The sequence below is a fragment of the Pseudorca crassidens genome, chromosome 2 (genome assembly GCF_039906515.1).
Source record: "Pseudorca crassidens isolate mPseCra1 chromosome 2, mPseCra1.hap1, whole genome shotgun sequence".
NCBI lineage: Eukaryota > Metazoa > Chordata > Mammalia > Artiodactyla > Delphinidae > Pseudorca > Pseudorca crassidens.
Window position 1 is genome coordinate 60782294 of NC_090297.1, and position 515242 is coordinate 61297535.

The 515242-nt window shown below is 37.4% G+C and overlaps 3 protein-coding genes, 1 long non-coding RNA gene and 1 pseudogene across 11 annotated transcripts; 1 reads left to right on the forward strand and 4 right to left on the reverse strand.

Moving 5' to 3' along the window:
• Window positions 1–117813: 117813 nt before the first annotated feature.
• Window positions 117814–119499, reverse strand: LOC137218866 (eIF5-mimic protein 2-like). 2 transcript variants are annotated; one of them, XM_067726565.1, is made up of 2 exons: window positions 119272–119499; window positions 117814–119182 (listed from the first exon to the last, which is right to left on the reverse strand). In XM_067726565.1, exons 1-2 carry the CDS (start codon window positions 119353–119355, stop codon window positions 118262–118264), a joined length of 1005 nt encoding a protein of 334 aa, XP_067582666.1. In that variant the 5' UTR covers window positions 119356–119499; the 3' UTR covers window positions 117814–118261. The 2 variants fall into 2 exon arrangements, with proteins under 2 accessions (XP_067582666.1, XP_067582665.1); XM_067726564.1 differs by having other exon boundaries at window positions 117820–119421.
• Window positions 119500–124317: 4818 nt separating this feature from the next.
• On the reverse strand, window positions 124318–208338 carry PTGER3 (prostaglandin E receptor 3). Of its 4 annotated transcripts, none has more exons than XM_067726568.1 (4): window positions 206967–208338; window positions 170594–170773; window positions 142091–142182; window positions 124318–125269 (listed from the first exon to the last, which is right to left on the reverse strand). In XM_067726568.1, exons 1-4 carry the CDS (start codon window positions 207858–207860, stop codon window positions 125266–125268), a joined length of 1170 nt encoding a protein of 389 aa, XP_067582669.1. In that variant the 5' UTR covers window positions 207861–208338; the 3' UTR covers window positions 124318–125265. The 4 variants fall into 4 exon arrangements, 3 of the variants coding, with proteins under 3 accessions (XP_067582669.1, XP_067582668.1, XP_067582667.1); XM_067726567.1 differs by lacking the exon at window positions 124318–125269 and adding an exon at window positions 139364–139585; XM_067726566.1 differs by lacking the exons at window positions 124318–125269; window positions 142091–142182 and adding an exon at window positions 163806–164599 and having other exon boundaries at window positions 206967–208153.
• LOC137218869 (protein-L-histidine N-pros-methyltransferase pseudogene) lies at window positions 132559–135030 on the reverse strand (annotated as a pseudogene).
• Window positions 208339–221542: 13204 nt separating the features above from the next.
• Window positions 221543–239832, reverse strand: ZRANB2 (zinc finger RANBP2-type containing 2). Of its 2 annotated transcripts, XM_067726570.1 has the most exons (11): window positions 239522–239830; window positions 237028–237080; window positions 236829–236937; window positions 235701–235783; window positions 230555–230631; window positions 230121–230255; window positions 228790–228959; window positions 227160–227246; window positions 225043–225201; window positions 223915–223988; window positions 221543–223395 (listed from the first exon to the last, which is right to left on the reverse strand). In XM_067726570.1, exons 1-10 carry the CDS (start codon window positions 239575–239577, stop codon window positions 223955–223957), a joined length of 963 nt encoding a protein of 320 aa, XP_067582671.1. In that variant the 5' UTR covers window positions 239578–239830; the 3' UTR covers window positions 221543–223395; window positions 223915–223954. The 2 variants fall into 2 exon arrangements, with proteins under 2 accessions (XP_067582671.1, XP_067582670.1); XM_067726569.1 differs by lacking the exon at window positions 223915–223988 and having other exon boundaries at window positions 239522–239832.
• Window positions 239833–239937: 105 nt separating this feature from the next.
• Window positions 239938–482344, forward strand: LOC137218870 (uncharacterized). 3 transcript variants are annotated; one of them, XR_010940901.1, is made up of 5 exons: window positions 239938–240118; window positions 241293–241390; window positions 297728–297807; window positions 298413–298534; window positions 481878–482344. It is a non-coding gene; the product is annotated as an uncharacterized lncRNA (long non-coding RNA). The 3 variants fall into 3 exon arrangements; XR_010940900.1 differs by lacking the exon at window positions 481878–482344 and adding an exon at window positions 359910–360049; XR_010940902.1 differs by lacking the exon at window positions 481878–482344 and adding an exon at window positions 359910–360049 and having other exon boundaries at window positions 297728–297781.
• Window positions 482345–515242: the final 32898 nt, after the last annotated feature.

Consider the following 515242-nt stretch of genomic DNA (forward strand, 5'->3'; position numbering starts at 1 on the left):
ACTACACCGTCCAACCTCACTGGTGCTTATGGCTTTGAGTTTCAGTTTCTAAACAAAGCAGCCAAAAATATCTAAGGGTTACTAAAACTCAGCCCCAGGGCTAGCACATAGTGTCATATTGGCTAATGGGGTCAGAAGTGACTGTGACTCCCACTTGTTTTCTCTCACTTGCTTATTTCCCAGAACTCCTTTCCTGGTTTACGGGAAGAGAAGTTGAAGGTGACCTACATATGGCTCATGGACATTAAGAGTTGCAGCCTCTATGAAAAACAACCTGCCAAAGAGAGCCATATGACCAGTCTCTATGTCCCACTTAAGGTCCCCTTTAGGTCACATTCCTGAGCAGTCATCTGATAACAGCTGCTTCCTCTTCCCAGCATGGAACTGCTGGAGTATTCTGGGAGCAGTCAGCTGGGCTAAAGTCGTCAAGGTCATTAACAACCCTGCCTCCAGGTAGAAGTATGAGTCATTCTGGGAGGAAAGCATACCCATTTTGGCATCTCAAGATGAGCACAGATCAAGTTCCCTTTTCAAACTCCTGAGCATCTGAAAAGCACTGTTTTCAGATCCAGCATCTTTTCTGACCACAACGCTATGAGATTAGAAATGAATTACAGGGAAAAAAATGAAAAGAAAAGACACATGGAGACTAAACAATATGGTACTAAATAATCAAGAGATCACTGAAGAAATCAAAGAGGAAATTAAAAAATACCTAGAGACAAATGGCAACGAAAACATGATGATCCAAAACCTATGGGTTGCAGCAAAAGCAGTTCTAAGAGGGAAGTTTATAGCTATACAAGCCTACCTCAAGAAACAAGAAAAATCTCAAATAAACAATCTAACCTTACACCTAAGGAACTAGAGAAAGAACAAACAAAACCCAAAGTTAGCAGAAGGAAAGAAATCATAAAGATCAGAGCATAAATAAATGAAATAGAAACAAAGAAAACAATAGCAAAGATCAATAAAACTAAAAGTTGGTTCTTTGAGAATATAACCCAAATTGATAAACCATTAGCAAGACTCATAAAAAATAAGAGGGAGAGGACTCCAATCACTAAAATTAGAAATGAAAAAGGAGAAGTTACAACAGACACTGCAGAAATACAAAGCATCCTAAGAGACTACTCCAAGCAACTCTATGCCTATAAAATGGACAACCTGGAAGAACTGGACACATTCGTAGAAAGGTATAACCTTCCAAGACTGAAGCAGGAAGAAATAGAAAATATGAACAGACCAATCACAAGTAATGAAATTGAAACTGTAATTAAAAATCTTCCAATAAACAAAAGTCCAGGACCAGATGGCTTCAAAGGTGAATTCTATCAAACATTTAGAGAAGAGCTAACACCCATCCTTCTCAAACTCTTACAAAAAATTGCAGAGGAAGGAACACTCCCAAACTTATTCTATGAGGCCACCATCACCCTGATACCAAAACCAGACAAAGATGTCACAAAAAATGAAAATTACAGGCCAATATCACTGATGAATATAGATGCAAAAATCCTCAACAAAATACTAGCAAACAGAATACAGCAACACATTAAAAGGATCAAGCACCATGATCAAGTGAGATTTATCCCAGGGATGCAAGGATTCTTCAATATACACAAATCAATTAATGTGATACACCATATTAACAAGTTGAAGAGTAAAAACCATGTGATCATCTCAAGAGATGCAGAAAAAGCTTTTGACAAAATTCAATACCCATTTATGATAAAAAAAAAAAAAAACTCTCCAGAAAGTGAGCATAGAGGGAACCTACCTCAACATAATAAAGGCCATATATGACAAACCCACAGCAAACATTATTCTCAATGGTGAAAAACTGAAAGCATTTCCTCTAAGATCAGGAACAAGACAAGGATGTCCACTCTTGCCACTATTATTCAACATAGTTTTGGAAGTCCTAGCCATGGCAATCAGAGAAAAAGAAGAAATAAAAAGGATACAAATTGAAAAAGAAGAAGTAAAACTGTCACTGTTTGCAAATGACATGATACTATACATACAGAAACCTAAAGATGCCACCAGAAAACTACTAGAGCTAATCAATGAATTTGGTAAAGTTGCAGGATACAAAATTAATGCACAGAAATCTCTTGCATTCCTATACACTAATGATGAAAAATCTAAAATAGAAATTAAGGAAACACTCCCATTTACCATTGCAACAAAAAGAATAAAATACCTAGGAATAAACCTACCTAAGGAGACAAAAGACTTGTATGCAGAAAATTATAAGACACTGATGAAAGAAATTAAAGGTGATACCAACAGATGGAGAGAGATACTATGTTCTTGGATTGGAAGAATCAATATTGTGAAAATGACCATACTACCCAAAGCAATATACAGGTTCAGTGCAATCCCTATCAAATTACCAATGGCATTTTTTTACAGAACTAGAACAAAAAATCTTAAAATTTGTATGGAGACACAAAAGACCCCAAGTAGCCAAAGCAGTCTTGAGGGAAAAAAACGGAGCTGGAGGAATGAGACTCCCTGACTTCAGACTATACTATAAAGCTACAGTAATCAAGACAGTATGCTACTGGCACAAAAACAGAATCATAGATCAATGCAGCAAGACAGAAAGCCCAGAGATAAACCCATGTAACTATGATCAACTAATCTATGACAAAGGAGACAAGGATATACAATGGAGAAAAGACAGTTTCTTCAATAAGTGGTGCTGGGAAAACTGGACAGCTACATGTAAAAGAATGAAATTAGAACACTCCCTAACACCAGACACAAAAATAAACTCAAAATGGATTCGAGACCTAAATGTAAAACTGGACACTATAAAACTCTTAGAGGAAACCATAGGAAGAACACTCTTTGACATAAATCACAGCAAGATCTTTTTTGATCCACCTCCTAGAGTAATGGAAATAAAAACAAAAATAAACAAATGTGACCTAATGAAACTTCAAAGCTTTTGCACAGCAAAGGAAACCATAAACAAGATGAAAAGACAACCCTCAGAATGGGAGAAAATATTTGCAAATGAATCAATCAGTCAATGGACAAAGGATTAATCTCCAGAATATATAAACAGCACATGCTGCTCAGTATTAAGAAAACAAACAACCCAATCCAAAAATGGGCAGAAGACCTAAATAGACATTTCTCCAAAGAAGACATACAGATGGCCAAGAAGCACATGAAAAGCTGCTCAACATCACTAACTATTAGAGAAATGCAAATCAAAACTACAGTGAGGGATCACCTCACACCAGTTAGAATGGGCATCATCAGAAAATTTGCAAACAACAAATGCTGAAGAGGGTGTGGAGAAAAGGGAACCCTCTTGCACTGTTGGTGGGAATTTAAATTGATACAGCCACTATGGAGAACAGTATGGAGGTTCCTTAAACAACTAAAAATAGGGGCTTCCCTGGTGGCACAGTGGTTGAGAGTCCGCCTGCCAATGCAGGGGACACGGGTTCGTGCCCCGGTCCGGGAAGATCTCACATGCCGCGGAGTGGCTGGGCCCGTGAGCCATGGCTGCTGAGCCTGCGCGTCCGGAGCCTGTGCTCCGCAACGGGAGAGGCCACAACAGTGAGAGGCCCACGTACTGCAAAAAAATAAAAAATAAAAAAAATAATGTAGATAAAATTTACTTGGAGATAAAAGCTTTTGGAAAAAGTTATGGAGCATGAAGCTTGCCAGCCCCTTCTTATATTGAACATTCATAAGAATGATTTCTATTATTTAGTAAGTCAGAGATTGAGAATTTGTAGTAAAAGGTACAACCTGAAGTTAGTATAAAAATTATATTTATTATTAAAATAAACAAAACTTTAGGACAGATGAAGCACAAAGCCACGAAGATAATTAATTGCTTTTGAGTGTGATATAGGCTGAACACAATGAAAGTAATAATAATTATTTTTTTCAAATAAAATTATTAGCCTTTTGCACTGTGCATTGAGAAAATCCCTAATCCAGGGGCACTCACTTTTTGAGCCAAATAAGAGTCTATCAATTTCCAAAGCAAATCCCCTCATGGTGCAAGTATGAACTAATGAACACTAGAGTTTATGAGCCTTCCTCCAAGATAATTCTATTAAAATAACTGGGAGGCCTGGAACTCTGAAGAATGTTGGTCGTTTTTCAAATAAAATCACTCACATTTTTGACAATCAAATATTACATGCTAATATTTTTTCTGTACAAATCTTATTATTCAGAATCTAAATATTGTTTTTAGATTATAATTCTGCTTTAAATTAAAAAATTATATTGGATACAAACTTGGACTGGATATGTTATACCAAGCTGGTTGTTTCTTCCACAATTATTATTGTAATTAAAGTTCCTTACTGTTCTTTGTCTAGTGCAATTTCCTGTGAAAAGAAAATTATTTTAGATTATGAAATACAGTTACCCTTGAATGTTATCATCTTCTTTGGTCCATTATTCTCAAATGTTAAAATATTACTTCTTTAAGAACTTCAGGGACTTCCCTGGTGGAGCAGTGCTTAAGAATCTGCCTGCTAATGTAGGGCACACAGGTTCAAGCCCTGGTCTAGCCTTGGATGGGGGAAGATCCCACATGCCGTGGAGCAACTAAGCCCGTGCACCACAACTACAGAGCCCACGTACCACAGCTACTGAAGCCCTCACTCCTAGAGCCCATGCTTTGCAACAAGAGAAGCCACCAGAGAAGCCACCGCAATGAGAACCCCGTGCACTGCAACGAAGAGCAGTCCCCGCTCGCCACAACTAGAGAAAGCCCGCCATACGCAGCAACAAAGATCCAACACAAACAAAAGTAAATAAATAAACTTATAAAAACAAAACAAAAATCTTCAGTAAGAAGAAAACAAAATTGGGAGCTTTATTCATGAAACCAAACAGATGCCTGTGTTTAAAAATAAAATGAAAAATATTGGAAAATTTAAATTGTAATCTAAATAATTAACTCTAAGCATTTACATGTGCCTTTATTTTTCTAGTCTATACTAAGAGAAGAGCCAAAGAGAAAGATAGAAAAGCAAAACAAAACAAAGAAAATCTCTGATCTATATATTTTAATTTAACTAGATGTTAATATTTAAAACAGCATAGCTTCAGACTCACAAACTTATAGAATCTTCCAGAGGCATTTATGCATTATCATCAATTTTGTATCTGGAGACAATGTGATAATATGATCTGGTATGTCCTAGAAACTTTTCTTTTTTTTCCAAATTCATTATGACATCTACCCATTTCAATAAATTGACACTATCATCTCAACTGGTTCAATTTGCAGTAACATCAAATTCTCATATCAATGCATGGTCTATGTTTATAAAATAATTATAATTTCTTTTTCTTTTTCCTATCATCCATATCAGAATTTATCACACACCTAACATTTTGTTTACTGCACTCACCAGACTTGCCAGATCCTGATAAAGATACGGAAAAGGAAAAGCATGCAGGAAAAAGAAAAAACACCACTTGACATTAATATACAGAATATGATCCTGACAATCAAGTTGTCATAAAGGCAAAGCACTTCTATTCTTAACATCTGTTTGCATGAGTGTCAATGCTTCAGAAAGACAGGATGTTCCATTAAGAACTTTGAGTGGTGATCATGGAGAGGGGTGGTTAGAGATGAAGATCTGGGAAAATGAAAAAGTTAGGATGCTCCCTGTTTCCAAAGATGTTTCCATGGACGAAGTCTGAGCTGCAGGGAGAGAAAGGGTTAATGAGATAAAGATAGAGGTAGAGGTAGTGGCAGAGGTAGAGATACAAAGAAAGAGAGAAGAGAAAGAGAGAGAGAGGATACACAGAAGACTATGATAATCCATTTTATTTAATAAATACCAAAAAAAGCATTATTGTCCAGAACTTATTTTAAAAACCCTCACAAACCATTAAGAAACTGACACATAACTCAGGAGAAATTGTCAATTTTATTTCCAGACACCATGGAAGGAAACCAGTATCAATAAGACTTGGAAAGATTCTCAACCTCACATTTCAATCAGGAAAATATAAAATAAATTAACAATGAGATACCATTTCATACCTACAAGGATGTGAACAGTTAAAACATCACAAACGTTGGTATGGTTACACAAGGGAAGTTCTCGTATGTGTGGGTATAGAAGATGCACATGCCCTTTGACCCAGCACTTCTACTCCTACATATTTATCTTATAGGAACTCATGCAGATGTACACAAGTAAACATGTATACAGATGATTTTTTTTTTACAGTGAAATGAAATAATTTTCTCTTGGCAGAGGACTGACAAATTATATTTTCTCCAAAGTATAGAATACTCCACAGCAGTTAAAATTAACAATTTAGAGCTTCATATTTCAAAATGGATAAATCTCAAGAAAATACAACTTTGAGTAAAGAAAACCAAGTAGCAAATCATAAATATAATATGAAAACATATATGTAGATATTGTAAACTCACAGAACAATAGTATACAAATTTAATGGATGCATATACATGTAGTAAAAGTACAAAAACATGCATGGAAACAGGACATACTAACTTCTGGTTAGGGGTTACCCTTGGAAAAGGTATAGGAGAGAAAGTGAATGGAATGGGTTGGGAGGTGAGGTGTTTTTGTAATATTTTCTTTCTTTAACAAAAAGAAAGTTGAAGAACTTCCAATGATGTGATCTTGACAGCAAGGTTGGTTTTTAATCTCCCAAAAACTCCTCCTGAAAAATAAATCAATTAGGATGGAAAATGAGAAACCCATTGAAGGCATCAAAATAAAACTAGAAGGCAAGACATTTCCATAAACTTCAGATTATGAATACAAATGATAAATCACCTACAGCCGTAGGACAAGAACATGAGCAAAGTTGGGTGACAGGAATAGTGAGAAATGAATGGGGACAACCTAGGTACCCCACAAACCCAGGGTTCAAAAAAATTGTCAATAAATATCCATTTCTGAGGAAAGAGAACATTGCCTATTCTGGGTAGAAACCTGGAAGCAGATGAGAATGACTAGTGAAATGGAAAAGCCCCAGGGTTTGCAATTTGCAAATGAATTTAAACAGTTGCATGGAAGCACAAAAAAATCAAAATTCTGAGCTAATTTCAATTTATAATTAAATGACCATAAAATTAAGTCACCAGTTAACTTCCATTTATAAGTTAAATGACAGAACAAGGAAGTAAACAGAGAAATCCAGAATGTGAGACATTCTATAAGACAACTAATCCAATTTCTACAAGTTAGCATCTGGAGGGAAAAGTGGGGAGGGGAGAAACTTCTCTGAATGAAAAGCAACTTAGAGACATAATCAAATTAAAGTGGGGACCTTGTTTAAATCTTGATTCAAACAAACCAATAAACACATTTTGGAGACAATTTGTACATTTGACTTTGGGCTAGGTATGAGATGATACCAAAGAAATATTGCCAATTTTATTATGAGTGAGAATAATATTCTGATTTTGTTAGAAAATGTCCATAAATTTTAAAGAACCATACTGAATCATGTAGGGATAAAATTTTGCTGTGTGATATTTGCTGTAAAATGCATCAAGAAGGAAAAATGAAAAGGAGTTTTAAAAAATAAGTCAGTTATACAAAGCCATGGTAATCAAAACAGTGTGGTACTGGCATAAAAACGGCTAATGGAATAGAATAGAGAACCCAGAAAGAAACCCTTGTGTATATGGTCAATGATCTTCAACAAAAGTGGCAAGACCACACAATGGGAGAAAGAACGGTTTTTTCAGCAAATGGTGTTGAGAAAACTGAATATCCACATGCAAAAGAATTAATTTGGACCCTTACTGTACATTATTTACCAAAAATTAACTCAAAATGGATTAAAGTCCTAAAAGTAAGACCTGAAACCGTAAAACTACTAGAAAAAAACATAGGGCAAAAGTTCCATGACACTGGATTTGGCAATGATTTCTTGGTATGACACCAAGAGCACAGGAGCAAAATTAGACAAATGAAACTATACCAAATTTAAAAACTTCTGTGCATGAAAGAAATGGCCAACAGAGTGAAAGGCAAACTTCAGATAGGAGAAAATATTTGCAAATCATATATCTGATAAGGAGTTATATCCAGAATGTATAAAGGACTCTAACAACTCAATGACAACAACAACAACAAAATTTTAAAATGGGCTAAAGACTTGAATGGACATTTCTCAAAAAAAAAAAAAGACATACATATGGCTCACAGGTACATGAAAAAATGCTTCAGCATAACTAATTATTAGAAAAATGGAAATCAAAACTTCAATAAAATATTACCTCACATCCATTAAGATGGCCACTATCACAAAAAATACAGAAAATAGCAAGAGTTGGTGAGAATGTGGAGATATTAGAAGCCTTGTACACTGTTAATGGGAGTGTAAAATGGTGCAGCCACTATGGAAAACAGTATAGAAGTTCCTCAAAAAAATAAAAATATAGTTACCATATGATCCAACAGTCCCACTTCTGCATATGTATTCAAAAGAATTGAAAACACAATTTCAAAGAGATATTTGCACACCCATGTTCATGGAGGCAGTACTCATAACATCTAAGAAATGGAAGTAACCCAGATGTCCATCAGCCAATGAATATATAAAGAAAATGTGGTAAATACATACATTGTACTGTTATTCAGGAAGGAAATCCTGTCACGTGCCAAAACATGGATGCAACTTCAGGACATTATGCTAAATGAAATAAGCCAGTCATAAAAAGACAAATACTGTATGGTTCCACCTACATATGGTATCTATAATAGACAAATTCATAGAAACAGAAAGTTGAATTGTGGTTTCCAGGGATTGGGGGAAGCAAGAAATGAGAAGTTGTTCAAAGAGCATAGAGTTTCAGTTTTGCAAGATGAAAAACTTCTAGAGATTTGTTGCATAACAGAATGAATATAGTTAACACTACTAAATTGTACACTCAAGAATGGTTAAGATGGAACTTCCCTGGTGGCACAGTGGTTAAGAATCCGCCTGCCAGTGCAGGGGACACAGGTTTAAGCCCTGGTCCGGAAAGATCCCACATGCTGTGGAGCAACTAAGCCCGTATGCCACAACTACTGAAGCCCACTCTCCACACCTACTGAAGCCTGCACGCCTAGGGCCCATGCTCTGCAACAAGAGAAGCCACCACAATGAGAAGCACGCGCCCCACAACGAAGAGCAGCCCCCACTCACCACAACTACAGAAAGCCCGTGTGCAGCAATGAAGACCCAATGCAGCCAAAAATAATAAATAGATTTATTTAAAAAAAAAGAATGGTTAAGATGGTAAATGTTATGTTGTGTGTTTTTGCCACAATTAAAAAAATAAATAAAAAACAGATTCAGTGAATGTGACAAAATTTTGGTAATTGTTTTATCTTATGATTGGTATTTCTTGTACTAGACTCTTTAATTTTGTATCTATATCAAATTTTAGTACTTTTTTTAGAAAAATATTGAAATAAATATAGCAAAGTATTAATACTTATTCATTCAGGGCAAGGAGTAATTGGGTGTTTTTGTATGTTTGGAATATTTCATAACTGGAAAAAAAGTAATAGATGTAGAAAATTGGCAATATTGGACCTTAAGTTTACCCAATTTGAGTCTATGGGTCCCAATTTCAAATTAGTATAAGAAAGAGACTCCTATACTAGATTAATCTATTGTAGAGAAGACCAGTAGAGAAGACCACATAGCTCAAACAGGGCTATGTGGGGAAGATGAGGTCAGATCCAAAGGAGTGATCTGTGCTTTGTAGAAACTCTGAAAATATATATTATAGGTCAGAAGTGCAGGATAGATTTTCACTGTAGATAAGAAAATGAGACACAGATGGGGAATAAGGCCTGGATATATTTGGCTGTCACAATTAGATGCCACTATCTAGTTGTGTCAGTAATAGATCCTGAGACTCCTAAGCTAGTTCTTTTTCACTTTGCTGAAAGAGAAAAAAGTGCTTGCAGAATCCCAAGGTATCTGCTGCTATGCCCTGATGGCTGAAGATAATGCATGATTTTTTCTTTAGGAAATGCTAAAAAGGTGTCAGTTATAGTCATGACCCAGCCAAGATGACTCATGAGCTTTTACACAGTTTTATTATTGAAGACATAAAAGAGCAGAAACTGATAATAACATTAACATCAAAACAGAACCGCATTCCCCAAATCAAACAGGTCATAAATAGCTATCAAAAAATAAAAAACAAAACAAAACAAAACCCTACCAGTTACTGAGGAAATCTGCTCTATATTTCACACCCACTCTATTGTGTGTTTTTTATGTTTTCTCACAGTTAGAAGTTTCTGAATATGGCCTATTAAAGACATGTTGAAGCTTATTACTTATTGTTTATTTTGAAATAATTAGAAATTTATAAAAGTTGCAATAATGGAAAATTCACTTCATCCGCTTTCTCCCAGCGCTTACATCTTTCATTAACTACAGTACATCAAAACCAGGAAATTTATATTAGTACAATGTTGTATAGAGTTCTATGTTAGTTTATTATATGTGTAGATTCCTATAACCACCACTGCAATCAAAATACAGAGTTCTTCCATCACCACAAAATTTACTGATATCGAAATCAAATATAGAAAACTTGCCTCCCTTTAAGTCTTTTAATTTTCTTTCTTAATTAGTTCCTCTACAAACAGCGAGATTCACATCAGAGAATATTGTACTTTTTGCTTCAACTGTTTAAACAAAAGTTAGAACATTTAAGAGAAGGAGACTCTTTTGTATTCACCCATAGTTGTTCTTTCTTCCTTCTTATGTTTTACAATTTCTTCTTTAATAATTTCCTTTTATAAAATTTGTATTTATTTATTTATTGGCTGTGCTGGGTCTTCATTGCTACGGGTGGGCTTTCTCTAGTTGCGGTGAGGAGGGGCTACTTTTTTTTTTTTTTTTTTTTGCGGTACACGGGCCTCTCACTGGTGTGGCCTCTCCCGTTGCAGAGCACAGGTTCAGGACGCGCAGGCTCAGCAGCCATGACTCACGGGCCCAGCCGCTCCGTGGCATGTGGGATCTTCCCGCACCGGGGCATGAACCCGTGTCCCCTGCATCGGCAGGTGGACTCGCAACCACTGCGCCACCGGGGAAGCCCAGGAGGGGCTACTCTTCATTGCAGTGCGCAGGCTTCTCACTGAGGTGGCTTCTCTTGTTGTGGATCATGGGCTCTAGGTGCATGGGCTTCAGTAGTTGTGGCACACGGGCTCTAGAGCTCAAGCTCAGTAGTTGTGGTGCACAGGCTTAGTTGCCCCACAGCATGTGGGATCTTCCCGGACCAGGGCTCGAACCCGTGTCCCCTGCATTGGCAGGCGGATTCTTAACCACTCTGCCACCAGGGAAGTCCCAATAACTTCCTTTCTTATTCAAAGACTTCCTTTAGCCATTATTTTTGTCTATATTCTGCTGTTGACAAATTCTGTCAGTTTTCATTCATCTGAAAATGTCATTTTCCTCGACATTCCTGAAGAATAAGATACAGAATTGACTTGTGGAGGCGAGATACAGGATTTGGGGTTGATGGTTCTTTTCTTTCAGTACTTGAAAAATGTGGCATTTCTTTCTGGCCTCCATGATGAGAAATCCATTATCATCCAAACTGGTCTTTCCCCTGATAGGTCGTGTCATTTCTCTCTTGTTGCTTTCAAATTGTTTTCTTTGTTTTTAGTTTTCTAAAGTTTTATTTTGATGTACATTGGCATGGATTTCTTTGGGTTTTTCTTGTTTGGTGTTTATTCAGTTTCTTGAATCTGTTGCTTTGTGTTTTTGTTTTTTTTTCCATGTTGGTTTTATACCAAATTTGAGACATTTCTTTGAGTACTTTTCAACCCCACTCTCTTTCTTCTCTTTTTGGGACTCCTATGACTCAAACGTTTTGCTACAGTACGTACTACAGATCCCTGAGATTCTATTCCTTTTTGTTTTTCAATCTATTTTGTCTCTGTTGTTCAGATTAGGTAATTTCTAATATTCTATCTTCAAGTTCACTGGGTTTTTCTCTGTCCTCTCCATTCTGCTTTTGAAACATCCACTGAGCTTTTTATTTTCAACTATTTTATTTTTCAGCTTTAAAATTTCAACCTGGCCTTTCTTTATATTTTCCATTTCTTAGCTGATATATTCCACTTTTTCATTTGTTTCAAGTGTATCTATAGTTGCTCATTGAGACATTTTTATAATTGCTCCTTTCAAATCCTTATCACATAATTTCACCATCTGGGTCATATTAGTGTTGACATTTGTTGAATGTCTTTTCTCATTCAAGTTGAGATTTTTCTGGTTCTTAGTATAATGTGTGATTTTTTAAATTCTATCCTGGACATTTTGGGTGTTATGTTGTGAGACTCTAGATCTTATCTAGATCTTCTGTTTTAGCTGCCCTCCATAACACTATGTCAGTGGGGGAGGCAGATACTGCCAGGTGGGGATAAAGATCCAGATTCCCCACTTAGTCTCTTTTGAGACCAAAGGCTACCTCATTACTGCTGAATGGAGGTAGGATTTCAGGATCCCCACTAGGCCTCCATGACATTTCCCTGGTTGGGCGTGGAAGGGGTGCCACTGCTTCCCACATGACCTTCACATAGCTTTGACCTCCACTGACACTGCAAGAGGGGAACTGTTTTAGTACTGGCTGGTAGTGAAAGTTCCCCAATCAACCTCCTATCATACCACCTCATTGCTGCCAGATGGGAATCCCTCAATGGCTTCCAGTGACACTGTGGGGAGAAGCTTGTTACTGCTGAGTGAGGATGAAAGTTCCATCTCCCCACTTGGCTTCTCGGACACCATACTGTGACTTATTACAGCCTGACAAGGGTAGAAGTCTAGGCTCCCAACTCAGCTTTTGCTGACAGTGATGGAGCTAGAGCTTCATTTTGTTCTATGATGTATTTCTGCAGTAGAGTAGTTATTGTCTAAAGTTTTTTTGTCTTGTCAAGCTGTCCCTTTCTTTGTTTTTTGCTAGAGAAAAAGGGCTTTTATGAGAGCTCTTTTTTTTTTTTTTTTGTCAATTCCTACTGGCTTTTTTAGGTTATAGATTCTAGCACTCAGTGAGGATATATGAAGTCAAAAAAAAAAAGTCAAGGAGTTTGCCACCATGGTCTTTCTCGGGTTCCAAGGTCTGTAGCTGGTCTTCCCTCTTCTCACTACCTTTCACAGTCTTCTTATGTTTGTTTTATATATAATGTCCAGGACTTTTACCTGTGCTTAGCAGAAGGAAATGCATCTACTTCATCATGGTCTATAACCAGACAACAAGATTTTAGAACTTTATAAAGTTTAACCTTGTTCAGACTTTTTTACTTAAGCATTAAGCAACTTCTATTAAACTTTTAAAACCATTTAATTACAGTAAATATATGTATGAGTTACAGTGGAAGAACCACCTCAGCCCAACTCTAACAGCTAACGTAATAAATTCAGCACATAGTGGCTAAGGTCAGCCATCTGGGAAGTCATCTTTCAAAGAACAGCATGATTTCCTTTGGAAACCAATAGCAATAAGGCTTAAATGTGGCTCAGGTATGTACTAACATAATTAAAGAAAGAAATATGTGAACTGATTATTAACGTGAAACCTGAAAAGGGGAAGTTCTCCAAAGCCAAGTGTAATACTTTTCATTTCAACACCACAAAGTAAGAAAATTCCCTGAGCAGGGAAGTGGATTTTCCAATCCTTTATCCTTAGACATTCCATCTTTAGGCAGAAAAATATAAGCAGTGGGCTACCATAATTTGACTAACTCCTTCGTTTTGTTCTGATTCCACAAAAACAGGTAACTGCACTTATCTGTTGGACTCCATATCAGCTCCTTATAGAGAGAGAATAGCTGAACAGAAGATTCAACTTTCTGATACCTGTGGCAACTCTTTCTCATTATAGTCCTTTAACCAGCCTTCTCACCAGTGTCTCATGAGTTTGATTGGTGTGTCAGTGCCTCATTTCCAGACCTTCAGAGCTGAGGAGCAGAGAATGGAAAGAGGGGCCATGAGCAACTTAGTGCCTTTTTCTGAGACCCAGCTGACCTCCTTAAGCAATATCTCTAAACTCCTCAAATTATTCCAGTTGTTACTTATATGCTTTAAAAAGAGGCACTCAGAAACGACGCTGCTTTAACATGACCATAAATATTAATACCTAATAGACATTTAACTACAGTGAGCTAAAAACCATAAAGAAAAAAATATTCTTAAAGGTTCATATCCAAAAGAGTAAATGTTTCCTGATGGTAATCTGACAGTCTAATAACAGTCATTCTTCCATTCAACAAATAGAGTGTCTTTGGTACTATCCCAGGTGCTTAAGATAGGTCAGGAAAGGCAGCAGACAAACTCATGTCCTGTGGAACTTACATTCTAGAGAGTGAAGGCAAGACAGAAAGAAGACATGTAAGTCATACAGATGTTAGAAAGTAACACATGCCACAGAAAAGAAAAAGTAAAGCAGAGTGAAGGGGATCAAGAGTGTGGGAGTGGAGGGGGAGGGTGTAATGGAAAACAGGATCGTACAACTGAGGAGGTGAGATCCTGCACAGATTCAAAGGAGACGAGGATTCTCTGCATGTAACAAGGACATCTGAGGACAAAGCATTGTAAAAGGGAGATATGGAGAAGATGCTATCAGAGAGGTAATGAGAGTACACATGATGATGTGGAGACTTTGTAAGAACGTTGGGTCTTATATTGACTGACACAAGAAGCCAATGAGGATATTCTTTTATGTAACCTTTTACTTTGATATAATTTCAAACTGACAGCAATGAGAAAAGTAAAAGGAATACCTCTACTCACATTAACCGGTTGTTTATATTTTCTTCCACTGACTTTTATCATTCTCTCTCTCTCTCTCTCTCATTACCCCCTCTCTCTTTCTTTTTGTTTCTCTCTGTCTTTCCCTTTAAATAGATAATATTTTTCTAAACTATTTGACAGTAAATTGGAGAGATTCATGACTGTTTACCACTAAATATTTCAGTGAATATTTTCTAAAAACAAGGGCTCTCTTATATAACCACAGTACAATTAATAAAATCAGGAAATTTGATATTGATAAGCACTGTTATCAACTCCACAGTCCATATTCAAATTTTGTCACTTTTCCCAATAATATCCTTTATAGTTATATTTTGCCCTCTGATACAGCCCTGGAACCATTTCTTCTTTAAGAAGTCTAAGTTCTTTTTAATGCAAAAAGCTAAATAGAAATCAAGCTCTGGGTACTAGGTGTGCTCATTGCTAATGCTATGTCATAACTTTTAGACAATCTCAGTGAACACATCTAGTATATGTACATATGTATGTGCACATATACACTATATGCCCATATAAATATAATCATTTCTATATTTAGCTAGATAGGTAGATATTAAAAAAATTATGAGTTTATGATAATACTTTCCTTTTCAATCCAATACTAATATTCCTTCTTTCCATATTTATAACTCCCCGTTAAGATGCTACTCCCATTACCTTCAGTATATTTACTCATTTGTGTAAGCAAGTTTTAAAATTGCTAACCCATACCATTTCAAAAAGCAAACCTATTTACTAGCGTTCAATATTTGTTTAAAGTTTTCTTAAAGGTAAATTACATGCAAAGAAATGCATAACTATTGTGTAAAGTTTGATGATTTTCTGACACATGCATACACTTATGTAACCTGCAACCCCTCCAGTTCCCTTAACCAGTCAGGCAAAAGAAGTCAAGGGTATATGCAAGGAGATGATTGTAAGGATTGACCAGAGAATTTTAGTGAGGCAAGGAGGGAAGTAAGGGCATCGGTGGTGGGGGAGGAAGGGGAGGGACAATAAAAAGGAGATAGAATCAGTAGATTTGAGATTCATGTGGGGCTGAAGTATAATATGGGACATTTTCTTATGAACTGTCATATCTCTGTGACAGCATACTTACTGACATGATAGATGTTTATTGTCAAAATATGAAAATATATTGAGAGTTTATTTGATTTGGAATAATCCTAAAGGTTTCTTTTCCTTGGGAAATGCTTTCTTTCTTGAGGCCACTTATAGATTGGTGTATGCATTTATAAATTTCTTCTCACATCTGGTAATCTAAATATAAGAGTGAAAAATAAAAGAGAACACAAAACTTGTTTTATAGTTATTATTTAGTTTAGATGGCAATTCAGCAACTCTTCTAGATAGATGCCTTTCAGCTTTACAATTTTAATGAAGAAATGCAATCACCTTCTAATGGGAGACTTTTGGGTCCTGAAACACAACTGAAACATTATAAGGTCCTTTTTAACCTTTGTATTCTGAAGCAGTTTTAGTAAGTTACAAAAATCCCTCCAAGAATGTAGTGTGAAATGTAACTATACTTTCTACTGCATTGCTAAAAGGTTAGCGGTGTTAGTTTTTCTATTTTCAAATTTAAAGAGAAAAAAAAGAGATAAGTCAAGATTTCTTTATAAAGCCAATAGATTCAATTCTAAAATTTCCACAAAGGTTATTTTCAGTCTTCAGCTAACAAGAAATGTTTGTTTTGCTGCAACTTTAATATAAGCTAAAATATGTACATATTCATAGTCTTTGTTTCATTTATGTAATTTATATCACCCATATGAAAAAGCCTTCACAAATAATCAATGACCAGAGCTGCTATAAGTAAAAGTAAATGGTCGCTCACAACACACAAATTCAATCCAGAGTTTATTGGTGATAATTTCAGCTGATGTATTGTCTTTATTGCCTTATTAAACAAAATTTTGTATTTTCACTACAATATGCTTGGATTGAAGATAGCTATCAAAACCCACAAGTGGGGCAAGAACTGTTGGTATGTTTTCCTAGCCGTCTTTCCACTCTATGACCCTAGAAAGTTCACTGAATCTCTTTATAGTTCACATTTCAATTGGTAAAATGGGGTGAGAGAGTTTAGGGATTTATATAAATTACAGAGTTTCTTTCTTTGCTTTTCTTTTTTCTATTTTGTTTTTGGTGCAACATGGTTTTTGCTCACTTCATTGCTCTTTAGTATTACCTCCAGAAAGTCTGTAGAAAAAGAGAACAACAGTGAAATAAATGCATCACTTTTAAACTTGACTTCTTAAATTTACCAGTAATTACAATTGAGATGTAAAATGAAAATGTTTAAAATAATCGCTTTTTCCTAAGAAAAACTTATACTCTAAAGTTTCTTCTCTGCAGGTGTAGTTCTTCTATTATTAGTAAATATGTTCAAATCTGAATTTTAGCAAAGAAAGGAGTTGGACATAGTGAAAGGGGCTTTGGAGTTAGGAAGACAATGTTTACTAGTGACTTTGGTGATAATTATTTAATCTCTTTGAACCTCAAATTTCTTAACTGTAAACTGGGGCAACAAAATCTATCCTGAAAAGATTTTAATGAGAATTAGAAATAACATGTAAAATATTTAATACTACTGGTGATAAAGAAGAGACATTAAACATCCTTATCACTATGTCTTAGACTCAGGGAGCCTGTGTCTGATCTCTGACTATCTGAGCAGACTTGACCAATTTTTGCTTTTTCAACAGTAAAAGAAAAATAATATCTGTTTCAGCTACTTTGTAGTAATAATAACACAAAAAGGTAATGAAATTACCTTTATTTATTACAAAATGCTATAGAAATAAATGAAATTAATGTTTACCAAAGTTCTATTGAAGTTTTGAAATTAGTTTATTTGTTTTTCATATTTGAATAGAGGTGCTTAGGTTGATACTTTAATAAATTACTAGGTGTCAAAAATACACAGACCATCAGTCTTTGTGTTTTTCTCCCTTGCTATCTCACGTTGCTGATAAGGGTAACCACCAGAGTTGGCCAGAGGCAGAGCTGAGAACTAGGTGAAGGTTGTCTTTGCTGCCTCCCACTGTCTCTGGCCTGCCCCAAGATGCCCACCGGGTGAGGTACTCCTGTTTTCATGCTGACTTTCATCCTCTTGCTCTTAGCTTCCTAAATACTTCTTAGTAAAAGCAAAGAAGTTAAATAATTAATTTTGAGCATTTAAAAGCTGTATCACAATACAAAATAACACCCTTTTAAAACTTTTTGCAGTATGATCATAAATATGGTTGCTTTTTGTGATAAATATTGCAGGGATTTATCTATTTATTCCCATATTCTATTCAGTATCTTTAAGGTACCTAGGCTGCTATATTTTTATTACGTTTTTCTTCTTCAGTTTATTTGTCCATGGCTTTACTTGGGTGTTTTAAAATTATTTGACTTTATTTTCAGCAATTTCATAAAGCTTTGCATCTGTTGTCAAATTTGCAGTTGTACTTGGCATTGTACTTACTTGGTACTATATTTGCACTATATTATCAGATGTTTACAATATCTGGCAATCAGCAAAAAATAGATAAAACACTTTACGTAATGGGAGAAAATAGACTAGTGATTAATTTATGAGTGAACGTGTTTCTGTTGTTAAGACTTTTGTATCCCTACACAGCCTGCAACTACAGGGAATCATAAGAAATATAGAAGATTACCCATAACCCTATGAAACCAGCACTATTACTATTATTCTCATTTCACACATGAGGAAACTGAGGCTTAACCATGCTGAAATTGCCAAGATTATCAAATTAGTTTTATAAGTGGCAGAGTCAGGGATTAAACCCTGGATCTGTGACTTTCAGAGCTCTAATGACATCATAGTAAACCATAAAGAACTTCAATTTGAATATGTGTTTTTAAGAAAAAGCAGAGGAACAGGAAACAAGTTAAGATTAAAAAACAAATCTAGATCATTAATTTTGCACGAATTCAGGAAAGGACATTGATTCATAGCCTAAGAGAAGATGGGGAATGTAGAGATTATTTAGTAATGTCCTCATTTTCTAGATGAGGAAACTGAAGCCGTGGCAGGTACATTGATTGCCCCAAACCACGTAATCTCTTAAAACTATAACCCCTTGCTTTTTCCAAGATAGATTTGTGACTAATTAAATATAATTTATATCTTAATTGTCAGATCAGAACTTTTTAATAATGTACATCATGAAGTTAGCTGAAACTGGAGAACATGAACTTGGCACTACTACAGTGACACAGAGAGGTGGAGAAAAGAATAGGATGATTCAAACATTAAACCTGTCTATATGGAGGCTTTAATGTGTATCAGGTACTGTTGGGTCCTGTGGGGAACAGAGATATATCAACCAATAAGGATAATGTAATGCAATAAGTGCAATTTGAAAGGCAAAACGCTGTGGGCACTCAGAGTGGGGAAGAATTAATTCAGCCTGAAAGATTTCTGTTGATCCTGTTGCGATGCTCCACAGAAGAGATTATATTTGAGTTTGACAGGCATCTGGGACTGGAGGCTAGTCCACTCAGAAAGAACAGCAAAGGTATCAGGTATCATACATAGAGCAAAGTGTGTTAAAGGAACAGCAAGGAATTCAACGAGGCTCTAAATATTTATGCAAGAGCCTCAGAGATGCATTTTGAAGAGTTTTTAGCTTATGAAAATTCCAAAATCATTCTGTTCAAAAAGGTCTTGCTCGTTTCAAATCTTGCTCGAATCAAAAATCCTTTAAAATACATTTCTACTCTGCTGGTATCAGCATTAGCAGCCTCACCAATGACATGCTCATTTGAAAAATTGTCACAAGCTGTATGTGTTGACTACCTGTGAAGAACCACAGACTTTCATAACTTTGGCTGTATTTTGCCTGTATGTCTTTGGAGAAATGTCTGGACTTTGCCAGACTATTTGCTTCTCAGTTATGAATAGAATTCAATAAAAAGGTAACTAATGCAAATAGCACTGACTAAATATGAACTAATGCAATGACAATCTTTAGAGTTCCATAAGCAAAAAATCTTCCTCTTATGGTATCTGCTGTTCGTTGCACATTCTTTCCTCAGACTATTTATCGCTCTTAAAGCTTATTTTGTTTTTTTATATATAAAGCAAAACTTTCTTGTTCCTTAACATTTTTTATACCCTCTTGGAATTCTTTGGTTAAGTTCAAGTTTGCATGAGTTTGGAGGGAATCTATATCATGAGTTTAAATGTTTGTTTTCTTCCTTCCTCCTAACCCTGAATAGATTGAGTGTTGAGGCTGTGGGTGGGGAATGACATCTTAGTCAGCTAGTATTCCTGGTATCTGGCACTTAGTAAGTGTTTAATCAATGAGAAATGGATGAATGAGAATAAGTGAATGGAACTGGTGAAAGCTGCACCCATCTGAGAGGATCTAGATATTGGCCAGGGTGAGTCTGGTAAGAAATAAAACTTAATTGTCTAAGAGAAGAGATTATCTGAAATATTGGGATTTTAAGGAGCCAAAAATACCCTTTGTACCTTTTCTTAAGTTCCCTAAATTGTGACACATAAAACAGTTGGAGATTTTTTTTAAAGTAAGTTGTATTACTGATAAGCTGTTTGGAGATCGTAACTTAAATCTACAGTCAAAATAGTTTTCTGATACTTCATCCCAGTTGTGGATAGACCTCTCTCCCAGGTCATCAGCATAGCTGGGAACTGAGGGCCCTTCCACAGGGGAGTCCCCTTACCATTTGGCAGAGAGCATATCAGATATTATTTGTTCATTCTAAAAATGTTAATCGTATATTATATGCTAGGTAGTATAGATACGATATTGAATAATTTCTGTGCTAACACTATTGAACTGAAGAGATGGTTTCAATACAGCATAATGGTGAGCTCCAAGGCACTAAAGAGGACAAGGGAGGAGCCCCAAGCCTGGACTTAGGAGGCTCCAGGAATGATTCCCATGAACTATCCAAGATGTGGCTTGAAGGAAAAGTGAAAGTTCTCCAGTAGAAAGGAGAGTGTTTTAGACAAGGAATGGAGTGTTTGAGGCATAAAGAACATATTTTAATGATTGGAAGGTAAGATATGAAGGAAAGGAGAGAATGAAAATGAGGCAGGAGAGTTTAGCAGAGGACAGATTAAGAAGGCCTTTGCAAGCAATTTTAGGTACTTTCTATTGGACTTTCTCTTAAAGGGAACAGTAGTTAACTGAATGGCTTCCAGCTAGAGAATAATATATGGTAGATTGGCCACTTTGTGAAATGCACTAAGAAAGATGGCAAGAGGACCATTTGGGAGACTTGAACATCAGTAGAGGCAGGGAGGTTGGAGAGAAGTAGACAGATTTGAGAAGCATATAGGATGTAACATCAAGAGGAATTAATGGCAAGTGAGTTGAAAAAATGGGAGTCAAGCCTGATGCTGGTGTTCTCTGGTTTAAGTGGAGAGATGGTGTGGCCATAGGAGATACAGAAAAATGAAATATAGGAATGTAATCTGGGCTGGAGATAAAGATTTGAAAAACATTAACAAGATGGTAAGTTGATCCATGTATTGACATTGCAAAATCTAAAATGGAAGAAATACTGAAACACTGAAGTATTCCACTGAAACTTAACCCAAGATGTAAAGATATTCTGAAAAACAGATCCTTTGTAGAGTGGTTATTACAAAAGATTCAAATATTCCCCTTGGGCAATTATAAAGCAAATCTATCTGCAAAGGTACACTTATTACCTAATATGAGTTACAGTTGAGTGCCATGGATTATTTGCTAGTGGAGGGGTATTTTCCCCTCAGTTATAGATAGAAGAAGTACTTTCCCATGTTCATCTTTGCCCAATATGTGATCTGGAATAGCTCAATACAATTAGCAGCTTCAGTTCAGAACATTGCCAGAACTGAAGCAGCAAAGTGTGACAACTCCTACAAATGCAAAAAGATGCATTGCTAAGTATCCTCAGGGTGACTTGACTCTGTATGAGTAGCTCCCCCACTGATCATGTGCTCAAGCAGAATTTTACCATTCTATCATCAGAGAATACAGATGCCCAATAATCAAGATGTAACTGAATTAGAGGATTCTACTACTTGAAGAAAACTTAGAATCCACCAAAGCCAAGAATGATATATCTTGGAAAAATCTTTAAGGTTATTTGGGGCAACATTTTCAATTATGAGTCAAGATCCATCAGTGGGTTGTGAAATCACTTTTGTAGGTTACAACTTGCTTGTTTTAAAAACTGAAATAGAGTAAAATAGACTAGAATAGAAAATATCAAAGCACATCGTGCATTGAACAAGTAAATATTGTTTTGCAGAACAGCAAACGTGGACAGAAATAAAGAAAAGCATTTTGGTGACAACAACAACCTGAATAAATGTGGAAAAGTAAAAAAAAAAAAATAAGGAATGTCTGGGGAATATCAAATGGTACAAGATGGTTGTTGTTGCGTATAGATGCAGATGATTTGTGGGAGATAAAACTGGACCATTACTGGAGCCTATGTTCACTGGATCATGAAAAACAACTAAGGAGTTAGTATGTCGTTCAGCAAGCAGTAGAGAACCACAGAAGGTTTCTGAACAGGAAATTAACATGATAGAAAATTTAATCTTAGAGCTGTGTGGAGGGTCATCTTGTAAAGAGATTGGGTAGCATTTGTAGCAATAATTCAGACACCGGGAACGCAAAATCTGCATGTGCTAAATTTCTTCCTGACTCTGGGCTTTGCACATGCTGTTCCCTCTGCCTGGATGCTCTCCACCACAGCTTGTACCACCTTATGCTAGTTATTTACTTCTAGTCGTTCACATATCAGTGAAATTTCTTCTCTAGGTGAAACTTCCTGACCTTTAAGACTAGGTTAAATTCCTCTGATTGTATATATCACATTTATGACCAGATAACTAATATGCTATTATTTAGTGTCTGTGTCATCTGTTAGAATGCAAGGTCCATAATGAAGGGAATTTGTCTTGATCAGAGCAGTATCCTCAGCAGTTAGAGTGGTGCCTTGTACACTGTTGACTATTAATAACTTTTTGTTGAATAAATGAAGGAGTAGTGACAGTTACTACAGAAAGAAAACTAAATGCAGGGGATATTGGAAAGGAAAACCCAGCAGGACTCCAGGATTTATGACATATTGGAGAAGAAACAGGGAAAAGCCAAAGATTGTCATTCCTCCTTTCAACAAATATTTGTTCCACATACAATACTTTCTGTGTCAGGTAGTACTCTGCTGGACCCTGGGAAAACGGAAGTGAATAAGACATAATTTCCTAACATCAAGACACTCACAGTTAAAAATCAAAGAAAATTTTTATGTAACACTGTTGAAAGCACTTGATATACATTAACCTGACAACAACTTTATAAGCCAGGTACTATTATCATCCCCATTTTTGTAGATGAGGAAACTAAGACAAAGAGAGATTTAAAAACTTGCCTGAGTTCACTCTGATAAGCGGCAGAGCTGGGACTGGGTTCCATTTTCTTAATTACTCTGCTATATTGCTGCTCCACCCTGGAGCAAGGGACACAGACAGGTACGCAGATCATCACAAAATGACGTAAGAATAGATATACATAAATAGTCCAGAAGTAGCTCAGAGAAGAAATTGATTATCTATCTGAAAGGGAGGGTCAATGAAGACTCACTGGGGAGAAGTGACATGAAACTGAGTTCTGAGGGATGAATTGGAGTTTGCCATGTGGGAAGAGTGCTGGGGAGAGCATTCTAGGTGACAGCAGTTTGAGGCAGGAAAGTATTAAACAATGTGATGTTTAGGGGATCTACATGAGTTTGGAATTTCTGGAGAATTCCTGGAAGAAGACAACAACACATGTGGCTAGAAGGGTTAGAAGGGGAGGTTTGTCTACCACCCTAATTTGCTGAGACCTGATTCTGCAGGTTATAGGGAGTATGGAAGCACTTAAGAAGGAAGGGTGCAGCGGCTTAGCACAGAAGGTCAGACTTGCTTATTAGAAACACCACCTTAGCAGACATGAAGCAGGATGGACTGAGGGGGTGAGCTAGAAGCAGAGAGACAGATTAGGAGGCCACTGTAATCAACCAGGCAAGACATTATGAGGGACCAATTTAAGGCAGTAATAGTGGACACAGAAAGAAAAGGATTTACAAATGCTGCAGAACTTGGAGAGGCACTGGATGTTGGGGAGAGAAAAGGAGAAGATAAGGGTCTTTTCAAGGTACTTGACTTATAAAATCAGGCTACTAAATGTTGGTGGGGACAACCAACCAAGGGAGGGGAGGATTTCAGAGGTTAAAGATGATGAGTTCTGTTTGGAGCAGGTTTCATTAGGGACAGGTTGACTTTCTGGGTGAAAAGTGATGTACTCGGTAATATGGTGTCTCTGCTAAGCAAAATGTTTGAGGTTTGCAAGTGGAGGCCATGGGTATGAATGAAGTCACTGAGAGGGAATAAAGCAAAGATCTGAGGGCTGAGCATAGAACCTTGGGGGACTGATCACAGCAGGAGTGGGAAGAAGAAAAGGAGCCAGAGGAAGAAAGTAAAATGTGACCAGAGAGGCAGGAAGACATTCAACCAGCTTTGCATCACAAATCATAGAAACAATGGATACACCCCCCTGCCCCGCACCACCCCCCCCCCCCCCCCCCCCCCCCGCTGACTGCAGTACGGCAAATTCCTACTCATTTGTTAGTCAATGTTCAAGCCTTTCCTACTTTGCAAAGGCTTCCCTGACTGCCCCTTTCAAAGTAAATGCATCTTTTCCTTTGCTGCCAAATGCTACTTGTGTATAACTTGCATTTTATAGAAAGTATTCCTTCACATCTCTGTCTGAACATGTCTTAACACTAAAGCATCTTGAGGGTAGAACATTATTTAATTCCATATCACATTGTCTACAGAAGATGGGCACAATAACTGTCGGTTGAATGGAACACTTTGGGAAACACTTGGTACCATTTAGACTGCCTCAGAAAGGGTCACTACAAAATCTACCTGATTCTGTTCCCACTTAATCCTTCTATAATAGGAAGTTACTTCCATTCTCCAAATTAACCCACGTTGATCTCTGTTCCTGGAAAGCTTCTCCTACTAATTGCCTTGTGAAGTCCTAATCTTCCTTCATAGCCCAGGCACATTTTCCAGAAGGCCTTTTTTACTGCCAGGCCAAACATCAAGCTACCATCAAAGTCCCCATACCCCAAAGTTAATTATCCCTCTTCTATACAAACTGTCTTAAGCATATTCCTGATTGCACACTTTTTTTGCACTGACCACACACTATTATTCGGATGTGTTCATCTCTGTGTCTCACATCCTAAACTGTGAGCCTGAGTGAAAAATCAATGTCTTAAGGATCTGTGGCTCCAGCAGCTATCACAGAAGCCAGTACATGGCAGGTACTTGGGTGAGGAATTGGATGGTTTTTGTCATCTGGCCATCAAGTGGGCCACCGCTAGAGGGCACTGGCAGCTCGATCTGACTGGAGGTGATGGAGGTGTTTCCACAGCCTGAAACAAAGGATCAGGGCTGTTTGTGAAGGCACCAGGACTCAAACCTGGACTTCTGTATTTCACCCAGGCAGAAGGACAGAGGGTCGATGCTCTTATTAGCCCTTATTTCTGCCTCGATTTCGTTGCGCTGAATGCCTCACTAGGTTTCTACCTAGTTTCTCTAACTTGCAATGTATTCTCCTTACCTCCTCAGGTGTGTCTAAGAAACAGCTCTATTCCAGTCAACTCTTCTTAGCACATTATAGAAGGCCCTGCACTATTGCCCAAACTGCCCTTGTTTTTGTATGTCTGCCACTGGCCGTGGTCCTCCACCACCCTGGCAGTACCAAACCGTTTTGCTGTTCACTGAATAGACTGTTGACTCACACATCACATGCTATTAGCTCAGGCTGTTTCTTCATCTGTAAATAGCCTTCCCCACCTCTCAGACTCCCACTTGTCAGGTAAGGATCTTTTATAATCTACTCGATGAAAAGTTTTCCTACCATCAGGTAGATTTTCCTGTTCTTTCTTCTCTATATTTGAAGACTGTAACTTTACTGGCATTTATTATACTATTCATATTTATTTGTTCTCTTTTTCCTCTCTTCCAGTTTATACTTTCTCCTCAAGGGCAGGTATCACAATTCAGAACCTACAGGCTGTTTACTTGTAATAAAAAATGGCTGGAAAGATAAAGGAACTTTCATGGTCACAAGATATGCTCATGAGGCCAGGCTAGGTCCTAAAGAAGGTTTCCCAACTGGGGTGGCAAGAAAGAAACTTTTTTTTATTTTTTAAATTTTATTTATATAGTTATTTATTTTTAGGCTGCATGTGGGATCTTAGTTCCCTGACCAGGGATCAAACCCATGACCCCTGCAGTGGAATCTCGGAGTCTTAACCACTGGACCACCAGGGAAGTCCCAGAAAGAAACTTTTAGACACATTATTCTCCAAATTAACAAAACTCTTCAGTGGCTCGTCTATGCTTATATTGAAAATAGGCAGCATTTGTGTCACAGTCCTCTCCTCCTTGTCTGTAATAGACTTTACTGAATACCATGACAGGCAAGAGCCAGCAAGCCCTCAAGATGAATTCCATTTGCCATTTGGGGCCTGTAAGAGAAAGGTCAAACTCCTACGCAAAACATATAAGGTTCTTGTACCGTGGATATACTAGGCCTTTGCATCTTTATAATTGTTTGCTTTCTCTTTGTTTTCCCTTTGAGACTATGTCCCCCCTGATAATAGGGTTTACTTCCTCCTATCTCCATAGCTCCAGCATCTGACATAGTGTCTGACCCAAATGTGCACTTATTAAATACTCAATGCATGAATGAATGAATGTTTTATTCCCTTACTCAATGGATACTAGCTGCCTAAGTATCTATCCTTGCGGTTTGGATGGCTTAACTTTTTGCAGCTCAGTTCCCTGGAGTTGGGCACAAGGTAATGGATAAGTGGACTTCAGAAATCCCAAAGGGTGTCCATAGGGAAGCCTGTCTGTAGGTCACAGAATCACAGCCCCCAAGGTTGTGTTCTGGATAATAATTTCCATCCCCAGGGAAACAGAACTGTCAGTTAGGCAGACTCCTCCTAAGAACAGTCTAGAGAAACATGAGGACTTCTAGAATAAGAACTGAAATGGGAGCTAAAGTGAAAGCCTTATTCTACAAAATAGAATCACTGGAGGAGACTCACGCTTGAGTTTCTCTTTTCTGGAGAAGGCTGATCCTCACGAGTGCAGAAACCTTGAGTCATAGCTGCCTTGTAGCCACACAGGAAGGCAAAAATACCAAGCCATACTTGGAGGTGGCTGGAGCCACAGGAAGTGGCTCAGGTGGTGGGCAGGACTAAGTGGCCTTGTTAGAAGCTGGCAAAGGCTGTGCCGTGGTTTTGAGATGGGGCTGCAGCAGGGACTCTGGTCCATCTCTGTGTCCTTGCTACCAGGTTTATAGCCAAGGCTCAAGAAATGTTTGCTGAATTGTTAAATCATGATTTTTTCCATCATCGGCCACTGAGCAACAGACCTGAGACCGGTGATTAATTCCAAATGATTTGGGCAAGATAGAGGAAAGCAAGAATGAAGAGACCCTAAAATCATGCTAAGATTTCTAATGAGAAATCTAATGTGAGGGGCTTCCCTGGTGGCGCAGTGGTTAACAATCTGCCTACCAATGCAAGGGACACAGGTTTGAGCCCTGGCCTGGGAAGATCCCACATGCCGCGGAGCAACAAAGCCCGTGCGTCACAACTACTGAGCCTGATCTCTAGAGCCCGCAAGCCACAACTACTGAGCCCACATGCCACAACCACTGAAGCCTGTGCACCTAGACCCCGTGCTCCGCAACAAGAGAAGCCACGACAATGAGAAGCCCGCACAATGCAACAAAGACCCAACACAGCCAAAAATAAATAAATTAATTAATTAATTAAAAAAAAATAGAAATCTAATGCGAATGCGAACCTGCTTACCTGATAGTCAGGTGGCTTACCTGACCTGAAATTAGCTCTACTGTTAAATGCCTGTGTGGAGTCATCCATTTTTAAGGTGCTATTTTAGCTTACCAAAAATTAAAGTATGCTCTCCCCTCCCACATTCCATTTGAGCAGTGTATCTGTCATATTAAGATACTTTTATCAAGTTTACCAGCCTGTTTGTTAAAGTTTTGTTACAGTTAGTCACCAGAAAATTATAAATATCTTTAGCGCAGATGCGGTTGTGTTGAAGGAAGGGAGGGGAAAAAGGAGGATAAGGGTGGCAGTTGACTTGTTAAAAGCCATCGCTGTATTAAGTACTTTGAATTGCTTCTCTATTGTTCTTCCCCATGGGTTTGAGGTTTATTAGACATGTTGATCTGAGTGGCCCCATGTTGTGGGAGATGGTTTGTGTTTTTCTTGGCCATATTCTCACATCCTTCCTGCAAGGGATAGTGGTATATCTCTTGAAGAACTATAAATAATTTATTTTTATCTGGCAAACAGTGTGCATAACTGGTGATGTTTCTCTCTTTGCAATGGTTGTGTTTGTGAATGGCTGAAAGCTTTGTGTCTCACTTCTCATAGATTCATTTTTCAAACTGAATATAAGTAACAACCATTATTGAACACTATGTTCCAGGCACTGAACTTTACATCTTCACTACTTATAGTACCTTATGAATTAAGTTCTACTTTTATCTCCTTTCTGCAGATGGCGAGAATAGAGACTTGGAGAAATTAAGTAAGGTGCCCAAGGATTGTTCAGTCCTAGTTCTAGGTGATGTCAAAGTTTGTGTGGCAGTTATGACATTCAGACCATGAACACAGGTACATATAAAGTATCTCATTTATTTATTTTTATAAAATCAACTAAAATTGTTCTCTAAGCCTATTTTATCAGGGTGGTAGAAAATTCAATTGCAGTCACTATTGGGACTCTTTGCACCATGGCATTGTGCTGAGGTCCTAGAGTTAGTGGTAGGTAGCATCACATCATGTGACAGGCAGTCATTGGCCGTTGGTCCACTAGGTACCATTGAGATTCCCATTGCTCCAGACTCTGTGATCTGATCCTTCTGACGAGGCCACTCTCATGCTCCATCTCACATTCAAGGCGCAGGATCTTTGGTAAAGTTTGGAACTCTGGTGCCCAGGGTGCCACTCTCCTGGCACATCAAGAGGACATTCCCACCATCATGTGCCACCTCCTTAGAATCCTACTTTTGCTATTGGAGCAACACATGGGTCCTGACTTTGACCCATTTTTTGGTCTGGGAGACATAGCTCCCTCTTCCTGAGTTCCTCAAAGTTACTCTCTCTACCCTTATCCTCCAGTAGCATAGTTTCTTCAACTTTAATACTTCTCACTTTTACATGACACAAAGAACTATTTATTTTAGGCATCTTCTGTTTTCCACTCTGCAACAATCACAGAGGTCTGGCTGTAAGGTAGGAAACTATAAGAAGAATAAAGGTAAGCTAGTATTCCCATAAATTATTTTGCCATGCATATTCTTTCTTTTGGATTTATCAGATGAGGTGGTTGAACGTGTGTGGATTCCCTGGTGAGGTATAATGAGTTTTGATGATTGCATCCTTCCCTTGCCAGTCTATTTTATAGATCCCCCTGCTAGGAATAGTTGTATTTCTTCTAAACCTCTGGTTTATTTTTGTCTTACGGACACCATGAGTCATATAACAAAATACATTTCCCTTTCTGCAGGTCTTTCAGAGACATTTTGATCAGATATGTGTCTGTGTACTCTGACATTCCTAAGAAATATTTCTTGGCTGAATTTTTTGAAATAAGGAGAGATTTGTTTTAAAAATACTGCACATTATATGTCAGAACATTTTGTGTGTTTGGAGGGGAGCCTAATGAAAGTGGTCTCTGATTCAGTCTTTTAAAAATTTTTAAAGATTTTTTTATTTTTAAATATCTAGATTGCAAATTTTTATGTTTGAGAAATATGGTGTCACTACTAAGTAACACTTGTTTTAGACCTGATATTACAAGAACAACAACAAAAAAAAAAGTATATAACGCTTTCATCTTTGTCTCTCTATAGATTTTTTTTGGGGGGGGGTTATTTATTTATTTATTTTTTAAACATCTTTATTGGAGTATAATTGCTTTACAGTGTTGTGTTCGTTTCTGCTGTATAACAAAGTGAATCAGCTATATGCATACGTATATCCCCATATCCCCTCCCTCTTGCGTCTCCCTCCCACCCTCCTTATCCCACCCCTCTAGGGGGACACAAAGCATATGGAGTTGACAGAAGAGCAGGTTGCAGGACTGCCCTGGAGGCAGAGAATTGCAGGCCAGCCAGCTGGAAGCAGAGCACAGTATGGATCTGCACGTACTCTCTCCTCAGCCCCAGGTGGCTCCGCAGACTTGAACTTGCCCACCCTCCAGAACAGGGGAGAATTAAATTCATTTCCACTTTAGTTCCAGGAGGTTGCCATGTTCCCCGTGGGCATACAATAAATATTGACCTAATTGAATGTTGCCCTGTGGTATCTTCCTCTCTCTTTTTTCTCCCCTGGTCCTCTGGCTGCTTCCTTGGATCCTTGAAAATTATATATTGATGAAATAAAAATTTGTATTCTAAGGCAAGTCAAAGAAAATTTGAACATAAAAAAATTTTCTCTGCCCTTTGGCCTCCTCTCTCCCCCCTACTGTGCATTGTGTATCTCCATCATGCATCGACCAAACCTCCCCATAGGCAGAAATACCTGCTCAACCATAAAGAGCAGTATTCTCCTAGCATCACAAGATAACTCCTGAGGAGATAACCTTCCTGCGTAATCTTGTAAGGGGCCACAAGGACCCATGACGCACTCACTACTCGTGTTGTACGTGAAGACCTGGATTGTGTCAACTGTCAATAATATGTCAATTAACGTATAGTCCTCTGTTTCAAAACATTGTATGACCCTGCTTTGACATCTAATGGGTGGAACAGTTCTCGGATTTTTCTGAGAGTCTGTTCCTGGGTTATAATCTTCAACTTGGCTTGAACAAAATTTTCCATTTTTTCGATCTACGACTGATTAATTTTTTGTTGACAAAATATCTTTTCTTCCGAGTCTTGCCTTATTGTCCCTTCAGTTTTCAGTGTTAGGCCTCTCTGTGTTTCAATATCATGTCTTCTTGTTTGTTTTCTCTGTGTCTGGGTCTTATCTCACAGCTTCTCTGGGAATCTGTCCCTCTGTTTTCTTTCTCTGAGACTCTCTATTTCTCCATTCCTCCTTTCCATCTCTGTCTCTGTCTCTCTCTGTCTTTCACACATACTTTTCTATATTTGAGTTTGCTCCCCTCCAGAATTACCATCAAACTTCATTGCAGTTTTTCAAAAAGTTAGACACATTTAAAGATTTGTATAAGTGCTCAGAATAATTCATTTTACACTTTTTTTCTTGGAAACCACATTTCCATTTTCCAAATATAAGCACTCCGGAAAAGTGGATTGATCTATATTAACCACAATACACCCTTAAGTCTTATGGAATGATTGGGTCTGCTTTCCGCTGGGTTTTCTGTGTGCACTCAGCCCAGACAGGAATGCATTCCTCTGCTCCTTCTGACACAAATACAGTGACATTTCACCAGGCGACTATTAGCCTAGAGGGAATACTAACTTCTCCCTTCCCCTAGTGTTTTAGATCCCATTCCAGTAATTTGGCCCCAGATATTGGCACAGAAACGCTGGCTGCATAAAGTCCTTGGAGCCTGATGCTTACCCTATGTCCTCTGTGCCTCGAGTGTTAAGGACTGAAATGGGACACTGGTTTGCTGCTGCTTTCCTGCAGCCGCTTTCTGGGGAGGATCTAATGGATGTGGTCAGCCTCCCCTGTGGTTTGACACAAGCAACTATACTGCCTCTGGCATTAAAATTAATCTTTTAAGCATCATTTGTGCCTGGAAACGAAACAAACTAATTGTTATCTAAGAGGGTTTTGGAGGATTGAACTTCAAAGTGAAGGTGGCCTGGATGGACGATAAACAAAGCCTCTGCCCTTATGTTTAGGAAAAGAACTGGATTTTTTTCTTCTTTTCTTTAAGTTCTCATTATTGAGATCCTAAATGTGTCAAGCACTTTGTGCAAAATATCTCTTTCACGTTTTAGGACCGCCCTGCAAGTTAATATTCTGACCCCATATTGCAAATGAGAAAGTGAAGCTAAGAGAAGTTAGGTGACTTGACAAAGGTCATACAAAATAGCAGGGTTGAAACTTGTTACACATGAGTATTTTTATGTTCTTGAGGGCAATTTTTATGCCTAGAAAAGAACTATTCAAGGTTATTTTGGTGCAAAATTAGTATTCAATACATTTGAAACCCTTGTCTTTCTTAAGCTTGTATGTTTATAAATTTTATGAATCCATTCATAAATCTAACAAATTTTATAATTATTTTGAAGGAAGATTTCACAACCTAATTAAATTTCTTGAATATTTAGCCACATTTATTAAGGTAATATATCTTTATTTCCTTTTTTTTTTAAGTACATTAATCACATGACTTAACAAACTTCCCAAGAACTTAAGTAATTCTTATAAATCTAATAAATTAAATTTATAGATCTGGTGAACTTTAAATTCTCTTAAATGTTCCAAGTAAGATTTCAACCTGAAATTTCAGGTCTAAAGCAATGACTCAATTACTCATTTTAATTTGAAATTGCAAGGTTGACTTGTTCCTCTAATAGGCCTAATTTTTGTAAATAGTATAAATAATTAAAATTCAAAATAAGCACAGATTCTTAAATTCAGATATTTTACCACTGATTTTTATATTTTGGGTTTTTTATACATAATACTAAATTATGCCATTATTAAAAAATAAGGACACAATTCTATCATCCCCAATAATTTTGATGTTACTTTCCTAAGTAATTCTTGGGGTTGCCTTCTAGTTTGCTGAGGTTTCTTAAAAAAACAGAATTACTAACTGGACATGACTGGACCCTTATCAGCAATGTCGTTGGGACACACTGAGTCCCATTTACCTCAGTCACTGTTCTCTGTGGTAGGTAGACAGCCTTCTGAGATGGGCTCCAAGATTTCAGCCCCCTGGTGTACACGACCTATATAATCCTCTCTCCTTGAGTATGGGTAGAACATGTGAATATGATGGGCAATCACTTCTGTGATTGTTATGTTATATGGCAAAAGGAATTTCCCAGATGTAATTAATTTCCAGATGTAATGAATTTGAGTTAATCAAATGGGAAAAAATTTCCTGAGTGGGCCTGACCTTTCCAGGTGAGCCTCGAAAGAGACAAGAAGCAGTGAGGGTACCCTCCTGCTGTCCTTGGAAGAGGCCAAGCCTCAGTGTGCTCAAGCCTCAGATGAGATCACAGCCCTGGATGATATCGTGATTTCAGTCTGAGGAGACCCTGAGCAGAGGATCCAGCTACCATACACAGATTCCCTGCCCAGGAACGGTGAGGTAATAAATTTGTGTTGTTTTAAGTTGTTAAGTTTGCAGTGATTAAAAAACTAGTACACCCTCCAACTGGGATGGTCTCACCACCTGTGTCCTTCAAGTTCAAGCTCTGCATACCTGATTCTTCTGTCCAGTCACAGAGGTTTGGCGCCCGACCCCCTCAAGCTGCTACATCCCTTGATAGAATTTTGCACAGAATTTGCCAGCTAAGGTACTTATATGTCTTACTACCTACAGAAACTCCATCAAGTTTCTAAGTTCCTGTAGATAGGAACTTGAGGAAGATCCCCTCTTATTTGTTGTATTCTTACTGTTCTTGTTATATTCTTATACAACTCTTCTAGATATTACAATGGCATTCCATTGAATTCTGTGTATCTTTCATTATTTTGTCTAACTGTTTCAACGTCATTTTCCTTCTGAAAACACCAGAGCCCAAGTCTATCTGATTCTAGAGTCAGACTCTTTCTATTGGTGCCTTTAACAACCAGGAAAAAGCTAAGCTTTTATGAAAAGTCTTGAGGCTGAAATGTCCCTCTATTTTCCCTGTGACTCTGAAAGCATTCTAAAATTTCTCTGGCTTGTGCTTCTGGGGTAAACTCTGGTTTCTCTGAACCAATAATTGTTATATTATAACAACATCACTCACTCAGTACATCAAAAATATGTAATACCCTTTCTGTCAAATCATTCTTAAGTCAATTCTGTGTCTTTACTTACTAAACTTTTCCTTTAACAATACAATAATAATTGATCCATGAATGTACATAGTACGCTGAGACATACAAAGAATAAAAGATACAATTCCTGTTCGATAAGACTTTATGATTTAGTTGGAATCAAGGTATAAATGCAAAATATTTAATAATTTTGTGTACAAAATAATATAGGTTAAGTGATACACGTTTAGTGATATGACTGGTCCAAATAATAAGTGGAGGTACAGGTGAGGGTAAGTTAAGAAAACTTCACAGAGCAGGTAGGATTTAAACTCACTCATTCAACAATCTTGTATTTAGAAACTTTGGTGTGTTAGACTCTGAGGGCCCAAGAATAAGGCATAGTCACCCTCTTCCTCAAGCTCACATTCTAGCTGAGAAAGCAAAAGCATAAATACAAGGGTACATGCTATGATAAATACTCTTGCAATGGTGTGTACAATATGCAGGGCAAACCAAGAGGATTGTACTGGCAATGAGGGTGGGTGGAAGTAAGTAGTGAGCGAGCCTTCAAAGAGGTGACATTTCTGCTGAGCCTGATAGTAAAGATAACACTGTCTTTTTGTTAACCATTTCCTGTGTGCCAAGAACTGCCCTAAGCACTTTACACTAATGAACCTCATATAATCGTCACAGCAACTTCATTTGATCGGGGATATGATGACAGTGACAAGTAATTCCCGAAGAGGATACTGGAGTCATCCTACCATAGAGCATCACCTCCTCCACCACTATTCCAATCAAAGCCCTTCTCATCTCTCTCTCTCAAACTCTTGCAGAAGTCTTTTAACTGGTCTGTCTGCTTCTGCCATTGCTTTATACCCAGTCATTTTGCGATCTTTTAAAAACACGAATCAGATAATGTCAGTGCTCTGAACAAACTTTCCAACAACTTCCCACCTCATATGCATTAAAACACAAGGTTCTTATCACGGCTTTCAAGATCCTACGTTATTTTGCCCTCACTCCTCTGTGACATCATTTCCTACCACTGTCTCCTGGATCCACCGCCCAACAGCCATCTTTCCCCGTCTTTGCTGCTCCTCAAATACAGTAGGAATGCACCTTGCTCATCCCTCTGCCTGAACACTGTCTTCCAGATATCCGCAAGTTCACTTCCTCCTTCATTCAGGTTTCTGTTCAAAGGTCATCTTATCAGAAAAGCCTTCCTTGACCAGCCTGTGGACAACACAAGCCTCTCTCTTCTCCACACCCATCCTGACCCAGCTTTGTTTTTCATCATGACATGTATCAGACATTTTCTGTCTCTCCCAACTAGAATAAAGACCTTGTGAGGACAGGGATTGTGCACTATTTTTTTACTCTATCCCCAGTGTGGAGCACAAAGCCTGGCACACACTAGAGGCTCAATAAATATTGCTGAATTTATGAATTCATTAATGACTGAAATGACTTCCACGGTCATACTCTGAGCATATGGCAGAGCTGACCCTTGGATCCTGGTTTGTCTAACCCCAGAATCCAATTTCTTAAATACTTCTTGCTACTGAAGTGGAAGAGGAAGAATACGTTAACAAGGGGGAAAGCTGGGACATAAGGGTGTGAGAACGAGGGTCCTAAAGATGAAACTAGGAAGATAGTTTGGGACAGATAATGAGGAATCTGAAAGTCTTGGAAAAGTAGCTTACTATTTTGCCTGTGGGCATGAAGAGAAGGCTTGCAACATGGTGTTAAGAGTCCCTCTAAAATGCTAATGGTGAGACCACCTGAAATGGGGAAAGGACATTTATATAAACTCTAATAACCTTTAGATCTTTCTTCATTTCCGTTAGAATTCTACAGAGCACTGCAATCTAAAAGTGGAGAATTTAGTAAATATATTCCTTCCTGGTTTGTCACACATGACTTGGTATAGATGTTTAATTGCTAAAGCTTGAGGTTGTGGTTGGCTTTGATCTCCAAGCCCTTTTGCTGATCATTCTGTGTGTAGTGTATCATAATTATTATAATTCTTTTAACCCAAATATATATTTTGTCATTGTTGAGCAGCATCCTTTTTCCCCCCCTTTGGTGGTGGGGTAGATGAGGGGGAAGGTGAGTCTTACATTTCTAAATCCATACCTCTTGATATTTCTTACGCTGTGGAAGCAACAAGTTGGCTTCCTTTCTGTTCAGTTCTAGATTCTCTATATGAGATTTTGTTTGTTGAAACTTGATACTTATTTTTCAATGAAGCCTCTAAATAATTTCTCTCTGTTTTAAAATTCCCAAATCCTTGGTATCTTCTCTATGGTGCATTAGAGAAAATAAAGCATATTTTAAAAATCTGCTTTACATATGAGCTGCCTGATTTACATCAGCTACTATTTCCTAGTTGGGTGGTTTCTTTGCTGGGTTTCATAATACGCCAAAACTCATATTCAAACACGAACTATAGACGATTATGTAAACAAGAGCAAAGAAATATTTTCTTTCTTCCATTATGTTTGGATATAAAATTCTATTTAGAACTCTCTGAGGAACTCAGAATAAGAGTGGGAACAGACAGTTTCATGGGATTTAATCCTGGTTGGAAAGCAATGAAGCAACAACACTGTCTCCGTCTCTCTTTCGTTCTGGTGGTAATCAAAGCATGCAAAGCTGTGGGTGTTGACGCTTTGAAAATCAGCAGAGCTGTACCATGTACGCTGGCAAGCAGTACCCTGGCCTTTCTCCAAGCTGAGTTTCTGGGAGACAGAGAACAGTCCCAACAAGCCCACCAACCGAGCAGAAAAAGCAGCAGGGATGGTCATATTGCAGGAGACATCTGACGGGCATGAAAGGCACCAAAGAGATAGACTTTTACAGTCTCAGGCAGATCTAAAGCCTCTGAAAATCCACGCTGTAAAGGATAAATAATATATGCTAGAGAGAACCACAGAGAGGGGCAGGGAGGCTCAGGAACACCAAATGTACCTACATCGATCCTCATTTTCCAGTCATCCGACCAGGTTTTTAAACTCATCTGAGAGGCTTTTAAATTCATCATAGAGTGTGCCATTCTATAGTGAGAAATGAGGCCTTGATTTGTGTATTTGGGGATTTTTTTTTTTTTTAATGGAAAGACAATGGGGAGCATGGGATCTAGCCAGGCTGTTATTTACCCATGCATTTGTGCAAAGGAGGAAAAGATCCTTCTTTCTTAGGGATCCCTTCCCTCTCTTCTGCCTGGCACCCTTGTGCTATGAACAGTGTGCATACAGTTTGCAGCTGCCCTGGGTTAGAGTGGGTGGTCATGCACTGCAAGAGTTTGGGGGGTTTGTTAGAAGATAAAGTGTTTGAAAGCTGCTGAATTCATCTGGTGTTAAAGAAGTTTTCCCCCTTTTTCAGGCCACCTTGTCTTAGATTTACATGCTGCTGACCTATTATAGCTAGATCTATGCTAAATCGCCCCTCTGCAACATGCACATTAACCCCCCAAATCTAAATCCAGTGCACCAAGAGAATTTCCACTTAAGGTTGTGCTCCACCTTGTTGGTTTATACTTTATTTATGTTCTGTTAATAATAAATATAATTATTTTATTTCTCTGCTGGACAAGTTTAGTTTGAAGATGCAAAAGCAATTATTTTAATTTTTTTATTTATATATAAAGTTTAAAATGGCTCACATTTAGAAAAGATTAAATTACTAAAAGAAAAATAAAACAAGAGTCATGATGCCAACTGAACAATATATCAGTGTTCAGAATAGGTTTCTATTCTAGGCTGGCATATGATTCTTTTTATAAGGTTTATGCCCTGTGGTTTTCTTCTAGAAGTAATATGTTAGATGACTTCTGATGTGATGTCTTGGTAGATCCTTGAGCTGAGAAAGAAAAACATCAAGTCACTAACTCCTCTTGAGTTAGTCTGGGAGGACTCCTTCTGAGGCCCCTTCCCTTGGGTCAGTTTGCTTTCTTTACTGTTAGGAGCCATCTTCCATTTCACTTCATTAATACCATTGTTCTTTTCCTGTCCTTCATCCCCAAATGTCACTCTTGACCTTTACTGTGTGACATTTACCTGAATTTGTTGTGCATTAAACATGCATGAATCCTTCTCCATCTCTTTCAGAAACTTCATTTGGTGCTTCCATGTTCCACCATTTCAATTCAGTTCAATTCAGCAATTATTTCCTGATGGACAATTACATACAGACCACTAGAGAAGACACTTGGGGGGCACAAAGTCAAAGGAAACAAATTTAGACCCTGCATTCAGTGAACATTCATGGACAATAAATAGCAAGAGTAGTAATAATAACTGGCATTATTATTCTTCAACACTCACTTGAAGGCACTCTGTGTGGATTTTCTCTTTTAACCGTTTCTTGTGACATCCCTGTGACATAAGTATTCTTATCATCATTTTACCAATGAGAACACTGACGCTTATAGAGTGTAAGTGGTCTTCTCAGGATCAGAAAGCCAGTAAGTGGTAGATTTGAGATCTGAAATGATCCCCCAAATCATGCTTCTAACCTCTACAATATACTTAAGGATGAAAGAAGTAGACATAACACTGTAACACAAATATTGGCCTATTAATTCATGCTACAATCCATCTTGAGTGCCATCCCTTGCAAACTCTCTCTTATACATGGTATCTTGGTAAATGGCACTATCATCTACTTAGCTGTCAGGTCCATCTAATCATTTCCCAGCCATTTATGCCATTTTACCAATTGCATCACTTAAATATCCATCCTCCCTGACAAATATTTTTTTCTTACTTTAACTGCCGGCTCTCCTTCTCACACATAGCCTTCCCTGACCTAATCTCCATGTTGCTACAAGAGAAAATGGTTTTATCATGTTCCGAGTAATAATCTTTCAATCATTCTTCTTAAGACAAAGTTCAAACTTAAAGCCCTCTTACTTTCTTCAAACACATCTGCAAGCTATTCTCTCTGGAACCTGCTTCTTTGCCACAGTGACTTCTCATCTTGCAAAATTCCCCTTTATCTTCTCTGGGAGGGGCTTCCCTGACACACTTCCTACCAGGTAGGATTAGGTGACACTCTAGAATTCACGTACAACAGGCAATGCCACTATCATATCCCACTTACCCCACTCCATCTTTGTCTACTTCTGACCCTAGACCATGAATTTCTAGCAGGCAGGGACTATCATTCATCACACAGGCACTCGATCAATGATTGCTTAATGAAAGAATAAAGGAACAATAATCCAAAATTATTTCTATTTGATTTTGGTATGCATTTCCTGTATTCCCATTTGATATAAACACACTCAGCCATGACTGGAGATGTCGGCCTCAGACTGACAGTTAAATATTGATAAAACAGCCAGAAATATTTCAATAAATTTTAAAGGCTTAACACTTCAAGCACTGCTCCCTCCCTCCCTCCTTGCTACCCTTTGTAGAGATTCTTTTTCCTCTCTCGCTTATTCTAACTGATAAAAGTGAATCTTCCCTGGAAGTCCAGTGGTTAGGACTCCATGCTTCCAGTGCAGGGGTCCCAGGTTCGATCCCTGGTCGGGGAACTAAGATACTGCATGCCAAGCAGTACAGCCATAAAATAAAATATAAAATAAAATACATTGGGAAAAAAAAGAAAGAAAAAAGCCCCTCCAGTTTTAAAATATGGTGACGTCGAATGATGTCTGCAACTGCTTGAGGAAAGCAAATCAGTGCCATGTTACATCCATTTGTGGTTTTAGATCAGATGCCCTTTAGGGCTGGAACTGTGATCTTGATCCATTTGGCTTGGTTTCTTTTTAAAAAAATAAATTTATTTACTTATTTATTTTTTGGCTGCGATGGGTCTTCGTTGCTGTGTGCAGGCTTTCTCTAGTTGTGGCAAGCGGTGGCTACTCTTCTTGTGGTGCGCGGGCTTCTCATTGCAGTGGCTTCTCTTGTTGCAGAACACGGGCTCTAGGTACACGGGTTTCAGTAGTTGTGACTCTCGTGGGCTCTAGAGAGCAGGCTCAGTAGTTGGGGTGCACGGGCTTAGTTGCTCCATGGCATGTAGGATCTTCCTGGACCAGGGCTCAAACCCGTGTCGCCTGCATTGGCAGGCGGACTCTTAACCACTGTGCCACCAGGGACATTTGGCTTTTAGAGCTTGCAGACTTGCATAACATTCTTTTCCTCTAACAACAAAAATCATAAAAATAGCGTGGTCTTTCTTGCAACCTACTCATAGCCTAAGGAAGGGAAGATTGCAAAATTATGCCAATGTCAGATCATTAAGGGAGATCCCAGAAGGTCCTAACAAGCTTAGCAAATGCTTTATATAGTATGGAGAATCGGGTAAAAGGGCCATGTTCTGTGAGTCTTAGACAAAGAAATTTGAAGCTGCGTTTAAAAGTGGGAATGCAGCAAATCAACAAAATTTTCGCTATGAAATCCCAGCTAACTGGGAAAAGGAAATCCAAAATAGGCCTGAGTCAATTTTGAAAGGGCTTCCTTTAGGCTAGCGACTTATTTCTTTATAATCAATCACGAATAAATATTTTGGAGCACTTACTCTATGGCCTCTAGTGTGAAGTACATAGAGGTGAGATAGTAGAACACGGAGTTTCAGGAGAAAAAAGACTGGAAGCAGACAGATCTGCATTTCAATCTCATTTCTGTCACTTATTAGCTGTAGTGTTGAGGCATATCAGTGAACTGCTCTAAGCCTGTGTTTCCTCATCTGTAAAATGCTGATAATAACCCTACCTCACAGGTTTGTTCTGAGGTTTAAACAAGATAGTGTATTCATAGTGCCTGGCACAGAGTGGGAGCTTAGCAAATGGTGGCTGTTATCTGCTGACATCTATTTAACGAGGCTGGCACCAAGTGCCATTCATCTCAAATGAGAAGTACACAGAGAAAAACTGCTACAAGAGAAAGTACGTCTATCATGTGCATGTACTCATAGAAATTACACCAGGCCCTCCAAGGATAAACGTAACCCTGCCTTCTGTCTTCCTCCACCACTAATTACAACCTGCATTGAAGCAAGAACATTCAGATAATACCATACCCACAGCAGATCTTAAAGTATATATTAAATAATATTTCATCTATGTGCTTTCTGTGGTTAGGAGATTGGCTCCTGGAAAGCACAAACAAGGTCCACTGTTTGTTTGTTTGTTTTTATGCTTGATGGCTACAACCTTGAATTAAACTAAAAACAAAACAGCTCTAATTGGATCTAGTTTATTAGCTCCAAATCCACAGCTTCTCGCATCATCGTCTTCTTCACGTAGTTTGAACGTAGGTACTCTTTTATGTGCCAGGCACCTTATACTTGTCACCAAACTTAATTTTAGAATAATCCTTGCGAGGTAGATACTGGTTTCCCCACAGTATAGAGGAGGCTGAGGCTCAGAGCAGTGCAGACCTTTCTAAAGTCATGCAGCTGAATAAGTGGCAGCGCTGTGGTTTAAATCTAGAACAGGCTGATGATGCGTTCTCCCTCAGCCACTGCCTCTTGTTTCAGCTGTGGGACGGTGGTGTGGAGAAAGATATCAGGACAGTAACATCTGGGAATTGTGGTGTAGGGTCTGGGAATGTGCTGGGAATCGTAGTGTAGTGTCTTGATTGCTCTGTTAAGTGTACATCTTTCCCTGTGATATCGTGATTTCCTGATGAGGTTACCTCACCAGGACTTTCGCCAACATCTGGCTTACCCAGTTAGGTGACAAGATCATAGAGAGAAACCATTATTTTAATTAGAACCCAGTTCTCTGAGCTCATATGTCAGTGTTCATGAAGGAACGTGAAATGCTTTTACATCACTAAGAACCCTTCCCTGAAGAGTCAGAACTTTTCTGTGAATGGATAAGATTTTATTATACAACTTTTTCAAATAAGTGAGGAAAAATTCCTTTGAAAACTGCTGCCAAGGTGAAATTCTCCAAATGTTCTAGTCAAAAGTGCATTTGGTGCTAGGAATAAAAGCAACAGAGAAAGTTCATTTGTTGGTACCTTCCCTGATATTTTAATTATATCTTCTACATTCTCCAAATCCTATTTAACAATTTCTTCAACCCAACAATTTTATTCTTCAAATAAAAAATTTTAATTCACTTGTAACAGTAAAACCAATGCACATCTTTTGCCCTATTCAAAAAGAAACTACAAATGCCAAGAAGCGCATTTTGCTTCTGGTTAGAATGGAAAGTAACATTTTGAAGGGCCTGATAAATTTTATTTCTTATGTAGTTTTGCGATAATCATCAGCTTAACTCTGTTAAATACCAAATGGCATTTTGATCCTGGAAGTCTGCCATAAAACTACTTTTAATTCCCAGTTTCTTATGTGACCTTGAATAGCTAGATGCATTACAGTATCCATCTGGTTGTTTGATATGAAGAATATTTGATTATTTTCTACTCTTGTTGAAGGCGAACTCATCATTTCTTTCAAAAGATATCTTCCATAATTGCTCGATTCATAAAAAAATATTAGATTTTTTTGGAGTGCTGTCATGAATCACAATTTCTGTGACATTTGGGTCAGTCAAGCCTCACCTTTAGGCAAAAGTACATTAAACTTACTCTTGGCTTCTTGAAAGCCCTCCCTGTATCCCAGTCCCCTCCCCAACAGAGATACATTAATCTTTACAACAGCCTTAAGAAGTAGATGTTATTAATTCCATTTTATAAATGATGAAACTGAGACTCAAGGAGAGTAAATATTGTGCCCTAGATTATGCAGCTATAAAGTGGCAGAGATAGGGGTCAAAACACCTAGTCCAGTCTTTTCACCTACAGCATGACTCTTAACATTTCCTTATTTTTCCTCTCTTTAAAGGTTTTCTCTTCACACTTCAAATTTGAGTATTTGTACAGCACTAAGAGTGAGGGGATAGAATCCTGAAAAAGAAATAACAAATAGGAGAAATGATCAAAAAATATAAGCCATGATCTTTACCCATCCTTTCCTTTTTTTGTGAAAACTACTTGAGAGTCCATAGTCTACCCTCTGTGTATGTATAGGGCTTTCTGAGCAGGTCAATTGCTGGTCATGAATAGCAGCTCTAACAATCCAAGGTTAATGTGGTTAGTATTCTGAAGGTTCAAGCAAGCTTGTCACTGCTCCCACATAAGAGAAGAGCGGTCCCAGAATTCAAGTGGTTGCTTTTGATCAATCATTGCCTTTGAATAAAGGTCACTGCTCCTCCTATAAAACTTCAAAATCATTCACCCAAAATCCAATGAAATGGCTGATTAAATCAACATCACTTTGTAAACCAGGCAGGGAGACTCAAAGCTGAAATTTGGATTCCAGATGCTACAGAGATGTTTTAGAATGCTCTGCAGGGGCAGTGAGATTTCACAAAGACAAATTTCTGTTTCAGAGAAACAGACCATAGCATACTTGTGGAAGAAAATACAGAGAACAGGAAAGGAACCAGGTCTCATGTAATCTCAGGTACAGAAGTGTGAGCAGTGTACATTTTGATAGTCTGTGTCATTTGCATGTGAGAACTACAGTTTCAAAACTCAGGCTAAGGTGGTTGCAGGGCAGTTTCACCAGTGGTCAAGCAGTTGTAATAGATCAAATACGCCAAAGAAATCCTTTCCACAGATCTCTGCTGACCTGTGTCGAAGTCTCCATTAACCCAGAGAACGATTAGGAAGTAGGAGCTACGCAGTCCATGCACTCTTGTTGGTTGATGTAAGGTTGCAGCTGCTCTTTCTGGGAAAGGCTGCCCTTTGCAGTGAGATGATAACATTCCTAAAATTTTTGGTGTTAAATTTTCTTCTTTTTGAAGTAATGAAGATAGTAGACTGCAGGGTTCTTTTCCGAATGTCCTTAGTTAACTAAATTATTAGTTGGCCATTGTTGTTGGTTGAATTTAGTCCCTGCAAAAGATGTTGAAGTACTAATCCCCAGAACCTGTGAATGGGATCTTATTTGGAAATAGAAGCTTTGCAGATGACTGAGTTAAATTGAAGGCATGGGGGGGGGTCATCCAAATGACTGTGTCCTTATAAAAGGGGGAAATTTGGACACAGGGACAGACGCATACAAAGTGAAGATGAGGTGAAGACACTAAGAGAATGTCACCTATAAGCCAATGAATGCCAAAGATTGCCATCAAACCACCAGAAGCTAAGAGAGAGACATGGAAGAGATTCTGTCTCACAGACCTCGTAAGGAACCAAATGTGCTGACATCTTGATCTCAGACTTTTAGCTTCCAGAACTCTGAGACAATAAATTTCTGTTGTTTAAACCTCCTAGTTTGTGGTAATTTGTTACAGTAGCCCTAGCAAATTAATACAGCCACCCTAGGTCAATTCCCTATTTTTGTTTCTATTTTGTTTTGCTTTATGAAATTTTGCTAGGTCTTAAAAGACCCAAGTCTTAGAACCCTTAAACTAGATGAAATTATGTCCTGTCCTACCCTGAGATTTTTATGATATCTTATACTGTGAAATCTCTTTTCCAAGTTTTCTGGTTAGTCATCAGGTTACCTAGGATTGGAGCCTTCCAGATAACGGAGCAATATTTAAGTGTTTCAGAGCTAAACCTGAGGAAATATCTCACTGCATGGCTTGAGATTCTACACATGGATTCTGGATTTCTTTCCCTGTAGCTGGAGTAGAAGTAAAACTCTAGGTGCTCCTGGTATAGAATATAAGGATCAAATGCTCTTCCATCCATGGATCTGGTGTTTCTCAGTAGGCTAAGGATTGGTGCCCAAAGTCTGTGGAACACTTCTTCCTTTCTCTGTTTGGTTCATCAGACAGTCCGCATCCGTCATGGGTCTTGGGAACTCTTTCTGTTTTCCTTTCTCCTCCTAGGCAAGGTACACAAGAGGAGATTAGGGACAGTGAGTTATCTTTTAGCAGACCATGCTTGAATCCACTGGTGAGCACTACATTTCCATGCCTTAGATGGACTTGAAACAAATCTCACCCACTCATTTATTCATTCATGAATTTATTCAATGAATAGTTAAAAAAAAAAAAAAAGAGGAGACCCAGGGACCCATTGTCACAAAATGACTCTATAAATTATAATAACTACTATGTGTCAAGAACTTCTACCCTCATTTTATAGATGAGAACACTTGGACTCAAATAATGGAACTTGTCCATGTTCCCATAGCTGATGAATCTACCTGCTTGACCTTCTGTATGACTCTCATGTCTCTGCTCTTTCCTCCATATTAAGCTGCCTGCCCATAAAACCCACCAAAAGGGTATATACACACCACAGTATGTAAGACATTCCTCCATTCAGAAACTCATTTCTCCCAGTTCCTCTTTGTCTCCAGCCAAAGTCCATCACCTCACCAAAACCTGCTTAAAAACTAACGTGATCCAGGAGATGTCCAGACTCCCTTGTTCTCATCTTTACTCAGTCAACCCTTCAACACTTAGATTTTAAGTTGTGTAACTTCTGTTCGTTTGTCTGTTTTTTGATATCAGTATGTTTCTGTACTTGATCTTTATCTCCCTGCAAGATCAGCAGCTCTTCAAATAAAGATACTGTATCTCTTAGCTTCTAGTCTTAACCCTGCTGCTAAGGAGCTGTACAACCTTGGTTATGTCATTTAATCTATTTGGACCCCCATTGTCCTCATTGATATAAAAAGGGCACAGTGGGAAAATGCTGTCTATGAACATTTCTTACCCTAATAGTTTATATTTAGTGTCTCCCAAGCATCCCAAGCTCTGGGAAGTGCCCAGATGAGGTTTGTGGTAAGGCTTACTCATGTGAAGGCTACTCTGGTCTTATCAAAGCAGACTCTCCCCATATTCCTGCTGGGCAAGCTAAGCCAACCCCACTGAGTGTAGACTCAGGCAGCCCACACTGCTGCCCAACTTGGTCTTCCTATTTCTCTCCTCTCCCTTTCACTTGATATATAGCCGTAAATATGGTTCCATACCAAGAGGGTAGAGTCTTCTTCACATCCTCCTCACTTTTACAGATGCCATTCTCTCTTTATAAAATACTTTTACACTTCCTGACCCCTTGGTCAATTCCTGCTCTTCTAAGACTTGGTCATTCCTCACCTCCTTGGTGAAGCCTTCCCTGACTACTAATCTGCCATCAGAGTCTGTGCAACTGCTATAGCTTGCTCCAATATTTGTCCTTCTACATATGAAATGCATCATGTAAAAAGAACATAGTATAGTGGTTATGAACATAGTGTCTTGGTTTCAGACTGCCTAGGTTTATAATGATCACTGTGCCATTTACTAGCTAGGTGCCTTAGACAAATTATTTCTCTGTGCCTCTGTTTCCTCATCTGTCAAATGAGGATAGTGATGGTAGTGATCTCCTTGAGAGTTTTTGAGGATGGAATGAGTTAATGCATGAAAACATGTAGAATAGTAAACATATTATAGGGTTAACACCATACAATAATACCATGTCATGTTTCTTTTTTTCCTCTAGGATGTCAAATAAGGAGAGAACTATGTCGTTATGACATCAGAGTAGCAAAGTCTTAAGATCTCCCTTTTTATCTGTCTCTTAACTATCTCCCACTTTCCATCTCAGCTTACTCTCTCTCCTTGAATTGTCTGATGTAATAATGTTCGCCTATACCTCATCCTTACCCTTGAAGAATGCTCCAAGAATTGGACAAATCCTGTGTAAAAGAACAGGGTTAAATTTGTTACTGGAAAAATTAAAAGACATGAAATATGTGAAAATTCCCAAGGAAGAATTTGGCCCAGTAAGAGCATGTGGAATCATTCAAGGAATATTTATTAAACACCTGCTCTATACCTAGCATGTGCTTCCAGATGCTGGGGATATAGTCCTTGCCTTCACGTTTACTGTTTAGTGGCGGATACAGACAATTATGTTTACAGTTGGGATGCAATGTGATTAGTTGTGATAAAGGGAGGGAACCAGATGCCATGGCAACACACGGTACATATTACTCCAAATGTAGGAGAAAGCTTCCTAAAGGAAATGGCACCCAGGCTGAGTCTCAGGAGAAGAGTGTCCCAGGCTAAAGAATAATCACATGGGAAAAGACACAGAGGCCTGGAGCAATTGTGCTTGGAGCAACTGCAAAATCTGAGAGGTTGAGGGGTGGGAAGAGATAAGCACAGGCCAGATTATGAAGGGTTTTTATGCTCCGGCCTGGATTTTATGCTGCAGGCAATGGGGAGCTCTTCAAGAACTTTAGTCAGGAAACTAGCAGGGTCAAATCTGGGTTTATACTAGTACTAGTGTGAAGGATAAGTTGGACTGCAGCAGAAACAGAAAGCATTTTACAGGGTTATTGCAATAACTGCTGTGAAAAAAATATGCTAAAAACTTGAACTAAGGGATGAAGATGAAAAGACTAGAAAAGAGAAGACAAGTTGAAAAAATAAGCTAGGAGAGGAAATACATAAAGTTCCCACCAGTTGTTTCAGGGGTATAATTGTCCTTCAGTGATTCGATACTAGACTCTGAGGAGAGAAGGGAGACTCACACAGTCTCTATATGCGCTTTCCCCTCCCTCGTGCAGTGTTTACTAAAGTAAAATGAAATAAGAAATATCAGCTATCACTAATAGTAAAGCTATAGACTTTCCATCAAATAAAAATACTTTCATAGAAGAAAACCCAGAATGGAAAGAAGTTAATTACCACAAAATAAACTACCAAGTGAGAAAAAGAAGTAAAGGGGCCCATAAGTCAACTTTTCTAAATAATAATAATAATTTTTAAATGTCCAAATAAAGAGAATAAGACAAATGTGTCAGTAGAATTTGCACCACTGAAAAGAGAATGAGACTCCAGTGTCCTTATTGCAGTTGCTCCACATGGAGTGGACTGGAGGAACCTGGGGGAAGTGCTGTCAATCATTCCCTGTGGTCACTGAGCTCTGTTGAGAACCTACCGGGTGCCTGGTTCTGGGCCTCATGCAGAGGGCAGTACAAAGATGAATGAGTCACCATCTGTATCCTGAGGACATAATAAAACCGAAGCTCAGTCTAGTGGGAAAGCCAGTAAGCGCTCAACTAAAACAGTAAAGGTCAGCCTGCAGTACGTGCTAGAACCAAACGTAGGAAGCCAAGCATCTAGAAGCTTTGGAAAGAGAAGAAGGAGCAGTCATCTTTGATGATCAGTAAAGACTTCACAAAAGAGGATGAAAAATAGTGATGAGGTCCAGAAAGAGAGGGAAGGTACACAACAGAAATGGCACACATAAAAGGCACAGGAGTAGCAAAGTGTGAGGATATTTGGGAAATGGCAGAAAGTTCTGTGTAGTTATTTGGGGAATGAAGCAGGGCTGACTTGTGAACCATAAAAAGAATTTGGAACTTATATTTATTGGTAAGAGGCAGCTAATGAGTCAGAGAGTGGAATATTGAGTTTAAAGAAAGAGAAGTACTTATAATATCTACAGTGGTTTGAAAGGTTCGCCCGCCCCCACCAAAAAAAGAGTCCATGGCATAACTCCTGAAACCTATGAATGTTACCTTATTTGGGAAAAGGTTATTTGCAGATGTCATTGTTAAGAATTTTGGGATGAAGCAATCATCCTGTATTATCAGTGTGGGTCCTAAATCCAATGACAAATATCTTTACAAGAGAAAGGGACAGATATATTTGAGAAAGACACAGAAGAGAAGGGGATGGAAAGACACAGGCAGAGACTGGAGTAATGTGGCTACAAGCTGGAGAACACCAAGCAACACCAACAGCCACTAGTAGCTGGAAGAGGATTCTTTCCTAGAGTTTTCAGAGGAGGGTTGGCCTTGCTGACACCTTAATTTCAGACTTCTTATCTCCAGAACTGAGAGTGAATAATTTTCTGTAGTTTTAAGTCACCAAGATTGTGATAATTTGTTATACTAGCCCTGGGACACTAATACAACACTTCAAAACTAATCATTACAAATGAAATAGTAATTACTAGAATAAGAATAATGCCTTTCAATTCACAAATCCCTATTATATACATTATCTATTCTTATTTTCATGATGAAACCGTGAGGTGGTACTATTATTTTCCCCATTTTACTGTTGAATGTGAGCTTCAAAGAAATAAAACCACTTTCTCAAGGTGTCAAACTTCTACCCCTAACTCTGTTTTCACTACTAACCTATGTTGCTTCAGTAATGAATCACCATCCTCACAGCCACCACTCCCTCCCATCCACACAGAGCTGAGAGCTTCCAGTGGCATCCAAGGAGCTCTTGCAATCCTGGGCTGGGGAGCAGACGATAGCAGGAGGGAAAAAAAAGAAGGGATCCAAAAGGGAGCAAGATTAGGAGATTCTAAAAAATAATAAAAACATTAGGGTGGTCCTCTTCAAATTTTATTGGATTTCAGCTACTGATAATAATATTGAGTAAGATTTAAAAATTTTTTTGCCTCTTTGCTTCCTATTCTATGAAATGGGCATGATAATCCCTAACTGGTTTGGTTTAATGATTAAATGAATTATGCATTTAAAAAAAACTTTGAAAACTGTAAGGACACTGCATGAATGTTAGATATAGTTATGAAAGTGAAAGCGGAATAGTGCTCTGGTTCAGACCAGATTGCACATTAGTATCTCCTGGGAAACTTTTAAGACTTGCTGATGTCTAGATTCTGCCACAGAATTATTAAATCAGAATCTCTTAGAGTAGGCCTCAAGCATCATTATATTTAAAAATCATCTTAAATTATTCTTATACATGCTGCCAGTTTTGAGAACTCCTGCTGGAGTGGGAAAAGGTGAGCTCTAGGGCCAGATTGTTCTGGGCTTAAATTTTATAGGATTACTTTATAAGTTGCTACTTTATAAATTGCGTGACCTTGAGCAAGTTACTTAACCTCTCTAAATCTCTGTTTCTTTAATTTTAAAATAGGTACAATAATACTTAGCTCTTAATGCTGTTGTAAGAATTGAATTAAGTGTATGTACAAATGCCTTTAATATGTACAGTCTGTTCAGCTTTGATTTCCCCCTTCCCTTTTACATCAATAAAGTCAATGGAAAACAAAGAAAGGACAGAAGGAGGGAGTTGCATTGAGCACATGACATGTATTTCCAAAAATTAGTGTTATGTTATGTTTGCAAATCAATAAATGCAAACAGCATACAGAATGGGTTTCTTATAAAACAGTTTCCCAGGGGTTATGATAGTTCACATTAATTGTGAAACCAAGTGTTTCCTCATTAATCAATGCCCTAGGAAAGTGCCAAGTGTTTCCTGTGCTTAGCAAATCAGATTAGATTAGAGTCACAAGACAGCACTTTTACTGTCAAGGACATTTATGGTCATTGAATGTTAGGTCACCTGTAATAACCAAACGTCACTCTGCTCACCAATAGTAGGATTGTTCAAAAATTGGTAACAAGATGGGGTGATAGTCACAGCTTTTGTTGTTATTTTAGTTATGGAAAAGCTTCTCCACACTGCAAGGCATTTCAGGGTCCATACTGACATTTTTATCCTTATTCTCTAGTCTGAAAGAACTAGAGCAGCTGAATCTCAGAAAGGTGCTTCTTTTCTCTTAGAAATGTACAGTCTGTTTCTGCACACACTTATAAAGTTCTACACCATGCACATAATTGGACATGCTGTAACAACCTTAGGAATATGCTTTAAATTTGTAATTGTAGCTAAAAGAGAATACTTGAATTTATGAAAAAATCATTCAAGAAATATTGATTGTCAGAGGTTATTTCTGTTGTTCTAAACTCATAATTCAAGCACAATCAATATATTGTGAATTACTTTAGGAACTTGTTTATTAAATAAACTATATTGTGTTGGTTTACCAAGTCGAAGCCCAGTAGTAACAGGTGTATTGGGAGCCCAGATCTTGGTTTCTAATACTGTTCTCCAATAAAGGGAAAAAGGCCTCCCCAGAGAAATAGCTAATTCTAGGACTAGGGCAGAAAATATACAAGATAAGCCTAGAAAATCTTGGAGTGTTAAAAAGTAAAGAAGTGTAAAAAACAAAACAAAACACACAATCATGGGGATAGGTCAAAGGAACACAGAAGCCAACTGAAAGAACTCCCACTGGCCAAGGAAGAAACATTTTGAGCAACAAAATAAAGTCATTTTAGATTATAATCCAAAGTATAAAATATATATCTGTGAGTCCATACTGATATAAATAAGTGATTGAATAAATAAATAAATGGGGAAGAACAGACAAATCTCTCAGCAGAAGAATTCCAAATAATTTATGTATTTCATACACATGTATATGGAGAGAGAAAGAGATTTATTATATGAATTGGCTTATATGGCTATGGAGGTTGGGAAGTCCCATGATCTGCCATCTGCAATGCAAGCTGGAGAACTAGGAAAGCCAGTGGAATAATCAATCCAAGGCTGGAGGCCTAAGAACCAGGAGAGCTAATGGTATAATTCCCAGTCTAAGGCCAGAAGCCTGAGAACCAAGGGGCTGCTGGTGTAAATCTTGAAGTCCAAAGGCTTGATAACCAGAAGGTGTGATACCCGAGGTAAAGAGGAGATGAATGTCCCAGCTCAAGAAGAGAGAGAGTAAATTCACACTTCCTCTGCCTTTTTGTTCTATTTGGTCTTTCAACAGATTGGATGCTATCCACCCACATTGGTGAGGGTGGATCTTTACTCATTCTACTGATTCAAATGATGATCTCTTACACAAACACCCACATAGACACACCACAAATAATGTTTACCAGCTATCTGAGCATCTCTTAGTCCAGTCAACTTGATACATATAATTAACCACCACAAAGAGTAACTTTACAGTGGAGAAGTTTGACAAATGCAAGCCAGCTGATCTAGGCCAACATCAACAGTGATAAATCATGTTGATAATATGTGCTGTTGATATGATGCAATGAAAATGGTATTTTACATCTATGATTCTTCTCCCAGAAACCCATAATCCCAGTCAAAGCATGAGAAAAATATCAGACAATCCCCAATACAGGGACATTCTACAAAATGCCTGACCAGGAACATCTGAGAAATTGTCACAGTCAAAAGGAGCTTAAAAGGATGCATGATAGCTAAATATAAAGTGGCATCCTGGATGGGACCCTAGAACAAAAAAAGGGCATTAGATTAAAAACTAAGGAAATCTGGGCTTCCCTGGTGGCGCAGTGGTTGGGAGTCCGCCTGCCGATGCAGGGGACACGGGTTCGTGCCCCGGTCCGGGAAGATCCCATATGCCATGGAGCGGCTGGGCCTGTGAGCCATGGCCGCTGAGCCTGCGTGTCCGGAGTCTGTGCTCCGCAATGGGAGAGGCCACACAGTGAGAGGCCCTCATACCGCAAAAAACAAAACAAAACAAAACAAAACTAAACTAAGGAAATCTGAATAAAGTATGAACTTCAATTAATATAATATATCGATATTTGTTCATTAATTGCAACAAATGAACCATACTGCAGTATTGTGATTTATAATATATATATATATATATATATATATATATATATATATATATATATATATATATATATATATATATATATATATATTGGTCATTCTGTTGACCAAAGTATATTTTTCATATATATTTGATCTTCATCCACATTTCTTGGCTCACAGCTCCCCAAACCCTTGGAACCTGCTGAGAGATAAGAGCAGTGGGAGCATCTTTTGTTATAATATTTGGTCTCTTATCCTCAGTTCCTGAAAATACTTCAGAATCAGAAAGCTGAAATGGGTATCTTGTTATTTATAACAAACCCCTTTCAACCACAGCTGGGTTGATGTTAATGAGGTGACTTTTGGAAAGTACCTAAGAGTGGGGGCTGTGTGCCAGGGAAACCAACCAGAATCGTGGAGTGGGGCTTTCAGTCACACTCCCTGACTTTTGAGGAGGGGGGTGGGTCTGGAGTCTGAATCAATCACCAATGGTCAATGATTTAATCAACCATGTCTATGTAATGATGCCTTCATAAAAACCCAAAAGGAGAGGGTTCAGAGAGCTTCCAAGCTGGGAAACCAGAATGCTTCCACATGCTGGGCCCCAATCTCCATGAAGACAGAAGCTCCTTTGTTGAGACCTCACCCTATGTATCTCTTCATCTGGCTGTTGATTCATACTCTTTAATATCCTTTGTAATAAACTGGTAATCTGGTGAGTAAATGGGTTTCCTGAGTTCTATAAGTCACTCTAGCAAATTAATCAAACCCAAAGATGGGGTCATAGGAACCTCTAATTCATAGCTGGTCGGTCAAAAGCACAGATAACAACCTGGGCTTGTAATGGGTGTCTGAAGTGGAGGGTGATCTTTTGGGAGTGAGTGTTTTACCTGTGGAATCAGATATTATCTCTGGGTAGGTAGTGTCAGAATTGAGTTAAATTGTAGGACAACTAAAAGGTTTTGGAGAATTCCTTGTTGGTATGGAACCCACCCCCCCAATCCCCACATTGTAATTGGGTGACCAGGGCCCAAGTACATACTAACTGAAGATATTAATAACAGGGGGAAATGAATATGAGGTCTACGGAAAGTGTACTCTCTTCACAATTTTTCGGTAAATCTAAAACTGTTCTAAAAAATAAAATATTTATTAAAATATAAAAATATTCTAAAAATATTCTAAATATAAATATAAAATATAAAAATATAAATATATTTTTTAAAAAATATAAAAATATTCTAAAAAATAAAATATTTATTAAAATATAAAAAAGTCTATGTCATTTTTTCATTCTTGGAGTAAGCAAGAATTGATTGACAACTCAATAAACCAAAAGAACAAATTGAAGAATAAAAATCATATGATCATCTCAATAGATGCAGAAAAAACTGACAAAATTCAACATCCATTTTTGATAAAAGAAAACTTCTCAACAAAGTGGGTATAGAGGAAACATACCTCAACATAGTAAAATACATTTATGACAAACTCACATTCAACACCACACTCAATGGTGAAAAGCTGCCAGAATTTCCTCTAGGATCAGGAACAAGACAAGGATGCCCACTCTTGCCAATTTTACTCAATATAGTATTGGAAGACCTAGCCACAACAATCAGAAAGGGAAAAGAAACAAAAGGAAGCCAAATTGGAAAGGAAGAAGTTAAACTGTCACCATTTACAGATGACATGATACTATATGTAGAAAATCCTAAATATGCCACCAAAAAACTATTAGAACTAATAAATGAATTCACTAAAGTTGCAGGATACCAAATTAATGCACAAAAATTTGTTGTACTTCTATACACTGATAATAAGCTATTAGAAAGAGAAATTAAGAAAACAATCCCATTTATAATCATATCAAAAAGAATAAAATACCTAGGAATAAATTTAACCAAGGAGGTAAAAGACTTGTACAGAAAACTATAAGACATTGATGAAAGAAATTGAAGATCAGATTGGTTCAAGATGACGGAGTAGAAGAATGTGTGCACTCACTCCCTCTTGTGAGAGCACCAGAATCATAACTAACTGCTGAACAATCATCAACAGGAAGACACTGGAACTCACCAAAAAAGATGCCCCACAGCCAGAGACAAAGGAGAAGCTGCAATGAGATGGTAAGAAGGGTGCAATCACAATAAAATCAAATCCCATAACCACTGGGTGGGTGACTCGCAAACTGGAGAACACTTCAACCACAGAAGTTCACTCACTGGCGTGAAGGTTCTGAGCCCCACGTCAGGCTTGCCAAGCTGGGGGTCCAGCAACATGAGGAGGAATTCCTAGAGAATCAGACTTTGAAGCCTAGTGAGATTTGATTGCAGGACTTCAACAGGACAGGGGGAAACAGAGACTCCACTCTTGGAGGGCACACACAAAGTAGTGTGTGCATTGGGACCCAGGAGAAGGAGCAGTGACCCCATAGGAGACTGAACCAGACCTACCTGCTACTGTTGGAGGGTCTCCTGCAGAGGCGGGGTGTGTCTGTGGCTCACCGCAGGGACAAGGACACTGACAGCAGAAGTTCTGGGAAGTACTACTTGGCATGAGCCCTCCAAGAGTCCACCAGTAGCCACACCACAGAGCTGGGTAGGCTCCAGTGCTGGGTCGTCTCAGGCCAAACAACCAACAGGGAGGGAACCAGCCCAATCCATCAGCAGACAAGCAGATTAAAGTTTTACTGAGTTATGCCTACCAGAGCAACACACTACATAATGATCAAGGGATTAATCCAAGAAGAAGATATAACAATTATAAATATATATGCACTCAACATAGGAGCACCTCAGTCCATAAGGCAAATGCTAAGAGCTATAAAAGAGGAAATCTACAGTAACACAATAATAGTGGGAGGCTTTAGCACCTCACTTACAGCAATGAACAGATCATCCAGACAGAAACTTAATAAGGAAACACAAGCTTTAAATGACACAATAGACCAGATAGATTTAATTGATATTTATAGGACGTTCCATCTGAAAACAGCAGATTACACTTTCTTCTCAAAGGCACACAGAACATTCTCCAGGATATATCACATCTTAGGTCACAAATCAAGCCTCTGGAATTTAAGAAAACTGAAATCATATCAAGTATCTTTTCCGACCACAGCACTATGAGATTAGAAATCAACTACAGCAAAAAAAACGCAAAAGACACAAACAAATGGGGGCTAAACAATACGTTACTAAATAACCAAGAGATCACTGAAGAAATCAAAGAGGAAATCAAAATATACCTAGAGACAAAATACAATGAAAACACGATGATTGAAAACCTATGGAATGCAGCAAAAGCAGTTCTAAGAAGGAAGTTTATAGCTATACAAGCCTGCCTCAACAAACAAGAAAAATCTCAACAGTCTAACCTTACACATAAAGCGTTTAGAGAAAGAGGAACAAAAAAAGCCCAAAGTTACCAGAAAGAAAGAATAATAAAGATCAGGTCAGAAATAAATGAAAAAGAAATGAGGAAACAATAGCAAAGATCAATAAAACTAAAAGCTGGTTCTTTGAGAAGATAAAAAAATTGAAAACCTACTAGCCAGACTCATCAGGAAAAAGAGGGAGAGGACTCAAATCAGTAAAATTAGAAATGGAAAAGGAGAAGTTACAACAGACACCACAGAAATACAAAGCATTGTAAGAGACTACAAGAAACTCTGCGCCAATAAAATGGACAACCTGGAAGAAATATATGAATTCTTAGAAAGGAATAACCTTCCAAGACTGAACCAGGAATAAGTAGAAAATGTTAACAGGGCTTCCCTGGTGGTGCAGTGGTTGAGAGTCCGCCTGCCGATGCAGGGGACATGGGTTCGTGCCCTGGTCTGGGAAGATCCCACATGCCGCGGAGGAGCTAGGCCCCTGAGCCATGTCCGCTGAGCCTGCGCGTCCAGAGCCTGTGCTCCGCAATGGGAGAGGCCACAGCAGTGAGAGGCCCGCGTACCGCAAAAAAAAAAAGTTAACAGACCAATTACAAGTAATGAAATTGAAACTGTGATTAAGGATCTTCCAACAAACAAAAGTCCAGGACCAGATGGCTTCACAGGCGAATTCTATCAAACATTTAGAGAAGAGGTAACACCCAAACTTCTGAAAATCTTCTAAAAAATTGCAGAGGAAGCAACACCCTCAAACTCATTTTACGAGACCACCATCACCCTGATACCAAAACCAGACAAAGATACTTAAAAAAAGAAAATTACAGACCAATATCACTGATATGCAAAAATCCTCAACAAAATACTAGCAAACAGAATCCAACAGCACATTAAAAGGATCATAACACCATGATCAAGTGGGATTTATCCCAAGGATGCAAGGATTCTTCAATATATGAAAATCAATCAGTGTGATACACCATATTAACAAACTGAAGAATAAAAACCATATGATCATCTCAATAGGTGCAGAAAAAGTTTTTGACAAACTTCAACACCCATTTATGATAAAAACTCTCCAAAAAGTGGACATAGAGTGAACCTACCTCACCATAATAAAGGGCATATACAACAAAACCACAGCAAACATAATTCTCATAGTGAAAAACTGAAAGCATTTCCTCTATGATCAGGAACAAGAAAAAGATGTCCACTCTCGCCATTATTATTCAACATAGTTTTGGAAGTCCTAGCCCCAGCAGAGAAGCAAAAGAATAAAAGGAATATAAATTGGAAAAGAAGAAGTAAAACTGTCACTGCTTGCAGATGACATAATACTATACGTAGAGAATCCTAAAGATGCCACCAGAAAACTACTAGAGAGAATCAATGAATTTGGTAAAGTTGCAGGATACAAAATTAATGCACAGAAATCTTATGCATTCCTAGACACTAACAATGAAAGATCAGAAAGAGAAATTAAGGAAACAATCCCATTCACCACTGCAACAAAAAGAATAAAGTACCTAGGAATAAACCTACCTAAGGAGGTAAAAGACCTGTACTCAGAAATCTATAAGACACTGACAAAAGAAATCAAAGATGACACAAACAGATGGAGAGATATACCATGTTCTTGGGTTGGAAGAATCAATATTGTGAAAATGACTATACTACCCAAAGCAACCTACAGATTCAATGCACTCCCTGTCAAATTACCAATGGCATTTTTCACAGACCTAGAACAAAAAAATCTTAAAATTTGTATGCAGACACAAAAGACACTGAATAGCTAAAGCAATCTGGAGGGAAAAAAAAACAGAGCTGGAGGAATCACACTCCCTGACTTGAGACTATACTACAAAACTACAGTAATCAAGACAATATGGTATTGGCACAAACACAGAAATATAGATCAATGGAACAGGATAGAAAGCCCAGAGATAAACCCACACACCTATGGTCAACTAATCTATGACAAAGGGGGCAAGGATATACAAGGGGAAAAGGCAGTCTCTTCAATAAGTGATGCTGGGAAAATGGGACAGCTACATGTAAAAGAATAAAATGAGAACACTCCCTAACACCATACACAAAAATAAACTCAAAATGGATTAAGGACCTAAATGTAAGACCGGACACTATAAAAATCTTAGAGGAAAACGTAGGAAGCACTCTCTTTGACATAAATCACAACAAGATCCTTTTAGTTCCACCTCCTAGAGAAATGGAAATAAAAACAAAAATAAATAAATGGGACCTAATGAAACATAAAAGCTTTTGCACAGCAAAGGAAACTATAAACAAAACAAAAAGACAACCCTCAGAATGGGAGAAAATATTTGCAAATGAATCAACGAACAAAAGATTAATCTCCAAAATATATAAACAGCTCATGCAGTCCAATATTAAAAAAAAAAACATACAATCCAATCAAAAAATGGGCAGAAGATCTAAATGGACATCTCTCCAAAGATGGCAAAGAATCACATGAAAAGCTGCTCAACATCACTAATCATTAGAGAAATGCTAATCAAACTACAAGGAGGTATCACCTCACACTTGTTAGAATGGGCATCATCAGAAAATCTACAAAGAACAAATGCTAGAGAGGGTGTGGAGGAAAGGGAACCCTCTTGCACTGTTTGTGGGAATGTAAATTGATACAGCCACTATGGAGAACAGTATGCAGGTTCCTTAAGAAATCAAAACTAGAACTACCATATGACCCAGCAATCCCACTACTGGATATATACCCTGAGAAAATCATATTTCAAAAAGAGTCAGGTACTGCAATGTTCATTGCAGCTGTATTTACAATAGCCAGGACATGGAAGCAACCTAAGTGTCTATCAACAGATGAATGCATAAAGAAGATGTGGCACATATATACAATGGAATATTACTCAGCCATAAAAGGAAACGAAATTGAGTTATTTGTAGTAAGGTGGATGGACCTCGAGTCTGTTATACAGAGTGAAGTAAGTCAGAAAGAGAAAAACAAATATGATATGCTAACACGTATATATGGAATCTAAAATAATAAAAGGTTCTTAAGGACCTAGGGGCAGGACAGGAATAAAGACACAGATGTCGAGAATGGACTTGAGGACACGGGGAGGGGGAAGGTAAGGTGGGGCGAAGTGAGAGAGTGAAATGGACATATATACACTACCAAATGTAAAATAGATAGCTAGCGGGAAGCAGCTGCATTGCACAGGGAGATCAGCTCGGTGCTTTGTGACCACCTAGAAGGGTGGGATAGGGCGGGTGAGACGGAGATGCAAGAGGGAGTAGATATGGGGATATATGTATATGTATAGTTGATTCCCTTTGTTATAAAGCAGAAACTAACACAGCATTGTGAAGCAATTATACTCCAATACAGATGTTAAAAACATGCACCCCAATGTTCATTGCAGCACTATTTACAATAGCCAGGTCATGGAAGTAACCTAAATGCCCATCGACAGATGAATGGATAAAGAGGATGTGGTACATATATGCAGTGGAATATTACTCAGCATATAAATAAAATTGGGTCATTTGTAGAGATGTAGATGGACCTAGAGACTGTCATACAGAGTGAAATAAGTCAGAAAGAGAAAAACAAATATCGTATATTAACGCATATATGCGGAATCTAGAAAAATGGTACAGATCAACTGGTTTGCAAGGCTGAAATAGAGACACAGATGTAGAGAACAAACATATGGACACCAAGGGGGGAAAGTGGTGAGGAGGGGGGTGGTGCTGGGATTATTTGGGAGATTAGGATTTACATATGTACACTAATATATATAAAATACATAACTAATAAGAACCTGCTGTATAAAAAATAAATAAAGCAAAATTCAGAAAAAAAAAGAGAAATTTAAGATGATACAAACAAATGGAAAGATATACCATGCTCATGGATTGGAAGAATTAATATTGTTAAAATGACCATACTCCCCAAGACAATCTACAGATTCAATGCAATCCCTATCAAAGTACTATGACGTCTTTCACAGAAGTAGAACAAATAATTCTAAAATTTGTGTGGAAGTACAAAAATCCTGAATAGCCCAAACAATCTTGAGAAAGTAAAATAAAACTGGAGGTATCATGCTCCCTGATTTCAAACCATACTACAAAGTATAGTAATCAAAACAGTATGGTACTGGCACAAAAACAGACACATGGATCTATGGAACAGAATAGAGAGCCCATAAATAAACCCACACCTTTATGGTTAATTAACCTATGACAAAGGAAGCAAGAATATACAATGAGGAAAAAAAAATTCTCTTCAATAAATGGTGTTGAAATACTGGACAACTACGTGCAAAAGAATCAAAATGGACTACTTTCTCATATGCACAAAAATAAACTCAAAATGGATTAAAGTCTTGAATGTAAGACCCGAAACCATTAAACTCCTAGAAGAAAACACAGACAGTGTGCTCTTTGACTTTGGTCTATCAATATTTTTTTTTGATCTGTCTCCTCAGGCAAGGAGAACAAAACAAAAATTAAAAAATGGGGCTATATAAAACTAAAAAGTATTTACATAGAGAAGGAAGCTATCAACAAAATAAAAGGCTTCCTAATGAATGGGAGAAGATATTTGCAAATGATATTGGGGTTAACATCCCAACTATACTAAAGAACTCATACAGATAGCTAGTGGGAAGCAGCTGCATGGCACAGGGATATCGGCTCGGTGCTTTGTGACTGCCTGGAGGGGTGGGATAGGGAGGGTGGGAGGAAGGGAGATGAAAGAGGGAAGAGATATGGGAACATATGTATATGTATAACTGATTCACTTTGTTATAAAGCAGAAACTAACACACCATTGTAAAGCAATTATACCCCAGTAAAGATGTTAAAAAAAAAAAAAAGAACTCATACAAATCAATATCAAAAAAAACAAACAACTTGATTTAAAAAATGTGCAGAGGACCATAATAAGACTTTTTCAAAGAAGGCATATAGACGGCCAACAGACACTTAAAAAAATGCTCAACATCACTAGTTATCAGGGAAATGCAAATCAAAACCACAACGAAATACCACCTCACACCTGTCAGAATGGCTATCATCAAAAAGATAGCAAATAACAAGTGATGGTGAGAAGGTGGAGAATAGAGAACTTTCAAACATTGTTGATGGCATTGTCAATTGGTGCAGTCACTATGGAAAACAGTGTGGAGGTTCCTCAAAAAATTAACAATAGAAGTACCATGTAACTTAGCAATTTCACTTCTATGTATTGTATTCACCTGAAAAAATCAAAAACATTAATTCGGAAAGATATATGCACTCAATGTTCATTGCAGCATTATTTACAATAGCAAAGGTATGGAAGCAACCCAAGCATTCAATGATAGATGAATGGATAAAGAAGATGTGGTGTATATGTATAATGAAATACTTTAGTCATAAAAAAAGTATCAAGAGGAGCTTCAAGATGGCAGACGAGTAAGATGAGGAGATCACCTTCCTCCCCACAAATACATCAGAAATACATCTACACGTGGAACAACTCCTACAGAACACATACTGAACGCTGACAGAAGACCTCAGAACTCCCAAAAGGCAAGAAACTCCCCATGTACCTGGGTAGGGCAAAAGAAAAAAGAAAAAACAGAGACAAAAGAATAGGGACGGGACCTGCACCAGTGGGAGGGAGCTGTGAAGGAGGAAAGGTTTCCACACTAGGAAGCCCCTTCACGGGCGGAGACTGCGGGTGGCGGAGGGGGGAAGCTTCGGACCCACGGAGCAGAGCACAGCACAGCAACCGGGATGTGGAGGGAAAAGCGGAGAGATTCCCGCACAGAGGATTGGTGCCGACCGGCACTCACCAGCCCTAGAGGCTTGTCTGCTCACCCGCTGGGGCGGGCAGGGGCCGGGAGCTGAGGCTGGGGCTTCAGAGGTCATATCCCAGGGAGAGGACTGGGGTTGGCTGCATGAACACAGCCTGAAGGGGGCTACTGCACAACGGCTAGCCGGGAGGGAGACCAGGACAAAGTCTGAAGCTGTGGAAGAGACAAGAGACTTTTTCCTACCTCTTTGTTTCCTGGTGCGCGAGGAGAGGGGATTAAGAGCGCTGCTTAAAGGAGCTCCAGAGATGGGCGCCAGCCACGGCTAAAAGCGCGGACCCCAGAGACGGACATGACACGCTAAGGCTGCTGCTACTGCAGCCACCAAGAAGCCTGTGTGCAAGCACAGGTCACTATCCACACCTCCCCTCCCGGGAATCTGTGCAGCCCACCACTGCCAAGGTCCTGTGATCCAGGGACAACTTCCCTGGGAGAACACACGGCATGCCTCAGGCTGGTGCAACTTCACGCTGGCCTCTGCAGCTGCAGGCTCGCCCCGCATTCCATACCCCTCCCTCCCCCCATCCTGAGGGAGCCAGAGCCCCCGAATCAGCTGCTTATTTAACTCCGTCCTGTCTGAGCGAAGAAAAGACGTCCTCAGGCGACCTACACACAGAGGCAGGGCCAAATCCAAAACTGAATCCAAGGAGCTGTGTGAATAAAGAAGAGAAAGGGAAATCTCTCCCAGCAGCCTCAGGAGCAGCGGATTAAATCTCCAGTCAACTTGATGTACCCTGCATCTGTGGGTACCTGGATAGACAACGAATCATCCCAAATTGAGGAGGTGGACTTCGGGAGAAACTATATATATATATATTTTTCCCCCCTTTTTCTCCTTTTGTGAGTGTGTATGAGTATGCTTCTGTGTGTGATTTTCTCTGTATAGCTTTGCTTTTACCATTTGTCCTAGGGTTCTGTCTATCTGTTTTTCCTCCCCTTTTTTTAAACTATAGTTTCCAGCACTTGTTATCATTGGTGGATATGTTTCTTGGTTTGGCTGTTCTCTTCTTTCCTTCTTTCTTTTTTTAAAACTACTTAAAAAAATATTTTTTAATAATTATTTTTTGTTTTTTATTTTAATAACTTATTTTATTTCATTTTATTTTATTTTATCTTTTTCTTTCGTTTTTTCTCCCTTTTATTCTGAGCCTTCTGGATGACAGGCCCTTGGTGCTCCAGCCAGGCATTGGGGCTGTGCTTCTGAATGGGAGACCCAAGTTCAGGACATTTGTCTACCAGAGACCTCCCAGCTCCACATAATATCAAATGGTGAAAATCTCCTAGAGATCTCCATCTCAAGGCCAAGACCCAGCTCCATTCAACAACTAGCAAGTTAGAGTGCTGGACACCCTCTGCCAAACAACTAGCAAGACAGGAATACAACCCCACCCATTAGAAGAGAGGCGGCCTAAAATCATAATAAGGTCTAGACACCCAAAAACACACAACCAGACGTGGACCTGCCCACCAGAAAGACAAGATCCATCCTCATCCACCAGAACACAGGCACTAGTCCCCTCCACAAGCCTACACAACCCACTGAAACAACCATAGCAACCGGGGGGTAGACACCAAACACATTGGAAAATATGAACCTGCAGCCTGCAAAAGGAGACCCAAAACACAGTAAGTTAAGCAAAATGAGAAGACAAAGAAACACACAGCAGATGAAGGAGCAAGGAAACAACCTACCAGACCTAACAAATAAAGAGGAAATAGGCAGTCTACCTGAAAAAGAATCCAGAATAATGATAGTAAAGATGATCCAAAATCTTGGAAATAGAATGGAGAAAATACAAGAAACGTTTAACAAGGAGATAGAAGAACTAAAGAGCAAACAAACAATCATGAAAAACACAATAAATGAAATTAAAAATTCTCTAGAAGGGATCAATAGCAGAATAACCTAGGCAGAAGAACAGATAAGTGACCTGGAAGATAAAATAGTGGAAATAACTACTGCAGAGCAGAATAAGGAAAAAAGAATGAAAAGAATTGAGGACAGTCTCAGATACTTTTGGGACAATAATAAATGCACCAATATTCGAATTATAGGGGTTCCAGAAGAAGACGAGAAAAAGAAAGGGACTGAGAAAATATTTGAAGAGATTATAGTTGAAAACTTCCCTAATATTGGAAAGGAAATAGTGAATCAAGTCCAGGAAGCACAGAGAGTCCCATACATGATAAAGCCAAGGAAAAACCTGCCAAGACACATATTAATCAAACTAACGAAAATTAAATACAAAGAAAAAATATTAAAAGCAGCAAGGGAAAAACAACAAATAACAGAGAAGGGAATCCCCATAAGGTTACCAGCTGATGTTTCAGCAGAAACTCTGCAAGCCAGAAGGGAGTGGCAGGACATATTTAAAGTGGTGAAAGGGAAAAACCTACAACCAAGAGTACTCTATCCAGCAAGGATCTCATTCAGATTTCACGGAGAAATTAAAACCTTTACAGACAAACAAAAGTTAAGAGAATTCAGCAAAACAAAATCACCTTTACAACAAATGCTAAAGGAACTTCTCTAGGCAGGAAACACAAGAGAAGGAAAAGACCTACAATTACAAACACAAAACAATTAAGAGAATGGTAATAAGCACATACATATTGATAACTACCTTAAATGTAAATGGAATAAATGCTCCAACCAAAATACATAGACTGGCTGAATGGATACAAAAACAAGACCCATATATATGTTGTCTACAAGAGACACACTTCAGACCTAGGGACACACTGAATGAAAGTGAGGGGATGGAAAAAGATATTCCATGCAAATGGAAATGAAAAGAAAGCTGGGGTAGCAATTCTCATATCAGACAAAATAGACTTTAAAATAAAGACTATTACAAGAGACAAAGAAGGACACTACATAATGATCAAGGGATCAATCCAAAAAGAAGATATTACAATTGTAAATATTTATGCACCCAACATAGGAGCACTGCAATACATAAGGCAAATGCTAACAGCCATAAAAGGGGAAATCGACAGTAACACAATCATAGTAGAGGACTTTAACACCCCACATGCACCAATGAACAGATCATCCAAAATGAAAATAAATACAGAAACACAAGCTTTAAATGATACATTAAGCAAGATGGACTTAATTGATATTTATAGGACATTCCATCTAAAAACAACAGAATACACTTTCTTCTCAAGTGTTCAGGGAACATTCTCCAGGATAGATCATATCTTGGGTCACAAATCAAGCCTTGGTAAATTTAAGAAAATTGAAAACGTATCAAGTATCTTATCCGACCACAACACTATGAGACTAGATGTCAACTACAGGAAAAAAATCTGTAAAAAATAAAAACGCATGGAGGCTGAACAATACACTACCTAATAACCAAGAGATCACTGAAGAAATCAAAAAATACCTAGAAACAAATGACAATGAAAACACGATGGCCCAAAACCTATGGGATGCAGCAAAAGCAGTTCTAAGAGGGAAGTTTATAGCAATACAATGCTACCTTAAGAAACACGAAACATCTCAAATAAACAACCTAACCCTACACCTAAAACAATTAGAGAAAGAAGAACAAAAAAAACCCCAAAGTTAGCAGAAGGAAAGAAATCATAAAGATCTGATCAGAAATTAATGAAAAAGAAATGAAGGCAACGATAGCAAAGATCAGTAAAACTAAAAGCTGGTTCTTTGATAAGATAAACAAAATTGATAAACCATTAGCCAGACTCATCAAGAAAAAAGGAAGAAAACTCAAATCAGTAGAATTAGATATGAAAAGGGGGAAGTAACAATTGACACTGCAGAAATACAAAGGATCATGAGAGATTACTACAAGCAAATATATGCCAATGAAATGGACAACCTGGAAGAAATGGACAAATTCTTAGAAAAGCACAACATTCTGAGACTGAAACAGGAAGAAATAGAAAATATGAACAGACCAATCAAAAGCACTGACATTGAGACTGTGATTAAAAATCTTCTAACAAACAAAAGTCCAGGACCAGATGACTTCACAGGCGAATTCTATCAAACCTTTAGAGAAGAGCTAACACCTATCCTTCTCAAACTCTTCCAAAATAGAGCAGAAGGAGGAACACTCCCAAACTCATTGTACTAGGCCACCATCACCCTGATACCAAAACCAGACAAAGATGTCAAAAAAAAAGAAAACTACAGAGCAATATCACTGATGAACAAAGATGCAAGAATCCTCAACAAAATACTAGCAAACAGAATCCAATGGCACATTAAAAGAATCATACACCATGATCAAGTGGGGTTTATCCCAGGAATGCAAGGATTCTTCAATATATGCAAATCAATCAATGTGATACACCATAATTAACAAATTGAAGGAGGAAAACAATATGGTCATCTCAATAGATGCAGAGAAAGCTTTTGACAAAATTCAACACCCATTTATGATAAAAACCCTCCAGAAAGTAGGCATAGAGGGAACTTACCTCAACATAATAAAGGCCATATATGACAAATGCACAGCCAACATCATCCCGATGGTGAAAAACTGAAAGCATTTCCACTAAGATCAGGAACAAGACAAGGTTGCCCACTCTCACCACTATTATTCAACATAGTTTTAGGAAGTTTTTGCCACAGCACTCAGAGAAGAAAAAGAAATAAAAGGAATCCAAATAGGAAAAGAAGAAGTAAAGCTGTCACTGTTTGCAGAAGACATGATACTATACATAGAGAATCCTAAAGATGCTACCACAAAACTACTACAGCTAATCAATGAATTTGGTAAAGTTGCAGGATATAAAATTAATGCACAGAAATCTCTTGCATTCCTAAACACTAATGAAGAAAAATCTGAAAATGAAGTTAAGAACACACTCACATTTTCCATTGCAACAAAAAGAATGTAATACCTAGGAATAAACCTACCTAAGGAGACAAAAGACCTGTATGCAGAAAATTATAAGACACTGATGAAAGAAATTAAAGATGATACAAATAGATGGAGATATATACCATGTTCTTGGATTGGAAGAATCAACATTGTGAAAATGACTCTACTACCCAAAGCAATCTACAGATTCAATGCAATTCCTATCAAAGTACCACTGGCATTTTTCACAGAAGTAGAACAAAAAATTTCACAATTTGTATGGAAACACAAAAGCCCTTGAATAGCCAAAGCAATCTTGAGAAAGAAAAACGGAGCTGGAGGAATGAGGCTCCCAGACTTCAGACTATACTCCAAAGCTACAGTAATCAAGACAGTATGGTACTGACACAAAATCAGAAATATAGATCAATGGAATAGGATAGAAATCCAGAGTTAAACCCATGCACATATGGTCACATTATCTTTGATAAAGGAGGCAAGAATATACAGTGGAGAAAAGACAACCTTTTCGATAAGTGGTGCTAGGAAAACTGGACAGCTACATGTAAAAGAATGAAATTAGAACACTCCGTAACACCATAGATAAAAATAAACTCAAAATGGATTAAAGACCTAAATGTAAGGCCAGACACTATAAAACTCTTAGAGGAAAACACAGGCAGAGCAGTCTATGACATAAATCACAACAAGATCCTTTTTGAACCACCTCCTAGAGAAATGGAAATAAAAACAAAAATAAACAAATGGGACCTAATGAAACTTAAAAGCCTTTGTACAGCAGAGGAAACCATAAACAAGACAAAAAGACAACCCTCAGAATAGGAGAAAATATTTGCAAATGAGGCAACTGACAAAGGATTAATCTCCAAAATTTATAAGCAGCTCATGCAGCTCAATATCAAATAAACAAACAACGCAATCCAAAAATGGGCAGAAGACCTAAATAGACATCTCTCCAAAGAAGATATACAGATTGCCAACAAAAACATGAAAGAATGCTCAACATCATTAATCATTAGAGAAATGCAACTCAAAACTACAATGCAGGGCTTCCCTGGTGGCACAGTAGTTAAGAACCTGCCTGCCAATGCAGGGGACACAGGTTCAAGTCCTGGTCTGGGAAGATCCCACATGTGCAGAGCAACTAAGCCCGTGCACCACAACTACTGAGCCTGTCCTCTAGAGCCCATGAGCCACAACTACTGAGCCCACATGCCACAACTACTGAAGCCTGCATGCCTAGAGCCCGTGCTCTGCAACAGGAGAGGCCACCACAATGAGAAGCCCACACACCACAACGAAGAGTAGCCCGTGCTCGCTGCAACTAGAGAAAGCCCGTGTGCAGCAAGGACCAAACACAGCCAATAAATAAATGAATAAATTTATTTAAAAAAAAAACTACAATGCGATATCATCTCACACCAGTCAGAATGGCCATCATCAAAAAATCTACAAACAATAAATGCTGGAGAAGTTGTGGAGAAAAGGCAACCCTCATACACTGTTGGTGGGAATGTAAATTGATACAGCCACTATGGAGAACAGTATGGAGGTTCCTCATAAAACTAAAAATAGAGCTACTATACAACCCAGCAATGCCAGTACTGGGCATATACCCTGAGAAAACCATAATTCAAAAAGAGTCATGTACCACAATGTTCATTGCAGCTCTTTTTACAATAGCCAGGACATGGAAGCAACCTAAATGTCCATCGACAGATGAATGGATAAAGAGGATGTGGCACGTATATATAATGGAATATTACTCAGCCATAAAAAGAAACTAAATAGAGTTATTTGTATTGAGGTGGATGGACCTAGAGTCTGTCATATAGAGTGAAGTAAGTGAGAAAGAGAAAAACAAATATCATATGCTAACACGTATATATGGAATCTTAAAAAAAAATAATAAGTTTCTAAAGAACCTAGGGGCAGGACAGGTATAAAAACGCAGATGTAGAGAATGGACTTGAGGACATGAGGAGGGGGGAACGTAAGCTGGGATGAAGTGAGAGAGTGGCATGGACATATATACACTACCAAATGTAAAATAGATAGCTAGTGGGAAGCAGCCACATAGCACAGGGAGATCAGCTCAGTGCTTTGTGTCCACCTAGAGGGGTGGGATAGGGAGGGTGGGAGGGAGACACAAGAGGGAGAGGATATTGGTATATATGTATGCATATAGCCGATTCACTTTCTTATAAAGCAGAAACTAACACACCATTGTAAAACAATTATACTCCAATAAAAATGTTTAAAAAATAGTATCAATAATTTTTCCATTTGCGACAATACAGATTGGCCTAGAGAGTGTTATGCTAAGTGAAAGAATTCAGATAGAGGAAGATAAGTACTATATGATCTCACTTATATATGGAATCTAGAAAACAAAACAAACAAAACAAAATGAAAACAGAGTAATAGATACAGAGAACAAAATGGTGGTTGCCAGAAGGGAAGGGATGGGGATGTGGGTGAAATAGTGAAGAGGATTAAGAGGTACAAGCCTCCAGTTCTATAAAAAATAAGTCATGGGGATGTAATACACAGCATAAGAAATGTGATTACTTATATTGTAATAACTTTGTATGGGGACAGATGGTTACTAGACTTATCATGGTGGTCATTTCGTAATATATGCAAATGTCAAATAATTACGTAGTACACCTGAAACTAACATAATGTATGTCAACTATATTTCAGTAAAAAAGAACTGATTGAGCACTTACTATATACCAGGTACCTTGATAGGTATTGAGGTTAGAAAAAATATATAAGATAGAAAGGAAGAAGAGGGGAAGGAAGAGAGGGAACCATCATTAATTTAATGTTTTCTATGTCCTGGAAATGTGTTTTTCAGGTTGTTAAAGACTAGCAAGAGAGATCAGAACATAAATATTTAAAATACAACAATTAAAATAAGTAGAGAAAACCAGGGGAGAGTTGTTTTTATAATTTTAGTAATAGGGATATCTTTATAAGCAAGAAGCATTAAAGAAAAGATTAAAGCACATAGCTATATAAAAAGATTTTCAGGAAAACAAGAAATATTATAAACAACAAAATAAGACAAATATAAAAGTGGGAAAGAATTTATTAGACATTTGACAAAAGACTAATTTCCTTAGTACAGAGAGAATTTTGACAAATCATTAGAAAAAAAGGCCAACAACCAGATAGACAAAATGGCAAAGCATGTAAAAAGGGATTGCCAGTGGAGTTTTTCATAGTGAAAGACATATCAGTGGTTTTCATATGTGTGAAAATAGATGTAACTTCATAATACAGAAATGCACATAAAAGAATGAAGTACTATTTTTAAAAGCTTATCAGATTAGGCTTTGATATTTGATAATATATTGAGATGATAAGGATGCATAAAAACAGCCATCTTGTATTTTGTTAGTGGAAATGTAAAATGAATACCTTCTCTGGAAGATAATTTAGTAATATCATAGCGGAAGCTGTTGGCTCCCTGCCTGTATCCCCATGCCCCTAAGTTTCAGCATTTGCAGGCCTGATTTCCAAATTCCATCATCACCTGCTGAAATAGGTTGGGATATGGGATGAAGGGTATACACCGGCTTGTGCAATATTTCTAGAGTATAAGAGATAAGGGGATAATGGGAATTGTAAGGACAGTGGAGTTGGCTGGCTGTTGTTAGTGTCATAGGTATGCTGAGGAAAAAAAGTGAGAGACTCATCTATCAATCAGGATACAATATGAAAGCCAGAAGTCTTCAAAAGAACTGTTTAACATTCAGAAAACAGCTCTTCGTTTGCTACTGGATCTAGTAGAAACTGGGCCTCATTATGGGATATCAAGCGATTGACTGGAGCCGGTTATTGTCAGACTCTCCAACTCATTAGGTTGGGCAGGCACAGCAGTAACCCATCATACAAGAGTACATTTACGATCAGATGTCAGCATGTCTGGCAGAAACAACTAAATCACATGAGCTGGCAGTCCAGCCCCCCATATTTCTTAACTTGTTAAATGAATTTCTCTCCCTCAGGTCACACCTATGACTTCACAGAGAGATCCTATAACCAGTTGTCAGAGGACAATAAAACCCAGGTCTGATTCATAGTGGCATTGGCTCAGTATATCATGTGAGCTGAAAATAGACTCTTATACAACACAGTTCTACTCAGGGGTGGTCATGAAAGACAGTAGTGAGGAAAAATTATCACTACTATGGGTAAAACTTCAAGCAGTACAGATGGTAATGAACTTGTGTAGATGGTCAGTGTGGGACAGGTTCACCTGTGGTGGATGTTATTGGTATTCTGACCTTATTGTCTATCCCTTCCCCTTCAGTTCATGCTGGTCAGGCTTCCAACTGCCAGCACATGAATTTCTTTCCTTCTCTTGCCAATAAAACCCACTTTACCTGCCTGTGAAATAGGCCAAAATTGTTGGGGAATTAATATCTTACAGGCAGTGGACTACAGGGAATCAAGGTGGGGAGTGCCCCTGAGGGGAGGAGTAAATTATAATTAAGGTTATAGAGCATTCCCAGCATAACATGATGATAAAAATCAGAATAATTTTTAGTCAATTTTGTTACTCTTTCAAAATTATCTCCAGGGCTTCCCTGGTGGCACAGTGGTTGAGAGTCCGCCTGCCGATGCAGGGGACACGGGTTTGTGCCCAGGTCCGGGAAGATCCCGCATGCCACGGAGCGGCTGGGCCATGAGCCATGGCCCCTGAGCCTGCGCGTCCAGAGCCTGTGCTCCGCAACGGGAGAGGCCACAGCAGTGAGAGGCCCGCGTACTGTAAAAAAAAAAAAATCTCTCCAGATGAACCCATTATTGCCAGAACCACGGCAGAGCTCTTCCATCACTCCGCTTTTGGAAGCCACTGCTCCATGGATCATGCAATGGCCTTCGGACAATGACTGACCTGACAGGACAAGATTTAGTGTGCCAAGAAGCCAGCTCCCTCAAGATAATTCTGAGGCTTGTGTCAATACTGGTTCTGAGTTTCCTCAGCAGGACTGAGCTCCAAGTACCCAAAGTGGTGATTGGCTTGATAGTACACCCTTTATTAGCTACATTTTCTTCCTGTCTCACTTCCCCACTCTTCTTAGATTTTCCTTCAGCATCAAAATAAACTATATTTGTATTTAGATCCTTTTCTTAGGGTCTGCTTCTAAAGGAACCCAATTAAGATGGGTAGCTATAAAAATTATAAATGTGTGTACCCAAGAATTCCACTCCCAGGAATTTATCCTAAAGACATACTCACACAAGTGCCCAAAGACGTATGACCTTTGTATTAATAGCAGTAAAGATCATCAAGTGCTTACTGTATATTGGACATTAAAGCTCTTTCCATGTAGTAACTCACTTAATCCTCAGAAAAATCCTATGAAATTACTATTAAATCCCTATTTACATAAGTGGAAATTGGAGCATACAGAGGTTAAATAACTTAATTAAAAGAGCTACTAGTACAGATCCAGGGTTCAAACCCTGGAAATCTGACTTCAAGTCCCATTCTTGTATACATTTGGTTTCTTTATAAACATACAAGCAAGGGTACTTATTGCAGCATTGTTTGTAAGAGCTAGAAACAGTACAAATGTCCATCATAAAAAGATGGGTAAGTAAAGTACAGTATGCCATATTAAAATATTTAGAGCTATTAAAAATAATAAAGCTTATATACTAATATAGAAAGAAGTCTAAGATATTGTCAAGAGAAGAAAGCAAGATTCAGAACACTGTGCTTCTTAGACAGGCTTCCAATCTTTTACAACCCAGAGCTATGTGTGCATATATGTTTCTGTGTGTAGCTATCATGGGAATAATTGCTGCCTTAAGAGAGGCCTGCCTGTATGTCAAGCATTAGAGGGAGACATACTTTACATTGTAAACCATTTTTTACTGTTTTAATTATTTAACATAAGTATATATTATTCTTTCAAAAAGCTATACTGAAAATATTGTATAATCAAGATTTATATGAATTGACTTGGGATCAGAGGAAGGAGCAAGTCATTCTGCCTGGAGGAGTCTCAGAAGGCCCCACGAAAGAGCCTCATGGATGGTTAAACGCAGAAGAAGGTCACTCGTGGCAGAAGCATACTTGAAGGTCCAGAAGTATGAGAGCTCACAGGATGTGGGCTAACTGCACACAGTTTGACGTGTGGAGATGGCAGGAAATGAAGCTAGGAAGAGGTTGAGATCAGATGATCTGTAGAAACACTAACCCACAAGTGAAGTAAAATATCCAGGCCTATCAAGAGCTACTTGACAAGGATGTTTTTACTGTAGGTTTTAAAAAATATCCTTGAATGTGTGTCATATAGGGTATTACAAGGAAGGAAAAGGAATATATCTCAAGTTAATGATGGGTGCCTATAAGGAGCATTAGTTTTCTTCATTCTCTCTTATTGCAGGGAGTTTGATGAGGAAATGTATCCATTAAGAATCAGAGGACTGAACTGCTGTGTGCACTTCACCACTTACCAACTGTGGCTCAATGTCCCCATCTGTAAACGCACATTACAGTAGTACAAGCTTCATAGAATTAATGTGAGGATCATTTGAGATATTTCATGCAAAGAAGTTAGTATATTGCCTGGCACTTTAGCAGGCACTCAATAATTGTTACCTATTATTGTTATCAATAAGCGTTAATAAATAACAATTTCAACATGATCACAACTTTATTGAAATTGCAAGGAACTGAAAACAGTGAAAGGAAAGCACTTCTCTAGAAAACTGCTGGTCTGCAGTTTTAGTCCAAAAGAATATCCCCATGCTCAAAATGAACTCATTTGCCTTTTCTGCTGCCAAACCCTAAATGACACTTGTGTTCTACATAAAGCCACATTGCTGGTTGACAGGGTCACAGCTGTGGGATCTGTCAGCTCATCCCCAATACATGTCCTCCTGTCTAACCAGTTATACCCAGGAGGCTGAATGACGGCAGGAAGTGTTTTACTGACTTTAAACAAATACCTTAAAAACTCAGAACGTTTGTTTTGTCCAGGGAAAAACAATGATCTAAAAACCAGGAGACCTAATTTTTTGTTTAAAAAAATACTTCAACCTTCCCTTCTGCTGAGAATGCCCACAAAGGGGTGACATTTACAAAATAGAAGAAACAAATCAAACAAGCACTGGTTTTAAAAAATGTCATGAACAGTGTACTGGCAGTAGGATCCTAATTCGCTATCACAAAAGCCATGAAAACAAGGATGTCAAAGGTGTAAAATTTATCATTCTAGATTGAAACTCAAATGTACTTAACCTGAACAAAATATCAGACTGGTAGAACTATAGAGAGACAATCAAACAAGCTAGATTAGAGACACTTGTATCTAACTTTTCCTAACTCACTATACTCCCTTTTTAACATCTGTTTTCTGGCATTTATGCTCAGTCATATTCATCTATAAATTTCCTTCCCCATAATTACAGTGATGATTCTTGTTTTCCAAACCAAAAATTAGGGCACATGTTTTGATAACATCAAATACTCTCACAGGACCAAGGGAGAGGGTTATCTTCAAAGAATGTTTTTTCCCTAAGTTCTGGAAATCTGGTAGTACCCATGTGACACTTATAGATACATCTTTCTTCTCTTCATTCTAATCTTCTTTCCCTTAAAATGGTTAGTATTAAGCTTTGAATTCAAAATACTTTGAAAGTGTGAGTTCTATGAAAGGAGAAGAAAAAATAAACTGGGGGAAGACAAAAAATGTAGAACGGCAAAAACAGACCACACTGTAAATAGGAGGGAAAAGAGGGAGATAGAATCCTGTATCATGGAGTTTTTAAGACCATTTTATCCAAAGTTTAAAATGAGGTTAGATTAAATAAAACTCTCTGAAATTCAGAGGGTAAATAGTATTATTACTTAAGTGGAAATAAAAATTTGTTTGTTTTTGATTCCACAATGAATAAAAGGGCCCCAGATGAATAATGTTTATAGTTATTATTACTCTCTTTCAGCATATCGCCTTCATCTTCTATTAATGAATCTTCAGGAAGAAAAAGAGACCCCCTGCTTTTTGTAGCAGAGCTATAACATTTCTTAGTACTTTCATAATCCTAAATATTCACAATCATGTTGGGAAAAAATCATTTCTCAGAAAATAGATGATAATAACATCAAACATTTCTCTAATGTTTCATTGAGATCTAAACACATTATGCAGACTCAAAGAAATATTGGTGGACCTGGCTGGCCATAGATCAAAGAATTCAAAGTTTTAATGACTTTGGGTGTTTTTGAGAAGATAACATAATTACAAGATGCTGCAAAATCATAGGCAATTGTCACATCTTCTCAACATCCAACACAGCTTTGAACTCTGATTATAGAATCCAGGAGACCATTCTTTTCTTCCTCAATGTAGTACCTAGCTCTTTCCACCTTAGAAAAAAGAAAAAGAGAATATTTCTGATCTGTGAACTTTAAAAACTGTAACATAATCAATAGCCTATTTATTGCTTTGGTTCAAGTGAAATTTCATATGTTTATATTTGCAGGGGTGGGTGGGTAGAGATTTCTAACTCTTACCTCTTAGTAATGGTAACTGAGTTTTAGCTAGGTACATGATAGCTCAGTTTAAAGACTAGATCTCCTGGCCTCCCTTGGTAAGTTGTGGTCATGTAGCACAGTTCAATGGGATGTTAGCATAAGTGATGTGTTCAAAGTCCAGTTTATGCCCTTAAAAGAAAGGATTTGTCTTCCACTACTTTCCACTCTTTTCCACTGGCTATCATATGAATATAATGGAATGAGCTGGAACAGCTTTTTTTTTTTTTTTTTTTTGCGGTACGTGGGCCTCTCACTGTTGTGGCCTCTTCCGTTTTGGAGCGCAGGCTCAGCGGCCATGGCTCACGGGCCTAGCCGCTCCGCGGCACGTGGGATCTTCCCAGACCGGTGTATGGACCTGTGTGCACTGCATTGGCAGGCAGACTCTCAACCACTGTGCCACCAGGGAAGCTCTGGAACAGCTATTTTAAACCACAAGATGAAAGTTGCATGTAGAAAATTTCAGAGCACAAAGACGGTAGGAGGCTGAGTACCAGATACCACAGAACTACCATATCAGCCGTGTCATAGTTACACTCACTCTGAAACATGAGAGAGAAGAAGCCTTCTATTTTATCTTCTTTTTATGTTTATAGTTACATTGAGGTATAATCAACATAAAACAAATTGCACATATTTGTGTATACAATTTGATAACTAGGGGCATATGTATACACACATGAAACCATACAATCAGGAAACAGAACACACACTTCCGTCACAAAAGTTTCTTTGTGCCCCTTTGTAACATATCCCTCCATGACTACCACCAACCCCAATCAACCAGCAATCTTCTTTTTGTCACTGTAGATTGTATTTTCTAGAATTTTGTACAAATATTATTATGAAGTATGCATTTTTTGCCTGGCTGTTTCATTTGTAATTATTTTGAGACTTATCCATGCTTTTCCATATATCAATAGTTTGTTTCTTTTTATTAGTAGTATTCTATTGTATGTATATGCCACAGTTTGCTTTGCTTATCCATTATGGACTTGTGAATTGTTTCCAGTTTAGCTTTGGGCTATTACAAACAAAGCTGCTATGAAGATTTGTGTACAAGTCTTGGGTCGAGACATGCTTTTATTTATCTTGGGTAAATAACTAGAAGTAGAATAGCTGGTCATATGGTGTGTGTTATGTTTAACATTTTAAGACACTGCCAAACTGTTTTCCAAAGTGGTTGTCCTAATTTCCTTTTCCATCAATAGTGAAAGAGAGAGTTCTAGTTGCTTCACATCCTCAGCAACATACAGTATGATCAGTCTTCATTTCAGCTGTTCTAGTGGGTGTGTAGTTAATTTTCATTTCCCTAATGACTAATAAGGTTGTACATCTTTTCAGGTGCTTATTTTCCATTCATAGAACTTCTTAGGTGAAGTTTTTTTTCAAAATTTTTGCCATTGTTTATTAGAATGTTAGTCTTCTTACTGAGTTGTAAGAGTTTTTTGTATATTATAGACCCAAACACTTTGTCAGTTATATGTTCACATATCTTTTCTCACATGCTGTGACTTACCTTTTTATTTATCAGAGTCTTTGGAAAAGTGAAAGATATTAATTTTGGTAAGGTGCAATTTTTAAAATTTAATAGCATGAACTTTTTGGGTGCTATTTTTAAAAAACCTTTGCCAAACCCAGAGTGACCAAGATGTTATGCTATGTTTTCTCCTAGAGTTTTATAGTTTTAACTCTTAAATACTTAAGTCTATGACCCATTTTGAGCTAATTTTTATAAATGGTATGAGGTAAGAGTGGAGAGTTTTCATTTATTTTTGTTTTATTTTGTTTTGCATATGGGTATTTAATTGTTCCAGCATCATTGTTGAAAAGATTATTTTCACCATTGAATTGCTTTGGCACCTTTGTAAAAATCAATCAACTGATTATATATGTGTAGGACCATTTCTGAATTCCTATTCTGTTCCATTGATCTATGTTTTTCCTTATGTCAATATCATACTCTGATTACTTTAGCTTTATAATAAGTTTTGAAATTAGGTAGTATAAATTCTCCAATTTTGCTTCTTTTTCAAAGTTTTTCTGGCTATTCTTGGCATTTTCTTACAAATTTTATGATCAGTTTAACATTTTATAGAAACTACCTGCTGAAATTTTGATTGGAATTGCCTTGAAAATATACGTAAATTTGGAAAGGATTGCCATCTTAACAATATTGAGTCTTCTGTTAACACAATATATCTCTCCATTTGTTTAGGTCTTTTAAAATTTCTCTCAACAATGTTTTAGAGTTTTCAGCGTACAAATTTGTGCATATTTTATCAACTTTATCCCTATTTCATATTTTTGGTGATATTGTAAGTTGTATTGTCTTTTAATTTCCTTTTTTTTTTTTTTTTTGCGGTACGCGGGACTCTCACTGTTGCGGCCTCTCCTGTTGCGGAGCACAGGCTCCGGACGCGCAGGCTCAGCGGCCATGGCTCACGGGCCTAGCCACTCCGCAGCATGTGGGATCCTCCCGGACCGAGGCACGAATCCGTGTCCCCTGCATCGGCAGGCGGACTCTCAACCACTGCGCTACCAGGGAAGCCCTAATTTCCATTTTTGATTGTTCATCGCTAGTGTACAGAAATGTTATTTATTTTCAAAATTTAACATTGTATCCCATAATCTTGCTAAACTCACTGGTTAGTTTCAATAGCTTATTAAAAATTCTTTAGGATTTTCTACATAGACAATGAAGTCATCTATGAATAAAGAAAGTTTTATTTCTTTTTTTTAATTTTTAAAAAAAATTAAAAAAAATTTTTTTTGGGGGGAAGAGAATTTGATTTATTCAACTCGAAAGTTTTATTTCTTTATTTCTGATCCATATTTCTTTTATTTCTTGTTCTTGCCTTATTTCCCTGGCTGGGTCTCCAGTACAATGTGAAATACAGAGCAGACGTCTTTGTCTCATTCTCTATCTTGGGAGGAAAGCGTTCAGTATTTAAATACTAAGTATGATATTAAGCTACAGAATTTCATTGATGCCATTTATCAGATTAAGGAAGTTACATTTAACCTCAGGTTTGCTGAGAGATTTAATCAGGATTGAATGTTAGATTTTTTTCAAATGCTTTTTCTGCATGAATTGAGATAATCATATGGTTATTCTTCTTTAGTCCTTTGATATGAACTATATTGATCTTTGAATGTTAAGCCACCTGTTTTTTCTAGGACAACTGTACTTAGTCATGATGTGTTATGATTTTTTATGTCATTGGATTTGATTGACTAACACTTGTAAAATAATTTTTGTGTCTGTGTTCCTTAGAACATTCTTGTAATGTCTTTTTCTGGTTTTGGTGTCAGAATAATGCCAGCTTCATAGAATGAATTGGGAAGTATTCCATGGTGTTCAATATTTTGTTTAAGCAGCTGCTGGTTTGCCCTTTGTTACAGGTGATACACTTGTACTTTATCTAATATTATGTGTGTGTGGAAAGAGAAATAGATGAATGTGGCTGTAAGTAAGAGAGAGAAAAACACAATCTTTTAAGAATAACTTGTACTTATTGAATATTTGGATTTAATTAAAGACAATGTACCTCCATTACCTGCAAACTGGAATTGATATTATCAATGTCATGGAATTGTTAGGATTTGTTTAAGATAACATGTACAAATCATTTGGCACATTGCTGGAACGTAGTTGGGTCTAAATAAGTGGTACCCATTTTTCTTTTTATTATTCACTTCATTATTGTTATAATTGACATCATCATAGCCCTAGTTTTATAATGTCCATCATTTAATGATGAAAAATATGGGCATTTCAGAAACAGATATAGTCATTTGTCATTAGAAAATGTCACATCTCTGGCTCTGCACTATTCTCATAAACTTGCCACAGAATTCCCAAGGCTGGCATTCTGCAAGGGAGCAGTTTGATCACCTCTCTGATGTGATCTGATGGACCCTCTGATAAAAATTAGCTACTCAACTGAGGTGCAATACCTAGAGAAACAGTCATCTTCTGCCTCATCTGATACCATTGTTAAGTTTGTTAATATATGGGCAGCAGCTTCAGAAGCATTAATTAATTGGAATGCTTTATCTCAAGTAGATGGGACTCAAGGTAGATGAGAACCATTGTTCTGAAGAGCAAAGAGAGGGAATGGTCACAGCTGACACTGAATATGGATCCAACAGAATAAATGCTGGTCTCAAGATTTGGACACTTGAGTTTAAAGCTCAGTTTCATATTAACTGGCTATGTTCAGTCTTTCAGTCAAAAAGTATTTATTGAGCTCCCTGTGTATGCCAGGAACTTGTGCACAAGTCACAGGGGGAACAGGACAGATATGGACTCAGATTTACTGATAACATTTTAACATCTTTGGGACCTCTGTTTATTCTGCCTACCTCACAAGCTTAGTGTAAGAAGCATTTACATAAAAGCACATTGTAATCTACCTTACTAGAGAAAATCACAGAACTGTGCAGGTGATTTTCATGTGTATATCAACTTCAATCTCAGATCTTTGAATAGTCATTTTCTGTTACAATCTATGTTCCCCTTCCCGGGCTACGAACTCTGAGAAGAGAAACTGTCTTATACATCTTTGTGTCCTGGCATGTGATAATGTCTATGTGCATGTTGAATAAATGATTTAATGAGCAAATGGATGAATGGAGAGTTTGGAAAGGAAGTATACTGGTTAAGAATTACAAAAACCTTAAAAGAGATGATTATTCCTATAAAATAACCAAGAAGGAAGTGATGAGGATACAAATCTAGTATACTGGTTAAAAACAGAGAATATGGGGTCAAATTGTATCCATTTAAATAGTTTGGAGAGCCTGATTATCTTCTGCCAACTTATTAACAATCTCTGAAAGTCAGAACAAACTTAACAGTTATTGAGTCCCCAAATGTGTTAGCAATTATTAAGAACCTCTAATATAATTGTTCATCTCACCAATTTCTGTCAGAATTCAAATTTGGAAGCTGTTCACTTTGTTCCCAAACAAAAATTTACCTTTTCTCTAGAGCATCTCGAGTACTTTGATTAAGCAATGATCACTCTGTATCTGAGCCATAGGAACTAGGCATCAGAAGTCTCAACCCCAGAGCTGGTCGTACTTAAAGTCTAGATATAGTTTTGGGCAAGTCCCTTCAAAACTCTGGGCCTCTCTCTTCTCATCAAGAACAGGAAACCATTAGAATAAACTATTCCATGGCTTCTGACAGCACTAGCATGCTGATTCTATGGTTGGGTTTTGAACATGAACAAATAGGCTTCCAATTTGTGTTATACTTCATATTGAAGTTCCCACAGCAAATGATGATAGCTAATATGTAGGTAGAACTCCCTACATACTACATGCATGGGATACAAATGCCCAAGCAAAATGAAGCAAAGAATTAAAACAATTTGCAATTACATTTAAGCCTAAAATATCCATATTGGTGAAATAGGCATAGTTTCTTAGACACTTATTCAGAGGTACAAACTGAAGCTCTGGTTTTCAGTAAGAAGTAGAATCACAAACAGCACAGAGCCAGGGACAGTGCCCTGAGCTCATTTGGAATGACACTGCATTCTGTTCAAGCAGGCCATCTGTAAAGCCTGGGTTCTACATCCTTCTTCCCGTTCCCGGACTCCTGCTAGAGCCATAGAAATTTATTTCTCTGATAGTCTGACCCAGAGATTCAACTCTGCCCTGCAATTTGTCTGCAGGGAACTAATCCAAACCAAAGAGGTCCTGAATTCTGAAATGGCGACAAAGAAGTAATTTTGCCAGATGATTCTTCCCTTTACTAAAAGGAAATTTTACTAGTCAGTACATTTAGGTGATGGTCTTTTGGCTCGTGTGATCAAGAGTCCATTCCTTGATTTTTTTTCTAATTCTCAGAACCCATCACGAAATATCTTCCACTTCCAGTAACCTGAGAGGAGCTGAGAAATCTGGGAACACAGCTGGTCAGTAAACAAAGAGAGTGGAAAACATATCTTCCAGAGCATATTTACCCAGGTAGAATGCATTTAGATTTCAAACACCTCTCTGGTATGTCTGATTGTACGTATTTAAATGGCTAGATATCATTTTAATTAAGGCAGCAAACCATTCGGCCAGCATATCATTCACGGGGACTAAAATTCAGGCTGTTAAATAGGCATTTTAAATTTTTGCTTCTATTGAAAAATGCCTTTATTTATTTATTTATTTTTCATTTCGAGTTTTACTATATCTGGGGTACAAAAGAAAATGAACATAGGCTATGGCTATTGCCTACTGAACCTGCGTTTATTGGAAATACTATTTTATACTCTGTACAGTAGAGAGGAAAATAATTAGAAGCCAGGGAAATTTCCATCTATAGTGTCCAAGAAAAAGAGTCATAGAGGATTAGGGTGAACTCCCATTGATCACAGGCACAGAGCCATCATTAAACATCTTACCAAGTTTTATGTCCCACCAGCCTAAGGTGATAAGTGTCTTCACAAAAGAGGAAGGAGCCATAGGTCTTACTGGGGCAGGGCTGGCTCACAGTGACTTCCTTGCCCTCTACAGAGGCTCTATCGATTGGGGCAAATTCTGGGGCTAAGAGTTGGGAGCCTGATTAATCTTGACAACTGTTTCGATTTCTCTATTGTCTGTAGAAACTACTGTGAGTTTTTCAAAAGAATATGAGTGACAATGCAAAGTGAATGTTCAGGAAACAGATTAAGAGTCTCTGGAGAAATTTTAGAGGTTGAGGATCCATTTTTCTACTCCACACCAAGCTCGTCATCCATGCCTTTCCAGCCTTTTGGTTAATTTCATGTTTTGAGTGACAGTCTTCTCAGTGGGCTTAAGAAAATGGGGGACTGGCAGATTCCTACCCTTTCTGTAATTTAGCTGCTCAGACTGCATTTCAAAGTCTCACTGTGACTGGGCATGGCTTCAAAATAATTTTGACCAGGCTTTCGCTTTCTTAGGGTCTACATGCTAAAAGAAATCTCATAGAAACAAAATTGAACCAAGGTGTTAATGATTAATTATGGTTTACTTTGTTTCTCCCCCAGATTATGTTTGCACATGGACATATAATAGCGATGTCCATAGCCCAAAATATAAGTAATATGGGAATTTTAGATATAGATACAAAGCCAAGGATTGTTCTTGGTTAAGAAAGCATTTTTCAACAACCCTAGTCAAGAGGGGAAGACACATATATGACAAAATAATTATATAGGAAAAGAAAAAAAATGCTGCTTCTGTGTCTAAATAGAAGCATGAATTTAGTTTCTTCATAGATATAAAATAGGGATAATAGCACCATTTCAGATAGTTATTTTAAGAATTAAATGAAATAGGGCTTCCCTGGTGGCGCAGTGGTTGAGAGTCTACCTGCCGTTGCAGGGGACACTGGTTCGTGCCCCGGTCTGAGAAGATCCCACATGCCGCGGAGAGGCTGGGCCCGTGAGCCATGGCCGCTGAGCCTGCGCGTCCAGAGCCTGTGCTCCGCAACGGGAGAGGCCACAACAGTGAGAGGCCCGCATACGGCAAAAAAAAAAAAAAAAAAAAAAAAAAAAATTAAATGAAATAACTTGTGAAAGAATGTAGCACATCCTAGTAACAAAGTAAATGTTAGCTTCTGTTCTCCCTTTTGAAGCAGGAATACTGACTTTGGCAGCTGTTGGTCGTATTTTATTACTGACCGTCAAATGGGCCAGATGTCGAAGGACAAGAGGCACTAAAGGAAAAATCAAGAATCCTGACAACTTGTGTATATTGTTGATGCTACACATATTCTGTATAAGCTGACTCTTATGAATAAACTGGCTATAGATAAGACTCTTCACGAACCTGGTAAAGTTTAGTTACATACATTGCTATGATTATTAAAGTCCTCCATTTATTTTTTTATTCATACACTCATTCACTTTTTCATTTAAATTGTAAATAAACATGATAAATGCTCAATATTTCTTTGAATAATGAGCAAAAGAGATTTACTAGGAACATATTATGTCCTAAGTACTATTCTAAGTACCAGCAATTAACAAAATAGAAAGTCTTTGCCCTCAGGGAGCTTACGGTCTTGTAGCAGATAGGAATATACCCAGAAAAACATGGAAGCATCTCCGAATGTACAAAGGAGGAGGTGTCATGAGTATGTGTCTACACAGGCACTCAGTGTGCTGCCCACCCACAGAGCATTATTTCCTTGCTAACAAATCTGGGTCATCATTTATTCCAACTAGTATCTTACTAACAACCAGTATCTGTGCAGACCAAGCAATAGAATCAGCCTAGTTTTTAAGTTCAAGTTATTGTCCAAATGTCTAGATTCTTCCCCAGCCAAGTAAATCTTTGGACATAGAAGGGTTTTCCTTGAGGTAGTTTCTGGGTCTCTGATGAACAACCCATGACTTTCAAAAAGCACATTCATTAACTAGAGGGCCCAGTACAGCTTGTACCCCAATGTGAAGAAAGAAGGGGGGCTGTAAAGCTAGAAATTCCAACGGAACAAACTCACACCCAGCATCCCTGTAGTGCATATGTAATGCATAGTTTCTCACTGGCAGAATATTTTTCTACCTAAAACAAGGGCTGATTTGCCCATAACGTGTAGTTTGCTTTGGCATAGCAGTAAAATGTCAGGAGTTAAAACTACCTGCTGATTCCTTGTGCATGTGAGAAAGGCATGACTAATTTCATCCTGTTTCTGTTCTCCTGCAAAGCTGTAGTCAGCAGTGATTTCACGACATGGGGGCACACATATAAATAAGCTTGTCCATGCTTGAAAGCTTGCTGTGTTAGGGCCAACCATGTTATTATTACTACTTCATTGCCTTTGGTGTCCTCCATCAGCTTTGTTGAGCTGCTGCAGGTACTAACAATTGGTAACGATGCCCTGTAAATCTACCCTCTTCTTCCAAATTGCTCTCCAGTGCTGACACCTTGAGAAAGCTTTGGAAAGGAAGGCTGTAACCTCCTTATCTCTACCAGAGTCCTCTCAAGCCATCCCAAATAAATTAAGAAGTAATAATGTGTTTGCTATGTAAATACAAATTCAGAAAACAAAACACAGCAAAAAAAAAAAAAAAAAAACCCAGCTGATCTCCTAGCCTCTCATCCCTATGGGTAGGATTGTCTCACCTCATTTCTTACTGTGCTGGCATTCTGGAGTAACCGCTATTGTGGCAGTATGGGAATGAGGCTAAGAGCATAGTGTATGGAGTGAAAAACAATGCCTATCTCATGGGATAACTGTGAAGATTAAGTTAATCAGCCATGCATTAATGTAGTTATTGGCACATATTAAGTGTTCAGTAAATATTATCTATTATTATTGTTATAAAAGTTATTATTGATATTCTTATTGTCAACATCATAGTACTTGCCTAGTTAAATGTTTCTGTGATACCCATTAGCTCAATACAATAAGTCAAATCCCAAGTCCTTTATATTCCGGCTCTAACTTACCCTTCTTTCTGGCTTTATCTCCTGCTACGTGCTGCCCCACATCCTGTATTTCTTCCACGATGACTAACTTATTATTTCCCAGATAGCCTGTGTTTTACCTCCTTTGTCTTTGGTCTTGCTCTTTCCTTCTTTGTATGTCCTTCAACACAGCATCTACCTAGAAATCTCAATCATCTTTTAACATATTAGACTTCAATGGTATCTCTTTTGTGAGGTTTTCTCTGATCTTCTTCCCAGGGAAAAAGTAGTCACTACTGTGTTACTGTCATTTATAGATTTTTGTATCTCCTGTACAAGATTTCAAGACCCTCCAACTGCTGACTATATAATTCATATTCTTTGTGTGTGTGTGTGTGTGTGTGTGTGTACAGAACAATGTATGTGCTAAGTAGTAAATAAATATATGTTGAATGGAAAAGTGTTAAAAACTATAAAATGTTCTCACATAGATTACCTCATTTGATTCTTTTAAAACCCTGGTAAAGAAACTAGATAAGTGACTTGTAACTTGTGTCTTAGGACCTGGAGGAAGTTGTATAATCTCTCTGATCCTCATTTACTCCTTCTGTAAAATGGGGTAATATTTATGCTTATTATTAAGTGAGATGATTCATGGAAAGTGCATATAACTCTGCCTGACACATGCTAATAAGCAATAGCTCTTTTAAATTATTATACGGATTGTCAAAGAAATTGAGCGATGTGTGTAAAATCACAAATAACAGAACCGAGACAAATATTGGTCTGTCTGATTCCTAGCCCAGTTATCTTTCTGTTCTAACATAACCTTCTTCTTCTAGGAATATTGATAAAGAGAACATAAGTTAGAGGCTGAAGAGAATTTTCCACTACTCTGCTACGGTGCTAGCACATCTAAGGTGAAGATAAAGAGCAAATAGAGTGTTGGCTTTCTTGATTAATTCTAAACTAAAACACACATTTTGATATTCAGGCTACAGAACACCATAGATCAAATTCTATCATAAAGCACTAGTGCTTAAATTTATATAATGCTTTTTTCCCAGAGTATACAGGATTTTCCTGTGATACTTCATTTCTCAGCTATATAAAATAGCATTCCTACCATTTACCTTAGTTCATTCATTCAATAAATATTTAAATTTGTGCTTACCATATGCTACCACTGCCAGGTACCAGAGATACAAAAATGAGTGAGACTAGAATTCTGACTAGAAGTCTGCCCTTGACCATTAAGTCTAGGTGAGGAGATGGACAAGAAATAAACAACAGCTACTCAACCTGATAAATACTATTATGGTGATACATGCAATGGAAGCTTGTAGCAGCAAGAGCCTAACAGACTTATTTTGGAAAAATGGAAATGAAAGAGGGAATTTGGAGCTAGGTGTGAGAGTTTTTATTCTATAAACCAGTGCATTTTTGATCACATACTCTTATTCAGAATAAAAAATGTTTTGGGCACTCACTCTTAATATATCTTTAATACATTTAAAAATAAAGTATATGCCTGTATAACTGCTAATATATTATGTTTTAGACATTTGCCTATTCTATAATACAACAATTCCACTGCCAAGTATATCCCTGAAAGTTTTACATGTGCACCCAGAGAATATACAATATTATGGACTTGTCCATATTAGCTAAACTTGGAAAGAATCCAAATATCCATCAATATATATATGAATAAATGAATATAAAGAGAAGTCCCAATATTTTCTTCCTGAACCTAACTGTACCCCCTGGGGTTACACAGAGACTACAAAATTAGGCAATGGAAGTCACTGATATTTTTCAAGTAGAGGAATTAAATGTTCATATTCCTGACTTTTTTTAAAGCTTTTTTTTTAATGGGTGGATTGTATTTATTTATTTATTTTTAATGTGTATTTATTTAATAATTTTTTGGCCATGCCATGCAGCATGTGGGATCTTCGTTCTCCCCACAGGGATCAAACCCTCACTCGCTGCATTGGAAGCACAGAGTCCCAACCACTGAACCTCCAGGGAAGTCCTCTGATTGTTTTAAAAAAGATATTTTATCAGCATTGCAGAGGATGGACAATTCATGTGAGAGATCTTGAGGTTCTGGCTCAACACAGTGGCTTTGGAAACAAATTTTATGAGGTTGGTTTGAGAGCTATTTAACAGGTAGAACTAACAAGAATTGGTGATACGTAAAGGATATGACAATCATTTAAAATGAGTCAGTTTCCTAGATTCAACAACCAATGTCATAAACAAAGATAGAGAAAAGAGAAAAAAAAAACCCACATAATTATGGAGAATTATGACAGAAAATATAGCATTATATACCTGAGAGTTTGAAACATCTAAATAACATAAAAATGGGGTTCTCTGGCAACAGTTAGAAATCCTTTCTGGAACTCAGGAGGATGGTGAGATTTGGAAATAAGGATCCAGAAGCTACCAACACACCAGTAACTAAGACCACAAAAGTAGGTAAGATCATGTAAAAAAAGAGCATGTCAAATAAAAAGGTGAAGAGAGCTATTCTGGATTCCTAGAGATCATCCCCCACAAAGGACACTGAGGAGAAATTTTCTGGGGTGTAGAGGAGAACCAGGAAAGAATGGGAAAGCCAAGTGGCCGATGATGTCAAGTGCCTCCAGATAAGTCAAGTGAAATAGAAATTGCTACTGAAACACAGAGAGGCTATGCAAAACTCAAACCTGTAAAGCAGATATCTTACTACTTTGTGGGAGCCCTATCCACTAAGCTAATGATTTTCAAATTGTGCACCAGAGAATGCTATAGCCACTTGAAATGTTTAGAGAAATATTATTCTTCATTCCACAAATACCGGGCAACTTTATATCTCCCAGGCACTATATAAGGTTCTGCTGTTACAGTGCTTAAGAATATTTTCTGTTGATAGTAAAGAAACTCATTCATCTATATCTGTACCTTTATCTGTATATATATTACATAATACGGACTACAAATAGTTCCTATTATGTCACAAGACTGATAATAATAGAATGATAGTTAACTCACTCTGCCTCAAGGAACCTACAGCATTAAACCCCCCAAAAAATCCCTCAAGAATTTGTTATGAATCTAGTTTATGGGATAAAAATGACTTCCCAGGGGAAGTGAGATTTAAGCTGAGATCAACCTTTAAGCATGCAAGTACCCTAATTTTCACGAAAGATTTAATTTGGAAAAAAAGAACTGTTTGCTGTAAAAATGATTGAAAACCACTGCATTATATAGAAATTCCAAGTTGTAGATCATGTTGGCCATGTTAAAAATATCTAACTTTGATTCCTAATGTATAAGATGTGTCTTAAAAGATATGGAGGAACATATACAAGACACTTGTGGTTTTAAGGAAGGAAGGAAGGGAAGCAGGAGAAACTATAATATTTATCCTCATATGCTTCTGTATTGCTTGGCTTGCTAATATTAGAATGAACTTGTATTAATTATCATGAAAAAACAGCTACTCAGTAGAAAAGTTTAGAAATTCATATTACTTCATTGGCCTGTTGTTTTATCTTAGGAATTTATAGATACTGTATTTTTTTTAACACACACAGTGACAACCTAGAAACTAGGGAGTTCAATTCTAAGATTTGATTTAAGCAAAATTCCTGCTAGTTGCTTTGAACTGAGAAAGTCCCCAGAACACAGATTTTTCAGAACTCCGTTCCTCAGTAAAGCCGCAGACTGGAGCTTTGTAAATTGGCCTTGTGTATAATGTTCTGTTCTGTTGTAGAAAACATATGACTCCTTTGACATTTTTAATGACTAACCCGAATTTATGAAATAAAGTGAAATAAAGTAGCAGTAAAGGCTAACAGACACAGTAGTGCTTTGATCCCATACTTTTCATGAAATCCACTCTCAGATGCATTTTTCCCATTTATCTCCAAACTGTAAAAGCTGTGTAGTTCTTGTCTATCATCCTGCTGTCACATCCTGATGTGGGTTTTTAAAAAAAGCATGATGCTTTTTCTGAAGATTTTCTTTCTTTCGGCAAACAACATGATTTTATAAAATGAGGTCAGCTGTAGGTTTCTGATAAAATATGATTTTATGTGTAGATATGTAGATGTTTTACATAACATCAGATGGAGAATAGCGGGAAAAGTAATTAAAAGTAAAGTGGGTAATAACTGAAAAACCTAGTAAAATATTGACCAAATAATTAACTTTGTCTTTGGCTACCCTAGTTAATCAAATACTTTGTGACACACATCACTCTGTACAAAATGACATTGCTTTCACCCTAAACCAAGTTTCTCTGAGTGGTGTTTATATCAGAGTGGTGAACTGGGAAATAGGTGGAAAGATAATCCTTTACTAAATTCCCAGAAGTTCACAAGGAAAGGCTCTTATCTCTGTTGCTCAAGTTACTGGTAACTCTATGGAGAAATAAATAATACTTTCAACTTGCAGTTGCCTCCAAGGCTTTATTTGATGTTCAAAAACTCCAGTAGAAAAAGAAGAATTAAAAGTGCTTGCAATAGGGCTTCCCTGGTGGCTCAGTGGTTGAGAGTCCGCCTGCCGATGCAGGGCACACGGGTTCGTGCCCCGGTCCGGGAAGATACCATATGCCGCGGAGCGGCTGGGCCCGTGAGCCATGGCCGCTGAGCCTGCGCGTCCGGAGCCTGTGCTCCGCAACGGGAGAGGCCACAACAGTGAGAGGCCCGCATACGGCAAAAAAAAAGGGCTTGCAATAATACTTCTACCAGTAGGGGAGATTAGTGAACTGAATGAATAAATGAAATATGGAGATGTTAATGTTCCAAGAACAAAGGAAGTAAAGATTCTAAGCGATTCAAGGTGGAAGAAACCACTCCTGAACTATTACTCGAAGAATAAAAAATCTCTTATCAGTTTAAAAAAATGTATGCACCTATACAAGACTGTTTTATGTCTCTTGATTTTCAGACCTAAATTACAACATCTGTATCCAAAGATGAAGCTAAGAATTCCAAACTAAGTAAAGTGTTATTTCATGTTCCCAAAGATTTTCAAATAATACTAATAGGTTCTGATTTCATGGCTCCTGAATTTGAGGGTATATATTTCAACGTAGCTGGCTGGGAGTGGGTGAGGGGTGGCAGAGGTGAACTAGATGCATCGGGTTGACCCAGACCCCTCCATGGCAGGCTCAGACTCCCAGCAGCCATCTCAGTGACTCCCTGTGCTTAGAACAAAGCTTTCTATGATCTGGCCCTTACCCGAGCTTTAGCTTCTTCTCCGTCATGTCTACATCATAATTCACACGCTCATTCCCACTCCCAGATCTCATTCCCCATCTCCTTACACTATACTCCTGACACTCCTTTTTTTGCAGTTTCCTAAGAATATTCAGTTTCCTTCCTTCTTCACTTGGAATGCTCCTGTGTCTCCAACCCACTGGGCAGCTTTCTGAAGTTCTCTTCTTCAAGACTTAGCTCAAATGTCTTCTCTAGGAAGATTTTCCTGATTTCCCTTCCATACACAAATACACACATACACACACACACAGACACACACAGACACATGATTGAAGACCCAAGATAGAATCAGGAATTCCTTCAGAAATTACATTACATTATGTTATATTATATTATATCAGTATGACATAATATATTAATTGTATTTTAATATTATAAATCTGTTATAGTCTAATCACGTTTTACATGTCTGTCTCTTCCATGACTAGACTGTTAGCTCCTGAAGGGCAAAGCTATAGCTTCTCTATATCTCAGATACTTGCCATAGTGTCTGATGCTTAGAAATGGTTTGATAAATAAACTGAATGGTTTGACAAATGCTTGATAGATGAGTGAATAAATTTATTCTCATCTTTCAAGACCCACATCAGTTTCAAAGGAACTGTGAAGCCTTGCAGATTCATCTAAGATAGGAATAAATTCTGTCTTCTCTGAGTTCACATCACACTTTATTAATTCTTTGCTTGTGGCTGTTATCACTAACTTTCCTGGATTTTAACTGCATCTACCCTGTCATCTAGCCTGTCAGAAAAAAATCATGCCTTCTTCAATTATCTTTTTCCCCACATAGTACTGTGTTTTGGAAAACAGTTTCTCCTTGATGTTTGCCAATATAAATTTACATATTTGCAGTTTTTCCCCAAATATACATTATCAAACAATGCAATATGTTTTGGGTTTTTTGCAGGGCAAAGATGATCTCAGACTCATTTTTATTTGCCAGGACCCAGCACATAGCAGGAGCCAAATAAACAGGTGCTGGGAACATGAAAGAAGAGAATGATAACTGGAGAAGCAAAGACCCTTTACTTGGTTCATCTGTGGGCAATGATCTGGTCCTTGAGCAAACAATGGGAGTGAAAACAGTTACAATCATACAGTTTTAATAACTAAATTCACTGTACTCTTTTACTTCCAGTGCTTAGGTATCGCTGGAAATAATGACTTTGGAAGGGGTAATGGTAGTTTTTTAACTCAGAAGTTAGGGAAGCATTAACTTTTTGATTTACTGCCATATCCCCACAGATGGTGACCACACTGCAAGCAGTCTTGAGATAGTCTCTTTCATGGTAGTTGACTGAGAAGTTAAAGGATGCTCTAAGCACTGAAATCAATAACCACATGGAAGAAGAGAATGGATCTAGTTACTGAGAATAAAATCTTCAAAGATCTCATCATTCTTACAATGATAATAATAGCTCAATTTATTGAAAACTTTGGCATGCCATCCTGGTGTTAATCTCTTCACCTATATTCTCATGTAATTTTCTTGACATCCTACAGACCAAGTAGCATTACCACCTTACTACCGAGGAGAAAACTGAGGCTCAGAAATATTTATAAATTTACTCAACATTATGTAGCTATACTACTTTATCACAGGATATAATTCACTTCAGACTGAAAATTAGGGTGGAAAAAAATCTTTATTGGCTCTCTTTCAGGGTCTTATTATGTTTAGTAAGTGCCCCATACTTGTCTCTGTGACTTAAGAACAGAATTTTATTACCCTAGTTCATCAGAAGGACAGATAAAAATTAGAAACTTTAATTCTTAATTATCTGGAAAGGGGGACACATTAAACCACACACAAACCTATCCACAAGACAAAATCATCTCAACCAACAACTTCAGCTGAGACTTTTACCGAAGTTAACCAATAAATTGACCTATTAAATTCTATTCCTTTTATTTCACAGTCGTGTGTCTCTGAGCATACACAAGAGTAATATACATCACTGTGAAGATGTTGTACCATAAATATAACACTTATCTCAAAGTGAATGGTTCCACTTCAGGAATTCAGCTACTTCTGCTGAGTAAATTTAGTTTGCCAAAGCTGAACTTCTTTTAACCTTCTACATCCTTTAACTCTGTAGCTTCACATTAACTGCATTTATGTTTGGGAAAGTCAGTCTCTCCCTGTTTGGTTTTCATATCAGCAAAAGTGGCCTGCCCACACAAGCATAGCTTTAGGAATACTGAACTTCAAAAAAGCTCATGAATCAATGGTAAGGAAAATTAGAGGTCTCCACTGATATGTTAGTAAAGGCAATATACGCAATATTACAAAGTCCAGAGAATTTGCCTACATCAATGTGAAGATATAAATGTCATAGTTATATAAGATACTTTATCATTTGAGTTATCACAAGCATGCTTTCTAAAACACTCTCCAGATCTCTTTTCGTGACAGAAGCAGCTATAACAGCAGAAACAAAACTTCCACAAGAAACAGTTGGTCAATTTTATTAGAAGCCGTAATGTCAGCTGTCAAAATGATTCCTTCCTCAAATGGACCTCCTCTAACCTAGCAGCTCTAAACTTTCTCTTCTTGACTCTTTAAGGTACATTTTGATCACCAGATCTAAACGTAACCATCCTGTACAAAATATCATTGAGGTTACAGGTGGTTTATATTTTAAACCAAAAATAAAGGGAGAAGTTCATGTCCAAAGTGAGCCCACCAAAATGGCTTGATCCTGAAGTCACGTGTAATAAAGCATCCAAGAGATTTGAGGAAAAGAATCAAATCTTTGGGAGGAAGCACATTAAAGGCGGAAATGGTTAATAAGAGGTCATGGGAACTAATTTCAGAAATTTCTCACTTTAGATGATGTTAGAGATGCTTTATTTTTTGGCACACAGTTATAATATACCAGCAAATCTAAATATTTCCTCACTTCCTCCTCTAATTTTCATCTAGGTAGTTTATTTTAGACTAAGTGGAGATATTTCTCATTTCTTCTTACCTAGTCTTTCTGCTCAGTACTTAGAAACAAAAATAAATATATCATTCTGTTATTTGGCATGCTTTTAGTCTAAATTGTTTTCTTTTTACTGATATATAGTTGATTTACAATATTGTGTTAGTTTCAGGTGTACAGCAAAGTGATCCAGTTTTATATATATATACATTTTTTTCAGATTATTTTCCATTATAGGCTATTACAAGATATTGAATATAGCTTCCTGTGTTATATAGTAAGTCCTTGTTGCTTTTCTATTTTATGTATAGTAGTTTGTATCTGTTAATCCCATGCTCCTAATTTATCCCTCTCTCCCTCCCTTTCTCCACTGGTAACCATAAGGTTGTGTTCTGTCTGTGAGTCTGTTTCTGTTTTGTATATAAATTCATTTGTTTTATTTTTTTAGATTCCACATACAAGTGATATCATATAACATTTGCTTTCTCTGACTTACTTCACTTAGTATGATAATCTCTATGTCCATCCATGTTGCTGCAAATGGCAATATTTCATTCATTTTTATGGCTGAGTAACATTCCATTATATATATATATATATATATATATATATATACACTACATCTTAAACCAATCATCTGTTGATGAGCACTCAGGATGTTCCCATGTCTTCAGCCTACATTATTAATAGAATCTGGAATTTTGCCTTAATAAGAGGGTCCACCTAGATTACTAACTGATTTTTCAATATTGAACATGGCAACTCAGTGGGGAAGTTATATCTATAGCACATTCCTTTTTGCTGTTGTTGTTTGGTTGTTATTTTATTGATTGCGTTTGCTTTTATATCACAATTATTTTACCAAAAATTGGTACTCTTTCAAAAAATGCCTTTAGTGAGGTATTGTGCTTGGTACTAGGGATTACACTATAAATATGATCTGCTTCCAGTCTCTTAGGAGTTCAGAATAAACATATACAGATACTTTCAATGGTATTGATTAAGTTCAGTGATCCATGAGAGCAAAGAATTGGGGTACAAGTGGTAATTACCAAGAAATTCAAAGAAGACTTTACAAAAGAGGAGACACTAGAACTAGGTCTCAGAGTTTACCAAGTTGAAAAGGATTAAAGGTAAGCTAGGGAAAGGAAATAACATGAAGTCACAATGATTCATGGTCTTTTCAAGGAGAAGTGAGAAGTTCAGCATGGTTGGGGTTAGGATGTGAAAGCATCAAGTTATTGGATAACAGACTCATGTGTGATAAGTTTCTAAAAGTATAAAAAACTGAAGAAAAGGACTTATAAGTGGTAGAGAACAATACAAATTCAAATCATAGGAGAGAACATCACCCCCGCCCCCCCCAAAAATGTGAGATACAAGGTATGTCTCAGAAGTTACCTGAGCTCTAGGTAAGTGTTCTCAAAGTGTGGTCCCCAGACCAGTGTCATTCATATCTCTGGAGAACTTGTTCGACATGCAGGTTCTTGGGTCCCACCTTGGAACTCTGGAGTGAAGACAAGAAATCTTTGTTTTGACAAGCTCTCAGGTGATTCTAGTGCACACAACAACCACTGATGTAGAAGAAGAAAGTGTGCATGCTAGGTGCAAGATTAGCACAGGCAAAGGTGTAGAGGTTGAAGTAAGAATAGTGGAATCTAGAGAACAGGCACAACAATGTTTCATTCAGTAATGGTTTCATTTATTGATTCATTATTTAATCAGAAAATTTAACAAATATAGCATACCAAAGCTAGATGGTACTCCTACACTAGGAATTTTATTTTGTAATATAATACCAGAATTCAAGACATCTAAAGTCTGGAAGAAAAATTGACTGCGAAGGTAAAATCAGATTGAGGATCTGACAGAGGGATATTTAATTTTAATAGCCTGCTAAATGGAAGAGCATTTGTAGGTTCTTTGGATGGCAGCATAAATAAACCAAGATTTAAGAAACTTGGAGCTCTTTTGTTGAAGTAACGAAAGAGAACAGAGGTTGTTTACATTCTTTTTAAGTGTTCTTTACTGGAAAGGCATGCTTGTTTGTGGCAAGACCTGCATTATTTAAAAGTGTCAGGAAAGACCCCACTTCCCAAGTATATCTACTTTATGCTTGGTTTTCTATCACCAATCCTCTGGGACAATAAATACTTTATCAATTAAAATCTAGGAAAAGAGGAAATGGACAGCTGGCTGAAAGGAATGTTACAGTCAGAGGGGAAGGAGCAGTAGCAACAAAAATACTCAAAAGGGGGAGGAGTTCCTGCCCAAGACACATTTTTCCCCATTTTACCCATTTAAGAGAGCTCCTTTGGCCCAAAACAAGATGGATGTTATTTAAAAACAAAAGAAAATTAGTATTAGAGACTGCAGCTGGTCTCAGAGTAAGATACGAATGTTATGAACATAAACATGGTGAGTTTGGGGTGAGGAAATACAGCAGATAAAAATCATTTGTGGCCATTGGAAATTCAGAACAGGACTTGATGTAAGCTGATGTAGTTTTTATTTAGTGCCACCAAACATGCCTATAACTCTGTGTTTTTGATCGACCATGTAACATTTCTCAATAAACTATTAAAAGAACATCACTTATTTGGTGTGAAGTATATTGTAAGGTACCTGACTCCAGTAACTTAAGTTAGTGCTTGTAGCGCAACATGTATCTTCTCTCAGCATAATAGATTTTTTAAGCAATAGAGCACAGCTAATAAATGTTCTGTGTGTAATGGCCATACCCTGATTCCTTTACTGCTCATGGGTTTAGGACAGTATGATTTGTGCCATTATATTTCAGACAAGCTCAGACTAGGTCATCAGAGTATAGAAAGCACAGGCCATGCTTTACTTCCAGACACTCCTAAATGCACATTGAAAACCCAAAGAAAAACCAACAACTCGTTCTGATGTGAGAGCTGGCTTCTACGCATCATTGCACATTTCTTCTACTCTGGGTACTCAGGAGAACACTGCTGTTGTTTTTCCAGACACTGGCACTGAAAAGAACCAGACGAAGCCTTTCCTTTTTTCCTCTATTTTCTCAAACTTCCTAGGTGTCAGATTCTCCAGTTGCTTCCTCCCTCCAGCAATTTTCTAATAGTCACACTATTTGCTACAATGTAAAAAACTAAATGTATTGATCCCTATCTTAGTTTGTCCCAGTTATTGTTTCTATTTAAAGTCCACTTATTCCTAATTTATTTAAAGGTGATAATTTGAATTGTAAGAAAGTAGGACTGGAAGAAGCTGAGTTTTTAAGGAATCCAGGTATTTATTCCTTCATATCAATCTTAAACAAAAGGTTTTAAGATTTAAACCAGTTTCCTCACCTCCTTCCAGAGGTATGTATTTCTGCACCTCCTACTAAAAGTGTATATATTTGTTTATTCATTTATCTATACATTTATTTATTTTTACCAAAATGAATGCTCCCCTTATGTCAAAAATTTAGGTACTAATTACAAACGATAAGAGAATCCTTTCTGAGATAAGATGATGTTTGCAGGTAATAATCAAGTGTAAACACCTGTCACATCTATGTAAGGAGGATCTAATAGGTATCCATTGATTTAATCAACCAATATTAACTGAGTGCCTACTTTATTTCAGGGTCTGTGCTAGACACTGAGGAGACATGGGTTTAAAAAAAAAGAATAGTCTCTGCCATCAAAGAGGACTTCAAGAAACTTGCAATCTATGAAGAAAGAGAGGAAATTTGATATGATGAGTGGAATGCTGGAGTAAGATCAGGGTGCTGAAGAAATACACAAGAAGAACATAAAATCCAACCTCGACTGGTCAGAAAAAAATTCACCAGGGAAGTAAAATCAAAGCTAAGTCTTGAAAAAGAGTATGAGATAAAGCAACCAGGTTGGGGGCGTTGAGAGGGGGAAGTTAGAATTTGAGGTGAGGAAAAACTTCTTCCAAGTCCAAGATGCTGTAGACGAGCCTGGTACATTTAAGGAACTAAACAAAGAATAGTAGTTTAAAGGGCCCCAATTATTAAGGAACATATATGTGGTGCTAAAAAGTTTGGAATTTATTCTGGGAGAAATGAGAAACTCTTAAAACTTCTGATCAACAAAGTGCCAAGGTTATATTTATGCTTTAGAAATATCTCTCTGGCTGCTGCACAGAGAATTGATGTGGAAGAGAGGTCCTTTGGCTACACAGTGAATAGATTTTGGTGAGGGAAACTGAGGATTGGGTGAGGGCAACAAGAAAGCATTTGTGTAAGCAGTAACACAGGCAACTTGAACTAATTTAGCTGCAGTGGGGAAAGAGACAAATGGACAGATTCAGGTATGAAAGAGACAGAATTGGCACATATATGGATATAACAACAGGAGGGAATAGAGGTCATTCAGGTTGATTCTAGGGATGGTGGCCAGGGCACGGGAGTCCTGGGGAAGGAGCAGGCTTTGGGAAGCAGGTTTTGAGTGGCGTTAAGTTGAATGTGATGTCCAGCCAGCCATTAGTTATACAGGTGGGAGATCCGAATAGGAGAGAGATGGGAGCCATTAGCATGTGGATGTGAATTTAAGCTACACAATCCACGAAGAGTATGCTATCCAAAGAGAATCAGTTAAATCTCTGGGGAGCAGATATTTAGAATATTTAGGTGAATTTAGGAATATTTAGGTGAAGAGCACCCTGCAAATGTAGATACACCTGAGACCGCTTTTTAGGTATCTTCAATCCAATTTGAAGTTGGTCTCTCCCCAAAAAACCTATTTAGATAGCCTCAGACTGTCTATGCCCATTAAAGAAATCCATGATACTTCTTTTATCATTTTACATGGTGAATTAAATATAAAACATGAAAATGAAGATTACTTTTAAGAACATAAAAATTAATCATATTTTATTATATTTACGCATCATTTAAATCAATTGGTTAGTTTTGCTTTCAAGTATATTTCACTTTTATATTATCCCAGAGAATAGGAAGTTTGTTCTATAATTTCATACTCATCAAATTGGGTAAGAGTTAACTCTTATTCAACCTTTAACTTTGAAATAAAAGATGGCACTTAGGAGGCAAACTCAAATCCTATAGCTAAACCACTGCAGTATGGATTACAGATATCTATTTAAAAATACTATTTATATCCTTTTTTTAAAAAAGAAGGTGAAGATCATACTGCATTTTAGCAGAAGACTTCTTTAAAATACTTTGTGACATAGAAATAAAAATAGAAATCGGAACTCAAAAGAGGATGAAAATCTAAGAAATCAAATATAAATCAGAGCCCAAACATCACACTTAGCCTGAGCACCACGTTAGACAGGCAAAAATCAGATCACTGTAGAGTTTTTCAGTGCAATTAACTCAAATATATTTTGTAAGTGACCTTATTAAAATTATAATGATGATTTATAAAATTTATCATAATTTCCTAATTGAAAGGAAATAGTATTTGGGGAAGTATTCCATGATGGTGTCATATTTCAAAAACATTTTACATTTTTATTTTCTGAATTTAGTAGCATCATCTGAAGAAATTTCAAGCATTTTTCTAACGTCTGGATATTATTTAGTTGTTTATTTGGCATTTTTTATCACCGAATAGGAACTTTCACTGGAGTCTTTGATTCATGTTTCTAATTCAGTGGTCACATGATCATCTTTAATCTAGTAGTAATTACACTGGGCCTATCCTTAAATGAACAGGTTAATGAAAATATAAATGTAAGTGACTCAGGGTTTCCATAAAGGGGCTGGTTATTTGCCAGGAAGATGGATGGAAAAATAAACTGGCCACCTCTTGCTTTATGAACATACTTGATGGATATTTGCAAGAGAATAGGGTTATGGATTAAATATATATAATGGCAATACTCAGGCGTAAAGACTTGTCAAGTTCAGAAAATCTCTCTTAATTGAAACAATTTTCTGTTTCATGATAATTATCTTCTTTAAGTATTTGAATCTCTGATATTTGGTGAGAATTTTTTGTTTTCGTTTTGCTGTTAAATACTTATGAAACAGCTAATCACTGCTTTCATAATCTGGCATTATTTAAACTTTCCCCTTTTACTTAAGTCTTTCTTGGGGGTTTAAAAAGGAAATTGGAAATCAACATTTTTCTGTCATTACATAAATCTATGATCACTGTGGATGACCTCATCCACATGTGATTTCAATTACCTCTTACCATTATTGTAATAATTATAAAATCAATTTTTAAGCTTCATCTTCTCTCTTGAAAATATAATTCACATATACAATAACCCATTGGATACTGCCATTTGGATAGCCCACAAAAGTCTCAAACTCAGTACATTTCAAAATGAGACTTTCTTTCAACCTGTTCCCCCTCATTTAATGTTACCAAAATCTCATCATTCACCCAAGCCAGAAATCACTACACATCTAGAATTCTCCTCTTCCTCTTTCTTCATACGAAATCAGTCAGGAGTCATGATGAGTATATTTCTGAAATATCACTGGAATCTGTTTCATCTTCTCCTCACCTACCAGCACTGCTTTAATTCAGAACCACCTGCCAGAATTTCCAAAACAACCTCAATGTTATATCTTTGCTTCTAGTATTGCCCCACAAATTCTTTCTTTTATTTTAAAATTAAAATTTAATCATGTCATTCTTGCTTTAAAATCCCCAGAGTTACGCTCTCTTTCTCAGTATAAAAGTCTAAATTCTTTTGTATGACTTACAAGACTGATGGAGACAGCTCCTATGTACAAAATGCTTTCCATAATAGAATTACATCCATGAAAGGTTTATTCAGCTAACCCCTCTTATGATATAACATCCATAACCAGGCAATCAGGGGATATCATATGACTAGTTCTCACCAAGGACACATAGCAGGAGTGAGGTGTGCCACTTGCTGGTTCAGACCTTAAAGAGAAAGTGCTGGACATAGCAACCCAAACTTGACCACAGAGATGAGAGCCTTAACATGAAGGAAATCTGGTCCCTGAATCACTGTGTGGAAGAGAGCTCCTGGTGAATCAGTAACACTCACCCTGGACTGTTATTTGAGGGAAGAAAAAAAACTGTTGTGTTTGATCTATTAAATTTTTTTTTTTTTTTTTTTTGCGGTACGCAGGCCTCTCACTGTTGTGCCCTCTCCCGTTGCGGAGCAACAGGCTCCGGATGCGCAGGCTCAGCGGCCAGGGCCCACGGGCCCAGCCTCTCCGCAGCATGTGGGATCCTCCTGGACCAGGGCACAAACCCGTGTCCCCCTGCATCGGCAGGCAGACTCTCAACCACTGCGCCACCAGGGAAGCCCTGATCTATTACATTTTGAAGCATATTTGTTACCATGGTTTAGCCCACCCCAATACCAAACCTTTTATAATTCAATCCCTAGTTACCTCTCCAATTCATCTTTTACCAAATTCCAACCTGTTATAATTCAATCCCTAATTACCTCTCTAACTTTATCTTTTACCAAATTCCAACCTCTCATATGTATCCTATGTTTCAGCCATACCAAACTACTTGAGATTCCATAGATAAGTCATGCTGCTCACTCTTGCTTTTACGTCTTTGTTCCTGCAAGGTTAGACCCTCTCCTGCCTTATCATGTAAGGCTGAGTCAGGTATCACCCTTCTGGAAAATTTCTCTTTCTCTTTGGTAAGGGCTGAACTGTATCCCCTCTCCCCCAAATTAACACATTGAAGCCCTACCCCCCAGTACCTTAGAATGTGACTGTATTTGGAGATACAGACTTTAAAGACGTGATTAAGGATAAATGAGGTCTTTAGGGTGGGCCTTAATCCAATCCAACTAGTGTCATTATAGGAAGAGGAAATTTGGGCACCTAGAGAGGCATCAGGGTTCCCCTCACACAGAGAAAAGACCATGTGAGGACCAAGCAAGAAGACAGCCATCTGCAAGCCAAGGAGAGAGGCCACAGAAGACACCAAACTTGCCAACACCTTGATCTTAGACTTCTGGCCTCAAAAACTGTGAAAAAATAAATTTCTGTTAAGTCACCCAGTCTGTGGTATTTTGTTATGGCAGACCTAGCAAACTGATACACTCCTTGAGACAGGATGTTTGCTCCTCTGAAATCCAGTAGCATTCTGAGCATGTGCTATTTTAGCACATATCATAGCTACTTTCCAATCATCAGTTTAGTTGTCTGTCTCCCTAACTAGTCCATAAACCTTTGAGGCAAATCATTCTGTCTTATTCATCTGTTTCATTAACCTCTGACAATTCGTTTGAAAATTTGTAAGAAATGAATAAATGTTCTTTAGAATGAATTAATTTCTTGTTCACAACTTGCCAATAGGTAAGTAAGCAAGTGGTGTGTTTTCCCTTGTTGTTTAGCCTCCTGACATATCTGACCAGGGTGCTAAACATGTAGTATTGATTTTGATATTGGATTTCATTGTTAAGAAGCTCTGCATTGAATTTTTTATATTGTTGTATGGGCATTACTTAAAAATGAAGTTTCTGTATCTTTGTGCATTTACTAAGGTCCAGAAGATGATGATGGGGTTTCATAGCAAGGACAAGGTCTTCTTTCACAGTTGGTGTGGTTGTCATAAGTGGACTATTTTTGGTATTTTATCCACATTATAATAGCCTCCTTTTTCCAAGAGCTACCCCCTTACGCAGGAGTGGGTTTAACATAGTCTGCATGCCACACTTGGTTGGAACAAAGTGGTCCCTAGATCCATGTTTGACTAATAAGATGCTATCTCCTAAATTTTGAATTGAGAGTGAGAGAAGGTAATCTTGGTCTCTTTCAAGTGGCTGAGATGGGGGAGGTATAAACTCCAGAATTGTGGGACAGTCTTGTGCCTTGAGAAACAGAGACAGGACATATCCAAAATACAGAAGATTTGCAAAGAAAAAGACTTCACATAGCTATAAAGATAAAGAGAGAGAGAGGCAGCGGTAATGCTAATAATTTTCATTTCCTCATTTCAGTTCCTTGTAAGGTCCTCTTGCACTTCCTGTTCTTGGATTCCATGAGATTCTGATAACAAATTCCATTTTGGTTTAAGCTAGTTTGAATTAATTTCTGCTATTTGTAGCAAAAAGTGTCCTTGCTTGAATCAATTTGATAGTATAGTTGACATCTGTAATTTTTGATCACTCAGTACATTCTCCCTTGGAGATCAGCTTGGGGTTTTGTGACCACCTAGAGGGGTGGGATAGGGAGGATGGGAGGGAGACGCAAGAGGGAGGAGATATGGGGATATATGTATATGTAAAGCTGATTCATTTTGTTATAAAGCAGAAACTAACACACCATTGTAAAGCAATTATACTCCAATAAAGATGTTTAAAAAAATACATTCTCCCTTGTTCTTGAAATAACACTTTGATCAACCTTTTTGGAGCCATTTTCCTTTATTCTAGTTCATGAGGTTCATTAGGGCCAACCCCAGGCCATAGTAACTAGTTCAAGAAGGGAAATATGATCCACATTAGGCTAATATCTCCATCAGCAATATTTGCTGGAACTATTAAGTTATGAGAAGTTGGAGCATTTTTTCCTACTGAGGTTGCTTAGCTAGTAGGATGACAGCCTGGAGCTGCTGCTGGTCATCTTGCCATCATGAAAATAGAACCTTTCTGAGAATGAAGCCAATGCAGAGTGATGCTGGACAAAAGACATAAAAATCCAGATTTTTCATACATCATTTGAGTACCAAGATTCATGTTTCTAAAGCCCTATACTCTTCAGTTATTTCATCAATAAAAGTCCTTTTTGAATGCCAATTTGGGGGTGGGTTTTTTGTTGTTATTGTTATTTACAACCAAAAAGCCGAGATAAGCACCAATATCATTTCTCTGTACACCTTTCAGTTGGTAAAGTTTTATTATGTATATCTACCTAATGCCTAGCATTGACTCTGAAATAGTAGATACTTGAGGAATATCTGCTAGTACTGAGTGAAGTCAAATGCTGCCTAGTATGTCATTTTGGGGTATGTCTTTTTACAGCCTTACCTCTTCATTAGAATATTCTGCCAAATCAGTGCTTTATCATGAGTGGTTTTTAGTCAGAGGGATTAGATGAAAAGAGTTATTATTTAAGTCCTTACTATTCCTCGCCACCATAGCCAATCAGTTACAACATCTGTCCTCCAAATGCCAAGTCCTAAGTAGTTTTTCCTTCTCGATCTCACTACTACCGTCTTAAAGAGAACTTCCCATCTGAACGTGTGATAGCCTCTTGATGGATTCCCGTGGCTCTAGACCTTTTCTTCTCCAACCAATTTAACACAATGTAATGAGAGACTTCTATCTAACCATGGTTTCTGGCTGTGGTTGTCATACAAATTACAGATGATGTATGTAAGGGAACTAACACTATGCACGGCATGTCAATTAATATTAAAATCTCCACAACTATGAAGATAGCACAGGAATGTTAATGGGGACTTTTTAATAAAGTACTGACTACATATTTGGTGCTTTACTCTAGCTAATTTACCTTTACATTAACTCTTTGAGGAACTATTACAGGTGAAGAACCCAAAGCTCCGAGAGTTTAAATAACTTGACTATAGTCATGTAATTAGCTATTTGCTGAGTTTATATTCAAACCCAGGGTTCCTGACTTCAAAATCTTTGCTTAATTTCCCTGCTATTATCTATTGCATTTGTCTATAATTCTTTTTTTAATTAAAAATACTTTATTGCTGAAAAATGCTAACCGTCATCTGAGGCTTCAGTGCATCATAGTAGTAACACTAAAGATTGCTGATCACAGATCACCATACAAATATAATAATGATGAAAATGTTTGAAATACTGTAAGAATTACCAAAAGATGACACAGAGAAAGGAAATGAGGAAATGCTGTTGGAAAAATAGTGCTGATAGACTTGCTAAAAACAGGGTTGCCACAAAATTTTTATTTGTAAAAAAATATAGTATCCGTGAAGCACAATAAAGCTAATAAGCACAATAAAACTAGAAATGCCTGTATTAAGTTACATGATTAAAAAAACTACTTTAGGGGCTTCCCTGGAGGCGCGGTGGTTGGGAGTCCCCCTGCCGATACAGGGGACGCGGGTTCGTGCCCCGGTCCGGGAGGATCCCACATGCCGCGGAGCAGCTGGGCCTGTGAGCCATGGCCGCTGAGCCTGCGCGTCTGGAGCCTGTGCTCCGCAGCGGAAGAGGCCACAACAGTGAGAGGCCCGCGTATAGAAAAAACAAACAAACAAACAAACAAAAAAAAAACTACTTTAATTTACTTATTAAATAAATCAAATGGAGATGAGCATTCTATTGCTTGACATTGAAAAATTATTAACTAATGGAAGAAGGCTATTATTTGTAATTCCTCACAGTCATTCTTCCAAACTATCCTTTCTGGTGATAGAATACCTCATTTCATTTTGGAAACTCTTCCTTCTCCCTGTGGTCTTGTGAATTTTGCGCCACCTCCTTCACAATCAGAGCACTTTTAGAAGTCCTAGATGAGGACTGAAGGTGAGAGGGTCATCCTGGAACTAACTAGCAGGGAAGACAATGGAAGACTGAAACTTCTCTATGGTCCTCTTCTCACTACAAAAAGAGAATCTAATAATCATTTAGTTGAAAAGATGAAAACAGCATCGAGTGTAGAAGAACAAAGTCTTGATGGCATTACTTAGAAAAAAATACCCAATTATTTCTGAAGCTGGATCCACTCCCTTGCAATTCCCAGCTATGAGAACCAATAAATTTCCTTTATTGGCTCAAACTGGCTTGAATTGGATTCCCAACATTTGTAACTTGAACGGTGCTAATGGGGACATTGAATCTCTCATAGACACTTGAAGCTCTCTTGATGATTCTTGCCTCAGTGCCCTTGCATATGTTATTTCTACCCTCTGGCAGGTGATGTTTTATTATTAAGTTTTTGCTACATAACAACCCCTTCCAAAATTTTTCAGCTTGAAACAGCACTCATTTATTTGCTTCATGATTCTATGTGGTAGAAATTTGGAACGAGCTAACTTGGATGGCTCTCTGGTCTCGGCTGGGATCATTGATGCAGTTCTGCAGCTAGGCTCTCTGCTTCTGGAGGTGGATGGCTATTATCTGGAGCGGTTGAGCTACATGTCTTTTATCATCCAGCAGACAAGCTTACACTTGTTTGTACAGTTGTCTCAGGATTCCAAAGAGAGAGTGGAAGCATGTAAGTCCTCTTGAGGTTGAAACTTAGAACTGATACAACATTACTTCTCCTGTAGTCGCTTGGCCAAAGCAAGATCAGGTGGCCATCCCAGATCCATGGAGGGAAGAACAAGGTAGGAAAAAATGTAGACTTTACTTCTTCATGAGAAGAGATACAGAATTCATTTCAAACAGTCTCAGATACAAAGAAAGGAACAACTGCAGACATCTTCACCAATTATCTACCACAGAGTCCAACTAGTAAAGTTCTCTTCACCCTTTAAAACACTGCTCACTTGCACTTCTGTCTTCAAAATCTTTCCTGATCCCACATCTGGGCAAAACATCATTTTGTTTGACACATAGTTAGCCCTCATGAAATATTAATGAATGAATAAATGAATGAATGAATGAATTTCTCCTCTGTGAATCCTTATTCATACTATTGTTGTACACGTTATCTTCGACTGCAGTCTTCCTTTTAGAATGGAGAGCTTTTTTTTTTCAAATTAATTAATTTATTTTTGGCTGCGTTGCATCTTCATTGATGCATGCGGGCTTTTTCTAGTTGCAGTGAGTGGGAGTTACTCTTCATTGCAGTGCACAGGCTTCTCATGTTGGTGCCTTCTCTTGTTGTGGAGCACAGGCTCTGGGCACGTGAGCTTCAGTAGTTGTGGTGCAGGGGCTCAGTAGTTGTAGCTCACAGGCTCTACAACACAGGCTCAGTAGTTATAGCACATGGGCTTAGTTGCTCCACAGCATGTGGGATCTTCCCGGACCAGGGATCAAACCCATGTCCCCTACACTGGCAGGCGGGTTCTTAACTACTGCACCACCAGGGAAGTCCATAGAATGGGGACCTTTTTAATGGAAAAGGCCATATCTTTCTCATATTTCTATCCCTGGTACTGCTGTGTGCAGAGTAGGCCTACAAGTGTGCCTGGAGCACCTTCCTTATCAAAAATGACCTGTTGGGGGCTTCCCTGGTGGCGCAGTGGTTGAGAGTCTGCCTGCCAATGCAGGGGACGTGGGTTTGTGCCCCGGTCTAGGAGGATCCCACATGCCGCGGAGCGGCTGGGCCCGTGGGCCATGGCCGCTGATCCTGTGTGTCCGGAGCCTGTGCTCTGTGATGGGAGAGGCCACAACAGTGAGAGGCCAGCGTACCACAAAAAAAAAAAAAAAAGACCTGTTGATGTGGCTAGAGACTCTGTTCACTGACAAACTGGATTATAGTGGTCCAGAACCACAAAAAGTACAAAACTCAGCTAACCATAAATAAATTAGTGCAGTGAGTCTCCATCTAAATCAAAACAAATATCCGTTTTGTAGGCTTATGAACAGACACAGTCATTCTTGCAACACAAAGAGAGCTAGGGAGAATGCAAGTGCCAGAGAGGATGTGAAAGGGCTGATGTATCACTTTTTTTTTTAACATCTTAATTGGAGTATAATTGCTTTACAATGGTGTGTTAGTTTCTGCTGTATAACAAAGTGAATCAGCTATACATATACATATATCTCCATATCTCCTCCATCTTGCATCTCCCTCCCATCCTCACTATCTCACCCCTGTAGGTGGTCACAAAGCACCGAACTGATCTCCCTGTGCTATTTGGCTGCCTCCCACTAGCTATTTTACATCTGGAAGTGTATATATGTCCATACCACTCTCTCACTTTGTCCCAGCTTACCCTTCCCCCCCCCCCGTGTCCTCAAGTCAATTCTCTATGTCTACATCTTTATTCCTTTCCTGACCCTAGGTTCTTCAGAACCATTTTTATTTTAGATTCCATATATATGTGTTAGCATACGGTATTTGTTTTTCTCTTTCTGACATAATTCACTCTGTATGACAGACTCTAGGCCCATCCACTTCACTACAAATAACTCAATTTCATTTCTTTTTAGGGCTCAGTAATATTTCATTGTATATATGTGCCACATCTTCTTTATCCATTCATCTGTTGATGGACAATTGGGTTGCTTCTATGTCCTGGCTATTGTAATTAGAGCTGCAATGAACATTGTGGTACATGACTCTTTTTGAATTATGGTTTTCTCAGGGTATATGCCCAGTAGTGGGATTGCTGGGTCGTATGGTAGTTCTAGTTTTGGTTTTTTAAGGAACCTCCATACTGTTCTCCACAGTGGCTGTATCAATTTACATTCACACCAACAGTGCAAGAGGGTTCCCTTTTCTCTACACCCTCTCCAGCATTTACTGTTTGTAGATTTTTTAATGATGGCCATTCTGACTGGTGTGAGGTGATAACTCATTGTAGATTTGATTTGCGTTTCTCTAATTATTAGTGATGTTGAGCATCCTTTCATGTGTTTGATGGCAATCTGTGCATCTTCTTTGGAGAAAAATCTATTTAGGTCTTCTGCCCATTTTTGAATTGGGTTGTTTGTTTTTCTGATATTGAGCTGCATGAGCTGCTTGTAAATTTTGGAGATTAATCCTTTGTCACTTGCTTCATTTGCAAATATTTTCTCCCATTCTGAGGGTTGTCTTTTCGTCTTGTTTATCGTTTCCTTGGCTGTGTAAAAACTTTTAAGTTTCATTAGGTCCCATTTGTTTATTTATGTTTTTATTTCCATTTATCTAGGAGGTGGGTCAAAAAGGATCTTGCTGTGATTTATGTCATAGAGTGTTATGCCTATGTTTTCCTCTAAGAGTTTGATAGTGTCTGGCCTTACATTTAGATCTTTAATCCATTTTGAGCTTATTTTTGTGTATGGTGTTAGGGAGTGTTCTAATTTCATTCTTTTACATGTAGCTGTCTAGTTTGCCCAGCACTACTTACTGAAGAGGCTGTCTTTTCTCCATTGTATATTCTTACGTCCTTTATCAAAGATAAGGTGACTATATTTGCGTGCGTTTATCTCTGGGCTTTCTATCCTGTTCCATTAATCTATATTTCTGTTTTTGTGCCAGTACCATACTGTCTTGATTACTGTAGCTTTGGAGTATAGTCTAAAGTCCAGGAGCCTGATTCCTCCAGCTCTGTTTTTCTTTCCCAAGATTGCTTTGGCTATTTGGGGTCTTTTGTGTTTCCATACAAAATGTGAATTTTCTTGTTCTAGTTCTGTGAAAAATGTCATTGGTAGTTTGATAGGTATTGCATTGAATCTGTAGATTGCTTTGGGTAGTATAGTCATTTTCACAATGTTGATTCTTCCAATCCAAGAACATGGTATATCTCTCCATCTGTTTGTACCATCTTTAATATCTTTCATCAGTGTCTTATAGTTTTCTGCATACAGGTCTTTTGTCTCCTTAGGTGGTTTATTCCTAGGTATTTTATTCTTTTTGTTGCAATGGTAAATGGGAGTGTTTCCTTAATTTCTCTTTCAGATTTTTCATCCTTAATGTGTAAGAATGCCAGAGATTTCTGTGGATTAATTTTGTATCCTGCTACTTTACCAAATTCACTGATTAGCCCTAGTAGTTTTCTGGTAGCATCTTTAGGATTCTCTATGTATAGTATCATGTCATCTGCAAACAGTGACAGCGTTACTTCTTTTCCGATTTGGATTCCTTTTATTTCTTTTTCTTCTCTGATGGCTGTGGCTTAAACTTCCAAAACTATATTGAATAATAGTGGTGAAAGTGGACAACCTTATCTTCTCATGATCTTAGAGGAAATGGTTTCAGTTTTTAAACATCGAGAACGATGTTGGCTGTGCATTTGTCATATATGGCCTTTATTATGTTGAGGAAAGTTACCTCTATGCCTACTTTCTGGAGGGTTTTTATCATAAATGGGTGTTGAAGTTTGTCAGAAGCTTTTTCTGCATCTATTGAGATGATCATATGGTTTTTCTCCTTCAGTTTGTTAGGATGGTGTATCACATTGATTGATTTGCATATATTGAAGAATCCTTGCATTCCTGAGATAAACCCCACTTGATCATGTTATAATGTCCTTTTAATCTGTTGTTGAATTCTGTTTGCTAGTATTTTGTTGAGGATTTTTGTATCTATGTTCATCAGTGATATTGGCCTGTGGTTTTCTTTCTTTGTGACATCCTTTTCTGGTTTTTGTATCAGGGTAATGGTGGTCTCGTAGAATGAGTTCGGGAGTATTCCTCCCTCTGCTCTATTTTGGAAGAGTTTGAGAAGGATAGATGTTAGGTCTTCTCTAAATGTTTGATAGAATTCGCCATCTGGTCCTGGGCTTTTTTTTCTTTTTGGAAGATTTTTAATCACAGTCTCAATGTCAGTGCTTGTGATTGGTCTGTTTATATTTTCTATTTCTTCCTGGCTCAGTCTCAGAAGGTTGTGCTTTTCTAAGAATTTGTCTATTTCTTGCAGGTTGTCCATTTTACTGGCATAGAGGTGCTTGTAGTAATCTCTCATGATCCTTTGTATTTCTGCAGTGTCAATTGTTACTTCTCCTGTTTCATTTCTAATTCTGTTGATCTGAGTCTTCTCTCTTTTTTTCTTGATGAGTCTGGCTAATGGTTTATCAATTTTGTTTATCTTCTCAAAGAAGCAGCTTTTAGTTTTATTGATCTTTGCTATTGTTTCCTTCATTTCTTTTTCATTTATTTCTGATCTGCTCTTTATGATTTCTTTCCTTCTGCTAACTTTAGTTTTTTTTTTCTGTTCTTCTTTCTCTAATTGCTTTAGGTGTAAAGTTAGGTTTTTTATTTGAGCTTTTTCTTATTTCTTGAGGTAGGATTGTATTGCTATAAACTTCCTTCTTAGAACTGCTTTTGCTGCATCCCATATGTTTTGAGTCATCGTGTTTTCATTGTCATTTGTTTCTAGGTATATTTTGATTTCCTCTTGATTTCTTCAGTGATCTCTTTGTTATTTAGTAACGTATTGTTTAGCCTCCATGTGTTTGTAGTTTTTACAGATTTTTTCCTGTAATTGATTTCTAGTCTCATAGTGTTGTGGGCAGAAAAGATAGTTGATATAATTTCAATTTTCTTATATTTACCAAGGCTTGGTTTGCGATCCAAGATATGATCTATCCTGGAAAATATTCCATGAACACTTGAGAAGAAAGTGTATTCTGTTATTTTTGGATGGAATGTCCTATATATATCAATTAAGTCCATCTTGTTTAATGTGTCATTTAAAGCTTGTGTTTCCTTATTTATTTTCATTTTCGATGATCTGTCCATTGGTGAAAGTGGGGTGTTAAAGTCCCCTACTATGATTGTGCTACTGTCTATTTCTCCTTTTATGGCTGTTAGCGTTTGCCTTATGTAAATGTACCTTATGAGGTGCTCCTATGTTGGGTGCATAAATATTTACAATTGTTATACCTTCTTCTTGGATTGATCCCTTGATCATTATGTAGTGTCCTTCTTTGTCTCTTATAATAGTCTTTATTTTAAAGTCTATTTTTTTTGATATGAGAACTGCTACTCTAGCTTTCTTTTCATTTCCATTTGCATGGAATATCTTTTTCCATTCCCTCACTCTCAGTCTGTATGTGTCCCTAGGTCTGAAGTGCGTCTCTTGTAGACAGCCTATATAGGGGTCTTGTTTTTGTATCCATTCAGCCAGTCTATGTATTTTGGTTGTAGCATTTAATCCATTTACATTTAAGGTACTTATCGATATGTATGTTCCTATTCCCATTTTCTTAATTGTTTTGGGTTTGTTATTGTAGGTCTTTTCCTTCTCTTGTGTTTCCTGCCTAGAGAATTTCCTTTAGCATTTGTTACAAAGCTGGTTTGGTGGTGCTGAATTCTCTTAGCTTTTGCTTGTCTGTAAAGGTTTTGATTTCTCCATCAAATCTGAATGAGATCCTTTCTTGCTAAAGTAATCTTGGCTGTACATTTTCCCCTTTCACCACTTTAATTATTTCCTGCCACTCCCTTCTGGATTGCAGAGTTTCTGCTGAAACATCAGCTGGTAACCTTATGGGGATTCCCTTGTGTGTTTATTTTTGTTTTTCCCTTGCTGCTTTTAATATTTTCCCTTTGTATTTAATTTTCTTTAGTTTCATTAATATGTGTCTTGGCGTGTTTCTCCTTGGATTTATCCTCTATGGGACTCTGCACTTCCTGGACTTGATTGACTATTCCCTTTCCCATATTAAAGACATTTTCAACTATAATCTCTTCAAATATTTTCTCAATCCCTTTCTTTTTCTCTTTTTCTTCTGGTACCCCTATAATTCGAATGTTAGTGCATTTAATGTTGTCCCAGATGTCTTTGAGATTATCCTCAATTTTTTTCTTTTTCTTTTTCTTTATTCTGCTCTGTGGTAGTTATTTCCACTATTTTATCTTCCAGGTCACTTATCCATTCTTTTGCCTCAGTTATTCTGCTATTGATTCCTTCTAGAGAATTTTTAATTTCAATTATTTTGTTGTTTATCATTGTTTGTTTGCTCTTTAGTTCTTCTAGGTCTTTGTTAAACATTTCTTGTGTTTTCTCCATTCTATTTCCCAGATTTTGGATCATATTCATCTTTACTATCATTACTCTGAATTCTTTTTCAGGTAGACTGCCTATTTCCTCTTCATTTGTTTGGTCTGGTGGGTTTTTACGTTGCTCCTTCATCTGCTGTGTGTTTCTCTGACTTCTCATTTTGCTTAACTTAGTGTGTTTGGGGTCTCCTTTTCACAGGCTGCAGGTTCGTAGCTCCTGTTGTTTTTATTGTCTGCCCCCAGTGGCTATGGTTGGTTCCGTGGGTTGGGTAGGCTTCCTGGTGGAGGGGACTGGTGCCTGTGTTTTGGTAGATGAGTCTGGAGCTTGTCTTTCTGGTGGGCAGGACCGTGTCCAGTGGTGTGCTGTGGGGTGTCTGTGACCTTATGATTTTAGGCAGCCTGTCTGCTAATGGGTGGGGTTGTGTTCCTGTCTTGCTAGTTGTTTGGCATAGGGTGTCCAGCACTGTAGCTTGCTCATCGTTGAGTGGAGCTGGGTCTAAGTGTTGAGATGAAGGTCTCTGTGAGAGCTTACACCATTGATATTACGTGGAGCTGGGAGGTGTCTTGTGGACTAATGTCCTGAACTTGGCTCTCCCACCTCAGAGGCACAGGCCTGGCACCTGGCTGGAGCACCAAGACCCTGTCAGTCACATGGCTCAGAAGGAAAGGGAGAAAAGAAGAAAAAAATAAAATAAAATAGTTATTAAAATAAAAAATTATAAAAAATTAAAAAGTAATTAAAAAAAACAGACAGACAGAACCCTAGGACAAACGGTAAAAGCAAAGCTATCAGACAAAATCACACAAAGAAGCATACACATACACACTCACAAAAAGAGAAAAAAAAAAAAATATATATATATATAAAAGGAAGAGAGCAACCAAATCAATAAATAAATCTACCAATGATAATAAACTCTAAATAGTAAACTAAGATAAACATAAAACCAGAAACAAGTTAGATGCAGAAAGCAAACCCCAAGTCTATATCTGGTCTCAAAGTCTACTGCCTCAATTTTGGGATGATTCGTTGTCTATTGAGGTATTCCACCTATGCAGGGTACATCAAGCTGATTGAGGAGATTTTATCCACTGCTCCTGAGGCTGCTGGGAGAAATTTCCCTTTCTCTTCTTTGTTCGCACAGATCCCGGGGTTCAGCTTTGGATTTTGGCCTCGCCTCTGCGTGTAGGTCGCCTGAGGGCGTCTGTTCTTCGCTCAGACAGGACAGGGTTAAAGGAGCAGCTGATTCGGGGGCTCTGGCTCCCTCAGGCCGGGGGGAGGGAGGGGCACGGAGTGCGGGGCGAGCCTGCGGCAGCAGAGCCAGCATGATGTTGCGCCAGCCTGAGGTGCGCCGTGTGTTCTCCCGGGGAAGCTGTCCCTGGATCACGGGACCCTGGGAGTGGCGGGCTGCACAGGCTCCCGGAAGGGGGGTGTGGATAGTGACCTGTGCTCGCACACAGGCTTCTTGGTGGTGGCAGCAGCAGCCTTCGCGTCCCATGCCCGTCTCTGGGGTCCGCACTGATAGTTGCGGCTCACGCCCGTCTCTAGAGCTCATTTAGGCGGTGCTCTGAATCCCCTCTCCTCGCGCACCACAAAACAATGGTCTCTTGCCTCTTCGGCAGCTCCAGACCTTTTCCCAGACCCCCTCCCGGCTAGCCGTGGTGCACTAACCCCTTCAGGCTGTGTTAATGCAGCCAACCCCAGTCCTCTCCCTGCTCTCTGACCGAAGCCCGAGTCTCAGCTCCCGGCTCCCGCCCCCGCGGCGGGTGAGCAGACAAACCTCTCGGGCTGGTGAGTGCTGGTAGGCATCGATCCTCTGTGCGGGAATCTCTCCGCTTTGCCCTCCGCACCCCTGTTGCTGTGCTCTCCTCCATGGCTCTGAAGCTTCCCTCTCGCCACCCCTCGTCTCCACCTGCGAAGGGGCTTCCTAATGTGTGGAAACTTTTCCTCCTTCACAGCTCCCTCCCACTGGTGCAGGTCCCGTCCCTATTCTTTTGTCCCTGTTTTTCCTTTTTTCTTTTTCCCTACCCAGGTACGTGGGGAGTTTCTTGCCTTTTGGGAGGTCTGAGGTCTTCTGCCAGCATTCAGTAGGTGTTCTGTAGGAGTTGTTCCACGTGTAGATGTATTTCTGGTGTATCTGTGGGGAGGAAGGTGATCTCCACGTTTTACTCCTCCGCCATCTTGAAGGTCCTCTCTGTAATTCTTATATTTTCTGAGCTGGTAAACAAACTAAACATGGCCCCTTCTAACTTAGAGAAACTGACAACAGGGAGACACAAAATCTGGTCCAAGAAAATGTACCCCAACACCCTACTGCAGACCCTTCACTTAATGTTGTCCTTATAGCTTTGCAGTTTTGTGAAAAGCGACACATGAGAGATTTTGCTATCACTTAGAGCTGTGGGACATGGTCTTTATTACAAAATGCTTGCTCTCAAATTCAGACTGTGTCTCTGCCTACCAGGTGTGTGTCTATGCATATGAAATCCAGAGAAAAGGACTCCAATAGAGTAAATTGGGATGTTGTCCAAGGACTTGGAGTCATAGGACAATAGATCTTATACAACCTAATCTGACTTGATTTGGCATAGGTGCGAATGTTTTTTTACCAAAAGTTTACATTCTCATGTAGTGCTGAGACTGTACAAATGTAGCTATGTATTGCTATTGTTTGCTTCATGTCAAATTAACAAGAAAATATTCACAAAACAACAATTCCTTCCTCACAGAAAAAGCTATATTTATCTTTAAAATACATGATTCATAGAAGTGCATGAAAAAAAACACCTAACGGCCCTTTGAAAATCTCATTGCATGATGTAAACGTCTGGCATGTTTCTTATCGTGGAGAAGGAATTATTGATGTACACAGACTCAGTAAGATTCTTTATATTTTGCCATGAAACCTCTCTCCAGAGTCCACCATTGTGGACTCAGAAGGTAGAGAGTACTAAATATTGTTGAATTTAGATGAGATGGATTCAGTAAGGCAAAGTTAAATACCTCAAGTGTACATTCAACACCAGAAAGCGTCTTAGGTAAAGGAGATTTTGAAATGACTTTCAGATATGTCATGATTTCCATAGAGATGGTAGCCAATATGGGATGAGAGAGAAATGAGAAGTAATCTTAGGATCGTGCTGGCATCTGCTTTCCCTAGACTCCTCACGGGTGAAGTTGCTGAGGTCCCACATTCGCATGAGCAGACACCGCTGTCTGAGTGTACCCATCAGAACCCATACTTTGATACCATGGACTATGACCTGGGCTCTGGGCTCATGCCATCTGGACTTGAGTCGCTGCTCCACCACAAATTACTTTTATGAATTTATGCAAGTTACTCAGTCCCCTCCTTTATTTACCAAACACTTGTCTAGCAATTACACTGAGCCCGGCACTATTTGAGGCTTTTTAGACTCTTAACCCAAAAAGGTGAGCACCGTTATCAGTCCTAGTTTACAAATGAAGAAACTAGGTAACAGAAAAAGTAAGTTTCCCCAGCTAGAGAGTACAGGCCAGTTAAGAGCCAGAAATCAGACCCAGGCAGTTTGGTTCCAGAGTCCATGCTCTTTACCTCTACTCAACTGGCCAGGGTAAACTGTGGCAAATAATTTTTCTTCTTCATGGTTGTGGTGAGGTTTAATTAAGATAATCCACACAAAACATCATACAATAGCAGGCATAGATCCACAGTCAGTCTGTGGGTTCTGAAACTAGCCTGTTGCTATAAAGCTGGTATGTCTGGAAGGCCCTGACTGTTCATGAGCTCTCCCCAACAGCCCACCCTGCTTGCACAGTCTGCATACCTGGACTTCTGCTGTAGTTTTCCTGTTTGACATTCCTGTTTGCAATGTGACTGTGGCCCAAATCTGACCCCCAGATCGTTTGGCTGGGGTCCTGACTAGTTTTGCTCCAGGAATCATGTGTGCCTGGTCACAGCTCTTATGTTTCACGTACTGCTACACTTTACTTTCCCTTGTTTATTTGGTCCTGTATGTCCTTGGGCAGGTTTATATCATTCCAGGTATAACTATGTAAGAAGGTTTTTGGTGACGTGAAGTAGCATGATAAATTAGAACAGGAATAAACTCGAGGGGCTCAGACCTGGGTTTAAATCTTAGCCTCAGTGGCATGTTCTTGAGAAGTCAGTTATCTGCTGAGTGACTTAGTTCTCACTGGTAAAATAGGGATACGAATTTGTACAGTTAGGGTGATTGTTAGAATTAAGCATGGTATCATATGTGAATATATCTAGCACCATGTTTAGGCTAAAGCAGGTGCTCAACAAACTTACTTTCTCTCAGCTTCCAAAAGTAAAGGGGAACTCCATATGTCTAGAAAATTAACACAAGTTAACTTTTGCATCAGACCACACACAAACTCAGGGTCTCACACTGCTGTAGACTGGGATTATCAAGCTTCAGTTTGCATTGCTGGGACTTACCAAAGCTGACGGGATCACACATGGCTTCATTAGTGTTGAGTACTTGCACCTCAAATTAGCAGCATAATATCATTTAGAAACAGTCACACTCCATACACTTTTGTTTAATTATCTGTGTATAAGGGTTCTAAAAATTTATACTTTTACATGCTGTGGTTTGTCTTGTTTTGATAGGATGCATGATTGTTTGTGCTTGGGAATCCTAAGAGAACCAAATTATATATTTTTTAATGTCCATAGTAATCAAAACATAATCTAAGTACCAGAGAACACAATCATGGGTTTCATTGGGACTAAAGATGTAGTGAGTGTAATGGAACAGTAGAGTTTTCCTGTAATGCCTGAGAAAGAGCCTGATGACCCCTCACTGCTGGGGGGAACAAGTAAATGCTATCATACAAAACCAACACTCCTTGCAAAACAGAACATGAACCTTTGAGCTTTACATGTTGCCATTAATCTGAAAATAGCTGCATACTAATTTACACTCGTTTTTGTAACATTTAAAGAAAGTGGAGGGACACGATCTAATCACAGAGACTGGAGACCGGCACAGTTCCACATGCAATTAGTTTAGCAAGTGTGTCTGATTATTCTTTTATATACTTTATTTCTTGAACAAGATATTTTTTAATTATATAGAAACAGATAAGCATGCTTTTCTGAAATGGGCCTTGCATGAACCGAGAAAAAAAAATGATCAGCTGCATTTAACTTGAATTGTAAAGAATTTCTCAAGTCGATCCACCTGCTTGGCTTAATCAAGATTATGAGTTCCTGGTCCAAGTGCCTGAAACTTGAGGTGAATATTCTGATCTTGGTCAAATTGGGATCCTTTGAATGGGATTTGTAAAATCTTTGTTATAGTCACTGCATTTTCAGGATGATATTGCAACTACAGATGTGTTATAAAATCTAAGTTTTCTCTCCATTTTCTTACCAACCTGAGACATGCACATCAGGTTCAGTTCTCAATTCTTGAGTAAAAATGTCTTGTATGTTTGTCACAAAGTAAACACATTTCCTGCAGAGACCTTTCCTGCAGAGACCTTTGTCCTCAGTCTCTGTACCTCAAAGATGGAGACAGGGTGACCAGGGAAAGCCAATGAAGAAGCAGTGTGGGTGAGGTGCCAGCTCATGTTTAATAGCCACACAAATATATTAGTACTAATCTATTTTATTATTTTTTTAAGTGTAAGGATGGACTTTATTTTTTTATAAAAGTATTTTAAGGACTACAAATTACAAAGTAAAAGCAGATCACTATGTAGAAACCTAGTGAATACATTTTGTCTGTGCATGAAAGTTTTATCAAAGTCATTCATTTAACAATTTCACCCCCTTCACAACGGTATCAGTTATAATGCTCTTCCTCATAAGGTTATTATACCTTTATTTCAAACTATATTACATGTTATTCCCTCAAGATAAACTTTTAAATGCCTAATTTTTAGCTCCTAAGAATGGCACCTCTGAAAGGGGCAATTCCCACTCGGTCTCTGGCAGCAGCATTATACCAAGCTCATTTCTTTCACCAATCAAAAAAGCTTTCAAAATGTTCACTTTTAACATGAAATCTTTCCACCAAAAAGTGTGGCCACATTTTGTTTTCTAATGACTACATATAAAGCTGGGTAGCAGCAAGAAAATTAAGATGGAAATTAAAAGGCAGCCATTAAAATAAATGGATCAACTGTACAGAAGAGAGATTTGGCTCATGGCAATTTAAAATATTGGCAACTGGGGTAAATTAACAGGCAGATGCTTGAGTCATGTATGAATCTGTGAAGAGGATGAAGCTGGCCCAGTATGACCAAGTAGGATAATCATTATCACTGCACTTCATTCTTTGCAACAAATACTCTAAGCCAACAGGAAATCTGAGTTATATTTAGAATCCCAATTAGAACATGCTAACCACTTTTCTTTCAACAATTTTCTGGGTTTAGTACAGTCATTTGCTTTACTTATACTGTTTTATGAGTCCTTTCTTACCAATCTAAGTGTATGACAACTGTAAAATACTTTAAATGACAAGGTTTTTCCAAGGTATGTTTGAAAATGGCGGTATGAAAAGAATATTCATTTGTTTTGTCTAGAAAGAAGCAAACTGAATGCAGAGGTTTCTCATTGGGTAAAAGCTCAACTTTTTTCTTCCCACCACCGCCACATACAATTTCCCAAACACCTCACTTTCAAGTTTGTTCTCCATGGCTTCATTTTAAGGAATGAAAATCAGAGAGCCAACAATTGAGCTCAAGTACATCTGAGGTTAAAAAGGCAAGAAAATATCAACATGCAAGCAGTGGTCCAAATACTCGAGATTCATGTTAATGAATCTAATTATTGTATATGAGATTTTCTTTGATGAGCAGGGCTTTGGGCATACCAAATCATCACACAAATCACTGCCTTCTGAGACTCTGGATACTTTTACAGTTTAATTTGCAAACAGAATTTTTATAACAAATTATTTTTAACCAAATCATATCTTGAAAACTCTTTACATAGAAAACCCAGGGAAAAAGTGAACTGTTCATTGTGGAAGGCCTTAAATTACATTATTACAGTAGAAAATACAGGAGGTAGAAGATAACTGAAAAGACTAATGCAACATTAGATTCAAATCTATAGCTCCTGTAGCTACTTAAAACATGGTTTTAGAAACTAAATCCAACATTTCCAGTAACCATAGAAACAGTTAAAATAAAATTTGCCATGAAAGCCCTTATATCATGCTTGATATAGGGAGGTAGGAAGATGTAAGATCCAGGACACATGAGACATGACATTTTATCTACAATTCCTGTTTGCTTTACTGAGGGTGAAGTTTCAAATTCAGTCACCTTCTTCAGCTTCAGACTCAGATTCTTCTTCAGCATTTTTGAGCCACTCTACAAAATTTTTCATTTGCTCAAGGAAGACACTTTTCCCCTTGGCAACATGTGTATCTTTATACCACTTCAGAATGGGTTCTTCACTCAGAACTTCAGCTTTATAAAAAAGCACCACTATTTTCTGGAAGGCTTTCATGAAATGAATGTTGTCATAGCAATACTCCTGAATCTTCAGTAACAGAGTCATCTCAGACTGACCTTGAGTTGTAAAGGCAGCAAGTAGAGGGCTGTATTGCTTCAAGTGCTCGATGGCTTGCTCTGCTACAAGCTCCTCTTTTTTGTTCCATTCCACAGTGCTCATTGCACTGGACCATACTATTCCGATGACAACTGGTTCTGGGATGTTTTTTTTTATCTCCTCCTTGACATACAAAATTATATCCTTAAATGGATCACCACGGGACATCTGTTCTTGAAGTTCTTTCTGGAGTTCCTTACGAGTTCCTATGGTTTGCTGATTCCGAACATACTGTGAAAACTCTTTCAAGCCTGCCTCAGTAAAATACTTTGTGAAGCGTTCAACACTTTGTTTATTGGCAGGAAACAGTTCCATCAGTCTGTTATCCATGCTCACTTTCCAAAGACTTGAAGCTACTGCATTGATATCTTTTTCTTTTACCCATGATTTAAAGAGCTTTACAGCAAAAGCTGCTGAAACCCCTTCTTTAACCAAATTCTCATTATAAAGGCTATTAAGAATGGATGCGTTAAGTGTTCCATTAGCCAGAAGAACACCAGTCAACATAGCCAGCTTGTTCCTCTCCGACTCTGAAAAACCCTTTAAGAACAGCAGCAGCTTTTTAACTTCATCTTCAAAACCCTTCTCCAGGTATTTGTAGTGCCTGATTAACTTGTTAAAAACCTGAGCAAATGATTGCATGGTCTCTAGGTCTTCTTGTGCTGCGAACACATAGACATCTGTACGCATCATGTCATCTGCCAGTGTACCACCTGGGGCCAGCATTCCACCGGCCACCAGAATGTCAAAGAGTGTTTCTGCATATCAGCGGTAATCAAGTTTTGCTCCAGAAGCATCAGGAAACTTTGCTACTGCTTCCAAATCAGTACCAGTTTCAGTTAAGCCTTGAATAATGCAGTCTTGAAACTGAGTAGGGTCAAACCTTTCTTTTTCATCTCTTTTTCTGGTTTTAAAATGCTGGCCTGATAGCGTTGGCCTTTGCTGCTTTTGATTATTCATAAAAGACACACGAATTTAAGGCGAAGAGAAAAGAGCCAGAAATCCCAGAGGTGGCGGCAACTGCAGCGGTGTCTCCTCTGCCAGTACTAATCTATTTAAGATTACTAATCAGAAAGTATCTTCGGTGGGGGTATTACAACTCTCTGCATCCTTTGCTACAATTTAACCTCATCTTTAAATGCTGCTAACTAGAAAGAGGTCAGGTGTGAATTAAAGGAAGAACCAGAGCCCAGATGGGAGCTGAGCTACTCCTGAGAATTCTGCTCTTGTTGTGGATGGTTCTCCTGCTGAAACGTTTTCTCTATCTGTAGCTATCGTAAAGAAAAAAAAAAAAAAGATGAATTACAGCGTGTTTCTCAAAGGCTCTGCCAGTATTAGAATACGCTCTTAGAGTTAAATAAATATTGGAATAGATTCAGACATAATTTATACCTTATCCATAGAACTCCACATGTCTCTTCATGTGTGGAGTAAAGGGTTTGAGAGAAAAGTTTTTAGTGATGGGGAGGGAGTCACACACACGCACACATACACATAAACACATGTACACGCATGGACATGCCTACAGGTATAAAGACACAAAATGTTTGTTTCTGTGCAAAACGCTTAGAACAGTTTAAGTCCCTAGAGTTAAGATATTTTCCCTTAAGAAGTTTAGTATTTCATCATTTTCTATGTGTGAAATAGTTCCATTTTCTCCCTAAGCCCTAAATCGCTTTCTGATGTTTAATGAAATGAATAGTCAAGTAACATCAAATTAACCCCACATCTCTAAACTGTCCAGAGAGATGGAGGACCTCCTCTTCAGGTGTCCCACAACACCAGAGTATACTTGAGATACTGAGTGGGAACGGAAGAACAGTCCGAACAAAGGGAATGACATGTTTAAAATTGGAGTCAAGGATTGCAAAGTAGTTCAGAAGAGTACACTTTAAGGGAAGGAGGGATGGTAAAGTTAGACAAATGGTAAAGGTCAGGATGGATTTTGTAAGCTTTGTGAAAGGGTTTGGAAAGCAGTGATATGCATCATTAACTGAAAAGAGAAAAATGTCAAGGACATTTGTACTGAGATTTAGCTTGCTAAGAGTTGTGTGGTCACTGATGCATTCCAGTCGGGGCTGCTCACATTTTGGTCAGGTTGTCATATGTTAAGAGACACACATGGCATAGATAAGTGAAGCTCTGTGTACTCCAGAGCAGCTCTGTTCAGTATAGATTTCTGTACCTTTTAGACACAATACCTGATAATAAATTCTAGCAGTTCACAAATCCATTGAGAACTTGAAATGAGGCTACTACAATGAGGATGGTAATTTCAGTGAAGGAAAAATGGGCTTTTTGGGGATCAAATGCTAGGAAATATGGGCATAATTCCAAAACCCATTCTGCATATCCAGAGTAATATTAAGAACATGGCCAATTTTGGTGACTGCAGGACAAGCCAAATCTAGAGAGTGAATGAATCACAGTCAAGAGGCAGATTCCCACAGAATCTGGCAAAAGTTAGGGAGCACAGCAGGTTTGTAAGAAAGTCACAAACATTCTTCTAGACCTGATTCATTGAAGAAGAATTGTTTTAGAAACACAAGGTGTGGTCCCCACAGGTTGACCTTCATCAATCTTAAAGGAGAACAGATGGAAGTAAACATCCTATTGCCTATGAAGCGATCAACCAAGAAGAAAACAAGTGAAGAAGATACCTTGAGGGTCTTTCGTTTTGTGCATCTAGAAGAGTTGGTTGTACACTGGTAAATATTTCCCACTCCAAAATGGGCACCATTTTTTTTTTACATCTTTATTGGAGTATAATTGCTTTACAATGGTGTGTTAGTTTCTGCTTTATAACAAAGTGAATCAGTTAAACATATACATATATTCCCATATCTCTTTCCTCTTGTGTCTCCCTCCCTCCCACCCTCCCTATCCCACCCCTCTAGGTGGTCACGAAGCACCGAGCTGATCTCCCTGTGCTATGCAGCTTCTTCCCACTAGCTAGCTATTTTACGTTTGGTAGTGTATACATGTCCATGCCACTCTCTCACTTTGTCCCCGATTACCCTTCCCCCTCCCCATATCTTCAAGTCCATTCTCTAGTAGATCTGTGTCTTTATTCCCATCTTACCCCTAGGTTCTTCATGACATTTTTGTTTTTTTCTCTTAGATTCCATATATATGTGTTAGCATATGGTATTTGTCTTTCTCTTTCTGACTTACTTCACTCTGTATGACAGACTCTAGGTCCAACCACCTCACTACAAATAACTCAATTTCGTTTATATTTATGGCTGAGTAATATTCCACTGTATATATGTGCCACATCTTCTTTATCCATTCATCCAATGATGGACATTTAGGTTGCTTCCATCTCCTGGCTATTGTAAATAGAGTTGCAATGAACATTTTGGTACATGACTCTTTTTGAATTATGGTTTTCTCAGGGTATATGCCCAGTAGTGTGATTGCTGGGTCATATGGTAGTTCTATTTATAGTTTTTAAGGAACCTCCATACTGTTCTCAATAGTGGCTGTACCAATTCACATTCCCACCAGCAGTGCAAGAGGGTTCCCTTTTCTCCACACCCTCTCCAACATTTATTGTTTCTAGATTTTTTGATGATGGCCATTCTGACTGGTGTGAGATGATATCTCATTGTAGTTTTGATTTGCATTTCTCTAATGATTAGTGATGTTGAGTATTCTTTCATGTGTTTGTTGGCCATCTGTATATCTTCTTTGGAGAAATGTCTATTTAGATCTTCTGCCCATTTTTGGATTGGGCTGTTTGTTTTTTTGTTATTGAGCTGCATGAGCTGCTTGTAAATTTTGGAGATTAATCTTTTGTCAGTTGCTTCATTTGCAAATATTTTCTCCCATTCTGAGGTTTGGTCTTGTTTATGGTTTCCTTTGCTGTGCATAGACACCATTTATAAATGAATATTAGTCCAGAACTATGAGGAGTTTCTTTTAAATAAATACTGGTCTCTCTACCTGCAGAACTCGACTCTAAAGTAATTCAGGCAACTGATCAAGAAGAATTAAGACAGGCCTGTAGGACTAATTCCTTCACCTTACTGAGTCATAAATTCCTCATAAGTAAACTGAGGGAGTGGGTTCGTCCATCTTTCAGGGAGAAAAAGGAGCACACTCCATTAGCAAACTACTACTTTCAGACAAAACCAGACTAAAAACATAAACTAAAGCCAAACAGGCAAGAAGTGTATTTTAGAGTGAGATTCTGTTCCACACAGAGCTAAACTGATGTAAATTTCATAATTATGCCTCACCTTTCAGACATAATATCTGAAAATAAATTCTAGCATTTCATGTTGTTCTTTAAATTTATTCTTTTCCTTTTAAAATGCAGTATTAATCATTTTAATTTCAATGTGTCCAATAAAATCTAAATGTTAACCATTATGTTTAATTATTTTCACCTTTGTCCTTTTTTCACCTTTGTCTTAATTGTATTCTTACCCTGACTTTTTAATCAGTAGTTTATGCATGTTTATATTTTCATTTCCACTTTTAAATAAGAGAAAATGGCAACAAAAGATTCAAATAATTTTGCCTTACCATTGATCAAGACAAATTTAGAGATACTGTAGCACCTATAGGAAGAGATAGTAAGAAATAAATGTTTGCTAGCTGATTACTAATCTCCAAATTTGGTATAGAAAAGGTCATGTAAGGATGTAAGTGCATAATTCACAAAAACACAGATGTATTTAAAGACAAATGTATCAAAGCCAAGAGTAACCTTTTCTGTTCTCTGTACTTCAGTATCATTTGCATTCAGTTAGAGTTCTAGGACATTCATAGGTGATGGGGAGACATGCTAGTGTAACTTCAGCAGGGAAATGTATAGGTTAGAAAAGGTGGAGATTGATCGGACAGCACTAGTAAAGAAAAGGGAGGGAATACCAATATTTACTGAGCGCCACCTAGGTACTTAATTATGCACTTAATTATCTCACTTACTCTTCACAACAGCCCCTTATATCATTGCACGTATATTTCTTGAACACCTGCAATGTGGCAGGCACTGTGCTTGGTAGAGACAAGGCTGAACAAGAATAAGCTAGTCTCTGCCCTTGTGAAACTCACATTCTAGTACAGAAAACAAGGAAGTAAACAGACAAACAAAAACAAATGACAAATTAGGATGGGCACACCATGAAGGAAGCAAATGAGCAGAAGTAACAAGTAATAAGAGGAAACAACAACAGATAGGAAAATCAAGAAAGACTGCTTTAAGAAAGGATTTAATTGTTAATCAAAGGAAGAAATAGAGCTGTCCAGATAGGAAATAGCAAAAAGAGTGGGGTAGCATGTGCAAAGGCCCTGGGATAAGAAAGATTCTTATGTCTACTGAGTTGGAGGCAAAAGCAGAAACGGAAAGATCATTAGGAGGCTATTGGTGGTGATTTAGCTGAGAGATGAGTTTCTCCTGAATTAGGAGTATTAAAGATGAAAAGAAGTGGACAGTATCAAGATGTATTTTGGAGGTAGAGATATATTTTGTGGTAGTACTTGCCACGTTTATTTATTAATATCCTCCACATAACAGATGATAAATAGCCTAAAAGAATAGGAGATTAACTAAACTCTTATAGTAACTTCAGGATGGGGTTATGAACCCTACTTTCTTTAAAGCCCTTTCCACTACATCACACTTCTTTGCTTTATTAATTCAAGGTCAATGTAGGTTTTATAGAGTCCTAAAAGTAGAAGCATTTGCCAGTCAAATGATTTTGAATTAGAATATTCTTTAATTACCTGGACAGTTTACAGATTTTCAGTTTGCAAATCCAAAACTTCATTTCATCTGAAAGGGGCACCACATTCTATGAGCACTCCAATATATATTTTCTGTACAAAATGTGAAAATACTCTTGCATTTCTTCCAAGGATGTGCTGAGTTATCCCCATACATGTGGAAAATTTTCTACTGACTAAAGCAGCAATCTGTAGCAATTCTGAACCATATGGTGTTCTTACCATAAGTCTTAATTGGGTAATTTGAGTGACCAAACTGTTTTTTCAGCTTTGCTAAAAATAGGCCTGTCTCTGCCCATATTTAAAATGACTGGTTGCTGATAATCTCTCACGTCGCCAAGTAAATCAACACGTGAATAAGGTTTGAAATAAGCAGGTTTGGTTTCAAAAGTTAAGCTGGAAAGGACCTTGCTCTCATAAGCTCAGTACTTCTGCAGTTTTGTTTTTTATTATTATTCTATCTTCACTGTTGAGATTCTGCTCACCAGTACTTCCATTTCTTCTTTTTCTCTGTGCATGATAGGCTTGTACTTCCTCATCCTCTTGGGTTGGCATGACGTAGTCCTTGCTCTGGAAGTAGTTAGGAGCTGCTATACAGTTCTCCCCTCCCTCACTGCAGGGTCTAGTGATGTTCAGAGCCTTTGTTAGCCCGAGTCCCTGATGAGGATGACCTGCAGAGAGTCTCCCCAACTAACCCTCAACAGACATATTGTATGAGGGCAAAAGAACTTTGCTGTTTTAAGACACTAAGATTTAGAGGTGTATTGTTGTTGTTGCTGCTGCTACATAATCTCATCTCTTTGACTGCTATAGGTTTCCTCACATTCTTGACATGAAGGAAAATACAAATTTCCAAATTAGAGAAGCATGACAGACAGTTCAGTTGGCAGAAAATGAGGAGGTTTGGATTGAAATGGACCTGGTTTTAATCCAGTTTCTGTACCTTACTTGCTCTTTGAGACTTCTTTTTCTCAGCTGTAAAAAAGAGATAATAGCATAGTTGTGCTATGACAACTTAGTATGTCAAGTGCCTAGCAGGTTGACAAACCATAGATGATGTTCAATGAAAATAGCTATTTTTGGGAGGAGTAATGGTAAATAGACTAACGGTCTAGAAGGATATATCCATGTAGGCAGGACTGAATCTGAAGAGACTGCAGAAATGGGGGGAAAATTGCCATTTATCCCCTCGCTTCCCCTTTCTTCTCCCCCTGCAAGTTTCTTCCTAGTCATGAGCATGCCTTTCTCTCCCTCTGTGTACCCTGATGCTTTCTTTGCCCTCTTCCAACTCTGCTGTTACACACTGCTCCCAGGAAGGCATGTATCACTCATTAAATCATTCATTAAAATAGCTGCATTTTAACAGGAAATAACTTGAGTTAATAAACTAAAGCTCCAACACGGTATTCTTCTCATGGTATTCAGGTGAAAAGCAGTGGAGTACTACCTTTCACCCAAACCCAGGATGGCAAAGAGGATTCCCCAAACTGTTAGATCCACTAAGCCAGGTAGGTCTCCTGGGTAGTCTTTAGAGAAGACTTTGATAAGGCTTCCATTTATAAGTCTGTCTAGAACCTGCTGGAAAAAGTACCATGATAGTTTGGCAGTGTCTTCCATGGTCTCAGGAGTGGGACTGGCAGGACTAGTACTGTGTATTTGCATGACTTGAAAATTCACAGTGACTTTACACACTATCTCCACATTAAGCCTCATTGCAGATGATAGAACTAAAGCTTAAAGCTTTTCAATCATTTACCAAATTCACATAGATGGGAAGCAGAGGAGTATATATCCAAAACCATTACCTCTGATTTCAATTCTAACACACTTTTCTCCTTTTTACTATCACAGTTTTTTTTTCTGTCCCTGGAGGAGCAAATTTGATAATGTCTCTTGACTTTAAGAGCACATGCTATTATAAAATGAAGATCTTTCTTTTTAGTCATATATTTGGGAATGTGAAATTATGCTTTCTACATTTAGAAAGTAACTGAAAGAAGATACATCAGGGTTAAAAAAAACTATAAACATGCTCTTGAAAATAAAATTAAAGTGAGGTATCCTGTATAGCAATTTGTTCTGGCTGAGAATAATACCCATAGTTTCAGAGAATTTTCATCTCTTCCTACATTAATGAAAAGAGAAGGAAATGAGGAAAGATGCAAAATTTTTAAGTCCTGTCATTTCTTTAAGAAACTATAGGGACTTCCCTGCTGGTGCAGGGGTTAAAAATCATCTGCCAATGCAAGGGATATGGGTTCAGCCCCTGGTCAGGGAAGATCCCACATGCAGTGGAGCAACTAAGCCTGTGTGCCACAACTACTGAGCCTGCACTCTAGAGCCCGTGCTCTGCAACAAGGAAGCCAATGCAGTGAGAAGCCCGCACACCACAATGAAGAGTAGCCCCCGCTCACCCCAACTAGAGAAAGCCTGTGTACGGCAACAAAGACCCAATGCAGCCAAAAATAAATAAATAAAATCAATAAATTTATATTAATAAAAGAAACTATAATTATTTTCTTGTGGCTAATATAATTTCTAATATTCTATCTCTTCCCAATCAATTTTAAACACTGGAAACATCTTGAAAGATACAATGAAAATACAAGATTTGTAGCCAGGCAAGCCTGGGTTTGAACACTGGTTTGATCATCTAATATGTTGGGAAAGCAAGGTAATTAAATCCTAATTTAGAGATGGGCCTCAAGTTTTTCATCTTTAAAATGGAAGTTTACATTAACATTCTCATAGGACGGTAGTGAATATTGTATGAAATAGTGAAGAGAAAGCATTTTGTATATTTTAGAAAATGTTACTTCTCTTTTCCCTTTGCATCATATAGATTCACATTGTTCTCTGATTCCTATTCCAAAGTAACACACAGTCAAGATTTTATTAACTTAATAAATATAGGAAGGAAAGAGGAAGGGAGGGAGAGAGGGAGGGAATGAAAGAAAAATCCCTATTAAGAAAAACAATTCAAAAATAGGGTAGAGATACTTTTCCTTCTCTGAATGACCTGATATTTTTCTATCAGCAGAGATTGGAAGACCCTGGAGTTATTCTGCCCTTGGCCTCTTTCCCCAGGAGAGACATAAGAGATATATAACCTCTTTATAACATTTCTGACAATATCACTAGAAACTGTTCATTTGTTCCAAAAGCAGAACCTCCTTCTTGAAAGACTTTTAGCCCTGTTTGATTTTGTCATTTATTAATGGATTAAATTTTCTCAGAAATATATTTTAGGGCTGCTAATCTCATCACTATACACAATTATACATTTGTCTTTCAGACAACTGACCAGATACCTAACGTAAACCTATGAGACAGAGGAATTTCCCAGTACCCAGTCTAGGACTGGTCTTAGCTGAAATTTTGCTGTTTATGCCACCTCAGGTAGCTATTTCCATCTTCACCTAATAGGAGAACTTCTATGGGTTTGGGCAGTTATTGCCACCATAAAGAAGGCTTAGTTTCTCATACAGTTTCAGAGTCTGAAATGTGAAATGTGAAATAGTTAAGTACGTGGTGAGTGTTGTCAAATGGATCATATCAATGTGTTCCCTCTATTTCCAACAATCATTGGTATATAGACAGATACCCTAGGTAATTACAGGCATTTACAATTAGGTTTTACTGGGGAACCATTTCAAGAAAATGATTTGTTCAGCTGTGTACTAGATTAGTAACACAGTTGGGTGTTGGCAGAATCTTCCACTGTGACTGTGAAAACACAGCAAGAAGTGTTGATACAAAAAAGAACTTTAGAAATATGCTGAAAGTTTCATTATTTTTCCAAAAACTATTGCATCACTTCCCAGAAACATAAGTCTACATCTTTTCAATCACTATTTTTCTTTTTTTAGACTATTTGGGGCGTACATAAATACAGCGATGAAATGAAAAAGTACAGCCAATGGAATTTTACTGGAACAACCTGTAAATCAGGATTAGATTAACACTGAACAATGTTCTGTGTGATCATGAATAGCTTTTAGACACCTCCAGAGCACCCACATGACCTGGTGTCAACAGTCAGACCTACACATCAAAGAGACTAGGACAGGCACTTGACCGTCTACCCAAGATGAGACTTCAATTAGCAGATAAAACAGAGGTACCACTGCTTGTGATGCTCTTTTGAAGGTTTATCTCTGCACAGGCATGAAATCATAAATAAAAATCTCCAATAAGCAAGCTGACTCAAGAAGGCAGTAGCTGGACCACCATTACCCTCTGGGCTCAGTAATAATATCATATACCTGTTTGAATGCCCACTTGTTCAAATGACTTTGTAAATCCATAATTATCCTCTTTTAAATGAGTAGCATTTGGTTTCCCTTCAAACTTCAACCTCTAGATAAGTATATTGCTCTGATTTGGAACTTACCAGAGTAAAAATGTGACTATTCTAAGCAGTGGAATCAATCTGAGTTGATAACATAAGTGCAGGAATTCTTACAAGCTCCCACTCTTCCCAAAATAAATAGAGCAATTTGACTTTCATCTAATTTGTTCATTTAAAACCTGGTACAAACACAAATATCTTTCCCACCACTTGTTTTATGAGCTTTTTACTGGTTTTTTAAATTTATATCTGGAAAAACTTCCAGATATTTCAGTGTCAGAAATATGATCACGTTTGAATTGTCTTTCCTAATTGGATCCAGGGCTGGCATGTGTCATTGAGATATTTATTCCTAACCCATTAAATCCCCAAAGCATCATGATTTAGGTCTTGTGATCTTGTAGTTTAGATTTGGCTTCCTCCCTGAATCAACCAACCATTCTGTTATGGTTGAATTGTTCCCCTGCCCCAATCAAATCCATATGTTGAAGTCCTAACCCCCAGCACCTCACAATGTGACCTTATTTGAAAATGGGGTCATTGCAGATGCAATTAGTTAAGATGAGGTCCTGCTAGAGTAGAACGGGCCCCTAATCCAATATGACTGGTGTTCTTATAAAAAAGGGAAATTTGGACATGAGACACACACACAAGGAGAATGCTATGTGGGGCGATATGTCTACAAGCCAAGAGATTCAAAGATTGCCAGCAAACCACCAGAAACTAGGAGAGTAACATGGAACAGAATCTCCCTCACAGTCCATGGAGGGAACCAACACTGCCAACTCCTTGATCTTGGGCTATGAGCCTCCAGAACTGTGAGAAATAAATCCTGTTGTTTAAGCCTTCCAGTCTGTGGTACTTTGTTATGGCAACCCTAGCAAACTAATACATATTTTTCACTACTGCGGCAGCAAATAGTCTCCTTGACTGATTAGTGATTCTCTTTTTATCTCTGTTCCTACACAGTAAATGAGAATATTTTGCACATTAGTGGTGTTCTCAGTTAGCCTTCAAAATGATGGACATGTTTGAAAAAAGGACATTGTCTTTCAGCATTGCCTTGGCCTTCCATAAGGTGAAAAAAGATGAGACTTAGAAGAGAGAAGGAGACAGTTTTTTATCTGCTTACACCCTCCTCCAAAAAAATATCGTAGCCCCTGGCTGGGTACATACTAACACTGAAAAGCATTTTGATAGAAGTGTGAGCCTCAGTCATAAATAGTTAGAGCCAACTGGGCATTCAGCCAGTGTCTTTAAGGGGGGAGCTAAGCAACAGGAGGATTTCAAGTAGGAAAATAAATAACAAAGTATATTTGTAATCAGGAAAGAGAGAGGAGCACTACCCTGATCATTTGGAAAACCAAGGAGTCCACAAAATCAAGCTACTCTTTAGAAAATAGAAAAGGAGGACTGATGTCAAGGGAAAAGCAGCAGTCAGCACCTGGATTGAAATCATAACTTTCCTAGTCCTAGGAGAATCTGGATCAAGTGAGTTTCCTAAACTGCAGCTACACTCCCAACTTCCAGCTCTCTGGACCACATTTGACATATGGAGTTCTCAAATTTTAGTGTGTGTGAGAATCACTCGGAGGGCTTCTAAAACACAGATTGCTGGGTTCCAGCCCTGGGGTTTCTGATTCAGTAGGTCAGATGCAGCCAAATAATTTGCATTTCTCATAAATTCCCAGGTGATGCTAATGCACTGGTCTAGCAATGTACTTTGAGAACCACTGGACTACATCAATGTTGTCGCATCTGCTTGTTGAGAAGAATCACCTAGGAGAAGCTTGTTTTAAAAATACAAAATCCTAGGTCCCATGCCAAACTTTCTGACTCATAACCTCCAGGGAAGGGACCAATATTTTCTATTTTAATAAACTTTGAGTGATTAGTATGATTAGGCAAGTTTGAGAAACACTGCACCAAGTCTTCATGAATTCCCTTTTCGCATCTGTCATTTTCCCACATGGTACCAACGGGTGGGTTTTGCAATATGGCAATAGTTGTACGAGAAGTTAAGAATAGCACAATCACTGAGTTCTGTTAAGCCTAATCTGTTGATACTGCCTATAGGCCAACCATAGAACTGCACTTCTCTTCACGGACAGATGCCCTGGGAGAAGTCTTTCTTAATACCAACTGGCCCTGGTACTGTGATGTAGTCCAGAGCCCACACTGAAATAGGCCCAGGTGATGTAGCTTTTGCTGGCGACTCTAATACTTCTCTTTTGCTCCTTATTATCCCATAACCATGCCTTGCTTCCAATATTAATGGGGTCTCTAGCCTCAGGTTGTTTCCTCTTTAACTTCACAAGTACTTAGTGTGAGTTATACTCTAGGAGTTTTATTTCAAAACCACTTTCTCTTTTTTTTGGCAGGAATATCCTTGCTGTCACCTGCAGAGGAAATCTCACTGGCTCGGCAGCTGGTTGATGGTAATTCAAGTTAACTGATTAAAGGGTGGTTGGGGATTTGCAAAGAGCTTGTAGTAAAATTGATTGGGGCCCAACTATGCCTATGTGCTGCTTTGGTACACATATAATTCCTCAAATCCAAATTGCAGCCACTTACTCAAAAGTGAGGCATCCTGTAAATGGCTTTCTTTGGACCATCTTTTACCTCTGGGGATTTAAAGTGATCTTAAGAATAGTGGCCTCAAACATATCATATCTAATCTTTTCAGCAACCCTAAAATGTGTTTGCTACTCTTTTACAAACAAAGAAACTGGGGCTAAATAAGATTAAATATAGAATCTTCAAGGTCACATGACTAGCTAGTGTCAGTCAGGATTCAAGGCCAACTATACAACTTCAAAGCCTGAGCTGTCTCTGCAAGACTACAGTATTCTGCCTTTGAAGAAATTCAGGATCAAGTTGGAGAGCAATATTTCAATTTGTTATTTTTTTCTTGAGTTTCTGAGATTGCATCTAAACTGCAGTCGAGTGAGATAAGGTTGTGGCACTCTCTCAGTTTTGTCAGTTACTTCCACAGAATCTCTGCCAACTTCAAGTGTAAATACAAACCTAGTTCTGTGACTGGAAAGTCAACAATTGGATGGTTATTCAGAAAGTGTGGCTAATTACCTGCTTTAAGTAACATAAAGACAGTTTGGACTTTGATTTATCTTGAACTTTTGCTTTTGCTCAAAGTCTCATTGCTGATTGTTTCACATCTTCTTTCTGTTCTTTTTTTTCACCAGCAAGGACTTATTGAATACCAGTTCTATGCCATACACCAGACTCAGGGATGAAAAACATATCCCTGCCTTGGCTAGCAGAGAAGATGGGCAAATACACCAACAAATTACAACACAGATGGATGTTTTATCAAGAAGAAGGTTTCCTGATAGAAGTGGTACTTGAGTTGAAACTCATGGAAGATGAGTTAGGATTAATCATGTACAGAAGAGGAGAAGGGAGTATCCAGCCGAGAAGGTACATTATGAGGAAAGTACAAAAGGGTTGGACAGCAGTTTGGCATTGCTGGAAAACAAGGTGGATGTGGAAGAGGAGACCAGAGGCTCAGCAGAGACTAGATTGTAGAAAGCCCCATAGACTAAGTTAGGTTGTTTTAACTTTATCCCTAAGGTTATAGGAAAAGATTAAAGATGTTGTGAAGGAAAATAGCATAAACAAATTTTCATTTTATTAACAAAATATTACTCTGACAGCAGATATGGAGGATGATTAAAGGGCCCAAGACCAGAATCAGGACACGGGTTACTGGGATAATTCAGATGGGAAATGATGGAGGCATAGATTTAAAACATGGCAGTGATAATGTAGAGAATTGAGAAATACTGGTAGGATTAATAGAACTAAAAGGAAGGTTAGATATATAGAAAGAAGATTAACTCAATCTTTAATTTTTTTCCAAAGTCATATTTAGAAATATTACTGTTTTCCCTATTCCCTCCAAATTCTCTTAGTATGACATTTACTTAATTTTGCTTGAACATCTATTTCTTTTTTTTATCTCCAAAAAAGTTTATTAGCATGATTAAAAACGTTTTCTTGAATAATGATAGAAATTCTAAACATGAAAGAGTATCGGTGGCTATATCCTATAACCAATATTTGCAACTGGATGGACAGCTTTATTGCCAGTCTTCATTTTATTAAAAACAATCCATATTTATTGGTTTCATGTGAAGTCATGACTATTGCTTTGCCTGGGAATGAGTCCCTACTGCAATTAAGTATAAAAAATATCTTCCATAATCGGAGTGTGACCTGCATTACTGAGTAAAGAGTTTATAAAAATCCTCAAAGAGTTGGGTTTTTGATTTTTAAAAACATTCCTTTTACACACTACAAAGAAATAATTAGTATTTTGGCTTTTAAAATTCCTACATGATATTTAGAATGGCAGTCCCCAAAGGTCCTCCCTTCACATAATTGAGAACACAGACCCTCTTCCGGAGCATACATTCTTGGGGTGGACTCTGAAGACTTCAACCTCCACATGTTTATACTGATTTGAGAACAAAGACAGCATCATCCAGAACGTAGTAGTCATTATACATGTCACCTTCACACAGGTATGGCAGTCTAGTGAAAGCTTTGATAACAAAACCAGCTTTTCTGAAAACTTCAGGCAGACTATTCACTTGTTCTTCCCAGTTCTGTCCCTTGATTTCCAAAATTTCTGATGGTTTATCTCACTTGCCACCGTTTTCCACATAGGGATGAAAAGGTAAGACCAGAGCAAGGATGACCCTGCCTCTAGTTGGCTCCAAGACACTTCTGATACCTTTTAGCAAAGTCAGGGGCTGATCACAGCGGTCCAGCAAATTCAAGCAGCTGATGACATTATACTGGAACCCTGTATTCTGCCATTCATTTATACCAAGTACTCTGTATTTCTTCTTCTGAAGCTGCCATATCATAGTTTCAGACAGCTCAGTGGCGTAAATTTCTTCAAAATGAGGGCTCATTATTTTTGTGACTTCTCCATCTCCAGCACCTCAATCAAGAAGTCTATGCGTTTTCCAGTCTGGATTAATTTTAAGCAGTCTCTGAAACTGATCTGGTGAAAAGACAAACATTGAGCCTCTTCCTAGCAACCCATTATGTTCTAGACATAAACAGGCTAAAAACAGATGACACAAAAGAGTGATATAATTGGATAAATGGCCAGCCCGGTTTCTCAGTGCTGTTGTTTAAGAAGATCTGTGTTGCTTGATCAAGGTAACTCTGAACAAAGACAACCTGGAGTGATTCACATAATTTCTCTCTGTTGCACGCATACTACTGGTGGTTCTCCTTCCTGCCGCTCGCGGCGGCCGCCGCCGGCCCGCCGGGGCCGCTCGTCATGTTCACGTACAGGGAGCGGGTGAGCGGGCTCCGCAGGGTCCACATCCTCTGCGCCAGCCACACGGACGCCAGGCTCAGACACAGCCAGCCCGCGAGCAGTCTCATCGGGGGCCGCGGCCACTCGCTCGGATCACCGCCGGCGCCGGGGCAAGGAGGAGGACGCGCCACCGCCTCCAGCCGCCGCCGCCGCCACCCAGGATAGAGTCATCGCGCCCAACTCGCCCATCCAGCCCCTTCAGGGACGAGGCCCGAACATCTATTTCTATTCTTTACCAGAAGAAGCAGGAGCCTCTCCCACCACCACCACAACAATCAGCAAGTAGTTATGGAGCACTTATTACTAAATCATACTTTGTCTAGTCTTATAACAAATTTACATCCCTTTGTTTTAATCCTGAATTTCTATTGGTAGTCTCTGTTTGGTTTAACCCTGTATTTTACATGGCATTGTGGTTTTTTAGTGTATAATCTCTTCTTCCCTTCCTGTGCCGTAGTATTTTAGTGCTTATTACTTAAGTTCTCATGTTTTCTATGTATACCTGCAATTTTATTCTTTATTATTTTCTCTAAGTAATTCTGAATAAGTACTTCTTGTCTATTTCCAAAGCATTTAAAAAGATTTAATATTTCAATTATAAGTTAAATACACTGATAAAAAAACATGATCAGCAACCACTAACTTTCTTTAAGAAATCAGCTAATGACTCTTATTCATTTACTATGGCTCTGGTATACTTATTTCGAAAAGGAAAACACTATACTTTGCTCAAAAAAGTAATAAAATGAAAATTTTCTACTGCCCTCATATGTGCAAATTATGTTCATTTTATTCCACAGCCTATATATCTTCAGCAATACCTTCATTTACTTCTAAGTGTAGTAAAATTCAGCTCATATACCAATGTAAGAAATAACTTAGCTAACCAAAAGACAAGTTAGTTTTATATGTAGTTTCTATCTCACTTATTTTTTTTTCTAACAGCAATCACCCCATATTCAACAAATATTTGCAGTTGTTTTCTTCAAGAAGTCTAAAGAAGACTCTCTGCACCATTCAGATTTAAAGACTGACCAAAACAGCACATCAAAGAGGAAAAGTAAATAAAGAATCAACTGTCAACTAAATGCTACCTTTCCCCATATTGTGCATACCTAGTGTCTTAGGTATCACTCATGTAGATTGCAGTCTGGCCACTTAGACTTGCCATCAAGTTTTTATTGAGCAATTTCTATGTGCTTACCACAGTGCTAGGCTCTGTAGGTACAAAAGCAGAGGTCCTGCTCACAAGGGGCTTACAATATGGTTGAGTATTAAAAAAAAAAAAAAAACTACAAAAGCTCTTAAAAATGCATATTGTACAAATTATGTTTATTTAAAAAAGCATTTCAGATAATGACAATAAAATAAAGTCTTAGAACATGAATAAAGAGAGAAACATTTTAATCCATGGGGTAAGCCTAGACATATTTTGAATTAAAATATTTAGTAAAAGCCTGGATTAATGAAACACATAAGTACAAATATTTTTTAAGACAGCTGTTAAACATTTAAGTATTCATAGTAATTAATTAAAAGCATATCAAGCAAGGTATATTTTATTCAGATCCTTAAGGTGTCTGAATAATTACAATTATCTTAACAATAGACTTCTTTTAAATGTGCTTCCAACTACTGAAGATGTTGAAAAAAAAATTTTGTTCTCTTAAGTAGCTTATATGGTTTCCTTATAACCTAGTTTTCATTATTTATTTAATTTTTAAAAGTCATTCTTGTAGACACTAAAAATGTAGACCAATTCAACACTGTCTGAATTTTCATATATTTCGTGGACCAAGGTCCCCTTATAAGATACATATACACATTTACATACAAAAGATAATGACTTTAACTCCTCCTTCCTTGGGAGAATTTGGATAAATATAACTTCTAATGGAAGCTCAGTCTTCTAACTCTAATATTCCCTGTTTCCTTTCCTTGCCCTGGCTCTGAGATCTCAGCATGGCTTGGCATTCCTCTTCACATTACCCTGTCCCAACCTCGTTTGGGAACAGCATAGCTGGATATTTTTTTGCTTTTGTTTATTTTGTTTCACACTGGGTTGCAGTGGTGCTGAATGAAATCACTGGCTCTGCAATAGAATGTTGGTAGAAGTAGGCAGGAGTTTATTTCTTCCAATGCAAAAGTCATAGGTCTATATGTAGTCAGGAACCAGGTCTATACAGCCCATTTTTTGTGGTGTCAAATACTGTTGTACTAGAGCTATGAGACCCATGAAGAAAATATAAGAAATGTGTCTGTCAACCATGAAATAGAATTTTGTCAAGGGAAAAAAGACAGGCATAATGAAAATATTTAAGGAATAATACAGTAATTATCGAAATGAGCACTATATAACTTCAGAGCTGGGGAGAGAAGTAAGCAGATAACAAAAACATAGTAGTCCTCCCTTATTTTCAGGGAATACATTCCAAGACCCTAGTGGATGACTGAAACCACAGATAGTACTGCATCCTATATATAGTATGTTTTTTCCTATACCTAAGTACCTCTTTTAAAGTTTAATTTATAAATTAGGTACAGTAAGAGATTAACGATAATAACCAATCGTTATTGTACTAGCTTTTTTTCCTTCTTCACAATTTCAAGAATAGAAGAGTTCTTCTTATGTAGATTTTAGCAACCTCAGCATATTTTTTTTTCTTTCCTTATTAAATTGAGAACTTTCACTTAAAGGAAACATCTTACACTTAAAGAAGCACTTTACAATTTCTCTTTGGCATATCCGAATGACTAAGCATCACTACTCTTGGGCTTTGGGGCTATTATTATTATTGTTATTATTATTTTTGGCCACACCTCACAGCTTGGGGGATCTTAGATACCTGACCAGGGATTGAACCCCAGGCTGGTGGCAGAAAGCGCGGAGTCCTAACCACTGGAGCACCAGGGAATTCCCTGGGGCCATTATTAAGTAAAAAGCATATTAAGTGCTTGAACCCAGGCACTGCAAAACCTCAACAGTGGATCTGATAACTGAGTGGGCTACCATGTGACTAATGAGTGGGATACAGGGGGCAAAGTAATGATTCACATCCCAGGTAAGACAGAGCAGAACCCTAGGAGATTTCATCACGCCTACTCAGAATGGCATGCAATTTAACACTTATGAATTGTTTTTTTCTGGAAATTTCCACTTAATATTTTCAGGTTGCGCTTGACCACTGGTAACTGAAATCACAGATAAGGAGGGGCTTCTGTACTTAAATTGTCCAAGGCCTAAGGACAAGGTGAGATTTGAACATATGGGAGATGAGTAGGTTTTGTGTGGGCAAAAGTAACCATGAGGTTTTAGAATCAAGAAGAATAGCATCCAGGGATCTGTTGTTACATAACGTTGATTCTGTCCATGACATTTCAACCTACAGTCAGGAAGCCAGTTTATAGTTGAAAGTGAGAACTCATATTATACAGTTGGAGGTAAGTCTAGATAAAGAATTAATCACAATTAATTACTGAGTTACTTATTGAGTACCTATTGTGTTACACTCACTTTACGTACCTTTTCACAATAACCCCACAGGTAAGTATTATTGTCTTTAGTTTACAGTTTAATTCATTGAGACTCAATGAAATTAATTAATTTTCTCAAGTTCACAGAGCTAATGAGTGGCACAGCCAGATTTAAATCCAAGTTTGATTCCAAAACCCTTGCTTTTATTACTAGATCACATTGTCTTATAAATGGAATATCATTGTAATAAGTCTCACATCCCACTGTGCTGTAGGGAGAACAGTAAACCTGGAATCAAAAAACTTAAACTTGGATCTGAATTTCTACTTATGTTAGCTAAGTGACATGGGGCAAGCCCTCTGTAAACCTTACCCTCTTTTGTAAAAATAAAATAGTAAATAGATGACAGCTAGACAACCACATAGCTAGATGATGGACAGATAGGTAACAGGAGTATGGGTATTCCTATTGATGGTCTGTAAATTCTACTTGCTCAATAAAATATGTTGAATTTAAACCTGAATAAAGGGATTGTGTACAGCATCAGTTTCGTGCCAGTTACATGGTGCTTGAATTTCAATGCATATTTAATGAAAATAATTGTAGTTTGAAGCTAACTCACACTGGTTCAACTAGCCAGAAGGAATGATTCAACTATTTTGGTTTCATCTCATTGACAGAAATGACAATAGAGTCACAGTATAGGCTCCTATTGCAAAACTACTGATACCATATTATCATCTCTTTCTAAGATATCCTCGTAGGTGACAGCATGACCCTTAAGTGCCTAAAGAAGGGACACTCAATAAATATGTGTTGAATTAAGTGAATGGGGTGAGGGAAAAGAAGGAGGAAAGGAGTGGGAAAGAAAGACAAGAGAAAGAAATGTTGGTTGAATTTATGAGCAGGTAAGTGTACATTAGCTGAGAGATAGTAGATGACTCAAAGTATTTTTTTAAAGTTCACAGAATTTCTTATTTCAGACAAACTAGACCCTTTTATTTCATAAAAAAGTAACACAACTTGGGCTTCCCTGGTGGCTCAGTGGTTGAGAGTCCGCCTGCCAATGTAGGGAACACGGGTTCGTGCCCTGCTCTGGGAAGATCCCACATGCCGCGGAGCGGCTGGGCCCGTGAGCCATGGCTGCTGAGCCTGCGCGTCCGGAGCCTGTGCTCCGCAGCGGGAGAGGCCTGCGTACCGAAAAAAAAAAAGTAACAAAACTTGATAGTTGATAACTATGTCATTTATTAATTTTGTCTTTTGTATGCCACCCAAGAAGAAATTGTAAGAAATGCTGAATTGATAGTGGTGGATCAGAGGCTGCACCTGGATTTTTTAATGCTCCAACTCAACAGTTCACCCCTTAGTTTCATTATTATTTTCTATGACATTTCAAGACAGCTCTTCATTGCATCACACCTTTCAGTCTTCAAAGACAGAGAAATAACAATTATGCTGATTCCTGAATTACTAAATGACATATAACCAGAATACAGACTTAAGGACTTTTAGTTCCCAGCTTAGCCCAGAAGAACACATCTCCAAAACATTAATCACACATTTTGCATAAATATCTTTGGTCATGGTACCCTCCTGCCTTCATTTGGCATCTTTTTCTATCTCGTGAAGTTTATGTCTTATTAATTGAATTCTTGCTCTCAGTAAGTTGACTTTTCACTGACAAAATCTTTTACTGATTTTACAAACTCATATTGTAAAATCAAAACTACCATAAAATGTAAAGATATCCACATCAGTTGAGATTCACATAAGGGTTTGAAGTTGGGGTAAAACTCATGAAGGATGGGGTTTTCTTTTTCTCATTTTTTCATCAGTCACCACCTGTGCAATTGTGCCCAGCTTCTTAAATATATACCCAAAATCCAGTCCCAGAAACCAATTTTTAATACTCAAAGACACATATTACAGTAATAAACTTGGTCTCAGTGGATATTACTGACAAGAAAAAACATTAAAATTTTTTAAAAGATGAAAAAGAAGAAAAAATCCAAATCAAAATATAAAATTCTCCTTCTCAAGTAGGAAGAAATACACAAACTCAGGGAAGCAGGAATTGCAATAAAAAGTCCAACTCCGTTCTTTCATTATCTGTTAGAATAAAGAGAAAAAGATATAGTAAGCATGGATAGGAATACTTTTGTTTTTGTATGGTGTGAGGACTAAGATGTAAGTGTGAAATATAATGTCCTAGACATCAAAACATTCTTGTTTGAAGTAATTACATCTGTGTTTTGTAAATAAAAGCAATTTAAATAATTCTGGATTTGGGATCATGTAAGCCTCCGGCTCATTTAATTACACTAAGTGTATGCTTTCATTCTGAGCAATTTTTCTGGTTTCCAAGATTGTAATCCAGAAGAATAATCAAATTATAAAACTATATCAATTGTATAAACATTGAATGGTCAAATAATCTTGCCTTAAAAACAAGCCCTAATCAGTATATAACCACACTCTAAAAACATCAAGAAGAGTACTGATTAAAAGAGCCATGAAATACAATTTTTCTCCTATCAAACCAACAAAGTATTGTTTGTGTGTTTTAAGATAACATACAGTGCTGGTTAGAATAAAAGCAAAGTAGAAACTCTCACACATTGCTGAAGAAATTTTAAATCTCTAGTAATTCTTTTTGAAAGCAGACAGACTATAGGCATCTTTCAAGAATATTAAATATTTATATATTATTTATTCCTTAAAGTATACTTTTGGTAAAAACAATCACAATTTTTTTTTTAATTCTGCATTTCATTCTTTGGGTAATAGATACAACTCTATTTGTCATGGTGCCAAATTTGAACATACATAATGATTAAGTAAACTATAGTATATTCTTTTAATAGGCTATTACATAAATATTAAAGTTAGTTTAAAAATAATTTGTAAATAATCTGAGGAATGCTTATTTTATGTTAAATGAAGTAAAAAAACAAGACACAATAATGAGTATATATTATCATAAGTATGTAAAACTAAATCAAGGAAAGTGTAGGGGAAAATGAAGAGAGAAATACACTAAAATGATGGTGGGTTTTTCTTGAGTAGTGGAAGTAAAGTTTAGTAAGTTGCCTTTCTTTCTAATTTTCTTTATTTTCCAAAGTTCTTATAGAGAGCCTGGCTTATTTATATAATGAGAGGAAGTACGATAAGATTTACTTTAAAAAATTAAAGGTGGAATTAGCATGAACCTACCAATAATGAGATGGGAGCTGGGTATCTCCCTTCTTTTCCCTTCTTTTGTTTTCCAAGGGATCTGTGTTCATAGCAAAACAGTGCCTGTAATATGTATATTACAGGCAGATATCCAGGGGAAGGATATAAGATCGTAAAAGTGAGTTGAGTAAAAACTTTATTGGCCTTGTGATTTTTGAGGTATGTTCCAGAAGCAACCAGCTTATTCTTATCCTTTGGGCATTGTTGCACAGTATTTATTGAAAAACACATTTAGATCTTGCCCTGAAGAACAGAAGTGATTATCTCTCAGTTACTGCCACTATGGGAGAACAAATGGTCAAAGAAATTGAGCTGCTTGAATGTCCACATCCGTTATAACAACTTATATTGAGTAGAGGAGCTATTGTACCCAGCTGCACCCAGGGAATGAAATAAAACGAACATGCTGACTTTCCATTAAAAATGAAGGGTTCAACTTATTTGAAAAGACATGTGCTATCTTTGAAAATAAATTAAAACTTTTTACATGCTCTCATTAAAACAAAAAAGATCACACAATGCAATGATACACAGAAGACTATTCATTCAGTTAACCCTACAGTCAGTAACAAGAATACTGAAAGGAAATGTTTGAGGGAGGAAATTAATGCTCGAAATTTAGTCTGACCAAACGTGCATCACATTTGGCATTATGTTCTGCTTTCTGCAATGTGCATTCATTGAAATATACGTTTTATACAAAACAGATATAATCTAAAGAGCAAGTAAGAGTGTGCTAAACACATGGTGAACATGCTGAGTTCTGGTGCCTAAGCAAAACAGGGGTCACTTAGCTTTAAAATACTCCTGGAAGGATGGGATTAACATGTACACAATACTACGTACAAAATAGGTAACCAATAAGGACCTACTGTATAGCACAGGGAACTATACTCAGTATTTTGTAATAACCTATAAGGGAAAAGAATTTGAAAAATAATATATATATATAATATATATATATTTTATATATATATATATTATATATGTATGTATAACTGAATTTCTGTGCTGTAGACCTGAAAATAACATGACATTGTAAATCACCTATACTTCAATTTTTAAAAAATTTAAGAAATACTCCTGGAGACTGTTCTTACTATGAAAAGTGATGTGCAGCCTCTTTCACTACATGAGAGTTGGTCAGTTCCAAGAGCAGCCTGGAGCCAGTCTCAGAAAGCTTAATTGGAGGAAATGTAAGTGAAGTTGTAAAAAACAACAGTAGCTCCTCTGGGGAATCTAGTCCTCCTTAATCAGATGTGTGTGCTTAGCTTGCATTTTAATTCTTAGAGGTATTCTGCCTTTGTAACGTGAACTCGGATCAGAACAGAGAGATGGGGGAGGGCTAAGCTGTAGATCCAGACCGCTTCTACATCTCACCTTTCCAAGTTGTCACTCCACATCAAGGTTGAGGAGCACTGGTGGGGTAAAGAGGTGGAGCTGGATGCATAGTTGTTTGTGTGGTGCCTGATCTGTGAACAGACAGAGGGTTTCAGTGGACGAATTATTGATTATGACTTCTTTCATCAGATGACATTATCTGCTTGATCCAGCCTCCGGCTGCAACTCCAGCTTTGTTTTGAACCTTTTGCTACTGTGTGCTCAGGCCACTCTAGCCGTCCAGGAACATCACAAACAGGGTCATCCTTCTGCCTACCTCAGGGCCTTTGCACTTGAAGCTTCCCCTATCCAGAGTGCTCTTCCATTCCCTCATCACCTGGCTGACTACTACTTGTCCTTCAGGTCTTAACTTGGAAAATCACTTCCTCAGAGAATACCCCGTTGACCAGGACTGGTCTCCCACTGTGTGACCCACTATTTTCTTTTCAAGAATTCATTGTAGTTTGTAACGACTAGTTACTTGTGTGATTATTTGTTTAACACGAGTTATTATCTCTAGGCTACAAGCTTCCTGAGAGCAGAAACCATGCCTGGTTTAGCTTATCACTGCATCTCCAACAGCTACCACAGTGCCTAGCACATAGGTGACGGTCTGTAAGTATTTGTGGTCTGAATGAACAATGCTGCATAATTTGTCCTGAGGCCCATCCCTCAACAGCATTCTACAAATAATCGCTTAAATTCATTCGATGCAATAAAATATTGAAATATACACATTTCGACAAAGTTGAAATACATAAAAAGAAAATATACCTGAAAAACGTTTCCTTTTTATACATTTCTTAGTAATTCTCTTACAACTAGCAAAATGAAATGAAATTCTTATAAGAAATTGTTACAAGAAAGAACAAAAAGAAATTGAATTCAATGTATCCTTAGTCAGTCTTTTTTATCAGATTGCTAGAGTCCTTTTGTTCTCAAGAGTATAGTTAAGATCATCTTAAATAGCATGTCCAACCCAAGTGGCGTGACATTATATAAAATGTCCAGACAGACATGTGGTTCTCCAGTTCTTGACTGTGTTAAACAAATAGACAGTTTTTTATTTTAGGAAGGCAGTGTTACTTGAAGGACAATAAAATGACATGTCTTCATTGCAACAAAAAAATATAATTTGGCCAACATCTATTTCAGAGCAAACACAAGATGTTCAGGGACACTTTTTATAGAAACATTGTGGGTCTGGAAGAATGGTCAGAGTCGAGGTCAAAATAGCAAAGAAAAACAAAACAGATTTTCCTCTTCGTTCTCTGAGATTTTCAGAATCGCCTGTGTGCCTATGTATGAGAAGACCCTTCATATGTTAAAGAGCAATCTGGTTAGGTTGGGTCCCTTCACTAGAGGACTGCTAAGTTTCTCTTCCTGCTGTCATGCTGCTTAGGTTCTCATTTAGAGGACTGCTTTAACTAAGTAAATACACTTGGGATTGCATTATTTGTTGGCCCAACTTTAAGAGCAAATATAACAGTAGGCATTTGGGTATCATATGCCTGTCCAATGTCAAGTAGCAGGAAAAGAAGGAACTAAAGAGAAATGAGGTGCTGCAAGGTAATAGGTGAAGAGCCGTGAGTTCTGAAGCATGGTATTGTGCCCTGTTCCACTCCCTAATCCACTCCCCTGGTGGAACCCATCTCCCTTATGGACATTCTCCGTGATTCACTCTGTCATTCACATTACAAAATTTTGCTTCACGGTCACAACTAATTCTGCAGCTTACTCTGCCCCTGCATTTCATGCCAATTTTCTCTCCTGTGTGTCTGTTTTATTTCACTCCTTCTCTCCAGTCTTCACGTCATTGTTCAGATTCTCACCCTCATTCTTCTTGTCCAGTGTATCAATCTGAACTATATGAAATTCACATTTTTGTTGGATCGAAAATGGTTATATATTGGAAATTATACCTGATTTTACCTAATAACAGCCTTCTAATTAACTAGTGTTTCTGACTGGAGTCTTTCTTTTCTCTAACACATCCTTGTATTGTATCCAAGGCAAACCTTGGCAAATCCTAAACATCTTTGAAGGTTCCCCACTGCTACAGGATAAAGTTCTGAAGTACCTAAGGTGTACCACTGAGTGGTTCCAACCTCCACTTCTGGGTTTATCTCCTGCTTCTCCTCTTCGTGTGACCCTTGATTCAATCCTGTAAACTACTCACACTTCCAGAAACCTGCCAATGCTCTTTTACACCTAATTACTCTGGAGTTTGCTATTCCCTTTCTAAAATGCCTCTCTCTACTTCTGTCCAGAATCAATTGTACTTTTCCTCCAAGATCCAGTCTTTTGTTTTCTCGGAAAAGTATCTTTCCTTCTATCATATTACCATGGCATTGTATACATTATTCAAGATGTAATTATCTCATTATATTGTACTGAATTGGCCAAAACGTTCGTTTGGGTTTTTCCTTAACATCTCACAGAAAAACCCGAACAAACTTTTTGGCAAACCCAATACTTATGAGTGTGTCGATTTCTCACTTTCTGATTCATAGCAGGAGCCCAATAAATGTTTGTGAGTAATACAGCATTCTAAGAAATGATTGGCTCTCCTCAGTGGTCAACATTATGAGGCCAAGGGCTAAGCAAATCTTTTGGCACACATAAGAACCTACTAGGTAGAAATCACCCTATCAGGCATGATGATATGTTCATATTTTAAGTTTCTTTTGACTCTAGAAATGTGTAGTCTCTGTATGTCCCATATAATACTTGAGAATATCCATGGTTACATTTCACCTAACTATATATCTCTCTAATTCACTGGACTGGGATGAAAGCACTTAGACACTCAGTGCACTTTTTTGAATAAATCAATGAATAATAAGTAAGGACTGTCTTGTGCTGAGCATTCCCAGAAGCAGAGCCTGAGCCAAGGGCTTGTAGGCAAGTGACTTATTAAGGATGTACTCCCAGGAGAAACAGTAAGGGAGTGGGAAAGTAGGACAGAGAAGGAGAAGAAGCCATGATGTGGTGAGATTTTAGGTAATTCCAGTCTCAGTCTGAAGCTTTGGGAAACTCTGGAGTGTAAACTACACTTCAGCGTTTATCCCATCTCTAGACAAAGGGTCTGGGCTTTCCTACTCCCATACCTATAAGTCATTGCTGCTTTGGGGAGGAGTAAAACTCATAGGTTATGCTGGTTCTGCCTGTGGGTGAGCCTCTGAAGGTACTGGTGTGAACAGTTAACAGCAAAACAAGCAGAAGCTGGGGTTGGGTATAGAACTGGTGTACGGGGTCCGACAGGTTCTGCGTAGGGATCCAGTCATGTGGGATACACTCCAAGCAAATATTTGGCAAGTTAAGTTTAGCTGGTAGTTGAGGAGACTGCCCATGTGTGTAGACTGGGGAGCTCTGTTCAGCGGGGTGTCCTGTTGAAAATAATTTTCTTCACTCCTGCTACTGATGCCTGGACTCCCTTTAGCTAGCGATAAAACTTCTTAATCTATATTGAGAAGCAATACTTAAAAGGGAATTACCTTGGGTGGAAGGAAGGGTAGAAATATTCATGTCAGGCAATGCCAAACTCTTTTACGTTTAATCCATTTAATGCTTTACCCTTTTAAGACACTGAATTTCATCCACATCAAAGTATGAGTCTTTCCTGAGAGTGTAGGATTTACAGGCGCTAATGGGCCTCTTTTAGACATCTTAGTTCTTACCACCATGAAGATACTGTCCAGCTCAAAATAAGTCCTCTTCCTCTTGTTTTAGCTAAGCTTATAGCTTTGTGTCTTCTTCCCAAATTACCAAATATGTATAACACCCAAGCTGCTAGCATAGCTGGTCCTCTCTCTGGATATGAGAACTCAAAAATTTTCAGTTAAAGCAGCTTTATTTACTCAGCCTTATTACAGGATATTTTTAAAGATTCCTGTTAAGATAGAAAAGACTATCTGTGTGTGTGTGTGTGTGTGTGTGTGTGTGTGCGATCTTCACTTTGAATTTGACTCTTGGACCAAATTATTTTCCCTTGGCAATTGCGATAAAAAGATTGATGTATGAGTGGCCACTCCAGTCACCTGAGCACAACCCAGTTGTTGGGTCTGCTGCCATGGCTTGTGGGTGGACCCTGGCTGTTAGTGGTTTGGCTGAGGGTGCCGTATGCCTGTGTTCCTGGAGCCACCCTGCCTCTGTCTAGTGAACCCTGCATTAGTCTGTCTGTGAGGTTCCTTTCAGAATGACCCAGCTGCACCACAGAGTTCAGACTACTCTTCAGCCTGTTGCTAAATTTCTCTCTGTTTACTTCGCATCATCTCACTAATTTCTCCCCATCCACTGTTTGACCCTGAACAGCTGAGGTGTATGGTCTGATCTATTGTCTTCAGAATTTCAATGCCAGATGTGTAATATATTATAAAGGCTAGCTGAATTCCTGAGGAACACAGAGAAACCTATTTGATGATTACTTACCTTCCATCATCTCTAACTACCTGTGTCCTTGTTATAGATCACCCTGCACCTATAGCTAACCCTCCCTCTTCCAACTTTCTGTTCACTGGCTCTATTCCACTGCCTTCAAAAGTCATAGGCTTCCCTTATCTTGGGAAATAAAATACATACAAACACCTGTTCTTGAATGCTTGTCCCTTCCCCTTTCTGTAAGTGTGGTCCAATCTCTCGCTCCCTTTACCACCAGCTTCTCTACATGATATATCCGCTACTCTTATTTCCTCTCCCTTCAACTCCCTCCTAAAAGACAGCCCCAAATTATAAAGTTCTTTCCCTTTGTCGGACACTGTTCTAAACATTTGACAAGTGTTTATTCTTTGAAGTTTGCACTACTATCTTCTCTCCACTTGACAGATGAGGAAACTGAGGAAAAGAAAGGTAAAATAACTTGTCTAGGGTCACCCATAGGTAAGTGGCAGAGCTTGGATTCAAATGCAGACAGTCTGGTTCCAGAATACATGCTAACTACATTCTACATGTCCTCTATAATTGGATTTCATCCCAGTGACAGTAAAACTAGTCTCTTGGAAACTTTGGAATTTACTATCATCTCTGGTATTGTAGTACTTGAGCTAGATACACCTATGCTGCATACTAAGATCTAATATTTACAAGATTGTCCTCTTTTTATACAAGTATAATGAAACTTCATTAATTTGGAATGAACAAATTGTTCTGATGAGGGCTGAACTAAATGTTGTATTTTCATGATGTATAAAAAGGGGTTAATTGGGGACTTTCCTGGTGGTGCAGTGGTTAAGAATCTGTCTGCCAATGCAGGGGACACGGGTTCGAGTCCTGGTCCGGGAAGATCTCACATGCTGCAGAGCAACTAAGCCCGTGAGCCGCAACTGCTGAGCCCATATGCCACAACTACCGAAGCCCGTGCGCCTAGAGACCGTGCTCCGCAACAAGAGAAGCCCACGCACTGCAACAAAGAGTAGCCCCCGCTCACCGCAACTAGAGAAAGCCTGCACTCAGCGATGAAGACCCAACGCAGCCAAAAATAAATAAATAAAATAAATAATTTTTTTTTAAAAGGGGTTAATCGATCAAAGAAATAAGTAAAGCATGTAAGTCAGTAGGGGCAGAATTTGACCTACTCCAGGAGAAAAAATATAGATAATTTTAGAATATTGAAGTGCAAATATGTGACAAAGTTATTTTTTATAACTAAAAAATAGAGCTAGCTAGCTTGCCGCAAAGTCTTGCCTGGAATTCAGTCTCCTTATTTCTGTTCCATCATAAGGCCCCATAATCAATCTATAGATTTGATTCACTTGTAAACACCCCCAGAGGATAACAGTTATTCAGCAAACACTTGTTTCATAAAAAAAGGAAGAGGTGGATAACTGAGCAGTGTGAAAAACTAAAATGTGACCTGGCCAATTATACTAGTCAGTGAACCCCACAAGGACAGAGATTTTTATCTGTTTTTGTTCACTGATGCACCCCCAGTGACTAGACCAGAGCCTGCCACAATGCAGCTTAATTACTGTTTAATGTTTAAATGGTTTCTATGTGTTTTTACATAGAGTGCCTGCAAGTGGGTGGATATTGTTTCCATTTTATAGATGAAAAAAAATAAATAAAAGCTCAACAAAGTTAAGTAACTTGCTCAAGTCTAGACCTAGATCCAGGACTAGAAACTAGGCCTTTTGCTCCTAGTTCATTACCTAACAGTAAAAATATTGCTTTCTGATTTTAAAAAAATCAGTTAATTATTCTGTATAAGGGATAAAGATAGATATGGAAGCTTCAGCAACATTCTAAGGAAATGCGTACCGCTTTATCTACCGTCATTATGCACTTGCTGGTCTCGGAGTGAGGCATCGCTTCTACTCTGGGTCCTCCTATTCCACACTAGCAAGAAGAAGAAACAGGGCTTCCCTGGTGGCGCAGTGGTTGAGGGTCCGCCTGCCGATGTAGGGGACATGGGTTCGTTCCCCGGACTGGGAAGATCCCACATGCCGCGGAGCGGCTGGGCCCGTGAGCCATGGCTGCTGAGCCTGCGCGTCCGGAGCCTGTGCTCCACAACGGGAGAGGCCACAACATGAGAGGCCCGCGTACCGCAAAAAAAAAAAAAAAAAAAAAAGAAACAGTTTTGCTTCTTACTCTTCAAAGCTTTCCTTCCCTTCATCTTTCTCTTCTCAGAGAGATGAAAGAGGTAGGTGCAGCGCCTTTTTTCTAACGATGGTCCTCATGCTCTCCCTGAGACTGAGCATACATCTGCACATACATAAAGGCTCTAATGTCTGACAATCTCCTCCTCAGTAGAACTTCATCTTCAGGTTTTTACAGCCTTACAGTCCAAAAATATTACACTGAAACTCGGCTATGTGACTTCCAATGCTTCTGTTTTAACCTAGTCTTTTAAAGACGTTCTGCCTTTTTCTCCTTCTAAAACATTAAAATGTGTTCTAAAGAGAATAGACCTTAAATGTAATTCACACTGCTATCCTCACAATAGTACAGATTGTAGAAACCCTAAGAATTCAGAGAAAGGGAAATAAAAGTGGCTTTTATTTTGGGGGTTGAGGTTTCATCAAGAGGTATAAGGTGTGAAAAGAATTGGTAGGGAGGAGGGGGAAAGCTTGAACAAAGACACATGCTTGAATGTACAAGAGTCAGAAAAGCACAAGTGGGCTTCCCTGGTGGCGCAGTGGTTAAGAATCGGCCTGCCAATGCTGGGGACACGGGCTCGAGCCCTGGTCAGGGAAGATCCCACATGCCGCGGAGCAACCAAGCCCGTGCGCCACAACTACTGCGCCTGCGCTCTAGAGCCCGCGTGCCACAACTACTGAGGCCCGCGCGCCTAGAGCCTGTGCTCCGCAACAAGAGAAGCCACCGCAGTGAGAAGCCTGCGCACCGCAACGAAGAGTAGTCCCCGCTCGCCGCAACTAGAGAAAGCCCGCGTGCAGCAACGAAGACCCAATACAGACAAAGTTAAATAAATAAGTAAATTTAAAAAAAAAGAAAAGAAAAGAAAGAAAGAAAAGCACAGGTGCAGCTGGCAGTAATGGGCACTTCACTTTGGGACTAAGACTGGGTGAAGCTGGGCAGAAGCTGAGGAGGCAGAACGGCTTCCCACCTCAGAGAAGTCTAAGACTTTGACACAATTTGAGGGATTACAGACTGATAACTGGTAGCCAGAAGCAGGAAGGAAGGCTAAATGTTAAAAATCCCATTCTGTATTACTCAGCCATAAAAAGGAACGAAATTGGCTCATTTGTAGAGACGTGAGTGGATCTAGAGACTGTCATACAGAGTGAAGTAAGTCAAAAAGAGAAAAACAAATATCGTATATTAACGCATATATGTGGAACCTAGAAAAATGGTACAGATGAACTGGTTTACAGGGCAGAAATTGAGACACAGATGTAGAGAACAAACATATGGACTCCAAGGAGGGAAAGTGGCCGGGGGGAAAGTGGCCAAGGGGGATGGTAGTGGTGTGATGAACTGGGAGATTAGGATTGACATGTATACACTAATATGTATGAAATGGATAACTAATAAGAACCTGCTGTATAAAAAAATAAAGTGAAATTCAAAAATTCAAAAAAAAAAAAATCCCATTCTGGGAGGAGCATCCCAGACTCTACAGGGAGCAATGGTTGCTCTAGCCTCTGGCTCCCAGGGAATACTATCCACCCCTCTGCCATACCTGTTACAGTGCCTGCAACATCTGCTCTCACATCTGGCTTCTCAGGAGACTCGGAGAAGCTGGATCAACACTGAGGTTGTACCTCACCCCCGAAATTTTCTTTATTTCATGCTACAAAGTAAGTGGGGGGGGGGGAAGTTTTCCCTTCAGAAATCTGACTTACATTATATAAATGAAATACGAGAGTTTCTCAATACCCTGAAATCTAGCCAGCCTTTTGTGGGTAATATCCAGAGGTGGGGAAATTTTGACTGAATACTACTTCTCTGTAAGAAGAATATAATAGTTTCTTCCACAGCATTCAATAAAATCTTTGGATACTATACTTCCCAAGAGCCAATTTAGTCATTTTTCCACTGCTAAGAAAATTTAAATCTCTTTTCCAACTAGATTTTTTTTCATTAGGAGGGCACTTATAATGCATTTTACTTGAATATTTATTTCAAAATTCCAATTCCAACTTATCACCAAATCCAAGTGATTCTTGGGTTTTTTTTTTAATGTATCTGGGAAATCCTTTCTTCCCTAACCATTCTGCATCTTTCTTAGTTCCTCCTTTATTACCCACCCACAGTGTCACTGCAACCTTCTTTAGTCCCCTAAGTGATTTCTCTGCCTCTAGCGTCTGCTATAACCCAGCCCTCATAAAATCCCACATTCAGCCTATGGCATCGAAAAAAAATGGATTCTAAAATATACCTGGTTAGAATCCTGGTTCCAATAGTTATCAGCTGTGTGACCTTGAGGAAGTTAGTTGAATTTGCATGGCATCAGTTTCCTCCTCAGTTAAATGGGAACAGCAGTAGTTCTACCCCATAATATTATCAGTAGGATTAAAAGGGAGAATGTATAGGAAGTGCTTAAAACAGAAATTGACACGGAGTAAGCTCTCAGGAAGTATTAGCTATTTCAGCTACATTGGACATGTCATTCGTTATACCACCTGCACCTACAGACCCTTATAAGGGAAGTTCCTCTGCTCACAGCCCCACTGAAGGGGTATCCACATCCACAGGCTACCATATTTTGTACAAGGATTCTGCATATCCCAGGAATACCCAGTTGGACAAGGTATACAAACCTAAGACATAGCCTTGCCAGTCAAGGAACAATGAGCTGACAAGGCAGATATTTCCTCTCTTGAGAATCTGAATTTGAAAATGTTGAAAAGATAAGGCAGTTAGCAGCAGGACCAGTGCCATGAGGAAGCAGATATTGTAAGTAAAGAAAAATTATAAAGTTAAGAAATTATGTTGACAGTGGAGAGAAAGACTTGGCAGTTGGTAATGAAACACGATCAAACAGGTAGAAAATAGCTAGGTCCAATGATGCTGGAGGATTAGCAAGGAACTCATTTATTCCAACAGTTGATTGCCTGGATCCTCCAACTCCAGGCCATGATATTCCATTATAATAAACCTCCCTTGCTTGAGCTAACCTGAGTGGTGCTCCATTTCTTACATCGCAAAGAGACTAAATAACAACATTGGCCATTGCAGACACCTTAGTTGACGAGTTGGTAATTGGATCCCTACTTTAGCAATTCTTACTGCCCATCAATCAACTCACTGCCCTCCAATTCACCCTGTACACTGTCCCTACAATTCTCCTCATCCTGAATGGGCTCCCATTCTTTTTTTTTTTTAATTTCTATTTATTATTTTTGGCTGCGTTTGGTCTTTTTTTTTTTTTTTTTTGCGGTACGCGGGCCTCTCACTCTTGTGGCCTCTCCCGTTGCGGAGCACAGGCTCTGGACGTGCAGGCTCAGTGGCCATGGCTCACGGGCCTAGCCGCTCCGCAGCATGTGGGATCTTCCCGGACTGGGGCACGAACCCGTGTCCCCTGCATCGGCAGGCGGACTCTCAACCACTGCGCCACCAGGGAAGCCCTCTTTTTTTTTTTAACATCTTTATTGGATATAATTGCTTTACAGTGATGTTAGTTTCTGTTTTATAACAAAGTGAATCAGCTATACGTATACATATATCCCCATATCTCCTCCCTCTTGCATCTCCCTCCCACCCTCCCTCCCTATCCCACCTCCCCTCCCTATCCCACCTCTCTAGGTGGTCACAGAGCACCGAGCTGATCTCCCTGTGCTATGCAGCTGCTTCCCACTAGCTATCTATTTTATGTTTGGTAGTGTATATATGTCCATGCCACTCTCTCACTTTGTCCCAGCTTACCCTTCTCCCTCCCTGTGTCCTCAAGTCCATTCTCTAGGTCTGCATCTTTATTCCTGTCCTGCCCTTAGGTCCTTCAGAACCATTGTTTTTTTTTTTTTTTTAGATTCCATATATATGTGTTAGCACATGGTATTTGTTTTTCTCTTTCTGACTTACCTCACTCTGTATGACAGTATCTAGGTCCATACACCTCACTGCAAATAACTCAATTTCGTTTCTTTTTATGGCTGAGTAATATTCCATTGTATATATGTTGGGCTCTCATTCTTTGGGGGAATATGCACAGCCTACTTTTCTTTCAAGAGCTAGGTCAAATCCCACTTTCTCCATGCATACCTGGGTACCATACCAGACAGAACTGGATCAGCCTTGCAGAACCTGAAGAATATACAACTTTCTTCAATGAAATGAATATAAAACCAGACCTCGGAAAAGGCCTGTGAAATGAAGGGCTTTGAGGCCTGAGCTTCATTAGCTTAACCATATATCTGCCTCTGGTTCCAACTCAGGAGGAACTTTTCCTCAGTGAGATTATTCTACCAGGTACATTTACAGCAATTTGTATAATCACACAGAGCTGTTAGATAAATTATTACAGTCTTACACCTGGCTTCCCACTTTGGGAACATCATTTGTGAGTGGGCTGCAACATTCTTCCTTCCATTTGGCTAGAATTGGGGTTATTCGGACATAGCCAAAGTCACTTAGAAGTATCAGTATCTCCTGATTGTAAGTTCCATGGAAGCAGGGTTCACATCTATTTTGTTTCTGCATCATGCCCACATATCACAGCGCCTGGAACAAAGGATGAACTCAATAAATATTTGCTGAGTGAATGAATGAATGAATGATCTTTTCATTAAGATTCTAGTTCTTTAAAAGCAGGGCCTGTACTATAAAATACTCTCTAACTAACTCCAAAGAGCCCAGCATGATGTATGACACAGAGTGGCACTAGTTAGTATTTGCTGGCTGACTTATGATGCACTATGTATGTATAAGGGAGTTTTTTTTCTTTAATCTTGGTGATAACCATGCACACCTGGTCAAATTCACAACCTGCCTTATCTTGTATGCACTCCCCAGGTCTATAAAGGTAAACCATGCAAAAGGAAGAACAATTGATTGGCATCAACAAGATAGTAGACTAGAGACTAACCCTTTCCTACACCATCCTTGCTGCTCTCTGATTCATTGAATTTGGTTGGTTTGTTCCACATCTGGAGTTTTCTGGTTCTCAGAACCAGGAGGATATAGCCCTATACCCAGACATAGACTTTAATCTGAGCCTGGTTCCTGAAAAATCCTGGCCTGCAGGGATTTATTGTCATGGAGAACTTGAGCTGGCCAGAGGCCTATTGATGTCCATAATTGTCGGTTTGAATAATGAAAACTTGTTGTTACTGGGTATACAGTACTGTATGGCCTAGCTATTGTAGTTATCTGTTATGTTGCTAATTCATTTAAATAATAACATTATTTAGATTGATCAAAATAACAAAATTATTTTAACTATTCAAAATTACTGAGAAAATAAAGGTAACCTAGGAACTCACAACCTACTCGCCAATTGAAAGGGAAAATATTTTTTAAACTTATTTTTTCAAAGATGGGAAAAAATGAAGTTGTGCAGTTCAGAAAAATAGGGGAAGTATTTTGAGGAAACAACAACAATATTCTTTGAAGCTTTAAATACCTCTTAATTATTTTTTGGATCAGTAAAAGTATTGTTTCCCATTTCCTCCCCACAGCCAGGGGAACCGTTCCATCATCATAGCCCCAGGCAAATGAGACCAATTGAAGAAGGAGGAAATGGCATGGAGGCAGTCAAAAGCCTTTCTAGTGCTAGGAGGTGGGGATGATATAGGAAGAGAAGCAGGAGAGATGTCTTTACTTCTCCACCACAACTGTCTCAGCATCAAACCCCACAAGTGGGAGGGTGACAAAAGAATAGAAACCTCAAGTAGAAAGAAGGGATGGTTACAAGTCTTTGAGGACACAGTCTCAGAGTGTGCCCTGGCACATATGTATGGATACTTCTGGGGAAAGGGAATAGCAGAGAGAGGCCATGATGATTGTCTGGGTGCCCCCAGCCCTCACGTGGTAGAGAAGGTCCCCCAGAGTCTCCCTGGGGTTCATGGAAAAGAGAAGAAAGCTAAGCGCCAGAGGAGCTGCCATGGAGCTGCTATGTTCAGGACCAGAGTGACACCCTGGCAGAGATAGCAGTTCCTATGGGTTGGACAGCCCAAAGCAGTTTCCAGAGGAAGGAAGTGGCAGAGCCTTGTGGGTCTGCTGTGCCAGTGAGACAGCAATAGGGCCGAGTCAGCAAAGTAGGACCACAGGGCTCAAGTGTGCTGAGGAAATAGTTCACAGGCTTCAGCAGCCCTGAATCAACGGGGGATGCCAGCAGCTACCCAGCAACCAGGAAGACCAAAATCAACTCTAGAGAGGGTAAGGAGGACCCAGCGGACAGAACCAGGTCCTCTGTGTGGGCAAGCTGTCTCTCTATCTGCCCCCATTGCCATGAGGGAATATAAGTTTATTCCTTCACACAGATGCCATCTTGGCTAAGGAAAGAAGGAGCTGGGAGAAACCATGAAGAAAGAACACATCGCTCAAAGAGACTGAGTTAATGCAAACTGAGAAAACAGATGGACAACATACCTTCAACTGTAAGTTTAAGAACCTACCCTCTACTGTTCCACCTCCCAGCCCCTGACCCAGCCAGCAGAGAACATAGACTTGTAAGGAAGTTTTGTTCTGTATAGAAGATTTTTAAAGACATTTAAAAAATAACTAAGTTTAGACTGTACAATTATCACCTTAGCCTTTAGCAAAAGTAGAGACTCCAAGAGCTAAAAAAATGCAAATAGCACCAAATAAATATAGTGACCACCTTTTAAATCTGTGACTATGTGCCTTTGTTTTCCAGTTTAAGGCATTATAAGGGAGATCAAGAAGGAAGCTGAAACAGTGCTGAGATGACTAATAAAAAATAATAAAATAATAAAAAATAAAAAATATATATTTTAATAAAGGTTTACGTGTAATTGGGTTAAGCCCGTTCTGAATAGATGCTAATCGACCCCTGAGATGCCTGAGAATTGCTGACTATTGTTGCAATTGAAATAATAGAGATAATGTGCAAAATTAGACCAAAGATAAATTCCAAGATGCACTGATTTTTTTCGATTTTTCAAGTTAAACTGCTATAGGTGGGTTGCCATTTGCATTCATCTGAAAACATAGAATTCAAGTTTTGGAGATGCTGAGATTTTATTCCCTTGAGCAAAATGTTCTGCACTGTTCTAATCAGCCTGACCAGTTCTGAAGAAAACAGAGCAGCCAGTTGAAGAGAAAACTGGTAAAGGGATAAAATGTCAAATATACCAAATAGATTTTGCTTGCTAGCAACAAGGGAAGAAAGACTCAAAAACTGGGGACAGCTTTTCTCTTTCTCAAAGATAAAATATGCTCCGCTCTGAAACTGCATTGTATTTTGCAGGAGGAAGCTAGAGCAAATTTCAAAATAAAACAGGAGGAGGTGATAAACAGAATGGTTTCACTGCAGACAAATGACCGGCTCTCCCTCTGGCCGGTCCTGAATTTTACAAATTCTCCCAGGAGTCCCTGTGTCATTAGGAAGCAAAAACACCTTCTCATTAAGCCCGATCCTAAGTTACCTTACAAGCAGGAGAGAAAGTATGAAAGGAAAAACAAAAAAAGAAACAAAAAAAAGGACTGAAAAAGATGCATACTTAGTAACCCAGATCATGATAAGCTCTTAGTTTTTAGCAAAACTCACAGGCCTGGGCAGCAAGCGGAAGTGCCCTCTTTTTGTGCAGCCATCTGCTGCCAGCGGTGATATTCTCTCCACTGCAGAAGCGGCTCTGCATCCAACAGGGAAGGTCTGAATGTTCTCAGTAGTGTGCACACGCCTAGATTGGACATAAGGACTACATTTTTGCTGAAAATCTTGTTTGTTGAATCTAATCAGTACTGTTGGAAAAACCACCTTCCCACTGCTGCCCAAGATTATTTCTGGCTGCGGAAAAAATGCCCAGGCATCAGAACAGAGTCAAAGCCTTTCTTTCATGGGGACTTAGAGGATTTCTCCAAGATAAACTTGATGCTTCAGAAAATAATCATAGTAGTAGTTCTTCACTAAGTGAATTCACAGCAATTACATTCTAACCTGAAATCAGGTGAGAATCGCAGCTAACACTTCTCACTAACTCTGTGGACTTGGCCACGTGATTTACCCTCCCCAAGCCTCAGACTTCTCATCTGGAAAGTAGTGGTAATAACATCTACCTTGTGGCATTGACACGAGAATTTGATAACATATGTAAAATATAGGTGCTCATAAAATGATATCTGCCACTATTGTTATTATCACTATTGTTGTTAGTGTTCATGTATATTTAAAATCATTTTCTTTTCTAGGAGTTTGGTTCCTTACATTTTTTTTTTCTATTAAAAAGCCCATTTTAAAGCCAGTGTGATCAAAAGAGTGAATTATTCAAGAAATACATCAAAACGTGGAATCTAGGAAACAGGGTATCTAATAAAAAAGAGGCAATAGGCTGAATAGAAGAGGAACTTTAAAAAAAATCTTAGGCTCTAAAGGAGGTACAGATTATCTGATAGGTTTGAGCACTTGGAAAACTGTTAAGATTTGGTCATTAGCACAAAGAAAGTTAAGCAAATTTAACTTGATAATTTTTTAACTCTAGAAAATAAAAAAATGTGTCCAAGAAAAGAAACATGATGACAGTTCTACTGATTCTGCAGTTAAGAATATTTACATTGTCATAAAAACGCAAACACTGAATTCTGATTTAATAAAATTGTGTTAGAACCATAATGGGACAATGCATGACGAGAGAGTTAAATCCAGCAAAATAGAAAATTAGCCTACAAGGTCCAAAGTTGATTATGCAGGATACAAAAACATAAATATGTTATTTAGAAATATGATGGTATATTTCAGAAGAAATGTTGAAAAAAAGCTGGAGAGCAGGCTGGTGGGGGGAGGGTTAGAATGAGGAGTGTGGATATCATTAGCTTTTTATAACTGAATGAAAGATTCTTTAAATTCTATAGTGCTTTACAATTTTCAAAAGTTTCACATACATGATTTCATGTAATCCCATAACCCTTTTTTTATCCCCTAACCCTATATTGCCCCCATCCCCCACTAGTAACCACTAGTTTGTTCTCTATATCTGTGAGTCTGCTTCCCTTTTGTTTTATTCACTAGTTTGTTGTATTTCTCAGATTCCACATATAAGTGATATCAGACAGTATTTGTCTTTCTCTGTCCAACTTATTTCACTCAGAATAATGCCTTCCAAGTCTATCCATGTTGCTGCAAATGGCAAAATTTCATTCTTTTTTATGGCTGAGTAGTATTCCAGTGTGTGTGTGTGCGTGCGTGTGCGTGTGTGTGTGTGCGTGTGTATCACATCTTCTTTATCCATTCAGCTGTCATAATAAACATTTAGTGCCACTTGACTTTTTAAAGGCATGAACATAAAATATTGTGATTAAAAATGAAACACTGAAGAAAAGAAATACACATTTGAGATATAATGGACATCCCATACACACACACATTGATAAGCCCAAGTGTATGAAAATCTACACAATCTAATCTTTGTAATATTTCCTGAGCCAAAAATAAAGAAGTAAATGAGATCTGTCATCTAACAATCAATATTATAGGATTTGGTAGTTTGGATGAGGAGGAAAAGGAAAGGAGGCAGAAAAACTTAAGAAATGGAAGGCATGGCCCCTGAATTCAATGATCCTCCAGTCTGGTAAGAGGACAATCTCATAGGAGAAGGAGGCTGGAAAACTAAAAGTTCTTTTTAGGGAGAAAAGGAACAGAAACCTTTTATAGGCATTTCTGTCTATGTCGCCTAGAGATTTCCTATGAGCTCTTTTTCAAAATTCAAAAGAGAAAAACTTGTCTGTGTTTAGCTGACAAGATGAGCTTCATGACATTCCAGAGAGAAAGGAAAATCATGTTTTTTCAGCTACAGGATAACACATAGATCAACCAACCTCTGATTGTACAGATGAAGCAAATAAACTTAAAAAAAGCTATGTATCTTTCCCTATGTGGGACCAGAACTAGACTTCTAATATCACTTGTGTGTTCTGGTGAATGCCCAATACTAAGTTAGCCAGACTGTACTATAGTGGTTTGAGATGAGAAAAGTCATAATTAAATTTAATGTTCCATTGATGAAATCCAGATAATAAAATAATATTAACCATTACCTACTTGTATAGTGCTTTCAAAAGTGTCCTTATCTTCATTCTTATTTAATCCTAATAATCCTGTGCTGATAAGAAAATTCAAGTTCAGAGAGGTTTAGTAAATTGTCAAGGGCAAACAACCACTGAATAGCAAATTAGATAAACAGACTTAAGTGTTCTGACTCCTTGTCCAACACTGGGAGTTTTTCTTTTTCATTATGACCCACTAAAATTTAGAGAACATTTTAGAGAAATGATGTTGCTTTAAAAATGCTTTAAAATACTTTAAACATGCAATCTCTCAGTAGTGGTCAAATATTAATTAATTAAATTAATAAATGAATTATTTTAGGTTTCAATGACAATTCTGTTGAAGGGATAGTAGCAGAAATATGCAAAATGGCTATGGTGGGAGAAAATCTGTCATAAGGAGAGGAGCCATGCATGTCTAACTAGGGCTGCAAAACATTTAAGGTAGCAGTTCCCCTTCAGAGGTTGGCAATAAATGAATATTATTTCTCCAAAATTTTTCAAGTAAATATTAATTCTGTCATTGCAATTCTTAAAATAAAGAGGCCAGGCAAACAAAAAAAAAAATTTAATGGTCAAGGAATGTTGAAAATAAGTAACAAAGAGCAATTGTTCTTCCTCTAAAAATGGTTTTTCATGGATCTTCTAAGGAGAAGACTCCAAACCACTGACTTATGAAAATCAACTTGCAATTTCATGCATACTATGTACAGCTGTCCAATTCACATACACACATCCAGAATGTAGGATGCTCTGGTATCAAAGTGTAGGGTTTCCAAAATATAAATATTTCAGTGCTCTAAGATGGCACTTTTTTCCTCAATAAGGCAAGAAAAATGCAAAGATAAATGTCATTAATTGCTCCAGATGTTTCCCTCTAGAGAAGTGCAAACTATAAACATCAATACTGCATTCCACTAATAGCTTCAAGCATTGGCTTAAAGCATCATTAATTTTACATTTGTAAGGTCTGCAAGTGTATGCCTTGCATTTTACTGAAAGTTTCAATCAATAGGTCCTCCTTGTTGCTTTCATTCTAAATAGCAACACAAAACTATAGTACAGGCAGAAGTGTAAAAATATATTTATCCATATACATAACATAACATAAAGTCACGTAACAGAAAATAACTGGAAGTTAGATTCTAACCATTTTAGAGATTGCATTTTTCAGGTGAGGTGATATTTATTTTAACTGATTTTTTTTTTAATAGTTGGTTTTAAATCTCTCTTGCTGGATCAACACAAGGCAAAACTAAAACTCTGTGTAAGGCAAATGTGTCATTGGATAACTTGTAATTCTTTTCCAAAAAATGGTCCTTTCATTTTTCAACCTGTTTTTGGCAAGTAACCTATATTGCTCCTCTTTTGTTTGGGATGGTGTTGTTTCTTTTCCCCACATGATGGCAATTTTAAAAAATGATTGCAGTTTTGGGCTTCCCTGGTGGTGCAGTGGTTGAGAGTCTGCCTGCCGATGCAGGGGACACGGGTTCGTGCCCCAGTCCGGGAAGATCCCACATGCCGTGGAGCGGCTGGGCCCGTGAGCCATGGCCGCTGAGCCTGCGCGTCCGGAGCCTGTGCTCCGCAACGGGAGAGGCCACAACAGTGAGAGGCCCGCGTACCGCAAAAAAAAAAAAAAAAAAAAAAAAAATGATTGTAGTTGCTTTTAATAATTCTACCCCCATTATGTTGATTTACTATTATGGGCATTATGCTGATTGACTATTATGGGCATGTCATTCCTTGACATGAGATGTCAAGGAATTTTGGCATTCACAGGGAAGTAATTATGTTGATTTAGCTGCAGTTTTCGATTTTAATTTTCAAACCAAACATGGACACTTGTGAGGTTCCTTGAATCACAAAGATTTTCTCACATTGAGAATTCTTAACCTGTGTGTATAAATTTCCAAGACATCTGTAGACAGACTTTAGGAGGATTGCACAATCTCTGACACTGTAAAAAAAATTCTCTGTGCTTTTTGTGAGAAGGGGATCCAAAACTTTCACCAGATTATCAGAGGGGTCTCTGACCCCACAGTGTTTAAGAACCAGTGTTCCACTGGGTACTTCTAGTTAAATCTAATTTTAAAAGGCCTCAATGGGTTGTAATGGTTTCAGGATTATTTTCTTCCAATGTTCTTTTCAAAATTGAATTCAAACAACCTTGCATGTTATATTCAAAGACTTCTTTTTAAAGGATTGCATAATAATATTAGGCATAAGCACTGATTATCCATAGACCTTCCCTACTTTGCCTCAGAAATTTACAGTAAACTAATGAGTACCTTTGTTTTCATTTTAATTTTGGGTCAGATTTGTGGTTTAAGTTTTTCAAATTCCCATTTCATGCAAACTAGAGTTTAAATGTCAGTTATAGAGATCATGACTTGAACTCTGTCAGCAAAATGTATAGTAATAGCTCTATACCTGAGGTACTGCAGACTGGCACAAACTCAGAAAGGCACAGGCTGATAAAGAGACATTTGCCCCAGATTTGACTGCTTTTTGATAAAGATTATGTCTCAGATTAAATAAAGCTCTTACAACTCTGTAACACAGATCAGACATGCAAAAATTCCATTAAAGACAGAATTTGGTAAATTAGTTCTCTCTTACTAACGCACCTTGCCTGGAAATGTGAACTTAATTAAGAGGAATTATAACAGATTTTCGAGGTCCTGAGAGAAATGGACCATCTTTAGATATCCCTTTGAGAGACATATAACCCTAGGGCCTCTTATCAAGAACAAAATAGGGATTGGAGGCATCAATAGAAAGAGGATACTTTCTAAGAAATTGTACCTCTTTGTCTGTGAATAGGTTTATGTGATTACGGAAGTGGATCAGGGCCCACGGTGATCAGGGCACTGCTGTAGTGGTAGTGCCACATTTTTGTGCAGTCAGACACAAACTGGCATTTTAATGCCTGCTTCCTTGAGAAATGCCAGAATGGTGCCTGTCAGGACCAAGATCCCACAGATGGCCTTGTCCTGAAAACCCTCACACATAGCTTCCTCTTAGAGGCCATGGCCCTTGCCCTAAGGCAGAGGGTCCCAATTAGGGGCCAATATGTCCTCCATGCTGCGTTTGGCAATGTCTGGGGACATTTTTGATTGTCACAACTAGGGCGATATTACTGGCATCCAGTGAGTAGAGGCCAGGGTAGCTGCTAAACAGCTTACAATGTACAGGACAACACCCCACAACAAAGAATTATCTGCCCCAATGTGTCAAGAGTTCCATGGTTCAGGGCTTCCCTGGTGGCGCAGTGGTTGAGAGTCCACCTGCCGATGCGGGGGACGCAGGTTCGTGCCCCGGTCCGGGAGGATCCCACATGCCGCGGAGCGGCTGGGCCCATGAGCCATGGCCGCTGAACCTGCGCATCTGGAGCCTGTTGCTCCGCAACGGGAGAGGCCACAGCAGTGAGAGGCCCGCGTACCGCAAAAAACCCCAAAAAAACAAAAAACGAAAAGAGTTCCATGTTTCAGAAATCCTGCCCTAAGGCCAAGTCACTTTTCCCCACTCTGTGAGATTACAGAGGTATGCACGATTCAGACCCACACTTTTTACAGGGCCACTAGAATTTAGTCAGTTTGAATGCCTTGGAAATTGTACTGCTTTGGGCAGAGTGGAGTGAAAAAATATCTTAAAATGTGCCTCCACCTTCCTGGTTAATAGCAACTCCTTTCTCCAAAATGCAGATTAAATGTCAACTCCTACAGGAAACTATTTCTTATTTCAGCATCACCTCCCCCATATGCTTTCATTACCATAGGCTTACCCCAATAGCAGCTCTGTTCAAATGATTTGCTATTCCCCTACTAGGTTATAAGTTCATTGAAAGCTGGGTATTTTTGTTTGTTTTTTAAATCCCTGTGTCTTAGTGCCTACCAGAATGCTTAGGCCATAATTGGTACACAACAAATATATGTTGAAGAAAAGAACAAGTCTGGAGGACTGGCTTGGATTCTGAGCACCTTCCTCCAAAATAGGTTTACTCAAGACTTTTAGGTGAGCACAACAACCTCCAAGATATCTAAAGATGCCTGACTCCTTGTCCTCTGAGAACATGAAACTGGGCAATGTCATTCCATGGCATGTAGGTTCATCAGCGTTGTAGTGGAAATTCTTGGTGTACCGGAAGATAGCCATAATGATGTTTACCTCAAATGCTACAAGACTGTAGAGATCATAAGATCTGGTCGGGGGCTTCCCTGGTGGTCCAGTGGTTAAGAATCCACCTTCCAATGCAGGGGATGTGGGTCTGATCCTTGGTTGGGGAACTAAGATCCCACATGCCATGGGGCAACTAAGCCAGTGTGCCGCAACTATTCAGACTACTGAGGCCGTGCGCACTGCAGCCTGTGCGCCACAACTAGAGAAGTCCACGTACCACAACAACAAAGAGCCCGTGCACAGCAATAAAGACCCAGTGGAGCCAAAAAAAAAAAAAAAGATTTGGTCAGCGGTTTACAGCAGAACTCTCCCTAAATGCCTTTTCTTAGGAGGAAGGAGGGCGAGCTCGGCGTGTTACTTATAATGAGCTTGGCTTTGCAGTCTATGTTCTACAGAACTTCTCCCATCACTGAGGGAGGAAGAAGTAGAGTTGAGCTAAATAAGCACATGGAATAGGGTAGTTGGGTAGCCCAACACATCTCTACCAGTAATCAGCTCACACCAATACACAGGTACAAGTCTGCTGAAGGAGCTGACTATAAACAAGGGCAATTCTCATGTTGGCTGCCTGTAGATTATACTCAAAGCCACAAGAAAGTAGGAGAACTAAGTTTAGAATAATTTATAAATGTGTTTTTGTATTAAAAACAAAAATTCTGAGATTATAACATGACTAGGTATCATATTGAAAAGCACCTCTCAAGTTTATAGCACATCAGTGATAATTTGTACTATATGTTATTATGGAATATAAAACAAAATGATTTAAATGTTACAGATAGGATGATGCTATTGCATTACATTGTGCTGTTATCTTGGCAAAGCACATCAAATAGGATTTTAGCAAAATGCTTAATGTGATTATAAGTAAAACATTCCTGACATGAGTTGGCATCAGGAAAGAAAGACAGGGACATTTCAGAATATTCGACTTTATTTTCCATTGACAAGCACAACATAAATAACGTACATTTGTTAAGTACACAGACTGGCTCTGACAAGAATGCCGTCAAAATTCTGATGTACTTTTCATAGTCTCTTTTATTTTTCGTCTCCACCATATTGAAGACTACCCTTTAAAACATACTGGAAGATATGTTTAAATACACTTAAGATAACTAACTACATAAAGGTGACAACAGTATACCTTCCCATTTAACCAAGTGTGTAGGCATGGGGTGCTGAGTAGGAGAGGTGGAGAAATGTACACTTTCTATACTGAGTTTTACATGATTGATTGAAGTGCCAATGATTTCAATTCTTACTTAGATACATTTTGAAAATAATATATTCATTTGTTGTAAACAGATCAAAATAATCAGTGCCTATTTTTAATTTGTTTCCTTAAAGAAATGTTCAACTTTATGCTATTTGTACAAAATTGTTTGGTTAAAGAAGAGGGAGAAGGTAAGATATTTCATATATATGCAGGAAGATTGGGAAGAAAAAGAGTTTAGCAGTCAGTGATGAGTTGAGTGAATTTAACATTCACTCTTACAGAAAAGAACACTGGCCACTCCTCGCTTTGTCCTACTGATGCTCAATTATGAAAAGATAAATGTGGCCTCTTCCTCTCCTTGCTTCTGTGAAATGGCCTAAAAGGATGAAGAATCTTGACAAGTTAGAAATACACAGGTTTTCCTTCACCTCTTTCTCTTTGTTCTCTGTCCCACCCTCCATGCCTGTTCCATATGAGTGTCGTTTCAAAAGCTGAAAGAACATTGAAGTCCATCAGTAAGTCATACACATTTTCTCCTGCTGAACATTACAGCTTTGATTTCTACAGAAACTGAAAACCATAGAAAGAAACTATTTTCAAATAACTATTAAAATCTGGTGATTAGCTAGCTTTTGGCTAGATATCTGATTCACTTTAATTAAAAAGTCAAAATATTCTAATTCTAAAACAATTAACAAAAGGATTTAAGATCTGCTCTAAAAAAATTTAGAAGTGCTATCATCTCTAAAATGCTCAGAAAGCCTGAAAAGGCTAATTTGTATCTGATGGTAATCTTTCCTTCTTATCTTTACTCCCATAATAAAATTATTTCATCAAAGCAGATATTAAAAAGCAGACTCAGATGTTTCATATATTAGGACATTAGCATATTAGAAATGTGAAACCATTCTCTCTCTTAAAAACAATCCCAGCTTCACCATAGTAAATATTTCTGTTACTTTTTCTCCGTGAGAAAATGGAAAAACAGGCTGGAGGCAAGGGCACTGGGGAAACAGTCTCGTTCCTAATGAGGAAATAAGCATTCCAGTGGATATTTGAGTTATGCTTTGAAATAGATTGATGTAAAACTTCTGAAAATAAAATAATTTTCATTCTCAATAGATAGTGTGATTTATATATGAATAAATATGGTATATGTCTGATTGAACTGCATTTCTAGAGAATCAAAATGTACTTGTCTTGTGGTATCATAATGTAATGGTTTACAACTCAACTTGTATAAATTATAAGCCTTTAAATAGAATCCTCACTTTAGGAATTATAAAATAGAGACTATATGGGGGCTTCCCTGGTGGCGCAGTGGTTGGGAGTTCGCCTGCCGATGCAGGGGTCACGGGCTCGTGCCCCGGTCCGGGAGGATCCCACATGCCGTGGAGCGGCTGGGCCCGTGAGCCATGGCCGCTGAGCCTGCGCGTCTGGAGCCTGTGCTCCGCAGAGGGAGAGGCCCCAGCGGTGAGAGGCCCGCGTACAAAAAAATAATTGTTGACCTCTTTTAGAAAAAAAAAATGCCTCACTTCTAGACTTGTTGAAGTCTTTCATAAATATGTATAGTTTCAGTTTTCCCTTTGTCACTTTGAGAACAAAGTCACCTTGTACTATTCTTTTTACTTTCTTCAGTTTTATAGGTGGACTCAATCCAAAAAAGGCATTCAGGGAAGGCATGTGAAAAATTTTACTTAATAACTACAACATGAATCATTATAAAATTGAAACCTTTTGCATGAGAGAAATCTAGGGGAAATGAACTTTTACATGTAATTAGTAACTATATTAATGATACCAGTATAATGGAGTTTAATTTTTGAATTTTCCCTAATTCTCTGTTTCATGCTTCATACGTAATCACCACCTGTCAGTAGTCTTAGAATTCTGAACAGATAGCAGCTTCTTAACAAATCTGCATGTGAGTTTTAGACTGATTTCCAAATTTTGTAAATAGACTCTATCATAACCTATGTTAGGAAACATCACAGATTATGTCACCTCTTATTAGCATTGTATTGCAACTCAGAAAACAGTTCTGTCGATTTAGCCACAATATTACTCTTCATTTAAAAAATGTTATAATCTCATTCATTGAACAATTCTTTTCATTTATTTAGACCTCAATTTTTGCAGATTTGAGACATAACACAATCACAAAGCTAGCAATAAACAAGCAGTTATGAAGATTGGGCATGGTTGGCGACCTAAATTTTTACAGAGGTAAATCATGGAAATTTTAATTATTCCATACTAAGCTTTTTATATGTTTGTAGTAATAAATACTCTCTGTAGTAATAAAGTCTCTCTGTGTCACTCATCTTCTAGTAATCTGTATATTTCAAGAGAAGCTTTGGGGTTAAAATATGAGAATAAATGGGTAATATATGTGCCTAAAATTTCATAAAACAAAATTTTTCTATTTTCTGTAGCTGACTTAATCCCAATACAAAGAACTATGAAAACTGACATGGGGAAGACTGAAAGCAGATCACTAATCTGGGGTCAAAACCAACAAAAACATATAAAGTATTAAATAAATAAAATTCCTAATTCTTGAAAATTTAATATTAGAATATTGCCACAGATTGTCCACCTTATTAAAATACTGTTTTGTCAAAGTTTTTAGTTTGTCTATTACTCAATGCCAGTGTGGTCACAGGGTCTTTTATAGTTAACTTTTACATGAGCTTCCACAATTTTATTCCATAACATGGTCAAAAGGTCTTTTATATAATAAAGAAGTGTTCAGTATATATGTGCACTTTAAAATTGACAATCATTTAAATCTGGCATGATTTAAAATGACTTCATATATAGCATTAGGTAAATTTGATAAATCTTGGGATAACACATTTTGTTTCTTCAATTTAAAATATTTTAAAGCTATCCACCATACTTATTTTATTTGAAAAGTAAACTGTTCTAATTGGTTGACATGTCATCATTCTCTTCTGTGACACAACATAGCGGTATAAATTCACTGTTTGAAAAATCAAAACTGTTTCGTAAAATCTACGACAGCTGACATTACATATATTTCTACATTGCATTCACTCACTACTTTCTATTTAGTTTCCTAGGTCTCTATTTTTTTTTTTAACCAATACTGAGAAGTTTTGTAATTCTCATAATTTATGCATGCATTTTTTTCCTGCTCAGATATATGCATGGATAAACTAAGTATATGCGAGTGAATTTAAAGGCCAATGAACTTAAACGTGGAAACTGACATACTCTTCTGCAGACTTTAGATGTTTACTTCCTAACCACATCTAGGGCCTCTGAACAACATCTCTGAAATCTAACTTCAGCTATCATCCAAAGACTGATATCATTTAGGACTTATATTTCTTATCAGGTTTTCCATGTACTAACAAATGGCTGCCTACATAACAAAACTCACATGCCGTTTACATAATTCTTCCTTTTCCATCTCCTTTTTTTTTTTGACAATAATATTATATTTTAAAGTCTCTACTAAAAAGATAGCCTCTTATGTCCAGATCCTTCTTCCAGAATTACTTGTTTCAATTATTTACCTATTCATTAATTCTTCTTTTTTTAAACATCTTTATTAGAGTATAATTGCTTTACAATGTTGTGTTACTTTCTGTTGTACAACAGAGTGAATCAGCCATATGCATACATATGTCCCCATATCCCTTCCCTCTTGCGTCTCCCTCCCATCCTCCCTATCCTACCCCTCTAGGTGTTCACAAAGCACTGAGCTGATCTCCCTGTGCTATGCAGCTGCTTCCCACTAGCTATCTATTTTACATTTGGTAGTGTATGTATGTCCATGCCACTCTCTCACTTCGTCCCAGCTTACCCTTCCCCCTCCCCATGTCCTCAAGTCCATTCTCTACGTCTGCGTCTTTATTCCTGTCCTGACCCTAGGTTCTTCAGAACCTCTTTTTTTTTTTTTTTTTAGATTCCTTTTCAAGCTTGTTCAAAAACTGCCATCATCCACAACTACCATGTATCCCTGGGCAGGAATTTGTTTTGTAGTTAAGCATGAGTTTTAGGCTGTTTTGTCTTTATGCATTTCTGTGGTTTGATGAAAAGTGCTATTTCTTTGACAATAATCTCAATTACCACTTGGGAGTAGCAGTCTCTTAAATTATTAATACAAATAACGCTCTTTGTTATGCAACAATATGACACTGCACATCTGAAGATAAATTTGTGTTTCTGTAATTAAACAAGCAGAGATCATTCACTGTATCAGCTTGATGGTCTGTAATGGCATGAAGCGCTTCAACCATATTGTGGGGCCCCACCAATGTGCACTTTGTTTTGGCAGATAATGATTCATTCACTCCCTGAGCAAACAGTCATTGAACACTTTCTATATTCCAAGTGCTGTACTAGGTGCTGGAAGAAATAACCCAATCAAGCTCATACCACTTGGGTCTATACTATGTGTATATCTAAACCTAGGGTCTGAGGACCACTCAAGAGGTAAAACCTCTTCACTATAAGATCATTTAAGTGCACTTTTTTCCTGAAAAAAAAAGTATGTAGTTTTGTTTCATCCTCCATGAGGTGACCTGTAGGATAATCCAATTCTATGGCATAGAGAGATTTTATAATGGGGTTTTAGTATAGGTTATTTATCATCATTTTTTCCAAAACCTAGACTAGTGGAACGATCATGAGTTACAAAAGTGCTCCCAGCAGATTTTTTTCTTTTATTTGAATTTTTGAATTATATATATTCATTTATTTTTTTATACAGCAGGTTCTTATTAGTTATCTATTTTATACATATTGGTGTATATATGTCAATCCCAATCTCCCAGTTCATCCCACCACCAACCCCGCATCTCCGCCACTTTCCCCCCTTGGTGTCCATACATTTGTTCTCTACATCTGTGTCTCTATTTCTGCTCCCAGCAGATCTTGCTGTCTCACTCAATTTGACATGGTCATTTAAATTGATTCCTCCTGATTGACTTAGAGTGGTGTACTTATTAATCTAATAGATATTTTGTACCTCTTAAAATTAATTCTTCCCCAAATGCTTACTGAACACAAACACAAATGTAGTTACTATAAAGGAGTATAAATAAATCTCAAGTTTCTTAAAACTAGGAAGGCAATAAAGGAAAAAACAAATTAAAATCTTCATAAGAAAATGTTAGTAAGTCTGCAAAATGAATGCTCTAAAGAGTATGAAGAACATATTATGTAGGTCTGATTTGAAAGATTGTTGTGTTTGTTGGGGAAATCTTCTGTTTAAGTGTAATTCTCAAAACTTAACATAGTGACCTACTTGTGCCAAAAAGATATCAAGCTTAGCTATCAAGGTTTGTACACATGTAGACCCTGAGAGAAACATTTTAAGAATAAATATTTAGATAGAGCTACTTTGAGAAGAGGGCAGAGAAAGTGCTGTGAGGGATCAATATTATTAATTTCCTAATCCTATAAATAGGCCAAACTATGGAAAGTCTTTATGGAAGCTTCAAAATATTTATTGGTGTTAGAATCAGAGTTAGTATTTAAATACCCAAAATACTGACGAGAATACTTTTGGTGGAAAATCAGGGAAGATAATTAGCCAGAGTACGTATATTTAGTGCTCAAATCAGTCCTTAAATAGCATTTTGAAAAATCACTTCACTGACTCCCAAGCACAGTTTTACGAATCTTCTGCAGGCTTGTAGGAATTAAAAATGTAATCAAAAGGAAGAACATTTAGCAATTTGGATGGTCACAAACTCTGTCATTTTTGAAATAAATGGAACTGACTCTTATTCAGATAATGAATAAACCTAATTACCAACCCAACCAAAACTTAAACTTTGTAAGGTTAGCAGCTAATTTACAAATTGAGCAGTATTTAAATAACATCAGTACCAATGAACACTTGTGGATACATTATAGATTTTTTTTACTCCTAAGTCAACTTTTTAAAAAAATGTAAGGGGAATAAGAGTGACACAGAGAGAAAGAGAGAGTAAAAGAGAAAGCAGAAGGCCAAGGTTTTGAGCAAAAACAAACCTTGTCTTCAACGATCTGTGCGTTAAATTCCCCATGTATTCAGAATACTAGAATATTAACTATTCCCATCCCACCCCCATCACAGACCAAGATCATTTATATAGAAGAAAAAGTCTTCACCTAATAAATAATCACATATTCAGCTACAAATGACAGAGTCCCCCAAACACTAGACTATTATTAATCTATTTTCCTTTGTTTGTGTTTGAATACTTCTGGCACATAGGGGATTATCTATGCTTCTGAGACCATTTAGCCTTATATCAAAAATTCTACTTCAACGCATAAACAGTGGCATGCCAGATATGCCTAAATTCACAGTAAGGTTTAGGGCTATTTGTTGCCAAAAGCTGTGAACATGCAAGTTGATTAAGAGTTCTCTTTCATGCCTCTGTCTGTGTTATTTCATTGGATAGTGAGATCATCTGTACTTTCTTTCCATTATTACAGCAGCTGGAGACAGCATTTGCTACCTGGCAAAACTTTTGAAGAAGGATCTTTCTTAGCAGCAGATAAACCCAGGGATCCAAGATCTGGTTCAGTGAAGCCAGGCGAACAGCTATTAAGAAGAAGCTGCACTCTTTCTGCTTTTCTGTGTACGACTTGCAGTGCTCAACTGATGTATGATTGAAGATCATTTTCAACATCATTATCTAAGAAAAAGGGACAAATTATTATTCCAAAGATTAATAAAGTCATATGCATCTCCCTACACGGTACTTTGCACATAAATTAACAATCAATTGGTTATTGGATTGAAATGATCAATTCAAGCAACACTTATACTCACAGAACACAGCCCTGAATTATATAAGATATTCCTCTGGATTTTCCCACATTTTTGCCTATTCAACGTGATGCAGATTTTTTAAAAGTACATGTACTCAGGCTCTTTGTTCTTGGGATTTAAGAAGTTGGAAAACAACACATCTCAAAATTAGCCAAAGTCGTCTGTCTTGCTGCAGAAAATACCAGGAGGTTGACACCTAAATGAGAGCCAATGCTTCAAAAAAAAACAAAACATATGTAATCTGAAACTTCAGTAGTTGTAACTGGAAAAAAAGAAAAAAAAACCTAGCAGAAAAAATAGAAGCAAGAAAGGGGAAAATAGTAGTTATATTTTCTTTTTCTTCTTCTTCTTCCTCTTCTTCTTCTCCTTCTTCTTCTTCTTGTCATTAGCATTTGCCGAATCCTTACAATTTGCCTGACACTGTGTCAAGTTCTTCATATGTATTTAATAAACAACAATATTATTGCCATCTCCTTTTTACAATTGCAGAAACCAAGGTTTAATGACGTAAAATGGCTGAGCCAGACTTAAACCCAGGTTCACTGACATACGTCAAACAGCATTTTACCTCTTTTTGGTCTCTCCCTGGTCACTGCACACACACTAGAATGTAAACTCCATGAAGGCAGAATTTGGGACTATATCATTTTTTCCTCACTAGTTCATTCCCAGTACCTAGACCAGTATTTAGCAGAGGGTGTTCAACAACCATTTGTAAATGAATATATGATCCATATACAAATATAATATATGACATCTATAACATACATAATATAAATATACTTATATTTGAATGAATAAATATTTGTGATTACCACAGAAGAGAACAAAATGAAGATTCAAATGGATCTGGAAAGGTATTCAAGCTCATTAATCATCAGAGAAATGAATATTATGACAGAGTAAGAAACCATTTTACACCCACTAGCTTGACAAAAATGAAACGTGACTTTGGGGTGTGGAGCCATGTGGGTGCTTTTGCATCCTACTAGCAGGGGCGTGAGCTGCGGCAGCCACCTGGGAAGACAGTGAGGCCTGTCTCTGCTGCTGCTGTGCACAAGTCCCACTCCCAAGAGTACACTGCCCCTAACTGCTGCACCAGAAGTTGTGTGTATGACTGTTCATTACAGCATTGTTCGTAACAGCAGAAAAAAAGCAGGAACAACCCGAACATGGGTTCACACCTGCAAACAAAGAAAGGTGCTGACTTTATTACCAGCTCCTAAACTGGTCTTTCTAGACGTACATGACTATTAAGCACTTGAAACGTGGCTGGAGAAAATTGAGATGCTGGGATATGTAATGACTAATGAAATGATACTATCTTTGATGTAGTGTGTTAAATAAAGTACACTATTAAAATTAGCCTCACTTGTTACTTTTTAAAAAACGACATTACTAGAAAATTTAAAATTATATATGTGATTTGTATGTGTTGCTCACGGTACATTTCTACTGAACCCAAAATGTCTCTCTCTTAAGGCTCACATTTATTTGGATGTTCTGTCCTCAGGTCACACATCCCAAATTGAAGGAGTCCCAACATCCCTGGGCATCCCAAACACCCACAAACCTACCATCCCAACAATGGCACTTTCTTTCTTACACAGTCACCCTGGCTCAACACGTCAGAGTCACCTTCGAATCCTTCTTTTGCCTTGTCCTCTGCACTGCCATTTGCTCTTGTTCCAGTCTCATCCCCATTCAGCTCCTCCTCTCATCTGAATTATAGTGATAACAAACACCCCGATGGTGCAAATAGATGTCAGCACTACACAGATTCGGTGTTCTAAATCTCGGCTCTGATCAAATCCTCACCAGCTATGAAAATGTCAGCTTGGTCTTACTGGACAGAATTAAGTCACAGGTAATTCTTAAACCAATCACTGGCACAGGAGATGGAAATTTCCAGGTTTGGCTTATAAGACAAATACATTCTCTGGGGCTTACACTCTGGTCCTTGACCAATTTACCACCTAATACCTGAACAAAATTATGGCTCTATAGACAAATAAGAAGAGAAAAATGGGTAGGCATACATTCTGACTCTGTAATTCCTTTCAAAGAATTTTTTTCCAAGGGATTTATTCAATAAAAGGAAAAAGCTGGACAAATAAATGAATGTTCAGTGAAGAATTATCTAATCTAGTAAGAAACTGCAAACAAATAAATCTCTAGTGTCAGGAGTAAAGTTTAATAAAATACAGCCTGTTTGCTTAATAATATATATATGAAGTAAGTGAAAAGAACAGAATGTAAGATACTATCATGTATATATAATTGTATTGTTATTACAATTAAATTATGTAAAATATGTAGACTTGCAGAAGGCAATGGAATTATTATTAAACAATTATTAAATTATTTTAAATTTTTTATGTACATAAAAACATTTCAAGCAATTTAGGAAAGTCTTTTGTTTAAAGGGAGTTGATTATTCCCTTCATTAATAAATATGAATACACCAAATACACCAAAATTATTTAAAATAAATATATCTACATTAGTATCTTCTGATGCTGGCTCAGAGCCCTGTGAACTGAACACTGCCTCCCACATGTGATGAATGTTAAGGGCCTCAAGATGGGGCGATTATCCTGAATTATCTGGGTAGGCTTAATGTAATCACACGGGTTCTTAAAATCTGAGAACCTTTCCAGCTGTGGTCAGAGGGAGATGGGTCCACAGAAGAACGGTCAGAGAGATGCAGTGTTGCTGGTTTTGAAGATGAAGGAAGGGAGCCATGAGTTAAGGAATTATAGACGACCTCTAGAAATTGAAAGGAAAAGAAAAAAAAAAAAGCAAGGAAACAAGTCTGATTCTTCTTCAGAGCTTCCAGAAAGTAATGCAGCCCTGTGCATACCTTGATATTAGCCCAGTGAGACCCATGTCAGGCTTCCAACCTACGGAACTGTAAGATACATTTGTATTGTTTTAAGCCACCAAGTTTGTAATTTGTTAAAGAGCTACAGTAGAAAACTAATACTCCCACAGAGTGAGTTCTCAACAAATGCTGAAAGGGGATGGGGAGGTATGAGCTTGAAAACAATTTATTCTCTCTCACAGATAAAACATCCTAGCAATTTTCCTTACTTTGTACACTTTGTTAGGAAACTTTTTTTTTAACATAAAGTAAAAGTAAACTTCATCCTAACTCTTATATAAATTATCTCAATTTCTATATTTGCAACATGTAAAAATGCATTCCTGTTATTCAAGTTACATCAGTTAGATCTCAGTCTTTGACTAAAAGGTATAAAACTGTATTTTCAGTTCAGTTGCCTTTAAGAAAAACACGTGGTTATTAATTCTTTTGTCTTCTTATTATAAGCTATTGGTGCTAACTCTTTCAGTCCCTCACCTCATCCAATAATTAAATATATTTGACCACTTACCATCTTTCAGGAAGTGTTCTGAGCCTCATCTAGAATGATTTAAAAACTCACTTAAGTTACATTTTCATTTTCTTTTACAAAATAAAGTGTTGGATTTCTCCAACTTTTTATAATCAGGAAAATTCATAAAATTACTTATTAAAATGGAATTTCAGTCATTTTACACAGTCCTCCTTGATTATTTAAAAATTAATTTTTATGAGGCTAATAATTTAAAATTATTTTTATTAGGCTAATACAGGTTTCATATGCCTTACATTGGCTAGTCCACTGTAATTTCCCATAATTTTCTAATGACAATGCACTGATTATGAAATTATGAAACCAAGCTCTGTAAGCAATAGCTGGCACATGGGAAGAGACACTCGAGCTTTCCCAGAACTCATGAGATGTGCAGCATGAAGATAATTGGAATTAGAGGCAGTGAGCATGATATCGTCATTTCCAAATGGCAGCAGGGATGGAAGTAGAACTCTTAATTCCCTGTTTAATTTTAAACATAAATGCAAGTTAACATCCATGAAAAAAGCAAGGAAAGGAGTCTCCGATGCTCCTGCAGAGCTTCCAGCAGTGAATAGAGCCCTGTGGACACCTTGATATTAGGTGTCCTATATTAGACATCCCTCTATTTAAGGAGCTGAACAGTGATGAGAATTTTTGCAAATATATTTTAGACGATGAGACTTTGGGAGAAAAACTTTGGCATCAATATATAGACTTCTGGTAGATTATTCCTATTAGTCCCATTCTACAAGGGAGAAGGGACAAACAAAAACCAGGATGCTTGGCCACCACTGAAGCTATTTTTTCAGCAAACACGCTGCACAATTGCTCCTTCTAAACAGCCTCATATAACAATCTGGTCAAGGGAGCCGTGAGACCAGCTGTGGTTAAACAGAGCTGCCGCTCTTCTGTCAGCATCTTCTCCAGGCTCCATGTGACTCTCCCAGGCCTCTTGCCTCTCCTCCGGTTATCAGCAGGAAGAGAGAGTTCTTTTTGTACCGTGATAGCGAGGAACACAACTACATCAGTAACCCCTAAATTCTCCATCCCTGCCTAGTGTCAAGGGCAATTACTTTTCTCCATCCTAAAGGAAGATTTGTCTGATTTGTCCCTTCCACAGTGATAATGATCTTTTAAATGTACAAAACACTAACCAGGGAGACCTTTTTTTGGTTTTTTTTTTTTTGGTCACACTGCACAGCTTGTGGGATCTTAGTTCCCCGACCAGGGACTGAACCCGGGCCCTGGAAGTGAAAGCGTGGAGTCCTAACCACTGAACCACCAGGGAATCCCCGGAAGATTGTTTTTAATATTCTGCATTTGGACTTTATTTTACTACAGTAGGATTTAAAAGTACACATTTAAAAACCTTCAGTACTTTATTTCTTGGTTCAAATATGCCTTGGGCTATAGGCTACATATATCTATTGAAGATGATAAATGAGAAAACCCAGAAAAATTAATTTGTGGAGAGGGAATAAAATTTTTATTTTCCCTTAGGCTCCATTACGTGGTTTTTATGCATTTCTAGATTATTCCTAATATAATGTGTAAGAGAACTTTCCTCACAGCCAATTTTTATTTATGATGTTTTGTTTTCCGTAATCTCCGGTTGTCAGGTTACGGGAGAATAACCTGCTCCACTGGAAACTCCCTGTATAGTTTGATAAATGTGCTACATTATAATACATTGAAACCAGTCTGGGAGCTTTGAACCACTTAATTACATAATTTGAAGGACTTTCATGAGAAGAAGTTTCACTGCAGATTTAAGAAATAATTGTAGTCTTTTCAATCTGGTTACAACTCTGTTCTCAGATTGCCAAATCATCTCAGCATTCTAGACTTTGTTTCAGAAGCTTCTCCTCTTTATCTAATCTGGAAAAGTTGGAAATAAACAGTTCATACACATTAAGAAAAGTTACTAGAAGTTGCATTACTTCATCTTTACTATTATGCAATTTTATTAAATGTTTCAAAACAACAATGGACTAAGAATCAGAAGAAGCAAATCCTACCCTGGCTCTGCCACCAATTTTGAATTTAAGCAAGTCATTTACTCTCTGTGCTCTATTAAATTTATTAGCAAACCATGGGGTTGGACTGGATGGTCTCTTACATATACTTCTATGGCTAAATTTTTTCTGATGAATTCTGGGGCAAAACTGGAAAATGGATAAGGATTTAATTTGAAAAAGAAAAGAAACTGAAAAGTAAAAAATGTGGAACAAAAGACAAAACTCTTCTGCAGGAAAACCCCAAATGTGTCTTTTGGGAAATGGAAGAGAGAGGAAAACTACAAAGTTAGAAAGTGGACAGTGTAAGAAGACAAGGGACAAGAATTCATGAAACTTTAGGAGGAGATATTTTAGAAGTTCAGGCTTAGGCAAACACACTGATCAAGAGTTAAAGACCTGCCATAAATCTGACTCAGCTCTGCTTCTAGTTTGGGGACAAGTTACCTAACTTTGAATCTTGATTTCTCTTCTTCTCTAAAACATGATTAATACATGCTTACTAAGCATCTTCTCCATCTAGTAGTGCAATTGTGAAAATTAAAATGAGGTAAGGATAATTAACACCTTCAATCTACACAGCATACCTCTCCCCAAGCCCCAAGCTACTGCACTATTGTATAGGTTTCTAGAAACAGAATGCTTTGAGGTTCAAAGAAAGAATAGGGGACACTTAGGGGAATAGTGCAAGGAAATGAATGTATGATCTATAAGTCTGCTTTCCTTAAATTTCTACCTAGTAGAGTTATTTCAAAAAAACCTTCAAATTTGCACTTTAAAAATGTTTGGTAATGCAGAATTATCCAATCACTACACAGGGGAACTCAAAATTGTAAAGAAGGCTGCAGCCTGCCACCACATTATTTGGTACCTAGGAATTACTTTCTTCTCTCAATTAGTATGAACTGTGAAATCTGTGTGGCTCAGTATAGCTCAGTACATATGTCTAGATAGATATTTATCTTTCTATTAGAACAGTCAAAAAATGTCAGTAACAAGTATTCAAATTCTGGCTGAAAGGGGGAAGGCAAAATCTACTCTATAAAAACATTCATTCCTTGGATTATGGATGATAGATTAGCTTTGTAATACTCATGTCAGAAGAGGTATCTTTATTATATTTCAAACTTTTGTATCTCAGGTATCAAGAGAGTCTAGACAATATGTCTTTGTCAAGGTTTAAGGAACATTAATGTTTACAAATGTTTAGAATTAGGATAGTTTTGTTTTCTTCCAAAATATAGTTTCATTTAAACCCCAAATGCTCTTATCCTACTATCTTACACTCAGAGAGAACCACAGTATTAGTGACAAGTAAGAGTAGCTAAATGGTTAAGGAAGGAATCAGAGATGTGGGCTAAGTTTTGTGTGCAGGGATATTCTCCTCAATATAAAAGAAAATTAAAAACTTAAATGGCCAACAAAAGGACAATGTTCAAATTACGGAACATCTCTCAATGTGCATAATATGTAGTATGCTTTCCAATGTTAACATTTAAAATCATGTTTTTGAAGAATATTTAATAACGTGAAGAAATGTTCAGGATGTGAAAGGCAAAAACAAATGTTTATTACATAATATAATCCAATTAAAAAAAATTCTGTGTGTATATATAGAAAAATACTAGAAGCAGTTAACTCTGAGTAGGAAATTAGGGTGATTTCTATTTTCTTATCTATATTTTTCTTTGTTTTCCAAATTCTCCACAACAAATGTGTTACTTTCACACTTCGAAAAGAAGCATTAATATTAGAGTACTTGAAAGCTTAGGTATAAAAAATAACCTCCTATATAATTTATTGGCAAAATTTTAGCGTCACAATCCATCCTAGAACCATCACGTGGTCATTTTAAGTTGAATTCTTAGGTAGTCAATGTGTGACTAATTTAACAACTAATAGGTAAACAGTCTGACACTCTTACAATGGGTCAAAACATTTAACTTAATAGACAAATTCAGTTTGATTTATTAAAGGGAATGTGATGTTTATTGGTAAAGTACTGGCATCTGAGATTCACGGACAGTACAGCCATGATATGCAAAAGAATCCCCTCTTGTGCCAGAGTAAGTATACAACACAGGCTAATACTGTGATTCTAACCTGATATAACTTTTTATTTAACTTTGTTTCGTGTCAAAATGACACTCAGTTTTAGATCTGTGCTGTGGGAGAACTTTACCTCATAGGGGGATCCAAATAGACACATGATGTACTTGGGATGGGCACTGGGTAAATATGGGCACACTGGGATCTCTTTTTGAATCCATGATCCCCAGCCTCCTTATCTCATTCCCTAGTTAGCTCATCTCTCTCTCTCTCTCTCTCTCTCTCTCTCTCTCTCGCTTTCATTCACCACAGTGGCTATTTTACACATTTTCTACTGTCCTAATTCACATCACAGAAAAAAAAAAAGCTGTTTAGGGTCTTTTCACCTTCTTAGGACCAAATTCAGCATCGTAGCTCTCCATTCCTCCTTTCCTTTTTTTCAAACAGAAGACGTGTCCTGTCTCCTAGCTAAGACCAGCCTCTGTCTGTGCCCTGGATCCTATCCTTCATGAATGTTAGAAGCCTTATTTTCTCAATTATCTCCTTCCTCTTTTATCTTTAACTTTTGGCTTTTTCCCATTATCATTTTAACATATCTAAATTTATCCTACCTTGAGAAAATAAAACGTCCTGTGGAATTCTTACCTCCCTACACATACTGCTCCAGAAGCTACAGCTGAACTTCTCCAAAGAGTCGTCTATCCTCTTTATCTTCAAATTTATTTCTAAACCTACTATAGCCTGACCTCAGTGCCCATAAATCCTCAAGAAGGGCTTTTTGAAATCCACCAGACACTTACCAGCCTTTCTTGAAACATTCTCTTCCCTAAGATTCAGGTTGCCAAATAAGTTCAGGTTGCCATTACCCAAATATTCTCAAATATTCAGATTACCATTTGTTCTGATTTTCTTACTAATTTTCCTGGTACCTCTCTGAGTGCCCCTTTGCAGTCTCCTTTATGGCTCCTATTTCTCCATCCATCCTGAAAGTGTTAGCATTTTTCAGTCCTATATCATATAATGGGAGGGAGCTACTACGCATAAACTCATTGTGCGATTTCTTCTAGCCCAATGACTTCAAAACCCATCTATGTGCTCTAGGCTGTACCTCTTCTCTGAGCTCCAGATTGATTGATTTAGCTGCCTAAAGCCCAGATCTTCCTAGATGTCTGACATCAAATTCAGCAGAGGTTCAAACTGAAATCATTATCTTCTTCAAAGCTGCTCCTCCACTAATCTTCTCTGTCTCAGTAAACCCAGTCCCCTGAAACAGAAACTGAAGAGTTATCCTTGCTTCATCTTGATTTATTTATCTCCATACGTTCCTCTCTGTCTAGCTTTTTCTCTCTCATTCTACCTCATTAGTCGTATTCCTCACATCCAATCAATCACAAATTCTCCAATGAACTTCCTAATACTTTTAAAATCTATCACTTCTTTCATTTTCACTCCCGTTGACCCTAAATTCAGACCATCATCATCTCTTATATAAACTACCACAGTAGTCTATTACATGATTCGTTAGCCTCCATTCTGGGCCCCTCCGTGCTGTTTACAAGATGTTCCTGAAATGAAAATGTGACTGTGTTATTCCACTTTGAAAAGTTTTTTCAATGGCTTTTAATTGCCCTGAGTATAAAGTCTAAACCCTTTAAAATGGGCATTGAAGGCTCATTATGATTTGGCCCCTGTAGAGCTTTCTAGCCTAAATTCTCACCATTTGTTACTCTCACACCTATATTCCAATTACTTTGAACTTCTTTGAGTTCTTTAAAAGTGCCAGTTCTTCCTTCTTCTAGACTTTTATAAATGTGGATCCCTAGGTCCTATAACTCTCACTCTCCTCTTCTTTACTTGACTAATTCCAACTTATTTTTTGTGTATATTTGAAAAATCAATTTATCTGCTGTTTCCTCTGCCAAAAGCCTAGCAGATAATTCGTAATATGTACTCCCAAAATTCTTGACTACTTTTATCACTCTTACACACTTTATATTGTTGCTTAATTGCCAGCCTCTTCTAGTAGATGAAAATTGTTACAAGAGTAGGGCTTACTTCTATCCTTTTAGGTATATCTCAGGACAGACCTAGCCCAGAATATATTACACTGTAGATTTATAAATAGTTTTGAGGGACTTCCCTGGTGGTCCAGGAGTAAAGAATCTGCCTTGCAATGCAGGGGATGCGGGTTCGATCCCTGGGTAGGGAACTAAGATCCCACATGCCGCAGGGTAACTAAGCCTACATGCCACAACTACTGAGCTCGCATACCTCAACTAGAGTCCACATGTCACAAACTACAGAGCCCATGCACTCTGGAACCTGCACACCACAACTACAGAGCCCACGTGCCCTGGAGCCTGTGTGCCACAGCTAGGGAAGAGAAAACCCACACACCACAACTATAAAGGAGCCCGTGTACCACAACAAAGAGCCTGCGTGCCACAATGAGAGATCCTGCATGCCTCAACAAAGATCCTGCATGCCGCAACTAAGACCCGACACAGCCAAAAATAAATAAATAAATAATAAGTAAATAAATCTTTAAAAAATAAATCAATAGTTTTGAATTAACAAATGAATGAATAATAATAGTAGAGTGTATCCTACTATTATTAGTACCCATTTGTGGGTAACAGATTTTAGTTTCACTTAATGAACAAATTCATTAATATTTATCCTTATTCAAGACTCTGGTCTCTTTTTTTTCCTTTCTGTTATTATAATTAGCCAAGATGACAGCTTCAATTTAGGTATTAATAGAACTAAGCACATCTTATTACTCATAATTTTAACTAGAATGTTCATAGCTACAGCAGTAACCTGGAAGAGGCTGGAGGGTTGGGCTATAAAATCAACAGGAGAAGCAAATATTTAAAATAAAACAGAGGTGTGGGTAAGATGATGGAGTAGGAAGACCCTGAGCTCACCTCCTCTGATAGGCACACCAAAATTACAACTTTTTACAGAACGCTATCTATGAGAACTGCCTGAAGACTAGAGAAAAGATTTTCCACAACTAAAGAGATAAAGAAGGAACCACAACAAGACAAGTAGGAGGGATGGAGATGCAGTATAGTCAAGACTCATACCCCTGAGTAGGTGATCCATAAACAGGAGGATAATTACAACTGCAGAAGTTCTCCCCAAGGATTGAGGGGTCCAAGCCCCACATAGGGCTCCTCAGCCCAGGGGTCCTGCACTGGGAGGATGAGCACCCAGATGTTTGGCTTTGAAGGCCAGCAGGGCTTGTGTATGGGAGAGCTACAGGGCTGTAGGAAACAGGGACTTCACTCTAAAAGAGTGCATGCAAAATCTCACACTCTCCAAATCCCAGCTCAGAGGCAGGCATTTGAAAGGAGCCTGGGTCATACCCATTTGCTGATCTTGGAGAGCCTCCCAGAGAGGGAGGAGGCAACTGGGACACCCTCTGGGGACAGCAGCAGATTCTGGCAGCAGCCATTTTGGGGAGCTTGTTCTACCACAAGGAAACTGGTGCTGAAAAGTGCCATTTTGGAATCCTCTCTGGCCTATTAATGCCAGGGGTTTATCTGCCCACCAGTGTGTTGCACCAGCCCAGAACCACCCCCCAACCCCAGTTCCCCACAGCCAGCAGCCCCAGGACCTGGTCCTGCCACCAGCAGGCTAGCAGCCACCTGGGTCAGAGACAGCCTTGCCTACCAGTGTACCCATGGTAGTGGGCCCTGCCACAACGGAAGAGCCTACACAGCCCACAGAGAGGGTACCCCTAGAGCATATAGCTCTGGTGAGCAGATGGGAGTGTGTTGCTGGGTCCCATAGGACATCTCCTCCATAAGGCCACTTCTCCAAGATCAGGGAATGTAACCGACCAACTTAATACTTAGAAATAAACACAGAGAGTTAGGCAAAATGAGAAGATAGAAGAACATATTCCAAACAAAGGAACAAGACAAAACTTCAAAAAAAAAAAAAAAAAAAAAACTGAAAGAAGTGGACACAAACAAGGTACCCAATAAAGAGTTCAAGATAATGATCATAAAGATGCTCAACAAACTCAGAAGGATGGATGAACACAGTGAGAATTTTAACAAAGAGTTAGAAAATACAGAGAAGAACCAAACAGTGGTGAAGAATACAATGACTGAAATAAAAAATACACTAGAAAGCATCAAGAGTAGAGTAGATGATACAGAGGAAAGGATCAGTGGACTGGAAGACAGAGTAGTGGAAATCACTCAAGCTGAACATAAAAAAGAAAAAAGAAATTTAAAAAATGAAGATAGTTTAAGAGACCTTTGGGACAACATCAAGCATCCCAACATTCACATTATAAAGGTCCAAGAAGGAGAGAGAGAGAAAAAGACAGAAAACTTATTTAAAGAAATAATAGCTGAAAACATTCCTAAACTGGGAAAAGAAACAGACATTCAGGTCCAAAAAGCACAGAGAGTCCCAAACAAGATGAATCCAAAGAGGTCCACATGAGGACACATTATAATTAAAATGGCAAAAATTAAATATAAAGAGAGAATCTTAAAAGTAACAAGAGAAAAGCAAACAGGTATGTACAAGGAAACTCCCATCAGACTATCAGCTGTCTTTTCGGTAGAAAATTTTCAGGCCAGAAGGGAGTGGCATGATATATTCAAAATGATGACAGGAAAAAACTTACACCCTGAAAGGCTATCATTCAGATTTGAAGGAGAGATAAAGAGTTTATTGGTGCTAAAAGAGTTCAGCACCACTAAACTGGTTTTACAAGAAATGTTAAAGAGACTTCTCTAAGAAGAAAAGAAAAAATCACAATTAGAAACATGAAAATTACAAAAGGAAAAATCTCATTGGTAAAGGCAAATATACAGCAAAGGTAGTAGATCAACTACTTATAAAGCTAGTAGGAAGGTTAAAAGACAAAAGTAGTAAAATCATCTATATCCACAATAAGTAGTTAAGGTATATACAAAACAAAAAGATGTAAAATATGATGTCAAAAACATTAAAAGTGGTAGAGGGTAGTAAAAGTACAGGGCTGTTAAAATATGTTTGAACTTAAGAGATCATCAACTTAAAATAATCATGTATAACATAATAAACATGAACCTTGTGGCTATCACAAACCAAAAACCTATAATGGATACACTCACAAAAAAGAGAAAGCGATTTAAACATAACACTAAAGATAGTTATCAAATAAAAACAGAAGAGAGCAAAAGAAGAAGAAAGAAAGAAAAAACTATAAAAATGACCAGAACACAATTAACAAGTATATCTATCAATAATTAATTTAAATGTATATGGACTAAATGCTCCAATCAAAAGACATATAGTGACTGAATGAATTAAAAAAAGAAAAAAAGACCCATACATATGCTGCCTGTAAAAGAGTCACTTCAGATCTAAAGACACACAGACTGTAAGTGAGGGGATGGGAAAAGGCATCCCATGCAAATGGAAACAAAAAGAAATGTGGGGTAGCAATACTTATAAAAGGGACAAAATAGACTTAAAAACAAAGACTGTAGCAGAGACATAGAAGGACATTACATAATGATAAAGAGATTGATATAACAATTGAAAATGTATATGCACCCAACATAGGAGCACCTAACTACATAAAGCATATATTAACAAAAATAAAGGGAAAAATTGACAGTAACACAATAATAGTAGGGAACTTTAACACCCCACTTATATCAATGTATAGAACAGCCAGACAGAATACTGATAAGAAAGCACTGGCCTTAAATGACACATTATACCAGGTGGTCTTAATAAATATATATAGATCATTCCATCTAAAAAACACAGAATACACATTCTTTTCAAGTGCACCTGGAAAATTTTCCAGGATAGATCTCATGCTAGCCAAAAAACAAGTCTCTATAAATTTAGGAAAACAAATTATATCAAGAATTTTTTCTGACCACAACACAATGACACTAGAAATCAACTAAGAGAAAAAAGCTGCAAAAAACACAAACACATGGAGGCTAAACAAATGCTACTAAACAACCAATGGGGGACTGAAGCATTAAAGAGGAAATTAAATTCCTGGAGACAAATAAAAATGGAAATACAACAATTCAAAATCTGTGGGACATAGTAAAAGTAACTCTAAGAAGGAAGTTTATAGCAATGCAATTCTATCTCAGGAAACAAACAAACGGAAATCTAAAATAAACAATCTAACCTTACACCTAAAGGAAGTAGAAAGTAAAGAACAAACAAAACCCAAAGTTATTAGGAGAAAAGAAATAATAAAGATTAGAGAAGAAATAAATGAAATGGAGACTAAAAAAACAATAGAAAACAGACTCATCGATACAGAGAAAAATTGGTTGCCAGAAGGGAGGGAGGTGGGAGCACAAAATAGTTGAAGGGGATTAAGAGGTACAAACCTTCAGTTATATAATAAATAGTAACAGGGATGTAATATACAGCATAAGGAATATGGTCAATAATATTGTAATAACTTTGTATGCGACAGGTGGTTACTAATGTATGCATATGTCAAATCATTATATAGTGCACCTAAAACTAACATAATATTGTATGTCAACTACATTTCAATAAAAAATAAAAATCAAAGAAGTCTACAAGTATTAAATTCTGGAGAGGGTGTGGAGAAAACCCTCTTACACTGTTGGTGGGAATGTAAATTGGTATAGCCACTATGGAGCACAGTATGGAGGTTCCTTAAAAAACTAAAAACAGAGTTACCGTATGATCCTGCAGCCCCAATATTGGGCATATATCTGGAGAAAACTATAATTTGAAAAGATACATGTGCCCCAATGTTCATTGCAGCACTATTTACAATAGCCAAGACATGGAAGCAACCTAAATGTCCAAAGACAGATGAATGGATAAAGAAGATGTGGTATATATGTACATACAAAGGAGTATTACTCAGCCATAAAAAAGAATGAAATAATTCCATTTGTAGCAACATGGATGGACCTAGAGATTATCATACTAAGTGAAGTAAGCCAAAGACAAATATCATGTGATATCACTGATATGTGGAATCTGAAAAAAAAAAAGATACAAATGAACTTATTTATAAAACAGAAACAGACTCACAGATTTAGAGAATGAACTTACGGTTACTAGGGGGGGGAAGATGGGGGGAAGGGATAGTGAGGGAGTTTGGGATCAACATGTACACACTGCTATACTTAAAATGGATAAACAACAAGGACCTACTGTATAGCACAGGGAACTCTGCTCAATGTTGTGGGCCAGCCTGGATGGAAGGGGAGTTTGGGGGAGAATGGATACATGTAACATATGGCTAAGTCCCTTTGCTGTGCACCTGAAACTATCACAACATTGTTAACTGGCTATACTCCAATATAAAATAAAAAGATTAAAAAAAGCAAAACAGAAATAGATCCACAGACACAGAAAAAAAATTTATGGTTACCAAAGGGGTAGGGGCAGGATAAATTAGGTTGGGATTAGCATATACACACTACTATATATAAAATGGATAACCATCAAGTACTTACTGTATAGCACAGGGAACTATACTCAAAATTTTGTAATAACCTATAACAGAAAAGAATCTGAAAAAGAATATATATATTCTTTTAGTATTAGCATGGGAACTTCCTGACATTATTTTCTTTTTCCCAACACAAAACACTCCTTCATAAAATTTACCAGCTTTCTTTATAGTTAATTCTCATTCTGTTGTTGACTATAAATAGGAGCTAGGTAATTGTGCAATGCCAGATCCACAACTTGAGGGGAGTAAAGTGTCACACAGTGGCATCCTTTTTTCTTTGACATTAGGAAGAACTTTCTATGATTTCCTGACTGTGACAGGAAGCTCAGCCTCCAATGCCTCAACCTTTTTAAAGAGAACTGTGTTAACTGGGTTTAACTTCCACTTTTATTGCTTGGCCTTTGTGAGGGGGAAAGTGACAACCAAAATTTTTGATGACTATCCTTTTGGGTTTCCAAGTAGCAGCACTGAAGACATTGATTCCTGCAACCCATTCACCTTCCAGGTTTGCTGTGTTAACAGATATGGACGTATATTGTAACCTGACTTATAGTAAGTACTGTGTAAGTATTAGTTGTTATTGTTGTGGTATTATTAACATTCAGATGTTAAATATAATAAAAGGAAGCATAAAAGGTCCCTTCACTGTCACCTCTTAGCTAGTACATGAATTCCAATGAAGAAGAATGTGGCTATGACACACGACAGAATGGTAACTTGCCATGTCCAGTAGAGGTACAAGTTCCTTTTTGACTCCATCATCCATTAAGGTTTATGTAGCAGCCTTTTAATACATCTTCACAATCACTCTTTCCTTTCAGGCACTATGTAGATGGCAGATGAACACCATCAAGTACCATGTGATATTTGCATTACAAATGATAAACTTTATTTTTCAAAATACTCTTCTGAAAAGATTCTCCTTTCCATTTTCAGGAAATCAGACTTTACAAAATCACATAAATTATAGTTAACACTTACAATTTTTTACCAGATTTGAGCAAAGTTTGAGGAAGATTAAATTCATATTATATGTAATGCAGGAACATGGAACTTGTAACCTGTTCATTTTCTATGTTTTCCCCCATTCAGCTGCTTTTTTCTCATCTGTTGATTTAATTGGATTCATACCATTTGGTCCAACAGCAAAGTAAATAATAGGAACCAGAATTAAGCAAACATGAGGAAGAAATCTATTTTTCCCATGACTCAAATGCCAAACTCTTATGAGAATTATACGCTTCTATGGAAGATAAACAGATCCTCCATTAGCTCCCTCTCTCTTTAACCTGTGAGTTCCGAGAGGAATTTTATTGCAGTACTAATTTCCCAGGGGAGATCTTAAAAAATTAATAGGAGTAATTGTAAAATTATTCCTGTTATTATTTTAGGGACTTTTGTTGATTTCATTTAAAAACCTATATTTGATGTAAATATTTTCAAGAATAATTTTGCAGGAATTAGTGAACAGGTATTATTGGAACTTGGAAATATCCAGCTCCCCACCCCATTGAACCAGAACAGCTTTGTTTGTATGTGTTACTCTAAAGATACTTATTGAAGTAGTTTTCCCAGATAAATCAATTGGAAGATCATTGGTCTAATGCAGCTCTGTCCAAAAGAAAATAATTCAAGCCACAAATGTGAACCACATGTATACTTTTAAGTTTTATAGTAACCACATTTTAAAAAGTAAAAAGAAACATGTAGAATTGATTTTAATAATATTTTTAATTTATCAAATATATCTGAAATATTATTTCAACATGTAATCAATATAAAAATTATGAGATATTTTACTTTCTTTTTGTACTTAATCTTCAAAATCTGATTGGTATTTTACACTTATATCTCAATTTGGAGTATTCATGTTCAAGTGTCCAATAACCAAGTGCTCTGGGCTACCATATGGGACAGTGCATGTCTAGTGCTTTATACTTTTTGACGGCCTTCCACCTGTATTCTCTCAATTAAACTGCATAGATGTCATCACTATAGTGTCCATTATTGGTTGCCTGTTCAACATCCAGTCTCCCATCTCTGCTTCTCCCATCACATCTATTTTCATTGAAGACTAAGTGCTTCAGGGCTGACCCCATCCCTAGCTACTGGAAGTGTCTGCATCAGGGATGATGATATGACCCCATACTAGGAAATGAGTCCCATGAGGAGGTTCCCTAAGGACATGTGGGGAAAAGTTTCTTCATTTTTAGGGGAGAGCCATAGAAAAAAACACAGCTTCTCTCTCCTGCTAGAGGTGAACTAGGAAGCATGTACTAGCAACCATCCTACTACCTGAGGGGAACAAGCCATAGGATGAGGCCAGACTGCAAAAGAAGGGGCAAGCTGGATGACAATGCTGAGCTTCTGGATTAATCAACTCTGAAGGCTGCCCCAACTCTGGGTTTGCAGTTATGTTTTTTATTCTGAAGATACCATATTATACCATCTCTAATAACAACTGAGGGCAACATAAATATACTGAAACTTTTGAGCATATTTTGAAGCATGTTTTTCCCCTCCTTTGTTAGTTTTATTGTTTCCCTATTGTTGCTAAAATTCCTCGTTGTTTAAATGTTATCCCCAGGACACCTTTCCAAATATCCTTTTTGTTTTTTTCTTCTTTGGATACCAGGCATTGGAACAGCTGTTTTCTACCCACTGCTTCTAAATAACTTCTCTCTTGTTTTACAAAAACAATGCCATTTCTCCCATCCTTGTATTTTTCAGTCTTTCCAAGAATTTTTATTACTAAGAACAATGTGGAAACAATAAAAGTTAACAAATAAAAGGAAAGGTGTAAAGTTTTTTAAAATATGCTCACAGTTTTACTGCATAAATTAGTACCATTTTTCACTAGGTACAAGCTGTACTGGTGGCTTTGGAATAAAAAAGAGTTGGGTTTGATTTGCTCAATACCATTTACCAACTGTGGGACTTAAAGCAAGTTTCTTACCCAGCAAATGAAAAAGTAATATAATAAAATAAAATAGATAAATATCTTCTACCTTGAAAAATTTATGTGAAGATTAAAAACCATGTAACATATGTAAAACTCTTAAGGCCAAATTTAAACCTCAATTTTCTGATTCCAAATCTAGCGTCCTCTTCAGTTTATTGCAACTTCATTTCTTCATTCATTCCACAATCATTTATTGAGTGCCTGCTATGGGCTACGAAGATTTATAGACAAATATGGCAAGGTCTCTGCTCTTTAGCAGTTTACAGTTTATAGTACATCAGACGAATAAATGGATATTAACAAGAGGGAGGCCATTTCATTTAGCGGTTCATTACATAGGCTATAAAGTCAGACAAATCTAGATTTGAAGGTCAGGTCTGCTTTTTGTTAACTTTGTGACCTTGGGAAAGTTACTTAACATCTCAAAACCAATTTCCTCATCTGAAAAAGGAGATAAGAGTATCCTCTTGTAGTGCTGTTGACAGAAGAAAATGAGATTATGTCTGTGAAATGCTAAGCTCAGTGCCTGTTGTAAAGCAAGCACTTGTCTACTGTGGGCAATCATCCTCACTGTCTTAATAAACACTATGACAATTGTAAATATAACTGTGCATAATTAAGTAAAAAGGGTATGTGCATGCACTATGGAGTATAGAAGCAGAGCATTTGAATCAGTCTCCAGGATTAGGGAAGCTCTGTCCCCTAAAACAGTAGAAGCTTCTGGAGAGTTTTGAAATACCGAGTTCACACTTCTAAGTGTGAAATTGTGCGAGTCATTCTAGGAACTTCAGATTGATTTCTATGACTGAAGATAGGGATGCTGGAGGAGGAATGGAAAATGAGAGGTAAATGTGGCCAAATCCAAGATCTTAAGGATTAAACTAAGGAATCTGAAGCCTTTTAATCTGGGTAAGAGGGTGCTGGATGGAAACATGCCTGAATTCCATGTTAGAGAGTCACTGTGAACACACTAAGGTTCAGTAAGGTTCAGGCTCTTTTTCTTCTCTATAATTATAAGAAAAAAAAAGACGAAAGCAGGTTTGCAAGAATCCCAATTGTACTGTATCATGTTAGAAGTTTTAAGACTGTCAAAACAAATTTTCTAATTTTGACTTTAGTCAAACACTTCCCCACTAAGCAATGAGAACTCAATAAACAGTTTTATTTGTTTTATAAATAGTTTAGTAAAAAGAATAATATTTGCGAATTGTACTAGCTGAAAAATATTTGCCTAGTAAAACTTTACCACTGTATGTGAGTGTTCTAAACCTGAAGAGACAGACAGGATGAAATTGATGCTGCCCCTTAACAGAAAAAAACTCCTAAATTGTAGGTATCATGTTGAATGGAATCCTTTAACTGTCTGTTGTAGGACAAGCAAAATTTCTTGTCATTTCTACAGGGATTTTGACAGTATGTTCTCTAGAAACCCAAGCTCCTAAGAAGGGCAATCAATTAATGAATGAACGAAGATACTGCAGGAAACCTTTAATCACTGTAATTATATGACCCATCCAGTTTCTGTGATTATTGACTATTCTCAATCAATCTGTTCTTTTTTGTGTGACATTTTCAATGAAGTAACTTGAAAACGTTTTAGTAAACTAATAAAGAAAAGACAACCAACGTGAAAGAGATTTTTACAGCATAAAAAATCTAGCTGCTACCAATTTCTAGGGGTAGGATTGGGGAGAATTTTTTAATTGTTTAAATTTTAGTATGTGCAACTAAAAGATGAAGATAAAAATACCAAACTGATAAACTTGTGAAGATTAAATGAGGTAATAAACTAATTCTCAAGTACTTGCATATAGTAGGCATTCAATAAATATGTCCTTTTGTTTTGTGGGTTTCTTCAGCTTCCTCTCCACCAGTCTCACTACACTCCAACTCCCCAATAAATGACATGAACACACACATACACACAACACACACAGGTGTTGAAAGATACAACATTACTGTCATAATGTTTCTAAGGATGAATTAGATGATAACAGTGAACTCCCATCTTTTATTATTAATGCCCCTATTTTGACGAACTTTTCCTATATATTCTGGGTGGGAGAGAAATCTCAGCATATACCTCTCACTATCAGTTCCTACTTCAAAAACAAGTTGCTGCACGTGCCTAATCCTTCTTCTAGTAACCCCTTCATATAGCCGGGGGGGGGGGGGGGAAAGCAGTCAGGTTTGCCCCCAGGACACAGAGACACAAAGAGCAATGGAGTTTGTAGTTCATCCTAGCAGCACGCAGCAAACTGTTTTGCAGCAAGATCTTGGCAGTGTGGCCTCATGCTCAGTATCTAGAATAGTCTGTGTCCTGCCTCTTCTAAACCTGGCCTGCCAGCTTTCCCTCCGATATCCTTTTCACATAGGCTCTTTGTGCTTGGAGTCAGATTCTGCTGTTTGCAACCAAGAATCAAGTTGAGGGAGAAGACAAGAGATCTGATGTCAGAGGATATTTCCACACTTCCTGAAATTGATCTACAGCAGAATTTAATTACAAATAGATGCTAAAGAAAAAAAAAATCAAGATGTCCCTAATATCTTTTATAGAACAAAAGAGAAGAAATTAAGAAATTTACTTCTGGATCCAGGCAAATCCTTAATCTATTCTGGAGGAAATTATTACCATTAAGTAAATTCAAAAATATGCCACCCAGCCTGTGGGCTGTTAGCACATCCACTGATTTATAAAGAGGAAGTCACAGATTAACATCAAACCCAGACTGCAATTCACCCTTCATGGAAAAATCAAGAAAGAGCTTCCTTTTTCTTCTCCTGTTGCCTCACTGTGGTGTTGATGGAATATTTGTGAGCTTTCAGAGCCTTATACAGCTACCTCTGTTCCATTGGAAACTTCACATTACACTATTAGCTCACTTCTGGACAATTCTCTGAGCCTAAGTCTTTTATCATAGCTTAACAAAACTCACAATAGTCTTTGAAGATGAAGTGCGGTCCTGAAACTTTATGTCATGTATAACTGTTTCTTGTACTTACAAAAAATAATAATAATAAAGAAGAAAGAAGGAGTGAGGGAGGGAGGGCCAAAGGGAGGAAGAGAGGAAGAGAGGTAGGAAGGGAGGGAGGGAGGGAGGGAGGGAGGAAAGAAGGAAGGAAGGAAGGAAGGAAGGAAGGAAGGAAGGAAGGAAGGAAGGAAGGAAGGAAGGAAGGAAAAGAAATTTGTTGAAACAGTCCTTCAAGAAGACATTGTCACTGAAATACTGTATTGCTACAAAGGCAAAATTAAACCCCTACATGCAGGCTGTAAATATAAACCTATTAACCTAAAGCTCTGAAAAAAAAGTATATGGGACTTGGCCAATGAGCTGCAAAGCTGTATTTTAGGTTGGTTCCTTAGAAGCAGAGCCTGAATTGGAGATTCTGACACAGGCAAGAAGTCAAAGTGAGAGATACAGAAAGAGAGAGTCCTGGCTTCTGTCTTCCACAAGGCCACCTCCACTCTGGGCACCCCCAGCAATTTATGTAAATCAAGAAATCCTCCCCCCACCCTTTTTTTTTTTCTTAAACTAGCTTGCTTTAGCTTGGTCTGGATCTTCTTTGGGGATGATGATTCTTATAACATCCTACTATTGTATAAGCAAACTTTGCTTATTTCCCTTTCTCTCTGACTATTCCAATTCACATCTCAGAAAAAAAAAAAAAATAGCGCCCATTAGATAGAACTTAATCCTAAATCTGCCCATTGCTAGCTGTGTAAGCCTAGCGCGGTCACTTCCATTTTAAGGAGTCACAAGGAAAGTCATTTGTGGACAGATAGCCACCTCCCTACCAGAGGCTCAGAGAGGAAGACAGGACCCTATTTCTTGTCATAGTTACAGGACAAGGGTTAGAGAAATCACAGAATGTCTTATAAACTCTTATCTCCAAAATGCTCTATGTGAATATATCCACTTCTCCACTCCAGCCTCAGCTGTCATCGACCCTCACTTGGAGAACTTCAACACCTTCTATCTGGTCTCCCTGCTCCCACTCTGGCCTTTCTGCAATCCAGTCTTCACACAGCTTTGAGAAGGGTCTTTTAAAAATGTAAATCCAATAATGTCACTCCCTTGCTTCAAGTCTTCCAGTGTTCTCTTAAAATCATATCAAAACTCCTCTGCACGGCCTCACACAATCTGGATCCCAACACGGTCTCTGACCTCAATTCATGGTACTCTACTCTCTCCATGTTCATCTCACTTCAGCCACACTGGACTTCTTTCTATCCCTTGAGCCCACCTTGAGGTGAGGGCCTTTGCTGTTCCTTCTGCTTAGAATGTTCTTCCTGGAGATCATTCATACCTGGTTCTTTCCTTTCACTCAGATCTCAGCTTAAATGTTACCTCTCATTTAAGAGGCACCTTTCTCTCAAGACCCCATCTACAAAAGTTTCCCAGGCTCCCTCTATCACATCACATTGCTTTATTTTCTCAACAGTATTTATCACAATCTGGCTTTCATCTAATTTAGTGATTGACTTTCTCCTTCCACTAGAATGCATGTTCCCCGAGAGCAGGAAACTAGTCTGCCTATTTAACTACTATATTTCCAGCACCTAGAACTGTGACTAACACATAGTAGTTACTCAATAAACAATCACTGAATGCATGAATGGATAAATTCTGAATGGTCCCCAGCTTTTTTCCTATATTCAAAATTGACATGGAAAATAATGTTGTTTTTTTGAGTCACAACCTCAAGTTTCTCCAGGGAATCATTCAATAAACAACACATTCCTTGAGGACGAGGACCATGCCATTGTTCTGTCAGGTTGTAGCACAGTGCCTCGCACACAACTGATATTCAATAAAGTGTCACTTAAATGAATTAACACATCATGGCTCCTGCCCCTGACATTGTCAAGATAATTTCATGTTATTTTACTGTTTATTTACACTGATTTAGTAGAACTCCTTGATACCTAACTTAGAAGTATAGTGTCATATAACTTTAAAAATAAAAGATATCTCTAATTAAATTTAGTATTGTTCCACATAAACCAAGGACAAGAATTAGCAATACTCCAATTCAACCAACATAAGGGAAATTAAATTTTTCTAATAGAAAGAACAGCTCAAGATGAATTGGGCTACATTGAGTCACCATGGCTTGGAGAAAAGAGCTTGGCCATTGATTCCCAGTTTGACTACTTACGTTGAGTGTTACCTTGAATGAATCACTCAACCTCTTTTAGCTTTGGTTTCTTCGTTATCTGTATATTGGAACCTCATAGGGTTGTTGTAAGAAATAAAGAAAATTATTTGTGAGAAAGAGCCCAGAACATGAATGTAAGGCCTGAAACCATAAAGCTCCTAGAGGAAAACATAGGTGGTAAGTTCTTTGACATAGGCCTTCGTGATGATTTTTTGAATCTGACACCCAAAGCAAAAATGAACAAGTGGGACTACATCAAATTAAAAACGTTCTTCACAGCAAAGGAAACCATCAACACAATGAAAAGGCAACCAACTGAATGGAAAAAAAAAATTGTAATTCATATATCTGATAAGGGACCAATATCCAAAATACATAAAGAACTCATACAACTAAATAGCAAATAAACAATCATTTAAAAATGGGCAGAGGATCTGAATAGACATTTTTCCAAAGAAGACATACAGATGGCCAAAAAGCACATGAAAAGATGCTCGACATAACTAATCATCAGGAAAATGCAAACCAAAGTTACAATGAGATATTACCTCACACCTCTTAGAATGGCTATTATCAAAAAGATAAGAATTAACAAGAGCTAGTGAGGATGTGAAGAAAAGGAGACCCTTGTGCACTGTTGGTGGGAATGTAAATTGGTGCAACCACTGTGGAAAATGGTATGGAGGTTCTTCAAAAAATTAAAAATAGAGCTACCATACAATCCAGCAATTCCACTTCTGGGTAGTTATCGAAGAAAACAAAAACAATAACTTGGAAAGATATATGCATGCTCATGTTCACTGCAGTGTTATTTACAATAGCCAAGATACGGAAACAAAGTGCCCACTGATGGATGAATGAATAAAGAAGATACACCCACACACACAATGGAGTATTACTCAGTTACTCAGTCATGAAAAAAGAATAAAACTTGCCAATTGTGACAAAATGCATGGGCTTCCAAGGCATTATGCCATGTGAAATAAGTCGGAGAAAGACAAATATCGTATGTTCTCACTTACATGTAAAATCTAAAAAAATAACAACAACCAAGCTCAGAGACAGACAGAACAGATGGGTGGTTAACAGAGGTAAGGGTGAGGGTGAGAGAAATGGGTCAAAAGGTAAAAAGAAAAAAATTAATAATAATAATAAAAGAATATATTAGAGGGTGAGAATTTACTGTGTGCCTAATGTTGTTTCCAGATCCTCAAAAATAAATAAATAGATAGATAAATAAATAAATACATTTTAAAAATAGAAGAAAAAAATATACACAGTAGTATTTCATATTGTATATATTGTATTATACAATAAATATATAGTATTTATATTTTATATAATATATTAAAAACACTTAAAATGAATATACTAGATTCATTTGTGTCAACATGGATAAATCACAAAACATCACTGTTAATTGAAAAAAGGCAAACTGCAGAATAATATGTATAATATGACACCATTTTGTAATATACACACAAACAATACTAAAACAGTGTTCTGGAAAATCATAATAGTGATGACTTTTGGAAATTGAGGAGAAGAAGTATCTGTCACAAGTCGGAAGTGGGATAATGAAGCTAACATTTATTAAGTGCTTATTAGTGTGATATGATGTTTAAGTGTTTTACATATATTATTACATTTGATCATAAAAGAAAGAGAGAGAGAGAGAGAGAGAGAAAGGAAAAGAAAGAAAGAAGGAAAGAAAGAACCTAGCACAATGCTTGCCTCTAAGAAAATTTTTTGTGCCCCTTAAAAAGCAATACATTTCCTACAAGTAAAGTATTCAAACAAAGCTTGGACAATTTCACCAAGAATATTCTAGAAAGAGATCAAACAAAACATTTGTTTTACTAAATGACCTTTTATAAACCAAGAGATTTTATAAGGTCAACATTCTTATTTTACAAACATACAACAGAAGTATAGACAAGAAATACAGCTTGTGCAAGATTAAATACAAATTCCTATTGCTAATTTTCAAGGCAATCTACCAACACACTCCTCCCTCCCTTATCCCTCAGTCCCTATTTGACTCATAATATTTCTTGACTTTCTCAAGCATACTTCAACAAAAATAGATTTGCTTACTATTTCCAGCACACCTGGCTCAATTTTTCCCTCTGTGCTTCTGCACTGACTCTCACTCCCACTGCCAATTCTATACCAAGCTATGTCTCTCCTTCTTTCAAAGCAACACTTAAGGAAAAAAAGTTTATCCTTATTAATGTCTCTACATCTCCAACTGACCTCAGTACTCAAGGGCTCTGATGCCTCACTTTTCTAATTCATAAGGCAACCTGAGTGATCTTCTTAATACACAAAACAGAACAAATCACTCCCTTACTCAAAGCTAGTTGTTTTCCATCATACTTGAGATAAAAATCTATAAACTCCCAAAAAAAAATGACAGGGTTCTACATGGTTTGGCCCTGTCTACCTCCCTGGCTTCACCTTAAAGTCACCGCCCGTTTTACTCACTCTAATGTACCCATCTGGCCCTCTTTGAGTTACTCTAATGCTTCCAGCTCTTTCCTACACTGATGGCTTTGCAAGCTGCTCTTTCTTCCTCAAGTAACATCTTTCAAGATTCACCATAAATGACATTTTCTTAGGGAAGCTCTCCTTAACCACCACTGCATCCACCAATACATAAAGAGAAGGTCCTCTTTGACACTTTCCCAAAGCACCTTTTTCTTGCCTTCATAACACACCCATTGTTTTAATGATGTATGTAAGGGAATGTCAGAAGCTGCCCCCTCTTCTCTGTTCAAGTGGGCAGAGCAAGTCACATTGGAGCAGATGTTACAGAAGTAAGAAACATTTACTTTGGTAAATGTAGAATGAGTAGATTTACACAGTGGAAACTTGTGTGGTACAACAAAGGAAAATCCATGCAACACACCTGGTATAAACTGCTGATCACTTGGGAAGAGGTAGACCATCATATTTTCTGGAAAAAAGAGGCTGAGAAATCTAACCTCCTCTCCCAATATCTGAAGCCAAGAAACTTAAAGCACAGTAACTTTGGCTACATTCAGTAGAGGGAAAAGACATGGAAAGCCTTAAAAGAAAATTTACTGGAAGAGAAAGACAAACTTGTGTGGGGATGATCTGAGTACAACCCAGAGCCTAAGGACCCAAGAGGGAAGGTTGGTTCCAGGCAGTATGTGGCCTGAGGTCAGCTACTCTCTGGGTCCTTACCCTGTAGCACAGTGGTTGTGCTCCAGGGAATTGCTGGTGAGCTTTGGGGCTGAAGTTATGGGTGTGAATTAATGTGCTCTCTAATGATTGCGCCCAAGCACGGACCCACTACAGCCTGGACAGGCACGTGATCCATCAGGGCCTCACAGCAGCAGTGGACCAGCACTGCCCTTCAGCCCAGACAAGGCCAACCTGCAAAAGCTGTACCACGTGGCAGTGACAGCAACCAGGGTAATGACCCATCAGACTGGTTACATTTGTTTATTGGAAGGATTGTTTATTCACTGTCGGTCTACCTTAGTGGATTGAAAGCTTCATGGAAGAAGCTAACATGTCTGTTTGGCTCACTCTCAGGGCTACCAAGTACAGCACAGATGGCACCCTGCTCCACAAGGACTGTCATGCACATAGAACATGATGTGAAGAGTGCCCCCTAGAGCCATGTAACCGTTCAGCACCTACAACCGTAGGCGTCAGCCCTGGTCACCACCGTATCACCAGAGTGGCAGGCACGTAGCAAGCAGTAAATATTCACAGAATAATTGTATAACAGAATGCATGATCTACTCTGTCCATTTGCATACATTTCTATGATTTTTCTTAAGAAGTCTTTGGGTATGTTCCCCCACATATTTAATATAGTATGTCCAAAAGGAACGATTTTATTTATTTCGAGCCACAGGAAGTCAGAACCGGAAGGAAGGTTAGAGTGGTAACTGTTTTATCTTACTGATGAGGAAAGGGAAAACCAGAAAGATACAGTGACTTTTATCCTGTGGTAAAGAAGCCAAGACAAGAACCCTGGGCTCTTGCCTTCCAGTGCCTTATTCTATGGCCCTCACCTGCTTCTTCCATCACTTTCTCTTCTTTTTTTTAAACATCTTTATTGGAGTATAATTGCTTTACAATAGTGTGTTAGTTTCTGCTGTATGACAAAGTGAATCAGTTATACATATACATATATCTCCATATCTCCTCCCTCTTGCATCTCCTTCCCTCCCACCCTCCCTATCCCACCCGTCTAGGTGGTCACAAAGCACCGAGGTGATCCGTGTGCTATGTGGCTGCTTCCCACTAGCTATCTATTTTACATTTGGTAGTGTGTATATGTCCATGCCACTCTCTCACTTCGTCCCAGCTTACCCTTCCCCCTCCCCGTGTCCTCAAGTCCATTCTCTACATCTGTGTCTTTATTCCTGTCCTGCCCATAGGTTCTTCAGAACCTTTTTTTTTTTTTTTTTTGGATTCCATACGTATGTGTTAGCATACAGTATTTGTTTTTCTCTTTCTGAATTACTTCATTCTGTATGACAGACTCTAGGTCCATGCAGCTCTATTTACAATAGCCAGGACATGGAAGCAACCACTTTCTCTTGTTCTTCTTACGAAACACAGGCAGAGGTCACTAACTGCTGTTTGTGCCTTTGACTGCTGAGGCAATAGTCTGTTTGGGGAAATACGGATGTGTGTGCTCTACTTGACCCAAACAAGGTGGTTGGTAGCAGGATGTTATCAGGGAAATTTCATACATCAAGACCACAATGAAAGCTCCACTCTACTGTCTGGTGAATTTTTCAAGACGTGCCGTATCTTTCAGAATCTCTCTTTCAGCATTAACAACATACTCCTTTTTCCAAATTTTCATGAATTTCACCAAGAGCAGCATATTCTCAACCACAGAAAATGACACACTGAGTATTCAGAAAGAGGGACAGAAAAATCAAATTTACTTTTAGGAAATAAAAGATTAGTAAAAAGTATATTTTTAAAATTATACTTTATTTTTATTAGATCAATAATTGCTTAAAATAAATAGCCTTCCAGTTCCAATTTGGCCTTCTGTCTTTGTATTATCAAGATTTTTAAAAATAGTAATGCTATTTGGTGTAGAATTTATCCTATACTTATATTACATGACTCTTACCTTAATTAGTATCTAATTTCCTTCTTTCTAACAGAATTAAAGTGTGAAAAATCAAACCTCCTCTTCTGTCTCTGCCAGCGTCTTTCATTTTTAGATTTACAGTCCTCAAACACCTATCATAAAAATCAGTATGGTAAAATAATATATAGATTTTGAATAAGTGACAAGATCAGCCACTGAAATGTCCTCCTTATAAATGTTGCCCAAGAGTCTGGGAGGGCCATTGGATGGGAAAATTACACTTTGTGCTACTTGCAGATTGCAAATAATATTAATGTCTTGTCAGGACCTGGTCTAACTGTGAGGCAGTTTACAACTCTGTGTTTCTCATGCTGTGGTCCGATTTAAGGCTTGTGTGAACACAGTTCTGGGCTGTGAGTCAGTGGTGGAGATTCTGTGCAGTCGCAACATTCCTGATCACCTGTGAAGAGATGAGGACAACCAAGGCACAGGTTCTATCCTTAAGAGGTCTGCAGAGTAATCTGACCTAGGACAGCAACTAGATGCACAATTAATTTGACTCATTTACATGAGGACAGGTCTGAGCACACCACGTCTCTGACTGGAAAGACAAGAGACACATTCTAGACAGAGGCTTTCAGAGCACGAGGTAGTGGGCACTCCTCCACGTTCAAGGGAAGGGTGAGATGGGATCCAGCATGTTTTAGATTTAGAGGGTTACCTGGCAGCTGTGTGGGCGAAAGCATTCCAGAGCTGAGAGAATGCAGAAGATTGATGGCAACAGGGGGAGAAGAGGAGGAATGAATTACAGTACCTTGTAAAAATTTATGCACCATTTTTCTTATTTTCTTTTTTTCTTTTTTTTTTTCTTTATTGGAGTATAATTGCTTTACAATGGTGTGTTAGTTTCTGCTTTACAACAAAATGAATCAGTTATATATATACATATGTTCCCATATCTCTTCCTTCTTGCGTCTCCCTCCCTCCCACGCTCCCTATCCCACCCTTCTAGGTGGTCACAAAGCACCGAGCTGATCTCCCTGTGCTGTGCGGCTGCTTCCACTAGCTATCTACCTTACGTTTGGTAGTGTATATATGTCCATGCCTCTCTCTCACTTTGTCACAGCTTACCCTTCCCCCTCCCCATATCCTCAAGTCCATTCTCTAGTAGGTCTGAGTCTTCATTCCTGTCTTACCCCTAGGTTCTTCATGACATTTTTTTTCTCTTAAATTCCATATATATGTGTTAGCATAAGGTATTTGTCTCTCTCTTTCTGACTTACTTCACTCTGACTTACTTCACTTACTTCACAGACTCTAGGTCTATCCACCTCATTACAAATAGCTTAATTTCGTTTCTTTTTATGGCTGAGTAATATTCCATTGTATATATGTGCCACATCTTCTTTATCCATTCATCCGATGATGGACACTTAGGTTGTTTCCATCTCCTGGCTATTGTAAATAGAGCTGCAATGAACATTTTGGTACATGACTCTTTTTGAATTATGGTTTTCTCAGAGTATATGCCCAGTAGTGTGATTGCTGGGTCATATGGTAGTTCTATTTCTAGTTTTTTAAGGAACCTCCATACTGTTCTCCACAGTGGCTGTATCAATTTACATTCCCACCAACAGTGCAAGAGGGTTCCCTTTCCTCCACACCCTCTCCAGCATTTATTGTTTCTAGATTTTTTGATGATGGCCATTCTGACTGGTGTGAGATGATATCTCATTGTAGTTTTGATTTGCATTTCTCTATTTTTTTCTCAAAAGTCACATTCTCCACCACATTTCCCCACCAGTTAACTATAACTAATCAAGCTATGAAACATCACTTGTCTCTTTTCTCCAGTTTCCTGGGGGGGAGGTCTATCTGAAGACAAAAAGTCAACATTATCATCCAGTAAAACATCATAGTAGTATTCCTAATATGGAAGAAATATTCCCTATTATTTTCACATACATTTATTTTGGTTTTCATTACAATCTTGTGAAATAGGCTGAGTAGGTGTTTTTACTCTTATTTTACAAAAAAAAAAAAGGAAAATAGTTCCCAAAGATATCAAGTAAACTGTCTAAGGTCACACAATGAATTACGTATGTCACTGGGACCAGACGCTGTCTTTTGATTTACGTGCTCAGATAGTCAGTTAATAAGATCCTCTAGAGAGGATCAATCAAGGCTCCTCTATCAAAGTGACTGCTAACTTGGGAACTTAACCAGTCCAAGATGGGTGACTGCTCAGCAGCAATAGCTGAATGATTGAGGGGTGAAGTGTAAAGTGGGAAAATGGAGACAAAAGTGTTCTGAGTAAAGGGAACAGATTCACCATTCCATAGTGCTACTTCTGTGCGCATGTGTCCCTCTCATGAAAAAAGTCACACATTGTTCAACTGTCATTTCTATGTAAGAATGAATTACTATGTTTACTATAAAAAGTTGACATATACTCAAGAGACAAGATATAAGAGGAATCCCCAAAATTAGGTTCCTTCTTTGGTTACTTTCATTAATCTATGAAAATTGGCATTTTCTAGGGAAAATGAGGACTTGAGAGGCCATCTAATAATCCTCAAGAAGCATGGTAGGAGTTGAAATACAAACTTCTTACTTACCTCTATGATAAGGAATTGAGGGGAAAAGGGGGATTCAGAATGTGACATGCTACAGTTGTAGATCTTAAGAGTTGCAAGGCAAGAATGAGATGCATGTCGAATCCTGGTGGATTATAAAAATGCTACCCGTATGTGAGGAGTTTGAGGGAGGACTTCCCTCCCTGCTTTCCCACACTGTAAGGCAAGGACTAAAAACTGAAACATGACACCCAGTACCCCTCACTACTACCTCTCGGCTCCCCCAGACGAATCATCAATCATCCTCTGTTACAAATGCCTGTAGTGCATATTCCTGCGTGTTATTCCCAGAAAACTGATCCTATGGAAACTTTCATAATTGAGTTATTGACCTTTACAGCTTTTTCAAAAGAGAAAGGGCAGGGAGTCACAATTATGCTACAACTCTAGACCATCTGAATTTCTTCAAATATGATGGCTTACAAATTTGTTTAATTCTTGGCTCTCTCTGACAAACTCAAAATTTAAAAAATCTACATTTTTAAGCCCTGATTTATGCCATTAATTTTCAAGTTATACTTGCTTCTGGATATATCATTTAGATAATCTGCCATCTCCATATGCATGGTGTCCCGAAACCCTAGAAGCCCCCATTCTTATAAAAAAACAATTGACCAAGCAGTCTCCTTCCCAAACTTCTCATTCTGGATCATTAAACTATGATTCTCCCAAATCTCTCATAATTCTCCTGAGCATAACAAATGGAAAAAGACCTTAGATATTAGCTCTACTTTTGCACTTTACAGATAAGAGGATACATAACTTGCCCAGTACTACTATTAGGATCAGAATTCTTGGCCTTTATCTAAGCTAAACAAACAGATCAACGACAACAATAAAAAATTAAAAATAAACTCAGAGTCAGATATCTTGAATTAGAAATCTGGTTCTAATATTCTTTATACTTGAGTTCTTCATCTGAATGATGTAGAAAATAGTGGCAATCTCACAGCATGCAGTTAAATGAGGTAATTAATATATGTGAAAATATTCACCTCAAAGAATAGGACACAGTAGATGTGTAAGAAATGTTTGGTGAATCAATCACTCCTTAAATTGACCATTTCTAACAGCATTAGTTCTCTCTTACCTTTCTTTCTCTGACTTATCTCTTCCCACAGTATCTACTCTTAGAGCCTAACCCACCTACAGAAGCAAGTTGTAACTGATCTCACTTTCCCATTTTCCAGTCCAAATCTATCCACACACTACAGCCCTGCCAATGTTTTCAAAACTCATCCCCCTATTCAAAAACCCAAAATAAAGGTTCTATGGCCTACTGGCAAGAGAACACAGTCCTCATCCTGTGTTCATCCTAACTACCTCAATCCGGCCACAGGAACCTTTTCAAACCATTCCTCCCGTGGTTCCAGTGTGCACCCTCTGTATTCATGGGCTGGGTCCACAGACACACACATTCTCAGCCATGAGGTCAAGCTATGCCATCCCAGTTCTTCCTGGAAGCCTACTCTGGCAAATTCAGAGAGACTTTCTTCCCAGAGCCAAAGGCACTATTAATTACATCCAATCTTGTATTGTTCTCTAAGTTTTTCACTCATAAATGTAGGAATTCTACTTCTCTGAACAGATTATAACGCTTTGACCAGTTGTTAATAAGTCTACTTAATATCCCTTCCATAGTGCTTAAAATGTATTGTAGTAAACTCAAAAAAAAAAAAAGTCTGAGTAATCTCAATTCTTATAAAAACAAATTATAGAAGTTTTTTCCTATAATGTCAATTCACATGTTTAATCATTTTCCCTGAAGCAACATCCTGAACATGGCAGAAATTAATAGGCAGAGAAAATTAGCAATTTGATAATATTTTTAATACTATAAAATAGCATTACTTCTGTAAAATAATGTATTGCATCTATTTATCACATGAAGTATATTTAAGAAAAATTTCCTTTGTCAAAATATAACCTTAAATTAAAAGAAAACTTACATCTATATTGCAAAACATCTCCTTGAATCAAAGCATCCCTGTCGGCATCTGTGGATGTTGAGCAGGGAATTTGCTAGTTCAAGATTAAAGGCAAAAGTTTCTAAGACTGCTTTTATCCAGTTCCAAAGTTGTAGACAAGAAACTCTTCCTCATACCTCTCTTTTCACAATGTTGATAGTTAGCTTTACATCTACTATTTTTAAGACAGCTACAGCCCACATTCTACCTGTTTGAGGAGCACCAGGTGTACAAAAGTGTAAAATGTAGTCATGGCTTCCTCTAAACAACAGCCTCAGGTTATTCCTGCTTCTGGAAACTTGGCTTCAAGTCAAACAGCTGGACTATTTGGTGAGTTCATCAAAAAATGTAACGAAAATAATAAGTCAAACCGATTGCATTGCTGAGTCAACTGTCTGATTCCAACAGAATTTGATGCCTCATATAAATATCGACTAAGAACTGTAGTCCATCTACCAACGGTGACATCATTTCCCACTGTAGTCTCACTTAATTTCACATTTTCTATTGTACTTTGTAAAGTTTCTGGAAAAAAAAAAGGTGAAAAAGCTTTTGTTTGCACCGTAGATAAACCCTCAATTTAAGTATTTGCATAGCAGGAACTTGTAGCAGTTGGGATGTTTTCTTATTATGGTATCTCTACTCTGCTAAGTTTTTCAGCAATGACAACTGAATATTATTATAGTCATGATAGTTTTCCAAGATAAGATATACTCAGGGTCTTTTTAAGTAAGGAGTTTGGATAATTAGATTAGTATCCTATGCCCAATTCAGGGAAAGCTAATAGGGAATCTATGTTTTATAGTTAGAAAAAAGTATAAAAGACAATCTCTCACTTCAACATTAATACACTGAAAATTCAATTCACTAAATTCTAGTGTTTTCATTCTTATAATTCCCTAACCTATTAAGAAAGCAGTTTTGCCAGCTTCTTTCCTTTGAAATAATTCCAACTTTGTACTGTATATCTTTCTGAAGATAGTTGGAGATTTAATTTCAATGGTGCACAAAACAGAAGATAGAATAATTTCCTTTAGTTTAAAAAATACCTATTTTGGAAACCACGAATTTCTTCTCTTTGATACGATGACATGTTGAATTTAAGTTTAATGTTTTTATGAGAACTGAATGAATAAAGTATCTGATAAAATGCAGCAAACCAACAAATATTTTAATTGCAGCTATTAATTGAAATTAAATAAGATGAATTCCAAATACAGTCTTTCTTAAGAGAGTGAGTTTGGCCATCCTAGATTGCAATTTTCAGAACTTATCTAAAGTCTTCCTAAGGTTGCTATGCTTATCATATTAGGATCAAAAGTTTTGAAATAAAAACCACACTACATAGTTTCTCTTCTACTTAAAAAAAAAATCAACTATAAGTCTGGTTAACTGTATGAGTAAGCATTTTATTTGTATCATTTACCTTTTTGCTTGGATATATAGAGTACAGATATAAAGAGTGTGATAGAACAAACTCAGATATGTCGGCCTCAAATGACTGTTGTGAAAAATTCAAATACTCTGTTTGCCTTTAAAGTTATGTTAATTATCAACTTTAGCAAAGTGCTTATTATTTAGAACTTTTTTTCCTTCTATTTGGCCACCTACACACTACAGAAGTAAATATGTCTAAAATTGGTGCTGGCTTTGATAAGCCATGGTGATGACATCAGCCTAGGTTCTAGCTCCCGGAATGCAGAACTGAGACCTTACAGCGATTTGTGGGCTATGAGGTTCCAACATAACTCTCCTTGTCACCATCTATTACTGATTGGGAGCCAAGACTCCTGCTCTAAATATATTACACCAGTTAAATACAGGTATTTTATAATATCTTTGTTGTCAAATGCAGGGGAGGGTGAGAGGGAAAAGGAACTACAGTTCTCTTATAAAATAGCAGGGATTTAAAACTATACATGGTGCACAACAATGTTAATATACTTAATACCATTTAACTGTACACTTAAAAGTGATTAAAATGGCAAATTTCATGTTATGTGTATTTTATCACAATTAAAAATAGAAAACTATGGGATTTCCCTGGCAGTCCAGTGGTTAAGACTCCATGGTGCCAATGAAGGGGGCACGGGTTCCATCCCTGGTGGGGGGAAGTAAGATCTTGGGTGCCGCTGTGCCTGTCCAAAAAATTTAAAACACAGAAGAAAAGAAAAGAAAACAAAAAGAAAAAATATACGTGGGTGGGTTCTGAAAACCGTGCCATGGGATTCAGGAGTTTTTCACAACTGTCTAATAAATTTCCAGGTCCAATATATCACCTGTTATAACCCTGTCACAGTGACCAGATCGCTCTTTCAGGAACATCTACTAAACCAGGCTGCTTGGGGCCTAAAAAAGCAACCATTCATCAGGAATTAGTAAACAGCACTTACACAAAATGTCTAGCTAAAAGTATCCCAGAGGAAAACATGGAAAGTACGAATGTAAGAGAGAGCGTTAGACTAGGAGCATGTGGAAACTCACTTGCTCCCGAGCTGTGGCCCTCGTGGGGAGCCAAGAAGTGCAGGAACCTCTACTTCCTATCCCAGGATTGGCCTTGCCATCAGCCCTGCGCGGTAGCCACAAGGACAAGCAAAGGCTGGTCAGGGGGAGTTACCAAGTCTCAGGGCCCACTGGCTGACTGTCGGTTCAAGCATTTCCTAGAGGGAGAGGATGCAGCACAATTCGAAGGGGCTGAGGCTGCCTGAACGGCAGGATGCTTCTTCACTGTCCTGCCTCCCTTCAGGAGTGAGCCTGTAAGCAACGTGAGCGCTGGCTGCTCCGGGAGGGCAAGCAGTGGCTCAGAGACTGCAAGACGGCTGTGCCTGTCTGCAGTGGGTCGCAGGTAAAGTACTTCTGCAGACTGAAAATCGACTCAACCTGCGAGAGGTATTTGAAATAGGAGAACACCCAGAGCACCGAGCTACCGTTGTCATCGCCATCCTGCTCCCAATGCACCCGGGAGAAACCTCTATTTCTGCACAAGCACTGAAATGATACCTGGGTATCCTCTTACTCTCTCCGGTTAGAACGTGAGCAGCCCTGTGGTCCCCATGCATGTACAATCAGAGCCTAATGCGATGCCTGGCACTTGGAAGGGGCTCAGCAAGTAAGTGAGGAGCTCAGCTCTGAACCCGCGACCAAGATGGCACAGGCAGAGCCCTCTCCAAACTTCTGTGCTTGCAAACACATCCCTGCAGGTGCTGCCATTTCCAAAAGTCTCCATTGCCCGCCGGCGCGCACGCTCCCACCCCGAACTCCCCACGCCCTGCAACTACCTACCAGCAACGGCGACCAGCAGACCGACAGCACGCACATGATCCCCATGAGCTGGATAGCCGTCTCGGTCGTGATCCGGCCCCACTGGGCGCTGGACTGCGATGCCGTGGCCTTGGCCCGGCAGCGGGACACTAGGGCCTTAATGGTGGCCAAGTTGCAGGCGAAGGTGACTGCCAGCGCTGACAGCCCCAGGAAAGCAAAGGAAGAAGCGAAGAAAATGTTGCCCCGGTTGTGCGAAGGGCTAGTCCCATTGCCCCCTGCCCCGGTGTTAATGAAGCACCACGTCCCGGGCCACTGGATGGTGTACTGACCCACGCCCAGCACCGGCAATAGGGCGAAGGCGAGCACCGCCAGCCACACGCCGAGCAGCACGGCGCGGGTGGAGCTCGTCTTCATGTGGCTCGAGTACCAGTGCGGCGCCCGGGTGGCCAACGCCCGCTCGACGGCCATGGCGCTGGCGATGAAGAGCGAAGAGAGCCCAAAGACGGTCATGATGAGTCCGAAGAAGGTGCACAGCCTCCCAGACGGGTCGAGCTGCTCCCAGCGCTGGTGGGACAGGTACAGGACGATGACCACCGGGCTGGTGAGCAGCTGCCCGACCAGGTCGGTGAGCGCCAGCCAGCCGATGCATAGCAGGAACGACTTCTTGCGCTTGCTCTCCCGGCGCCGGTAGCTCTGAGACACGAGCAGCATGGCCAACGCGTTGCCCACGAAGCCAGTGATCAGCATGGTCATCGGGAAGGCTACAGACACCGAGCCGAAATCCTCGCCGGGCCCCACGGGACGCGTTAGGTTGCTCCGCGTCTCAGCGGAGCGCTGCGGCGCCCAGATGCCGGGGTAGGAGTGGTTGAGGCGCGTGCAGGAAGGGGAACTCTCATGGCCCCGCGTCTCCTTCATATTGTCTTCGAGGTGAGGAAGGAACGGAGCCCTGAGAGCAGCGACGAGAGCCGGCAGACCGGACGCGGGAGGCGGCGGTTGTCGGTGGAGACTGGGGCTGGGGCTGGGGCCGCGGCGGAGCTGCCCTCCATGATGCGGGGCTCAGCCGCCGCCTCACTTCGCCACTTCGGCAGCGGCGGCGGGTCTTTCCGGAGACACAGGCAGCCGCGCAGTCGGCTCCGGGATGCGTCCGGCTCCCAGGCGTGTGGAGGTGCCCGGCCGGTCCTATAAGCCCGAGGGGGGCGGGGCGCCCGTGGGTGTCGGCCAAAGTGCTGTGGGAGGGGATGCGGCAGAAACTGAGCGCCTCTCTCGGCTGCTGCGCGACCAATGCCTTGGCCGCCTGGGCTCGGCAAATCCCCCGAAGGACTCCTCTCGAAATGTTCCAACTCCTGGCCAGAGCGGACGCCCAGCCAGGCCGCCGTGCCCGGCTCCGCGCCTCCTCCGGTTCTCTGCCAGAGGAGCGTCCGTGGGCGGCGGGGGCTACAGTGTCTCCCTGGTCTACCCCACCTCAGCCAAGTTGCCAAGGCGGACCTGAGCGCCGGCCCTCCCCCTTCTCCATCCACAGAAGCTTGTGCAAGGACCAGGTCTTCCTCCTGAAGCTCTTTTGTAACCCTGGCAAGTGTCATTCACCTGACGCTGAGCAATCTAAGCAGAACACTCTCCCGTTGCATAGATGAGCCTGAACATTTTTCCCTTTCTGCTTCGGGACTCTAGCATGATCATGAGCGGACCAAGCTGCTCTGTCCCCAGGGGCACACTGAAACTATAAAACTAATAGTGCCTCGAGATTTAAGGGGATAGGTACAGGAAAACAAAATAAAATCAGATGGTCGAATTCAAAAATAAAGAAATCCCAACTACAAACCTACCCCCATCCCCCGCCTAAATTCTTCCCCTTCATTAAAAAAAAAAAAAGTTAGCTAGGGCAAAAGTGACTAGAGGCAGGTGGCAGCCACTCACTACCTCACTCTTCCACTATCTCAGTGCATCTGAGATATTGAAATCAAAGGTTGCTTGCCCTTGGGAGTGAAGGCAGGGTGGGGCGGAGGGAAAAGGCGAGTTCTTACAAAGTCTCCAACTATCTTTCTCCACCCCTGGCCCATTCCTATGCAATTAGGACTGGAAACTGCATTTAGATGTTATGTAGGCCTTCACATTTAGTGAAAATGGGCATAATCGCCTAGTAACATCTTTTACTAAGCCAATATTTTATGTTTCACAACCATTTTCCCATTCTTTTTCAGACATCCTCCAAGGTCCTGTTGCTATTATTATTATTCCCCTTTTAAGGTGAGGTAACTGAGGCTCCATGAAGTTAAAGGATGTGCCCAAGTCTTTCAGCAATTCTCCATTCTCCATCTTCTTATTTGAAGCACAGTTTTCTTTACATAGGTACCATAACCACTCTCAACAGGTGAAAATCAGTGGTAAGACCAGCTGTTCGCAAATCTAGGGAAAGCCTGGTTTTTCTGCCTCTTGACCGGGAAATGAAAAGATCTTAAAATTTACAAACTTCATTTTTCCTCATATTTAAGAAATTAGACCTAATCATATAGCACTATGAAGACCATTACTCAGACTTCAGCTTGACTTTCAGAGCAAGCCCCGGTCAGTTCAGTTCTTCATGTTGATATTCTTATTGGGTGTAAATCAGTGGTAGGAAATGAGAATGGAATATGTTCCCCTGCATTCTTTCCTTCTATGCTGTTGTTTTGATTCTTTATGAGAGTTTGAAAAAAGAAAAAATCATTATAGGGCTATATAGTTTTAAAAGGAGAAAAAAGCAAAAATGTAATGTAAACTCTATTTTAACAACATACATTAATCATATCACTAATTTCACTTTGCGTTTTACTGTTAAAATTTTTTTACACTTTTGAAATTTCTTTTTTAAAATGTCATGTTTCTAATGAAAACAATAGCTAGGAAGGAATGAAGTGGTTTGCCTTTTAAATCTTTCCCCAAACTTTTGTCTTATTAATTTCAATTACTCTCAAACCCATACTTGGGAAAATGTTTTTCTAAAATGTCCTTTGAAAAGTAAAATAATTTTGATGGTATTTTTAGGTACAAGCTTTATCCAAAACAATGGGATGAAAGTACATGTCAAAATTTAATGTTACAGCAATAAAATTCTAGTGTGACTATGTATTTTATTTTAAAATTTAAGACCTTTTTATGATTCATACATCAAAGAAAGCAAAGCCAGTTACATCAAAAATTATTCTCATTTTTATGAATATTTGACTTCTTTGAAACTTGTTTCCCCCATTGCAGTATACACAAATTAGATTTCATAAGAGATACAAGCATAAGAACATACAGTTATCGAAGAATTAATGTTAGCCTCTCTTAACTCACCTCTACACCAATGCTTTAAATGTGTTGCATTTAAGATCTTTTGTGTAACACTTTCCTCCTTTTTGCTTCATCCCATCCTAAGTTGTAGCTATTCACTTTGCAAACAAGTAATGGGGGATCTGAAGAGTCACACAATAGAATGCTGGCAGTTGGATTCTTATTGGCATTTTTTTGGTGTCAGAGTAGAAAAAGTCTGAATTGTTGGTCTGAAACACCAGTACCCTCTAGTGACCAAAAGGTTAATAACATGCTATGCAATCTGTAAATAACAAATATATGCTTTGCTTAGCAACCTCTGATATCTTTCGCAGGGGCCTAAATCATTAATACGTAACTGTGGTCATTGTTTTCCTTTGAGTGTCTGCTTAATCAATAGACTATAACTATAGTATCAATAGACTATAACTATAAAGTTATAGAGTCAGATAATTGAAAGACCACATATTCAAAAACTTTAAAAAATATTTTAAAGCCATGTAGTCACCCATTATATATTTTTAACTGATATTATGCCCTAGAAGTAATTTTAATCCATAAATTTAAATCCCCTCTTGTATCTTACATTTAAAAATTCACGACAGGGCTTCCCTGGTGCCGCAGTGGTTGAGAATCTGCCTGCCAATGATGGGAACATGGGTTCGAGCCCTGGTCTGGGAAGATCCCACATGCCCTGGAGCAACTGGACCTGTGAGCCACAATTACTGAGCCTGCGTGTCTGGAGCCTGTGCTCCGCAACAAGAGAGGCCGCGATAGTGAGAGGCCCGTGCATCGCGATGAAGAGTGGCCCCCGCTTGCCGCAACTAAAGAAAGCCCTCACACAGAAACGAAGACCCAACACAGCCATAAATAAATAAATTTAAAAATTCACGACATATATCAATATTTAGCTAGTGTTGATGAATTTATTCTATTTACTTCTACTGAACTTCTATTAAGAAATCTTAAAATATAGATTAAAAAAATTAATAACTAGTTTCATACAATCAGGCCCTTTTCTGCAATTCTTACTCCACAGAGCCAACTACTAATTTCAGCATGTTTTTAAGTCATTTATTCAATAAATATTGAGCACCTACTCTTATGTCAGACACTATACTAGTCATTAGGGATACAAAACACAAAAGTCTCTACATTTATGGAGCTGATATTTTAGTGCAAAACTCTTGATTTTTTTTTTTTTTTTACCCAAAATAACAGAAGAAAGAATGCTAATCTCAGTGGCTTTTGTGATTTGCCATGGAGGTAGGATCTTATATGAAACACAATTTTAAAAACAATGTACAGTTTTCATGAAAAAGTGGAAAAAATACGTAGTTTTCATGATCAAATAAGATTTATCTCAGGAACCCAAGGTAGATGTAGCACTCAAACATTAATCAATATAATTAGCACTTCAACAAAATAAAGGAGATGCTTTAAGTCTTTTCTAAATCAAACATCTGGGTACCCTGAGTCCTCTTCTATTGACTGCCTTTTCTCCAAACTTTTCTTCCTATTTCTTTACATGCCTAGTAATTTTTAATTGAAAACTGGACATTGAAGTTCGTATACTGTAGTGACCGTGGATTCCACTTTTTTTCTTCTGAGGATTATTGATTTGGGGGGCTTCTTCTGGCAGTGACTGGATTCAAAATGCCAACATTTTCTCTCCTGTGATAGACAGCTGCTGCTGTTTCTTAGTATATGTTTTTATAGATACATAAATATATACAGAGATATTGATACAAAGATATGTATACACACATATGTAAATACAAATTCAATTAATTTTCAGCAAAGTATTAAGGTAATTCAACACAGAAAAATGTTTTCAACAAATGGTGCTGGAAAAACTGGATACAGTACCTATATGCAAGTAAAAATGAATACAATCCTTATTTTACACCACACACAAAATGGGTTATACATTAAGTGTAATTACATTTAATTTTAAAATTATAAATCTTCTAGATTAAAACAGGAGAAAAATCCTTGTGATTTCTTTACCTACCCATTGTTACTGGAAGTACTCTGCAACTTACTTTTTGTCCTTTGCTTTTAAAAATTTAACAAAATGTGATTATCTCTTTGGTCAGTTTGTATAGAAATTCTTCATAATCTTTTTAAATACCAAGAATAGTCTAACAAATTTTTTCTGAATGTTTGGGTTATTTATAATTTTTGCTATAAGCAGCAATGGTACAATAACATTTTTGTATATATTGGTGTATATATCTGTGGGGCTTATTTTTACATGATAAATCCTTAGAAGAGGACTGATGTGTCCCAAGTTTATATCTGCAGCCTATACTTCTCCTTTGAATTCCAGCCTCATATATCCAACTGACTATTTGTCATCCCATTTGGATAGCCCATTGACACCTCAATATGTTCAAACGGAACTTCAAATTTTCTTCCCCACTCCTGGTTCTACCTGAGGATTCCCCACTGCAGTATATAATAATACCATCCACTTACTCAAGCCAGAAATCCAATGGCCATCCTTGAGTCTGTTTTCCATTATCACTGTCTTCCAATCCATCATCCAGTAATATTAATTCTAATTCCAAAATATATCTCAGGTACATTCACTTGTCTCCATCTCCACAGCTACTATCCTGGTTCAGGTCACTACCATCGTTTACCTAATCTACTGCAATCTTTTTTTTTTTTTTTTAATTACCTCGATTTTATCATTTTAAATTTTAACAAAATAAGCTAACCAAAAAAAGTTTAAACAGCATGTAGATTACATTTTTAAAAGTTAATGATATCTTCTACTTCGTCCTCATTTTCACTCCCAAATTAACCAATATAAACAGGTTGGGGTATATTCCTTCAGATTTTTCTCCATGCTCATACAAAGATATATCCACTCAAAATACATGGGTTTCTGCTTCTCTGTTTGCCAGCTCTGTATATTATTGCTGTCTGAAATACTTACAATCTGAATGAAATATATTTTACGGTTAATTTGGATCTCCCTAACTAGTGAAGTTAAATCCATTTTCACATGTCTATTAACTTCCTCTTCGACTAATTGATCTTTGTGCATTTCCTATTGGATTATCATTATGCTATTAATTTGCAGGAGCTCCTTGGATAGTTAGACACCGCCTGTTTCTCATTTTCCTACCTTATCATTTCCTTTTTTACTTTTTGTCTATTACCATATTTAAAAAATTTATTCAGAAAAATGTTCATCTTTTCCTTTATGATTTTTAGGATTACTGCTTAAGAAAGAAAGTTTCTCCTTCTTAATTTCTACACTCAAGTTACATTTTGTAAAATATTGCTTTAATAGTCATACCTTTTAATCAGATAGATTTAAATTCTTACATTTTAGCAAATGGTAATAAGACAGAAGCTTAATTTTTTTGATGGGTTATATGAATAGCTAGCACCATTTATTAGCTAAATCATAATTCTTCTCTTAATTGAAATACCATTTTATCAAATAATACATTTCCATATAGCCTAGAATCTAGATCTTGCTTTCTAAATATCATTCTCCAGTAAGAACAACCAGGGCTCCTTGGAGAAATGGCTGACTTATGGCTGTGGCAGGGAAAATATAACATGAGCCTAGAGCATCTTGTATTACCAAAAATTAAAGAAGTGCTCAAAAGACAAAAGGATGGGGACATGTGCAAGGGACACAGAAGCCAACCTGAAAGAATTCCCAAAGGCCAACTGGAACAATTTGAGCAACAAAATATATAATGTAATATTGAATGTAATCCAGATATAAAATAAATATACATTAAGTCCATACTGATTTATTAAATAAATGGGAAAGAGGAGGCAAACCTCCTTAATATATGTAGATATTCCCCCCTCCAGAACTGAGGTATAATTCCCCTTGTGCCTTGAGGGTATGCTTGACTTCATGACTTTCAGGAATTTATTGTACTTTGTTTTATTCAGCTTTGCAGATACTGCATTTTTTACAGATTGAAGGTTGGTGGCAATCCTGCATTGTCAGAGAATGGTTAGTATTTTTTAGCAATATAGTATTTTAAAATTAAGGTATGTACATTTTATTTTAGATATAATGATATCACACACTTAATAGACTATAGTATAGCATAAACATAACTTTTATATGTACTGGCAAACCAAAAAATTTGTGTGACTGACTTTACTGTGATATTCGCTTTATTGTGGTGGTCTGCAATCGAACCTGCAGCATCTCCAAGGTATGCCTGTACTTCTAAATGATATAGTATGAAAAGAAAAAAATAGTATCTTTACAATGGAGAAATCTGGCAAACACTATCTTAACCAAGTGATGGTTAACATCACCAGTAATGTCATGTGGATATTATGCACCTCCTGATATGTGATGAGGAGAGGGCACTTCACTCCTGTAGTAATCTTTCCAGTCTAATCACGAAAAGAAAGTAACAGATTAATCCCAAATGAGGGTCATTCTACAGGATACCTGGCCAGTACTCCTTAAGATTGTTAACGTCATGAAAAACAAGAATGAGAAAATGTCACCAACCAGAAGAAAATGGGGGACATAACTATATGCAGTGTACCACCCTCTATTGGATCCTGGAATAGAAAGAGGACATTAGTGGAAAAACTGGTGGAATTCAAAAAAAATCTGGAGTTAACAGTAATGTTTGAATATTGATTTCTTGGTTTTTGAAAATGTATTATGGTAATGTAAAATATTAACACTGTAAGGGTATGTACGTTTTCTATATATCTAAAATTATTCCCCAAATAAAGTTATTTAAAATTCCTATATACGTGTGTATTCTTCTCTGTAATTCCTTATTCTATTCTGCTATTTGTATTTCTAGGTGAATACTATTTTGAGGTATAACATTCATACACGAAGTGCAAAAATCTTAACTCTATAGATCAGTGATTGTTAAAAACATATATACACAGTTGTAACCACCATCCAGATTTATACACAATTCCAGCAACCTAGGTTTCTTGTGCCCCTACCCAATCAATAACCAGCACAATGCCCCACAAGGTAATCACTATTTTGACTTCCATCACAAGTTAAATGTCTGTTCTTGGGCTTCATAGAAATGGAATCATACAGTATGTATATACTTGTTTGTGCTCTAGATAGTTTATCTCCATAAATGTCCCACGTGTATTTGAAAAGAATGATTTCTGTTATTGGGTAGTGTGTTCTATAAATATCAACTAGGTCAAGTTGATTGATAGTTTGTCATCTTCTATATCCTGACTTTCCTGCTTGTTTTATCAATTACTGAGAAGTGTAGAAATCTGTAATTGTGGATTTCCCTATTTTTGCCATTCAGTTCTATCAATTTTTGCTTCATATATTTTTTTAAGACTACAACATTCATAAACGTTTAAGATTGCTATGCTTTTGTGATTGACTTTAATATGATGTGACATTCTTTACCTCTATTCTTTGCTCTCAGTTTTTAGTAGAATTATAGTATTTTCCACCCTTCCACTTTTAACCTATTTGTCTTTGTTTACAGTGGGTTTCTTGTAAGATCATGTAAGTCTTGCTTCATTTATCCAGTTTGACAATCAGTACTTTATAATTGAGGGTGTTTGATCATTTATATTTAATGCAATCATTGATGTGGTTGGGTTTAAACCTACAAGCCTATTTGTTTTCTACCTCCTTTTGCATTGAGTATTTGTGATTCCACTTTTTCCTTCCTTTATAAGTGTATTATGTATAACTCTTCGTTATGTTCAGTGGTTGCTTTTATAGCATCTCTCTTAACCAGACTACCTTCAAGATGTCTGCAACTTTGTATATAACCTTACAATAGCTCACTTCCATTTCTCCCCTCTGGACCTGTGAGCAATTTTTGCTGTATATTTTACTCGTACATAGAAGTCTCACAGTGTATTTGCTTTAAACAATTACCTTTTAAAGAGACTTAAATAGTAAGTGGGAAAAAACCCCATAACTATATTTAGCCACATAGCACTTTCTGTGCTATTTGTGTAGACCCAATTTCCATCTGATACCAGTTTTCTTCTGCCAAAAGAATCTCAATACTTTGTATTAGAGATAAAGCTTTTGAGTAGCTGAAAAGTTTGTGTTTTTATATTCTTGAAGGAGTAAATATAGAATAGGCTGATAATTGCACGATCTGGTTTGCATTGCTCTGACAATGTTGGTTGTCATTCTTACCATTTCTGTATAAACATCTTTTTCTCTGGCTGCTTTTCATCTTTATCACAGGCTTTGAACAATTTGATTATGAATAGTTCTGCTCTAATTTTCTTCATGTCTATGCTTAGACCTTGATATGGAATGCTTTGTGAGAAGCATTTAAACTCAAGGATTTAACTTAATTGAAAGGATTTAAACTCATTTATTAATTTGGGGAAAATATTAAAACATAACTACTACAAGTGAAACGTCCCAATCTTCTCTCAGCATTTTTTCCATTGTAGGGTTTTAGTACTACAGGTACTGCAGCACTGAATACGTAGCCTGAGAAGTACTTATGTGGTCTTCATTTCTGGTAGAAAATGAACTAAACACTTTTTGACCTTTCCTTTTTGGTGATTCCAATGTATTAAGAGCAGTGTAATATAGGGCAACGCAATTTTGTGATTCCAACCACACCATTTACAGAGTTGCAAATATTTCATTTTCTCTGATCATGGTCACTAGAATCACATTAAAATTCTTAAGCTCTAATAGCCGCAGATTCCAAATTACAAGAATGCAGATGATTTATCCTCCTGCTCAGAATTCTGATGTGAAGTATTTAATCATTGAAAAGGCAACATTTTCAGCAGGCTTGAAGTCAACAGGTAGATTGTATACAGAGATAATAATGTCACTAAGAGGATTAATATAATTAAAGACTAATTTGTCACACTCGTTTCATCCAAACCACTTCCATTTTTGATTTTCAGGTTTTCATTTCACTAATGAGCAAATAACTCATAATTTACTTTTCTAATAATAAATGTCCAAATCATTTTTGCCAGTAAATTGAACTTCACTGGTGTAGTTATCAATGAATAATATTTTACACTCTTTTCTTCTACTAAAAGCTTTTAAGGCCTTAAAGCCAAACTTATTAAACATGGTTATAAGTAGTACGTAATACGTTTACTGTTCTAAATACCCAAGTACATTTATGACATTATTTTAATACACACTAAACCATTTTGACCTCTATTATCTGGTCCTACACCAGAACACTAAGGCTAATTCTTAAATTCACTGCTTATTTTGCATATGATGCACCCCAATGCACTTAGTTCAAGAGTCATACATTCTAAAGGAACTCAATTTACCAATTCATAAGCAAAGTTGCTTAGGTTAGTATTTTTGCAGAGACATGTTAGGAAAAAACCAATAATTGACAAAAAAAATCTTACTTCCAGAAAAATTTTTAGTGCTTCTGTCCTTGGTGATATAAAAAGAAACTAAAACAGATTTCAAAATGTATACCAGTGAGGCTTTGTTTCCAACCTTACCTAAGCTGTTTACAATAAACGTAAGTTGGCATACTTTAAATAGAACATTGAGGACAATGAACAGTGTTTACATGCAATTTCTAGATTCTATACTACACTGAAGCATAGCTGGATAAGTAAATTCAAACCTTATCAGCTTGTGAAGAAATGGACCTATTAAACTTTAATAGAAAAAAAAAATTGAGACCTGTTTGGTAACTGGCTGTCATGATACAACTTCAGGAAAAAACTCCTGCAATCAAATGTTTTCCAGTAAAGAATAAGCATTCATTAGTAGCATTGGATGAAAACAAATTACTAAAACCTTGTAAGAAACATGACAGATATTGACACCCTTGCCAAACACCAAGTGCTTGCTGTGAGAGAACATTGAAAGGGCCAGAAATACTGGGTAAGGCCTTTCAAGAAATTCACCTAATTCCTATGGAAACTCAGGAACCAGGGACGGCATCCTAGTATTCTGAATTGTCATGAAGGCCAAGTGAAAAAGGGATGGTAATGAGGAGTGTGCAGGGCATTTCAGGCATAGGAAAAATCTATCTTGTGATAGATTCTTGTGAAAATCTATCACAAGTAGTTCAGCATGGCTCATGTGGCTAGCTATATAGGCTATGTGCCCAAGCTTGCTGGAATTGACAGGGCTGGGGGAAGGGACGGTGACACAAAGGATTTCAGTTTAATCCTGAAACCCATAGGAAAGATGTTAAGCAAGGAAATTACATGAACAGAAACTGCTTGTTAATAAGACCACTCTGGTATGAGTAATGAAAGGATCACTGCTTGGTTAAATAGCATTTAGCAAATACTGTGGAAAACCTACTATATATGCCAGACAGGACTGGAGGCCAAATGACCATTTAGGAGGCAACTGTAGTTATCTTAGCCCATAAACCAAAGCAGTGATAGTAGTAATGGAGCAGTGCAGGCTTGAAGGTTAAGAACTATCGATTCTGGGGTAAATCAGATTTATTTGGTATGGAGTTGGGAGGCAAAAGAGAAATCTAAGAGGATCCCCAAAGTCACTGATAATGGTGTTTATCGATGTGAAATATACTAGTTTTGATGGAGAGATTGCATGGGGAGAATTTAGGTATGGTGGAATTGTTTGATATTTAAAAGGAGATACACAGTAGGCATTGAGAGAAATGGATCTGGTGCTGTAGAAAGGAGTAAGTAGGAAATAAACATTTGAGTATTAGTATATATGAAATAACTGAAAACATTAAGTAGGGAGTGAAATTAATAGCCAATATTTGCTGTATACTTGTGTGCAAGGCATAACGATGTCCAAGGTCATACAGGTACCATGATGTAAAAATTCAAATCTGGTTCTTTGACTCCAGGGGAGTCAAAGAAATTAAAGCTCACCTTATTCATCAATAAACTTGTCCTTCAAGACTGCTCAAGTCAATTCCTTAAGAGTTTGCCTCTTCATTCAGACAAGACTGATTTTTTTTCCCACTTTAGCAGACTTCATTTCTACCATGAAGTATTTTTATAAGAGCACTCCCCCACTAGATTTGAGATTATGCGAAAGGGGTTGTCATATATATATTTTAGCTTCAAACCCCAGGTCTTCTTATTCTCTTGGATAATGCTGTATAGCATTCTTCATCTTAGATACACTTTAATCATTCATTTATGTATTTAGGAATTTACCAGTTATTGTAAATATTTTTCTTATGCTAGTACCTTTTATTTTGCTAAATACAGGCATTTGGGAACTATGAGTTATCACACGTTCATCTTTTATCTGTGTGCAATGCTTCAACACCCTCTACCCTCCTGTAAGTATCCATGTGGTTCAATGTGGCTGGGGAAATAAAAACAACTGTGTTTACTGGTCACTCTCAGTGACTATAAACTTGGCTCTAATGCTACCTGGATTCATCCTTCCTGATACTATAAGGTCAAAGCTACCATTACTACCACCACCACAGGTCTAGATTCTATTCCCTCACCTACTTGATGATAAACCTCCCTCTTCAACAATTCTTCCTTTCCTTCCTTCCATTCTATTGGAGAATGGAGGCATGTCAAAGGACTCTCAACGGCCAAAGCTGGGAACAGTTTGAGCAATAAAACAACATAGCATTGAACTTTCACTTAAAGATAAATATGTGGAAGTCCATACAGATGTAAATAAATAGGAGACAAATCTTTGTAACAGAGGAATTACAAATATGAGTAGACAGCCTTCCACCACAGGAGGTAGAGTTGAATTCTCCCTATCCCTACTCTGAAGGTGGGCTATACTTAGTAACTTGCTTCCAAAGAATGGAATAAATTAAGGGAAAAAAATGAACTACAATGGTGATTTCAGGCAATTCCTACCTTAATCAAGTGATGAAGGTTAACATCCCCGGTGATGTCATATGAATATCATGTATCCCTGACATGATGTAGTGAGAAGGGCACTTTTCCTCTGTGGTATTTGCTTTAAAAACCAACAACTCCAGTCTAATCACAAGAAAAACCAGACAAACTCAGAATGAGGGACATTCTAAAGTATACCCAGCCAGTACTCCTCATGACTGTCAAAGTCATCAAAAGCAAGGAAAGAATGAAAAACTGTGAGACCAGAGGAGACTGGAGAAACGTGACAAAAAAGTGTAATATGGTATCCTGGATTAGAGTAATAGAAAAATGCTGATATTCAAACAAAATCTGGATTGTAAGTAACAGTAATACATGAATGTTGGTTTCTTAGTTTTGACAAAATCACAGGGTAATACGCTAACCATGGTGGAAACTCGGTGGGAGTATATGGGAACTCTCCATACAACCTTTGCAACTTTCCTGTATATTTAAAGATATTTCAAAATAGTATGCCTGTCTACCAATCTGCCTACCTATAAATGACTGAAATTAACACCTTCTTACTAAATCAGATTAAAAAACATCTGACCATTTTGGCTTAACATTTATCTTCTCAAACATGTTATTTGGTTGTTACTAGAGGTAATACTGAAATCTGCCATCAGACTTGGGGTTGAATCCCCATTATGCTACTCCTATGGCTCCCTTGGGCAAGTTTTTAATTTCCTTAAACTGTAATCTTCCTTTTTGTAAAACAGGGGATGATATATTATAGTGTATAAAGGTGACAGGAAGAAATAGCCTGCAAATCACTATTATATACCTTAAATTGTCTTTAAATTAAAACTCTCCACTGTTTTCCAGAAATAAAACTATTTCCAGTTCAGGAAAGCTATAATGCTATTTCTATTAAAAAACAAAACAAAACAACTAACGATTATGTCAAAATTGTTAGGTGGGGCAGAAGGGAGAAATTCCCTACCTTCTCACCAGCATCTACAACACTAGCTGTGGATGCCAAATATCAAGAAGACATGAGAAAAAAAAAAAAAAAAATCAAAGATTAGTTTTACCTTGGTAAGTATGCCTAGAGATGGTCTTATGCTTAGAGCTTGCTCTGAACTTGAACATTTGTTATCAGATACCAACCATTCAATGTTGTTTAGATGAAGGATTCTACATGGAAATTTAAGAACCCTTGGCAGTTAAAAGGGATACTTGTTGAGTGCTATAAAGTGACAGTTTTAATGGAAGCACACTATGGCATGTTTTTTGCCACATGGAATAAGGTTATGTTCTGGTATAAAATATTCAACTAATTTGGGTACTCTTCTGTTTAAAAAAGTCACAAAAATTGTTCAGTGCCCAAGGTTATAGTGATCATGGCTTTGGAATGTTTTAAACCAAGCATTCATATATAAAAATAAGGTGACCTTACATAAAGGGTAAGTGAATATAGGGAGTTTAAGATGCACAATCAAAAAACAAACCAGACTGTAAATAGCTTAAAAATGAACATTAAATCAGAGCTTAAAAATTCTAATTTATTTCTAACAAACACCACTTGATGCTCGACTCACAAGCTTTATTTACATTTGTCTACAGCATCATTTCCTTACGAAATGAACTAGTACAGCTTAGTTAAACCAAATAAAATCATAATCATTTGAATTGTCTGTAAACTACTAGTAGCTAAATTTATAACCTTGCATTTACTTATTAGTACAGCCAAAGTTTTAAATACAGAAAGCACAAGAATAAACCAACGATAACATGTAGAATCTAGAAGATCATATGGGCAATTTAGAAGGTGGACTTTCAAGAAGTCTGAGGCACAATTACAAGAGAGTAAAGTTCTTGTGCAACCTACAGTAAATGTAGCAAAGAAAATTTTAAGACATAAAAAAAGCAGGGGAAGTTCATTGTAAAAATATTATCAAAATATTTCTACTTAAGCTATTTCACTTTTATCTTTAGATGAGTTGAAGAGAAAAATCACTCGTTTCAAAATAAAAAAACAAATATCATTTTGCTCTGTCTACTAAGTACCTTAAAACATTTTAATTTTTAGTTGCAGTAGACATTAATATTATGGAAACACAAACAAACCCCCCACCCAAAACAAAAAATGTGGATACTGATCCCCATGACAAAAAGTTCCCAAGCACAATTGTCAACTTCCCTTAATATACTTACCTTGCATTGTCACTGAAGATACTGTTAAGAGAAACCATTTTTAAAACCAGAAGACAGAACAGAGCTCAAATGACCAGATTTTAATTTTGAGAAATAAACCTTGAAAGTATTTTAAGCCATAAGTAATTTCAAGTGAATAGGAACAATTATTTCTGCTTATGTCATGAGGAAATAAGCATTCATCTTTAACTCAGAAGAAAATTTTATGCAATGTGTTTAAAATTAAACATCTCAAAGCAAATGTTCACTTAAATTCACAATGTCTGTTGGTCTTTCACCCAAAGAGAAATATACTTCAAAAACTTTCTTCAATTTGTCCCTCATTAACTATGATTTAACTGTCTACCCTATAATGTGATAACTAGATTTTTAAAGGATATCACACAAAGCTCCTAAAAATATTAAACATTTTAAAGTAAGATGTTTTTCTCATCAACCATATTAGTAGAGATGAACTGTTTGGCATTCTTGCTCCAAATTACGTGTCAGGAAAGGAGAAATAAACACCTTTCTCCTCTCCAATTCACAAAACTTTTCTGTATTAAACTTGGTGGTGCAAAAAGTAAAACTGGATAAAAGAGAGACAACGATTCTAAGGCACCCTTAAAATAGGGAATTTTAAAATAAAGAAATTTCCAGTTGACTGTTTTACAACTAGTTAATAAGAATCACTTCGACATAGGTTAACATAAACAGGTTGACTTTTTTTCCCGGATTAACATAAACAGATTGTTTCCAACTACTTTACCACAGTCTTGCTTCCACGCCCAAAGTCCAGACAAGTCTAGGTAATGCTCATATTTGGAGATGAGAAAAACAAGAGTTCAAATTAAAAAACAAAGTACTTTGTTATAGCTGAGATGGTTTTAAATGAAGCAAATGGTTGTAAATAACGAATGATAAACAAAGCATCTATTTTGGGACATTATGGCTTAAAATACCATTTACTTTTAATTTCACAAATAAACACAGCTGTATTGTTCTGAAAAGCAATGAAAGGCATGCACCTCTACTAGCAGATTTAGCACTTCTGACCAAGTAAGACACCAACTTCTTAAAAAATATGCTTCATGCACTGTACTTTTTTTTTTTTTTTAAGATGTAAATTTTAATTCATTATTTCTTTTTTGAACTTGAACGGGAACCAGAATGGGATGATCCAGAAGGTGACCTGTGGTGCCTGTAAGACATAATGGAGAAAGCAGGTAATCTGGTAAGCTGGAGCTGAATATCAGCATTTGTAAAACTTTGAGAATATGAAAAATTAAACCTCATTACACTGGTAAGAGGAATAATTAAAATCTGAGATATAAACTTATACACATAAAATTAACTAGTACTTAGACCTTGGATATGAGCCCAGTAGCAGTGCAATCATAATTTAAAAATCTCTCGATATAGCCACCTCTCAATTATTTAAGGTAATGAAAGAAAGCCTTGCAAAATTGTATAAAACTACAGATTAATACAACAAAGACATATAAACTTGGTGATGGCAGCGTGACTTAATCGTTCTCTGTGATACACTGTATATAATGTGGTAAGTCTATATGTAAAATAGATATAGCAAGGCTTCTGTGTATGCAAATATATATCCATAAATAATTATGTTTTGGAAATCTAGGTCACACAAGATGATTGTACAATTAGTTACAGGATTATATTCATGCAGCTAATATGAATAAGGCAATATATCAACCTGGGTAAAGTAGTGGTGTTCCGAGGGGTTGGCCCTGGGCTCAGGGTTGTTTAGTGTTTTCACCAATCACCTGGCTTATGGAATAGAGAACATGTTCATTAAGTTTAGATGACAACAAACTAGGGGGATTATATGTGGCTAAGATAAAAATTTGCAGACGTGGAAAAAAAGCAACAGAATGAGTTTCATTGAAGTATGGAGTAATTTTCTTACAAAGGAACAAATGCACAGAAATGAGACTACTTGTGTGTAACCTTAACATCTAAACTCCAAAATGGGAAGATGCAAAACCAGTCATTATGTACAAGGAGAGGTAATCCTAGCACTGAACACAGCAAAAATCAGATTTTATCTAATCCTTACTTTCACAAGCTGAAAGGATATAAAAATTTGTAAAGATTATTAAGGAAGCCATTAAAATGACTATGTAGACATTGAGAACCAAGAGAAAAATAATAAATCCGAATAATTAGCCTGCTGCAGAAAAGGCTGACAGATGACACACTTTCCCACTTTTAAAAATGTCAACACAGATAAAGTAATCTAGTAAAGGTCTTTCTCTACAAAAAAAAAGGATTTGGACTGAAAGATGAAAAATGTATTAGCTACAAGAACAATTTCCTTATAAAGGGCATGAAACAATAATTTGTTGTGGAAATGCATTGATACATATTTAAATTAGGACAGATTTCCAATGATCTGTAATAGTTAATTTTCTTATTAGATGCCCTAGAATCCTACGGTTTCTAATATTTAATGTAAAATCAAGAGCATAAATTAATACCGATAAAAATCAACCTCTAAATTACGTCAACACACAGCTTCTGAATTAAAATCTGAAGAGACAGAAATAACCGAGAGTTGGCTATAATAATTATATATGAAAATAAAAATTTAAACAAAATGATCAAATAGTGGAAGAGAGTGGTTTGATCTTTTCTAAACAACCTGATCAAAGAACAAAGGATAAACAAAGTAATTATCTGTTTTTTGAAGTCCAAAGTTGAAAAGAATAATTTGAAGTGGGAACGAAGGAGGTAACGAAAATCTAATCCTTGACTGAGAAGTTCAGTTACTCTATTAAACACACTTAAGAACACCCATTCTTATTTCTACAGAAACCCAAACCTTTCAGGTGACCGTGATCTTGTTCGTCTTTTTTTGCGATCACCAGATGAAGAAGATCTAGAACGACTTCTCTTTCTGTTCCTCTCAGGAGAAGATGATGAACTTGAGTAAGATCTTTTTCGTGGGGAAGAAGAGCCCCTGTGGGACCTGGAGCTGGATCTTCATTGATTGAGAAACAAATCAAACATTTCATTAAAAGAAGAAGTCAGGCAGACGGTTTAGTTAATAGCTCCAAAAATAAACAAACAGAATTTATAACTATAAAAATTTTATAAGGAAGAATACTTACTGCTTACTCAACAGAAGACCTCTGGTTCAACCATGAAATAATTCTACTTAAACAATTTACTTTAATTTCATCACTTTAAAAAATTCTAAGATAAGTGCTCATTACTTACAATTAAAAACCAGCTTAATGTATTAAAGTAGAATTAAATACTTCTTTTAAAATTTAAGGCTTTCATTTTAAAGTATACATAAATAGCAAAGCTAACAGGTGGGCATTTGCATGACTTTATGTCTAGAAACTACATCCTTCCATTTGGGGAAAAAATATGTATCATACAACTTCCTGAGGAAAGTAAGCATAACAATTTGCTGTCGAATTATGCAACTTATTAGTTAAGCTGCTGTAGAAAAAGCAGGGATAGGGGAACAAAATGACAAAGAACAGTAGCTATTAAATTGCTAAGTATTCAAAGGAAAATAAAATGAATAACTTTAAAACTTGATTTATATTAACAATATTTATTTTTATGAAGGATTACTATCCATGAAGTATGAAGTGTTGACATTCACATGTTTCAGGCAGAGGTAAATGCACAAATGTTTAAATACAATTTTTTTCTTCATTTACATTTTTTGGTTGAAGTAATTTAGCTCAAACTTCCCAAAAAATTCACCTTTGGGCTTAAAATAAAATCAGAAAGCCCAAAAGGAGAATTCTTTGGAAAGTTATAAGCAATGAAAAAAATGTTTGAAAAGAATTATGAAGGCTGTTCTGTAAACCTTAATTAAAGTGCTTCCCAAAGGGAACTAGGACTTAAGGATCTTCACCTAAGAAGCACTCAAATAAAAGAAATGAAACATTGATAATACATAATAATAACAATAATCTCACTTACTCTCTATTTTGTATTGGCTTAATACAAGTGTGCATATCATTCTTTTCTCCTTAATGTTCTCAAATTACAGTTGCCCTCTAATGCTACAGATTGGCTCTAAAATAAGCTATTAAGCAATTATTTTTACCAAAATAGCTACCACTACACTTCAGTGTTTTCCACACAAGTGGAATTTTCGTTGTTCTCTTATTCATGTTAGCTGCCTTTAATAGATAAACAAATTAAATTAAAAAGAAAGGCAGTATATTTTGACCAAGACTAGAAAAAACTTCAAGAGACTAAAAACTAGTTTCTCACTTGCTTCTCTACAAATTTTTTTCCCTCTGCAGGTCTAACTAAATGCAACCTGAAGTTAACAAGAATGCTTACTTTAAGATCACATCCTACTTAGACTAACCAACCAAACTTCTTGATTTAATTTGTGGAATTTAAGAAGTGTCTATATTTCTTACATACTATACATACTGTGTAAAATATTCTGTGTTATATTACAGATAAATGAAAATAAAACCCTCCAGAAACTTCATCTAATATAAATGAAAAAATTGTTTCTATAAATATTTAAACAATTGCCATGCAAAACAAAATTTGTTTTGAGGCAGTTCTTTTTCTTCCTTTTAAAATATGGAGTAAACTTTTTATTTGCATATCTCAATTTATTTTAACTACTACTGCAAAATAACTTTAATGAACAGACATTTGGTGATAAAACTTGGCTCCATCTTCCTACTTCATCACAGTTTAGCACAAAAATAGCAAACCTTGCATAATGCAAAATAACCATGTTAATTCAATCATGGGAATGTCTTGGCACACTGCTGGCAATGGAAACGTCTCACGGTGAGAAAATTAAGCTGAGGCAAGTGCATTAGTTTTCTAATGCTAAAATAAAATTGACAAGTAGAAGCAAAATAAGAGGAAAAAAAGCAACGCCTTCTGCAGCCTTTAAATATTTTTTCTCTCTGCTTTACAGAGAGAAGCTACCTCATTCACCTTGATTTCGACCCACGAGATCTCGAACGTTCTCTGGAACTGGAACGAGATCTTGACTGCGAACTGGAAGAACTTCTTGAACGGGACCTGGAACAACATGGAAGGATTTTTTTTTTCCAGGACCATTTAATTAAGCTTTGTGATACGAACACTGAAAGAAAAATATGTATTAGAATTCATTTTCATATAGTAAGAATACTATTTGGGACATATATTTTCAAAATACAGTATTTTAAGGTTTATTTTAAACTTTTATTCTGTATTAATACTTATGTCAAAACTTAAGGTAATAATTTTTGAAAATAATCAACTGTTACTTTCCAAGTTTGACAAAACTTCTCTAAAAATCATTCGAGATTGTACAAATAAAAACGTCCAGCGTTATCACTTTATTAACACTGAATACTTTATATGTTCACAAATATTTAGAAGTATCCCGGGACTTACACATCCAGAAATACTGGATGTTGCAGTTTATATTTAACTTCTGTGAAATATTTCCATCAATTTCCCTTTTCCAATTTAAAAATCCTTCTATTTTCTTAGTCACTATCTAGCATAAAGCTTAAATGTTGATATGTGTACATTTTTAAATCCACAGGTTTTTCTGTCTACTCAAAGGTTAGAGAATTAAAGAGAAACTACATTGACAATCCTGTCACTGTTTTACGTAATTATATTACTGAAAAATGACATAGGGGAGATATGGTCCATTTGAATTTAAAAAGTCAAGAAATGAAATAAATTTCATTTAATTTATATACTTAATTTGTCCCTGAAAATAATAATCTGCAGAAAAGCAATAATTTTTACCTTAAAATTATCTTTATAATCACTTTTAAATTTTCAGGCTTTACAGTACTCAATTAACAATTATCTAATTATTAATTACTCAATTAGCTAATATTTTATTCCCCAATACAGTTAAAATTCATTGCACATAGTTTCACTTAACTAAATAGTTCTTCAAGGGAAGATTGCTTACATAAGGTATTGCTTTTTCTCAACCAAAACTTCATTTTTATTGTCAACTGCACAATGAGGGACTTTTCAATTAAAACTTTACATTACTAACAAAATAATATTCAAGTACAACACAAATTAAATCTTCTGATTTATTCCTGGACAGCTCTAAAGTATAAGCATTAATAGAATACAGATGAATTTGCTTCTTTATTCAGAACACATATACCAAATAAAACACTGTGTAGTAATAGTAAGCAACAACTTAAATGCCTAGAAAATTTTTGTACTAGTGTTTAAAATCATCAGTGGAAATGTAAATCTTCACTTTATTTACGTTAAAATTTCTAAATGTAAACCATCTCCTTAGATAACTCAGTATCACTATATATAATGATTTAATTGAATTTTTAAAGTCTATTTTAATAAAAGGTATGGTGTTAAAATGGAACTAAGGAAGTTTCATATTAAAATTTTGTATTTCTGAAAATACTGGACAATAACTTCATGGCACTAAGACAGAAAAAATTATCTTATAAAAGATGACTTGAATGAAAACTCTGAAATAAAAGGAAAGCTTATTTAGTCAAGAAAAACAAAATTTATAAGTAAAGAAGTTAGATACTGACATTTTGACTGGTGTTACCCTTGACCTGTACCCGTTTACCTGGACCTAGACCTTGAACTGGAGGGGGAGGATGAGCGTGATGAAGATCGTGAATGTGAAGACCGAGACTTTGAGCGACTTCGTCTATTAGATTTCTTTTTATTACTATCTTCTTCTTCACTGGCATCAAGATTATACTTTGAGAGATCAGCATCATCTTCATCCTCATCCTAACGAAAACTCAGAGTCAATTATATTTAGACATTTAGATATCCATGCTATCTAGGAATGATGAATAGTTCTATGTACTGGACATCTCCATATGGATTTATTATATAGCTAACACCTCAGCAAATTCATTCTCAGTCCTGAAATCTGACTACTACATTCCTCACCTCAGCTAAAGAGACTTAATGACTGTCTCAGACAGTTAAAGAAGTAAATGTAGAAGTCATACTTATTTTCTTTTTCATCACAATGTATTTCCAAATGAGCTGTCAAGAATTTTCAGTTTTACTCCCTTAAAAGTTCTTGAATCCAGCTCCCTCAGTCTTAGTTCAGAACTTCATTCTTTAGTATACTACCATAACCTTTTAGGTAGTCTCCCTAACCGCGAATCCATTCTGCCTCCCAAGTATCTCAATATGTTGACAGTCATCACTCTAAAACACAGATCAGATAAATATACCTTATTTGTTTGTTTTTAAAACTTGTTTTGCATTGATTTGTTCAGCTGCATTCAAGGGCATCCTATGCTCAGTCCCCAAAGTACCCTTAATCTGGATCTATTCATCCATAACATTTTACACTCAGGCCCCACAGAAAAAACATCACCAGACCTAATGTGGCTGCTGACCCCCCCATTACATTCTTCCCTCTGCTCTAACCACACTAGCCTATGTATGATTTTTTGGATGGTGCTGGCTTGTTTCCTGCTAGGGGAAACTTTATTTGCTGTCCTCCCTGCCTTAAAAGTGCTCCGACCCCAGCTCTTACAGCAGGCTCCTTCATATCATTCTGTCACTCAAATTTCAGCTCAAATTCCACTGCCTCAGAAATCCCCCAACCACTAAAAACAAAGTAGCTCTTCTAATGCTCTGCTATCACAACATGTGTCTACACCACAGTATTGCTATTTAAATTATCTTTCATTTATGCCTTTCCCCCTCTGGAATTTAAGTTCCCTTAAGAGAAGGGTGGTTGTGTCTCAGTCACTTTGTATCTCCGGAGTCAGAATAATGCTTGGCAGAGCAGAAGCTCAAAATCTTTGTGAAAACAAATGATTACATTGGAGAACGCATCTTCACCATAGGCCAAAGGTTGTCAAAGACATTCACATGTTATCCCATAGCCTGAATAAGACAAAGGGGAAATATAAGGAAATAATTTACCTCATCTAATTTATATTTAGAAAGATCTTCATCCTCATCCTCTTCTTCTCCCTCAGATTCTTTATCTTCAACTTCCTTTAAAATAGATGCAGGACCAACTGCCTTCCCTCTGTATTTTTTCTTTTTACGTCCAAACTATAGAAAAAGTTTCGTAACACTTCTGTTAGCTGAAACTGTTAATATAAATACTTTTTTTCAAAGAAATTACTTTTATATATTTAGGTTAATGTACATTTTTATGTTGGTTAACATACATTTTTATGTCAGTTATATGTTTTAAATCCATTAGGATTTCCTACAAAATGGTAAGCTGCTGTAAAAGACTCAAAGTGTACTTACAAAAATGAGATACATTTAACAGTTTCCTTTTGCAAGGTATTTTCTAACATGTTTCTCTAAGCTGCTTTCAACCTGCACACTAATGTATAGCTTACCTCATCATATTCACCATCAGATTCTTCTCTTTCTATATATTCAACATTTTCTCTTTCATTAAAACCACCACCATATCCTAAAAAAGGGGGCGCATATACTGTTATAAGAATTCATCAAAGTAACAAAAACATGTCAGAATCACTTACAAGCAATAGAAAAAAAGAAAATCTTATCAAAGACATTTGTCTATCCCTTTAATAAATTACTGGTCTAAAAAAAAAAAAATCACCAAATCACTATAGAGAAGTCTCCAAGTTATATACCATAGCTGGAAAAGTCCCGTGGCTACACTTACAGCTCTTCTCAATTTCAAAATGTCCTATATGATTTTAGTAATGCATGTAATATGAGTGGAAAACAGCTCCTTAAACCTCTGCTATAACCAACTTTTAAAAGGACTTTCCTCTGTAGTTTATCCTAATTCTTCTGGGAGAAGTGGGTTCAATAAGAACCAACTATCAAATTTTACTGTTTACTAGTTGAAAATGGTCTGAAATCTTTTGATAACTGAAATTTTGCTGGGCTAAAATGTAGCTAGAGCTTGGAAAATTTTTAATTATATAGACAAATATAATGACACAATAAAGGACATCCAAATTGGTTTTAAATACAGTTAAAAGTCACTCAGGTTTTCTGAAGAAGCCAGTAACTTCCCAACTGAAAATACGCTACTAAAAAGCAATCAGGATCAGCAAACCATTATTGTTTGCTGTCACAACTAATATCTACAATTTAGACTGACAGATGGAGATGTGGTTAAAAGTAACATAATCTAACTACCTCATATTTCAGAACAGTACCAGCACACAGAGTGATTCCTGGATTTAATGAACCAGCAAAACGTTAAATAAACTTATAGATAAAAAAGTATTTTTTAAAAATTCAAGATTTGTGACTTTAAATCTGTCAATCACGGACATTAAAAAAAAAAAAAAACTCATCACTTACCCTCTCATCATTTCATAAAAGAGCCACAAACAAATAGTAGAGAGCATGTAATTGCCCCAACAAAATAATGTAATAAAATTAACTTTCTTAAAAAAAAAAAAATCACGTTAATACAAAATCCTTCCTTTCTTCACTGTACTTTGTACCAGTGAAAACTGCAATGTATCAGTGTTTATCCTTGGATATCACTTTATATCATCCCTTTTTTCCTCCTCCTCCACCCTTGTTCTGGACACAAAACAGACTCCAACTGTAATACACAAGAATTTCCTTTTGTTTTTATGAATATGATACAAAAGTGAAAAGTGTCTTAAATACCAATAACAACTTTTCCTTAGTAAACTCTTGGCTCTAGTTTTTCAGAGTATCAAATATAAAGAAACAGAAACAAGTAAAACTGGGTATATATTCACCTCAAAACAGCTCAAATTCAATGTTAATTCTGGAATATAAACACTGTAGAAAGTTATAATTCAACAATACAACTTCCTGTCTCTACATATATGTTTAATATTATATCAGTATGTCCTGAGACTAAGGTACGAGTTGTTTGATAAACAAATTGTAAGAGATGACTAATAGTAAAGACCTAAACCTTAAAATACTTTGAAGTTGGTGAAAAATTAAGACAAAAATATACACGGGATCTAGATGGAAAATGATTCACATAAGAAAAAAAAAGAAAAAATACGATACAACAGAATGATTGTTTTTAAGGCCAGTGCAGAAAAATGCCTGATAAACTGGACTATTTATATGTGGAAATGTAAACATATTAAAACAATCCTATATTAAAATCCTATTTAAAAGGCTTTTAGTAGAGATCTTTGTTTAGTCAGTAATCTAAAGCTAAAAAATGGTATGGCAAATATGGGGAGCTAAAGAATCAATTATACCAAGATTTAGAAAGTGAACTGTAACTCATATAGGTAGATTTTGCATAGGTATGTAAGTAAAATTACTTTAAAGTGAGTTTGATAGCAAATACAAAGCTATTTTCATGTTCACTCACATAGGCCATAAAAAAGAACCTAAACAATCTGCTAACAATAAAGAGATTATTAAGGTATGCTGTTTGAACCCATACAACAAATACACCTCACAAACTCTTTCCCTATACGTGGGAAATATAGCTCTATCATAAAAAAAACTTCAGGATCAGTGAGTTAGAGGAATAACTGGCTTATTTATGTGTGTTTCCTTCATTCTACTGGTTTGAAGCTCTTCAGGGAATATTGTAAAAATTGGTCTTCTTGCTTCCACTCTTGCCACTCCTACCCCCTAATTCTTTTTCCATAAACCAGTAATGTTTAAAGAAAATTAGACGTGTCACTCCCTGCTAAAAATCCTTCAGTTACTTCCCATTATATTTAGAATAAAATAAAACTCCTTACCATGATTTACATGGCCTTTGCCTATTTCTGAAGTGATTTCTGGAGCTCCTAGGAATTCATCCAATATGCTAAATTCTTTCAAGTCTCAGGGCCTGATTCACACAAACTGTTTGTTCTTGCTTACAAGTGATCTCTCAACTTGCTACTTTCATTTCTTAGCTTAAACATTGCTCTCTCAAAGAAGACTTCATTGATCCTTGCCTTTACATGTCTGTTTTGCTCACTCAAGTATCCCCAGCACATGCCCAATGGCCAAAAAATACTTCTTCAATATATTAGTATAGGAAATGCCACAATTCTGGTACCATTTAAAGAATGAGTTTTGCTGTTTTTTTTAAAAGGCTTTATAATACAATTTAGATGACACAAGCTACCAAGAACCTCTGTATGTTTTTAGCAAGTGTTAAAATAAAAATCACATCTTAAAATTTGTCTCAAAAAATGAAAAATATGAGCAAGGACCAGTAAAGGATCAAACACAGATTTAAAACTGGCCTGAATTAGGGTTGTGACAATGGAAATGAAGAGAGAAAAGGGGATGAATATAACATGTACTTCAAAGGAAGAACTGATACACTAACTTGAAAATTCTATGATTCTGTATTTTGATTAATTAGTAAACAGAACAAATAGTAAAGAGAAACTAGAGAGCAACAGTATGTATTAGCTCACATCTTCAACAGTGACCAGCAAAAGACAACTACTTATATATGGGGAGATGGGAAAGAGTCAAGACACCGTAATGACAGAAAAAAGATAATGAGTAAAGGAAAGTGAGGTTATCAAACAAACTTTGACAACTTCAGTTGTTAGACTACAGCTCTTGCATTAGTGAAACTTTTAAAGGAGTCACAAAATAGGTCAAAGAGAATGTGAATAAATAAAAGGCTTTTAGGAATTACAATTTTTAAAACTGTTAAAAGATTTTGGACTTTATCCTAAAAGCAATCAAAACGGTTTTACACAAATGGAGTTTTTAGTTTGGAAAAAAAAAACCCTGGCTGCAACTGAGCAGGAGGGGAGTATGTACAGACACCAACAAGATGGCTCTTTTTCCAAGAAACAAGATATAGTCGTATCTCTGCCCAGGGTAATGATGGAAAAGACTTTTGGGGGTACAGGAGAGGTGAAGGAGTTATTAAGAAGGACACCTAAGTTTCTGGTTTATGTAACAAGCATATGGTGGGTGGTACTAATCATGAGAAAGAGATCACTAAAAGAGGGCCATGTCCTGGGGGAAAATCATGAATTCAGTTTGGATATAATGAGTTCGACATTTACATGGTGATGCTGAATAGGCAGCTGAATATACAGGTCAAAGAAGTCTGAGCTAGAGACATAAATTTGGTTCTCATTGGTGTGCCAATGCTCACTTAAACTTAGGGCTTAGAAGAAAATGCCTAGAAAATATAGAGCAAAAAAGAGACCTCAGGAATTGGACCTTGAAGAACCCCAACATTCTGCGACCACGAAAATAAAACCAAAAAGGAGACAGAATAAACAACCAGAGGGGTGTGGGGGGGATAGATTAAAAATACAGGGGAAAAAATGTAAACCTTAAAGAGGTAAGGGAAGGAAAAAAAGGGAGACTCTTATTTAAAAGGTCTTAGTCTATACAGAGCATGGAATTGTCTAAAGTCAGAGGAAAATAAAACAGGGAAATAGTTTACTAAGTCTAGGTCTGACAAGGTGACTATATATAGAATGGAGCCTTTGATTGTACAAGTTGCTGAATGATAAAATCAGATGTGAAGTACACTGATAATGTGGTTGCACTAACTGATGATAATGGGAAAACTATATTCTATTTAGCAAATATTTTCACCCCACTACTGACAACACACAGATGATAGGTTATTATTTAGGCCAATGATTACCAAACACTATCTGAATCACCTGAAGATTTTTGGGACTCACCCGGAAAGAGCTTTGATAGTTCTGTTTTGGAATCTGGATTTTTAGAGTTTCTCAAATGATTCTAATGTATAGCCAAATTTGATAATTATTGCCTAAACTTTAGACAATTACTTTAAATGGTGCCCCATGCTCTTTTTTGTCATACTAGGATATCAAATGAATTAAAAAAATGGTACTACTCTATCATTACTAATAACAAACATTTAGACCAGCAGAGGAAAGAGTGAGGAATAAAACATTTCTAAAACTATCTTAATGTTGACTACTTGTAAGGATAAGGCCTCCTGATGCTGTACTTTGTAAACTGTGAAATTATCAAACAAAAGATGACTTTGTGGATGAGGGGAAAAAAAACAAGGTAAAAAAAAAAAAGGGCAGGGACTTCCCTGCTAGCGCAGTGGTTAAGAATCTGCCTGCCAATGCAGGGGACACGGGTTTGATCCCTGATCCAGGAAGATCTCACATGCCGAGCAACTGAGCCCGTGCGCCACAACTACTGAGCCTGCGCTCTAGAGCCCGTGAGCCACAACTACTGAGCCCATGCTCTGCAACTACTGAAGCTTGCACACTCTAGGGCCTGTGTGCGGCAAGCACTGAGCCTATGCTCAGCAACTACTGAAGCCCGTGTGCCTAGAGTCTGTGCTCTGCAACAAGAGAAGCCACCGCAATGAGAAGCCCATGCGCCGCAACAAAGAGTAGACCCCGCTCGCCGCAACTAGAGAAAGCCTGCGTGCAGCAACGAAGACCCAACGTGGCGGCCCCCCCTCACAAAAAAAGGGCAGAATAAACAATCTTCATTTACTGTGCTCTTATGAAGTGGTACAATTATTAATTTCAATGTTTAGTTCTTTTAAAATCATTTAGTTGGACTGTGTTTGAATATTACCTGTTCTTTCTTCCAGCTTAGCATACTTTGGAGTATTACACATGTTACACTCTGATCTTCTGGCCCAATTAACATTACTGCAACTTTAAAAGTGAAAAATATCAAATTAGTAGACTATAACGTAAGACAAATAGTAAATTTTTAAAATTTTAAAATAAAAAGTAGAGTAAACTATCATAAAGGAATGTGTACTAAGGATGCTACAAAGAATATGTACCAATGTACGTATTCTGGAGAGAGTATGGTTCCAACAGACTGAACTACTTAAGCAGAGAAGCGAAACCTATACAGCATGAAGACTGCCTTTGTCATTTTATGAGAAATCAATGACAAATTATATCTATAGAGAGTCTGCCATCATAGGGGGGAAAAGATACCACTTTAAATGAAAGGTTCTACTAATTTCCCAGTCTCCAAATTCACCTCAAGAGTGAGGTTATACCTTCCAAATAATGTTAAAAAAAATTTGTTTGGCAGAATCAGTTCAAGCACTGGATCCCAAATTCAGCAACTAATCTTGCTGGAAAGTTATCTAATACTAACTTAGTATCTGTAAGACCAGAAATTTGTGTAAGACCCTCTTCTGATTCAGTCTCCTTTCATGTGTATTTGATTCATCTGCTTAACAGAAAAGATGGATATTGGAAAAATCAATACAGCATGTGAAAACCAGAAATATTAAGAAACCTACCTAATTAGGAATAATTATCTACGGTATGCAACTTATGATTCTAAAATTACTGTGCAAACAGGAAAAATAAATTTTGTGGTATATTTCACATTAATGATACAGGCTAAAAGTTTTTGAGATTTTTTTTAACAGAAATAGGTTTTAGTGCTTTTAAATACCCTTCTCTCTTTCTTTTTTTGAATGTTAGCTCACCTTAAGCATCTGTTTACTGGTATACATAATTCATCTTAGTAACAACTAATATTACCATTAAAAAACAGAATTTAAAAGTTCTTTAAACTATGTCAGATATATACTTAATAATAATCAACAGACCTTTAATTTAAAGGTTACTTTGGCTTGTCAATGTGACTAGTAAGAGTAGGTAATATTAACAAGTAGTGGCTAGATATATATTATTATGGGAAAAAGTGAGGACGATAATTTGAAACACATACGTTTTACACTGCCAGTCATTAGCACTAAACAAGCCTCGGCTCTTTTCTGCAAGTGTCTTTCCTATTTCAGTGCCTCCAGCTTTCATCATCTTAGCCTCAGTTGTTTTCTCTGAAGAATAGAAAAATGAAGTATGAATCTGGGAAAATAAAGAAATGATCTGTATACACAGTCTTAAAGGAAGCTTCCTTAAATGCTTACCTCGACCACATCTATTACAGCTAGTTCTTCTAGCAAAGTTTACATTTCCACATCTGAAAATAAAGTAAAAAAAATTTATACAGACATCTAGTAAACTTATATAATTAAAAAAATCTTATCACACAACTTTTTAATGTGTCCTCCCTATATACCTGGGTCCAGAACTTCTACCACCATCTCTTTTCATGTTAATGTCAATGTTAACAAAAAAAACCCCAAAAACCAACCCTCACAATTTAGGTGGAAAAAATACAAGATTTGAAGTCACAAGTCGAGGATAAGAAACTCCAATCTTTCACTTACCAATTATGTGATCCTGGTAAGTCACTGAGGATCTCTGTGCCTCAGTGTCCTATTAGCACATATCGTTAATTATAATGAAATCCCCTCACAAAGCTTAAGTGAGATGTGAGTCCACTTGAACAATTACTGATGAAGCACCGGCGGTTCAAAAAAACTTTAAAGTAATTCTTCGTATAGAAAATAAGATTATACAATAAGAATTATAAGAAATACAAAATCCTAAGGGTGAACCAAGGGGGAGAAAATGAGTTAAGTCAGATACAGCTTCACAGATCTTAATAAAATACTCTTGTTAGAAATAGGAGGTGGGATGGTAAAAAACAAAGGGAGATAGGTTGTACTGACTAAAAATATAAATAGGTTCAATAATTAAAAGAAAACTGAGTTTTGGGGGATATTTATCAACCTCTGAAACCTGGCTGAAAAACTACAACCAATAATCTCAACACATCAAGTAACCTACCACTTTATACTGATATTTAATGAACAAAAACAAAAAACTTACTGGGTTCACTAACATGGTCTTCACAGTGCATCTGCATGTCAGTAAAAGCATGCTAAGTGCTCTGAATAACATGTACAGATTAAATTTTAAAATGCTGATTATTTCTTAGGTGTTATACTAGCATGAAATAAAGTTGTGAAATACAGAATGGACACTAAACTGAAGCACTCCAATTAATTTTTAGGTTGTTTTTTCCCCCCTAAAGAATATCTTTATGACTCCAATAAGCATTGAAAATATATTCCGAAAATGTTTTCTGGATTTATACACATTGTAGAAGTTACCCTGTTCATATATCTGTAACTGAGTTGAAATGCACTCTTACAAAAACCTACCTCAAATATTTGAGTATACTGTCATTAATGACACTGTCAAAAGCACATTATTCTACAAGTAACCAACAACACAAAAGTCACTTGTTTGTTCTATTCAAAATGGTTAGACTTGAGACCCTTCAAGTCATCTTCATCTTTATGCAATCGAGAGCCATCAATTTTTTATGTAAAAAAACATGATGCTTCACTTAAACTGCTTAAAATATGAATAGAAGACAAATGCTGGGGAAATAAGGACTTATTCTCCTTTGACATTTGATTTTAAAACTACTATCCACAGCTATCAATCAGAATTTGCTACATCTTATTGCTCTACACATACAGTCTATGTTATATCACTGTAAAGGAGCTCTTCCACCCTAGGTTTTTTTTTTTTTTTTTTTTTTTTAAGCAAAGGTAAATAACCTATTTAAAGTTCCATGATCTATAAGCAATAGGACTGGAATTAAACCTAGGTTTATTTGCTTCAAAGCTTTTACTCTTTACTACCATGAACTCCACATGCTATCTGTGGCTAGCTTAGAGACAAGAAATCAAATGTTTTTTTTGGAACGAGTTGTGCATTCCATTTTTCTGACAATTACCTTCCGTAGTAATTTTCGTATCTCTCCAAATAGGCAGACCTACTTGAGGACCGTCAATAAAATAGTACTAATAATTTAATAGAGCACACTGGTTTCAGCAGAGTTACTAAACACGTGCTTCTTTGAAGCAGGCATTCTCCAGGGCTGAGCAGGCAAAAACACAGGCCTCATGTGTTTCGGCTCTAACGAGGCGAAAGGTCCAATTTTTGTGGGGTGATTAAAGGTCATAAAAAAAAAATCAGAATGTCCCCAACCAAAAGAGGATAGTGTTCGGGAGGAAAAAGTATCAACAGTAAGGAAAGTTTAAATTGGAGAAAAAAAAAAAGGTGAATTATGAGCAGCAAAAACATGAGTTCAAGAAAGGAACGCTTTCCGCGAACAAGAGTCAAGTTCTGCAGGGAAAAGTCACGTGGAGGAGATCAGACACCGAGGTGGCCACGGTTAGGGAGATATCCTTACCGCTGAAACTTGGTCGGGGGCGGGGGGTGGAGTGTGGGGCAAAAGGGCGGCCATCTCGTTCCCGAAAACGACGGGCTGACTTGGAGAGACATGATCTAGGAGACGCTGGAAACATACTCAAAACAAAGGCTCCCGAAAGACCTCATAGTGAGGAGACTAAGAGCCTCCTTCCCGCCCGGGAGCCGGCAATTCACCGCCTCCACCCGGCTGGTGGTACCAGAGACCGTAAAAACGGAAGATGCCCAGTCGACTCGAGAAAACCTCTACCGATCAACCCCGCTCCAATTCGGGACCCTTCATAAACTCACTTTTTGTCAGGGCAAATCCAGTCACCGTCACTGACTCGGAAATTCTTGGTCGACATCTTGGACGCCGCCACCACAGCCACCCGCAGCTGCGTCTTCACAGGAGGAAGCGGGCCGGGGACTTTGGGCACTCCGGGGCTGTCCCCACGCTGCCTGACTCCTTCCCATCACTGCGACAGGGTTTGACAGTGAGAACACTCGGCCTGGATTGAGTTTGAACGTTATTTTCCATAAAAAGATGCCTGTGAGACTTTTTCCTAGCCGAAAGACTTACAATGCAAATAAATTCTCTGAGCTAAACTAACAGGCGCCGCCGGGACAGCCTAGGAAGGAGGCCTCCGTGGCACTAGAAGCCTCGGAGAGCCCCCTACAGGCGGGAGGACCCGAAAGGAAAGTACTTCTGCTCAGATGGGCGGAGTTAGGGAGGCGGGGGCGGAAGTGACGGTGATCTGCTGGCAAAGGCGGCTTGCTCTTCCTGCATTAAGAGGGTGAGGTGTATGAGCTCTTCGTGTTTCTGGAGAAGTTATTTTAATAAAGGCTCGAGAACTCTGTTCTGTCACCATGGACACTGGATGTCGTTTAAACACTTATTTTTTGGGGGTACGTAAATAGGTATACCAGATAAGCATTGTACACGTGGAAACCAACCAGCAATTTTGGAACTAGGATATTGCCAGTATTGTTAAAATTACCTGTCTTTTCCCATTCCATTCCCTTGCTTTCCTCCAGAGGTAACACTCGTGTATTTTGGGTTTATTCCCTTGCTTTTAAAAATTTAGTTTGTGTACATGTATGTTAACTTTGATAAACGGTTGAGCTTTACAAGGATAGTTTATTGTTATGTAATCGTCTGCAACTTTTTTTCGTTCAGCAATGTGCTTTTAAATCATCCTAGGTTGTTGCATACATTTGTATATAGCTGTACTTAATTTTACTGCTCTACACTGGTAATGTTACTTTGTGTGACAGTTTATCCCTTCTGGTTCACAGGTTTTGTCATTAATTCGGATACAAAAATGCAAGATTTTTTCTAGAGTACAGCATATATCTAGAGACAATATCTTCATCTACTCTAATTGTAACTGCTTTGAAGTCTTTGGTAATTGTAACATCTTGGTTATCTAGCAGTTGGTAGCTAACATCTTGGTTATCTAGCAGTTGATAGCTGTTGATTTTTCCTTAAAAGCTGACCGTATTTTTCCAGTTCTTCATATATTGAGAAATTGTGATCCCCTGCCCCTCTGCCGCGCATCTTTGGGGATCTTAGTTTCCCAACCAGGGATTGAACTCAGGCCCTTGGCAGTGAAAGTGCAGAGTCCTAACCACTGGACTGCCAGGGAATTCCCGAGTAATTGTGATTTTTCTCCAAGACATTTTGATTTTATGTTGCATAGACTCTGGGTCTTGATAAAAATCTTTGGGGAATGTTGATTTTTGTTTTGTTTTGTTTTAGGAGGCCGTCAATTCAGTTCGGTTCCTATCTCAAGTTGAGTCTCACTTGTGGGTGCTGGTTCCATATCAGTTCAGTTTTCAAAGGTTTTATTGTGCTCTTTGAGTCTGTTCTATACATAGAACACTCAGGAATATTTTGGAACTTGGGTAGTAATTTAAATTGTAGTTCAGTTAACATATCTTTTGCTGTGCAGCTTTTTGTCTGCCCTGCAGATGGTCAGTTCAGGTGTGAGCACTTATGTGGATTCATACATAGAATTAAGGAGTTCCCTTCTCCAGCTCACCCCTTTTTGATATTCCTCTCATATTCTTTGTTTTGCAGAGTCTCCTTTTCCTGCTAGAAATATGAGGTTTCTCTTGGAGTTTTAGCTTTGTGCCATAGCTGCAGCATCTGACTAGGGCCCACACTGGAGCAAAGAGGTGAGAGAAAAGAGCAAAACAAAACAAAACATGAATTCCCTCCAAATTCTTTGGACCGCAGAAGCTCCTGTTCCTAGTTTCCTTGTCTAGAAAGACAGGTTTTTTCTTGGGGTTGTAGCTGTCCAAGCCTAGGCCCTAACTCTCACGTCATGCCCAGAGGGAAAAAAGGAGGAAAAAAGCCAAGTATTCCCCCACAGAAGCTCCCTTTCCCCATTCATCTGGCTAGAAATATGGGATTTCTTTCTGTTTTTGCTTCCTTTGTGAAACCACAGTTTCACTGGGTGCCAGACCTCAGGTCAAAGATGTGAGAGAAAGTAGGAAAAAAACCACACAGGGCATTTTACTAAGTTTTGACTCTCCTCCCCAATCTGTTTACTTTTGTTTACTTTTTAGAGTCCTCAGGTAGTTGCTTTTTGTATTTTGCCCTGAACTTTTAGTTGTAATCAGTAGGAAAGATAGGCGGTAGTGGACTTACTCCATTTTGGCTGGCACTGTAAGTCAAGGAAATACAAATTACCACTATGCATCCATCAGAATGATTAAAATGAAAAATTTAGACAATACCAAGTGTTAGAGAGGGTGTCGAACAACTAGAATTCTTATACACTGCTAGTGGAAGTGTCAGTTGATCGTTTACTTTGGAAAATGTTTCTCAGAATCTTTTAAGTCTGAATATATGCATACCCTATGACCATAAGATTCGACTCCCAAGTATGTTCCCCACAGAAATGCACATATGTTCACTAAAGATGTATATAATAATGTTCATCGCTGCACTATTCATAATAGCCCCAAACTAGAAGTTCCTAATTACTTACGAATGGTAGCCTGGGTAAATAAACTGTTATATGTTCACACAGTGAAATTCTATATACAGCAATGACAATAAACAAATCGCAACTACATTGAAGAGTATGGCTGTTACTCTCTCTCTCTCTCTCTCACACACACACACACACACACACACACACACACACATATTGAATTGGAAAAGCCAATTACACACTAGCACATGCTATATGATCCATTTACATGAAGTTCAAAAGCAGGCCAGACTAATCTAAGATGATGGTTACCCTAGGGAGTGGGGAGGAGATAATGACTGAAAGGGGACATGAGCTTTTTGGAGTTCTGGTAATATTCTTTGTCATGGTCTGGGTTTTGGTTCCATAGGTATATTCATTTTATAAAAATTCATTTAACTGTGGCACTTATGATTTAGGCATTTTCTTAAAACTTCAATAAGTGTAAACAAATAAATAAATTTGCCCATTTCACCATATCCCATCTATCCTTCTCATTCAGTAGATCCTGGCTAAATATTGTACTAACTTTAGGGGCAAAGGGAGTGATCACAGACCACCCTGTGAGATTCCGAGTATGATTGATACAGGGATACCTTCTGGCCCTAATGGCGATTGAGGTTTCTTGCAGTTGGGATGTTGAATCCGCCGTAACTCATATTAAGAAGTGTTACAGGGCTTCCCTGGTGGCGCAGTGGTTGAGAGTCCGCCTGCCGATGCAGGGGACACGGGTTCGTGCCCCGGTCCGGGAAGATCCCACACGCCGCGGAGCGGCTAGGTCCGTGATCCATGGCCGCTGAGCCTGTGCGTCCAGAGCCTGTGCTCCACAACGGGAGAGGCCACAGCAGTGAGAGGCCCGCGTACCGCAAAAAAAAAAAAAACCCAAGAAGTGTTACAAAGCTATGAAGAAAAGATATGTTCTCAGTTCTACGGTTAACTGAAGGTTTGAGGTGGCAATGATCTAACTTCTGAGGTTTACATTTCTAAACTAAGAGAATTTTCTTAAAATACAGAAAAATCAAGCAGATTTTGTTCTTGTATGTTCAGACACATGCAGGAAAAAAACCTGCTATTCAAAAACAATGAAAAATAACTTTATAAAGTTCCAAATCTTAACTTCCCTGCATGAGTTACAATTGAAATATATTAAAATAATGCTTTTTTAACTGACCAGAATTTTTTTAAAAAATTATAATATATAAATCCTTGTGTTATAAAATATCTGGAATTATAACTTAACAAGCAACCATAAAATGTTTGTTCTTGAAATAAGTAGGTCTTACTCAGAAGAACAAGGAATTTAAATAAATAAATAAATCTGTGAACTTAATACTCATAACCAAGTAATTCTCTAATTTTAATCTGGGAATTTGTGGAAAGTGAAAGTCACTTCTTAGGTCACTAGGACAGCAGTTACCCTAGGCAAAGTTGGGGAGTGTGTGAAGTTGTGACTGAGCTTTAGAGCAATATGTGCAATCTGCAAGATGGAGGGCTGGGTGGCTGTGGCCTCCAGAAGGCACCCAGAATTAGAAATTGGGTAATAAAGTATCATTTGGAATTGAGGTTGGAAGGATTAGCATGTGACTGTTTAGATCAGCCATCTGAAAATAGAATTAACTCACTCTAAAATCTGGTTTGTGTTGGTGATATTAAGGTGAACGGGAATCTCCCAAATCCAATCCATATTCCTGAGGGAATTATTTTAATAATAGCTGTTTACTGTATATTTGGTAGTGTGCTAAGAGCTTTACATCCATTGTCACATTTAGACTCCCAGCAGTCTTTAGGAAAGTTTTTTTTGGCCTCACTGCATGGCTTGTGGAATCCTAGTTCCCTGACCAGCCGACCAGGGATGGAACACGCACCCCGACCCCACCCCACCCCCGCCTTGGAAGCATGGAATCCTAACCACTGGACTGCCAGGGGAGCCCCTAGGAAGGATATTATTAGCTTTGTTTACAGATAAGAAATCAAGGTTTAGAAACTGTAAGGACCTTGTGAAAGGCCATAAGGTGTAATATATGATGACTCTGGAGTCAGATTTCTTGGGTTCAAATCTCAGCTCTACTACTTGCTAACTATGTGAGCTTAGGCAAATCACTTAAACTATTTGTATTTTGCTTCTTCATCTAGGAAACAGAGACAATGGTAATAGTATCAGTATTTTAGAATTGCTAAAAGGATTAAGTGAGAAAGCTTACTTAGGTGCCTGATAAACAGAACTCAATAAATAATGGTTATTATTATTCAACTAAAGGCTCACAGGTAATAGATGCCAGAGGTGGTGAATAACATGCAGTTAAAGTTCCAAAAAGTTAATCAACTATAGTTAGTAAAATTTTTATGGGAGAATCATATGTTAACGGAAAGGTGACTTGAGATAAGTCTAAGATAACAGTAGACAAAATATAAGAATATATCTGGCAATGACCAGAATAGAAAGCTATTTGAGTTCAAGGACTACAACTAAATTTTCAAAGAGAAATATTCCTAGAGTAGAGAAGGAATTTCAATTATCCTAACTTGAAAGAAAAATCCCTCAAGAGTACTCATTCTCTTCTAATTATCATTGACCCCTGAACACAAGAATTTGGACTGCACGGGTCTACTTATACACAATTTTTTTTTCAATAAACACACTACTGCACAACCCAGGTTGATTGAATCTGCGGATGTGGACGGGAAGACCAACTATTGAACTTGAGCATCCACCAATTTTAGTATATGCCTAGGGTTCAGGAACCAATACCCCCGAGGGCACCAGGGGACAACTGTGTATGCTCACCAAACAACCCTGTGATTAGTAATTTCCTCTCCTGAGTGCATTTAACCTATCATGGTGAAATACCCAGAGTGAATTCTCCATACAAGTTTTTCTTTCTAGATAAAGCTCTCTTTATAGATTGATAAATTGACATTCTGAGGTGCATATTTTTTATGGGTCCTCTTAACATATTGATCCCCAAGAGGTTAATAATGTGCCCTGGTGGAAATGATAAACTTGAGTTTCCGAATCTACAAACTTAAGAATCTGGCTTTGAATATTGTATTAGAGCTCTGTATGCTTACAAGTAACAAAAATAAAAATAAAATAGCTTAAATCACGAAAGGGGGAAGGGAATTAATATTATAAAGAGAAGGTATTTGATGGAATAGGAAGGCAAGAATACAGCACAGATTCAGGAGACTAAAAGAAGTCATCTCGCATCCAAGCAGCATGCTTTCTCCTCTCTTGTTGCTGTCTCTGCTTACACATAATTTTCTTTTTACCGACCAGTTTCCCCTGCTACTTAGTTCCACGACAGACAGATGCAGTTACCACCGTTAGACCTGAGCAGTAGGGACTACTTAACCCAGCCCTACACCTCTGGGGGATGGGGTGTGGGGACACTTTGGAGAACCTTCCTCCAAATGTTCTAAGTCCTCTGTGGTGGCTGGGACCATCTGGCAGGGCCTGGGAGGCAGAGCCTAGTCTTGTGTGGGTCCTGGAAATGGAAGCCCTGAAATGTTCTGTTGTCTGCTGAGGACTGGCCAGGTTAGCAGGCCCTCCTGGGCAGGACACCCTAAATCTGTACTAGGATTTTATTGACCTCAGTCCCTGTTTCTCCCTTTTAGGACCCTCTCGACAATACCCCCCTCTCACTGTGCATGGGATCCACCAGGTCCCCGAGAAGCTCTGGGACTTGCACCTGTGGGGTGGCAGTTGGTTTTCATATCAGCTTTCTAGTGCTGTGTTAACAGATTACAAATTTAGCAGCTTAAAGCAACACAGTTCATTATCTGTCAGTTTCTGTTGGTCAGAAGTCTGAGTATGGCTTATTTTTGCTTAGGGTCTCACCAGATAGTAATCAAGGTATCAGATGGGGGTGCAGTTTCATCTGAGGCTAAGGGTCATCTCCCAAACTCATTCAGGTTGTTGATAAAATTTAGTTCCTAGTAGCTAGAGGACTGGGGTCCCTGTCTTCTTGCCAGATGTCAGCCAGGATTTTCGCTCAGCTCTCAGAGACTGCCCTCAGGCCCTGATCACACAGCCCTCTTGTAACATGCAGCTTACTTTACCAAAGCCCGCGGGAGAATTTCTTTACAGTCTGTTCCTGCTGTTCCTGCTACTACCATTACTATTACAACCATCACCACAAATGTAGTCTTGTATAACATAATGTAATCTTGGGAGAAATGATTCCATCACCTTTGCTCTATAGTATACCTAATTAAAGGAGTGACATCCCATCACATTAACAGGTCCTGCCCACTCTCAAAGGGAGGGTATAATACAGGGCATATGTACCAGGGAGCAAGAATCTTAGGAGCCATCTTAAAAATTCTGCCTACCATAGCTCTTGAATAGGCAAATACTCCAGCAGATGGTCACTACACTTGTCACTATCTCAAGGCATTGAGAAATCCTTAAACTAACTGTCCACCTTTTTCTCCTTCACATTCGTTTCAGAACAACATAGTTTATTATAGTGCTTGGGATGTGTGTGAATATTCATAGACATGCAAATCTCACATACCCCAAACATACGTCTCTAAGAATTTTGGTCGCACAGATTTCTTTCTACAATTTAAAATTAATGTGCTGAAAGAAATGACAAGAAATTATTAAACACTGTTTACTTAGTACACTTTACAATTTGATATTCCTGGAAGTTCAGCGGATTAAAAGATGTAAGTATACACACATACACATTTCACAGATATCGTACAATTTAAATACTCTTTTTGTTCTGTGCAATAGGAAATTATTACCAGCTGGTGTTTCAGGGTCCTTTATAAATTAATTATAGTATTTACTAGCCATGTGGGAGTGGAAAATCTAATTAGGTCAAGGAGGCTGGCCCTGCTGGAGGCTGAAAGGAAAAGCAAGTATAAGGTGTCAGTTTCAAGTTTAATGCAGTACTTTCTAGACCACGTGTGTTTAAAAAAAAAAGTAGGTAATTACTGAGATTACATGCAAATTTGTGGGAAAAAATCATATCAGAATAAAAATTTGTTAAAAGTCTGCCATCAATCTATGACAAAGATAAGATATTTTAGCTGACACAGGACTTCGCAGGTGTCCCATGTCACAGGAGGAATGGGATGCTTGATGCTAACAGTATATTCATTCATTAATTTATTCATTCACTCAACAAGGCAAGGCTAGATGTAGCTACAAAGAGGACGATATCACAGCCTCTTTAAGGAACTCACAGACTACAAATGAATACAGATGTGTAAAGAGATAGGAAGTAGTGTTGTAAGTGTAGTATGGGCATAATTAGAGAGTATTATGGGCATTACACTCATGTAAATAACTAAAAACAATTTAAGTATACATTCTTTTCAAAGGAATTTTCAGTTTAGCGAAGTCAGGACCTTAAACCATGGCTCAAAAACCTCAAATGTTTACAGGGACAAGGCAGTAGCATAAATGAGTAGAGCAGGCCAGTGTAAGACACTAGGTAGTGAAAGAGACTGTGACAGACTATTCAGAGACATTCCAATTTAACCTAAAAATAAATACTGTTTTAGCCAAACAAAAAATGCCTGTTGGAGTATTAGGTCAGTAAGGTAGCTGTTTGTGCCCCGTGCCTAAGGTTAAAGAAATTCAGTTGCTGTATTAGAATTTCTGTAGGCAAATAGATGTGAGGACATTAAGAGAATTGGATGGAAAATACTTGCTTGAGATACTCTTTGTAAGATTCCTTGTGAGGCTTTATTAGGCATTTCTTTGACTTTCCCATAGACCACAAGATTGGGTCTAGTGCTTCCTATTCTTTGCTGTCACTACTTGTTCTTTTGCCTTCATTCAGTGAGCTACAGGGCATAACTGGAGAGTTTTTCACAGCTAGAATCGAGAGAAAAATAAAGTTTTGGAACAGGAAAGTTGTACATTGCTAGAAATCTTGAAAGTCTGTTACCTGGATAGATAGTAGACAGCACCAAAGCAGTCACAGTTTATATCTGCTTAATGTGCTTTTCTGTTGCAATCTCATACTCCAGGTGCTTCTGTGGGGGAAGGTCAATCATGGTGCTCCCCTTAACCCCAAGCCCAGTGTGGGATTCTTGTCCCAGGCCATCCAATCAGAATGCCCGGTCTCCTGAAGGGGAGGAAGAAGTAAAGTAGCTGGCCTGTGACATTCCCTTACTTTACCTGAGAGATAGCACTAGGAAAAAGCAAAGAAGGGAGGTGATCTGGTCTAATCTCCTCAACTGGACTTCCAGGTAAATAGAGTAATGATTTTAGGCAGGAGGAGGAGCCTTATCTGCAGAATGCCCTGAGTAGGCTCTCCCTTGGTAAGGATTGCTTACAGTAAGTAGATCTGGAATCTATTGATTTATGGGACATGGCCTCCCAAGAGAATGTCATGTAAGCTATACAACTCTCTGAGGTATAAAATGGAGATGTTTTAGAAATTACATGCTTCACTCTGTGAAGTAACAATCTGCAAAGCTTCACACAGGTCTTGTCTATTATTCTGGGCTAGTGGATAGGAAGGACCTGGCAAGAATGTCCCAGAGCTTTCACTGCTTTATCTTTGTCTCTTGACTGCCTGTACTCTTGGAATTTTTAGTAAAGCTTGATGCTAGGTAAAAATCTCTGATTTCTGTGAGTCTGATTTGATAATCCAATTCTGTGTGTTAGCTTGCCTGGTCATGGTGATTGGTTGAAGAATGAATATGTGAATCAGGAAAGACCAGTCAGAATTATTATCTAGGATTTGATTAGGAATGTTGGGAGAGAGAAGTTCTCTCTCCATTTGAGTTTCTAAGCTGGTAAATGGGAGTGTGAGAACCAATGTAGAGAGAGAACCCACTCACAAAAAGAAGTCAAGGAGAGACAATGAGAGCTGATAGATGGAGAGAATTAAAGGGGGCTGGGGCTGGGGGTGGGGGGGTGGGTAAGGGATGGGGAGAGAAAGTTAATTCTACCTCTAGTTGTTCACACATAAATATTATTGGAACTTTAAATATGATTGCAACTGTTATAACAGTATTTTTTTTTTGAATTTTATTGTATTTATTTTTTTATATAGCAGGTTCTCATTAGTTATCTATTTTATACATATTAGTGTATACATGTCAATCCCAATCTCCCAGTTCATCCCACCACCACCACCACCACGCCACTACCCCACTACCTTCACCCCTTGGCGTCCATACGTTTGTTCTCTACATTTGTGTCTCTATTTCTGCCCTGCAAACCGGTCATCTATACCATTTTATAACAGTATTTTTAACCGTCTTACCCTATCAGTATGGAGGAATGCTCTTCTACCTTCCTCTTCTTCTGCCAGCTCTATCCTGTGTGTAACCTCTTTTGGGGCTTTGTGGCAAGGTAACACATAGTGGTTTGTGGCTTTGGCTTTGGCTTAGAAAGCAAAACTCTATTTTAGCAACTATCCCTTCAGGTTGTAATTACCTATTTGTTTTATATATCCCAAATTCCTCATAGATAGTGAATAAATCTTATTTATTTCTTTAACGTCAGTACCTGGAACATAGCGCTCAATATTTGTAGAACACATGAAGAAAGGAATTTTATTTTTGCCCTCATTGAAACTATGCACAAGCCTGACCAGTGTGAAATTGTGCAGGCTTGATTCCCTCCCACTCCATACCAAATGTGCATAATTTATATTACTGGGTATGCAAAAAAATGTTTGATTGTGATGAATGCTATTATAGTTAAGGTATGTTGCTAACATTTGCTGCAATAAACAAGGAATGACTACTTTAAATTGTTCCACAGTTTAGAGTAATGGTTAAAATCATTTGCTTTTGGGACTGGAATTTCTGCTCTGCTGACAAAACTGGCCCTGCACCAATGGTTTCCCCTCCCTGACCTGGGTGGGGGTGGATACGGGAGAGGTAATTTTAAAAAACATAGCGGGACCAATTCTTCACTTTCACAATAAAGGTCAAAATGCTACCTCTCAGTTTCCTCATCTGTATAGTAAAAATAATAATACATCATTTTGTTGTTGTCAGAATTAAATAAGTACTATATTTTAAACTCTTTGAGAGAAGAGTGTCTAGCACATTGTAAGTGCCATGTAAGTGTCTGCTGTGATTATTCATATTGTTATTCTCCAAACTTCAGTTTTATCAGAGTCATATGGGGATAATATTACATATGTGTGTGAATTTCAAACAAGATGACGCATGTAAAATGCTTGATGATAAATGCATAATAAGGAACAAGTATTAATAGCTATTAGTAGGGGAGTTAGATTAGTTGAATGTTACCACGTGTACCAAACATGTATTCCCAATTTTCAAAAACAAAATAATAATATAACTCATTTAATGGTAAAGTACAGTCACACACATAATGTTGGTGTTAATGGTACAGGCATTGGAAACAGTTTGCCTGGGTTCAGATCTTGCCTTTACTACATATTATTTGTGTGATCTTGGGCAAGTTATTTAACTTCTCTGAGTCACCCCTAATAAAGGAGAATAATGATAGCATCTACTCCACAATGTGGGTCTGAGGATTAATTGAGGCAATACCTTTAAATTAATAAACACAATGCCAGGAAAATAGTAAGCAGTCAATAAGTGCTGGTTCTTATTATCTCTCTGAGCCTCAATCCCATTCAATCATGAAAATGAGGATAACAGTATTTACCTGACCAGGCTGCTATGTGGATAAAATGTGACAGTGCTAGTGAAAATGTCTAGTAAATAATAGGCATTTGATAAATGTCAGTTTTCTTTCCCATTTCTATGATTCATGAAGCAACTTGGAATTTTACAATGCCTTTGGGTTATCAGTATAGATATCAATTATATTTCTACGTGTGTGGATATAGGATAAAAAGGATTAGGTAGAATTCGATCAGTGATACATATTAAATGTTGCTTATTGATAAATATCATTCAGTTGGCTTATTAGCTGCTCTTATAAAAGTAGATTGTGTCAGAAATACCCTATTTTGTATATTCTTCTGATTCGTGTCATAGATAAATGGCAATTTATTCTATTTAGAGAAAGATAGAAAAATAGACTGGTATTCCAGGTTTCTTGCAGCGAACATGGTGCACAATCTGCTACAACTGAAGGGGAATGTTATTAATCAGAAGGTGCACAAGGAGGCAAAGGACTTCATTATGCTGTTTTGCTCCCACAACGTGCACCTGGAGCTTCTTAATGACTGTGCCCTTTGGAGACAGGTGGCACTCTGCAAAGTGTAAACCTCTCTAAACCTCTTCTTGTCTCAAACTGACACGTCTTCATGGCACTGTGTATAATCAGAGTCTTAAATGATGTGAAAGGCTTTGGTAGGACTATAATTAGTTGAAATAATTTTTTTCCTGGTCTTTAAGGAGTACACATGACTAGAACAAGGGAAAGAAAGAATGTCAAGAAATAGCTGGGGGATAAATTCACATATTCATTGGAAAAGACAAGCCTGTAAAAGATGGTATTGTGTACTGGGTGAACAAGCACAGTAGATGGCAGTTTAGGAACATAAAATATTATTATGTTATGTTTAGAAATCATCTTTTTTAAAGACTATCTAGAAAAACATGCATCTTAAGTGTTATATATTGTCATCTTTTTGGGGGGAAAGTTCTGTTAGTGATCTTTGCTTACAGAAACAGATTGGTGTAAACTTGTTAAATAGCATAGACTATAAGGGGACATTGGGGTGCTCGAGGATTTTTTTCACCATATTTTATTAGCATCTATTCATTTTGAAGCACACATTTTTTGATATTCGAAGAGCTTAAGCACTTGGGAATGACTCTCAAATAAAATAACACCACAACCAACCGTTGATTCCCCTGAAAAACTGGCTGAATATTTAATTGTTAAAATATTTAGCAAGTTAAAAGCAGTATGGAAAAGGAGTAGAGACAGAGAGGATATCAGGAAGAAAGGTAAAATTCCCAAGAATATTTGAGTATTGAAAGGAGAAAAAATAAGAGCCCAACTTTCTCTGAGATACAAGCTCAAGACTGTGTCACTTGTTACATAGAATTCACCAAAAGTCCAGGCATTAGGAAAATTCTGATCCCAGAACAGAAAGCTGACAGTTCTTCCTAAGATTGAATCAGACCATTACACACACTGTATTGGTTTAATTGAGCATAAATTATTTCCTTCAGCAAAAAATCTTCTGCCATGGTACCCTATTTTCTTGGGCACCAGGGCTTGACAGATTTCTCACACAAGTAAGCAGTTGGGAGTAAAACAATTTTGACATGAAATTTGCTTATATTTTGAAAGCCATTAAACAAGACTTGTTTGCTTATAATTTTCTAATAAAATAAAGGACCTTCTGTGGAAAGCAGTTTTAAAAACACATCATAACATTTTCAGTGTGTAGGTCTTGCAACGTTTGTTGCAATTTTCTAGTGACAGACACAGAACAATAAGATTTCCCCTAACAGATGCTTAGTGCTGGGTACTCACATGTCACTCAAACTGACAAGATTTTAGGAAAAAACACTTTCTTCCCTATGTTATCATTTTGAAAGATCAGCTATTGTGGATAATTCAACTTTGCTAAATTGAAAAGTATAAACTTCACAAAACATAATTTATTAAAGGTGATATGATAGAATTAATTAGAAACACACCCTAAACAGCTCACTAGACCTCATTCTACAAATTTGTGTGTCCCAGACAAAATTTTAATCCTACTTGCCTGGAGAAAAGCTTTAGCTCAGTTTATGATAATATCACAGAATTTTGGAGTTGGGAAAAGTACTTGTAGATCATGTATTTCAAATTAGTGCCTAAGTTTCAGGATTTTCTCTTTTTATGTACTGGAACTATTTGGATTTAATTCATATTTAAATAATGTAGAGCCAGAACCATTCAGGCTACATAGTTTCATTGTTCATTCATTCGTTCATCCATTCTCTCAACAACTTATCAAGCGTCTCACATGTACTGGTATATTCCAGGAACTATGTTAGAGACTGGTAATGCCATAATAAATATTTCACTATTCCTGTCTCTGAGGAGGAGATCAGAGTATAGCTGGACAGATAGACAAATAAATTAATAGCTATACTGTAGTGTGATAAAGGCTATGACAGGTTTGTATACAGTCCTATGGGAAAACAGATGAGGGAGCAATCTATGTCCTTGGGGGTTCTGAGAAGACAACACAGAGGGAATCATATTTGAGCCTGAGCAAGAATTCTCAGAGGAGAAGTGAGGACTGAGGATGTAGGAAAGGAAATAGACATGAAGGCAGAAGAGTATGTTTGGAGAATGACAGTGTAAAATCTAGGGAATGGTGAGAAATGATGTACAGTTAGACTGTAAAGGTAAATCAGGGAAAGATGGCAAATATAAGATTCTAAACAGTTTGGCATTACTTTTTTTTTTTTTTTAGTTTGGCGTTACTTTTGTGGGAAATGAACAATTGAAAAAATTTGAAAGTGAAGACAATGATGTGATATGATTTGTATTTTTGAAAAGCTATCTCTGACACTGGTGTGAAAGGCAGTTTAGGCTAGATTAGTAATGGACATTTGAAGTACGTTTCAGTATTATGCTAGGGCAGTGAAAGTGACAATGGACAAAGGCATATTTTAAGATACCTTTTTTTTTAAAAAAAAGTTTATTTATTTATTTTGGCAGCGCCAGGTCTTAGTTGTGGCACACGGGATCTTCGTTGCGGCATGTGGACTCTTAGTTGCGGCATTTATGTGGGACCTAGTTCCCGACCAGGGATCGAACCCAGGTTCCCTGCATTGGGAGCTTGGAGTCTTACCTACTGGACCACCAGGGAAGTCCCAAGATACCTTTTAGAAACAATTAATAGAGCTTTGTGGTCAGTTGCTTGGGAGAGTTGGGTGCTAAGGGAAGGGGAAAAAGTTAAGGATTGCTTCAAGAGGTCTAGTTTGCCTGTTTAGTTATGAGGGTTTGGATAGGCATTTATTTAATCCTCCTCACAAGCTTTTGAGGATTATAACAGATGACAAAAACTGAAGCTTTGAAAAGTTAAGCAATTTGCCAGTTATCATGTGGGTAGTAATCTATGAAGGACAGATTCAAGCACATTCTATTTGACTAATCCCAGAACCCGAGCTAGAAAACTTTTAGGCAATAATCTCCATAAAAATCTTTTGAGGGGAACAGAAGGAAGGGAATCTTTTTCTAAGCCATCAGGGCTTTTCCTCTCAGGCTCTGAACCTGGGGGAAATACCTGGGTTTCCTTTATACCCTGGGGTGAGGAGAGCAGTCTTTAATAAGGCCAGTAGGGAAATGTGTATGGAGCTGAGATGACAGTCACTTCAAAATCACCTGTCTACAGTGAAGAGATGAAGAGCTGTCGTTGCTGATTAGGATTATGTATGGGGGAGTCGTTTTAAACTTTCTATGGAACAATAGATTTCACAGGGTATTTTCTCATTTTAGGTAACCCTTAAACCCCTGATAATGATCCCACAAAGAAAGCTCCCTGGTGGCTAGGAGGCTGGGACTTGGCCTGGTTGGAAGTGGAGGGGGTAGAAGGCTGCAGTTAGGAAGCTTAAAAGGCCTGTGGGGGAAGGGTGAAATGTGATGAGGCCTGGGGCCGACTTCATTCTGAGCTCGCCTGTTTGTGTGTTCAGCTGGGCTCCCGGCATGGGTCTCTGGGGTAGATGGGCTTGCTGTATTGGGAGGCATGGAGCTCTGCCTTGGACTAAATGACGCTTGCAGTGTGACTCTTTCCTACTCCTGTGCTGTATTGAAATGATGGGGACTGAGCTGTGTTGCAAATAAATCATTTTTTGTTGTTTTAAAAAAAAAAAAAACATTGTGCTGTTTCTTTCTGTACTGACCAAGTGGGCAGTGATGTCATTTACTGGGCTGGGAAATACAGGAGGAAAATCATGGTTTGAATAGAAAAGAATCAGTTTGAGCTTTAACATCTTGACTTTGATATATCCGAAAGGCCAGAGAGTGGAGATATTCAGAAGAGAATTGGAAATAACAGTCCTGAAGCTCATGAAAGATATGGGGTGAGAAATTTCAGATTAAGTGATGGTTGAAGCCATAAAAGTGACTCAGATAGCCCAGAGAATAGGTGTATGGAAGAGGATTGAGCAGAAAGTTTTCAGTGGCTATGGAACAAAAGGATTCAGGGGGAGGAGACTGAGAAGGTGCACTCAAATGGCTTATTGGAAAACCAGAATAATATACTTACTTATAGTACGCTTATGGAGTACAGATTTACTTTTTCTCTCTTGAGCGTATGTTGGGCAGAAGATTGGACCCTCATCATCTTAATTTCCACTGTTGCTTTAAGAGCATTGTTTTAATTATGAAAACCTGTCACTCACAGCCTCTCCTTTTCTGAAGTTCACAATCTCTCCCCATTCAGGATCACCATTTTCCATTCTACACAAATTCCATCACCATACTAGGCCACAAGTCCACATCCTCAATGATGCACCCACTCTTACCTCAATTCCTAGATTGTACCTGAGCCAACTTCACCTCCAACATGTTTCCATATTTTTCTAGAAACTACTCCACTTGTGAAATATTTAACCATGAAATTCCAATGACTGAGCATAGCGTCTTTATTTCTCCCTCTCTCCCTCCCACTAACTCAATTTAGATTCAACTTAGTTCACATCATTTATTGAGTATCTATCATATGTTGTGTGCTAGGATTTAGGAGATACATACATATATATATAGATATAGATATATATATATACATAAAATTATACTGAGATATTTCACAGAATAGGAAGGGAGTGGATATGCAAACATTTTTTGCAATCCTAGTGTGGTAAGTAAAATAATAGAGGTATATTTTAGGTACAGTAGTGTGATACAGTGGAAAGTTTGAGCGGTTGCACTTGAGTTGAAAATAGGAGATATATCATTAATCTATAATTATATAACTAAAACCCCACATTTAGTGGCTTAAAATAGCACTGATTCATTTCTTACCATTCTGTGGGTTGACTGGGCTCCACCTACATTCAACTGGTGGCTGGAACGGGCAGGAAGGGCCAGGAAGGTCTTATTTACATGTCTGGGGGTATGGGTGCTATATGTCAGCTCTCCTCCCTTGGCCTTCTTCTCTGCATGATATCTTATACTCCATGCAGGATAGCCTGAAATTTATAGCATGGTAGTTGTGTTAAGCTGGTGCCTGTTCTTTAGCATTCTATTGGCTTGCCCATAATCAAGGGTTTTTTTGTTGGAGTAATGGCATGAGTGTACTGGGATGGGATGAAAATTGGTAGCTCTTTTTTGCAGACAGATTACCACAGGAGACTTTAGAAAGGAAAAGATTCTTGAGATGAGTCTTGAAGGCTGAGAAGTTCAGCAGGTGAATGGGGATTTAGGAGAAGAGAAGGAGCTCTTCAGAAAGAACAGCAGCAGCATAGTCATTGGGTATGCCAGGACATGTGGATTCCTGGGAGTATTTGGGGGAAGGAATGAGAAATGAACTGGCTAGGCAAACATGATTATAGAAAACCTTGTTATCAGAAGTAAATTAAACTCTTCTTCCAGGCCGCAGAATGCCCTTCTGCAGGTTTTATGCAGGGAAGCAGCTGCTCTTCACTCTCATTGATTCTTCTACTTTGTTTGCTTCATATGTTCTTGATCGATAAGCCTCCGTTGACTTCATTTCCTTATTCAATCCAGCTGTCAACCCATGGTACTTCAGCTGAATCTCTCTCACCAGTACTCTCAGTTCTCAACACTATATGAGTGTTGACCTTGTTATTCCATTATCCTAATCCTCAATTCTAGAATAATCTAGCCATCTGTTTGTTCTGGTCCTGGGACTAGGCATTGAATAATACTGAAACAAATCATATAACCATGCTGATTGCCTGCCTTATACATTTATGATTTCCAACTACTGACTCTCAGTATTGTCTAGCAAATCTTAACATATCCTTACCCATTCCCTATGCTGGTAATTTGTTACTACTCTTAACAACTTTTGCACTTAATGCTGCACTATTTTCTCTTAGCAGATTACCTTGAATACTTCACAGAGGAAATAGCTGTGATAGTTGTGAAAAATTTCCTTCACGACATCTCCTTGAAGTTCATTTATTCTTTCTCCTTCTGGATCATCCTGTTTCTTTCCTTCCAAATCCCTGCCATCATCCTAGGACTTATTTTACTTCTTCTATACCTCCAAATGTGTTTCTGACACATGGTATACATGTAGTAAATATGAATTAATGATCAATTTTTATTTGCCAATATTATGAATTCTTGTTAGCCCTCATCTTGCTTATGGTGTGGCAACACATTCCATTTTAAGGTCCTGTCCCTGGCTCTGTGGAAACTTTCAAACCACACATACAAGTGGACATAATGGCTGAGATTCTGTACTCCACAGATTTCTTCCAAAATCAATCTTATTCTATTTCCATTTTGGTTTGTTGGAGCCTTGCTGTACCAGTCAGTAAATATATTGGATACTATCACTGATTATATATATATGAACTTTTTGGAAATTATATTACTAAATAAAAATGATTATTATTTTTATTATGTTTTTCTTAAAGTGTGGTGCCCATTTAACACATGATAATCACAGATGTTTACAACAATAAAACTTTCTCATATGCTAGACAGACTATTACACAGGCAGGAACTATGGTCTACTGGCATATAATAGATAATAAATTTTTGTGGAGTGAATAGATGAATGTTCCTTATATATAACCCAGTCACAATTTTCTAAATGAACATAGAATGTATTTCTGATATTTCAAATTAAATTACCATCCATTGTTAGGGCTTGGACTTTTCACACATTCTAAGTGACTGTTACTATTGTTCTGGGGTTTTTTTTTACTTAAAAAATTTTTTTAAACACCTTTATTGGAGTATAATTGCTCTACAAAGTTGTGTTTCTGCTGTATAACAAAATGAATCAGCTATGTGTATACATATATCCCCATATCTCCTCCCTCTTGCGTCACCCTCCCACCCTCCCTATCCCACCCCTCTAGGTGGTTACAAAGCACCAAGCTGATCTTCCTGTGCTATGCAGCTTCTTCCCACTAGCTATCTGTTTTACATTTGGTAGTGTATATATGTCAATGCTACTCTTTCACTTTGTCCCAGCTTACCCTTCTCCATCCCTGTGTCCTCAAGTCCATTCTCTATGTCTGCTCTTTATTCCTGTCCTACCCCTAGGTTCTTCAGAACCATTGTTTTTTTTTAGGTTCCATATATATGTGTTAACATATATTTGTTTTTCTCTTTCTGACTTATTTCACTCTGTATGACAGACTCTAGGTCTATCCACCTCACTACAAATAACTCAATTTCATTTCTTTTTATGGCTGAGTAATATTCCATTGTATATATGTACCACATCTTCTTTATCCATTCATCTGTCGATGGACACTTAGGTTGCTTCCATGTCCTGGCTATTGTAAATAGTGCTGCAATGAACATTGTGGTACATGAATCCCTGAATTACAGTTTTCTCAGGGTAGTGGGATTGCTGGGTTGTATGGTAGTTCTGTTTTCAGTTTGTTAAGGAACCTCCATACTGTTCTCCATAGTGGCTGTATCAATTTACATTCCCACCAACAGTGTAGGAGGGTTCCCTTTTCTCCACACCCTCCCCAGCATTTATTGTTTGTAGATTTTTGGATGATGGCCATTCTGACTGGTGTGAGGTAATACCTCATTATAGTTTTGAATTGCATTTCTCTAATGATTAGTGATGTTGAGCATCCTTTCATGTGTTTGTTGGCCATCTGTATATCTTCTTTGGAGAAATGTCTGTTTAGGTCTTCTGCCCATTTTTGGACTGGGTTGTTTGTTTTTTTGATATTGAGCTGGGTGAGCTTGTATATTTTGGAAATGAATCCTTTGTCAGTTGCTTTGTTTGAAAATATTTTCTCCCATTCTGAGGGTTGTCTTTTCGTCTTGTTTATGGTTTCCTTTGCTGTGCAAAAGCTTGTGTTTCATTAGGTACCATTTCTTTATTTTTGTTTTTATTTCCATTTCTCTAGGAGGTGGGTCAAAAAGGATCTTGCTGTGATTTATGTCATAGAGTGTTTTGCCTATGTTTTCCTCTAAGAGTTTTATAGTGTCTGGCCTTACACTTAGGTCTTTAATCCATTTTGAATTTATTTTTGTATATGGTATTAGGGAGCGTTCTAATTTCATTCTTTCACATGTAGCTGTCCAGTTTTCCCAACACCACTTATTGAAGAGGCTGTCTTCTCTCCATTGTATATTCTTGCCTCATTTATCAAAGATAAGGTGACCGTTTGTGCATGGGTTTATCTCTGGGCTTTCTATCCTGTTCACTTGATCTATATTTCTGTTTCTGTGTCATTAGCATACTGTCTTGATTACTGTAGCTTTGTAGTATAGTCTGAAGTCAGGGAGCCTGATTCCTCTAGCTCCATTTCTCTTTCTCATGACTGCTTTGGCTATTCGGGGTCTTCTGTGTTTCCATACAAATTGTGAAATTTTTTGTTCTAGTTCTGTGAAAAAAGCCACTGGTAGTTTGATAGGGATTGCATTGAATCTGTAGATAGCTTTGGGTAGTATAGGCATTTTCACAGTGTTAATTCTTCCAATCCAAGAACATGGTATATCTCTCCATCTGTTCGTTTTGTCTTTAATTTCTTTCATCTGTGTCTTACGGTTTTCTGCATACAGGTCTTTTGTCCCCTTAGGTAGGTTTATTCCAAGGTATTTTATTCTTTTGGTTGTAAGTGGGAGTGTTTCCTTAATTTCACTTTCAGATTTTTCATTATTAGCGTATAGGAAGGCAAGAGATTTCTGTGCATTAATTTTGTATCCTGCTACTTTACCAAATTCATTGATTAGCTCTACTAGTTTTCTGGTAGCATCTTTAGGATTCTCTATATATAGTGTCATGTCATCTGCAAACAGTGACAGTTTTACTTCTTCTTTTCCAATTTGGATTCCTTTTATTTCTTTTTCTCCTCTGATTGCTGTGGCTAAAACTTCCAAAACCATATTGAATAATAGTAGTGAGAGTGGGCAACCTTGTCTTGTTCCTGATCTTAGTGGAGATGGTTTCAGTTTTTCACCATTGAGAAAGATGTTGTCTGTGGGTTTGTCATATATGGCCTTTATTATGTTGAGGTAGGTTCCCTCTATGCCTACTCTCTGGAGAGTTTTTATCCTAAATGAGTGTTGAATTTGGTCAAAAGCTTTTTCTGCATCTATTGAGATGATCATATGGTTTTTATCACTCAGTTTGTTAATATGGTGTATCACATTGATTGATTTGTATATATTGAAGAATCCTTGCATTCCTGGAATAAACCCCACTTGATCATTTTCATTTTGGATGTTCTGTCCACTGGTGAAAGTGGGGTGTTAAAGTCCCCTACTATTACTGTGTTACTGTCAATTTCCCCTTTTATGGCTGTTAGCATTTGCCTTATGTATTGAGGTGCTCCTATGGTGGGTGAATAAATATTTACAATTGTTACATCTTTTTGTTGGATTGATTCCTTGATCATTATGTAGTGTCCTTCTTTGTCTCTTGTAATAGTCTTTGTTTTAAAGTCTATTTTGTCTGATATGAGAATTGCTACGCCAGCTTTCTTTTGACTTCCATTTGCGTGGAATATCTTTTTCCATCCCCTTACTTTCAGTCTGTATGTGTCCCTAGGTCTGAAGTGGGTCTCTTGTAGACAGCATATATACGGGTCTTCTTTTTGTATCCATTTAGCCAGTCTCTGTCTTTTGGTGGGAGCATTTAATCCATTTACATTTAAAGTAATTGTCGATATGTATGTTCCTATTACCATTTTCTCAATTGTTTGGGGCTTGTTATTGTAGGTCTTTTCCTTCTCTTGTGTTTCCTGCCTAGAGAAGTTCCTTTACCATTTGTTGTAAAGCTGGTCTGGTGGTGCTGAATTCTCTCAACTTTTGCTTGTCTGTAAAGGTTTTAATTTCTCCATCGAATCTGAATGAGATCCTTGCTAGGTAGATTAATCTTGGTTGTACGTTATTCCCTTTCATCACTTGAAATATGTCCTGCCATTCCCTTCTGGCTTACAGAGTTTCTGCCTGAAGATCAGCTGTTAACTTTATCGGGATTCCCTTGTATGTTATTTGTTGCTTTTCCCTTGCTGCTTTTAATATTTTTTCTTTGTATTTAATTTTTAATAGTTTGATTAATGTGTCTTGGTGTGTTTCTCCTTGGATTTATCCTCTATGGGATACTCTGCACTTCCTGGACTTGATTGACTATTTCCTTTCCCATATTAGGGAAGTTTTCAACTATAATCTCTTCAAATATTTTCTTAGTCCCTTTCTTGTTCTCTTCTTCTTCTGGGACCCCTATAATTTGAATGTTGGTGAGTTTAGTGTTGTCCCAGAGTGCTCTGAGACTGTCCTCAATTCTTTTCATTCTTTTTTCTTTATTCTGCTCTGCAGTAGTTATTTCCACTATTTTATCTTCCAGGTCACTTTTCTGTTCTTCTATTCTTATCTGAATACCTGTTCAGGTATTCTGTTATAGATTCCTTCTAGAGAATTTTTAATTTAATTCATTGTGTTGTTCCTCATTGTTTATTTGCTCTTTAGTTTTTCTAGGTTCTTGTTAAGCATTTCTTGTATTTTCTCCATTCTATTTCCAAGATTTTGGATCATCTTCACTATCATTACTCTGAATTATTTTTCAGGTAGACTGCCTATTTCCTCTTCATTTGTTTGGTCTGCTGGGTTTTTACCTTGCTCCTTCATCTGCTGCATATTTCTCTGTGTTTTCATTTTGTTTAACTTACTGTGTTTGGCGTCTCCTTTTTTGCAGGCTGCACGTTCGTAGTTCCCATTGTTTTTGGTGTCTGCTGCCAGTGGGTGAGGTTGGTTCAGTGGCTTGTGTAGGCTTCCTGGTAGAGGGGACTGGTGCCTGTGTTCTGGTGTGTGGGGCTGGATCTTGTCTTTCTGGTGGGAAGGGCCATGTCTGGTAGTGTGTTTTGGGGTGTCTGTGAACTTAATATGATTTTAGGCAACCTCTCTGCTAATGGGTGGTGTTGTGTTCCTGTCTTGCTAGTTGTTTGGCATTTGCATCCAGCGCTGGAGTTTGCTGGCCGTCGGGTGGAGCTGGGTCTTAGTGTTGAGATGGAGATCTCTGGGAGAGCTCTCACCGATTGATATTATGTGGGGCTGGGAAGTCTCTGGTGGTCCAGTGTCCTGAATTCGGCTCTCCCACCTCAGAGGCTCAGGCCTGACACTAGGCCGGAGCACCAAGACCCTGTCAGCCACACAGCTCAGAAGAAAAAGGAGAAAAATATAAAAAATAAATTAATTAATTAAAAGTAATTATTAAAATAATAATAATAAAAAAGGAGAGCAACCAAACCAATAAACAAATCCACCAATGATAATAGGCCCTAAAAACTGCACTGAGATAAACATAAAAATCAGAAACAAATCAGTCACAGACAGCAAACCCCATGTCTACAGTTCCTCCCAAAGTCCACCTCCTCAATTTTGGGATGATTCATTGTCTATTCAGGTATTCCAAAGATGCAGGTACATCAAGTTGATTGTAGGGATTTAATCCGCTGCTCCTGAGGCTGGGGAAAGATTTCCCTTTCTCTTCTTTGTTCGCAGAGCTCCTGGGGTTCAGCTTTGGGTTTGGCCCCACCTCTGCATATAGGTCGCCCTCAGGCATGTGTTCTCGCCCAGACAGGATGGGGATAAAGCAGCAGCTGATTAGGGGGCTCTGGCTCCTTCAGGCCGGGGGTAGGGAGGGGTATGTAGGTAGTTAACAATTGGAATGTGAGGCGAGCCTGCAGCGGCAGAGGCCGGCGTGATGTTGCCCCAGCCTGAGGCGCGCCATGTGTTCTCCCGGGGAAGTTGTCCCTGCATCACAGGACCCTGGCAGTGGCAGGCTGCACATTCTCCCAGGAGGGGAGGTGCACACAGGCTTCTTGGTGGCTGCAGCACAGCGTTAGCATTTCATGCCTGTCTCTGGGATCCAAGCTGATAGCCACGGCTCGTGCCCGTCTCTGAAGCTCATTTAGGCGGTACTCTGAATCCCCTCTCCTCGCGCACCCCGAAACAATGGTCTCTTGCCTTCTAGGCAGGTCCAGACTTTTTCCTGGACTCCCTCCCGGCTAGCTGTGGCGCACTAGCCCCTTCAGGCTGTGGTCATGCAGCCGACCCCAGTCCTCTTCCTGGGATCCAACCGAAGCCCGAGCCTCAGCTCCCAGCCCCCGCCCGCCCCGCCGGGTGTGCAGACAAGCCTCTCGGGCTGGTGAGTGCTGGTCGGCACTGATCCTCTGTGTGGGAATCTCTCCACTTTGCCCTCTGCACTGCACTCTCCTCCGTGGCTCCGAAGCTTCCCCCCAACCCACCCCCCAGTCTCCGCCAATGAAGGGGCTTCTAGTGTATGTAAACTTTTCCTCCTTCACAGCTCCCTCCCAGATGTGCAGGCCTCGTCCCTATTCTTTTGTCTCTGTTTGTTCTTTTTTCTTTTGCCCTACCCAGGTACGGGGAGAGTTTCTTGCCTTTTGGGAAGTCTGAGGTCTTCTGCCAGCGTTCAGTAGGTGTTCTGTAGGAGTTTGTTCCACGCGTCGATGTATTTTTGATGTATCTGTGGGGAGGAAGGTGATCTCCATGTCTTACTCCTCTGCCATCTTGAAGATCCCCCTCCTCTTCTTATTGAAAGGAAAAAAAACTCTACCAATTGGTACAGCAGTTCACAAGTAAATTTCGTTTCATTTCTCTGGTAAATTTCATCTGTCAGAGTGTTGTTTTAGATATGGTTTTTCTGTAGAAGCACACATAAAGTCATGAAGAGTTTGAACTTAAACTCATGCTGTAAAAATAGGCACTTATTGACCTTCAGATTTTCTAAGTTTTATCTTACAGACTGTGAGCTCCTTTAATAGCATCAAGCGAAGGAAGCTGCAACAGCATCCCCTGTACTGCATACCTTTGGGATCTTCCTGTATAATGTTGACATTCAGTCTCAACCAACCTGACAATAAAATGATCCATTTAACCAACACAAGCGGATAGAGGAGGAAACACTGCATCTTTTCACTCTGCCTCCCACTCCCAGAGCCAGTCCGATGCTTCCTCTGGGCCAACCACAGGCACACATAAAGCACTTCGTCAACAATTTTCCATGTTTTCTGTTAAATTGGGTTTACTCTTCTTACGTGAATTTCCCCCTAGGTACTTTTTCCAAATAGCACAGAAAGTATTTGAGGTGAACTAAAACTTTTTAATAATAAACTTTGTGGTTATAAAGCCCTAGGACTAAGAAACACTTATCAAGAAAAAAAAATGACCAGCTTTACCATTATATATACAGGACTACTAAGGAGTTTAGGAAAAATTACTGATGTTTACTAAAAACATATATATATATATATATATATATATATATATACCTAAATTTTAAAATCCAGCTTTTCAAAATGCCAGTATTGTCCAGTTAAGGACTTTTATAAATCCCTTGGAGTCCTCCATAAAATAAGTATTTTAATCACTAAGAGTACTGAGTAAAATTTTTGCTTCCTTAATTCTGTTCCCTGGCAGTTCTGTTTATTTTTTTAAAAAAAAGCATAAAAAGCAATTGTCTTTTTACCTAAATAGTCTATGACCATTATGGTTGCTTACTTAGATTTCTTTTCTTTCATACCGAAAATAAATCATTCCTTTTTAGGTCACGTTTTGTTGCCACTGTAGAATTCTAGAAGGACCAGACAGAATTGAAAGACTGGAAAATTCTGACTATATTATAGATACTAGTGTAATTATCGGAGAAGAACCCGAAGTACCAGTGTCCCTAAAGTATTTTTTTATCAACTTGTCAAGGTACCTAAAAACTCCATCATCCTTCTCTTTTAAAGCTCTCATTTTCTTGAATTCTCTTATTAAAATAAAAATGTTATTGATAGGCTAACATGTATGTCAGTGACAAAAGTAGGATTCTAACTAAAAAAACGACACCTGGGCAGAAAGATTTTTGGTAGGAAATGGTGGCAGAAAGACTGTCAGGAAAGAATGCAATGTTCAATGAAAAACTCAACTTAGCTATAGATGGTATGAGGACTGGGTCTTATATCAGTCAGCAGTCTTTCAATTGCAATATTCAGAAAATACAATAGAAAGTGTCTAAAACAAAAATGGAATTTATTGGCTCTCATGACCTGTGTGCCACTTATCAAATTATTGCCTCTCGGCTTCAAATTCACCTTTCAGTTTCTTTTAGTGTTTTTCTCCTTTAAAGTGAGACCTGTGTTAAGCTTTCTCAGTAGAGGGCGCTGGAGGGACCTTGCAGGAGGAAGGTGCTCTCCTACCTTGTCTGGCTGATGCCTGGTGGGCTAGCAGTGTGGGTATCAGGCAAATCTCTGTCCCAGTCATATGCCCAGAACATGGTCATTTGGTAACCTTTCAGCCTTGGCCTGGCAATAACCTAATTGCTGTGCACTTGACGTGGATATTAGCACTCTAAAGCCTTCCTGTCTGAATCAGTGCCCCATTTCCCTTTGTAAGTTCTTGTGCAAACTGCCAGTGCCCTAGAGGATTTCCATCAAGCCAGCCACTGCTCCCTCTGTAAGCCTTGCTTGCTTTGACTGTGCCCAGAAGGTTTCTGTCCTTTACCATTGCAGATTACCTGCTGCTTACCTACCTGCACTCCACAGAGTTGCTTCCTAATTGCCCAGCAACTGCAGAACAGCTCCAGTCTGGGAAACCCAGTTCATTTCTGAGTTATCCAGTGTAACAAACTATGCTTTCTTCTAGAAGGTCTGAACCCCAGCCTTGGGGATGAGACCCCCTCCCAAGTTTTATCCTTCCTTAGATATTCTTCCTCAGCCCTAGGGTACCATATAAAATTTGCCTATGTCTTATACTCACTTAGTATAGTTTAATAATTTTTAATATCAAGCTTTCCATGTTTATCTTTCTATATGGTTTTTGTCTCCTAACTGGACCCAGACTAATACACTTTGACTCAGGGTTCAAAAATTATTACCAGGATTAGTCTTTAGGCTGTGCTTCCTTTAGATTGTCTCTATCTCATCCAGGCTCCCTTTCTGTGGCTCACATATTTCAATACCATCAAATATATTTGAAGAGTCAATGCTTCTTTTTCCCAGAAGCCCCAGCTAATATTTCCTAACATGTCAGTAGCTAGGCTTGGGTTACATGCACATCCCTGATCCTATTTACTTAGTCCACTAGGGATTCTCAGTTTCCTCCTTTGTACTTACATGGATTCAGTCACTTCCACATTCTAGGGTTTGCCACTTACAACACCCTACTTTTGGTATCAGTTTCTACATCAGTTATGAATTTTGTTGTTCCAAGTGACAGTAACCCAACTCAAACTGGCTTAAATAAAAACAGGGAATTTACTGACTCATGCAACTGAAAAGTCCACAGGTGAGCCTGGCTTCATGTGCAACTTGATTCAGTGCTCATATTATATCACCAAGAGCCCCTTCTGGGTTGCTTCTATTCTCAGGCTGACTTTCCTTATGAGCATAATGGAGAGGGCAGTTCCCGTTGTCAGATCTTTACATTACTAAATCCAGTTAAAGAGTCAAAGCTTCTGTTTTCTCTCAAAGCTTTCTCTTCTTTTTGGGAGCATATGTCCCAATGGGGTGTTGTGATGGTTAAGTGGGGTAATATTTGTTATGTTAATGATTGTTATTATTAGTCCATTAACTCTATTAACTCTTGTCTGTCTCTGTACCAAGCACTGTGGTCAAGTGGATAGAATATCTGGACCATTTTAGGGTCCTCTTTTAGAGTTGGAGGTGAAAATGTTCAATCCCATACAATCTATACATTTGACAGTGAAGATGTATAAATTTTCTAAAGGAACAATATAGTACTTTTTTCCAGAAATAAGAGGGAAAAGCTGGGAAGGCAGTTGTGATGGTTCATTTTATGTATCAACTGGTCTGGACCATGGGGTGCTCAAATGTTTGGTCAAACATTATTCTGAGTATGTTTGTGAAGGTGTTTTTGGATGAAATTAACATTTGAATAGGTAGACTGAGTTAAGCAGATTGCTCTGCCTTATGTGGCTGAGTCTCATCCAATCAATTGAAGGCCTGAATAGAAAAAAGGGAAGACCCTTCCATGAGTAAGAGGGAACTCCTCCTGCCTGACTGATGAACTGGAACATCAGTCTCTTCCTATCTTTGGATGAAACATTGGCTCTTACGGGGTCTTAAGCCTACCAGCTTTGGGGCTTGAACTGCACCACTGGCTCTCCTGGGTCTCCAGCTTGCCAACTATAGATCTTGGGACTTGTCAGCCATCATAATAACATGAGCCAATTTCTTATACTACATCTTGAGTCTGTCAATCTTTATCTATCTATCTACCTATCTATCTATCTACATCCTGTTAGTTCTGTGTCAGTATTGATCTCTGAGAAGGAAGGGAAAAGAGGAAGGAGACAGTATGGGCAGGGGTGAGAGTGGAGGAAGACATGAAAAATGGAAAAAAGTTGGGAAAGAAACAACTTCTGGTTTCACAACACAATTTTGTCTTGGGCTGTGCAATATGTGATTTGTAAGAAATATATAATTGGTCACTCAGGTGTATTTCTTGTACATATTTGGTCTTCGTCTATGCTTCCTGGCTCACAGTTCTCAAAACCCTTGGAATTTCTTGAGTGATACGAGCAATGGGAACATTTTTTATTATAATATTTGGTCTCTCGTCCTCAGTTTCTGAAAACACTTCGGAGCCATAAAGGTGAAATGAGTGTCTTGTTATCCATAACAAGCCTCTTTCAATCACAGCTGAGTTTATGTTAATGAGGTGACTTTTGGATATCCCCTAAAAATGTGGGTTGGGGTAGTTACTGTGGTACCAACCTTAAATGGAGGGTTGAAACTTTCAGTCCCACCCCCTGATTTCTGGGGAGGGGCTGGAGGTTGAATCAATCACCAATGGCCAGTGATTCAATCAATCATGCCTGTGTAGTGAATCCTCCTTAAAACCAAAAGGGGGAGATTTGGAGAACTTCCTGGTTGGTGAACCAAAATGCTACTATATACTACTAAGTCAGGCCTCAAACCCCACTAGGACAGCGACTCCTTTGTTAAGGGCTTCACCGTATGTACTTCTTCACGAGGTTGCTGATTTGTATCCTTTAATATCTTTTGTAATAAACTGCAGTCTAGCAAGCAGACTAGTTCCCTGAGTTCTGTGATCTGTTCTAGCAAATTAATGGGACCCAAGGAGAGGGTCATGGGAACCTGTGATTTATAGCCAGTTAATCAGAAGCCTAGGTAATGACCTGGGTTTGTGATTGGCACCTGAAGTGGAGGACAGTCTTGTGGGATTGATCCCTTAACTTGTGGAATCTAATACTATCTTTGGGTAGACAGTGTCAGAATTAAGTTGAATTGTAGAACACCTAGCTGGTGTCTGAGAATTGCTTGATGATGTGGACAAAACCTCCACACATTAGATTCCACATATATGTTAGATAATGCAGTATTTGTCTTTCTCTGTCTGACCTATCTCACTTAGCATAATGCCCTGAAGTTCCGTCCATGTTGCAAAGGGAAGAATTTCCTTCTTTTCACGGCTGAATAATATTCCATTGTTTTGCATTTTCTTTATCCGTTCATCTTTTGATGGATACTTAGGTAGTTACCATGTCTTGGCTACTGTAAATAATGTTACAATGAACATGGGGGTGCAGATATCTTTTTTTAATTAATTAATTAATTAATTTATGGCTGTGTTGGGTCTTCATTGATGCTCACGGGCTTTCCCTAGTTGTGGCCAGCGGGGGCTATTCTTCATTGTGGTGCGCGGGCTTCTCATTGCTTTGGCTTCTCTTGTTGTGGAGCATGGGCTCTAGGCGCATGGCTCCAGTAGTTGCAGCATAAGGCCTCAGTAGTTGTGGCTCTCACGGGCTCTAGAGCTCAGGCTCAGTTGTGGTGCATGGGCTTAGTTGCTCCACGGCATGTGGGATCTTCCCGGACCAGGGCTCAAACCCATGTCCCCTGCATTGGCAGGTGGATTCTTAACCACTGTGCCACCAAGGAAGTCCCTAGATATCTTTTTAAGATAGTGATTTCTTTCCCTTCAGACGTATACCCAGAAGTGGAATTGCTAGATTATAAGATAGTCTTATTTTTAATTTTTGAGGAACCTCCATATTGTTTTCCATAGGGGCTGCACCAATTTACATTTTCACCAACAGTGCACAAGGGTTCCCTTTTCTCCACATCCTTTCCAACACTTGTCATCCATTGTCTTTTTGATAGTAGCCATTCTAACAGGTATAAGGTGATATCTCATTGTGATTTTGATTTGCATTTCCCTGATGATTAATGATGTTGAGCACCTTTTCATATACCTGTTGTCCAGTTGTATGTCTTCTTTGGAAAAAAGTCTACTCAGTTCCTCTGCCTATTTATAAATCAGATTGGGCTTTTGCTATTGAGTTCTATGAATTCTTTATATATTTTGGATATTAACCTCTTATCAGATATATGATTTGCAGATATTTTCTCCCATTCCATAGGTTGCCTTTCAATTTCATTTATCATTTCCTTTGCTGTGCAGAAGTCTTTAGTTTTATGTAGTCCCACTTGTTTATTTTTTCTTTTGTTGCCTTTGTTTTTGGTACTAAATCCAAAAAAATCATTGCCAAGACCAGTGTTAAAAATCATATCCCCTATGTTCTTCTAGATGTTTTATGGTTTCAGATCTTACTAAAAGTAAGCTAAATTTTTTAAGTAAGTAAGTTTTATGGTCTCAAGTCTTTAATACATTTTGAGTTGATTTTTGTGTGTGGCGTGAGATAGTGGTATAGTCTCATTCTTTTGCCTGTGGCTGTGTGGTTTTCCCAGCACCAATTATTGAAGAGACCATCCTTTCTTCATTGTATATTGTTGGCTTCTTTGTTATAAATTGACCAAATATGTGTGGATTTATTTCTGAGTTTCTATTCTGTTTCATTTGATCTATGTGTTCTATGTGTCTGTTTTCATGCCGATGCAGGTAGGATTTTGATATGAAGAGATGTGGGAGATGATTCTCAGTGAGAAATGGCATGAGCAAAGTAACAAGTTTAAAAAATAACAGAACCTGGGGAGTTCCCTGGCGGTCCGGTGGTTAGGACTTGGTGCTTTCACTGCCGTGGACCCAAGTTCAATCCCTGGTCAGGGAAAAAAAATAGAACCTTTTCTGGGATGAGTGAATAAATCAGCAGAGTTTGTCATGGACTACATATTTGTTACCTCCCTCGTCTCAAATTTATATGGTGAAACCCTAACCGCCAGTGAGATGGTATTAAGAGATGGGGCCTTTGGGAGGTAATTATGTCATGTGGGTGAAGTCTTTTTAAGGGATTAGCATTCTTTTAAGAAGAGACTTGAAAGAACTTGCCTCCTTTCTCTGCTTTCCACCACTTGAAGGCAACAGTAAGAAGATGGCCATCTGCAAACCGGCAAGTGGGCCCTCACCAGACAATGAATCTGAAGGCACTTCCCAGCCTCCATACTGTGAGAACTAAATGTTACTTAAGCCATCCAGTCTATGATAATTTGTATAGTGGCCTGAAATGACTAAGACATATTTGAAGCATAACATTTAGTGAGGCGAGAGAGAGATTGGAGAAACAGGTGGGGAGAAGATTGTGGTCAACCTTAAGAGCTGAGCTAAGAACTTATATTTTTAAAAAAATGTACAAAGGAATGCACACAACATAAGTATACAGCTCAGTGGATTATTACAAAGTTAACGCATCAGAAAAACCACCATCCAGATCTCAAAAATAGAACATTACCAACACATTACCCCACTCATGCCTCTTCTCAAACATTGCGCCTTTCTTTCTCCCTGAAGGAAACACCACTGGCTTCTACCACCATAGGTTAATGCTGCCTGTTTTTGAATTCTATAGAAATGTCATTAGATAGTATTTATTATTTTGTGTCTAAGTTCTTTCACTCAGTACTGTTGATGAGATTATACATGCGGTTGAATGTATCTGTAGTTTATTTTCATTGTCTTATAAGTATTCCAGTGTAAGAATATTCACACCACAACTTATGTATCAAAATGACTGTTGTTTGTGTAGAATTTGGGGGTTACAGGATATGTACATATTCAGTTTTAGTAGATTCTGGGAATCAGCTTTCCAAAATAGTCCTATCTATACACGTCCACCAGCAGTATCTGAGAGTTCCTGTTGCTTTACAAGTTCTCCAACACTTGGAATTTTCAGACTTTTAATTTTTAGCCTAGGAAATTTGGACTTAATTTTGTATGCCATGTTGAGCCACTGAAGGATTTTGGTTTGGAAAATGGTGTGAATAGGGGAGATACATCAGGTAGTGTTGCATATATTAGAGTGTGAGAAAAATTTGAGGAGGGAGGCCAGTTGGGATGCTATTGTAATGATTTCATGAAAATAATGTGGAAACAAACTAGAATGTTAAAAGGGCCTAAAAAGGAAGAGATGAGAGATATTACTCCCACAGTCTGTGCCTATAAATAGTAAGATTTGGCAATTAATAACTTGTGGGGATAAAGGAAGCAAAGGTGATCGAAGATGAGCAAATTCTTGAGCTTAAGTGACCGATAGACTGGTAGAGTCTTAACCAACTTAAGAAGACTTGGGAGAAAACTCTCATTCAGAGAAATTGTTTTTCCTTAAATTTTATCATTTAACTATTTTACCAGACCCTTAGTTCAAATTTCTTATACTCTTTTTCTCCAACTGTTCTTTCCCAATGCTGTGGAAGATCATTCTCAGTAGAAGGTGGATCTGTCAGGGAAGAAAGAACCAAGACTAAGGTGGAATAGTTAAATTGTGTCTCTCTCAGTGAACTCAGTAACCAGAGAAAGCAACAGAAGATTTTCTGTTATTCAAACCTGACAGCTTGGTGTAAGGAGTGATAGTAGCTAGGAGAATGACAGGTCTGGGACTTCTGGGAAGCCTAAGTCTACATAACTTTTAAAGTAGGAGCTATTCTGTGTGCTCATTTCCATCACTATTCTTTCTTTTTCTCTAGATGTCTTTCCTATCACTGACATAAGGAATGGCTTATTCCATTTTTGAAATAAGTTATTCGTTTAACCAGGTATTTACAGGGATATGGCAAAGAACATTTAGATGCTCTAGGACAAGCACTCCCATTACATTCACTTGTCCTGGTTTTGAGATAGTAATTCCAATTGCTTATTTTAATTTTTGAGACAGTTTGCTTGGATAACAGTTCAGGCATTGCTGGTTTTGCCTATCTATATCAATTCTTACTGAATGGATTTATGTCTGTTTTAGCATAACGTCTTTAGTAGAGGCTTTCATTTAATACTTTTTGGTAATATTTTACCTACAAATGTGTCCAAAAGCATAAGACAGCTCATTGAGCTTGTTTATATTGTTTCCTCCAATGAAATCACTTTGACAAATGTTTTTTGTTTTTGTTTTTTTGTTTTGTTTTTTTTGTTTTTTTCTGCCACACTGTACAGTTTGTGAGATCTTAGTTCCCTGACCAGGAACTGAACCCGGGCCCTCAGCAATGAAAGCACAAAGTCTTAACCCCTGGACCACCAGGGAATTCCCGACAAAGGTTTTGGCTTAAATTTGTACTTTCCTGGCCTTGATAGCTTCCTGTGTGGCACTAACAAGAAACAGAAGTAATAGTACCTTATATTTCTAAACCACTTTAAAATTTACAAGGTACATTTACATCTATTTTATATCCATTTGCTTACTCCATCACACTGTGAGTGAGGTGTTACTACTTTCATTTTTCAGAGGAAGAAACGTAGGCTCAAGGACATGAATAGTGATATAGTCAGGACTTCAAATCAGATCTTCTAATGCTAGATTCAAATTGGTGGACTGAATAAAGCAGAGTGCCCTCCCCTACTGTGGGTGGGCATCATCCAACCTATTGAGGGTCTCAGTAGAACAAAATGATGGAGAAATGGCAAATTCTCTCTCTCTGCCTGACTTAAATCTGAGACATCAGTCTTCTCCTGCCCTTTGAAACTTAGGTCATCATCACTCCTGGTTCTCAGGCCTTTAGACTCAGATTGGAATTTATACCAGCCGCTTTCCTGGGTCTCCTGTGTGTTGACTGCAGATGGTATGACTTAACCTCTATAATCACGCGAGCCTGTTCCTTATAATACATCTCATTCTTTTATTGTGCCAACTAAAAATTGACACTTGCCATCTGCTTCGACAAGGATTAAGTCACTAGCTGCTGCAGCCACTGACCTTCAACACACCCTGAAAGCAGTTCAGGGTAGAGATCAGGGATGAGGCACTCTGTGGTCTAGGGAAAGCTGACAGAACAGGCCTTCAGGTAGTTAGATATTTCAGGAGAAGATTTTATGAGCCCAAATTCTTGTATCTCCTCACATCTAGAAAAGCACTAAAATCATTAATGGAGACGTCTGCTCCTCGTGACTAGAAGTAACCTTCACAAGACTAGCAGCAACTTTCTGCCAAAATGTGTGCTTGATTGCATGTATCCCCCTTCACCAAAATCACATATATACTGACCTTGCCCCCTGCTTCTTTGGACCAGTTCCTCAGAGCTATCTAAAACGCTGTCTCCCGGGCTATAGTCCTCACTTTGCCTCAAATAAAACTTAACTCACAACTCTCACATTGTGCATTTTTTTTTCAGTCGACAGTTGGTTCAGTTTCTCTGGAGAACCCTGAATAATACAATGTCCTTTTTGCAGTGCTTCTGTCCTTATCACCTTTTACATCTAGCTATAGAATTTCCTGTTATCCCTCAACTGTTAATCAGGAACTATATTCTTGCCAGGTGAGAATTTATCTGTATATTGAGTACATACACTTTATCATTAGACACCATCAACAATTTTCATAATTATCAGGTTAATTTAGTACCTGGAACAAAAGTATATTCAGGAGTTAACTTACGGCATAAGATTTACCTTTTATGTTTTTTTTTTTCATTTGCTTTAGCCAATATCACCACCCTGTGTGAATAGAATTCAGTGAATAGCCAGTGCAATTTTATTATAGGCCTATTTTACATTTGACTTTTTTGTGGCACTGGTAAAAGCTGTGAAGCACAGGCCTGATCATATTGTCAAAAAGTTGGTTTTCATAGTCTAAGAATTGAGTCACTGCATATGTAATATTTTTATTAAGAGAAATAAAACTATTTTCCTGGATATGTTACATAGATCATCAGTATGTTTGGATTTTTGAAGAGATTGGTCATTGGTAAATGTATTAAAGAAAATAATCGCAAACAAAACAAAGAAAGAAAAGGCAACTCCTCTCATAGTTTAACGTTTAATATCACTCAGCACACAGATAAAACACTGAAATGCAGGTGAGAACAGATGTAATGTTTGTTGATTTATTAGCAGCATGCAACTCAATCATGCAGTGGAGTCTACTGACTGAGATCAATGTGATGGAAAACACAACTCTCTTGAGGGCTGTTCTTCTAGGCTCTTCTCGTGAAAAGATATTTTTAATCAACACTATGAAATTCAGAGAACTGGGAAAGGTAATGAGCAGAGCAGTGTACCATGTCCATTCTATCACTGAAAGAATAATGACATGAGTCAGAAAAGCTGAACTCATATACATTTAAATTCCTGAAAAATGATGGGGGTTACAGTTATTTAATTATTTGGATGCTAACCAGTGAGCATCTCCATATCCAACCAGATTTATGAACATAGTTAAACTTACCTGCTTCTATGGGAATTGGTGAATGACCCAGACAACATGAAAGAAGTTGGAGAAAGGGATTTATTAGTTAGGTTTCAGGATGACAAGGAGTAGGTAATTCTTACTCAGGACTATGAGAATGCTGTGAGCCAAAGGGAATGGCAAATATGAACTTTAAATCTGTAGAAGTCAGAGGAAAGAAAAGACATTAGATTTTCAGGGTCAAAATTTTTTAGCCAAAAAATCAGGAAAAAAGCAAAAGCCATTTGGGAATGAACAGGTGGTTCCTTGACAATTTCCTCATTTAGCATTGCTAGGGGATAAGATGACTGAGATTTTTCTTTATGGAACAGTGGGCACATGATGAGTGAGAAGGGTCAAGCTGGCTAAAAGGGTCAAGAGCTGAGCAGATGGTTATAGCTTATTCCTCCCTACAATAGACTTTACCGTGTATTCTGTCATTAAACATGTAACAGCAAAAAAGTTAAATGCAGTCAATTGTTTAGTTTTTCCAAAGGATTCTGAACAATGTCTAATTTTTAAAAACTGAACTGGAAAATTTTGGAATTCAGTTAATAATACAGAGCCACAGACTCAGAATGGGGGAAGAACATCAAGGTTATTTAACTGCTCTTGATACAGAGATCCTTTCTATAGTGTTCAGGCTGAGTGACAGTCTAGTGTTTGGTTCTCTGTCGACAGGGTATGTGCTACTTTATAACAAGTCACCCCATTCCATTGTGTGCAGACTTATAACTTTTGGGGGGCTTCCTAGACAAATTTTCTGATTTCTAGCAGCATTTTGATTTATGTTTGTGAAAAAGTCTCTTCTCCATCAGATGCACTCTAGCAGAACTATTAATCATGCCCCTGACCCCACCCTAAACGGGATACCAACAGGACCCATGGTAGACCCGTAGTCATTCTCTTCCTTGAATTTGATTCTTGAGCAGAGTGGCAAATGTTTGGCACTGTTTTATTTCCAGCAGTGGTACCCTGACCAAACTATTTTTTCCCCTGAGACTCTGCCTGAATTTCCTGCTTTCTCATTTTCTGAATGAATCTGCCCTGTTTTTTCTTGTTTCCAAAATCGATTCTCCAGCTTCCTGTTCTCCAGCTTCCTGCCTATTCTTGTATGACAGTCAACTGGGGAGCTCATTAAAAACGATTCCCGGACCTTACCCCCTCAAGTATGTAATTTAGTAATATGGGATGAGAGTACAGGAAGTTAAATTTATAACACACTCCAGGTGACATTGATGCAGTCAGACTATGGACTGACTTTTGGGAACCACTGTTCAGATGTTATAACTCAAATGTAAATTTTCACTTTAATAGAAAATTTCTAAAAGTGGAAAAAGCTTACCGACCAACTCATAAATGAATGAATCCCAGTTTTTTCATTCATTCAATAATTCAACAAAGAGACATTGAACATCTGTACTATGTCAGGCACCATGATGAGCCTTGGGATTCTAATATCATTAAGATTACGTGAAACTTACTATTTGTGGGCACTGAGGCACTGAAAAGGGAGCCAGGAGTACATCCTGGATTTCCAGATCCTACATTCAGTACATATCACCAATAATCTGCAAAAGAAATGGACAAGCATTTGTTTCTATATTTCTACCATATTCTGACCATATTCTACCATATTCTATATTTCTGACCTATATTCCTCAAAAATATAACAGTGTAGATTTTTAATTCTAGATACATTCCTTCCTGTATGTAAAAAAATTCTAAGTAAAACCAGAAATCTCAGCTCTAAATAATTAGTCTTAGGCATAATAATAAAATTAAACCATATCCATCTTCTTCCAGGTTTAATAAAACAAGAATTTCTTCTTTTACTGTTCTACTGAATTGCCTCACAGTTACATACATAATGTACAATTAAAAACAACTTTAGTTGAAACAGGATATGAAAATGTTCACAGGCTCCTTCTTTTAGCTAAAAACAAAAATAACTCTTATGTAAAATACTTGCTGTTAAATTAGGACCATATTTCATATTTTTTGGATGATTCTAAATCAGCAGTCTTAAGTAAATTTTGAAAACTTATATCCCTTCTCAGAAACTTTTGTTGACCTCAAAAATTTCTCATCATAAGTCTAAATATTTCTAAAATATATAGTTTACAGAAAATTATGAACATCGACATAAAAATTTCATCATTGTTTGAAATGTATCCATTTTGATTCCCGCCATATACAAATACTTGAACAAACTCATTTTAATAGTCAGAAGTTCTTCATTTATTTTTTTCTCTCTGAAATTCTATTTCCATATCACTTTTCCAAAATTTTATCCTATTTTAATATATTCTTTCTGCCTAAAAGTCTTTTAGTGATCACTTTTCCCTGCCATAAAAATATATATGTACATTGAAAAGTAATTAAAAATTTTGTGACAGACTCCAATGATTAAAATTTCTCCTGAATTGGATTTTCATCACACTTTTTAATACAAAATTAACCTAAACAGCATAAATAACTGTACCTTTAGATAATAAACATAAAGATAAGAATTATTAGAAATGTGTCCATTATTCAGATAGTAGGGTTATTTTTTGTTCAATAAATAAACATATGTATGAGTGGATTCAAATTACACGTTAGGATGAGACAAATCTCTGTATCAATCTATTCTATTTTTGTTTTTATGGTTGTAAGATCTGAGAAAACATACTCCCATAAATAAGTAGATGAGAATGGAGTTTTGTTTTAGCAATGTCTCTCAAACATTTGAACTCCTTCCAAGTTATATGCCAAAATCACATAGTTATCTATCATCAAAAATTATTTTTAATGATCTACCAGCTGTCATTTTAATCAGGTCTTCCTTCAGTTTTGTTAAAGGCAAAGAATTGAAACCAGTTCCAGATTTTATGATTCAGTTATTAGTCATTTACTTTCTCAACACCAACACTAATATTTTGAATTGTCCTATTTGAAAATCTGGAGATTTTTGCCCTCAGGTTCAATGTGCCATTGTAAGAAGGTAAAATGAGTGATAGGCTCACCTCTCTTTTTGCAAACAACTGGCATGAATATTCTCAGGCAATCAAATTTTGGAAAGAGTACATGTGAAGCATAGGGTCCGGAAATTATTTCCTTAAAACTGTTTTTCCTAAAGCACACATATCCCAGTTTGAAGTCTGCAGGCCTAAGCATGTCTCCTTTTAAAGATAGTTGCTGGTTATTTAACATTATGTTAATGTAGATTTGTCTATATTGGAACAAAGAGACCTCTGGTGGATTGTATATTCCAAAATAGCTGCAAAACATTCCCTGTCCCATATGCTCTTCTTACAATGTGACATTGACACTCCTGCCATTGAGAAGTGGTGATCTATTTTCCCTTCCTTTGGATTTTAGGGGAATTGTGACTGGGGGGGGGGGGAATAATGCTATGTGATTTCTGAGACTGGGTCATAAAAGGTGATAAAGCTTCTGCCTGTCCAGTTAGGATGCTCACTCTTAAAACCCAACTGCTATGCTGTGAGGAAGCCAGAACACATGGAATGGCTGTGAATAGGTAAATATTTCAGCTGACAGCCTCATTTGAGGTCCCGGACAGCAGCCAGCATCAACTGCCACATGTGTGTTTGAGGAAGCCTTTGCGATTACTCTAGCTTCAGCCACCCTAGTCATCTGAATATGACTGCATGGGAGACACCGAGCAAGAACCCCAGAACTAAGATACTGATAAAATTATCACCATTCCTTTAAGTCACTCTGTTTTAGGCTGATTCATTATGTAGTGTTGAATGAATTTGATACTAACAGAATACCTTAGTAACCAAAATAAATTGACTTCCACTCAATTCAAAATGTATAGTATTACCTGATTTGGGCTAAAATTTATCTTTGCATATTATCGAAAAGTATATTAGTAGTGCATAAAGATTGCAAGGAATATATTAAACAGTTAATGTTTAATTTCATTAAAGAAAATGTAGATTGATTTTCATATGTTCCAATTTATTATTGATTAGAGTACTGCAGATATATGAAATTACCCAAACTCCTTATCGTTTATTCTTAAAATTTTAATTATTATTCTCAAAGTAATACTTATCCTTAAATTTAAAAGCCAAACAGTACTACAAGCCTAAAAACAAACAAATAGGTATAAGCAAACCCCTGTCCCCTTCTCATTTTCTTCAGGCAAACTTTTTCAATCTCTTTTAGCTGTTTAATCTGGTATTTGCCTCCCAATTTCTAGTACCATACTTTATTGCTAGTTCTGTTTATTTTTGTTTTGAATTTTTGAAAGTATCTATTAGCTTCCTTCTCTAGAAGTTTAGGATTATCTCTTTTACACTGCCTCCTCAACCCTAATTTCAATGCATACACCTATTTCTCCTCCTATTCTCCCACTATAATTATATCATGCTTTTCTGATACATTAATATTTAACAATTTAAATTTGTATTGTACTGTGATTACATTCCTTCTCTCCTTTTCACAAGTTTTTGTTACATCATTTGGTTTGTCTTCTAGGTCGCTATGACTATTTTAGCCCCAGACCTTCTCAAAGAACTATAAAACAGCTTTCAGTAAAGTTTATGCCTCCCTCCCTCTCCCCTTCCACTCTCTCTCTTTTTTTTTTTTCTTGGAATCCACTATCCTCCTATACAAATCTGGAGTCATTGCACTCTAGGCCAAAGACCCTAACTGACATTCTAGGCTGTCACTGCCTGGCATTTTTTCTTTCTTCCTTTCTTTCTTTCTTTCTTTCTTTCTTTCTTTCTTTCTTTCTTTCTTTCTTTCTTTCTTTCTTTCTTTCTTTCTTTCTCTCTCTCTTTCTCTCTCTCTCTCTCTCTCTCCCCCTCCCTCCCTCCCTCCCTCCCTCCCTCCCTCCCTCCCTTCCTTCCTTCCTTCCTTCCTTCCTTCCTTCCTTCCTTCCTTCCTTCCTTCCCTCCTTCCTTCCCTTTCTTTCTTTCTTTCTTTCTTTCCTTTCTTTCTTTCTTTCTTTCTTTCTTTTTCCCCTGTATTGAATTCCTTGTTTCTCGGATTTTATGTCTTCCCATTACTTGGTCTATTTCTTTGTCTTGATGGAGCACATTTTCTAGGATTTTTTTTTAAACAAAGGCCTGCATATAAGATAAAATTTTTTTTTTAACATCTTTATTGGGGTATAATTGCTTTACAATGGTGTGTTAGTTTCTGCTTTATAACAAAGTGAATCAGTTATACATATACATATGTTCCCATATCTCTTCCCTCTTGCGTCTCCCTCCCTCCCACCCTCCCTATCCCACCCCACCAGGCTGTCACAAAGCACCAAGCCAATATCCCTGTGCCATGCGGCTGCTTCCAACTAGCTATCTACCTTACTACGTTTGTTAGTGTGTATATGTCCATGACTCTCTCTCGCCCTGTCACAGCTCACCCTTCCCCCTCCCCATAACCTCAAGTCCGTTCTCAAGGAGGTCTGCGTCTTTATTCCTGCCTTACCCCTAGGTTCTTCATGACATTTTTTTTTTTCTTAAATTCCATATATATGTGTTAGCATACGGTATTTGTCTTTTTCTTTCTGACTTACTTCACTCTGTATGACAGACTCTAGGCCTATCCACCTCATTACAAATAGCTCAATTTCGTTTCTTTTTATGGCTGAGTAATATTCCATTGTATATGTGTGCCACATCTTCTTTATCCATTCATCCGATGATGGGCACTTAGGTTATTTCCATCTCCGGGCTATTGTAAATAGAGCTGCAATGAACATTTTGGTACATGACTCTTTTTGAATTTTGGTTTTCTCAGGGTATATGCCCAGTAGTGGGATTGCTGGGTCATATGGTAGTTCTATTTGTAGCTTTTTAAGGAACCTCCATACTGTTCTCCATAGTGGCTGAACCAATTCACATTCCCACCAGCAGTGCAAGAGGGTTCCCTTTTCTCCACGCCCTCTCCAGCATTTATTGTTTCTAGATTTTTTGATGATGGCCATTCTGACTGGTGTGAGATGGTATCTCATTGTAGTTTTGATTTGCATTTCTCTAATGATTAATGATGTTGAGCATTCTTTCATGTGTTTGTTGGCAGTCTGTATATCTTCTTTGGAGAAATGTCTATTTAGGTCTTCTGCCCATTTTTGGATTGGGTTGTTTGTTTTTTTGTTATTGAGCTGCATGAGCTGCTTGTAAATTTTGGAGATTAATCCTTTGTCGGTTACTTCATTTGCAAATATTTTCTCCCATTCTGAGGGTTGTCTTTTGGTCTTGTTTATGGTTTCCTTTGCTGTGCAAAAGCTTTGAAGTTTCATTAGGTCCCATTTGTTTATTTTTGTTTTTATTTCCATTACTCTAGGAGGTGGGTCAGAAAGGATCTTGCTGTGATTTATGTCATAGAGTGTTCTGCCTATGTTTTCCTCTAAGAGTTTGATAGTTTCTGGCCTTATATTTAGGTCTTTAATCCATTTTGAGCTTAATTTTGTGTATGGTTTTAGGGAGTGATCTAATCTCATACTTTTACATGTACCTGTCCAGTTTTCCCAGCACCACTTATTGAAGAGGCTGTCCTTTCTCCACTGTACATTCCTGCCACCTTTATCAAAGATAAGGTGTCCATATGTGCATGGGTTTATCTCTGGGCTTTCTATCCTGTTCCATTGATCTATCTTTCTGTTTTTGTGCCAGTACCATACCGTCTTGATAACTGTAGCTTTGTAGTATAGTCTGAAGTCAGGGAGCCTGATTCCTCCAGTTCCTTTTTTCGTTCTCAAGATTGCTTTGGCTATTCGGGGTCTTTTGTGTTTCCATACAAATTGCAAAATTTTTTGTTCTAGTTCTGTGAAAAATGCCAGTGGTAGTTTGATAGGGATTGCATTGAATCTGTAGACTGCTTTGGGTAGTAGAGTCATTTTCACAATGTTGATTCTTCCAATCCAAGAACATGGTATATCTCTCCATCTATTTGTATCATCTTTAATTTCTTTCATCAGTGTCTTATAATTTTCTGCATACAGGTCTTTTGTCTCCTTAGGTAGGTTTATTCCTAGATATTTTATTCTTTTTGTTGCAATGGTAAATGGGAGTGTTTTCTTGATTTCACTTTCAGATTTTTCATCATTAGTATATAGGAATGCCAGAGATTTCTGTGCATTAATTTTGTATCCTGCCACTTTACCAAATTCATTGATTAGCTCTAGTAGTTTTCTGGTAGCATCTTTAGGATTCTCTATGTATAGGATCATGTCATCTGCAAACAGTGACAGCTTTACTTCTTCTTTTCCGATTTGGATTCCTTTTATTTCCTTTTCTTCTCTGATTGCTGTGGCTAAAACTTCCAAAACTATGTTGAATAAGAGTGGTGAGAGTGGGCAACCTTGTCTTGTTCCTGATCTTAGTGGAAATGCTTTCAGTTTTTCACCATTTAGGATGATGTTTGCTAGGGGCTTGTCATATATGGCCTTTATTATGTTGAGGAAAGTTCCCTCTATGCCTACTTTCTGCAGGGTTTTTATCATAAATGGGTGTTGAATTTTGTCAAAAGCTTTCTCTGCATCTATTGAGATGATCATGTGGTTTTTCTTCTTCAATTTGTTAATATGGTTTATCACATTGATAGATTTGCGTATATTGAAGAATCCTTGCATTCCTGGAATAAACCCCACTTGATCATGGTGTATGATCCTTTTAATGTGCTGTTGGATTCTGTTTGCTAGTATTTTGTTGAGGATTTTTGCATCTATGTTCATCAGTGATATTGGCCTGTAGTTTTCTTTCTTTGTGACATCCTTGTCTGGTTTTGGTATCAAGGTGATGGTGGCCTCGTAGAAGGAGTTTGGGAGTGTTCCTCCCTCTGCTATATTTTGGAAGAGTTTGAGAAGGATAGGTGTTAGCTCTTCTCTAAATGTTTGATAGAATTCGCCTGTGAAGCCATCTGGTCCTGGGCTTTTCTTTGTTGGAAGATTTTTAATCACAGTTTCAATATCAGTGCTTGTGATTGGTCTGTTCATATTTTCTATTTCTTCCTGATTCAGTCTTGGCAGGTTGTGCATTTCTAAGAATTTGTCAATTTCAAGATAAAATTTTTGAAGATCTTACATACTGAGGATATTTTCATACTACCTTGGCATTTGATTGAAGTATAGCTGAGGATAGAGTTTTAGGTTATGAATAACTTCCCTAAAAAATTTAGAAAGCATAGCTTTGTTGATTTCTGTTGATTTGTTACAATTTTTAAGTCTTAAGCTACTTGGATTTCTGATTTTTTTTTAATATATTCCTGACCTTTTTGATGATTTGCTGCTTGAATCCTTTGCTTCAGCTTTCTGAGCTCCGCTAATCAGATTTCACTAGTCCATGTCCTTTCCATCTTACAAAATTATGTTTTTATCTCTTGTCTACTATCCCTCCTATCTCATTCCCTGTTTCATTTTCTTTGTCCTTGTGATTATGTACATTGTTTTTTCATTTACTCTTACTTTAGTGGTATTCAGGATTGAATGTATGCGTTTAATCCATCAAGTTTAACCTGAATTCTGTAACTTTTTAATGTTTTTCGCTTCAGAGATCTACTAATTCTGCCCTCTGTAAGTTATTTTTAAATTGTACAGTTTTACAGCATTTATCAAATGTGCAGATACTATATGAAAATTAACTATATATATATATATATCTTTGTTGTTTTCCCTTGATTCATTAGTACTAAAAGAGATAGAGAAGGTGTATTATTAAGTGTTCCTTCAGGAAAACTAGGGAAACGTATAAGGAATTGGTTATGAAATTGGAAGATGTGAAGAGGGGAAGGTGAGGTTACCCACCTACCACCTGTCTGGCTGGAGGAGCAGCAGAGGAAGCGAGGTTACCCAGAGCCCAGGATTGCTGTGCTGAGGAGCCTGTTGAGGTTCTGCTGTTGCTTGGCTGCCGCTGCACCTGTCACTGCCCTTTGCAGGCAGTGAGGAGCCCATATCCCCACTGATGCTGCAGGAACCCAGGAGCCCACAGTCTCCTGCTACAGAGGCTGCAGCTGCTGCTCCTGGAGCTGGAGCCAGAAGCATCAGACTGCTGAGGCTGACGGGGCCCCACCTCTGCCACTGCTGTGGAACGGTGCTGCCTGAGCAGGACTCCAGAGCGTGCATCTACCCCTGCCCCTCTTGCTGATGCAGAAAAAAAACACACAGATTTCTCTTTCCCTCTTGCCTTTGAGTCCCCCAACAGTGCCTTTCATTGGCAGAATCTCACTAGAAAGCAGCTGGAAAGGAAATCTGTGAGATGTAGTTTACAGCCTCCCAGCCAACCTGTGATTCAGAGGAGATTCCAGAAGGCTGGGAATAATGCCAAATGACAGATAGCCAGCCCAAAGGGTTTAAAGGGAAACTCAGTAACTGACTTGTGAATATTATCATTTCTCTGGGTAGGCATATCTATCTGGCACATCCTCTGACTGTGATACACATCTATAAATATATCATATATACATATTTTTAATAGTCAGAGGCCTTTGAGAATAAAATGAGAACTGCTTGAAGCAAAGAGGTTTGATAATTTTCCAACTGTGAAGAAAACTTTAATGATTATGATATTTCATTGATTATTTTGGCATTTCCAGAGTTTATCTTATATATTGCTGTTCTTGCTGACATTTTACAGAATTTGGAGCGAGTATACAAATTTAATAGTTTGTTAAATGAGATTTCTTCCTGTTGTCTCGGATTTTCAGTTAAGGCCAAAAACTGAGAACAAGAGATGTTAAATTCTTCATATTCTAAAGACTGATGTGAAGATGACCAAAATTAGGTTCAGAAACTACCCCCAGGGCCAGCTAAGAGAGAGCAGGACTGGACCTGTTGCCACCAGCCGACCCACTCCCTTCCACTTTTCCTTTCTCTGCCCTGGATGCACCTGACTAGAAAAAACAACTAGACTATTCCCCACCCCTCACCCCCACCCCCAGCTTTTAGCTTTTCTAGTAAAATGAGTATGATCTGTCATGTGAATCTGCCTATTTTTGTTTCTAAAATTGAAGATGAAGGAATTTCTGTTTGACTGGTCAACACATAATCATGGAAAATAAAAGGATGTCTGTCTCTCGGGTTCCCGTGCTCCTACTGTCGGATATGAGGAGTTCAACTCTGCTCTTCAACTGTTCACTCATGTTTTGAAAAGTCAAATGGAGGACACATTCATGACAGAATATAATATTCTTATTTACTTGATCTTATGCCTTCTAGGCAGAGCTATTCAGAATAAAGGAATGGATGCTGTTGATGTCAATATGATACTTGGATGGCATTTGGCAAGAGAACTCAAGAGTATCCAAATCCTTCCCTGTCTTGGTCATTCTTCCTTGAGAATGTCTCAAAGAAAGCGTGTGTGCAGGATACATTGACCAGCAGAGAATAGTGACATCACGTTGGAATGACTTCTGGGACTTCTCTCCCAAACTTAAAGCAGAGCCAGTGGGAGTCAACCAGAGTTCCACAAAAGTTCCCTCATTTGTATCTACTGGAATGGCTTCAGTGGTGTGGAAGCAAAGAAGGCCGAAAGTCTTGTTCTGACCATTTCTACCACAATATCCATTTCACATTTGGATCTATCTCATGTGGTGAAAATTCACTCACCAGTGCCAAGGTGTGAGACATAAGGACAGCTGAAGACAGAGAGTCTGTCCCAATGTCTTAATGTGCCCTGCTTGGGCCCTCTTGACTTAGCTGCCTTGTGGAAGAGAAAGAGCAGATGAAGAGAAAAAGAAAAAGAAGGGAGAGAAGAGAGAGGGAGGACCAAGCTTTCCCTTGGGGAGAACAGGTCCTAAGCTTAGCCTTACTTCATCAGGTCAGAGAGTCAAGACAGACAAAAATGGAGGGAAGAGTTAGCCATCATTTTTCTTCCCTTATTACCATCGTAACATCTTAGGAGGAAGAGAACTGGAAGGGTAAGACTTCACACATTGTGTGACCTTGACCTCTATAAACAGTACACTGTGATCTAATTCAGAGACCAGAGTCTGATCATCCAGATCAACAATGGGTTGAGTTGGGCTTTGGGGGACAGCAGGAGTGAATAAAGCCTAGAATTCCTCAGAGAGGCCAGCAGGACCATGATTTTGATGTCAGCCTTTGAAGTGGTCACTGTGCATAATTCAAAATTTCGAGGTCTCAGGTCCTCATGTTTTAGTGAAGAGCAAGTCTAAATTATACTTGCTGTGTAAACATTTTACTGATGGCCCTGGTATTGCCTTATCGTCTCATCTGCTGAGGCATTTTTTATCTGCCTTGTTGATTTTCTCTTGTTGAAAGTATAAAGTACGTTCTAGACTTTGTAGTGTATCTTTTCAAGGTTTGGCCCTGTGTCCTCAACTGGGCAGGTGCTGCTTTGGGGCAGGTGCCTTGTCATTTACCTCATTGTATTTCCAGGATCCAACCTAGTGTTTGGAATTGAGTAGGCACTCCATAGATGTTTGATGATGATGAAGTTGCCTGGTGTTTGGAGGACATTATTCAGGTTCATTAAGGCTTTACCAGCCCTTTTTAAAAAATGAAAACTATTTTCAAATCTCTATTTTGAAAGTTTTTCTCAGTATTTCTCTTTCCTAAAAATTGATTTAGCATTTTCAATACAGCTTGACAGACTAGATTTATTTTTTGCCTTTGTACTTATTCTTTTAGAAGAACATACATATATAAAGAAAATATATTTGGCAGAAGATATATGTGAGGAACTGCAGAGACAGAAGCCATGTCTGTAGAACTAAAGTGGTACCCAAGGGAAGAGCAATAGAAAACTCTTGCTTTGGAGTGACTCAGTGCAGGTGGTTGAAATAGGAAGCTGGGATCAATCCTAGAAGGACAGGTTGAATTGTTTTTCCATTTTCACTGTTCCCTTTTCCAGTGATCTTTCTCAGATCAAAATGATGATTATAATGAGAAAACATAAATGGGAAATATAATGAGAATTGATTATTCTCTCTTGCGAGTCAACATGCTAAGTTATGTATTATGTCAGCTCATTTAATCCACACAACTACTCTATAAATTACATAGTGTTATTATCTGTAATTAATAAACTAGAAAACTGAGGCTCAGAGGATTTGAGCAATTTGCCTAAATCCCACCACCAGTAATGGCAGAGCTTTGAGGCAGACACACCCTAGTCTTGCCCATGACCTTGACCACCATACTCCGCTGTCTCCTGAAGGCTAAGAAGTGTTCTTGGGAACAGAAACAAAGGAAGCTTTGGAGAACAGGGATGGCCTACTCCTCAGACAACTTTTGGGAAGTTACCCAAACCATCAGAAATTTGAGCTGCATATTTTATGAAGGTGGCAATCAAGCCAGTTGAAGGTTTACTTAGAGTTTTGGACTGACACTTTCACAGAGATTTAAAAGTAACTGAGAGACAGTTTAGTTTGAACTTTGAGATTGACATGTTTTGCTTACTGTTCTGCACGATAGTCATTTTCTGCTGAAAAGAATGATTTACTTGTATAAAAGAATGATCTGTGATTGGCTTATTGTCAGAAACAAATAAAAAAAGTTATAATAAACAAGACAGGTTATTTTGAAGGTGGTGAAAACCTGGAATCAGGTGCAGTATTAGCTTTTTGGTATATGTATATAATTTCATTTACCTTGCCTAGAGCATCCATTTTTGTGTGTTTTTTGAAGTAATGAATGGAGTTATTTTAACTGAGTGCTAATGTGGTGAGTGCCAGGTGAGAAATTCAATTGAAATGCTGTCACAAGATCGTTTTGTTTTACTGACAAGAGGTGTCATGTTCTCGTGAATCCCGATACATGGAGTGTGAACTGATAAATAGTTTGGAGATGAAATTGTCAGTCACCGTTACCACACTCAAGCAAATTATTTTTTCAGGTAGCTTACACTACCATGAAATTTAAGTTCTGGAGTGTGAGGCAAGTAGAAGGTAAAAACAGTATGGATGTGACCATAAGCTGGAAAAGTGCTTAGGTTAGAAAAGTAATATTCCAAAGGGGCTTAAATATAGGGAGAAAGACTTGCTGCTACTTCTGAAACTGAGAGGAGGAAGGAAGCCAGGAAGAGGGGCAAGATCAGAGGTGGATCTACCTTGAAGCTAAGGAAACTTAATCTTTAGGGTCCCTTCCATGATGAAGATCATTCCAGTGAATGCAATCTGTTCACACTGCCATATACTTTTGTAAAATTTGTGCAAGATATATAAGAGCAATCAATTAAGTTTGCTGTCTTTTTCCACTGTTACTTCTCTTCCATTACACTTCTACTTTTGGATGGTTTTAGAATGACCCCAGACGTTGTTTGAAGGAAACTTGAGTGGAGAATATGTTTTGTTTTAGTGTAATGGAATATATTTATGTGATCCACACCATTACTTCCCATATATTTAAGTTACTGTTTCCTCATTCTGGCATAAGAATAGCTTCCAGAAATACACCTCTTACCCACTCTGCCAACTTGATTGATGCTATGATTCACAGGTATGTGGCCAAGATGATATGAATATGCTTAAGGTACCCAGTATCTAAAGTATGTGTGCAGTGGAACAAAACAAGATTTAAAATATATGGAGCCAGAAACCAGTCTGTAGACAATTTTTCTAATCATCAGATGTGTAAAACTGTAATTGGGGGATTTGGTTCCTATCAATATTCTCACCTGTCAGGAATATAGTTAACAATACAGTGCGTAAATTAATCAGATGTATTTTGCTTTTTTCTGGTGGAAATTGTGTGAAAGAGAATTTGTCAGAACTTCTGTAGGGCAAATCTATAGTGGTTCTACAAGTATTGATTATATCTGTAATAGCTACAGATAAAAGAAACTTTAGAAGAGAGGGTATCATTTATTTAATACCGCATAACAGACCTCCCAAAACTTACTGCCTTAAAACAAAAAATCATTGTTCTGTGGTTGGCAACTTAGCCTGGGCCTTTCTGAGGTGGCTCATCTTGCTCTCTGTGGTGTTTGCTAGGCATCAACATAAGTCTAAGATCTCAGTTGGGGTGGCCAGTGCTTTTTCTTCTCCCTACAAGTTATTGCATCCTCTGTAAAGCACCAAGGTTAGTTCACGTTCACAGAGTGAGCATAAGCAAGGAATCTTGAGGCCTGGGATAATAACTCAACACAGTGTCACTGCTGCTATATTCTATTAATCAAAGAAAGTCACAAGTCCAGCCCAGGTTCCAGGAGTGGGAAAATAGACACCACTCGTTGTGGATGTTGCTGCAAAGAATTTATGATCACTTTTTATACTCTACCATATAGGATTTCCCAATTTGACACAAATCTTCAACATTTACATAACAACACTAAGTTGTGAATCTGAAAGAAATTACTAAGCTATCAGTAATTTAAAAATGAAGTCAACTGTGCTGAATTACCATTCTGTCCTCCCTCTTTAAAATGATATTGGAGAACTATTGTCACATGAAAAGGCAATCAGAGAGTGTGGAGCCAAAGTGGGCATGGAGAGAAGGATCAATGGAATGTGTCTTTGAGATCCAGTTGAATCTACATTTGGTTTATATGACCCAGATGTCACAGTACTATGCTTGGGAGCTTATAAGGCCTTGGTGTGAATAAGTTAACATCACTTAACAGTTGAGAGATTTGGGGAAAGTTACCTCGTCTTTCCTTGATAATCAGTTTTTCATCTGATTGAAATGATAATAGTCATTTTCTGCTGAAGAGAATGATTTACTTGTATAAAAGAATGACCTGTGATTGGCTTATTGTCAGAAACCAATTTAAAAAAAATAAACCAAGACATCATTTTGAAGGTGGTGAAAACCTGGAATCAGGTGTAGTATTAGCTTCTTTGTATATGTATATAGTTTTGTTTACCTTGTCTAGAGCTTTTTTCATATTTTTATGGATATTAATGTATTAAATAATGTATTAAAGTATTTAATAATCTTCTGGTACGTACTAGGCAGACAGAGATACATTTTTATTGAACCTGCCTGTGTCCCAGGTTCTGTTCTAGGAACTGGGGTTATAGTGGTGAATAAGACAAAATTCACAAAATTCCTACCTTCAGGAAGGTTCCATTTTAGTTATACAGCAGAAATTAACACAACATTGTAAATCAACTTATACTTCAATAAAATTAGAAAAGAAAAGTTTCCATTTTAGTGAGATGCTTATTTCTAGTAAGAAACTGATTTACTCTTGAGGAGTGCATATTCTAGACCTCAACAAATTTTAATTCCCTTTCTTAGCATAAAGACATGAATAAAAATATGAGGAAAACTACTTGGAGCAATAGTCTATGGAGATTTTGTACATTTCCTATTTAAAAGTGCTCAGTAATTGATCAAAAAGAGTTTAAGGAGAGGACTTGCTGGGAGTTCACATATAATGAACTTGCCCAAACTGTAAATGGAGGCTAAATTATTTAGAATTACTCTAATACAGTTAGCTGGGAAAATCGGGTCTCTCTCTATCACATTTAAAAGAAAGTTCTTATCTAAAGCAGGTTGTTCTCTTGTTTCTTTAGTATCCTGGAGAATTAAAAGAAAATCTAATTTAGGAAAGATTTTCTGTCTTAAAAAAAAAAAAACCCTCAATACATTGAAAAGGCAACATTAAAAATGTATTCCCTATCTGAATCACAATTTTATTGAAAATATCAAATAATGAGCTTGTATGCATTTTCTTTAACCATTTACTCTTTCTCTAGAAATAACATTATAATATGCATTAAGCTTATTAATTTATTTTTCTCCTAGAGATGAATAAATTATCCTTATGAAGTTGCCTGGCTGAGGAGGGGAAACCCTCAATTTTATATTGAAGTTACAATTTCAAGGGAGAGCTCATTTTAAATCTTGTCTATCTTTAAACTTTGGCAATTGGTTTTGTGCTTGTGATTAAATATAGTGTTTCCGAAAACACTAGAAATACTGAGGAAACAGGTCAACCTCTCATTCTATTTTTAATTTAGCTGTAAAGCCTATCAATGTTCTAAGGTTTTAAAACTTATATTTTCTTGGGTTTTATAACATGAATTAAAAGTGATGTTGGGCACAATGTTTGTCTACACATGTCTGGGAGGATGTGGAATGTTGGCTTATTGACTGATATGGGATGTTAAAAAATACAACTTATAATTAGAAAAACCCATTAGCAAATGGTGTCTCTACAGCCACATGTAAATTAATGAAGTTAGAACACACCCTCTCACCATACACAAAAATAAACTCAAAATGGCTTAAAGACTTAGACATAAGACGTGACACTGTAAAACTCCTAGAAGATATCATAGGCAGAACATTCTTTGAATGTAGAGAATGGACTTGAGGACACAGGGAGGGGGAAGGGTAAGCTGGGATGAAGTGAGAGAGTGGCATGGGCTAATACATACTACCAAATGTAAAATAGATAGCTAGTGGGAAGCAGCCACATAGCACAGGGAGATCAGCTTGGTGCTTTGTGACCACCTAGAGGGGTGGGATAGGGAGGGTGGGAGGGAGACAGAAGAGGGAGGAGATGTAGGGATACATGTATATGTATAGCTGATTCACTTTGTTATACAGCAGAAACTAACACACCATTATAGAGCAATTATACTCCAATAAAGATGATTTTTTAAAAAAATTCTTTGACGTAAATTGTACCAATGCTTTCTTAGGTCAGTCTCCCAAGGGATTAGAAATAAAAACAAAAATAAACAAATGGGACCTAATCAAACTTACAAGCTTGTGCACAGCAAAGGAAACCATCAACAAAACAAAAAGACAACCTACAGAATGGGAGAAAAATATTTGCAAACAATGCAACCAACAAGGGCTTAATTTCCAAAATATACAAACATCTCATACCACTCAACAACAAAAAAACAAACAACCCAATTGAAAAATGGGCAGAAGACCTAAATAGACATTTCTCCAAAGAAGAAACACTGATGGCCAATAGGCACATGAAAAGATGCTCCACATCACTAATTATTAGAGAAATGCAAATTGAAACTGCAATGAGGTATCACCTCACACCAGTCAGAATGGCCATCATTAAAAAATCTACAAATAACAAATGCTGGAGAGGGTGTGGAGAAAATGGAACCCTCCTACACTGTTGGTTGGAATGTAAGTTGTTGCAGTCACTGTGGAAAACAGTATGGAGGTTCCTCAGAAAATGAAAAATAGAATTACCGTGTGATCTAGCAATCCTACTCCTGGGCATATATCCAGACAAAACTATAATTCAAAAAGATACATGCACCCCTATGTTCATAGCAGCACTATTCACAATAGCCAAAACATGGAAACAACCTAAATGCCCATTAACAGATGAATGGATAAAGAAGATGTGGTACATATATACTATGGAATACTACTCAGCCATAAAAGTATGAAATAATGCCATTTGCAGCAACATGGATGAAACTAGAGATTATCATACTAAGTGAAGTAAGTCAGAAGAAGAAAGGCAAATACCATATGATATCACTTATATGTGGAATCTAAAATATGACACAAATGAACCTATCTATGAATCAGAAACAGAATCATGGACATAGAGAACAGACTGGTTGTTGCCAAGGGAGAGGGGGTTCAGGGAAAGATAGAATGGGAGGTTGGGGTTAGCAGATATAAGCTTTTATGTACAGAATGGATAAACAACAAGGTCCTACTGTATAGCAGAGAACTATGTTCAGTATCCTATGATAAACCATAATGAAGAAGAATAAATAAAAATGTGTATATATGTATAACTGAATCACTGGTGTACAGCAGAAATTAATACAACATTGTAAATCAACTATACTTCAATAAAAAACTGATTAAAAAAATAAAAGCTCTGTGGGGCAGGAGTCATATTAGTCTCAAAAAAAAAAGTGTCTAATAGTAGTTATTTTTGCTTATTTCACATATAGTCCAAACTATATGTGATACTTGATGTGTACTGGAATTAAATTTGTGTTTTCATTTTAAAAGCATATCTTTTTCTGTCTTTCCTATCCAGAATATGGCTTCATGATTCAGCTAAACCATTCTCCAAATTCTCCTTTGTACTATTTTTCCTACCGTTTCCTTTATGAAAAAGAGTTTTTCTCCCTTTACTATTCTTAATTCATGAAGAGCTGATTCCCTCTTGCTTTGCATGTTATTTTGAAGGAGGGTTTGAACAAAGTTAACAATGTTTGGTTTAATTTCTCTAAACTGAGACTAAGCTGTCTTAAAGTAGTAACTTCTATTATGAAATTGATCCTTTTCTTTTCCCCTGTACCCTAAACCAAATACCTTTTTAGTTGTGCATTATGAGCAAGGTTGTTCAACCTTCTTTGTATTCACACTATTCTTTCTCCAAACAGTCCATTTCAGTCACTCAAATAGATGGTTTAAATCTATGGATTTGAATCACCCCCAGTTAGATTGATCCTTTTAGTCATTGTCAGCTCCCTTTTATATAACATGTTTTTTCTATATAGTGAACATTGCCCAAACAAGACAGAGCATTTAAAAAATTGATAAATTGAACTTCATCAAAATGAAAATTGTTTGCTCATTGAAAGACATCATTAGGAAGATGAAAAGACAAAATGACATGTATCTGACAAAAGATTTGTATTCAGAATATATAAAGAGCTCTTACATCTGAACAATAAGACAATCCAATTAAAAAATGGGCAAAATATTTGATGAGATACTTCACCAAAAGATATACAAATGGCATCACTAGTCATCAGAATAATGCAAAGTAAAGTCACAATGAGATGCTACCACATAAAATGAAAATAACCAGTAATACTAAGTGTTAGGAGGTGGAACAGCTTGAGCTCTCATACGTTGCTGCTGGAAATACAAAATGGTATAGCTGTTTTGGAAAACAGTCTGGCAATTTCTTACAAAATTAAACATATAAAGCTGAGAAATTCCATTCCTAGTTATTTATCCAAGAGAAAGAGAAATGTATTCAAATGCTCCTAGTCACTTTATTCATAATAGCAAAAAAGAAAAGAAAACAACCCAAATGTCCTTTAGCTGCTGAATAAACAAATTGTGCTATATCCATACAATGGAATCCTACTCAGTAAAAGAAAGGAAAGAACTACAGATACATACAATAACATGGAACTGTCTTGAAAACATCACATAAGGTGAAAGAAGCCAGTCACAAAAAAAACTTCATACTATACGATCTCATTTATATGCAATTTTTAGAAAAGGCAAAACTATAGCAACAGAAAGCAGACCAGTGATCAGACTGCGGTGGGAAGGGGATTTATTTCAAAAGGGTATTAGGGAGTTTGGGGGAGATGGAGGTGTTCTATATCTTGAGTGTGGTGGTGGGTACACATATTTATACATTTACCAAACTTCATTGAATTGTACTCTTAAAAATTAGTTGATTTCATCCATGTAAGTTATGCTTCAATAAAGCTGTTCAAAAGGAAATATTTATCATAAATAATTTGGAAACTACAGAAATCTATAAAAAACAAATGAAAAATGCATTTCTCATTATGTAATATAACTACAATTAATATTTTTAGTAAACTTTTACTTGAATAATTGAATACTGCAGAAAATGCAAAATCACAGTTGTACAACTCAATGAATTTTCACAAAGTGAATATACCCATGTAACTATGACTGAGCTAATGAAACAGAACATTAGTTAGCACTCCAGAAGAATGTCTCCTGCTCTCTTCTAAGTAGTAATCCCTCTAGTCAATAAGACCAGAGATTAGTTTTGTCTATTTTTGAAATTTATGTATACGGAATTATTTACATTATGTCTAGTTCCTTTAGCTCAAAAATATCTTTGCAAGATTCATCCGTGTTGCATGTAGCTGTGGTTCATTCATTGCTATTGTTTTATAGTTTTCCATTGTATGAATATACCAGAATGTATTTATCCATTATATTGTATATTATTGTTGAATTATTTCCAGAATTGGGTTATTAAGAATAGGGTTGCTATTAACATTCTAGTATGTATCATTTGATGAACAGAATGTATACCTGTTAGATATATACCTAAGAATGGGATTGGTGGCACTTTAGAATATGCATATGGGCAAATTTAGAAGATCTTTTTTTTTTTTTTTTTTTCTTGCGGTACGCGGGCCTTTCACCGCTGCGGCTCCCCACCGCCGCGGAGCACAGGCTCCAGACGCACAGGCACAGCAGCCATGGCTCACGGGCCCAGCCGCTCCGCAGCACGTGGGATCCTCCCAGACCGGGGCACGAACCCGTGTCCCCCGAATCGGCAGGCAGACTCCCAACCACCAGGGAAGCCCTAGAAGATCTTTTAAAATAGTTTACTAATTGACTATACCAATTATACTCTCACCAGCAGTGTATGAGCATTTCAGTTGATCCACATACTGTTTTGATGTATTTTTTGCAGAATTATAGAGCAATATCTCCAACTTTATTTTAAAAGTTTTATAACTTTTAATAAATTTGTCTCATATGGTATACAGAGATTTGAATACTAATCTTTGAATTTCTTTTTACTTAGTATTATAACATGACTATATTATTAAATATTTTCCAGAAATATGATTGTTAAAGCTGCATAATATTTTATCCTAAGGTTTTTACCATCCCCTGTAGCTATTCTCCAAGCTTCAGTTTCCTCAGCTCTACACCTGTAATAGTCATATCCATGTCATAGGATTTTTAAAAAAATAATTAATTAATTTTAATTTTTGGCTGCATTGGGTCTTCGTTGCTGCATGTGGGCTTTCTCTAGTTGCAGTGAGCGGGGCTGCCCTTCATTTTGGTGCACGGGCTTCTCATTATGGTGGCTTCTCTTGTTGCAGAGCATGGGTTCTAGGTGAGCGGGCTTCAGTAGTTGTGGCACGCGAGCTCAGTAGTTGTGGCTCATGGCCTCTAGAGTGCAGGCTCTGTGGTTGTGGTGCACGGGCTTAGTTGCTCCATGGCATGTGGGATCTTCCCGGACCAGGACTCGAACCGTGTACCCTGCATTGGCAGGCATATTCCTAACCACTGAACCACCAGGGGAGCCCCTGTCATAGGATTTTTGTAACTGTGAAAAGTAATAATCTAAATAGTGCTTTACATAATATCTGGCATGTAATAGATGGTCGACTAAATAGTTCCTTCCCCCTTCCATTACTGTATTCATCTTTCCTAATGGAGGAGAATAATTAAAATACAGTAAGTAGATCTTTTTAAATTTCTTTCATTAGAGTTTTATAGTTAGATTTATACTAAAGTATATCATTTTTGGCGGTGTTGTAAATTTATTGTGTTTTAATTTCAAATTTCAATTGTTTGTTGATGGCATGTTGGAGAGCAGTTGGTTTTTGTGTATTAAGCTTATATCCTGCAACCTTGCTATAACCACCACTTATTAGTTCCAGGAGGCTTTTCTTGTTATTGTTGATCCCTTGTAATTTTTTACATAGACAGTCATGTCATCCATGAACAAAAACAATTTTATTTATTTTTTCCCAATCTGTACATCTTTTATTCCCTCTTCTTGCCTTATTGTACTGGCTGGGCCTTCAAGAATGATGTTGATAGGAATAGTGAGAGGGACATACTTGTCTTTGTTCCAGTCCTAGAGGGGGAAACAGCTGTTTTCTCACCATTAAATGTGATGTTAGCTATAGATTTTTTACAGATGTTCTTCATCAAGTTGAGGAAATTCCCCTTTGTTCCTACTGTGCTGAGAGTTTTTATAATGAATTGGTGTTGGATTATGTCAAATACTTTTTTTTTTGCATCGATTGATATGATCATATGAGTTTTCTTTCTTCCATAGCCTGTTGATGTGATGGATTACATGAATTGATTTTCAAATGTTGAACCAACCTTTGTGTACCTGGAAGGAATTTCACTTGACTATGGTTTATATTTTTTTTAATTTATGGTTGGATTAAATTTGCTAGTATTTGTTGAGGATTTTTCCATCTGTGAAAGATATTGGTCTAAAATTTTCCTTTCTTGTAATGTCCTTATTTGATTTAGTATTAGGGAAGTGCTGGATTCATAGAATGAGCTAGGAAATATTCCATTTGATTCTGTTTTTTGGAAGAGATTGAAGAGAATTGGTATTATTTTTTCATTAAATGTTTGGTAGATTCACCAGTGAAACCATCTGGCCCTGGTAATTTCATTTTTGGAAGGGTTAATTACTCATTCAGTTTCTTTAAATAGGTATAGCATAGATAGGTCTATTCAGATTAATTCTTCTCATTTGAGTTTTGATAGTTTGTGTCCATTTCATCTAAGTTATCAAATTTGTGGGCATAGAGTTGTTCATGGTACTCCATTATCCTTCTAATGTCCATTGCATGCCCCCTTTCATTTCTGATATTAGTAATTTGTGTTCTCTTTTTATCTTGGTTAGTATGGCTACAGGCTTATAAATTTCATTGACCTTTTCAAAGAAACAACTTTTGGTTTATTTTTTAAAATTTTTGCTATTGTTTTCCTGTTTTAAATTTAATTGCTTTCTGCTCTAATTTTTATTATTTCTTTTACTGTGCTTGCTTTGGGATTAAGTTTATCTCCTTTCTCTAGTTTCCTAACATTGAAGCTTAGATTACTTATTTAGATATTTTTTCTAATATATGAATTTTAATGCTATAAATTTCCTTCTAGGTGCTGCTTTTGCTGCATTCCATAATTTTTTATAAATTATATTTTTATTTTTATTTAGTTAGACATATATTTAAATTTCTCTTGAGATTTATTTTCTGATCTATGTGTTATTTGGTAGGGTGTTATTTAATCTTCAAAAACTTTGAGATTTTCTGGCTATTTTTCTGTTATTAATTTGTAGTTTAATTCCATTGTGGTCTGAGAACATGACTTCTACTCTTAAATTTGTTAAGATATACTTTATAATCAAGAATATAGTTTATACTGGTGAATGTTCCATGTGAGCTTGAAAAGAATGTATATTCTGTTGTTGTTGAATGAGGGATTGTATAAATGTCAATTAGATCAAATATATTAATGGTGCTTTTAGGCCAAGTATATCCTTACTGATTTTCTGCCTGCTTGACCTAATTGATGAAAGAAGGTGTGTTGAAGTCTCCAACTATAATGGTGGGTTTGTCTATTTCTCCTTGCCATTCTATCAGTTTTTGCCTCATGTGTTAGTGCTCCGTTGTTAGATGCATACAAGTTAAGTATTATTATATCTCCTTGGAAAATTGACCCCTTAATTATTATGTAATGTTCCTCCTTATTCATGATAATTTTCTTGTCTAAAGTCTGTTTTTTTTGTTTTTTTTGCGGTGCACGGGCCTCTCACTGTTGTGGCCTCTCCCGTGGCGGAGCACAGGCTCCGGACGCGCAGGCTCAGCAGCCATGGCTCACGGGCCCAGCCGCTCCGCGGCATGTGGGATCTTCCCGGACCAGGGCACGAACCCACGTCCCCTGCATCAGCAGGCGGACTCTCAACCACTGCGCCACCAGGGAAGCCCTCTTTTTCTTTTTTAATTGGAGTATAATCGCTTTACAATGTTGTGTTAGTTTCTGCTGTACAATAAAGTGAATCAGCTGTATGTATACATATATCCCCTCCCTCTTTGACCTCCCTCTCACCCCCCCATCCCATCCATCTAGGTCATCACAGAGCATAATATTTATGTTTTAAACTTTTTTCTATTTATTAAACTTGTTCTATGTTTCTTTCCTTTTTCCCAAAGAAACATGTGTTTTGGGAAGAGGAAGAATGAAAACGTGGGAGATGAGGAACGTTTGATTTCTGGGTGGCCATGTGATCACCTATGTAATGGAATAGCAGCTATGCTGTGGCCAGTTACTAAAGGTAAAAGTTAACAGTGGAATTTAGAGATGGATCCAACTTCTGGGAAGTGCAAATTAACAAGAAAAAAAGTGAAATATATAATCCCTTGGTTATTGTTATCTGTAATTGCTAAAAGGAAATAAAATGCTTGGTTGGATCTTGATGGTGTACCAGTCTCAGATTTGAGCTGATTTGAGCTTCCACTGCTAGCTTCAAAGCTGCCCATGAAAAGAAAAATTATGCCAGGCAATAAAAATAACCTCTAAGGCTTCTGGTCACCAAGAAGGTAGTTAACATGGGAAGAGGACAAAACCAAGAAACTCCTGAAACCAGGGGGTATAGTGTGAAGGAGTTTCATTTTATAGCTGTTATCATCAGCTTTCTGAAGAACTTTTACTAAAATGAATTGTGAGAGTAACTAATTTAGGGGCCTTGTCTTTGGTTTTGAATGCTGCAGGGCAGAACGGTGTGTTTGGGTTGATACAGGACCCACAACTCACTACTGAACAATCACAGATGGCTGTACATAATCCAGATACACAGGAGGCTATTCCCGAAGGAAGAGCTAGTCTGGTGAACTGGATAAAAGCCACTATAAGGTCTGTTTACACTGAGAAGCGGGACTGCCCAATTTCTGCTATAAATGTGGGACTGGTTTTATGATAATCAGGATATTCACCCACTGAATATGCCTGTTACCCAGGTTATGGTTAATGCTGTGATTAAGGGGGTCCCTTTTGCATGGGCACCCCATGTTACTTTACTGCTGCAAAATCAAGCAACAGTCTCGGAAGCCTTATAGAATTTGCTATCTCAGCTTCCCCTTATGGGTCTCACAGATACTGATAAAAACGTTAGGTTAATTAACAAGAGACTGCAGGAAGACAGAGAGGGGAGAGTCAAGAGACTCCTCCCAAGAAGGTGAAAATTTTTAAACATTAAGAAATGAGGTGAGTAAAGCAAATATTGAAAAGAGTGAAACAAAGAGGAAAAAAAGGGAGAGAATCATAGGACTCACCTGAGCAGCATGGAAATCTTTAGATGATTATTAAGAATGGGTTGAGTAAAATGGACATTGATGATGTTAAAAGATAAACTGAGTCATATTTAAAATGTTGAGAGTTTATATGAGCAAAAATCTATTTGAATCAGGCAACACCAAACCAGAAATAGTTAGGAGCACTCCATGGACAGGAGCTAGGGGAAAGTTGTAGAAGCAAAGCAAGGAAAGGACTTGACTGGCCATAGCTTAAGTGGTTGCCTTCTTTGGGAAAGCCTAGTTGGCTGTTTGTGATTGGTTGTCCTCAAGTTTTGACTTCTTAACCTTGAGGCATTTAGGGGCTTAGGTTTTTGTTTGCTTACATAGGCTGTTAAGGCATTAGGACTACCTCAGTCTAATGGCCTTTTTGCTTAATTAGATTAAAAATGGGATTTTAAACAAAGGTCTTAATATAACACTGTTAAAGTTGGGTGGGGCAAAGGGACCCTTGGCTGAACTCCCAATGTTAAAGGCCCCAAACAATCCCTCAATCATCCATAGTTTGGAGAAATTAAAGCCAAAAGGCAAAGAATATAGTGAGAAGCCTGACCTGCAAACACTTAGGGCCGGAGACTGACAACTTAATCAGGATAAAGATTGACAGAAGGGCCTAGGACCCTTGGTTTGACCCCCTGCTGGGGAGCCAAAGCCTTTTGCACATGAGTAGATAAAACCATGATGGGATGGAGAAGTTCCTGGGACACCTTGATATCAGAGCTCCACACACTGTGGTGCCAAAACCCATTGGTGAAGCCATCATTAGAACTAAAATTAGATTGAGGGAACATATGTAATATGTAAGGGTTGAAAGAATTATGAAAGTTGAATGGTTTTTTTGTTTTTTGTTTTTTTTTAAAGAAGATGTTGGGGGTAGGAGTTTATTTATTTATTTATTTTTGCTGTGTTGGGTCTTTGTTTCTGTGAGAGGGCTTTCTCTAGTTGTGGCAAGTGGGGGCCACTCTTCATCGCGGTGCGCGGGCCTCTCACTATCGCTGCCTCTCCTGTTGCAGAGCACAGGCTCCAGACGCGCAGTCTCAGTAGTTGTGGCTCACGGGCCTAGTTGCTCCGCGGCATGTGGGATCCTCCCAGACCAGGGCTTGAACCCGTGTCCCCTGCATTAGCAGGCAGATTCTCAACCACTGCGCCACCAGGGAAGCCCCTGAAAGTTGAATGTTTAAACATACTTTATGTAGAGAAGTTGTGTCTCCTTTATCTGAGTGTTGTATGGGAATGGATATGTCTAGCTAGGGAACACTTCTCCTACCTAGTATTGTAAAACCAAAATCTGTTGATGAAGTCCTAATGGAAGCTACAGTTAGGAATGTAAATGTTGATGGAATCAAGGTAAAAGTTTGTGGACGAATTGGTATCTTTGAACAGGCTTTATGTGAAGTGGTTATGTCTCTTTTCCTTGATCGTACTGTGGGGCTGGACATTGTATCTCATGGGAGAATGTTTCCCTTATCTAGCATTGTAAAACAGTTGGCATGTAAATCTGCCCTTGAAGCAATGTTAATTGGACATTCTAAATAGGTATCATTAAGATTGCCTGAGCCTACCGAGTGTAGACTAGAAGCTGGAATGCTGGTAGAGACACATTCTCTGTGTGATAGTCCTATGTGGAGCACATAAACAGGGGCTTATGGCAAAAGCCTGTGAATACCTCCCCTCAATGACTACTGGGATTTTGAACCAGAGAATTTCCATTTAAGGAACAATTACTAGCTTGATATTAATTGGAACTGCCACTAAACCTGAAATACCCACGATGTCTCAGGTGATGTTGCAGAAATACTCTAACGGGGATGATGGTGCCCAGAAGATTTCCATAGTAAAATGGAAAAGGTTTATACAGGATCATACTACCCAGGGAATGCAAGGAGGAGATATTCTCAAACAAGGAGCCTCTTTTCCCCTAGGACTGACTCTGGAACTGTGTGAGGAGCTGCTGGTTTCTGTCATCACTTGGGCAGTGTCTTATAAATAGCGCTTGAATGAACAACAAAAAGCTTCTTGGTTTGTGAATGGCAGTTCCAAAGTGAATAGACAACATTCTATTTGGAAGGCTGCCACTCTGATTGAAGAAGGTAAAAACAAATCAGTTTGGTGGACTGAATTGCATGCTGTTTTCCTAGCACTGATGGAAGAATTGAACAGTGGTAAAAGCCCCGATGTTTGGGTTTTTACTGACTTATGGGCAACGGCCAGTGACCTGGCCATATGATCAGACAGAAGGGCAATGGAAACCTGGCCTATTAAAAGGATGCCCATATGAGTCACATCCCAATGAAAATCACTGTGGGAATTTGAGGGGTGCATTAAAGTTGTACATGTTGATGCCCATCAGAACTTCCTTCCAGGTTTAAAAGGTGATTGGAGTCAACAAGCACATATTCCCATGGGGTTGCTTACGACAGCCACCTGGGTCCAAGAAATCAGTGGACTTGGAAGTACTGTAGCAATGCAGAGATGGACTGAATTTGGACATACTTCTCTTGTACTGTCTGAAGCACAGAATGCCAGTAAGAACTCTTCTGTCTGCCAGCAAAAGAGACAGAGACTGCAGATGGCTATGTGACTATGTAGGAAGGCCTTGAACATAGCTGGCCAGTCAGAGTGACACTGGTAGCTTGGGGTGCTACAAATGGTTCTTGACAAGAATAGATACTGACTCAGGATTGAGCTTTGCTTTTCGGGTAGTAGATGCAAATGCTTAGAGTGCTATAGAAAAACCGGGATGGAAGATATTGCATTAATTTGAACTCTGAGTCGTATTTCTTCAGGTCAAGGGACACACTTTATAGCTTATAATATCCAACAATGAGCAGAGAGATATCCACCTCAGAATAATAGTTTGCTAGAGAATTGGGATGAGCAATTAAATCATTGGTGGTCTGAAATGGGGCGGGGGGGAGATACAGGCATGAAGAGTTGATTTACACACCTTCATGAGTGTGTGCTTACACTCAAGAGGAGTGGGGCTAAAGCAGCAGTCCCCAGCCTTTTTGGCACCAGGGACCGGTTTTGTGGAAGACAGTTTTTCCACGGATGGGGGGTGGGGATGGTTCAGGTGGTAATGTGAGTGGTGGGGAGCGATGGGGAGAGGCAGATTAAGCTTCGCTCTCTGGCCCGCTGCTCACCTCCTGCTGTGTGGCCTGGTTCCTAACAGGCTGTGGACTGGTACCAGTCCATAGCCCCGAGATTTGGAGACCCCTGGGCTAAAGAAGTGTTCCCACTAGTTAGATTCTTCTGTTTTTCTGGTGGATCTGGGGAAGAAGCAGTGGAGGAGGATCCTGGTGTGACTATGCAGTTTTTGCCAAGGCAGGAGGACACTGGTATAATAGCTATACTTTTCTCTTCACCATGCCACTTCAATTTTGTTTTTTCCCTACTCAATGCAGTGGTCACAGGACCAGGGTTGCAACTACAAATGCTGGAAGCAGGGATAATTCTTAAGCGAGAAACTGTGGCTATATTTTTAAAACTTTATGTCAGAATTCCAAAGGGCCTGATGGGTGTGGGTGCTTTCACCCCATCTGGCAAAATTGGGGTTAACAGTGAATGAAGCTATATTGCCTGGTGGTAAAAATAGTCCACTAGTTCTGCACCTATGTAATCTTACCCTATGTAAATGGAAGTGGACTGAGATGGAGGTACTTGCTAGCCTAGTAGTACTGCCTGCAATCTAGACGAGCACAGTGGTCAAATATAATGCTCCTTCCAAAGGTGAAAAACATTTAATTGAAGGAATAGTAGCTGAGGGTAAATAAATGAATAAGTGAGTTATTTAATGAGGGAAATCCTATATTACATTAACACTTTAAAAGAGGTGTAGAGCAAGAGATGATATTGTCTTTTAGCTCAATTATACCAGATGCCTGAAAGAGTAAAGTCATTATGCTATATTGCTGAGACCATTCCTGCTTTTGGAAGCTGAACCTGACAAGATTGAATAGAAGCCGGAAAACCTGACTGGCCTTGCTCTGGGACTAATTATTAATGACTGAGTGGAATTCTAGTAATGTGCCATCATCTTTTGACTTTTATGATCCTTTTGCTATAAAAGGTCTATGACCAGAGACCAGGGGGTGGACTGTGACACAGTAAGAAATCTACATTTGGTTTCTGCCCCCTGTTCTTGACACAAAGCTTCTAAGACCCATGGGATTTCTGGAGTGATGGGTATCTTTTTGTGTACTAATGAGATGACTGGTAGCTGGGGGACCCTAAACAGCTTCAGGATGGGGGCTGGTTGCCAGAAAGACCAAGGCATGATTAGAGGGTTGGAACTTTCAGCCCCCCTCCATCCTCCAGAGAGGGGAGAGGAGCCAGATTGAGTTAATAATTGATCATGCCTATGTGATAAAGCCTCCATAACTCTGACTGAAAGTGTTTGGAGAGCTTCTGGGCTGGTGAAAACACCTTATTCTGGGAGAATGTCACATTTCAACCCCAAGGGGCAGAAGTTCCTGTACTCAAGACTCTTCCAGACCTCGCCTTTGTACCTTGTTATTTGGCTGTTTGTATCCTTTATCACATCCTTTGTTATATAATAAACTGGTAAATGTAGGAATCCTATGAGCCATTCTAACAAATTCTTGAACCTGAACATGGGGTCATGGGAATCCTTGATCTATAGCTAGTTGGTCAGAAGCATGTGAGGTCCAGACTTACGGTTGGCATCTGAAATGGGGGCATTCTTATGGAACTGAACCCTTAACTTAAGAGATCTGCCACTAACTTTAGATAGATAGTGTCAGAATTGAATTGAATTGTAAGACACCCTGCTGGTGTTGGACAATTGGACAGTGTGAGAAAAAATCCACACAACTGTGGGTTTTCAACTTCTCTCAATTTTTTTTTTTAACATCTTTATTGGAGTATAATTGCTTTACAATGGTCTGTTAGTTTCAGCTTCACAACAAAATGAATCAGTTATATATATACATATATTCCCATATCTCTTCCCGCTTGCGTCTCCCTCCCTCCCACCCTCCCTATCCCACCCCTCCAGGCGGTCACAAAGCACCGAGCTGATCTCCCTGTGCTATGCGGGTGCTTCCCACTAGCTATCTACCTTACGTTTGGTAGTGTATATATGTCCATGCCTCTTTATCGCTTTGTCACCGTTTACCCTTCCCCCTCCCCATAGCCTCAAGTCCATTCTCTAGTAAGTCTGTGTCTTTATTCCTGTTTCACCCCTAGGTTTTTCATGACATTTTTTTTTTTTAAATTCCATATATATGTGTTAGCATACGGTATTTGTCTCTCTCTTTCTGACTTACTTCACTCTGTATGACAGACTCTAGGTCTATCCACCTCATTACAAATAGCTCAATTTTGTCTCTTTTTATGGCTGAGTAATATTCCATTGTATATATGTGCCACATCTTCTTTATCCATTCATCCGATGATGGACACTTAGGTTGTTTCCATCTCTGGGCTATTGTAAATAGAGCTGCAATGAACATTTTGGTACATGACTCTTTTTGAATTATGGTTTTCTCAGGGTATATGCCCAGTAGTGGGATTGCTGGGTCATATGGTAGTTCTATTTGTAGCTTTTTAAGGAACCTCCATACTGTTCTCCACAGTGGCTGTATCAATTTACATTCCCACCAACAGTGTAAGAGGGTTCCCTTTTCTCCACACCCTCTCCAGCATTTATTGTTTCTAGTTTTTTTGATGATCATCAACTTCTCTCAATTTTACAGTGGTGGTTTGCCCTGAGACCTCAATTCGTTGATAAGAAAATCCAAAAAGTTGTTGATTTTTAATTTGTTCAGATTTTTTCTTGTAAGAGTAGGAGTGACTTTCAAGCTCAGAGCTGAAACTAAAGTCCATACATAGTAATTATATCTATGGTTTCTTCTAAATTTTATGTTAGAACTTGCTTATTTAGGCCTAATGTGAATGACCATAGGTTTGCCTGGTTATATTAGTTGTAAATAAGTTAAAGCCTGTAACTTATTTTAGCACCCCTTTTCAATTTTAAACATTTCTCAGTTTGGTTGCAAATCATATTGTTCCATTTGTTGTAACACCCTTGGGAATAATTAGACTTCTCTGACAAAGGCCAGTTGTGTTTGGCTCCTGTACCCATCCAGCTTAGTTACTGGAAAACCATGTACTACTTTTTCCTTTCTTTCCTTCCTTAGTATCCCTCCTCTTTCAGCATTTGTGTTCATTTTTTTTTTTTTTTTCATAGAGACTCCTATTGAGGTAATAGAATATGTTCTACCCTGACAGTTAAGATCCTGTGTGGCCACATAGCTTAAATGTCAGTTCCAAGATTTGAGAATGCCCATCTTAACATGAATGTCTTAGACTGTTGGGGCTGCTATAACAGAATACCATAATCTGGGTGGTTTGTAAACAACAGAAATTTATTTCTTACATTTCTGGAGGCTGGGAAGTCTATCCAAGATCAAGTTGCCAGCATATTCAATATCTGGTCAGGGCCCACTTTCTGATTCATAGATGACTGTCTTCTCACTGTGTCCTCACTTGGTGGAAGAGCCAAGGGAGCTCTCTGGGGTCTCTTTTATAAGGATACTATACTATCCTTTTATAAGGATACTGTTCTCATGCCCTAATCACCCCCCAAAGCCCCACCTCCAAATACTATCACTTTGGGGACTAGGGTTCAACATATTTGGGGAGGGATATAAACATGCAGTCTGTAGCATTCCACCCCGATCCCCCAAAATTCGTGTTCTTCTAGCATGAAAAAATACAATTATATTCCAACAACCCCCAAAGTCTAACTCATTTTAGTGCACCTCTAAAATCTAAAACCCAAAGATTCTTCTAAATATCGTCTAAGTCAGATGTGGATGAGACTCAAGGTACAATACATCCTGAGATGTAAACCTGTAACATACTTTCAAAATACAATGGTGGGACAGGCATAGGTTAGACATTTCCATGCCAAAAAAAAGATGTGAAAGAAGAAAGGGGTAACCGGCTCCAAATAGTCCAGAGTGTAAGACAAACTCTCAGGGGTTGAGAATAATCCTCTGGCTCAGTGCTCCGCCCTCCAGGCCTCCATGTCCCACCTCCTAGACCCACTGTGAAGGAGGGTCAGAAAGAGGGTCCTACCCCCACAGCTTTTCCAGGCAGCACTTATCCATCCTGTCCTTGATGATCTCTGAATCACTTTCAGGGTCATTCTTCCCTTGTCTTGTCTTTAAAGAATAGTTCATGTTCACAGCAAAATAGCTCCGTGGTCCTGTCCTATAAAATCTAAGTCCAATGCCTTCCTTTATTCCTTCCTGTCTCCTTCCCCTTTAGTTCATACTGGCAGTTTTCTAGCCGGATGACTTATTAAGTTTGTGTTTCACACCAATACTAATTGCCTTATTAAAATAGCTATGGTCACTTGGCCACATGCCTAGTGTTGTCCCCCCAACACGATCTCTCATTTCTTGCAATATAAATAGGCTGATTTCTTTTCTTCTACTAACTTTGGATTTTCTTTGTTCTTCTTTCTCTTGTTGTTTTAGGTGTACAGTTAGATTGTTTATTTGAGATTGTTCTTGTTTCTTGTGGTGAGATTGAATTGCTATAAACTTTCCTCTTAGAACTGCTTTTGCTGCATCCCATAGGTTTTGGGTCATTGTGTTTTCATTGTCATTTGTTACTATGTATTTTTTAATTTCTTCTTTGATTTCTTCAGTGACCTCTTTGTTATTTAGTAGCGCACTGTTTAGCCTCCATGTATTTGTGTTTTTTACAGTTTTTTTTCCTGTAATTGATTTCCAGTCTCATAGCGTTGTGGTCAGAAAAGATGCTCGATACAATTTCAGTTTTCTTAAATTTTCCAAGACTTGATTTGTGACCCAAGATGTGATCTGTCCTGGAGAATGTTCCATGTGCACTTGAGAAGAAAGTGTATTCTGCCACTTTCAGATGGAATGTTCTATAAATGTCAATTAAAGCTATCTGTTCTATTGTGTCATTTAAAGCTTGTGTTTCCTTATTTATTTTCTGTTTAGATGATCTGTTCATTGTTGTAAGTGGGGTGTTAAAGTCCCCTACTATTATTGTGTTACTGTCGATTTCCCCTTTAATGGTTGTTAGCATTTGCCTTATGTATTGAGGTGCTCCTATGTTGGCTGCATAAACATTTATAATTGTTATATCTTCTTGGATTGATCCCTTGATCATTATGTAATGTCCTTCCTTATCTCTTGTAACAGTCTTTATTTTAAAGTCTATTTTATCTGATACAAGTATTGCTACTCCAGCTTTCTTTTGATTTTCATTTGCATGGAATATCTTTTCTCCATCTCTTCACTTTCAGTCTGTATGTATCCCTAGATCTGAAGTGGGTCTCTTGTAGACAGCATATATATGGGTATTGTTTTTGTATCCATTCAGCCAGCCTGTGTCTTTTGGTTGGGCCATTTAATCCATTTACATTCAAAGTTATTATCGATATGTATGTTCCTATTACCATTTTCTTAATTGTTTTGGGTTTGTTTTTGTGACTGTTTTTCTTCTCTTGTCTTTCCCGCCTAGAGAAATTTCTTTAGCATTTGTTGTAAAGCTGGTATGGTGGTGCTGAATTCTCTTAGCTTTTGCTTGTCTGAAAAGCTTTTGATTTCTCCATCGAATCTGAATGAGATCCTGGATGGGTAGAGTAATCTTGGTTGTAGGTTTTTCTGTTTCATAACTTTAAGTATATCCTGACACTCCCTTCTGGCCTGCAGAGTTTCTGCTGAAAACTCAGCTGATAACCTTATGGGGATTCCTTTGTATGTTAATTTTTGTTTTTCCCTTGCTGCTTTTAATATTTTTTCTTTGAATTTAATTTTTGTTAGTTCGATTAATATGTGTCTTGATGTGTTTCTCCTAGGGTATATCCTGTATGGGTTTCTCTGTGCTCCCTGACTTGGGTGACTATTTACTTTCCCATGTTAGGGAAGTTTTCCACTATAATCTCTTCAAATATTTCCTCAGACCCTTTCTTTTTCTCTTCTTCTTCTGGGACCCCTGTAATTCGAATGTTGGTGTGTTTAGTGTTGTCCCAGGGGTCTCTGAGATTGTCTTTAATTCTTTTCATTCTTTTTTCTTTATTCGACTCCTCGGCAGTTATTTCCACCATTTTGTCTTCCAGCTCACTTATTCTTTCTTCTGCCTCAGTTATTCTGTTATTGATTCCTTCTAGTGTATTTTTCATTTTAGTTATTGTGTTGTTCATCTCTGTTTGTTTGTTCTTTAGTTCTTCTAGATCTTTATTAAGCATTTCTTATATTTTCTCAATCCGTGCCTCCATTCTATTTCCGAGATTCTGGATCATCTTTATTGTTATTACTCTGAATTCTTTTTCAGGTAGATTGCAGGTCAGAGCAGAAATAAATGAAATAGAAATGAAGAAAACAATAGCAAATATCAATAAACCTAAAAGCTGGTACTTTGAGATGATAAACAAAATTGTTAAACACTTAGCCAGACTCATCAAGAAAAAAAGGGAGAAGACACAAACCAATAAAATTAGAAATGAAAAAGGAGAAATCACAACTGACACAGCAGGAATACAAAGGATTATAAAAGACTACTACAAACAACTATATGCCAGTAAAATGGACAACCACAAAGAAATGGACAAATTCGTGGAAAGGTGCAGTTTTCCAAGACTTAATGAGAAAATATAAGCAGACCTATCACACGTAATGAAATTGGAACTATAATTAAAAATCTTCCAACAAACAAAAGACCAGAACCAGATGGCTTCACAGACAAATTCTATTACACATTCAGAGAAGAGCTAACAACCGATCCTTCTCAAACTCTTCCAAAAATTGCAGAGGGAGGAACACTCCCAAATTCATTCTACAAAGCCACCATCACTCTGATACCAAAACCAGACAAAGATACTACAAAAAAAGAAAATTATAGACCAATATCACTAATGAACCTAGATGCAAAAATCCCGAAGAAAATACTAGCAAACAGAATCCAACAACATATTAAAAGGATCATACACCATGATCAAGTGGGATTTATCCCAGGGATGAAAGGATTCTTCAGTATACACAAATCAATCAATGTGGTACATCATATTAACAAATTAAGGAATAAAAACCATATGATCATCTCAGTTGATGCAGAACAAGCTTTTGACAAAATTCAACACCCATTTATGATAAAAACTCTCCAGAAAATGGGCATTGAGGGAACCTATCTCAACATAATAAAGACAATATATGACAAACCCACAGCAAACATCATACTCAATGGTGAAAAACTGAAAGCATTTCCACTAAAATCAGGAACAAGAGAAGGATTTCTACTCTCACCCCTCTTATTCAACATAGTTTTGGAAGTTTTAGCCATGGCAATCAGAGGAGAAAAAGAAATAAATGTAATACAAGTTGGAAAAGAAGAAGTAAAACTGTCACTGTTTGCAGATGACATGATACTATACATAGAAAATCCTAAAGCTGCCACCAGAAAACTACTGGAACTAATCAGTGAATTTGGTAAAGTTGCAGGATACAAAATTAATGCACAGAAATCACTGGCATTCCTGTACACTAACAACTAAAAATCAGAAAGAGAAATTAAGGAAATAATCCCATTTACCATTGCAACAAAAAGAATAAAATACCTAGGAATAAACCTACCTAAGGAAGCGAAAGACTTGTACTCAGAAAGCTATAAAACACTGATGAAAGAAGTCAAAGATGACATAAACAGATGGAGAGATATAGCATATTTTTGGATTGGAAGAATCAATATTGTGAAGATGACTATACTACCCGAAGCAATCTACAGATACACTGCAATCCCTATCAAACTACCAATAGCAATCTTCACAGAATTAGAACAAAAATTTTTACAATTCCTATGGAAACACAAAAGACCCCTAATAACCAAAGCAATCTTGAGAAAGAAAAACAGAGCTGGAGGAATCAGGCTCCTGGACTTTAGACTATACTACAAAGCTACAGTCAGGAAGACAGTATGGTACTGGCACAAGAACAGAAATATAGATCAATGGTACAGGATAGAAAGCCCAGCGATAAACCCATGCACATATGGTCACCTAATTTACAACAAAGGAGGCAAGAACATACAATGGGGAAGAGAGAGCCTCTTCAATAAGTGGTGCTGGGAAAACTGGACAGCTACATGTAAAAGAATGAAATTAAAACACTCCCTAACACCATACAAAAAAATAAACTCCAAATGGATTAAAGACCTAAATGTAAGACTAGACACTATAAAACTCTTAGAGGAAAACATAGGAAAAACAATCTTTGACATAAACCACAGCAAGATCTTTTTTGACCCACCTCCTAGAGTAATGAAAATTAAAAATAAATAAATTGGACCTAATGAAACTTAAAAGTTTTTGCACAGCAAAGGAAACGATAAACAAGATGAAAAGACAACCCTCAGAATGGGAGAAAATATGTGCAATTGAAACAATGCACAAAGGGTTAATCTCCAAAATATACAAGCAGCTCATGGAGCCTAATATCAAAAAAACAAACAATCCAATTTAAAAATGGGCAGAAGACCTAAATGGACATTTCACCAAAGAAGACATATAGTTGACCAAGACGCACATGAAAAGATACTCAACATCACTAATTATTAGAGAAATGCAAATCAAAACTACAATGAGGTATCACCTCACACTGGTCAGAATGGCCATTATCAAAAAATCTACAAACAGTAAATGCTGAAGAGGGTGTGGAGAAAAGGGAACCCTCTTACACTGTGGTGGGAATGTAAGTTGATACAGCCACTGTGGAGAACAGTATGGAGGTTCCTTAAAAAACTAAAAATAGAACTACCATATGACCCAGCAATCCCACTATTGGGCATATACCCTGAGAAAACCATCATTCAAAAAGAGACATGTACCACAATGTTCAATGAAGCACTATTTAGAATAGCCAGGACATGGAACCAAGCTAGATATCCATTGACAGATGAATGGATAAAGAAGATGTGGCACATATATACAATGGAATATTACTCAGCCATAAAAAGAAATGAAATTTGAGTTATTTGTAGTGAGGTGGATGGCCCTAGAGTCTGTCACACAGAGTGAAGTAAGTCAGAAAGAGAAAAACAAATACCGTATTCTAACACATATATATATATGGAATCTAAAAAAAAAAAAATGGTACTGATGAACCTAGTGGCCAGGCAGGAATAAAGATGTAGACATGGAGAATGAACTTGAGGACACGGGTTGGGGGAGGGGGAAGCTGGGGTGAAGTGAGAGTAACATCGACTTATATACACTACCGAATGTAAAATAGGTAGTGAGAAGCAGCAGTATAGCTCAGGGACATCAGCTCGGTGCTTTGTGATGACCTTGAGGGGTAGGATAGGGAGGGTGGGAGGGAGGCTCAAAAGGGAGTGAATATGGAGATATATGTATGCATATGGCTCATTCACTTTGTTGTACAACAGAAACTAACACAATACTGTGAGGCAATTATACTCCAATAAAGATCTATTAAAAAAATTAATAGGCTGAGAATTTTCCAAATTTTTAATTTCTAGTTCCTTTTTGGTTAATAATTCCATCTTCAAATTATTTCTCTCTTCTCACATTTTCCTGTAAGCAGTCAGAAGGAGCAGAGCCACTTCTTTAGCACTGTGCCTAGAAATTTCTTCAACTAAATTTTATTGCTCATATGTTGTACCTTCCTCAAAACCCTAGAACCTGAACACAATTCAGCCAAGTTCTTTGCTACTTTATAACAAGGATCACCTTTTCTCCATTGTCCAATATCATGTTCCTCATTTCTGTCTGACCTCAGAATGACCTTTACTGTCCATATTTCTGTGAACATTCTGTTCATGGTGATTTAGGTATTCCCTAAGAAGTTTGAGGCTTTGTCTACAGTTCTTCTCTTTTATTTCTGAGTCTGCACAGTAATCACCAGTAAAGATCCATTCATGACGATGCAGGTTTTTTGTAGTATATACCTCAAATCTCATCCAGCCTCTGCCCATCACACAGTTCCAAAACCACCTCCACATTTTTAGGTATTTGCTAGAGTAGCACTCCCACTTTTTGGTACCAATTTCTGTGACAGTTATGGCCCTCTGTAACCACACAGCTTAACCATCAGGACCAAGATTTGAGAATTCCTGTCTTGACTTATCTATTTATTATAGGAAATTCTTAAGTAGGAAGATATGTCTTGTAAACTAGTAAGTAACTTCACTGTTTGGTTCAGGAAATTTCTAACTTCTTCAGGAAATTTGTTGTCTCACCTGAGCAAAGGGCTTGCTTATGCAACAAGAGGTTACTTAGGAAGACTTGCTTCAGAACTCCTGTCTCTGTGTCTATCAATCATAGACTCTTATTAATTAAATTGCCCAATCCTAATCAATTTCTCACCTTGAAAGACTTGCCTGTTTGAACCTAGACCTCAAAATCATGCATATCTATCTATCTATCTATCTATCTATCTTCTCTTCTGCCCTCCCCTTTCTAAGAGCTACTAAGACTCTTAAAGTTATTTTGTCCCTTGTTACAGTAGGTTTATTCAACTTAACTTTGCTTGATCTACAAGTTATTCTAATGGTCTTAGGCTCCTTGTAGTATGAGAATTTCTGAGGCAAGTATATTGATTAGACTCCACTGTAGTTTTTTTATAAATGTATTTTATTTATTTATTATTTTTGGCTGTGTTCGGTCTTTGTTGCTGCACACGGGCTTTTCTCTGGTTGCGGTGAGCGGGGGCTACTATCTGTTGTGATGCGCGGGCTTCTCATTGCAGTGGCTTCTCACTGCAGAGCACGGGCTCTAGGCACACGGGCTTCAGTAGTTGTGGCACGTGGGCTCAAGTAGTTGTGGCTCGCGGGCTCAGTAGTTGTGGCTCACAGGCTTAGTTGCTCCATGGCATGTGGAATCTTCCCGGACCAGGGCTCGAACTCGTCTCCTCTGCATTGGCAGGCAGATTCTTAACCATTGTGCCACCAGGGAAGCCCTAGACTCCACTGTAATCCTTAAAACTGGATTCTCTTGAAAAATCAGAATAGACAGGCAAAATTGGGAGCAGGGTTCATTGCCTGCTTCTATCTGGCCATTTCCTTATTCCACCAATTCCCATCATAACAAACCATTAATTCTGACACATTCCTATGATTTAAGAATATATTTATCTCAGCGCCACAGGTGAGGATCTTGGGACTGAGGCTAATTGACTTGCTCAAGGTCACTATGTGAACCAATAGCCTGGATGAGATACAGCCCAAGTCTCTTGACTGTCAGGCCCAGGCTCTGTGCACCAGATGTGCTCTGCCATCATTCTGCTCTGCCATCAATAAGGTACTGACCTCATTTCCTTCTTAGTTGGCAAAAGTCTACCCTATGTGCTAATGTCGTTTCTGTAGTTCATACCTGAATTACTTTTCTGCTTGGGCAACTTTGCAGTATTACAGTATTTTCAAAGTATGACAAACACACTGTAAAATAATATTTTTTAAAATTGCATAAGATATGGAGGTAGGAGAATTCTTAAAATATACTGTGTTTTACAATGTATAGCTTCGCAGTAATTGAAAAAAATTCAAATAGGTTTCAAAATTGAGATTTTCCTATAGGTAAGGTCTACATAGCTATCCATACACTGAAATCTTCAAAAGGAAAATGGGCAAACTAATGTTGCTTTGTAGCACCTACAATAGCTAATAAGTCACAAGTTATACTGTAAATACAGTGTCTATTTTGTAAACTCGCTTGATATAGGCAAAACATCCTTCAATTATAACTTTCTGCCATCTCCATTTTGGCAATGTGTCTCTAAAAATGTCATGAACTGAAATGGCTTGTCTTTCAATGAATTCCACTTTTTTTGTTTTATATCTCCTTTCTTCATTCATTAGAATCATATTTACCAAGAAGCTGCCTTCATGACTTATTTCTTTGTAAGCCAAGTCTAATCAAATAGACTGTTATTAAAGTTTACTGAGGGCTTGATCATTCCCACTCACCTCAGAAAGCATAAAGAGGTAATGAATCTCATTTTAAAGAAGTTTCAGAAGCTTTGTGGGGGGTTAGAAAGAGCTTTCAGAGAGCTGGAAGTGAGTTTATGCATCTAAAAAGAAGTTTCTAAGAATCCTGAGTAAACTGCTCCCAGCTAAAACAAGCACATGGTGGCCTCTTTACTTAGAACTTAATTAGGACATGATCCTTTAACTTTTTGCAGAATTCCTGGAGTCTCAAAAGCTTGACCCCTAGTATTTTAAAGGGGAGCAACAATTTTCCCCCAGTATCTTTGTTCAGCATTGTATGAAAAACTTTTGAAGTTTTTACTACTTATTTAGGGAAGATGGATAAAATTCTTGGACTGTATCTATGTGAGTCAGAGATAATCTCTGGATGAAAGGATTTGGATGGCAGCCATAGGAATAGGGAATAGGAAATAATTGGTCTTAAAAATAAATCCACAGGAAGGATAGCAATATTAGGCACAAAGTAAGAAAAAGTAAACAAAGCCAGGCACCTGTGTGCCTTGTAGGGATATAAAGATTATGAAGAAACAGTTCCTGCCTGGATCTAGCTCAATGGGGAATACATTCATATAAATAGGACATCATAATAACACCCAAGTGTGGAAACAGAATTCAGTAAGCTAAGGGGGACTTCTTAGAGAAAATAATGTCTGAGCATGTATTTTAATAACTTACCTTTGATATTTCAAATGTGTGTTAGTTTGCAAGGGCTGTCATAACAAAATACCACAGACTGGGTGGCTTAAATAATATAAATTAATTTTTGCACAGCTCTGGAGACTAGAAGTCCAAGATCAAGAGTGTCAGCAGGATTGGGTTTCCTCTGAAGCCTCTTTCCTTGACTTGCAGATGGCTGCCTACTTGCTGTGTCCTCACATCGTCTTTAGATTTCCTCTTCTTACAAAGACACTACTGAGATTGAATTAGGGTCCACCCATAGGATCTCGTTTAATCTCATTTAATCTCTTAATTACCTCTTTAAAGTCCCTATCTCAAAATACAGTTACATTCTGAAGTACTGAGGTTAGAGTGTCAACATGTGAATTTGGAGGGAACGCAACTCAATCTATAATAAAATATTACATATTTCCAAAAGGCAGCATAGGATTTTCCTTTTCATATTATTTATTTTTGTTTTCTCCTTCTTAATTGAGAAGCAGTTAAGAACATGAGCTCTGTAGCCAGCCCACTTGAATTCAGTCTTTGTTGCGCCACTTACTAGGTGTGTAACCGAAGAAAAGTTGATTGATTTCTCTGTATCTCGGCTTTCTTGCATGTGAAATGGAGATGTTAATAATTATCTCATTGTGTTGCTATGATGTTTAAATGAATGAATGCATGTAATGTACTTAGTAGTGTCTGGCACATAATAAACACTCAATAAGTGTAAAGTATAAAGGATAGTAATAATTTCTGGGTGTAAAATTGTACAATATGATACTTATATATACTAGTGCTCATAAATAATGAGTTGTATTCTTTGGAGCTGTATCTCATTTTTCATCAAATGTCATAATCAGAAAGAAAGACGTGTAAGTTTAAGGTGACTTATTCCAACTACAATTTCTGTCACTTACTATTCACAGACAGCATACATATCTGTCTGATCATCTGTGTTTCTAAAATAACTCCAGTCAGATTTCAGACACTCAATATTGTTAATAATAAAAACTCCATGTGTCTTTTTCACTTGTGAGGGTGATAATTTCATACTTTAGTTTGCTGTGCTAACTTCACCCTTAATCTAGTCTTTGGTATATTTCTGGGGCATGTGTTAGCCCCTTTTTTTCTTTATAATGACATTACCATCATTTTCTCTCTTGTGTACACAAACTCTAAATAATGAGCAAGTAGGAAAATATTTTTTGTAATAATGGTTACGATGTATTGTGTTTTCCTAAACAGCACCTTTCACCAATAACTGACTTTCTAATGGTCAAATCAAATTAACTGTTTTCAGGCATTAAGCAACTTATGCAAAGTGATGTCTCTGCAGCACTTTGTTCTTTTTATTAACACTTATGTAGCACTTGCTCTTTGCCTGGCCCTGCTCTAAGCACTTTTCATATATTAAATCATTTAGTCCTCACATCAGCTTTATAAAGGGGATGCTGTTATCCCCTTCATGGATGAGGAAACTGAGGTACAAAGAGATGGTTACTCACCCTTCACATAGTGAGTAAGTAGTGGAGCTGTCATCAAGCCTAGGTAGTCATGGTTGGATTTTCATTCTGGGCTTTCTTTCCTCTTCTGGCTTAAAGCATACTATTCATTTCCCATCTTTCTGGCCACTTCTTAATATCCCTTATTAGATCTTCCTCTTTAGATGGGATGGTTCTTGAATACTGGAGTTTCCTTATCTATAATCTAAATAGAAATGAATATCACATCTGTATCTCCAGAGCCACCTTTCCCCCAAGTTGAATACACATTTCCAACCACCTACTAGGCACCTCCAACTTGGATGCTGAGCGTACGCAACAGTGAACTTTCCATTGCCTCACTCTCCCCAAACTACTCTTCAGTTCTAGTATCTAAACCTAGTAGTGGACTCTGCAATCTCCATCATTTCACATGTACAATCTGGCACCAAGTTCTCCTGATTCTAGCCTCACGTGGCTCTCTACTCTTGCCCCTGAGGTCTAATCTTACTATCATTGCTCTAGTTTAGCATTTGTAGGCAGGTGTTAATTTTCTATTGTCTTATCACTCACTAATGATTTTCAGTTGCTAAAAGTTATTGTTTGAATATTGTGCAGTTAACTCCTACTAGCTTTCTTTGCAGTTTGAGATGTTTTAATCATTTCATTACAGTTATTTCCCTAATATCCCCAGGCTGAGCCAGGATTTTATTTCCTGAGCTAGCTTCCTGCCTCCTGTTTGCTAAGAAGGGGTCCAGTTCCTATTTCATCTTAGTAATGTTCTCCTACAGAAACAAATTACTTTAGAACCACGCCTTTTTCAGAGTTTTAAAAAATAGATGAATTTTTTTGTTTCCCCCCTTGCAGTTACCAGTGCACAAATAATATGCAAAGAGGTAAACATGTTTTAAGAAACACCTGGCATATTTTTCTTCTGGCTCCTTCCCTGATCTACAAAATCTCTTTAGGGATGATATTTATTACATTGTATATTATCTCTCACCTAGACTTTTGCAACAATCTTCAAATTTGTCTATCTCTCTGTTCACTCTAGTTTATCCTCTATATAATAATATTCTTAAAACTAGAAAAAAGGATATATTGGCCACTGGATAAAGTGAAAATTCTTTCAGAATGACTTGTAGGGTCTTTGACAAGTTAGTTGGATATGAACCTCTCCAGCGTCATCTCCCTTTCCAACCACGTCCTCTAAATTCAAGTCACAGCAACTTCTGGCCTCCATGACTTTGCACAAGCTTTTCTCCATTTCTCTAATGCCATTTGCTCTTTTCATATCTAAAAATCCGTACATTCCATCAAGAGCTGACCCTGACATGACTTCTGAATACTCTTACCCAGTTTCTCTAACCACCTACTGGTTGTGTTACCCACAACACCCCTGCTAGGGGTTAGGCTAGGACTCTTGTGTCTAATTTTCATCTGGCTCCTGGCCACCAATTCTTTTTATAGTTATCCAAAATCCAATCTTTTGTTTATAAAATTTGATTTAGATTCTATGACTTGACTCTTTTCATTAATTTTTAGGTAGGATTTTAATTCTGACTTTTTTCCCACACAAGGCAACCACCCCACAAGATGAAGCCTTGACCCTAGACTCAGTCAGCTTTCAGGAAACTCCTGTAAATCTGATGGCCTCTCAAAGGAGGCATCATGCAGTCTGTTAAAATCTTTCCATTTTTCTAAGACAGAATTGGTCATTTGGGACTTCCATTGTCATCCTCTATTTGTATCTCTATTATAATATTTCTGTATTGCAGTTATAGATACTGTAATACTTCAGACCATATTATGAGGTGTGAAGAGTATAACTTGGCATTTCTGAAATCCAATTCTATTGGACACTGTCAGTGTTGCTTCCAGAGATGCTCATATCCCTTTTACCACTTCTGTTTGTTCTTACCCTGATGTCAGTGTACCTTCAGTTCCCTCAGGCTGCACCTGTGATTCTTCTGCAGAGGACTGCCTTCAGACTGCTGGGACTGCTTCTCCCAGAAGCCCAGAGAGCTGGAGGCACCTGGGAATTACATCCCTTTAGGGCAGCTTTTAGCCAATGACTAGATGGTGAGGGAGTCCCACCCAAGGGACAGGAGCACTCTCTACCCTGAGGTGTAGGCTGTAGCCATTTCTCTGGGACTTTATCTAAACCCTTACTTGACTTCTTTCTCCTTTATGTTCTGCTTCCCATTCTCCCTCATCGGTTTCTCTTGGGCATATTTCCCCACTAATTCACTTGTACAGGACATCTTGCCTCAGAATCTACTCCTGGGAATCTTGACCTAAGACACCTGTTAAACTCCCTTTTAAGTCCATTTTGTTGGATTACAGAAAAATGCATCTAAATGAATTCTGAATAAACTTCATCACTTCAGATTTACTCTCGACCAACTCAGAATTTTTGTTATCAAATCTCTTCTCTCTTCTCCACAAGTTCTGGTTGAGTAGTCATGGTGGGGGTGATGTTTTTATAGGGTCATAAGGGATTGTGTCCACCTGGACTCAGTTGTCAGACTATCAGAGTGACATGTTATCTTGCTACTCAGTTATCTGTTTCCATGTTTGTTCTCATTACTATAGTTCAAGCTTTGCAGTACCTAGGTCCCTGTCTTTTTTTCTATTCCCACACTTAGAACAGAGACACTAACTGTTGAGTGAAAATAACAATATAACACCATTGTAAGCTGGGCATTATTATTCCTACTTTTACAGGTGATATAAATGAGGTCATATATGTATTAAATAATTGAGGCAAATTAAGATAGTTAACAGTAGAACCAGAGTGCAGGTCTTCTGACTCAATATAAATTCTTCCACATTACCCATCCCTGCCTTTCTCCTCACTAAGATCTCTTAGCTGTTTCTATATGCTTGGGGATCAAGGGAAGGTACTGCTATGGTAATCTCAGCCACCAGAAAAGCATATCTGCCTGTAGACCTGTTAGAGGAGGTAAGAGTCATTCTAAAGCCTTTGTCACTACTGGAAATAAAAACCAGAATGTTCCTTCTTGGGCTTTCTTCTTAAATATGAATATTCATTAACACCTTTCTTTCCTCCTTAGAGAAACTCTCCAGTTTGAGACTTTCATTGGAAACCTGCCTGTAATAAGATCAGACGTCAGTTTTGATATCTGTCTGTTTGGTAAGCCTTCTATGGGGGAGAAGGAGAGGTCCTGCCATGCTGGAGGGGAAGTATTGGGTCTTTAGGGAAAGTATGTATTTGTAGCTTGAATCAGAAAGAAGACCAAATAATAACGGAAATAACCCATGATGGCAATGGAAGAAATGTACTCCAGGTGTATTTGATGTAAGGACAATACTCTTGAATGATTGATATTACAGTGAGCAAGAAGTCTTAGCACTGTACTCTTTTTTAATCCCATCAATTCTCACTCTTAGTAGTTCAAGGCCTTAGATCAGGTTGTATCTTGTAGGATTTAAAAGGCATCTCTGATATCTTCAGAGGAGCAGAGGTGGCATGACCTCTTGTTGCTATGCATGTGTGCAGGCCCCTGGGCCCTCCTGTTGTAGCATCATACCTATGCTGAGCTGTGAGAATACAGGAGCTGCATGGAGCAATGCTGCTCACATATTTTGCCTAGCAGGAGGGAGGAAAGTGCAGTTTGAAAGATGCAATTTAGTTAATATGCTACACTTTGCCTCTCAGGTACTTGGGGGCACATCTTTTGTTATTCTGCTTATTTCTCCTGACAAGGGCATGATTTGGCAGTTTGTTAAGGGAACAACATTACCATTCGGTGGAAGATCACTTTCCATTTTAATACTTTTAACTTGAATTAATGTCATGTAGAGTATATTTGTTTTAACCTATTGACTCTCAGCATTTAAACACCTTAGGCAAGATCCATCTGTATGTACAGAACCTGAAATCATTTGCAATTTGGTAATGTGTCTCATTGTAGCATTTCTGAATGCAATTATGAATTAAATACAGTAGTATCATCTTATATTCCATTTTGAGATCTTAAAGTTGACATTTACTTTTTGCAAATAAATTCCATGCAAAAATTGGCATAGTACTGTCTCCAGCTTATACATTTATGGTATTTTAATCTTTTCACTTAAAACCCTGAATAGTAATTTGGGGACTTTCTTTTTATTCCCAGAGATATATTGGGAATGAAAAGATGTCTATATTAGGAAGTATATTAAAAAGCTAAATAATAATTGCTACATTCAGGACTGCCTTCCAGGAAAATTTCAAGCCTAATGAAATTTGACCTCAGCTAAAGCTTCCTACTGTGTGTGTCCCCTCCTTCTAGTGTCCACTGTCCTCAGAATGACTTTTTACCTTCCTTCTCTTGTATATATCTTCTTCTGTGCATCCAGGAGTATGGGTCTTTTCTGCATCACCAAAAGCCATGGTGACCCCTTCTGAGGACTCCTTCCTGCTAGAATCCAGGAGGGGCTGATAGCAAGGATATCCCTGGTTCCTCCCTAACAATGACAGCTCCTGAGTGATCCTCCACCCCATGCTCCTGCTTCAGGACTTCAGTTACCTCTGACTATGATGGCTTCCTCCAAATAACCACTTGAACTCTCTCACTTCTTTCAAGTCTGCTTAAATGCCACCTCCTCAGGAAGATCTTCACCTTTACCCTATCTAAAGTAGACCCTCCATCGTCCCTCTTTATGCACTTACCATACCTGCTTTATTTTTCTTCATAAAACTTTTACTACTTGACATCATATTAGCTATCTTTAAAAAAAATCTCTCCCTCCCCATAACATGTAAACATCACAAGAACTGTTTGTGTCTGATGTAGTAAGTGCACAATATTTATTGAATAGGTGAATGAATACATGCTATGGAAATGAGAACTGCAAGGTATTAAGGAGAATTGATGCCTTTGGAAAGCAACCTAAAATTCTTTGTTTCATCATCCTCCACGCTGATTAATTTTGTTTGGAACTCTTACATGGACTAAAAGCTGCTTTTAATGAAAGGTTTTACACACACACACACACACACACACACACACACACACACAGATGTTTAACCACTGGCAAGCAAATTAATATATTAAAACTTTACCCAGTTTAGAGGAAGGAATTACATTGCAAAACCTTAGCTTAACTTTCTTTTTGAAGTTATTTCTGTATGTAAGCATTGTATTTCTTATCTTATTGATTTTTTTTTCTTTAACCAATGCAACGTTCATTTATCTTGAAATTCTATGAACTAAGCTATATGCTCAAAGCCTTAGTTCTGGTCAAAATGTTTGATTATATATGCACAGTGTCAATCTGCAACAAAATTTAGCCAACACTGGCAGATAAAAGTCTACATTTTTAAAGTATAGCAAAGATTTTCTGCGGGATAAGGAAGGTTTTGCCCTGTAAACTTTCAGAAAAAGCTGACAACATTTTTGAGGTAGAATGGTGACTTTACACTTACGACTATGATGTGAAGATAGTAGAGGAAGCTGTGCAAAAGCAGGATGTGGTGAATGTAGAGTGTGGTGCCTTTTTTCTATGCCTGCTTTTCCACCTGTCAGTGGTGAAGTCAGACCTTGCTCCCAGCCTTGGTTAGAATCTGTTTAACCTCTGAATTAAACTTTTTTTCCTGCCATTGCCATGAACAGAGAATTCTTTTGGAGTCAAATACAATAAGCTCCTTTGCAAGGGAGGAGTATGAAGTTGGAAATGTGAACATAGACTTGTCTGGAGCCAAGACACCACATCAATCAGGAACACTATGCTTGGATCAGGGGGCCAGAAGCCACTGACAGAGGAAAGCAGGAGGGGAGTTAACTAGTGTATACTGCTTGCCTTATATTTGCCAAGGACTTCACATGAATTATCCTAGTTAAACTTCACAATTATGCTACTAGGCAGATGTTATTAACCCTATTTTACAGAAAAGAAAATCCAAGCCCTGAGAGATGAAATAATTTACTATTTCACAGTTAATACATCATGAAAGCAGGATTTGAACCCTGTTCTAAAAGGCTCAAAATCCATTCTTTTTGGTACTACATCATATCACCTAGAAGAGAAAAAAAGGTGACACAAATTTGACACCATTACAATTTTGTGTCATTAATACTTGCCCAACAATACACTTTTATCAGGCTGAGTATATGGAATAATAATGGAATATAATGTAAAATAAGATGTATTTTTTATGTGACAAGGACAGCCCCACCTTCAGAACTCTGGAGGTTATTGGAGTAGGAGTGTACAAATTTCATGAGAGGCTAAAGTGCTCTTTAGGAGAAAAAACATTTCAAATCTCCACACCAGCCTTCAACACTCAAGTGGATGTGCAAGTGTATTTACTACACAGGTAAAACAAAAGGGACCAAACATGAAACATATGAGTAAACCCTGGAGGGGTAATCCAGGGAGCACTTTAGGACATCCTTGTGGTGGAGAGTTGGAGGTTCAGAGTTATGTTTATCTGAATATTAAAAGAAACATGAACTAAAATGTACCCACAGGGTGGTAAGTAGGACACAGTTACAAATGTGTCATCACCTGGAATGGGCTGTGGATTACCCTTTCCCCTCTAACATGTTATAGTTTCCCTTAAGAATATTGTTTCCTCTCTAGTCTACTCTCGAGGGACATTTTAAAGTCCTTTATTCCTGAATTCAGTATGTAGTAGCCTGTGCTACCCAAGTCCCTCAGGGACACCCTCATCCTTTAGGTGCTTCCCTTGAAACTTTTCTCTCTCACAGGATTGGGATTGGCCAGGGCTGGCAGTGCCATCAGGGTGGCGTGGTGAGATGCTTGTTCCTGCTGGCTAGCATGGTACTTCTTTTGCAGGTTCACATGAAATTTTGGATGATTCCCACTTACATAGGACACAGGATGAATTCAGGTTTCTGGCTACAGATAGTTGAACTCCAACCCTTGACATTGTGCTGTGTATATATGCTTGTTTGTTAGCTCTTGCCTAACTGTGTCTCCACTAAAAAGAACCTGAATGTATCCATCAAGTTATGAAGCAAGTGCTTTTGGAGAAAATTAATATGTGTCTCTAACTGGCAAACTGAGGAAGTAGTCTGAAAAGGGGGAAAATCCCCAAAGCATTAATCAGGGGGAAAATAAATAGACAACTTTTTGTGCCAGTAAGAAAAGTGTAACATCGACATGAGCATTAGATACCTCCGAGTGCTTAGCTTTAATAACAGGGAGGGACACAGTATAAGAACAGGCCCAGATCTTGATTACTTTTCCTAATGAGAGTGAAGCACAGCATGGAAAAGTGACAACTTGAGATAATTCAAAATGTCACATTAGCTTTGGGTTTCAATCTCTTCTATAACCAGTCTTCATAAAAACTGCTAATGAGTAGTAAATTGGACTGATTTGAGTTTTACTTCAATTTGCGTCTTGTGCAAATCTTTAGAGAAAGGGTGTAAGGCAGTGGGTTGTCATAGATGGCATATTAGAGCAAAAGTCAAGCAACCTGAGTTAGAGGCTGCACCCTGCAATTAACAATCTGCATGGCTCTGGGCAAGGAAGGCAAGGAAATTGGCTGTTCATGAACATCTGTCAGGTGCCATGCATTGTGCTAGGTCCAAAGGAGACAGGTAAATAAGGCAGGTGCCGTGTCCTCGAGCCACTCACAGTCTAGTGGTGGAGACTGACGTGTAAAAAGATAATTAGAGTATCTTATGACAAGTCTTTCATAGAGTTATGAGCAGTGGACTGTGGGAGTTCAGACTACAGGACTGTGATTAACAATGAGAAAATCAATAGGGGTACATGATAGTCAATGCTGGCCAATAGTAGATAATGCAAGTCATAGTTAAGATAACTACAGCTTTCTAGGAAGTACATTGAAAAGAGTAAAAAGAAACAAGTGATATTAACTCTAATAATATATTTTATTTAATCCAATATATCTAGAATATTATTTCAACATATAATAAAGTTATTAATGAGATAGTTTACATTCTTTTTTTGTTTTTACTAAGTCTTTGAAATTCAGTGTGCATGTCACATAGCACATATCAATTTGGACTAGCTGTATTTCAAGTGCTTAGTGGCCACACATGGCTAGTGGCTACCATCTTGAACAATGTAAGATTAGTCTACATTTATGTTCAAAAAGACTTAAAGCATATGTGCACCAGTCATTGAGGGATTCCTAGCTTAATATAAGGACATGCAAAAAAGACCTAGGGGCTTTAATTCTCAATAAAAATTATTCTAATATATGGGTTCATAAACTGATACTGGACTGGGTGCATAAGAATCCTCTAGGAAGCTTGCAAAAGACAGATTTCTAGATCTTTGAGCTAGAATCATTAGCTCTGGGTGGAGCTTAGGAATCTGTATCTTATAAAAGAACTCTGATTATTCCTAGGTGTATCCCAGGCTGGGAACTACTGGCAGTTGGCTCAATAGGAGGCACGTGTGGTGATCAAAAAGGTCATTTGATTTTAGGTAGCATCAGCAGAAGACTGGTTCTCTGTGTGAATGAGCCATAAGTTAAGTATTTCTTTTTTTTTTAATTTTTTTATTGGAGTATAGTTGCTTTACAATGTTGTGTTAATTTCTGCTGTACAGCAAAGTGAATCAGCTATATATATACATATATCCCCTCTTTTTTGGATTTCCTACCCATTTAGGTCACCACAGAGCACTGAGTTGAGTTCCCTGTGCTATACCGCAGGTTCTCATTAGTTATCTGTTTTGTACATAGTAGTGTATATATGTCAATCCCAGTCTCCCAATTCATCCCACCCCCTTTCCCATATGTTTGTTCTCTACATCTGTGTGTCTACTGAGAAACTACATTATTTCTCTTGGACTGGTGGGGTGTCCAGAGCAGTCCTACCTTCCCATCAGCTCTGTCCACTTGCTTAGCCAAGAGTTGATGGTGTCTCTGCACTAGGCTTCAGGAAGGTGTACAGATTTCATTTTCCTCTTTGAGTCACACTTTTTTGTCTGATGTCTTTCAAATGAGCTGTCTCTAACCTGGCTATGAAACCATTCTAGGTAACACTAAAAAAATCTTTCATGAACTCCCCTCCAGGTTTACCACATCAGAAACTTAGAGTGGGGCCTCAAACTATTATTTTTACAAACTCCCCAGGAAGCACTTGGTGTGTGGAAAGGCAATTGGGATGCAGTGACCTAGAGAATCACTGGGAATGTACTGCTAGGGTTACTACTTTCGTTGTCAGATTTTAGATCTGTTTTGCCACCATATATAGTGTGGTATAATGGCTTTGGACAGTCCTTGTTTGATATTTGGCTCTGTAGCTTACTAACTGTGTGATCTTGTTGGGTTATTTACCATGTCTGAGCCTCTGTTTCCTTATAAGTAAAATGGGAATAATAATCAATTAGGCTGTTGTTAGTGCTCAAGGGCTCACTTCTTGGTTCTCTTCTTTATTTTCGATCACTCTGTGATCCCAACTGGTCTCATGGCTTTAAATAGCCTCTAAGCTGATAACTCTCCAATTAATATCTCTAACTTGTCCTCTTTCTCAAACCCAGACCAACTGTGACTAACTGCTTTAAGCATATTTTTACTTATTTTAAGCATATTTACTTATTTAAGCATATTTTTACATATTTTAGCTAATATCTGATTAGCTTCTCAAATTTAACATGCCTAAAACATCACTCCCTAATCAGTTTCCAAAATCACTTTCAACTATAATCTAATTCATCTCAGTAAATGGCAGTGCTAAAGTTCCAGTTGTATAGGTCAAAAACCTTGGACTCATCCTTGATTCTTTTCTTTCTCTCACATTTCACGTTAGCAAATCTTGTCAGCTCAGCTTTTAAAATATATACAGAATTTGATAACTTCTCACCAACTCTACCATTACCACTCTGGTTATTTCTTGCCTAGATTATTTCGATAACTTATAAACTATTTTCCTTGTTTCTGTTTCCTCCCTTCTTCCATTGTCTGTTCTCAAAAGAGTAGCCAGAGTGACCCATTAGAAACATAAGTCAAAAATCACATTACTGCTCTACTCTGAATAAGATGGTTTCCCTTCTGAGAGTAAAACCCAAAGTTCTTAAAATTGCCTACAAAGCAACTTTTGGATCTAGAACTCTGCTTCCTCTCCAGCCTCAAACTCTTCCTCATTTCCTCCTTGCTTCTGCTCCATGCACTCCTTGCAATTCTTCTAACACAACAAAAACAGTCTTGTTTCTGGGTTTTTGCTCATGTTATCTCTACTGCTTGGAATATTCTGCCCCCAGTGTTTTACTTTCTCACTTCCTTGAGGTCTCTGCTCAAATGTTACCTTGTATGTAAGGCCCTCCCTGACTTTAATTAACTTACCCACCTTCCTTGCTTGATATATATTTTTTAAAATAAATTTATTTATTTATTTATATACTTCTGGCTCCATTGGGTCTTCGTTGCTGCCTGTGGGGCCCCCTCCAGCTGCAGTGGATGGGAGCCACTCCCTGCCGTGGTGCGTGGGCCTCTCACTGCGGTGGCCTCTCCTGTTGTGGAGCACAGGCTCCAGCAGCTGTGGCACGTGGGCTCAGTAGTTGTGGCTTGTGGGCTCTAGAGCGCAGACTCAGTAGTTATGGTGCACAGGCCCAGCTGCTGCATGGCATGTGCGATCCTCCCGGACCAGGGCTCGAACACGTGTCCCCTGCATTGGCAGGCATATTCCCAACCACTGCGCCATCAGGGAAGCCCTTCTTGATATTTTTAAATGTATTTTACTTTTTGCTTATTGTCTATATCTCTTTACTAGAATACAACCTGCATGATGGCTAGGATGTCATTCTGTTTTGTTGACTCATCCTCAGGGACTAAGACAGTAAATGGCATATACCAGGTACACAACAAATACTTGTTGGATGACAAATACATGTTAATACCAGATACATAGTAAGCACTCATGCAAATCAGGGTAAAGAGCCATCTGTCCTTTAACTTAGAGGAAGACTTTATGCAGAAATTTAGCACTTAATTTTTTTTTTTAACCAAGGACACCAGAGATTTAAAAAAAAAATAGTTAGGAACCTGATTAATTTTGTGAGACTTTCATGAGAAACAGGATACTCGTCCAGCAAACATTTTGAGAGAGTCTCTTTGGCTGAGACATTGGGTCCCTATTTCCATAAAACTTCCTAACTTGTAGATTTGTACTTGGATTCTTCTTTCTTCTGTCTAGTGGATATCTATGGAATTTACTACCTGTTTTTCCATTTCTAGGGATTTCTGCAACCACTGTCTACAAGGATGTAGTAGGAATTACTGTGTTGGTAAAGTGTGGCCATATTCCCCTAAAATGTGGTTGAGCAAGCTGTGGCATCTATACCATAATCAGTGAGTTTCTTCCAATAGAATTTGGACTTGGAGCTGAGACATAAGCCAATATCTCCATGAGTACATGTAGTGGGTTGAATTGTGTTCCCCTCAAATATATGTTCAAGTCCTAACCTCTTTCTAACCCCTGATAACCCTGGGAATGTGACCTTATTTGGAAATAGGGTCTTTGCAGATGTAACCAATTTAAGACGAGGTCTGAGGATCAAAGGAAGGTACCCAAGAAAGAATGATACTGTTATGCTGAGAGAAGCCAGAGAGGAAATCCTAATGGCATTTGAGTTTCTGGTTCCAGTTTCCCTTGAGCCCAAACTGAGTTCCAACAAACTTTCCAAGTTGGCTTACAATAAATTTCCAAATCAGTTTTAGTTGGTTTCTGTTACTTGCAACCACAATAATCCTAATCAATATATTTCTCCACCACAGGAACTTCTTTTTTGGATCAGCTTTTCCTTCAGGACTTTATATTTAGAAATATAACCGTTCCCTTACTGTTTCAATTAGCCATAGTTTAAACCAAGCATCACTGCTTATCTCTTGGGACTCAAGGCAAACAATTTGTATTTAACTTGAATGCCTTTGGATTTGGAAACGATTTGGAAATGACTCCCACAGAAAGATAAACTATAAAAATGAAAAAAATTATATCATTAGAGAAATTTTCCTTGTTCCATGACTTCTTTAGAGACCATTATTTTGGAGGCATTTCTGAACTCCATTTCTGAGAACCTGCTGCATGTAAAGTACTGTTCTGGGTGCTGGAGGAATACAGAGAATGAGACATTGTCACTTTCCTCAAAGAGCTTAGAGATCAGCAAAGGATGAGACTTGGAAGCAATACATTAAAAGCTAGGATGGAATGAAGCAAATGCTATGATAGAAGTGTAACCAATGGGTTCAGAAGAGAGTGTGATTATTTCCAGCTGGGGTTATCAGTGAAGGCTTGAAGGATGAGAATAATTTTGATACATGGAGGTAGATGATCCCCCACTCTTTAAAAAAACTGGGTTACATGTCCCTGTTTAATACTATTACAGTTTCCTGTACATTTCCCTATTCAGTGTGTGTTTTCACCACTACACTGCAATCTCTGTAAGAGCAGTGATCACATTTGTCATGGTCAGTATCAAATCTTTAGAGCTTACTGTTATGCCTAGTACATAGCAGTTGTCAAAATATGCTTTCTGGGGCTTCCCTGGTGGTGCAGTGGTTGAGAGTCCGCCTGCGGATGCATGGGACATGGGTTCGTGCCCCGGTCTGGGAAGATCCCACATGCCGCGGAGCGGCTGGGCCCGTGAGCCATGGCCGCTGAGCCTGCGTGTCCGGAGCCTGTGCTCCACAACGGGAGAGGCCACAACAGTGAGAGGCCCACATACCGCAAAAAAAAAAAAAAAGGCTTTTTGCATGAATGAATGAACTAGGTACTAAGGTCATGCCACATAGAGAATGGAGCAGGAGGGAATTCTCCATTTGAGTGGTTTTAAGGACCTCAATAGGAACAGCTCATGTAGTTTTACTCTAGTGTTTTTACATTAATGTTACACCTTATATGTTTTTTCCTTTGTTTCAACTAGCAAATTCTATTGCTCTGTTCAGGTTACTGAAAAAAGAATTTGCCTGATTTGTCCATCTTTTCCAGTTAGGCCATAAATGTCACTGGCCAGTTGTATACTGGCTACCCTTGGGTCATTTTTTCTACCAATAAGTCAGTCATCCATAGCTGGAAGGAGGTTCTGTAGTTCAAAACATGAGTGTCTAAGCAGTATGATCTAGTTGTGGAATAGTTTTACTTAGAGGGAGGTTTGGATTTGGCAGGCAATGACTGATCTATCAAGAATATTCCTCCTCTACAACAACCTAATATTTACAGTGAAAAAATTGTCCTCCCCACATTTATCACAGCCATATTAGAGCTTGGTAGAGAATATTAAATAGGTTAGCAGATGAGCTGGTTAGAATAGATGGAAACACTGATTCAAAGGCCATTGTGACCAATATAGAAATATGGCTTTAGATCCAGGTCTCCCAGTTTTCATACATATAGGATATAGCTTCTTCTTTTCCCCATCCTCTATTTTCTCTGCCCCTTTCTAACTCTTTCCAGAAAGAGGGAAAGAAACCTACAGGATTTGCCTTTATTATTCACTCAAGGCATTATCTTGATTTTGAATAAGATTTTCAACTAAGTGTAGAATTTATACATTATTATACATTTATGTTTTCTTTTCCTAACTGAGTTGTGGCTTCTCACCCATTCTCTTCTCCCTCTGAAGGTGGATTGGGTAAAAGGAAGTAAATGAAATTCACATCCACATGGTTAATGCAATTGTGGAGGTGAAGAAATTCAGACCAGGTGATTCTAGATTTTTCTCCCTAAGTTTAAGTGAGAGAGGCAGGGAACACAACAAAAACTACTAACAAAAAGGAATCCTTTCATGTTATCCAGTTTGACTGGGTGTATATCATATGGCTGTTGGAGATGTCAGCAGCTAAGATGAGAGGAAGGAGGCAGGAAGTTGGAATTATTGACTGGCATGAGTATTTCAGGTGTACTTGGCATCCACTTAACTATGTTGTTTCTGCCTCCTAGTTCTTAACCTGATTCAGTGATTTTTATAAATCACTTTGTAGGCCTAATGTCAATAAGGAAATCCCATTGCCTTAACTTTGCCTTGAGGCAGCACAGACACATTTGGCAGTGTTGTATTTGGCTGGAATTTCATCACTCTGTTTGACTATATTGCAAAGATGGTTTCTTGCTATTTATTACTGTGTGTATGGACTCAGGTTGAGAGAAGTGACCAACCATCTCCATCATATCTACCTTCATAGACCAGGGCTATAAAGACAAAACTGACCAGTAGGTAACTTGAGTTAGGCCTCCTCCAACCTTTTCTAAGCAATAGGTAATGATGGCAGTAACAGGCTAACATTAAGAAGAATTTTTTCAGGATAATTTATACCCTATCGCTATGGCCTACAGCTAGAAGTACCTCACAAGAACAACATTACTAATAATTCCAATGATCCAAAGGGCTAAATTTGAACTGTGGCTTTCCTCCTTGCCCTCAGCATTATAGAACCCTGTAGCTAAGACTATTGGTTGCTACCCAGTAGTCATATTTCCTTCTTATTCCTTGTTGGAAGATATCTTGGACTTCACCATGCCTGCATGCAGTGCCTGGAACCATGTCAGCTTTCTTATAACCATGAAAAGAACTGGCTTGAAGACAAAGCAGACACATTGAGAATTATACACTAAAAGTTATAAAGGACTTTGGTGGGTCCTCAAAGAAGTCATTAAGCTGCTGAATTAACACATGAGCACTCTGGGTTTATTACATAACTTAGTATTATTTTGAGTTGTTTTAATCTATCTGTGATTGAAAGCTTTCCAAATGACACTTTCTTCTTTTCTACTACCCTGTTTTCTTACTCACATCCCTCTCCCATGTAGTAGATTTAAGGTGACAAGTATGCTGAAAGTTTCTTGAATGTAGGAACTGTATTTTAGTCATATCTGTTCATAGCTTTCAGTTTTTACCAGTGCTCACTGTGTTGAATGAATGACTGTCAATTTATTTGGATTAAGATGTTAATTAATGTCCCAGGTTACTGATAATAGTTTTAAGAATTACCATTCCTAGGGATATTTACCTTTTAAAAGTAGTGGGAGGGTTCTGTGGTACACTTTCTAGGTCTTTGGCAATTTGTGTAATTTAATTTCATTTTATCCTCACAAGAAATTTTGAGTATAGACAGTAATATACCTATTTTTGCATTGAGAACATTTTTTAAAAAGGGAATGCAGCTTGCTTAAAGTCACCCTTCTAGGAATAGCAGAATTATTATAAACTTTTACTGAGATACAATATATACAAAAAAGTGCACATATCATAAGTACACAGCTTGATGAATTTTCACAAACTAAATACACCGTGTAATCAGATCCACCTCAAACACAAAACATGAATTTTCGGTCCTCAGAAACCTCCTTGTCTCCTTTCTGTTGATTATCCCTCTCTCCACCAAGGATGACACCAACTTCTAGTACAAAAGCCTTGCCTGCCTTTTTTCGTTCTGTAAATTGAATCATAGATTATATGCTGTGTGGTGTCTAGCTTCTTCAACATTTTGTTTATGAGGTTCTTCCATATTATTTCATGTGGTTTTAAATTGTTATTTGTATTGTTCTATAGTGTTCCATTGAATGAATATACCATCCTTCTTTTATCCATTCCACTTCATGCTCTTTTTAAAAATATATTTTTAAAATTTATATATATATATTTTTAATTTATATAATTTAATAAAAATGTATTTAAGGTGTACAATGTGATGATTTGATATGCATAGTAAAATGATGATTATAGTCAAGCTAATTAACTTATCTTTCCCATAGCTACTTTTTTTTGGTGTGATGAATGCTTCTGAAAGCTATTTTTTAAGCATATTTCCAGCATTAATACAGTATTATTAAGTACGGTCACCATACCTGTTTGTTACTTAGATCTCTAATTTTATTCATCCTATGCAACTGCAACTTTGTACCCTTTGAACAACATCTCCGTATTCCCCCACTGCCTCTCCAGCTCCTGGGAACCTGTTCTACTCTGCTTCTATGAGTTTGACTTTATTTTAGATTCCACATATAAGTGAGATCACACAGTATTTGTTTTTCTCTCTCTGGTTTATTTCACTTAGCATAATGTCCTCAAGGTGCATCCGTGTTGTTGCAAATGGCAGGATTTCCTTCTTTCTGATGGCTGAGTAATATTCCATGACATACCATGGACATACACTTACTTTATGACATACATTTACACCATGACATACACTTACTTTATTCCCATCTTTTGTCTGTTGTGAATAATGCAATGAACACAGAAGTACAGATATCTCTTCGAGTTGGTGATTTCATGTCATATATCCAGAAGTGAGATTGCTGGATCATCTCTATTTTTAATATTTTGAGGAACCTCCCTACTGTTTTCCATAATGTCCATACCAATTTGCATTGCCATCCATGGTGTACAAGGATTCTCTTTTCTCTACATTCTCGCCAACACTTGTTATCTCTTGTCTTTTTTTAAAAAAAATTTATCTTTTATACAGTTTTTAAAGGTTGCACTCCATTTACAGTTATTACAAAATATTGATATATTCCCCATGTTCTATAATACATCGTTGTAGCCTATCTTACACCCAACAGTTTGGACTTCCCACTTCTCACCCTCATATTGCCCCTCCCCGCTCTCCCCACTGGTAACCATTATTTTATTCTCTATATCTGTGAGTCTGCTTCAGTTTTGTTATATTTACTAGTTTGTTGTATTTGTTAGATTCCACATATATGTGATAGCATGCAGTATTTGTCTTTCTCTGCTCACTTGTTTCACTTAGCATAATGCCCTCCAAGTCCATCCATGTTGCTGCAAATGGCAAAATTTTGTTCTTTTTTATGGCTGAGTAGTATTTCACCATATCTATATATCTATATCTATATCTATCTATCTATCTATCTATCTATCTATCTATATATATATATAGATATCACATCTTCTTTATCCACTCATCTGTTGAAGGACATTTAGGTTGCTTCTATATCTTGGCAATTGTAAATAACTCTGCTATGAACATTGGGGTGAATGTATCTTTTTGAATTAGTAGGGTTTTTTTTCAGATATATACCCAGGAATAGAATTGCTGGGTCATATGGTAGGTCTGTTTTTAGTTTTTTGAGAAACCTCCATACTGTGTTTCAGAGTGGCTGCACAAATTTACATTCCCACCAACACTGTACAAGGATTCTCTTTTATCCACATCCTCACCAACACTTGTTCTTTCTTGTTTTTTTGATAAAAGCCATTCTAATAGATATGAGGTGATATCTCATTGTGGTTTTGGTTTTTATTTCCCTGATGGGTAGTGATGTTGAGCACCTTTTCATATATTTGTTGGCCATTGGTACGTCTTCTTTTGAGAAATGTCTATTCAAGTCTTTTGCAATTTTTAAATTGGTTTATTTGTTTTCTTGCTATTGAGATGTTTGAGTTTCTTATATATTTTGGATATTAACCCCTTATCAGATATATGGTTTACAAATATTTTCTCCCATTCCATAGGCTGTCTCTTCATTTTGTTGATGCTTTCCTTTGCTGTGTAGAAGTTTTTTAGTTTGACGCAATCCCATTTGTCTATTTTTGCTTTTGTTGCCCATGCTTTTTGGGTTATATATATTAAAAAACACATTGCTCAGACCAATGTTAAGGAACTTTTCTTCTATGTTTTATTTTAATAGTTTTATTGTTTCAGGTCTTACTAGTAAGCTTTTAATTCATTTGAGTTGATGATTGTGTATGGAGTGAGATAAGGGTTCAATTTCATTCTTCTGCACATGGAAAACTAGTTTTCCTAACACCATTTATTGAAAAGACTGTCCTTCCCCATTGTGTGTCCTTGGCACCTTTGTTGAAGATCAGTTGACCATAAATTCATGAATTTATTTCTCGGCACTCTATTCTGTTCCATTGGTCTGTATGTCTGTTTTTATGGCAGTACCACATGTTTTAATTACTAGAGCTTTGTAGTGTACTTTGAAATCAGATAGTGTGATGCCTCCAACTTTGTTCTTTTTGCACAAGATTGTTTTGTTAATGTATAGAAATGCAACTGATTTTTTATGTTGATTTTATATTCTGCAACCTTGCTGAATTTATTAATTCTAACAGTTTATTAGTTTCCACAGGTGTCTCTCTCTGCACTGGGCTGCCCAGGCTTGGGAGAGGTGTGACAGAGGTAATGTAAAGCTGTCTTTCCTTCCATCTTCAGTGTGCCTTTTCTTATTTCTGTGTTCCACCCAGCTGCTGTAATCCCTCTCCTGGAATCCTTAGCTCTTTTGAAGGTATTTTTCATTCACAGATAGTTGTTCAAGTTGATATTTCTCTGAGGGAAAGACCATTGGAAACTCCCATACTGCTATCTTGCTGATAGCACTCTCTCCTCATGCTCTTTTAACAACGCCACTTAAACTTCTGAACAAACTTTTCAGTCTTGAAAGAATAAAAATCTAATGGCAGAATAATAGTTGGACATAAATGATATTCTGGGAAAATTTTTTCCGCTTTATGCTATTTTATATCTTGCCCCGTAGATGCCTGTTTAAAAGCTGGTGTGGTAAAGATATTGCCTCTTTGTCGGCTGAAATGTTTCTCAGATCTCTTGAAAGGGGTTGGATCGAATGCTAATATTTAGTGCATGATGTGCATTCACACGAGGCAGTACTTTCATGGCTTGACAATACTCAGCATCTGAGAGTGCCTATTGCTAAATAACAGGTTAATGTTACACTGACCTGACGCATCCTTTGTGACATGTGGAAGTTCCCCCTTCTTCTCTTGGCTCAGCATTAACTGTGTTGCCCCCAAGCGATGGACATGTTCTGGCCATTAGGATGAGGAGCAAATGAGAAACGGCTGACAGTCACGAACGGGGTCTGTCCTTTCTTCTTTGGCTCATCCCTGTAGATGTTTTCACAGTAACGTAAGCTCCTCCCTTCCCTACCTAATGTCATTCACTTGTCTGCCCTTCACTCTTAGATCATCCCTACTGAATTTTCAATCCAATTCTGACTGAGGATTCAAACATTAATGATTGGGCTTCCCTGTGGCGCAGTGGTTGACAGTCTGCCTGCCGATGCAGGGGGCGCGGGTTCGTGCCCCGGTCTGGGAAGATCCCACATGCCGCGGAGCGGCTGGGCCCGTGAGCCATGGCCGCTGAGCCTGCGCGTCCGGAGCCTGTGCTCCGCAACGGGAGAGGCCACAACAGTGAGAGGCCCACGTACCGCAAAAAAACACACAAAAACAAACAAACAGAAAAACAAACATTAATGATCTTAGTCAAGCTGGGAGGTTTGATTTGAGAAGGTATAGGAGTTCGAAATCTAGAGCCTCTAGCAACTTCAAATTAGAGTATTGGGAAAGAGAAGTCTGAATATGGGTGTGGTCAATTTAAGCTCTCCACAAAGAAGGAATCTTTTTAAGGGATCTATTTCCTGAAGAATTACTAGATTCATTCCTTAGCTCTTTTTTTTTTTTTTGGAATAGGGGTAAAAGTTAGGTGAGACTTTCAAGAAATTAAGTCAATCCTTATGTCCCATTTAAGTTTAAATTACACCATTCTTTCTAGTACTATATAGACAGAAGTTGTATTTAATAGCGAAAATCTAAGTAACCATCTCAATCGCCCCTGAGAGAAAAGGTTTTTCTCAGGTAATAGGCATATCATTTGAAAACACTTCCCTATGTATTCTTCCTCCTCAGTCCAATGATTCTTTGACTATAGACTTTTAGTTTATGACCCTTTGGAAAGAAAGTAGAAATGAATACTATGATATAGAAGAAGTCTTTGCCAAACAGTAATGGGAAGAAAAAATGATAGGCCTTTCAGTTCTCAGAAAGGAGAGGGGTAGATGGAAGATGAGACGAAATAGATCAGTTATTAATCATTTCCATCCATGTGCCCCCTCCCCCCACCCTACCTGGGTCATCCTTGAAAGGTGGGAGCAAAATATATAAACACAAAATGCAGAATTTTTGGTGGAAGTTAAAATAAGAAGAACTTGTGTCCCATTTTTTCTTTGGGCTTCTGGGAAGATATTACCTAATAGTATTGCCAACATCACCTTTGGTATGTGTATGGGGTGCTGAGCTGAGGGGAATGACGGAGTGAGACATTTATGTAGAAAGAAGTCTGGATACCAGACATCTTCTTTGGCTCCGGCGTACTATAGAAAGGATGCAGAATGTCCTTGTATAATTAAAGGAGATGACGCACAGATAGCTAAGAGTAGAAAGCCAGAAGGCCTGCTTTGGGCAGGGGCCATATGGAGAATGTAGCTGAGATTTTAAATAATTTGTAGTACGAGTGATGCCAGGATGAGCCAAGTCATCAGAGTGGTAATGGAGATTACCAGTCACGGTAAGAAAATAACCAAGTTTCAACAGCCATGAATTTCAGTAGCATATACCAGAGGGAAGTGAATAATCATAAAGGACAAAGAACATTTTTAAGGAAGCCAACAAGATTCTGGAGGAAAGAACAAGGGACAACTCTTTGATTTAGGGATGCTTCTTTCCTCTGCCATTAACACACTTAAGATAATATTTATATCCAGAGGCTATGTTGGCTTAGAGAAGGGAACATGGGAGAAACCTTGAAAGGCTGTGCAAGTACCGCCAGAGATTATGTTAATATGATTATTTAAAGTAAACATGACGGAGTTACTTGACTTGCTAAGCTTAAATTTTCCACTGCCCAGTAAAATAGGAACTTTGAGAGCATGATAATGTCAGACATAGAAAATAAAGAGGCAATATTTTTCATGCAACTGAGTTTGTAATATGTTAAATTGTTAGCCCCTACAATGCAGTTAAATAGAAAGCATGTAATACATGACATGTAACAGAGTGCCTCTTCTTGAAGATCCCTCCTCCATCGAATTCCACAGTGTATCCCTGAGTCTTGATATGCGCGTTTTGATTATGTGATATGGGGAAATAGCCCTGATTCTGTGGTTCTCAACTTTATTTGTAAAGCTCAGTTTTACAGTTTTTGTCGGTTGTTAAGTTTACAAATGTTACCAGCTTGAACATTTATTAGGGCTGAAATGGGAGGGAGTCTGTGGTTAGTGGCAGGAACGACCTTGAATAGGAATTCATGCAGGGCAAAGATCATAGAACCGTAAATGTGCTATGTGAGCTAGGGAGCAGTTCTGTATCTGGGTCAGTTTCTCTGTTCCAGAACAGTAGAATCTTCTTTCTCTGCACCAGCTTTTCTGCCATGCAATTGGCCAGGTGAATGATACCTCAGAATACCATGAGTTCAAGCCCTCCTGAGGTATGATAAACATAGTGCATTTTCACGGCATTGGCTCTGAAAATTGGCAGTAGTAAGCCGGTCATCTTCTTACCCCTTTTATTACTGTACCCTGTTTGTGATATTTTTAACTGAGAATATAGCTGTATGTTTTATCATTGTGTAGTCTCTATAGAATGCAAGGTGAATTCCTGATACTACCCACTGCAGAAATAGAGCTCAGATGGACATTTATTGAATACCTATTTGTGTCTGGTACCATATCAGGTGCAATGGATGCAAACACAAATAATCCACGGCCCCTGCCTTTAGGACTTCATGTGGTAGTGGAATCTGACTTTTGGGTATTCTGTAGGGTTAGTCGAAAATAATGATGGTGATGATAATGATAATGATAACAATAACCACTATTTAGTTAGCACGTACTTTTTAGAAAATAGTATGTGTTTTGCATATATTGTCATTAATTCTTTTGATAATAGTGCAATAAAATTCAATTTATTTGCATTTTAATTTAAAAATTTCCCTAATTCACTCAGATGCATATATAAGAGGCTGAGCCAGAAATTGAACCCGTGGCTGTCTGACTTTCGATTGTAACAATTTATCTAGCAATTGAATATAGCTTGGCCAAAGAAAGATATAATTCTTAATGGGCTCATAGAAGCCCCCAAAAATCTGCCAAAGAAACCACATTGGTGTGGAAAAGAACAGTTAGAGAGGGACTCAGATAATTTCCCAAGACCAAAAGAGAATGGGGTTGGAGCTGCCTTTCCTATTTACACACAGGGAAAACACCATGTACTAAAGAGGTTGGATTAGTAGCTGAAGGATATTATCAGTGGCTGAAATGCATTATTCCTGAGCTTATCCCCATTGAGAACATCATAGTTTCTTTCTCCTGACTCTTAGATTTCTGAGTCTAATAGTGTCTAACCTCCCAACATTATGCATTTTGACATATAGTGATATTCTTTGTTTAGAGATGATCATGGATTTATAGAGAACCAGCATATATATTTATTAAGTAAAGCAAAGTAAGTTTTGCTTTATGTGTCTTATACTTTTACTTTACACTTTAGACTATGTGGATTCTTTTGACAGTCAAATGCATCCATTTGTATATCCAGTAGATGTCAGCATTGGACCGTTTCTGACCATTTAGTCTGTCTCCATATTAATTTGAAAGGACCATAAATATTCAGTATGAAATATACTGAGATGTAAAATAGCAGGTGCAGCAAATCTGTGGTGAGGATACATTTAATGGGTGAAGGATTCAATATTCCATCTACCGAGCAAACAACTGTATATGAGAACCCCATCTGTAGCTTTTTTATCCATGTCCATTTTAAAAAATCAATTTATTTCAAAGTACCAGTATACTATTTTGTAGAAGATAGCTTTATACAATTGAGTGACAAAATGGATTAAAGTCATTGACATAAATGTAAATATTTGAGTAATTTTAGGTTGCATCTGCTTAAAAACCTGAAAGGGACACTGAAGGGGTCTTTAAAAATCTCCTTAGGCTATAATTTCAACCATAAAGTTTTTGGCAAAGTGGTTTTTGAGTTACTCTCTTTTCTCCTCAATATTAAGATTCCAGCTCTTTTGGAGCACATTCAAACCGTTTCTGGTAATACGTACCCCCAAAAGTCAGATGGGTGGTTGATCAACATTAAGTGAAAGATAATATGTATAATTCATGTCTCCACAAGATTCTAAAGTTGACATGAATATTTTTGATTCTTGGCATATAGAACACAAGTTTCCTCAGAAATTGCTCAGTTCTGTGGCTGGGTTAAATAATCAGGATTTGTGTCAAACATAAATTGATTATGAAGAAATGAAGACATCCTTCTTTTCTTAAGAGTGGAGTCTTATTCATCTAGCCTTTTTCAATTCATGATATGTGAATATATAGTAGCTGAGAGATGAAAGCTGGAGAAATCATTTAGTATAGCACCTTCATGAGGAAATTGAAGACCAAAGAGGTCTTCGTTGAGATGTAAGAGATAGTGTGTGAGCATGAGTCTTCTTTCAGTAGTCTAGTTCATTTCAGAACCAAAAAAATATATTGAGGACATGTGCAAAATTCTATAGTAGGCCCCAAGAGGAATTAAAAATTCTCCTTACTCTCAAGGACTTTGGAAGATAAGGTAATTGAAAAATCAGAAACGTGAATAGAACATCAAAATACATTTTAGCAACTTTAATGACAGATGTGCTCTCAAGGTGCAGATGAGGGCCACTTAGCTTAGTTAGGGAGGGACTTCATGATTTCTAGATAATGAGCTACTTCTTGCTTGAAAACTCTTCCAAGGTCTATGTTACTAAACTAGGAACAGAGAGCATCATTATTTGGTGGGGTAGTACATGGTGTCTGAAAATGGTTTGACTGACCCACTGCCTTTTGGTGTTTGGGTTCCTTTTGCCCCCCTCAATTAAGTATCAGTCTAGCCTAATATTTCCTAAGTGCTAATGAATGCCTGTATTAGAATCATCTCAGAGATTAGGATTCAGAAGATTGGGTGACTTAAAGAACAAAAAAACAGGGCTTCCCTGGTGGTGCAGTGGTTGAGAGTCCGCCTGCCGATGCAGGGGACACGGGTTCGTGCCCCGGTCCGGGAGGATCTCGCATGCCGTGGAGCGGCGGGGCAAAAAAACAAAACAACAACAACAACAAAAAAAAACAAAGATAACAATTTTGAGGCAGAGCTAAATGAAGGTACCACTGATCTAGTTTACACTGAGCTACCCACACTGGTTCAGCTTGAGACCAACAGCATGAACTTTGTCACTATAAAGAATATAGTTTTTGGTCATATAACAGAACCAAGTTAGAGGGTTCACATAGAAATCAAAACCGTAACTGTGGCCTCATTTATACTCTGTTCTCACCCACAAAATTCTTAGGTTGCTGTGTGTGATGACTATATACAAAGTGAGCGAGGGGTTTAAGGCTTTGGTAATGTATGTATCTGATCATATCAATATGTTAAAATGACATTCAAAGTATGGTCTACTTCAAAATAAGTTAGGTGAGTTTCATTGGTCACACAGTAGACTGCTATCTGGAAATGATGGTTTAGCAAATCTTTTCCTTGCTTTTTTCTAAATAATGGGAAAGAACACCTCTTCTATGAGCATTATATAATATTTCCAGCCATCTTTTCTCATCTCTTTGGGATACTACAGGGAAATATATTAGGTCATAACTCAGTCCTGGAGAAAAATTCTGATGATGAACTTAGCTTGTTCAGAGAATCTTTGACATTAATCTGCCATATGCAGTTGCTTTGTGTGAGACTGAAGATCATATTTCAGTTCTGTGCACCAGAATACAAAATTCTATCACACACTTAATCCAAATCACTGGGGTGATACTCCTCTCTATGTAACAAGTGTAGCTCTAGGAATATGGACATATTCCAGGGAATATAGCTACCAAATTTCTCAGTTCATAGACTACTTGGTGTCATGATCAATGACAAAAATTATTGTGCATTCCCCTGGATTTTTGTGAGTTAAACTTACACCAGTGGGGGGAAAATGTGCCTTAATACTCACGTAGCTTTTCATTTGGATTAAGAAAAAACATTATAAATAATACTTTTGATATATATTCAATAGTCCCTATTTCTCTATGCAGAGAACAGGGAATGGAGGGGTAAGAAATGGGGAGATGGTTATGAGGGTGCAGTTCTTCAGAGGCTGGGCATAGTAGTTGTTACTCCTTGTTTGTATCATGGTTTTTAGAGATAAAAGCCCAGTTTGTAAGTTTGCATCTTCCGTAGATTTAATTTTTTTCAGATTGAACTCATAGCTTTTAAACCTTTAAACCATAGGTTTTCTTTATCAAGACCTTCAATTTTCCCTTTCCAAGATGAATTATTTTAGTATGTTCATAAATCTTGTTTCATTACTATTGATACTTTAGCTTGTTTTATCACTTAGTTGCCATTTGCCCACATTCCTTTCTGCCACGTAACACAGAAAGGGTCTGTCTTTTCTTTAGGGTTGGAGACCAAAGAAACGGGGTGGGATATTGGAGGAGTATTTGTTTCTTTCCCGTGAGTATCCTAGACATCTAATCTTTCTTACTTGAGGACAAGTATTTTGGTTTCAATGGCTAGCCTGTTTTTTTAATATATATTAATTTTTTTAAACATCTTTATTAGAGTATAATTGCTTTACAATGGTGTGTTAGTTTCTTTTGTATAACAAAGTGAATCAGCTATACACATACATACATCCCCATATCCCCTCCCTCTTGCGTCTCCCTCCCACCCTCCCTGTCCCACCCCTCTAGGTGGACACAAAGCACCGAGCTGATCTCACTGTGCTATGTGCCTGCTTCCCACTGGCTATTTTACTTCTGGCAGTGTATATATGTCCATGTCACTCTATCACTTCGTCCCAGCTTACCATTCCCCCTCCCCATGTCCTCATGTCCATTCTCTATGTCTGCATCTTTATTCCTGTCCTGCCCCTAGGTTCTTCAGAACCATTTTTTTAGATTCCATATATATGTGTTAGCATACAGTATTTGTTTTTCTCAGTTCTAAGAGGGAAGTTTATAGCAATACAATCCTACCTCAAGAAACAAGAAACATCTCAAATAAACAACTTAACCTTACACCTAAAGAAATTAGAGAAAGAAGAACAACAACAAACCCCCAAAGTTAGCAGAAGGAAAGAAATCATAAAGATCAGATCAGAAATAAATGAAAAAGAAATGAAGGAAACGATAGCAAACATCAGTAAAACTAAAAGCTGGTTCTTTGAGAAGATAAACAAAATTGATAAACCATTAGCCAGACTCATCAAGAAAAAAAGGGAGAAGACTCAAATAAACAGAATTATAAATGGAGAGATACCTTCAAGATGGTGGAGGAGTAAGATGTGGAGATCACCTTCCTCCCCACAAATACATCAGAGATACATCTACGTGTGGAACAGCTCCTACAGAACACATACTGAGCACTGGCTGAAGAATTCAGACTTCCCAAAAGATATATATATATATTTTTTCCTTTTTCTCTTTTTGTAAGTGTATATGTGTATGCTTCCTTGTGTGATTTTGTCTGTATAGCTTTGCTTTTACCATTTGTTCCAGTGTTCTGTCTGTCATTTTTTTTTTTTTTTTTTAGTATAGTTTTTAGCGCTTATCATTGGTGGATTTGTTTTTTGGTTTGGTTGCTCTCTTATTTTTTTCTTTTTAATTTTTTTTTATTTTTAACAATTTTTTTATTTTAATAACTTTATTTTATTCTTTCTTTCCTTTTTTTTCTCCCTTTTATTCTGAGCCATGTGGATGACAGGGTCTTGGTTCTCTGGCCACGTGTCACAACTGTGCCTCTGAAGTAGGAAAGCTGAGTTCAGGACATTGATCCACCAGAGACCTCCCGGCTCCACGTAATATCAAATGGCAAAAGCTCTCCCAGAGATCTCCATCTCAATGCTAAGACCCAGCTCCACTCAACTACCAGCAAGCTACAGTGCTGTACACCATATGCCAAACAACTAGCAAGACAGGAACACAACCCCACCCATTAGCAGAGAGGCTGCCTAAGATCATATTAAGGTCGAAGACACCCCATAAAACAGCACCAGATGTGGTCCTGCCCACGAGAAAGATAAGATCCAGCCTCATCCACCAGAACACAAGCACCAGTCCCCTCCACCAGGAATCCTGCACAACCCACTGAACCAACCTTACCCACTGGGGGCAGACACCAAAAACAACAGGAACTATGAGCCTGCAGCCTGCAAAAAGGAAACCCCAAACACAGTAAGTTAAGCAAAATGAGAAGACAGAGAAACACACAGCAGATGAAGGAGCAAGGTAAAAACCCACCAGACCAAAGAAATGAAGAGGAAGTAGGCAGTCTACCTTAAAAAGAATTCAAAGTAATGATAGTAAAGATACCAAAATCTTGGAAATAGAATGGAGAAAATACAAGACACGTTTAACAAGGACCTAGAAGAACTAAAGAGCAAATAAACAATGACGAACAACACAATAAATAAAATTAAAAATTCGCTGGAAGGGATCAATAGCAGCATAATTGAGGCAGAAGAACGGATAAGTGACCTGGAAGAAAAAATAGTGGAAATAACTACTGCAGACCAGAATAAAGAAAAAAGAATGAAAAGAATTGAGGACAGTCTCAGAGAACTCTGGGACAACATTAAATGCACCAACATTCGAATTATAGGGATCCCAGAAGAATAAGAGAAAAAGAAAGGGATTGAGGAAATATTTGAAGAGATTATATTTAAAACTTCACTAGCATGGGAAAGGAAATAGTCAATCAAGTAAGTCCCAGAAGCACAGAGAGTCCCATACAGGAAAAATCCAAGTAGAAACATGCCAAGACACACATTAATCAGACTATCAAAAATTAAATTCAAAGAAAAAATATTAAAAGCAGCAAGGGAAAAACAACAAGTAACATACAAGGGAATCCCCATACGGTTAACAGCGGATCTTTCAGTGGAAACTCTGCAAGCCAGAAGGGAGTGGCAGGACATATTTAAAGTGATGAAAGGGAAAAACCTACAACGAAGATTACTCTGCCCAGCAAGGATCTCATTCAGATTTGAAGGAGAAATTAAAACCTTTACAGACAATCAAAAGCTAAGAGAATTCAGCACCACCAAACCAGCTTTACAACAAATGCTAAAGGAACTTCTCTAGGGAGGAAACACAAGAGAAAGAAAAGACCTACAATAACAAACCCAAAACAATTAAGAAAGTGGTAGTAGGAACATACATATTGATAACTACCTTAAATATAGATGGATTAAAGGCTCCAACCAAAAGACATAGACTGGCTGAATGGATACAAAAACAAAACCCATATATATGCTGTCTACAAGAGACCCACTTCAGGCCTAGGGACACATACAGACTAAAAGTGAGGGGATGGAAAAAGATATTCCATGCAAATGGAAATCAAAGGAAAACTGGAGTAGCGCAATCATCAGATAAAATAGACTTTAAAATAAAGAATGTTACAAGATACAAGGAAGGACACTACATAGTGATCAAGGGATCAATCCAAGAAAATACAACAATTGTAAATATTTATTCACCCAACATAGGAGCACTTCAATACATAAGGCAAATGCTAAGTCATAAAAGGGGAAATCAACAGTAACACAATCATAGTAGGGGACTTTAACACCTCACTTTCACCAATGGACAGATCATCCAAAATGAAAATAAATAAGGAAACAAGCTTTAAATGATACGTTAAACAAGGTGGACTTATTTGATATTTATAGGACAGCCATCCAAAAACAACAGAATACACTTTCTTCTCAAGTGCTCATGGAACATTCTCCAGGAGAGATCATATCTTGGGTCACAAATCAAGCCTTGGGAAATGTAAGAAAATTGAAATCATATCAATTATCTTTTCTGATAACAATGCTGTGAGACTAGATATCAATTACAGGAAAAAAATCTGTAAAAAGTACAAACACATGGAGGCTAACAATACACTACTAAATAACCAAGAGATCACTGAAGAAATCAAAGAGGAAATCAAAATATACCTAGAAACAAATGACAATGAAAGCATGACAACCCAAAACCTATGGGATGTAGCAAAAGCAGTTCTAAGAGGGAAGTTTATAGCAATACAATCCTAACTCAAGAAACAAGAAACATCTCAAATAAACAACCTAACCTTGCACCTAAAGCAATTAGAGAAAGAAGAACAGAAAAAACCCAAAGTTAGCAGAAGGAAAGAAATCATAAAGATCAAATCAAAAATAAATGAAAAAGAAATGAAGGAAACAGTAGCAAAGATCAATAAAACTAAAAGCTGGTTCTTTGAGGAGATACACAAAATTGATAAACCATTAGCCAGACTCTTCAAGAAAAAAAGGGAGAAGACTCAAATAAATTGAATTAGAAATGAAACAGGAGAAGTAACAACTGACACTGCAGAAATATAAAGAATCATGAGAGATTACTATAAGCAACTATATGCCAATAAAATGGACAACATGGAAGAAATGGACAAATTCTTAGAAAAGCACAACCTTCCGAGACTGAGCCACCAAGAATTAGAAAATATAAACAGACCAATCAAAAGCACTGAATTTGAAACTGTGATTAAAAATCTTCCAACAAACAAAAGCCCAGGACCAGATGGCTTCACAGGCGAATTCTATCAAACATTTAGAGAAGAGCTAACACCTATCCTCTCAAACTCTTCCAAAATATAGCAGAGGGAGGAATACTCCGAAACTCATTCTACGAGGCCACCAACACCCTGATACCAAAACCAGACGGAGATGCCACAAAAAAAGAAAACTACAGGCCAATATCACTGATGAACATAGATGCAAAAATCCTCAACAAAATACCAGTAAACAGTATCCAACAGCACATTAAAAGAATCATACACCATGATCAAGTGGGGTTTATCCCAGGAATGCAAGGATTCTTCAATATATGCAAATCAATCAATGTGATACACCATATTAACAAATTGAAGGAGAAAAGCCATATGATCATCTCAATGGCTAGACTTTGATCACTGTACAAAATACCATCTCACTGACAGATATTGATTATGAATTTGATTAAAATGATTGGTTTAAAAAAATGATTGGTTTTAATGAGCTATAATTCATGAAGCGAACGCAGATTTAGGCTTCAGTTGACAGTTTGCCATTCAGAGAAACAAATATCCTGGTGCCATCCTGCTGTTGTGTAATCTCTAGGGCCAGTCTATTTATTTTTGTCCGTGTACCAAACTAGTCTCAGAGAATTTTAGTGTACTTTTGCTAATATTAACTACGAAACGTGTGTGTGTAGTTTTATTTGAATTTTACTCATCATAAACATGAGAGTGATCTTCATACCTTTTAATTCAGGGTTAGCTTTTTTACTTGATTTTCCCTGCAGACTGCCCATCAGTGCTTCAAAAACATCAACAACTGATAGATTTCTATATAGCTGCCTGTGCTGTGGTAATGAAATATTAATGAGCCTTCACAATATCTAAAGACTTCTGCTTGGGATTATAAGCAGGAAGATCAGTGTTTTAAGATGTTAGTGTGTTCTTCAAATTGTTGTTCTGCAAAGGATGAAACTTAAAATAATTTATCATTCTAGGACTGCTTTAGCTTTATTGGTTCTAACAACAAGATATCCTCCCGTTAAAATCCTTTGTGTCTCTCTCTTTCTCTCTCTCTTTAGGGCTCATTATAACAGAAGTCAGGCGATTTGGCTCTCAGAGACAGCACAGTAATAAGCACCAAAGGGCTGTTCTCAAAGAAATGAGATATAATCCTGCATGGGTGAAACATTAGAAAAAAGAAAAAGGCCTTTTTAGTGTCTTCTATGCATATATTCTTATGATTTACAGTAATTTAGAAATTATTTTCTGTAATTTGAATGAGACGGATCATGTCTCCACTGAGTATGAATATTGCTGACTATTTTTTTGCATTATATTAATCTGAACATGAAATAATTATTCCCTAAAAAAAGGTTTTAGAGTCTACATAAAATCAGTAGGATCAGATTCTGTGTTTTTATTATTCTGCTGAAATACACATTTTGTTTTATTTCTTAAACAGAAAATTAACAATTGCTGGTTATCCGAAGAGAATCGGTGATAAATAACATTTAGAGGCAGAAACTCAACAGGCTGACTCTGCCCCAAGCCTAAGGCAGCCCTGTGTGTGGATTGCTCTCAGACCCTAGCCAGGGAACAAGCTAGAGGCCCAAATGTCACTGCTGGAAAAATACAATATATTCCAGATCAGTCATTTGGGGTCCTGAGGCTTCCAAGAACACTCCACGTCAGTTGGCATACAGAATGGTTCAGCACAGAGGAGTGGTAAGGAAAGAACACTCACAGCCCTCCAGGAACAAAAGGAGATGGCTCTGATTAAAATATAATGTACATATTTTAGAGACTATAACTGGGGTGTCCAGTTAATGAGATATTTGTTAAGAACCATAATGAGAAGCAACTAATCCTACTTCACATCAAATCACCGTAATAACCGTTTGAGGTAAAAATCTGCACATCTTAAAATCTTAAACTTCCACAGAAAAATTTGCCTCAAAATACAGTTTAAGAGGAAACATGGCACTATTGAGAAATACATTTGAATCATTTTCCTTTACAATAAAAATCCACAGTCTCTCAGACACATTTAACAACATTATAGTAGAGTATTATATTTTTGTTTGCTCTAAAAATATATTTCCTATGTATTTCTCCTTCAAACTTTTAGCCTCAAGCTTTATTCCAGGAAGGAAACTCTGAACATACCTATCTTTTAGAGAGTGAAGTTTTATGGAATCCTGGATTCCTCCTATCTAGAAATAACAGAATTTTTTTTCTCATTTAATATGGAGTTTTACTAATGTATCTAACTTGGTTTATGTGAGTATATGCACCGCATTTAAAGGTTCCTAACCCCAAGGAAAGTACTAAGTATAAAACTTAAAAAGAACTTAGTTCATGTGGTAAATTCTATCAACAGTTATTCAACTCAGTCCCCAGGGATCAACACACTTTAAATGTGAACTTTTAAACTTTTGGATACAGGGGACAGGATAGATAGCAATGCCCTTGCTGAAAAGTCCAAATATCTCCCTAACCACAGAAAACATAGTCAAATAAGCTCCAGACTTTTTTCTTTTCATGGGTAAATGGCATCAGGTATCAAATTAGAATTGGTTTCATTTGCTTCATGTCAAATTTTTTACGACTACCTCGTTTAGAATTTTTCTAGGAGAGGGGTTGGGAAATGTTACAAAGATTATATAAAATCAGGGTCTTATTCTCAAAGAGTTAATGGTTGGGGATGTTTAGGGGTAAGATCCACACAAAGGAGCCATGTAAGTCTGCATTCAGTGGAATTCAGAGCCCAGCTCAAGCTGCATGCATGAGATGGCATGAGGTGTGTCTTCAGGGGTTGGACACACGTCACCCAGTGTTCATACTGATGATTTTTCAGAGTCTGATGCTGCGGGTAAGAATTCTCAATGTCATGGTTTGAGTTCCTCCGGAAGTAGACCCTGAGACAAGGACTCAAGGGCAATTCGTTTCTAAACAGGGATTCTAGGAAATACTTGTAGGAGAGTAGGGAAGAGGGACAGGGAAGGAAAGAAAGCCAGATAAATGGCTCCTTTAAGAAGCTGCCACTCTGAGCAACTCTACTTTAATCCACTTGGGGGTCTCGGGGGTACACTGTGAAATACGCGCACAGAGTTAGCTCTTCCTTGCCATCTCTTGTCAGTCATTGGTTATGGGATGCTTCTGAGGCTCATTATTTTCCTTACACTCCTGGCCTGCTCCCTGCATGTACGGAGCAGGCCTTGGTGTCCAGAGAAAGCCCTCAGGTAGTTGCAGATGCTGGCAGTGGCCGTTTGAAAATGTGTACAGAAATGGCGAATGCAGAGAGCGTGTGGGAAGACACAGACAGCATCTGCTACACTAGGTCAGACATACAAAGCTCAGAGATCTTAGGTCAATGTCACTTTAGCAGTAGAATAAAGTATTATTTTAGACTGAGGTTAAGACATATAAGACAAATGTTACAAAAAGCAAAATTATCTTTGGAAATACATTAGGGAGACATCATTTTGGACACTGGCCTACAGTTTCTCAATAGATACAACTTTCAGGTTTATGGTAAGCATTGGAATAGAGCATTGTTTCTGCAGTTGAGCAGATGAAGTGGTTGACTTGCATTTGGAGGCAATGTTGTTAAAATAAATGCTATCTTTAAACATCAAAATCAAATTCATTCTTTGAGAGGCACATGAGACCTGATACTGAGGAAAACAACTTGTTCACAATTAATTCAGAGCATGTGTTCCTTGAGTGGAATGGTGAGTGGAATTACCTGCACTGTTTAACTTCTCTCTCTCTCTGTCCTTGGGACTTAAGTTAATTAAGTGCAACATAAATATGCATATGATGTGACTCCATTTATATATAAAGACCAGACTTAATGGAATCATAAATGGGTCCACTCTTTGGGTATAATTGGGGAGTGTGGTATACGTGGAAAATGGAATGGATCACACTTACCTTTCCTAAAAATCAATTAAAGCTTTTAAAATGAGTGACATGATAAGTTCAGGAACTAAACTGCAGATATAAAGAATTAGCTGCCAAAAGGTAAACTGCAGACTGTTCTTCAAGATAAAGCAGTAGGAGAGAACAATGTTGCTTTACAGTAAAATGTAGAAGAAATTGCAGGTCTTAATCCAAATCCTGCTTTTTTGAACAGAGATCAGGGAAAAACAAATCATGAGTTGGAAGGTTGGAACAGAGAAAATGAGGAGAGAAAAATGCAAATATACTGACCCACATGATAACACTTCACTGGCATTGTTCTTTAGAAATATGTTCTAAATCATGCTTCTCCAGGAGGTAGACTTTTCCCCCCTAACCTCCTAGTAACCCCACTGTTCTTAACTCCGGATTTCTATTATACCACATTTATCTGAGCTTCTAGTTGGATTAGAAGAATATAGCTGAGGCACAGAGATGTTGGAATGTATACTCCATAGAAGCTGAGAAGTTGGTTATTCTTCCTGCTGTATCCTCGATCCCTGAACAATGCCTGGCACACGGCATGTGATTAATAAACAGATATTGAAAGAATGAATGGTGGATGTGTTAAGGTGATTTCCTTCCCGGTATCTAGCCAAATTCCCTGAGTTCCAAGTTCTAGGAGCTGCATGGGAAAGACTGAAATCTGTGCGTAGGAAATGGGGTTCAGAGAAGAGGGTGGGATTACAGGAAGAGGGAGAGCCTAGTGGAAGCTAGATTCAGGGTGGTGGAAGGAAGAGTTTCCATGAGTGAAAAGGAAGGTGGCATGATGGGCCAGATTCAGTTAACAGTGCTGAGTGAGGGAAGAGCAGCAATTCTGTAAGAGCATGAGACAATACTCAAAGGCATTCCTGATTCCCCAGCGTACTTCAAGACACCTTTTCTCTATGCTGCCACCTTTTGTACATATTTCCATTTTAACATGTACCACATTGTATTGTCATTATTTTTTGTAGGCCTATGTTTAGGCTTTAAGATAACTGCTCCAGATCCTAGGCTTCAGGGAGAGAGGTGACAGGAGCCTTCCATTGCTTTCTAGATTGTATATAAACACTGCCTGTGAACATGCTATGACAATCCTTTCTCAAAGGAATTCTGTTTTCTCATGTGCTATGCCTTTGCACCTGCTATCTTTACTTGAGATGCCTTAGATCTGCTAGTCTGCTTGGCCAGCTTCTACTCATCTTTAAATCTCAGCATCTCAGCAGACATGCTGTGTCCTCTGTGAAGACTCTGACTAGAGGACTCTTCTTCTTATGTTCACACTGCCTAGCACTTACTGCTTTGTGTTATAACACTATGCTTTGTGCCTGTTTGCCCTCTAGGCTGTTGTTAGGAGCTTTTTCAACCCTACCTCAGTGGTCTCCATCATTCCTGCAGATTCTGCTATGTCTCCTAAGGCTTATTTGAACAGAACTTCCTAGAAAGTACTTGAGCAATCAGTTAGCTGTGTATTACAATAGTTTGCAGGAAGGAGAATGTGCTCGCAAAACTGTAGAGCCTTGGCCCTGGGTTTAGTGAATAGAGTGTATATGTGGTCTCAGAACTTGCCTTTATTCCTTGCTCAGAAACCCCTGTTCCTGCCACTTTCAACCCACCCCATTCTCTCTGGACATAACTTTCATAATTCTTGTTTTTCTCTTCTTCTGTCTTATCAGCGGGGGTAGGCAGTAGATAGATGATGGCACGTGGGCACCTAGAATCCAGTGAAGCCGGAATAATTAGTTTGTTCTCAGAGATACATGGGGCTCTCACAGTCTCTCCACAGCTGTAAGTCCCTGAGGAGTCAGTGGGCATTTCGTCTTTGTATTCCTGGCTCCTAGGGGTTTGTTAGCTGAATACCTGGATGAGACTATGTAGTTTCTTGGAGATTTCCTTACTACCTGAACCTCAGGAATTTGAATGTGAACCACTTCATGCTGAAGAATGATAAACCTTACTATCAGTGTTCAGTTTTTGACCCAGCTGCCATGGAAACATTAATTCCATCCCTTCTCAGCCAACTTGGATTTATGGCCAGAAAAGAAGTACTTTAGTTCCTTGAAGCATTTACCACATCTATAAAATAAGAACTATGGCTTCCTACCACTGAAAATTGGAGGGATTTACTGACCTTAACCAAATGGTTATCTAGAAGTAGCCATCTACTATACTTTGCATTTCTAGGATGTTTTATTCTTTTTGAAACATGATCAGCCACCACATGTTATTTGATCCTTTTAGCAACACAATGAAGAAAGTGAGGCAGCTATTATAAACTCAAGTGGTAGGTAAAAGAAAAAAAAAAAAGCAGGGAAGCTCTGTAACTTATCATAATCTTATAGCTAGTTAGTGACAGAGCCAGGGCCATTCCATGAGGCCACCTCATTTTGAATATACAGACAGACATTCAGAACATTTCTTCAGCTCTTAATGTGTGCCAGGCTCTGGTCTATGTGTGATACATGTATTGATTATTACCTCATTACAACAGGCCTCAGAGATAGGGTGGTAAGCTAATTTTGGCCTGATTCTTAATTCCTTCCTGTCTGGTTCTTCAATACATACTTGCCATGGCCTCATTGTGGGAGGAGCATATTTCTCCACCCCTTGACTTGGCCAGCTGATCTACGTGGCCCACTTACATGTGGGCCAGCATGCCAGCCCCAAGCATAGGCCTTAAGGGGCCTTGTGTATTTTCACTCTTCCTCCTGTGCCTCTGCTATTGCCATAAGAGAAAACTGCCTGGCAAGGAGGAAGGATGCTCCATGCAGAGTTGCCTCAGTTGACCCACAGACCTGCAGTAAGAAGTAAAGCTGCCCCAGCTGCTGCCACCAGAGGCCGAGAACTACTCCCACCTGAAGCCAAGCCCAGTATAGATCAGCTGGCCCCCAGCCTTTTTGCAGATCTGCGATAATAATTATTCTTTAAGCTGATAAGTTTAAGAGTGGTTTGTTAGACAGCATTATTATGGCAGTAGGCTACTGATATTCATAGGTAAGATTGTCTATTATTCCTATTTTATGGATAAAGAACCTGAGGCACAGAGTAGCTAGGTAATTTGCTTAGAGTTGTTCAGTAAGCAGAGGATCTAGGATTCTAATTCAGAAGCCTGTCTCCACGGCCAAAGTTTTTTAATTCCATACCCTATGTCACTAATATTCTAATGGAATTAATTATCAAAGTAAACTTAATTATTTAGGAATTATGTTTTGAAAAGTAAAGCAGAAAGGCAGTGTGGTATAGAAAAATCTGCAAGGATTTTGAAGTCCAATGTTCCCAGGTTCAGTTCTCAACTCTACTGCTTATTAGCTATGTGGCTTTGTGTAAATTATCTGATGACTCTGAAATTTAGTTTCCTTAGAAGAATAGTAATAGCTATTGGCTGTAATATGAGTATTCATTACTTAATTAATCCCATTCAGTGAGCCCTCATGTGCTAGATCCTCTTCTAGGCACTCACAATAGTGCAATGAGTAAGACTCACTCAAATAGCTACAGTCTAGAAGCAAAAACAGTACACAGCAAGATAAAGGAGATGTAACTGTGTGGCACAGGGCAGATGAGGAGCACAGATAACGGGGTACTAACCATGCACGTTAGGGTTCTCCAGAGAAACAGAACCAATAGGATATGTATTGTACTATTTATTATAAGATGTACTACAAGGAACTGGCTCACATGATTATGGAGGCTAAGAAGTCCAAGATCTCAGACTTCCCTGGTGGTCCAGTGGTTAAGACTCCGTGCTTCTGCTGCAAGGGGCATGGTTTTGATCCCTGGTCGGGGAACTAAGATCCCACATGCTGCGTGGCCAAAAAACAAACAAACAAAACAAGCAAACAAACAAAAAACTCCAAAAAAAAAAGAAGTTCAAGATCTGCAGTTAATAAGCTGTGGATCCAGGAGAACTGATGATTTAGTTCCAGTGTGAGTCCAAAGGCCTGAGAAGCAGGAAGCCTTCCTGCTTAGAAGAATAAGAAGCCTTATTCTGAGCTTGAGTCAGAAGACAGGAGAAGACTGATATTCCAGCTCAAAGATAGGCAGAGTGACTGAATTCTCCCTTACTCAGCCTTTTTGTTCTATTCGTGCCTTCAACAGATTGGCTGAGGCCCATGCACACTGTGGGGCGGGCAATCTGCTTAGGGGGTTGGGAAATCTGCTTTAGTCAGTCTACTGATTCAAAATTAATGTCAGCTGGAAACACCTTCACAGACACACCTAGAATAATGCTTAACCAAATAGCTGGGTACCTTAGTCTAGTCAAGTTGACCCATAGAAATTAACTATCATACCCTGATTTGGGAGGTCGTTAAGGAAAACTTTTCAAAGGAGGTGGTACTTATGAGTCTTGTATATACATGTAAAGCATTAGCCTAACATGTATTAGATGCTCATTAAATGTTAGTTTTCTATCTTCTTCAAAGGTCGTAAGAACAGATTTTTGTTGGCCCAGCAAAAACATTTCAAGCCAAAAAGCATAGGTGTTCTTTTTTTCCTTACGTGCTGAACTAAAGAAATGCTGACTCTCTTACTGATGATGAGGGTCACTGGCATGGTTCATTTGTAATTGCACAACATAATTCCAACCCCAAATAGAATGCTTTTTGATGGTGTTTTAAAATCTCCAATTGCTTTTTACTTATGAGGTGAATTTACAGTGAATTATGCTTCAAGGTAATTTAACCTGACAGGATACACCATACTAAACGTTTACAGACACAGTTTTGTTTCTCCCTGGAGAAGAAGCTGTTAGAGTAGAGTGGTAATCGCTGTAACATGATCAGCATGGGGGAGATTGATCACACCTAGAAAAGTGACCTCTCGGAGGTTCTTTGCAAAAGGCACACCTTTCCTGTTGATTGATTACACATCAGGGTGACCGTCCCTGGGTGGGAAAACCGTGTGGTCCTTTCTTTCTGCTAGCACGTGCACTTTTTTTGTTAGGGTTCATGCAAGATTGATGTGCAGCCGCTGTAATGTAGGGTCCCTGATACTCATGCCATGAAAATCCAGCAAGTTTTGAAAAGAGAGAGAGAAGGATTTATTATCCACGAATATAAATACAGTAAGTCTAATTCAAAATGGTGATTAAATTTGAATAAGCTCATGAGAGCAGTCTTCTTCAGAATTGCTGACAAGAGGATTAAGATGTCTTCATAGAAGACCACTACCCTCTACATCCTGTCCCCAGCATGCCTCAGAGTTTGTGGTGTATTGGTAGTTTAATGCTGAACATCCTAAGTTTTAATTCCAGATCATTACCCTTTCACTTCCATACAAAATCTCTTCGATACATTAAGGCTCACTCCATCCTCCACCCCAAATTGTCAATGTTATCACCTGACTAACTGGTTACTTCCCCCCATTCCTTGAAGAATTGGGCACAGGCTTTATAATATTTTTCTTCACCCTATTTCTCTCCTGAGTAACTTCAATATATACAAGGATAGTACATCAATTCCTGTCTCTTTGTGATTTCACCTCCTTAACTTCAGGGATCTTAACCTTTGTTAACTCACTCCCTAGAGCGTGTCATCATCTGCTTGTCATCCTCTGCCACTGCCTCAATTCCAAACATATTAATTTAAAACACTGTAATCTTAGACCACATCTTCCTATCTTTTCTTTCCCTATTTTGGCATCTTCCTCTGATATTGCCACTAGATTTGTCCTTCACGTTCTCAGAACCTCTAATCCCTTGATCCTTTACTATTCCTCTGTCAGCTCCCTCTCATTTTCTCTTCCTTACCCAGCCTAAACCCTATTGTCTGTCACTTCAAACAATTTTTCTTTGCTCTTATTTTCAGATCTCTTGTCCTGTTTTCTTAAGTCTCAACCATATAGAAAATCCCCAACTTTAGATCAGTCTATTTTTTTCTTTTGTTACTTCTTCTCTTTATCCAGAATGCTGAACATTACTAAAAAAAATCACACAACTTTGAAAATTAATTCCATTTGATTGCTCTTAATGCCATTTGATTGCTGTTAATGCCAGTTAACTTCATGATCTCTAACCTCAAATGGTTCAACCCATCTAAAATTCCTTCAATGGATCCTACACCACTTTTTCTGCACTCTCTTTAAACATCCATACTTCCTGTCTCTCTTCCTCTCAGCAGATGACTTTGCCTCTGACTTCATAAAGAAAAGAGAACTCAGATTAAAACTACCTCAAAGTTCTGCCACCCCACCTACAAACTTATTGCATTAAACCATTTCCTCCTTGTTTTCATATCTCTCAGTGAAATTGTAACTATAAATCTTGTTTTAAAGATAGTCCTCCAGAACGGACGTGTGGACACAGGGGGAAAGGGGGGGATGGGATGAATTGGGAGAATAGATTTGACATGAATACACTACCATGTGTAAAAATAGATAGCTAGTGGGAACCTGCGGTATAGCACAGGGAGGTCAGGTCGGTGCTCTGTGATGACCTAGATGGGTGGGATGAGGGAGGGGGGTCCAAGACAGAGGGGATATGTGTATACATATGGCTGATTCACTTCACTGTACAGCAGAAACTAACACAATATTGTAAAGCAATTATACTACAATTAAAAAAAAACAAAAAACTGCTCCAAAAAAAGAGTTATTACTGGAGGTAAATTTTACCTAGGTGGCTGCATCTATAAGGCAGGGCACACATCAAAATAAATAAATAAATAAATAAATGAACAATAAAAATAGTCCTCCATGATTCCACACCCTTTCCTTCTCATCCTTGTTTGCTTATCCAACATATCCAATTTCTTATGCCAAAAACTTGATTCTATTCTTTGTTATTTGGTCCTCATCTTCCACATTGGATAATCACTAAGACCTGTCAAAACTACCTCCTAAATATTTTTCAAATTCATCTCTTTTTCTTCATCCTATTGCAACGGGGTTGCTGCAATAGGCTTTTTGTAACCAGCTATTTGGCCTCCCATTGTACCTCAAAACAATCTGTTCTTCGTATCTCAGCGAGAGTGATGTTCCGAATGCCAACATGATCCTGTGACGTCCCAGGTTAAAATCTTTCTGTGCTCCACACGCCTTTAAAATAAAATTCAAAGTCTGTAAGCCAGCTTGCAAGTCTTCCATGACCTTGTAAACGTAACTCTCGTATTATGTCTCACCAATGCCTCCCACCTCACCTTGAAAACCGAGCTGTGAATCAGTGGAATTTCTAAAAATTTGACACTCCTGGTCTTACTTCATGGGCATTGCGCTTGCCATAGTTTTACCTTTTTTAAATCCTGTTCTTTACTCCACTTCAGGTTTCAACTTAGTACTTCCTTCATGGATTTTTAACTTGACCCTTCCTTCAAGATTGAGTTAGATATCCCTCTTATGCTTTTCTGTTGCATGTTATATTTTCACCATTTTTAATCCTTATCATAGAATATTACAATTGTTTCTTTTTCTGTGCTCTTCCACACTAGACAATGAGTTTCTGAAGGGCAGGGTTTGTCTTTTTCACTAGGTTAATCTCCCATGGTCTTGGCACAAAGTAGAGACTCAATCAACATTTGTTGACAGGAATTCCAGTAGCATAATGGCATGTGCTATGGTATTTCTCTTTACTGGTTGTAGAGTGGCATGGATGATTGGAACCACCAGTAACCACGTAGTTGAACTGCAGAAATAAAGAGGAAGTGTGGGCAGTTCATTCTCTGTAGCATGGAAGAGAACCAAAAAACGTAATCATGGCAAATTTTGAATTCATCTTTATTGGAATATCATCTTTATTTTGAAGAGTTTCAATGGCTTCTGATATTCTATGACATTCATCTTCATACTTCTATCTTTGTTATGGACAGGATGATCCTTTACAGGGGTTTTTGGGGACGTTGTGGGGGATGGATAGGGAAAGATAATCTCTCATTTTTGGAACCATTTCATGCCCCAAAAATCTTCAAACCTCATGCTAAGATATAGTATTTTGTTTTTGTGCCAGGCAGCGAGGCTTCATTCAACAGTGGCATTTTATTAGAAATGTACTATCACAGATAATTTCCAGGCGGGCATTTGAAATGGATTATTATATGGAAAAGGAATTTTCAAAACCCATCTCTGTACTTAGAACTCTTGGATAAAATAGCAGATTGTATCTGGTATAAGGGGACCACTTAAAATTCTATGTTGCAAATAGTGTTGCTAAAGAGAACTTTTAGATCTCTCATAATTCTGAGTTGCACCTGCTCACTGCAAGTTTTAGTCATATTTCAGGCAGGGTATTTGACAATTGAGTAGTAATGAGGTTTATGGTACATTTTATTTAACCTTCCATCAGGTAGGCCAATTAAAATGTTACATCTGAAAAAGCACATATTTCGATTTCTGCCTAGGGATGTAATACATAAACTTACGTTTGGACATGCCTTTGCTTTATACCCTTCAATTAATGACATCTCCCAATTTATTCTCTTGGGCTGGTTAGTTCTACTCCTCAAGGCCCAGTAACAATAAACCCCAAACTATGAATTTGATCCCATAAAAGACAGTTGGTGTTCACTGAATGGAACATGAAAGAGGAGCCTTACCTGTGTCCACACTTTGACTTGCGCTTTTTCAGTTGTGGTCAAAAAAAGCAAAAGTGAATTTGGATGGATTTTTTTCAAGGACGTTTTTTCCTTCTAAAAAGAAAAATCAAAGTAACCGGGCCAAGAGGGAACTATTACTGTTACTGGAAACCTTTCTTTGTAACTTTAGTTTCCTTTTCTAATGGTTTACCTTTCCCAGGGTAAAGTAAAGAAAAATGGACCAGTCTGGTTGATAGAATCCTAGAGAACTTTATTGTCTTCCTGATGACACAAGGATGATAAAAACCAGCAACGTAACGAAATAAGCTCAATTCTAAGTAAAAAAAAAATATAGCATATTTCAATGAATTATTTAAACAGAAACAAGTGCAAAATTAAGGATAACTAAGCATAAAAGTTCAGACTGAACAATCATGGGAGTATTTAGGGACATAGAGAGAGAAAGGAAGCTGAACAATGACATGTCTTCTATACAGCACAGTCTCTTATTATTGGAATTCAATTATGCCATGCATGAAAGCATGTCATTCTAAGAACTGTAAATTACCTAGTCTAATTATTTGGCAGGTTTTGGATCTGACCTTCCATTTTGGCCGTGTATCAGCCATAAGAATACCACAGACTACATAGCTTAAACCACAGAAATTTAGTTTCTCATAGTTCTGAAAGGTGGAAAGTCCAAGATCAAGTTTCTGGAAGGGTTTGGTTTATGGTGAAGGCTCTTTTCCTGGCTTGCAGATGGCTGCTTTTGTCCTCACATGGACTTCCTTTGAATTCGAAGAGAAAGAGAGAGAGAGAGAGAGAGATTTCTCTCTTTTCCTCTTCTTGTAAGGCCACCAGTCCTATTGGATTAGGGTCTCATCCTTATGACCTCATTTAACCTTAATTACCTCCTAAAGACATTATCTCCAAATATAGTCACTACAGTCACACTGAGGGTTAGGGCTTTAACATATGAGTTTTAGGGGGGACAAAATTCAGTCTATAGCAGACCCTAAGAAAGACTAAGGGATTATTAGAATTTAAGAACAAATGTACAGCCCATATGCAGTACCAGGGCCATGAATAAAGAGGATGGAGCTTATATTAACATGCTGATTTTGTTAAAATCCCAAATTCAACTAAACCAAATTTTCTTTTTTTTCTTTATTTTTTAAATTTTGTTTTTTTATATTTGAATTTTATCTTATTTTATTTTTTTATACAGCAGCTTCTTTTTATCAATTTCATACATATTGGTATATATATATATCAATCCCAGCCTCCCAATTCATCCCATCACCACCACCACCTTCCCCCGCTTTCCTCCCTTGGTATCCATACGTTTTAAACCAAATTTTCAAAAAGTAATATATAAATCCTGAAACAAAAGAAGACAAATTGTGTGATGAACATGGAGATTCATCATCTGTTCCTCCTTCAAGGAAGGAAGTTGTTGTGGAGCTGCTGGGAGTACTGTCTGCAGACCTACATCAGTGCACAACCCCTGCAGGTACTGCTTCAGCTGTAGAGAACCCCTTGCCCAGGATGACACCTTTCCCAGGGCAGCGAGCATCTGAAGACTGATCCAGGTAGGAGTATTTAGAGATTATTTCAGCACAGCAAGTGACAGATCTCATGGGCCATTTTAGCTCCAGAGTTCCCTGTGGGGTTGGCTGAAGCTTTCGTTGGTCCCACAGCCTTGCTTCCTTCTTTGTTCTATGGGTGTTAATCCCGTGGCATGCTCTAATAAACATCCTGCACACTGTACCCCATCTCAGAATCTGCCTCTTGAATAACCTAACCTGCAACAGGTTGTGATCTAGTTTCATATGACTCATCTGTTTAGAATCATCATAAAGTATGATCAAAAGCAAAAGAATGAGATATCTTTATATATACTGACAACTAAGTTTACAACCTGATTCATTTGACCCATCACTGTTTCCAAGAATTTCTATCGTTTGTTCTTTTTAGTATACAAATGTATGTTTATATAATTTTTATAAAATTTGATCATGATATATGTATATGTATGTATATACATATATATACACACATATTTGTTTATATATATTCATTTGTTTTTTATGTTTTTTTGACTAAATCAGGGTTTTTCTTTCATGTCAGTACCTAGACAGTTTCACAATACATTGACAGTTTTAATTTCCCCCCAAAACTTTTTAATTTGAAAAATTTCAACCCTTCAGAAGAGTTGTGAGAATATACTTTATCCAGATTAATTATAAATAGTGTGCCACATTTTCTCTCCTTCTCTCTTTTGTTGTTTTGTATATATATGTTATATATAGTTATATAATTATACAAATTTTTTAAACTCAGTTATTTGAAAGCAGGTTGCAGATCTCAAGATAGTTCTCAAGTAAATACTTCAGGATGTATTTCCTAAGTACGAGAATTTTCACTTAATAACAACAAAGCACAATATAATACCACACTCCGAATATGTAACATTGTTGTAATATTTCTAATATATAATCCATCTTCAAATTTCCCTAATTGTCTCAAAATGTCCTTTTTTTTTTTGATCCAGGATCCAACCAGAAATTATGCAATGAATTTAGTTGCATGTCTCTTTAGTTTTCTTTCCTCTGCCTTTTTTTTCTTTGATATTTTATAATATGACTGTTTTTGAAGAGTTCAGGCCAGTTGTTCTGTAGAGTGACCTTCAATTTAAATTTGCCTGAATGTTTCTTCATAATTAGTTAATATTACATAGACAGTATAATATAATATCCTTCAAGGTGTATTATATAAGGCGCTATATTAAGTTAATTTATCCCATTGGTGATGTTAGTGTCCACCAGATTTCTTCATTGTAAAGGTCCTTTTTGAAGAAGCAAATATTAATAAAGAATTATATAGACTAAAACTCTTTTCTCATCTAGATAAATTTTTTAACATCTTTATTAGAGTACAATTGCTTTACAATGGCATGTTAGTTTCTGCTTTATAACAAAGTGAATCAGTTATACATATACATATGTCCCCATATCTCGTCCCTCTTGCATCTCCCTCCCTCCCACCCTCCCTATCCCACCCCTCTAGGTGGTCACAAAGCACCGAGCTGATCTCCCACTGCTATGCGTCTGCTTCCCACCAGTTATCTATTTTACGTTTGGTAGTATATATATGTCCATGCCACTCTCTCACTTTGTCCCACCTTACCCTTCCCCCTCCCTGTAACCTCAAGTCCATTCTCAAGTAGGTCTGTAACTTTATTCCCATCTTGTAGGTTATTCTGAACACTTTTTTTCTTTTTTTGTTTTAATTTCCATATATATGTGTTAGCATACGGTATTTGTTTTTCTCTATCTGACTTACTTCACTCTGTATGACAGCCTCTAGGTCCATCCACCTCACTACAAATATCTCACTTTCATTCCTCTTTATGGCTGAGTAATATGCCATTGTATATATGTGCCACATCTTCTTTCTCTATTCATCTGTTGATGGACACTTAGGTTGCTTCCATGTCCTGGCTACTGTACATACAGCTGCAATGAACATTGCGGAACATGACTCTTTTTGAATTATGGTTTTCTCATGGTATATGCACAGTAGTGGGATTGCTGGGTCATATGGTAGTTCTATTTATAGATTTTTAAGGAACCTCCATACTGTTCTCCATAGTGGCTCTATCAATTTACATTCCCACCAAGAGCGCAAGAGGGTTCCCTTTTTTCCACACCCTCTCCAGCATTTATTGTTTGTAGATTTTTTGATGATGGCTATTCTGACTGGTGTGAGATGATATCTCATTGTAGTTTTGATTTTCATTTCTCTAATGATTAATGATGTTGAGCATTATTTCATATGTTTGTTGGCAATCTGTACAACTTCTTTGGAGAAATGTCTGTTTAGGTCTTCTGCCGATTTTTGGATTTGGTTGTTTGTTTTTTTGATATTGAGCTGCATGGGTTTCTTGTATGTTTTGGAGATTAATCCGTTGTCAGTTGCTTCATTTGCAAACATTTTCTCCCATTCTGAGGGTTGCCTTTCCGTTTTGTTTATGGTTTCCTTTGCTGTGCAAAAGCTTTGAAGTTTCATTAGGTCCCATTTGTTTATTTTTGTTTTTATTTCCATTTCTCTAGGAGGTGGGTCAAAAAGGATCTTGCTGTGATTTATGTCATAGAGTGTTCTGCCTATGTTTTCCTCTAAGAGTTTGATGGTGTCTGGCCTTACATTTAGTTCTTTAATCCATTTTGAGTTAATTTTTCTGTATGGTGTTAAGGAGTGTTCTAATTTCAGTCTTTTACATGTAGCCATCCAGTTTTCCCAGCACCACTTATTGAAGAGGCTGTCTTTTCTCCACTGTATATTCCGCCTCCTTTATCAAAGATAAGGTGACCATATGTGCGTGGGTTTATCTCTGGGCTTTCTATCCTATTCCATTGATCTATATTTCTCTTTTCGTGCCAGTACCATACTGTCTTGATTACTGTAGCTTTGGAGTATAGTCTGAAGTCTGGGAGCCTCATTCCTCCAGCTCCATTTTTCTTTCTCAAGATTGCTTTGGCTATTCGGGGTCTTTTGTGTTTCCATACAAAATGTGAATTTTTTTTGTTCTAGTTCTGTGAAAAATGCCATTGGTAGTTTTTTTTTTTTTTTTTTGCGGTACGTGGGCCTCTCACTGTTGTGTCCTCTCCTGTTGCGGAGTACAGCCTCCGGATGCGCAGGCTCAGCGGCCATGGCTCACGGGCCCAGCCGCTTCGCGGCATGTGGGATCTTCCCAGACCGGGGCATGAACCCGTGTTCCCTGCATCGGCAGGCGGACTCTCAACCACTGCACCACCAGGGAAGCCCCCATTGGTAGTTTAATAGGGATTACATTGAATCTGTAGATTGCTTTGGGTGGTAGAGTCATTTTCACAATGTTGATTCTTCCAGTCCAAGAACATGGTATATCTCTCCACCTATTTGTATCATGTTTAATTTCTTTCATCAGTGTCTTATAATTTTCTGCCTACAGGTATTTTGTCTCCTTAGGTAGGTTCATTCCTAGATATTTTATTCTTTTTGTTGCAATGGTAAATGGGAGTGTTTTCTTAATTTCACTTTTGGATTTTTCATCATTAGTGTATAGGAATGCAAGAGATTTCTGTGCATTAATTTTGTATCGTGCTACTTTACCAAATTCATTGATTAGCTCTAACAGTTTTCTCATAGCATCTGTAGGAGTCTCTATGTATAGTATCATGTCACCTGCAGTGACAGCATTACTTCTTCTTTTCCGATTTTGGATTCCTTTTATTTCTTTTTCTTCTCTCATTGCTGTGGCTAAAACTTCCAAAACCATGTTGAATAATAGTGGTGAGAGTGGGTAACTTCGTGTTGTTCCTGATCTTAGTGGAAATGGTTTCAGTTTTTCACCATTGAGGACGATGTTGGCTGTGGGTTTGTCATATATGGCCTTTATTATGTTGAGGAAAGTTCCCTCTATGCCTACTTTCTGCAGAGTTTTTATCATCAATGGGTGTTGAATTTTGTTGAAAGCTTTCTCTGCATCCATTTAGATGATCATATGGCTTTTCTCCTTCAGTTTGTTAATATGGTGTATCATGTTGATTGATTTGCATATATTGAAGAATCCTTGCATTCCTGGGATAAACCCACTTGATCATAGTGTATGATCCCTTAATGTGCTGTTGGATTCTGTTTGCTAGTATTTTGTTGAGGATTTTTGCATCTATGTTCATCAGTGATATTGGCCTGTAGTTTTCTTTCTTTGTGACATCTTTTTCTGGTTTCGGTTTTAGAGTGATGGTGGCCTCATAGAATGAATTTGGGAGTGTTCCTCCCTCTGCTATATTTTGGAAGAGTTTGAGAAGGATAGGTGTTAGCTCTTCTCTAAATGTTTGATACAATTCGCCTGTGAAGCCATCTGGTCCTGGGATTTTGTTTGTTGGAAGACTTTTAATCACAGTTTCAATTTCAGTGCTTGTGATTGGTCTGTTCATATTTTCTATTTCTTCCTGGTTCAGTCTCAGAAGGTTATGCATTTCTAAGAATTTGTCCATTTCTTCCAGGTTGTCCATTTTATTGGCATATAGTTGCTTGTAGTAATCTCTCATGATCCTTTGTATTCCTGCAGTGTCAGTTGTTACTTCTCATTTTTCAGTTCTAATTCAATGGATTTGAGTCTACTCCCTTTTTTTCTTGAAAAGTCTGGCTAATAGTTTATCAATTTTGTTCATCTTCTCAAAGAACCAGCTTTTAGTTTTATTGATATTTTTTATCATTTCCTTCATTTCTTTTTCATTTATTTCTAATCTGATATTTATGATTTCTTTCCTTCTGCTAACTTTGGGGCTTTTTTGTTCTTTCTCTGATTGCTTAAGGTGTAAGGTTAGGTTGTTTATTTGAGGTGTTTTTTGTTTCCTAAGGTAGGATTGTTTTGATATAAACTTCCCTCTTAGAACTGCTTTTGCTGCATCCCGTAGGTTTTGGGTCGTCGTGTTTTCAAGGTCATTTGTTTCTAGGTATTTTTTGACTTCCTCTTTGATTTCTTCAGTGATCTCTTTGTTATTAAGTAGTGTGTTGTGTACTCTCCATGTGTTTGTGTCTCGTACAGATTTTTTCCAGTAATTGATATCTAGTCTCATAGCATTGTGGTCGGAAAAGATACTTGGTACAATTTCAATTTTCTTAAATTTACCAAGACTTAATTTGTGACCTAAGATATGATCTATCCTGGAGAATGTTCCATGAGCACTTGAGAAGAATGTGTATTCTGTTGTTTTTTGATGGAATGTCCTATAAATATCAATTAAGTCCATCTTCTTTAATGTATCATTTAATTGTGTTTCCTTATTTATTTTTATTTTGGATGATCTGTCTGGTGAAAGTGGGGTGTTAAAGTCCCCTACTATGAATGTGTTACTGTCGATTTCCCCTTTTATGGCTGTTAGTATCTGCTTTATGTATTGAGGTGGTCCTATTTTAGGTGCATAAATATTTACAATTGTTATATCTTCTTCTTGGATTGATCCTTTGACATTATGTAGTAGCCTTCTTTGTCTCTTGTAATCGTCTTTATTTTAAAGTCTGTTTTGTCTGATATGAGAATTGCTACTCCAGCTTTCTTTTGATTTCCATTTGCATGGAATATATTTTTCCCTCCCCTCACTTTTAGTCTGTATGTTTACCTAGGTCTGAAGTGGGTCTCTTGTAGACAGCATATATACGGGTCTTGGTTTTGTATTCATTCAGCCAGTCTCTGTCTTTTGGTTGGAGCATTTAATCTATTTACATGTAAGGTAATTATCGGTATGTATGTTCCTATTACCATTTTCTTGTTTTGGGTTTATTATTGTAGGTCTTTTCCTTCTCTTGTGTTTCCTGCCTAGGGAAGTTCATTTAACATTTGTTGTAAAGCTGGTTTGGTGGTGCTGAATTCTCTTAGCTTTTGCTTGTCTGTAAAGCTTTTAATTTCTCCGTCATATCTGAATGAGATCCTTGCTGGGTACAGTAATCCTGGTTGTAGGTTTTTCTTCTTCATCACATTAAATATGTCCTGGCACTCCTTTCAGGCTTGCAGAGTTTCTGCTGAAAAATCAGCTGTTAACCTTATGGGTATTCCCTTATGTGTTATTTGTTGTTTTTCCCTTGTTGCTTTTAATATTTTTTCTTTGTAGTTAATTTTTGATAGTCTGATTAATATGTGTCTTGGCGTGTTTCTCCTTGGATTTATCCTGAATGGGACTCTCTGTGCTTCCTGGACTTGATTAACTATTTCCTTTCCCATATTAGGGAAGTTTTCAACTATAAGCTCTTCAAATATTTTCTCAGTCCCTTTCCTTTTCTCTTCTTCTTCTGGGACCCCTATAATTCGAATGTTGGTGCCTTTTTAAAATTTTCTTTTATTTATTTATTTTTTGTGGTACGCAGGCCTCTCACTGCTGTGGCCTCTCCCGTTGTGGAGCACAGGCTCCAGACACACAGGCCCAGCGGCCTTGGCTCACGGGCCTAGCCGCTCCATGGCATGTGGGATCTTCCCAGACTGGGGCACGAACCCGTGTCCCCTGCATCGGCAGGCGGACTCTCAACCACTGCACCACCAGGGAAGCCCTGTTGGTGCCTTTAATGTTGTCCCAGAGGTCTCTGAGACTGTCCTCAATTCTTTTCATTCTTTTTTCTTTATTCTGCTCTGCAGTAGTTATTTCCACTATTTTACCTTCCAGGTCATGTATCTGTTCTTCTGCCTCAGTTATTCTGCTATTGATCCCTTCTAGAGAATTTCAGTTTTATTTATTGTGTTGTTCATCGCTGTTTGTTTTCTCTTTAGTTCTCCTAGTTCCTTGTTAAACATTTCTTGTATTTTCTCCATTCTATTTCCAAGATTTTGGATCATCTTTAGTATCATTATTCTGAATTCTTTTTCAGGTAGACTGCCTATTTCCTCTTCATTTGTTAGGTCTGGTGGGGTTTTACCTTGCTCCTTTATGTGCTGTGTGTTTCTCTGTCTTCTCATTTTGCTTAACTTACTGTGTTTGGGGTCTCCTTTTCGCAGGCTGCAGGTTCGTAGTTTCCATTGTTTTTGGTGTCTGTCCCCAGTGTCTAAGGTTGGTTCAGTGAGTTGTTTAGGCTTCCTGGTGGAGGGGACTAGTGCCTGTGTTCTGGTGGATGAAGCTGGATCTTGTCTTTCTGGTGGACAGGTCCAACTCTGTTGTTGTGTTTTAGGGTGTCTGTGGCCTTATTATGATTTTAGGCAGCCTCTCCGCTAATGGGTGGGGTTGTGTTCCTGTCTTGCTAGTTGTTTGTCATAGGGTGTCCTGCACTGTAGCTTGCTGGTCGTTGAGTGGAGCTGGGTCGTAGCGCTGAGATGGAGATCTCTGGGAGATTTTCACCATTTGATATTACGTGGAGCTGGGAGGTCTCTTGTGGACCAGTGCCCTGAACTTGGCTCTCCCACCTCAGTGGCACAGCCCTGACGCCTAGCTGGAACACCAAGAGCCTGTCCTCCACACAGCTCAGAACAAAAGGGAGAAAAAAAAGAAAGAAAGAAGAAGATAAAATAAAATAAAGTAAAAAAAATAAAGTTATTAAAATAAAAAATAATTATTAAGAAAAAACAATTTTTAAGTAATAAAAAAAAGGACAGATAGAACCATAGGACAAATGGTAAAAGCAAAGCTGTACAGACAAAATCACACACAGAAGCATACACATACATACTCACAAAAAGAGAAAAAGGGTAAAATATATATATATATCGTTGCTCCCTAAGTCCACCTCTTCAATTTGGGATGATTCGTTGTCAATCAGGTATTCCACAGATGCAGGGTACATCAAATTGATTGTGGAGATTTAATCCGCTGCTCCTGAGGCTACTGGGAGAGATTTCCCTTTCTCTTCTTTGTTCTCACAGCTCCAGGGGTTCAGCTTTGGATTTGGCCCCGCCTCTGCGTGTAGGTAGCCTGAGGGCGTCTGTTCTTCACTCAGACAGGACGGGGTTAAAGGAGCTGCTGATTCGGGGGCTCTGGCTCACTCAGGCTGCGGGGAGGGATGGGTACGGAGTGCGGGGCGAGCCTGCGGCGGCAGAGGCCAGCTTGACGTTGCACCAGCCTGAGGCGCGCCGTGTGTTCTCCTGGGGAAGGTGTGGCAGTGGCGGGCCGCACAGGCTCCCGGGAGGGGCGGTGGAGAGTGACCTGTGCTCGCACACAGGCTTTTCGGTGGCGGCAGCAGTAGCCTTAGCGTCTCATGCCCGTCTCTGGGGTCCGCGCTCATAGCTGTGGCTCGCGCCAGTCTCTGGTGCTCCTTAAGCAGCGCTCTTAATCCCCTCTCCTCGTGCACCAAGAAACAAAGAGGCAAGAGAAAGTCTCTTGTCTCTTCGGCAGCTCCAGACCTTTTCCCGGACTCCCTCCCTTCTAGCTGTGGCGCACTAGCCCCCTTCAGGCTGTGTTCACGCAGCCAACCCCAGTCCTCTCCCTGTGATCCAACCTCCGAAGCCTGAGCCTCAGCTCCCAGCCCCCGCCCATTCCGGCAGGTGAGCAGACAAGCCTCTCGGGCTGGTGAGTGCTGGTCGGCACCGATCCTCTGTGCGGGAGTCACTTCCGCTTTGCTCTCCGCACCCCTGTTGCTGTGCTCTTCTCCACGGCTCCGAAGCTTCCCTCCTCTGCCACCCTTAGTCTCCGCCCTCGAAGGACCTTCTAGTGTATGGAAACCTTTCCTCCTTCACAGCTCCCTCCCACTGGTGCAGGTGCAGGTCCCGTACCTATTCTTTTGTCTCTGTTTTTTCTTTTTTTTTGCCCTACCCAGGTACGTGGGGAGTTTCTTGCCTTTTGGGAGGTCTGAGGTCTTCTGCCAGCATTCAGTAGGTGTTCTTTAGGAGTTGTTCCACGTGTAGATGTATTTCTGATGTATTTGTGGGGAGGAAGGTGATCTCCGCGTCTTACTCTTCCGCCATCTTGAAGCCCCTCCATCTAGATAATTTGTTTAACTTTTATACTTAAGTTTATTTCCCGAAACCATATTAACCCACATCCCATGACAAACAATAGGGACATTATCAAAAGATCTGGGAAAAATCAACTTGTAAGTTTGACATTGATTCTCAATTCAGAAATTTGTCCTTAGAAGTACCATCTAGTAATCTTATCTTCTTATTGTGGCCTTTTGTCATTTTATGACACGCAGTGTCTGCCCAAAAATACTTGGGAAATTTCCCTCATGGATCTGAACATTCTTAACCTCTTGTCACCTAAGATATTGCTTCCATCTGTCTTTGTGTCTTCCCAATGTGCAGTAAAACTAAAGGAGAACATCACTATTACATGAACATCAACATTGAACATCAACATTACATAAATCCTATATATCAAATGGAAGGAGAGTAAAGGTAAACCTTAAAAGATGACAAAAAGTATTGCAGATTATCACCAGATGGCCCTTTCGAAAGTTAGAAAAATAATGGATATTGGAAATCATAGTGATAAAGGGAAAAATAGAAAGGGGGAATGCAGTGCAAGCAAATTGGCTGCAAATTGTGAACAGCTCATCCCAATTCCAGTGGAACATTTTTCTTTCAACATTTGAATCAGCCAATTTGGGTTTAAAATTCTGGCTCCTCCCTTTTATTACTGCTTGATCCTGGGCACGTTACTTAATTAAACTCCCTAAGCCTCATTTTCTTCATCTATTAAATGGGGATAATAATACTCACGTTGCATAAGTTTTATAAGGTTAGAAATATTGGATGCTCAATTCCTAATTTCCAGTAGATATTAAACAAAAAGTGTCTACTGTTATAACTATTACTAAACTATTACTAATGAACCTTTTTATGGTCCTTTATAGTATATAGACAACGTTCACATCAGACATTCTCTCATTAAATTCTTGCAAGAAAAAAAAATTACAGATAAGAAGTGGAGGGTCAGCAAGATTAGCAAAATTAGCAGCCTGCCAAGTCACATGTTAATGAAACGTTAAAGCTGGAATCCAAACCCACATTTTATAATTTTTAACTAGTATTGCTTTTACTCTATGTTGTTAAACTAAGAGTGAAGGAATAGTGCTATCTCCCTATACAAAGAAAACATTAAAAAAATTTTTTTAATTTTATATTAAAGCATAGTTGATTTACAATGTTGTGTTAGTTTCAGGTGTACAGCAAAGTGATTCAGCTGTACATATACATGTATCTATTCTTTTTCAAATTCTTTTCCCATTTAGGTTATTACAGAATACTGAGCAGCATTCCCGGTGCTATATGGTAGTAGGTCCTTGTTGATTATCTATTTTAAATACAGCAGTGTTTTTGTTTGTTTGTTTTGTTTGTATTTTTTTTTTGGCCATGCCATGCAGCTTAAGGGATCTTAGTTCCCCAACTAAGGATCAAACCCGGGCAACCTGGGGTCCCTGCTGTGGAAGAACAGAGTCCTAACCACTGGACTGCCAGGGAATTCCCTAGCAGTGTTTTTAATGTCTCTAAAACAGATGAATAAATAGCATCGCATAGTTTATGTAATGCTAATTTTAATGAAAGGAAAAATGTCAACTCCAAATCAAAGAAAATAAACCGTTAAGCAGAACTGCAAGAAACAATGTTTCTTAGAAACAAAACAATTATCTCAGTATTTCCTCATAGAAGATATTTGTCCCCAAATATGTGTTTGAAGATCAAACCACTGTTCCTTTATCTTTTTTTAACAGCTACAAGATGGGTTTTAGGAGCATGATTATTAGATGTTCTAGCATTGTTTGGCAGAAATTCATGCTTATTATGGAACAGGTTATTCTTTCTAGTTGGCTTTGTGGACACTTGTTTATATCCAGATGGGTTAATTAATTATTCAAATGATCAATTATCTAACTCTTTTAATATATAAATATGTGCTGGTCTATGCCTATATAAAATGGCTTATGTCTACATGATCTTTTAATCTGTTGGAAGACAGGTAAATAAATACATATGTAAATAAATCAAATAAATATTTACTGAGCTCCTACTATATGTCTTGTACTGTGCTAGGCCCTAGAGTTTAACAGCAATAACAAGACACAGTTATATTGCCCTCAAAGTGATTTCAGTTTGTTGAAGGAAAAACACGTATACCCAATGAAAATACATCGTGTAATGCGTAAAAGAAGTTCAACAAAAGCTAGTTTGTGATATAGGTCACAAAAATAACAAAAACACATTACTTCAGGATTCTAGAGAATGAATTAGGACCCTACTTGTTTTTTTGCAAAGATCTAAGGGGAGTCAGTGAGATTTACGCACCTTCAGAACAGCTTTTTGGCTCTCTGGATCAACCACTGGGCTGAGCCATGGCCCTTTGGATAGTTCCCTGCCTGTAGTCATGTCTCTATGAAGTTGGAGTTGGTTTTCTGTAGAGTCAGCAGAAATGACTTCTACTGTAATCCAAGGCCCTTGCTGTTATCCAGGGACTTGTCCCCATGGCATGGACACAATAGAGTGGGTTGATTGATTGGCACCAAGTTTTTGGTCTCCATTGGGTTGCTTTTCTCATAAGATAGAGTATGGGTAAAGGTACACATAGAAAGTTAGGCTGATGGTCAGAGGCCATCAAGATGTGTTCTGATACCTGGACCATGATTATCCCGTCAGCATGCTTTTTTCCTCTGACCATCTCCTTTGTTAAACAGTCAGAATCACAGAATCATAGGATTCCTATATCACAGCTCTTTACAGTTTATAAAGCATTCTAATGCATTACCTCATCATAACAACAACCCTATGATGTAGGATGGGCAGTTTTTATCCTTCTATGACAGATGGGGAAGCTGAGAGACAGCAGGTTTCTTTAGTTTGTTCAACGTCACATATTAGAATAAAAGCCGAGCTGAGAGTAAGCCCAGTTATTCAGGCTCCAAAATCTCTGCTCTTTGCAATCCAGCACACCTGCTTCATGCTGTGCCACCCCAAATATTATGGTGCCCTGTTCTCTGCTTGCCTTTACTTTTTCTACTCTCTTCACCTTCTCTTTATCCTTTCTTTTCCTGCCCCTTCTTTACTTACTCCAGTCTTCATTTCTCATTTTTTCCCTTTCTTTTCATTCCTCTCCTCCCCACGCCTGCCCTCCCTTTTATTCTTCTGCTTGAAATTTATAACTAGACTGACTGGCTAGCTGAGGGAAGACTTCCCTGATCAAACTGCCCCACTTTGGTGATTTGCATCAGCAGGGCTATGGATTTCATATAAGTATATAGGAAGGATTATCATTATTGTGAAATCATAACCCAGGATATGTAGAATATCTGGGTTGGAATGGAACTTCAGTCATTTCTAATTCTTCCACTGAGCAGTTGATCTCCCTTAGGCCTGATATGCTAGCCTGTGAGGGTCAGGGGGCTGGCGTCAAAGGCAGCCAGGACACCTTCCATGGGAAAAGAGGAAGAAAGAAGTAATGTGGGTTTTTGTAAACTGACAGCTCTTGCAGAACAGTTCCCAATGTTGTTTTCTGTCTGCTCCTCCCCATTTCTGGGAGAGTCAGATCAAAACAAGGCCAACTAGGAACATCTGTGTATGAAGCATAACAAAAATAATGTCACATATGTGACACAGATGAACAAGAATATTGTTTGTGTGCTGTAATCACAGTCTTAGGATTTCCTAGGAAGTGGGATATTGAACAGAAAAGTCGTCCTAAGCACAACATTTCCATTCTTCATTTCTAAACATGAGGTAATGAACTTTCCATTTCCCCTGCCTATTTTGTTTCTGTCTCTTTAAAATAATGTACTTGTTGAGATTTGTATTTGAAACTATTTTTGGAAATAACTGGAGCATGCAATCACTTAGTAACATGTAGAACAGTAAGTCCCCATTTCTCTAGAGCTCCAGGTTTGTCCCTTTTGGAGTCTTAAATTCAACCACCCATCTGTGCATTTGGTCCTCAGAGACCAATCAAAGCCAAAAAAGATGAAAGTCTTTGGGAGTCTTTGGGCTTTTGAACATTAAAACCACTGGATCTGCAGTCAGGAAAATTCTGGATTCTGGGTCCAAGATCTGTCTTTAGTGCTCTGTTACTTTGGGGGAAAAAAAACACTTGATTTCTCTGCCGTTTCCTTATCTACAAAATGAGGAGACTGAACTAGGATAAAATGCTATGATTTTAAGATATTTTAGGAATAGTCTGTGTTTCCAAAGCCCTGAGATGCCAAAGGAAAAGCTGTAGGCCACTGGGTAGATGGAAATCACTTTCTGGTTTATCTTTCATTGACTTTTACAATAACATTATAATAGAACAGATGTTTTTGATGTTTAGTGAATGATTGATATAAATTGCCATAATAACATTGCTTTACTGTTTTCATCCTGGTTCATTAACTGTCATTAAAGATACCATGTGACATATTTTGCATGTGCTGTGATGTAATCATCCAGAAGCTGTATTCCTTCCCCTACCAAAGGATCCCCAAGCTGACCGTTTGAAACAATGGAGGTGTGAAATTCATTTCCAGATCATCTCTTTAGGAGATCACAAGGTCATTGGCTCTCATCAAGAACATGGATAAGGAAAACAAGATACTGGAATAGAGCAAGAAAGAAGCCAATTCCCACCGCTCCCTGAAGTTTAAATAGTTCCCCTGTGGTTTCAAGTACAGTTCTGTTCTGCTTTTAATTTAAAACCATTCTCTACCAGGCAACTGACTTTTGCTACTCTCTTGGGTGATTTTCTAAGACAGATTTCACTGTATTCTACCCTTGTGTGTGCACTTAGCTCCCATTAGCAGTAATGGGTGTTATGCATGTATAGCTCCCATTAACAATAATGGAAATTATACTTGTGCATCCAGAGGAAGGTATGCTCCCCAATGTTGGAATTTTTTCAGGAGGAAAAGAACCCCTTATGTAGCATTTGGCTTTTGTTTTAAGCTCTCTATTGTGGTGAAGATTTGTGCTGCCGAGAATGAACACTGTGTGAAAGACTGCCAACCTCCCCATGTGCAATCTGTACAGTATTTTTAAAACTATTGGCTTATCATTTTTTACATGACTAAAACAACATTCAGGCAAAACTTGTTAAAGAAGTAAAACAGATTCAGATCATTTAATAAAGGGCCAGGGAGGGGGCTAGGTAAGTCCCTTAAAGCCAGGGATTCTGGTAAGGTAATGTTACCTGTTTCAGGGTAACAAATATAGAGTAGATTTGAATGGATGGAGAAAGTAATTCTTCAAAAATAACTGAGTGCTATTTATGCAGACTATAATAGCATTCCTCCAGATGAACATGCTTTAACTCAGAGACAATTTTTATCATTAATACAGTTATGAAAAATGGTAGGTCAAAGCTGTTATTACAAGGGGTTGTGAATCATCAGCTTATTAATTTTAGAAAAAAATCATGCAAAAAAGGATATTTAATTTTAATATGAAGTCAAGAATATGATTCATCTTCATTTTTATGATTGGAAGAATGCACTTAACACTTAAAAATATTTTTGGATTGTCAGAATGGTGGTGTAAGTATTTACCTCTTCTGAAAGTGCCTTTTGTGGAATTCCAATATTATTGTTAACCTGTAATAGACACTGGTCTGTGTCTGGCTTTGGGGAACCCCCTGGCACTGCTTGGAGATGTATAAAGTCAGATCCTGTGTAAGGCTTGGGCTTTGGTAGTAAGAGTGAGTCACATAAAAACCTTGGAGTGTTTAAGAGCACAAACCCTGGGGAGAGATATACCCAAGTCCAGATGATGACTCTGTCAGTTGGGAATTTATTTTACTTCTCTGAGCCCAAGTTTCCACATTTGTAAAATGAGGATCATAATTCTCATCATGTAGTTGTTGTGAAGATTAAATGAGATCTAAAATTGCATTAGCTGAACTATTGTCACCTATTTAAGGAGATAAAACTTGACAATGCTAGAAATCAGAACATTTCTCTAGCCAGATCATCTTAAGTAGCTTTCAATTATCTCTAACCTGTTGTATATTCTACACACAAACTTTATTTTTTCCACTATTTAACCAAAAACCTGCTTATCATAGCCTGTGCTTCTAATTTTAGAGGAAGGATAAACTTAACAACACTCTCAGGAAAAGAATCCCAAATACACAAGCTGCTATTTCCTTTGTTCTTCATACTAATCAAAGTAAAAAAAAATATATATATATATATATATATAAACTATGAATTTTTAAAGAATATACAGCTATGCAGGAACCTAAATTTATTTGTTGAGGATGGTGAAGACTCATATTTTCTTTCCCTTGTTGACTCATCACTGTGATATTGAATGTGTGAGGAACTTGTAAACAATGAAATTCTTTGTAGTGCTTATACATAAATTCTACTACTGTCTTCAAGATATTGAAATATTATGTAAAAATATAGATCTTACCAATTCATTTAGTAAATTAGCTAATCATTTAGCATGCTACATTGGAAGGAGAAAGAGACTATGCATGTGACCACAAGCATGATACTTAATCTCCATAAACATCAACTTCATCTGCAAAATGAACATAGCATGTATACTTCATCAGGTTGTTTTGAGGAATAAATAATATATAACATGTATAGAGCACCTACTGTGGTGCTTAGTAAATTTTTTTTCTCTCAGCAAGGTCTCGAGGATGGAGAGAGCAGCCTTAAGATGGTACCACAGTTGTAGGCTGTGGGCAGTCAGCACCGCACAAGGTACTTTGGCTCCTGAGGAAATATTGGTGTGGGAAGAATAAGTACTCATATGAATGAGGAAGGCTCTAGAAGATGATGAAGGATATCTATTTCATTGATTACTCAGGCTTGCCCAGGGCCAGCATAGACAGCTGCAATAAAAGCATGCCTAAGTTCTTTTCAGAGTAGTCTGCCTGACTCTGAAAGGGTGAAGTTCATCTGCAAGAGATACCAGGGCAGGAATCCCTTCCACTTTGTCCTAGGACAGATGGTGAATTACAACCTTATTGTAGCCAAGGACTACTTTGTAGAATCTCTAATTTTTGGAAGGATTCCAAGCAAATTGCATTTATTATGTAATGATTGTGGTCCCATTTTTAAGACATGGATATCTGTCAATCAGGGTTTATGATTGTGTAGATAGTCTGTGCTTTTATAGAGTTGACATAATCTGTCTTAAAAGTTAAAAGAAAAATAACCTGTAGAGTTTTCTCTTAGGAAATATTCAACTTATGCTTTCATTCTTTGTTTGCCCATTTGTTTATTTATTGGAACCACTGACTATAGCTTGTGGACCCCTAAAGATCAATGAACTTGGGCTTGTTATTTTTGTTTACAGGTTGTATATAAGTTCTGTGCATACTGATTTGCTCAGGTTGGGACAGAGCCATTGTGAGTAGGAATTGCTATCCCCAACACTCTCTATACTCTTACCTTACTATATTTTTTTATAGCACTCATTCCCACTTGTACTTATATGTTATGTTTTTGTTTACTGTCTGTCTCCATGAGAGCAGTGACTTTGTCTATTGTTTTTACTGCTATATTGCCATGACCTAGATCATTGCCTGGTATGCGGTACCTATTTGCTGAATGAAGTGGTTGTTGAACAATTGTTTCCTTTTAATAGCTGCATTCTCCTGTAGAGGTGGCTGGGGAAGTGGAGAGGAGGTTTCTATTGAGTTCTATCTGCAAGACCGGTGGCATGGTACTGGGAACTGACTCAGGAAGTTGGGAAGAAGAGGCAGATGTAAGCCCTACCATTTCCATGAGCTCTTTGGACATGTCAGTTGATCTTCCTGAGCCTTGGGTTTTGGATCTGAGTCTTTACTGCAACCCTCAGAGGGTTGCAGTAAAAATCAAGTATAATAATATATACCTATCGTTTTGTGGACTGCAAATATTTATTAGCATGGCATCACCAGAAAAAGCAAGACATTTGGGACATCGTCCAAATAGTTGTACTCTGCCTCTAAAAGCTATATGGATTTGGGTTGAATATCTTTCCTTTTCTAGGTCTCAATTTCTTCACCTGGAAAAGGAATTGTTATTAATGATCCTGAACATCCCATCCAGCTATGAAAGTCCATGTCATAAGGACTGTATTTTTCTTTTCATGTTCCTTCCTGAGGTTAGGGATTATGTAGGTGTTTCTTCAATTTCTATGAAAATACCATAAAAAAGATTTAATGTCAGGTGTTGCTTCATTTTCTTTATCGCCATTAGGCATTGTCCTACTTAGAGTGACAAATTCACAGTCTAACAGTGCTTAAGTTTTCAGTATCTTTCACTACGACAGCCCACAGTGGCTACAAGGAGCACCTTTTCCCACATAATTACTACTGTTGATGTGAGACTCAGCACATTTGACAGAGGCAGCTTGCTGTGATGACAGAAAGGGTGCTGAGTTATACAGGAGTCCAACTTTCACACTCACATTATTCTGTCTTTGGAAAACATGTCTTCCACTCCCCACTAAATGTGAGAAAGAAAACTGCTTTGCCTGTACAGAGCATTCTATTTTCAGAGATTCTCTGAGGAGATCATGACAGCCATGGGCTGGATTTATGGGTGAGCTGTGCTTACCAGCTTACATCTTACATCCTAAGCTGATGAATCCGATAGTTCATGTTAACATGTCTGGACTCTCTACACAGTGAAACTCATGCTTTCCTCCAGGAGGAGACAGGCACTGAGGGCCAGGGAAGCTGCTGCAGTGCACTGGGGGCTTAATACCATGCAGAGGATGCTGTTATTAGGAAAAGAAATCTCCTTTAGGGCATCGATTTCTTATTTCCACATAAGGGATATGGTACTGTCCCTGTACCTGTCTCAAATCCTAGTTGGGGTTATTAAACAGTGATTGGACATGAAGCTATTGAACTAGGAGTGAATGTAGATAGAAAGCCATTCAGTCAGTGTCTGGGTAGGCAGTTACTCACTTGGGTTTCGGTGAAATAGGTGGAGTGATGGAGAAACTGCAAAGACCAATTAGAGTTCGAGTACTTTATATTTTAGTTAATTTAAAGTGTTTTAAGGTTTGCCATAATCTCATTCCAACATATAGGCCTAACTCTTTCTCATTTCTCCTCAGAACCTGTCCTTAATTCCAACTAGTCAAATCTTACTGCCTTTAATTTGAATTTCGTCTGTGTTGCTTTCCTCACGTGATGCCTTTGGTCTAGAGATCTGTCTCCTTTGCCCCCATTCATCTAATTCCTGTACTTTTCTTAAGGTACAGATGCAGTCCTTCCTGCCTCATTTTACCCTACAAGCCATATAAATTGCCTTTTTCTGAACTATTACTATATTTTATCCTCATATGTTAGATTTAACTCCATCATAGGTTATATGGCCCTCTGATTTCAGAGCATACTTTGTTTTAAAAAAACTTCTCTTGATTTCTAATGAAGTATTAGAAATATAGTAAGTTCACACAAATTTCTTATTTGTTGGTTGCCAGGGTCTAAATGATTTCTTTTTTTTTTTTTTAACATCTTTATTGTAGTATAATTGCTTTACAATGGTGTGTTAGTTTCTGCTGTATAACAAAGTAAATCAGCTGTACCTATAAATATATCCCCATATCTCCTCCCTCTTGTGTCTCCCTCCCACCCTCCTATCCCACCCCTGTAGGTGTACACAAAGCACCGAGCTGATCTCCCTGTGCTAGGCGGCTGCTTCCCACTAGCTATCTATTTTACATTTGGTAGTGTATATATGTCCATGCAACTCTCTCACTTCGTCCCAGCTTACCTTTCCCTCTCCTCGTGTCCTCAAGTCCATTCTCTATGTCTGTGTCTTTATTCCTGTCCTGCCCCTAGGTTCTTCAAAACCATTTTTTTGTTTTTAGATTCCATATATATGTGTTAGCATACGGTATTTGTTTTTCTCTTTCTGACTTACTTCACTCTGTATGACAGTCTCTAGGTCCATCCACCTCACTGCAAATAACTCAATTTTGTTTCTTTTTATGACTGAGTAATATTCCATCGTATATACGTGCCGCATCTTCTTTATCCATTCATCTGTCGATGGACACTTAGGTTGATTCCATGTCCTGGCTATTGTAAATAGAGCTGCAATGAACATTTTGGTACATGACTCTTTTTGAATTATGGTTTTCTCAGGGTACATGCCTAGTAGTGGGATTGCTGGGTCGTATGGTAGTTCTATTTTCAGTTTTTTAAGGAACTTCCATACTGTTCTCCATAGTGGCTGTATCAGTTTACATTCCCACCAACATTGTAGGAGGGTTCCCTTTTCTCCACACCCTCTCCAGCATTTATTGTTTGTAGATTTCTTGATGATGGCCATTCTGACTGGTGTGAGGTGATACCTCATTGTAGTTTTGATTTGCATTTCTCTAATGATTAGTGATGTTGAGCATCCTTTCATGTGTTTGTTGGCCATCTGTATATCTTCTTTGGGGAAATGTCTCTTTAGGTCTTCTGCCCATTTTTGGATTGGTATGTTTGTTTTTTTGATATTGAGCTGCATGAGCTGCCTGTATATTTTGGAGATTAATCCTTTGTCAGTTGCTTCATTTGCAAATATTTTCTCCCATTCTGAGGGTTGTCTCTTCGTCTTGTTTATGGTTTCCTTTGCTGTGTAAAAGCTTTTAAGTTTCATTAGGTCAGGGTCTAAATGATTTTTAACAATTTTTTTAAAATCTCGAATTCAAATGAAAGCATCTTTGATCTCCCAAAACTGTGTCTTTCATTTTTTTTTAAAGCTCTTTGTTAAAAATCTGTAAAGAACTGGAGTTCCTTGGTGGCCTAATGGTTAGGATTTTGAGTTTTCACTGCCATGGTCTCGGTTCAATCCCTAGTCAGGGAACTGAGATCCCACAAGCCACGGGGTGTGGCCAAAAAAAAAAAAAAATGTGTAAAGAGCCATGTGAAGAGCCTAGTACAGACCCTGGCATATATTAAATGCTCAATAAATTTTAGCTTTATCATTGTCACCTTCACTGGCTTTGTTTCTCATGACTCAGTTTGTGTCAACATAGAATATGTTTCATGCTTAGTCCCCCCTAAACACACAATGCCCCCACATCCTTCTCTGTCTCAGGGAGGAAGGGCAGCCCTAATTCATTGTCTTCAGGGTCACCATCTTCTTTCTCTCCCCTTCCCCCTCCACCATAATACTTCCTTCTGCTAGTCAGTATTATTTTTAGCATCTTCTAAATTTATTTCCCCCATTAACCAATGCACTGACCTCTCTCTCCATGGAATCTTCCACAATAATGGGCTGTTTATGCTTAATGGTATTACAAATTTAATAATAAACCTATTATGAATGATAATTTCAGCAATTTTTAAATATATTTCTTTTTTAAATAGTGGCAAGATCTTTCAGTGATTCTGTACTTTTAGTTTCATGTACTTTATAGAATGCATTCAAAGTCATTTGCTTAGATTTTTTTCCTGAATGCTTCCTAATCATTCTTAATTACTTTTAGATGTAGATAGAGTGAGAAACCTTTTCTGTTTAAAGAAATGTTATTTACCACAAAAGTAGAGCGTGCAACAGCTGGTTGAAAAGAACCCAAAATGAAGAATTATAACATTATAAAGAGAAAGATTAACTTTCTTTCTTATCAACTTGTTTTGGTTCTTGAAACTAGCTTTCATTTTCTCTAGAAGTTGATTGGGGGGTGGGGGCAGAAGGATGTCAGCTATATTAAGGGTGTCTGTATACTGGAGTCAGTTAGATCTGTTTGGAATTTTGGCTCTGCCATTCCCTAATTGGGTGATCTTGGACAATTTATTTAACATCCCTGGGCCTCAGTTTTCTCATCTATAGAATGGGTATAATATGGGTTCAACCTACCTTGTAAGGTTTTCATGTTTTTTAAATTGAATAATATTTATAAAAGACAACACAATGCCCTAGAATATAGTAAGCACTTGCTGCAACCGTGGAGTGATTGCATCAGCTAGAAGAAAACTTTGCTTATTTCATAGTCCATAGTTGAATAATTTCCGAGGCAGCTATTTTGACCTGCCATTCTCTGTAGCTTTGAATTCACTGGAGCCACCCTAGCTATAGTTCTTTGGGAGTTGCAGGGCTGCGACTTCTTTAATTCAACTGTTTTCCCAGTGCCTGGAGTGGAGTTCCCTATGAAAACCGGAGAGAAATGTGAGGAGGTGTAGCCATAAACAAGATTATGAAGGAGACGATTCGTGCTGTTCAGTGTCTTCGCATTTACTTTTTCTATGTCCATGGTTGAAAACTTCCACGCGCCTGGGTACGTGTAGCAGCAGCTGCACTTAATTCTAGATTTGTCATTAATTCAGTTCATAGACACAGCTTCGAGCAGAAGATGGTAACTGGAAGCCATGGTGATAAATGACAGGGGCAGTTCAGGCAAAGAACCAGGGAACTCTAACATGGAGTAATATTATATTCATGTATTTGTTCATTCATGTGTTTATTTATTCATCCAGTAATTATTGAGGAATTTCTATGTTCTAGGCACTGGTCTAGGTGCTTAGGATATATGTCAACAAAACAAAGAATGTCCTGCTTAAGGTCTAGAAGAATGGATACACAATAAAATAAGAGAAATATGGGAAGATAGAAGAGTATAGAGAGGGGCCTACCGTAGTCTATGGGTCATGGAAGGCCTCCATAAAGGAGTGTTATTTAAGCTGAGTAGGCAATAGCATGAGGGAATGAAATGTGTTTCAAAAGAAAATAGCCTATGAAAAACACAAGGGGCTTGCAAAAGCGTGCTGAGAATTAGGGCTTGTTAGGCAGGCTAACATTTTGTCGCCCCTTAAAATGGATATTTAAAAACTATTCATTCAATATTTACTTCTTGGGGTCAAGGAGGAATTGATTTTTCTACTACGAAAAACTATATGCAAAACACATTCTCTTAGTAATTCACTTCAGCAGGGTCAAAGCAGGGTCGATATTGTGGAATTATTCAATGAAATGTTCCCCATTTACTTCTTTTTCTTCAGTTTGTGTGTGTTTTGAATCAGAGAACTTCTTGGGAGGTGTGTTAAAAATGCAAAATTTAGGGCTTCCCTGGTGGCGCAGTTGTTGGGAGTCTGCCTGCCGATGCAGGGGACGCGGGTTCGTGCCCCAGTCCGGGAAGATTCCACATGCCGCGGAGCGGCTGGGCCCGTGAGCCATGGCCGCTGAGCCTGAGCGTCTGGAGCCTGTGCTCCGCAACGGGAGAGGCCACAACAGTGAGAGGCCCACGTACCGCAAAAAAAAAAAAGAAAAAAAACCCAAAAAACAAAAACAAACAATAAAGATCCAAGTTAGCAAGCCCAGTATTTCTAATGTGTTCCAGTGAGGTGAGCACCCCAGCAGGTTCAGCGTCTACTTAAACTCTTAAATAAGTTAAGGGTGATGAGCATAAAGTGCAAAGGAGAGCGTGTGAGACAAGGCTGTAAAGGTAAGTGGGGTCCAGTTATGAAGCGCCGTGTATGACATGTGAGGAGTTTACAATTTGTCTATAAGAAATGTGAAACATTGAAGCAGGGAAATGACACAGCAAAATTTTTGGTTTAGGGAGATCTTTCTTGTGGCAGTGTGAGCCAAAGCATTGGAGGTAAGCAAGGCCTAATAAAGGAAAATGCATCAGTAGAATGTTTGGATAATTGAGGTGAGAAATGCTAGTATATTTAGCTAGGAGGGTGTCAGTCAGTAGAGTGTAGGGCGTGTCTTGATACATGAAGCAGAGTAACTGGAAGTATTAGAGGAGACATTATCAGCTGAACCTGCTGGCAGATAACAAAGCACCATTCCCTAGACCGGAGTTCAGAGACAGGACTCCAGTTCATGGTCCCTGAGTGGTAAGAGTGAGGGGAGGCTTAATAGGCAAGGGTTTATAAACCTCCCTGATTAAGACATGGATCCTGGCAGTGGAACTGTCACACTAAGAAGAGACTTTATTATAAGAAAAAGGGCATGAGAAAAAGAAGAGGAGAGATGTACAGAGAAAGGTGCATTTCAGTGAGGATGTGGATCTGTGAGGAATCTCAGTCTGAAGGCCTTAATTATCACACTTGTGTATCAACAGCTCCTTGGAAAGAATTTGAGAGACTAGGATGCTAATAGCTGATAATGGCATAATGTTTTACGTATTCAGTCTTTGCATCCTTCCAATTAATTTTCTGCACAGCAACCAGAGTTCTTAAAGAGAAACCTGGTCATTCATTGCTTTCCTTAAAAAACTTCAGTGTCTTTTTTGATAAATACCAGAATCTTTGTTGTGGTTTACACAGCCCTGCTACTGCTAACCCCTGCTCAACTTCTGGCCTTGCTTTGAGGCATTCTCTCCCACCCTTAGGGTTCAACCACCAGAGGCTTCTTTCAGTTTGTTTTTTTTTTTAATTCTAAACAACATTATGCCTGTTTCCAGACTTGCTATGTGCAATGCTTTAGAACCCTCCTCTCCTCCTCACTTACTTTTTAACTTCTGGCCTAAATGCTGCTTTATCAGGAAAGTCCCCTATTACATATTCTCACAGCTACCTCCATTTTCCTTTCATAGCTTTTATAATTATAATCAAATAATCATTTTAGAAATGTTTTATCATGTCTCTCTTCACAAGTAGATTGTAAACTCATTGAGAGGGGAAACATGCTTGCTTATTTATTGTAGTATATATTGTGCTCAGCAGTGTCTGACATATATGTCATCAATAAATATTTATTGAATAAATAGTTGAATCATGGATTATTTTTAAGTACCCTGTAGCTATGCCTTAATTCAAAGCATTGTTTTTTTTTTAGTGGTAGTGCTGAAGTCATCAGTAGCAGAGAAACAAGCATCTTTGAATAGGGATGGACCTTCCTAGCATCCCTTAAATTATACTGTTTATGCATTTTCCTACTTTATAGCAGAATGTTGTCTTTTTAGGCAAAGAACAAGTAGATAGAAAGGACAGAAATGTACCTAAGCTAGCATTTTGAGGGAGGAGAATGGAGGGTAGGAAAGCTAGGTCACCTAAGTTGAAGCAATGAAATCCCTAAGTATAGATATTCCTAAGCAGAAGATGTTTGGTAGATATTTTGCTAACATGGATTCTTTTTTTGAGATATTAACTGAAAGTTGAGATGTTCATTTTTCCTCCTTGAATTTTCCCCCTTTTCTGTCCTCCATTCGAGCTGACAACATATTTCATACTTCCTTGCCACATGAAAGGTCTTTGGCAGGGTTTCCTGGCTTCTGTTTGCCCACTGAGGATAATAAAATTTGGAGAGAGAGGAAATTGGTATCTCTATGTGAAACCAAGAGAGACAGAAGGTTCGCCAAAGGAAAAAGAGCTTTCTCCAGGTCTGGGGGAGGAAACAGGTCTGCTGGTTCTTGAACAGAGGGGACGTTCACGTCCACCCTGGAAGCACCCAAGGGTGTAGCAGAGTTTCAGGAGAAGTCTCCAGGTGATAAGCCAGGTGGGTTAGATGCCAAGCTTAGAGTCCTAGCTTTGTCAAAGAGCCCCTACCCTATGCATGGCATGGAAGTGGCACACTGGTGGACTTGATGGGCTCACGTGGCTGCAGCAAAATCCAACTGTTACCAATGTGAGCAGATACCTAGTGATCAGTGTTCTACTGCCTGGACGTAGAGTAAGACCTTGGAGCCTCAACACAAACCTGAGGGTGGGAGAAAGCCTGGAAATAGCTGAGATTGAATTTCTCACCAACTCAGTGGGACTGGGTACTCAGAATAGAAATTAGATGGTTTACGGACAGTAATAAAATGTGATTTTGCTTATTTATCTGATTAAGATTCATACCTCCTACATTAAGCAAATGAACAGTAACAAAAAAGCTATGCTAGTCTTCTCTTTCTAGTTTTAGGGGATAGTTCATTTTTATTTAACAATTTTTAAACTTCTGAGTTAAATGTACATAGTATTTCAAAGAGTTCAGCATTGAACTATCTACTGCACTAACTGATCTCAGCAGCAGCAGACAGCTCTTAACGATACCTTGACAATAAGACTAAGAAATAAAACCCAATTCTAATCCATTCTGATAGTCACATCATGCTGCACATGTCTGTGGGGGCTGCTTGCTTTATCTGGATGAAAAAAAGTAACACATGAGCACCAACAACAAAGAGTCGGTCTATTATCAGCAAAGAGTGATTATCTCAGTGAAGCACAGAAGTATTACCTTAAACAGAGTAAGGTAGATACAGTATGTGTTCCCCATTTTAGGAGGAAAATGCAAAGGCAACAGGTGTACTGTAAGAACATGTTGATGTTGGGCTGGCAATACTAACTTGACAATGGTGGAGAATTGATGGCAAACAAAGTGAAATTTGGAAATCAGATTTTTTTGTGGCTTAATATTGAGACAAGGTTTCTCTGTGTAATCATTTTTACTTGTGAATTATCATTTGTTCCATTTTTTCAGCAATATTTATTGAAGGCTCATTGTGGGATAAGCTATGGGAGACACAGAAATTAACTTGGGAAAGTGACAATACATATGCAAAAATGGTTATAACACAAGGCAAGTAATAAGTTTATAAAAGGCAGAGGAGAATGATACTCCTCCCTTCCTTTTCTCTCCCTCTCTCCTTTTCCTTTCTCTTTTTTCTGCTCTTCCTTTTACTTTCATTTCCTTTTTATTAGTGCTTGCATATATAATGTGTAAAAGTTTTATAAACAAGTAGGAAATAACAGGTTGACAACTTAAGCCTCTCCTACCAACTCTGGGTATGCACACAAACAATAGAATTCAGGGAGTGGCAAAGAGAGTGGGATGTGTGAATTTATACGGAGTAATGTTTCCCAAGACAACCAACCAGACATGACTTTTTTTGCAGGTAAAAAGCCACTGAAAAAGGCTGAGATAAGGCAAATTAAAGAAAGCAGTGCCAGTGGTGTGTTGTTGCTTTCTCACATTTATGAAGTATGCTTGTCAATTATTTAGGAATTTTGTGAGGCAGATATTAAACTGTTGGTAGCTTGAAATCAGCCGTGGTGGAAATATTTACATCATAGGAAGGGGTAAATGCTACAAATCATGTCTTAAAACATACAAACAAACAAAAAAACAAACACTGAGATGCTCCACCAGCCCACCAATAGAAATGACAATTCCAAGAGTTTTTCACCTTCCTAGTGGGCAAAATTATGGATATTCTGTGTGTGAGGTTTAAGAGCACCTAAGGAGGGCAATACCATAGTTGAGGATATACCAGAGACTGCAAAACTATCTAGGGGTACCAGAGGAGCAAGAAACTTGTGAAGCTGAAAAGAATAGAGAAGGAGGGCATGCTGATGATGCCCAGATAGCCCAACCTCCACTTCTTTGATCGTCAGGAATAAGCCAAAGAACAATTAGATGAGTGGATCATAGTCATTTAGGGAAGGAGAATTTTTACTCCATATTGTCAGTCACTGATAGTATTTTCCATGGTGCTTTCTGTTAAATACATTTCATACTGCCGTTCTGTAAGAAGGCATGGTACATAAAAGTAGCAGTGCTTTCACCCTACTGTTATATAATGTGACTTATATTAAGTAATACCTGCAATCTATTTTATTTACTTATTTATACCTATACACATACATATGCAGACACAGTAATAAACATCTAAATGGTAGAGGGAGGTACCAAAACGAAAATAAAAGTCCTTGTTTTCTAACTTCAACGAGATGTTTCAGTCTCACTCTGGGTTCTACTACTTTGAATATGCCACACTCACCATAGGACTCTAGTTCTTTATGTTAAGAAATAGCAATAAATGTCAAATCAGGGGCTCAACATAGAAATTTTAGTATTTTATATGAGAATTGGGGATGCAGCATGCCAATGAAGCCACCTGAGTTACAGAGCAGAAAATATAACTTTTTTCTTTTTAAAGAAAAGATAACAATTTTATGATATTTTTAACTTAACAAAGTTTCTATGTTAGCCCTAATATGAGACTGGGTAATCTAATTTCTTCTTTCCCCAGCAGTTTTGTTGTAATTTATTGTCATGCCAAGCAACATTTTGTCCTTATATTTACAAGTTCTTTCTTTTCTTATTCTATTTTTATACCCTCCCTCAAGTACCTTAGAATTTGCTACCTAAACAGCTCCCCTTATCAGCATTTTAGAGGACAAACTGTCCAAGATGTAAAAAAATTCTACCCTCATTCCTAAGAAATTATAAAGAAGGTACAGGCAGAAGACATCTAATATTTTAAGTGGAATTGTAAACAGTTGCCTAAAAATAACTTTTACCTTTTTATTTCTATGGGCACTTCAGTCAATATATATCTTTTATGTCAGATAGTTTTGGTATTGAATTACAATGGATGTATACAAATATATATTAGCTCAATGTTATTGTATCAGTCTAATTTTTCAGTTAGAGAATGTCAGATAGTACATCTAAATAAATGCCAAGAATCATCAGAATGTTTTCAAACCCCAAAGGTTCAGGTGGAAAAATTTATGCAGGTAACATTGCCTGGTTCCACAAGAGTCAACTGAAATAGACAACAGCACATTGCATTATAACATATTGATATTTCATGTTTAATGTTATGTTTAAAATTATATTTAAATATTCTGTAAATACTTTACTAATAATTGCAGAAATTTTTAGTCCATTTCTAATACTTTTCATTTTCACATAAGATAAAAACCAGGAATTCATCAAATATTAGCAACAGGAAATTTCGATTCAAATATCTTTTCCTTTAAATACAGAATATGAATATATGAAAGGAATGTATTAATATTTATGTGTATATACATCACATATCAAAATAGTATGCCTGCACTCCCACATTGGTAATTTGTATTAATCGAATGATCCTCTGAAGATAAAGCTCCAATTACCTTTTTCTTGTAATTTAGTAAATTTAGCTCAAAAAGATCCACAAATGTAGAATATGGTTTTGCCAAAATCTTGACAGGCTGACGAGGCGTTGCGCTTCCTGTTTTTGGCTATGATCAGAAATTTGTTCTTAAGATTTTGTGGTGTATTTTAATTTAAATGCTTCACTACCAAAGAGATTCCCAGGAAATTAAATGCTTTCAGGTTGACCTTGTAAAACTATAATCTCTCATTTTGCACATCCAATTAGCATCAGAGCTTGTTCAGGGGAGATGCTGCCATTTAAGGGCCTTGTGAGGTCCTGCATTCATATGTCCAGTTCATTCATGTCACGTCCATAAAAGACTGCTGGCCTTACTTTCAGTCTTCTGGGGCAACTTGCTATGTTCTGTTGTATCAGTTTTCAGCACATAGCTGTTGCCCCTGCTCCTTACTCTCCTACATTCCTGATGCTAGAATTCCTGATGTTTTGTTAACTTTAATTCACTTTTAACTCCCTTGTATAATATATTTTACCTCTGCTAAATATTATCCATTTGATAACCCCTCCTATTCAGTCTTAGTAGGAAAATGTTTAGATAGACGTGTCTGAGAAATTGACATCTCTAAGTTCATTTCCAGGATGATACATGGTTCTGAACAATACTGAATTGTAATGTTGTCAAAATAATTCATCTAAAGAGGATAAATAATTTATTCTCATTGGACATAATTTTATTTAGAAGAGATGACTCTCTTGGGCTGGGCCAACTAAGATAAGGAGGAGACTGGCAATGTGCTTGTTTTCTCTAAGTCTACAAATCTTGGGGAAATAATTTTCCTTTATCTTTTCATACATTTTCTTAATAGGTGATTTAGAATCTCAGTGTGAGGTTGCCATTTCTTAATAGAAAAGGGATGGGTATTTATCCCTACAATAGAAAGTGAAATAATGTTTTAACACAGGGGTTGGCAAATTGCAGACAGTAGGCCAAATTTTCCCTGTGGCCTGTTTTTGTATGGCCTGTGAGTTAAATGTGGTTTTCACATTTTTAAAGTTGTAAACACACATACAAACACACACACACACAAGAATATGCAACAGGGATCATATTTGGCTTGCAAGACCTAAAATATTTACTCTCTGGCCTGTTATAGAAAAATCTATAGACCTTAAAATAGCTGTAATAAAATGATAATGTAAAATATTTTTTATTTATTTTTTTTTGTGGTACGCGGGCCTCTTACTGTTGTGGCCTCTCCCTGTTGGGGAGCACAGGCTCCGGACGTGCAGGCTCAGCGGCCATGGCTCACTGGCCCAGCCGCTCCGCGGCATGTGGGATCCTCCCGGACCAGGTCACGAACCTGTGTCCCCTGCATCGGCAGGCGGACTGTCCACCACTGCGCCACCAGGGAAGCCCTAAAATATTTTTTATGTGACAGGTACATGAAATTTTGTGTGTATTAGCTCACTGAAATCTCAGAGGAAGTTAAATGTATTGAGAGTTGAAGTATCATCCCCATTTTGGAGATAAGAAAACTGAGATGTGAAAGGTTAATGTTACATACCTTATCGGTGTCAGAGATAAGATTTACACTAAGGCAGTTGGGGACTAGAGGTAGTACTTATAACCATTGTATAATACTGCCTCAGAATCTGATCTGACTTTTCTTGTTTTAGGTTCTTTCTCCCTCTCTGTGTGTGTGTGTGTGTGTGTGTGTGTGTGTGTGTGTGTGAATCCTTCTCTTGACACCAATCTGCAATTAGTCAAACTAGCATGGTTATGTGATTGGCAGAACATTGTTTAAACACAAGACAGAGTATACAAGTTTCTTTAAGCATGTAAAGGGCAAAGCTACTGCTCACAAATTGGCTATACACAGCAATGCTATCAGTTGGATGAGTAAGACCCTCTTGCTCTCAAATGCCCATGAACTTGCCGGCCTACTAATAATACTACTTAATCTGGGTGATGACTCTTCAGGACACTAGCCTTGACAACCTCATAGTATTTTTATACATAGTTGGTCCCTTATGACTGCTCTCTCTAGAGACTTGTGCTATGTGCTTGGCTGCCCAACATTTGAAAATACTGTAAATGGTAACACTCCCAAACTACCCCTCAGTGCTATTGTAAGACTGGAGAGATTAAAGTTTAATTCTAGGCTTGCCACCCCATTCGCAGGTTTTAGGCTTCAGGACCGCCTGAAGCATATTCCTTCAATAGCTAGTTTGCTATTTTTTATGGTAGCTTTTCTTCTCTTACACTTGGTTTCTCTACCTATAAATTCAGGGAAAGCTTTTGATTTGTTATGCAGAGTTCCTATCTCTATTGCAATTTTCTCCTATGCATACCTTGAGTTCTAGCCTCCTCAATTATTATTTCTTTGTTGATTTAGTTTTACTGCCTTTGGTTTTGCAGGTATCTGTTAAAATCTTTACTTGCCATTATAACATTCAGTGCCTTTATAAATTTATTCCTTTTATAGATTTATAGCATTATTTCAAGAGGACTTTTGGGAGGAGAGGAGAAGTAAACATATGTACTCGCTCTGTCATTTTGAACTAGAACCTATCAAACTTTAGGTGGCAAAAAAATACATTTGGGGATATACTGATAGGTTTCTTTCCACTTCATGTTTTATTGCATTTCTTCTCCTATATTTTGGAGTCTTTTGCATCAGTCCTGGAATAATGAAAATAAGAGAATCAAAGAAGCAATTCTTCATTTTAAGTTCAAAAATCCATGGTGGAAAACAAAACATTTGTACAGATATATTATTTTCTTGTCCCTAGACTGGGTAGGACTCCATGCAATGGTAAATGGAAGAAAAGAGGGACTATGTGGACTGGCATGATGTCATCCTCAAGAGATGACCAAGCTCTGTCCAAGCCAGAACTCTCTGTGACTATTTCCTGGGAGATGCCAGGGACTGGGGCTATTTCTGCACATCATCTAGTCTCCATTCCAATGAATGGCATGCATTGCTTGGATTGAACAGCTGCTAGGATTTCTTTTTGTTCCCATTGATGAGGATCACCCATTGATAGCTGTCATCAGGGTGTTTGCTTATCTTCCAGAAGGGCTGAAGCCTTGATTTTGTTTAGACTTTAAATGACCCAGGCAGTGTGAATAGCCTCACCTTCATGGCCTACCATATTTTTAAGTCAAAAAAGTGAAGAGGACTTCCCTGGTGGCGCAGTGGTTGAGAGTCCACCTGTCGATGCAGGGGACACGGGTTCGTGCCCCGGTCCGGGAAGATCCCACATGCCGCGGAGCGGCTGGGCCCGTGAGCCATGGCCGCTGAGCCTGCGCGTCCGGAGCTTGTGCTCCGCAACGGGAGAGGCCACAACAGTGAGAGGCCCGTGTACCGCAAAAAAAAAAAAAAAAGTGGAGAGTGTGGTTCTATAAGCCTGGTGAGGAAATGGTGGAGATGTGTCTATCAGTTAGGAGCCTGGCAGGAAATAGTTGAGACACTTAACTTGGTAATTTGAGAAGAGTTTAATTACATTTATGAAGGTTTAGACAGGTTTAAGAGCACCAGTAAAGGTAGTACAATACCTCATGGCAGGTTACAGCAGGGCTTTACCTTCCTAGGGCCTGAAGGGTCAAGGGGACAGAGTGGCTCCCAGAACCTAGAGACGAGGGATTGTTAAAAAAAAAAAAAAAATTTTTTTTTTTTTTTAATCCAGCCTTTCTCAAGCTTATTTGACTAATCCTTTTTCTCATGTAATAGCTATTACCATCCTGTGCAACTTTGGGAAATACTGGTATAGATGTATTCCTGCCTAATGAGGTAAATTAAATGAGTTTTCCTGACAGTATTCCTAATTTTATGGGTCTATGAAATTTTCAGAATTGGATCTGTCATCCAATAAGGCCAATTTAAAAAACAGCCTTAGCTAAACTTTAAATTTCAGAGTTGTTATTCTATACTTTGTAGCTGCTCTTTATTGGAGAGTAAGTAATTGTGTCACAGACTCATTCTTAATGAAGCAATTTTCTAATTTTATATTATCTTTTGCTTTTCATATTTACCTATGGTTTGCTGGAAATATTATTTAGAGGAAAATTTAGAACATATTACTAAATACTTGGCTGTCGCAGTGCTTCATATATATCACATTCTGAAAATATATAACATAAATATCTTTGAACAACAGTACTGTGCAACATTAATAGAGAAGGATATTTCATTTTGATTTCACTGGGCCTATGTCAGTATATGACTTAACTGTGCAAAATAAACTGTGTTAAGTTCAAGTGGAATTGAGGATAAAGATTTTGGCTCTTCTGAATTTTGTGACTAGGTTCGAAATAAGGTACATAATCAGTGGACGTGTATGTATGTGAGGGGATCAGAGACTCCTTTGGCACAAATTCTGCCAGTTACTTCTTACTTAATATCTGAATTTTCTGCGCACAGAGAGTTGATTTAAACCCTCAGTATGTTTCTTTTTTCTGTCTGTAGTCTAAACAAGAAGTTCTAGCTTTTGTATTTTTCATTTCATTTTCTAAATATTAAATTTCTCCCTTGCTCATAAAGGTCTTTTAAGAGGGACAACAATCTATCACTTCATTGATACTTGTTATGTAGGTAACACATTTATTATATTGGGCATCTGTCAGTCTGAGGAGAATGAATTTTGTTCTTTTCTGTTACTATAAAAAGTAGAATGTTTACAGTAGTTAACTATATCCTAGTCCACAATATGTGAAATACCTAAGAATATGTGAAATCTTTAGACCAATGGAGTGCAGGATTACATGGCAGTGACAAGATCAAGTCGCTGACACATGGGTTGTGGTGAAGCATTTTCACAGAGAGAAATAATCACTGTTCAAAGGTTGGATAGTGTAATGGTTAAGAGAAATAGTATAATGAAAAATATTTAACAACCAGCCCTGATGGGGGGGGAGTGCTGCTAATTTCTATGATGTAAATACTTCCATCCTGGCCACTTTCAAGTTACGAACTTGAATTCACTGAACATGGAGTTCGGAAAAGATGTGCAGTAGCCCACCATTATATAGGGGTTCCACCCTGCAGATAATAAGAAAAAGATACATAAACTCAAGAACAGTGATAATAGTAAAGTATAGTTAATTAATGAGGAAGTGATGTGTTTTAGCTACTTATTACCTTTGTTTCTAAATAATTTATTAATTTGTATAATTTGATTTTTCCTAATAGCTTAACAACCAACTCAAAAAAGTCCTAAAAATTTAACAATTGGCTTTTGTAAGCTAGTACAAGGTGTCTCCCATACAACACTGGATAAGAGTATGAGGTTTATAGTTACATAGTTCTGAAATTGATTCCTTGCTCTGCCAGTTACAAACTGTCCAAGTGAAGTTTATATTTCTTCTTTAAGTCTTAGTTTTCTCAAATGAAAGGTAAGAGTAAAAATTATATCTATTTCAATTAGCTGTTGTGAGGATTAAATAAAATTAGACTTCCCCCTCCTCTGGAGAGTAAGGGCCCCATGGCTATAGATTTCATAAGACCCTTATTAGAACTGTGATCACAAAGCATTTTTTTAACTAAGAGAGAAAGCCATTGAGAGGAATATGCTCAGCTCCACATAATGATGTAATTTGCATAATTCAAGGGAAGATAGGCAGGCTTCTTTAAGAATTTAGACTTTACTGTCAAGGCGAATGAATATTTTTCCTTGGGTTGTGAGTAGTTTGGTTACAAAAGGCATTCCTCCTGCCTTTAGTGGTAAGATTGCAAAGAAGATCCTACTTGGAGAGTTGGCACACGCCCTGGAGTGTTTTGTGAGATGTGTAGGCCAAAGCCTCTTTCTTGGTTCCTCCTTTACAGTCTGTGGGAAAATGGTAAAAATGGGTGGAGACTTACACAGGTTACCTTAGAAAAGGAAGTGGGTGATTTAGGAGACAGGCATAAATCTGAGGGTAGGGAACAAGACTAAGAACCGAGTTTTATGATTGCAAAGGTCAGCAGCAGCTTTATACTGAGGAAGTCACTGAGTTCAGTAAGTATTGTGATCTTTACACATTGTAGTCTTCTTTATTAAGAAATAATTTCACTCAACAGTGTTTAATAAAAAAAAATGTTTTCTTGAAATTGTTTCCAATAACTTTACAGAGAATCAAACAGAACATAAAATAGGAAAAAAAGCAACTCAAGGAAATATTTGGAAAATAATATGATTAAACTACTGTAGATCCTGGCTTGTCTATGCTGAGACTAAAAGCTTGTATCTATTGTTTTGTTTAAGCTGTTTTTAACATGACAGTCATTACTTACAACAGATGAGTTTCCAGACCAGATATGTATAATGAGAACCCTTGAAAGTCACGAAGACTCCACAGAGTGCAAGAAATCTATATTTACTTGGATTACAAAAAGTAAATCAATTACAAATGCCTCTACACTAATGTCTTGAATAAAAGATAAGAAAGAACATGCAGTATTATTTTGAAGAGCTTAACAAAAGTAATTAGGATTATTAAATTTTTCAGTGAAAGACATTTGCCCTTCAGCATTCACAATAAAGACTGGCTTTCTTCAAATTGCTAAACCTGACCATTTTTACATGAGCAGTTGGGAAATGTCAAAATGAAAAAAGTAAATGTGACATCTGAAACAGATTAAAGAGAATTAACTGTAATAATGGGAAAATGTGTACAAAATGAGAATGTAAACTAAATTGGAAAAAACACCAAATAGTAATTCTTTTTTAATCTTCTAAACTGGATACAGAACACTGATTAATTAGTAATTAACAACAACAAAAAAACCCTGATGAGTAATTTTTAATTTTTTGTCCACTGGAAACCATCTAGATACTGTGACTTTAAATTTTTAAAAATGAAAAAAGTTCTGGAATATGGTAACCAACTGCTGAAAAATATTCGCAATAAATTGTCTGATAATGCAGCTGTTATGACAGGGGAGGACAAAGGGCTGCAAACACTCTTTAAAAACTCTAATAAGCAGAATATGTGCCATGCCAGCTCATTTCCTTAATCTTGTCAGAGAAAAAGCTACTGTGACAGTAAATGAAATTTTTGACTACTTCAGTATTTTGCAACAGTTATGTTTTCCTTCCAGATTAATCTCATAGAGTATTTTAAACAATGGGGTATTTTAAACACACATGCAACTTGTATTTTTTTCTGAGAGTTGTAATATGTAAAATGTTTATTGAAATAGTTGATGAAGCTTGAGTGTGCCATTTTAAATGCTCTTCTGAAGACATTTTTGGAATGCTTCAATAAAACAAGTGGGAAATTACAGCCTTCTTATTTGGAAGTATATAAGAACCATATTTTATCATCTTTGGGTTTTCTTTACGAATTGGGAGAAAATTCAGGCAAAAGTTAATAGAATGTGACTCAATGATAGTTTAGTGATGAGTGATGACATCAATAAAAATTATTCTGATGGTGAGAAGCAAATAGTAACAAAAATTTTTTTCAGCTGATACCAAAATTCATTAAGAGGAAGAGATGAAGTTCAACTAAAAGTACTGAATAGGTTCTTTGATAATCCAGTTAATGAAGAAGAGTGAATTATGTGAACATAGTATGAAAGTTATTTAGGATGAAATATTGCCCTACATGAAGATAACATAGCACTCATAAAACTCTATTACATGGATAGCAAACTGGGAAATAATACTGTTGATTCAAAGAAAAGTGGAAATGCTTTGAAATCCTATAGCCCATATAGAAAAGAAACTGGATAGAATATTCCCAAATTTTACAGTAACCCTAAAAGCGTATGTAACATGAACGATTTTATTGATAATTTAGAAAAGTTTTCTTATATTAAAGCTGAAATAAAATGTTCTAATATTAAAAACAATGCAATCATTCATGCTAAAGGAAATACCTAATTATCTCCCTATTACTTCTAGAGGCTACAATATTTAAAAAATTTCATTATATGAAGAAGTGATCAAAAAAGTGGAAGCCAAAATATGTAATAAGTGAAGTCCATTATTATAGTGGTATGCCAGGCAGATAATCAATTATGTATGTTAATTTTTATGGGCTTTATGGCATTTGCCAGTCTTTTAAAATTTTTAATTTGTTGTGATTTCTTATTTAGAATAAAATTACATATTAACTTCCATACCTAATAATGTATCTGTAATTTTGTATTATTTTTCTTAAAGAGAGCTCCCCAAATTGTATAAGGTCCAAGCCTAGACCCCCAACAAACCTGTCTCTGACCTTGCTTGTATGGTGATGCTGAGGACACCAAAGAAAGAGGGATGGGGGTTGGTCTGCTCCACAGGCACTTCTTTGCTGGTGCTGAAAGAGAGGGGAGGCATCCTACCTAAGCCGCTGATGCAGGTATGCCTTGTAATGCTTTGCAGCAACACTCTGTGCTAAGAGCTTGGCTTCTGGAGTCAGATCACCTGGATTTGTGGCTCTACCACTTAATGACTCTGCAAATTTGAGCAATTTAGCTTTGTCATTTTCTTCTGCAAATGAGGATGGTACTATATCTACTTCATGCAGTTGTTGTGAGGGTCAGATACTCTGAGGAGCTCAATATATATTTATTTAATAAATAAAAGGCAAATAAATACAAATAACAGGATGCAGGACATAGTGAACATTCAGGAAGGTAGAACTAAAGGAGGAACATGAACCAAAGAGAAAGTTATCAGAGGGCAGTGAGAAAAGATTGGAGGAAGATTGTCCTTAAGCTGAATTCCATATTCATGGATTTCTTCATTTCAAAGTTATTGACCGCTCTTAGTGTGACAAAGCTTCTAAGACTGGGGTGGGCTGAGTATTATAGCTTAGAAATCTCTGAGTCTGTTGATTCTTGAGGTCTTCACAACATAGCTCTCTTCTTTATATGAATGCTGTCTTTTGGTGCCAGAATGACTACACAGTGATAAACCTCCTTCATTCTAAGAGGACAGGCAGCCCTTCCTCTGCATTCCCTCAGGGGTGGGAGAAAGCCAGCTGTCCAAAGCCTACCCAGGGACCTTTTGGAAGTAGGATATAGTTGCTTTAAAATACACTGCACTGGGAGCATATTTAGGTGGGCACATGACTTACCCTGCTATGGACTGAATGTTTGTATTCCCCCCAAATTCATATATTGAAACCCAAATGGTTTTTTGGAGATGGGGCCTTTGGAAGATAATTAAGTCATGAGGGTGGAGCCCTCATGATGGGATTTGTTCCCTTATAAATAGGGACAGGAGAGAGATTGATTCCTTTGTCTGCTCTTTGCTATGTGAGGATACAATGAGAAGGCAGCCATTTGCAAACCAGGAAGCAGCTTTCACCAGATACCTGATCCGTTGGCCCTCAGGTCTTAGACTTCTCAACCTCCAGAACTGTGGGATATAAATTTATGTTGTTTAAGCCACTCTCTCTAAAGTATCATATTATAGCAGCTTGAACTAAGACCAGCCCCTTTCATGGCCAGGGTCTATATTAAGCTTTTTGTAGCCCTTTTGCTTGGAGAGCAGCCCCTTGCAAGAAATGACCTGTCTTCAAGACACTCCCACCAATAATAAAAATAAAAATGACAATCAATATGATTGAGACATGATTATGTACCAATACCAAGGTTAACTGTATTTGATGTGTCATGTCATTCCACATATACTATGTCCTACTTTTCTTAAGGCAGCCTCCTCTGGCATGGAGTGAGAAAGCAGATTTTGATGACTTCCTGAGTTGTTCAGTTGGAGTATTCTCCCCAGCAGTGTGTGCTCCTCTTCAAAACTCCCACTTCTGCCAGCACCATTTTTTGAACCTTTTTTATTTGCCAGGTGTTGTTCTAGGTGTTCAAAGCACATCAATGAATAAAACAAAACATTGCAAGTGGAATTTCGATTTGGGTACATTTGGTAGATGCTTTCTAAGGTTTGTTTTTTGTGGGTTTATTGTTATTTTAAAATCTTTGCCAAATTTGTAACTCTCCACATTCACATTTGTACTACCTTCATATTAAACCATACATTCATGTTAATTCTAATGTTGCCTTCTAAACAAAACTTTTCTAATCTGAATAAATGTAGTCATAATCATCAGTAATTTCTCTGTATAAGAGATCAGTTTTTAGGTATGGATGTACTTTAAATTATTCTTAGATTTCATAACCACGTTACACAGACATGTCATGCTCCAGAACCACTAGAGACTTGTTCTACTTAATCATCAATTAATGCTACTTGGAAGCATGCAATGATTCTGGATGTTATATTTTGTCTAATGCTCTGTTCCTTATCAGTGACCATCACTTTCAGGTTAGTGGACTCTCGGCCTTCAGGCAAAACTTTAAAAAAACACTGTTGGTTTGTACATTGTTCCAGGCTCATACCAGGGACATCTGGAAAATTGCAATTTTCTTAAGTAGGTTGAAAAATATATATATAAGTAGAAATAACATGGTTATGGTTAATTGTAAAACATATTGTTGTTAAGGAACAGTTTCCTTCAGACTTTTTTTTTTTTGGTGGTACGCGGGCCTCTCACTGTTGTGGCCTCTCCTGTTGCGGAGCACAGGCTCCAGATGCGCAAGCTCAGTAGCCATGGCTCATGGGCCCAGCCGCTCCGTGGCATGTGGGATCCTCCCGGACCGAGGCACGAACCCACGTCCCCTGAATTGGCAGGCGGACTCCCAACCACTGCACCACCAGGGAAGCCCTCCTTCAGATTTTGAGAAACTATATATCCCAGAGAAGGAAAAAATAGGGACTACCATGAAATTAACAAAATGGACATAATGTTGCAATTGAGATAATCTTGCTAAATTCCTTGTATTGTGGCTGTACACAGGTATAAAAAGTAATTAGGACTTCGTATGTGAAATCTCCGCAGACTCTTGGAATCCGCATGGGAGACTGGCTGCAGAGCTATATATCAGGGTAAATATGTACACATCTCTTGTCTTAAATTCAGCAAAAGATTTGATAAATGCCTTCATATTGTTTTCACTAACCCGGAAAAATGTGAGTGGGATGAGGTATAGCTGAATGAATCTGCCCAACCATTTTCAGTAATGTTTGTGGAGCTAAATTGAAATGAGTTGATCTATGTTCATCTGTACGGAGTGCCACAGTAATGTACATTGCATCATTTTAAACCCTGTCCTGTTCAGTATGCTGATCAAAGAAGTGTGAAGGGGCTTCCCTGGTGGCGCAGTGGTTGAGAGTCCGCCTGCCGATGCAGGGGACATGGGTTCGTGCCCTGGTCTGGGAAGATGCCACATTCCATGGAGCCTGCGCATCCGGAGCCTGTGCTCCGCAGCGGGAGAGGCCACAACAGTGAGAGGCCCACGTACTGCAAAAAAAAAAAAAAAATGTGTGAAGATTACCAGGACCAACTTTGTCGACCCATGTGCTTCCTAATAGTTAAATCTAACAAGTCTTTTTCAATCCTGTTGTACCTGCTGCCTCGGTGGCATGTGACATTGACTTCTACCTATTTTTTAAAAATCTACCTTTAACGTCCACAGTATCATTTCTTCTAGTTTCCCACTCAACTCTGTGACTATTCCTCTTCCTTCTCCGATTTCATTCCTGTTCATCCCTTAAATATTCATCCTCACTCTTCTTCACAATTTTACTACTCTCTGGGTGTTTTCATTCATGCTCTTGGCTAAATACTATTTATAATGTGATGACTTCCAAATCTGTATCTTCAATCTTAGACCGCTTTCCTGGGCATCTGAACTGTATGTTCCATCCCACTCTGGGCATATTGCCTCTTCTTACTTTAATTAGTACCTTGAAACTATTTGGCATGAAATATCTTAACCTCCCTTTTCCCGATCTTAAAGTTCCTGATAATTGAAAAAGCAGTGGCATTGGACACAGAACTATGTTTGATTTTTTTTTACATTCATCACTTACTAGTTCTACAAATCAGGGCAAATAACTTAACCTATTTGTGTTAGTTTTCTATTGCTGCATAACAAATTACCTCATGCTTAGTGGCTTCAAACAACACATTTATTATCACTTAGCTTGTGTGGGTCAGGAGTCTGGGCATGCCATAGTTGGATCCTCTGGTTAGGGTGTCTCATAAGGCTGTAATCAAGGTTTCAGCAAGGGCTAAGTTCTTATCAGATGCTCAACTGGAGAAGTATCCATTTCCAAGCTCTCTTAGGTTGTAATAAAACCGTATACAACTTACTTGTATTTACGTGTAAAATGGGGTTAGGTATAAAACTCAGATAATTATAAGCAAGTGCTTTACCTATATGAACAATTCTATGTTATGTAAGAAGATTGTCCTATGCATTTTTGGTCTCCACATATTAAATACCATTAGTATCTCCTATTCATTATGATTACCGGAAACACCTCCACAATTTTCAAAATACCTCTCAGGGGTGCTACTGTCCTATTGCAAGTCACTGGGTGAAGGGTTTAAAATATCATTCCTAACAAACAAATGTAAGTTTTGTGGCAGAAATACATCAAAACACTGTACTATTCATTCACATACTCATTCAACAAATTCTTAGTGAGTACTTTCATGTGGAAGGCACTGTTCTAGGTGCTGTCTTATCATGCAATGAACCAGACAGTATCTCAACTTCCCTCATGGAACTAATATAAACAGCAGAAGGGATATTAAAAATGGATATTGATCACTTAATATTCTTCCTTGGTTTGTACCAAGACAAACCTTTTTAAAATGTATCAATAGAACTTATCAGTTACCTGAATTCTCTATTCTTTAACTCCTTGTTCAAAGTTCAATTGAAGTATATCTGGAAATCTTCTATGGAGAACAGGCATGTCTACTGTGTGAATAGCTCTTAAACTCTTCCACTTCTGTGCCTCCCTTTACTGTGTTATCATTGTCTAGAATGCTCCACACTGTCCCCACATTTTCATGTGTAAAAATTGTCTTCCTCTTTCAAGACCCTTCCTTGAAGGCTTTTTGATTCACAAAAACATATGTGATGGCGTGATGCATCCCACTTTTAAGGTACTATGTTACTACTTTTGACAATATCCTGTTCTCTTGGTTTTGAGTTTGGCATAGGCACAGAGACATATCAGGAGGCTAATAAGTACTTACTAAAAAAAGAAAAAAAATTCTGCCTTGCAGAATGGTTGTCTGTACATTTGACTAATCTGTAACCCCTACTTTTCCCCCATTTTAAGCATGTTAACAGTAGGGTCTCTATCTTACTCATTTTTCAACTCCCTCTCAGTCAAGTACAATGTTGTATGCTTATTGTTCTATTCGTTTCTTGTTAAATGTTAAATGTCTACTATCTGCTAGAAACTATAGGTGCTGAGGTCAAGCACCTTGGTTCTGGAATTAGAGAGCCTGGATTCAAATGCTATCCCTTCTATTCACTGGCTGTGACATTGGGCAAGTTCCTCAGAATATAAAGGTCTTGAGTTCCTCATCTGTAAGATAATGGTGACAATGGTGATTATGTTGGTGGTGATGATGATGGCTAATGTACTGTATACTGGGCACTCTAGCAGGAATGTGGGTAAGAACTAATGTCTTTGGCATCAGACTTACGAGGGTTCATATCCCAGCTCCACTGTTTATTAGTTGGGTGACCCTAAAGAAGTTAATCAGCATCATGAAGGCTTAGTTCCTTCAACTGTAATTGATTAATGGAGATAAACATGCCAGTGCTTCCTGTTGCTCATAGAATAAAATTCAGATTACTTACAATGGCCTAAAACTAAGACCCACAAGATCTGATTCCTCCTTACCCATCCCGACTCATTCTGACCTCTCATTTGCTTACTTCGAGGGGATTATTTTCTGCCTTTCAAGCAAGACAAACACCTTTCCATTTTAGTCCTTCAACCTATCACAGGATGGTCTATTTCCGTGTTTACCTCCACATCACTTCCTCACAGAAGACTTTACTGACCAGTCCTCCAGCCTCCCCATCTAACCTGTTTTATCTAAAGTAGCCCTCTGCTCCCCATCTCCCTCATCATCCAGTCACTCTCTCTGACTTTATTTATCATAACAGATACATTCTTTGCTAGTTTCTTTTTCACATTTTTTTGGTCTGATTGTTTCTTAATGATAGCCTATTTCCCCTACTAGAACGTAAGCGTTATCAAGACTGGGCCAGCTTGTGTGTTGTTTGCTAATCTAGTTCCAGTGTCTGGCACAGTACTCAACCCAATTAGGTGCTCCAAAAGTAGAATTGTATGCATAAGTAAAAGAATAAATACTTTATAGGTTGTTGAGACTGTTAAATGCAGAGGGCCTGGCAGAAAATAAGTGATGAGTTAATGTTAGCTATTATTACCATTACTAATGATACCAAAAATGGTCTCTGATTTTGTAAAATTTGCAATCTAGAGAGGAAGATACAGGTGTGTAACAAGCCAATCGTAATAATCGTGCTGCATGAATTGGGCTTTTGTGATGTGGGAACATGTAAATATGCTTAGGAAATGTTTGCTGAACTGTTGTTTTTATTTAAATGGTCTTTAAAAGCATGGTCTAAGAATGAGCACAGCATGAGAATGGAGGCTGGATTTAACATTTTGTTACCTTTAGTGGTAACAGTCTGCTTTCCAAGACAGAGTATTCCAGTGTAGGCAAGGGCTATGTTGTGCATTTGTTTATCTTAACTTTATTGTCTGCTCTATCATAGCTACTAAATATATAACATATCCTGGTGTAAATCATGTTTATGCTTTCATGACCTTTTCCTCTCCTCCCTAGTGCATAAATCAAAAAGGGATTTGTGAGGTGTAGCCCTTTCCCAAGGCCTCTCCAATACTGCCCCAAATTAAATCCATCCTAAGTGAAGGCGCCTCTCTGTAGCTTCAGGACCAGTCCTCTAGGCTCCTCTTCTAACCTGTTTGCTGCTCCTAATTCTCTGCTATGTAGATATTTTGAGGCTGCCACCACCTCCCTCTTTACTCCTTCCTTCACTGATTCCCTGTAATTGCTCTCCCCAGTTCTACAGATTACACATATATCTTCACAAAATGTTCTATAACTGTCTCCCCTCTCCCCTCACCAACTTTCAGTAATTACAGTTTTATTCTTAGGAAATACATCTCCTTCTATTAGAAAATCTTCAGAGCACAGTTGTAGAGACAAGATGGACCTCTCAAATTTTATGATTAGAATCATAATGTTTCCATGTTGATAAATTATAGATACAGCGAGGCAGTTCCTTTTCCCACCAGGATTTCTGTCTGGGTGTATTAAAACTGCCAAACAGTAAGAGAGAGACAACATGATCATTTTTTCTTGTTGGTTGATTTCCCACATCAGGATATGCACTAGCAGGGGTTGAAATAAGAACATTAATTTTATTTTAAAATAAGGAAATAGATAAAGCAAGATCTTAGTGTTATGCAGAAAATATATTACTGTTAGGGATGGCTCTGGTGAGTCATCTCTAAGTACTTTCAGTTTGATTTTGTATACACACAAGTTCAAATATCAAATAATGCCCATTGAGTTTGATGAGACACTAATGACAGTTACCCTTCTGGCAATACTATCACGGAACTTGTTAAAAGTAGCAAAGAATCTGCCATGAGTCTCTCTGAGGGCATAACAGGTCCTTGATGGGGAAACAGGGAAAGGGGGCACCGTGCCTGGGTGAATGGATAATGATTGAAGTTGACTCACTTTTGGAAGGAAAAAGATTAGCAACAACACTTGGCCTCTTCAGATTATCAGGCAGTAGATTTCCTGTGAAGAACATTTTCAGAGAGTCTCTCTGCCCTAGAATTTTAAAAAGGAAGCTTAAAAGAAAATCCCAGAAAAATGAATGCATGCTGCTAGAAGAAGAGATTTCAGGGTGGTAGTGGTCACTGTTGAAATAAACAATAATACATGGGACAGACAACACACACATAATGGCAGTATAAAAACAGGCAATATCAGAGAAAGTAAAGAGTTAATGATGGTAGCTAAGAATTAGTTAGCAGCTAATGAATGTTTTTGTGCTTATTGTTTTATTTATTCACACAAAAAACTAAAAAGATAATAAGCAAATAGCAGGTTTGAAGTTTGAAACAAAAGCAGTCTGGCTCCAGGACTCATGCTCTTAACTACTATACTATATCATACTATACTATAATACACTGTATTATACTGTATAATATAATATAATATATTGCTTCTTTTGCACATTGTATTGTAGTTTTCTGTGGACCTGTACTTATGTGTGTGTATCCTTCACCAGTTTGCAAGCTCCATAAGAAGAGGGACTAGGTCTGCCTAGTTTACCACCAAGTTCCTAGAAGCCCAGTGCTAGGCACATAGATGTACAAAAAATATTTATCAATTGACCAGTGTCAACAAGCAAAACTGAGACAAATTAGGTACTTTTGGCCTAAATGCTGAAGGAGGAAAGGAGTGAGTATAATACCATTGTGCACCTTTCCTTTGAAAAACTCAAATCTCCTTCATTATCTGCTACTGTGTGCCATAACTTAAGAAAGCAAGATCAACAAGGACATTGCCAATGGCAGGCAGAAGGTGGTAGACTCAGATGAGAAAAAGGAGAGAAAAATTTTCTCAAAATCTTTAGTATAACGCCCATGCGTTTCTTAAAAGGCTTGGGATATAACTATGCATGGCAGAGGTTAAATTTGCGGAAAGGCTCCCTGAATCCTGAAAATGTCTTCTGTTTTAATTACAATTCTATTCATAAAAGTATAATCAACTAGACTAAGACATGAAGTATAAATTCCTTTTGAATCTTAGTCCCCCATACTCTTCTCCTGAAGAAAAAGTTGTACAATACAGATTGGAACAACAAACCTATGTTATTTACAGGCTTGGTGTCTAAGACGCCACTGTGGGAGATCCAGAAGAAGCACATTATCCCCCAAACATTCCAGAATCTCACTAATCTACGGGTATGAATGAGGTCAATTATTGCAGTACCCGAGCTTTTCACTTCTAAGCTCATGCCAGGGTTCCAATACCTTTCAAAGTCCCACCATTCTACAAATATCTTTGGAAATCCTGAAGAGTTTCTTATATCAGTTCATGAGTTAATATAAGCTTCTATCGTGTCATTTCATTTGCACTTCTGCTGCATTCACTCAGGCCCCTGCTGCTTCACCCTCGTTCTGATGCTCTTAATCTTCGTGTTGCTGTAAAATTTGGCAGTCTCCTGTGAGGGCAAAAAATACATATGTAATGCCCAGTTGGATAGTTTAGAGGGTTGTTTGGGTCCTGAAATGTTAAGCTCTTTAGGGAGAGCTACTTTCTGTTCTCACTCATGATCCTGATCCTTTGTCTATGTGGAGTGTGTATTGCCACTGGGGTAGCCAGATTGGGATGAGATTTCTTTATCAGCAGCCTCGCTATATCTTTGCTGTCATCTAATCCTCAAACCCTGTTGTGAAATTGCCATTCCAGATTCTTTCTTCCCTTGGTATGAATTCTTTCTCAAGGTCTTTGCCAACTTTCTGTGCCATCTGGCAACCTTACTTTCTCCCTTTTCCAATCCAGTCCAAGAAAAATGTCTATGTCTATAGATCTGAATTTCTCTCATCATATTGTGAATCAACGCCCATGTAAATCCGTGAATACAAATAATGTGTAGGATGCCATCTAACTCCATATGATAGTCTGACTCTGAGCCTTAGCCCAGCTGTGACCTCATCATGTAAGATACTATAATAGTTTTGTTCCTAGGTCCCAAGATATGTCTATCAATAGCCAGGGTTTCCCTGGAGGTTATACTCACTTATTCATTGGAATCATCCTTTTCTTTGGAAGTGGGGAGAAGTATTGGGAACTGTATTAGTCAGTGTTCTCCAGAAAAACAGAACCAATAGGATATATATATATATATATGTGTGTATATATATATATATATATATATATATATATATATATATATAGTTCCAAATATATAAATGTATTATAAGGAATTGGCTCATGCAATATAGAGCCTAAAAAGCCACAAGATCTGCAGTTAGCAAGCTGGAGGCCCAGGGGAAACCAATGGTATAGTTCCAAACGTCAGCAGACTCAAGACCCAGGAAGAGCAAATGTTTCAGTTTGAGTCTGAATGCAGGAAAAAACTGATATCCCAGCTTGAAGGCAGTCAGTTAGAGAAAGTTCCCTCCCACTCAAAGGAGGGTCAGCCTTTTCATTTTATTCAGGCCTTCAACTTACTGGATGGAGCTCACCCACATTAGTGAGGGCAGTCTCAGTCTACAGATTCAAATGTTTATCCCATTCAAAAGTGCCCTCACAGACATACCCGAAATAACGTTTGACCAAATATCTGGGCACCCCATGGCCCAGTTAAGTTGATACGTAAAGTGAACCATCCAAGTGATCATATGCCCTGATTCCCCTTCTCAAAAAAATGTGTTTACCTACTAAATAGCTCTAGGGCCAGATAGAAGGTAAACAAGTCCCCCAAAAGCTACAAAAATGAAATCTTGAGCTTCGGGAAAATGTAGAATGGAGCTCTATCACAGAATCTCTAATATTACAAACCGAAAATAGAAGGAAAAAGAAAAAGACACGAACAAAAACTCAGCCAAAAAATATAGTCATCAACTACCATCAAGAAAATGGGAACAGCCCTGTAATAAACATTTCAGAAAGTGCTGCTATGGAAATGAACAGAAGACTCTAGAGTGGAGCAGTACCATCCCCAGGACTGAGAATCCATTTGAGAATGTTAACAAAGTCCTGAGAATTCTCATTAATCCTTCCACATCTAGAGAAAATAAAATTTAGTAGCATATATTTATGTTTTCCTTTCTCAAACTGGTTGGTTAACTGTCTGAAACCATAGAAATGAACAAGTGCTGATTTTCTCTGAAAGAAGTTGTATTATTAAGGTCAAAATTAGGGTATAAATGACAGAAAATGGAAAGTAGTAGCTAATCAAGATATACATATAGGGCTTCCCTGGTGGCGCAGTGGTTGAGAGGTCCGCCTGCCGATGCAGGGGACGCCGGTTCGTGCCCCGGTCGGGGAAGATCCCACATGCCGCGGAGTGGCTGGGCCCATGAGCCATGGCCGCTGGGCCTGCGCGTCCGGGGGCTGTGCTCCGCAGCGGGAGAGGCCGCAGCGGTGAGAAGCCCGCGTACCGCAAAAAAAAAAAAAAAAAAAAGGTATACATGTATTACTTTTGCCCTTGAACGTCCCAGTGGATGGCCCTGGGCTAGGTTATGATGTTGTGTGTTATGGGTGACCCGAGGCTTCTTTTCTCTTGGTGCGCCACTGTTGTCTTGACCTCATGTAAAAGAAGATGACATTCCCATTCCAAGCAGTGGGATAGAGGAAAGAACAAGCAAGCTGTCTCTTAAGGAAGGTTCGTGAAAGCTTTCACATTAATTTCCTTGCATCCCACCAGCCAGAAATCAGTAACTATACTCATCTGCAAGGTAGGTACAGAAATGTAGTTTTTCTTCCTATCAGCTTAGAGCACACCTTAATACCAGGAATTTTATTACTATGAAAAAGAGAATGGATATTGGAAAGAAGCAAATCTAGTATTGATTTTAAGGACCAACCTGAAGTCTGAGACTATTCTCTAGGGGAATGGCATGTTTTCCACAATTAGAGGAATTTAGCTGCAGTATAGGACATTTAACAAATTCTAGAAGAGGAGAACCCAGGGATTATAGAAGAGACTGCAGCTTAGTTCGTGCCAACTTTGATCTCTTCACCTCATCCTTTCTGCCATGTCCTCAGGTTACAGAAAATGCATATGGAACCTAAAACACTATAACACCTCAAACTATAGGTAGTTTGGAAGAGAAGACAAACTGGTTTCTGATGTTAAAGGAAGGAATCAGAAATTCGCTTACACTATAGAAGAGGAAGATAAAATTAGAGGACTGGGATAAAAACTCTCAAGGATGAACAGATGAAAGAAATGACTTGGCACAGCTATCTAAGCAACTTATTTTTTTTTTTCTTTTTTAATTTACAATGTATAAGACAAAACCCAACTCTGGTGAGACAAAAAGCCAGGGAACAGAAAGAGATTCTCCACAAGAGATTCATGCTGTGAGACAACTTAATATAGTATAATTAAATTAAAACAAGATGACAGAAGAGCAGAATGAGAGTAGAATGGAGGCTGCATGCTAAAGGAGGCAAAGTAAGGATCAAAATAGTATCATTTGGAACTACCAAAGATGCTGGACTAAAACTTAGAAAGTATCAGTTATTAAGAATAGCCTGCCACAATGCTGGTCTGAGATTTGGACCACAAACAAAAGCTCAGCACAGTGAGGTTAATGCCCTATACAGACTAGACAGTTGGCAATTTACCCAGTCTTCCCTGTGGCATTTATTCCACCTACTCCCTTCCCTGTTGGTTTCCTAGAGATTGCTACAGAAGTCAGGGAAGACACACATGTATAGCTTTGGGAAATGGTTGGTTTAAAATTTTCTCCTTGCATAAACTATATTTATTTAAACTAAAACTTGGCTTGAAAAGGTATTTGTATTATGGCTAGGTCTGTTTGTCTATATTTCTTTAATTTATGCAGTATATGTTAATTACTTTTTTAATGTGAAAATATTTTGACACTGCTTCTTCTTATTTCTTTTACTTCTTGAATAATTTTATCATGAGGCTGGCTCTGAATCACATCTGCTCTCTGTGTTTCTAGACTTTTATTTAGTGTATAAATCCTTCAGTATTGGGGCTCAAGTCTCTTATTTCTGGACTCAAAACATTTTAAGTAAATTGGAATATTATTATGGAGGTAACTTTAGTCTATATTATTTTTGATGGTTAATTCTAATCACCCCATCCAGACATTCAAAAAATAAAGATACATGTTTAGAGTAATGAAATTTAGACTTATTCCTGTTCCAAGAACAAAACAAGATACTTAGTTGTGAGCTGAGGCAGGTCATTCAACAAAATTGGATTTACCTGACCCTCTCAGGCACTGTATAATGTGTTTTATCTGTTGCCAAAGATGCAGTATTTTTTATATGAAGGGAAGTATCACGTGAATTCACTTTTAACCTGCTCCTAAATCTTCTTAAAATCTACCTAAGAAATGTACATGAGGAAGAGGACATGTATTTGTGAACTCAGAAGATGGATTTTGGAAGGTATCATCTCTTCGATCAAATACATTTACAAGCTTTCTAAAATCAAATGCCGCAAACTAGATAGTACCCACCCCTGGAGACGAGTCCCTTTCCTTGTCATTGCCCAGTATACACATCACGCTGCTTATTACCATCCTTTTCTAACAACGCATCACTCTAATGGGCTGTTTAAGTGATTGACGAGAAGATGAACACGTAGTTCAGAAAGGCTCTCGTTGACTACTCACTTTTCCACACAGCTGATAAATCTTTATGGTTTCCTGAGCAGGTATTCCTGAAACATTGTATTAACAGTTACCATTAGGAAATGTTCACAGGTACAGTGGCAATATTATGCTTCTTGTTATTAGTTTGATATCTGGCCTATATAAAATTCAGAAAAAAAAGTGGAGCTGCTGTGCAGATTTTTCTCAGGGTATATCGAAGTAGCCTTTGCTATAGCTGTGAGATTTTAAAAAGTGTTTTGCAAGACATCTATCTCACACAGACAAGACCATTTTAAATTGGACTCATTAAATCATTTGTTGTCACAGCCAACAGCCGTGTGGAGGCTAGTTAACAAATGAAAAATGAGCCTTTTAACTTGTTTACTTTATATGGATGGTTCTTTTATTTCAGTTTTTTTTTTCCCTTCAGGTAGCGCATTGACTTAGGGGATCTTGTTACAGTACTGCCTGACAAAAATTAAAAATGTGAAGGCTGAAAATACTATAGACATAATGTCCAAGTTCACATAAAATCCTGGTGAAAAGTTCCCACTGATAGTGATATCTGGGCCTATCTTCTAGTTCAAGGAAAGCAACCAATTAAAACTTCATTTACTTTGTTGAAAAGTAACACAGAATCACTTGAGAAACATAAGATTCTTGGCACAGGAAGAAAAAAATAGTGATTCTAAATTCATCTCTGAGTTTTTCCTTATAGGCCTTATTCTGCCAGTTCAAGAATATTCTCAACAATATAGGCTAACATATCTTTGTTCATTCATTCATCCATGCACTCATTCGTTCATTCAATCACTCATCAATCTGCTTCTAAATGCCACAGTGGATGAATGCTATCCTTTAAATGTTTGTTGGCAGGTATTGTTTTTCTTTGCTATTTGTTATAAATTGATCTTCACTTAATTTCAGTTTATATTTTCTTCTTGTTGTAGATCAATATTTTTGGATTTTTTCATACTATTGCCTTCTTAGCTATGACCTAGAAAAACATGTTTACTTTTTTGTTTTGTTTTATTTTTCATTCAAAAATCGTTTTTAAAATTTCCTTACTTTTGTTTATTTCCTAATAGCGTTCACTGAATGTGTTGCCAAATCTTAAGTGAAGTGGAATGGTATTTTCTTATTATCTCTGTGCAATGCTGTATATCTCAGAGCTTGCAGCAGGAAAATGTTAATGATGAAAAAGAATTTGGGGAATAGGTAGATCAAGTGTTGAATCTCACTTCCACCAGTTTTCTTGTATGTGAAATGGAGATGATAAACCCTTTAGGAATTAGACTTAAGATAAAATAAACATACATAAAGTTCCTTGCATATAGTTGACACTCAATAAATGCCCCATCTTTTCAGAAAATTTAAAAGTTATATATTCTTTTGAATTGTCAAGTGATAGCTAATTTTCTGCCCAGTATCTACCGCTGGTCCCTTTAGTGCCTCAGCTTTCTCCTGTTTGTTTGATGAGTGATTAAATTCAGCTGAATTTTATGCTGATATTTTATTTTAAAAAGAATTCCAATCAATTCTCAAGTTTTAGTCAACTTAGGTTTTTGAGGTAATTGGTATTACTTGATAATGGGGTCCTTACTGATATTTACAGCAAAACTCAATCTAGAGTTATCTACAGTGCCATTAATCTGTGGCATATTTTCTTTTCCAGCTCATTAATAATAATGTTAAATAAGCACAAACCTCACAACAACCCTGTAGATGGTACTTAGACCATTCCTACAGTTTCATTTATTCCTACTCATCATTACCCTACTCTGTGGTCTAGTGGTCAGTTTGCTTTGTAGAGTGATATTGTAGGAAACACATTTGAACTAATTCCTCAAGTTACTATACTTTCTTCAAATTTTCCATTAGCTCATATATTCTATATTCTATTCATTTTGTAGTTCCATTTATCCAAAAATTTATCTTCCCTTTCTTCCCTATTTCCCAAATTTCCAAGATGAGCTAAATGTATCTCATCTGTAGTCTTGTATTCACTCAGTAAATTTGTAGTGAATGCCTACCACGTGTCATGCATCCTTGGCACTGACTGAGGAGAAAGCAAAGAATAAAAACATAGTCCCAGACTTCTTGGAAGTTACATATTAATGGAGGGTGGAGAAAGGTCAATGATCATTGTGTAAGAAATTAAATAAGGAATCTGATTTGAAATAGTGATGAGCACTGTGGAGAAAATAAAATGTGGTAATTAGATAGGGACTTGGTGGAGTGGTGGTGCAAGGGCAATTAGCTCAGCTAAGATGGTCAGGAAACGCCAGGAGAGATACCAAATTAATGAGAAAGGAAGAATATTACAGGTAGAAGAACAGCAGGTTAAAAGGCCCTGAGATGGGAATGGATTTGGCATTTCTGAGGCACAAAGAGAAGGTTAGTGTGGCTGGGATGAGGTGGATAAGGGGGAACAAGGTAGGAGCTGATGTTGAAAAGGTAGGTAAAGGTCAGGTCATGCAGGGCCTGGTCGGTGTGGTATTTAGATTTTTTTTCTATAGGCAGTGAAAAGACATTCAAGTGTTTTAAGCAGCAGAGCGGATTGATCTGATTTATGCTTTTGAGAAGATCATTTGGGCTGTTGTATGGAGAATAGACCAGGAATTGTGAGGTTATAAGAGTTGAGACAAGGAGACTAGTGGGAGATTACTGCAGTAGTAGAGGTAGGAAATAATGATGGCTTAGATTAGGGTTTTAAAGAATGGAGCTGTGAGGAATGGTCAGATCTGGGAGAGATTTGGGGGACTGTACTGAAAGGACTTGCTGATAGGTTGGATGTGAGAAGTGATGGAACGAGTGGCACCTCATTAAGCTTAGCACTTGAGAGATTTAAACCTACATAGCAATTGTTACACAGTATTTAGTCATGCCTTTATATCACGTTATGCTCTCCTAAAGAGCCTGGAAGCTCCTTGAAAATAACAACACTTCTTATTTATCTTTGGATCACCAGTACCATTACATGGTTATTGTTCAGTAAGTATTTGTGGAATGAATGGAAGTCACGGAGGTAAATCTAAAATTATTCAACTTGACAGAATAATAGCTGCTGTGTTCACAACCATTTACAAGGGCATGTAGTGTTGCATAAGAATAAAGGATACAACATTTTGGCCACACACTTTATAGAATGATATGACTTATCGGATTCACACAAGCAAATTTATATAGTCTAGAAAGAAACTGGTATGTTTACAGGTGAAAAGCAAGTATAAAAACACTTATGAATAGTTCATAGATATCCTCCTATCTGAATGCTTAAAGTTCATATATAGATAAGATGCAGGTCCTCTTTAATTGCTTAAAAGAAAATATAACTACCTTGAAACTTAAGCTATTGTTTGTGATATTAAAGATACATCTCTATCAATTAGAACACCTTTGGATACAGTTGAGCTAAGCCCAAATCCAAATAGTTTAGAATCAAGAAATGGCTTAAACAGGGTTTAAATGATGTTACCAGGGGTTCCTTTCCCTTATTTTATAACTTGGTTCTTTACTCTAGCTTTCGCTTTATTCTCACATAGTTAAAAGATGGCAGCATTGACTCAAGATCTCACATTCTCTGATTTTTAGCAGTGGAACAAATGTCTTAAGCCTGGCTCTCACTGGCTCAATCTGGATCATGTGTCCAGCTCTAAACCAATCTGTGTGGCACAAGAGTTGTTCTTCAAGGGAACTTGGAGTACTATTGGGAAGAAGGAATAGAAGATGGCAGGCGAAAATATAACAAATGTCGAGTACATTCAGGAATGTTTTCTGTCAATTTTAAAACAAGTGTATGGATTCAATATTCTTTAAAAATAGATTATATTTTAAAGTACGTTAAACTTTCAGCTTCATAAATGCAAGGATCATCCATTATTTTTGTGTCCCTGTGACTTAACAATGTACCTGACATAAAGTAGATATTCAATAATACTTGTTGAATGAACAAGTAAACGTGAACCATCCCTTAACCTTATAGAAAACATTGCTGGACTTCTCTATGGACTTGTGTGATGAAACAAATTAAGAATTTCTATGTTATGTGCATAAAATACTTTGGAAAAATTATTCATAGACTATCAAAATAATGTAAAGAAGAAATTGTTAGATTCAATTCCAGCATCCTGAAAAGGTATTTACATGTTGAGATTTTGGCCTGTATTTTAAAATTTGGATTCTTTTTGATCTCTTTCACCTTTTGGGTATAAAATAAACACCATATTTCCTATAGCATTTCAGAGAACTGAACTTGATAATTCTGGCAGTGCTATTTTGCTCTTTCAAGACATTCAACAGCAAGCACATATGTGTCTGACTAAATGTCACTGTGCTTAAGGTTTCTATAATTTGGATTTGGAGACTGGGAAAGAGAGAAGGAAGACAGAACTTTTTAGTTTCTTATTACCTTATCCCATGTTTTTTTTGTTCATTTGATTCTAATGATTCCAACAGGAGTTGAAACAAAAGCTGGAGGATTGGCCTACCATGGGTTAATTACTTAGTGGAAGGGCTATTTCTTGAGTCTGATGGTGGGGAATGGGTCAGAAAAGACTAATTAGACAAGCTTCAAATTCTAGGGAAATGCTAGTGGAACAGGTGAAAATAAGCTGGTGATAACTGAGGGGCTAATTATCCTCCACCTAGCAATTGGCCACCAGGTGTTCTGTAGCACATAAAAGAAGGGACTGGCAGAGCACCAGAGGCTGTTTTGGGCGGAGAAATAAGGACGGGTGGAAGCAGGGAGTAGGGGGTGGAACACACACAAAAAACCCTGGAGGATTTTAAAATCCATAAAATGATATTCCTTATATTTTTCATGTAATCTTTCTTGTTGCATTGGGTAGAAAACTGGACCAAGGATATGTGCTGGTATTTTGTTTTATTTATTTGTTTGAAAGAACAAGTGTCCCTTCTAGTCTGTATACTTACTATATAGTATATGTATATGTTGGGTATACATATACATTTATCCTTGTAACTGGGTTTATGGTAACAATCTACATGGAGCGTTTATTAGATAGAAAGTTTATTGGCATTTGGAAAGTCCAGGATTAATAACAGAATGGAAACCAACCAGTCTGAATTGTTATGAGGAACCGTTTGTTTCACAATGACCAAACTTCCTTTTGTTCATGCTATACTGTAATATAATGAGGTCTCTAGTAGTGTGAGAGATTTTACTAAGGTATCCCTTAAAGGATTTTTCACCTCTCTTTTACTGTCCTAACGTGTCATTTTGTGAAAAATCAGCACTTAGAATTCAGTAACTAAACAGGACTGTCTTTGATGTAATATTTTATAGGCAATATAAATCAGTTGAAAGAGGGAATACAAGGGGTTAATCATTACCATTAAAACAATACAATATCCCATTCATAAATACATCTATAAGCCTGAGACAGCATGACAAAGATAGAAACTATTTTTAAATGGCAAAGGTGAAAATTAGGTTGTCAGAAAAGTTAAACTTAGACAAATACCTTATCTAATACCAGCTCTTGATTCTGCTGTCCTTGCAAGGAACAGGCTCATTCTTTCTTTTTTTTTTACATCTTTATTGGAGTATAATTGCTTTACAATGGAATGTTAGTTTCTGCTTTATAACAGAGTGAATCAGTTATACATATACATATGTTCCCATATCTCTTCCCTCTTGCGTCTCCCTCCCTCCCACCCTCCCTATCCCACCCCTCCACTCAGTCACAAAGCACCGAGCTGATCTCCCTGTGCTATGTGGCTGCTTCCCACTAGCTATCCACCTTACGTTTGGTAGTGCATATATGTCCATGCCTCTCTCTCGCTTTGTCCGAGCTTACCCTTCCCCCTCCCCATATCCTCAAGTCCATTCTCGAGTAGGTCTGTGTCTTTATTCCTGTCTTATCCCTAGGTTCTTCATGACATTTTTTTTTCTTAAATTCCATATATATGTGTTAGCATACGGTATTTGTCTTTCTCTTTCTGACTTACTTCACTCTGTATGACTGACTCTAGGTCTATCCACCTCATTACAAATAGCTCAATTTCGTTTCTTTTTATGGCTGAGTAATATTCCATTGTATATATGTGCCACATCTTTTTTATCCATTCATCCAATGATGGACACTTAGGTTGTTTCCATCTCCGGGCTATTGTAAATAGAGCTGCAATGAACATTTTGGTACATGACTCTTTTTGAATTATGGTTTTCTCAGGGTATATGCCCAGTAGTGGGATTGCTGGGTCATATGGTAGTTCTATTTGTAGTATTTTAAGGAACCTCCATACTGTTCTCCATAGTGGCTGTACCAATTCACATTCCCACCAACAGTGCAAGAGTGTTCCCTTTTCTCCACACCCTCTCCAGCATTTATTGTTTCTAGATTTTTTCATGATGGCCATTCTGACTGGTGTGAGATGATATCTCATTGTAGTTTTGATTTTCATTTCTCTAATGATTAATGATGTTGAGTATTCTTTCATGTGTTTGTTGGCAGTCTGTTATATCTTCTTTAGAGTAATGTCTATTTAGGTCTTTTGCCCGTTTTTGGATTGGGTTGTTTGTTCTTTTGTTATGCAGCTGCATGAGGTGCTTATAAATTTTGCAGATTAATCCTTTGTCAGTTGCTTCATTTGCAAATATTTTCTCCCATTCTGAGGGTTGTCTTTTGGTCTTGTTTATGGTTTCCTTTGCTGTGTAAAAGCTTTGAAGTTTCATTAGGTCCCATTTGTTTCTTTTTGTTTTTATTTCCATTTCTCTAGGAGGTGGGTCAAAAAGGATCTTGCTGTGATTTATGTCATTGAGTGTTCTGCCTATGTTTTCCTCTAAGAGGTTTAGAGTGTCTGGCCTTACATTTAGGTCTTTAATCCAGTTTGAGTTTATTTTTGTGTATGGTGTTAGGGAGTGTTCTAATTTCATTCTTTTACATGTAGCTGTCCAGTTTTCCCAGCACCACTTATTGAAGAAGCTGTCCTTTCTCCACTGTACAATCCTGCCTCCTTTATCAAAGAAAAAGTTACTATATGTGTGTGGGTTTATCTCTGGGCTTTCTATCCTGTTCCATTGATATATCTTTCTGTTTTTGTGTCAGTACCATACTGTTTTGATTACTGTAGCTTTGTAGTATAGTCTGAAGTCAGGGAACCTGATTCCTCCAGCTCCGTTTTTCGTTCTCAAGATAGCTTTGGCTATTCGGGGTCTTTTGTGTTTCCATAAAAATTGTGAAATTTTTTGTTCTAGTTCTGTGAAAAATGCCAGTGGTAGTTTGATAGGGATTGCATTGAATCTGTAGACTGCTTTGGGTAGTAGAGTCATTTTCACAATGTGGATTCTTCCAATCCAAGAACATAGTATATCTCTTCATCTATTTGTATCGTGTTTAATTTCTTTCATCAGTGTCTTATAATTTTCTGCATACAGGTCTTTTGTCTCCTTAGGTAGGTTTATTCCTAGATATTTTATTCTTTTTGTTGCAATGGTAAATGGGAGTGTTTTCTTGATTTCACTTTCAGGTATTTTATCATTAGTGTATAGGAATGCCAGAGATTTCTGTGCATTAATTTTGTATCCTGCTACTTTACCAAATTCATTGATTAGCTCTAGTAGTTTTCTGGTAGCATCTTTAGGATTCTCTATGTATAGTATCATGTCATCTGCAAACTGTGACAGCTTTACTTCTTCTTTTCTGATTTGGATTCCTTTTATTTACTTTTCTTTTCTGATTGCTGTGGCCAAAACTTCCAAAACTGTTGAATAAGTGTGGTGAGAGTGGGCAACCTTGTTTTGTTCCTGATCTTAGTGGAAATGCTTTCAGTTTTTCACCAATGAGGACGATGTTGGCTGTGGGTTTGTCATATATGGCCTTTATTATGCTGAGGAAAGTTCCCTCTATGCCTACTTTCTGCAGGGTTTTTATCATAAATGGGTGTTGAATTTTGTTGAAAGCTTTTTCTGCATCTGTTGAGCTGCTCATATGTTTTTTCTCCTTCAATTTGTTAATATGGTTTATCACATTGATTGATTTGTGTACATTGGAGAATGCTTGCATTCCTGGAATAAACCCCACTTGATCATGGTGTATGATCCTTTTAATGTGCTGTTGGATTCTGTTTGCTAGTATTTTGTTGAGGATTTTTGCATCTATGTTCATCAGTGATATTGGCCTGTAGTTTTCTTTCTATGTGACATCCTTGTCTGGTTTTGGTATCAGGGTGATGGTGGCCTCATAGAATGAGTTTGGGAGTGTTCCTCCCTCTGCTATATTGTGGAAGAGTTTGAGAAGGATAGGTGTTAGCTCTTCTCTAAATGTTTGATAGAATTCGCCTGTGAAGCCATCTGGTCCTGGGCTTTTGTTTGTTGGAAGATTTTTAATCACAGTTTCAATTTCAGTGCTTGTGATTGGTCTGTTCATATTTTCTATTTCTTCCTGATTTAGTCTTGGCAGGTTGTGTGTTTCTAAGAATTTGTCCATTTCTTCCAGGTTGTCCATTTTATTGGCATAGAGTTGCTTGTAGTAATCTCTCATGATCTTTTGTATTTCTGCAGTGTCAGTTGTTACTTCTCCTTTTTCATTTCTAATTCTATTGATTTGAGTCTTCTCCCTTTTTTTTTCTTGATGAGTGTGGCTAATGGTTTATTTTTTTTTATCTTCTCAAAGAACCAGCTTTTAGTTTTATTGATCTTTGCTATCATTTCCTTCATTTCTTTTTCTTTTATTTCTGATCTGATTTTTATGATTTCTTTCCTTCTGCTAACTTTGGGGGTTTTTTTGTTCTTCTTTCTCTAATTGCTTTAGGTGCAAGGTTAGGTTGTTTATTCGAGATGTTTCCTGTTTCTTAAGGTAGGATTGTATTGCTATAAACTTCCATCTTAGAACTGCTTTTGCTGCATCCCATAGGTTTTGGGTCATCGTGTCTCCATTGTCATTTGTTTCTAGGTATTTTTCAATTTCTTCTTTGATTTCTTCAGTTATCACTTCGTTATTAAGTAGTGTATTGTTTAGCCTCCATGTGATTGTATTTTTTACAGATCTTTTCCTGTAATTGATATCTATTATCATAGCATTGTAGTCGGAAAAGATACTTGATACAATTTCAATTTTCTTAAATTTACCAGGGCTTGATTTGTGACCCAAGATATTATCTCTCCTGGAGAATGTTCCATGAGCATTTGAGAAAAATGTGTATTCTGTTGTTTTTGGATGGAATGTCCTATAAACATCAATTAACTCCATATTGTTTAATGTATCATTTAAAGCTTGTGTTTCCTTATTTATTTTTATTTTGGATGATCTGTCCATTGGTGAAAGTGGGGTGTTAAAGTCCCCTACTCTGAATGTGTTACTGTCGATTTCCCCTTTTATGGCTCTTAGTATTTGCCTTATGTATTGAGGTGCTCCTTGGATCAATCTCTTGATCATTATGTAGTGTCCTTCTTTGTCTTTTCTAATAGTCTTTATTTTAAAGTCTATTTTGTCTGATATGAGGATTGCTAATCCAGCTTTCTTTTGGTTTCCATTTGCATGAAATATCTGTTTCCATCCCCTTACTTTCAGTCTGTATGTGTCTCTAGATCTGAAGTGGGTCTCTTGTACACAGCCTATATATGGGTCTTGATTTTGTATCCATTCAGCCAATCTGTGTCTTTTGGTGTGAGCATTTATTCCATTTACATTTAAGGTAATTATCGATATATATGTTCCTATTACCATTTTCTTAATTGTTTTGGGTTATTATTGTAGGTCTTTTCCTTCTTTTGTGTTTCTTGCCTAGAGAAGTTCCTTTAGCATTTGTTGTAAAGCTGGTTTGGTGGTGCTGAACTCTCTCAGCTTTTGCTCGTCTGTAAAGTTTTTAATTTCTCCATCAAATCTGAATGAGATCCTTGCTCAGTAGAGTAATCTTGGTTGCAGGTTTTTCTCCATCACTTTATATATGTCCTGCCAGTCCCTTCTGGCTTGCAGAGTTTCTGCTGAAAGATCAGCTGTTAACCTTATGGGGATTCCCTTGTGTGTTATTTGTTGTTTCTCCCTTGCTGCTTTTAATATGCTTTCTTTGTATTTAATTTTTGACAGTTTGATTAATATGTGTCTTGGTGTATTTCTCCTTGGATTTATCCTGTATGGGACTCTCTGTGCTTCCTGGACTTGAATAACTATTTCCTTTCTCATATTAGGGAAGTTTTCAACTATAATGTCTTCAAATATTTTCTCAGTCCCTTTCTTTTTCTCTTCTTCTTCTGAAACCCCTATAATTCGAATGTTGGTGTGTTTAATGTTGTCCCAGAGGTCTCTGAGACTGTCCTTAGTTCTTTTCATTCTTTTTTCTTTATTCTGCTCTGCAGTAGTTATTTCCACTATTTTATCTTCCAGGTCACTTATCCATTCTTCTGCCTCAGTTATTCTGCTATTGATCCCATCTAGTGTATTTTAAATTTCATTTATTGTGTTGTTCATTGTTGTTTGTTTCATCTTTAGTTCTTCTAGGTCCTTGTTAAATGTTTCTTGCATTTTGTCTATTCTATTTCCAAGATTTTAGATCATCTTTACTATCATTATTCTGAATTCTTTTTCAGATAGACTGCCTATTTCCTCTTCATTTGTTAGGTCTGGTGGGTTTTTATCTTGCTCCTTCATTTGCTGTGTGTTTTTCTGTCTTTGCATTTTGCTTATCTTACTGTGTTTGGGGTCTCCTTTTTGCAGGCTGCAGGTTCGTAGTTCCCGTTGTTTTTGGTGTCTGTCCCCAGTGGCTAAGGTTGGTTCAGTGGGTTGTGTAGGCTTCCTGGTGGAGGGGACTAGTGCCTGTGTTCTGGTGGATGAGGCTAGATCTTGTCTTTCTGGTGGGCAGGTCCACGTCTGGTGGTGTTTTGGGGTGTCTGTGGACTTATGATTTTAGGCAGCCTCTCTGCTAATGGGTGGGGTTGTGTTCCTGTCTTGCTAGTTGTTTGGCATAGGGTGTCTAGCACTGTAGCTTGCTGGTCGTTGAGTGAAGCTGGGTGCTGGTGTTGAGATGGAGATCTCTGGGTGATTTTCGCCGTTTGATATTATGTGGATCTGGGAAGTCTCTTGTGGACCAGTGTCCTTAAGTTGGCTCTCCCACCTCAGAGGCACAGCACTGACTCCTGGCTGCAGCACCAAGAGCCTTTCATCCACACGGCTGCTAGTGTTGGAGGGTCTCCTGCAGAGGCGGGGGGTGGCTGTGGCTCACCACAGGGACAAGGACACTGGCAGCAGAAGTTCTGGGAAGTACTCCTTGTCATGACCCTTCCTGGAGTCCACCATTAGCCCCACCAAAGAGCCTGTACCCTTCAGTGCTGGGTCACCTCAGGCCAAACAACCCCAGGCTCATTCTTTGGTCCAGAGTGGAGAAGGCATTGCTTCTTTGGAGCTTGGCACTTTGCTCTGAAGCAAGGACACCTCTCCTCCCACACTTGCAGCGTTCAGTATGGGTGGAGTTCTCTATAATTAACTGCTCTGGCCTAGGACTACTATGCTGCAGTTAAACGGCTGTTTTCAGGCCTGGGTTTTTTTTGTTTTTTTTTTTTTTTTTCTGCTGTTGCCATTTCTCTTGGCAGGAAGAGCAATTTAAGGGTGACTTTGGAACTAGATTTGAATCATGGCTCGACCACTTACTAGTGTTGTGACCTTGAGCAAAGATCTAAAATTCACTGACTTTTGCTTTTTCTCATCTGTAAAATAGAAGTAATGATTACTACCTTGCAGGGAACATGTAAGGATTAAATAAGATTTAAAATGTCTTTGGTATCATTAAGTTCTGACTGGAAAAACACAACTACCATCTAGTGTATAAACACCACAAATGTATTATACAGGGAACTGAAATACAGAGAATGTGTTACAAATGTAATGGAACAGCTGAAAAGCCAAACAAGGAATGGCTAGGCAACTTGGTGATTAGTAGCAGCAAGAAGCAAATTCCACTCCTATGCTGAGGACGGTTACCTATGGCATGTTGCCTGATACATTGGTACTTCACTGAGATGTCAGTGGATCCATGTCTTTTCTTTCCCTTGGGTCCCGGAGTCTTGCAGTTCTCTTTCTACTCCTTCATTTCCCTATCCTGACCTTTTAAAGGTCCCCTGGAGCCTGGTAGAGGTCAGAAAAGAAACTTCAGCCTCAGCATGGGGACTATATTCTCTCTAATGCTTCTCCCTTCCTTCACTAGACCTTCTTGGAATCCATCTCTTTTCCCTCCATTTTTCTGAGAGAAAATAATTTATCTTTTAGATGAATGCAGGGAGTGAGAATTTTCTTAAGACCTCTCACTTTGTTCTCTGGAGAACCTTCCAGATTCCCAATTCATCATCCTAAATCCAGGGAAATTGATTTACTTTAAAAGCATACATCCAAATTATTTCATCATATTAGGTGCTAGAAAACCCTACCATAACTTTGATGAATGTAACTCTTCACAAGAATGCCTATGACTGTTTAAAAGAAGACCAATTCTTAAATAGCTGCTGAAAGATCAAGAAACTTTATTCTTGACCCCTGGCTTGTATATCTGATTTCCCTACCCTCAGTAGGTCATCGAAACTGAGAGCATTGTAGGGGATGAAGGAAATGGGAACAATACAAAAATACACATATTCTTACAGATAAGCCTGGATTTGGTGGAGAAACATCAAGGAAGATGGAGAGCCAAAATGAACCAAACTGTATTCCCTCGATGGTCTAGATGTTGTAAATCATTATCTTGAATAAAGGAATATTAAATTGTTTCTAGCATATTCTGGTTAAGGAGGCCATACACCTACTAAAAGATTTTGAACCAAAAAAAAAAGGTTAAAGATTTGACTTATTAAGAAGTAAGCCTCAGTTGTGTGAATAATTATCTATACCAGGCCACTTTTATGCCATTAAATGAGGTACTACTGTATGGCAAAGCCTGCTTTTTCTTTTCTTTTTTTAAAAAATAAGTTGCCCTGGATAGACTCATCAAAGGTTTATCACTTTCTAAAAGCTGAATGAAGGACCAGATAACATTTGTATTATAGAATAGATTACTTTTTCATTTTTCAGTGCTTAATATGTATGTAGAATTTAGACGCGAAAGATCAGAGAAAGACTACAATCACCTTTTTCTTTTATTGTGCAGGTACTAAAAGTACCTTCTTAGTACTTTATCTAAGAAGTCCCCAGACTTAGAACTAGACATTAGGAGAGGCATCTGTGGAGTAGGGAGTCATGGGGATGAAAGGTTAAAGACAAGAGAACTCTGAGTGTGGATTTTAATCCACTGGGGAAGCTGTCACAGCATAATTAGAAGAATAAGCTGTGTAGGGACCATGCAGAATGCAGCTGCTAAACCATAGCCTATGACAATTTAGAAAATCCATCATTTTTAGCCTCAAAATAAAAGCTTTTCCCACATCGAGCACTGTCTGGAGAATATGTCTTCTGTAAACACTGCATGAAGACTGATTTAAGATTACTGAAAGAAGTATACAGCATATTTAATTGGGGATATATTTCTAAGTTAGAATAGCTTTTCTTTTATAGTGTTCCATCTTGTTAACTCTTCAGTGGTTTAACATTCTTGATTTTGTAAGGCTCATGTATTCCTATTTTTTGAAAAGATGCTTAGCCAAAGTCTAAAATATTTGGGAAGAAGAGTCAGCAATAGTTTGACTTAGTCAGCTCCAATAGCTACCAATTTCCAAGAGAAAAAATAGGCAAATAAATTAGCTGAGTACTATACTAAAACATTTAGACAGGCCAAACAATCTATTACCCAGAAAACCAGCACATGTCAGAGTAGAGGGAATGGTGAGAAAGAGGGGATTGTGGATTCTAAGCCAAAGTAGTAAACTATATAAATACTATAAGCTTTCAGGAGACTGCTTGATGTTACCATTAGGTAAATGTTATTATTGTTGTTTGAAAGAAAACAAAATTACTCAAGCTAATGAGACAAAATAATTTATTGAGATATTAATTTTTGGTTATTCTTCCTTAACTTCTTTCTTTATTTCAAATAGATAACCAGGCCTTTTTTGTGGGGTTTTCTTTTTGTTTGTTTGTTTTTTTGCGGTACGTGGGCCTCTCACTGTTGTGGCCTCTCCCGTTGCGGAGCACAGGGCTCCGGACGCTCAGGCTCAGCGGCCACGGCTCACGGGTCTAGCCGCTCCCCGGCATGTGGGATCTTCCTGGACCGGGGCACGAACCCGTGTCCCTTGCATTGGCAGGCGGACTCTCAACCATTGCACCACCAGCGAAGGCCCAACCAGGCCTTTTTAAAATGCAGTTCTTTCCCCCTCTCTTTTATTTTTCCTAGTTTTATTGAGATATAATTGCTATACATCACTGTATAAAGTGTACAACATAAAGGTTTGACTTATATATGTTGTGAAATATTTACCACAATAAGTTTAGTTAACACCCATCATCTCATATAGATATAATAAAAAGAAATGGAAAAAAAAATTTTCTCCTTGTAATGAGAACTCAGGATTAACTCTCTTAACAACTTTCATATATATCATACATCTGTGTTAACTGTAGTCATTATGTTATACATTACATTTATAGTACTTATTTATCTTATAACTAGAAGTTTGTACCTTTTGAGCACCTTCCTCCAATTTCATCTCCCCTCACCCCCACGCCCAACTTTGGTAGCTACAAATCTGCTCTCTTTTTCTGTGAGGTTTTTTTTTCCCCACATATAAGTGAGATCATACAGTGTTTGTCTCTCTCTGCTGACTTATTTCACTTAGCATAATGCCTTCAAAGTCCATTTATGTTCTCACAAATAGAAGAATTTCCTTTTTTTTTTTATGGTTGAACAGTATTCCCTTGTACTTTTTATCCATTCATCCATCGATGAACACTTAGGTTGTTTCCATGTCTTTGGCTATTGTAAATATTGCTGGATAGCCAAACTCTATATTTCATATCTTCAGGGTTATTTGTAGGACCTAAATTAGAAGCTGCTTGAAGGCAACATCTCTCTGTATCTTTTGTGAAAGCCTAAACTCTTTGAAGAGCTTATGTAAGGGAGGAGAGGAGAGGGAATGTAATGTCTTTAAGAGAGTTTAGGAAGGGCAAGGGTGAGGGCAAGAGCAAGAGCTTTTTTTCCTTTCAGTGCAGTGAGAGGATAGCCTTTGTGGGCTCTATTGGTGGTAGGGACTTATTCAGTGCTCATGACAGTGACATCAAAAGGGGCAAAACCTCAGAGGGGATGTAATTGTGGTCACCACTGGAGCACAAAATCCTGCTTCACTTAAGTTTCACACACACTAAGCTCAGCTCAGTCTCCAAATCCCAAGAGACCCTGAGAACTGAGTTAGTGTGTGTCTCAGCAGTGACCCCTGCTGCCAAATGACCACTTATTGAAGGAAACTTCCTGAGCTATCGGTGTTGCCCAAGACCCTAGAACCTTTACATAATACTTTGAGTGGGTGTGAGAGTGGGAGCAATAACAAATGAGATAAAATCCCAGCCAGTATGGTAGGATAAGGGCTGGGAGATGGATTTAAGTGGACTTAGAGAAATAAATAAAATTTGATATTTCTCATAGTTTACTCACTAAGATTCAGACCCACTAAGGCAGAAATGAAAAATTTATCATAAGGATAAAATAATATTGTGGCCTTTCTTATATCTCCAAACCCACTTCATTCTGTCACCCTCCTTCCTTACTATACTCTATCCATGCTGATTAGTTCCCAACCTGCCGTGCTCCTTTATACCTGAGGATCCTTGCCCTTAAACTTCCTTTTGCCTAAAAATTGTGCCTCTAAATATTTGTGTGACAGGCTTCTCCTCACCTTTCAGATCTTACCTTCAATGTCATTTCCCAGGAGAAGTTATCCCTTATAAACCTAATAAAAAGAGCCTTCTCTTACACTCCTGTGACAAAGCAGTTATTCTTGATTACCCTCCTCTACATTCCTTCTTAGGAGTCATAATAAAGCAGATAGACAGATGGATGGGCAGATAGACAGATAACATATTAGTGTTCTAGGGCTGCCTTACCACAGACTGAGTGGCTTAACAGAAATTTATTTTCTCGCAGTTCTGGAGGCTAGAAATCCAAGATCAAGGTGTTGGCAGGTTTAGTTTCTTTTTGGCCTGTAGATGGCCGCCTTCTTGCTATGGCCACGTGGTTTTTTGTTTGTTTGTTTGTTTCTGTGTGTCTTTGTCCTCATTTTCTTTCTTTTTTTCCTTTAAAATTTTATAGGTGTGAACTTCTTTTATTCATATTTATTTATTTATTTGTCTGGGCAGGGTCTTAGTTGCGGCACACGGGATCTTCGTTGTGGCATGCAGGATCTTTTAGTTGTGGCATGCGGGCTCTTAGTTGCAGCATGCAGGATCTACTTCCCCAACCTGGGATTGAACCCGGGCCCCCTGCATTGGGAGTGTGGAGTCTTAACCACTGGACCACCAGGGGAGTACCCTAATTTCCTTTCTTATAAGGATACTAGTCGTATTGGATTAGTCAGATTGATCCACCCATACAGTCTCATTTTGCCTTAATTATCGTTTTAAAGGCCTCCAAATACAGTCACACTCTGAGGTACCAAGGGTTAGGACTTCAACATATGAATTTTGAGGGGATACAATTCAATTCATGACAGATAGATAGATAGTTAGATAGATAGATAGATAGATAAAGATAGATAAGATAGATACATAAGTAGAATATCACTAGTTTATTCTGCTGGGGAGAGACACTGGTCTGGCTGTGGGACTAAGGGAGAGGTTTGGGGTACTCCTACTTACCCTATTCCTTACTCCCCCACATTAAGAGATACCTATCATCTGTAATTTCTAAGCCTTATGGTGCTAATGGCATGAATCAGCTTTCTTCTTTTGATTTTCCGTACCCCACTTCTACTTCTTTCCTCTACCAGTCACTTACCAAATCATAGAAAACTCAAATCATATTCAGTAACTAGGCATCTATCTGCTTCTTGTCTTCTGAAATATTGTTGGCATGTCTTACTTGCCATTGTTTTTTGATTTACTTTATCACTTTGGTTTTATGCATTTTTTTATGCCTTTGCAGTAATTTTTTTGTAGGGTTTCATGAAGATAAATGAAGATAAATCTGCATATTCAATGTTTCATGTTTAATTTAAATTCTGTTATGTTACTTTTAGCTTTGTTTAATACGACTTTAAGGTTCTTAACTCTGTTTCCTGAAGCCTGGAGAGTCCCTTATTATTAACTGTGTAGAAGTTCTATTCTTAATGATCAACCCACTTATTTTTATAAAATTAATTACATAAGAAGTGGTATTATCCAGAAAATTATAAATATCGCATCTGACCTTGGCTTTAGTTACTGTGGATCCAGTGAAATTTTTATGTATAAACCTGGGTCAACATATAACAAAATAGTATCATATCATATAATAACATTTAGATCATTATAAAAGATATTTGGCCCAATATAGCTTTCAGTTTCAGTTCTTATTACTTGCATATACAAAGCCTACATGTAGTCCAACCAAATTATCAGCTTTTGTCCTCCAAACATGCCTGCACATTTCAGCCTTTGTACTTTTGTTTAGTGTATTTCCTCCTCTTAGAATGATTCATCCTCACTTGTTAAAATCCTTTCCTTTTCAAAGCCCTCCTCAAAAGCCACCTTTCCTAAGGCCTTTGTCTAGATGTTCTGTCTCTCCTTTGAACTTAGTATTTATACTTCTCTTTTGGTCCTTACCTGACTCTAGTCAAGTAGTGTAGAAACTTGATTTATCTTTCTTACTAGACTACAAGCATCTAGAAAGCAGAAAAGGTTCTAGTCAATTCTTCGTGAGTGCCTACTACTTTGCATCTAGTAGGAGCGCAATAAAATCTTTTGATGTAAATGGAACTCCCAAGTCACAGTAACTTTTAGTTGATAAGTGTTGGGAAATATAAACTTATTTATAGGCCTACCTTGGTGATATCACAGGTTCAGTTCCAGATCACCTCAATAAAGTGAGTATTGCAATAAAGCGAGTCACACAAATGTTTTGGTTTCCCAGTGCATATAAAATTATGTTTGTACTATACTGTAGTCTATTAATTGTGCAATAGCATTATGCCTAAAAAAAAAGTACATACCTTAATTTTAAAATACTTTATTGCTAAAAAATGCTAACCATCATCTGACAATACAGCGTTGCCACAATCTTCAATTTGTAAAAAATGCAATATCTGCAAAGCGCAATAAAGCAAAGCACAATAAAATGAGGTATGCCTGTGAATACTAATCTCTACAAAATAATTAGAAAGCTAAGTCTGTTGAAATATTATTATGCATCCTCCTGCCAAATTAAAACCCAAACCAAAACATTGTAAATGCAAAATCATACTTCATTTTCATATTACATAGGTAATTTGGGGATTTGGGTTTTTTTTGTTTTTTACATTTCTTAAAATTAGGGAAGTGTCTTGAAAACTGTTTACATAGACTCATAAGCAAAGGTTTTAGAACAAATTTAATATAGGCTTAAAGACTCGTCAGTCTGTTAAGTTCAAAAGACCTACAGAGTGTCTTTGATTATTATTAGAATAACAGAAAATGAAGAAGACATCTGTTTAAGAGATATTCCTGATGAAGCAGAATTGGGAGCAGAGATCAGTAGTTTAAGAAGGGAAGAGAGCAGAACTAAGCAGATGATACATCTAGCAGTTTTCCCCCAAGAGGTTTTGAGTATAAAGAAGTGGCACTACCAATGTACTAAAAGCACTTCAGGGAATCATGAAGCTTCAGTGCATTGATCTGTGCCACAGAATAGGATATTCAGAGGAGTGAAGATGAGATGGCCTCAATAATTTCAGAAGAGTTTGACTTCCTTAAAGCCAACACACATTTCAATATAACAAATAGTGTGATTTATCTACGTTGCACAGCATTATCAAATGATAACCAACGATTTCTTCATCTTGTTTGTTCCATGGCTATGTCATCAGGGACAAAATAAAGCAAATTTTCACTTTCTGCCCACTGTATGCCTGACCAAGTAGTGATACGTGACCAGGAAAATGAAAATATAGGAAGATACAGGAACTAGCATTTATAAAAATTAAGCAAAAGGAGTAACAGGCCAGTACTTTGTCACATTATATGTTGCAATAAATATCTGCTCAATAAATAAGTAATAGGTTAATGCCTCAAATCTGGTCAATGATGATTAGTATTAATCGATAGTTATAAGGTGATATGAAAGAAATAACACAAACTAATCAAAATATCTTTTTCTGTATTGTGGAAGTTAGCAAATCATGCTCCCTACATAGACAGCATGTTAGAACAGGTTATAACATCAAATAACTCATAGTTCCGCATTATGCATAAGGGAGCCTAGTACATGGATTGTTGTAGTCTTTTGTCCAGTGCCAAAAGCTAATTAGCCCAAAGCTAAAAGTCAGGACTAGAATTCCAGTCTCCTCTTTTGGTTCACTTATCATGCTTTTTCTACCTACCACACTGCCAAAAACAAGCCAGGGTTATTGAGCAATAGATGTAACAACTGTTCTGATAATTTACCAAAAAAATCACTTTCAATCTTTAATTTATTTTATCAGGACAATTTATACAATTCTTCAATTATCTTTATGTGTAGTGTTATACATTTACCTCCAGCTAGAAGGAATGAGTCATAACCATATGGCTTCATTCACTCACTGGACCGACATTTATTACTACGTTCCTACTATGTGTTAGTTTCAGCAAAATCTGTTGTTTAAGTTCATTGATGATATCCTTAATAATGATTTTCAAAATTTTATTTATTTAATTTATTTATTTTTGACTGTGTTGGGTCTTTGTTGCTGCGTGCGGGCTTTCTCTAGTTGCGGCGACCAGGGGCTACTCTTTGTTGTGGTGCGCGGGCTTCTCCTTGTTGTGGCTTCTCCTGTTACGGAGCACAGGTTCTAGGCCAGTGGGCTTAATAGTTGTGGCTCGCGGGGTTTAGTTGCTCTGCAGCATGTGGGATCTTTCCGGACCAGGGCTCGAACCGGTGTTCCCTGCGTTGGCAGGCGGCTTCTTAACCACTGCGCCACCAAGGAAGCCCAATGATGGGTTTTTGATACAAACAAGTGCATTCATACAGTTTAAGGGGAAACAAATAGGCTTTATAAAGAACTTGGCCCTGTTTTACTGAAGATCTTTTCATTTGGCACCAAATCTATTTTCTTCTATATGGCTATAAAAAATTCCTTTACCTCAGCCAATCATTTGTAAACTAATGTCCTTAATTCTAGAACTATTGAGAGTATGGATTAATCATTTCACATTCATTCAGTCTCTTACATGGTAAGTATGTAGCAGAGTCATATTATGGACAGGGCTACAGGGAAACAGGACTGGTCTATTATTACAGATGAAATCCTTTGGTTTTTAAGAAAAATTGTACTAAACATAATGTTATATAAAAGCGCAGTAATTTTAATAGCTATTTAACTTCTCTTGTGGGAACCTGGTCGTTGGATGGTAGTATGGAGTTTTTGAAGGGCATTTGTGGTGGATTTCTTCTTACAGCTTTCATGATTATTAGGCAAAAGCATGTCATGAGAATAGCAAAGCCATGCCTTTTGCTTTCTGAGCAGGTCTCTGTAAGCAATTTAATGTGGTTCACCGAGAGAGGATATGGTAGCTAGTCTATGTTAAGCCTAAACAAACTGCAGTAGATATTGAAATGGTTGTTCCTGACTCAATTCATGCCCCTGGATTAAACTGAAATATTACCCATGTCATGTAGGGATATTGAAGAGAGTTGTAATTCTGTTGGTTTCAACTAGGTACTGCCAGCAGTAACTGCCATATGAAAAACAGTGAAAATACATCTCCCAAAGAATTATTAGTAAAGGGTGAAACTCCAACAAAGAGTACAATTCAAAATAGCAATAAAATAAAGAATAAGGAAAATTATTTGCTATCTAAAAGAGTAAAATTATGGAAAGCTGTCATCAGTGAAATTACTCTCCTCATAGAATTACAGAATTGCTTAGATTTCTTTTACTGCTTCTGTTGAGTAGGCTTTTACATTGTTTCCAGAGATACACACATTATATTATTTCCCAAAATGGTAAAATTCCGGGACCATAAATAACTTTTCCCACCACCTGTATAGTTTTATTTAGTTTGTACATATTAATGCCTTCAATTACATTTCTATAGAATATTCAATGATCATACTAATAAAATCACAGTCTCTTCAATGACCTTGAGACTGAACCTCAGTTGTTCACCTACAGAATTTTTAAAATACAGACATAGAGGAGGCACAGGGAAGATGCATAAGTAATTGTAGATTCAAAGCAGATGTTCATCTCTGGGAGTATTTGCTCCTCAAATGTTGTTAATATTTAAATATACATTTTCTGAAAGCAGCCATTCTCTGATAATGAGAACTCTTGCAACCAACTTAAAATTTTGCTGGCTGCCAATCTTCCAGGTAGACCCCTTTACTGTGCCAGCCTCTATAATAATAATTATCAATTTGACAGTCCATTTAATCACCAAAGCACTTTGCAAATATTAACCAAGAAATCTCACATGACTCCTCTGAGATATAGTTATCTCCCTTCTTAGAGAAGGGAAAACCGACTTGTCCTATAACTGCAAAAGAGAGTGAGGGACAAGACTGGGATTGAAATTCTGGGACCAGCAATTACTGAAATCAACACTCTAGTATTAGCAAAGACATTTTTGGATTTTGGTTTCCTGATGAGAAGTGAAGTATAGAGACATGAAGATATTAAAAACTACTTAGTTAAGCATATTCATACTTTGCCTCTGCCATGTAAGTTTATGTTTTTCTAATTCTTAAGAGTCAGATTATAATAAAAATTAATGTGATTAACAAAACTCTAAAGTTATAATAAGCTTTTTTTTTATATCATTACAACCTAGAGTGAACCCAAAACTCACTACTACTCAACCCATCAGAAAATACTTGAAAAGAATCTCTTCTATTGAGGACATTCCAAGGAAGAACAATATAGATTTTGTGGCTATCAAATAAACTAAGTATTATCCCTGTTATCCCTCACCCTTTTTTTTGGGCCTCTCAGTGTTGCGACCTCTCCCGCTGCGGAGCACAGGCTCGGGACACACAGGCTTCGGACGCACAGGCTCAGCCGCTCAGCGGCCATGGCTCACCGGCCCAGCCGCTCCGCGGCATGTGGGATCCTCCCGGACCGGGACACGAACTCGTGTCCCCTGCATCAGCAGGCGGACTCTCAACCACTGCGCCACCAGAGAAGCCCCGTCTCACCCTTTTTTAGCTCTAACATTACCATAGTATTTTTAAAGTGAGCAGATTAAAAAAAGTACTTTTTGGATGGTTCTGCTCTTTTAAGAAAAAAATCAAACGAGGAGAGTATATTTTTTCAAATTATTTACCTTCTACAGAACATATTTACATTCTACATTAAACATTTTATTAAAAATTAAATCGATATATTTTTATTATGAAAGTAGTATATACTTATAAAACAGTTAAAACTAATATCATTGAACACTATAAAAAACTAAAAATTAAGGTTTGGTTACAGTTTACTTAAAGTAGAGGAGAAGATAGAAATATTTTTTTAAAAAAACAGAAAATTATCTACTAGGTTAAGAATGGAGGAAGAGGACTGAAGAAAAAGAAAAAGATATGACTAACATTCTGGGCAATTATTAGTGTGCTCTACTTCCTGGAAAATTCTAAACCATAAGTTCACTGAGTATTTTAGACCTAGAAGGAGTGTGAGGGAGATTATCTTTTAATATGATATCTTCATTTAATACTGCATATCCTTGATTCTAAGACCCACATTCCCCCCCCCCATTTTAACATCATTGAAATTGGATGCATCTTACAATCAAAATTATCTTATTTTTGCTGTTGGCCAATGTTTCCAAATTTCCAATAGATACTCATCTTTGGGATTCATGAGTGAAAAATCAGAATTTGGGGGACTTTTCAGGAATTCCCTTAACTATGTTATTCTGCCGTTTCCATAACACACTATTTATATGTTTCAAATAATAATCAGTGACCATAATAATAAACAGTGAATCATTTTTTTGTATGGTAGGATTGTACTGAGATTTTCTTATTTAAAAACAACAGGAAAATGCATGGTTTATTGACACCATCAATGAACATATTTTAATAACCCACAAATCTCTATTTGATATAGACATTTCATAATAGGACACATTTATAAAAGTAAATAAAAATTGTCTAAAATATGAAAAATTAAACTAAATATTTAAAAGTTATTATTCTTAAAATGAAAGTTTAAAACACAAAGCAGGACTTCCCTGGTGGCACAGTGGTTGAGAGTCCGCCTGCCGATGCAGGGGACACAGGTTCGTGCCCCGGTCCAGGAAGATCCCATATGCCGCGGAGCGGCTGGGCCCGTGAGCCATGGCCACTGAGCCTGCGCATCTGGAGCCTGTGCTCTGCAACGGGAGAGGCCACAACAGTGAGAGGCCCGCATACTGCAAAAAAACAAAAAAAAACAAAGCATTACTTGCCCACCTGATAATCCTGATTTTTGTCTTGTAACAAATATTCTAGATGTAAAAATATCTTTCCATTTTGCATTGATGTTTATCTGATTGAATTTGAGTATGTCCAAAGAAACCTCAACTTTGTCAAGTTTGTTGTTAAGGCATAAGCTGCTTCATATGAGCTCTTTAAAAAAAAAAAAAAGTAAAGCTATGTTTTCAGCTTTTCTTGATTTTGAAATTGAGATCAATATTGCCTTTGCTGTTTCATATTTTAGATCTGTTTCCAGTTTCATGTTGTAGGGTTCTACAACAATATTTGCAATTGTTGCCTCCTTTTTGTTAAGGTAGTTACAAATAATTATACCTATAGCAAATATCCAAGCATTACAAAATGCCAGTGAGTATTATGGGGTAGTATTAGAGTAGCATAACATTTGGATTTCCTAGCAAGATCAACACTCCTATACAGATTCACATGGTGAAATTGCTGATTTAAGGAGTAGAAATTTGTTGATTCTTAAAATACCACTCATAAAATTTGTATGAGTACACTATGCTTATAAACTTAATAATTATTTTTATTTACAAGAATGGCTCATTGCAAAAATTTACCTGCAAAAAGGGCCACAAACATATATAATATGGCAACAACCTCAAGCAAGAATGATTGCTTAGTAATGTCTCTCTATTGATTGTTAAGCTTTAACTTTTATAGGAGAATTATAATACTTTTCTTGTTTTCTCTATCAATTTTTCACAAGATTTTGGATTCAGAGACATATATAAATTTCTTAAGGAATTTCCACCTGGAAATGCTACTCTCAGACAGCAGTGATCACACAGTTGTTGCCTCTGATTTGTAAACATCAAAAAAAAACATCATCAAAATGTACAGGTTAGTGTCAGAAGCTTAGAAGAAAATTCCAGAGATAATTGTAGAAAACTCTTTTAATGCTTACTCTAAACTAAATTATTGTGAGGAAACGGTAGAGGAGGGGATATATCAGAAATGTTTAGTAAGATTCCTGAACTGAGTTTCAAAAGTAGGATAGTTTGACATAATTGCAAATCCTGCTTAAAAACTAGCACTAAAGACTTTCATTCTCTTAGCACTTTTTCTCTGCTGCAACAATAATTTTGATGGCACATGAGATGTTATAGTATAGGGAAAAGTAGATATCAAATGACTCTGAGTCAAAAAGTGATTCAGAAGAGATGGAGTCTGAAAGTAAAGAGCTTTTAGAAGGACTTTAACCAATTTAGTTTGCTTAAAGTTTCCTTTTTATATAGGTATATGAAAAAATTATATATAATTAAGTCTTAGAACTCTTTCCATAAGTATTAAATAGAATTTCAAATTGATAAAAAGTATAGCATTTTCTCATAGTTTAACAGTTTATTTTTTTTAGTGTTTTTTTTTCCCTCTCTTATTGGTACCTAAAATAATACATCTTATCATCAATGTTATCTCAGATTTGATAAAATACCACAGATGTAGAAACTGAGACTGAGAGATTAGATGACTTCCCAAACATATTTGATGTTTTGATAAGTATGCATACATGATCTAAGACTATATATGTATATGTTAAAATTAATTCTAACATTTTGAGGTCTACCTATATTTACACACATAGATCAAATACATTAAATTTAACTCTTGAATAGTATTTCATCCCTTGAACATCCCACAATTTACTGAATCCTCTACTGATGAACTTGTCTAATGTTTACTAATAATGCTGCAGTAAGCATCTATATTAGTTAAAGTAACATTAGCCACTCTTGATTACAAATTCTCAAATATATCATGGCTCAAACATGATAGAACTTTATTCCTATCTCACCTAAAGACCAGAATGGATATTTTCGATTGGTGGAGACTTTCCTCCAAGTAGGAGGGCCCAGGTACTTCCATCTTAAGACTCCACTATTTTCATCACATGTTTCTCAAAGTCTCTGTTTGCTTCAAGCCGTGGAAGAGAAAAGACCACGGGGATTATGTGTGCCTGTTTTTCTATGAGGCAGGCTTAGACGTGCTGCTCATTTATTCCACTCACCTGTTATTTGCTAGAATTCAGTTTCAGGGCCACATCTAGTAAGGAGGTGAGGAAATTTAGTCTAATTTTATACCCAGGAAAAGATGGAAATAGGTTTGGCAAAATGCTAGTCAATCTGTGCCACAATATTTTATACATGTCTCCTCTCACCCACTTATGAGGGTCTACCTAGGGCATATACCTACAAGTAGAACTGTTGGGTCTTAGTGATAGATCTGCAACTTTTTTTGTGTGTGTGGTACGCGGGCCTCTCACTGTTGTGGCCTCTCCCGTTGCGGAGCACAGGCTCCGAACGCGCAGGCTCAGCGGCCATGGCTCACGGGCCCAGCCGCTCCGCGGCATGTGGGATCTTCACGGACAGGGCACGAACCTGTGTCCCCTGCATTGGCAGGCGGACTCTCAACCACTGCGCCACCAGGGAAGCCCAAATCTGCAACTTAAACGTCAGTTACTGTATAAGTGTTTTGCAAGTCTCACATCCTTGCCAATTCTTGAGATTATCAACTTTAAAAATTTTTGCCAATTTGGTAACTGTGAAAGAGTATTTATGGCTTTAATTTGCATTCTCTTGATTAATAATAATGTTGAGGATCTTTTCATGCTTATTGGTCACTCAAGTGGCTTCTTCTATAAACTCCCCATTTCTATCTCTTGCTCACTTTTCTATTGAGTTTTCTTTTACTTTTGAGTGGTATATGCTCTTTATATATTCTAGATAATAATTTTGATGGTAATTTGCATTGCAAACATATTCTTCCAGTTGTGGCTGGTATTTTCTTTGTTTATACAGAAGTTAATTTGTTTTCTCTTGATATACAGAAGTTAATTTTAATGTACTTAAATTTATTTTTGTTTATCCTTTATGCTTTTTTTGTCTTGTTTAAAAAATTTTTTCCTCCCTTGATATCATGAACATATTTGTCTACATGTTCTTCTAAATGTTTTAAAGATTTGCTTGTTTATATTTAGCTTTCAAATCAATATAAAATTTATTTTTAAATAAGTAGAAGATAGAGATCTAACTTCCATACGTATAGCCAATTGTCTCAGTACCACTTATTTAATTATCTTTTCTTTCCCAACTTATTTATATAACGTAGGATTTCCCATACATACTAGTCTGTTTCTAAGTTCTTTTTTATTGAGCCTACCATATAGCCTTCAATATTTTTCATAAAATCATATACTGATGCACAGGTGTTTTTTAATATCTCATTTTTAATAACAGTGAGATAATGATATGGATACTTTTTTTGCCTGGCTCTTCTCACTTCTCAATCCCTTTGTGGACATTTCTCCAAGTCTGTTGGTATAGAGCTAATTCATTCTCTTTGATGGCTTACATAATAATTCCTTGTGTTAATATAGTATATTAAACTATTGTTGATAGGAATTCACTTTATTTAAAAATGTTTAACTTCTGAAAATAATTCTGACTCAAACATACTTATATATATGTACTAAGATCCACTACGCCCACCACCCAGTTGAAGTAGCATTTCTGGATCATATGGTAGCTGAATTGTTCTCCAGAAAAACTGTTACAGCTCCTATTTCTACCAACTATGCATAACAGTGCCTTTTCCTCCACTTCTCATTATGCCCAGCAATAGAATATGTATCATTGCTCTTTTGAATATTTGGCAGTCAGATGCATGTAAAGAGTTATTATGCTTTCCATTTCCCTAAATAATAATGAATTTGAGTGTCTTGGCCATTTTATGCTTCTATGTAAAATTTTAAATCAGTTTCTCCAATTCCAAGGTTTGTTGGACTTTCACTTTAAATTGACTTCTGTTTATACATAAATTTTGTTAGATTGATATTTTTGGTATTAAATTTTCCCGGTCAATACACTGTATATTTTCCCATTTGTTCAAATCTTAATTTCTCTCTTTCAATAAGATTTTATGGTTTTCTCTTGGTAAAATTTATTCCTAAGTGTTTTAGAGTAGATTTCTATTTTTGTAAATGGGATAATTTTCCTAATTCCATTTCTCAGTGTTTATTGCTAGAAGAGAGAAAAGCTAATAATTTTTATATAGTTATTGTATATCAATATACATATTTTATACAATATTATATTTATATATACATATAAGTATATTTATACCTATATATTTTACATTAATTCACTTTATCAAATTCTCTTATTAATTTCTTCAAACTCTCAAGTTTTCTTTTTTTTTTCTTTATTGGCATATAATTGCTTTACAATGGTGTGTTAGTTTCTGCTTTATAACAAAGTGAATCAGTTATACATATACAAATGTTCCCATATCTCTTCCCTCCTGCATCTCCCTCCCTCCCACCCTCCCTATCCCACCCCTCCAGGTGGTCACAAAGCCCTGAGCTGATCTCCCTGTGCTATGTCAAGTTTTCTAAGTAGATGATTATGTTATAGAAAAAAAAGAATAGTTACATCTTTTGTTTTCTATCTTGTTAAACAGTTCAGGTTCTCCTCCTCCCCCCTCCTCCCCCTCCTCCCCCTCCTCCTCCCCCTCCTCTCCCTCCTCCTCCTCCCCCTCCTCCCCCTCCACCTCCTCCCCCTCCTCCTCCTCCCCCTCCTCCTCCTCCTCCCCCTCCTCCTCCTCCCCTCCCCCCTCCTCCCCTTCCTCCCCCTCCTTCCCCTCCTCCCCTCCTCCTCCTCCTCCCCCTTCTCCTCCTTCTCCTTCTTCTGTCCTATTCCTTTTCTTCTTATTTTTTGGTCTTATTATATTTCCTAGAATTCATGGGGGAAACCCAATAGCAATCTTTTCCTAAATAATAAAAGATGAACAACCTTGATCTTTCATTATTTAGGAAGAGATTGCTATTGATTTTTCTTCTGTTTATATTTCACCAAGCATTTTTTATTAGATATTATTTCTGGATTTTATCAATTATCTTTATATCACCTATTGAGGTATTTGTGGTGAATTAACTGATCCACAATTTTTCATTTCTCCCTGGATCCATACACATGCCACTGTCTCATCATGGGTGGAGTATTTTTTCATTACCTGTTGACTTTGGTCTTTGTCATGTGACTTCTTTTGTTCAGTGATAAATCAGTGGGAGTAACAGTATGACATTTGTAGTCCTTAAGAAGCTTTGTGGGTCTCCATTTGCCCTTTTGAACTCTATAATCACCGTGAGAAGAGCCTATTTAGCTTGGTCCAGAATGAACATACATGGAACAGAGCTACCACAGACACCATAGTTAGGAAGAGTTGCCCAGCTCAGTGCAGTCAAGATAGCAGAATCACTCCAGCTGGCCTGCTGATCCACGAAAACTAACCACTGTTATTTTAGGCACTGAGTTATTTTTTAATGTAGTTTTAATGTGTCAATAGTTAACTGATACTACTTGTGTAAAATAGTGGCAAAGTATTGGGTAAATGTATCACCTCCTGTAACTTAAAAAATAAAGTACCTGATGAACTTGTAAACTTGGCAAGGTGGTTTCCAAGCAGAAAGTTCAGAGTATAAGCTGGTTGTTTTTAATTGCATTTGATAATTTCCTTAAATGAAAGAGACAAGCTCAGACAAGTATTAGATAACTTGCAAGGAGAATTTAGAGGGAATGTAGCTTGCAGAGTTGGAGAATTAAAACTGTTTTCTTATCATAGTTTCTGGAGTCAGTAAAAGATCCTCAAATTAAGATTGAGTTTGAGGATTAGATCAAATGCATGAGCATTATGTATAACCTGGTGATGTATAACCAGGCCAAACCAAGGAAGTAGAGTCAAAACCTTTGTTAAGACCTCTGAAATGGTTTCTAGAAAACTTGTAGTCCCATGGGAACCTGAGGGGCCCAAGTACCTGATTAAATAGAGAGAGAGAGGCGTGTCTAAAAAGGAATTTTAAGTGTGGCTTTTGACAAATGGCGTTGACTTGCATCAAATATATAGATAATCCATAAAGTTTTGAAGAAAGGACCAGTCGGAGCTAAAAGAAACTGAACCTGTTGGATATTTAAAAAGGACTTTGGGTCCTCAAATGTCTACAAGCAGGAAGCAGCTGAGAAAACCACTCAGCAATCAAAAAAGAGCATGCTGGGCTTCCCTCGTGCCGCAGTGGTTGAGGGTCCGCCTGCCGATGCAGGGTACACGGGTTCGTGCCCCGGTCCGGGAGGATCCCACATGCCGCGGAGCGGCTGGGCCCGTGAGCCATGGCCGCTGAGCCTGCGCGTCTGGAGCCTGCGCTCCGCAACGGGAGAGGCCACAAGAGTGAGAGGCCCGCGTACCGGAAAAAAAAAAAAAAAAAAAAAAATGTATACACTCCCGACAACCAGAACTAGGACCTAATACACAAATATTTCCCATCCCGAAGTAGGGTGACTTGGAGCATTTGATCTGTTGGATTTTCTAAATGAGCAATGGCTGCAGTACGACTAGCTTGTCCCTGTTCCACATTTGTATATTGGGTGCCTTGGGTGGGAAATGGGGGAGGAGGAGGAGGGATAACTTGTCTTTTTAAATTCATAGGTCTCTGGATTAAGAGAAACTGCATTTGGACCTGATGTAGATCATAAGATCCTCAACTTTGAGCCTGATGCCGTGATTGGATTAGACTTTTTGGAGTCCTTGGATAAGGGTGCTTGTGGTAGTTTGAATTACTGGCCTTGATTCCTGATTTCCTGTAGCATCCACAGTCTTGTCATGCCTCATCAGAGTGTTTCCTTATTCAGACTTTGTGCTTGGCCATGTGACATTCCCATCTGGCCCCTTTTATCTCCTCTTTCACCATGAGAAGAACTTCCCCCAGGTGGCTTCTTCCCGTTCCACCTGGACCCTAGAATGAACACAAGAGCAGCAGAGCCATTCCAGACAACCAACAGGCCTTCATGAAGGAAGCAGAGCTGCCCAGCTGAGCTCATACTAGATCAAGAGAGCTGTCTTAGTCAGTCTGCAGATGCTTAAGAATGAGCAGTTGTTTTAAGGCAGTGGTTGTCAAACTTTTTCTCTAAAGGGCCAATCAGTAAATATTTTAGGTTTTGTGGGTCAGGTGATCTGGTTGTCTATAGTGCAAAAGCAACCATAGACAATTCATAAAAAATGAGTGAGGGTGTGTTCCAGTAAAACCATTTATGGACACCAAAATTTGAAATTCGTATAATTTTCATATGCACAAGATATTAGTCTTATTATGATTTTTTTCAATTACTTAAAAATATAAAAACCATTTTAAACTCACTGGCTGTAAAAAAAAAAAAAAAAAAAGTGGCAGGTTGATTTGGCATCAGGGCCAGAAACAGATTGCAGCAAATATTCCTAAAAATCCTTTATAAGACACTTCCCTCTTGCCAAAGGTCCATTTCTTATGGTAAGTGTTCAAACTTCATCCTCCCTTTCTATTTTTTCTCTCTGTCAGATCCTATACCATTTTATTCCCATCAATGTACCTCCAAGTTATTTGTTATGTAAAACTATTTATTCATTTATTTTTTCTTCCATCTTCATTGTATCCTTCATCTCTAATAAGCAAAATTAAGATGCTTTCCTTGAGACCTCCTCTCTCAGAAGGCCAAGTATATTAAAAACAATATAGTGTGATAAAACTAAACCTTTTTTAAAAGTAGCATTTCATACACATAAGAATAAACAGAAGGCTGGACTGAGTCCCTCCTATCATGGAGGCAAAAAGAAAGGACTAACGGATGCGTCATAGTTAAATGCAGCCACAAACCAAGAATTTTTTAAGGTGATTCAGCACTACTAGTATTTCCAACTCCATTTCGGTAGATACTGACATTTAAACTGGAGTTTTCTGTGACAACTACAGGAAGCACTATTAGGTTACTCCATCTGCACTTTTTCAGATAAATGTACTCACCAAACTCCCTAATTTCCTTTAGAGGGATAAGGAAGCCCATTGACCAGATCTCATCACTGACAAGGATGGAACTGGTTAACACTTGTCAAGGACGGTTTATAACATATCCCTTGGTATCTAGAGCTATTTGACGTGCTAGTGGTATTTCAGACTGTGGAATGTATTTTCTAGTCTAAAATCCAAATAGAATGAAGAAAGACAAAGTCAAGTGTTCCTTTCATTATTTTCTTTTCCTCCTGACTTCATAATATTTTAATCTGAAGTTATTTTTGCAGAATATTTTCTAGGACAAAGATATGGATCAGAACATCAACCTCACAAAGGTTAAGTTTGATTAATTTTGATTTTGATTAAAAACTTCAGAGGGAGAGAGAAAAAAGGAAAGGAGAAATGAGAAAAAGAGGGGAGAGAGGAGATAAAGCCAGAGAGAGAGAGGGAAGAGGAAAAGGAGAAGGCAAACGGGGAGGAGGGAGTGGTAGGGAGCAAGGAAAAAGAGAGTAGAACTTACGTTAGAGAATAAGGGTTAATTTTCCCTGAAATCTCCTGGACACAGAGGAAAGAAGGAACTGTGTCAGTTCCTGCCTGGTAGAAAAGACTTAATTAAAAAATTTTAAACTGCTGAAATTGCTGTTTCAATGTTAACAGCACTTCTGAATTTTAAGCACAACCATTTTGTCCCTAGTTCAGAAACTCTGGAAAAGAGATACAATTTTGAGAGTTCAAACAGGAAAATACCTCAGAGATTGGGGTCTAAAACTTGGAGGGCAGGAATAGCATAATGATTAATCTTACCTGCCAACTCTCACCCATTGGTATGCAGAGAAAAAGTCCAATGCCATTTCTAGGGGTGGTGGACTTAAGATGCACCATCCAGGTCACTCTTCCGGCAGGATTTGTTGCCCCAGCTGCTGGGTGAGCAGTCAGCTGACAGCTCCCAGCATTCAGCTGCTTCAGGGTTTGCCTCAGCGGCAGAGAATCATTTCAGCCAAGGCCATGTCCTACCCAAGGCAGCCTACCTCCAGTGATCAATCATGGTGAGGATATGAAGGTCCAGCATTTTGGCCCATAGCAGAACAACTCTGATGGGCATTATCTGAGGCTTGTCAGGCCTGCATCAGGGTCCCATTTCTTGCTGTACCTTCCATGGTGTTGATTCTTAATAAATACTCTGGACCCACACTCTCTCTCTCTTGGTGTCTGCTTCCAGAGAGCTCAGCTTATAACCCTTGGTTCAGGGAAATTAATTTGTGATTGATTTGTGCTGTCTGCCATGGCAAGGGTAAGCACACTTTTCTCCAGGCCTTTACCATTGCTGTTAGGGAAGAAAGCTGTTCTTTAAGACTCAAACAACTAGGGCAGAAGAATCAGTAACCTTTGGGGCCTGAGAGTAACATCAAAGGGAATATTGGACTCTTGTGGGGAAAAAAAAACACCAGAAAGATTCAATCATTTATTCATAAAGGATTTATTGATATTAGCTGCATACCAGGTAGAATCCAATAGTGCCTATAAACAAAATGTATTTTAATAGATACGGGCTATGGAAACCTAGAAAGCAAAAAGATAACTTTGCTAAGAGAGGTTGGCAAAAAGAAATGACACCTATTTTCCTACCATAGAAAGAGCATGAGAGGATAGGGCTCCTCAGGTGTCGAAGGTGGAATATACACAGTCAGTGAGTCAGAAAACATTGTGTATGATTGGAGAATGGCAGGTAGTTTAGCCTAATGAAGTGTAGGGTGAGTGAAGCTTGGAAGGGAGATCAGGTAGGGAGGCAGAATGTAAGACTAGAGCATCTAGGGCTTCCCTGGTGTTGCAGTGGTTGAGAGTCTGCCTGCCGATGCAGGGGACACAGGTTCATGCCCCGGTCCGGGAGGATCCCACATGCCGCGGAGCGGCTGGGCCCGTGAGCCATGGACGCTGAGCCTGCGCGTCCGGAGCCTGTGCTCCGCAACGGGAGGGGCCACAGCAGTGAGAGGCCCGCGTACCACACACACACAAAAAAATGACTAGAGCATCTGGTTATTACCATTGGGGAGGGTCTTTTTTGCCTTGCTTGGGAATTTGGACTTTATCCAGCAGCCAGTGGGCACTTTTGGAAAGGAAACTGTGATTCTGTTATGTGTTTGTTAATGTTTTGGACAAGATGTTAAGCTTTTCTTGTGCTATTCTGGATTCTGATATTGCTGTCCTTTGGATTAGTTTACAGCTCTGAGGGCCCTTTATCCCCCAAAGAGGTATTTCAGCTGTACCTCATTTAGGAAAGGCATTCCTCAGAACAACTGGAGAAGGAATTCCTGTTTCTCTCTGGGCTTCTCTTAGTCTTGGACCTGATTTCTAATATGCTCGTAGCTACTGCAGCATCCTGGGGTATTAGGCAGGGCAGGAAGAGGGCCTCTGACATGAAGAAGCAGGTCAGGAAATAGGAGAGGGGACCACAAACTAAAGATGAGTATGACTCATCAAAATATGACTCATGAATCAGATTTCTGAATTAACATCCTTTTTGTTCTCTGGGAGCTTTAGGGAAATTGTGTGTATCTGGGCTGGACTAGAGGTCTCTCCCTGGTGTGCCAGCAAGTGGAATTAGGAAACACCCTGCTGAAAGTCCTCCAGCTGCTCTGGGCAGGCTGTCTCCTTAACTGTGATAGGATGCTCTGAGCCACATTCCCGGATTTGTCTGGGTCTCAGGAGCCCCATAAGAAATCCATAAACTCATCCACAATTAGAGTTCATCACGGGTACAGCTGATAGCCCCAGGGAGTGGGTGGGAGTTCAGGACAGTGGGAGGGAGAGGGGATGGCTCATGGAGCAGACTCTCAGGAAGTATGAATGCAGGAGAATCACCAGGATCCTTGGCAGAAACAACTCCTAAGTGTAAGGTGAAGGGTAGACTCAGCAGCAGGGCTAAATGTGCAAAGGAGCAGTCATTCTGGTACAGCAGGAAGTTGTACTTGACACTCTTCTCACAGCACTGATTCCTAGAGGAACATATGCTCCTGGAAGGAAAGGGCTAAGCGGTAAGATTGATAGGATTACTGCACAGGTAATTCTGCCACGAAACTTCATCAAAAAGAACTGGACTAGAGAAGGAGTAGCTATCATCCCCAGCTAGAGAGAAAAATGTAGTCCAGAGACTGGGAGGCAGGGAATGAAGGAACTCACTAGTGTCCTCAGAGAGAAGATAAGCTTTTAATCCATGATGAAGACTTGACAGTGAAGAGTGAATGATAACATTAATAGGACACTGTGGCATCAAATGTGAAGAATGAGTGAGGCAGAGGATCTAACAATGCCTCTGTGACTATTTAGGTAGAACATGATATGACAGTTTGGTGAGGGATGCAGGTAAAAGGACTGGGGGAAGAAAAGTGAGAAAAAGATGAATTTGATTTAAGGAAGGTTTTCATATGTTAGAGCATGTTGCTTGATTGTCTGATATAGTATTTGGGTTGGAAAAACACCAGGCAGTTAGGTAACTTGGATTAAGAACTATTAAAAGAGGCGGCAGATAAAGAATTAATATTGGAAATGGTTAAGAGTAGAAGACTGGGGCTTCCCTGGTGGTGCAGTGGTTAAGAATCCGCCTGCCAGTGCAGGGGACACGGGTTCAAGCCCTGACCCGAGAAGATCAGACATGCCGTGGAGCAACTAAGCCCATGCGCCACAACTACTGAGCCTGTGCTCTAGAACCCACAAGCCACAACTACTGAGCCCATGTGCCACAACTACTGAAGCCTGTGTGCCTAGAGCCTGTGCTCCACAACAAGTGAAGCCACTGCAAGGAGAAGCACGCGCACTGCAACGAAGAGTAGCCCCCCGCTCACTGCAACTAGAGAAAGTCTGCGTGCAGCAACGAAGACCCAACACAGCCAAAAATAAATAAATAAATAAATAAACAAATACATTTATAAAAAAAAAAAAAGAAGACTGAGTAATACCATATTTAAGGAAAAATCAGAGGCATGTAGAGAATGCATGGCAAAAAAATATACCTGCAAAAAGGGGAGATTCAGGAATAATTATTTTGTGGAAGTTTTGAAGATTACAGTTAGCCAGGAGATATACCATACTGGAAAGAACAGATGATAAGGGTGAGGTCACCACTGTGAGGTCAGGTGGTCATGCAGTAAAACAAAAAGAAGGCATGGCCTGTGACACTGTTGACCTGTGATCACACAGCTGGGGAAGTTCCCCCAGGGCACCAGGAGTATCACGGGCGACACTGGGCAGGTATGGGTAGTTTGACAAAACATTTTACGGATTTTATCACAGATCCTCATGGTGGAGAAACTCCTGCTATTCAGGATCTGCAATCCAACCATTTCTAAAGTAGCAGGTTTAAGAAATTTTGTAACAGTTGGGGAACCCAAGTGGCCACTTAGTGAGGATCGTAGTGCCTCAGCAAGAACTGCTTTGATGTGGTCATCAATTCTCCAACTACTCAGCACTAATTAGAAGGGGCTGTATGTTGGAACATGCTGCTTTTCCAGGATTGTCCTTTGATTTAGATATATTTCTAGTTGAAGAGAAGAATCAGTTACCTCTCCTTTGTCACCCTTTCCAAACCCTGTCTTGGATAAGCCGAACTCTAGGGGAATACTTAGAAGTTTCACCTCATGCTAGTGCTCTCTCCACACCCTATACCCTACCCCAATACTCCTTTTCTGTGTGTGCTTCAGGAACTTTAGTTGCTTCACAAAAAAATGCCAAAATTGGGTATTGCACTGAAGAATCACATTCTGCCTCTCTCCAAAGAAGGGTAGATTTTTTATTTTTTGCTCAGAATTAAGGAAATAAACTAATGCCACATTGTTCTTGTTTTTTCATGCACAGATAAGGAGGAAAACAAGGTTTACTGAAAGAGAACAGGCAAATATTTGTTATTTACAATGTGGAAAACTAAGTTAAACCAGCAGAAGCAATTTTGGCTCTTGTAGCCTCTGAATAATATTCACTTTTCTTGCAAATGATATTTAGCTGAGATCTGGTTTTCAAACTGCACAAAAGCAGAATTATAATTTATTTCCCTTTTTTATTATGTCTTTGTTTTGAAACACGAATGAGACATTTGCATCTATTAATAACTAAAAATGTAAATGTTATTATTAGCATAGACTAAATAAAACTGAAACTCTTATAAAAGATGCTACTTAAGGATGCAAGAGAGCCGCCTGATGAAAATCAATCAAAATAAGTCCAGAAGTGTTTCTTCTACTTGGGCAGAGAATAATGTAATTGGTAAATTGGTAATTACAAAGCCAGAATAGAAGAGAATAGCTACTCTTTAAATAGTTGATTAAGGTTCAATGTGTTTCTCTATAATGTTTTGAAAAAAGTGACCATTTAGTAGGTAAAGGTGAAGACCTCCTGAGATAAACAAATGGAATTAGGTTAAGACGTTTTCTCATTTATATCCAAGGTAGGGGAAATCTCATCATCCTAGTGACTCATGTTACAAACTAGTTTCATTTAAAAAATGAACTAAACTTACCATTTGCAAAGATTTCATGTTTCAAGTAAGTGTTTTCTTTCCCGAAGATCACGCATTTTTTGTGTTCAGCTCATTAATTGAAGGCACAATGAAATGAATTCTTAGAAATTCTCTGATATAATTTCTTATGGTATTTTAAGGCACAACACTTAGGATTTCCTGATATTTCTTTTCACTCATTCATTTGTTCTACAAATATTTACTGAGCACCCACAATGTTCTAGGCACTATGTTCAGAACTCTAAATAATTCCCCCCACCGTTATAATTTTGCTTTATGCAAAGAGTTGAGAGTGAAAACATTTTTCCTCTCATAATCATGCAAGAATATAACTTCTTTTTATCTTTTCATGCTGAAATTTTTTTGGCATAGACATATTTTCACTTTTGACAACAGAAAATAAGTTTAATTCTCACCACTGACAAATCTAAAGGCAGCTTTTTAAGTTCTTAAGTTTGATTATCATTTGCTTTGCCTTGCAGGGTGCTCAGCACTACAAGGGAATATACTTATCTTCCTTTCTTCTCACTGCCCTTTACACTATTCATATTGCTCTCCTTCCCAGAACCCTTAGCTAAGAACTCTTATCTGGCTAAATACTAGCAAATGACCTTACTTGCAAACATAGACCCAGTGTCTAGTTAAATATGTGTTGACCTGAAATGAATAGACAGATATTTCTCCAGCAAAGATGGGTTTATTTGCAATCAGCAGAGAACTGCAATTCAGAGTCTGCAACAAGGGTGAGCCACTTGCAAGCCCCTGCAGGGCAAAGGAAGGGGAACTCTTAGAGAGGAAAATAAATTGGGAGGGCTGTAGTAAATAAGGAGTTCATGGCTTTTCATTGTCTGAGTCCTTGCCAGGAAAGATGAGTCTTTCTTCTTCCTTTTGGCTCTGCTATTGTCCCAGGGTATAGGAGCTCCCCATTCTGGTCTCCCAACTCTATTTAGTTGAGGTTTCTGTATACTAATTTTCCATATGTTAATTTCTCTAGTCTGTTTAATAGAAATTGACAATAGCCATGGCAGAGATCACCTTAATCGTGGCCTTTATGGGCCACTGGAGACCACCAAATTATTATTTAAGTTTTGTTTAACTGAGGGAAAAACTAGATTTAATTACATTTAGATGGCACATCAACCAACCGAACCAATAAACTAACAAAACAATTTTAGGGAGCCTGGAAACCCAACAGAATATGGCATCACAGGTGATGAATGGGAGGGACCTGAGAGGGAGTGGGTTGGAAAAGATAGCAAGTCTCTTCTTATAATTAGATTTTGCAGAACAGTAGTAAGTGTTGATAATTCCTTGATACATTTGCAGCTGAGGGAGGCTTAAATTTCATATGAATGGAGGTGTGTGAGGGTGTGCACTTCCAGTGGACTTTGTAGTGAATTCCTGATCTCAGTTTCCTTGTATCAATTTTCCTCCCCTCCTCCCTCCCTCTGTTTCCTTCTTCCTTCTTCTCATTTACTAATAAAGCCATATTATTCCCACTTTATGAAGATGAAAATCTCTCTGTCAGGCTCTCTCCAGGTCTTAGACAGATATTAATAATCTTATCCTCAAAGATATCAGAGAGGTGAATTTAGTGGTTAAAAGCATGAGTATGGAAATCAGATGGACCTAGGTTCAAGTCTTTATTCTATCACTTGCTATCTGTGTGGCCTTTAGCAATTTATCCTCTCTAAATCTCAGTCCCCTCCTCTGTAAAATACAAATAATAATAGTAGTTACTTTAGAGGTTAGTTCTGAGAATCGAAATGATAAAAAGTAGCACTGAACATGTTATAAGACTTAGACAAACGTTTTAAACATCTTTGAATGAAGAGCTATGATACATGGCACTTGAGTTCTGTAAAAAGTGCCTTGGAAATGGAGGTCTGGCATAGGTAGAAGGGGCTCTTCTGCCATTTACTGTTAGCAGGGTGCATGACTTATTTATCATTGTATTCCCAATATCAAGCACTAGTTCTAAAACAATAGTGGGCATTCAGTGTTGGTTTAGTAAATGAGTAAATGAATAATCTAGACAGCCAAAAGAAATTTCATCTTCTGTGCCAAATCTGATGAATTCATAGGATTCAGAAAGAATTATTAGGGTAATTAGCTTGGCTGCACCGGTCAGTCTGCCATGTGTGTCTAGCCAGAGCATAGGTGCAGGGAGCAGCAGCATGAGTGCTTACTGACGCATTGACCCAGGACTTGGCCCCTCATCTAGTAAAGAGGAGAAATCAGAAGTTGGAATTAAGGAGATGGTAGTTCCTCCTGTGTTCACTTGCTCTTAATTAGAAGAGACAAGTAATCTTACCACATTCATCTTGGAAGAATTGGCATCAGAGAAAGTCTGTGTTGGTGACAATCTGAAGCCCAATTATGTAAACTATGAGCACTACTTCTCTCATTATTTCTTTTATACTCAGAAAAACAGATGATCCTTCCATTTTAACTCTTCCCATTATTTTTTAGCTTCTATTTCATTTAGATACTGGAGCATCTTGTATCCAATTTGCTATTTGACAGCTTTGCTCCATTAAGCTAGATCAGATTTATCAGTAAAGATTTTTAAAAATAACAGCAGACTTCATCATAAAGACTCAGAGTCACAGTTCTCAGCACGGCACCAGGTATTTGTATTTTTGGAAAGTCCAAAGGTGATTTTGAGGCATAGCTTAGTTGAGAACTATTAGGGTATGAAATGATTTTATTAACTTACATTTGAATTATGGTTTCCTATATTCTTACTTACAGAGCCTTAGTTTCCTCATCTTTAAAATGACAATAACATTCAAGAGTTACTATGATAATCAGAGATAATGCCAACTATTAATCATTAATATTTGTATCCTTAAAGAGATGTTGTAAGGAAGATATTCTAAATCTGAAGGGATTTGAGGAATTTGGAAAAATATAATATTATTATCAATATTAATAGTATTTTAAATTTATAAAATGCTACTATTTTACCCAGAATGATTATGGAATTAGGTACTCTAATTAACTTATTTCCCTGGACTAACCAGAAAATAAATTTTGATTTAATTCTCATTGCTGAAAATCTTCCTATAATCTAATAGTCTATTCTGCTGAAGAAAATCTAGTATGGTGCACGTAACTGGATCAATTTTGATAATTCCAATTCCACAGTGTTATCATTCAGAACAAAAAAAAATTTCATTGGATAGCAATGTAAGCATTGCTTATTGAAGGAGACTAGGATGCAGTATTCAGACACTCAGTATCTATCTGGGAGGTTGTTTTGCTACTTTTTGTTTGGTTCTTTGTTTTTAAAATAAACCATTGTTAAATTCATTCCTAGTTTCTTCAGTCATCTTGAGGATATAGTGTTAAGAAATAAATAGTCCTGTGCAATAGTATTTGATATTAGCCTAGAGAACCCCCTCCTTAATTAGGAATTTTTAAATTCTCTCCCCAGTCAAAAAAATGAAAACAAAGAGGACTGGTCCTTTGATATGTTAGCACTTTGGGTTATAGTCTACGGAGGATGGGAGTAGGGAAACTGAATTTCCTGCTATTATAAGCCCTGTGCTTTCAACACTACTTCGGGGCTATTATTTATATTCCAAACAGTAAAACGATCACCCTCTTACAGTAATACTTGCCTTACCAAGTTCTCATGGAGATAAAGTGTGTTAACATTTGTGAAAGCAAAGAAGTGCTTTGTCCTTGTCTGTCTTGTTAACCAATCTATCCCCAATGCCTAGAAGAGAACTTGAAATACGTTGAGTGAATGAATAAATGTTATTCTTCCTTTCCTCATGGTCTGAACCACCCTTGAACTTTTACTGTACCTTTCTAATGGCATTTATCATTTTCAGAGTTGTAGTCTTGTTTGTCATACAATCTCTTGTATTATACAATAAGCTCCTAACAGGGCTTGTGTCTCGCACTACTTTGTTCCTCCACAGAATATAGCATAGTATTTGACATAAGAACTCAATGAATATATGTTGAATGAATGTTTGTTGTAAGCAAATCCAACTACATAAATAGTATATATAATGAATGATCATCATGTTGTTTTCATAAACAGCATTGACTAATAATAGAAATACTCTATCCCAAACCAAGTGAATTTAGCAGAAAGAGAATTACTGACAATATCTTATATTTTTCTTCAACATTGTTGGATAACACTGCTCGGTTTTAAAACTCTTAACACATATGATGACGGTTTTAATGATATTTAAAGTCACACAAATATGTAAGACCTATTATAATAGACTTTTTTGAGCACTGAAAGATATTCTAAGTAGCACAGGTCTTTCTTTTTGTAGAATGCTGCCAGCATTAGGCTCAATTGGAAAGAAGGGGAAATTGAGTTGATTCCTTATTTTTAGCCTCCCTTAGATGATTGTTATTCATTATTTGCTAGGTTACCTGGGGGTATACTTCATCAACTGTGATGCATTTAGCATGCAGCTGCTTTGTGTCTCCTGAGATCCAGGCTTTCTCAGCCTACCACTCCTCCTGAAATCTCCCTACTGCCTCCCAAAGAAGTAGTGTGTCAATATTTTGTTTTTATTGATAGCCACACAATTCACATTCCACTTCTTTCCCTAAAATTTTTTCATTATGTGATTGTATCTGCTGGCTTAGCCCTTTCATGCCAGCCATTTATTTTGCCCCCAAGCATCTGGGCTTTAAAAAAATAATGCATCTTGCTGGCTTATTGAATAAGAGATATATGGCTGTGCTTATAGTCAGGAGTGACTGTGCTTACATACCAAGTCTTACCAAAGTGCTTCAGTTTCCTCAATACTGTGTTAATTCTCATAATGACCTGCCAAATTTCCTAGTCATTACGTGATTATTTTTCTTACATTGCATTAAAAAATAATTTAGGCTTGATATTGGTTCTAAGACTGAAGACTTTAATACCCCCCAAAATACTGTAATACACTACTGTGGCCATCAATTTTCATATGCAAAGTTATTTTGTACAGTGATGAAGTGATAATACTTGTAAACAAAGCAAAAATGATACATGTAAAATATCTCATTTTTAGGAAGATTTGAGCCTGTCTCATATCATATTTTCATCCATAAACTGAAAGTTAATGGCTTAGAAAGAATTCTACTAAAATGTGAGTTAATTATTTGTAAGACAATTATAAAGAGAAAAAGGCAATTATATTTAGCTAACCTAAATATAATTTAAATTCAGGCAATGAGTAGAAAAGGTGTAATGTTTGATATTTATCAGTGTATATTTTTAAATGTTATTTTAGCTGGGTATTAGAGATACATTTTCAGATTATTAAAAATCTAGATAAAAGTTCTATAGAGTTCATAACTTTGATATTATAAAAACTTGGACGATAAATTGTTCATCTAAAATGGTAGCATATCTAGGGATCAGTACCAGGCTAAATAGCTATAACATAGGGAGAAATAGATAGGCAAACATTTAAGAAATTTTTTAAAAGAGCTGGACATCAGAGTGAGAGCACTAAACGTTAATTAGCTATTAGTAGGATGTGATACTCCAATTAGTACTTTCAGTGTCCTAATAACAGCATATTATAGCATTTATCACAATGTATAGTAAAGATTTATGTGCCCATCTTCCCGATTAAAGTGTGAGCTCATCCTGTGGATTGGACTGTAATATCCATTATTGTATCTGTAGCACCTAACCAAGTGCCTGGCACAGGGCAGGTTTTCATTAATTTTTTAAATTAATTATATATTAATAACCTAATTAATTTAATAAATAGAATAGTAACTAAAATATAATAATAAAATTAATTTATAGTAGTATTAAGAGGGAAGTAAAATTAAGAACTGAAAAATAACCTATGTGCTATAGTTAACATTTGACAGAATCTTTTAAATTATTGCTTCAGTTTTAGAATACAATTTATAAGAAAAATATTGAGAACCTTGATAGGTTAGAAAGAAAACAACATAACTATTTGGAGACATGTGAAGCTTATATTCACATCTGATCAACTCCTCTAAAAAATTCAGCAAATTCCCACTGAATTTTGCTATAGGGATTTGTAAGAGGGCAAGGCTCTTAATCCCAAGGTCTATTTAGTTGTTCTTAATGTTAATTTTTAAGTAGATATTAAAATAATGATACTACTTTCTACATCAGTTAGGATCAGGTTAGGCTGCCAGTAACCAAGACCTGATCTCCCACCACCCACCCGGGTGACAAAAGTGGCTTAAATAAGATAGACATATATTTTTCTCTCATGTAAACTTATCTACAGTTAGTCCAAAGCTTAGCTCCATTTTCAAGAGATCTAAGTTCTTTCTCTCTTGCTGTTTTACCATTTTTAACTTATTGACTATGATTTAAAGTGGCTGATCAAATCAGTGATTACATTTACACTCCAGCAAATAAGAAGAAAAAAACCAAGAAGGACCCATTCTTTCCTTCAAGGAGACTTACTGGAATTTATACACAGATTTCTGTGTATCTCATTGGCTGGGTTCTCTATCTGTTAATGAGGGAGAAGCTCAGCTACATATGGAAAGGCAAGTAGCAGTTCCTGTGACATGGTTAAAAAAAAACAAAATACATGCCCATGGTAAAAAAAAAATACAAGTAAACAGCGTAGAAGGGTACAGGTGCAAAGTTGAAATTTCCCTCTCACTTTCATGGAATCTGTCATTGTAGTCTGCTTAAACTTTTTTGAATACCCTCTCTTGAATACCCTCCTCATTATTATCCTCATTTTTTTAAAGAAGAAAAGAACAAACCTATATTTTATAGTTTTGCTTTCAGCCAGAGTACAGATATGTGAATTAGGCTATACCAATTAAAAGCATCTGTGTGACGCTTTGATTTGGAACTGAGTTATGTGGGGAAAGAGGTAGGATTCGGGACACTCCTTAGCTGGAGCAGATTGTGACAAGAGGCTTCTTGATTCTGGAAACAATAGATGTGGTGGCAACTTCCTGATTCAGCGCTCCCTGACTTTGGCACTGCAAATACATGTCAGTGTTTTTTACGTGTGATTCTGGTAGCGTGGTTCTGAAGCTGGTAGCCCATGGGCAGCTTTTTGATTCTGTAGCTCCTTGATTGTGGCAGAGGTAGCAGCTCCATTAGTTGGTTAGTACAGTGGTGTGTGTCTCAGAGTCTTTTATGGATCCTCAGCCTAAGAACTCTGTTTTCAGCTTCTGCAGAAATACTTTCAGCTTAAGAAACTAAACATTCCTATAGAATTGAAGCTCGCTAGGCAGACCTTCCTGACCAGAATCTCTTCTAACTTATATACAACCCACTTCTTCCCATACCAAGATAATCACTATCCTGAATTTGGTGTTTATTATTCCCATGCATTTACATTTTAACCTATGTGTATCTCCTTAAATATATAGTACATATATAATATTGTTTTATATGAATTTACTTATATATGAATGACATTATTCTTCAAGTATTCCTCTGTAGCTTTAACCACCTCACATTATATTTATGAGATTCATCTATGTTGATTCATGCAACTTTGGTTCATTAATTTTCACTATTGCATAGTATTATATTTATCTATCTTCTGTTAATGTAAAAATTAGTTTTTGCTGTTATAAATAATCCTGTTAAGAACTCACCTTTTTTTAAAAAAAATCTATAATCTATGTCCCCTTATGTGCACAAGCACAAGCTTATTTAGGGTGTAAACCTAGGGATAGACTTACTGGGTTACGATGTTTACATCTTCAACTTTATTAGTTTTACTGTCACATTTTTCTTCAAGATGGTTGTATGGATTTACATTTCTACCAACAGTGTATAAGTGTTTGCTTTTATCCACACCTATGGCAACACTTAACATTGTCAGAGTTCTTAATTTTTGCCAATATGATAGGTGTGAAAAATATTTTATTTTACTTTTAATTGGCATTTTCCTATCACTGAGATAAATCATCTTTTAATAGGCTTATTGGCCATTTGAGATAAATGCTTGGTAAATTACCCATTTTTATTCTTTTCCCATTTTTTATTGGGTTGATGTGTAGGAGTTTTCTTTTTATTATTATTCTGGATAATAATCCTTTCTTAGTTAAATGTGTTGCAAATATCTTTTTCCAAGTCTGAGATTTGCCTTTTCATTTTAAAATGATAATGTTATTGAATTTGCCGATATCTTTTTTACGGTTTTACATCTTATTTTAAAAATGTTTCTCTGTCGAAGTCACAAAAATACCCCCCATATTACCCTGTGAAAGTTTTATAATTTTGCCTCTCACATTAAAGTGGTATATCAGTTGGTATAATCAGGGAAACAGAACCACTACAAATGATGTAGAATAAGGAATTTCTTTAGGGACTTTCCCTTCTCTTACTGTAGAATTTGGTAAAACAGTCTTGTTTCTGCTGTTTCTTCTGCATCTGGTGCTGAGTGTAAAGTCATAGGGCAGACAGTAAGGAAGGAATGATAGATGTGAAATGCTGAGAGAAGACAAAACTGGAACTGTGTGAAACAAGCTGGAACTTACGTTTGTTTCTCACTGGGCAACACTGGCCTCTCCCATTTTCCAAGCCACCAACCTTGTAACTGAGGATGACCTGCAGGATGTGCCAGCTGCCACTCTTGTCATGGAGCTACAATGGCACCTGACCCAGCATGTGGGAAAGGTAAAAGAAGATATCACATTGGAACTCAAGGAACTATGAAACTCAGCTACTCTTCTACGCCAACAAATTCAGCCAGCAGATTGCAAAAATGTGCATGAGCTGCAAGAGACCCTGACCAACATTAACCTTCAGAGAGTAAGCATGGCTTCTGTTATCTTCCTCTCTTCAAATCTCAAGCAAATTTCTCTGGTCGGTAAACCTAACCACCAAAGACCTATAGAGAAAGGAATTCTAGGAAACATAGCTCAGTTTAGCCAAGTTGACTCTTTACAAAATCATACACAGAATTTATTTTGTGTATTCTATGGAGTAGTAATTACAATCTATTTTGTTCCATATGGATAATTCTAGCCCCACTTATCGAATACTCCATTTTATCCTCCTCTGATTTGCAATGCCACTTTTGTATCACGTTACATTTCATTATATATTTTGTTTTGGAATATTTATTTTGTTCTATTGTTATTTGTTGATTTCTGTGTTACTGCCTTACAGTTTTAATTAGTATGACTTTATTATAAGCCTTGATATCAATGGTAAAATATGTCCCACAATCTTATTTTGTTTTCATTAGGAATATTTTGCTTCATCTGACTCTTTGCTCTTATATGAAATTTTAGAATCACTTGGCATTTTCACTGCAATTGCTTTAAGTTTATATTTTAATTTGACATCTTCATGATATTGAGCCATTTGATATATAAACATGATGTAGCTCTAAAAATATTTAGTCTTTCTTTAATACTTTCAGTAAAGTTTTATAATTTCTTAAGATCATGTATATATTTATTCCTAAATACTTTTTAATGCTGTCATTATTGAAATAGTATCTTTAAAATTATATTTTTAAAATATTTACTCATGATCTGTAGAAATACAATTGATTTTTTTTTATATTAATCTCACATCTAGAAATTTTTCTGAACCTTTTTTTTTTTTTTTTTTTTTTTTTTTTGCGGTACGCGGGCTTCTCACCGCCGTGGCCTCTCCTGTTGCGGAGCACAGGCTCTGCACGCGCAGGCTCAGCGGCCATGGCTCACGGGCCCAGCTGCTCCGCGGTATGTGCGATCCTCCCGGACCAGGGCACGAACCTGCGTCCCCTACATCGGCAGGCGGACTCTCAACCACTGCGCCACCAGGGAAGCCCTGAACTTTTTATTAATTCTTTTTTTTTTTTTTTTTTTTTGCGGTACGCGGGCCTCTCACTGTTGTGGCCTCTCCCGTTGCGGAGCACAGGCTCCGGACGCGTAGGCTCAGCGGCCATGGCTCACGGGCCCAGCTGCTCCGCGGCACGTGGGATCCTCCCAGACCAGGGCACGAACCCGCGTCCCCTGCATCGGCAGGCGGACTCTCAACCACTGCACCACCAGGGAAACCCCTGAACTTTTTATTAATTGTATAGATTTTCTTGGGTTTTCTATATATACAACTAATATGTCTGCAAAAATGTCTGTCTTTGTTCTTCTTTAAAGTATTATTCGTATAATAAAAATAAATTAGAATAAATATATTTATATTATATATGTTACATATAATATACAAATATTATTCTTATAGTTTTACATACTCCAGACCTCAGGCATAATTTTAAATAAAAGTTTTTTGATGTTTACATCAAAGTTTGACCAGAACTGGCTTTGTATTTATACCAGACTCACCTATTGTCACCATTGAAAAATCCTATTTGTAGTCTATTTGCATAGTTACTTAATTTTTTTAAAAGACTGATATCTTAATGCAATGCAACTACAATATTTTGCTTGTGAAAGACAATTTTTAAAATCACAAATATTTATACTTTGCATAGTTGTCATTTTTTGCAGCTATAAAGCTTTACATTTACAAAATATATTTTCTCTCATAATAAATATAATTTTTGATGGATTTTTATCACATATGTCTCTGAGATAAACATTATACAAGTAATTTACAATAGAGTTTATTTCTGCTACACCTACTGAAAGTATTACATAGATATGGAAATCAGTAATGTTTTGCTAGTTTGCAAATGTTACATTATTTGCTACTAGAAATACTACATATTTTATAAAAACCTATATGTTGCTTGAAATTTGGACTTGTTAAATTGTTCATGGTTCACACAGTTATTCCTTTTAAGTTTTAAGCATAGCTTTGAAAATGTGGCATGCTGACCCTCTTTGTATCTAGAGATGCAATTAAAAATAATGGCCTAAATATTCAAGTAATAGTGAGTGTTGGCAATATGACATTGAGGCTGTTCGTTTGACCTTCTTTTGTGGCTTGCAGGCTTGCAGTTTGTTTTTAAATGGATGGCATGTTAAATAAAGATCTGCAGTCATGTCATATTTTTCTCTGACAATTAGTAAGATACAGAAGGAGAAAACTTTTCTGAAGGGAGATTCCAACTAGGCTACTACCCACAGATCAATAACACTGAGTGTTCCAATAATGTAAATATGCTCTAAAACCATCTCTAGGGATTGGAGAGAGATCAGCTTTGTATAAACATGTTTTTTATTAGATGAGTAGACAATAGATGAAGAAAAAATGTGCTATCGTTCTTCATGGAGTGTTTCTGGGGTTTGGAAATGATTTACAGATATAATCAATTAAAAGACAAGGCACTTTAGTTAAGTATGCCATAATTTGTAACCCGGGAAAAGATTCTGATTTTAAACATCCTCTAATCGCAATTTAAAAGTGAAAGAAATTTTCTCTGACCATCCATATTAAGTGCCCTATTTTTTTATTCTCATAATTTCTTTTGTAGAGTTTAATATGTTTTTATTGATAATTGAAAAGAAGTATGATTTTTTATTTAATTTCTAATCATCTGGATAATTGTTAGCTTTACGAGAGCAGAAATATATCTATCATTTTTCGCTAATGTAATCCCAGAAACTAGCTTAGTGGTTACTTAATAAATATAATGAATTAATGAATAAATTATGAAAAATAAACATCGTTATTTCTTGAGAAATAAAATATTATCTAACTGCCTTCAATTGCAACAACACAGAATTTGGGGCTAACATAGGTACAAAAGGAATTTCTTGGGTGTATATCGGGCAACTCATAGAATTAAAAGATGCAACAACCAGAGCCACTTTAGGAGTCTAGACTGTGAAAACTAATGGACTGTCTCCCAAAGACACTGCTGTCAAAATAAGTTAAATGTTTTTAGTTTTCATGTCACTTTGAACAAGATTAAAATTCTAGGGAGAGAATAAAAAAAATTGCTTTCTTTGAGAAATACAGGGGATCAAGGAGAAATTCATTGTCTCTCCCTTTGTCTCTCTTCCTCCCTCCTTCTCTCCTTTCTGCCTTTTATATTTACTCACATACTTAAGATTTCCCCTGCCTTTATTATTTCTTTTTGATTTGAGTTACTGCTGAGATTTCCTTTCAACCTGAAAGACTTCCTTTAGTTTTTCTTTTAGATGAGATTTGCCAGTAACAGATTCTCTCAGCTTTGTTACTGTGGGAATGATCATTATTTTAGTTTCATTTTGTAACTATAGTTATGCTAGATCTAGACTTCTTGATTGACTGTTTTTTCCCCAAGTAATTTAAAGATACCATTCCACTTCTTTGTAGTTTCCACTCTTTCTGAGGAAGAATATAGCCTTTAATCATGTTCTTGCTCCCCTGTATATGAGTTATTTTTCTCTTTCTGCTTTCAAGATGTTTTCTTTGTCCTTGTTTTTGAGCAGTTTGACTATAGTGTGTCTAGATCCTTCTGTGTTTATTATGTTTGGAATTCACTTGGGGTTCACAGTATTCCTGGAACTAATAAATGATTAAAGCAAGATGGAAGCATGCGAAGTTGACCTACAAAAGTTAATCATTTTCCTATATACCAGCAATGAACAAGTGGAATTTGCAATTAAAACCACAATACCAGTTACATACATTAGCGCCCCCCAAAAATGAAACAGGTATAAATCTAACAAAAATGTATAAGATCTATATGCAGAAAACAATAAAACTCTGATAAAAGAAATCAAAGAAAAGAACTAAATAAACATAGACATACTTCATGTTCATGGATAGGAAGGCTCAATATTGTTAAGATATCAGTTCTGCCTGACTTGATCTAGAGATTCAATGCAACCTAATCAAAATCCTTGCAGGATATTTTATGGATATCTATAAACTGATTTTAAAATTTATATGGAGAGGCAAAATACCCAGAAGAGGCAACATAATGTTGAATAAGAAGAACAAAATTTAAGAACTGGCACTACCCAACACTAAGACTGTAAGGGAAAATCTCTGTTTCTCCTTATTCATTACTCATCAACACTTCTGATAACACATGTATGGAAATTCATGAATTCTCCAAGAAATTCTCCAATTCTTTGTAGACACCAACTGAGTGTCCTGCAATTCAATTCAATTCTGATACTACCTGGAATAAGTATCATATTACACAGTTTAAGAGTTCACTCCCGCAAACTTCGTCTTCCCACCAATCTCAGATGCCAGTTCACAAGTCCAGGTGTTTCTGACTGACCAGCTCTAAATCACAGGTTCCCATGACCCCCTCCCAAGGTTTGAACATTTGCTAGAATGGCTCATAGAACTCAGGAAAACAGTTTATTTACTAGATTAGTGGTTTCTTGTGAAAGGATACAGTTCAGGAACAGACATATAGAAGAGATATACAGAGAAAGTTATGTGGGAAGGGACATGAAGCTTTCATACCCTCTTCAGGCATGCTACCCTTCCAGCACTTCGACTTGTTCACCAGCTTGGAAGCTCTCTGAATCCTGTACGTTAATGAATTTTTATGAAGGCTTCATTACATAGGTATGGTTGATTAGATCATTAATTCAATCTTCAGCCTCGCCCCCAACCCTGGACATCGATTACTTTGGGCTAAGAGTTCCAATCCTGTAATCATATGGTAGTTCCCCTAGAAACCAGCCTCCTTAGGGGCTTTCCAAAAGTTATCTCATTGACATAAACTCAGGTATGGTTAAAAGGAACTTCTTATGAATAACAAAACACACTCCTTTCCCCTTTATTGCTCTTATCAGTTAGGAAATTTCAAGGATTTTAGGAGTTCTAGGCCAGATATGAGGATGAAGACCAAATATACATTTTTTTTAAATTGTAAATCACAATGTCATAAAGATTAACTATAAAACTACAGTAATTAATACAGTGTGGTATTGGTGAAAGAATAGACAAATCAGTGGAACCGACAAGAGAACCAAGAAGAAGACCAACATAAATATAACCAACTGAGTTTTGGCAAAGGGACAAAACAAAGACAATTGATTGGAGAAAAGATATTCTGTTCAACAAATGGTACTGGAAAAACTGGACACCACATACAAAAAATGAACCTAGACACCTTTCACAAAAATTAACTCAAAATTGATCATAGACCTAAATGTAAAGCACAAAACTATAAAACTCCCAGAAGATGATATAGGAGAAAATCTAGATGACCTTGGGAGTGGTGATGACATTTTAGAGAAAACAGCAAAGTCATAATCCATAAAATAATATTTGATAATCTGAACTTCATTACAATTAAAAGCATGTGCTTTGCAAAAGACATCATCAGGAGAATGAGAAGACGAGCCACAGACTGGAAGAAAATAGTTGCAAAAACTTATCTGGTAAAGAACCCTTTTACAAAACATATAAGGAACTCAACGAAAAGAAAATGAAAAACCTAATTAAAAATTGGCAATATACCCGAACAGACACTTCACCAAAGAAGATATACAAATGGCAAATAAATGTATGAAAAGATACTCAACACCATATGTCATTAGGGTAATGAAATAAAATTCATATTTTATGGCAAGAGAAGAAAAATTTAAATGTGAAATTTTTCTCTGTCCATTTTGGCTTCCTCCCTCCCCTTTAGTGTCTATCGTGCATCTGCATTAACCCGACATCCTTAGGAGGTAATTCCTTCTTAATCTTGTCAGGGATCACTTTGTACGTGCCGATCTTGATTGTGTAAACTGTCAGTACATCGTTAAATGATGTATACATCAATTTTTTGTCTCGTAAACATTTATAACTGTGCTTTGATCTCTGATGGGTGGAATAGTCTTCAGAGTTTTCTGAAAAACTGTCTCCCATGTTATAATCCTCAAGTTGACTTCAATAAAATTTTCCATTTCTTGCTTAGACTGACTATCGATTAATTTTTTTCATCAACACGAGAAATGCAAATCAAAACAACGAGATACCACTACATGCCAATCAGAATGGCCAAAATCCGAATGCTGACAAAACCAAATGCTGGCGAGGATGTAGTATTTATCCAAAGGAGTTGAAAACATGTCCACACAAACTTACACATGGATGTTTATAGCAGTTTTATCCATCATTGCCAAAACAGTAATACCCTCTGTTCATTCTTTAAATTATTCTTTCCTAAGAGTGCCCAGGATTTGATCTTTGTTCAGAAGCTATTTTCTTTACTTTAGTATTGTTTGCCATCTGAAGGCACTGTAAAAATTTAAAACTACTAAGTCCTGGATCATTTTTGTTTAATAATTCTTATCTCTTTCCAATCACATTTTACTGCAAAAAACTTGAAGAAACCAGGTAGCACCTTCAACATTCTACCCTTGAAATCTGTTTAGCTAGATCACCTGGTAAATTAGATACGTTTTGTACTTTCTACATTAGCATAAGCAACAGCATTGCTAAACTTTCTACTATTAATGCAGGGGATTCCTATCCTCTGATTTCCAAAAAAAGTTTTCTTATTATCATCTAAGCTCTCACTATAACCTCCTGAAAGCCATTATACATCTGATACAAAAGATTTCTTCAAGGCACTTTATATTTTTACTAATACTCTCCTCAAAGTTCCCCAGCTCTCTGCCCAAGTACCAAAATCAGTACTTGTTATCTAGTGCCACGCAACAAGTTGCTCCATAATTTAGCAGCTTAAAAACAACATCAAATATATAGACATTGTTGCATTTTTCAGCCAACATGTACATAGAGATCCAAACTGAATCCCTGAGACAGTGTCATCCTAGAGCTGAAAGATAATGTTTAAATAGCCTCTGAGGGGGCTGGATTAACTTTAGTCAGAGAAATATGTGTACAGTGGATTATTTCTAGATCTATTATTTCTAGATATATTTTGTCCAACTGTATTCATAGGAAACAGGTCAGAGAAATGTGGAAAGTATAATGTGTGTGTGTTTTAAGCACATAAGCTATAAAGAAAAGAGGGATTATTCATAACTGTATTTCATAACTGCAAATGAACTTTTTTCAAACTGGTGAGTTGTCTATTCCATTTACGTGGGTATTAAGTGATTTGTTGATTGAGTCTTATATATATACTTATATTACTATTTATATTCCTTTAAGCTGGATAGATAAAAGGAAGGTAAGACTATAAGAAATATTCTGTTGTTCACTAAAAGGAAAAACAGGAGTTCAACATAGCTTTTGTAATTTTGAATTTGGGCATGATGGGTGAGGATAAACATGGGACAGGAGGAAAAGGAAATCTCTTAGAAATTGCTTAAGATATTTAGTAATAAAAATGATATGCAACAAATCTAATTTAATTAAACTTAGAATCATAACAGACCCCGTTGAAGAGCTAGTGAAATGCCTTTCTTTCATATATCTCCCTACTGCTGAAATGCAGTACATTAAAATAAGAACAATAGATAGTTTCAAGTAATCTCATCTGAAACTCCATCTGATTGAATGAGAAGATTTTAATTAAAACTGGACTTTATTCAAAAAGAACTATTGTAACAAACCATAATTAAGTTGATTTTTTCCATAGTGCATAGGTCATGCATTCACTTTTTAAAATGTATTTGGTTCTCCTATTGTTATACTTTTACCCTTAATATTTCTGTTTGTATATTCATAATGAATTATGAATTTTCTATTTTTCTATAACAGGCATTATTCAGTTATGTCAGTGATGATCCGTCTAGAGATATTCCATCTCTAGAAACTTTTGGAGACCTTTCCTTCCTTCATCATTCTCATTTTTAGTCATACCAATAAATAAGAAACCATTTCTTGCAAAACTCCTCTGCTATGCAATTTCATACACAGATGTAAAACAAATATCATTATATTTCTGTTTTCTTCTATCAAAATTAAAAATAATTAACTAAAAATATAACTCAATAGCCTGATTTACTTGAGAATGAACAGTACACACACACACACACACACACACACACACATGACATAATACATGCTGCATATTGAACTGTGTGAAGATGTGAATATAAATATAGAGGACAATAGCTGATATATATGCATTCACTGCATGCGTTTATACCTAAGATATTGCATCAAATTCTTATAGAATGACAATGCAGTTGGTTCAAACAATGACTGCTAAATAAAACAGCTTTGTCCAAAGACATATATGTGAAATAATAATAGCTCCTGGTGATTGACTAGGTAGGGGGTCAGTATTCCACGATCTCACAAAGGAAATTGCTGATTGTTTATCCTTTTCTTCAATTTTCATGCTCTTTTTAAAAGCCTCAAGTAAAAAAAAGGAAACTTTTTTTAAAAAAAAATATTTATTTATTTATTTATGGCTGTGTTGGGCCTTCGTTTCTGTGCGAGGGCTTTCTCCAGTTGTGGCAAGCGGGGGCCACTCTTCATCATGGTGCACGGGCCCGTCACTATTGCGGCCTCTCTTGTTGTGGAGCACAGGCTCCAGACACGCAGGCTCAGTAGTTGTCACTCACGGGCCTAGTTGCTCCGCGGCATGTGGGATCTTCCCAGACCAGGGCTCGAACCTGTGTCCCCTGCATTGGCAGGCATATTCTCAACCACTGCACCACCAGGGAAGCCCAAAAAGAACTTTTTATGATAACTTTTAATTTCAAGAACTCTGAGTTTTTAATTATTTAAATTAAATTTTGAGTCTATAAAGTAATATTTATAAAATATATGTGTATCATACAGTATGTATATGTATCCATCATATGGTTTTAAGAAAAGAATATTGCCATTTACTTGGCAATCTCTTGTACGGCCTCTCAAATCCTAATCTTTTTCTTTCAACAACGTTCTGAATTTTGTACTTGTTATTCCCTTCCTTTCCTTTAGTCTTACTATGTATTTGTATATCTATACAATGAATTTACAATAATGTTTACTTTTGCATGTCCTTCATATTATAACATAAACGTACTTTGTAAGTTTGTTTACAACTGGCTTTTATCCCTGCTCAACCTCATGTTTCTAAGATTTATTCATGTTTTAGCATGTAGCAATAATTTATTCATTTTCACCATTGCATAGTCTTCTAACATATGAATATATCAAAATTTATTAACTTATTTTACCCCCAATGGATATTTTGTTTATTTACAATTTTCTGCTTCTACAAATAATGTTGCTATGTACATTCTTGAACAGTTCCCCTGGCACATGTGCATAAGTTTGTTTAGGATATACATGTATGTGAAATGGCTGCAGTACAGACAATATCAACTTTATAAAAGAATACTATATTATTTTTCAAAGTGGTTGTACTTTTTAACTTTTGCCAATCTGTTGGGTATGAAATGTCGATTCATTAGAAATTTAAGGTTGAGGATGTTTTATGTTTATTGACTAGTAAGATTTCTTCTTCTGTATCATGCCTCTTCAAGTCCCTTCTCTTTATGCTTGTCTTTTTCTTTTCCTCAATGGTTTAAAATTAGTATATTCTATATACAGTTTTTTGTTTTTAATTATCATCTATTTGTCATTTGAATTTTTATTCTCTTTATTGTAATTTTCTTAAACAGAAGTTTTTATTTTAATTTAGTTAACTTATTCTTTGCCTACTAATATCTTGTTTAAGAAATCCATCTTTACCCAGAAATCAAAGAGATTTTCTTCGTATTGTTTTCCCAAATTTTACTTTTACTTTTTTTATTTGACTTCAATTGTGTGAAATTGATTTTTGTTTATGATGTGGGACAGGAGAGCAAGCTAGTTTTTTTCGTGTACACAGATTTGCCATAAATTTATTGAATGAATAATCTTCTTTCCTACTGATCTGCAGAGATAACTCTATCATACTCAGGTTTATATAATTATGAGTTGATTTCTTGGTTCTTTATTTTGTTCAGTCAGGAATTTTCTATTCCTGAGCAGTACTACAGTGTTTTAATTACTACAAATTCATAGTAAGTCTTAACATACAGAGAGACAAATATCCCCCTTATCTTTACTTTCAGAGTGTCTGGACCACTCTTAGCTATTTATTCTTCATATACAATATAAAATAACTAGTTAAATTCCATAAAGGAAGCATATTATGATTCTTATTTAAATAGAATTGATTCCTTGGGTTAATGTGGAGAAAATTAACATCTGTGTGACATTGAGTCTCCCATTTATGAACATGGCAGTTTACCATTTAGAGATCTTATTTTATATTTTCAGTATAGGCATAAGAGTCCTAAATGTTTATGCCAATAATAGAACTTCAAAATACATGAAGCAAAATATTGATAGAACTAAATGGAGAAATAGGCAGGTCCACAGTTATAGTTGAAAATATCAATACCCCTCTCTCAATAATAGATACAGAAAGTTTACAGAAAATCATTAAGGATAGAGAAGATTTGAATAAAACTGTCAACTAATGTGACATAATTTTCATCGTTAGAAAATTACATCCAACACGAGATTCTTTTCAACTGCACAGAAAACATTTATCAAGTTAGATCATATTCTGGGCCATAAAACAAATGTCATTAAATTTTCAAAATATTCAAATCATTCGAAGTATGTTTTCTGACTACAATGAAATTAAATTTAAAATAAATAATAGAAATATCTGGAAAATTCCCCAATATTTGAAAATTGAACAACACACATACATTGGGTCAAAATAGAAATTAGAATTTATTTTGAACTGAATAAAAATGAGAACAATATATCTGAATTGATTGAGATTTCACTGAACAGTATTAAAGGGCAAATTTATAACATTAAACCTAAAGCTATAAAACTTCTAGAAGAAAACATAACAGAAAACACTTGTATGGTTGGCTTAGGCAAAGATTTCTTAGGCGTGACACCAAAAGTTTGATACATAATCTATAAAAGAACAAATCAATAGATTGGGCTTTATTCAAATTAAAATCTGATCTTTGAAAGATGCTGCTTAGGATGAAAAGAAAATCCATAGACTGGGAGAAAATATTTGCAAATCATATAGTTCATAAAGGTCTGTATGTAGAATGTATGAGAATCTCTCAAAACTCCAAACAGTATGGAGAGTCCTCAAAAAACTAAAAATGGAACTACCATGTGAACCAGCAATTCTCAACCTGGGCATATATAGGAAGAAAATGAAAACACTAATTCAAAAAGATACATGCACCCCAATGTTTATAGCAGCATATAGTGGCCAAGATATGGAAGCAACCTAAGTGTCCATTAACAGATGAATGGATAAAGAAGATGTGGTGTATATATATATATATATATATACACATATACATACATACATACACACCCACATTGGAATATCATTCAGTCATAAAACAGAATGAAATTTTGCCATCTACAACAACATGGATGGACCTGGAGGGTATTATGCTTAGTAAAATATGTCAGATAGAGTAAAACAATTACTGTGTTATCACATATGTAGAATCAAAAAAAATAAAACAAATGAATATAACAAAATAGAGACAAACTCACAGATATAGAGAACAAACTAGTGGTTACCAGTGGGGAGAGGAAACGGGGAGAGGCAAGATAGGGGATTAAGGGGTACAAAATGCTATGCATAGAGTAAATAAGCTATAAAGATATATTGTACAACAAAAGAAATATAGCCAATATTTTGGAATAACTTTAAATGGAGTATAATCTATAAAGTATTAAATCACTGTCTTGTACACCTGAAACTAATATAATATTGTAAATCAACTATACTTCAATAAAAAAACAAAACAAACAAAAAAACAACCCCAGAAATATGGGCAAAAGATTTGAACAGACACTTTACCAAAGAATATATACAGATGAGAAACAGAAGAGAACATCACAATCAGATGTCATATTCCTACACATGTTTTAAAATAGCTAATGTGAAGACTGACCATGCTGATTCTTGGCAAGATACTAGAGAATCTGGGACATTCATAACTTTGCTGCTTGAACTAACAATTCCTTTAAAAATATGTTAATATCTATTAACATATTTATACCATTCTATTCAGAAATTTATTTTTTCTGTTTTTCTGTTTCATGTAATATGTTATTGGGTACATACACATTTAAAATTGTTATGTAATGTTATATTTTTCTTTACTAATGATTTTTGTCTTACTGATATTAATTGCTACATCAACTTTTTTTTTTTACATCTTTTTTGGAGTATAATTGCTTTACAATGGTGTGTTAGTTTCTGCTTTATAACAAAGTGAATCAGTTATACATATACAATTTTGTATCCTGCTACTTTACCAAATTCATTGATTAGCTCTAGTAGTTTTCTGGTAGCATCTTTAGGATTCTCTATGTATAGTATCATGTCATCTGCAAACAGTGACAGCTTTACTTCTTTTCCAATTTGGCTTCCTTTTATTTCCTTTTCTTCTCTGATTGCTATGGCTAAAACTTCCAAAACTATGTTGAATAAGAGTGGTGAGAGTGGGCAACCTTGTCTTGTTCCTGATCTTAGTGGAAATGGCTTCAGTTTTTCACCATTGAGGATGATGTTGGCTGTGAGTTTGTCACATATGGCCTTTATTATATTGAGGAAACTTCCCTCTATGCCTTCTTTCTGGATGGCTTTTATCAAAAATCGGTGTTGAATTTAGTCAAAAGCTTTCTCTGCATCTATTGAGATGATCATATCGTTTTTCTCCTCAGTTTGTTAATATGGTGTATCACGTTGATTGATTTGCGTATATTGAACAATCCTTGCATTCATGGAATAAACCCCATTTGATCATAGTGTATAATCCTTTTAGTGTGCTGTTGGATTCTGTTTGCTAGTATTTTGTTGAGGATTTTTACACCTATGTTCATCAATGATATGGGCCTGTAGTTTTCTTTGTGACATCCTTGTCTGGTTTTGGTATCAAGGTGATGGTGGTCTCGTAGAATGAGCTTGGGAGTGTTCCTCCCTCTGCTATATTTTGGAAGAGTTTGAGAAGGATAGGTGTTAGCTCTTCTCCAAATGTTTCATAGAATTTGCCTGTGAAGCCATCTGGTCCTAGGCTTTTGTTTGTTGTAGGATTTTTAATCACAGTTTCAATTTCATTGCTTGTGATTGGTCTGTTCATATTTTCTATTTCTTTTTGGTTCAGTCTTGGAAGGTTGTGTATTTCTAAGAAATTGTCCATTTCTTTCAGATTTTATTTTATTGGCATATAGCTGCTTGTAGTAATCTCTCATGATCCTTTGTATTTCTGCAGTGTCAGTTGTTCTCCATTTTCATTTCTAATTCTATTGATTTGAGTCTTCTCCCTTTTTTTCTTGATAAGTCTGGCTAATGGTTTATCAATTTTGTTTATCTTCTCAAAGAACCAGCTTCTGGTTTTCTTGAAGTTTGCTATCGTTTCCTTCATTTCATTTTCATTTATTTCTGATCTGATCTTTATGATTTCTTTCCTTCTGCTAAATTTGGAGGGTTTTTTGTTCTTCTTTCTCCAATTGCTTTAGGTGTAAGGTTAGGTTGTTCATTTGAGATGTTTCTTGTTTCTTAAGGTAGGATTGTATTGCTATAAACTTCCCTCTTACAACTGCTTTTGCTGCATCCCATAGGTTTTGGGTCGTCGTGTTTTCAAGGTCATTTGTTTATAGGTTTTTTTTTTTTTTTTTTTTTTTTTTTTTTGTGGTACACGGGCCTCTCACTGCTCTGGTCTCTCCCGCCATGGAGCACAGGCTCTGGATGCGCAGGCCCAGCGGCCATGGCTCACGGGCCCAGCCGCTCCATGGCACGTGGGATCCTCCCAGACCGGGGCACAAACCCACGTCCCCTGCATCGGCAGGTGGACTCTCAACCACTGCGCCACCAGGGAAACCCTCTAGGTATTTTTTGATTTCCTCTTTGATTTCTTCAGTGGTCTCTTGGTTATTAAGTGGTGTGTTGTTTAGCCTCCATGTGTTTGTATTTCTTACAGATTTTTTCCTGTAATTGATATCTAGTCTCATAGCATTGTGGTCAGAAATGATACTTGATATGATTTCAATTTTCTTAAATTTACCAAGGCTTGATTTGCGACCCAAGATATGATCTACCCTGGAGAATGTTCCATGAGCACTTGAGAAGAATGTGTATTCTGTTGTTTTTGGATGGAATGTCCTATAAATATCAATTAAGTCCATCTTGTTTAATGTATCATGTAAAGCTTGTGTTTCCTTATTTATTTTTTTTTGGATTATCTGTCCATTGGTGAAAGTGGGGTGTTAAAGTCCCCTACTATGACTGTGTTACTGTCGATTTCCCCTTTTATGGCTGTTAGCATTTGCCTTATGTATTGAGGTGCTCCTATGTTGGGTGCATAAATATTTACAGTTCTTGTATCTTCTTCTTGGATTAATCCCTTAATCATTATGTAGTGTCCTTTTTTGTCTCTTGTAATAGTCTTTTTTTAGAGTCTATTTTGTCAGATATGAATATTGCTACTCCAGCTTTCTTTTGACTTCCATTTGCATGGAATATCTTTTTCCATCCCCTCACTTTTAGTATGTATGTGTCCCTAGGTCTGAAGTGGGACTTTTGTAGACAGCATATATACGGGTCTTGGTTCTGTATCCATTCAGCCAGTCTATGTCTTTTGGTTGGAGCATTTAATCCATTTACATTTAAGGTAATTATCGATATGTATGTTCCTATTACCATTTTCTTAATTGTTTTGGGTTTATTATTGTAGGTCTTTTCCTTCTCTTGTGTTTCCTGCCTAGAGAAGTTCTTTTAGCATTTGTTGTAAAGCTGGTTTGGTGGTGCTGAATTTTCTTAGCTTTTGCTCGTCAGTAAAGCTTTTAATTTCTCTGTCAAATCTGAATGAGATCCTTGCTGGGTAGAGTAATCTTGGCTGTAGGTTTTTCTCCTTCATCACTTTAAATATGTCCTGCCACTCCCTTCTGGCTTGCAGAGTTTCTGCTGAAAGATCAGCTGTTAACCTTATGGGGATTCCGTTGTGTGTTATTTGTTGTTTTTCACTTGCTGTTTTTTAATATTTGTTCTTTCTATTTAGTTTTTGATAGTTTGATTCTTATGTGTCTTGGTGTGTTTCTCCTTGGATTTATCCTGTATAGCACTCTCTGTGCTTCATGGACTTGATTGACTATTTCCTTTCCCATATAGTGAAGTTTTCAACTATAATCTCTTCAAATATTTTCTCAGTCCCTTTCTTTTTCTCTTTTTCTTCTGGGACCACTATTATTCGCATGTTGAACCCCGAGCCTCAACTCCCTGCCCCCGCCCGTCCCAGCGGGTGAGCAGACAAGCCTCTCGGGCTGGTGAGTGCTGGTCAACACCGATCCTCTGTGTGGGATTCTCTCCACTTTGCCCTCCACACCCTTTTGCTGTGCTCTCCTCCGTGGCCCCGAATCTTACCCCCTCCGCCCACCGCAGTCTCTGCCCATGAAGGGGCTTCCTAGTATGTGGAAACCTTTCCTCCATCACAGCTCCTCCCACTGGTGCTGGTTCCGTCCCTATTCTTTTGTCTCTGTTTTTTCTTTTTTTTTTCCCCCTACCCAGGTACGTGGGGAGTTTCTTGCCTTTTGGTAGGTCTGAGGTCTTCTGCCAGCATTCAGTAGGTGTTCTGTAGGAGTTGTTCCACATGTAGATGTATTTCTTGTGTATTTGTGGGGAGGAAGGTGATCTCCACTTCGTACTCTTCCGCCATCTTGAAGCTCCACTACATCAGCTTTTTAAAATTGGTGTTTGCTTTGTATTTTTTTATCCTTTTTTCTTTGAGCATGTATATATTCTTATATTTGGGATATACTTCTTGGAGATAGCATAGAGCAGAATTTTGAAATATGGCTTGAAAATTCTTATCTTTTTATGTTAACATTTAATCAATTTGCATTTTTGCTTATTAATCATGATTTTAATTTCTAATATCTTATTTTATACTTTTCATTGTTCTATTTCTATATGTTTTCTCCTCCATTCTTGCCTTATAGTGAATGGATTTTTTTTCTCCTATCAGTTTCTTTTGTATACTAGATTTTAAGTTGTACATACATGTTTTCCATGGTTAGTTTAGAAATTTTTAGCATGTAGAATTAACTTATTGAAATTGGAATATACTAAATATTTTCATTCTGCTTTCAAATAGTACAAATTCCACAGAACACTTATTTTTATAAATTTAACTTACTTTTTAATTAATTTTTATTTGATTAAAAAAAATAGGTGATGATGTAGTCACCTACAGAGACAGGACAGATGCTCCCACCCCAAATTTCTTCTGAATATTAAGACTAATGACACTGCACACACACAAAGAGAGTATGAAAAAGTTTATGAATATTTAATGAAGTTTTGTGGGGAGATACGGCAGGTTCCCAAGCTGGTTTCAAAATGTTTTGAGGGTGCAGAGAAGGGAGACTTGATAGGCTTTTATTTTAGGTTTGAGACAGGGGCAAATGTTCCTGTGTGCTGGCCTAGATTTGTGTGATTTGAATTTCTTGCCAGTGCCAAAGGAGGGAAAAAATGGGCTTTCTTATCAGCTTGCCGAGATATGGGACAGATGGGGAAAGGAGATTGGTGGGGCTTGAAAGTTGTTAGTGGTCAAGCATCAAAAATGGAGTCAGGCTCCTTGTTACATTTATTCCTGATATTTGACTGATGACTAAAATGTGCCATGTTTCATTTAATTGAATTTGACCTACATTAAGTAAGACATTATGATGCTTTATGAGGACTGTAGCCTGAAACTGGTAACAGTGTTGAAAGTTCTACCAAATACTTTGTTCAAGAGCCCAGCATTGTATATTCTGAGAAGTGAAACTAGTGCCCTGGTCACTATCAATTATGTTTGGAACTCTGGAGGGGATAAGTGATAACTTAGTGTGAGGCCTTGTAGTTAGTCTTAGCACATGCAGGGACATCTAAGACCTTAATCTACATTTTGGATATCTGTGAAACAAGAGATACCTAAAGTTGTTTCTTCCAAACGCAAAATTATGGATAAAGAAATGTTGCTGTCATTGACTGGATGAGACCCAGAAATTGGTAAAAATGTACAGATGAGGCTGACTGTTGGCCAGGGTATCCCATGTTAAGATGGCTAACTGACGTTCAGCCAATTTTGCTGACTCCTGGGTTCCATTCTTGATCTAGAACATGCGGTTAAAGGATGAAAAGCAGCATCTCTCCCATGACCTCTGTCTCATGTAATGGTGGCTCTTCCATCCTTCTTATATAAACTCCCTTTGATGCATACTCAGTTGACATCAAGGGGCTCCTCGGGAGGATAAAGGGTGCAGAAGAGGGGTGACCTCCTTTGTCATTGTCAAGGGAATGAGGACAGGACACTACCCTTCTGCTCCCACCCTCTTTCCCACTCTTGCAGGTGGAATAAGCCAGAGGGCCCAGGTTTGGCTCCATCTTATAGCAGGGAGACTTCTGTGGCTATGCTGAGCTCATGAGGTGCTACTTCCATGACCCAGGGCATAATGGGCATCTGGGTGTGAAGGTCATAGACTCAGGTCCTGAAAAGCCTCTGTTTTCAGGATAGCTCAGTGTACAGACAACGGCTACATTAATGGATATGATGTGGTGTCAGTGAGGGCCCTTTCTTGTAACAAAATCCTGTGGGCAACTTATGAGCATCATGGGTGGACAAGGGGCTCTAAGGGGAATGAAAGGAGGTTGCTAAAGCTCCTAGAATGAAGGAGTCTTTGGGGGGTGTAGTAATGGAAGTGCCTGTTACATTACAATTTGGACAGATTCTAGAGCCTTTTGTTGTATGATATTCTATTTATTGTGAACTGATTTGTGTGTAACAGTAAGATTTGTAAATGAGGAATATGTTGTCTCCAAAACACAAAACCTAAATGATTTAGGATTTGTTTTAACATCATGGGTGCTGAGAGGGTCCATAGCTATTTCTTGACAGTGTTAGGGATGGAACAGCTCTCAGTTTATCAAATAATTTTCAGGAATTTAACCAAAGTGGTGGGGACTTGTATGCTGTGTGGGACAATGGCCCATGTTATTTTTGTGAACCCCTTGGTATTTGTATGTTCTGAATTAATTTAGCAAATGAATTTCCTTGGAGAAGGATGTCATCAGTGTGCTAGCATACCTGTGCTTCTGGAGAAAGTTGGATGCAGTTAAGATTGTACCTGCAGAGATTATGTATGATCACAGGGAAGTTGAGGTAGCCCATGAGTAACCAGATAGGATGCACTATCGAGTCCCTTAGAAGATGAAAGCAAACTGCATCCAAGAGGCTATTGAAGTAGACACTGAATATATTAGCCAAATCTATGACTACCAAGTATTTGCCAGTTGCTGGTTGGATGGAGTCAGTAATTTTGATAGTACTGGGTATGGGGGCATTAATTGGTGTGACTACAGCATTAACATTACAGTAATCCACTATGAGGTGCCTTCCATTTTTTCCAGGTTTAAAAGCAGGACTGTTAATTAGAGAAGCAGTGGAAATAACCACCCCTTCCCTAAATAGGTCTTACATAATGGGTTTCAATCCTTGAAGGCCCTATTTTAATTTACATTGGGCATTATGAACTGTTTTATCTTGGGGAAATGTCCATAGGGTCTCATTTTATCAAGCCAATTGTAAGTGCCAAAGACTTAATTTAATTTTAATTTATTGCTCATTGAGTCAGAGCAGCCATGACCACTATGGGATATTTTAGAAAATTGGGCACTATGACTACAGGGAGTTTAAGCAAGGCAATAGTTCCATGGCTAAGGTAAGGCATACATGTTATCCTCTATTTTAGGTTCAGTGACTCCCGCAACATTATAGGGGTGCCTTGTTTAAGTGTCATGTGATCTCCAGGGATAGCTGTAATTTCTGTCCCCATAATGATTAAGGCCACAAAGATTTGCCAATTTGTTAAATTCAGTAGATGTTAAATTTAATTTAGAACCTGTTACAGAGGCAAAATGCAAATCAGCACCCACTTATCTTTTTTCCCCCATAAATCCTTTTAGTGAATTTTGGGTTTTAAGTTGGGTCAAATTTTGGACCTCTGTTTTCATTATTTTTCCTCTGTTTTTTTTTTTTTTTTTTGGTAATTTATTTTTTTATTTTATTTTTTTCTTAAAATTTTTATTGGAGTATAATTGCTTTACAATGGTGTGTTCGTTTCTGCTTTATAACAAAGTGAATCAGTTATACATATACATATATCCCCATATCTCTCCCATCTTCCATCTCCCTCCCTCCCACCCTCCATATCCTACCCTGCTAGCTGGTCACAAGCACTGAGCTGATCTCCCTGTGCTATACGACTGCTACCCACTAGCTATCTAGTTTACATTTGGTAGTGTATATATGTCCATATATACACTAACACTCTCTCACTTTGTCCCAGCTTACCCTTCCCCCTCCCTATGTCCTAAGTCCATTCTCTAGTAGGTCTGCATCTTTATTCCTGTCTTACCCCTAGGTTCTTAATGACTTTTTTTTTTTTTTAGATTCTATATATATGTTTTAGCGTATGGTATTTGTTTTCTCTTTCTGACTTACTTCACTCTGTATGACAGACTCTAGGTCCATCCACCTCACTACAAATAACTCAATTTCATTTCTTTTTATGGCTGAGTAATATTCCATTGTATATATGTGCCACATCTTCTTTATCCATTCATCTATTGATGGACACTTAGGTTGCTTCCATGTCCTGACTATTGAAAATAGAGTTGCAATGAACATTGTTGTACATAACTCTTTTTGAATTATGGTTTTCTCAGGGTATATGCCAAGTAGTGGGATTGCTGGGTCATATGGTAGTTCTATTTTTAGTTGGGTCATATGGTAGTTCTATTTTCAGTTTTTTAAGGAACCTCCATACTGTTCTCCATAGTGGCTGTATCAATTTACATTCCCACCAACAGTGCAAGAGTGTTCCCTTTTCTCCACACCCTAACCAGCATTTATTGTTTGTAGATATTTTTGATGATGGCCATTCTGAATGGTGTGAGGTGATATCGAATTGTAGTTTTGATTTGCATTTCTCTAATGATTAATGATGTTGAGCACTCTTTCATGTGTTTGTTGGCAGTCTGTTTATCTTCTTTGGAGAAATGTCTGTTTAGCTCTTCTGCCCATTTTTGGATTGGGTTGTTTGCTTTTTGGATATTGAGCTGCATGAGATGCTTATAAATTTTGGAGATTAATCCTTTGTCAATTGTTTCATTTGCAAACATTTTCTTCCATTCTGAAGATTGTCTTTTGGTCTTGTTTATGGTTTCCTTTGCTGTGCAAAAGCTTTTAAGTTTCATTAGGTCCCATTTGTTTCTTTTCATTTTTATTTCCATTTCTCTAGGAGGTGGGTCAAAAAGGATCTTGCTGTGATTTATGTCATTGAGTGTTCTGCCTATGTTTTCTGCTAAGAGTTTGATAGTGTCTGGCCTTACATTTAGGTCTTTAATCCATTTTGAGTTTATTTTTGAATATGGTGTTAGGGAGTGTTCTAATTTCATTCTTTTACATGTAGCTGTCCAGTTTTACCAGCAACACTTATACAAGAGGCTGTCTTTTCTCCATTGTGTATTCTTGCCTCCTTTATGAAAGATAAGGTGACCATATGTGCATGGGTTTATCTCTGGGGTTTCTATCCTGTTCCGTTGATCTATATTTCTCTTTTTTTGCCAGTACCATACTGTCTTGATTACTGTAGCTTTGTAGTATAGTCTGAGGTCAGGGAGCCTGATTCCTCCAGCTCCGTTTTACTTTCTCAAGATTGCTTTGGCTATACGGGGTCTTTTGTGTTTCCATACAAATGTGAAATTTTTTGTTCTAGTGCTGTGAAAAATATGAGTGGTAGTTTGATAGGTATTGCATTAAATATGTAGATTGCTTTGGGTGGTAGAGTCATTTTCACAATGTTGATTCTTCCAGTCCAAGAACATGGTATATCTCTCCACCTATTTGTATCATATTTAATTTCTTTCATCAGTGTCTTATAATTTTTGGATACAGGTATTTTGTCTCCTTAGGTAGGTTTATTCCTAGGTATTTTATTCTTTTTGTTGCAATGGTAAATGGGAGTGTTTTCTTAATTTCACTTTCAGATTTTTCATCATTAGTGTATAGGAATGCGAGAGAGTTCTGTGCATTAATTTTGTATCCTGCTATTTTACCAAATTCATCTATTAGCTCTAGTAGTTTTCTGGTAGCATCTTTAAGATTCTCTATGTATAGTATCATGTCATCTGCAAACAGTGACAGCTTTACTTCTTCTTTTCCTATTTGGATTCCTTTCATTTCTTTTTCTTCTCTGACTGCTGTGGATAAAACTTCCAAAACTATGTTGAATAATAGTGGTGAGAGTGGGCAACCTTGTCTTGTTCCTGATCTTAGTGGAAATGGTTTCAGTTTTTCACCATTGAGGACGATATTGGCTGTTGGTTTGTCATATATGGCCATTATTATGTTGATGTAAGTTCCCTCTAGGCCATTATTATGTTGAAGTAAGTTCCCTCTATGCCTACTTTCTGCAGGGTTTTTACCATAAAATGGTGTTGAATTTTGTCTAAAACTTTTCTGCATTTATTGAGATGATCATATTGTTTTTCTCCTTCAATTTGTTAATATGGTGTATCACATTGATTGATTTGCATATATTGAAGAGTCCTTGCATTCCTGGAATAAACCCCACTTGATCATGGTGTATGATCCTTTTAATGTGCTGTTGGATTCTGTTTGCTAGTATTTTGTAGAGGATTTTTGCATCTATATTCATCTGTGATGTTGGTCTGCAGTTTCCTTTTTTGTGACATCTTTTTCTGGTTTTGGTATCAGGGTGATGGTGGCCTCGTAGAATGGGTTTGGGAGTATTCCTCCCTCTGCTATATTTTGGAAGAGTTTCAGAAGGATAGGTGTTAGCTCTTCTCTAAATATTTGATAGAATTTGCCTGTGAAGCCATCTGGTCCTAGGCTTTTGTTTGTTGGAAGATTTTTAATCACAGTTTCAATTTCATTGCTTGTGATTGGTCTGTTCATATTTCCTATTTCTTCCTGGTTCAGTCTCGGAAGGTTGTGCATTTCTAAGAATTTGTCTATTTCTTCCAGGTTTTCCATTTTATTGGCATATAGCTGCTTGTAGTAATCTCTTACGATCCTTTGTATTTCTGCAGTGTCAGTTGTCACTTCTCCATTTTCATTTCTAATTCTATTGATTTGAGTCTTCTCCCTTTTTTGCTTGATGAGTCTGGCTAATGGTTTATCAATATTGTTTATCTTCTCAAATAACCAGCTTTTAGTTTAATTGGTCTTTGTTATCATTTCCTTCATTTCTTTTTCATTTTTTTCTGATCTGCTCTTTATGATTTCTTTCCTTCTGTTAACTTTGGGTTTTTATTGTTCTTCTTCTCTAATTGCTTTAGGTGTAATGTTAGGTTGTTTATTTGAGAAGTTTCCTGTTTCTTAAGGTAGGATTGTATTGCTATAAACTTCCCTCTTAGAACTGCTTTTGCTGCATCCCATAGGTTTTGTGTCACCGTGTTTTCATTGTCATTTGCTTCTAGGTATTTTCTGATTTCCTCTTTGATTTCTTCAGTGACCTCTTGTTTATTATTATTGTTTGGCTTCCATGTGTTTGTATTTTTTACAGATATTTTTCCTGTAATTGATATCTAGTTTCATAGCGTTTTGGTCAGAAAAGCTACTTGATACGGTTTCAATTTTCTTAAATTTACCAAGGCTTGATTTGTGACCCCCGATATGATTTATCCTGGAGAATCTTCCATGAGCACTTGAGAAGAAAGTGTATTCTGTTGTTTTTGGATGGAATGTCCTATAATTATCAATTGAGTCCATCTTGTTTAATGTATCATTTAAAGCTTGTGTTTCCTTATTTATTTTCATTTTGGATGATCTGTCCATGGTGAACGTGGGGTGTTAAAGTCCCCTACTATGATAGTGTTACTTTCGATATCCCCTTTTATGGCTAGTATTTGCCTTATATACTGAGGTGCTTCTATGTTGAGTGCATAAATTTTGCAATTCATATATCTTCTTCTTGGATTGATCCCTTGATCATTATGTAGTGTCCTTTTTTGTCTCTTGTAATAGTCTTTGTTTTAAGGTCTATTTTGTCTGATATGAGAATTGCTATTCCAGCTTTCTTTTGACTACTATTTGCATGGAATATCTTTTCCATCCCCTCACTTTCAGTCTGTATGTGTCCCTAAGTCTGAGGTCGGTCTCTTGTAGACAGTATATACACGGGTCTTGTTTTTGTATCCATTCAGCTGGTCTATGTCTTTTGGTTGGAGCATTTAATCCATTTACATTTAAGGTAATTTTCTATATGTTTGTTCCTATTACCATTTTCTTAATTGTTTTGGGTTTATTATTGTACGTCTTTTCCTTCTGTATGTCTGTTTCCTGCCTAGAGAAGTTCTTTTAGCATTTGTTGTAAAGCTGGTTTGGTGGTGCTGAATTCTCTTAGCTTTTGCTCATAGTAAAGCTTTTAATTTCTCCATCAAAACTGAATGAGATCCTTGCTGGGTAGAGTAATCTTGGTTTTAGGTTTTTCCCTTTCATCACTTTAAATATGTCCTGCCACTCCCTTCTGGCTTGCAGAGTTTCTGCTGAAAGATCAGTTTCTGCTGTTAACCCTATGGGGACTCCCTGTATGTTATTTGTTTTTTTCCCTTGCTGCTTTTAATATTTTTTCTTTGTTTTTAATTTTTGATAGTTTCGTTAATATGTGTATTGGTGTGTTTCTCCTTGGACTTATCCTGTATGGGACTCTCTGTGCTTCCTGGACTTGATTACCTATTTCCTTTCCCATATTAGGGAAGTTTTCAACTATAATCTCTTCAAATATTTTCTCAGTCCTTTTCTTTTTCTATTCTTCTTCTGGGACCCCTATAATTTGAATGTTGCTGCATTTAATATTGTCCCAGATGTCTCTGAAACTGTCTTCAATTCTTTTCATTCATTTTTCTTTATTCTGCTCTGCTGTAGTTATTTCCACTATTTTATCTTCCAGGTCACTTATCCATTCTTCTTCCTTAGTTATTCTACTATTGATCCCTTCTAGAGAACTTTTAATTTCATTTATTGTGTTGTTCATAATTGTTTGTTTGCTCTTTAGTTCTTCTAGGCCCTTGTTAAACGTTTCTTTTATTTTCTCCATTCTATTTACAAGATTTTGGATCATCTTTACTATCATTATTCTGAAATCTTTTTCAGGTAGACTGTCTATTTCCTCTTCATTTGTTAGGTCTGGTGGGTTTTTACCTTGGTCCTTCATCTGCTGTGTGTTTCTCTGTCTTCTCATTTTGCTTAACTTACTGTGTTTGGGTTTTCCTTTTTGCAGGCTGCAGGTTCGTAGTTCCTGTTGTTTTGGGTGTCTGCCCCCAGTGGCTAAGGTTGGTTCAGTGGGTTGTGTAGGCTTCCTGGGGGAGGGGACTAGTGCCTGTGTTCTGGTGGATGAGGCTGGATCTTTTCTTTCTTGTGGGCAGGTCCACGCCTGGTGGTGTGTTTTGGGGTGTTTGTGACCTTATTATGATTTTAGGCAGCCTCTCTGCTAATGGGTGGGGTTGTGTTCCTGTCTTGCTAGTTGTTTGGCATAGGGTGTCCAGCACTGTAGCTTGCTGGTTGTTGAGTGGAGCTGGGTCCTGATATTGAGATGGAGATCTCTGGGAGTTTTTTGCCATTTGATATTACATGGAGCTGGGAGGTCTCTGGTGGACCTATGTCCTGAACTTGGATCTCCCACTGAAGAGGCACAGCCCTCATGCCTGGCTGGAGCACCAAGAGCCTGTCATCCACATGGCTCACAATAAAAAGGAGAAAAAACAAACAAAGAAAGGAAAAGATAAAGTAAAATAAAATATAATATAATAAAATTTAATTAAAATGTTATTAAAATAAAAAACAGAAAATAATTATTTAAAAAAAGTTTTTTTTAATAATTAAAAGGAAAGAACAACCAAAAAAGAAATCCACCAATGATAACAATCGCTGAAAACTATAGTAAAACAAAACAAAACAAAAAAACCGGAGAGACAGAACCCTAGGACAAATGGTAAAAGCAAAACTATACAGACAAAATCACACACAGCACCATATGCATACACACTCACAAAAAGGGAAAAAGGGGAAAATATATATATATATCGTTGCTCCCTAAGTCCATCTCCTCAGTTTGGGATGATTCGTTGTCAATCAGGTATTCCACAGATGCAGGGTACATCAAATTGATTGTGGAGATTTAATCTGCTGCTCCTGAGGCTGCTGGGAGAGATTTCCCTTTCTCTTCCTTGTTCGCACAGCTCCCGGGTTTCAGCTTTGGATTTGGCCCCGCCCCCGCGTGTAGGTCCCCTGAGGGCGTCTGTTCTTCGCTCAGACAGGACGGGGTTAAAGGAGCAGCTGATTCGGGGGCTCTGGCTCCCTCAGGCCAGCGGGAGCAAGGGGTACTGTGTGTGCGGCGAGCCTGCGGCGGCAGAGGCCAGCGTGACATTGCACCAGCCTGAGGTGTGCCGTGTAGTTCTTCTGTGGAAGTTGTCCCTGGATCACGGGGCAGTGGCGGGCTGCACAGGCTCCCGGGAGAGGAGGTGTGGAGAGTGACCTGTGCTTGCACACAGGTTTCTTGGTGGTGGCAGCATCAGCCTTAGCGTCCCATGCCCATCTCTGGTGTCCACCCTGATAGCCGCAGCTCGCGCCTGTCTCTGGAGCTCTTTTTTTTTTTTTTTTTTGCGGTATGCGGGCCTCTCACTGTTGTGGCCTCTCCTGTTGTGGAGCACAGGCTCCGGATGCGCAGGCTCAGCGGCCATGGCTCACGGGCCTAGCTGCTCCGCGGCATGTGGGATCTTCCCGGACCGGGGCGCGAACCCTTGTCACCTGCATCGGCAGGTGACTCTCAACCACTGATCCACCAGGGAAGCCCTGTGGCGCTCCTGTAAGCAGCGCTCTTAATCCCCTCTCCTCGCGCACCAGGAAACAAAGAGGCAAGAAAAAGTCTCTTGCCTCTTCGGCAGCTCCAGACTTTTTCCTAGACCCTCTCCCGGCTAGCCATGGCGCACTAGCCTCCTTCAGGCTGTGTTCACGCAGCTGACTCCAGTCCTCTCCCTGGGATCTAAGCTCTGAAGCCCAAGCCTCAGCTCCCAGCCCCCGCCCGTCCAGGCAGGTGAGCAGACAAGCCTCTCGGGCTGGTGATTGCTGGTCGGCACCGATCCTCTGTGCTGGAGTCTATCCGCTTTGCCCTCCGCACCCCTGTGGCTGTGCTCTCCTCCGCGGCTTCGAAGCTTCCCCCCTCTGCCAACCGCAGTCTCCGCCCGCGAGGGGCTTCCTAGTGTGTGGAAACCTTTCCTCCGTCACAGCTCCCTCCCACTGGTGTAGGTCCTGTCCGTATTCTTTTGTCTCTGTTTTTTCTTTTTCCCTACCCAGGTACGTGGGGAGTTTCTTGCCTTTTGGGAGGTCTGAGGTCTTCTGCCAGCGTTCAGTAGGTGTTCTGTAGGAGTTGTTCCACATGTAGATGTATTTCTGATGTATTTGTGGGGAGGAAGGTGATCTCCGCGTCTTACTCTTCCGCTATCTTGAAGCTCCTCCTCTGTTTTCATTTTTTTGTTTGCTCACCCTATATTCAGGTATTTTTGTTTTTTCTTTTTTGATGGTTACTATATATATTTTATATATATATATATATACCTCTACTCTGCTAATATTTGTCTTTATCCTTCCAGAGAGCCTCAAATCAGTATCGTTAGGGTTAGGAAACTTTGCCAGTGTTATGTCAGTGGCTATTCTGCAGGGATGCCATGGCTGTGTTCCCTATAACCCTGAGGATCAGGATCTTTGTTGTGACAGAAGCATAGCTAGCAGCAGCAACAATGGCATTTTGTAGGGTCCTAGTGAACCATTTACTTTTAGTAGTATAACCTCAGCATGCTACTTTGCAATTTCTCTTCCTCCGTATGAGCTATCATCCAATGGGCTCATATATTGCACAGGGTATCAGTCTTTCTCCCCTGGACACTCTGTAGAATGGGATTAATGCCTGGTTGAGACACACTCAATCGTCACAGGAAGTGTTGCTCCCCTGACCCTGATGTCAGTTGTGGCTTATACTGGAATAAGACACATACTTCAATCTGAAACACACAGGTCCAGGCTGAGATACACTACCCAAGCCATTTTAAGGAGGGTCCTATGGTCCTGTCTCTAAACATTATCAAAAACTTCCAACTTAAGTTGGTATTGTGAACTTAAAGTTTGTGTCTTCCCAAAATTCATGTGTTAAAGCCCCAACTCTCATCTGTGACTGTATTTGGAAATAGGGCATTTATAGGAGCTAATTAAGATTAAATGAGGTAATAAAGATGGAGGCCTGATCCAATAGGATTAGTGTCCTTATAAAAAGAGATACTAGAGAGTTCACTTTCTCCCTCTCTCTTCACCAGGTGAGGACACAGTTAGAAGATAGCCATCTGCAGTCTGAGAAGAGGGCTCTCACCAGGAACCAAATTGGTTGGCACCTTGATCTTGGACTTTGCAGCCTCCAGAACCGTGAGAAATAAACTTCTGTTGCTTAAGTCTATGGTATTTTGTTATGGCAGCTTGATCTGAGACAGTTGGTTATATCTAAACAGAAGCTTGGTAGGATTTTATAAGTGCAGCACAAACCAGCAAAGCCTAAAGCACAAGCTTGCCAGCATCCTCTACAAGCAATATGAACCCTCACCCAAAGTTTAGTTCAGATGTTGAGACTGATGATGCCACACATGCCCTGAGAAGATGTGAATAAGTTTATTACTCACATAATGAGGCTTTCTGAAGAGAGCAGGGCAGGCTCCCAAGGTGATCTAAAAATGTCTTGAAAGAGCAGAGAAAAAAGACTGACTAGGCTTTTATCGTGAATAAAGGATGGAACTGCATAATTTGAACTTCTTCCTGATGCCAAAGGAGAGAACACTTGGGCTTTCTTATCAGCTTGTACAGATGTGGGACTTGAAAGCCATCAAGAAACATCAAAAAGGGAGTCAGACTCTTTATTACAGATGTTTTAACCATCTAATTCTTACTTCTTTAGCTTTTTTTCTCTCCAGGTTTGAGCTTATTTCTCTTGCTTGGGATTCATAGAGCTTCTCAGATCTGTATGTTTGATATTTCAGCAGTTCAGGAACATCTCAGCCATTATCTCTTCCAATCTTGCTGCTGCCTGATTCTCTCCTCTTATTCTAAAACTCAGAATTGTCACCCATTAGACTCTTCATGTCTTCTAACCTCTCTTTCACATTTTTAATCATGTTATCCATGCATCGCCCATACTATCTTATGATCACTATTCAAACTCAGTTATATCTACTTTCCTATAAATACATTGATTGCTTCTTTAATTTAACAAATATAGTTACCATTTGTAGAAATTTTAATTATTACTTTTAATTTAATTAGTCACATTTTAAAGTTTCCTTGTCAATCATTGCCTTTCAATTCCTTTCATTTATTCAAACTTTGATAATTATAGTACCAAAACTCTTTCTGGGTATTTTGCTGTGTGACTTTGCCATCTGTGTCTCACTCATAGTACTTTGTTTTCCTTTCACGTTTGACTGTGAGGTTATAATTTTTGGAAGTTTATCTGTGAAAATCCTTTGAGTTCTAAGAGGAAGATGGGTTCCTCTAGAGTATACTAGAATTTGCTTCTTCCAGGAACCTAGGGCATTAATCTAGGGTTACTAGGGTTACATTAAATTCTTCACATAAAGTTTTTTGGATCACCCATGCAGTGTGCATTTTTATGCCAAATCCACTTTGAGGAAATATTTTGGGTTAGGGATTCTTGAGGAAGATATTTTCCCCTCTCTATTTAGTATCAAAATTCAAGACAAGAAACTTTCCTTATAGGATTCTTGAGTAGGGTTTGATTTATTTTGAATTAACTCCTATAATGAGGTTGCAGACCCACAGGCTTTGTTTACTGTTCTCAAGTCCCCCTGTGGCCTTAAAGATCAAAGTTTAAGTTCACCTCATTCATCAAGTGACCTCAAGACAAAAGTCAAATAAAGTGCTCAGAAATTTATCTTGGTTTGGTTGACTAAAAAAAAAAAATGGCACAACATGAGAGTTGTGAGTTAAGTCTTATTTGGGGCAAAATGAGGACTATAGCCCAGGAAACAGCATCTCAGATACCTCTGAGGTACTGACTCCAAAGAGGTAGGGGAGAGGTCAGTGTTACATATGATATTAGTGAAGGGGGCATACATGCCGTCAAGCACACATGTTGCCAGAGGCTTGCTGCTAGTCACAAGGAGCAGATGACACCGTCAATGATTTTAGTACTTTTCTAGATATGAGGAGATGCAAGAATTTGGGCCATAAAATCTTCTCCTGAAAATATCTAACTATCTAAAGCTCTGTTCTGCCAGATTTTCCCAGAGCACAGAGCGCCTCATTCCCAAAAGAGTCCACCCTGAACTCCTTTCAGGGGGTGTTGAAAGTCCACTAACCACTGCAGTGGTTAGTGACTTAATCCTTGTAGAGGCAGATGGCAAGTGCCAATTTTTAGTTGGCAGTTCCTTCCTTCACTTAATTTTTGGTCCGATTGCACTTAATGTTTTATTTAAGCTTATCAATGCATTTAGGCTAATTTAAGATATTTGGTTGTTTTCAGTGGAATCATCAGTCACTATGTTTAGTTTACTTTTCATTTTCATATGCATTATTATTATTTGCTGTTCTTATAAACAACAAGGAGACGTTCTGAGTGAATTATGCTTTTAAAACCCTGGCTTTGTTAATTTGGGCTTTCTTTTGGTTTAGAAACTATTTCTTAGGAGGGAAAATATATGGTTCTAAGTGTTTGGGAAAATGATTCTTACAAAATGCACATGTGGTAATTGGTTTTGTTATTTTTTATTTATCTTTTAAAAATATTTATTTATTTATTTATTTTGGCTGCATCAGGTCTTAGTTGTGGCACACGGGATCTTGTAGTTGTGGCATGCGGACTTCTTAGTTGCGGCATGAGAACTCTTAGTCACAGCATGCGAACTCTTAGTTGTGGCATATATGCAAGATCTAGTTCCCCGACCAGGGATTGAACCCAGGTCCCCTGCATTGGGAGCGCAGAGTCGTATCCACTGGGCCACCAGGGAAGTCCCTGATATTGTTATTTTTTAAAATCCACCTTAACAGTTGATTTTAGACATACTCTCCTGGATTTTATTAAAAAGTACAATTGTTTTTTAAAAATGAATTCCTCTTCACCTGCAGTATTTCTTATTTACAGAATTGTTTTTGTTTGATATGTAAGTGGATAACAGGATTTTTTCTTCTTATCACAGAGTGATGCAGTAAAATGGAAATTTAATCTCATAGACTCTATGTGCATGTAAAAGGATATCTCATATGTGGAGGCTACTATGTTGAGAACAAGCAATAAATATGCCTCCTCCCCCTCACATTTATGTCTTTTGTAATGCCCTCACACAATGATTCTGGGCTTGGTCATATCAAAGTTTTGGTCAATGAGACATTTGCCAAAGTGATGCAAGCAGAGATTTGACGTGTACGTGTACTTCCACATTGAGGCTTACCCTCTCAGAATTCTCCCTCTTGGAACTCAGGAGCCATTTTATAAGTTAGTCCTAGCTCTCCTGCTGGAGAGAGGTCTTGTGGAGAGCCCCTGGAGGATGCAACATCACATGAAGAGCTGACAACAATGAGAATAACTGAGTTGACTGAAGCAGTCAACTCCAAGGACGAAATAAGTAATAAGAGAAGCATTCTTGGACCTTCCAGCCCAGCCTGTGTAGTTGAACCCAACCTCAGAGTGACCCCAGTGGACCCATATGGAGCAGAAAAAGAGCCCAGTCAACTTTAGAAATATGAAAATAATACATCCCTGTTGTTTTAAGCCACTAAGTTTTGAAATGGTTTATTATTCCAGCAACAATAGATAAGAAACAACATGTAAGATGTTAATTCAGACCTGGATACTGGGAAATTTTGCTTTCTCTTGTAAAAGTATTACACTAAAAGTCAAAATCAATATGCATTTCCTTCATTCTATAGTATGGTCTTCATTTCCAAAGTACTTAGAAATCTTTACTAAAGTACAAATACGAGACATTTTTCATGCCATCACTCTTTCACCAAAATATCTTATTTGGAATGAAATCCTTTGGCAGAACTCAAATAATTCTATTATTATTTTGATCTATCTTAAGTGAAATTGTATGCAAATGTTTGCTTTAACTGCTAAGAGCTGCTGTTACAGGATTTATAGTCTATATTGATTAATAATTTCGGGCTGTGTTTCATGCCCCTTAATGAAATTTTGACCTTATTTGCTCTTAAAAATCTCTCTGCTCTCAAAAGCTGTAATTCTGTTGAATGGTTTCTCAAATGCTTGAGGAGTCATACTGGGTAATATTGGCTATACTTCACAGTGTGCAACATTATATTGTATGTGTGTTTTACTATTGAGTGATTTTATTTTGTAGTCTTGCTAGTACCATCATATAATTAAATTGTAAACTCATGTGGTGTAAAGGTCAGACATATTAAATGTACAAAAGCAAATGCTGTGTGTATTTAAGGTTCTACTCTTTGCACACTGAAATCAGTATAAGGAATGAAAAAATCATGTATGTTGAAATTGAAATTTCTAGTCTTTGAAATAATGTTTTGCAGCATCTTGTTGTAAAACATCTTATAGAAATTCTTCTAAACTATGCCTCCATTTTCTTGGAATACTCAACACACATTTGACAACACACATTCCTGTTAGATATTTGCAACATAGTTATGAATAAGACTGATCAGTCTAGTTCTTGGCTGCTTTTTTTCTTCTTAACAATTTCTCCTGTAAATACATCTTGACTTTTGCTTTGTGTTTATTTTCTCAGTAGAAATATACCACAACTTTCTTTCTGATGACCAGAAATTTGGAAGATTATAGCTGACCTATTCTTTGTATTTTAGTTTTTTATTAAGTGGACACGATAATTTTAAAAGTATTTCTTAAAGTGTTTCTTTAACCTTCAAGGGAACATGTTTGCATATACTAACTATATTTATTCCATTTTACCCTTTGCCATGGAGATTCAAGAGAAATCAAGGCTTATTCCATCTTGGGCAGTACTATTGATATTACTTGATAGACCACCAGGATATTAATATAAATAATTCTTAGTAAAAAAATGTTTCAGTTATTCTTTGAGAACATTCTGAATTGTATTTAAATAGGGCAGGTGCTAATATGATAAGATAATTAAATCATTCATGCATTACCTTTCAACCATATAGAAGAGCATTTAGAGGTTATTTACCCATTTATTTAGAATGTGAGAATTACCTTAGAGTAGATATGTATCTTAAAGCTTCATTTCTTCACCTGATAATTGATATCTTCTACCATAGGTCTTTCTAACTAATGAGTCCATGAAGAGGCTTCCTGATGTTAAATTACATGTACATATCCATATGTGTATTCATTTGTGAAGAATGTCCAAAGCTTTTATCAGATTCTCAGAGCTTCATAATTGCGAAAATGTTATGAACTTGATTATCCCTCTCAGGCTTTCCAACCTAGATGTGGGTACTTTCTCTGATGAAGAAATGTGATTCTTTAAATTCTCAGAGTAAGCTTAAATATATTTCTGTATTGTTTTATTTCACCATTCCTAGTTTTAGCCCTTAGTGTCAATGAGAAAAAATCAAATTATAACATTCTAGTCCTTCAAATAATTGAAAATAACTATTTTGATTCTTCTCATTTTAGAGAATTTTATTTTTTGTAGTTTATAAATGATAAAAACAGAGTTGTACAAAGTTGTTCATAATATTTCTTTATGTATTTCAAACTAAACTACAAAGCTCTGGTAATCAAAGCGGTATGACACTGGCACAAAAACAGACACATAGATCAATGGAACAGCATAGAGAGCTCAGAAATGAACCCATACTTATATGGTCTATGACATCTATGACAAAGGAAGCAAGAATATACAATGGGAAAAAGATAGCCCCTTCAATAAATGGTGTTGGGAAAACTGGACAGCTATGTGCAAAAGACAGCTATGTGCAAAAGAAGCAAACCAGTCTACTTTCTCACACCATATGCAAAAATAAACCCAAAATGGATTAAAAACTTAAATGTAAGACCTGAAACCATAAGAATTCTAGAAGAAAACATAGGCTGTACACCCTTTGACATCGGTCTTAGCAATATTTATCAGGATATGTGTCCTCAGGCAAGGAAAGCAAAAGCAAAAATAAACAAATGGAGCTACATCAAACTAAAAAGGTTTTGCACAGCAAAGGAAGCTATCAAAAAATGAAAAGGCCACCTACTGAATGGGAGAAGATGTTTGCAAACAGTATGTCTGATAAGGGGTTAATGTTCAAAATGTACAAAGAACTCAGGCAACTCAATATGAAAAAAACCCAAACAACCCGATTAAAAAATGGGTAGAGGACCTGAATAGGCATTTTTCCAAAGAAGACATACACTGGCCAACAGACACATGAAAAGATGCTCAATATTACTAATTATCAGGGAAATGCAAATGAAAACCACAATGACATATCACCTCACACCTGTCAGGATGGCTATTATCAAAAAGACAACAAATAACAAGTGTTGGCTAGGATGTGGAGAAAAGGGAATCCTGGTGCACTGTTGGTGGAAATGTAAATTAGTGCAGCCACCATGGAAAACAGTATGGAGATTCCTCAAAAATTAAAAATAGAACTACCATATGGTCCAGCAATTCTTCTGGGTATTTTTCCAAAGAAAACAAAAACACTAATTTGAAAAGATACATGCACCCCTGTCTTCATAGCAGCTTTATTTAAAACAGCCAAGATATGAAAGCAATCTAAGTGTCCATTGGTAGATGACTAGATAAAGAAGACGTGTTATTTATATATGTATACACATGTATGTATATATACACACATACATATACATACAGTGAAATATTACTCAGCCATAAAATATGAAATCTTGATATTTGCGACAACATGGATGGACCTAAAGGGTATTATGCTAAATGAAATAAGTCAGACAGAGAAGGACCAGTACTGATGACTTCATTTATATGTGGAATATAAAAAACAAAACAAATGAACAGACAACAAAAGAAAAGCAGATTCATAGATGCAAACAACAAACAGGTAGTTGCCAGAAGGAAGGGGGTAAAGGAATGAGTGAAATAGGTGAGGGAGATTACCCAATTAAAAAATAAACAGGTCACAGATGAAATGTACAGCATGGGGAATATAGTAAATAATACTGTAATAACTTTGTATGGTGACAGATGATAACTGGACTTATCATGGTGATCATTTTGTAACGTGTAGAAATATCGAATCATGTTGTATACCTGGAACTAAATAGTGTTGTGGGTCAATTATACTTCAATTTTTAAAAATTTCTTTATGTTTTTTATGTTTGTAAGATTTGTAGTGATGGTCTTTTTTTGTTTTAGTTGATTACTTATGCCTTTTATTTCTCTTAATTATTTTCATTAAGGTTTTATCAATTTTATTAGACTTTTCAACAAATCAACATTTGCCTTTATTGATCTTTTCTATTTTCTATTAATATTCTGTTCTATTAATTTCTGATATCTTTACTATTTTATTTTTCTATTATCTTTGCGCTTAATTTGCTCTTATTTTTAAACTTTTTGAGCTAGACTTAGATCATTGATTGATATTTTCATCTTTTAAAAATGCATTTTAAGACTACAAATTTTCCTGTAAGAATAGTTTAAGCTACATACTACATCACAAGGGCAGGAGGGAGGTGGCCAGCACTGAGGCAATGGGGGTCACAAGTTTGATTGAACAACCCTGAGCATGGTCTTCAGGGGAAAGGAAAAATATGATCAGCAGCTTGGACCAGAGGACCCCGTGCAGAAGCAACACTTTTATTATTTGCTCTTAAGACTTTGTTGTGATCTATCCAAATGCATTTTTATCTTTTATGGAAAATTTTATGATGTAATATATACAAAAAGGAATTTAAATATGCATGTACTCACCTTCCACTTTAAAAACATAAAACATTACCAACCAGTGTTTCTCTCCCTCCTGCCCTCTCACCCTGGGTAACCACTATAACCTGAGCTTCAGAGTTATCACTGCCCTTAATTTTCATACATTTTTACATATGTCTACACCCCTAAATAAAATACGTGTAGTTTTCACATGCTTTCAACCTTCACATAAATAGCAGCATAATATATGTATTCTACAATTTGCCTTTTTTCACCCCACATTTTGATTGTGAAATTGATCCATAATGAGTGATGCTTTATATTAGTCAGTTTCAGCACTGTGTAATATTCCATTACTTGGATACACCAAAATTTCCATTTCTAGTCTCCTGTTGATGGACAGTTAGCTGGTTTACAATTTTTGCTTTACCAAAAATTGCTGCTGTGAACATCCTTAGACATATCTCTTAGTATACATTTCAGCGCATTTCTCTAGAGTTTATGCTGGAGTGGAATTACGAGCTCAAAGAGTGTGTACAACTTCAACTGTAATTCTACAAAGTGATTGTACTAATTTATATTCCCACCAGCATCAATAAATATATATGTTTACAGTTAAAAGAAAAAAAAACATAACACATAGATTCAACCCAATGTTGTATTTTATACAAACACACACACACACACACACATACACACACACACACACACAAGATGACTGAAATGATGCCATTATCTTGAGTGATAGGATAATGAGTAATATGTATTTTTCTGCTTTTCCAAATTTTGTATAATAAATATATACAACTTGCATAATCCGTAAAAATGTATTAAAATAAGTGATATTCTGTTTGTTTTCAATTTCTTTCACTGCTATATAGAATAATATGCTGAAGTTATTTAAGAATTTGATGTAGTTTGCAAATTTTGAACATATTTCATCATCTTAGTGAGTCCACAAGTGCCATTTACTTGATGAAAATGAGTAACATTCAGGTAAAGAGGTTGGGACATGTGATTAGAAAATTATGTGAACATGTATGTAATATGAGATGTTATTTTTTGTTAACCCACTCTTTTTCAGGTAGTTTATGAATCCACTGGATAACCTAGAATATATCCATATCTATAACAATAGAGGGATAATTATTATTCCAAACAAATATGCATTCCTTTTTATGTAATCCTTTCTGTATTTCTCACTATATACAGTTATTTCATTAAAAAATTATTTTGGAATTAAATATTTTATTAAATTCTAATGCTCATTTCTCAAGTAAGATCTAAAATTAACAATGTTAGCCCCCCCAACTGGTAGAAATGAGTATTTAATTGAATTCAAGAACATATTATAATTTTGATTTCACAGTAGCAGGACTCTTCTCTGTCTTGTTCTTAGTTGCACTCCAGTGCCTGAAATAATATCAATAACATAGTAAGTATTCAGTCATTATTTGTGAAATTAACATATTAGTGAAAATCATTGTCTACAATGAACCAGGCACTGAACATACAAAGAGAAACAAGTCAGGGCCCAAGCCTTCAGGAACTTAGACTCTGGGGGAGAATAAAACCAGAATAAATAATTAAACAAATTAAAATATGGTCCAAACTTCCGTGAAAACAAAGTGTTAAAAAAAAAGATTTAAAATTGTGTATATAAGACAATAATTATAAATATATACATTACATTTTTAATCACTTATAAATATAAGATTGAAAAGTTTTAGTGTACTGAAATGTTATTTAATTAAACTTGAAAATTCCCTTTATTATTGCTTTATTATCAGTACATTTTATTGAATTATAACATTATTACTATTGTAATTAAGTATGTTAAATTATTGATCTAGATTAAACAGAATTTTTGGATAAATTGGGATAAGTTCATATACACATAAAAGCATGAAAGAAAATGTTACCCAGGGGCTAAAGCTCTGAGAGTTAAAAAAAAGAATACTTTAGGACATCCAAAGATATATTTATAAGTCTTGAAACTTCAATGGCATAAAATGATTCTTTTGTTCTTCCACATTTCTTTGTGGAAAATGACTTTTACCTTTTAAGTGAAGAAGCCACTAATGGTAAAATAAATTGTCTCAAGTATTGTGCAGATGATAGACGTGTGTGTGTACATGTAGGAAAACTTCTATTTGGCTTTCTGTGTTGAACCACACAGGGCAAAGAGGTTATTTTTCTTTTAAATTCCATTCTCTCTTTTTCTATAAGAAAGCTGTTTCTGTCATTGCATAATCACTGAACATCTTAAAAAAATAGATGAAGAGTGAAGTCAGCTAAGACAGAGTTTTCCTCACCAAAGTTCTTTATAGCTTGACAGGAAGAAGCAGATAGAGGCCTCATTCTCTTCTCTACAAACCATATAGACACAGTTGGCACAAAATAATAAAGTCGGTATCTCGTATCTCGGTATCTCGGTATCTCGTAAAAACACGTATATTATTTTAAGAGAATTTAATTTTAAGAGAACTCTTGAATACACACGTTTGTGTTAATTTATATATAGAATATCAAAATTAGCATACCTGTCAGCACCACAGATTTACAATTAAGCATGTTTAAGAATTTGCTGACTAACAATATTAAATGCCTCAAAAACATCTTAATGTTAAATATTTGAAAAAAAATTACCTTCTATCAACCCTTGAGTAACTGTAACCTTTTCATCTCAACAAAACTTTAAGGAATTTCTTTAATTTACTCATATCAGCCAATAGAAAATTAGCAGCATATCAGGTTTCTGACCTTCTCTTTCATTTGCTCCTCTTTACTGATTGGAGGAATTTGACGGATACCAGAGAGGAAAATTATGTTCTTTGGCTAAGAGCTCTATTCCAACAAGTGTAATGCACTCTTGATATTTACAAAGATACTATAAAAGTCTCTATACACAGCTCTTTACACAGCCCTGTTAGTCATGCAAATGAAATAGAAGCCAAATAAATTAAACTTTGAAATAATAAACAAAATAAAAGCATTGAAAGTAAAAAAAAAAAGCTACATAGTACAAGCTTTGATATTCCATATTTTTATTATTATCAGTTATCATACTGTGTGCTTCAGTATAAATGAAGTTCAAAAACAGGCATGAGTAATTGGTGTTATAGAAGTCAGAATGATTGCTTACCTTTGGGAAGGTTGGCATGGTAGAGGTGGAGAGTGATCTGTGTGGCACTCCTGGGGTTCTGGTGCCTTCTATTTCTTGATCTGACTCATGGTTCTATGGGCATATACACTTTGTAACAATTTCTTGAGCTGTGTGCTTATGATTTGCTTATTTTTTAAAATCTCTGTATTCATAAAAATGTTTTTAATATTAAAAATAAAATAATTACTATAAATAAAAATTTCATGTTGATAAGAATTTGAAATGCAGTTTGAAAATATCAGTAACTTTCATTGCAGAAGGAGCTGCTGTGTAAATACACAATTTTAAAAGAGTTAAATTCAACACAAAAAATTAAAGTTCTCCAATTTCAATAAATATCTAATTAAAAAGATCAAAACAAATTCAACTTTTACTTTCCGTTAATGCTTATACATGTAGTTTAAAAGGATATATCAATTTTTCCATTTAGAATGGTTTCATATGATTAATTTCCAGATTAAGAAATACTAGAAAGTTAAGTAATTAAGTTTTAAGTAAAGCAAAATTGATAATTAAATATCCTTGAAATTGTCATGATTGTAATTATTCTGGCATTATTCAGAATATTAGTAAAAAAGATTGTTAGTTACAGAAATATATCAATACCACATTATCATTGGTCCACTGCATTTTTCCTCTTAGAGTCAGGGCTTAGAAATACATGATTGTACTTGATCTTTCAAGTTGTCATGTTTCATTGAATATATGATTTAATGGACCATTTTATGCACAAAGTCTAATAAAAGAGGTTTTGTTTGTTTTGTAAATGACAGAAGATCATTTTAGCATGTTTCCTGACATATTTTCTCCACTATTAATTATAATCTCCAGCTTTTATATATGCTCTCCACTTCTTCCCCCAAGAATGTTCTACTTATCTTCTAGCCTTTTCCTTGAAGTCTCACTTCTTCAGGTAGCCCCCACCTCTATGCTACAGATTACATCAATCTGCCATGTGTACACTCCCCTAGCAACCTTCACCCTCACTTTATAATATGTGTCTCACCTGTCTTTATTCATTCAGTGTGAACTCTCTTCCTGGACTTTAAACTTCCCAAGGACCAAGACCATGGCTGTGTTGTGCACCAATGCATATTTCAGTGTCTAGTAGAGTGTGTGGCTCATAGTAAATTTCAATAAAATTTTTGTTGAATGGACAGATTAAATGCAGATGTCCTAAATAAAATAGGATTATCATGGATACTTTGTTTTCTGATTCTTGAAAGTCTGTCAAATTTTGTTTCTTCTGGAGAATCTGAGAGAATTCAGAATAGACATTAATGTTTTTTGTTTTGTTTTGTTTTTTCATATTGAAGAGGCTTGATGCAGCTGCCTCAAAGTTCAACCACTTTTGGACACATGAGAATACACAAGTGTTCTTACCACCTTTCTAATTCCTCTACGATATTCATAGTTGGGGGAAAAAAAACTACCTTCTACAGCCTTGACCCATAGAGGGCTAGGAGTAGGAAAGGAAAAAGGAAAAGAAAACCAACAGCAAAGATATTTGCTCACGTTGAGAGGAAAATCTTCAGGGAGAGAGTCTCAAGCACTTCCATGGAGCCCAGCATCTCCCTCCTATAAGATTAAGGTCATTATTTGATTGGAGATATTTGGAACCTTTCTTAACACACTCATCCCCTCTACACAATTTTCTTTTGAGCTGGAAAAGTAAATTCAATAGCTTGTTTAAAATACGAGCAAGGGGGATGCAGACAGATGCTAAACATTATTCAGAAAATTCAAACCTATATTATTTTAAAACTGTATGAAACCAATATTAGGATAGTATATACACTCATTATTCTTGTTATTCTAAGAAATGTGAAACTAGAATTATTCTTCTTTTGATGTATCTTCTTGGACATCAGTGTCCCCCAATTAGGATTACTAATAGAAATATATTTATGAACTGTGAAGCAGATGGCTAGGAACCAAGGCTTTTTATTTTTCAGTGTAGTATGCTTTATGTCAAAATCCAACACCAGTTTTAACATTTAATGATAAGAATATTCTACAAAATACTTTATTTTTCTAAATTATCATTTACTAAATGATTATTTAAAATGATATTTATAGGATTATTTGTGGGTGATAGGTAATACAAGGAGGTATTTTAGAGTTAACCCACAAATAATTTGTATTAATAAGACCTCGATTTTATGCAATAATGAAGGAAAATTTTGGCAGAGATGTTACAAAAGAGAAGTTATAAAATTATAATATGTTTGATCTTAGAATAGAAATAGTACTTACTTTTGAATATTGATTTCCATCATAATCTTTCAAAAAAAATTGCTATAGACTGTATCTCAGGAAATATCTGAATAATCACCAATATATGAACAAAATTTACAAATAATTAAATTTTAAAAATATTTATCTAGAAATGTTGGAAGCGAAGAGACATAATCTGCAAAAACTTGATTTATATGTTTTGACATTGTAAGTCTTTCTCATTAAATGCCTTTGCTTTTGTTATTGATTTTTGTTTTGTTTTTATAGATACACATTTTAAATGTCTCCTGTATCTAAGCTGGGTGTACAGAGGGCACAAGAATGTCTTTTCCACTCTGGGTCAGCATTCTAAGTATATGTCAGGAACGGGAAGGAAAAGATGAAAATATCAACTGAAGATTGTATAGGATGTGCGCCAAGAGTTGACAGAAAATCTTGTCATAGAAGGGCTATATTTCCTATAAAATTGAAATCGAGACCTGTACATAGATATAATTCTTTCAAAATTCTTTATACAATGCTTTATAATTTAGCATCTGATTGGAAAAGAGTTATATCCAGTTCCTGCATTATTGAAATAATAAGTATTTATGAAACACAAATTCTTACCTTTTGTATTTTATTTTTTTTTGGAATTTTGTGGAACAGGTATTTTCTTTCTGTATCTGGCTAAGTACAAAGAGCTTTGTTATATTATGAACACTAATTTTTATAGAAAGAAAAAATTACTTTGATAATTTGCCATGGTAATGCAGTATAATAGGATATGCCAAATTTGGCTTCAGAAAAGGTATATTTAGAGAAGTATAAAAATAGTGAGTATGGGACTTCCCTGGTGGCACAGTAGTTAAGAATCCGCCTACCAATGCAGGGGACACGGGTTTGAGCCCTGGTCCGGGAAGATCCCACATGCCGGGGAGCAACTAGCCCCATGCGCCACAACTACTGAGCCCATGTGCCACAACTACTGAAGCCCACGCACCTAGAGCCCGTACTCCGCCACAAGAGAAGCCACTGTGATGAGAAGCCCACGCATCACAACAAAGAGAGTACCCCCGCTCGCCACAACTAGAGAAAGCCCACGCGCAGCAAAGACCCAACACAGCCAAAAATGAATAAATTTATAAAAAAAAATTATGAGTATAATGACGTCCATCTTCTGATAATAGTCTCTATTTCAACCATCTAACATCAACAGAATGCTACCCTAGAACTAGAATATTTCCTATATGAGAAGACAGTACCATTCACAATTACCAAAGTGTGGCTTTCTCATTTTCAAAATGCATGCTCTTAACCTTAAAGACTTTCAACATCTCTTATTCTTCTTGTGAATCTGGAAGACAGCCAGAAGTTGCCTGGAGGTTACCTTTAAACAAATTTCTGAATAATGCCAGAAACTGTTACTTTATGTACTTGCCATTACTTGACTCTAAATTTTTATTTACATACCAAAAATTGTATCCAAAACTGCTTTAGAAGCTATAGTTTAAAATGAAATTAAAAAACCCCAACATGGTGAAATATTATTTTAATGAGCCATTCGGAAAATTCGCTTTTAAATAGAATAAGCCTCCACATACTCATCACGCAGCTCCAATAATTTTGCCAATTTTGTTTTATTCCCTCACTTTCTTTTTAAACTGAAATATTTTAAAGAAAATCTCAAAAGACATTATTTTACCTGTAAATAGTTCAATATGCATCTTAAATTGATAAGGAATTTTAATTTTTAACATAGCTGTCTTTCAATTTTCATGCTTTACACAATTAAAGAATAATTATTTTCCCAATGTTTAGAAGCTGAAAAAATATCAAATCTTCTGATAAAAAATTGTAAGAATAGTGCAGTGAACACCTGCATGTCCTCCTTTCACTAAGATTTAGCAGTTGTTAAAATGTGGCCATATTTGTTCTTTTTCTCTCTTGCTCAGGAGTGCTTGCACACTCTCTCTCACTTGCTTACTTTATCTTTTGAAAGCATTTGAGAATCAGTTGCAGACATCACAATACTTCATCTCTGAATAATTCAACATGTATCTCCTAAGAACCAGATATTCTCCCACACAACAACAATACAACGGCCACAAGCAGAAAAATTAACATTAATATAATACAGTTGGCTAATATAAAATTTATACTCAGTATCTCTCAATTGTATAAAAACTCTCCATTATAGCTGTTTATTTTATTGTCAATCTAAGAGCCAATCAAGGCTCATACTTTGCACTTAGCCTCCTTTAATCTAGAACATTTCCCAAGTCTGCTCCCCACCCATACCCCCACCCCCTTTTTTTTGTCTTTCTTGATCCAGAAGTCTTAAAATAGTTCAGGCCAACTGTTTTGCAAAATGGCCCTCAATTTGCATTTGTCCGAGTGTTGCCTCATGGTTAGATTTCAGTTAATATCTATTTTTTTTAGCAGAAATATTACATGGATGCAACACATCAAGAGATACATGATGTAAATTTGTTCCACTATTGATGATGTTACATTTGCTCATTCAGTTAAGGCTGTGTCCAGCAGATTTCTCTACTGCAATTAATAAGCAATATGTGGAGTGAAACTTCAAGAATTTGTGAATATCCTGTTCCTCAACAAATTTTTACTCAATAGTAGCTATCATTTATTATATTATTTTATACCCAATCTTTATTCAAAACTTCTCATTTGCCTCATAAATAGTTGAGTTGTTTTATTTGAATCATGATGCAGACAAGGTTTACACATTTTAATTCATTTTTATGTCTCTTAAATTTCTTTTATTCTCTAACAACCCCACTTCCTACTTTCCTCACACTCTCTTTTCATGTCCTTCACTGCTTTGCTAGGTAAATTGGGTCAGTTGCACTGTAAAGTGATCATTTCCTTGTGTTATATTCAACTTGATCTTCTGTTTCCCATATAAACTGATAAACTGTAAACTGGTATTGAGGTCTAGAGACTTGATTAAATTCCATTTCATATTTTTAAAGCCATGTATTTCATAAGTGATGTTAACAACTTTCTATGTATGTCTTAAAGGAAGAATCTTAATTGGTTTTATTTTGCAGTGGTCTGACCAAAAACAACACAATTCTATCCAGTGACTATGGGTTCACTGCTTGTGTAGAAAATGTCATCGCTTTTAGGCTTAATTCACTGTGTAAGGAATGGGACAAATTTTTAAATCAACATTTTCTTACTCATAAGCATCTTACCAGAGACTATGACCATAAAATAAAGAGGAACTGACAGAAAATGCAACTATGTATGCAAGTTCATGATCAAAAGTGGGAAATTCTGAGCAACAACTACTTTTGTCCTATAAAAATCATATTTCTTCTGTCCTCATGGCACCCAAAAGAGGGAGAGGACCTTAAGAGCAGGACAAGAGGAATTTTTCAGTTGAACAGCTGTTTAACAACTAAAGTACTACTTTTATGTACATCGATATAATGCAATGTTTTTTTAATAGAATCATAAATTTTCAGGACTAAGGAGACAAATGCTATTGGCCCCCTAGCTTTTGCCTGAATATCTCCAATGAAAGGGTGCACATTTCTTTCTGATAAAGACATTTCTATTGTCAAATAGTTCTAGTTCAAATGATACAATTTGTTCTTATGTTTTCTTCAAACCTGTCTCCCTCTAAACTCCACACTGAGGTTCTACTTACACTTCCTGTGACAATGTGTAAATGATTGAAAAGCATTGAAAAGCCATAGCTCCTCCTATCTTTTCGATCACATATAACCAGAGACTCACCCAGGGACATGTCATGACACAAACTCACACCACTATAGTGGCCAGGCTAGTGGCACGGATGTGTGCAGTTGGCTAGTCTAAGAAGAATTCATCCCTTATCTAAAAAGTGTAGGCAGCAGGTCTCCTGCTTTAGTCAGTTGTCACCAAAGGGAAAATATGAGCCTTATGCTGCCAGATCTTTTAATTTTCAAGAAAAAATAGAGATCTGGTTTGTATGAGAAATCTCTTGCTTTGTAAATATTAGCATGTATTCTAAACTTCAAAGCACTGTGTAATTCAGCACTGTGCAAGCCAAATAAAACACATTTGAATGGTTCGATTCTGCTTGTCAACTACCAGTTGTGAATTCTGTTTTAATCTTTCTAAAGCTGACAGATATCCAGACTCCTGGGCATCTTCCTTTGGAGGAGATACTGTAATTCAGCTTCATGGAGTTGAAACCAGTCATGTTATGGTGCAAAGATCATAAGATTGCCTCTTCTACTAATTCAGCCTAGATATTACTCTCTCTCTTTTTTAAATCATTGTCTCATTTCAGTATGGTCTACTAGATATCCAGATCTTTTTCACATAACCTGCTATTAAGCCATGTAGTGTGTCTGCAATTGATTTTCTTCACATTAGTCTAACACTGTATCTGTTTTAAAATTTACCTGGTAAAGCAATTATACTCCAATAAAGATGTTAAAAAAATAAAAATAAAGAAAATTGAACAATTAAAAAAAATAAATAAATAAAAATAAAATTTACCTGTTCTTCGTTATTCTTAACTTTTGCATGGCAGTTCCATGTCTTTTTCTGTAAGTAAATACGTTTATCTTTGAAGAAATAAAAGTTTGTAATGTAATAGTTAAAATCTAAACTATTTAATTTTTCTGTATGTAACTTAAGGAAAAAAGGTTGGGTGGACCACAACAATATGACAAAGATAATTGTTACATAGACACATCACTGGGAAGAAGCAGTGCTTTTCTTTTTTTTTTTTAAAGGGCAATGATTTTTATTATTATTATTTATTATTATTTTTTTTGGCTGTCTTGGGTCTTCGTTGCTATGTGTGGGCTTTCTCTAGTTGTGGCAAGCAGGAGCTACTCTTTGTTGTGGTGCATGGGCTTCTCATTGTGGTGGCTTCTCTTGTTGCGGAGCACGGGCTCCGTAGTTGTGGTGCATGAGCTTAATTGCTCCGCAGCATGTGGGATCTTCCCAGACCAGGGATCGAACCCATGGCCCCTGCATTGGCAGGCAGATTCTTAACTACTGTACCACCAGGGAAGCCTGCTTTTCTTTCTAAGCTCTGTAAGGAAGTGAAATAAATATTTATGTAAGATGGAAAGATGTTGTTTAATTTTATATTTGTCAGGATAGGCTGAATCTCAGTCTGATTATCTGATATAAGCTATTGTAATATCTGTTAAAAAATCTCTGTTAATGGCAACAAATGTGCAAATGTTACTTTCTTTTACAAATGATGGAATACTACTGTAATAGTTATTATCGTTATTATCTCATTAGCTAAGATGTCAAGCAGTTTTTGTTTTGCATTTAAAAAATCTGTTTCTAATTTAAGATCACTATCCCCTGGATGCTGGTGGAAATTGTGAAAAGTGAGTCCTTTTATTTTCTACATGGTAACACTTTGTTTAAGACCTTAAATACAAATTTTATTTTAAGATGGAATTAAAGAAAAATAATATACATTTAAATATCAAAGCATGATTGACATCAACACTAATTTCTAATAGATTTTTCAGTAGTCATTACTCTTAAGTAACAAGTATATTGGAAAGAAGAAAGAAAAAAGAAGGTAGAGTCTTAACGTTTCTATATCATGTTGCAAAGTTCAGTTTTAGTTCAGATTTTTATTGCTACATATTTGGTCACATATTATTGCAAGTTAAAAAAGGTAAAATTATAATATTATTTCATATTCTTCCTCTTCTCCCATCTACTCTTAAAGTTCATTAATGTTTGATATTGGAACTTTAGAGGTTGAAAATCTGATTATCTGGAATAATGAAATGCATGGTAATGAAACTGGAAGATTGAACTGCTATTTAAGCTCTGAAATTTAAATTTTCCTTCCATTTGTTGATATATTCCCTACATATCTAGAAACAAGAACGAAAGAAAAAGTACATTTCTCAGAAATCAACATAATCACCAGCTCTAACAACATTCACTTAAAAAGAAAAAGTCACATAAAAGTTGACTTCTATTTTACTTTTATCCTTCTAAGCATTCTACATTCTTCATGAAAATAATACTATGATTATGAAGGCAATTTTTTATGCAGATCTAAATTTTATGTCAGGTTTATAAAAGAAGACCTTGGGTCTTCAAATTATGTATATAATGTTATAATTGATGTGGTATTTATTCATATGTTAGTTTTTTTTTTTGAGTGCTAACGGAAAGGTGCTCTCCAAAGTGCACTTTGCTAGCATACGACCAGAATGGGGTGTGCGTGTATGCAGACGTGAAGCATATATTACCTTCCCACACAACATTTACTGTCAGTATTTTCACCCAAATATGTTCATGTACCTTATTGATAGTTAAAAGCGAAGCTGTTAAAGGCATAATGAGGCCAAATGCCAACTCCAAAGTACCAAGAATATAAGACATTTTTTAAAAATTGAAATATAGTTGATTTACAATATTGTGTTAGTTTCAGGTGTACAGCAAAGTGATTAAGTTATATTTATATATTTTTTTCAGATGATTTTCCATTATAGGCTATTACAAGATATTGAATATAGTTCCCTGTGTAGTACAGTAAATCATTGTTGCTTATCTATTTTATGTACAGTAGTTTGTATCTGTTAATCCCATACTCCTAATTTATCAGTCACTCCCTCCTTTTCTCCTTTGGTAACCATAAGATTGTTTTCTATGTCTGTGAATCTGTTTCTGTTTTCTATGTAGATTCTTTTGTATTATTTTTTAGATTCCACATATAAGTGATATCATATAATATTTGTCTTTCTCTGTCTGACTTACTTCACTTAGTATGATATTCTCTAGGTCCATCCATGTTTGCTGCAAATGGCAATATTTCACTCTTTTTATGGCTGAGTAATATTCCATTGTATATATATATACCACATTTTCTTAAACCAGTTGTCTGTTTATGGGCACTTGTGTTGTTTCCATGTCTTGGCTATTGTAATGTTGTAATTGTAATTTCTAAAGATCAATTTTAAGACAAATATTATTCAATGGTTTCATTTATAATTAAAAACATAGTGAGTAGATTGTCTACTCCTCAAATCAATCAACGAAAATTTTCCTGAAGAAGAGTTTAATGGCTTCCTGGCGGGGGAGGGGGGGATGCAAAAAGCAGAGTATGTTGGTCATGCCAACACATTGGGCTGTGTTATTATGAAATAACTAAAAAGTTCAAAATGTTTCCATTTGCTTTTAATCAGCAGTGTTTGTGCAAATTGATATATTCTCGTATGTTTCCAAGCATAATGACCCAGAACTTAGGAAGCTCTGAAATTTTGGGCACAGGCTGAGGTTGCCTCCAGATAGAGGAGAAACAAATAAATGATAGGGCTTCCACCCAGTTCTCCAGTTCAGTGTTACTACTGTGTTGTCTATGGACCAGTCCACAATAAGGTAGGACAGAAGTTAAGTGTGGGCGTTTAGAAGGTTTTACAGCACATTGACATTTCTGCTATTTCTAAGCATATAATCAGTGGGTTCACTTGTTACATCTAATCATAAATTGAACTTTTCTGTGTATCTTACTTCCTACTTTCACTTAATTTTTGTAATTTATTTTTATTGCATTTCACAAAGTAGTGGTGTACAATGGAATGAAAATTAAAACAAGCAAAACAAAAGATTCTTCACCACAGACAATTTGAGAAGCACTGATCTAACCATCTGGGGCCTTGAGTAGTCTGTTACCCTCTTTTTAGCATCCACCCTGGAAGTGTCAGGGGTGTCCTTCACTGAACTACTGGATGCCTGGCTTCACAAATGCCAGCACTATGTAAAAATGCTAGTTATTAACTTTAAATTCATGGTTTCTTCCCAATTTAATTTAGGTGGATTAATTTAGGGATGATGATGGAAATTGCCAAGTGGAATTTGGAACAAAATTGATACAAGTTCAATCTGGTCACCATCACTTGTTACTTAGGCTCAGTTTTCTTATCTCTGTAATGTTAATATTATCCCTTGCAGGGTTGATGTGAGGATCAAGGGAAGAAAGTCATGCAGAGTACCTGACACAGAGTAGGTGTTCACCAAGAGAATATAGGTTGACCTTTTACCTTCCTTTCTCCTCTGAATACAACATATAAAGCTTAAGATTTTTGTTTTTAAATGAATGACTTAAACTGCCTCGAATAATCCTGATGAACAATTTTTACAAATGCATGTTGATCTCTTTATAACATCTTTTGGGGGAAGTCCTATAGTTTCTTGCTTTTATAAAACTTTTTATGAGTGCAGACTGCTCTGAATATACAACCAAAGGAAAATCTGTTAGTTTTTTTTTTTCTCTACCTGCTGAGCCCTATAGGAAAGCTATGACAATGGACAAGGGGATAATATCATAAGCCATTATTACTATCTCTATCAATGAAATGATTTATAATGATCACAGGGCAAGCTGTGTGCTAATAATGAGGTCATTCTGTACAATTTGTAAAAGCCACATATGGTGATATACCACTTCCTACTGTTTTATGTCTATTTATAACTCAATCATCTGGTGTTACTGTTAAGGGGGTTGTTTTGAGATTGAACAGTAACTGAGCTGTAAAAATCTGTAAAAATGCTTTTAGCTTATTCTGTTACATCTCTCTCTTCAACCCAGTGCCCCGACTCTCTGATTTGGACAAGTAGTTTGTGTTTGGTTTATAGATTAAGTATAGTATTTCCTTTAATTTTCTACTTGTATGAGAAAAGTTTTTTATATCTGGTGCCATTAGTGACATGACTGCATTGTTAGATCCAGTTAAGGAATAAATTAGGCTCATTTGAGAAGAACAATTTTTATCTGCTGCTAAGATACGATTTCTGAAATTATCAGAAATCGTATTTTGTGGGTAACGACCACAAAAGTGTTAATACCCTCAGCCATGTACCTCACTTACTTCCTCAGTGACTCATTGGGAATCTAGGTAGCCATATTTGCAGCTTCTTTTCCTTGCATTCCTTTTAGTTTGATCACTATAATATACATTAGTTTTCCTTTAATCTACTGAGTGTGTGTGTGTGTGTGTGTGTGTGCGCACATGTGTGCATGTGTGTTATGTAATTAAGTTGCATACTTCTTAACAGCGTTTAATGATAGTTATTTTGAGAGTTACAGAATTGATTTTATTTTTTTAATTTGCCTTTATTTATAGGTATTTGATATCCTATCAGATTATCTGGCTCTGAAGCAAAACAATTAACAGTACAGTGTTTGAATGGCTTAGGAATGCACTGGATAAATATTTCTTCAAAGAACACTGGCAGACTGAAAATGAATCAAACCAATCATTGGTGTCCTACATTTATAGGACTGTTAGGAAATTACTTGTGTTGTAATACATTGTGTTGCTTTGGCTTTCATACTAGTTGATTTGAGGGAATGCAACCAACTTTGTTATAAAAGGACACATCATTGAAGATACTACTCTATAATCAGACAAGTGCCTTAGTGGGACATTATGGTATTAATAATACCAGCTAAATAATGACAAAATTACTATTTTTTAAAATAGAATACATCTAATACTTATGCACTGTGGGAGTGTTTAATATATTAAGCGAATGATCTATAACACTCTTAAAGTTTATGTAGGATCCCCCAAGAAATAAGGGTGTTTAACAAGGGACAATGTCAATGACCTGTATCCATTATTAAAATGAATAAATATACAAATTAGTTAAATTTGGTAAGGTATTTTAAAAATATAAGTTATTTAAGCCATGTCCTGCCACAAGCAAAGGAATGGTCATAATTGGATAAAAATAAAGGACACTTAAGGTCCTGTACACTTTTCTGGTTCAATGTGCAGAGTAATGGTCCAAACCAGTGCTACCCTGCAGTGCCTTGGTAGTAGTACAGTTTCCTTTAGTCATCTTCATAGCCAGTTGGAAGCTTATTCACATGAGGGTTATGGAATAGAAAGAATACCATCTCCCCAGGGAAAGGGCTTGGGCTTGATGTGGAGACGCGAGTAGGCAGTGAGCTTGGATCTCTCATGCTCTGCTTGGTGCTGCTTCGTTTAGCATTCTCACTCCCACCAGGGGAAGCTTGACCAAGTAGGGGAGAACCTCCCACCTACAAGCTGAACCCACCTCATCCCGGACCAATCAACATAGGCTGGCCCAGTGGTGGCTGAGACCAAGCTAGCTCAGAAACTCAGGCCTGCTGCTGCCATTTTTGACCTGGATGGTCATATCACTGCTTAAGGCATTTTTTAAATTAATAAATGTTATTTTTCAGAGTAGTTTTAGATTCACAGCAAAACTGAGCAGAAAGTACAGAGAATTCCTATAAACCCCATCTTCCCCAACCCCCTACAACTGCTCTTATTATTGACATTTTGCACCACAGTGCATTTATTACAATAAATGAACCAACATTGACACATCATTATCACCCAATGTCCATAGTTTACATTCAGGTTCACTTTTTGTGTTGTACATTTTATGGATTTGGACAAATATATAATGACATGTATCCACCATGTAGTATCATATAGGATAGTTTCACTGCCTTAAAGATTCTCTGTGCTCTGACAATTCATCTGTCCCTCTCCCCTAACCCTTGGCAACCACTGATCCTCTTACTGTCTTTATAGAGTTGCCTTTTCCAGAATGTCATATAGTTGGAATCATAGTATGTAGTCTATTCAGCTTGGCTTCTTTCACTTAGTAATATGCATTTAAGTTTCCTCCATATATTTTCATGGCTTGATAGCTTATTGCTTTTCAATGATGAATAATATTCCACCGTTTGGATATACCACAGTTTATTTATCCATTCGCCTACTGAGGAACATCTTGGTTACTTCCAAGTTTTGGCAATGATGAATAAAGTTGCTATAACATCTATGTGCAGGGTTTTGTATGAACATAAGGTTTCAATTACTTTGAGTAAACACCAAGGAGCACAGTGCTGGATAGTATGTTAAAAATATGTTTAACTTTGTATGAAACTGCCAAATAGTCTTCCAAAGTGGCTGAATGAGAGTTTCTGTTTTTCCACATTCTTGCCAGTATTTGGTGTTGTCAGTGTTTTGGATTTTGGCCATTCTAAAAGTCACATAGAGGTATCTCATTGTTTTAATGCTTAAGGCAGTTTTAAAGGTTATTAATCTTTGCAAAATTTAAGGCTCCTGTAAGAGAATGAGCATCTGCCAAAAGATTCCCATATCTAGAAAAGAAAGTTTTTTTTTATTGCTGTAAGATTTAATTATTTTAAAGAAAATTGCTCTAACTATAGAGTGGTTGGAAAAATTACTAGAAGAAAAGGAGATTGAAAATTCTCAAGACATTATTATCAACCTAACTCCTTTGCAAATGTTCCATTCTAGAAAAAGGCACTTTTGGCTTTCATTTATCTGGTTGTAACCATTTGTTACCTAAATGTACTTGCCAGGAAACGCAACATAGACAACAGCTATTCAGAGAGTAAACCCGTAGAAGATTAAGACTAAACTTTATGGCAGTACTTCTAGTCTATATGAGATGTTTGTTATTTTTTTCTTAAGATGATTGAAACCTTATTGAAATGATAACTTAACAATGGAAATTCACAAGTGCATTTTTCATAGAACTAGAACAAAATTTTTTTTAATTTGTAGGGAAACACAAAAAACCCCAAATGGCCAAAGCAATCTTGAGAAAGAAAAATGGAGCTAGAGAAATCAGGTTCCCTGACTTCAGAATATACTACAAAGCTACAGTAATCAAAACACTATGGTACTGGCACAAAAACAGAAATATAGATCAATGGAACAGGCTAGGCAGTCCAGAAAGAGACCCATGCACTATGGTCAATTAATCTATGACATAGGAGGCAAGAATATACAATGGTGAAAAGACAGTCTCCTCAATAAATGGTGCTGGGAAAACTAGACAGCTACATGTTAAAAGAATGAAATTAGAACATTCTCTAACACCATACACAAAAATAAACTCAAAATGGATTAAAGACCGAAATGTAAGACCAGATGCTATAAAACTCCTAGGGGAAAACATTGGCAGAACACTCTTTGACATAAATTGCAATAATATCTTTTTAGATCCATCTCCTAGAGTAATGGAAATAAAAGCAAAAATAAACAAATGGAACCTAATTAAACTTAAACCCTTTTGCACAGCAAAGGAAACCATAAACAAAGTGAAAAGACAACCTACAGAATGGGAGAAAATATTGGCAAACAATGCAACCGACAAGGGATTAGTCTCCAAAATACATAAACAGCTTATACAGCTCAATATCAAAAAAATCAAACAACCCAATCAAAAAATGGGCAGAAGATCACAAATATGATGAGCTAACTGGACTACTTATGAATATGGCATGCATGAAAGTTACTATAAAATTTCTATAGGTCTTATTTCAAAAGCACTACACCTGAAGACCCAACTATGCAAATTGTACTAACATTGTCATTTTATACCTCATATTCTTATTAAACAAACAAACTTACCATGTGGAATCAAAATATCATTACTGTTTTAAGTTACCTGATATAAATTGAAATTCAGTTCAGGAATAAAAGAATAAGAAAGCTTATTAATTAGGCAACATGTAATTATTAATTGGTTAGTTAGAAGCAAAATAAGGCTAGAAGCAAAATAAGGAAACTAGCATTTTGGACTTATTTTTTCATTTGAGGAAAAGGTTCGTATTGGGTAAACAAAATGCAATTACATTTTATAGCTACAGAATTATTTTAACAGGACCATTAATTGTCCTCATGATATAACAGGTAAAGTTTACTGCTAGCAACAGTTTATTTTATAATCATCACATGGGAGCATTTTTCTTAAACTCTAATTTCAATAGATATTGGTTTAATTTATCAGAATTCCCCATTATTGTATTTTTAGGTAAAGCATTAAGTTATTACTCAAACACAATGATATCTGAGTTCCTATGTATTACAAACTGAGTGAGCAGACAGAAGCAAAATTATATCTCATTCTAGTGAAAATGACAGGAACATTTTTTTCTCTAATAGCATCCTGCAGGAGGACCAAACTGATTTGCACTCTGCTCTCTATTTGTATAGTTAATTAATCCAAAAGAAGCCTTTATTAACTTGAACTTCTAAAGCCTGTTCAATTTTAATTTTTTCAAGCCCCCTCTTAAGATTGCATATTATTTAGCAGACAGAAGCAAAAGAAGTTGAGGTAGGAACCTAAAATATAATTAATAAGGACATGTATTAACATATTCCCTACTATGAAAACCCATAGTTCCAAGTTTCTCTCTCTCTCTCCTCTTCTCTTTCTCTTTCTTCTCTTTATATGTAGGTATATAAGCAGGAAGATGGGAGAAAGGGAATGAGACTGGATGTTGTATTAGTTTCATATTGTGGATGTAATCAGATTACCACAGTTATAATCGCATAAAACAATGCAAATTTGTTTTCTTACAGTTCTGGTGTCAAAAGTCCAAAATAGGTCTCACTGGGCTAAAATCAAGGTCTTGGCAGGGCTGCTTTCCTTTCTGGTGGCTCTAGGGGAAAAGCCATTTTCTTGACTTTTTAAATAGCACTAAAATGAGACTACAAAAAGGAATGAACCATTTGAATGATATTTTAATGCAACATCTTGCCTTAAAATTATACTTTTACCAAAGATCATGATTAGACAAGAGTTTATGAGATTCAGAGGTTGGACATTTGTACCATAGTTTCAAATTTAGAATCTTTTTAGATTTGATCCCTCAATAAAAGCTTAAAATACAAGTTCTCCCATCTCAATTTATTAATACTAGAATAGAAACTCAATGACCCTACTAAATCATATTCTTCCTGCAACCTGAAATCTTGTAAGTGAAAGTTCCTTGTTGCTTGTATTCTCTGTAGATGTTGACCTGAAAAGTCACACATAATGAGAGCATTGCTGAAGTAGTAACCCTATCATTTTTATAAAGTTTCAGCCAATAGTTTCCTGATATCAGCAATAGATTCAACAGATAGAACAAGTGACTCTCCTGAAATCCTATGTCCTCAATAGAGTGTGAAAGTAAGAATGCATTCCTCAAGAGAAATGGTGTGGTAGAAGCAGCAGATATTTACAATTTGTCTGATAACTCTCAATAATAGGAAGTCCACAAATTCAATACCTAAATGAAATTAATTGTTGTCTGTCAAATATAGTATTGATAAATATAAGGAATTATGTGTAATGACAATTCATACATAGATTTGACGCAGATGGTTCATGTTCTGGTATTTTAGTGAAGCATATCAGTCACTCTAATGTCCTAGAATTTTTTAGATTTGTAAACATGTCATTTTAAAAATAAAATGCAGAATGGTAGTATAGAGTGATGGTTACAAGAACTGACTCTGGAATCAGATCACCTTGTTTTAAACCTAGTTCAACCCATCACTCATGGATAAGTTATTTCACCTGTTTGTGCCTCAGTTTCTCCATGTGCAAAATGGGCAAAATAATAGTCCTTAATATGCCACAGTGTTACTGTGAGGAATATATGAGAATTAAGTGTGCAATATGTAGCAAATAATCTGCACTTGATAAATGTCCAAAAATATTAACTACTATTACTCTATATAAGTTGAACTTATTGTAGATGTTTTCATCTAGAGTTATGTGATAATCAAATTCATGCTTGAAAAAAATCATAATTTTTTATTGCAGTTAAAGAACTCCAAAAAATGATAGTAGATTTGTATGTCCTTGTTAAGCCAACATCGACTTTTAGACTTCAAGCTTCAAGAAAAAAATAGTCATGATTTTGTTAATTGGAAATCTTATGTAAAAATACTCAAAGAACTCAGCAAACAGACATAAGATGTTCTAAAATTTTATTAACAAAATATGTGCTTTATAAACTTTGAAATTTTCATTTTATTAAACTTTGACTTTAATGTAGAATTTAACTGTCAATTTATGGAAAAAAATATTTGTTTATATACATTGACTTTAAGTAGTACTGTCAGTATATTCCTCCTGATGCCAGGTATACATTTTTTTAACACCTAACACTGCATTCAAGTAGGAAGTAAGGTTCACTGAGACTAGCTTCTAGTGTGAAAACTTTTTCAAGTGCATGCCCTCTGCCACTTCATCACACTACGAAGTCAAAGAAAGGGCAACATTTGTTGATAGGGATTAGAAACCAATATCTGGGCACTTCAGCAGAATGTACTGAAAGATTTGATGTGGGGGAAATGGTCATTTTAGTGGGAATTATTCTCAGCTATTATCCAGGTAACTCAGGAATAAATTACCTGGATATTATTTTTGTGCCCTACACATCCTTTCCATGTCTTTTTGATTAGGCTATAAATCTCACTCTCTCATTTACTGTGAATATTGATTTTCTTTTATTGTTTTGTCAGTTTATGTTTTTATCAGTTTTTTCTTCATAATGTGATAATTCTATGAAGGCAAATGTGATTAATTCCATTGTTGTCAATAATGATCTTCTTAAAACATAGAGTAAATTAGCAGTCAGAAGAGGATAAAGTCATAGAACTAATGGTATGTAGTTTGTACAGGAGCTCTGGTTTTTAGTCCTCTTGGTATATGATGACCTTAAATTATACTGGGTTCCTCAGACATGATATGTAGCAATGTTGTTTCAATGAAGCCTGTTGTTTCAATGAAGGAAAAAAATAAAAGAATGTTGAAGTGAAGCTATGACAGAATTTTTTTTTTTTAACAGTAAACCACTTTACAGAGAGTTGTACTTGTCTGAACACCAGAGAGGAAGGGTAAATTATGGAGTTATCATGATACTTCATGGGGTTGCCCATGAGTTTTTACTATAGGTTCCAAGACCACATAGCATGCTTTTCCTTAAAGCATGACTATTATTTCTTGTCTTCATGGGGTACAAAGTGTTGCTTTTATCTGCTACGGTACATTTTAACCTTTGAGCTGGAAGGAGAAAATATGTTCTTTGAATTGTGCATTCTCCTGATGAAATTGTGGCTGTCAACCTAAAGTTTATGTTGTAACTTTTGGTCATTTTGAGTGACAAATGAAAACCTTTCTATGGAAAATTCAGTAGTGCTTTGAGTCTAACCAGCAAATGTGATTACAGAATACTGAGATTGGAAGACATATCTTGTACATTATGTTGATTATTGTAAAAATCTGAGTTGGATTAATTATGCAGTCTTGAGATGAAAATACTCTTGATGTGTGAGACTTCCAAAAAGGCTTGCTTTCTGTTACTTATCTGTTATGTATTTAGTACTCCAGTTTTTAACTCATGAAAAAAAATTTAGGCAAAATTTTGGTTTCCTTTTAACTTACCACGTCAAAATTTACCTTATCTATAATGATGTTTTCAGATATTAAACAGGACTGCTTGACCTGTGTCAGAACATGGTATTTCATAAATAATATTCTATCAACATAAAAATAAAGGCTGGCTCAGTTTATGTTTCATTTCTCCTTGTTCTTCTGAATATCCCTTCAGCTCATCTCAGACAAACCTAATTATTATCTGTGGTATGCAGTATTCTCAAACTGTGGGTCCTTTCTTTAGCTGCTGAATACTTTCATTTGTTTACTCAGTTATGCTTTCAAGTGTACACTATATAAGTCAGATAACAAATAGCATTTATTTTCAATAATGCTAATTTACTGATATTTATAGATAAATTTTTAAAAATGTATTTCTGCTGTAAAGCTGGGTATCTTGCATGCTTTGTTGGTTTTTTGTTTGGATACATTTTCACCATAGCTAGGGTGACCATATAATTTATTGTCCATAACAGAATACTTTGAGATTAAAAGGGGAACCAGTTAATAATTGGGTCAGGCCAATAGATGCAAAGTGAGCCTGTCCTTGGAAAACTATGTTCCATGGACAAAATCTTGTTCCATGGACCAAATCCAGGCCACCACCTGTTTTTGAACAGCCCACAGATTAAGAATGATTTTTACATTTTTTAATGGTTAGAAAAAATCAAGAGAAGAATATCTTATGAAGTGAAATTATACAGAGTAATTTGTGTACATAAATAAAGTTTTATTGAAACAGGGTCACATCAAGTAATTTAGCCATGGTCTATGGCTGCTTTCATGCTACAATGGCAGAGTTGAATAGTTGCAACACACTATATTGCCTAGAATATTTATTGTTTGATTCTTCAGAGAAAAAGTGTACTGACGCTTGTTGTAGAGTAATACTAACCATAGCCCAATTTAGACCATTTGTTTCAATAGGGCAGAATCCTTATTTTCTTATAGTGCCCATGAAATGGTATATCTACAAATAATACTTACATGTATTATTATCTGTATTATAATACTGATGTTGATGATGGTGTTTCTGGTGACATTTTTATCTACTCTGTAGTTTCCTATTGACTAGAGGCTCTTCTAGGTCACATTTTTGGTTCCATCATAAAGTCTTCCAGGAGATCTTTTAGTCCTTCAACAATATACTTTTGCATGTAGTTATTCAAGTTGTTACTTTTGATAGGAAGTAAATATAGTTTTTTCTTCAAGAACCAGATTGCTGCCATTTTCTGTGACATAAAATTATTAGGTGACCTTCAAAGCAGTTTTGGGTTTTTGTCTGAATGCTTTTAAAAGTGTGGGGGTAGAGCAGTGTTTTCAAATAACCTCATTCTGTCTCTTTAGTATTGAATCGAATGAGTTACAGGAATTCTACCTCATTGTCCAGTGGGCCAGACAAATTTTTCCCTTAAAGTGAGTCATTTATTTATTGGCTAACTAACAAGCCATATACTCTAGTAGAAGTTGGCACAATTGGCCCATTTGCAACATTATTGTCTATTAAGTTTACCTGAACTGTGTGGCTATTGACTCTTCACCATGTTTCAGATTAGATTGGATCTGCCAGTAGGTACATGTAGAATATTTTAAAGAACAATTTAAAAATCATGTAGATCTAGAAATTAAATTAATTAAAAGTTAAATTACCAGCACATTAACAACAGATATATTGTCCTTGTACTTTTATTTATGGATTAAATATCCAAATGTTGACTTTTATGAGATATGGAACAATTACCAAATGGCAGCCAGTGTGAGCTTGAAGCCTGTTAGGAATGAGGTCTGAATTAATATTCTCCTGGCACCAAAAATGTGCCATTCATACCTTTTCATTTGTAACACTAATTGCATATAATAATTCTAGGTTTTAGTTTTAAAAAAGAACCCCTCATGTATAGGGTACTGTAGAACTATTCAGTTCATATGTCAACCCTAATTAAAACTTATCTCAGAATTCATTAAAATCTGGCTCAACTGTTTAATATCTCTTACAGCAGTGTACCTTTAGATGAAAAACACTGCACCTTCAATTTTTTCCCTTTTCAGTTTTTGTTGTCTAATTAATAGAAACCATTAATTTGAAGGGATGAATTAAAAATGGAATGAATAGTATAGGCTTTGTGTAATTCTCTAAAGGTTTTATATGCCATAATCATGGTGAAAAAAAATGCTTATTGCAGATGTCCTGAGCTGACAGACTGTATATTTAGAATCATTAAGTCTGTGGTAACTAGTGAAAATAAAATGTATAATGAGGATAAAATTAAATGGATGATAGAATTCAAGCTTTAATGAGTCAAAGAAAAAAAAAATCCTGTCTCCAGTTCCTAAGTCCATGCTAGTCAAAGGAAATAAAACTCTTCACTTATTTTTTACATTTGGCAAGAAAAATTACTGAATTAAGATGCTTTAAAATTTTATCCAATTTGTAATGTGGTGATGGAAATTTGTTGAAGAAGTGGTTCTAGTAGACATTATAAATATATATGTTAAAGAATACTGAGTCTTTTGCTATTCAGAGAAAAATAAAGGGAAAATATGATTTGCTGAGTAACTGAGAAAGAAAATATATGCTTTCCATGAGGGCAGAAGCATGAGAAGTACTATGTCTTCACATCAATACCAAAGTGTTTTCCTTGCATTCCAGAATAAAACTTTGAGAAGACATCCACAGACAAAAGCCTCACTTATATGGATGTCTATAGTAATATATTGGGTGTCTTATACAAAAATCATTTATTTCTCACAGTTCTGGAGACTGAAAAGTTTAATATCAAGGTGCTGACATATTTGGTATCTGGTGAGAGCTGCTTCCTGGTTCATAGACAGTAGTTTTCTTGCTATTTCCTCACTTGTCAGAAGGAGCAAGAGAGTTCTCTGTGGTCTCTTTTGTAGGGCACTTATCTCATTTATGAGGGTTCCACTCCCGTGATCTAATCACCTCTCAAAGGCCTCACATTAATACCATCATATTGAGGATTAGGATTTCAACATATGAATTTGGGGGGGACACACACTTTCAGTCCATAACAGGACATTAATAACCTTGAAGGTGAATCACAATTAGCCTCACAAGGTGAGGCTAATACCTTAGCTTTGCACAGGTTATCCATCAGAGATTAAAACTAATAATGAAGGAGTTAAAATGATAGAGGTGAAAACTAGAGGTAATTGTTTGTTATTCTTTTAAAGAGACATAGACAAAATTTACCATTTGTTGATTTGTTCTGAAAAACTCCATCAAGGAATTTTAGAGATATTTAGGCTGGTCATACTTTACTTCCTGCTCCTGGTTCTACCTTTAGCCATAAGGAATGAGCTACGTGTATATGGAGTCTCCCAGTAAGCTCACATTTTTGCTCCTGTCATTAATCATCCCTTCAGCTGAACTACTACTAGAAGCTGGAATCTGTAGTGCTTTAGTGGAAAACCTATCTTGGAAATTAATGCAGTGGATAACAACACCCTGAAGACTCTGTTCTCACTCTAAGATTGCTCCTGGGATTTCTGCATGAAAAAAAATTCCACACACTAGTCATTCATACATAAATTAAAAAGATAATTTGATTTGATGCTTTGGTACTTTCACCAAAGAATAATTCATATTGTCATAGGAAACATGTTTCTTCTAATACTTAAACATTTCATTAAGGACACATAGTTGATCACAGTGATATTAAGATTTATTAGTTGATTTCTTAAAAATTCATAAGAATGCATTCATATCCTCTTCCACTCCCCTGAGTCTTGAATATTTCCCAAGATTGGTATGGGTATATAACAATGAAAACTGCCTTTCACGAGCTAAGGGTTTAGTGGGGAAGACAGACAAGAAGCGTGTTCAAAGCACATGATTCTAAAGCCAAGCCAAAGAAAGATAAGGCAGAATGAGTCTTTTATTTCTTCAAAACTATGCTATTTGTGTCCTTTTTTTCAGTTTTTGAAATCAAGCTATTATTATTAGAGCAAGATTTCCCAGAAAATGAAATCCTCATGAACATTATATATTTCACACAATTCTAAGATTTCCTTGTCATCGTCTTTTATATCACGAAATCTTAAGACAAAACAAAACAAAAATCTGCCCTCCAAATTGTAATAATCCTTTAAACTTAATAGTTATTGCAGAAATTGGCTGGCTGCTTACCAGACTGGTTTTCCTTTCTGTTAAGTCCTCAACTGGACTTCA

Excerpts from the sequence above, each read along its gene's own strand:
- LOC137218866 (XM_067726564.1), bottom strand. The coding sequence starts at position 119,284 with ATGCTGGCCCCAGGTGGTACACTGGCAGATGACATGATGCGTACAGAT.
- PTGER3 (XM_067726566.1), bottom strand. The coding sequence starts at position 207,860 with ATGAAGGAGACGCGGGGCCATGAGAGTTCCCCTTCCTGCACGCGCCTC. Across the intron at positions 170,774-206,966 it reads TCTGCTGGTCGCCGTTGCTG|ATAATGATGTTGAAAATGAT; the intron begins GTAGGTAGTTGC and ends CCTTTTTCTTAG. Across the intron at positions 164,600-170,593 it reads TTCTTCAAAAGTTTTGCCAG|CTTTTGAAACGACACTCATA; the intron begins GTAGCAAATGCT and ends ATGTTCTTTCAG.
- ZRANB2 (XM_067726569.1), bottom strand. The coding sequence starts at position 239,577 with ATGTCGACCAAGAATTTCCGAGTCAGTGACGGTGACTGGATTTGCCCT. Across the intron at positions 230,256-230,554 it reads CTGATGGTGAATATGATGAG|TTTGGACGTAAAAAGAAAAA; the intron begins GTAAGCTATACA and ends CTTTTTCTATAG. Across the intron at positions 227,247-228,789 it reads AGTTCAAGGTCTAGGTCCAG|GTCCCGTTCAAGAAGTTCTT; the intron begins GTAAACGGGTAC and ends ATGTTGTTCCAG.